Genomic DNA, 576716 nt, shown 5'->3' on the forward strand with positions numbered 1-576716 from the left:
TCACCTGCCCCCAGGGCACACAGTGGGGTGGAGTGACCGGCTCTCCTTCCTTCAGGGCCGCCATTCAGACCCGGTTGGGGGCGGGGTGCTCTCCTACCAGCCAGGCCAGAGCAGGGAAGGGGCGACGGCCCTGGACTATGTCACCCCGCGGTCCCCAAACCCTGAGGAGCGTCCCTGAGATAAACACGTGGGTGGGGAGCAGGACAGGCCCGGTGCACCCACCTCAGGTGCACCCACTCAGCACGACGCGCCGGGAGACCCGTCCAAGGAGGCGGGTCACGGAGGGTCACGCTCAGGAATGAGCCCAGACCCCCAGGGTCCTCCCGGCCCGGGAAGACGCCAGCCAAGCCCCCAGGTTCCCACCTAACAGGCAGATGACAGAGCCGAGATACCAGCAGGGGACGGGGCAAAAGAGGGGCCAAGATGGGAGGGGGAGCACCAGGGCCTGGGGTGACAGGTCACAGGGGCGGTGGGGACAGGAGATTTGCAAGAATTATACAGAAGGGGAGCAATCCAATATTGCACAAAGATGAACAACAATTTAATAAAAATTTTTTTAAAAAGCAAGAATCCTTTCCTTTAAAAAAAATTCAGGGGCCTCTGGTGGCGCAGGGGTGAAGTCTCAGCACTATGAAGCTGTTCTCAGTACTGCAGACACGAGTTCGATCCCTGGAGAGGGAGGTGACCCACATGGCACAGTAGACCTCTCCTGTCTCCCCACTGGCCCCCTCAGCAGTGGATTTCAGTAGATCCGCCTGTTGTGCTCCCCACTCTCTCTGCTGAGAATCCTCTCAGCCCCTCATACCTCTGGCTTGCACCCCAGCTCTTGTATGCAGAATTAATCTTCCAAAAAATTCCCTTATTTTGTAGAACTGGGGTGTAGGCCAGAGGTTCGGGGGTGAGATGATTCACCAGATACTGAGTGTGGAGACAAACAGGCAGAACCACTGAAATACCTGGCTAACGGGAGCAGCGGATGACACAGGAGAGGCCTGCTGCGGCCATATGTGGGGCGGCTCCGTAGCTGGGGTTAACCACGGCCAGAGCAGGCAATAGCGCTGAGACTTAACCCCAAGGCTACCAGGGAGGCCCCCAAAAAGCTTCATCATGAAAGGTAGGTAAAGAAAACTGCAGACCTCAACCTACAGCCGACAGCACACAGTTCAACTTTTCCTTCTAGAGGAGGACATTTTGGAGGTGAGCAATTCCAGCATCGGGGGGCACCACAGAGGCTTAGAGTACTGGACAGAACGTGACGGCTAAGTTAGAAAACCCAGGGAGATCACTTACCCATGCAACATGCAGGGTGCCCTGTAGAGAGACAGCTACCGTGGATATGAATGGCATCGCCCAGGAACTGAACAGGATACTAGAAGCAACAGCAACAGGAACAGCGACATCATCACTGCACGAACTTGGGAGAAGAGTGAACCAGGTAACTCCACGCAATTAGGAGTGAAACTGTATGTCAGTTCCCATTGCTCTCAGCTGAATGATGTGGTTTGTGCTCCCAAGTTTGAATATTTTTTAAAAGATTTTTATTTATTCAAGCATACCAGAACCAGGATACAGGCCAGATGTGTGGGAGGGTGAGAGGATGCACCAGACAGAGCGGGGAACAGAACAGGCAGACTGACGAAATACTCTGCTGAAATACACGCAGCGGGCGAGACAGGAGAGGTCTGCCGCACCATGGGGCTGCTCCTGGCCGGCCAGAGAATCAAACTTGCACCGCAAAGGCCACGGACAGCTTCACAGAGCTGCGCTCAACCACCTGCGCCACCAGAGGAGGCCTGCCTGTCCACTCTTGACATTCATAGCATCTCCATCCAGTGTGGAATCTGTCATGCCTAGTGAGGGCTGACTTCCTGAAAAGTTTTCCCACTCTTCACAATCATAGGGATTTTGGCCAGTGACATCTCTGATGCCTAGTGAGAGTGTGCTTACTGGAAAAAATTTTCCCACACTCTTGACACTCCTTAGGCTTCTCTCCAGTGTGACTTCTCTGATGGAGACGGAGGTTTGATTTCCACCGGAAAGTCTTCCTATACTCTTGACACTCATAAGGCTTCTCTCCAGTGTGAATTCTCTGATGGTCACTGAGGGATGATTTCCAGGAGAAAGTCTTCCTACACTCTTGACATTCATAAGGTTTCTCTCCAGTGTGAATTCTCTGATGCTCACTGAGGTAAGACTTACTGGAAAAAGCTTTCCCACACCCTTCACATTCATAGGGTTTCTCTCCAGTGTGAATTCTCTGATGTCTGATAAGATGTGCCTTAATAGAAAAAGCTTTCCCACACCCTTCACAACCATAGCGTTTCAAACTGGTGTGACCGCTCTGATGTTCAATGAGGGATGATTTCCGGTGGAAATTCTTCCTGCACCCTTGACATTCATAAGGCTTCTCTCCAGTGTGACTTCTCTGATGGTGACTGAGGGATGATTTCCAGTGGAAAGTCTTCCTACACTCTTGACATTCATAAGGCTTCTCATCAGTGTGAATTCTCTGATGCTTACTGAGATAAGACTGACTGATAAAAGCTTTCCCACACCCTTCACATTCATAGGGTTTCTCTCCAGTGTGACTTTTCTGGTGGTAACTGAGGGATGATCTCCAGTGGAAAGTCTTACTACACTCTTGACATTCATAAGGCTTCTCTCCAGTGTGAATTCTCTGATGCTTTCTGAGATAAGACTGACTGATAAAAGCTTTCCCACACCCTTCACATTCATAGCATTTCTCTCCAGTGTGAATTCTCTGATGCTTTCTGAGATAAGACTTACTGGAAAAAGCTTTCCCACACCCTTCACATTCATAGCATTTCTCTCCAGTGTGAGTCCTCTCATGTAGAACAAGAACTGATTTACAGGAGAACACTTTCCTGCATGCCTGACATTCATAGGGTTTCTCCCTTGTATGAGTTCTCTGATGGACACTAAAAGCAGATTTGTGCCTGAAAGTTTTCTTACACACCTGACACGGGTAGCGCTTCACTCCCGTTTGAGATTGTGGATGTACAGTGCGGGCAGTCTTCCATGAGAAAGTTTTCACATAATCGTTAGAGCCAAACAACTTCACTGCAGTGAGATTTCTCTAGTATCCCCTCTGTAAGGAAATCTCAGAGGTGCCCCCACACTCATCAGGTTGATCGTCTCCTTGTGATTTCTGATGTTCAGCCAGAACAGAGGTTTTACAGGCTGCTTCACCATATCTCTTATATCCAAAATTATTCTGTCCTAACGGGGTACTCTCATGCGGATAGGTGTGAAACGTGTTGCTGAGACTGGCCCCACTTTCATAACATTCCTGCTGCTCATATTCAACATTCCTAGGAGGATTCAAATGCTCTGGACTCATCTCCGCAGCTCCCCCCTTTTCATTACAACTGCAGGGAGTCTGTCCTCCTTGGGTTCTGTCTCGGACATCGAAAGGTGCCTCATCACAGGTGTCCCTGCATTCATTGCGTTTACCGGCAGCCTCTTCCAGAAGGGCTCCTCTAGGTGAAAATACTGTTTCTTCACTCAAGACTTTTCCTTGTTCACGAAATTCAAAAGGCTGTTGAAAGTTCTGAATCACCTGGCGACTAAGGTGCTCAGGATACTTGATGGGTTCCCTCATTCTACTAAAGACCTCCTTGTTCTCTCCAGCATGCTCTTCATGAGGCTCACCAGGGATCATCATGGTCCTATGTATAGTAAAGTTCTCAGGCATCATCGCTGAATTGTTTCCATTTTTGATACTATGGTTCACACAATGAATTGAGTCCAAATTGCTTTTTTCCATTAAGTCAGTTCTCTCCTTGGATGGTATTTTGCTGCTGGTGGTAAGAACTTGCCACACATGTCTGCCCTGATTTGCAGGGCTGTCATGAGTCAGGTGATCCACAGTATGGACATCTAAAGTGAGATAAAAATGACCATGTCTCTAAGAAGTAAGCATTCTGAGTGAATATTACTAAGCAGCACAAAAGCTCCTATATTACAACACAATTTACAGGTATTGATTTTCTGATTCATGCTTTTTGCCCGTAGCAAATTATGGGGAGAGTAGATTAATTGGTATTTTTTATTTTAGCATAGAAGATGTGGGGTGTAGCCCAGAGGAGCAGGAGGTGGGGGTGCTGTAGGGGAGCATGGAGACAGTGTGTGGAACAGAACAAGTGGACTGACTGAAATAGACGGTTGAGAGAAGCAGCGGGTGAGCCAGGAGAGGTCTGCTGTGCCAAAGTGGGTGAGCTCCTTCACTGTGGATCAAACTCAGGCCATAATAGTAAGAGCTAAGAGACTTCATCCCTAGGCCTCCAGGGAGGCCCCAATTAACAGATTTTCTAATGCCAAACCAGGATAACAAAGCAGTAAAACTAATTTCACCATGGTTTTATAAAACCATAAATATTTGGTAAAAATAGTCTTTTAACTAGAGTTGTCGATTTCAACCAGAAGCATTTCACCTAACATAGATCCTACATACTTCGTTTGTTAGACTGACCCTGTGCAGCTCTTGCGGGTACTTTCTGAATAACCAAACCCTGCAGAGGCCATGGCTTTCCCGGAAATCTGTGGACGGAGTGACCCAGTTATTGCCCAGGCACTTTAAGCAAGAGGCCTGCTGAAACACAAGGACTATGCTTCTCCATTTCCTTTGTTTTTCTTTTGACCCCGGCCTTGGCCATGGTCACCGGCAGAGGTTCTCAGAGGCATGCGCTTCCCTCCACGGCAGAGACCTGTCAGTTCTTATTTAAATATCATATCGCATAAGGCTCAGAATCCTAATACATGCAGCAAACTCCGCCTCATCATTGTGTCCCACGTTCCCTGCTGAGCGATAGGAAAAAAAGTTCTGCATCCAGCCTGTGGCTATCAGCGTTACAGGCTTTTCCCACATCCTTCTGAGAGCAACACCCTGGTGTTCTCACCACACTCCCTGGAACCTGCGTTTCTGCTTTGTTCATAGCAGCTCCAGTTTCTATGTCGTGTGTGACTCTCAGCTACATCACACTGTCGTCGATTCCTTTACTTTCCTCCCAACGATTCCCACGAGAAGGTGGAATTGCACAGTCACACTGATCCCCAAGGTATGAGCCCCCAACCTCAAACTCTTGGTGCCATGGCTTTAGAAACCACCACCTCAGGTTCCCCCTCCCATGTCACAGAACATCCCTTCCCATGCTGAACAATTTCTGGGTCCTCCTCAGCCTCACAATTACTATGTGGGTGGTCACAAGGCTTGCCCCTGAAACACTACTCATGTTCTAAATAACTCTCCAGTCAACGTCCCTCTATCCCTTTTGAGTTAGTCACCTGCAAAGTGAATCTCCAAAAGCAATACACAGCCTCTAGCCCAGACTGCAGAGGGAACTATAGATATGACATGTCAGTGCAAGCCATTCACCTCACCTGAGCTCTGAAAGAAAAGAATCTCTATAATGATGCGTATGGAGCACACACACAAAAACAACATCCTCCACTTTGTTTCACTCACGCTGGTCAAACATCCTCTGTGGCTTTACCTATCTATCAATAAATGTATTTATTATATATTCTTTCCTCACAGAGTGTATAACTTCAGAAAACAAAGATCATTTCTGTGAGTACTGTTGCTCTCCCCTCTCATAGAAAATTTACCACTGGCTAAACTTCCCATGAACATACAGAAAGAATAAAAAAATTCCTCAACAGATACCTAAAGAAAACAGTCTGTGAGAATACACTAAGTTAGAGAACAGAAAAATGTGATTACTGCAGAATAATCCCCACAGTATCAGGGACTGCATACTGGCTTAAGAACATAGACAACCATCATTAAAAGAGCAGGACAAAACTCACAAGAGAGCAATATTTGGGAACTGAATAAAGAATCAGTTTGATATATGCAGACACACTGTCCAAGGTTGGACACTGGAAGAGCACCTCAATGTGGCCAATATCACTGGCCACACTCCCAGCATCCTCTCAGACTCCCAGCCTGGCAAGCACTGACTGACCTGAGAGGTCCTGGTTTGGGGGATCATCCACAGACCACGGCTGTACTCCCTGCTCCGACCTGATGCTCTCCTCAGGATCGAGAACACAATGCCCTGTGATGAAAAACAGTGTTGGTCTTCGATCAAGTTCAACTTCAGTCTTTGAAAACTAACAAATGCAGTGTGAAGAGCTGTGCAAAAGAGGCAAATCTGAATCTTTCCTAAAAAAAACTAAAACCTAAACACCCACAATGTACAATGCCTGGATGTTCAACCTCACCAACACTCAGTTTCGTTAAGCAAGTGCACACTTATCGGTGCAGAAGACAGCCTTGCACTAGAGTGTTACACTGGCACTTCCTCACCTAGGGACAGCAGGTGACTGCAGGTCTCCAGCATCACATCACAGTACAGGGTCCTCTGAGCTTCACTCAGGCACTGCCACTCCTCCCAGGTGAAGTTCACAGCCACGTCGTCAAATGACACCGTCCCCTCTGAGGGAATATTTCTCATCTCAGGGCCAGCAGCCTGGGTCAGACAGAGCAAGTGCAAACACAAATTATTTTGTGGGTCTTTGGTCCTGTATAGGATGTATAGAATTGGCAGTTAATAGAGACTTGCCTCTCCATTCAACCATTTGGTCCGAAAAGTAGAGCTATAGCTTACCTTATCAATTTGGAAGTGTCTATGATTCTAAGAATAAAAGGATGAATAACATTTGCTCCTTGAGGAGCTGATAGCCTGGCTGGCAGGTGTAACAGACACACACCCATAATCATGTGCTAAAGGAGCTTCATAACAAATGAAAAGCATGTGCAACTTTGTGGTAATACTTTACTCCTGTGACCTAAAGCCTGGTTATCTTCAACTCACAGTAAACAAAAACTGAACCCGAAACCAGAATGTTCAAGCAATGAGGGGGAGAAAAGCACAGGTAAGAGATGTTCAACTACAAGCAAGTATAAACCAGAGACACACTATGGGGGGGTGGAGGGATTAGGGTCAAAATAAGGGGGGTGGGATGTATGGGGACTATAACCAAGATGAAAATGCATACATTGCACAGAAATGAAAAATGATGTAAAATATATATAAAATAAAATTTTAAGAAAAGATGTTCAGCTGACAGAGTCAGAGAAGACACAACAGGTCATCACTTCTAAAATGGAAGGACAAAGGGGAGGAGAACTCGGTAATAACTCGGTGGCAGAGGTACGAGGGATGTTTTCCTAATATGCTGTCCGCATGACGGGCTGGTGGACACTGGAATTCCACATGCAACTGGACATGTGTGTGATGGATCAGGAACTCTAAGCTGAGAACAGAAATTTGGGAGTCAGTGCCTCCCTGGTAGCACAAGGGTTTAAGTCTCAGCACTATGAAGCTATCGGCAGCTGCTGCAGCACAAATTCGATCCCCAACCAGGGAGCTACCCATGAGGCACAGCAGACCTCTCCTGTCTCCCCGCTGCTCCCCTCAGCTGTGGATTTCAGTCAGTCTGCCTGTTCTGTGCCCCACTCTGTCTCTGGGGAATCCTCTCACCCCCTGCACCTGTGGCCTACACCCGAGCGTTTATATGCATACATAAAATAAATATTAAAGAAAAGAAAGAATTTGGGAATCTCCAGGATATTATTGATAGTTTTCACCACCGTAGGGGATAACACGGTGACCAGAACAAAAAGTATCGAAAGAGGAGGAAAGACAACTAGAAGAGACAAATACTTCTTTTGGAGAAAGAAAAAAATAGATCATAGCAATGAAAGAGTTTTGAAAAATAAGACACTAGGTATAAGAAAACAAACATCTTAAGAAATCTGCAAATTTATTCCATCATCTCATTTCCTGTGTAGTAAATCCTGTGCACCTCCACATACATATTGAATAGGAACCCATTAAAATAAATTTCTATTTCTATTGGCTAAAAAGAGGATTCAGAGGATTTTTCCTCAACACAAAACGAGTCCTTGACACAGCCACAGGTGACATCAACATTCCCAGTGAGAGAAGGACTAACAAAGATGCTCAGTGTCTCCTTATTCACAGTGGGTTCGGGTGACCCTATACAGCAACAACCAAAACAACAACAAAAACACAACATAAGTAAAAATAGTCATAACCAGTTATAATTCATCGCTGGAAAACCAATGAAAGCCACAGTAAAGCGACTCTGGAAAGGAAAACCCAGTGAGCAGACTGTGAGTATAACACACACCTGTGTTCACACACACAGGAGCTCCTGTACGCTGCCAGGGAAATGACAAAACAGTAAGCAACGCATGTAGCGGAACCAAGGGCAGAGACTGAGCTGGAATAAAGAAACCCAGAGGGTTAAACAATGAATTAAACAAATACAAAGATACAACAGCATCCAGGACACGATGAGCCTGCTGCACTGACAAGCAACTTCGCAAGGTAACCCGGCCACATCCCAGTTCTAGGAAAACAAAAATCATATTTATAGGCTCACTGGTTAAAACAGTTATACAAGAAGTAAAACAACACAGAGAGAAGGTGGATGGCTCATGTCTGTGCATAGAAACTCACAGGACCTCCCAGCAGGAGTGGGCTCAGGATGCCATAAAAGCACTGTATGACGAAATGGGACAATACAATCCCCTCGCGCTTTCGACCCTGTTCAAAATGGAAATGCGCAGCCACGAGGAAAGGACAGGAACACACAGCTCTGCAAATCACACACCCAAGCAGGTCCTAACACATGAACGTGCTCAATACGACCAGTCACGAAGGAAAAATGAACGAGAAGTACAAGAGATGAGATTTTACATCCGCTGGGATCGCAATGATTTAAAAAGAAAGAAAAGAACAAGTACTGGCAAAAATTGGGACCTGGCTCCCTTGCGCACTGCTGGGGCAAACATAAATGATGCAGCCAGGAGGGAAGACAGGAAGGTGATTCTTGGGAAAAGGGAACTCAGAATGACAGGAGGACCCACCCCCACCCCGGGGTGTTCCCCAATAGCAGGGACAGCAGGGACGGGCAGAGACGTCTGCTCACCTACGGTCACAGCACCACCAGTCATTACAGCCCAAAGCAAAATCAACCCAAGCCCCAGGTGATGGATTAATGGATAAATAAGACTGGTAGATACACGTAAGAGAATATTAATGGGTCTCACAATGGAACTAGACACTGACACACACTACAATATGAAGGGACTCCTGTATGAGACCTATGAAATGACAAAACAGTTAACAATGCAATAAAATAAGAGATTCACCAAGAAAACAAGGTGTAACAAGACTCCAGTTATACAGGTGTGAGTTGTCAAACTCTTGAAAACAGAAAGTAAATGGTGGACACAGGGGCTGAGGGACAGGGCAGTTGGGAGCAAGAGTTTCATGAGTGCAGTATTTTATTACTGGGAAATGAAAAAATCTGGAAGGTGGTAACGGCTGAATAACACTGTCAGATACTAATTGGTAAAGAACACCACATGAAAACAGCGAAAGGAGACTTTTTATTTTACACTTAAATGAAGGGTCAGGGGCTTTCCTGGTGGCTGAAAGGTTGAGACATAACCAATGGAGCTGTCCGCAGCCAGAGAGCTACCCACATGACGCAGCAGTGCTCTCCTGACTTGCCCACTGCTCCCCTCAGCAGTGTATTTCAATAGATTCGCCTGTTCTGCTCCCCACTCTGTCTCTGGTGAATCCTCCCTCTGCCCCACTTCTGGCCCATCCCACAGTTTTGTATGCATAAATGAGCTCATCTTTTCAAAAATGAATGAATGAATGAATGAATAGAGGGCCACGTTTACTAGGAAAAGGAGAAAAAGAAGCAACAGTCATGCTGGGCAGAAGAGCAGCCACTGCTACTCCCCACAGTGCAAAGGTTTATAAAATAAAACACTTGCATGGTCACAAGTGACAGGAGAGCTGCTAAACTTAGATTGTAAAATATATTCATTCTATCAATATTCTATAAACATTCCATCAAAATTAAAAAAATCTACCACTAACCATAACTTCAGCAAGAATCATATGTATGAGGGCCTTCCTGGTGGCGCAGCGGTTGAGCGCTGGGTTGTGAAGCTGCCCGCAGCCTCTGCAGCGCCGGTTTGATCCCCGGCTGCTCCCCGGCCACCAGAGGAGGGTGCCACATGGCGCACAGACCTCTCCGGCCGACGGCTGCTCCCCTCAGCAGTGTACTTCGGTCCTTCTGCCTGCTCTGCTCCCTGCCTCTGGGGAATTCTCTCACCCTCCACGCTTCTGACTGTACCCAGTGCTTGTATAAACAAACAAACAAACAAACAAACAAACAAATAAAAACAAGCCTCTATTAAAAAAAAAAACATACATATGACTAACGCACACACACCTACTGTACTCCAGACTCGATGACAGAAATGTGAAGCTCCTTATTAAAAACTGCATTTAGGATCACTGACATAAACTCCCAACAACCAAAGGTCAAATGATGAACATCTGTGCTACCTGGTTTTACTCAGCGAGTGCCTGTGTCATGACCCTTGTTCAAACGTGTCCCACTGACCCAAGTACTTTCTCCCCTTGAACTCTGAGGTGTCACCACACTGGCCAGTCGGAGGCAGAAAAGGCAGCAACCTCATCACTGAGAAAACGCATCCATCATGTTTGCCCAAGAATGAGAACTGTATTGTGAAAGAAAGTGAACACACACACACACACACACACACACACGAATGCACGTATGCACGCTCGCACGCACACGGCGGTGCTGTTGTTAGCAACCATTAAGGTATCAGATAATATTGAAGAATAACTCGCTTTGGGTGAGACTAAACTCTGGAACAGAGAAATCCCTTTCTGGTGGTGGGAGACCTGGGCTGAGAAGGATCTAATTCCACACGGGAGGGCACAACGCAGGACGAGGTTTGCACGTTGCATGAGCGGCAGGTGCCATAGGGACAGCTACAGGCGCAGTCAGGTGGGAGCTGAGCCTGTGGTAGTAGGACTGGGCAGAGGCCCACGCTCAAGTGTAACTGGCAGAAATGGCAAAACACAGTTGACTGACTCACTTAGGAGAAGTGCAGAATGAAGACGGGAGACCAGATCGGAACACAGGGATTAGCTACATTCAGGAGCCCAAGATACTCAAGCACTCAGGGACACAGAAAAGCAATCATCAGAGAGACCATGACAGAAGCAAACACAAAGAAATTTCATCTTCCAAAACACTGAAGATGGAGGAAAACTCACCAACACATACGACAAGGTCAACATTGCCCTGATCCCCCGCAAAAAAAAAAACAGCTTAAAAGGGAAAAATAGACCAACAGCACCATAGAACAGAGAAGCGAAAATCCTCAACAAATTCCACCCGACTTAATACAGCAACATGGGGCCTCCTGGGTGAAGCAAGGAGTCAAGACAAAGCACTATGAAGCTACTATCCACAGCCCCTGCAGCATGACTTCGATCCCCAGTCGGGGAACTGACCAATACAGCACACCTGACCTCTCCGGTCTCCCTGTTGCTCCCCTTAGTAGTGTATTTCACCAGATCTGCCTGGTCTGTTCCCCACTCTCTCTCTGGTCAATCCTCTCACCCACCACATGTCTGACCTGTACCCCAGTTCTTATATGGATAAATAAATCAATCTATAAAATTCCAAATGGATTAAATATTTGGTGATGTACTTGACAGAAAATATAGGGACACAGTACAGTACAGTTGCCACAACGTGCACTAGGGAACACAACCCCAACACCCAGGGAAACAAAAGCAAAAATCAACAAGCGGGTCACCACCAAACCTAAAAGCTTTCATACTCAAAAGAAAGCAGCCCAAAAACTGAAAGGCAGTCTACAGAACAGAAAGAGAATCTGCATGCCACACATGCGACAAGGGGTTCATTCCAAAATTTATAACATCCCAAACAATGCAAGAAACCAACTGATGAGTCAATTAAAAATGGACAAAGGGGGGCCTCCCTGGTGACACAAGGGGTTGGGACACAATCTATTAAGCCTCTGCAGCGTGAGTTCGATCCCTGCCCGCAGAGACAACCCGCATGGCGCAGCAGACCTCTCCTGAATCGCCTGCTGCTCCCCTCAGCAGTGTGTTTCAGTCAGTCTGCCTATTCTGTTACCTGCTCTGTCTCTGGTGAATCCTCTCACCCTCTGCATCTCTCGTCTGTACCCCAGTTCTTGTATGCATAAATGAATAAATCCTAATAAAAAAATGGACAAAGGAACTACATAAAATCTTCTCTAGAGAGGGAATTCTGACATCCTACAGACAACAGGAATGTTCACCGCAACTTATTTTAAGAGAAATGTAAATTGAAAGCACACTTAGATGCCACCTCTCCCCTTGCGAAGGCCCAAATAAAAACGAATGGATTTACACAAAACGGGGGGTGGGGGGTGAAAGTTTTATGGGGAGTATAATAAAAATGAAAATAATTACACTGTGCAAAAATGAAAATGATGTAAAAATATGTAAGATAGTATTTAAAAAAGTGAAAGACTGAAAAAAAAAACCATATGCAATGAAGAACGCTGGAGAGGGCGCAGAGAAAAGGGAGCTCTCACCGACGGCTGGTGGCCATGACAGTCGGAACAGACCCTGTGCATGAGGGTGCGGAGGTTTCTTAAGGAAATAAAAACGGAAATTCCATGTCATCTGCAATACTTCCACACATTATCCTCACGGGAAAACTCAAACACAAAAAGATTTATCCCACCCGGGAGCAGAGCAGCTCTGTTCCCAACGGCCCAGTCATGGCCCAACCTACATCCCTTCGGCAGAGGCGGGGAAGGAAGGGTGGAGCACACGCAGGGGAGCACTGCAGGGCTGTGAGGAAGGAGCAAAGGGTCACACTGAGGAGAAAATGGGTGGGTAAAGAGGCGATAGTCTTTTTTTTTTTTAAATATGTATTTATTTATACAAGCACTGGGTACAGTCAGAAGTGAGGGAGGGTGAGAGAATTCACCAGAGCGAGAGCGGGGAGCAGAGCAGGCAGAAGGACCGAAGTACACTGCTGAGGGGAGCAGCGGGCGGCAGGAGAGGTCTGCGCGCCATGTGGGACCCTCCTCCGGTGGCCGGGGAGCAGCCGGGGATCAAACTGGCGATATAGAGAATGCAGGCAGCTTCGCAACCTAGCGCTCAACCGCTGCGCAACCGGGGAGACCCAAAAGTCTGTTATTTAAAAAAAAAAGATTTATTTATTCAAGCATACAGGAGCTGGGGTACAGGACAGAGGTGTGGGGGAGGGAGTGAGAGGATTTAGCAGACAAACAGGGAACAGAATAGGCAGACTGACGGATATACACTGCCGAGGGACGCAGCAGGACAGTCAGGTCTGCTGCACCATGTGGGTTGCACCCTGGCTGCCCGGTGAATGGAACCTGTGCTGCAGAGACTGCAGACAGCCCCATCGGTTGCATCTCAACCCCTTGTGCCACCAGGGAGGCCCCGGGAGGTGCCCTTTTGTGAGACTCATTTCCACGAGTAAGGGAACATCCCCATGAGGAGGCCTCCAGGTTGTCACGTTGGAAGGACTTGTCCAAATGTCTCCGTCCCTTATCAGAGGGGGAGGCGGCCCCTTAGGACCGCACCACCCGCACCCTTGTCGCTGGGCTCCCCACTGCCCCCCAGGGCTGATCCCCATCCTCTGTCCTTTCTCTGGGGTTGAAGATGTCCTTGCAGAGGGGCAGAGGCCAGGTTGGCAGGTCACTCAGTGTTCCTGGGTCTCCCCAGGTGAGCGAGGAGGCGTCCGTGTTTCCTCAAGTGCATTTTCTCCCACGGATGCCCTGGACTCCGGGAAGGTCTCCATGGAGAGCCTGCTGGGTGGATGAGGCGACGTGTCCTCCTCCCAGGATCCCAGAGCAGACCCGGAGGAGTTTACAGACAAGGAGACAGGGGGTGCCTCAGGGCGAACCCGAAGGGAAGGGTTGACCCAGCTGGGGGGTCCTCAGCCCATGCTGGGGAATCCAGGGCAAGGCCCCCTAACAAGCAGAGAGAAAAGGGACCTTATAGGATCACCCCAGGGCGAGAGGAGGGAAAGCCCAGGAGGAAAGGGAAGTTGCAAAGCAGCGGCAGGCGGCAGTGCCAGGGGCAGACCCAGAGGCACCCTGAGACCCCAGACCCTGTGCACCCTCCACCGGCACTGCCATCTGCCGCGTGCGGGGCAAACACCCCCTCACGTAACTGCCCTGCCGTGGAAAACAACAGGGTTGGGGTGCAAGGGAGAGAAAGACAGAGTTAGACGGTTTGCAAGGAACCAAAGCCTCCCGGGCCTGTGGGGTCAGTCCCGTGACCCCCACAGTGATGATCCCGGCTTTGGGCAGCACCTGCCGCGTCCTCTCTGCAAGTGCCCCCTCCGCAGGCTGTGGGGGGAGAGGACACCCCTGACCTGCCCTCAGGCTCCTGAGTTTTAGGGGACTTGCTGTCGGGGTCTCCGCTGCCTCAGTTATCTGTTCTGAACAGACCTGCCCCAACAAGGGGCCTGAGCCACAGGGGGTCTCTGTCCTCCCCCCAACCCCCGCCTCTTTCAGTCCTGCCCACACTGCAGAGTGATGCCCAGACTCACTGCGGGGACATCCCCGGGGCAAACACCTGCCCAAGAAGGCGGCTTCTGCACGGGAGAATCCAGCTCGCCAGGGAGGTCCACGGGAACGTGGAAGGGGAGACCCCAGCAGGCGGCACCTCTGGGCAGCCACCTGCAAGGGAGCAGAATAGCCCCCCCACATGCCGCTGTGGCCCATGATTCAGTGCAGGACAGGCCCTTGAGAAAAAGCTGGGTCAAGAACACCAGCCCCCACCCCCCTGAAAGCAGGAGCTGAATCTCCCCTGCCCGGGGCTGCCCCAGGGAGAGGGGAGCTCACAGGGGTCTGCGGGTCCGTCTCCCCTGCCAGGGGCCCCGACCTTCCCTGGCTGCTGTCCCCGCAGAGCCTGCCCTGCCCCAAAAGCGGCGCCCCTGGGGTCCGAGGACCCGCCCGGAGTCTGCTCATCTCTCCCTGGAGCACAGATGTGTGTGGGGACGGGACACCTGACGCCCCCACTATTAGAAATGCCTTCCCGGTTCGTGCGCATCACAGGGCTGGGTGGAGGCTCCTCTGCACTTACCCAGCAATTTCTCTCCCACAAGGTTTTCCTCTAATGCCACAAAGAGCAGCACGTGGAGCCCCCGCGCCATCTTCTGGCCAAGACAGAGAGAAGCTGTTTAAACAACGAGCGGGAAGGATGGACATTTTCCCAGGTAACAGAAGTCACCGAACAGATCTGAAGACCCGCTGCTCCTTCCCACTGAACGAAGGTTTCCCCGGTGGCCTGGCTGCTGCATGGGAGGTGGGTGAACTGCAGCGCGCCCTCGGCGAAGGTCACCAGTTGGGTGGGGCTCAAAGGGCAGACTGAATTTTCAGGACGCCCCGTCCTGCCCCCAGGGCTCTGATGGAAACTGTTTTTGGGCCACAGATCTTGGAAACAGCGAGAAGGAAGGGACCAAGGCCGAAGTCGGAAAATGTCTTTCAAAATCTTTTTATGGGGCCTCCCTGGTGGCGCAGGCGGTTGAGGGCCGCACCGTGAAGCAATCCGCAGCCGCTGCAGCACGGGTTCAATCCCTGCCGGTCAGGGAGCAACCCACATGGAGAGGCAGCCCTCTCCTGTCTCGCCCGGTGCTCCCCTCAGCAGCATATGTCAGTCTCCTCTTCTGTTCCCCACTCTCCGGTGGATCCTCTCACCCTGCATCTCTGGCCTATATCCCAGCTCTTGTATGCATAAATAAATTAATATTTTAAAAAGTCATTTTATGGCGCCTCCCTGGTGGGGCAAGGGGTTGGGACTCAGGCTATGGGGCTGTCTTCGGCCACTGCAGGTTGGATCCCTGGCCAGGGAGATACCCAGGTGTACAGCAGACCTCTCCTGCCTCCCCGCTGCTCCCCTCAGAAGTATATTTCGTCAGTCTGCCTGTTCTTCTCCCCACTGTCTCCAGTATATCCTCTCACCCTCCCACGCATCTGGCCTGTACCCCAGTTCTTGTATTACAATAAATAAATCTTTAATAAATGAATGAGTGAATAAATAAATAAAAAGGTGGACTGAAGTCTAACTTGACTTCAAAGCTCACCCAACTTTCCTGAGAGTCTGACCAGCCTCCCAGTGATCAGGCGCACAACACTGTCCCTAACTAAACTAAGAAGCTAGTAGTTTTCACTGGCCTTGGGACTCTGCACACACAGCAAGCCAACCCTCCTGCTGAGTGTCTGGCTTTGTGCCTTACTCCAGCATTTCAGGGCTCCCCGGGTGGGTGTTGCCCTAACTAGGGACACACGGGATTTAGAACAGCTCCTCTGCGAGGAACAAATATCCCACCCACATTCTTTTTAGTCTAACAGCACTCGAAAAATGGGCTGCGTCCCTGGTGCAATGTGCTCTCATGTCCCAACCCCAACACTTGCTATTCTACTACGGCTTGGCTTGTGACCAAGCCTACACTCAGCGCTGGCCCCAATGACTTTGCTCCAGGGCAGGGAGGGGGCAGCCCTGACCCCACAAACCTGCCTGCTCTAAACAGGTTCTGCCATCCTGCTTCCTTCCTTCTGTCTCCTCTGCAGCTTTTCTTCTCTCCCTGCTCAGCTCCACCCTCCCTTGGGTGGGGCAGGAAACCTGGAACCTCCCCTTTCCTGGGGACCCCCTGTTACAACTTCACCTGTGACCGAGGGCCCTTAGCCGCTGCTGTACTTCTCATTCTCCTCTTCAAATCTTAACATACACAATCTCCTACTCAAATTTGTTTCTTCTAAGCGAGGGGGAGCGCCTCAAGGTTAAACTCCTCCTCCCAACAAACAGCTCACCCCTACAAGGGGAACAGCCTGTCCAGATGCCCCACCCGTGCACTCCAGATGCCCCCCCTCGCCTCCCTCCAGAGCCACCAACAGGCAGCTCAGGGAGGAGTGTCAGGGAGACCATCTCCCGGGCCCCTGGAGGCAGGGCCAGCTCTACATGCCACTCCAGCAGGGAGCAGCTCCGGAAAATGGACCTCCTCCCTGCAACTCCCCAAAAGATTTTGGGCTGGATATGGTCGGGGTGGGGGGGGGGGGATGATGGAGGACAAGAATGGAAAGACTGGAAAGGACGAGCCCCAAGGCCAAATCCTGACTCACACTCGGAGGTGGGGGTCGAGCACATGCACAGGACCCTTAACCAGCTGTGCAGGTCACACCCTCAGGCGCCAGCGCCTTGTCAGGAGGCAGGAGAGGGAGCAGGGTCCCTGCTCTAGGGAGTGGGGCACGGCCTGAGGGGAAGGATGTGGAGACTGACCCACCCCGGAATCTCTGGTCCCTTTCTAGCGCTGCCTGTTGCCCAACATCCGCAGCAAGCAGCCGCCCCGGAGGAGCGCGCCTCCCAAGGAGAAAGGGGCTGTGGCAGGGCAGGCTCCGCACAGGCCCGGGGCAGCCGCCCCCCTGCCCGCCCGGGACCACGCAGGAGCCTCTCCTCACCAGCTCTCGCCTCTGCGGGGCCGCAGCCTCCTGGCGGGTGGCCGGTACCTGCCAGGACGTCTCCAGGGACCTCCCTCAGCGGAGGCCGCTCTCCTCAAGGCCGCCGCCTGCAACCGCGCAGGCCTCGCTCAGCAAACCTGCCCCTTCCCTTCCCCTGAGAAACCTGCCCTGTAAACACAACTAACGTCTCCGTCTCGTGGAGGAGCGACCTGGGGAACTCCCGGGGGCTGCTGAAACAGGGTCTGGGGAAACATTTCCCAGAGTGAACCCCAGGACCTTGCACTCCAAAAACCCCATCACCCCCACCCGATTCCCCAAGACCCACAGGAAAAACCCGCAGTTCTGGAAGGACACTAGGGAAGATCTCTGGCGCCACCTAGTGCCCAGAACAAAATCACCACCTTCCTGATGGTGGGAAGCCAGGGATCCCCAAACCACCCTCAGGTGCTGAGAGGGGCTGGGCCGCGCCTACGGGGTAAGAAGGGAAACCAGGCGGGGAGCAAGACCCCATCCTGGGACTGAGAACCAGGCGCAGGACCCGGGGTGGGGACGCGCCCTAGCAGCGGGCACTGCACAGGGCGACAGCCAGCGTTTTGGACCTGACAGCCCTGGAACTGAGCCTAGAGAGCAGCATTCGGGGGCGGGATCCACACAGCTGCGGGCACAGGGCCGGGTGAATGCGGGGCAGACACAGCACCCGGCTTGAACGACAGCCCCTGTGTTGAGGTGCCCCCCAACCCTTTTCTCAGAGAACCACTGGGGAAAAGCAAGGTCAGCAAGTGCAGGTCTCTGGCGCCACCCGGTGACCAGAACAAAGCCACCGAGGAGCTGATTCCCTGCTGGAACTGAATAAACACAGAGGGCGGGAACCACCGGGGGCAGAGCCCAGCAACAGGACATCAGCCCCCTGGTGGTGTTTTGGCTCCCGGTGCAAGACTCGGTCTGGTGAACAGATGTCAGCAGGTTGACTCTGTGCTGAGGACTCTCCAGGCCAACTCTATGGACCTTCAGCATCTGTGCACTTCTGCGATCTGCTGGGGGTGTGGGGGTGTCATACTAAATCCAATTCCCCCAGATACCAAGGGATGACTATAAAGTTTCTGGGGGCTTAAAAGTCATACATGGATTTTCCACCGCCCGGGATCAGCGCCCCAACCCCATGTTGCTTAAGGGTCAGTCAACCGTAAAAGCAAAACCAATCATGAGAGCTGAAAATACATGTGGTTCTGCTGGCAGGACAATCACAGACTCTGCTACCACAACTGTAATGTGATACCACCATTAAATTAAATGCTACATTTCAGTTAGAATTAGGGAAAATCAAGATGCATTTTACCTCTTCCCTGATTCCATACTCCAGTCTAATTGAAGGATAAAGGGCTGAGTTCAGTGAACAGGGAGTGTTCAAGGTGGGGAATCTGAGCAGGTTGGAGACCAGCTCCAGCTAGATGTCCTGTCAGGGATCTCAGCAGGAGAGGACGGCCTTGGTGGAGTTTTTGGGAGGGCTGAGGGGAAGTGGAGCCAGGTAGGAGTGAGGAAGACACAGACACCTTCTCTCCTGCAAGTATCTCCTCCTGAGGGTCTCAGCAGGTCTTTTTTTATACCTTAAGGCCAGCGGTGAGATGACATCAGCAGAAGCATCAAAGCAGAACAGAGGCCATCATTACATATTTCCTCATGAACATAGAAAGACCCTCTTGATCTCATCCTACAAAAGGACACTTCCTTAATCTGATTAAGAAAATCTACAGGGACAATGACTCCCCTAGGTACAGCTCTTTTTCTAATGTAATCCACTGTCTAATGTACTGTCTAAGACAGTACAATGTTCAGTAACAATCAATCACCCTGTCAAGCCTTCCTAATTTCCGAGTGGACATGAAAGTCCATTGTTATGCTGTATTACTAAAATCAACCCATTCCCTAGTACTCAATTCCTCTAGCCCATTACGAATTACTTCAAAGTGATCAAAAGTAACTCATCAGTACTGTTCATTTCTACAGAAATCTAACCTTCAACTAGAAATACCGAACCTCCACACAAGCTGCACACTGTTCACTGCTGCACCTCCCCCTGCAGTGACCCTTAGGGCTAATGGCTTGCGCCACGGTCCCTAGGTCCGGCTGGGCAACCAGCGCGCAGGCGGAGAACAGCAAAACCCCCTGACTTGCTGCACCTCCTCCTGCAGTGACCCCTAGGAATCCCTAGGTCCGGCTGGGCAACCAGCACGCAGGAGGAGAACAGCAAAAAACCGCCTGAAGACATAGATAAGACGGAAGCCTGTTGAAAGATAACGACCACCAGAAGCCACTACAGGAATGCTGTCCGCTCGGAAACTTATCTCACCTTCTTTAGACCCACAAACTTTATTCTAATACAACTGTCTCTCTAAAATCTTTTCTCTTTCTCTGTTTAAAAGGTCATTGGTTTGCCGATTAAAAAAGAACATACAAAATCTAATAACTAGGCTGATTCAAATGAAACGTTACTAAACTCTGTGTATTAATAGAACTGCTAGCTTAATAATTTCTCTGTTGTATACTTAGCCTAGTTTGTATTAATCTAAATGATAAAAATATTACATTGTGAAAAGTAAAATTCACCCGTGTTAATTAATAGTAATAGTGAGTAGTTAAAACAAAAAGTAATCATATAAAACAAAAAGAAAAATTAATAGCCTAACTACTTAGGAATGTGCCTGGGTCCAGATGTAAATCACTGCCCTGTCAATGATAAGCTAAACCTATAAGCAAGCTGATTTCTTCACTGACATTCGCCATTCCTATGCTTTTAGAAAACATATAAATACTGGTCACCAACTCAAATAAAATTACACTCAGATTTTCACTCTTGAAGTGTGTCTGTTTGTCATTTCTTTAACCGAATCCCTGACCACCCTGCACAGTCTCTCAACCCTGAGACGGCCTCATCGTTCACTGCTGTGCTGGTCCGCTGCAGTTCACTTTTCGCATACACCAGGAAATGTACTGTTGCCACAAACAGGTACCCCCCAGCTTAGGCTATGGTTTCCAAGCACAGCTGGTTCAGGGCAGCTTGTTCTCCATAGTTCTCAGGGCCAAAACATTTCTTTCCTAACTATATCTTTAACAATTTTTACTTCTTTAGTGACAGTTCAAGGGTAAGAACAAGAAGCCAATTGTCACCTGGGTCCCAATTAGGTTTTCACAGGCCAATGAATAACTAACTTACTTCAGCATTAACCAGGAACAAAGAGGAGAGCTTTAGCAGGCTTTGCCATGGAGACTCCCTAGTTCAGATCTTCTTTGGCAAGTGCAAGAACTCCGGTCTCCGGGAAGTACAACTTTCCCTCTTCAGGGGAGCACAGGGACTCCCCACTTCTCGGAGTCTCCCCTAATGTCAGAGAGGCGCAGCCTGCCGCAGAGCAGGCTGGGAAGGATGAGACCAAGCAATAGAATAAAGTGGGCTGCCCTCACTTCCTCATGCAAAGAGGGGGATACCAAGGTACAGAAATGTCCGGAAAAACAGGTCCGGAGGCCCATGTCCAAGGCTTCAGTTCCAATGAAGGAAAGCAAGAAGTCATTGTAAACAGGTGGGGGACACACTTGGAGGTCACAAGCCAGCTGGTGAGAGGGAAGACCCAGGAGAGGTCTGAGGACAGAGCAGGGAGGCTCAGGACAGCTGAGACCAAAGACTGACACAGCTGAGGCAGGTCCACTCCTGCTGGGCTCTTCCCAGGGATGCTCTTCATAAATGATCCGGTGCAGTGGCACGCGGTGAAATGTTACTCAGGCATCAAGAAAGACAAACTCTCGCCATCTGCGGTAACAAGGATGGAGCTGGAAGGGTACACTAGCCCATGGAGTCAGAAGGAAGAAGATAAATACCGGATGGTCTCACTGATATGTGGAATATAGAGAAAGCAAAAAAAAAAACAATTAAGAAAAAGACAAAACTAGCGAACTGACCACAGAGCTGAGGTGCACAGCAAAGGAAGGAGAGTGAGGGGGGCGAGACAGGAGAGGAAAACACAGTGATGGTCCACGGGTGATGTGGCGGTGGGAGAGCTAGGGGGACTACTGAAAGAAAAAAGAAACGCTCTGGGGCCGAGTGAGGCCTGGAGGCAGGGCACCTGAGAGCTGAGAGGAGACAAGAGGCTGCCCACACAGAAAAGCCTTCATGACTGATGCCTGAGGGGAAAGTGTGTGCAGGGGCCTGGGTTAGGGGGCTGACGGAAAGGGTGACCTGGCAGGTGACGAATACTTGAAGACTGCAGTTTGGGAAAATCACAACAGGAAAGCACCATAAAGGGAGGATGTGATCCCAGGCCCACCCGGGGCGTGTGGCACTCCATGTATGGCTGGTGTTAAAATTCTCCTGGCAAACGCCAACAGCCTGACAGCTGTGATCAGCTCCAGAAGGGAATCAGCCAGACTTTTGAAAGTTCCCGGAAGAATTCCTCCCCCATTCCTTCTCCTGTGCCATCCCCCTCATGCAAGCTGCTCTCAGAACACAGATAAAGGCCCGTCAGCCAGAGAGGAGCCATGCTCCAGACATCTCATGGAATGCTCACTTATCTCCAGAACCTTCCATGTCTTAGATGTGCCTTTCATCTGTCTCCCCCTGATCCATTTACCCTTGGCATGGACTCCAGGTCAGCTCCTTCCCTCTAGCGCCCATGCTGCCTCCCATCACCTCCAATGATCCTCTTTTCTCATCCCTTCCCTCCCACTTGCTTCTTTTCTGATGCATATAGTTCTAGCACTTCAGAGCCAGACTGATTCCCAGCTGGTCTTCCCAGATACTCTTTGGTGCCTGAGGAAACATAAATGTCAAGTCCAGATTCCGTAGCCCGGCACACTGAAGACTGACCGACTTCTCCAGGCTCCCCTGTGAACTCCCATATTCCAGGTGAGCAGTCTCAGAAGACCTAGAAAGACTGGGTCACAGGTCTTGTTCCCACCAATAATCTCATTAGCTGCTGTTCCTGCTGGTCCTTGATGTTGTGGTCACGAGCGATTCACCATGACCAAGGCAGTCTCAGATAGCCCTTGTCTGATTTCCACCCCTCAGTGTGCTCTAAAAGGATATTAGAACTTGGGGGAATTCAAGACTGAGGACTGCTAAGTGCCCGCAGGCTTTGTGGACATAGTCCCTATCAGCTGCTGTTACTAAGGACCCCTTGGCGTTCTTGAAAATTGTCCAGTATGTCCTTCTTCCAAATCATTAATTGCCAGTGTGCACAGGTCAGAGACAATGGGACTGACAGATGTTCTAGAACATAATTCTGGAGTGAAACCCCCATCAAATTTGAGCACAAATATGGATCAAGAAATGAATTAATCTGTAATTCCTTAAGAAGCGCTTCTAACATTTTTTAGTGTTTCATTTTCAATCATGGCCAAAGGGAGAGTTTGGTTGGATCAAAAGAAGACAGGACTTGAGTAAAATCAGGAAAGAAATTGTGAGACTTAGCCACTATTCCACCATCTTGTGTATAACCGCCATCTTAGTATTTCAAGTTTTGCTTACTCAAGACTAATTAGCCTGCATTCCAAAGAGGGTTTATGGCTCCCACCCCACTCTGGTCTTATCTCTGATGGCCAGCCACAGTGGAGCCGAGTAATGGGTCTAATTGGCCATAAAATAGAACCGAGCAATGCAGGCCACTGATGGGGTCAAACTAGCCATAAAATAACTGTGTATCCACCGTTGTTAACAAATGCACCTGTGTAATCAATGAATGATGCACCTATGTAACTAATGAATGATTGCCAACATGATTTAATTTTTAGAAATCTACTTGTATCCCTATATAAGATCCCTGTCTCCTTTGTTCAGGGCTCCTGACCTCCACTGTTACATCAGTGCGTGTCGAAGGCCCTGCCTCGAGCCCGCAATAAACTCCTTTGTGTTCTTACAGCGATTGTCTGTGTGTCCTTGGGGGCTGCACTGGTTGACGCTGGGCACAACAGAAATGTGTTTCCAGAATTAGGACAGCATTTAGAGGATGTCCAAGCACCAACTTCTATATGCTGATCTCAATTTGCACAGCCTTGGTGGGCCACATTCCTGCTGCAGATGCAGTCACAGGTCAAGTCACCTCATAGGAATTCACCCAGCAGATGTAGACTCAGAGATCCTTCAAGAGGAAGCCTGAACTTGAATGAACATGACAAAGGACTCTGAATGTTGTGCATCAACATTTTTGTAGAATGTAGACGTTTTGGTCACACACACCGTACCACATCTACCTGGTTGTGACTTAGCCCAAACTCTGCGAAATGACATCTTTGTCATCTGTTGTCTAGAATTCTCGGACAGTCTTCTGGCAGGGGCCACTGCAGCTGCCAAATGTAGAGACGACCCAGGTATATCTAGGCAGAGGGATCTTTTCTGCTTAGGTGAGATTAAGGTAAACATGGGTTAATAAAGTGGGAGCCTACGACTTGGAATGAGGTGAGTGATTTTTTCTTCATTTCCATACAAAATTCGACATACTTCGTATATGTGTAATTCATTCTCATGCCAGCTACTGCAGTCATGTCATTTTTCATATTGAACCACCCAGACTTATCACAACAGGTGCTAAAAAGGCATAGGAGAAAAGCAGCAGGAAGTAAAACTGGAAATTGGTTGTGCGTGTCTCAGTGTGCAGCAGGAGAGGGTGGGGGATACATGGACATGGCAGGACACAGACTTCTCTTTGACCAGGAAACAAAATCCTGAATCACTTGTAGTATAATGCATGCGTTCTTTTTTTTTTTTTTTTTTTAACAGAGGCATTTTTTTTTTTCTTTGTTTGTTTTGTTTTATACATGAACTGGGTATAGTCAGAAGCCCAGGAGGGTGTGAGAATTCACCAGAGCCAGAGCGGAGAGCAGAGCAGGCAGAAGGACCGAAGTACACTGCTGAGGGGAGCAGCGGGCGGAAGGAGAGGTCTGCACGCCATGTGGGACCCTCCTCTGGTGGCCGGGGAGCAGCCGGGGATCGAACTGGCGCCGCAGAGGCTGCGGGCAGCTTCCCAACCCAGCGCTCAACTGCTGCGCCACAGGGGAGGCCCTGCATGCGTTCTTATTAAGCAAGTGTCCCCAAACTATGGAAGCAACACTGACCTACTATTGCTAGGGGCAAAAAGATGTCCTAAAGCTAATTCCATACAGGCTTTGTGGACTACACCCTCACCCCACGCCAAAGCCACTGGGAACTCCAAATCCCATCCCCACCCAAGGGAAGGTGGCTGGGACCTGAGGGTGGGGTTCAGCAGCCAGGTTGGTATAAAGCCAGACCCGTGGGCTTTGGAGGGGTCCCCATTTTGGCTCTAGGCCAGCTCGCAGGTCTGGCTGTTACCAAAAGCCGGCCTCAGTTCCCCTCAGCCAATAAAAGGAAACTGAGTTTGAGGAAAAGGAAAGCGGTTTTATTGGTCGACAAATGAGGAGGGCGGCAGACTCATGTCCGAAAAACCACCGTCCTGCTCTTTGGCAGCGGGCAGGGGTATTTATACAGGGGGAGATGGGTAGGGGTCCGCGAAGGGGAGGGGGAAGGGGTCCGCACAGAGACAAGTGGGCGCCAGCTCAACAGGGAGATGGATGGGTGTCAGCTCATTCATCTTAAGGGAAGGGGAAGGTGTCAAGGCACAGAGACGGGTGATCGCCAGCTTGTTTTTCTTCCCAAGGGGAGGGGAAGCTGCAACAAATGGGAAAGACAAGCCATCAATCCTGCCAATGCTAGATAAGGGGAATTGCAAGAAATGGGGAAAGACAAACTTGTTAACTGTATCATGGCCAGCTCTGAGAGTGCCTTTGGGTTTCCAGGTCAGCGGATTGGGAAGGACGCATTAGACTTTATCTCCCTATTTTCTCCCTGAGTTGTACATTTTCCTTATTTCCTTTTCCTTGTAAATAGACCTTTTATTAACCTTTTGTGTGTGCCTGCAGTGGAGTATTAATAAGTATTAATAAGTCCCTTGTAAGCATGCGGGTCAGGACCCACAGCCAGGCAACCTGTTCAATATTGGGCCTGCCCTATAACACTAGGAGAAAATATAATCCCTGGTCTACAAAACAAGAAATGGGCCTAATATGAGAAAAACCAGGATCATAAAGAAATTCCAGATTTAGGAAGGAACGACGAGCTCCTGCATTGGAACTAAAACTTAGGACAGTGGAGTCTTCCGTCAAGGGCTGCCTTCCAGGCCACCCAGATGGAAAAAATACATCATCACATTTGACAGCTGAGCAGTTGGTACTTTGAGCTTTGAGTAAGTGCTCTCCCTTCCTCACTGCTCAGAACTGCTCTTACGTTTACTACCGGATTATAAGATGTGAGAATGTTATGTGTGTGCTGTGATGTTCCCCCTAGGGGCAAGGATTTGTTGCAATTTGTGTAAATGGGTGGGCCAAATGCTGAATGCATGAACATCAGACTGTTGGGGTTGCTCTACAACAAGACCAGCTCAGAAAGGCCTGAATACAAAGATCATGGGGACCCTGCTACTCGTGTCCTCTGACAAAAGTCCGGGCATGGGGCAGATTTCTGAAAAATCAGGAATCTCCTTAGCTGACTCCTGCCAGAGTCTCCTCATTTGTTTAGGGCTAGTTTCTACCACTGCTAAAATAGGCATTTAAAAGCAAAACTGCAAATACTGATCAATCACTGAATAACCAGTTTGATGGCAAATGGCAGTGCGATACCAATATTACATTTTTCATAAGTAGTTTTCTGCCAAAGGCAGCAAAATTCAACATTTGGCCTTACTTGAACAAGTAACAAAACTTCTGGGAACAAAAGGCTGTAAACATCCCTGGGCCAAGTCTTTTAGCATGGAGATGTGGCCATTTAAGGCAAGGGCTAACTGGAAGAAAGTCTTTTACTTTACAGTTAAAGATAACAGTTGAATGTCAGAGGTGAGCCAAGCTCCAGGTAGAAGAAAACTCTTGATAAGCCAGAAGGCACCATAGTCAACTCCTGCTATTTAATTCCTGTTTATTTGGGGCTACTTGGTATGGAAGCTGTCAGACGACACATTCAAGAATAAATCGACAGCAGTTTTGTGACTGGCTGAGCTAGCTATAACCATCTTTGGCCATGCCTCTGATAAAATGTTGGTAACTCCTTCCAACTACAAACAACAATCAGCAATCTTACAGAGAACGGAATTTTCCCTTAATCTTAAAGTTAGACATGGAAACTAGGCTGCCTAGATAAGTAGAAGGGTAATAGGCAGAAAACTCCTTGTTTACATTAGGGGAATTCCTCCCTGAAGGGAGAGCTGGGGGCTAGGGAGGAGTCAGTGCAGCTTGCCTGGCAAGATCGCCCTCCAGACCCTTGGTTCCTTCATAGCCCGTCAATATTAAAACAACATACTATAGATGACAACTTCTAGATAAACGCCTTCTGGTTTCTGCTTTAATCAATGAGTTATATGTTAGTCTCAACTTTACAGGTTAGTTAGAAAAAAATCCCTCTGTCTCCCTTCCCCCAGGTAACTTCCTGCCCTTTGTTTCCCCAGCCCTTAGTTCATCCTTCACTCAGGAAACGTGGCCATGTGAGTGCAGCCTCAGAAGCCTTTTGCTAGTAAAAGGCTTTCAGAGAAATGACTATTCTGAGAAACTTTTGTTGACCTAATGAGCCTCCTTTAAATCAAAAAACAATAAATGTCACAGCCTCTGCGAAAGGGTCAATCAACCCTGGCTGCTCTGGGGAAAGATGTGACTGTTCCCTTCCCTCATGCCTGTGCTCACGCGCTCTCCCGGGTTGCCTGAAATGCATAAATGAAGGGCTGCGGAGACCCGCAGCAGACCCGCAGCAGGACGAGGCCCGCAGCCTGACCCAGTGTCTGCGTCTCCTCATCCCCCTCCCTTATTCTCTACAATTGCGCCACCACCGTCCCATCCTTCAGGAACCCCTGACACCCAGACGGCTGCGGCTGGCTTGCAACAAAAGATTTCATCTTTGTATTATTATTTCCAATTTTCCATTGTTGTGAAGTGAAGGGAGACTATGCACCAGAGACCTGCCTGCGTGCACGCTCTAGGCCAGCAGAGGGTGGAAAGGGATGCCGGTCCAACCGGGAGTCAGCTCCTATCAGGCCAATTAGCAATTTGCCTGAGCTCACTGAAGATGGTGACCAATGCAAGAAAAATTACTCTGGGCTGGTCAACCACGGGGGAAGCTTGGAAAACACGTTGGGCGCCAGCTGTTATGCGGCAATCCCGATATTGAACGGGTTGCCTCACTGTGGTCCTCACCCGTGCGCTTAAAAGGGACTTATTAACACTCCACTAGAGGCGCACACAAAAGGTTAATAAAAGGTTATTTACGGGCCTCCCTGGTGGCGCAGCAGTTGAACACTGGGTTGCGAAGCTCCCCGCGGCCTCTGCAGCGCCAGTTCGATCCCCGGCTGCTCCCCGGCCACCAGAGGAGGGTCCCACATGGCGTGCAGACCTCTCCTGCCGCCCGCTGCTCCCCTCAGCAGTGTACTTCGGTCCTTCTGCCTGCTCTGCTCCCTGCTCTGGCTCTGGTGGATTCTCTCACCCTCCCGCAAGTCTGACTGTACCCAGTGCATGTATAAACAAAACAAACAAACAAATAAATAAAACATGCCTCTATTTAAAAAAAATAATAAAGGATTATTTACAAGGGAAAAGGAAATAAGGAAAATGTACAACTCAGGGAGAAAATAGGGAAATAAAGTCTTTAATGCGTCCTACCCGATCCGCCAACCTGGAAACCCAAAGGCAGGACGCTGCGAGCTGGCCGAGAGCCAAAATGGGGGAACCCCCCAAGCCCATGGGTCTGGCTTTATATCAACCTGGCTGCTGAACCCCACCCTCAGGTCCCAGCCACCTTCCCTTTGGTGGTGATGGGATGTGGAGTTCCCAGTGTCTTTGGCTTTGGCCTGGGGTGGGGGTGGAGTCCACAAAGCCTGTATGGGATTAGCCTTAGGACAGCCTTTCCCCCTAACTGCCCTGGACCAGCACAGCAGAGGACGATGAGACCGTCTCAGGGTTGAGAGATGGCACGGGGTGGTAAGGGATTCGGTGAATAAACGACACACAGACACACTTCAAGAGAGTGAAAATCTGAGTGTAATTTTCTCTGAGTTTGTGACCAGTCTATATATGTTTTCTAAAAGCATAGGAACCGTGAACATCAGTGAACGAAGTCAGCTTGCTCATAGGTTTAGCTGATCATTGACAGGGCAGGGATCTATGTCCGAAATACATCGGACCTAGCCGCATTCCTAAGTAGACAGGCTATTAACTCTTTCTCTTGTTCTATGTAATTATATTCTTGTTGCACTAACTACTACGACTCCCTACTCATTTTCACTCATAATTAATTGTCATGGGTGAATTTATTTTATAATGCAGTTAAGATCAAGGGTACTAAAATTATGCACATAATACAAAGATTATTAAACCAACAATTCTATTATTACACAGTGTTTAGTAATGTTTCATTTGAATGAGCCGAATCATTAAATTACATTTGTTTTTTAATTAGCAACCAATGACCAGAAAAAGGAAAGATTTTAGAAAGACAGTTGTAGCAGAATAAAGATTGTGGGCCTTGAGAAAGCGAGATAAGGTTCTGTGTGAGCAGCATGTCTTTTAACCATCTTTGTGGCGGCTTCTGGTGGTCGTTATCTCTTAACAGGCATCCGGCCTATCTAAGCTTTAGGGAGTTTGCTGTTCTCCCCCTGCGCGCGTGGTTCCTTGCCCACGCCGGACCTCAGGGACCATGGCAACAGCCATTAGCCCTGAAGGTCACTGCAGGGGGAGGTGCAGCACCTAACAACCCCACGCACACGCTAAATACCACCACCGACCCACTCCCATGTCTGCCTCAGAGTCCATAACCCTCCAGAGTTACAAGTAAGTCATTACATTCAGAAGGACACCAAGGTGTCCAGGTGATGCTTCAGGGACAGCAGAGACCCGCATAGGAAGGGAAACGCAATGGCAGAAGGCCACCGTGGGGCAGAGCCCGGCCTGCCTGACAGCCTAGCTAAGTGCAGAGCCATCACGTGTAGCACAGTCTTGCTATTACTCTGCTCGCTGTGTAAACAGAAAGGGTGCAGCAGATTCAAGAGTGTTCAGTAGTGCAACACTTTAGTAGCATCACTGAGCCAGATGCTCCGGTGCCCTGTCCAGGACTCCAGCACAGAGAGACTGGAATGTGGGGAAGAGGAAGGTTCGGAGGCCTCTGCTTTGCACTGCTCACTGACTGGAGTCACTCAGTACAGTCCTGGCTTCAGCTCAAGATCCAGTAAGACCACCGAGCCTATCGCCTGTTGCAGCTGCCCAGGAGGTCTTCACTGTTCTTGTAACAAGTGCTGGAAGCCACTCAGTAGGGCCACCCCTGAAATTGGGAGCACTCCCTGTCTGTCCACTTTCCTGCCCAGGGGGAGGCCGGCCCAATGGCTGCAAAGTCTGCAGCCACATTGTGGAGCAGCACACCTTTCTTTCTCTGCCCTCCACCCTGGCTGCAAAAGGGAACTGAAATGCAGGGTGAACTCCTGATCTTTTTGTTTAATGAGCTCCCACTTCCACAACTTCTGTAGTAGAAAAACGGAGGCAGCGGGTGGAGCAGAGTCCTCAGGCAGTGCAGCCCTAGGTCTGGATCTAGGATTGGGGTGGGGGCAACCTAAGGAGAGCTGGCCTCAGGAAATCCAAAAAGCAAACATCTCAATTGGTGTCTGGCATTTTCCCATGAGATACACCCAGACCACCGAGAACACATTTGACAGTCATTGGTAATAACTGGCCAAGGACATTTTGAAAATCCTAGGTCTGGGGCTTGCTGCATCACCTACACACAAAGTCAACTTAGGAAGTCAACTGTTAAAGGAGTTGAGCGATATTTCTGTTTCGGAAGGGAAAGAAAAATGAAATTCTGCTGCAGCTCTCTCACTAACCTTCTGGAGGAATGTGAGTGTGGCTTCCTGCTCAACAGGAGGGTGTTGACAGAAGTGAGTAGAGCCCCATGCAGGTTGCAGTGAGCCCTCATCTCAGCTGCTCCACAGGGCAGGAGGGCAGCCCCCTACAGAGTCTGCAGGGAGTGCTTTCCTGCCCAGGAGAAGGACAGAGGCCCAAATCCTTCTAGGGAGGCAAACGGGTTTGATAGAGAGCAAAGGCTTTGGAGTCCATTTTGCTGAATATCTATGGACTTTCGGCAAGTTGCTCTTCCTTCAAGTCTCAATTTTCTCACGTATAAAATGGGACCAGCAATACCCACTGCTGAGCGTGGTTTACAGATGAATGAAATCACAGATCCACAACACTGCACACAGTAGAAAAATCAAGAAATGTTGGCGCACAGGGGGTTCCTCAATGGCTCTCTGCAGATAAAGTGTTTGGAAGGAGCTGTCTTGAGTTGGAGAGGGCCAAGGCTGCCCCTGAAGTGTCCAGATACACCTGACACAGGTAATGAAGGCCAGGCAACTAAGGAATGTGGCTGGACTCTGCAACACCTCTCCCATCGTGGAGAGACTGAGAGTGATTGCAGACTCTCCAGAAGAAAGCTCAGAGAATCCAAACTTCCCAAGTAAGCCCAGCGCATTTCCAAACACTGGACACCAGTGGATACCAGAACATCAGACTTACACCCTCTTTCAGGATTGGGAATTTGGGATCCCTGTGAAAGCAACCAGTGGCATCAGCCACATGTTCAGTACTAGAAGCAGCCCCACGTGGCAAAAAGTAAACCAGGGAACGGCAGAACTAGATGTGAAAACATGTAAGTGCTGCCTCCACCCAACAGGTTCCTTGCTACATCTTAAACAAAGCCGAAAGGCGCTGGATTATCACCAGGAGTTCTTCCCTGGTCAGTCAGTGCATGTGCCCAGACACCTAAGGGCGCTATTGACCATCTGGGCTGAAACAAAGCCTTCCGCAGAGTGCCGTCCAGGGCTTAAGATGACCGTTTCCTATTGTGTCTCCCAGTCGAGGCTTTGCAAGTGGTAAGACTGGGACCAACGGAGCACTAACGTGTATCCCAAGCCCACTCGCAGTGAGTTTTGTATTAAAAAGTCAACTATCTGGGGCTTTATTCCTCCCATTTCTTCATCTACCTCCTACACGCGTTGCAGCAGATAAAACTGGAATAAACTCACAAAAATATTTTTCATGCTTCTCTAAAAGTCTATTTTCTTTCTATATACCCCAGCCTCAAATGAGAATTTTTGTTTCAGACATGGCGCTCAGAGGCCTCGTGGGAGAAACCTCCCAAGTATCATGGGTAGGTGGAGAAACCTAAAATGAAAATCCGAGGAATACCCCAACTTACATTATCAACAATTTAGAAAAATGAAACGCACAGAGTCACTGGTTTCCCTCCCTATTCAATCACAGCCTCGTAGGCCAGCTAGAAAAACACTTGTTTCCACTCAGAAGGCAATTTAGGACAACCTGAACCAATACAGTCCCTGGCATGGCCTCTGCTCAAATTACGGGGAGACTTTCATTCTGTCAGATGTGGTTTGTACTGATAGTTGCCAAAGCAACTAGCCAAAGGGGAGCCAAGAGGGGAGCCGCAGGTCATTGTGATCCCACAGTCTGATTTCGGGGCCTCTCCTGGTGGCGCAGACTGTTGAGCATCGTGCTTGAGTCTGTCCGCAGCCTCTGCAACGCCAGTTCAATCCCGGCCAGACTACGAGGGTCTCACAAGGTGCAGCAGACCCCTCCTGTTGCGCCCGCTGCTCCCCTCAGCAGTGTATTTCCTCAGACTGCCAGTTCTATTCCCCGCTCTGGCTCTGGGGGATCGTCTCACCCTCCCACACATCTGGCCTGTACTCTGGTTCTTGAATAAATAAATCTTTGGAAAAAAAAAAAAAAAAGTGAAGGTTTGCACCCAGGAAGCCACTTTCTTCCAAAAAACGTTTGAATTTACCCGAGTGGAAAAGAAGCGTGAACAGAGGGACTTTGCCTCCCGCCCTTCGTGACCTAATCATGTGGAGGGTTTATCTCCTCATTTTTTGTTTATACATACCAGAACTGGGGTACAGGCCAGAGGTGTGGGGGGTGAGAGAATTCACCAGAGAGAGTGGGGAGCAGCACAGGAGGATCTACTGAAACACTGCTGAGGGGAGCAGCGGGGAGACAGGAGGGGTCTGCCGCCCCCAGTGGGCAGCTCCCTGGCTGGGAGGGAACTTGCACAGCAGAGGCTGCGGACAGCCTCACAGAGCAGCATCTGACCCTTGCTCCCCAGGGAGGCCCTGTGGCCTCCTTCCTGAACATCCTCTCTGGAGGGTAGCGGCTGGGCCCGCCCCCTTAGATCCTTATCACCTGCCCCCAGGGCACTCGGTGGGGTGGAGAGACCGGCTCCCCTTCCTTTGGGGCCACCATTCAGACCCCGTTGGGGGCAGGGTGCTCTCCTGCCAGCCAGACAGGGGCGGGGAGGGGGCGACGTCCGTGGACTATGTCACCCCGCGGTCCCCAAACCCTGAGGTGTGTCCTTGAGATGAACACGCGTGTGGGGAGCAGGACAGGCCCGGTGCACCCACCCCAGGTGCACCCACTCGGCACGACGCGCCGGGGGACCCGTCCCGGGAGGTGGGTCACGGAGGGTCACGCTCAGGAATGAGCCCCGACCCCCAGGGTCCTCCCAGCCCGAGAAGACTCCAGCCAAGCCTCTGGGTTCCCACCCACTGCACCCCCGCCGGCCCTCGAGGCCCCTCTCCGAGGGCAGCCGCACGGGGGTTTTCCCATGCCCGCCCACCCCCGATCCCAAAGGCCCCAGGCCCGAGGAGACGGGTCGCGCCGAAACTGGGGTCCGGCCGCCCCGACTTCACGCCGGGGCTCAGGTGGGGCTTGTGGGCGCGGGCGGGAACACACAGGTGCGGCCGGCAGGTGCCTGGGGCCGGCACACCTGGGCGCCTCCCACGTGGGCCCCTGCGGGGAGTTCCGCCTGGAAGGGAGGAGATGGCCGGTGTCTGCTCCCAACACGCCCACGGACATGTCGGGAGCCTTTCGAGGGGCGACAGGCGTCTGTCCCGAGCTGGGCACCTGCTCGGGATTCCTCAGCGGGGACCAAGGACGCGCCAGACCGGCCCTCCCGGGAGAGACAGGTGGGCCCACTGCGCCCGTCGGGCGGGGGCGCTGTGCACCCGGCTCCCCGCCCGAGCAACACCCCAAGCCCTCGCCGCCCCTTGTTCGCAGCATCCCCGCTTCTGGGCACCCGGCTGGGCGGCCTCTTCTCTGCCCCGCCCGGACCGAGGCCCATGCTGGGCCCCGCATCCTCCTCAGCCCGCTCCACCGTCCACCTGCAGCTGCCCCAGCGCACCAGGGACACGGTCCACTGTCCTCTGTCCAACTGTCCTCGCGGTTGGCACTTACACATCGTCTCCAGCGATTTGTTGCTGCAAGACACGGCTGGTGAGCTCATTTCCAGGCGAAGAATTTCATGGGCATTGAAAAGCATCTCCTCAGGTCACTCCCCCGGGAAAGGAAAGCCCCCATCAAGCAGTCTGCATATTCCAAATGCCCAGCTCTCTGCAGGAGGATGGCACCATTTCATTCTTGTCCCGGGAAGGAGAGAGGGGATGGATCTCACCGCACCGTGGCCAACATGTCCCTCCAGGCGTGCAGGGCGGGGAGCACCCGGCCCAGGAGAACCAAGAACTCGATAAAGGTTCATTATAGGCCAGAAATATTTAACTCCCCAAGACGCTCAACAGTAAGCAGCCTTGGCTCCGGAGCGCAAATAAGGGAAACACTTAAACAAGCTGAGTTTTCAAGGGGAACAGAGGACTCCAGGAGGGCAGCAGGCAGAACGGCCAGATGCTCGCGGGCACACGGTCTCTGCGCCACACTGAGATCCCATCATGGGTCTCCACCGCGGCGGTGCTTGCGGGAGCGGCAGCCGCCCGAGCAGGGCAGGAGGGAGGTCTGCTCGGGAAACCTCCCACCTCACCCAGGGTCCTTCCCCACCCCGCCTTTGGCTGCAGCCAGAGGACTCCACAGACACGGAGCAACACACGAGGAGCCGGAGCTCCCAAATGATCAGGCAGATGCCCCCAGCCAGACAGGCACCCCCAGGAGAGAGGGAGGGAGCTAGAGGCTGAAGCACCCGGTGTTCCAGGTTCCACATCACAGCACCTGGGGCCGTTTACTGTGAGCGATGCAAATGGTGTCTTGAATGACGACGACATCCTGGACACCCCGTGAAGTGTCTTCTCCTTTATCGGAGCACCCATCCCGCGCTGCCTTGTCAGGATCACCTCCCAGGACCCCAGCTGCCCGATGTGTACATTTTTCCCAAGTTGAGATGACAGCTCTCCATTGAGAAAACTGCCAATAATTACTGTCATCGGAAACTTCTGGACGTTCTCATGAAGCCGGAACTCCACTGGCTCTAAACAACAACTCCGGTTTCACTGTCAGAATCATTCTCCTGAAACAAGGGGAAATGGAAGCTCCTTGACCTGTGACTCTGTCGACTGTCCAGTTTATGTTTCAGAGCCTTCCCGAGTGGCCGACTGACCTGGACACATTCTGCGGCGCTGAGAGGCTTGAGGGGCTCTGCACGCAGGGCCTGGGGGCAGCAAAATGCTGTTGCTTCCGTGGCCGCAGCCTGGGCCACCAGAGGGGCAGCAGCCCTGGTCCCACGGTGCAGGGCTCAGCCGCTCCCCTCCTGCCCGCGGGGCTCCAGCAACCATCCCTTCCTCAAGACGCTTGGCCAGATCTGTTTAAATGTATGCTTTGTCTTTTTTTCTTTCCCTTTTTTTTAAAAAGGTTTATTTATTTATTTGTTTATACATGCACTAGGGACAGTCAGAAGCGTGGGAGGGTGAGAGAATTCCCCAGAGCCAGAGCGGGGAGCAGAGCAGGCAGAAGGACCGAAGGACACTGCTGAGGGGAGCAGTGGGCGGCAGGAGAGGTCTGTGCGCCATGTGGGATCCTCCTCCGGTGGCCGGGGAGCAGCCGGGGATTGAACTGGTGCTGCAGAGGCCGCGGGCACCTTCGCACCCAGAGCTCAACCGCTGCGCCACCGGCGAGGCCCCTTTTGGTACTTTTTCTGGATGCAGCAGATGGCTGACCCTTTCTAGAGCGGATATTTCAGGGGCTTTGCGGTCCCCCCTCCTGTAACAATAGGACTTCTTAAATTCTCAATTTCGATGTCACGCCCCCCAAGAAGAAGGAGGCAAGTGACAGACACAGAACCACCCCCGAACTCACTCTTCTCTCCACACTCTGACCGATGGCCGCCTGCAAGACCCCTGGGGAAGCCCCGTGTCCGGTGGCACCAAAGGAGAAGCGCCCCGGGAGAGACGAGGGTGGCCCTCTGGCCCTCGCCTGCCCCCCCTACCTTGTAGCCCCTGGACCCTCTACCCCCTCTTACCTTATTTCAGTCTCTTCGCTCCCATCGGTCTTCTGCTGCTGTCTGTCTTCAGCAACCTTTTTTCACAGCCCCCACCTCAGGTGTGCCCCGGAAGCATTCACACCCCTCCTCACAGGTGTCCACCGTCAGGCTGTGGACGGTGTCTTTCCTCCCCAACGCCCCTTTCTCTACCCCAGGTTTGCCACCAAAGTTTTCGGAGCAAACCCCCAAAGGCAGGTGTCTTCTCTTACCCCTCCATGCACACTGCCACGTGTTCTCTCTCCACAGCCTGCACCTGGCTTTCTCTTGGCGCCACCCCTGCCTCCAGGGCCCACCCAGGTGAGCTGCGCCCCTGAGCACTACCATGGACACAGCCGAAACGGGCTCCCTCCAGCCAGGGCACCCCGAAAAGTTTCATGAGCAGCTCAAGTGCACGCGTCCCCCCCAGGTTCGCTCTAGATCGCCCCCCACACCTCCGCTTCCTCCAGGGGGAGCCCCTGCTCAGTCTCGGACTCCGGCCTCCCCAGCAGGCGCGTGCGAACTCGGGGCCTTCTCCTGGCTGCGGGCTCGGCGCAGGCCGCCCCCCACCCCCAACCCGGGGTGCGCACTCTGAGGTCTGAGACCCTCCGGTCTCTTGGGGGGACCCGCCCAGCCCCAGGGGTACTCACTGCCGTCCCCGCCGCACCAGGTCTGGTCACCGCCCTGCGGGCGGCCCCTGCGCTCAGGCCGCCCTCGGCCGGGGGGCACCGCCCGCCCAGGAGAGCGCGCTCCCCGCGGGCCGCTCCGGGCGCCTCCCCGCCGTGGGCGCCCCCACAGGCCGGGGCCCCGCAGGGCCCCCCCGCGCCCGGAGGCTCCTCGGGCCCCGACCCTCCCTCTCCAGCCCACGGGCCGCGCCCCAGGGGCCGCGAGGCGGCTCTGCTGCTCCCGGAGCCTCCTCAGCTGCGTCCCCCGTTCCGGGCTCCCGACCTGGGCGCCGCTTTGGGCGCGTCTGGGCGGCTTCTTGAGACTCTCCCGCCGCTGCGGAGAAGCTCCCCCCAGGCCGCTGCAGGCCGCCCCGACTGTCCTCTCCGGGGCGCAGAGGATCCCCTCGCTCCCCCTCCCCGGGCGGGCGCCACGGAGAAGGCGTCCCCCGCCCCAGCCCCTGGCGTGCTCGGGGGTCCCCGCCGTCCGTGGCGGGGGCCCCGTCAGCGCCGGGCGAGCGGCTGGGGCGTCGGGCTCCTGCTCCCCCGCCGCTGCGCCTGCGCCTCGGCTCGGGGTCCTGGGCGGGCCCCGCGGCAGCTCCCCGCTCCGCTCCAGTCTCCGGCGGCGCTCCCGGGCCGCGGCCGCCTCCTGGGGGTTCCCGGCGCCTCCAGGCTCGCCCTCCCCCCACGGGCAGGGCTTCGAGGGACGCTCGCCCCAGACCTGCTCCGAGCGGGGCCCAAGTCCGTCGGCGGCCCCCGCCGTGCGCACCCCGCGCCCCGCTCCCGTCCCAGCACTTCGGGGGCCGCGTTCCCGTAGGCGCCGGGTCCTGCCGCCCGGGCCGGCTCCGGGAGCTCCGGGCACACGGGCAGAGGGTCCCGGGGATCCCGGGGCTGACGGGGCCTTTCGCGTTCTCCCCGACAGCGCAGCCGGGCGCCCGGGGGCAGGGCGGGCAGGAGGCCCGGCCCCGGTGAACCCCGACTCTCCGCGCTCTCTGGGCGGGTCGCGGGCTGAGGGGCCGGGATGCGGGGCTGAAGTGGGGGGGCTCCAGGGGGGCAGGCCCCCCCAGCGCCCGGGCATCTGGACGCTCTCGGGGCTCTCTCCGGCCTTCCCGCGGGGTCTGCTCCCGTCCCGGCCGCTGCGCGTCCTCTCTCGCCGCCGCTCTCGCTGGGGGCCCGAGCCCGCCCGGCCGCCGGGACGCCGCCTTATATGCTCCGCCCCCGCGCCCAGGGGTGCGCCCTCGCCCGCCCCGCGCCTCCCGCGCCCAGGGCCCAGGTGCTGCCGCAGAGGCCCCGGCGCCCGAGCAGAGCGGCGGCCTGGACGCCACAGACCCCCCGCTCTGGGCCTGAGCCCCACCCCGGTGCGCGCCCCGGATCTGCTCGGAGCCGCCCCTCAAAGGGTCGCAGCGTCTGGTGTGTTTCGGGGGAGACCTTGAGACCGACTTTACAGTGACTTCAAATGCACAGGAAACTTTCAGGGCAGCTCAGGTGCTCTCTGGCTCACGCTCAGATTCCTGCTTTCCCGTGTATTTTGCTTCCCATGAAACAGTCATGTGTTTTCATCACGATATTCCATTTTGTATTGAACCAAAATATTCCGGGGATCTAGCACATCACCCCCAAAATAAATCATCCTGGTTTCCATGTTAGAATCCATTTCAGCTGTCCCCACCTGCTCCGCCTGGGTGAGAGCATCTTCTTCCCTCGGATCGACTCTTCTCTTTGGCAGCTGTTCCTGACGCTGCTGCTTTTTCACAACCACGAGGGGTGGAGTGTGTGCCCCTGCCTGCACTGTGGGGTGTCTTTTGTTTTTTTTTTAAGATTTATTTATTTATGCATACAAGAATTGGGGTACAGGCCAGAGGTGTGGGGGTTTCCGAGAGGATTCACCAGAGTAGGGAGCAGAAGAGGCGGATCTACACTGCTGAGGGGAGCAGCTGGCGAGGCAGGAGAGCTCTGCCTCGTGGTTGCTCCGTGGTCAGGGATCGAACTCGTGCTGTTGTGGCTGCGGACTTAACCCCTTCCGCCACCAGGGAGGCCCAATAAATAAATCTTTAAAAATAATAAACAACAGCATGCTGTCACCGGAGCTCCAGAGACTTCAACTGGGCGTATGATCAACGGGGTGTGTTGCTGAAACACTGATTGTGAATCACTTATCCTGCAAAAAACCGAGAAACTAGAGAACTGTATCCTTAAAACTTTAAAAGACTCTTCGCTTTTGTAGGTGACGCGGGGGGGGGGGGGGGGCGCTGGGGCGGGTGAGGGCGCACACCTGGGGAGCCCGGGCGGAGCATCCATGCGCAAGGAATTGAACGCAATTTAGTAAAAGGTCCTTTGAAACACAAGCGCCAGGAATCCTTCACAGACTCCCGAGGCCTTCACCCACTCTGCGAGAACAAGAGCCACAGCCACAGAGATGAAACACGTGCCATTCACACGGTTAGAAAGAGTTGAACAAAAAAGGTGGCGAGCTGACCTCATCCCAATCTCCCTTTAGGACACACACTCAGGGGAGAGCGCGGGCGCAGACCCACCGCCACACCTGACGCAGCGAGTTTCCCGCAGGTGGGGAAGCCGCAGGGGTCGGCAGGGGAAGCCGCAGGGGTCGGCATGCCCGGGGCGCAGCGGACCAGCCTCGCCCTGGGAGAGCCACCTTCGTGATCGTGATCGTCGTGTCTCCCCGCCAGGTCAGTAGGAGCGGCCCGCGCGCCGCCACGTGCGCCCGGCTCCCCGCCTCGCTCTGCACCCACGGCTCGGCTCGCGCCGCCCGCCCACCCCGACGCCCGCGACGGCCCTCGCCCCCACCTCGCCGGGCCCGAAAACACTCCGGGGGGCACTTGCGCCCCCAGATCAGCCCGCGCAGGGCCAAGCGCAGCAGACCCAGCTTCCTCCGCGCGCTGCTCATCTGCATCCGCCACGCCCTCCATGCGCGCGGTCGGGGTTCGTGCCCCAAGCAGGCTGCAAGAGTAGAGAGCACCCGGGAGAAGTCCTGGAGCAAATAAGAAAGAAGGACGAGGGGAGGTTTTTATCAATGGCCAGTGGGGAACAATTTGTGATGATGGGTGGACTGATAAAGATGCAGCCGTCATCTGTCGACAGCTTGGCTACAAGTAAGGCCAACCTGATTATTTGGGATGGTTCCTTGATGAATATTTCTTTTGTCTTTTTCAGACTTGTCCTAATGAATTTTTTCTTACCTGAAATTAACTATATCATCCCATTGAAAATACTGACAGCATGCGGATTTCATTCAGAATTATAAATAATACTAGAGGGCTAGAGGGCTAGAGGGCTAGAGAGCTAATAATACTAAATAGGGCTAATAATACTAAATAGCATCTATTTACGTTTTCTTTCTTCTCTCAAGGAATATACATGTCTCATAAGTAACGAAGTCTTTATTTTATGATGAAATAGTTTAATATACTTGACTGTTCATAATACTGCTTCCATCAGCCAAAGGTATTAGCTTTTTCTCTGTGATTTAGGTGGTTCTTTATTCACAGTGGTTATGCTCTATCAAGTCACTCTGAACACTGAATTAGCAAGTGGTGAGCCATCGCTGCTGGAACTGAGTTCGAACCAAGCAATCTTTTTCTGTCCTCCTTTAGTTCTCATACTTGCAAACAGTTGTCCTTCTGCAGTCAAGTTTGTGTCATTTATTTATTTATTTATTTGCATTTTGGTTGTTCATCTCACTGTTGCCTTATGGAGACAATCTACATGTTAGATAATCTTCATTGGGGCATGAGTAATAGTATAAAAAATGTAGCCCTAACTAGCTGGGAAAGGATACTTGTTTACAATTTGAGAGTTGAAATGAAAAGACCTATTATCTCCTTGTGAGACCTCAGCTAGGTACCTCAAAATTTTTGAGGCTGTGTGCGTGTCTGCACCCAATTTCTGTAAGTATTGATTTGGGAACTGCAAATACATAGCCCATGTTACAGTTTAGAGAGTTATCAAATTTTAGCTAATAGTGGTTTGAATTTTAAAATATGTCCTGAATTATCTGTTTGCATACCATAAATATTGATAAATTAATTGTTATTCCTATGCAGAATATCATTTTTATTTTTAAAAGTATTTTTATCTTAATAGTAGTGCAAATGTTTTTTCTAAAGCTTTCTTTTAGATTATTCAGGTACTATATACTTCAATTTGCTGTTTGGTTTTGGACCTTCTGCCACTCCAGTTGCCCTGTTGTCAGTAGGTCCACTGTTTATAATAGAAATTTTCAGCTTTCAAAATATGGGCCAGTAGGAAGAGGTCACATTAAATGACTCAGTGAAGTCAGTCAATGATTTAAGTTTCCTTTGCTCAATACATGTTTAACACTCCACCCTCCATTTGTAAAGAACAAAAATATTTTTACATTTTCAGTGAAATGCCTTATCCAAAAATCAGCCATCAGAGTATATTCCTGTTTGAAATGGATTTTGGCCATACTTTTATTTTTTGGTATGGATGATCCAGGAATTCTAGTATTACCTTTGTAAATATAAAGGGAAATATCAAATTTGATGCTTGAATTGTATGGTAAATCATATTTAAGGGGAAAAAGAGTTCCTAAGCATATTTGTGAAATTTAATTTCTACATTTTTTATTGCTTCTGATTTATCTTTATTTAACCCACTTTACATTTTATCTTAGATGATGAGCTTAGTTTGTAGCAATTTTCAATAATATTCATTAATATTCCTTTAACAATTATCAAGAAAAGCATCCAAATATCTCACATTGTAATTGCTTTTTGAATAGTCTTTTAAGAAGTGAATCAGTAAGTTAAAGTTATTACAGCAAATTGGATAATTATCTTCTAGTGCTCAATCTGTAATTTGCCATCAGATAGTTTTTAAATGAGAAGCATTTAAATATTTGATCAATTTAAATACATTTGAATGTTTTATTATAATTTTCCACTAATGGGAAATGCGATTTCCTAAAAGAACACGTAGTCTGAAGAGGTGGGAACCAATACCCCTAAATCATTAAGTGTTGTAAACCAACATTATCGCAAGTAAAAAAAAAGAACATCTATATAATTTACAAATAGACATGAGACTAGGGTAGGGGATCTTTCCCCCATATATACTCTATACCAACAAATATATTTGTAGATATCTATTGCAAATATATTCATCAACTTTAAAGTTTTATCTTTTCACTCTCCTTAGGGTGGTTTTCAGTAAAGTAGCATTTTTAATTTAAATTTTTGTTGAAATTAATAATGTTTTAGTTAAGCTATACCATCTTTGTCTTGATTTGTTATCTTAAATATTTATTAATAAATCTTTCCTTCATCTGAGGTTATAAGAAAAAACTTCCTGTGATTCAAACATTAACATTTTTACCTTTCATAATAATGTAACTAATTGTTCAAGTATTGAGTTTTGAATGTTAGTTTGAAATCTTTCATGAAAGCTTTAGTGTGCATTTTTCAAAGTGTTCTGTTATGAAAAAAAAGTACCATACCAAAAATAATCCTGCCTTCTATTCATGATTCCTGGTTTTCTCTTTCTATGTTCAAAATTATACTTTCATACTTCTAAGTGAGGCAAAAAATTAGTTCTTAGCTCCCTAGGTAATTATTTATTAATATCTTAATTTTCTTGGAAATATACCAATTTGAAGAGAGCATTATTCTCTGTAAGGGGAAATAAGATTTGGGATTTCCTGCTTAAAACTAAGGTTTAAGACTGGCAGGATTCTTTGATGTGCCAATAAATGTGACTTGCTGAGCAGAAGCTAAATTAAAGGCAACTGATATGATACAAAAGCTCTGGGGTATGATAACAAAGAGGATGTAGTTACACCTCTCTGAAGCTTTTCCTTTTTTTTGACAGAGTCAAGAAATAAATGATCTTTTAATACGTATAGATGCTGATTTTAATATATAAAAGTTACAACATATAATTGAATGAGAGTATATGTTATGATCTATTCACATGTGTGATTGATTCCCCACACCCTCAAGAATGCTGTGTTACCAGGGGTCCTGCCAGAGCAAGAACCATGGCTTATTTTGGGGAAGGAAAAGGACCCATACACGTGGATAATGTGAAATGCACAGGAAATGAGAGGTCCCTGGCCGACTGTATCAAACAAGATATTGGAAGACACAACTGCCGTCACAGTGAAGATGCAGGAGTTATTTGTGACTATGTAAGCAAGAAAGCATCCGCTAGCAGTCATAAAGGTAGGTGCTCTTTTGCGGCCCTAAACAGAGAAATACCTCCAATGCACAGTTTGTTTCTGTAAGCAATACTACTGTAACAAAGAGTTCTCTTCCACAAGAATTAATAGAATTCCTTTTCCTTGTGCTAGTATTTAGAATCAGTGATTCTGGATGAACTTGCATGAGTGGGCTTACAGGGATAGCAGGGTTCAGGGGAAGAGGTAGATTTAAAAGGCTCTGTCATCTCTGGGGTGACCCCTTTTCTATAGCCTCAGTCAATTTTAAAATAAAACAAAATTTGACAATTTGATGTCCTTGAAAATTCATTCTTTCATGAAAAGGAGGAAAGAGTCACAAAAAGGCACTTCTAGTCTTAATAATATTTTAAACAACAGGGAAATTATTTTTTTTAAGATTTATTTATTTATACAGGGCCTCCCCGGTGGCACAGCAGTTGAGCGCTGGGTTGCGAAGCTGCCCCCGGCCTCTTCAGCACCGGTTCGATCCCCGGCTGCTCCCCGGCCACCGGAGGAGGGTCCCACAATCTGCGCAGACCTCTCCTGCGGCCCGCTGCTCCCCTCAGAAGTGTACTTCGGTCCTTCTGCCTGCTCTGCTCCCCGCTCTGGCTCTGGTGAATTCTCTCACCCTTCCGCGCTTCTGACTGTACCCAGTGCATGTATAAACAAAACAAACAAACAAACAAATAAATAAACATGCCTCTATAAAATTAAAAAAAAAAGTCAAATATTTATTTATACAAGAACTGGGGTATAAGCCAGAGGCTCAGGAGGATGAGAGGATTCACCAGAGACAGTGTGGGGAACAGAAAAGGCAGACAGACCAAAAACATTGCTGAGGGGAGCAGTGGGTGAGATAGGAGAGGTCTGCTGTGCCATGTGGGTATCTCCCTGGCCGACCAGGAATCAAACCTGCGCTGCAGAGGCTGCGGGCAAACTTCATTGTGCTGCATTCAGCCCACTGCGCCACCAGGGAAGCCCTGGGAAATTCTTTTTAATTAATCGCAAAAGTGACAATTATCTTTTGAACATTTTATCCTTTGAAATTTAAAGGCATATGGAAAATGAGAAGTAATTTCTTAGTATACTTAGTATAATATAGTTTGTATAATATAGTATAATAGATGTCTTGTAGGTAAGTAAATAGAAGAGTTCTTGAAAGCTCTGAGTTCTTCATGATATCAGTACTGTTTTAAATAAATTAGGAGAAAAACTAGCTATTTTGGAGAAAAGTGTGGTTATATTTTACAAAAGGATCCATTGCCTGTTTGTGTGAATTGTAAGTTCACAATTTTGGCACACAGGATTTTCTTACAAGCACACGCATTTACACTGGAGCATGCACTTTTTATAACATCTTTTAATAACTTTTAATAGAAATAATGCAAACAAATAAATATGACGTTTTTATTTTTCATTTTTGAGGGACTTTTGTGTATGTCGAACACTTTATAACCCTCATGTTTTGTCTATGTTGTTCTATTATATATGTTGTGGATTTATTATCTGTGTTATTTAACATAAATTATTATATTTATGTTAGAAGGATACTTTGCTAAACCAATTTTTCCTAAATATTGATTACAACTTAATTTGTATAAATTGAATAAATTTCAATAATTTTTTTTATAGAGGCATGTTTTATTTATTTATTTGTTTGTTTGTTTGTTTATACAAGCACTGGGTACAGTCAGAAGCGCGGGAGGATGAGAGAATTCACCAGAGCCAGAGTGGGGAGCAGAGCAGGCAGAAGGACCGAAGTACACTGCTGAGGGGAGCAGCGGGCGACAGGAGAGGTCTGCGCGCCATGTGGGACCCTCCTCCGGTGGCCGGGGAGCAGCCGGGGATTGAACCGGTGCCGCAGAGGCCACGGGCAGCTTCACAACCCAGCGCTCAACCACTGCGCCACCGGGGAGGCCCAAATTTCAATAATTTAAACTGCAGTAGAAAAACATAAAACTTCAATAATTACAAAATGTTTTATTTATTTCCTCATTGTTTGCACACTTATTGTTATGCATTTCTACAGCTGTGGTAAGACTTATTCTGATGTATTTCCATGGTTTTAGTGCTACCATTCCTCAAGTTAAAACATTTCATTTCAGACCTGCTAGATTACAGCATCTGGCTTGCTTGCCTTTTGTTGAGGCTTAATAACTGCTTACTTCATAAAGTAATTAAAATTCAAGCCATTGGTTATTGGTCATGTGCTGAGATCCTTTCATAAATGAAATTAATTCTGTTCTTTCATCTTGTTATGACAGTGTATTTTATGGCTTGAAATAGACTTTACTTTCTTGCAATCCGGTGCTACTCCCCAGAATGATGTAAGCTTTAAGTTCGGCTTGCTTAGTATTACATCATCCCTTGTCTTGGCATTATGTACATTGACCTGACTTGGAACGTTATTGAAAACTTGTGCTTTATAATTTTCTATAATTTGTAGTGTCATCTAGAGGACTCATGTCCTAACAAATGAGGCTCAAGTTTGACAATGTCCCTCTGAGGTCATTTGGCAAATTAATCAGCTTGCTACACAATGCAAATCCTCTTTCTCCATCAAGAAATAACAAGTGTTCATGAGATACCATCTTACACCAGTGAGAATGGCACATATTAAAAAAACTAGCAACAACAAATGTTGGCGAGGGTGTGGAGAAAAAGGAACTCTTCTGCACTGTTGGTGGGAGTGCAAACTGGTCCAACCACTGTGGAGAGCTGTGTGGAGATTTCTGGACCTACTAAACATAGAGCTTCCATATGATCCAGCAATTCCACTCCTAGGTATTTACCCAAAGGACACAGAAACATCAATTCCAAAGAACACCTGCACCCCTATGTTTATAGCAGCACTGTTTACAATAGCTAAGCTTTGGAAACAACCCAAATGCCCAAAAATAGATGACTGGATCAAGAAGATGTGGTACATATATACCATGGAATATTACTCAGCATTCAAAAAAAGATAAACACATGCAATTTGCAGCAACATGGATGGCGCTGGAAGGGATCATGCTCAGCGAAATAAGCCAAAAAGAAAAAGAAAAATACCGGATGGTCTCACTCATAGCAGGAATCTAGAAAACTTAAATAAGGGACCAGGAAAATGAATATAAGAAAGTGAAAATCAAAATCAACAAAAAAACTATGAACCAGAGACACTTTTAGGGGAGCGGGGGTGGGAGGGGAGGGATTGGGGTCAGAATGGGGGGGCTGCAATTGTATGGGGAATATAACAATAAAATTTATAAAAAAAATAAAATAAAAATTAAAAGCAAAAAAAAATAAAATAAATTAAATGATACAATTAAAAAAAAAAAAGAAATAACAAGTGTTGATTCCCTACTGGGCTCTGGGCTACCTGATTGTTATCAGAGACCATGAGTACTGGCAAGGTTTCATATTCTTGTCACAAATCCACCCCCTCCTTCTGTCTTTTCACAGAGAGAAAACCAGTGCCTATCTACACTTATTTACATCTTCTTAATAAATGAAACGAAATATCCCAATAAAATGCCACTTCCTTATGATTTTGGAAAACAGTCTATACCTTGTTATATTTATCCTTCTTTTGTACGCCAGCTTTCTTGTATTTTTTAAATTTGACTCTTCCTTTTTATGCTCTGTTAACAGAAGTCTGTTACCTTAGGGAAATGACTCTATGCCCTTAAATACAGTTTGATGCTTACGTTGGCTTTGCACACTCTTTCTAGATTAATATTCAATGTGAATTCATGTAACTTCAGATCAGAAGTCCATCCTGTTAATTGACTTTGCTTCGCTGAGTTACTGTTGTATACATAGCTTGGGGGAGTGTAGTATGTGAAAAGCAAGTAATTTAAACTATCACTGCATTGGCAGATCTCTCATCTTATTTAATGCTACTGAACTCCAAGACGACCTCTGTAATCAGTCAGGAGAGGACAAGGTGTAGGCACTTACGGAATGATATGTTGGACAGGGTCAAGCCATCTTGCAACCTGTGGAGCCCCTTCAGAGCTGAATGTGGGAAACCCCATAAACTTCCCTGCAGGCTTGCAAACTTTATTACCTTGATTAAATGAGAAAACAACTTTTTATTTTTATTAGAGGAAAAAATATCCTATAATTTGAAGAGAAAAGGCATCTTAAAATAGAGGCGGAAGCCACTGGGGGGGTTGTCCCTTGTGTCTTTATCCCTCCCTCAGCAGTATGACAGTTTAGTTAATGCGCTATTTCTGCTCCAGAGTCCCTCTCCTCGGTTTGTGGTTTGAGATTACTGCACCGGCGGCAGAAGCGGATCATTGGTGGGAAAAATTCCTTAAGGTAAAGGGTTCTTCAGAAGAGAGAGTCCATATTCCAGAATTATTTGATAGTCATACAGGTTTAAAAAAGTGGGAATTTTCTACTGTTGCTTAAGGGATTTGTTTTATTCCCATTGTTCTCTAATCAAAGATATTTTGGAGTTAAATACAGATTGCATTGATAATTTCACTGTTCTTTGACCTTCACTCACTCACTTTTTATAGACTTGGTTCTTCTATTATCACCCCTGATTTATATGACAGATATGTTGCAGAGAAGCTATATGGAGAAACAAGTAGCTGACAGAAGATTTGAAAAAAAATGTGTCACTGCAAGGATTCACTTAGTTTAGAATATGTTTGTTTCAGACTTGACTCAATAGAATTTTATTGTTTCTTTAATTTTCTATTGGAAAACCTGCACTTTGCGTACTAAATACTTCAGGCTGCTTAAGTGAGGTAGGAGAAGGGGAGAAAACACATTTGCAGTTATGAAATAGAAAGAAGCCTCAACTTCCTTCTAAGAATGTCTAAGAGAGGGGGTGCTTATAAATGCCTGTATGTCATTCTCCAGCATGTCAGCTCCAGGGTGGAGGGGCACCACTTTGCACCTAGTTAAGGTTTTGTGTCCTGGGGTCTCTTGTATGCTCCTATTTCTTCACCCAGAAGCCTCTGTGTCCTTATTTTAATGAGTGCTTGTCTTGGCTTTTCTGTCTTTAACGACGTGGCTGTGTGCCGCCCTTTCTTCCTAGGGGCGGCTGGCCTTGGCAAGTGTCCCTCCGGCTGAAGTCTTCCCATGGAGATGGCAGGCTCCTTTGTGGGGCCAGGCTTCTGAGCAGCTGCTGGGTCCTCACCGCGGCGCACTGCTTCAAGAGGTTTGTGCCCTTTCTTCCAAACAACTCTGCTTGCCTCTCACTTGCCAGTTCTAAAACATTTTTTATATATTTATGTTTTTAATCTGATTACTGTTTATTTTGTATATGGTATATGGCACAAGGAAGGATTCAAATTACTTTTATTTATGGATAGTTTCCCCAGCACTTTTATTGAGCATTCCATGTTTATCCACTGATTTATGTCAACTCTGTCATATGCCAGGTTCTCATGTATCTCTGTTTCTGGGATCCCTGTTCACTTCCTCTTATCTAATCTTTCATGTTCATGGTGCAACAGAAGATATACGCCTATGTTTTACATAGCCTTTGACATTTCTGGCATAATAGTGGAGTTTGAGGGTTCACCTCTAGAGCAGCGGGTTTAATGCATTTGTGTATGACAGGAGTGATAGACGATGAAGATTATATAACAACAAGTAATTGCTCTGCTCCTAGTTTTTTTTTTTTAATATTCTTTTTTTTTTTTAATAGAGGCATGTTTTTATTTATTTATTTATTTGTTTGTTTGTTCTGTTTACACATGCACTGGGTACAGTCAGAAGCGCGGGAGGGTGAGAGAATTCACCAGAGCCAGAGCGGGGAGCAGAGCAGGCAGAAGGACCGAAGTACACTGCTGAGGGGAGCAGCGGGCGGCAGGAGAGGTCTGCGCGCCATCTGGGACCCTCCTCCGGTGGCCGGGGAGCAGCCGGGGATCGAACCGGCGCCGCAGAGGCCGCGGGCAGCTTCGCAACCCAGCGCTCAACCGCTGCGCCACCGGGGAGGCCCTCTGCTCCTAGTTTTCCTAAGGATGTTAGATCACTAGAGATACAGTGCAGAACCAGACAGGAACCATGCTATCGTGAGAATTTTCTGTAGCTACAAGATCCCAGAGGAGAGAGACGTCGATATTGTAAATATGATCTGATGAAGGAAAAAAAAAAAAAAGGACTTAGGGCACTGTGTTTAACTTGTGGACTTTTCACCACAATATTAGATGCATTTAGCTTTGTTAAGAATCCGGTCTCTGGGTCTCTATTCCATATCTACTGAAATCTGTGGAGGTGAGACCCAGGAGTCTGCATTCTTGCCAAGTCTCTCAGAAGAATCTGATGCACATTAAAAGTGCAGATCCATTTACTGAGTGGAGAGAATAAAAATGTGGTCTGGATGCTTGAAGAATGATGATGGCGAAGAATGCAGTAGGTTTGATGGGATACTTATCCTTGGCCTATTCAACATGTTAATCATTTCATTGGAAAAGGACACTGATGGCAAGTTAATCACATTTTTGGATCCCTGGGGATCGGGAAGACAAATAATGTGTTGGAAAATAGAATCCACAATAACCAAAAATCTCGATGGGATGATTCTGGCAAGTAACATGGAATAAGGACGATGTAAAATGCCGCCTTTCGTTCCAGGAAATATGGCTTCAATGCAGCACAAGTGAAAAAGACCTCACAGGCAGTGGCATCCTTCCACTTAATATGTGATTGCCCATGAAGTTAGCAAGTGTTGGGCAGCACTGACAGAGCACTGTTCAGACAAAGCAGCGAAGAGCCTGGCTATTCTGTGTTCTTGTGCTCAGCTATTGTTGGGGACAAAAGCACTGTCACTCTCCAGCAGAGAGAACTGTGCTGCATTCTGGGTGTGGCAGGAATGTGATACACTCAGGAAGACAAGCAGCCAGGTGACAGCATGTGGAGTCCCACTGGTGCATTCTCTGTGGCTTCAGTATCATGGGTGTTAATGAAAGATGGGATGATTTTCATTTTAACACAAGGAAGAGGTTCTTTGTGTTGTGTTTATTTCTTTAACTGTAGGGCTGCTGAAAGGTGAAATGGCCTGTGTGTGGGAGGAAGAATGAGTTCTGATGTGAGGTCTGGTCAGAGAGGCTGGATTCTTCTATAAGTGGAGCTGGGGGTAGATGATGTCTGATTTAGAGCAGAGAGGGGAAAATGGAGCCAGCTGTACTGGAGGGATGGCAGCTATCAACTAGAGTAGCGATCTGGAATTTGTGTAGTAGACTCACTAGAGAGAAGCAGGAGGGTCTGGGATGTGAGGGGAATGAGTGTCTGTTCATTTACTAGGTGGTAGGAACCCGTTGAATGATTCTGAGGCTTGACATCTGATCAAAGAGTAGTTTTAGGAGATGAGCCATTTGGGGATGTATGGGATAGGTAGAGGGGATCAAGTCCATTGATTAGGGGTCTGTGAATGAACTTTAAGCTACACGAGCAGATCTTTGGTAATATGCTTATATGCCTTTTTTCTGCAATGACTGAAATTGGTCTTGTTTTTCAGTGATTAAGATCCAGTATGGTAGGAACTGGAGGGGGATAGGTTATAAGGTAGAAAGAAAAGGAGGGCGAGCAGGCAGGGGTACTATGATAGGAATCAACACTTGGTGCTGTGTAAGAGGAAGGGTAGACCTGCCCTCCCAAACAGGGTTACAATTCTAGCTCCTCTGATGTTTTATTGTTCAACTTGCGGAAATTACTGAACGCCTAGGGGCCTCAGTTTTTTCATTTGTAAGATGAAGGCAGTGACGTTCCACAGAGAAGTATGTGAAAGTAGTTGATAAAGTGTAAAATTCCAAACAGACATGGGCTGTTATTATGTTGGAGTTGAAAAACATGGACTCAAAGATTATTATTGGCAAAAATCAGGAACTCAAGATGATTTTATTCTACTCATCTATAGAGAAGACTGAGGTAAGAAACTGCAGAGATCTGGCCCTGGGGCTCAGAGCTTAGGCGATTCATTCACTTGGTCCTTAAAGATTGTTCTCATCATATTTAAGACTCTATCTTTCAAGTCTCTGCTTAAATTTGTAGTCTGAAAAGTTCAAGGCTTAAGGTATTAAAGGAGGGAGATTCCTCCACAAATTCCACATTCCACTTGAAGTAGAAAACTTTGATCAAACTGTTGGGTTCTCTGAAAGGTCTTACTTTTTTTTTTTTTTTTTTTTTACTTACATGTTGGATTTATTTGTTTACATGTCATTATTCCTCCTTTGGCCTGGTCCTGCTAGATTATTGCTTAAAGTCAGTAATCGTCTCCTTTGTGTTTCTAAGCCAAGTGTCTAGTATATTACTTGGCACAGAGTCGATCATCTTAAATGATTGTTGCAGGATGAAAGTGGGGCTCAGTTGCCAGAGAATGGATGTACTTAAGGGCATTGGATTCTTTAGAGGATGGTGGCATTTTAACCTTAGGTCAACAGATAACTTTTTCCACATGTCATTTTGGATTTCTTCCCATTATCTGCACAGCATAAGGGAAAGGCAACTGATTAAAAAGTAGAGGAGCAGATTAGGATATGCAGCATTTTGGTGTGCTTTGGGTTGAATGCCAAACTCTACTAATGTGAAAAGGGTGAAGGTTGTTTTGTAAATGTGTTGTGCATCTATTTGACTTGGTCTGTAACCTATATCCAGTTTCATAGACTTCCTGTTTTGATGTGCCTCACTATTCTATAACTCACATATTTATTGCAGTAAGGCTTTTGAAATGCATAGGGACAGTTACCCCTGATTAGAACAAGCACCCGATTTTTTTTTTCTAGGTTCAGGGACTTTGGTTTAAAACAACTGTCCCTTAATCATCAGGGACTCGGAAGTTTGCAAAAATAGATTTCCCCTGGAATTGTTGAGATTGTAGTGCAGGAGCATTGTAGTCAGACTCTGAAAGGCTACCTGCCTTTTGGATGTCATGGGAGCCTAATTTAGAGTCTATTGGTAGGGGACCTCGATGTCATTTTTGGCGGGAAATCTTTCTGTTTGTATCTCTGCTACTGAGGCATGTACAATGTATGTTCACTGGACCTTCATTGGTGCCTAATACTTGCAGTGATGATAAAGGCCAGTGCTTTTGAGCCGTCACTGCTGAATAACAATAGATTGCTATTGCCATCTGCGTTATTTTCTTCTATGGGATGACAGTTTTTTTGCTTGTTTGTTTTATCTTCATTGAATAGTTATCTTTATATTAGGTTGTCAGAAAAGTCATGACTCATTTTTGCGTAGAAAACATAGAAAAAATATGGCATGAGTTTTTTGACAACCCAATATAATCCCCCTATCAGAATAATCTAGAAATGATGACCTTGGCAGGAGAGACCAGGATGCAGTTAACTTCAGATCCAGATCCACCATCCTCAGCTACCCTCACTTCATACGCAGCCTTCTGTACATGATAAGGGAATTTGACTGGAAGGCTGACAGACCTCTAGTGTTCAACTCTAATTTGCCCATAGTTTTCACATACTGTGAGGTTCAGAGTAATCTGCTGCCATTCTAATACAGATAACCAAGGCAGTGTGAATCACCATTTAAAGGTCTTAAATTTTATTTTTTATATTTTCCCCAGTGTTAATACAATGCAGACGTTGGAATGCAGCATCCTGTTGGCAGTTTGAAGAGGAAACTTGAATAAATCAAGCTTTTTTTTTTTGTACTTGCCCTGTGAATCTTGCACAATAAATTTCTGGCTTTTGCTATTTTCTATTCTAAATGACAACCACAGGTACCAAAAAATGACCCTCTCCCTATGGTGGTGCAGCAGTATAATTGAGAGAAAAATTCCTGAGAATTAAACTAATTCCTTTTAATTGCTTATTCTGATAACAAATACCATTTTGGAGGAAAAAATGTACTTGCAACAAGTACTGACTTATTTTTGTAAATCTACTGCAAATTGAATTTGTTCAAGAATATAGCTTTACCGATTTTATCTTTTTTATTTTTTGCCTAGAAATGCAAGAGTAGCAGAAAATTATCAAAGATTATAGCTCTGTGTCAGAAATGTTTAGGTCTTTATAGTTAGATGAGCCGCTGACTAGTGCCATTTGCTTTTGAAGAATACAATATTTGAGGTGCTTAACATATACTCTGTCATGACCTCGTGTGTGGTAGAGTTCTTAAGAATATGGTCTTGTATGGGGAATAAAAACAAACAAACAAAAAAGGATATGGTCTTGTTGATATATATAAACCTATCAGTCATGCCCAAAGCAGTTCTTAATTCCTCGTGTGTGTGTGTGTGTGTGTGTGTGTGTGTGTATGACACTGCAAGCTTCTACAGGGAAGGTCATTTTTTCCTAAGCAAATAGAACCATTTACATAAGTTGCTTCAGTCAACCACTTAGAAGCAACTCAGTCAGGCCCTTTTTGAATTTCATCGAAACAACAGAGAAAAACAGATTCTAACAGTAGCAGATGTGCACAAGCTGGTGTACAACATTATCTTTTTTTTTTTTTGAAAGATTTATTTATTTATATAAGCACTGGGTACAATCAGAAGCGTGGGAGGGTGAGAGAATTCACCAGAGCCAGAGCAGGGAGCAGAACAGACACACTGACGAAATACACTGCTGAGGGGAGCAGCGGGCGCGGCAGGAGAGGTCTGCCATGCCATGTGGGACCCTCGCCGGCGGCCAGGGATCGAACCAGCGGCCAGGGATTGAACCGGCGCTGCAGAGGCTGTGGGCAGCTTCGCAGCCCAGTACTCAACTGCCGCGCCACTGGGGAGGCCCTACAACATTATCTTTTTAAAGAGCTGAATCCATGTAAAAAATATGACTGCAACCTGAATGAACACCTCTATTTTTAAAATTTATTTATTATTATATTATTATTTCAATTTATACATTTTATGTCATTTTTCATTTTTGCACAATGTATGCATTTTCATCTTGGTTATAATCCCCGTACAATTCCCACCCCACCTTGCTTTGATCCCACTCTCTCCTCCCACACCCTGTAGTGCACCACTGGTTTACAGTTGCAATTTGCAGCAACATGGATGGAGCTGGAAGGGATCATGCTCAGCAAAATAAGGCAGAAAGAAAAAGAACAATACCGGATGGTCTCACTTATAGCAGGAATTTAGAAAACCTAAATAAGGGACCAGGAAAAAGACTAATTGTAATAAAGTAAAAATGAGAATCAACACCTCTCTTTTTAATAATGGTGTTTAATTTGGTGGTGGTTTAGCACTAGAAACTCAGACAAACTTGGATCTTGGATTTTACTAAACTGCAGATCCTATGTATCTCAAACTTGCCTGGGAATTTCATCAAATTTTTACTTGGGGGGGAGTTGAAAGCAAAGCAAACAACCAAATGGTGCATCAGCCAAAACAGGAAATGTTTGTTTTAGAAGCATTTCTCAATATAATAAAGTCTATCAAAATAACAAAGGCTCTATTAGAAAGACCTTAAAATACACTGAAAAAGAGGATTTCATCATAGTTTTTTGAGAAGCCTAGTACTGTAATAGATACTTTCATAGTCCATGGTCATATTGGGAACCACAGCCAAAGTGTTACTCCTGAAGCATGTAATAGCACCTGCCAGGAGAGGTGACAGTAGAGTATTTCCAATACTTTGACTGGAAACTAATCGAATCTTGTGTCAGATGCTCTTTAGGTTTCCAGGTATAAAGTCTATTTTAAGAATAACTGGAGTGAGAGGTGTGTGGGAACCACTGCTTAGGTTTCGCTGAGACAACTTTAAAAAAGAGGTGCTACTAAAGACCTTTCTTTTGAAGAGAATGCTGCTCTTTTTCTTCTTGTCAGGGAAATATTTTATTTTAAAAAATATTTTGTTCTCAGTTTAATATCAACTCCTGATTGATGAGAATACGAACTGCGGTGTGTGCCCAAATAATTTGATCTGAGAACATGGCATATGTATGGAATGTGTTTGACTTTTCCTTTAGCTATTGATTACTACTCATGAGAATGCTTCCTACTTCACCCAGTGAAATTCTAGGCATGGAAGGGCAGTATACTCATACCTTTTGGAGCTTTTGGGTCGGTGATTCTCAAGTCTGGGAAATTGAATCACCTATGATTCTACATCAGCCCTATTCATTTATTTTTTATTTCATTAATTTTTTAAAGATTTATTTTTTATTTATACAATAGCTGGGGTACAGGTCAGAGGCGCGGGAGGGTGAGAGGATTCACCAGAGACAGAGTGGGGAGCAGAGCAGGCAACAGACCGAAAGCACTGCTGAGGGGAGCAGTGGGCGAGGCAGGAGAGGTCTGCCGTGCCAAGTGGGAATCTCCCTGGCCGGCCGGGAATCGAACCCATGCTACAGAGGCTGTGGACAGCTTCACAGCACTGTGCTCAACCCGCTGCACCACCAGGGAGGTCCCATTTAATTTATTAATTATGAAATTCTGTGCGACCTGGACATTTGTATTTTTATTTTTTTATTTTTTTTTTATAGAGGCGTGCTTATTTATTTATTTATTTGTTTGTTTGTTTGTTTGTTTGTTTTTTGTTTATACATGCACTGGGTACAGTCAGAAGCACGGGAGGGTGAGAGGATTCACCAGAGCCAGAGTGGGGAGCAGAACAGGCAGAAGGACCGAAGTACACTGCTGAGGGGAGCAGCGGGCGGCAGGAGAGGTCTGCGCGCCATGTGGGACCCTCCTCCGGTGGCCGAGGAGCAGACGGAGGATCGAACCGGCGCCGCAGATGCTGCGGGCAGCTTTGCAACCCAGCGCTCAACCGCTGCGCCACCGGGGAGGCCCGACATTTGTATTTTTAAAAGTGGTACAGGTAATTGGGGCATACATCCGGCATGAACCGTAACATTAAATCTCTTTTGGGGATTTATTTTTATGAAATAGAAACTTTTGTGATGTTGTTATCATACAGGAGGGGGAAAATTGGGGTGATCGTTGTAAAATGTATGTTTTTCTATTCCAGCAGCGAAATACTAGCGCAAAGTTGGTGGTGACTTGATAAATCCAGAATTACAGTTTCACCAGAGAAAAGAAAGATTAATTTTTTGCAAAAAAGCGATTGTGAATCCAAGACTTGTAAGAAGGAGAAGTTGTAGCAGTCAGATTGAAATGGGAAAAAAAAAAATGAGTAGGGTCAAAGGTTTGAAGTCAAAACGGGTTGAAGGATTGTAGAACTGTAAAACCGTGAAGGTGGCAAAAAGTGAACTGCTTGACATCAGGATTCAGAAATGAAATGTGTAGTATTTTCCGGTGAGGACTTAGAGAAATAAAATGGAAAGGTTGGAAATTAAGTCATTAAAATTGTTACAGGAAATAATAAAGGGGATGAGCAAGGTGCTCTAATCTTCACTGGGAGATTGGAAGTAGTGGCCAGCAGGGGGTTGGTGCATGTGTTTTATGTCAGTGGATGTCAGTGGGGGACAATTTGCACAATAGGGGACATTTAGCAATGTCTGGAGACATTTTTGTTTGTCATAACGAGGGGGTGTGTGTGTGTGTGTGTTTGCATGTGTGTTCCTGGCATCCAATGAATAGAATCTCAGGATGCCTCTAAACCTCCAACAATGCACAGGACAGCTCCACAGCCCCTCACAACAATCTGGCTCCAGTTGTCAACAGGGCTGAGGCTGAGAAACTACTCCAGAATCAAGGTGTATGTTGGCTGATAAACAGACCAACAGCTATCAATCTAATAAATATTGTGTTTCTATTTTAACTGAATAGTTCCTTATGGAAAGAAGACATAAAAATGTACATTTGTTCACTCAATCAACAAACCTAAGCTACATTCCTACTTACCAGGGCCTCATTGTTCTAGGTATTTAAGATTCATCAGTGAACACAACAGATATTGATGCCCTTGAATGCCTTTTATTCAAGCAGGGGAGAGAGAGAATAAAACACATAATAAATAGTAAATGACATAGTGTGCTTGAAAGCGGTATTAAAAAGAAAAATGAAGGCAGCAATGATAGTAATTTTGCCCTACACTATTTGTTTATTTTTCACTTGATGACAGGTTAATGATTAGCTCCTTATTTTCCACACTTCTTTCACATTTGCTTTTTCAGAAAATAGATGGTAATCTGGATTAAATACTGAAATGAAGAAAGGAAGTGATGGGTTTTGAGTATAGAACTGAGTCCAGTGGGGTCAGAGAAATGAAAAGGTTAAATTTAAAAAAGGAGCCAATGATTTGTAACAAACTGACAACCCAATTGTCTGCAGTGTCTCTTATTAACCTACTGAAGAATTAACCTGCTGACTCATTTCAGCATGTAAGACAAGCCTCTCATTAGTCTCTCTGCCTCTCAGGTATGGTAACAGCACTAAGAACTATGCTGTTCGAGTTGGGGATTATCATACTCAGGTGCCGGAGGAATAGGAGGAAGAAATTGGAGTTCAGCAGGTCGTGATTCACCCAGAGTACCGACCGAACGGCAGCGACTACGACATTGCCCTGGTGAGACTGCAGGGACCAGAAGAGCAGCGTACGAGGTTCAGCAGCCACGTCTTGCCTGCCTGTTTACCCCTCCGGAGGGAGAGGCCACAGAAAACAGCCTCTAATTGTTACATCACGGGATGGGGAGACACAGGTAATGCAAACAATACAAAGGAACAAATGTGTCTGCACATTTCTCCAGTCTGGGGTTCTCCTCACTTTGGGGTGCACAAAAGGTAGTAAAATCTAAAGGAGTTCAGGCTTAGTTATTGGAAATACTGCCAAGTGTGAGATGCATGGATGTGATTTGGATTTACATCCTGAGGGCACTGTTGGTTCCCATAACAACCTTAGCACAAACTGACAACCCAACTGCCTGGGAGCTTACGGGGTAGAGAATTCTCTACTTCTTGTTCCGCAGACTAGTGAGGAGACAAAGGAAGATTTCAAGGCATACTGTAAGACTTGGGCCCTGGCAGTCTCTATTTTAAGCTTTCCCAACTGATTTTGATGTAGCTAGCCCCAGAAAGCGCTCGGTGTTTGATTCTTTCTTTCTTTGCATGAAGCCCCAACTCTTGGGGAATTCCTATTCAGATCAGACAGAGCAGAGCCACTGAGGATTAACTGAAGGGACCCCATCCATTCCAGTTTCTCCTCAGTGTCTCCTTCCCATTTTCCCCATCTCGAACCCCCCACAGTCTATTATTCAGTTTAAGCTTATTTTTCATAAGGGAACAAGGCTTTGTGTAGTCTTACTAGATTTCAATCCATGGATGCCAGCTGGTGTTGCTCAGCAAGGTGTTGGAAACCATAGAGCTAGCACTCACTTGAGTTAGGTGTTCCCTTTACAAGAGACCAGAAAATGGTCTTAGTACACTGTGCTGACCAGGATGCCAATAGTCTCTGAGAAAGCTACAGTCTAATCTGTTAGAATTATTTCCTCCGTAGGAAAGAAGATTCAATCATCTTTTGGATACATCTGCAGTAATAGAAATGACCAATGAAGCGTATTTTACAGAATGCTTTACTATAGACTGATGATTCCAGTTGAATCAATAGGATCAGAAAATAATGGTGGAATTTAAAGCCAAGAAAAAGACGTCATGGAACATATAGTAAACATATTAGCCACTAAACAAAGAGTGAATGATCTTACTAGAGTGGTAACATCAAGTGGTGAAAACTTAGCCTGTCTACATAAGGAATGCTTTGTTTCTCAATTATCCTTATGAAATCCTGTATTCCTGTTTACAACAGTGATCGCCTGGTCTCCTGCCCACTCTGTGTGTGGTGAGTCATCTCACCTCCCCATCCCCAAAACTTCTGGCCTATACCCCACTTCTGCACCCCTCCCCAAAGTATAAAACATGTTAAATTATTTTGGTCCTTCTAGAAGGCTTTGTAGGATGCTTAATGTTCATTTTCAAAAGAAAACTTCTGACTTCTCGGGCCTGTGAGGGAATTTTAGTCTCCTAGTAACACTTGGTGGATATTAGAGAACAATGGAAGGAGAAAATGCAGCTTCTTGTGAGCTAAATTCCAAACCTCACATTTGTCATCAGGGTCCCTGAATTGCAAAAGGCGGGATCTTCATCAGCTGGCTCTTTTCCACATGGTCTGCAGCTAAGGTGTTCCCTGGTCTCAGAAAGGGGCCTGGTGTCCAACAGAATCCAGAGCTTTGACGAGCAACCTCAGCTTTCTCTGCTTGTCTTCCAGTCGTTCTGATGTGAAGATTTGCGAATCCTTTAAGTCCTGTTGCTGCTGGCAGAGGTTATCCACAGCAATGGCAAACTGCCTCTTACGAGTGACCTGGGACATTTGTTTTTCTCTCACTCCCAAATAGGAAAATCCTAAGTGACCATTGCCATGAACGGTCCAGCTCCGGAGAGCAGGGTTGAGAGAGGAATCTGAAAGAACCAAGGAATAAAGAAATGACTGGCACAAAATAGAGTTTAAGAGAAGCAGGACACAGGGGACACAAGGTCTCATTCTGGCTCAGTCGTCCAGAGCACCCAGAGCAACTCAGATTTATGGAGACAGACCACCTCCTAGGTTAGTTACAAGACAGTGGATTATTCTTTTGTTCCTTAGTATTCAGCATTATTCTGTCACACATGCACCGCCAAGGTTCTGCATTATCAGATTATTCTGTTCTCTGTTCTAATCTAGTTTCTCTCACAGGCCTGGTTTCGCTGACACAACATCCTGATCTGTACAAGGGCCAATCTTCTGACCCAGGCTGATCCATCTTTTAGCCATGCCTAGTCTTTCAGCCATGACCCTGATAGTTTCCTTGTCTCAGCAATTTATGCCATAGGGGTCTCCACGTCTCCCCCCATTTTTAAAAAAAGATTTATTTATTTATGCATACAAGAACTGGGGTACAGGCCAGAGGTGTGGGGGGATGAGAGAATTCACCAGAGTGGAGAACAGAACAGGTGAACTAATGGAAATACACTGCTGAGGGGAGCAGTGGGGAGTCAGGAGAGGTCTGCTGCGCCATGTGGGTAGCCCCCTGGCTGGGCATCAAACTTGTGCTGCACTGGCTGTGGACAGCTTCATAGGTTGTGCCTCAACCCCTTGCACCAGCAGGGAGGTCCCCTTTTTTTTGTTTTGTTTTTTAGTGCAACCTTGACAATGACCATGGCAGCAACTTTCAGTTGTTTTCACTCCCACATGCTTCTTCCTTTACTTTTGTAGAAGAGGATTTAAAGTAACAGATATGCAAAAATAGGGATTAGTGCAACTAACATGAAGATAATTTCCAAAGCTTTTACATAATTCAGTTTATTTAAATTGGCTAACTCCCATCATTAAATTTACAACATCTTTCCCTCCTACTGCTGATAAGCATTTAACAAATGCCGCCTGTGTATTTTGTTGCAAGTGTTGCATTTGCTCAGACATATTTACATTTTCTTGAAATTGTAGTTTAATATGTTTGCATGTAGCCTGAGTCTGATTATATACAAATGGAGTTACACGATGGATGTACAGGTCCAGTCACAGGGCTAAGACAGTTGGGTCTGTACAGTTTTTAGCTGATCTCTTGACAGTTTTACTGTCTGTTGTCATTATAGTTTATCTCTAAGGTCCGTGACATCAGAATAGGAGTTTCATAGAACAGTGTCACAACAAAACACAACGGATTTGGTGGTGTCTAGGGGGCTTGTTGATGTCCATCATGTCAGCGCACAGCAGCCTGAAGGTCATCGAGTCTTGATCCACGGTTCCGGAGGACAGCACATTCAGTGGGAAGTGTCCTCGTTTCTCCTGTCGGCCTGCATAGGTGGCATCCTGGGTGGCAGCTACATGGCTAATGGCTGGAGCTCTGGAATAAGATGGGTCCTTTTCTGCTGGAATCCAAAGTGGTCCTATAGGTAATGAAACAGAAACATACCCTCTCCCCCATGTTCAATGTTTTTTTTAAAAGATTTATTTATTCTGCATACAAGAGCTGCATACAAGAGCTTCTGCATACAAGAGCTGCATACAAGGCCAGAGGTGTGGGGGGTGGGTGAGAGGATTCACCCGAGACAGAGTGGGGAACAGAACAGGCAGATTGACCAGAGTACACCACTGGGGGGAACAGTGGGTGAGTCGGGAGAGGTCTGATGCATCATGTAGTAAGCTCCCTGGCCGACCCGGGGATCCGACTCCTGCTACAGTGGCTGCAGACAGCTTCATAGGTTGTGCCTTAAGCCCTTGCGCCTCCAGGGGTCCCCCATGTTCAATGTTTTAAGGTCCCAGCCAAGTTGTCCCTTGCGATGGGCAGTTATCTGTGACCAAAGGCCTAGGGCTTGGTGTTGCTGTCATAAAAAGCTGCTCCGCTGCCCTGAGGAAGTAGGAATGAGATGTTACTCAACAGTTGTTAGACCAAAGCAGTTGCAATTCAAGAATTTAAAAGTAAATAAAACGTTGTATATAAGTACCTATAGGCACAAGATTTCCTCTAGACTCCCCTTGTTTTTTGTATTTTAAACCCCGATCTCAGGATTTTAGTGTATGCTAGAGAATAACAATCAGCCGTCAGTATTGTCCGTGCGTGTCTAGTATGATAGTCCTTCATTCCTGGAAATTAGTCAGTCCATGGGGGTGGGGGTGAGAGGATTCACCAGAGAGAGTGGGGAGCAGAACAGGAAGATCTACTGAAATACAATGCTGAGGGGAGCAGCAGGCAAGGCAGAAGAGGTCTGCTGTGCCATGTGGGTAGCTCCCTGGCCAGCCGGGGATCGACCTCATGCTTCAGTGGCTGGCAATAATTTGGTAATGCTGTCTTTAACACCCTGCGCCACCAGGGAGGTCCGGTTTAACTTTTTTAAAAACAAGTTTTCTCCACCTTGACTCAATTTTATACAGTAGTACAGCAAAATATTTGCAAACTAAATCTACTCTCAGGCCAATTTACTTATTTTTGCATAAAATCACAAGGCAGAGTAACCAAATAGCAATTCTAGCTAACTTTGCTGGAAAACTCCATATAAGATCACAGTGAACTCTTGACATCTAGTCTGTGTAGGCTTCAGAAACAAAGTTGGTTTCCGCCTGGAGTTTCCTATTCTCCAGGTTACCAGAATATCATTTATATTTCACTATATTATAAGGACCCATTATATTTTTGTGTACAGTGAATAATATTCTGTATTCTGAATCTTACAGGAACTTCCAGGGAAATGAAATAATGCCCCAAGGAAACATGCATTAGATGAATTATCTTCATAGAGTAAATGCCACATTTGGCCTTGTACGGTGGCAGCCCTGTATGATTAACTGCAATGGCCTTAAAATTGGAAATGTCTGCTAAAAACGTTTTAATGTTTTTCTCCCAGCAGAAATACTCAGTGAGTACAAAGTAGATTATTTTATAATAATAAACACTTTCTTGTTTTAAAAAAAAGATTATTTATACAACAACCGGGGTACAGGCCAGAGGTACGGGAGGGTGAGAGGATTCACCAGAGACAGAACGGGGAACAGAACAGGCAGACTGATGAAATACACTGCTGAGGTCTGTCGCGCCATGTGGGACCCTCCCCTGCTCACCGGGATCAAACCGGTGCTGTAGAGGCTGCCGACAGCTTCACAGTGCGGCACTCAACCACCTGCACCACCAGGGGAAACCTAATAAACACTTTCATTTCACAAACGAAAAGGAAAGTAAGAGGACTCATTTGCATGTCCGGACCTGGGATTTTTTTGCATAGCACTCGATCGATATGCACAACTCTTGCCAGGTCCCATAATTTGAGCAGTTTATATTCATATATCTCTATACGTGCACTCCCCTAGAATAAAACTAAAATTTCACCAAGATTTTCATGTGAAACATTGATTTCAAGGTATTAGGGCCTGCAAACATCTTCCAGGCAGATTAAAAGATAAGGGTTGTCTTTAGGAATAAATGGAAAATGTGTAAATCAGAGTATTCTATGTATATTAATTATCATTATATGGAAACATTTATTCATCAATTAAAATGATAGTATTTCATCCTTCTGTATAAATCAAAGGAGATCATTGCTGTCATTTCTTTTTATTTCTTTTTTATTTTTTTATTTTTTTTTTTTTGGTGGGACCCTCGCCGGTGGCTGGGAATCGAACTGGCGCTGTAGAGGCTGCAGGCAGCCTCACAAACCAGTGCTGAACCACTGCGCCACCAGGGGAGGCCCCCATGTCATTTCTTTTTAATACCCAGCAATTCTTAGTGATGAAAAATGTGGCCATCCAATTGCTTAAGTTCAAATTTAAATTATCTTACTTGCTTACTTACTATAGAGTCTTGGGGAAATTATTTTTTAAATGTTTTTTTTGTGTCCCTAGCTGTGAAATGCAGGTAATAATTGCAATAGCACCTGACTCTTGAATTCAATGAAGGGAAAATACATGTATATATGTAAAAATTCATAACTACACCCAAAACTTTAAAAAAATTACGTATTGTTATTTTTCATTTCTTGAACTGTTTAGTCAAATCCAGAAGCTACATCAAATTGTACCACGTTGTTTAATTACCAAGAGTAAAAATTACCAAGAGTAAAAACTAGTGTAGTAAAAACTAGTGACTATTTATAAAAATAGACATTAACAATACATAGCAATGAAACTGCTCTCTCAATGATTGGAGATCAAGTCAACTTCAAGGAATTCATTGAAAGTAAAACATTAGTAATGGAACTATAAAAATCCACCACTTTTTTCATAATATTCAAAATGTAGTATAATACGGGCTCATCTGGGATTTGAGGCAGTTAAACACGGGAAAAAGGTTGCTTTCACCAGCCATTTCAAAGATGTCAGGGGAGTCAGATGATCCCAACTGAGGCAATATTATCACCAAGTTCTCTTCCAGAGAACAAGGAGAGGATGGAACAACAAATGCAGAATAGAGATAAAATATACTAGTGACAGATATCATCACCTGCAAGATTCTCCTGCAGACACGAGAGAGTAATATTGGTCTTCCCAGACAGACAAAACCAGAGAAGGGGTTCACTAACACTAGATCTACCCTGAAAGAAATGTTAAAAAGATCTTCTGTATAATTCAAAGAGAAGAAAATCCACAGAAAAGCTGAGCACGGAAATAGACAGAACCAGAAATATTTTATTTATTTATTTGTTTGTTTGTTTGTTTATGCATATAAGAACTGGAGTACAGGCCAGAGGTGTGTGGGGTGAGAGGATTCACCAGAGAGAGTGGGGAGTAGAACAGGCAGATTGACTGAAATACACTACTAAGGGAAGCAATGGACGAGTCAGGAGAGGTCTGCTGCGCCATGTGGGATGCTCCCTGGCTGGCTGGGGATCGATCTCGTGCTGCAGTGGCTGCGGATAGCTTCATAGATTATCTCTTAACCCCTCACGCCACCATGGAGGCCCCAGAATCAGAAAATGAAAGTCAAAGTGGGTGTAGGCTCACAGCTCAAGGTTGAATATTAGAATGGGTACTCTTTAAGTTCCCATATGTTCATTGATTCTGCTATGTCCTGGTCAAAATCCCTTCAGATTATCACAAGCTTCCAGGAGAGCCATATTGCATTCTTTTTTCCCCCAAATATTGGAGCTACTCCTTATTCTAGCCAGCTCCCCCTTCTTCTAGACATGAGTGACAACTAAGGCGATCATGCAGCAGGATAAGTCCTCAGTCTGTGGAAAATAGATGTAGACAAAATAGAAATGAACATAGAAAAGGATGGTTGCTTAGTGATTGTTGCTGGAAGCCTGAAAAAACAGTCTCTGTCAGCTGCCTCCTCTGATGATGGTCAGATATTTCACAACTAAATTGTCCCTCATTGAAACATAGCTAGAAATAGTGGAGTATGTTTCTCTTGAAATAAGTCTGCAGCTAGCGTCACTTCCAGCAATACAGCACACAGACCCCTGGACTTGGCCTCAACGCCACATTCAATAATTATAAATAGTGAGACCACGCAGCTTAGGGGAAAAAAGACACTTCATCATGTAAATATACAGTGTTTGACTGGAAGAGCATTGAGCACGCATACATACATACAATGGCCTGGTCACACAGCCAACAAATGTGCAACATGAGACAATAATGGAAACATAAAGGGATATTTGCTGAGTACTGTTATAATTAAAGTTGTGTTACGTGGTGGACTGAGCTGTCTCTTAAAATACATCATAAAGTAAGAGAAAATGTAACTCAAGGAGAGAACTATAGCCATCGTGTGGAAATCGAAGTTAAAAATTCTAAGTAGAAGAAGACAAAGATTTCATGAAATTCATTTATAAAACTGGGAGCAGGGCCTCCCCTGCTGGCCCAGGCGGTTGAGCGCAGCACTGTGAAGCTGTCTGCAGCTTCTGCAGCGCCAGTTCGATCCCCGCCAGCCGGTGAGGGTCCCACATGGTGCGGCAGACCTCTCCTGTCTCGCCTGCTGCTCCCCTCAGCAGTGTATTTCATCAGTCTGCCTGTTCTGTTCTCCACTCTGTCTCTGGTGAATCCTCTCACCCTCCTGCGCATCTGGCCTGTACCCCGGTTCTTGTATAAATAAATAAATAAATAAATAAATAGATAAATAAATAAATAAATAAATCTTTAAAAAAAACCCAATAACTGGGAGCAGACATTTATTGGAGAGCGTTTTTGCAAATATCCCAAAGCAGACAAAAAATGTGTTGTATCTTTTCAGGGCAAAAGAAGTTAATAGGAACATAAAAATTACTGTATTTTTTCAGATATTTTTTCTGTACTGATTTGTTATTGATCTTTTGAATATATAAAGGAGTTGGTTTATGGATATCTAACAGCATATCATATTGTATTTCTATGTTTCAAACATTTTTACATGCATCTGTATATCCATTATTGTTCTATAAATAGTCACAGTTTTATTGTAGATTACTCCTATAATCACTTGAAAAGCCCATGTCTACTTTAAAAATTTTCAATTTTAATTTAAGGTATCTGACATAAACATTGTGATATCTGATTTTTAATGTTCTCATTCTTCTCATCATGTGAAAGATTTTCCTAATGCTGACTTTCGGCATCCTTTAGTCTTTGCTGTGTGCCCTGTGGTCACTCATGTGTCCTCTCTTCTCAAGTGAATCTTTTTTCCCTTAAAAGTTCATCACACACAATATAGATGTGTTTGTCTGACATCTTATTTTCATATTTTGTTTTTCCAGAATACTTTCTGTATACTCTTAGGTGTGTCCAATGTAACTAAAAATTACTTTGGACTTATATAAACTAAGAGCTCTCTAGTCTATTCTAAAGGAAAATTGATCTATAAATATTAATCATATCTAATTTTACACAACCCATGCCTAGAAAGAAACATTACCAATGGCATTCTTAAAGGAAATAGGAAAAAGTAGCCCATTGTCTTCTAACCCCTGTTCCATTTCCAAACCCATCTAAATCTTTCTTGATTTCTTTTTTTTTTTTAAGCAAAGTCTTGGACTTTACTTTTAGCCCATAATGTTAGTTGAATTATTATTTTTAATAAAAATTCAGTTTTGAAAGCAAAACATTGTAAATTATTTAAAAATTGTTCTATTTCTAAATGTATTGTACTCTAAATTGCTTCACTATTTCTATTAACATTATTGAGACGTACCAATCTTTAGATAATGTTAAATTTCCAGTTAATTTTTATTTTTATTTTATTTTTTAAAAAGTTATTTATTTATGCATACAAGAACTGGGGTACAAGCCAGAGGTATGGGGGTGTGAGAGGATTCACCAGAGACAGAGTCTGGAACAGTTCAGGCAGATTGAGTGAAACACCCTGCTGAGGTGAGCAGTAGGGAGTCAGGAGAGGTCTGCTGTGCCATGTGGGGAGCTCCCTGGCTGGGGATCGAACACATGCTGCAGTGACTGTGGACATCTTCATAGGCTGCATCTTAACCCCTTGCACCACCATGAGGCACCTCCAGTTAATTTTTTTTTCTGTTTTTGTTTTTTTTTAATATTTTATTTTATATAATTCTTACATCATTTTTCATTTTTGCAACAACCCAAATGCCTGAAAACAGATGACTGGATCAAGAAGATGTGGTGGGCCTCCCCTGGTGGAGCAGCGGTTGACCGCTGGGCTGCAAAGCTGCCCGCAGCCTCTGCAGCGCTGGTTCCATCCCCGGGTGCTGGCGAGGGTCCCACATGGCGTGACCGACCTCTCCTGCCATGCTGGCTGCTCCCCTCAGCAGTGTCTTTCATCAGTCTTCCTGTTCTGTTCCCAGCTCAGGTGAATTCTCTCACCCTCCCATGCTTCTCACTGTACCCAGTGCTTGTATAAATAAATAAATAAATCTTTAAAAAAAAAAAGTGGTATATATACACAATGAAATACTACTCGGTAATCAAAAAGGATAAATTCATGTAATTTGCAACAACATGGATGGAGCTGGAAGGGATCATGCTCAGTGAAATAAGCCAGAAAGAAAAAGAAAAATACCAGTTGGTCTCACTCATAGCAGGAATTTAGAAAACCTAAATAAGGGACCCTCCAGTTAATTTTTATGTTTTTTAAAAATTTATTTAAATCTTTTTTTAAAAAGGATTTATTTATTTATACAAGAACTGGGGTACAGGCCCGATGTGTGGGAGGTTGAGAGGTTTCACCAGAGGCAGAGTGGGGTCAGAACAGGCCGACTGATGAAATGCACTGCTGAGGGGAGCAGCAGGCAAGACAGGAGAGGTCTGCCACATCATGCGGGTTTCTCCAAGGCCAGTGGGGCTCGAACTGGTCCTGCAAAGGCTGCGAACAGCTTCACAGCACTGCACTCAACCGCCTGCGCCACCAGGGAGGACCCAGTTAATTTTTAAATTTTTACTTTTTTTCTCTTTTTCAGTCTTGAATAATAATTTGCTTTAGTAAAATTAATCTCAATCTCTCCTTCAGAAATCTGCAGAACCTGTTCCTTTCACTTCTGCATCTTATATTGCCAAGGTGTGACTTTATGTATTTTGTTACAAGTGAACAGAATTTTCTGAATCATCAGTGAAAATTTAGAAGATTCCTTCTAAACGTTACAAAACTCAGGTTCCTCCCTGGTGGCACAGTGTGTTGAGCGCAGCGCTGTGAGTCTGGCCGCAGCCAATGCAGCGTGAGTTCGATCCCCAGCCTGCCAGGGAGCAACCCCCTTGGCGCAGCAGACCTCTCCTGACTCACCTGCTGCTCCACTCAGCAGGGCACTTCAGTCTATCTGCCTCTTCTGTTCCCCGCTGTGTATCTGGTGAATCCTCTCACCCCCCCACACCTCTGGCCTGTACCCCCACTCTTGTATGCATAAATAAATGAATGTCTAAAAAAATAAAATAAACTGTACCAAATTTATCTATCTACGTCTCTACTCTCTACCAGTTAACCTATCATCGATTGATTGATCAATCTAACCATCCATCCCTCTATCTATCATAAATCAATCAATGATCTATCTAGTGTTTTCACTTTGCTTTTTGTTTTTCTTCTCTTGTACAGGCACAACAACAGTTTTTATGTTGATTTTCCATTGGTTATGATCCCTAATTGCAATTTTGTTTTGTCTTTAATTAATTTGTATTTTTGTCCTCAAAATGATGTGAGATTTTTCTCAAGCAGATTCTCAATGTCTGTGATTCACCTGGATGTTTTAATTCTGTTGCTTTCTTGTGATCATGTCTGTAAATTGTACAATAGCATTCACATCTTAATTCCGTTCATGCATAATCTTTGCATTACTTTCTATGACTTTATCATTCCTAAGAGTACTTTTGGAGAATTTCTGAGAGAATGAGTTGGTTTAGCCTGCAATTTCATTTTGTTTCTGTTGAAAATCATCCATCACATGTTATTCATCTCTGTATGTCTGACATATCCTGTTTTCCATTTCTTCAGTGACTGTACTTGAAAAAGAACTGTATCTTTTTTGAATGCTGAGTAATATTCCATGGCGTATATGGACCACATCTTCTTGATCCAGTCATCAATTTTTGGGCATTTGGGTTGTTTCCATAGCTTAGCTATTGTAAACAGTGCTGCTATAAACATAGGGGTGCAGGTGCTCTTTGGAATGGATGTTTCTGTGTCCTTTGGGTAAATACCTAGGAGTGGAATTGCTGGATCCTATGGAAGCTCTATCTTTAGTAGGTTGAGGAATCTCCACACAGCTCTCCATCATGGTTGGACCAGTTTGCACTCCCACCAGCAGTGCAGGAGAGTTCCTTTTTCTCCATATCCTCGCCAACATTTGTTGTTGCTAGTTTTTTTAATATGTGCCATTCTCACTGGTGTAAGATGGTATCTCATTGATTTGCATTTCCCTGATTACAAGATAAACGCATGAAGTTTGCAGCAACATGGATGGAGCTGGAAGGGATCATGCTCAGCAAAATAAGTCAGAAAGAAAAAGAAAAATAAGAAATATAAGTCAGAAAGAAAAATACAGGATGGTCTCACTCATAGCAGGAATTTAGAAAACCTATAAATAAAGGACCAGGAAAAAGACTAATTAATACAATGTAAAAATCAAAATCAACAAGCAACTATAAACTAGAAACACAGTAAGGTGGGGGGAGGGAAGGAGGGAGGAAGAACTAGGGTCAAAATAAGGAGGGGGTGCAATTGTATGGGGAATATAACCAAAATGATAATGCATACATTGTGCAAAAATGAAAAATGATGTAAGAATTATATAAAATAAAATATTTATAAAACAAGAAAAAAAACTGGGTAAAATTCATCTTGTTGCTGTGTTTTTCTTTCCCTTTGCTCATCTGTGAAGAGATGCAGTTCTCTGTATGCTTAACCTAAAAATATTGTGATTAGAATTGAATATATTCTTCTTCCTGCTTTGATATGTTGTTTTTAATATTTCTCATAGAAATGAAAATAGGTGATCTCAAGGTTGATATTTTACATATTGTATTTCATTCTTGGATTGTCTTGTGTTTACGGGAGAATAAATCAGGGCAAAAAGAAAGTCAACACACTGGGAACTGTTCTGGAATTACCATTTCTGTGCTTGTCTAAATTTAATGATATTTGCATACGGTCCCCATAAGATCAAAGCGTGCTCTGTCTGGTTGTGGGGCCCTCTGAGAAGGACTTTCTCTTGATTAGCACTTTTTTCATGGCATATATGTTCTTACAAGGTCTGAGTCCTTGACCAGGGCTGCTTTCTATTCTCTTGTAGGTTGTATTTGTCAGGTAGAGTGGATATCATCAGAGTTTTATGTGCTGTATTTGTTTCTTTTTTAAAAAAAAATATTTATTTATTTATACAAGTACTGGGTACAGTCAGAGGACAGGAGAGTGAGAGAATTCACCAGAGCGGGGAACAGAGCAGGCAGACTGACAAAATACACTGCTGAGGGAAGCAGTGGGCGCAGCCAGAGAGGTTTGCACACCATGTGAGACCCTTGCTGGCAGCCAGGGATCAAACAGGCTCTGCAGAGGCTATGGGCAGCTTTGCAACCCAGCACTCAACCGCTGCGCCACCGGGCAGGCCCCTATATTTGTTTCTTAAAACCAAACAAAAAGCAATGAGAAATCAATGTTAAGACAAGGTGGAAGCTAATGACCAGTCCTGACTGACTGATTCACCCATTTATTCTATTTTCAAGAAGATATACACTTTTATACATTACGAAAATGTTTTCATTCTTTTGTTTTAGAGATATAATTCCTCTTTAATGTAAGTACAGTACAATATGAATCAACTATGTTAAATGTGAGAATAAAAGTTATTTTCACTAAGTAGACATGCAATTCAAGGTCAGGGAATTGTTCTCACCTTTCATGACATCTGGGTTTACAAATGATGAAGTGTGAATTTATAAGGTAAGCTATTAAAAGTGCTTTGAGGAAATAATGAGTTAATCCAGAGGTAAGGATATTTTCTCCTGTGTAGTCAGTCTCTTCCTATCAAAATTTAGAGTAAATTGACAGTTCAGAGTCCTCTCTGATGGCATAAGGGGTTAAGTCTCAGCACTATGAAGCTATCCGGAGCCACTGCAGCACAAGTTCCATTTCAACCCAGGGAGCTGACCCACATGGCACAGCAGACCTCTCCTGTCTCACCTGCTTCTCCCCTCAGCAGTGTATTTCAGTCAGTCTGTCTGTTCTGCTCCCCACTCTGTCTCTGGTGAAGCTTCTCGAAGCCCTGCACTGCCCCACAGTACCTCTGGCCTGCATCCCAGGTCTTGTATGCATAAATAAAATACCAATATTTTTTTTAAGTTTTTTATTTTATTTAAAAAAAATATTTATTTATTTGTACAAGCACTGGGTACAGTCAGAAATGCGGGAGGGTGAGAGAATTCACCAGAGCCAGAGCGGGGAGCAGAGCAGGCTGAAGGACCGAGGTACACTGCTGAGGGGAGCAGCGGGCGACAGGAGAGGTCTGTGCGCCATGCGGGACCCTCCTCCAGTTGCTGGGGAGCAGCCGGGGATCGAACTGGCGCTGCAGAGGCCGTGGGCAGCTTCGCAACCTAGCGCTCAATTGCTGCGCCAGCCAGGAGGCCCAGTTTTGTTTTTTTTTTTTAAAGATTGATTTATTTATACAAGCACTGGGGTACAGGCCAGAGGCATGGGAGGGTGAGAGAATTTACCAGAGACACAGCAGGGAGAACAGGCAGAAGGACCAAAGTACACTGCCGGTGGGAGCAGCAGGCGAGAAAGGAGAGGTCTGGCCCCCATGTGGGAATCTCCCTGGCCAGCCAGAAATAGAACCCGTGCTGCAGAGGCTGTGGACAGCTTCATAGTGCTGCGCTCAACCAACTGTACAACCAGGTAGGTCCCTAAAAAATAAATCTTGGCCCTCCCCTGGTGGCGCAGCGGTTGAGCACTGGGCTGTGAAGCTGCCCACAGCCTCTGCAGCACAGGTTTGATCCCCAGCCACTGGTGAGGGGCCCCCATGGCGCGCAGACCTCTCCTGTTGCGCCCACTGCTCCCCTCAACAGTGTATTTCGTTACTCTGCCTGTTCTGTTCCCCGCTCTGGCTCCGGTGAATCCTCACCCTCCTGCGCTTCTGACTATACCCAGTGCTTCTATAAATAAATAAACAATTTTTTTTTAATAAATAAAAATAAATCTTTAAAAAAAACCCACCAGTACATCCTATACAAGATCAAAGACCCACAGAAGATTATGCTTTCACACTTGCTGTTCTCTGACCCAGGCTGATGGCCCTGAAGTGAAGAAGAATGTTCCCTCACAGGGGATGGTGTCATTTGAGGACGTGGCTGTGAACTTCATCTGGGAGGTGTGGCATCAGTGATGCTCAGATGACCCTGTACCGGGATGTGATGCTGCAGACCTACAGTCCCTGGTGTCACCAGGCAAGGAAACACCTTTGTAATCCTCAAGTGCATCCACTGTCTTCTACACTGTTAAATATGTGCATAGTCTTCCATCTGCTTTTGTCATTTATCCAAAACTGAAGTGTATGCAACTTGATCAAGGACCAAAATTGTTTTTTTTTAAGTTTTATTTATTTATGCATACAAGAACTGGGGTACAGGCTAGAGGTGCGAGGATTCACCAGAGACAGAGTGGGGAACAAAATAGGCAGACTGACTGAAATACACTGCTGAGAGGAGCAGCAGGCAATACAGGAGAGGGTCTGCTGCACCATGTGGGTGGCTCCCTGGCTGGCCAGGGGTTGAACTCCTGCAGCAGGAGCTGCGGATAGCCTTGCAGTGCTGTGCTTAACCCCTTGCCCCACCAAGAAGGCCCTAAAATTGTTTTTTGTTTAAGTACATTGTGTTAATAATGTTGAGGTGAGCATCAGCTTGGAGGAGGGAGCAGAGCCAGTGACCATAAAGAACCCCAAAACCAGCACTTCTCATATCAGTCAATGTACACCTTTCAGGGAGGCTAGAAGGAACTGAGACTGGCAGACATTGACCATATGGAGCTATTTATCCTGATCCCCAAACCTTGGACAGTTTGTCTGCCGAATCAGACGTGTTCATCAGTCAGTTTCAATTATGACTTTCTTGTCAGTCTTCCCCTAGTTTTTGAATGGTGGTTAATTTTCATAGACCTGTCCGGTGTCTCCTTCCTGACTGTTCTCTAACTTTCTCTGCATTAGGCATGTTTTCCATATTTGCAATATTCCTGCATTCTCAATGGACCGTTTTTGTTCAGGTATTTTCCTCAGCCATTTGTTTATTCTTTCAGCACGTTCATGGGAAGTGTTAGACGCTGGTAAATTTTGTATTTGTGAAATACTATAATCAAAGAAATGTTCTGTGCTGTATTGAAATTATGTTCTGTGAGGAAGGAAAATGCAATAAATAAGTATATCAAATTGTGAGATAAAGCCACAGAGAATGTTTAGCTAGGATGAGAGAAAACCATGGAGGTTATTTCAGAGTGCGTGCTTTCAAGGCTTAGTTATGGAGATGGAGTCTTCTCATTGTTGAGCTCTAGTTTGAGATGAATTGCATTTTGACATGCACTGTATATAGTTATATAATCTATCTGGGTTAGAGGTTGTGCCTGTCTGTTGAAGGTATATTTATTTAACAGCTGATGAACTCAAATGTGATAGAATGAGAGGGGATTGAATAGAATGTTACTTAGAATATGAATAGTCTTCCAACGATGAGTCTTGTGACCCCACTCACACCAGAAACTGTGACTTGAAGAGCACCCAGCAAATCGTGAAGCAGAAAAAGGGATGATCAGTGACACGGGAGAGGAAACCGGAGAAAGTAGTTTCTAAAGCCATGGAACCCAGCGTTTCAGGTTGGGGGGCTCACATCTCGGCAGTTTGCAATGTGCAGTTATATATCCTCCTGTGGGAATCACTGGGAAGAAAGCAAAAGAATAAGATACATACTTGGGACTCCAATTATGTAAGTATGAGATAGCTAAAACTAAAATACTAGATAAAATGTTCCAGTGCCATGAATTATCACATTGAAACACGCGTTCCAAGCAGTGGAGTGAAACTATCAGGAGTGATGATCTCAGAGGATATAAAAATTGCTTTTTAATGGTGACTAACACGGCCTGGATTGCAGAAGTTAAAGTTGGACAAAAGGGTGAGCCAGAGTTTTCTATTTCTGTCGTGGTTCTGAGAAGCCTGTATTGTAATGTTTAATTAAGAATTTCCTGTAATGGGGGCCTCCCCGGTGGTGCAGTGGTTGAGCGCTGGGTTGCGAAGCTGCCCACGGCCTCTGCGGCGCCGCTTCGATCCCCAGCTGCTCCCCGGCCATGGGAGGAGGGTCCCCCATGGTGCGCAGACCTCTCCTGCCGCCCGCTGCTCCCCTCAGCAGTGTACCTTGGTCCTTCTGCCTGCTCTGCTCCCCGCTCTGGCTCTGGTGAATTCTCTCACCCTTCTGGGCTTCTGACTGTACCCAGTGCTTGTATAAACAAACAAACAAACAAACAAACAAACAAATAAATAAATAAACATGCCTCTTTAAAAAAAAATAAAATATAATAAAAAAAAAGAATTTCCTGTAATGTCTCTCCCCCCTCTCCCCCGCAATGATAATGATGTTACTTTAAAAAAAAAAAAAAAAAAAAGAACCCAGATGACTATGGCCTGTGCCAAGGAGAAGTAAAAACTGAAGAAAAGTAGAAGCAGAATCCTTATTTTCAAAGCGATATTCTTGCTGAAGTGACTAAAACATGTCCCTCACTCACATCTGATAAATAGATTTTCCAGGAAAGTGATGACATCTAGAAAGCATTGTTGTTCAAAAAGTACCACCTAAGTCACATAGTTATAGGAACAACAGTAGAATGCAGGCTAAATGGTAGATTAAATGCTACTAGCTGTCATCTTCATCTAGAGTTAATTGAATATGTTTACCAAATATTTCTTCATGAATATAAAAAGTCATGCCATATGAAAGACGCATTACTGATTGCTTTTCAACCTGTTTTGGCCATAGGAAAAATATTCTTTTAATGTTATATAATTTGTTTGGGGTAGAAATTTCAATCAGAAAATCAAAACCAGGTACTCTGTTTTGTTTTGTGTTGTAGTAAAGCAACTTTGTGCCTTTAGATTAACATTCACAGGAAACGTTTAGATGTTCACAGAGATGGTTATTTTTATCTTTTATTTTATTTTTTTATTTTTAAAAAATTATTTATTCATACAAGCATTGGGCACAGTCAGAAGCACAGGAGGGTGAGAGAATTCACCAGAGTCAGAGCAGGGAGCAGAACAGGCAGACTGATGAAATACACTGCTGAGGGGAGCAGCGGGCATGGCAGGAGAGGTCCGTACACCATATGGGACCCTCGCCAGCGGCCGGGGATCAAACCGGCGCTGCAGAGGCTGCGGGCAGCCTCACAGCCCAGCGCTCAACTGCTGCGCCACCAGGGGAGGCCCGGCGAGGCCCTATTTTTATCTACTTTTAGATGTCCATACTGTGGAGTACCTGATTAAAGCCAACCAGCCAAATCAGGACAGACTTTTGAGGCAAGTTGTTGTTGCCAACAGCAAAACATCAACCATGGAGGAACTTTGGGAAAACAAATTATTTGGACTCAAGTCATAGTTTGAACCTTAATAGCAGAAATGGAAACATTTCAGCATCAATGCCTGAGAATTTTGCTGTATGTAAGAACATGTTTATCCCTGCTGAGCCTCATGAGATGCGTGCTACAAAGAAACTTGAGGGCTTTAGTATGACTAGGGAAACTGTAAGGTATCCCGAGCACCGTAGTCATCAGATGATCCCACCTTTTCAGCACCCTTTTCACTTACCTGAACAAGGGAAAGCCTTCGACAAAGAAGCAATATTCTTTACACATCGAGGTGCTCTTGTGGGACAGACTGCCTGGAAATACAATGAATGTGAGCATACCTATGATATGGTACCTTTCATTGGTTAAGATAAAACTCAAATAGGGGAGACTCCCTGTACATGTAACAAAAGGAGGAAATGTATTGATGAGAAACCAGTACATTTGACTCATCAACATTTTGAAGATGAACAGCATACATGTAATGAAAGTGGGGGTAAACTCAGCTTCAATTTCATGTCAGTCAGCTTGAGAGAACTCTGTTAGAACAGAATATTTTTTAATATAATACATGTGGTGAAATGTTGTCTGAAATGTCTTTTTACTGAGCATGAGAAAATACAAAGAGGTGATAAACCTTCTGAAACATCTGATATTTCCTTACACAAAAGGTATCAGGGAAGTGTCACTAAAGGTTCTTTGGCTATAAAGAAAGTGGGAAACCTTTCTCCTGGAAGACAGACCTCAGTGTACATCAAAACTCATAAGGGGGCCTCCCCGGTGGTGCAGCAGGTTGAGCACAGTGCTGTGAAGGTGTCTGCAGCCTCTGTAGTGCCGGTTCGACTCTGGGCGGGCCAGGGGGATACCTACATGGTGCCTGTAGGGGCAGGATGGGCACTGAGCAGGTTTTCTGATCCAGCAGACGGGTAAAGGAGAGTCCTGGAGCCCTCGGTGGCTTTCTCAGGCTTTTATTGAGCTTTCTCATGTAGTGTGGCAAACAGGTACATGGCAGGCAGAGGTTCCCTGGGGGCCAGGCGGCCAGAAGGCCTCCAAGCTCCCGGCAAGTCTGGGCTTTTCTGACTTCCTTTCTACCCTTCTCTCTCCTGCCTCTTCTCCTGCTTTTCTGCTTCTGCTTCTCTTGGTGACTCTCTCAATACTCCTCCCATGGCCCACAGAAGTAAATAAGATAGTTTGCAATAATGTAACTCTATAGGTGCCCCCTCAAGCAGGGGCAATCCTAATTGTGGGAGGACAGAAAAGCCTGAAAAACCATTTACCCTGCAGTGCAGGCAGACCTTTCCTGTCTCTCCTCCTACTCCCCTCAGCAATGTTTCCAGTCCATCTGCCTGTTCTGCTCCCTGCTGTTGTTCTCTCTGGTGAATCCTTTCACCCTTCCCCCCGGCTGGGATGTACCCCAGTTCTTGTAAAATAAATAAATCTTAAAAAAAATTCACACAGGCATGAAGCATTATAAATGTAAAGGATGTAAGAAATCATTCTGTCACAAGTCAGGCCTGAGTGTTCATCAGACAACTCATGCACCAGAAAAACCCTATGAAAGTCCAAAGTGTAAGAAAACGTTCTACCGGAAATCACTCCTCTTTGTACATCAGGGAAGTCACACTGGAAAGGAACTCTATGATAGTCAAGAGTGTAGGAAAACTTTCTCCTGGAAATCAACCCTCATGGAACATGAGAAGCGCTATGAATGTCTAAAGTGTAAGAAAACATTGTACAGGAAATCACACCTCATTGTACATCAGAAACTCACACTGGAGCCAAACCCTATGAATGTCGAGAGTGTAGAAAATATTCAATATGATGGTTGAGATATAATTATTTTTGTGTACTTTTTATCAGTCACACTTGGGATATTATGAAGTGGGGATGAATGTAACACAGCTCTAATTCACTCCATTCTCTGGCTTTCTCCCCTTGTGTGTGTGAAGTCATGCGTTCGCTTTTTTGCTGCCTCAAACATCTGAGAGATTCTCCTGGTAGATGGATTTGTTCATGTCTATCTTGCAGGTAAATTTAGGACAGTATTGTGCCATGTATCAAGAACATCTGAATGGAGGTGCTGCTTCTAGTTGACCCAAAACATTGATTTAAATCACCAAGACGAGGGCCTCCCCGATGGCGCTGCGGATGAGCGCTGGGTTGCGAAGCTGCCCGCGGCCTCTGCGGCGCCGGTTCCATCCCCGGCTGCTCCCCGGCCACCGGAGGAGCATCCCACATGGCGCGCAGACCTCTCCTGCCGCCCGCTGCTCCCCTTAGCAGTGTCCTTCGGTCCTTCTGCCTGCTCTGCTCCCCGCTCTGGCTCTGGTGAATTCTCTCACCTTCCCGCGCTTCTGACTGTACCCAGTGCTTGTATAAATAAATAAATAAATCTTTAAAAAAAAAATCACCACGACGAGTATGGCCTTCATCGTTGGCATAAAGTCAGACATAGGAACATGCTGGAGTTCAAATCATATCATCAATTTCTCCTTATGGAAATATGCTGACAGCTGATTAAAATCCTGGTGTATCTTCATGGTAGTAATAGGGATCAGGACTATTATTTAACATTTCCAAAAGAAATCTTCACAGGCATATGATGAAAGAAGAGGTGACTTTCCAAAAACAGAGCATAGAATTGTGTGTGTGCACATTAGCTAAGTATTGAGCCTCTGTGTTGACCACCAACAATGGGATTCAGGAATCAGAAGAACAAGAATGCTTCTTAAATGCCTGCAACTTGATTTTGACCAAAGAGCATACACTGGTAGCTGAACTAAGTATGTTTTAATAAAGCTGATTTTTTTTAAAAAATTACTTATTTATGCATATAAGATCAGAGGTTGAAGCCGAGGTTGGGTTGGGGCGGTGGTGAGAAGATTCACCAGAGACAGAGTAGGGAGAAGAACAGGCAGATCTGCTGAAATGCACTGTGAAGGGGAGCAGCGGACCAGACAGGAGAGTTCTGCTGCACCATGTGGGTCCGCTCCTTGCCTGGGGATCAAACTCATGCTGTTGTGTCTAGCGACAGCTTGATACCACTAAGACTTTGACCCTTCTGCCACCAGGGAGGCCCATAAACCCGACTGATTTTTATGTGTATATCCTCAGGTATATTTGATAACTTTATTTGTAATTTTTTTTTTTTTGCATAGAAGAACAAGAATGTAGGCCAGTGGTGCCGTTGGTGAGAGGATTCATCAGCGACAGAGTTAGGAGCTGAACAGGCAGAGTAAATGAAATACACTGCGAAGAGGAGCAGCTGGCATGAAAAGAGAGGTCTGTTGTGCCATGTGGGTAAGCTCCCTGGCCTGGATCAAACTCAGGCCTTAGCAGTAATAAGGGTGAGACTTAATTTCTAGGCTACCAGGGAGACCCTGATTACATTATCCTTCATCAACATTAACCAATTCCTCCTTGTTCAAGGATTTGGTAAACTATAGGAACAATAAACTGGTTGTCAACACAGTGTCAGGCTCCATTCACACAGTCCTCAAATCTCAAATAGTTTTGATTGTATTTTGCAACAACTACACTTTTGTCTGTTTAGTAACAGTGGACGTTGTAATGTGTATATTGATAATTATGTAGAAGTATTGTCAAGAACTTTCGTCCAACACTCCATGGTACCCTCATAGAGGATCTTGCTACATTGCCTCAATCACACCCTGAAGAATCACAAGTACATATAATTTCTTTACATGAGCTCATTTGCACATATTGGCAATGGTAGTCCCTCACAGGCCCTCCCCATGATTGGCCCTGGACCTCCACAGAGTGGGCAATAGTCTTACTGTTTTAGGTTTACCTCAAATAATATAATCTCAGTTCAGAAAAGTTGAAGCACTCCAGTTAGGTAGCCTAATACATTCACATGACCCATTTCCTGCAACTCTCTCCTTCTGAACTCTGACGCATCCACATAGCTGCACAAGGTGTGAGTGGACATTTATCAGTATCTCTATGTCATAAATTCCTCTATTTCCATTCCTTGTCTGGTCTTCTGTTGAACGGTGATTCTTAACAATTTCTACTTTAACTAGTCACATGTACAATGAGAAGCAATGCCGAGGCAATTCTCAATCAGGACCTATAAAATCGTACCCTCTTTAACAGTCCATTTTCATGGCCTGTAAAACGAACACTCTCATGGCTGTGATACATGTTGAACGCTACATGTAAATATATTAGGAGGCATTATTTAGGAATGACAGAATGTGTGGGAAGAGAGTGTGTGTCTCTGGGCCTGAGGTCCGTCACAGGCAGGCAGTGCTGGTAGTGGGTCACGCAGCAGTTGCTTAGTTTTTTGTCAGGATGCGGTAACTCTTAAAATCTGTCTGGCAGGATGGAAAATGTCTTTAAAAGCCCATTTAGCGAGAAATGAGGACTGCGAGCCCCTCAAACTCAGACCTTTTAAGATACAGGTGGAAGGACCCTGGCTCAGCCTGGAGGCCTCCAGCAGCTCTGAGCCCTCACACTGTAAGATGTTGAAGGACTAAACATAGCAAGACAGCAGCCATTTTAAGGAAAACGACCGTTTTAAAGAGCACAGCTGTCCGTTGCAGGGTAAAACCACAAGAACCACAAGGCCAGGGTGAACCAAACTTGAAGGCTGCCAAAGAAAGGTACACAATCAGATTGAACTTGGTCCCCGTTGTGAAAGGTCCCCTTTTTTCTGCTGTAACAGAGTATAAAAAACAACTTGTCACCCTTAAAGGGGTCCTTCTCTCAACCTGATGAGACTGCTGTGTCAGTACACCAGGCAGAGTCGGGCCCTAGCTTAAGCTAGCAATAAAGCCTTTTTGCTTTTGCATCTCTGGCTGCGTGTAGTTTTTGGGAACCCCGAAAGGAGTTGAGGCGCCAACTCCTAACAACACGGTGCATGGAGAGAATGGGGTCTGAGGGCACAGAGTCCCATCTGGGAGCCTCCAAAGCTGGTCTCTCACTGGCGCCCAGAAAGGCAAAGCTACGACACCAGAAAGGCGTCACATGGGTTTATTCAAGATGCTGTCCAGGGAGTGTGCCCTAAACACCCTCCTGGGGGTGCAGCTCCCCAAGCGCAGGGAGAGAGCAGAGTAAGAGGAACCCACTTCTCTGGCATCAAAACACTCTCCTCCTTTTCCTCGCCAAGCAGACTCGGTTCCGGCGCGCCGGGCGGTCTGCGAGGCCGCGCCCACGTGGCCCCACCACCCAATAAGTCCCTGAGCCCCACTGGGGGAGGACGCGCGCCCTGACGCTCCCGGACGCGCGGCGCGCGGGATTGTGGGAAATGTAGTCTCCCTAGGACACGCGGTTCCCGCCCAGGGTTCCGCCCAGGGGCGTCCTGCCTCGCCGGCCTCGTCTGCGCAGGCGCGGCCTCGCGTCCTCCCCGTCTTTCCCGGGGCCCCAGGGCTCCGCGGTCGCTGCCCCCCACCCCCGCCCGCGGGTTGCGAGCGGCCTTGTCGCCGAGGCTGGGCTTGGGGTGCGGCTGAGGACCCGCGTGCGGGCGCGGGGGGCGGGCGCGGCGGGGAGGCGCCGGGGGAGGCCTGAGGCGGGTGAGGGGGGCCCGTGGCCCGGAACAGGCGCCGGGAGGGTCCGCCGGGCCGAGGCTCGGGGGCGAGGGGAGCGGGGTCCCCGCCCTGGACACGGGCGAGCCCCCCGACGGCCGCCCCTCCCCGTTTCCGGGAGTTCCGTGCGCTGGGACGCCCTGGGACGGCTGTCGTGGGCTGCGGAACCCCCCGCCACGAGCGCCCGCCCCGGGGTGTGGCTTCCGCGGGTCCCCGAGCGTTTTCTCCGTGGGGACCCCGAGCTCACCCTGCAGCGCGCGCGGCCGTTTCCCGCCTGGACGCGGACGGGGCTGCGTTCCGGGGTCTCGCGTCCCTCGCGGCGTGGCTGCGGGGGTCCCGGGCCCTGACCGGGCCGGCGGGTAAGAGTTTCCCGTCCTTTGTGCCCGTTTATCGTGGCCGCCGCCCCGCCGCGCGCCTGCCCGTGACCCCGGGTCTCCCCAGGAGGACGGTGTCCCGGAGGCCAGACCCCTGGGAGGGAGCTTTTCCTCCCGTGCGTGTGCGCCCTCGTTCCCTTGGGGGACACCCCAGGCACATCCAGGGCATGGGCACCGGGGTGTACGAGGACATGAAGCCGGGCTCTCGGAACCATTCCTGGGAGTGTCCGTCCTGCCAAAGAAGTGCACAAGGTGCATCATTTCCTTTGAAATTGTGTCCAATTTTTTAAATTCTTTTTTTTTTAAATTTTTTTAAAGATTTATTTATTTATTTGTTTGTTTATACATACAAGCACTGGGTACAGTCAGAAGCGCGGGAGGGTGAGAGGATTCACCAGAGCCAGAGCGGGGAGCAGAGCAGGCAGAAAGACCGAGGTACACTGCTGAGGGGAGCAGCGGGCGGCAGGAGAGGTCTGCGTGCCATGTGGGACCCTCCTCCGGTGGTCGGGGAGCAGCCGGGGATGGAACCGGCACTGCAGAGGCTGCGGGCAGCTTCGCAACCCAGCGCTCAACCGCTGCGCCACCGGGGAGGCCCTTAAGTGATTTTTTTTTAAAGATTTATTTATTCATGCGTGCAAGAACCTGGGTACAGGCCAGATGCACGGAAGGGTGAGCGGAGCCACCAGAGACAGCGGGGAGCAGAACAGGCGGACTGACTGAAATACACTGCAGAGGGCAGCAGTGGGCGAGACAGGCGCAAACCCGTGCTGCAGAGACTGCAGAGGGTTTCACAGCGCTGGGCTCCGTCCCCTGGGCCACCAGGGAAAGCCCTTTTTAAGTGATTAATCATCTTTGAAACTTTTGTTTAGTTCTTCACATGAACTACTAGTCAGTCTTAGGAATCATCAGTTTTATTAACTTGCGGTAAATGGTAAACCCAAATAGTATTAATAATGGACTAGTGGGTCCTCTCCTGCTCCTCCTCAGAGTGTGAGCACAGCTGTCACGCGCAGTGACTCTGGTCTCTCCCAGGCGGTGTGTGGAGCGCTCTGGACAGGAGACTCCAGGACCCGGGACCCGCTGCCTCCGTCCTCTCCTGCGGGACTCCATCACCTCTCCCAGCGCCGCCTCCAGAGCCCTCAGCCATTTGTGAGAGCAGCGGACAATGGATGACTCTCTGGTGAGTGATTTGTTTTCTTTAGCTTAGCTGGGCAGTTGGGAACAGTGCTGCTCTGCTCTTAGGGGTAGATGAATCTTGTAATGAGTTTTCACGTTGGGGTAAATAACTTATAGAAGTATTGCTGATCATATGGAATTTCTATTTTTATTTCTTTAAGAAATCTCTGCACCTTTATCCGCAGGGACTGTACTGCTCTAATGGCTCAAACTCATGCTGCAGTGACTGGGAATAGCCTCCTAGCATTGTGTCTTAACCCCTTGCGCCACAAGGGAGGCCCGGACACATTATAAATTTTGGAATGAACTCCTTGTCAGATGTGTGACATGCAAATATTTTTTATATTCTATAGGGTGCCTTTCTGTTTCTATGCTGGTTTCTTTTGAGTTCCAAAAGCTTTTAGGTTTGGTGTTGTCCCACATGTTGAATTTTGCTTTTCTTTCCCTTGGTGTTGGGGTTGTGTTCCCTAATGCATTTTGTAGCAGCTGTCCTATAGTGTACCCCTTATTTGCTTTCAGTACTTCATGCTTTGGGCTCTTATGTCCAAACGTTTCAGCCATTTGGAATTAGTTTTCTGTATGGAGTTTTGAATGGGTCTTGCTTCTTAGTTTTGCAAGTCACTATACATGTTTCCTGAAACCATTTTTCAGGAAGATATATTTATGCATGGAAGAACGGGGGTGTAGACCAGATGTTCCGGGCTTGTGAGGGTCCACCAGAAAGAAAGTAAGGAGCAGAGCACATAGATCCACTGCAGTGCACTGCTGAGGGAAGCAGTGAGGGAGACAGGTGAGGTTTGCTGTGCCACATGTGGGTCAGCTCTCTGGCCTGGAATGGCCATGCTGTGTCTATAGCACTGACTCTTAACCCCTTGGCCGCCAGGGGTCCCCATCCCAGTACTATTTATTGAAGAGGCTGTCTTGTCTGAATTGTATGATTTTAGCTCCTTTGTCCAAGAGGAACTCTTCGTATTTATAGTATTTGCTTTCTGGGTTTTTAATTGCCTTCCATTGCTCTGAGTTCTGGTTTTGTTCCAGTAAAATAATGTTTTCATTACCATTGGCATTTAATATATTTTGAAGTCAGGAAGTGTGATCGTTACATTTCACTTTTTCTCTCAAGATTTTTTTTTGCTATTTGGGACCTTCTGTGGGTTCACATAAATGCAGTGATTGTTCTCTTTCCTTACAAAAAACCTCCTTGGTATGTTGATAGGTGTTAGCTCTGTAAATAGCTCTGGACAATAAACCATTTATGATGTTAATTCTAATTCTTCCCACCTAGGAGCACAGGACATCTTTCTATTTCTTCTTATCTTTTGTTTCCTTTACTAGAGTTTTATAATTTTCAGTGTTCAGGTCCTTCACCTCCTTTAACTTTTTTTTTTAAGATTTATTTATTTATGTATACAAGAGCTGGGCTGCAGGCCAGAGGTATGGCAGAAGGGGTTGTGTGAGAGGATTCACCAGAGACAGAGTAGGGAGCAGAACAGGCAGACTGACTGAAATACACTGCTGAGGGGAGCAGCGGGCGAGACAGGAGAGGTCTGCTGCGCCATTTGGGTCACCTCCCTGGCCAGGGATCGAACTCATGCTGCAGTGGCTGCAGATAGCTTCATAGTGCTGCCTCTTAACCCCTTGTGCCACTAGAGAGTCTTTTCACACACATTCTCTTCATAACTTGTTTATACTTTCAGAGAAATAAACAAATTTTATCATGTATTCAATTGTAAAAAGTGATAACATAGTTCAACATATATAATGGACACCAAGGGTTCAAATATGATTGTTTTCTTGTTGTTCTGCTTAGTATTTGATCATTATTTACAATTTCCTTCCAGTCTTTCAGGTCAGTCTACTATGAATTTTCCAATTGTCCTGCCTCCCTGCTGTACAAATGTGTGCCCTGGGTCAGATTTGACATCACTGAAATTATAGCGTCCACGGTGGTTCTGTGGGCATATGTGATCTTCTGGGCTCAGTGGGTGCATTAGACTGTTACTGTGTAAACATGGGTCTCATAAGGGCATTCTTCTCTCTTAGAACCAGGTCTCCCTTTTTTTAAGATTTATTTTACTTATTTATAAATAAACCAGAGGTCAGGGCATTGGGTGGGGGATGAGATGATTCACCAGAGACAGAGTGGGGAGCAGAACAGGCAGATCTATTGAAATACACTGCTGAGGGGAGCAGCAGGGAGACAGGAGAGGTCTGCTGCGCCATGTGAGTCAGATCCCTGGTCAGGGATCCAACTCATCCTTCGGTAGTTGTTGTAGCTTCATAGTGCTGAGACTGAACCCTTTGTGCCACCATGAGGATACTCTCAAAACTCTCTTTTCACCTCATACCCTATTCAGAGCTCCGTTGTTGGCCACATGGTAACTGTATATTTTGATTTCAGGAACCCTTGACCTTCAGAGATGTGGCCGTAGAATTCTCGCAGGAGGAGCAGGACTACCTGGACCCAGCACAGTGGGAATTTTACCGAGACGTGATGTTAGAGACCTACAGGAACCTGGCGTCCTTGGGTGAGGAGAATATCCCTCCAGATTTCCTCATCTGCCCTCACCGTTTCCTGTGCTATGTGTGTGTGCTCCTGGGATGTCCAGATTTGTAGGCTACGTTTACATCCCTGATTTTCAGAAAAACAGTGTGAGTTTGTTGGAAAGAAAGTCTCATGCTGTTTGATCATGACTTAAACTTCTCCTCTCTTAGGTGATATGCAGCCTGCTCTATTAGTGCTCATTCAAGAAAATCAGTTCCTTATTACAAGCTAAAATCAGTGTGTTATTGCACATTCCTATGACTCAGATGTCTGGAAATGGTTCTCAGGATTGAAAATTTATTTCTTTAAAGATTTATTTATTTATGCATACAAGAGCTGGGGTTCAGGCCAGAGGTGTGAGGGGTGAAATGACTCACCAGAGACAGAACCGGGAACAGAACAGGCAGATCAACCGAAGCACACTGCTGACGGGAGCAGCGGTCGAGTCAGGAGACGTCCACCTCGCCATGTAGGCCACTCCCTGGCCGGCCAGGGATTGAACTCTCGCTACAGAGGCCACGGACAGCTTCACAGGATGCTCCTTAACCCCTTGCACCTCCAGGGAGGCCACAGGATATGAAAATTTAAATGATTTCTGGTAAAGGTGGTGTCAGAAAAAGTATTTGCAGTGATTCTTTTCTAGAACCTTCTGTATTCTCCTCTCTACTGAGCACAATCCTGTATTGGTAATTTGAAAATCTGCAGGCCATCTCATATCACCTGTCCTAATAAACAGGTCTTGCTATGTCTAAGCCTGACCTGGTCGTCTTGTTGGAGCAAAAGGTGGAGCCCTGGGATGTGAAGAGAAGTGCAAATCCCGTCCTCCTCCCAGGTAGGTGGAATGAATCTGGCAGAGGCTGCAGCTGGCAGGTGCAATGGTACAGGAAAGCATCCTAAATATGTCTAGGAAGCTCTGTTTCAGGGGTTGCAGACATGCTCCTATTTTGTCCTGGAGTCTTAGTCTTACTTTCCCTGGGGGCGTCTCCTCTCGGACACCGAGTCCTCTGCCTTTCCTTCTTACTGAATTGAACTTAGGTTTTGTCCATTTTGTTGATCTTTCAAAATCCAGACTTCCTTTCATAGAGAAGCACCTGCTTTTTGGCCATGATGTTACATCTATGTATTTTTTATTTCATTTTAAATGTCCTCCTTTCTGCCAATATGGAGCTTAAATTATTCTTTTTCTAATTCCTGGAGGTGTGAAGTTATGTTGCTCAGGTGAGATCCCTCTTATTGATAGTGTAATTGTTTAATGCTTTAAATTTACTTCTTAGTATTATTTTCTGAATCCCACATGTTTTGGAAGTTTGCTTCCTTTCAGTGTCTCAGTATTTCTTAGTTATTTAGAATCTAGGAAACACGAGTTTACCTTGCTCTATATGATTCGAGAATAGATTCTCATCATCTCAAATGTTTGTCACCACCACACCCACCACCAGTGCACTTATGGGCCTCACCGTAGATCTTTGAATCCACTCCCACTTTCGTACCCACAACCAGTGTCCCTACCTTTTCAGTACCCTCACTTCTGCAGTCTTAATTCTCGAGTTCATTTTGGTTTGTATTGTCAGTTTCTTTGCTTTGTTTCTCCATATTCCAAACAGGAGTGAATTCATCCAGTAAGTCTTTCCCCTTCTGATTCATTTCACTGAGCATCATCCTCCCCCAATATTCCATCCTTGTCGTTGCAAATGGCCAGATGTATCCTTTTTCAGTAGTATTCCACCCTGTGTATATACCACACCTTTCTTTAGAATTATTTTTCACCCCTGTTTGTCAACTCCGGTTCCTGAATTTATACCATTATTTTCCTTCCAGTTGCAATTGGGGCTTGAACCCCTCCTTGATCTTATGTTTTCCTCTTCTGCATTCAGTTCTGTCTTTGTGTGCTGCACACATTCAGGTCCTCATGTTAGTGCATGTGTTATATTACAGTGCTTCCCAATACATGTAGTTTTCTGTTATGTTCTTGGGGCATTCGTTTCATCCTGTGAGGCTTTAAACTCAGATCATATAATTCTGATATTAGTGTGATCAACGTGACTCCATGGATCAGTTTTCATAGAATCTAGTTCCAACCTTACGTTCTACATGGTGTGCTGATGTCTGTGTTGAGTTTCGTATAGGTAAGATTGAATTGGTCTTATTTTTAATTCCTTCAGACACATTTGTCATTTTCATGTGGACTTTTAATTAATTTACACACAAAGGATTTCTGAAAGGAAGGCATTGACTTTATTAAAAAATGATTCCTGTATTCTCAGCCATTTTATACCTCATTTCCTCCCTAGTACAGCTCTGTATTATTCCTCTCTTCCTTTCTTGTGGGTGATTTCCCTCCAGTTGCTCTCATTTTATATGCTAATTGAGGTATACTGGTTTGTAATCTTATTTACAAACATTGTAAAGCATTGTCACCCAACCTGTTACATATGACATCATTCTCTGTTTTCATTTCCTTTTCCATGTATTTTACTGGTTTCTTTTTTGTCACATGGGGATTATATACCATGTTGAAAAGTTATTTAGCCTTATCTAAACTGAAAACAATTACATTCAACTGCATACCAAAACCCAACTGTTTAACATTTCTAAGTTCTCAAGCAGAAACAGTATTTTTGCTATAGGATTATATCATACCTTTTTGTCTGTTTGCTATGTATTTACCTTTCCCTGAGGACATCACCTTTTATAAGCATGTGTGTTGCTGTCTAGTGCTCATGTTACCTGTCTAACATCAGGCCGGGGGTCTTTATTTGGTATTAATTTTGTGTATAAAATAGTTAAAATATTTTATTTTGTCTTGAGTGCTGTGAGTGCGGTAAATATTCCTTGCTGTCTCCCAGCCCTGTCTTCTCAAGACGACCAGGACTGCATACCACAGTCAGGCACAGAAGATTTATTCCTAAATGTGGGACCGGGAGGAGATGGCATCGACACCTCTGAGAATTTAGAATTATTGAAAGATCAGACATGTCAAGAGGCATGTGAAGGGCACAACAGTTGTTGCGATGAAGATGGCCGAGCAGCGACAATTATCCATAGTAAAATTTCTCCTGCAAAAACTGATCCAGTGTGTAAACCATGTTGGGTAAAACTCCATTTTATGTGTGTTGCATGTATAGATAAATATGTTTCTGTTAGCAAAGATCCATGTGGCATTTTTACCAATGCACATTCTCAGAGAGGAATATTGGAACATATGGGAAGTCCCCTAGTCCATAATGGAAATGATTATTCAAAACATTGTCACCATGGGGTAGGTTTAAACTTTGTGTCAAATCATTCTCAACATCAGAGAATTAGAAAGGAAGATGAAAAGTCTACACAGGATCCTATTGAGGAGTCCTCAAAACTTCTCCAATATCAGACAATTGGTGAGAAACCTTACAATTGTAAAGATTATGGCAAAGATAACACTTGCTGCTCCAGCCTTAATGAACATCAGAGAAAGAAACGGCGTAAATGTGGAGAGCATGGTAAAGGTTTTTATTGGCATTCACAGTTGACTCGATCTCTAAGAAGTCATACTAGAGAAAAGCCTTACATGTGTCCAGACTGTGGTAAAGCCTTTCTATATTTGTGTCGCCTTTCCCAACACCAGAGAGTTCATAATGGTGAGAAACCTTACAAATGTGAAGAATGTAAGAAAGCCTTTAAGGTGAAGTCAAGTCTTAGTCAGCATCAGAGAATTCATACTGGCCTGAAACCTTACAAATGTGAAGAATGTGGCAAAGCCTTTAACTGGGTGGCAAATCTTTCTAAACATTATAAACTTCATACTGGGGAAAAGCCTTACAAATGTAATGAATGTGGAAAAGCCTTTATTAATAATTCAAAACTTATTCAACATCATAGAATTCATACTGGGCAGAAACCTTACAAATGTAAAGTATGTGGCAAAGTCTTTAACCAGAAGTCACATCTTAATCGACATCACAGAATTCATACTGTGGAAAAACCTTAGAACTGTTAAGAATGTGGCAGTCTTTAAAAAAACAGTCATATCTTAGTCAACATCATAGAATTCACACTGGGAAGAAACTACAAATGTGAAGACTGTGGCAAAGCCTTTAACTGGAAGTCAAGTCTTATTCTACATCACAGAATTCACATTAGAGAAATGTTAAAATTCAAAGGTCATTTTTTTACTGTAGTCTCTTTAACCAGAAGTCCAGAAGTTTCACCAGAAGTGGCAGTGATTATCCAGAAGTCAAATCATCCTAAACATCAGAGTGCCTAGTGAGAGAACCCGTAAATGAAAATGACCAATGGATTGTCCAAATATATATTATGAAACCACCAGATTTTCATACTGGAAACTTTAAAGAAGCAAAAATAGGAGAAAGTAATTTATAATGAAAATTAGATGCATATTGAGACATTGCAGTGCAGTAGTAAGTTAATTCCACTTGGCCAGACATAACCTAAAATGAGAATATGGTCATGGAGCATAAACCAAGATTAAAACACTAAATATTAGCATAATTTAAAAGTTCAGGAGGCCTCCCTGATGGTGCAAGGGGTTAAGTTGCAGCTTTGTGAAGCTGTTGGCAGCCACGGCAGCACAAGTTTGATCCCTGTCCAGGGAGCTGACCGACATGGAGCAGCAGACCTCTCCTGTCTTGCCTGATGCTCCCCTCAGCAGTGTATTTCAGTGGATCTGCCTGTTCTGTTCCCCACTCTGTCTCTGGTGAATCCTCTCACCCCCCTCACCTCTGGCCTATACCCCAGTTCTTGTATGCATAAAAATACATCTTTAAAAAACATAAATAAAACTTGAAGACAATGGTTTGGGTCATGTACAGTTATTTTCTATGTCCTTTTTTATCAGCCATACTTGAGATATGAATAGACATGATGAATGTAATTCACGCCTAAATTACTTCATTCTATGACTTTCTCATGTACGTCACGTCATGTGTTTGATTGTTGCTGCCTCAAACATCTAAGGGATCCTTCTCTAATGGATGGATTTGCTCACATCTGACTTGCTCCTGCAAATTTAAGGTGGTGTCATATATCATGTATGAAGAAAATGTGAATGGATATGCTGTTTGGTTGACTCAAAAGATTGATCTAAATCACCCAATTGGCATAGAAATTAGACAGAGAAACATGCTGAAGTTCAAATCATTTCATCCTTTTGTCCTTAGGGAATACATTGACAGTTTATTAAAGTCCTGATGTCTCTTCAGAGTAGTAATAGAGATCATGAATATTATTTGATGTTGTTGCCAAAAGAAATCTTCACAGGCACATGAGGAAAGAGCAGGTGACTTTCACAAAAGGGCATGGAATTCTCATCCATTCACATTAGCTAAGTAAAGAGGCTCTGTGTTGAACACTAACTCTGGGATTCTGGTATCAGAAGGTCCAGAATGCTTCTTACATGCCTGAATCCTGACTTTTATGAAATAGCATACAGTGCTATCTAAATGTCTTATTTAGACTATATGTGAACTTTATATATATATATATATATATTTTAATAATGCTCATTGTTTTTTTTTAAAGAAGCATGTATTTTTATTTATTTGTTTTTGTTTGTTTATAGGTGCACTGGGTACAGTCAGAAGCGCGGGAGGGTGAGAGAATTCACCAGAGCCAGAGCGGAGAGCTGAGCAGGCAGAAGGACCGAAGTACACTGCTGAGGGGAGCAGCGGACGGCAGGAGAGGTCTGCGCGCCATGTGGGACCCTCCTCCGGTGGCCGGGGAGCAGCTGGGGATCGAACTGGGACTGCAGAGGCCGCGGGCAGCTTCGCAACCCAGCGCACAACCGCTGCGCCACCAGGGAGGCCCATGCTCATTGATTTTTAATGTAGTCATCTGGACATGTACTTAATCATAAGTTGTCCCCCATCAGCATTAACCAATTCCTCCATTTTAAGGCTTTCTGTAACAGATGAGAACAATCAGGTGGTTGTCTACACAATGTTACATCACCAGCAGGCCCTGGTCTTGATAGCTTATATCTGAAATAGTTTTGACTGTTTTCAATAACTATACACTTTTTGTTCTCTTAGTAGCCCGGAATATTGAGTGCTTTCAAAATAATGCCGGAGTATTTTGAAGAATTTTGCAAAACACTTTATGGTATTGGTGCTTTGCCATCCATTTTTTGTACCTAAACTATCTCTGGGGACCCTGAAGTGACACTAGACCCTCACACTGACATCTTTTAAGAATGATGTGGGGTCTCCCGGGTGGCACAAGAGATAAAGCACAGCACTATGAAGCTATCCACAGCTTCTGTAGCATGAGTTTGATTCCAGGCCACCAGGGAGAAACCCAGTTGGGGTGGCACACCTCTCCTGCCTTGCTTGCTGCTCCCCTCAGCAGTGTTTTCAGTCCATCTGCCTGTTCTGCTCCCTGCTCTGTCTCCCCTCCCACACCTCTGGCCTGTACCCCAGTTCTGGTATGTATAAATAAAAAATGAGGAGATAAACCCTCCACATGATCAGGTCACGAAGGGCGGGAGGCAAAGTCCCTCTGTGCTCACGCTTCTTTTCCACTAGGTTAAATTCAAACGTTTTCTGGAGGAAAGTGGATCAGGGCCTCCCCTTGGCGCAGCAGTTGAGCACTGGGTTGCGAAGCTGCCCGCAGCCTCTGGGGTGCCGTTTCGATCCCCAGCTGTTCCCTGGCCACCTGAGGAGGGTCCCACATGGCGCGCAGACCTCTCCTGCCGCCCGCTGCTCCCCTCAGCAGTGTACCTCGGTCCTTCTGCCTGCTCTGCTCCCCGCTCTGGCTCTGGTGAATTCTCTCACCCTCCTGTGCTTCTGACTGTACCCAGTGCATGTGTAAACAACACAAACAAACAAAACATGCCTCTATAAAAATATTTTTTAAAAAAATAAATAGGGCCTCCCCGGTGGCGCAGCGTTTGAGTGCTGGGCTGTGAAGCTGCCCGCAGCCTCTGCAGCACCTGTTTGATCCCCGGCTGCTCCCCGGCCACCAGAGGAGGGTCCCACATGGCGCGCAGACCTCTCCTGCCACCCTCTGCTCCCCTCCGCAGTGTACTTCAGTCCTTCTGCCTGCTCTGCTCCCCGCTCTGGCTCTGGTGAATTCTCTCACCCTCCCGCGTTTCTGACTGTACCCAGTGCATGTATAAATAATAAATAAATATTCAATAAATAAATAAATAAATAGAAAGAAAGTGGATCAGGCAGTTTCCTGGGTGCAAATCGTTATTTTATTTTTTTAAATTATTTTTATTTTTTTTTTATAGAAGCATGTTTTATTTGTTTGTTTGTTTGCTTGTTTATACAAGCACTGGATACCGTCAGAAGCGTGGGAGGGTGAGAGAATTCACCAGCGTCAGAGCGGGGAGCAGAGCAGGCAGAAGGACCGAAGTACACTGCTGAGGGGAGCAGCGGGCGGCAGGAGAGGTCTGCGCGCCATGTGGGACCCTCCTCCGGTGGCCGGGGAACAGCCGGGGATCGAACCGGCGCTGCAGGGACTGCGGGCAGCTTCACAACCCAGTGCTCAACCTCTGCGCCACTGGGGAGGCCCTTCAATTTATTTTCTTTCAAAGATTATATATACAAGAACTGGGGTACAGGCCAGATGTGCGGGAGGGTGAGAGGATCCCCAAGAGCCAGAGCGGGGAATAGAACTGGCAGACACAAAATACACTGCTGAGGGGAGCAGCAGGCACGACAGGAGGGGTCTGCCGCGCCTTGTGGGACCCTCGCAGGCTGGCCGGGATTGAACTGGCGCTGCAGAGCCTGCGGACAGCCTCAAGTGCGATGCTCAACAGTCTGCGCCACCAGGAGAGGCCCCCAAATCAGACTGCGCGTTCACAATGACTGGCGGCTCCCCTCTTGACTCCCCTCTTGGCTCCCTGTTGGCTAATTGCTTTGGCAACTATCAGTACAAACCACATCTGATAGAATGAAAGTCTCCCCGTAATTTGAGCAGAGGCCATGCCAGGGTCTGTATTGGTTCAGGTTGTCCTAAATTGCCTTCTGAGTGGAAACAAGTTTTTTTCTAGCTGGCCTACGAGGCTGTGATTGCAAAGGGAGGGAAACCAGTGACTCTATGTGTTTCATTTTTCTAAATTGTTGGTAATGTAAGTTGGGATATTCCTCGGATTTTCATTTTAGGTTTCTCCATTTAGCCACGATACTTGGGAAGTTTCTCCCACGAGGCCTCTGAGCTCCATGTCTAAAACAAAAATTCTCATTTGAGGCTGGGGTATATAGAAAGAAAATCGACTTTTAGAGAAGCATGAAAAATATTTTAGTAAGTTTATTCCAGTTTTATCTGCTGCAACGCGTGTAGTAGGTAGATGAAGAAATGGGAGGAATAAAGCCCCAGATAGTTGACTTTTTAATACAAAACTCGCTGCGAGTGCGCTTGGGATACACGTTAGTGCTCCGTTGGTCCCAGTCTTACCACTTGCAAAGCCTCGACTGGGAGACACAATAGGAAACGGTCATCTTAAGCCCTGGACGGCACTCTGCGGAAGGCTTTGTTTCAGCCCAGATGGTCAATAGCGCCCTTAGGTGTCTGGGCACATGCACTGACTGACCAGGGAAGAACTCCTGGTGATAATCCGGCGCCTTTCAGCTTTGTTTAAGATGTAGCAAGGAACCTGTGGGATGGCGGCTGCACTTTCTGGTTTTCACATCTAGTTCTGCCGTTCCCTGGTTTACTCTCTGCCACATGTGGCTCCTTCTAGTCTTGAAAATGTGGCTGATGCCACTGGTTGCTTTCACAGGGATCCCAAATTCCAAATCCTGAAGAGGGTGTAAGTCTGATGTTCTGGTATCCACTGGTGTCCAGTGTTTGGAAATGCTCTGGGCTTGTTTGGAAAGTTTGGATTCTCTAATCTTTCTTCTGGAGAGTCTGCAATCACTGTCAGTCTCTCCACGATGGGAGAGGTGTTGCAGAGTCCAGCCACATTCCTTAGTCTGCCTGGCCTTCATTACCTGTGTCAGGTGTATCTGGACACTTCAGGGGCAGCCTTGGCCCTCTCCAACTCAAGACAGCTCCTCCCAAACACTTTATCTGCAGGGAGCCATTGAGGAACCCCCTGTGCGCCAACATTTCTTGATTTTTTTACTGTGTGCAGTGTTGTAGATCTGTGATTTCATTCATCTGTAAACCACGCTCAGCAGTGGGTATTGCTGGTCCCATTTTATACATGAGAAAATTGAGACTTGAAGGAAGAGCAGCTTGCCGAAAGTCCACAGCTATTAAGGAAAATGGACTCCAAAGCCTTTCCTCTCCAGTAACCCGTTTGCCTCCCTAGAAGGATTTGGGCCTCTGTCCTTCTCCTGGCAGGAAATCACTCCCTGAGGACTCTGTAGGGGGCTGCCCTCCTGCCCTGTGGAGCAGCTGTGATAAGGGCTCACTGCAACCTGCATGGGGCTCTTTGCACTTATGTCAACACCCTCCTGTTGAGCAGGAAGCCACACTCACATTCCTCCAGAAGGTTAGTGAGAGAGCTGCAAGCAGAAGTTGATTTTTCTTTTTCTTTCCCTTCCGAAACAATTATCGCTCAACTCCTTTAACAATTGTCTTCCTAAGTTGACTTTGAGTGTAGGTGATGCAGTAAGCCCCAGACCTAGGATTTTCAAATGTCCTTGTCCAGTTATTACCAATGACTGTGAAATGTGTTCTCGGTGTCTGGGTGTATCCCATGGGAAAACGCCTTTTCTCAGGGAGTGGAGCTTTTACAGTTCATTTGTGACTTCGATTTTAGCTGTGTGTTGAATTCATACCTTTCTCCGCTTTTAACTATCTTGTCTCATAGCAGCAGCTGTTGAATGTGGTCTGTGCTCATACATTAGGTGTCTGATGTGATTGTCTTTATTCTGGTGGGTTGGGCCGGGAAGGGGTCGCTTCAGCCGTGGCCAGTGATATCCTGGGGAGAAAGTGAATCCATTGGCCCTGGATTCTGTCCAGCATATTCAGTTCCTTCATTTTACATTCTAGGGAGGTGACATGATGGTCAAGGTTAAAGTACTTCTTAGTGGTACCACTTGTCACCCAGATTTCTAAGTCACACTGCCCTCATACCAGGATTTGGGGGCTCTCTGATAGGAAGAGGGAGGCTCAGAGGTGAAGTGACTTGTCTGAGGTCCTGGCTGGTTGGTGTATGAGTTGCAGCTAGAACTCAAACCTGCTAAGGACTGGAATGTAGCTAACTGAATGTTTAGCTACAGAATGTTTTTGTTGTATTGTAGCTGACTGAATGTTTTTAGAAACTCAATTATGTCTCCACTCTACCAAAAAAACTAGCTGTTTAAACTTTCCCATTGTGATTGTAAGGTGAACAGTTCTCTCTGATTTGTCATATAGTAGGGGAAACAGGGACAGCAATTGAGATGTTTACTTTTTGGATTTCCTGAGGCCAGCTCTCCTTAGGTTGCCCCCACCCCAATCCTAGACCCAGACCTAGGGCTCCACTGCCTGAGGACTCTGCTCCACCCGCTGCCTCTGTTTTTCTACTGCAGAGGCTGTGAAAGTGGGAGCTAATTAAACAATAAAATCAGGAGTTCACCCTGCATTTCAGTTCCCTTTTGGAGCCAGGGTGGAGGGCAGAGAAAGAAAGGTGTGCTGCTCCACAATGTGGCTGCAGACTTTGCAGCCATTGGGCCGGCCTCCCCCTGGGCAGGAAAGTGGACAGACAGGGAGTGCTCCCAATTTCAGGGGTGGCCCTACTGAGTGGCTTCCAGCACTTGTTACAAGAACAGTGAAGACCTCCTGGGCAGCTGCAACAGGCGATAGGCTCGGTGGTCTCACTGGATCTTGAGCTGAAGCCAGGACTGTGCTGAGTGACCCCAGTCAGTGAGCAGGGAAAGCAGTGGCCTCCGAACCTTCCTCTTCCCCACATCCCAGTCTCTCTGTGCTGGAGTCCTGGACAGGGCACCGGAGCATCTGGCTCAGTCAGGCTACTAAAGTGTTGCACTACTGAACACTCTTGAATCTGCTGCACCCTTTCTGTTTACACAGCAGAGTAATAGCAAGACTGTGCTACACGTGATGGCTCTGCACTTAGCTAGGCTGTCAGGCAGGCCGGGCTCTGCCCCCACGGTGGCCTGTTGCCATTGCGTTTCCCTTCCTGTGCGGGTCTCTGCTGTCCCGGAAGCATCACCAGGATACCTTGGTGTCCTTCTGAATGTAATGACTTACTTGTAACTCTAGTCACATCCCAGGAAAAGAAAGAAAAGCAGGGACCTGACCGCCTCCTTAGACCCTCTTTCTTGTTTAGGCAACCAAACATATTTAGAATTGGGCCCTGTGTCTAGCCCAGGGGAGGAAGAAGTTTCTAGCAGTTAGGGCTTTCTGTTTGCTGCCTGGTGCTTTCACAGAAATACTTCATTTTTTTTTTAAACCAAATTGCATTTGTTCAGTTGTCATTGTTGAGGATGTGTTTCTTGTGTTTTACAGACGTGAGTATATGTATGTATGTACTTATATATATGTATGGATGTATGTAGAAAACCAAACGTATATGACAAGGTCAAGGCATGTATACTAGATATTTTGAAGTTATTTATCAAGGGGAAAGATGTGTGTTATAGAGTAAACAGAGTCTGTATTTTATATATAATGCGGATAGCAAGAATAGCATCCACATTATACACAAGTTTCCTTTCCTCTTTTATTATTACAGGGAAAAAAAAAAAAGAGGACCGTAAATGCAGCTGTTCCCAGGGTTGTGAAGGCCAGGACACCGTCCCGGGAGGGACTCCCCGGCCCTGGGGTGTGCTCTGTGTTCAGGCCCCCCACACTCCCCACCGGCTGGCTCTGCCTCCCCGGGGCTTTCTGCTCTTCCCCAAGGTCTGCATCGCTGGGGTGAAGGGTGAGAGTAACCAGTAAAGATTGACCAACAGAAGCGATTCTGGCTCTTCTCCTGCTGGGTCGCCTCGGGGCTCTCCTTCGGGAGCCCGTGCCTCGTGGGTTGTGGACTCTGAGGCAGCGATGGGAGTGGGTCGGTGGTGGTATTTAGCGTGTGCGTGGGGTTCTTAGGGGGGAAAGGCTGTCCTAAGGCTAATTCCACACAGGCTTTGTGGACTCCACCCCCACCCCAGGTCAAAGCAAAAGACACTGGGAACTCCACATCCCATCACCACCCAAGGGAAGGTGGCTGGGACCCGAGGGTGGGGTTCAGCAGCCAGGTTGGGATACAGCCAGACCCGTGGGCTTTGGAGGGGTTCCCCATTTTGGCTCTAGGCCAGCTCGCAGCGTCCTGCCTTTGGGTTTCCAGGTGGGCGGATCGGGTAGGACGCATTAAAGACTTTATTTCCCTATTTTCTCCCTGAGTTGTACATTTTCCTTATTTCCTTTTCCCTTGTAAGTAAACCTTTTATGAACCTTTTGTGTGTGCCTGCAGTGGAGTATTAATGGGTCCCTTTTAAGCATGCGGGTGAGGACCCACAGCCAGGCAACCCGTTCAATATCAGGGCTGCCCTATAACAGGGTGGTGTGCGTATGTGACCATAGGTGCGTGTAGTTCGTGTATGGTTGGTGTGCGTGTGTGTGTGTGTGTGCATGTGAGAGAGAAAGACTGGTCCGCACAAGCCGATGACGGCACAGACTTTAGATGGGAGAAACAAGTTTTAAAATTATTTATTATTCTGATGACTAAGTGACTACCTCCACTGATCTCTAAAGGACTTTCCTAAGTTGTATCTGATTATTTATAAGAGCATCTTTGCTTCCCTCTTTCTTAGCGGTGTTGAAGGGTCACCATCTTCAGTGAGCTCAGGCAAATTGCTAATTGGCCTGATAGTGTAACAGAGTGGTCCGCAGGAAAGGGGGAGGTTCCAGTTTCCCTGCCCCACCTAAGGGAGGGTGGAGCTGAGAAGGTAGAGAAGAAGTTGCAGAGGAGACTGCGGAAGGAAGGAAGCAGGATGGAGACAGGAGACCTGGAGGAGGCGCATGGAGTCTAGAAACACGTGAAGAAACTGCACTTGCCTTGTGGTCGTGAACGGGGTGATACAGATGTGGGTGAGACCCGTGGGAGGTGACAATGGCAGCTTTTATCTTGATGTTGATTTTGCTCTTTTCCTTCCAGGCTTGTCTGGTTGTTTCTGACCCTTTTCTGTGGGTCCCCACTGGAAGATGCTTTAGACTTGTGGCAGACTTTGGGGCCTTGTTGTGGGCCGATCCCATATGGATAGACTTTTACCCACGAGGGGACGGGTGACTGTGGGTGCTTCATTTAGAAACTAGATTCTTTGCCTTTCCTGTATTGTTTCCTAGTTTTATTCAAGTTCCTTCCCATTAAAGTCTCCTATGTTTTGTGTTGATGCGGCGGATGGCAGAACCCATTTAGAATAGGCAGGTTTGCGGGGTTTGGGCTGCCCCTCTCCCTGCCCTATAACAGTTAGACCGGCCTCCCTTTCCACCCTCTGCTGGCCTAGAGCGTGCACGCAGGCAGGTCTCTGGTGCATAGTCTCCCTTCACTTCACAACAAGGAAAAATTGGAAATAATAATACAAAGATGAAATCTTTTGTTGCGAGCCAGCCGCAGCCGTCTGGGTGTCAGGGGTTCCTGAAGGATGGGACGGCGGTGGCGCAACTGTAGAGAATGATAAGGGAGGGGGATGAGGAGACGCAGACACTGGGTCAGGGTGCGGGCCTCGTCCTGCTAAGGGTCTCCGCAGCCCTTCATTTATGCATTTCAGGCAACCCGGGAGAGCGCGTGAGCACAGGCATGAGGAAGGGAACAGTCACATCTTTCCCAGAGCAGCAAGGGTTGATTGACCTTTCGCAGAGGCTGTGACTGAAAGGTTCCGTGCGGTAAAGACAAGGAGAGCTAGGCTACGTTTCTCAAAGGGAGGGAAAGTTTATTGCACCCCGCGCAGACCTCACGCACCCAAGGTAGGTGTCAGTGAAGCCCCGCAGGTTGTTAGGGGGAAGCAGGGTTTTAAAGGGTGAGCAGGGGTCAGGTGGGAAGTTGGGCTCCTCTGGCAGGAAAAAGTTTGTTGGGCAGGGGGAGTCTTGTGGGGCAGGTAGAGGTTCTTTGTCTGAGAAGAGACTCTCCGGGGAGGGGGGTGTCTCACTGTCTGAGTCCTCCAGGCAGGTATCCCCATTCCTGCCCCCAGGTGGGCTTCCCGGTAGGCTTCTGCATTCCGGCCTCCTGCTTGGACCTTTCATACCAGCCTTTTGTTGATAGGAAAAGGGGTGAAGTTTCTCTCTTTGGCTACTTCTGGCTGAAAGGGGCGAAAATCAAGGGGGTGGCTCAGGCCTGGTGATGAGGGTCATCTGCAGGGACGCGAGAATATGGGTGGAGAAGGAGTTGGTTAAAGGTGGTAGGAGACATTTCCCGAATGCGAGCCTGTATGAATTTTAGGAGGCGAGGAGAGAAAAGAAAAAATAAGGTGATCATTAGTATTGGCCCCAAGAGTGGGAGGAGCCATGACATTAGGATTTTGAAACCTTGTCAGTGGAGAGTTGGAGTCCCCGCTTTTACTAGTAATAACATTCTTCCCTGAGGAACAGGCAGGTACCTCCTTTATTAGCTGTTAGCAAGTCCAGAGCCCGCCGGGTTTGGAGAGTGACCTGTGCCAGGGCGGTGAGCTGTCTTTGTAATGATGCTGAAGACACATAGGTTTTTTCTAAGGAGGTATCTATTCTTTCATGAAATTCCTGGGCAGAAATCAGGCTGTGTCCCAGGGCCCCACCCGCCATACTTGCGGCTGCTATCGATGATGCCAGGCTGATTCCAACCATGATTGGGAGAAAGGCCGCCCGCTTAGTCCGATGTGGTGAGAATAACCAACCTAGCTCAGACCGTCCGTACAGAGCTAACTGTGGGACCGCAAGGACTTGGATACGTGGGCCTGGAGTAGCAGAATTAATACACCGAGAGAGAGAGCCACAGCACCAGAAAAAGTTTCCCTTTGCTGTTGTTCGGAGCACAGAAGTAACCGAAATGTTAGAAGCACAGGAATGAAAGCTGACAAGGGCATCAGTTCGCTGGCAGGGGTAGCTGTGATTGGAGTCCCATAGGGGGACTGAGAGTTGGGGAGTCTGGCAAGCAGCGTCCGTTATCTTGGTCGTAGTGGTACTGAGATTAATTGGACCTGCTGCCAGTAGAGGCCTCTGAAGGGAAGCACAGAGGAAACAAGAGGAGGTGTTAGTCCCACAAGAGTCATTTAGGAAGGTTATAGCGTTTTGGATTATATGAATCCAGGTTGAGGGTGTCTCGGTCTTTTCTGATGCTGTTAGCTGATTTTATAGGATTTGTTCTGAATGGAGGATGTCCTGGGAGACTTGGACTGTGGCATTTTGTGTCGGGACATATTCCCTTGAGATGGACAGTGTTGCCACTGGATAGGAATGCCAGCCAGTGCACACTGCGGCTTGGACTCCCTGTACCCAACGTTGGTCCCAAGGATCTGAAATAGCAGAGCTAACTTGATTCATATTGAAGCCCGTACTATGACGGACCATGGAGAACATTTGGCCTTTGTCTGGAAGGTGCACTGTGCATGACTGGTAAGGGCACCCCCCATATTCTCTATAGGTATTTTTGCAGTGATCTAAGGTTTGATGGTAAAGAAACAAAACAAGGCGTTCATAGGGTTAGTAATCGATGAAAGAGTTAGGGTGAGAGTGATGGGTGCTGTGCATCCGGCCTGTGGGCACTCCGCAGTACCCACCTAGTGGGTGGTCTCGGTGGATCCTGAGACAAAGGTCTCCCTAACTTTGAATTTCCATATACAGGACACTGAGCTAGGGGAGATTTTGACAAGAAATGCACATCCTAGTAGGACCCAGGTTACGACATACATACTGTTTTTCTTCGGGGGCACGTTTGACCCCTGATAGATGGTGCCAGGAGGGGTGTCCCAGAAGTGTTACCGCTGTAGGCGTGGTGAGAATAACCGTGCATGGGCCGGTCCACCGAGGCTGCAGTGGCTTTGGCTGAAGCGATTTGAGCAGGACTTGGTCTCCCGGATGCAGTGGTGGGGAAGGTTGGTTGAGGAGGTCGAGATCCGAGGTAGGACTGGGGAAGTACCGGTCTGCGTGTTCCTGGAGCAGTTGGCTGAGTAGGGAGAGGCCAATCCTGTCCGGGTAGGTGTCCACGCAGTTGGTGAGCTGATTGATGGTAACGTGGCCTAGGCGGCCCTCCGCTGACCGCGCGCATCTTCACAAGAGCTGCCGTCTACAAACACAGGAGGCATCTGACAAAGGAGTCAGTCTGGAGGTTTGCATTTCGTCCAGGATTTTAGGACACGAATGAGTGGCAGAAGGGGGCCAGAGACAGGCAGGAGAGTGGCTGGGTTGAGAGAATTAGACTGAGTGAGTCTCACTAGAGGGTTTTTAATAAAGAGCACATGGAAGTCCTGTGAGCGGGCAGGAGTGAGAGTGGAGAGCGAGCGGGGAGACGGGAGGGCCTGAAGGCGGTGTGGGGAATGCACTTGGGTGGGTCTTCCCAGAGTAAGTTTGGGGGATTCCTGGGTGAGTAGAGCTGCCGCCGCCAGGGCTCTAAGGCAGGGTTGCCAGCTCCTAATGGTGGGATCCATCTGCTTGGAGAGATAAGTGACAGGACGCAGGGCTGGCCCGAGAGGCTGGGAAAGGGCACCTGCCGCCTTACCCCGATGTTCGGCTGTGAACAGGAGCAAAGGCTTTTCTGGATCAGGAAGGGTAAGGACAGGTGCCTGAAGAAGGATATGTGTGACCCTGCAGACTTTCCAGGGGATTGGAAAGGTTTTTTTTTTTTTTAAAGATTTATTTATTTATTTATACAAGCACTGGGTACAGTCAGAAGTGTGGGAAGGTGAGAGAATTCACCAGAGCCAGAGCGGGGAGCAGAGCAGGCAGAAGGACCGAAGTACACTGCTGAGGGGAGCAGCGGGCGACTGGAGAGGTCTGCGTACCATGCGGGACCCTCCTCCGGTGGCCGGGGAGCAGCCGAGGATTGAACCGGCGCCGCAGAGGCTGCGGGCAGCTTCACAACCCAGCGCTCAACCACTGTGCCACTTGGGAGGCCCTGGAAAGGTTTTTTAGGAGGCTTTTGCTTCGTCGTGCAGTGGCCTGGCTGGGAAAGCAAAATTAGGGATCCCATGACAGAAGAATCCAACCAAACCTAGGCAAGAAAGGATTTGTTTTGCCGATTCAGGGGAGGGAAGGTCCCGAATGGCCTGTTTGTGGTCCACCGTCAGCTGTTTGGAGGAAGGAGTTAGTGGAAGACCCAGATAGACGCCTGTGGGAACTGAAAGTTGGGCTTTGAATGGGGAGACACGGTCTCCTTTTGAGCACAGGAAGGTGAGGAGTTGTGCAGTGTGTTGCTGAGAAGGTGGCAGAGAAGGACGGCAGAGGAGGAGGCCAGCGACATCTGGAGGAGAGTGCGGGGTGGAGGATGACATGACGAGAGGTCACTAGCTCATGCCTGACCAGGCAGATGAGGGCTGTCCCGGAACCCCTGAGGCAGGACAGCCCAGGCCAGTTGCCGGGAGGTGTGTGTCCGGATTTTACCAAGTAAAAAAGCAAATAGTAAGTAACATGGAGGATTTAGAGGGATGGTAAAAAAATACCTTTGAGGTGAAGTACAGAGAAGTGTGTGGTAGAAGACGGTATATGAGACAGAAGGGTGTAGGGGTTCGCACTACGGGATGGATAGGCACCACCACTTCGTTAATGAGGCGAAGGTCTTGAACTAGGGGATAAGAACCATCAGGCTTTTCAATGGAGAGAATGGGAGTATTACAGGGCGAGCTGACAGGAGTAAGGAGTCTCTTTCCCAGCAGTCGTTGGCTGATGGGTTTGAGACCCTGACGGTGAGTGAGGGAAATTGGAAACTGGGGGTGAGAGGGAAAAGAAGAGGGATCCTTAAGGCGAATGAGGACTGGGGTACGATGGGTGGCAACAATCATGATAGAGATATTCCAGAACATGGGGTTGACAGTGGAAGGAGACAGCGGGGAGTCCTGAGAAGGATTAGGAGATGTTTGGAGCCGTGGGAGGATGAGAGCAGCGCTAGGGTGGTGGAACCATGAGAGAGTAGCCTTGAGTTTGGTCAGAAGATTGTGACCCAGGAGTGATGTGGGGCAAGAAGGCATGACTAGAGGGCCTCCCTGGTGGCGCAGCGGTTGAGCGCTGGGTTGCGAAGCTGCCCGCGGCCTCTGCAGCGCCGGTTCGAACCCCGGCTGCTCCCCGGCCACCAGAGGAGGGTCCCACATGGCGCGCAGACCTCTCCTGCCGCCCGCTGCTTCCCTCAGCAGTGTACTTCGGTCCTTCTGCCTGCTCTGCTCCCCGCTCTGGCTCTGGTGAATTCTCTCACCCTCCCGCGCTTCTGACTGTACCCAGTGCATGTATAAACAAAACAAACAAATAAATAATACATGCCTCTTAAAAAAAAAAAAAAAAGAAGGCATGACTAGGAAAGAGCGGACCAGTGGCCCTGAGCTGAGAAGGAAGGCCGTCAACACCCATAACCCAGGCCTGAGAAGGATAAACTTGACCGGAATAAGAGGGGAGGACAGAGAAGGTAGCCCCCGTGTGAACCAGAAAGGAGATGGTCTTACCTGCTACCTTGACCGTTACCCTGGGCTCCTCGAAGGTTATTGGAGTTGATGAGTCCGGGCCTCTTCCGTCCTCAGCTGCCGAACCCAAGACCGCCGGTGGCAAGAGTTGCAGGGACTGGAAGGACTGGCCCACCACAGCCAGGCGTGGGGGGACAGTCACTTTTCCAGTGACCCTGGACGTTGCAGATGAGGCCCGGTCCTGGCCTGGCGGAGGGCGGGGGGTGGGGCATTGTCTGGACCAGTGGCCTTCTCGGCCACATTTGTAGCAGGCTTCGGTGGCGGTCGGTTGGGGCGCATGGGGCCCATTGTCATCCTCTGTCCGGCAGCAGGCGCTGCGGTCGTTGGAGGAGCAGGGCCTGGCGGTCTCAAGGCAGCTACTGGGGCCTGAGCTTGAAGCTCAGCCTTCTGGCGACTACGGAGTTCCCTCTCTGCCCTGTCCCGTTCTCCCGGTTGTTAAATACCATAAAGGCCATGTTCAGCAGGTCCTGGATAGGAGTTTGAGGACCATCCTCAGCCTTTGGAAGTCAGGAGGGTTTTTTGAGGCAGACGGGGTAATCTTTCTGAGCTTATGAAAGTTTATAGGTTTAGGTGCTGCCGGTTGGAGACCGCTAGGGGACAGGTCAGAGGTCAGGGTGGAAGAGAAGAGAACATGTAATTATGACATGTATGGTCATAGGCTTGGGTAAGATAATGAAATTTTTAGGTGTAGGTAGTGGGATCCTTTGTGAAAGAGCCAAGACGCTTTTCAAGTTGGGAGAGATCAGACAGAGAAAGGAACATGGACTCTAACTCTTCCTCCAGTTCCCACCCACTTCCCTGCAGGGAGGGAGAAGAGGATCAGCAGGGAGAGGGTGTGGCGGCTGGGAAGTGAAAAGAAAGGGGGAGGGGCTGGATTGGGGAGCTGGAGGAGGTGAAGACTGAGAATCTAGGGATCAGAGAATGCAGAAGAGGGGTCTGGAGAGGGCGAAGAGAGAGAGGAGTCTGGAGACTTAGAAAGTGCGGCAGGTTTGCAGGAGGGAGGGAAGGGGCGGGGCGCAAGAGAAAGCCAGCCTGGCCCTACGGATCTCTGACCATGTTCCATTGCGGGGACAGAATTGTTGAGGTCTGTGAGAACCGAGATGTCAAAAGTGCCATGTTTGGGCCAGTGGGAACCGTTGTCCAATTGATACTGAGACGCTTAGGGCGTTATGTGGCCTAAGTCCCAACGGACCGAGGTTTGAGAGAAGGCATCCCAGTGGAGTGGCCGGAATTTGGCTTGGAATTTGCAGATCCCATGACTAAGTGAGGAAGGGAGAGCACTTAGTCAAAATGTTATAGGACAGGGAGAGGGGCAGCCCAAACCCCGCAAACCTGCCTATTCTAAATGGGTTCTGCCATCCGCCGCATCAGCACAAAACATATGAGACTTTAATGGGATGGAACTTTAATACAATTAGGAAACAACACAGGAAAGGCAAAGAGTCTAGTTTCTAAATCAACCACCCAAAGTGACCCGTCCCCTCGTGGGTAAAATTCCATCCAAAGGGAATTGGCCCAGAGCAAGGCCCCAAAGCCTGCCACGGTCTAAAGCACCTTCCAGTGGGGACCCACAGAAAAGGAGCAGAAACAACCAGACAAGTCTGGAGGGAAAAGAGCAAAATCAATATCAAGACAAAAACCACCATGGTCACCTCCCCACGGGTCTCACCCACATCTGTGTCACCCCGTCCACGACCAAAGGACAAGCGCGGTTTCTTCACGTGTCTCTAGGCTCCATGCGCCACCTCCAGGTCTCCTGGCTCCATCCTGCTTCCTTCCTTCCTCAGTCTCTTCTGCAGGTTCTTCTCTCCCTGCTCAGCTCCACCCTCCCTTGGGTGGGGCAGGGAACCTGGAACCTCCCCCTTTCCTGGGAACCACCCAGTTACCAAAGGTCAAAGTACCAACTGCTCAACAGTAAAATGTGATGATGAATTTTGTCCATGGGGTGGCCTGGAAGGCAGCCCTTGATGGAAGACTCCACTGTCCCAAGTTTTAGATCCAATGTAGGAGCTCGTCGTTCCTTCCCAAATCTACAATTTGTTTGTGATGTTGGTTTCTCTCAAATTAGGCCCATTTCTTGTTTTGGAGACCAGGAATGATATTTTCTTCTACTAGATCAGTGTTGCTTCCATAGTTCGGGGGCACTTGCTTAATTAGAACGCATGCATTATACTACAAGTCATTCAGGTTTTTGTTTCCTGGTCAAAGAGAAGTCTGTGTCCTGCCATGCCCATGTATCCCCCACCCTCTCCTGCTGCACACAGAGACAGGCACAACCAGTTTCCAGTTTTACTTCCTGCTGCTTTTCTCCTATGCCTTTTTAGCACCTGGTGTGACAAGTCTGGGTGGTTCCATATGAAAAATGACATGACTGCAGTAGTTGGCATGAGAATGAATTACACATATACGAAGTATGTCGAATTTTGTGTACAAATGAAGAAAAAATCACTTCACCTCATTCTAAGTAGTAGGCTCCCACTTTATTAACCCATGTTTACCTTAATCTCACCTAAGCAGAGAAGATCCCTCTGCCTAAATATACCTGGGCCGTCTCTACATTTGGCAGCTGCAGTGGCCCCTGCCAGAAGACTGTCCGAGAATTCTAGACAACAGATGACAAAGATGTCATTTCGCAGAGTTTGGGCTAAGTCACAACCAGGTAGATGTGGTACGGTGTGTGTGACCAAAACATCTACATTCTACAAAAATGCTGATGCACAACATTCAGAGTCCTTTGTCATGTTCATTCAAGTTCAGGCTTCTTCTTGAACACTCTCTGAGTCTACATCTGCTGGGTGAATTCCTGTGAGGTGACTTGACCTGTGACTGCTTCTGCAGCAGGGATGTGGCCCAGCCAAGGCTGTGCAAAATGAGATCACCATATCGAAGTTGGTGTTTGGACTTCCTCTGAATGGCGTCCTAATTCTGGAAACACATTTCTCTCCTGATTTTACTCGAGTTCTGTCTTCTTTTGAACCAACCAAACGCTCCCTTCAGCCTTGAGTGAAAATGAAACACTAAAAAATGTTAGGAGCGCTTCTTAAGCAATTACAGATTAATTCATTTCTTGATCAATATCTGTGCTCAAATTTAATTGGGTTCAACTCCAGAATTATGTTCTAGAACATCTATGTATGTAAGTCCCATTGTCTCTGACCTGTGCACACTGGCCACCAATGCTTTGGAAGAAGGACATACTGGACAATTTTCTTGTCTTTTTTTTTTAATTTTTTTTTTTAAATAGAGGCATGTTTTATTTATTTGTTTATTTATTTGTTTGTTTGTTTATACATGCACTGGGTACAGTCAGAAGCGCAGGAGGGTGAGAGAATTCACCAGAGCCAGAGCAGGGAGCAGAGCAGGCAGAAGGACGGAAGCACACTGCTGAGGGGAGCAACAGGCCGCAGGAGAGGTCTGTGCGCCATGTGGGACCCTCCTCCAGTGGCTGGGGAGCAGCCGGGATCGAATTGGCGCTGCAGAGGCCGCAGGCAGCTTCGCAACCCAGCGCTCACCCCCTGCGCCACTGGGGAGGCCCATACTGGACAATTTTCAAGAACGCCAAGGGGTCCTTAGTAACAGCAGCTGATAGGGCCTATGTCCACAAAGCCTGTGGGCGCTTAGCAGTCCTCAGTCTTGAATTCCCCCAAGTTCTAATATCCTTTCAGAGCACACTGAGGGGTGGAAATCAGACAAGGGCTATCTGAGACTGCCTTGGGCCTGGTGAATCACTCGGGACCCCAACATCAAGGACCAGCAGGAACAGTAGCTAATGAGATTATTGGTGGGAACAAAACCTGTGACCCAGTCTTTCTAGGTCTTCTGAGGCTGCTCACCTGGAATATGGGAGTTCACAGGGGAGCCTGGAGAAGTCAGTCAGTCTTCAGTGTGCCGGGCTAAGGAATCTGGACTTGACATTTAGGTTTCCTCAGGAACCAAAGAGTATCCGGGAAGACCAGCTGGGAATCAGTCTGTCTCTGAAGTGCTAGAACTATATGCATTAGAGAAGAAGCAAGTGGCAGGGAAGGGATGAGAAAAGAGGATCGCTGGAGGTGATGGGAGGCAGCATGGGCGCTAGAGGGAAGGAGCTGACCTGGAGTCCATGCCAAGGGTAAATGGATGAGGGGGAGACAGATGAAAGGCACATCTAAGACATGGAAGGTTCTGGCGATAAGTAAGCATTACATGAGATGTCCGGAGTATGGTTCCTCTCTGGCTGACGGGCCTTTATCTGTGTTCTGAGAACAGCTTGAATGAGGGGGATAGCACAGGAGAAGGAATGAGCCAGGAATTCTTCCGGGAACTTTCAAAAGTCTGGCTGATTCCCCTCTAGAGCTGATCACAGCTGTCAAGCTGTTGGCGTTTGCTAGGAGAATTTTAACACCAACCGTACATGGAGTGCCACACCCCCCGGGTGGACCTGGGATCACATCCTCCCTTTATGGTGCTTTCCTGTTGTGTTTTTCCCAAACCTGTGGTCTTCAAGTATTCGTCGCCTGCCACGTCACCCTTTCTGTCAGCCCCCTAACCCAGGCCCCTGCACACACTTTCCCCTCAGGCATCAGTCATGAAGGCTCTTCTGTGTGGGCAGCCTCTTGTCTCCTCTCAGCTCTCAGGTGCCCTGCCTCCAGGCCTCACTCGGCACCAGAGCATTTCTTTTTTCTTTCAGTAGTCCCCCTAGCTCTCCCACCGCCATATCACCCGTGGACCATCACTGTGTTTCCTCTCCTGTCTCGCCCCCCTCACTCTCCATCCTTTGCTGTGCACCTCAGCTCTGTGGTCAGTTCGCTAGTTTTGTCTTTTTCTTGATTGTTTTTTTTTTGCTTTCTCTATATTCCACATATCAGTGAGACCGTCTGGTATTTATCTTCTTCCTTCTGACTCCATGGGCTGGTGTACCCTTCCAGCTCCACCCTTGTTACCGCAGATGGTGAGAGTTTGTCTTTCTTGATCCCTGAGTAACATTTCATCGTGTGCCACTGCACCGGAGCATTTATGAAGAGCATCCCTGGGAAGAGCCCAGCAGGAGTGGACCTTCCTCAGCTGTGTCAGTCTTTGGTCTCAGCTGTCCTGAGCCTCCCTGCTCTGTCCTCAGTCCTCTCCAGGGTCTTCCCTCTCACCAGCTGGCCTGTGACCTCCAAGTGTGTCCCCCACTCGTTTATAGTGACTTCTTGCTTTCGTTCATTGGAACTGAGGCCTCGGACATGGGCCTCCGGACCTGTTTTTCCGGACATTTCTGTACATTGGTATCCTCCTCTTTGCATGAGCAAGTGAAGGCAGCCCTCTTTATTCTATCGCTTGTTCTCACCCTTCCCAGCCTGCTCTGCGGGACGCTGCGCCTCCCATGCTGTCTCTTGACATCGTCAGGGCATTAGGAGAGACTCTGAGAAGCAGAGTGCCTGTGTTCCCCTGAAGAGGGAAAGTTGTACTTCCCAGAAGAGGGGAGTTCTTGCACCTCCCAAAGAAGATCTGAACTAGGGAGTCTCCATGACAAAGCCTGCTAAAGGTCTCCTCTTTGTTCCTGGTTAATGCTGAAGTAAGTTAGTTATTCATTGGCCTTTGAAAACCTAATTGGGACCCAGGTGACAATTGGCTTATTGTTCTTATGCATGAACTGTCACAAAAGAAGTAAAAATTGTTAAAGATGTAGTTAGGAAAGAAATTTTTTGGCCCTGAGAACTATGGAGAACAAGCTGCCCTGAACCAGCTGTGCTTGGAAACCATAACCTAACCTGGGGGTACCTGTTTGGGGCAACAGTACATCTCCTGGTGTATGCGAAAAGTTAACAGTGCTCAGGTTGTGTGGACGTTCGGTATTTCTTGTTGAAGGTTAGTTTTTTTCTTTTTAAATATTTATTTATTTATACAAGCACTGGGTACAGTCAGAAGCGCGGGAGGGTGAGCGAATTCACCAGAGCCAGAGCAGGGAGCAGAGCAGGCAGAAGGACCGAAGGACACTGCTGAGGCGAGCAGCGGGCGGCAGGAGAGGTCTGCGCGCCATGTGGGACCCTCCTCCGGTGGCCGGGGAGCAGCCAGCTATCGAACCGGCGCCGCAGAGGCAGCGGGCAGCTTCGCAACCCAGCGCTCAACCGCTGCGCCACCAGGGAGGCCCTCCATGTTTACTTTTGATGCCCCAGAAACTTTATAGTCATCCCTTGGTATCTGGGGGAATTGGATTTAGGAATGACACCCCCACACCCCTAGCAGATAGCAGAAGTCTACAGATGCTTAAGTTCCATATGGTTGGCCTGGAGAGTCCTCAACACAGAGTCATCCGGCTGACATCTGTTCACCGGACCAAGTCCAGCACCGCAAGCAAAAAACAGGACCAGCGCGCTGATGCCCTGTTGCTGGGCTCTGCCCCTGGTGGTTCCCGCCCTCTGTGTTTATTCAGTTCCAGCAGGGAATCAGCTCCTCGGTGGCTTTGTTCTGGTCACCGGGTGGCGCCAGAGACCTGCACTTGCTGACCTTGCTTTTCCCCAGTGGTTCTCTGAGAAAAGGGTGGGGGGCACCTCAACACAGGGGCTGTCGTTCAAGCCAGGTGCTGTGTCAGCAGCGCGTCCACCCGGCGTTGTGCCCGCAGATGTGTGGATCTGGCCCCGAATGCTGCCCTCTAGGCTCAGTTCCAGGGCTGTCAGGTCCAAAACGCTGGCTGTCGCCCTGTGCAGTGCCCGCTGCTAGGGCGCGTCTACGCCCCGGGTCCTGCGTCTGGCTCTCAATTCCAGGATGGGGTCCTGCTCCAGGCATGGTTTCCCTTCTTACCCCATAGGCGCGGCCCAGCCCCTCTCAGAATGTGGTGATTTTGTTCTGGGTACCAGGTGGCTCCACAGATCTTCCCTAGTGTCCTTCCAGAACTGCGGGTTTTTCCCGTGTGTCTGGGGGAATCGGGTGGGGGTGATGGGGTTTTTGGAGTGCGAGATCTGGGGTTCACTCTGGGAAATGTTTCCCCAGACCCTGTTTCAGCAGCCCCCGGGAGTTCCCCAGGTCGCTCCTCCACGAGACGGAGACGTTAGTTGTGTTTACAGGGCAGGTTTCTCAGGGGAAGGGAAGGGGCAGGTTTGCTGAGCGAGGCCTGCGCGGTTGCAGGCGGCGGCCTTGAGGAGAGCGGCCTCCGCTGAGGGAGGTCCCTGGAGACGTCCTGGCAGGTACCGGCCACCCGCCAGGAGGCTGCGGCCCCGCAGAGGCGAGAGCTGGTGAGGAGAGGCTCCTGCGTGGTCCCGGGCGGGCAGGGGGGCGGCTGCCCCGGGCCTGTGCGGAGCCTGCCCTGCCACAGCCCCTTTCTCCTTGGGAGGCGCGCTCCTCCGGGGCGGCTGCTTGCTGCGGATGTTGGGCAACAGGCAGCCCTAGAAAGGGACCAGAGAGTCCGGGGTGGGCCCGTCTCCACATCCTTCCCCTCAGGCCGTGCCCCACTCCCTAGAGCAGGGACCCTGCTCCCTTCCTGCCTCCTGACAAGGCGCTGGTGCCTGAGGGTCCGACCTGCACAGCTGGTTAAGGGTCCTGGGCATGTGCTCGACCCACACCTCCTAGTGTGAGTCAGGATTTGGCCTTGGGGCTCCTCCTTTCCAGTCTTTCCATTATTGTCCTCCGTCATCCCCCACTGACCTTATCCAGCCAGAAATCTTTTGGGGAGTTGCAGGGAGGAGGTCCATTTTCAGGAGCTGCTTCCTGCTGGAGTGGCATGTAGAGCTGGCCCTACCTCCAAGGGCCCGGGAGAGGGTCTCCCTGACACTCGTCCCTGAACTGCCTGTTGGTGGCTCTGGAGGGAGGCGAGGGGGGCGCATCTGGAGTGCACGGGTGGGGCATCTGGACAGGCTGTTCCCCTTGGATGGGTGAGCTGTTTGTTGGGAGGAGGAGTTTAACCTTGAGGCGCTCCCCCTCGCTTAGAAGAAACAAATTTGAGTAGGAGATTGTGTATGTTAAGATTTGAAGAGGAGAATGAGAAGTACAGCAGCGGCTAAGGGCCCTCGGTCACAGGTGAAGTTGTAACAGGGGGTCCCCAGGAAAGGGGAGGTTCCAGGTTTCCTGCCCCACCCAAGGGAGGGTGGAGCTGAGCAGGGAGAGGAGAAGCTGCAGAGGAGACTGAGAAGGAAGGAAGCAGGATGGCAGAACCTGTTTAGAGCAGGCAGGGTTGCTGGTCTGGGCTGCCCCCTCCCTGCCCTGGAGCAAAGTCATTGGGGCCAGCGCTGAGTGTAGGCTTAGTCACAAGCCCAGCAGTAGTAGAATAGCAAGTGTTGGGGTTGGGACATGAGAGCACATTGCACCAGGGACGCAGCCCATTTTTCGAGTGCCCTTAGACTGAAAGAATGTCGGTGGGATATTTGTTCCTCGCAGAGGAGCTGTTCTAAATCCCGTGTGTCCCTAGTTAGAGCAATACCCAGCCTGGGAGCCCTGAAATGCTGGAGTAAGGCACAAAGCCAGGCACTCAGCAGGAGGGTTGGCTTGCTGTGTGTGCAGAGTCCCAAGGCCAGGGAAAAATACTAGTTTCTTAGTTTAGTTAGGGACAGTGTTGTGCGCCTGATCACTGGGAGGCTCGTCAGACTATCAGGAAAGTTGGGTGAGCTTTCAAGTCAAGTTAGAGTGAGGACCGCAGTCCACCTTTTTATTTATTTATTTTTTAAGGAATATTTCTTATAATACAAGAATCGTGGTACAGGCCAGATGCTTGAGAGGGTGAGAGGATTCACCAGAGACAGAGTGGGGAACAGAACAGGCAGACTGACTGAAATACACAGCTGAGAGGAGCATCAGGGAGGCAGGAGAGGTCGGCTGTGAACATGGGTATCTCTCTGTCCGGGAATCCAACCTGTGCTGCAGTGGCTGAGGAGAGTCCCATGGCCTGCATCCCAACCCCTTGCCCCACCAGGGAGGCGCCATAAAATGATTTTTAAAAATATTTATTTATTTACGCATACAAAAGCTGGGGTACAGGCCAGAGATGCAGGGTGTGAGAGGATCCACCAGAGAGTGGGAAACAGAACAGCAGACTGACTGAAATACGCTGCTGAGGGGAGCAGCGGGAGAGACAGGAGAGGTCTGCTGCGCCATGTGAGTCAGTTCCCCGGCCAGGGATCAAACTTATCCTTCAATGGTTGTCATAGCTTCATAGTGCTGAGACTGAACCCCTTGTGCCACCATGGGGCTCCTCACAACTCTCTTTTCACCTTGTGTCCTACGTAGAGTTCTGCTGGTGGCCATGTAGTAACTGTATATTTTGATTTCAGGAACCCTTGACCTGCAGAGATGTGCCCATTGAATTCTCACGCAAGGAGCAGGAGGGCCTGGACCAGCTGCAGTGGAAATTGTACAGGGACGTGATGCTAGAGGCCTACAGAAATTTGGTGTCCTTGGGTGAGGAGAATATCCCTCCAGATTTCGTCATCTGCCCTCAGTGTTTCCTGTACCGCGTGTGGATGTGCTCCAGGGATGCCCAGAATTGTCGGATACATTTAGGTCCCTATTTTAAAGACCAACAGTGTGGGTTTGTTGGAAACAAAGTCTCATGATGTTTCATCATGGCTTAAGTTTCTCCTGTTTTAGGATGATCTGCAGCCTGCTCTCTGTATGAGTGCTCATTCAAGAAAATATGTGACTTAAGCGTTATTGCTACAAGCAAAATCCCAGCTTCTCTATCACATTGCTAGGACTCAGAGGTGTAGAAATGGTTCTTAGGATGTGAAAATTTCAATGATTTCTGGTAAAGGTGCTGTCAGAAAATGTATTTGCAGTGATCCTTTTCCAGAACCTTCTATACTGTCCCCTCTACTGAATACAATACTGTATTAGGAATTTGAGACTCTTCAGGCCATCTCATATCACCTGTCCTAATAAACAGGTCTTGCTGTGTCTACGCCCGAGCTGGTCATCTTGTTGGAGCAAAAAAATGGAGCCCTGGGATGTGAAGAGAAGTGTAGATTCCGTCCTCCTCCCAGGTAGGTGGAATGAATATGGCAGAGGACACGGCTGGTCCACAGGAACGCATCCATCCATCCTAAATGTCTGGGGAGCTCTGTTTCAGGGGTTGCAGACATGCTCCTGTTTTGTCTTGGAGGCTTAGTCTTGCTCTCCCTGGGGGTGTCTCCTCTCTGACACTTGAGGCCTCTGCCTTTCCTTCTTACTGAATTGAACTTAGGTTTTATCCATTTTGTTCATCTTTCATACTCCAGACTTCCTTTCATAGAGAAGCACCTGCTTTTTGGCCATCATGTTCTATTTATTTTTTTCTTATTTTTTTTAATGTCTTCCTTTCTGCCAATACGGAGCTAAAATTGTTCTTTTTCTAATTCCTAGAGGTGTGAAGTTATGTTGCTCAACTGAGATTCTCTCTTATTGCTAGTGTAATTGTTTAATGCTTTAAATTTACCTCTTAGTACTGTTTTCTCAATCACATGTTTTGGGGAGTTTTCTTTGTTGCAATGTTTTCTCAGTATTGCTTAGTTTTTTGGAATCAAGGAACCATGGGTGTACCTCACTCTTCGTGATTCAGGGAAAAGATTCTCATATCCTCAAATGTCTGTCACCACCATACCCAGTACCAGTGCATTGTGGGCTTCTACATAAATCTTTGAATCCCCTGCCACTTTTGTACCCACACCCACTGTCCTTCCCTCTTTGTACCCTCATTCTGCAGTCCTATTTCTAGAGTTTATTTTGGTTTGTATTGTCAGATTCTTTACCTTGTTTTTCCAAAGTCCAAATAGGAGTGAATTCATCCAGTAAGTCTTTCTCCTTCTGATTCTTTTCACTGAGCATAATCCTCCCCAGCATTCCATTGTTGTTGTTGCACATGGCCAGATGTATCCTTTTTCATAGCTCAGTAGTATTTCATCCTGTCTATATACCACACCTTTCATTTCGAATTATTTTTCACCCCTGTTTGTCAACTCTGATTCCTGAATTTATAACATTATTTTCCTTCCCATTGCAATTGGGCCTTGAACCTCCCCTTGATTTTATTGCTTTCATCTTCTGCATTGAGTTCTGTCTTTGTTTGCGGCACACTTTCTGGACCACATCTTAGTGTATAGGTAATATTACAATGACTTCTCAATACAGGTAATTTTCTGTTATTTTCTGGGGTCATTCTTTTCATTCTGTGATGCTTTAGACTCAGATCATATCATTAGAGTGATCCACACGGCTCCATTTTCATGATTAGTCTTCTCAGAATGTAGTTCCATCCTTACATTCCACATGGTGCGCTGAAACCTATGTTGAGTGTCATATAGTTAAGATTGAATTGGTGTTATTTTTAATTCATTCAGACACATTTGTCATTGTGTTGTGGACTTTTATTTACTTCAAAGTATTACTGAAAGGGAGGTGTTAACTATTAAAGAATGATTCCTGGGCCTCCCGGTGGCACAGCGTTTGAGCGCTGGGTTGCGAAGCTGCCCGCGGCCCCTGCAGCGCCGGTTCGATGCCCGGCTGCTCCCTGGCCACCAGAGGAGGGTCCCACATGGCGCGCAGACCTCTCCTGCCGCCCGCTGCTCCCCTCAGCAGTGTACTTCGGTCCTTCTGCCTGCTCTGCTCCCCGCTCTGGCTCTGGTGAATTCTCTCACTCTCCCGCGCTTCTGACTGTACCCAGTGCATGTATAAACAAAACAAACAAACAAGCAAATAAATAAATAAAAACATGCCTCTATTTAAAAAAAAATAATGATTCCTCTATTCTCAGTCGTTTTATTTTTTTAAATTTTTTAAAGATTTATTTATTATTTATTCAAGCACGGGGTACAGTCAGAAGCACCGGAGGGTGAGAGAATTCACCAGAACCAGAGTGGAGAACAGAACAGGCAGACTGACAAAGTACACTGCTGACGGGAGCAGTGGACGGCATCAGAGGTCTGCGCACCATGTGGGACCCTTGCCGGCAGCCAGAGATCTAACTGGTACTGCAGAGGGTGCAGGCAGCTTTGCAGCCCAGCGCTCAACCGCTGCGCCACTGCAGATGCAGTATTCTCAGCCATTTTATACAGTATTTTTTTTGACCTTTTCTTATATGCTTTAATTCCTCTCTCCTTTCTTGTTGGTGATTTCCCTCCACTTTCACACATTTGGATGTTAATGGAGGTATATTGGTTTGTAATATTATTTACAAACATTGTAAAGCATTGTCATCCAACCTATGTACATATCACATCAGTCTCTGTTTTCATTTCTTTTCCATGTATTTTACGGTATCTTTTTTCTCCTGGGGATTCCATAGCATGTTGAAAAGTTATGACAGTCTTTCCTAAAGTGAAAACCATGTAAATTCAGCTGCATACCAAAACTCCACTCTTTAACATTTCGACCCCTACTGACATCACAAATTATATTTCATGATATTTGTATTCTCTAACATGAATCTATGATTTTTTTTGGTGTCATATTTCCAAATTCTGAAACAGAAACAATATTTTGACTATAGGGTTATATCTGTATTTGCTGTGTATTTACCTTTTCCTAAGGATGTTACCTATGCATAAGCCTGTGTGTTGCTGTCTCGGGCTGATGTTACCTATCCAAACATCATGTCGGGGGTCTTTATATGGTATTCATTTTATGTCTGAAATATTTAAAGTATTTTGTCTTGAGTGCTGTGCGTGGGCTAGTTATTCCTCATTGTCTTCCTGCTCTGTCTTCTCAAGACCACCAGGTCTCCATGCCACAGTCAGGTACAGAAGATTTGTTGCTAACTGTGGGACCGGGAAGAGATGTAATCGGCACCTTTGAGAATTTAGAATTATTGAAAGACCAGACATGTCAAGAGGCATGAGAAGGGCACAACAGTTGTTGCAATGAAGATTCCCAATAAGGGACAATTATCCATAACACACTTCCTCCTGTACAAAGTGATCCTGCGTGTAAACCATGTTGGGTCAAACTCCATTTTATGTCTGTTGCAGGTAGAGATAAATATGTTTCTGTTAGCAAAGATCCATGTGACATTTTTAATAAGACACAATCTCTGAGAGAATGTGGGAACATATGGGAAGTCCCCTAGTCCATAATCCAAATGATTATTCAAAACATTGTCAATGTGGGATAGATTTAAACTTTCAGTCAGGTCATTGTCAACATCAGAGAATTAGAACGGAAGATGAAAAAAATCTACACAGGATCCTATTGAGGAGCCCTCAATACTTTTCTAGCATCATGTACTTCATGAGAAACTCTACAATTGTAAAGGATATGGCAAAGCTACTAAATGGTGCCCAAGACTTACTGAGCATCAGAGAGGGAAACCTCAGAAGTATGAAGAGCATGGTAAAGCCTTGTATTGGCATCCACAGCTGACTAACCATCTAAGGATTCATGCTGGAGAAAAGCCTACAGGCATCCTGACTGTAGTAACACCTTCCTGTGCTGTGTCACCTTTCCTGATTGGAGAGTTCATACTGGGGAGAAACCTTACAGATGTGAGGAATGTGGAAAAGTCTTTAACCAACTGTCAGCCTTTAACGATCTTAGTCAGCATCACAGAATTCATACTGAGGAGAAACCTTACAATTGTGAAGATTGTGGCAAAGCCTTTAACAATAAGTCATGTCTTACTCGGCATCATAGAATTCATACTGGGGAGAAACCTTGGAGATGTGAAGAATATAGACAAAGCCTTCTACCATCCATCACTTTTAAGTCAACATCACAGAATTCATACTGGGGAGAAACTTTACAAATGTGAAGAATGTGGCAAAGCTTTTCACCGCAAGTCAAGTATTACTCTACACTAGAGAATTCTCATCAGAGAGAAATGTTAAAATTGCGAAGTCAATTTTTTTCACTTTAGTGTCTTTTATTCAAGATTTATTTTATTATGCATGCAAGAACTGGGGTATCTTCCAGAGGTGGGGGTGTGTGAGAGGATTCATCAGAGACAGAGTGGGGAACAGAACAGGCGATTGACTGAAATACACTGCTGAGGGGAGCAGCAGGCGAGACAGGAGGGGTCTGCTGCACCATGTGGGTAGCTCCCTGACAGGGAATCCAGCTTGTACTGCAGTGGCTGCGTATAGCTTCATAGGTTGTGTCTTAACCCCTTGTGCCACCAGTGAGGTCCCAACTTTGGTGTCTTTAACCAGAAGTTTAACCATAAGTGTCAAAATGATTAACCAGAAGTCAGATCATAGTAAACATCAGAAAGTGTAAAGCTGGAGTAACTGTAAATGGAAAGTGATGAGTGGTTTGTCCAAATATGAATTTTGAAACCACCAGATTTTCATACTGGAAACTTGAAAGAAGTGAAAATATGATTAAATAATTTATCATGCAATTTAGATTCATATTAAGATATTGCAAGACCGTAGGAAGTGAGAAACACTTTACATTCCTTAAGTCAGAAAATTGTTATGGAGCATAAGCCAACATGAAAACACTAAATATTAGCATAATTGACAAGTCTGAGGGCCTTCCTGGTGGTGCAGAGATTTAAGTCACAGCTCTATGAAGCTGTCAGCAGCCACTGCAGCATGATTTGGTCCCTGGCCAGGGAGCTAACCACATGGAACAGCAGACCTCTCCTGACTTACCTGCTGCTCCCCTCAGCAGTGTGTTTCATTCAATCTGCTTGTTCTGCTCTGCACTCTGTCTTTGGGGAATCCTCTCACCACCTACACTTCTTGGCCTACCCCTTGGTTCTTGCATGCATAAATAAATAAAATCAATCTTTAAAAAAATATATGAGTTCAAGACAATGATTTGGGGACCTGTATAGTTATTTTCTTTGTCCTTTTTCTATCAACCATACTTGAGATATTGTGAAGAGACCTGATGAATTTAATTCAGCCCTAAATCACTTCACTCTATGGCTTTCTCCTGGTATGTACATGGAGTCATGTATTTGACTTTCGTGCTTCAAACATCTAAGAGACCCTTTCCAGATGATGAGTTTCTTTACATCTTAATTGCTTCAGTACATTTATGATGGTGTCATGTATCATGGATGAAGAAAATCTAAATGGATATACTGGTTGTGGCTGACCGAAAAGATTGATCTCAATCACCCAGAGGAGTCGTGGACTTCATTGTGGGTATAAAAGTTAGGCAGAGAAACGTGCTGAAGTTCAACTCATTTCATTATCTCCTTCAGGAAATACACTAATAGTTTATTAATATCCTCATGTGTCTTCATGGTAATAATGGAGCCATGAATATTATTGGACGTTGTTGCCAAAAGAAATCTTCACAAGCATGTGATGAAGGAGCAGGTGAGCTTTTCATAACAGCGTGGAATTCTTGTGCATTCACATTAGCTAAGCACAGCATCTTTCTGTTTAACACCGACTCTGTGATCCAGATATCAGGAGGTCAAGATGCTTCTTAAATACCTGAATCTTGATTTGATGAAATGTGTCTTGGTATCTGAGTGTCTTATTTAGACTATATGTGAACTTCTTATGTATTTTTTTTTAAATTAATTCATACAAGAGCTGGAGTGGAGGCCAAAGGGGTGTGTGTGAGAGAGAGAGAGAGAGAGAGCGCGCGATGGGGAGGGTTCAGCAGAGACAGAGTGGGGCGCAGAACAGGCAGACAGAGAGGAATACACTGCTGAGGGGAGCAGCAGGCAGGACAGGAGAGGTCAGCCCTGCCCTGTGGGTCGCTCCCCGCTGTGGAGGGGCGGATAGCTTCTGAGTCAGCGCGGTGCTTAACCCCTTCAGCCCCCGGGCGGCCCTGTTGAGCTCTCTTCCCTCAGAGCCCTGAACCCGTCATGGGCCCCGCAATTTTCGCGGGCCTCGCCCACCCGTCCGTTCTCCTCAACCTCCACTCCTCCCACTTCCCGGCCGCATCCGCGCCACAACGACGGCCCCACGGCCTGCGCAGGGCATTGTGGGAAATGTAGTCTCGCGCCCCCGTGGTTCCCGCGGAGGTTTCTGGGCGGGGCTTCCGCGATCTGCGCGTCCGGAAGTTTCGGCGCGTCCGGAGCGCTGCGGCGCCCTGAGGTGAGCGCGGGGTTTGTCCCGGGAGGCCGGGCTCGGGGGAGCGGAGGCGCCGGGCGGGTTGGGGAGCGGGGGGCGCGGGCGAGCTCGGCCCCGGCCCGTGGAGTCGGGCGCTTTGGAGCCGATTCCCGCCGGGGCGCGCGGGGGCCGGGGGCGGAGGCCGTTGGGGAGAACGTCCCGGCCTTTACGGTTTCCCCGGCGCGGCCGCCCGGCCCTGTCCCCGGACGCTGCCCGGGGTCTTCGCGGGGCGGGGGACGGGGTCCCCGAGGCGGGGGCTTGGGGAAGCGCGGGTCCGCCTGTGCGCATGCGCGCTGACTCCTCTGGCCCCCCGAAAGTCGGGCGGTGAGGGAGGGGAGAGCCCGGCGGCGTTTCTCGGGTTGGGGGTGGCCTGGGCGAGATTCGCGCTCCCCAGGTGGGGCGGGAGAGGCCCGCGGGTTGCCCGGGGAGGCGGCCCTGTGTCGGGGAACTGGGTTTGCAGGGCGGGGGGTGGGGGGGAGTTCGTGGGGCGTTAGAGGCTTGTGGACTGAATTTCCGGGCGCGCTGCGCGTTCCCCCCCAGGCGGCGTCCTGCTGGCCGCTGCATTCCCGCCTCCCGCCCGCACGTGCGCGCCCAGGGGACGCGGCGCTGTCGGGCGTTCACGGGAGCGGAGGGCGGGAAGGGCGCGGAGCCTCGGCCGGGTGTCCTGGCAGAACAGTGCGTTCGGGGCGTCGTCTCGCTGGAAGTCGGGTCCACGCTCTGCCGCGACTCCTCAGCTCTGAGACGGTTGCTCCTGCGCGACCGTGGCGCAGGCAGTGGGCAGTGTCACCTTTTACTGAGTTGTGGTGAACCGTCCGCCCAGGCTCTGCCGCGCGTGGACTCGGGGCCGTTCCTGCCCTGCTAGAAGTGCCACCCGCTGCCACGCGCGGTGACTCGCTGGTGTCTCCAGGCAGCGTGTGGCGGGCTCTGGCCAGGAGACTCCGGACCCCGGCAGCCGCCTCCGTCCTCTGTGCTGGACCCCAGCGCCCCCCAGCGCCGCTCCCGAGCCCTGGCGCATCTGTGAGAGCAGCGACCATGGAGGAATCTCTGGTGAGTGGCGTGTTGGCTTCAGCTCGCGGTGCATTGACTATGCGAGTTCATCACGGACATGCACATGAGAAACATAGTTTTCTGCAGGGACACATTCCTCACCAGGGAAAGGTGTGGCGTAGGTCCAGGCCCTTCCCATGTCCAGCGTGCGTGGAGATGGGGCTCTGCCCTGGTGCTCCCGCAGCGCAGAGTCTGTACCTGGGTCTCCATTGATGACGCTTAAGGTGTGGCCTGTGGCTCTTCACCCCGCTGGACAGAAACACTTCCCAGCTCTGCGCTGGTTAGATGTGGGGAGAGGGAGGAGGCGGAGGAGGGGCCTGAGGACCCGAGTGCAGGTGGGGTTGAAGGAGCCACGTGTCATGTGAAAAGGACAACTGAATTTTTAAGGTTTCTGTGCAGTTGCTGAAATCCTATCCTGTGTCCCAGGCCACTCTCGGAGACTTTCATGCAGGCGTCAGTCTTGGCACGAGTGACGTTGAGTCCAGTGGGGCGTCCTTACATCCCTGCCCCTGCTCCTCTCTCAGGGGGTCTGCAAACCCCAGGTGCCCAGCAGGCTCTTCAGAGACCTTTTTTCTGGCGGTGGTTTCCACTGCTCCTGGGCATTTCTCCTTGGTGTGGTCTGCATGCATTTCTAGTGAGGCTCACTGCACCCTAAGTTGTTCCCCAGTCCAGTGACACTCTCCAGCCTTTGCCTTCCCAAAAGTTCCTGCCATGTTTGAGAACACTGTGTGTGACCTTGGGGAAATTCCATTTTTTATAATAGTTTCAAAGCTTCTTATACTTTTTTCTCTTTCTTTTACTTATTTTCCCTCCTCGATCTGTCATTGACATGTGGAGCACTAAAACCTTCTGCTGAAAGAGTAGCCAGTTTTTCCTACAATCCTAATGGGTCTTGCCCTACCCCTTGTTCCCCCTCTACCCAACCACCCTGGCCCATCGCCTGTATGCCTTCCTCCCTGACTTCTCCACCCTTTCCCCTGTTCCCTCTGGTGGTCATCTTTACCTTCACATGACCCTGTTCAAGTTTGATTCAAGTATTTTGTCTATAAATGTTTTCTGGGTATTTATTTTCCACAGATGAGTGAAGCCATCTCACATGTGTCTCTAGTTTTTCATTTGTTTCATTGAAGAATAGCACCTCCCGGGGCCTCCCTGGAGGCGCAAGGGGTTGAGATGCAACAGATGGGGCTGTCTGCACTCTCTGCAGCACAGGTTCCATCCACCGGGCAGCCAGGGAGCAACCAACATGGCGCAGCCGACCTGACTAGCTGGCTGCGTCCCTCGGCAGTTTATTTTGGTCAGTCTGCCTGTTCTGTTCCCCGCTCTGTCTGCTAAATCTCTCAACCCCCTCCCTCACACCTCTGGCCTGTACCCCAATCCTGTATGCATGAATAAATAAATAATTTTTTTAAAATTTTAAAAAAATTTTTATATATTTTATGCAATTTTTTTTATACAGGTATGTTTTGTTTATTTATTTGTTTGTTTGTTTAAACAAGCACTGGGTACAGTCAGAAGAGGGGGAGGGTGAGAGAATTCACCAGAGCGGGGAGCAGAGCAGGCAGAAGGACCGAAGTACAAGGCTGAGGGGAGCAGCGGGCAGCAGGAGAGGTCTGCGCGTCATGCTGGACCCTCCTCCGATGGCCAGGGCGCAGCTGTGGATTGAACCAGCGCCGCAGAGGCCGCGGGCAGCTATGCAACCCAGCGCTCAACCACTGCGCCACTGGGGAGGCCCTAAATAAATCTTTTTTTAAAAAAAAAAAAACAAACTTTTGGGCCTCCCCGGTGGCACAGACGTTGAGTGCTGGGTTGCGAAGCTGCCCGCAGCCTCTGCAATGTCGGCTCGATCCCCATCTGCTCCACGGCCACCGGAGGAGGGTCCCTCATGGCGCGCAGACCTCTCCTGCCGCCCGCTGCTCCCCTCAGCAGTGTACTAGGGTCCTTCTGCCTGCTCTGCTCCCTGCTCACTGTAACCTGCATGGGGCTCACTGCACTTCTGTCAACACCCTCCTGTTGAGCAGGAAGCCACACTCACATTCCTCCAGAAGGTTAGTGAGAGAGCTGCAAGCAGCAGTTGATTTTTCTTTCCCTTCCAAAACAGAAATATCACTCAACTCCTCTAACTTCCTAAGTTGACTTTGAGTGTAGGTGATGCAGCAAGCCCCAGACCTAGGATTTTCAAATTGTCCTTGGCCAGTTATTACCAATGACTGTCAAATGTGTTCTCGGTGGTCTGGGTGTATCCCATGGGAAAACGCCTTTTCTCAGGGAGTGGAGCTTTTACAGTTCATTTGTGACTTCGATTTTAGCTGATTGTTGAATTCATACCTTTCTCTGCTTTTAACTATCTTGTCTCAAAGCAGAAGCTGTTGAATGTGGTCTGGGCTCATACATTAGGTGTCTGATGTGATTGTCTTTATTCTGGTGGGTTGGGGCGGGAAGGGGTCGCTTCAGCCAGTGATATCCTGGGGAGAAAGTGAATCCATTGGCCCTGTTTCTGTCCAGCATATTCAGTTCCTTTTTTTGCATCCTAGGGAGGCGACATGATGGTCAAGGTTATAGTACTTCTTAGTGGTACCAGTAGTCACCCAGATTTCTAAGTCACACTGCGCTCATACCAGGATTTGGGGGCTCTCTGATAGGAAGAGGGAGGCTCAGAGGTTAAGTGACTTGTCTGAGGTCCTGGCTGGTTGGTCCGAGTTGCATCTAGAACTCAAGCCTGCTATGGACTGTATTCCCTGAGCTGTTGTAGCTGACTGAATGTTTTTAGAAACTCAATTATGGCTGGACTGTACCACAAAAACTAGCTGTTTAAACTTTCCCATTGTGATTGTAAGGTGAACAGTTCTCTCTGTGTTGTCTTACAGTAGGTGAGATCAGGGACACCAACTCAGATGTTTACTTTTCAGATTTCCTGAGGCCAGCTCTCCTTAGTTGCACCCACCCCAATCCTAGATCCAGAGCTAGGGCTGCACTGCCTGAGGACTCTGCTCCACCCACTGCCTGTGTTTTTCTACTGCAGAGGCTGTGGAAGTGGGAGCTCATTAAACAAAAAAGATCACGAGTTCACCCTGCATTTCAGTTCCCCTTTGGAGCCATGGTGGAGGGCAGAGAAAGAAAGGTGTGCTGCTGGGCCTCCCCGGTGGTGCAGCGGTTGAGCGCTGGGTTCCGAAGCTGCCCGCGGCCTCTGCGCTGCCGGTTCGATCCCCGGCTGCTCCCCGGCCACCAGCGGAGGGTCACACATGGCGCGCAGACCTCTCCTCTCGCCCGATATTCCCCTCAGAAGTGTCCTTGGTTCCTTCTGCCTGCTCTGCTCCCCGCTTTGGCTCTGTGGTGAATTCTCTCACCCTGCAGCACTTCTGACTGTACCCAGTGCTTGTATAAACAAAAAAACAAACAAACAACTAACACATGCCTCTATTAAAAAAAAAAAAAAAATCGGAAAGGTGTGCTGCTCCACAATGTGGCTGCAGACTTTGCAGCCATTGGGCCGGCCTCCCCTGGGTAGGAAAGTGGACAGACAGGGAGTGCTCCCAATTTCAGGGGTGGCCTACTGAGTGGCTTCCAGCTCTTGTTACAAGAATAGTGAAGACCTCCTGGGCAGCTGCAACAGGCGATAGGCTCGGTGGTCTTACTGGATCTTGAGCTGAAGCCAGGACTGTACTGAGTGACCCCAGTCAGTGAGCAGTGCAAAGCAGAGGCCTCCGAACCTTCCTCTTCCCCACATTCCAGTCTCTCTGTGCTGGAGTCCTGGACAGGGCACCAGAGCATCTGGCTCAGTGATGCTACTAAAGTGTTGCACACCTGAACACTCTTGAATCTGCTGCACCCTTTCTGTTTACACAGCGAGCAGAGTAATAGCAAGACTGTGCTACACGTGCTGGCTCTGCACTTAGCTAGGCTGTCAGGAAGGCCGGGCTCTGCCCCACGGTGGCCTGCGGCCATTGCGTTTCCCTTCCTGTGCGGGTCTCTGCTGTCCCTGAAGCATCACCAGGACACCTTGGCAACCAGACATATTTAGAATTGGGCCCTGTGTCTAGCCCAGGGGAGGAAGAAGTTTCTAGCAGTTATGGCTTTCTGTTTGCTGCCTGGTGCTTTCACAGAAGTCCTTCATTTTTTCTTAAACCAAAATTGCCATTTGTTCAGTTGTCATTGTTGAGGATGTATTTATTGTGTTGTACAGACGTGAGTATATATATGTATGTACCTATATATACGTATGTATGTACGTAGAAAACCGAACGTATATGACAGGGTTAAGGTATGTATACTAGGTATTTTGAAGTTATTTATCAAGGGGAATGATGTGTGTTATAGAGAAAACACAGTCTGTATTTTATATATAATGCGGATAGCAAGAATAGCATTCACATTATACACAAGTTTTCTTTCCTCTTTTATTATCAAAGCAAAAAAAATAAAAGAGGACCTTAAATGCAGCTGTTCCCAGGGTTGTGAAGGCCAGGACACTGTCGCGGGAGGAACTGCCCTGCCCTGGGGTGTGCTCTGTGTTCAGGTTCCCCACACTCCCCACCGACTGGCTCTGCCTCCCCGGGGCTTCCTGCTCTCCCCCAGGGTCTAAATCTCTGGGGTGAAGGGTGAGAGTAACCAGTAAAGATTGACCAACAGAAGGATTCTGGCTCTTCTCCTGGTTGGTTGCCTCGGGGCTCTCCTTCCAGAGCACGTGCCTCCTGGGTTGTGGACTCTGAGGCAGCAATGGGAGTGGGTTAGTGGTGGTATTTAACATGTGGGTGGGGTTGTTAGGGGGAAAAGGCTGTCCTAAGGCTAATTCCGTACAGGCCTGGTGGACTCCACCCCCTCCCCAGGCCAAACCCAAAAGACACTGGGAACTCCACATCCCATCCCCACCCAAGGGAAGGTGGCTGGTACCCGAGGGTGGGGTTCAGCAGCCAGGTTGGTATAAAGCCAGACCCGTGGGCTTTGGAGCGGTTCCCCATTTTGGCTCTAGGCCAGCTTGCAGCATCCGGCCACCTCGGAGAGTGACTTTGGGTTTCCAGGTCGGCTGATCGGGTAGGACGCATTAAAGACTTTATTTCCCTATTTTCTCCCTGAGTTGTACATTTTCCTTATTTCCTTTTCCCTTGTAAGTAAACCTTTCATTAACCTTCTGTGTGTGCCTGCAGTGGAGTATTAATGGGTCCCTTTTAAGCATGCGGGTGAGGACCCACAGCCACGCAACCCGTTCAATATCGGGGCTGCCCTATAACAGGGTGGTGTGCGTATGTGAGCATAGGTGCGTGTAGTTTGTGTATGGTTGGTGTGCGTGTGTGTGTGTGCATGTGAGAGAGACAGGCTGGTCCGCACAAGCCGATGACAGCACAGACTTTAGATGGGAGAAACAAGTTTTAAAATTCTTTATTATTCTGATGACTAAGTGACTACCTCCACTGATCTCTAAAGGACTTTCCTAAGTTGTATCTGGTCATTTATAAGAGCATCTTTGCTTCTCTCTTTCTTAGCAGTGTTGAAGGGTCACCATCTTCAGTGAGCTCAGGCAAATTGCTAATTGGCCTGACAGTGTAACAGGGTGGTCCCCAGGAAAGGAGGAGGTTCCAGGTTCCCTGCCCCACCGAAGGGAGGGTGGACACAAAACACATGAGACTTTAATGGGAAGGAACTTTTATACAATTAGGAAACAATACAGGAAAGGCAAAGAATCTAGTTTCTAAATTAAGCACCCAAAGTGACCCATCCCCTCGTGGGTAAAACTCAATCCAAATGGGATTGGCCCAGAGCAAGCCCCCAAAGCCTGCCACAAGTCTAAAGCACCTTCCAGTGGGGACCCACAGAAAAGGGTCAGAAACAACCAGACAAGCCCGGAAGGAAAAGAGCAAAATCAATATCAAGATAAAAGCTGCCATGGTCCCCTCACCCACATCTGTGTCACCCAGTCCACGACCACAAGACTAGCGCAGTTTCTTCACGTGTCTCTAGGCTACGTGTACCTCCTCCTTCTGGCTCCATTCTGCTTCCTTCCTCAGTCTCTCCTGCAGCTTCTCCTCTCCCTGCTCAGCTCCACCCTCCCTTGGGTGGGGCAGGAACCTCCCCCTTTCCTGGGGACCACCCTGTTACATTTGGACTTCCTCTAAATGCTGTCCTAATTCTGGAAACACATTTCTTTCCTGATTTTACTCAAGTTCTGTCTTCTTTTGATTCAACCAAACTCTCCTTTCGGCCATGATTGAAAATGAAACACTAAAAGATGTTAGGAGCGCTTCTTAAGCAATTACAGATTAATTCATTTCTTGTTCATTATTTGTGCTCAAATTTAATTGGGGTTGTACTCCAGAATTATGTTCTAGCACATCTATGTATGTCAGTCTCATTGTCTCTGACCTGTGCACACTGGCCATCAATGCTTTGGAAGAAGGACATACTGGACAATTTTCAAGAACGCCAAGGGGTCCTTAGTAACAGCAGCTGATAGGGACTATGTCACAAAGCCTGCGAGCGCTTAGCAGTCCTCAGTCTAGAATTCCTCCAAGTTCTCATATGCTTTCAGAGCACACTGAGGGGTGGAAATCAGACAAGGGCTATCTGAGACTGCCTTGGTCCTGGTGAATCACTCGTGACCCCAACATCAAGGACCAGCAGGAACAGTAGCTAATGAGATTATTGGTGGGAACAAGACCTGTGACCCAGTCTTTCTAGGTCTTCTGAGGCTGCTCACCTGGAATATGGGAGTTCACAGGGGAGTCTGGAGAAGTCCCTCAGTCTTCAGTGTGTTGGGCTAAGGTATCTGGACTTGACATTTAGGTTTCCTCAGGCACCAAAGAGTATCTGGGAAGACCAGCTGTGAATCAGTCTGGCTCTGAAGTGCTAGAACTACATGCATTAGAGAGGAAGCAAGTGGCAGGGAAGGGATGAGAAAAGAGGATCGCTGGAGGTGATGGGAGGCAGCATGGGCGCTAGAGGGAAGGAGCTGACCTGGAGTCCATGCCAAGGGTAAATGGATGAGGGGGAGACAGATGAAAGGCACATCTAAGACATGGAAGGTTCTGGCGATAAATAAGCATTACATGAGATGTCTGGAGTATGGTTCCTCTCTGGCTGACGGGCCTTTATCTGTGTTCTGAGAACAGCTTGTATGAGGGGGATGGCACAGGAGAAGGAATGAGCCAGGAATTCTTCCGGGAACTTTCAAAAGTCTGGCTGATTCCCTTCTAGAGCTGATCACAGCTGTCAAGCTGTTGGCGTTTGCTAGGAGAATTTTAACACCAACCATACATGGAGTGCCACACCCCCCGGGTGGACCTGGGATCACATCCTCCCTTTATGGTGCTTTCCTGTTGTGATTTTCCCAAGCTGCAGTCTTCAAGTATTCGTCGCCTGCCACGTCACCCTTTCCGTCAGTCCCCTAACCCAGGCCCCTGCACACACTTTCCCCTCAGGCATCAGTCATGAAGGCTCTTCTGTGTGGGCAGCCTCTTGTCTCCTCTCAGCTCTCAGGTGCCCTGCCTCCAGGCCTCACTCGGCACCAGAGCATTTCTTTTTTCTTTCAGTAGTCCCCCTAGCTCTCCCACCGCCACATCACCCGTGGACCATCACTGTGTTTTCCTCTCCTGTCTCGCCCCCCTCACTCTCCTTCCTTTGCTGTGCACCTCAGCTCTGTGGTCAGTTCGCTAGTTTTGTCTTTTTCTTGATTTCTTTTTTTTGCTTTCTCTATATTCCACATATCAGTGAGACCATCCGGTATTTGTCTTCTTCCTTCTGACTCCATGGGCTAGTGTACCCTTCCAGCTCCACCCTTGTTACCGCAGATGGCGAGAGTTTGTCTTTCTTGATCCCTGAGTAACATTTCATCGCGTGCCACTGCACCGGAGCATTTATGAAGAGCATCCCTGGGAAGAGCCCAGCAGGAGTGGACCTGCCTCAGCTGTGTCAGTCTTTGGTCTCAGCTGTCCTGAGCCTCCCTGCTCTGTCCTCAGACCTCTGCTGGGTCTTCTCTCTCACCAGCTGGCCTGTGACCTCCAAGTGTGTCCCCCACCTGTTTACAATGACTTCTTGCTTTCCTTCATTGGAACGGAAGCCTCGGACATGGGCCTCCGGACCTGTTTTTCTGGACATTTCTGTACATTGGTATCCTCCTCTTTGCATGAGGAAGTAAGGGCAGCCCTCTTTATTCTATCGCTTGGTTTCACCCTTCCCAGCCTGCTCTGCGGGAGGCTGGGCCTCCCATGCTGTCTCTTGACATCGTGGGGGCATTATGAGAGACTCTGAGAAGTGGGGAGTCCATGTGCTCCTCTGAGGAGGGAAAGTTGTACTTCCCGGAGATGGTAGTTCTTGCAATTCCCAAAGAAGATCGGAACTAGGGAGTCTCCAAGGCAAAGCCTTCTAAAGCTCTCCTCTTTGTTCCTGGTTAATGCTGAAGTAAGTTAGTTATTCATTGGCCTGTGAAAACCTAATTGGGACCCAGGTGACAATTGGCTTCTTGTTATTAAGCATGAACTGTCACAAAAGAAGTAAAAATTGTTAAAGATATAGTTAGGAAAGAAATGTTTTGGCCCTGAGAACTATGGAGAACAAGCTGCCCTGAACTCGCTGTGCATAACCTGGGGGTACCTGTTTGCCTCAACAGTACATCTCCTAGTGTATGCGAAATGTTACAGTGTGCAGCTTTGTGGAGGTTCGGTATTTCTAGTTGAAGGTTAGATTTCTGTAGAACTAAACAGTATTGATGAGTTACTTTTGATCACTTTGAAGTAATTGGTAATGGGCTGGAGGAATTGAGTACTAGGGAATGGGTTGATTTTAGTCATAGAGCATAACAATGGACTTTCATGTCCACTCGGAAATTAGGAAGGCTTGACAGGGTGATTGATTGTTACTGAACATTGTACTGTCTTAGACAGTAGATTACGTTACAAAAAGAGTTGTACCTAGGGGAGTCATTGTCCCTGTAGATTTTCTTAATCAAATGAAGGAAGTGTCCTTTTGTAGTATGAGATCAAGAGGGTCTTTGTATGTTCATGAGGAAATATGTAATGATGGCCTCTGTTCTGCTTTGATGCTTATGCTGATGTCATCTCACCGCTGGCCTTAAGGTATAAAGAAAGACCTGCTGAGACCCTCAGGAGGAGATACTTGCAGGAGAGAAGGTGTCTGTGTCTTCCTCACTCCTACTTGGCTCCACTTCCCCTCAGCCCTCCCAAAAACTTCACCAAGGCCGTCCTCTCCTGCTGAGATCCCTGACAGGACATCTAGCTGGAGCTGGTCTCCAGCCTGCTCAGATTCCCCACCTTGAACACTCCCTGTTCACTGAACTCTGCCCTTTATCCTTCCATCAGACAGGAGTATGGACTCAGGAAGAGGTAAAATGCATCTTGATTTTCCCTAATTCTAACTGAAATGTAGCATTTTATTTAATGGTGGCATCCAATTGCAGTTGTAGCAGCAGTGTCTGTGATTGTCCTGCCAGCAGAACCACATGTATTTTCTGCTCTCATGATTGGTTTTGCTTTTACAGTTGACTGACCCTTAAGCAACATGGGGTTGGGGCGCTGATCCCAGGCGGTGGAAAATCCATGTATGACTTTTAAGCCCCCAGAAACTTTATAGTCATCCCTTAGTATCTGGGAGAATTGGATTTAGGAATATCTCCCCCACACCCCCAGCAGATAGCAGAAGTCCACGGATGCCTAAGTTCCGTATAGTTGGCCTGGAGAGTCCTCAACACAGAGTCAACCTGCTGACATCTGTTCAGCGGCTGAGTCCAGCACCGGGAGCCAAAACACCACCAGGGCCCTGATGTCATGTTGCTGGGCTCTGCCCCTTGCAGTTCCTGCCCTCTGGGTTTACTCAGTTCCAGCAGGGAATCAGCTCGTCGGGGCCTTTGTTCTGGTGACTGAGTAGTGCCAGAGACCTGCACTTGCTGTCCTGTGCTTCTCCCCAGTGGTTCTCTGAGAAAAGTTGGGGGGGGGGCACCTCAACACAGGGGCTGTCCTTCAAGCCAGGTGCAGTGTCTGCCGCGCGTTCACCCGGCTCTGTGCCTGCAGCTGTGTGGATCCCGCCCCCGAATGCTGCACTCTAGGTCTCAGTTCCAGGGCTGTCAGGTCCAAAACACTGGCTGTCATCCTGTGCAGTGCCTGCTGCTAGGGCGTGACCCCCACCCAGGATCCTGTGCCTGGTTCTCAGTCCCCGGATGGGGTCTTGCTCCCCGCCTGGTTTCCCTTCTTACCCCCGTTGGCCACACTGTGCTACTTTTCCAGTGTCCAAACCTTGGACAGTTTATCTGCATTTATTGAAGTGATTATTTTTTTTTTAATTTAAAAAATAAATTTTATTTTTATATTCCCCCATACAATTGCAAACGCCCCATTCTGACCCCAATCCCTCCCCTCCCACCCCCCACCCCCCAAAAAGTGTCTCTGCTTCATAGTTTTTTGTTGATTTTGATTTTCACTTTCTTATATTCATTTTCCTGGTCCCTTATTTAAGTTTTCTAGATTCCTACTATGAGTGAGACCATCCGGTATTTTTCTTTTTCTTTTTGGCTTATTTCGCTGAGCATGATCCCTTCCAACGCCATCCATGTTCCTGCAAATTGCATGTGTTTATCTTTTTTGAATGCTGAGTAATATTCCATGGTGTATATGTACCACATCTTCTTGATCCAGTCATCTATTTTTGGGCATTTGGGCTGTTTCCAAAGCTTAGCTATTGTAAACAGTGCTGCTATAAACATAGGGGTGCAGGTGCTCTTTGGAATGGATGTTTCTGTGTCCTTTGGGTAAATACCTAGGAGTGGAATTGCTGGATCCTATGGAAGCTCTATGTTTAGTAGGTCCAGAAATCTCCACACAGCTCTCCATAGTGGTTGGACCAGTTTGCACTCCCACCAGCAGTGCAGAAGAGTTCCTTTTTCTCCACACCCTCGCCAACATTTGTTGTTGCTAGTTTTTTTAATATGTGCCATTCTCACTGGTGTAAGATGGTATCTCATGGTAGTTTTGGTTTGCATTTCCCTGATTACAAAGTGATGTTGAACATTTTTTCATATGTTTGTTGGCCATTTGCATTTCCTCTTCAGAGAAGTTTCTTTTTAGCTCTTCTGCCCATTTTTTGACTGGATTATTTTCTTTGTTGTTGCTGGGTCTCATCAGCTCTTTGCAGATTTTTATTCTCTCAGTATGTTCATGGGAAGTTTTTGACAGTGGTAAATTTTCTCTGAGTGGTGGTAAGAACAGTAATCACGGAAGTGGCCTTTGCTTTGTTGAAGTGATATCCTGTGAGAAAGGAAAATGTGGGCCTCCCTGGTGGTGCAAGGGGTTAAAAGTACAGCATGGTGAAGCTATCTGTGGCCTCTGCAGCATGAGTTTGATCTCCATCCAGCCAGGGAGCTAGCCACATGGTGTGGCAGACCTCTCCTGTCTGGTCTGCTGCTCCCCTCAGCAGTGTATTTTAGTCATCCTGCGTGTTCTACTCCCCACTGTGACTCTGGCAAATCCTCTCACCCCCTACACTTCTGGCCTACCCCTCTGCTCTTGTATGCATAAATGAATAAAATCAGTCTTAAAACAAAAGTAAGAGTTCAGGACGATGGTGTGGGGAGCTGTATAGTTATTTTCTATGTCCTTTTTTATCAACCATACTTGAGATGTTGTGAAGTGACCTGATGAATATAATTGAGCCCTAAATCACTTCACTCTATGGTTTTCTCCTGGTATGTACATGGAGTCATGTATTTGACTTTTGTGTGTCAAACATCTAAGGGACCCTCCTCCAGGTGATGAGTTTCTTTACATCTTAATTGCTTGGGTACATTGACGATGGTGTCATGTATCTTGAATGAAGAAAATCTAAATGGATATGCTGTTTGTGGGTGACTGAAAAGATTGATGTCAATCACCCAGAGGATCCGTGGACTTCATTGTGGGCATAAAAGTTAGAGAAATGTGTTGAAGTTCAACTCATTTCATCATTTTCTCCTTCAGGGAATACAGTAACAGTTTATTAATATCCTCATGTGTCTTCATGGTAGTAATGGAGCCATGAATATTACTGGACGTTGTTGCCAAAAGAAATCTTCACAAGCGTGTGATGAAGGAGCAGGTGAGCTTTTCATAACAGCGTGGAATTCTTGTGCATTCACATTAGCTAAGCACAGCATCTTTATGTTGAACACCGACTCTGTGATCCAGATATCAGAAGGTCAAGATGCTTCTTAAATACCTGAATCTTGATTTGATGAAATGTGTCTTGGTATCTGAGTGTCTTATTTAGACTATATGTGAACTTCTTATGTATATTTTTTAAATTAATTCATACAAGAGCTGGGGTGCAGGCCAAAAGGGGGTGTGTGTGTGTGAGAGGGAGAGAGAGAGAGGGTTCAGCAGAGACAGAGTGGGGCGCAGAACAGGCAGACAGAGAGGAATACACTGCTGAGGGGAGCAGCAGGCAGGACAGGAGAGGTCAGCCCAGCCCTGTGGGTTGCTCCCCGCTGTGGAGGGGCGGATAGCTTCTGAGTCAGCGCGTGCTTAACCCCTTCAGCCCCCGGGCGGCCCTGTTGCGCTCTCTTCCCTCAGAACCCTGAACACCGTTATGGGCCCCGCAGTTTTCACGGGCCTCGCCCACCCGCCCTCTCTCCTCAACCTCCACTCCCCCACTTCCAGGCTGCAACCCCACCCCAACCATGGCCTGATGGGCTACGCAAGGGTTTGTGGGAAATGTAGTCTCGAGCCCTGTCGTTCCCGCTGAGGTTTCTGGGTGGAGCAACACGGTCTGCACAGGCGCGCCCCGCCCACGCCCCTCCATAACATCCCCAGTCTCCGGGAGACCTGTGGCACCCCGAGGTGAGGGCTGGGTTTGTCCCGGGAGGCCGGGCTGGGGGAGCGGAGGCACCGGGTGGGTTGGGGAGCGGGGGGCGAGGGCGAGCTTGGCTCCGGCCCCGTGGAGTCCGGCGCTTTGGAGCCGCATCCCCGCGGAGCGCACAGGGTGCCGGGGGCGGAGGCCGTTGGGGAAACCGTCCCGGCCATTCAGGGTGTCCCCGGACGCTTCCGGGGTCTTCCCAGGGTGGGGCACGGGGTCCCTAAGGCGAGGGCCTGGGGATGAGCGGTTCCGCCTGTGCGCATGCGCGCTGACTCCTGGGGGGGCCCCCAAAAGTCGGGCGGTGAGAGAGAGGGGAGCCAGACAGCATTTCTTGGGGGGGGTTATTGCGCCCGCACGAGATTCACGGGCCCAGTGAGGGCGTGTGACGATGCGCGGGTTGCCAGCGGGAGGCGGCCCTGTGGGTGCGGGGAAGTCCCGGGAAACTGGTTTGCAGGGCGGGGGGGGGGGGGAGCTCGTGGGGCGTTGGAGGCTTGTGGACTGAATATCCAGGGCGCTGCGCGTTCCCCCCCCAGGCGGCGTCCTGCTCGCCGCTGCATTCCCGCCTCCAGCCTGCACGAGAGCACCCAGGGGACTCGGCGCTGTTGGTGTCCCGGAGTGGAGGGCGGGAAGGTCGTCTCCTTGGATGTCGAGTCCACACTCTGCAGGGACTCCTCAGCTTTGAGACGGTTGCTCCTGCGTGACCGTGGCGCAGGCAGTGGGCAGTGTCACCTTTTACTAAGTTGTGGTGAACCGTCCGCCCAGGCTCTGCGGCGCGTGGACTCGGGGCCGTTCCTGCCCTGCTAGAAGTGCCACCCGCTGCCACCCGCGGTGACTCTCTGGTGTCTCCAGGCAGCGTGTGGCGGGCTCTGGCCAGGAGACTCCTGGACCCCGGCAGCTGCCTCCGTCCTCTGTGCTGGACCCCATCGCCCCCCAGCGCCGCTCCCGAGCCCTCGCGCGTCTGTGAGAGCAGCGACCATGGACAAATCTCTGGTGAGTGACATGTTGGCTTCAGCTCGCGGTGCATTGACTATGCGAGTTCATCACGGACATGCACATTAGAAACATAGTTTTCTGCAGGGACACATTCCTCACCAGGGAAAGGTGTGGCGTAGGTCCAGGCCCTTCCCATGTCCAGCGTGCGTGGAGATGGGGCTCTGCCCTGGTGCTCCCGCAGCGCAGAGTCTGTACCTGGGTCTCCATTGATGACGCTGAAGGTGTGGCCTGTGGCTCTTCACCCCGCTGGACAGAAACACTTCCCAGCTCTGCGCTGCTCAGGTGCGGAGTGAGGAAGGAGGAGGAGGAGGAGGAGGAGGATGGGCCTGAGGCCCCGAGTGCAGGTGGGGGTGAAGGAGCCACGAGTCATTTGAAAAGGACAGCTGAATTTTTAAGGCTTCTGTGCAGTTGCTGAAATCCTATACTGTGTCCCAGGTCACTCTCGGAGACTTTCATGCAGGCGTCAGCCTTGGCACGTGTGACGTTGAGTCCACTGGGGCGTCCTTCCATCCCTGCCCCTGCTCCTCTCTCAGGGGGTCTGCAAACCCCAGATACCCAGCAGGCTGTTCAGAGTCCTTTTATCTGGGCATTGTTTGCACTGCTCCTGTGCATTTCTTGTTGTTGTCTGCATGCATTTCTAGTGATGCTTCCCAGCACCCTAAGTTGTTCCCCAGTCCAGTGACACTCTCCAGCCTTTGCCTTCCCCAAAGTTCCTGCCATGTTTGAGAACACCGTGTGTGACCTTGGGGAAATTCCGTTTTTTGTAATAATTTCAAAGTTTCTTACACTTTTTTGTATTTCTTTTACTTATTTTCCCTCCTCGATCTGTCATTGACATGTGGAGCACTAAAAGCCTTCTGCTGAAAGAGTTGCCAGTTTTTTCCTACAATCCTAATGGGTCTTGCCCTACCCCTTGTTTCCCCTCTACCAAACCCCCTGGCCCATCCCCCATCTGCCTCCCTCCCTGACTTCTCCACCCTTTCCCCTGTTACCTCTGGTGGTCATCTTTACCTTCACATGACCCTGTTCAAGTTTTATTCAAGTATTTTGCCTGTAAATATTTTTTGGATATTTATTTTCCACAGATTAGTGAAGCCATCTCATATGTGTCTCTAGTCTTTGGTTTGTTTCATTGAAGAATAGCACCTCCCGTGGCCTCCCTGGTGGCGCAAGGGGTTGAGATGCAACCGATGGGGCTGTCTGCAGTCTCCTTAGCATAAGTTCCATCCCCCGGCCAGCCAGGAGGCAACCCACATGGCGCCGCAGACCTGAGTGGCCTGCTGGGTCCCTCAGCAGTGTATTTCAGTCAATCTGCCTGTTCTTTTCCCTGCTCTGTCTGCTGAATCCTCTCACCCCCCTCCCCACACTTCTGGCCTGTACCCCAGCTCCTGTATGCATGAATAAATAAATCTTTTTAAAAGAAAATAGACTATCACCTCCATGTCCACCCATTTTATCCTCAGTGTGACCTTTGCTCCTTCCTCATGACCCTGCAGTGCTCCCCTGCATGTGCTCCACCCTTTTTGCTCCGCCTCTGGCGAAGGGATGTAGGTTGGGTCATGACTGGGCTGTTCAGAACAGAGCTGCTCTGCTCCCGGGTGGGAAGAGTCTTTTTGTGTTTGAGTTTTCCCATGAGGATAATGTGTGGAAGTATTGCAGATGACATGGAATTTCCGTTTTTATTTCCTTAAGAAACCTCCGCACCCTCATCCACAGGGTCTGTTCCGACTGTCATGGCCACCAGCCGCGGGTGAGTGCTCCCTTTACTCTGCGCCCTCTCCAGCGTTCTTCATTCCATATTTTTTTTTTTTTTTCAGTCTTTGGCTTTTTTAAACACTGTTTTACGTACTTTCACATCATTTTCATTTTTGCAGAGCGGAATCATTTTCATCTTCGTTATAGTCCCCATAAAATTTTCACCTCCCATCCCCCGTTTTGTATAAATGCATTCGTTTTTATTTGGGCCTTCTCAAGGGGTGAGGTGGCATCTAAGTGTGTTTTCGATTTACATTTCTCTTACAATAAGTTAAGGTGAACATTCTTATTATCTGTAGAAATTCAGAATTCCCTCTCTAAAAGAGTTTATGTAGTTCCTTTGTCCATTTTTTTTGTAAGATTTATTTATTTATGCATGTCAGAACTGGGGTGCAGGCGAGACGTACAGGGGGTGAGAGGATTCACCAGAGAAAGTGGGGAACAGAACAGGCCGACTGACTGAAACACACTGCATTGGGGAGCAGCGGACTAGTCAGGAGAGGTCTGCAGTGCCATGTGGGTTGCTCCGTGCCGGCCAGGGATTGAACTAGCTGCAGAGGCTACGGAAAGCTTCATAGGCTGCGTCCCAACCCCTTGTGTCACCAGGGAGGCCCCCCTTTGTCCAGTTTTAATTGAGTCATCAGGTGGTTTCTTGCATTGCGTGGGGATGTTATAAATTTTTGGAATGAACCCCTTGTCTCGTGTTGGCATGCAGATTCTTTTTTTCTGTTCTATAGACTGCATTGCAGTTTTTGGGTTGGTTTCTTTTGAGGTATGAAAGCTTTTAGGTTTGGTGGTGTCCTGCTTGTTGATTTTTGCCTTTTTTTCCTTTGGTGTTGGGGTTGTGTTCCCTAGTGCACTTTGTGGCAACTGCCCTTAGTGTGTTCCTATATTTTCTGTCAACTACGTCACCCAATATTTAATCCATTTAGAATTTTATAGATTGATTTATTTATCCATATAAGAGCTGGGGTACAGGCCAGACATGTGGTGGGTGAGAGGATTCACCAGAGACAGAGTGGGGAGCAGAACAGGCAGATCTGGTGAAATACACTACTAAGGGGGGCAGCAGGGAGACAGGAGAGGTCAGGTGTGCCATGTTGGTCAGTTCCCTGACTGGGGATTGAACTCATGCTGCAAGGGCTGTGGATAGCTTCATAGTGCTTTGTCTTGACTCCTTGCTTCACCAGGGAGGCCCCATGTTGCTGTATTTAGTCGGGTAGAATTTGTTGGGGATTTTCGCTTCTCTGTTCTTTGGTGCTGTTAGTCTATTTTTCCCTTTTATGCTGTCTTTTTTTGGGGGGGATAAGGACAATGTTGACCTCGTCGTATGTGTTAGTGAGTTTTCCTCCGTCTTCAGTGTTTTGGAAGAGGAAATTTCTTTGTGTTTGCTTCTGTCATGGTCTCTCTGATGATTTCTTTTCCGTGTCCCTGAGTGCTTGAGTATCTTGTGCTCCTGAATGTAGCTAATCCCTGTGTTCCGATCTGGTCTCCCGTCTTCAGTCTGCACTTCTCCTGAGTGAGTCAGTTACTTGTGTTTTGCCATTTCTGCCAGTTACTCTTGAGCGTGGGCCTCTGCCCAGTCCTTCTACCACAGGCTCGGCTCCCACCTGACTGCGCCTGTAGCCGTCCCGATGGCAGCTGCCACTCATGCAACTTGCAAACCTCGTCCTGTGTTGTGTCCTCCCGTGTGGAATTAGATCCTTCTCAGCCCAGGTCTCCCTCCAGCAGAAAGGGATTTCTTCATTCCAGAGTTTAGTCTCACCCAATATAAGTTTCTCTTCAGTATTACCTGATATGTTAATGGTTGATAACAACAGCACCACTGTGTGTATGTATGTGTGTGTGTGTGTGTGTGTGTGTGTTTCAGTTCACATTACAGTTCTCATTCTTGGCCAAACCTGATGGATGCAATTTCTCAGTGATGAGGTTGCTCCCTTTTCTGCCTCCCACTGGCCAGTGTGTGGTGACACCTCAGAGTTCAGGGAGAGAAAGTACTCGGGGTCAGTAAATGTAGTTTTTAATAATGAGCTTCACGAATTTGTCATTGAGTCTGGAATACAGTAGGTGTGTGCATTAGTCATACATATGATTCTTGCTGAAGTTATCGTTAATGGGTATTTTCTTTTTAGTTTTTTTTTAAAGATTTATTTATTTATTTATTTATACAAGCACTGGGTACAGTCAGAAGCGCCGGAGGGTGAGAGAATTCACGAGAGCCAGAGGGGGAGCAGAACAGATAGAAGGACCAAAGTACACTGCTGAGGGGAGCAGCGGGCGGCAGGAGAGATCTGCGCGCCATGTGGGACCCTCCTCTAGTGGCCGGGGAGCAGCCAGGGATCGAACTGGCACGTCAGAGGCTGTGGGCAGCTTCGCAACCTAGCGCTATACCGCTGTGCCTCTTGGGAGGCCCATTAATTTCGATAGAATGTTTATAGAATATTGTTAGAATGAATATATTTTACAACCTAATTTTTGCAGCTCTCCTGTCACTTGTGACCATGCAAGTGTTTCATTTTATAAACCTTTGCACTGTGGGGAGCAGCAGTGGCTGCTCTTCTGCCCATCGTGACTCTTGCTTTCTTTTTCTCCTCTTCCTACTAAACCTGTCCCTCTATTTATTCATTCATTCATTTATTCATTCATTCATTTTTTAAAAGATATACTTATTGTTTCATACAAAAACTGGGTTACGGGCCAGAGGTGTGCGGGGTGGGGGGCAGGATTCACCACCGGAGACAGAGTGGGGAACAGAACAGGCAGACTGACTGAAATACATTGACGAGAGATAGTGGGCGAGTCAGGGGAGGTCTGCCGTACCATGTGGGTGGATCTCTGGACGGGGATTGAACTCGTGCTGCAGTGGCTGCGGACAGCTCCATTGGTTGTGTCTTAACCTTTAGCCACCAGGAAAGCCCCTGACCCTTCATTTAAATTTAAAATAAAAAGTCTCCTTTCGCTGTTATTGCATGTGGTGTTCTTTGGCATTTTGTATCTGACAGTGTTATTCAGCCGTCACCACATTCCAGATTTTTTCATTTCCCAGTAATAAAATACTGCATTCATGAAACTCTCACTCCCAACTGTCCTGTTCCTCAACCCTTGTGTCCACCATTTACTTTCTGTTTTCAAGAGTTTGACAACTCAGACCTGTATTAATTGGAGTCTTGTTACACCTTGTGTTCTTGGTGAATCTCTTATTTTATTGCCTTGTTAACTGTTGTGTCATTTCATAGGTCTCGTACAGGAGTCCCTTCATATTGTAGTGTGTGTCATTGTTTAGTTCCATTGTGAGACCCATTAATATTGTCTTATGTGTATCTACCAGTCTTATTTATCCATTAATCCATCAACTGGGGCTTGGGATGATTTTTGCTTTGGGCTGTAATGACTGGTGGTGCCGTGACTGTAGGTGAGCAGAGGTCTCTGCCCGTCACTGCTGTCCCTGCTATTGATGAACACCCCGGGGTGGGGGTGGGTCCTCCTGTCATTGTGAGTTCCCTTTTCCCAAGAATCACCTTCCTGTCTTCCCTCCTGGCTGCATCATTTATTTGCCCCAGCAGTGCGCAAGGGAGCCAGGTCCCAATTTTTGACAGTACTTGTTCTTTTCTTTCTTTTTAAATCATTGCGATCCCAGCGGATGTAAAATCTCGTCTCTTGTACTTCTCATTCATTTTTCCTTCGTGCCTGGTCGTATTGAGCACGTTCATGTGTTAGGACCCGCTTGGGTGTGTGATTTGCAGAGCTGTGTGTTCCAGTCCTTTCCTCGTGGCTGCGCATTTCCATTTTGAACAGGGTCGAAAGTGCGAGGGGATTGTGTTGTCCCATTTCGTCATACGGTGCTTTTATGGCATCCTGAGCCCACTCCTGCTGGGAGGTCCCGTGAGTTTCTGTGCACAGACATGAGCCATCCACCTTCTCTCTGCTCTTGTTTCATTTCTCGTATTAGCGTTTTTATCAATGAGCCTATAAGAGGAATGCATTTTTGTTTTCCTAGAACTGGGGTGTGCCGGGTTACCTTGTGAGAGTTGCTGTCAGTGCAGCAGGCTCATGTGTACTGGATGCTGTTGTGTCTTTGCATTTGTTTACTTCATTGTTTAACCCTCTGGATTTGTTTATCCCAGGGAGTCTCTGTCCTTGATTCTGCTACATGCATTGCTTACTGTTGTCATTTCCCTGGCAGCGTACAGGAGCTCCTGTGTGTGTGAACACGGGTGTGTGTTATACTCACAGTCTGCTCACTGGGTTTTCCTTTCCAGAGTAGCTTTACTGTGGCTTTCATTGGTTTTCCAAGAATGAATTATAGGGTCTCCCCTGGTGGTGCAGTGGTTGAGCGCTGGTTTGCAAGTCTGCACAGAACCTCTTCAGCGCTAGTTCGATCCCCGGACACTGGCGAGGATCCCACCAAAAAAAAAGAGAATGAATTATTACTTGGTGTGACCATTTTTATGCATGTTGTCTTTCTGTTGTTGCTGTTGTGTAGCATCACCTGAACCCATTGTGAATAAGGGGACACTGAGCATCTTTGTTAGTCCTTCTCTTACTGGGAATGTTGATGTCGCCTGTGGCTGTGTCAAGGACTTGCTTTGTGTTGAGGAAAAACACTCTCAATCCGTTTTTTAGTTATTACAAATAGAAATTTATTTTTATGGGGTCCTAATCAATATGTGTGTGGAGGTACGCAAGATTTTCTACACAGGAAATGAAATGATGGAATCAATTTACAGATATCCTGAGAGGTTTGTTTTCTTATACCTAGCGTCATGTTTTCCAAAAGTCTTTCATTGCTATGGTCTATTTTTTTTCTTTCTCCAACAGAAATATTAGTCTCTTCTAGTTGTTTTCCCACTTCTTTCAATACCTTTTGTCTTTTGTTCTGGTCACCGTGTTCCCCCCTAGGGTGATGACAATTATTAATAATATCCTGAGAATTCTCAAATTCTTTTTTTTTTTTCCTTTTAGATTTATTTATTTTATTTATGCACATAGTGCTCAGGTGTAGGCCACATGTGCAGGGGGTGAGAGGATTCATCAGAGTCAGAGTCAAGAGTAGAACAGGCAGACTGACTGAAATACACTGCTGAGGGGAGCAGCAGAGAGACAGGAGAGATCTGCTGCGCCTTCTGGGTAGATCCCTTGTTGGGACTCTAATTCTTATTGCAATGGCTGCCGATAGCTTCATAGTGCTGAGACTTAAACTCTTGTGCCACCAGGGAGGCCCTGATTCCCACATTTCTGTTCTCAGCTTAGAGTTCCTGATCCATCACACACACGTCTAGTTGCGTGTGGAATTCCAGTGTCCACCAGCCCGTCATGCGGACAGCATATTAGGAAAACATTCCTCGTACCTCAGCCACCGAGTTATTGCCGAGTTCTCCTCCCCTTTGTCCTTCCGTTTGAGAAGTGATGACCTGTTGTGTCTTCTCTGACTCTGTCAGCTGAACATCTTTTCTTAAAATTTTATTTTATATATAATTTGCATCATTTTTTATTTTGCACAATGAATGCATTTTCATCTTGGTTATAGTCACCGACAATTCCTACCCCCCTTATTTTAACCCTAATCCCTCCTCCCTCCACCCCCTAAAACCCCCTGTTTGAGAAACCCCATCTCTAGTTTATAGTTGCTTGTAGTTGAACATCTCTTACCTGTGCTTTTTCCCCCTTCATTGTTTGAACATTCTGGTTTCGGGTTCAGTTTTTGTTAACTGTGAGTAGGAGATCCCAGGCTTTGAGATTACAGGAGTAAAACATTGGCACAAACTTGTACATGCTTTTCATTTGTTTTGAAGCTCCTTTAGCACATGATTCCGGATGTGTGTCTGTTACACCTGCCAACCAGTTTATCAGTTCCTCAACGAGCAAATTTTATTCATCCTTTTTTTCTTAGAATCATACAGACTTTCAAATTGATAAGGTAAGCTATAGTTCTGCTTTAAGGACCGAACAGGTGAATGTAGACGCGAGGCTCTTTCAACTGCGAATTCTGTACATCCTATACAGGACCAAAGACCCATAAAATAAGATGTTTACACTTGCTCTGTCTGAACCAGGCTGCCGGCCCTGAGATGAGAAATATTTCCCCAGAAGGGACGGTGTCATTTGAAGACGTGGCTGTGAACTTCACATGGGAGGAGTGGCGCTACCTGAGTGAAGCTCAGAGGACCCTGTACTGGGATGTGATGCTGGAGACCTGCAGTCACCTGGTGTCCCTAGGTGAGGAGGCGCCAGTGTAACACCCTAGTGCAATGCTGTCTTCTGCACCGATAAGTGTGCACTTCCTTATGAAAATGAGTGCTGGTGAGGTTGAACATGCAGGCAGTGTACATTGTGGGTGTTTCGGTGTTTGTTTTTTGTTTTTATTAGGAAAGATTCAGATTGGCCTCTTTTGCACAGCTCTTCACACTGCATTTGTTAATTTTCAAAGACTCAAGTTGATCGAAGACCAACACTGTTTCTCGTCACAGGGCATTGTGTTACCGATCCTGAGGAGAGCATCAGGTCGGGGCAGGGAGTACAGCCGTGGACTGTGGACGATCCCCCAAACCAGGCCCTCTCAGGTCAGTTAGTGCTTGCCAGGCCGGGAGGCTTTGAGGAGGCTGGCAGTGTGGCCAGTGATATTGGCCACACTGAGGTGCTTTTCCATTGTCGAACCTTGGTCAGTGTGTCTGCATATATCAAACTGATTCTTTTTTCTTTTTTTTTTTTAAAGATTTATTTATTTATTTATACAAGCATGGGGTACAGTCAGTCAAAAGCGCGGGAGGGCGAGAGAACTCACCAGAGCCGCAGTGGGGAGCAGAGCAGGCAGAAGGACCGAAGTACACTGCTCAGGGGAGCAGCGGGCGGCAGGAGAGGTCTGCGCGCCACGTGGGACCCTCCTCCGGTGGCCGGGGAGCAGCCGGGGATCGAACCGGCGCTGCAGAGGCTGCGGGCAGCTTCGCAACCCAGCGCTCAACCTCTGCGCCACCGGGGAGGCCTTCAAACGGATTCTTTATTCAGTTCCTAAATATTGCTCTCATCGATTTTCTCCTGCTGTTTTAATGGTGGTTGTCTATGCTCTTAAACCATTATGCAGTCCCTGATACTGTGGGGATTATTCTGCATTAATCACGTTTCTGTATTCTCTCTTTTAGTGTATTCTCACAGACTGTTTTCTTTAGGTACCTGTTCAGGAATTTTTTTATTTCTGTGTGTTCATGGGAAGTTTAGCCAGTGGGAAATTTTCTATGAGAGGGGAGAGCAACTGTGCTCACAGAAATGATCTTTGCTTTCTGAAGTTATACACTGTGTGAGGAAAGAATATATAATAAATACATTTATTGATAGAGAGGTAATGCCACAGAGGGTGTTTGACCAGCATGAGTGAAACAAAGTGGAGGAGGATGTGTTTGTGTTTGTGCTCCACACACATCATTATAGAGATTAATTCTTTTCTTTCAGAGCTCAGGTGAGGTGAATGGCTTGCACTGACATGTCATATCTATAGTTCCCTCTGCAGTCTGGGCTAGAGGCTGTGTATTGCTATTGGAGATGTCACTTTGCACGTGACCAACTCAAAAGGGATAGCGGGGTGTTGACTGGAGAGTTATTTAGAACATGAGTAGTGTTTCAGGGGCAAGCCTTGTGACCGCCCACATAGTCATTGTGAGGTTGAGGAGGACCCAGAAATTGTTCATCATTGGAAGGGATGTTCTGTGACATGGGAAGGGGAACCTGAGGTGGTGGTTTCTAAAGCCATGGCACCAAGAGTTTGAGGTTCGGAGCTCATAACTTGGGGAGCAGTGTGACCTGTGCAATTCCACCTTCTCGTGGCATTGTTGGGAGGAAAGTAAAGGAATCAACGACAGTGTGATGTAGCTGAGAGTCACACACGACATAAAAACTGGAGTTACTATGAACAAAGTAGGAACGTAGGTTCCAAGCAGTGCGGTGAGAATACCAGGTTGTTGCTCTCAGAAGCATGTGGGAAAAGCCTTTAACACTGATAGCCACAGGCTGGATACAGAACTTTTTTCCTGTCACTCAGCAGGGAACGTGGGACTCAATGATGAGCAGAGTTTGCTGCATGTGTTAGGATTCTGAGCCTTATGTGATATGATATTTAAATAAGAACTGACAGGTCTCTGCCGTGGAGGGAAGCGCATGCCTCTGAGAACCTCTGCAGGTGTCGTGGCTAGGGCCGGGGTGGAAAGAAAAACTACGGAAATGGAGAAGCAGATTCCTTGTGTCTCAGGAGGCCTCTTGCTTAAAGTGCCTGGGCAATGACTGGGTCACTCAGTCCACAGGTTTCCGGAAAAGCCATGGCCTCTGCAGGGCTTGGTTATTCAGAAAGTTCCTGCAAAAGCTGCACAGGGTCAGTCTAAGAAAGAAAGTATGTAGGATCTATGTTGGGTTAAATTCTTCTGGTTGAAACAGACAACTCTAGATAAAGGACTGTTTTTACCAAATATTTATGATTTTATAAAACCATGGTGAAATTAGTTTTACTGCTTTGTTATCCTGGTTTGGCATTAGAAAATCTGTTAATTGGGGCCTCCCTGGAGGACTAGGGATTAAGTCTCTTGTCTCTCACTATTATGGTCTAAGTTTGATCCACAGTGAAGGAGCTCACCCACTTTGGCACAGCAGACCTCTCCTGTCTCACTCGCTGCTCCCTTCAACCATCTATTTCAGCCAGTCCGCCTGTTCTGTTCCACACACTGTCTCCACGCTCCCCTACAACACCGCCAATCGTGCACCTCTGGCCTACACCCCAGAACTTCTATGCTAAAATACAAAATACCAAGAAATCTATTCTCCCCATAAGTTGCTATGGGCAAAAAGCATGAATCGGAGTATCAATACATGTAAATTGTGTTGTAATATAGGAGCTTTAGTGCCGTTAGTAGTATTCACTCAAAATGCTTCCTTTTTAGAGACATGGTCAATTTTTTCTCACTTTAGATGTCCATACTGGGGATCACCTGACTCAAGATAGCCCTGCAAATCAGGGCAGACATGTGTGGCAAGTTCTTACCGCCAGTAGCAAAATACCATCCAACGAGAGAACTGACTTAATGGAAAAAAGCAATTTGGACTCAATTCATTGTTTGAACCATAGTATCAAAAATGGAAACAATTCAGCAATGATGCCTGAGAAGTTTACTATACATGGGACCATGATGATCCCTGGTGAGCCTCATGAAGAGCATGCTGGAGAGAACGAGGAGGTCTTTAGTAGAATGAGGGAACCCATTAACTATCCTGAGCACCTTAGTCACCAGGTGATTCAGAACTTTGAACAGCCTTTTGAATTTCGTGAACAAGGAAAAGTCTTGAGTGAAGAAACAATATTTTCACCTAGAGGAGCCCTTCCGGAAGGGGCTGCCCGTAAATGCAATGAGTGCAGGGACACCCGTGATGAGGCACCTTTCGATGTCCGAGACAGAACCCAAGGAGGACAGACTCCCTGCAGTTGTAATGAAAAGGGGAGAGCTGCGGAGATGAGTCCAGAGCATTTGAATCCTCCTAGGTATGTTGAACATGAGCAGCAGGAATGTTATGAAAGTGGGGCCAGTCTCAGCAGCACATTTCACACCTATCCGCATGAGAGTACCCAGTTAGGACAGAATAATTTTGGATATAAGAGATATGGTGAAGCGACCTCTAAAACCTCTGTTCTGACTGAACATCAGAAATCACAAGGAGACGATCAACCTGATGAGTGTGGGGGCACCTCTGAGAATTCCTCACAGAGAGGACACCAGAGAAATCTCACTGCAGTGAAGTTGTTTGGCTCTAACGATCATGTGAAAACTTTCTCATGGAAGACTGCCCTCACTGTACATCCACAATCTCAAACGGGAGTGAAGCGCTACCCGTGTCCGGTATGTAAGAAAACTTTCAGGCACAAATCTGTTTTTAGTGTCCATCAGAAAACTCATACAAGGGAAAAACTGTATGAATGTCCGGCGTGCAGGAAAGTGTTCTCCAGTGAGTCGGTTCTTCTTCTACATGAGAGGACTCACATTGGAGAGAAACGCTATGAATGTGATGTGTGTGGGAAAGTTTTTTCCAGTATATCTTACCTCAGTGAGCATCAGAGAATTCACAGTGGAAAGAAGCCTTTTGAATGTCAAGAGTGCAGGAAGACTTTCTCCTGGAAATCATCCCTCATTCACCATCAGAAAAGTCACACTCAAGAGAAACCCTATAAATGTGAAGGGTGTGGGAAAGCTTTTTCCAGTAAGTCTTACTTCAGTGAACATCAGAAAATTCACAGTGGAGAGAAGCCTTATGAATGTCAAGAGTGTAGGAAGACTTTCCACTGGAAATTATCCCTCAGTATCCATCAGAGAAGTCACACTGGAGAGAAGCCTTGAATGTCAAGAGTGTAGGATGACTTTCCAGTGGAAATCATCCCTCAGTAACCATCAGAGAATTCACACTGGAGAGAAGCCTTATGAGTGTCAAGTGTGCAGGAAGACTTTCCACTTGAAATCATTCCTCACTGAACATCGGAGACTTCACACTTGTGAGAAATGCTATGATTGTGAAGAGTGTGGGAAAGCTTTTTCTACTAAGGCACACCTCATTAGACATCAGAGAAGTCACACTGGAGAGAAACCCTATGATTGTGAAGAATGTGGGAAAGCTTTTACTCTAAAGTCATCCCTCAGTCACCATCAGAGAAGTCACACTGGAGAGAAACCCTATGTATGTCAAGGGTGTGGGAAAGCTTTTTCCAGTAAGTCTTACCTCAGTGAGCATCAGAAAATTCACACTGGAGAGAACAATCCTTATGAATGTCAAGAGTGTAGGAAGACTTTCCAGTGGAAATCATCCCTCAGGAAACATAAGAGAAGTCACACTGGCGGGAAGCCTTATGAATGTCAAGAGTGCAGGAAGACTTTCCACCGGAAATCATCCCTCACTGAACATCAGAGACGTCACACTAGTGAGAAACGCTTTGATTGCAAAGGGCGTGGGAAAGCTTTTTCCCGTTAAGTCACACCTCATTAGACATAAGAGAAGTCACACTGGAGAGAAACCCTGTGATTGTGAAGAGTGTGGGAAAGCTTTTTCTAGTAAACCACACCTCATTACACATCAGAGAATTTATACTGGAGAGAAATCCTGAGTGTCGAGTGTGGGAAAACTTTCCGCCAGCAATCATCCCTCAGTAAACATTAGAGAAGTCACACTGGAGAGAGAAGCCTTTTGAGTGTCAAGAGTGTGGGAAAACTTTTTCCAGTAAGCACTCTCTCACTGGACATCAGAGAAGTCACTGGAGAAAGTCCCTTTGATTGTTAAGAATGTGGGAAAACTTTTCAGGAAGTCAGCCCTCACTAGGCATAACAGAATCCACACTGGATGGAAATGCTATGAATGTCAAGAGTGGACAGGCAGGCCTCCTCTGGTGGCGCAGGTGGTTGAGCGCAGCGCTGTGAAGCTGTCCGTGGCCTTTGCGGTGCGAGTTTGATTCCCTGGCCGGCCAGGAGCAGCCCCATGGTGCGGCAGACCTCTCCTGTCTCATCCGCTGCATGTATTTCAACAGTGTATTTCGGTCAGTCTGCCTGTTCTGTTCCCCGTCTGTCTCTGGTGCATCCTCTCACCCTCCCACACATCTGGCCTGTACCCCGGTTCTTGTATGCTTGAATAAATAAAAATCTTTTAAAAAATATTCAAACTTGTGAGCTCAACCACATCATTCAGCTGAGAGCAATGGGAACTGACATACATTTTCACTCCTAATTGCGTGGCGGTACCTGGTGCACTCTTCTCCCAAGTTCATGCAGTGATGATGTCGCTGTTCCTGTTCCTGTTGCTTCTAGTATCCTCTTCAGTTCCTGGGCGATGCCATTCATGTCCACGGTAGCTGTCTCTCTGCAGGGCATAGATTTCTGTTCATAGAGAAGCCCAAACATTTTTGCCATGATGTTACGTTTATGTATTTCTTCTTTATTTTGAAATGTCCTTCTTTGTGGACATTTAGAGCTTAGATTGTTCCTTTTCTAGTTTCTTGAGTTGTGGAGTTAATGTAAGCCTCTGAGATCTGTGTAATTTTTAGTGTGTCAGTGCTTGAAATTTACATCTTATCGTTTTCTGAGTCCACAGTTTTTGGGAAATTTGTTTCATCTCCATATTTTCAATATATTGTTTAATTTTTTGATTCGAGATAATATGTGATTTAGGGAATAGAGTTTCATCTCCTCAGAAGTCTGTCACCACCACACTCAGCACCAGTGCACTCGTGGGCCTTCTACAGAGATCTTTGAATGCCCTCCCAACTCTATACCCACACCCACTCTCCATCCCTCTGTAATACCCACAATTCTGCAGTCATATTTCTAGAGTTTGTTCTGGTTTGTCGGTTCCTTTATTTTGTTTCTCCAGATTTGAAATTGGAGTGAAGCTATCCAGCGAACGTCTTTCTCCTGATTTTCTACATTACCTTAATCCTCCTGGTATGCTCCATCCTGCTGTTGTAAATAACCTGAGTTCATCCTTTTGTGTAGCTTAGCTGTCTCTACTCTATCGTGTATGTGAACTGCATCTTGCTTTCAGATTTAAATTTGGCCCTATTGGTCAACTCAACTTCTTGAACTTACATTATTATTTTTCTTCTAATCGCAATTGGGCCTGGAACCTCTCCTAGAATTATATTGTCTTCCTCTTCTGCATTCAGTCCTGCCTGTGTGGTCTGCACACATTCAGCGACCTCAGGTTAGTGCATATGGAGTATTTTTAATGACTTCCCGAAACATGTCCTTTTCTATCGTTGTAATCTTCTTTGCATTCTGTGATGGTTTTGACTCAGTTTATATTCTTCTGATATCAGTATGTTCAACACAGCTCCATATTTGATTATCACTTTTTCCAGCTTACAGTTCAATCTTCCATTCCTCATGGTGCACTTAAATCATTAGTGGGTGTGATGTGGATTAGATTGTATTGGTGTCGTTTTCTTATTCAGACACATTGTCATTTCAGTGTGGAATTTTTTTCAATTATGAACAAACTAATTACAGAAAGAGATGCCCAGGTATTGTTATTTAAAAATGTTTCCATTGTGATCAGCTTTTTTCATACCTCATTTCCTCTCGATTGCATCTCTGTGTTTCTTTGAGTTTGTGTAACATGCTTTTATTCCTTTCTCCTTTTTTGACTGGTGATTTTTGTGTAATATGTCATCATGTTTTGTTTTTTTTTTTTAAATAGAGGCATATTTTTATTTGTTTGTTTCTTTTTGCTTATACAAGCACTGGGTATAGTCAGAAGCTCGGGCGCGTGAGAGAATTCACCAGAGCCAGAGCGGGGAGCAGAGCAGGCAGAAGGACCGAAGTACATTGCTGAGGGGAGCAGCGCACGGCAGGAGAGGTCTGCGTGTCTTGTGGGATGGTCCTCCAGTAGCTGAGAGCAGCTGGGGATCGAACCGGCGCCGCAGAGGCTGCAGGCAGCTTCGCAACCCAGCGCTCAAGCGCTGTGCCACCGGGGAGGCCCTGTCATCATATTTTTTATGCTTAGTGAGGTATATTGATTCATAATAGTATTTTTTGTGTACAGTATTGTCATCTAGTCTGTGTGTACAGGACATCATGCTCCATTTTCATTTCCCTCCCATGTGTTCTCCTGGTGTCTTTATTGTTACAATGTGCATTGCGTGCCATATTACAAAGCTATGAAACGTTTTAGAAATTGAAAATAATGTAAATTCAGTTGCACTCAGGAAAACTCAACTCTTTAACATTCCTACCCTACACCAACATTGTTGCCATCACAATATCTCCCTACATCGTGTATTCCAGAACATAATTCCATGGGTATTTTTTTTAATAGAGGCATGTTTTATTTATTTGTTTGTTTGTTTGTTTTGTTTATACATGCACTGGGTACAGTCAGAAGCGCGGGAGGGTGAGAGAATTCACCAGAGCCAGAGCGAAGAGCACAGCAGGCAGAAGGACCTAAGTACACTGCTGAGGGGAGCAGCGGGTGGCAGGAGAGGTCTGCGCGCCATGTGGGACCCTCCTCTGGTGGCCGGGGAGCAGCGGGGGACCGAACCGGTGCCACAGAGTCCGTGGGCAGGTTCGCAAACCAATGCTCAACCTCTGCACCACTGGGGAGGCCCTCCATGGGTATTTTTGATGTGGCCTTTCCAAATACTCCAGCAGAATCAATATTTTTACTACAGGACTATCTCATGCAATTTTGTATATTTTCTTTGTATTTATAGTTCCCTAAGGACAGTACCTTTTCATAAACATTTGTGTTGCTGTCTAGAATCCTTTTGGCTTTATTGGAGGAGCAAAGTCATAGTGTTACCTATTCTAACATCATGCCTATGTCCTTTACTTGATATTAATTTTATAGAATATGCATTGAATGTATTTTGTCTTGAGTGCTGTAAATATGGTAAATAGTCACTTGCTTTCTTTCAGCCTTCTCTTCTCATGACATCCAAGTCCTCATGCCATAGTCAGGCAGAGAAGATTTGCTTCCAGATATGGAACTGGGAGGAGATGGAATCTGTGCCTTTGAGAATTTACAATTGGTGGAAGACCAGACACACCACAGATCAATTGAAGGGCAGAGCATTTGTTGTAATGAAGATAGCCAAGCTGGAACAATGATCCAGAATACAACTCTTCCCACAAGTAGAGAAACGTCTTGGGTGTGAAACGTCTTGGGTTAAGCCACATTTTATGTCTGTTCCTTGCATAGATAAGGGTGTTTCTGTAAGCAGAGATCTCTATCAGATTTTTAACAATACATATTCCCTGAGAAGACAGTTAGAACATATAGGCAGTCCCGTAGTCCATCATGCAATAATCATTTAGTACATTGTGCATATGGGACAGGTGTATACTGAGTCAAATAGTACTCAACATCAGAGATGTGAATGTGAAGATAAAAAAATCTACATGGAATCATACTGAGTCCTCAAAACTACTCCAACATCACACATTTCAGGAGAATCCCTGCAACTGTAAAGGATATGGCAACGCTAACAAATGGTGCTCAAGACTCACTGAACATCAGAGAGAGAAATGGCACAAATGTGAAGAGTGTGGTGAAGCCTTTTGTTGGCATCCACAGCTCACTAAACATGTAAGGATTCACACTAGAGAAAAGGCTTACACATGTCCACACTGTGGTGAAGCCTTTCTCTACCTGTGTCACCTTTCTGAACACCAGAGAGTTCATAATGCTGAGAAAACGTACAGATGTGAAGAATTTGGGAAAGTCTTCAACCAGCAGTCAAGTCTTACTCATCGTCACTGAATTCATACAAATGTGAAAGAAAAAGCTTATAAATATGAAGAATTCATCAAAGCCTTTAAGCAGAAATCAAAACTGGCTCAACATCAGAGAATTCATGTAAGAGTGAAATGTTCAAAATGTGAAGAATGTGGCCATCTGATTCAACGGAAGTCAAATCACTCTGCACATCAGAGAATGCATACTGCGGAGAAACCTGCCAATGTAAAGTGATGAGTGGTTTGTACGAATAGATATTTTGCAACCCCCATTTTCATGCTAGCACGATACTTTTAAGAAGTAAAAATAGGGAAAAGTAACTTGTCAATAATAGTCAACTCTAAATATACATTTCAAAATTGCAGTACACTAATAATTCAGAAACTTCACTGATATTTAAATCAGATAATTTTATGGAGCATAAACCAACATTAAAGCACTAATTATCTATTAGTATCATTTAAATGTGCAAGACGATGGGTTGGGGACCAGTATAATTACATTCCACGTACTTTTTGTCAGTCATACTTCAGATATTATTAACGGTGATGAATATAATTCAGCTCTAAATCAGTTCATCCTGGCTTTGTCCCCTTGTATATGTGAAGTCAGGCCTTTGATTTTTTTTTTTTTTTGCTGCCTCAAACATCTGAGAGACCGTCCTAGTTGATGGATTTGTTTATATCTAACTTGCAGGGTAAGTTTAGGACAGTAATGTGCCATGTCTCAGGAAAATATGAATGGACATGCTACTTCTGTTTGACTCAAAACATTGATCTAAATTACCAAGAAGAGTTCTGGGCCTTAATGTTGCCGTTGAAGTCAGACAGAGGAACATGTCAAATCATATCACTACGGACTCCTTGACGAAATGCACAGTTTATTAAAATCGTGATGTTTCTTTTTTTTTTTTTAATAGGGGCATGTTTTATTTATTTACTTATTTATTTGTTTGTTTTGTTTTTATACAAGCACTGGGTACAGTCAGAAGTGCGGGAAGGTGAGAGAATTCACCAGAGCCAGAGCGGGGAGGAGAGCAGGCAGAAGGACTGAAGTACACTGCTGAGGGGAGCTGCGGGTGGGAGGAGAGGTCTGCACGCCATGCGGGACCCTCCTCCGGTGGCCGGGGAGCAGCCGGGGATCGAACCGGCGCTGCAGAGGCTGTGGGAAGCTTCGCAACTCAGCGCTCAACCTCTGCGCCACCGGGGAGGCCCAAATCGTGATGTTTCTTTATGGTAGTAATAGAGAGATGAATATTATTTGATATCATTGCCAAAAGAAATCTTCACAGACACATGATGACAGAACAGGTGACTGTCCCCTACTGGGCATAGAATTTGTGCATGCACAGTAGCTAAGTAATGACTCTGTTGACTACCAACTTAGGGATCCTGGTTTTAGAAGAACAAGAATGCTTCTTAAATGTCTGCATTTTTATTTTCATCATGGAGCATACAGTGATATTTTAATATTTAGACTAAATGTGAACCTAATGCAGGTTTTAATAAATTCGATTGATTTTCTTCAATAGATTTAATTCTTTTTTTAATTTTTATTTATTTTTTAAATTTATTTGTTTATTCAAGAACTGGGGTACAGTCCAGAGGCACAGGAGGTGAGAGGATTCACCAAAGACAGAGTGAGGAGCAGAACAGACAGACAGACCGAAGTACACTGCTGAGGGGAGCAGTGGGCAAGACAGGAGAGGTCTGTCCCACCATGTGGGTTGCTCCCTGGCCAGCCAGGAATCGAACTCGTGCTGCAGTGGCTGCAGATTGCTCCATAGGTTGCGTGTTAACCCCTGCGCCACCAGGGAGGCCCTGGATAAATAACTTGTAGAAATATTGCTGGCATATGAAATTTCCATTTTTATCCTTTAAGAAATCTCTGCCCCATAATCTGCAGGGACTGTCCAATTCTCATGGCCGTGGGTGAGAGCTCCCTTTTCTCTGCACCCTCTCCAGCATTGTTCATTTCACTCTTTTTTATTTGGACCATTCTCAAGTGTTGAGGTGGCATCTCAGTGTGTGCTTTTTTTTTAATTTTCTTTTTTACTAGAGGCATGTTTTATTTATTTATTTGTTTGTTTATATAAGCACTGGGTACAGTCAGAAGCACAGGAGGGTGAGAGAATTCACCAGAGCCAGAGTGGGGATCAGAGCAGGCAGAAGGACCGCAGTACACTGCTGAGGGGAGCAGCGGGCGGCAGGAGAGGTCTTCGCTCCATGTGGGACCCTCCTCCGGTGGCTGGGGAGCTGCCAGGGATCGAACCGGCGCCTCAGAGCACGGGCAGCTTCGCAACCCAGCGCTCAACCGCTGTGCCACCGGGGAGGCCCCATCTCAGTGTGGTTTTAATTGACATTTCTCTTACAATAAATTAAGGTGAACATTCCTATGTCAGTTGGACCTCGGAATTTTCTGTTTAGCAAAGTGTTTATTTCCTTTGCCCTTTTTTATTGACTCATTGGTTGGTTTTTCGCACTGGGTGGGATAGTTACAAATTTTGGAATGAACCCCTTGTCAGATGTGTTGCATGTGTTCTGTTCTGTAGGATGCCTTTCTGTTTCTGTGCTGGTTTCTTTTGAGTTCTAAAAGCTTTTAGATTTGGTGTTGTCCCACTTGTGAAACTTGCTTTTGTTTCCCTTGGTGTCGGTGTTGTGTTCCCTGGTACATTTTGCAGCAAATGTCCTGTAGTGTACCCTTTTATTTTCTTTCACTGCTTCATGCTTTGGGCTCTTATGTCCACACTTTTAATCCATTTGGAATTAGTTTTCTGTATGCAGTTTTTCTTTTAAAGATTTATTTATTTATGGATACAAGAACTAGGGTACAGGCCGTAGGTGTGGGGAGCTGTGAGAGGATTCAATATGTATCACAACCAGTGACAGTGTGGAACAGAACAGGCAGACTGACTGAAATACACTGTTGAGGGGAGCAGCGGGCGAGTCAGGAGAGGTCTGCTGCACCATATTCATAGCTACCTACCTGGGGATCCAACTCATGCTGTAGTGGCTATGGATATCTTCATATGTTGTGCCACCAGGGAGGCCCTGTATGGAGTTTTGAATGGGTCTTGGTTCTTATTTTTGCAAGTCATTGTTATGTTTCCCTGCGCCATTTTTTAAAAATATGTATTTATTTTTTTATGCATAGAAGAACTGGGGTGTAGACCAGATGTTCCGGGCTTCAGAGGGTTCACCAGAAAGAAAGTAAGGAGCAGAACAGATCCACTGAAATACACTGCTCTGGGAATCAGTGAGAGGGACAGGTGAGGTCGGCTGTGCCACATGGGGGTCAGCTCTCTGGCCTGGAATAGCCATGATAGCACTGACTCTTAACCCCTAGACCGCCGGGGGGGCCCATCCCAGTACTATTTATTAAAGAGGCTGTCTTGTCTGAATTGTGTGATTTTAGCTCCTTTGTCCGAGATTGAACTATTCATATTTATATCATTTGCTCTCTGGGTTTTTAGTTGGCTTTCATTGCTCTGAGTTCTGGTTTTGTTCCAGTAAAATAATGTTGTGATTACTGTTGGTGTTACATATATTTTGAAGTCAAGAAATGTGATACTCCATTTTCTTCTTTTCTCCCAAGATTTTTTGCTATTTGGGACCTTCTGTGGGTTCATATAAATGTGGGGATTGTTCTGTTTCCTTATAAAAATATCCTTGGTATTTGGTAGGTATTGTATAAGTTTGTAAATTGCTCTAGACAATAAGGCCATTTATGATGTTCATTCTCCCCACCTAGGAGGATGGGACATCTTTGTATTTCTCTGTGTCTTTTATTTCCTTTAATAGAGTTTTTTAATTTTCAGGGTTCAGGTCCCTCACATCCTTTTTTTTTTTTTTTTTTTTTAAGGATCATTCATTCTTTTTTATTTTAATAGAGGCATGTGTTTTATTTATTTATTTATTTGTTTGTTTGTTTGTTTTGTTTATACATGCACTGGGTACAGTCAGAAGTGCCGGAGGGTGAGAGCATTCACCAGAGCCAGAGCAGGGAGCAGAGCAGGCAGAAGGACCGAAGTACACTGCTGAGGGGAGCAGCGGGCAGCAGGACAGGTCTGTGGGCCATGTGGGACCCTCATCCGGTGGCCGGGGAGCAGCCGGTGATCCATCTGGCGCTGCAGAGGCCATGGGCAGCTTCGCAACTGCTTCGCACAGCACTCAACTGCTGTGCCACCGGGGAGGCCCCATCACCTCCTTTCACTTGAATGGTACAGTCACAGTTATTTCATTCCTTTCCGTGTGAATGTCAATGGAAATGTCAGTCATTTCACACACGTTCTCTCTCATAGCTTGTTTATACTTCCAAAGAAATGAACCAAAAATGTTATCATGTATTGAATTGTAGTAAAATTTTAAAGTAGTTGAACCTATATAATTAATTTTTTGAGAAATAACACTCATAAACAGTAGCTTTTATTATAATGGATTCCACGTTGTATGTCTACCTAGTGGGTTTGAAGTATGCACATAGTATCACCCACAGCTCGGTTTCCTTCATAGTATTTGAATAATCTTGAGTTCGTTGACAAGACTACATTCATCCATGTAGTGTGTATGTGGTCCCATTTTTAGTGAGTGAAACGTAACATTATGTACTGTGTCCTGTGTCTTTCCCTTTTTAACCAAACCATTCTTGTCGGCTACAAAACCTGCTGTGCTCATTCATTTCGGGTCCTCTCTGATTCATTTTAGCTCAGATCTGTAGGGAAAACCGTGGTCTGTAATTTCGTGGGTATTTGAGGAAATGGTTACGTAAAAGATAAAGTTTATTAAAAGCTCAGAGAATTTTATCTGGTTTATACATGAGTCTAATGAAAGCTGTGGGAATGGGGTCTCCCTGGTGGGGCAAAGGTTAAGCACAGCACTGTGAAGCTATCCGCAACCTCTGCAACACGAGTTCGATCCCTGGCAGGCCAGGAGGCTGCGTTCATGGCGCAGCAGACCTCTCCCGTCTAATCCGCTGCTCCTCTCAGCAGTGTACTTCAGTCAGTCTGCCTGTTCTGCGCCCCACTTTGTCTCTCTGGTGACTCCTCTCACCTCCCGCACCTCTGACCTGTTCCCCAGTTGTTGTATGCATAAATAAAAAAAAGTCTTTAAAAATATGATCGTTTTTGTTGTTGTCACTTTGCTTAGTATTTGATCATTAACTACAATTTCCTTTCAGTCTTTCATCTCCTTTTCTACTATGAATTTTCCAGTTGTACTGTCTCCTTGTACAGATAATGTGCCCTGGGTCCGATTTGAAGTCACTGAAATTATAGCGTCTACGGTGGTTTCGTGGGCATATGTGATCCTCTGGGCTCAGGGGGTGCATTAGACTGTTCCTGTGTAAACATGGATGTCCCTGCATAAGGGCTTTCTTCTTTCTCAGAACCAGGTCTCCCCCTTTTTTTTTAAAGATTTATTTTATTTACTTATACATAAATTGGTGAGGTTTGGGCCAGAGGTGAGTGTTTGGGGTGGTGAGATGATTTACCAGAGACAGAGTGGGGAGCAGAACAGGCAGACTGACTGAAATACACTGCTGAGGGGAGCAGTGGATGAGACAGGAGAGGTCTGCTGTGCGATGTTAGTAAGTTTCCTGTCCAGGGATCAAACTTGTCCTTCAATGGTTGTCATAGCTTCATAGTGCTGAGACTGAACCCTTGTGCCACCATGGGGCACCTCAAAACTCTCTTTTCGCCTTCTGTCCTATTTAGAGTTCTGCTGGTGGCCATGTAGTAACTGTATATTTTGATTTCAAGAACCCTTGACCTGCAGAGATATGGCCATCGAATTCTCACACAAGGAGCAGGAGGGCCTGCACCAGCTGCAGTGGAAATTGTACAGGGACGTGATGCTAGAGACCTACAGAAATGTGGTGTCCTTGGGTGAGGAGAATATCCCTCTAGATTTCCTCGTCTGCCCTCAGTGTTTTCTGTACCGCGTGTGGATGTGCTCCAGGGATGCCCAGAATTGTCAGATACATTTCGGCCCCTATTTTAAAGAAGAACAGTGTGGGTTTGTTGGAAAGTCTCATGATGTTTCATCATGGCTTAAATTTCTCCTGTCTTAGAATGATCTGCAGCCCGCTTTCTATATGAGTGCTCATTCAAGAAATTATGTGACTTAAGCGTTATTGCTACAAGCAAAATCCCAGCTTCTCTATCACATTGCTAGGACTCAGAGGCCTAGAAATGGTTCTTAGGATGTGAAAATTTCAATGATTTGTGGTAAAGGTGCTGTCAGAAAAAGTATTTGCAGTGATTCTTTTCCAGAACCTTCTATGTTGTCCCCCTACTGTGCACAATACTGTACTGGGAATTTGAGAATCTTCAGGCCATCTCATATCACCTGTCCTAATAAACAGGTCTTGCTGTGTCTACGCCCGAGCTGGTCATCTTGTTGGAGCAAAAAAAATGGAGCCCTGGGATGTGAAGAGAAGTGCAAATCCCGTCCTCCTCCTAGGTAGGTGGAATGAATCCAGCAGAGGACACAGCTGGTCCACAGGAAAGCATCCTAAATGTCTGGGAAGCTCTGTTTCAGGGGTTGTAGACATGCTCCTATTTTGTCTTGGAGTCTTAGTCTTGCTCTCCCTGGGGGCGTCTCCTCTCTGACACTTGAGGCCTCTGCCTTTCCTTCTTACTGAATTGAACTTAGGATTTGTCCATTTTGTTGATCTTTCAAAATCCAGACTTCTTTTCGTAGAGAAGCACCTGCTTTTTGGCCATAATGTTCTATTTTTTTTTCTTTTTTTTTTTTTTAAATGTCTTCCTTTCTGCCAATACAGAGCTAAAATTGTTCTTTTTCTAATTCCTAGAGGTGTGAACTTATGTTGCTCAACTGAGATCTCTCTTATTGCTAGTGTAATTGTTTAATGCTTTAAATTTACCTCTTAGTATTGTTTTCTGAATCACATGTTTTGGGGAGTTTGCTTTGTTGCAATGTTTTCTCAGTACTGCTTACTTTTTTGGAATCAAGGAACCATGGATGTACCTCACTCTTTGTGATTCAGGGAATAGATTCTCCTATCCTCAGATGTCTGTCACCACCACACCCACCACCTGTGCATTGTGGGCTTCTCCATAAATCTTTGAATCCCCTGCCACTTTTGTACCCACACGCACTGTCCTTCCCTCTTTGTACCCTCATTCTGCAGTCCTATTTCTAGAGTTTATATTGGTTTGCATTGTCAGTTTCTTTGCCTTGTTTTTCCAAAGTCCAAATAGGAGTGAATTCAACCAGTAAGTCTTCCTCCTTCTGATTCTTTTCACTGAGCCTAATCCTCCCCCAGCATTCCATTGTTGTTGCACATGGCCAAATGTATCCTTTTTCATAGCTCAGTAGTATTTCTTCCTGTCTATGTACCACATCTTTCTTTTCGATTTATTTTTCACCCCATTGTCAACTCTGATTCCTGAGTTTATAACAACTCAGGAATAACATTAATAACATTATTAATGAAATAACATTATTTTCCTTCCAATTGCAATTGGGCCTGGAACCTCTCCTTGATGTTACCGTTTTCATCTGCATTGAATTCTGTCTTTGTTTGTGCCACACATTCCGGACCTCATCTTAATGTATAGGTAATATTACAATGATTTCTCACTACAGGTAGTTTTCTGTTACTTTCTGGGGTCATTCTTTTCATTCTGTGATGCTTTAGACTCAGATCATATCATTAGAGTGATCAACACGGCTCCATTTTCATGATTTGTCTTCATAGTATGTAGTTCCATCGTTAACATTACACATGGTGTGCTGAAGGCTGTGTTGAGTGTCATATAGGTAAGATTGAATTGGTGTTATTTTTAATTCATTCAGACACATTTGTCATTGTATTGTGGACTTTTATTTACACCAAAGTATTTCTGAAAGGGGTACAGTCAGAAGCAGAAGAGGGTGAGAGAATTCACCAGAACCAGAGTGGAAAATAGAAAAATCAGACTGACAAAGTACACTGCTGAGGGGAGCAGTGGGTGGCATCAGAGATCTGCACACCATGTGGTACTCTTGCCGGCAGCCAGAGATCTAACTGGCACTGAAGAGGGTGCAGGCAGCTTCGCAGCTCAGCGCTCAACCGCTGCGCCACTGCAGATGCAGTATTCTCAGTCATTTTATACCCCATTTCCAACCTACTGCATCACAGTATATTTTTTGACCTTTTCTTATATGCTTTAATTCCTCTCTCCTTTCTTGTTGGTGATTTCCCTCCACTAATGAAGGTATATTGGTTTGTAAAGCATTGTCATCCAACCTATGTACACATCACATCAGTCTCAGTTTTCATTTTTTTTCTATGTATTGTATGGTATCTTTTTTCTCATGGGGATTCCATAGCATGTTGAAAAGTTGTGACAGTCTTTTCTAAAGTGAAAACCATGTAAATTCAGCTGCATACCAAAACTCCACTCTTTAACATTTTGACCCCTACTGACATCACAAATTATATCTCATGATATTTGTATTCTCTAACATGAATCTATGATTTTTTTTTTGGTGCCATATTTCCAAATTCTGAAGCAGAAACAATATTTTGACTATCGGGTTATATCTGTATTTGCTATGTATTTACCTTTCCCTAAGGACGTTACCTATGAATAAGCCTGTGTTGCTGTCTTGTGCTGATGTTACCTATCCAAGCATCATGTCGGGGGTCTTTATATGGTATTCATTTTATGTCTGAAATATTTAAAGTATTTTGTCTTGAGTGCTGTGCGTGGGCTAGTTATTCCTCGTTGTCTTCCTGCCCTGACTTCTCAAGACAACCAGGTCTCCATGCCACAGTCAGGCACAGAAGATTTGTTGCGAAATGTGGGACCGGGAGGAGATGGAATCGGCACCTTTGAGAATTTACAATTATTGATAGACCAGACATGTCAAGAGGCATGTGAAGGGCACAAGAGTTGTTGCAATGAAGATTCCCAAGAAGGAACAATTATCCATAACACAATTCCTGTGCAAAGTGATCCTGCGTGTAAACCATGTTTGGGTGAAACTCCCATTTTACGTCTGTTGCAGGTAGAGATAAATATGTTTATGTTATCAAAGACCCATGTGACATTTTTAACAAGACACAATCTCTTAGAAGAATGTGGGAACATATGGGAAGTCCCCTAGTCCATAATGCAAATGATTATTCAAAACATTGTCAATGTAGGATAGATTTAAACTTTTAGTCATGTCATTGTCAACATCTGAGAAATAGAAAGGAAGATGAAAAATCTACACAGGATACTACTGAGGAGTCCTCAATAGGTTTCCAGCATCATGCACTTCATGAGAAACTCTACAATTGTAAAGGGTATGGCAAAGCTACCAAATGGTGCCCAAGACTGAACTGAACATCAGAGAGGGAAACCTCACAAGTGTGAAGAGTGTGGTAAAGCCTGGTATTGGCATCCACAGCTGACTAACCGTCTAAGGATTCATGCTGGAGAAAAGCCTACACGCGTCCTGACTGTAGTAACACCTTCCTGTGCTGTGTCACCTTTCCCGACATACTGGGGAGAAACCTTACAGATGTGAGGAATTGTGGGAAAGCCTTTAACCAACTGTCAGCCTTTAACTATCTTAGTCAGCATCACAGAATTCATACTGAGGTGAAACCTTACAATTGTGAAGGATGTGGCAAAGCCTTTAACAATAAGTCATGTATTACTTGACATCATAGAATTCATACTGGGGAGAAACCTTAGAGGTGTGAAGCATGTAGGCAAAGCTTTCTACCATCCATCACTTTGAGTCAACATCACAGAATTCATACTGGGAAGAAACTTTACAAATGTGAAGAAAGCCTTTCACCGCAAGTCAAGTGTTACTCTACATTAGAGAATTCACATCAGAGAGAAATGTTAAAATTGTGAAGTCAATTTTTTTCTCTTTAGTCTCTTTTTTTCAAGATTTATTTTATTATGCATGCAAGAACTGGGGTATCTTCCAGAGGTGGGGGTGTGTGAGAGGATTCATTAGAGGCAGAGTGGGGAGCAGAACAGGCGGATTGACTGAAATACACTGCTGAGGGGAGCAGCAGGCGAGACAGGAGGGGTCTGCTACACCATGTGGGTAGCTCCCTGACCGGGAATCCAGCTCGTACTGCAGTGGCTGCATATAGCTTCATAGGTTGTGTCTTAAAACCTTGTGCCACCAGAGAGGTCCCAACTTTGGTGTCTTTAACCAGAAGTCCAGAATTTTAACCAGAAGTGTCAAAGTGATTAACCAGAAGTCAGATCATCGTAAACATCAGAGAGCGCAAACCAAGAGAAACTGTGAATGAAAAGTGATGAGTGGTTTGTCCAAATATGAATTTTGAAACCACCAGATTTTCATACTGGAAACTTGAAAGAAGTGAAAATATGATTAAATACTTAATAATGCAATTTAGATTCATATTAAGATATTTCAATACAGTAGGAAGTGAGAAACACTTTACATTCCTTAAGTCAGAAAATTGTTATGGAGCATAAGCCAACATGAAAACACTAAATATTAGCATAATTGACAAGTCTGAGGGCCTTCCTGGTGGTGCAGAGAGTTAAGTCACAGCTCTATGAATCTGTCAGCAGCCACTGCAGCACGATTTGGTCCCTGGCCAGGGAGCTGACCACATGAAACAGCAGACCTCTCCTGACTTACCTGCTGCTCCCCTCAGCAGTGTGTTTCAGTCAATCTGCTTGTTCTGCTCTGCTCTCTGTCTTTGGGGAATCCTCTCACCCCCTACACTTCTGGCCTACCCCTCTGTTCTTGTAAGCATAAATGAATAAAATCAATCTTTAAAAAAATAAATAAGAGTTCAAGACGAAGGTTTGGGGCCCTATATAGTTATTTTCTTTGTCCTTTTTTTATCAACCATACTTGAGATATTGTGAAGAGACCTGATGAATATAATTCAGCCCTAAATCACTTCACTCTATGGCTTTCTCCTGGTATGTACTTGGAGTCATGTATTTGACTTTCGTGCGTCAAACATCTAGGGGACCCTCTCCAATTGATGAGTTTCTTTACATCTTAATTGCTTTGGTACATTTATGATGGTGGCATGTATCATGGATGAAGAAAATCTAAATGGAGATGCTGTTTGTGGCTGACTGAAAAGATTGATGTCAATCACCCAGAGGAGTCGTGGACTTCGTTGTGGGCATAAAAGTTAGACAGAGAAACGTGCTGAAGTTCAAGTCATTTCATCATTTTCTCCTTCAGGGAATACACTAACAGTTTATTAATATCTCATGTGTCTTCATGGTAATAATGGAGCCATGAATATTATTGGACGTTGTTGCCAAAAGAAATCTTCACAGGCATGTGATGAAAGAGCAGGTGAGCTTTTCATAACAGCGTGGAATTCTTGTACATTCACATTAGCTAAGCACAGCATCTTTATGTTGAACACCGACTCTGTGATCCAGATATCAGAAGGTCAAGATGCTTCTTAAATACCTGAATCTTGACTTTGATGAAATGTGTCTTGGTATCAGAGTGTCTTATTTAGACTATATGTGAACTTCTTATGTGTATTTTTTAAATTAATTCATACAAGAGCTGGGGTGCAGGCCAAAGGGGTGTGTGTGTGAGAGAGAGAGAGAGAGCGCGCGATGGGGAGGGTTCAGCAGAGACAGAGTGGGGCGCAGAACAGGCAGACAGAGAGGAATACACTGCTGAGGGGAGCAGCAGGCAGGACAGGAGAGGTCAGCCCAGCCCTGTGGGTCGCTCCCCGCTGTGGAGGGGCGGTGAGTCAGCGCGGTGCTTAACCCCTTCAGCCCCCGGGCGGCCCTGTTGAGCTCTCTTCCCTCACAGCCCTGAAGCCGTTATTGGCCCCGCAGTTTTAACCGGCCTCGCCCCCCTGCCGGTTCTCCTCAAACTCCACACCTCCCACTGCTCGGCCGCAACCCCGCCCCAACGACGGCCCCACGGCCTGAGCAGGGCATTGTGGGAAATGTAGTCTGAGTCCCCGTGGTTCCCGCGGAGGTTTCTGGGCGGGGCTTCCGCGATCTGCGCGTCCGGAATTTTCGGCGCGTCCGGATCGCCGCGACGCCCTGAGGTGAGCGCGGGTTTTGTCCCGGGAGGCCCGGCTCAGGGGAGCGGAGGCGCCGGGCGGGTTGGGGAGCGGGGGGCGCGGGCGAGCTCGGCCCTGGCCCGTGGAGTCGGGCGCTTTGGAGCCGATTCCCGCCGGGGCGGGCGAGAACGCCCCGACCTTTCCGGGGTTTCCCCGGCGCAGCCGCCTGGCCCTGTCCCCGGACGCTACCGGGGTCCCAGAGGCGGGGGCTTAGGTAGCGCGGGTCCGCCTGTGCGCATGCGCGCTGAGTCCTCTGGACCCCGCCCCCCCCCAATGTCGGGCAGTGAGGGAGGGGAGAGCCCGGCGGCGTTTCTCTGGGGGGCGGGCCTGGGCGAGATTCTCTGCGCCTGGGCGCGATTCGCGCACCCGAGGTGGGGCGGGAGAGGCCCGCGGGTAGCCGGGGTAGGCGGCCCCATATCGGGAAACTGGGTTTGTAGGGCGGGGGGTGGGGGGGAGTTCCTGGGGCGTTAGGGGCTTGTGGACTGAATTCCCGGGCGCGCTGCGCGTTCCCCCCCAGGCGGCGTCCTGCTGGCCGCTGCATTCCCGCCTCCCGCCCGCACGTGCGCACCCAGGGGACGCGGCGCTGTCGGGCGTCCAGGGAGCGGAGGGCGGGAAGGGCGCGGAGCCTCGGCCGGGTGTCCTGGCAGAACAGTGCGTTCGGGGCGCCGTCTCGCTGGAAGTCGGGTCCACGCTCTGCCGCGACTCCTCAGCTCTGAGACGGTTGCTCCCGCGCGACCGTGGCGCAGGCAGTGGGCAGTGTCACCTTTTACTGAGTTGTGGTGAACCGTCCGCCCAGGCTCTGCCGCGCGTGGACTCGGGGCCGTTCCTGCCCTGCTAGAAGTGCCACCCGCTGCCACGCGCGGTGACTCTCTGGTGTCTCCAGGCAGCGTGTGGCGGGCTCTGGCCAGGAGACTCCGGACCCCGGCAGCCGCCTCCGTCCTCTGTGCTGGACCCCAGCGCCCCCCAGCGCCGCTCCCGAGCCCCCGCGCATCTGTGAGAGCAGCGACCATGGACGAATCTCTGGTGCGTGGCGTGTTGGCTTCAGCTCGCGGTGCATTGACTTTATGTGAGTTCATCACGGACATGCACATGAGAAACATAGTTTTCTGCAGGGACACATTCCTCACCAGGGAAAGGTGTGGCGTAGGTCCAGGCCCTCTCCATGTCCAGCGTGCGTGGAGATGGGGCTCTGCCCTGGTGCTCCCGCAGCGCAGAGTCTGTACCTGGGTCCCCGCTGATGACGCTGAAGGTGTGGCCTGTGGCTCTTCACCCCGCTGGACAGAAACACTTCCCAGCTCTGCGCTGCTCAGGTGCGGGGTGAGAGAGGAGGAGGAAGATGGGCCTGAGGACCCGAGTGCAGGTGGGGGTGAAGGAGCCACGAGTCATTTGAAAAGGACAACTGAATTTTTAAGGCTTCTGTGCAGTTGCTGAAATCCTGTCCTGTGTCCCAGGCCGCTCTCGGAGACTTTCATGCAGGCGTCAGTCTTGGCACGAGTGACGTTGAGTCCAGTGGGGCGTCCTTACACCCCTGCCCCTGCTCTTCTCTCAGGGGGTCTGCAAACCCCAGGCGTCCAGCAGGCTCTTCAGAGTCTTTTTTTCTGGCGGTTGTTTGCACTGCTCCTGGGCATTTCTCCTTGGTGTGGTCTGCATGCATTTCTAGTGACGCTTCCCAGCACCCTAAGTTGTTCCCCAGTCCAGTGACACTCTCCAGCCTTTGCTTTCCCCAGGTTCCTGCCATGTTTGAGAACACCGTGTGTGACCTTGGGGAAATTCCATTTTTTATAATTGTTTTAAAGCTTTTTTTTTTTTAATAGAGGCATGTTTTATTTATTTGTTTGTTTATTTGTTTGTTTTGTTTATACAAGCACTGGGTACAGTCAGAAGCGTGGGAGGGCGAGAGGATTCACCAGAGCCAGAGCGGGGAGCAGAGCAGGCAGAAGGACCGAAGTACACTGCTGAGGGGAGCAGCGGGCGGCAGGAGAGGTCTCCCTGCCATGTGGGGCCCTCCTCCGGTGGCCGTGGAGCAGCCGGGGATCGAACCGGCGCTGCAGAGGCCTCGGGCGGCTTCGCAACCCAGCGCGCAACCGCTGTGTCACTGGGGAGGCCCTGTTTTAAAGCTTCTTATACTTTTTTCTCTTTTACTTATTTTCCCTCCTCGATCTGTCATTGACATGTGGAGCATTAAAAGCCTTCTGCTCAAATAGTTGCCAGTTTTTTCCTAGACTCCTAATGGGTTTTGCCCTACCCCTTGTTTCCCCCTCTACCAGACCACCCTGGCCCATCCCCATCTGCCTCCCTCCCTAACTTCTCCACCCTTTCCCCTGTTCCCTCTGGTGGTCATCTTTACCTTCACATGTCCCTGTTCAAGTTTGATTCAAGTATTTTGCCTGTAAATGTTTTTTGGGTATTTATTTTCCACAGATGAGTGAAGCCATCTGATATGTGTCTTTACTTTTTGGCTTATTTCACTCAAGAATAGCACCTCCCGGAGCCTCCCTGGTAGCACAAGGGATTGAGATGCAACCGATGGAGCTGTCTGCAGTCTCTGCAGCACAAGTTCCATCCACCGGGCAGCCAGGGAGCTACACACATGGTGCAGCAGACCTGACTGGCCTGCTGCGTCCCTCGGCAGTGTATATCCGTCAGTCTGCCTATACTGTTCCCTGTTTGTCTGCTATATCCTCTCACTCCCCTCCCCCACACCTCTGTCCTGTACCCCAGCTCCTGTATGCTTGAATAAATAAATCTTTTTTAAAAAAAAACAGACTATCACCTCCTTGCCCACCCATTTTATCCTCTGTGTGACCCTTTGCTCCTTCCTCACAGCCCTGCAGTGCTCCCCTGCGTGTGCTCCACCTTTCCTGCCCTGCCTCTGGTGAAGGGATATAGGTTGGGCCATGACTGGGCAGTTGGGAACAGAGCTGCTCTGCTCCTGGGTGGGAGTGTCATATAGGTAAGATTGAATTGGTGTTATTTTTAATTCATTCAGACACATTTGTCATTTTATTGTGGACTTTTATTTACACCAAAGTATTACTGAAAAGGAGGCGTTAACTTTATTAAAGAATGATTCCTCTATTCTCAGTCATTTCATTTTTTTAAAATTTTAAGATTTATTTATTATTTACTCAAGCACGGGGTACAGTCAGAAGCACGGGAGGGTGAGAGAGTTCACCAGAACCAGAGCGGAGAACAGATAAGCAGACTGAGAAAGTACAATGCTGAGGGGAGCAGCGGGCGGCATGAGATGTCTGCGCACCATGTGGGACCCTCGCTGGCGGCTGGAGATCTAACCGGCGCTGCAGAGGCTGTGGGCAACTTCTCGACCCAGCAGTCAACCGCTGCGCCACTGCGGATGCTGTATTCTCAGCCATTTTATACCCCATTTCCAATCTACTGCATCACTGTACATTTTTTGACCTTTTCTTATATGCTTTAATTGCTCTCTCCTTTCTTGTTGGTGATTTCCCTCCATTTTCACACTTTTTGATGGTAATTGAGGTATACTGGTTTGTAATATTATTTACAAACATTGTAAAGCATTGTCATCCAACCTTTGTACACATCACAATCAGTCTCTGTTTTCATTTCTTTTCCATGTATTTTACGGTATCTTTTTCTCCTGGGGATTCCATAGCATGTTGAAAAGTTATGAGAGTCTTCTTAAGTGAAAACCATGTAAATTCAGCTGCATACCAAAACTCCACTCTTTAACATTTCTACCCCTACTGACATCACAAATTATATCTCATGATATTTGTATTCTCTAACATGAATCTGTGATCTCAGTGTGGCGCAGAGACCGTGTGCCCGCGAGCATCTGGCTGTTCTGCTCGCTTCCCTCCTGGAGTCCTCTGTTCCCCCTCGAAACTCAGCTTGTTTAAGTGTTTCCCTTATTTGCGCTCCGGAGCCAAGGCTGCTTACTGTTGAGCGTCTCGGGTAGTGAAATATTTCTTGCCTATAACGAACCTTTATCGAGTCCTTGGTTCTCGTGGGCCGGGTGCTCCCCGCCCTGCACGCCTGGAGGGACATGTTGGCCAGGGTGTGGTGAGATCCATCCCCTCTCTCCTTCCCGGGACAAGAATGAAATGGTGCCATCCTCCTGCAGAGAGCTGGCATTTAGAATGTGCAGACTGCTTGATAAGGTCTTTTTCAGGGGGGGAGTGACCTAAGGAGATGCTTTCCAATGCAGATGAAATCTTAGAGTGTGACAGTACTCACCAGCCGTGTCTTGCAGTGAGAAATCGTTAAAGACGATGTGTAAGTGCCAACTGCGAGGACGGTTGGACAGAGGACAGTGGACCGTGTCCCTGGACAGCGCTGGGGCAGCTGCAGGTGGATGGTGGAGCGGGCTGAGGAGGATGCGGGGCCCAGCAGGGGTCTCGGTCTGTGCAGGGGCAGAGAAGAGGGAAGAGGCCACCCCACCGGGTGCTGAGAGGCACTTCATTTTAGGTTTCTCTACCTAGCCATGGTATTTGGGGGGTTTCACCCACGAGGCCTCTGAGCTCCATGTCTAAAACAAGAATTCTCATTTGAGGCTGGTGTATATGGAAAGAAAATAGACTTTTAGAGAAGCATGAAAAATATTTCAGTAAGTTTATTCCAGTTTTATCTACTGCAACGCGTGTAGTAGGTAGATGAAGAAATGGGAGGAATAAAGCCCCAGATAGTTGACTTTTTAATACAAAACTCGCTGCGAGTGCGCTTGGGATAAACGTTAGTGCTCTGTTGGGCCTAGTTTCCGTCTAACTTTAATAATTAAGGGAAAATTCCTTTCTCTCTAAGATTGCTGATTGTTGTTTGCAGTTGGAAGGAGTTACCAACATTTTATCAGAGGCATGGCCAAAGATGGTTATAGCTAGCTCAGCCAGTCACAAAACTGCTGTCGATTTATTCTCGAATGCGTCCTCTGACAGCTTCCGTACCTAGTAGACCAAATAAACAGGAATGAACTAGCAGGAGTCGACTATGGTGCCTTCTGGCTTATCAAGAGTTTTCTTCTACTTGGAGCTTGGCTCACCTCTGACATTCAACTGTTATCTTTAACTGTCAAGTAAAAGACTTTCCTCCAGTTAGCCCTTGCCTTAAATGGCCACATCTCCACACTAAAAGACTTGGCCTAGGGATGTTTACAGCCTTTTGTTCCCAGAAGTTTTTTCACTTGTTCATGTAAGGCCAAATGTTGACTTGCTGCCTTTGGCAGAGAACTACTAGTTTTATAAGAAATGTAATATTTGTATCACGCACTGCCATTTGCCATCAAACTGGTTATTCAGTGATTGATCAGTATTTGCAGTTTTGCTTTTAAAACTTATTTTAGCAATGGTAGAAACTAGCCATAAACAAATGAGGAGACTCTGGCAGGAGTCCCCCCACTCACCTTCCAAATATGATGCACAGAATGCTTAAGGATTTGACTTATTATTCTGACATTAGTAATAAAGTTATATTAAAAATAATGTACTAGAAGTCTTCAGCTGCATATAATTTTACTTATTAGATTTGCTTGATATTTCACTTGTCAAATTTCACAACGTCTAATGTTTCCTCTGTATATTTATAAAAATACTTTATTGCAGATGAGTCTAATCACTATGTAAATTAGGTAATTATTTGGTGAATATTAACCTCTTCCCCATACAAAATAATACATATATTTTGAAATTCCTTGCTTTTGGGAGAATATAGCAATTAAAATAGCTGTTGAACCATTATTTGCATGCAAATGAGGCAAGAGAAGTAGCATATCAGAATATGCAAAAGTATATTTAATTTTCAATTTCAAATGTATTTCTTATTATTTAGACTACATCATTTTCTTTTTTTTAATAAATTTTATTTTTATATTCCCCATACAATTGCAATACCCTTATTTTGACCCCAGTCCCTCCCCTCCCTGCCACCCACCCCCCATAGAGTGTCTCTGGCTCATAGTTGTTTGTTGATTTTGATTTTCGCTTTCTTATAGTTATTCTTTTTCCTGGTCCCTTATTTAAATTTTCTAGATTCCTGCTATGAGTGAGACCATCCGGTATTTTCTTTTTCTTTCTGGCTTATTTCGCTGAGCAGGATCCCTTCCAGCGCCATCCATGTTGCTGCAAATTGCATGTGTTTATCTTTTTTGAATGCTGAGTGATATTCCATGGTGTATATGTACCAATCTTCTTGATCCAGTCATCTATTTTTGGGCATTTGGGTTGTTTCCAAAGCTTAGCTATTGTAAACAGTGCTGCTATAAACACAGGGGTGCAGGTGCTCTTTGGAATGGATGTTTCTGTGACCTTTGGGTAAATACCTAGGAGTGGAATTGCTGGATCCTATGGAAGCTCTATGTTTAGTAGGTCCAGAAATCTCCACACAGCTCTCCATAGTGGTTGGACCAGTTTGCACTCCCAGCAACAGTGCAGGAGAGTTCCTTTTTCTCCCCATCCTCACCAACATTTGTTGTTGCTAGTTTTTTTAACATGTGCCATTCTCACTGGTGTGAGATGGTATCTCATGGTAGTTTTGATTTGCATTTCCCTGATGACAAGTGATGTTGAACATTTTTTCATATGCCTGTTGGCCATTTGCATTTCCTCTTCAGAGAAGTTTCTTTTTAGCTCTTTTGCACATTTTTTGACTGGATTATTTTCTTAGTTTTTGTTGAGTCTCCTCAGCTTTTTGCAGATTTTTGTGATCAGTCCTTTATCATTAGTGTTTTGTGCAAAAATGTTCTCCCAGTTGGTGGGGTTTCTCTTTGTTTTTGTTATTGTCTCTTTTGCTGTGCAGAAGCTCTTTAATTTGATGTAGTCCCAGCTGTTTATCTTTGCCTTCACTATCACTGCTTTGGGTGATAGACTACATCATTTTCAATGCAATTTTCTTCTGGCATGTTAGAATCATGTATCATAAAAAGCTTTTCTGGTAGCTATTTGCTTGTGTGCATAGGCTTTTAATCTTTCTTGATTCTCGTGCAGCAAGACAAAATAAATTTCCTTTGAAAAAGGAAAAATCAACATATTCCTGAATTATATGGCTAATAAATAGATGACATAGGGTAGGTATTTAATATTGCATTGAATGGATGATTTGTAAAAGGAGGAGTTTATTACAAAGAAATATGCTGATGATTCCTCTACCAATCATTAAAATATTATTGAACATAGAACCATAAGTGAAACAATATACTAGCAATGGCTTGGGACAATTGTGAGAAGATCAGATAAACTCAGACTTTTCTTATAAAGATATATAAAAAATATGCTGCTGATGTTTTGATGAATATAAATGATAGAGACAATAAATATTTAGATCCAAGTGCTGCACCTGAGTAGAATGAAGATAACTTTAGATTTTTAAACAATTATAAAAGTAACAAAAAGTCATATATTAAAGGTGATGAATTAAAGAATGTTATACCTTAAAGTATAAAGAATAGACATAATTCAAGATGGTGAAATCTAGTGTTTGTGATGAGGTACTGAAGGAAAGTTTAGGGAGTTTCTTGTAGTCTTTGGGGCTGATGGTATGAAGAATACACGCTGACATGTACTTTCCATGCCTTCGATAGCAGACACCAACATGTAGCTCTGGAATTTATTGTCCTTACTGGATTTGGGAAGCTTGTTCCTACAGTCTTAGGTTGACATGGAAAAGTAATAGTCAAAAATTAAAATGTGTTTCAAGCCATGAATAGTTTTTTGGAAACTGAGTGCATGGTATGATTCAATTCCCACTGTAGTGGCACTTAACGGTGAACAGCATAAATTATTTCCAAAAAATGTCAGTCATTATAGTAGCTTCTCTCTTAAACTAAATGCTTTTTTTTTTTCCACACTGTGGAAAGCTGTGTGGAGATTTCTGGACCTACTAAACATAGAGCTTCCATATGATCCAGCAATTCCACTCCTAGGTATTTACCCAAAGGACACAGAAACATCAATTCCAAAGAGCACCTGCACCCCTATGTTTATAGCAGCACTGTTTACAATAGCTAAGCTTTGGAAACAACCCAAATGCCCAAAAATAGATGACTGGATCAAGAAGATGTGGTACATATATACCATGGAATATTACTCAGCATTCAAAAAAGATAAACACATGCAATTTGCAGCAACATGGATGGCGCTGGAAGGGATCATGCTCAGCGAAATAAGCCAAAAAGAAAAAGAAAAATACCGGATGGTCTCACTCATAGCAGGAATCTAGAAAACTTAAATAAGGGACCAGGAAAATGAATAACTATAAGATAGTGAAAATCAAAATCAACAAAAAACTATGAACCAGAGACACTTTTAGGGGGCGGGAGGGGAGGGATTGGGGTCAGAATGGGGGGGCTGCAATTGTATGGGGAATATAACAATAAAATTTATTTAAAAAAAAAATAAAATAAAATCTATGCAAAAAAAAAAAAAAAAAAAAAGATGGGTATTACTCCAACAACTAAATATAATTTTAAAGAAACATCCCTATTTATGACTCAGGACAAACCAGGATTGAATTAAATTTGTTCATAACACAATGCTGAAAATTACCCGAGGCTGCATAAAATTTCATCTACATATTTATGTCTGTGGAAATATGTTCAATAAATCCACTTTTTTGAGTTCGGATTTTGGTAATAATGTTTAAGCTTAACTATTTTTAATAAAATGTTTTATTTTTATTTTAAAAATAAATTGTTAAATACAAAAAAAAAATTATTTTATTAAGATAATAATTTACAACATTGTAACTGATTTGGGGTATATAGGTTCATGCTTTTCAGCTGTATGTAGTACATATACACAATGGAATATTATTCAGCAATCAAAAAAGATAAACTCATGCCATTTATAGCAACATGGGTGGAGCTAGAGGGGATCATGCTCAGTGAAATAAGCCAGAAAGAAAAAAATACCAGATAGTCTCACTCATAGCAGGAACCTAGAAAACCTAAATAAAGGATCAGGAAAAAGACTAATTATAAAGTAAAAATCAAAATCAACAGGCAACTAAAAATCTTAAACTAAATGCTTTTTGAAAAAAAACTTCTTGCATCAGGGCCTCCCTGGTGGTGCAAGGGGTTAAGATGCAACCTATGAAGCAGTCCACAGCCACAGCAGAACAAGTTTGATCCCTGGCCAGGGAGCTACTCACATGGCACAACACACCTTTCCTGCCTTGCCCGCTGCTCCCCTCAGCAGTGTATTTCAGTCTGCCTGTTCTGCTCCCCACTCTGTTTCTGGTGAATCCTCTCATCCCCCACACCTCTGGCCTGTACCCCAGCTCTGGTATGCATTAAAAAAAAAAAAAAAACAACCTTGTATCAGTCTCTAGCCCATCCCTATGAAGGAGATGCCCCTCTTTGCCTTAACTACTTTGTCCCTCCCATGGCTGAAATTCTGAATCTTCCTTTGATTTTCTTGGCCAATCACAGCCTTATAGGTTGTTACCCTACTTTTCACCATAAATATTTCTGTCTTCTCATCAGAGTCTAGAGGGGTTTCTAAGCTATGTCTGTCTGAAATACACATTTTCTGATAAAAACAGGAATTTTGTCATTTAGTTGTATGCATTTTTGTTACTTATTTCACTGTTAATTGAAAAGAAAGGCAATGTAGTCATAATAAGTATGGATTGGATTTATGATTTATTAAACACTATGAACAGGTGAATTGGATGGCAAGTGAAATTTCATACACGAAAAAGCCTAAATTAATAGAAACATAAATAATTCTCAGGTTTGCAATCCTACAGTCTATTTTTATTGTCATATTAATGTCTATCTCCATTTGGCAAGCAGTCAATGTTGAATGAGTTAATTATTGAATTTCAGTAGAAATCAATTAGGTTTAAGTTAGGTTTAATCATTTAATAGCTGCATGATCCTAGCCAAGTCGTATAACTACCTATGTCTGTTTCTCACTTTGCAAAAATTATTATGAGAAGGAATTTTTGTTTTTGTTTTTATATGTACGTTTTCTACGTACGTCATGGCTTTCTCCTCATACATATGTCACGTCGTGTTGATTGTTGCTACCTCAAACATCTAAGGGACCCTCCTCTAATGGATGGATTTGCTCACATCTAACTTGCTCTGGCAAATTTAAGATGGCGTCATATATTATGTATGAAGAAAATCTGAATGGATATGCTGTTTGTGGTTGACTCTAAAGATTGATCTAAATCACCCAGAAGAGTCATGGGCTTCATTGCTGGCATAGAAGTCAGACAGAGAAATGTGAGCCTCCAGTGGGTTCAGAGACCTGGGACACTGATCGTGAAGGACACGCCAGACAGGAGACTGCTATGAGCCAGAAGCAATGATTCTTTACCTTTCTCAGCATGGATATATAGGAATTATGAACAAAGACATCTGCATTTTCTCACAAATCAGAGAAAGCCAAAACAACCTTGCCTCGCACGCCGTGTACGTGAGCTCATATATGCCACATATGTGAGGTCTTGTGGACATGTCCGCCCCAGTGGGCCTCTATTACTAGGTCACAACTGAGGAGACTTCCAAGGATAAAGCAAGTTTGGGGCATCCCTCCTGAGCAGTTTTCCGTGCTGGTGTATGTGAGTTTTCGCAAATGTTTCAGTCAGCCCTCTCCCTTGCTGTCCTCAGGTCACCTCTCGATCATCCTCATGCAACAAGAAGCATGCTGAAGTTCAAATCATTTCATCCTTTTGTCCTTAGGGAACGTACTGACAGTTTCTTAAAGTCCTGATGTCTCTTCGTGGTCGTAATAGAGATCATGATTATTATTTGATGTTGTTGCCAAAAGAAATCTTCACAGGCATGTGATGAAAGAGCAAGTGACTTCCACAAAAAGGCATGGAATTCTTGTCCATTCACATTAGGTAAGTGAACAGGCTCTGTGTTGAACACAAACTCTGGGATTCTGGTAGCAGAAGGTCCAGATGCTTCTTACATGCCTGAATCCTGACTTACGAAAGAGCATACAGAGCTCTCTGAATGTCTTGTTTAGACTATATGTGAACTTTATGTATTTTAATAATGCTGATTGATTTTTTTTTAATAGAGGCGTGTTTTATTTATTTATTTGTTTGTTTGTTTGTTTGTTTATACATGCACTGGGTGCAGTCAGAAGCATGGGAGGGTGAGAGAATTCACCAGAGCCAGAGCGGGGAGCAGAAGCAGGCAGAAGGACCAAAGGACACTGCTGAGGGGAGCAGCAGGCGGCAGGAGAGGTCTGTGCGCCATGTGGGACCCTCCTCCGGTGGCCAGGGAGCAGCCGGGGATCGAACCGGGGCCGCAGAGGCTGCGGGCAGGTTCGCAACCCAGCGCTCAACCGCTGCGCCACCGGGGAGGCCCCCTTTTGGGGATTTTGATACATTATAATCCACACCATTGACTTATAGCCACACCCATATTTTAGAGCAGAAGAACATCATGGAAACTCTGGGGTGATTCAGGGACAGGACTCATCACATTTGAGAGGCCTGTGAGGATTTGCAAGCGACCCTAGAGGAGCAAGAAGGGTCCGTGACAATATAATCTTGCCTCAGAGATTTATTCTGAGGTTCCATTTCACTGCTGTGTGCTGAGTGTGATCTTTGAAGTCAGTTCATCTGGCTAGAGTAGCTGGAAGGAAGCCTAACTGATTTCTGCCTCCATTTGGCTTTACCATGGCTGTTCTTCAAAGCAGAACGATAGTTCTTTTTCAGTCATTCTTCTGCTACATCTGCCTTATGCTGTGTGACTCAGGGAGCCATGAATTTCTTGTCTCTGAGGAAGAAACGCCATCTAGGGCCTTCCTGGTGGCCTAGGAGTTAAGTCTCAGCTCTGTCGGTGCTGTGACCTGAAATGATCCCTGACAGGGAGCTGCCCCACATATGGCAGAGCAGACCTCTCCTGTCTCGCCTGTTGCTCCGTTTAGCAGTTTCTTTTAGTCAGTCCGTGTGTTCTGTTCCTGACTCTGTTGCCAGTGCATCCTCTCACCCCCTGCACCTGTGGCTTACACCCCAGATCTTCCACACAAAATTTGAAAAGTAATAATGAATAAATGCAAAAATATAGATAGAAAAAAAGAAAATGCAAAATATACCAGATTTTGTTGTCCTGGATGATCCACAAATGTGTAGGTAAGAAAGGATTTGCTCAAGAGAAACTAAAGAAATCTCTAAAGATTACAGGGTGAGGCATATATGTGGCCTGACATCTGCATGAAAGTATTCTTGTCTCAGATCAGCTTCATACCTGATTTAGCCTTTCAGCCCTCTGGGTCAGCATAGTGACAGGCTCCACGGCACGTCAGCCCTGAGAGCATCTGTCCCGTGGTAGCTGCCCTTAGTCTTCTGAGTGGACTTGGCTCCTGTGCTCTCTGCCTCATGATTGCTCCCGCTGCCGGGAATGATGACTTTGGGGAGCAACTAAGTGTCTTAGGTAATTGATGTTTCATTTGAAAGTTTCCTTTCCCCTGAGTTTGTCACTGTGTGAAGTGTTCTCTGGGAAGGGAAGTCTCCCTGGACGTGTCGGCTTTTACAAGAGGAGGTTCTGAATCAGCGAGGCCTCTGCCTGTCAGTGTCCGTTTCATTCCAGTCACATCAGACATACTGTTCTTTGTGATCTCTAGTTTATGAAAAGAGAACCGTCATCATATACATAGTATGTATTCTGGTGCATAAGATTCTGAAATATAGCTCAGTTCATAGTATAAATAAAAAATTCTAGTATATACAATGGTAGGAAATTACTTTAATTAGTTCATGTCACTTTCCATGTTTGTTTCCATAGTGCTTTGTAATAGGCATGTCCGTATGTATGTGTTTGTGACTTCCTCAATTGAAAAATTCCTAATTTCAATGATAATGAAAATGTCCATGGTTTCTCTTTCACTGATATCTAGCATCAGTGTAGTATTTGTGTTTTCTGCATTCTCTGCTGTTAACTGTTAGTATGTTTCCACTTAGTTCAGAACCCTGCTGTGTACATTCTTTTAAGGTTGTCAGGGCATTTATCTGTGTATTCTCTTTCTGATAAACTGGGAAAAACCCAACTTCTACAGTTTATTGGTGTTTAAATATTCTGATAGGATGAATATTAGTTTTTTCCAAACATTTTTGGGGTCCTCCCCGATGGCCAAAGGGGATCCCCTGGCCGGGGATCGAACACGTGCTGCAGTGACTGTGGATAGCTTCACAGGTTGGGTGTTAATCCCTTGCGCCACCAGGGAGGCCCCAAATAAATAAATCTTTAAAAAAAATTTGTATTCATTGAAACCTAGTCCAGTAATATCTAGTATATAACAACTGTTCAAAAAAAGGGTAATATTTGCCATTTTGACCCTGATACAATGTGAGGAACTGCATTTGCAATGAACTTTTTACTTCAAGTTCTGTTACTTTGCTGTTCTATTGCTATTGCTTTTATTTAAGACACACGGGACTGGAGAGATACGCCCATCGCGTCACTGGGGAGCCTGTCAGGAATGATTAAACTCCCCCCCCAACCCCCGTAACTCCCGAGGCAGCGTCTTCCCCTCCTTATTCATGTTCCCATGAACATTTGCTCCGTTCGCTTCTAGCTCACCATGACTTTCCCATGGGAGACAGTCACAGCAGTTCCCCCGCACTTTGCAGCGGAGTGCTCGGTCATGCGTGTGCTGTGATGCCTTCACTGTTTGCTTTCTCTTCCGGCGTGAGTTGTGTCTATACTCTCTTAATGGCTCTTTTTCCTGAGAGTTATGGAGACGGTAGGGTGTATTTTTCATTACAAGTATCCTGTTGAACAGTCTTGGTCTTTCACCTCAGAGATAACCAGTGTCTCATCTCTCCCTTTTCATTCATTTACAGTTGAACACTTGGACGGACTCATAATTTTTTTTTGCTTTTTAAAAATAAATCAAGGTCTCTTGTCCTTCAGGGCTGTGTCTTCTGCGTTCTCCCAGGAGTGGGAAGGCTGACTTCATAACCGGGTTTGGGAATATGCCCTTCAGTGGAAATGGTGTTGAGTAGAGTATAGGTGTTTCACTCTCTTGGCTAAATTCATTCCTAGGTATTTAATTATTTTGGAGTGAGATGGGATTTTCCCGATTTCTCTTTCACTAGATTGTTTATTGTGCATGGAAATGTGCACGATCTCTACATGTTCATTCTGTAGACTTCCCTTTCCTGGCTTCATGTATTATTTCTAATCACTTCTTGCTGGCGTCTTTGTGATGTCCTGTGTCTAACCTCCCAGCGAACATTGTTACAGTTTTACTTCCTCCTTCCCCTTTACTTTTTCATGACTGTCACTAGGTCATGACAGCACTAGGTGGGACTTCCAGTTCTTCATTGAATACCTGGGTGAGATGAACATCCTTGTTTTATTTCTGATCTAAAGTAAAATCTTTCAGTTTTTCCCCATGGAGTTGAGGGAGCAGAGCTCTGGCTGGCGGAGAGCCGGCCTGCAGGAGCTGGCTGCAAGCTGCTGGCAAGGGCTGGTTGTAAGATCGCAGGCTGAGGCTGGTGCTCGAGGGAGCTGAAAGCTGACAGGCAGAGGCTGCTGGGCACCGAGCAAGCAAGCAGGGGCTGGTAAGCACAAGAGGCATGTGGAGGCACAAAGCAGCTCGTGGTGGCTTCACACTTCTAGGTGGCCAAGCCGGGCAATGAGGCAGAGGGTGGCAGTGGAAAAGCACCAGCTCGGGGAGTGTCCCCATGAGAGATGATGAAGGAAACCTACCCCCAACAGTAACAGGCTCCTCCCTTGCACCACCTCCTGCTGCCAGGAGTCTCTTGCTTATTGCTTGCTAATCTTCAGTCCGGTGTGTCAGTGATTATTCCTCAGTCTCTGGGACTCAAGAACCCACCCGATGGGCAACAGAGCGATGCTGACTGGGGGTTGGTCATGCTCGGCCTTTATTGCGCTGAGGTATTTTCCTTCTGTACCCGGCATGTTGAGCTCTGTTTCAGGAGTGGAGGTAACATGCTGTCGATTGTTTTTTCTGTGTCTTTTGAGATGGCCTTGCTTTCGTTGGCGGGGTAATCACGTTCATTGCTTGGGTCCATTGTGCCTCCTGAGATGTGTGATTCCCCAGCAGCCATCCCAGGAGTCAGTGCCTTCAGATCCTGCTGTGTGTGCGTGGCCGGCGCAGTTTCTCATTCTGATTGGGTCTGTGTCAGATTTGTGCTTTTCTGAAGTCGTTAGGTTCACAGCAGTTACAGCAACAGTGAATCTGGTAATTAGTCAACACTCCACATGTATGAGAATGAGAGGAGGTGTTTTTTGAGTCACATTTATTACAGACAAAACTTATTCTTTGTTCTCAAGTTGCGTCAGAATTGTGGTATCATTGAATCTCAAATACTTATTTTATAAGTCAGTGAGTCTCACCATATTTTCCGCCTTTCCTGTTTTTATTTAGAGAGGACGAGCTCTGCTTTGTCTCTGATGACAAATGACAATCTTTCACAGTGAGTGTGTGTATCACTTTCTCCCTTTTCTCCCTGAATGTAACATTGTGCCACCTCCAGCACAGGTTTTGTTCCTGCTGTCCATGTAGCTGTGGATGCAGTTTGTTTTTTGTAGCGTGCGGTAGTTGGTTTGTTTTTTTTTCCCCAAGTTTTACTTATTTGGACCTCCCTGGTGGTGCAAGGGGTTAAGGTAAGCGCAGCACTGTGAAGCTATCTGCAGCCTCTGCAGTACGAGTTCGATCCCCTGCCGGCCAGGAAGCAACCCTCGTGGCGCAGCAGACCTCTCCTGACTTGCCCACTGCTCCCCTCAGCGGTATATGTCAGTTGGTCTGCCTGTTCTGTTCCCCACTCTGTCTCTGGTGAATCCTCTCACCCCCCACACCTCTGGCCTGTACCCCAGTTCCTGTATGCATAAATAAATAAATCCTTAAAAAAAGTTTTAGTTATTTATGCATACCAGAACTGGGGTACAGGCCAGAAGTATGGGGGGTGAGAGGAATCACCAGAGACAGAGTAGGGAGCAGATCAGTCTGATCTACTGAAATACACTGCTGAGGGGAGCAGCAGGCAAGACAAGCTCTCTCTGCTGCGCCAACAATCCCTGGCCGCGGATTGAACTCGTGCTGCTGTGGCTAGCTTGTAGTGCTGAGACTTAAACTCTTGCACCAACAGGGAGGCCCCTAGCATGGGATGGTTTTACTTACTGACTTCTACTGTGTGAAATAGAAATGGTAATAGTAACTTTTTCATCTGACAGAATAAAGGTGTTTTTTTTTTTCCCCACAATTGAGTGTCTGCTGTGGATTTTTCACAGGGACCTTTATTATGTTAAGCTCGGCTCTTTCAGTTTGTGTTGGGTATGTTCCTTTTTCATCCATTTATAGTCTTGTGTTTGTCAAATGATCCTTCTTTGAAACATTCTCCTTTGTAAGTCACTTATGTGCTGGGCCTCCACTGCACCTTGGTGTCCTCTGTGCCCTGTGTGCCGTGGTGAGGGCAGCAGCATCAGCAGGGCAGTCCCCAGGGTCTATCTCCTTAATGGGCAGAGTTCTGTAGCTCCAGGTCGGTGCCAAATCTGGTCGGCTAACTTCACAGTCTCCTCAGAATGTGACCGGAACCAGCCGCCTCAGCTGTGGGAGCTGGCAGGAGCGTGGGTGTCCTCTCACCCCGCGGCTCCTGCCCTGGTCAGTGGTGGCCGTTGCTCCTCAGAGCCCAGTAACTGCCGTTTGCAATGGGCCAGTCAGGTGCGAGCCTTGAGCTGATTGGTGCTAAAGGGCCCAGTCAGACTTGTGGGGGTGCACCCCGAGAGATGATGTAAGCCAGGGTCAGAGGGAGCTGGGAGAGCCCCCGAGGGAAGCAGAGATGACTTTATCCCTGAAGAAGAGAGACGACGCCAGCCCCGGAAGGAAGAAGGAAGAAGGGGAAGACTCCGTTCCTGGCCTCGGAAGAAAGAGGAAAAGCAGCATCCAGCAGCCGCCCTCCGAGGAGGGAAGAGCGGCCAAGGACTCGGTCACACACGGGGCCTGGGGTCTGTCTCTGACCTGGCCTGTGAGGAGCCCAGAGGCCCTGGGCCTGGTGTCTCAAGGAGCTGCTTGTTGCTGGTGTAACCCAACAGCTCGCTCACAAAGCGCTGTGAACACTGGGGCGTCTCTGACACCGCCTCTGTGGACCAGTAGTGGCCATCATTACTGGCCAGTGCTGTCCAGGCCTCCTGGTGACCGGTGGTGGCCATCACTGATGGTACCTGGGTGAGCAGCCACCACCTGTGGCTACAGTGAGCTTGTTTCCCCTGTTTGTAAGATAAACCCCATGGTGGTGGCTCCTGGAGCCTGAGGTCTCTGGCAATCGTGCGCGAGGGTGAGAACCCACGGACAGTGACCTGTCCTCTCATCGGGCGCTGTCCTGTGTCAGGCTGTAGCCCGTAGGCCCCTGCCGTGTGGGTGTTGTGTTGCTACAGCTCTTGGTTGTGGTTTTGGGCCTTTTAGGCGGCTCTCTGGCCTCAGAGTGCTGTGCGCCCCTGTTTCAAGAAGTGGTCCTCCTCTCTGCTGGTGTCTCTGCTGCTTTCTGTGTGTTCGCAGCTCCTCGGGGGCCTCCATGTTTCGGGCCGCGGCTGAAGGGCCCCGTCAGTCTGGGGCTGTGGTGAATGGTCTGTACCTGACATCCTCAGACCTTTCCACTCACCTGTTGCCGGCGATGGCGTCACCACCTTATTTAGGGACAAACCCAGGGGACCAGTCCTGGGGGCCACAGTAGACATGGCACCCGCCTCTCCACCCGCGCACCTCAGGAATAAGACTTTGATCTCATTGGGGTCGGACGTAGAGCAGAGGAGGCGGCTGCTGTTGGAGGAACCTAGACTTGGGCGAGTAAGGAGAGTTGTCCTTGGCCGCCTCCTAACTGGGAATCGGAAGCCCTCATCGCTTTTATTGCTACAGAACGTTGGATATTTCAGAAATGTTTGCTGCATTTTGTGGGATCGTGATGTGCTTTTCCCGGGCTCTCTTCCATGTGCGATACTGAAATGTTTGATTTTATTACAGGGAAATAGTTTGCATGCCGGGACGCATTCCCTTTCTGTCATGTCACATCATCCTCTTCATGTGCTCGTGTTTTCTTCTTCGTTGGAGGATTTCGCGAGCCTGCTTATCACCCCTGTTGTTCTGAAAGTTCCTGACGATCCCTTTCTGAGGTTTCGACATCTGAATCCTGTGGACGTGCTAGGAACAGCCTCGGGGATGTTCCCGGCCTTATGTTGAAAAGTCCTGAGGGCAGATGGTGTCTCTGTCAAAGTGTGGGAGCCTTTTCAGGAATTTTCTTTACCGCTCAGGTTTTTCTTCTGTGTGTTTGTTGTGCTTGCAGTGGTGTCCTCGGCCGACAGCGCTGTGTTGGTCGCCCAAGGACCGGTGTCCCCTCTCGGCCGTCAGTTACCCTGCCACGTCCATGACCAAAGCCCCAGGAACCCTCCACCATTTGCCTCTTCACCCCTTTTTCTCTTCCCAGCTCCTCCCTTTCTCCTCTGGCAGCCCCAGTGTTGCAGTCAGATGTCAAGGATTTGTTTGGGTTGCTCTGTGTGGCTCTTTCTCTGTCTCTTTATCGTCCACAGGTGTGTGCCGTCTTCCGTGTCTGTGTGTCCAGCTCCTGACTTACTCTGCCGTGTCCTGCGTCGCGTAATTCCCTCCAGTCCCACGCACGTTTTCAGAAAACAAGAGTTCATCCTGCTTGCAGCCAAGTCGTATTCCAGTGTGTCTGCAGACCGTGTCTGAATCCACTCGTCTGTTGTTGGGCCCTCAGGATGTTTCCAAAGCTTGGCTTTTACAAGCAGTGACGAAAGGGGTGTGTGTGTCCCGTCAGATGGGGTTTGTGTAGTCTTTACAGAGAGCCCCAGGAGGGGGCTGCTGGGTCTCATGTCAGATCTATTTTTAATGTGTGCAGCGTCTGGTTTTCAAATCAGTGTTTGCCATAACCCATCACTGTCGCCTTAGGGGACGGACACCACCACGCTCTCTGCTGTGTTCAGCAAGAAATACTTTGGTCATTATTGGGTTTCCCGAGAAGTCAGTCACATCCCTTCCCCTAGAGGACGCTTGTAGCCTCACTGGCTGAGCACAGTGTCTGCTGTGTGTTGACAAATGGCCTTCAGGGTCATGTTTGAAGGGAAATAGCTTCAGACACCAGCTTTCTGCCATTTCACCAATGAGAACTCACTGATAGACACTTCTGCACATCACCTCAGGTCTGCAGAGGCCAGGTGGTGACTATTCATGGGATCCTTCTCTCCTGGGTCATCAGAGCGTGATGACCAGCTTGTCTTGTGTCATGTAATTTCTCTGGGTCACCATTTCGTCCTCAGTTAAAATGTTGCTAATGAAATCTGTCTTATAGCAGTGTTATGAAAGGAAATAAAATGATTTCTAAAGGCCTACAGCACAATAGACCCTAATAAGTAGTGGGTCTCATTTTTTATTTTTTTAGGATTCATTTATTTGCGCATACTAGAGCTGGGGTGTAGGCCAGAGGTGCAGGGGTGAGAGGATTCACTGAGACAGACTGGGGAGCAGAACGGGTGGACTCACTGTAATCCACTGCTGCGGGGAGCAGCTGGCCAGACAGGAGAGGTCTGCTGCCATGTGGGTCAGCTCCCTGCCTGGGATTGAAGTGGTGCTGCAGTGGCTGTGGTTTGCTTTATCATGCTGAGATTTAACCCCTTGTGGCTCCAGGGAGGCTCTGGTGGCTCTCATTTCAGAGGGCAGGTCAGTGGGGCTAGCAGTGCCTGCTGGGAGGAAGTGAGAGAGAAGAATCCACCCAGAGCCTCCAGAGCTTGCAGGACCCCCGCTGTGAATAAGGATTGGAACCAGTTTTTCAGCTACTTAAATAATTGGTAAGTTAGTTAGCTCATTCGCTAATGGACTCGTTTTCTGGTTAGCACATTTGTCAGCTAGTTAACTAGGTGGTGAGGTAGCTAGTTAACTGGTTAGCTAGTAGCAGGTGGTCGGCTAGTTACCTACTTAGTTAGCAGATTAGCCAGCTAGTTAATTTATTCAGCTGGTTAGATAGCTGCTTAGCAAACAGGGTGACTAGTTTACTAGTCATCCAAGTAACTAGCAGGTTAGCTGGGTCATCAACTAGTTAAACTGGTCTGTTATGTTACTCGTGAGTTTGCTAGTCACCTCATTGATCAGTCAGCCAGATGGTTGTTTAGGTAGCTGGCTAGTCAGCTAGTTTAACATTAGCGAGTTATTCAGCAAATTGGCATCCATGAGTGAGCTCATCAGTCAGCTGGTTAGGTAGACAGCTAGTTAAAGTAGTCATCTTGTTGGTTGGCTAGTTAACTTGTCAGCTGCCCCTTGGTCTGTATCCTATTTCCATCATCATAGCATCCCAGAGAACCGCGACACTGCTCTAAGATCCCCCACCCTCAGCCCCGGACGCCTCGGGCCATTTTGCTGCCTGTGTGGCTTTGCTGTCTGCAGAACGCGTAGAGGTGGCGTCAGGCGTGCAGAGCATTTCCCATTGGCTTCTTTCCCTTTGCGGTAGGCATTTCGCTTGGCTCCCCACCTGCTCGTGACCTGGTGACGTCATGCTTGGAGCCGTCATCAGCACTGCACTGTCTGCTTGCACCAGCCTTGTCCCTTCCCCTCCTGAAGGAAATCGCAGCTGCTTCCCGGTTTCAGGCGCGCGTCAAGCCGTGTCAGCATCCGTGGTATCGTGGACGTGAGTTCGCAGCTCCTGTGGCTGAACACCATGGGGCAGAGCCTGGGTCCTGGGATAAGTGTGTTATGATTTCTAAGCAACTCCCAAGCCGTCTTTCAAATTGGTGCCATTATTATTCCCTCTGCAAGATGAGAGCCTCAAGGTCCAGAGCAGAAAAAAACGGAGAAAGAGGCGCCACAAGACCAGAAACGTGGCTCACTCCAGGAGGTGGGGGTAGAAGGGATGAGCACAGCCATGGACCCACCTGTGGGAACCAAGACCCAGGCTTCCTACCCCTGGCTCCCGAAGCATCACGCGCGAGCAGGCGGCAGAGCGCGCGTCCACGGGGAAGGACTCGGCGACGGGGCCGCGGTGGACTCTCCGTCCCGTTCAGATTCCGCAGTTACCAAATGAGTCGCTACGCCGCAGGCTCTCCAGGAGGGGCCCTCCCGACAGGAGGCTCTGGCGGGGCCGTCTCTGCTCGGGCTCCGGGCAGCACCGGTCGGCCACCTTCCTGCCGCACCGAGGGTCCTTGGGCGCAGGCGGGCCCGGCCCCACCCAGGGAGCCCTGCCCTGGGGAGGAGCCCCAGAGGCGCCCAGAGTCACCTCGTCGTCCAGAACCCGCGAGACCCCAAAGATACGCCTGTCCCGGCTCTGAGGTGGGCCCGGGGTCGGCGGCCTCTCCATGCAGGACCTGGGGCGTGAGGATGAGAGAAGCGGGGCAGGGTCTGGGGGTGGGAGACGGTCTAGGAGACCAGCCGGGAGGGGCGGAGACGAGGCGACCCACTTTACAGACCAGGCCACGGGCGGGGCGAGGCCGCAGACACCCACACCCGCAGAGCGGGCCCCGCCCCGGAGAGGGATGTCCGGGAGGATCCCGGAGGGGAGCCCAGCCTGTCGTGCCACCCCAAGGAGAGGGAAGAGGAGTCGTCTTGTCTCGCACTTCAGTCTATTCGTTGGACACTAAGTCTCCACTGAGAACTAGAGCGTGTTAGATGATGAAAGACAAGATTTGGGGCCTCCCCTGGTGGCGCAGGCGGTTGAGTCGCGCGCTGTGCAGCTGCCCGCAGCCTCTGCAGCGCTGGTTCGATCCCGGCCGCCAGCGAGTGTCCCACATGGCGCGCAGACCTCTCCTGCCGCCCGCTGCTCCCCTCAGCAGTGTACTTCGGTCCTTCTGCCTGCTCTGCTCCCCGCTCTAGCTCTGGTGGATTCTCTCACCCTCCCGTGCTTCTGACTGTGCCCAGTGCTTGTATAAATAAATAAATAAATATTTAAAAAAAAAAAAAAACAAGAAAGAACTCAAAGAAACAATCTAATCTTGAAGCTCAAAGATCTAGAAAAAGGACAAAAACCCCAAAACCAGTAGAAGAAAAGAAATAATAAAACCAAAGCAGAAATAAATGAAATTGAAACTAAAAAAAAAAAAAAAAAAAAAAAAAAAAATCCCAAAGATCAATGGAACCAGGAGCTGGTTCTTCAAGAAAATAAATAAAGTAGACAAAATAGGCTCACAAAGGAAAAAAAGGAGAAAGCACAAATAAACAGGATCATAAATGAAAGAAGAGAAATCACAATGGACCTGCAGAAATCAAAAGAATAATCAGAAACTACTATGAACAGTTATATGGAAACAAGTTCAACAATCTAGAGGAGATGGACAAATTCCTACAACTCTACAATCACCCAAAGCTAGAGAAAGAAGAAATAGAACACCTAAACAGACCAATCACAAGCAGTGAAATTGAAATGGTAATCGAAAACCTCCCCAAAAACAAAATCCCAGGACCTGATGGATTTACAATTAAAGAGCTTCTGCACAGCAAAAGAGACAATAAAAACAAAGAGAAACCCCACCGTCTGGAAGAACATTTTTGCACACAACACTAATGATAAAGGACTGATCACAAAAATCTGCAAAGAGCTGATGAGACTCAACAAAAACTAAGAAAATAATCCAGTCAAAAAATGGGCAGAAGAGCTAAAAAGAAACTTCTCTGAAGAGGAAATGCAAATGGCCAACAGGCATATGAAAAAATGTTCAACATCACTTGTCATCAGGGAAATGCAAATCAAAACTACCATGAGATACCATCTCACACCAGTGAGAATGGCACATATTAAAAAACTAGCAACAACAAATGTTGGTGAGGATGTGGAGAAAAAGGAACTCTCCTGCACTGCTGGTGGGAGTGCAAACTGGTCCAACCACTATGGAGAGCTGTGTGGAGATTTCTGGACCTACTAAACATAGAGCTTCCATAGGATCCAGCAATTCCCCTACTAGGTATTTACCCAAAGGACACAGAAACATCCATTCCAAAGAGCACCTGCACCCCATGTTTATAGCAGCACTGTTTACAATAGCTAAGCTTTGGAAACAACCCAAATGCCCAAAAATAGATGACTGGATCAAGAAGATGTGGGACATATACACCATGGAATATTACTCAGCATTCAAAAAAGATAAACACATGCAATTTGCAGCCACATGGATGGAGCTGGAAGGGATCAAGCTCAGCAAAATAAGCCAGAAAGAAAAAGAAAAATACCGGATGGTCTCACTCATAGCAGGAATCTAGAAAACCTAAATAAGGGACCAGGAAAAAGAATATAAGAAAGTGAAAATCAAAATCAACAAAAAACTACGAACCAGAGACACTCTATGGGGGTTGGGGGGCGGGAGGGGAGGGATTGGGGTCAAAATAAGGGGTTTTAATTGTATGGGGAATATAAAAATAAAATTTAAATTAAAAAAAGAAAATAAATTAAAAAAAATCAGTCATTATCTAACACTATACACAAAAATTAATTCAAAATGGATCAGTTGGTATTTTCAGTCTATTCTGATAATCACTGACTTTAAATTGGAAAGCTTGGTGATGTAACATTTAATGCAATTATTGGCAACATTGTGATTTAGTTCTATTGCTTTACCATTTGTTTTATGGTTGTTTCTTCTGTATTGTTTTACTCTTTTCTGATTTTTTTTTGCATTGTTTAAGTGTTATTCGAATTTTATTTTTATGTGACTACTAGCTTTTTTAGCTTAATCTTTTACCTTATTATAATGATTGCTCTAAGGATTACAATAGATATTTTTTTTTTTTTCCCATTCAACTTGTTTCTAACATTTCATACAAACTGTAGAAAGGAGGTATTCATCTCTTATGCCATAGTAGAAATATTTACCACATACACGTTACCCTTTATAAGCTCCACAGTCAATGTACATTTGTTTAACTTGTTCTGAACATTGTCCTTTAGAATTTCTTGTAGTGCTGGTCTGTTGGAAATGAATTATCTTAGTTTTTCCTCTATTTAGATGTGGATTCATTTCACATTTATTCCTAAATGGTAATTTTTCTGAATATAGAATTTCAGGTTTTTTTCTTTAATTGCTTTCAGGAATTTGGTTTACTGAGTTCTGATGAGAATCTGTGTTAAATGAATTACTATTTCTCCATCGGGAATTGCTGTTTTCCTTTGCTTGCTTTCAATATTTTTTTTTCTATTTAGTGTTTGCTGCTTTGACTATGAAGTGACAGGCATGGATTCCTTCCTGTTTATCCTGCTTTATTTTTGCAAACTTCATGAATATTTGCATTTGTATATTTCACCATATTAGAAAAATATTGATCATTATTTCTTCAAACATATTGTCGGCCCAATTCACTCATGTTTTCTTCTGGAACTCCAGTTAAATATTTTGCTGAATATTTTGACATAGGTCTACCTATGAGGCTTTTATTTTTCAACTTTTTTCTCTCTAACTTTTCTGACTTTCTCTCATTCAATTAGTTAAATTTAAGTTTTAAATTTTTTTGCATTTTGTATTTTCACCTATAGAATAAGTATTTCTTTCTCTTTCTAGATGTCTCTTTTCTTTTTTCATTGATTATATACTTTTCCTTACATCTTTAAATATTATTATAATTGCTAGTAAAAATACTTTGCTACTAATTGTAACTTGTGAATTATCTCAGGATTATCTTTCCTCTTCAACATGGATCAAATATTTTGGTTTTCATATGTAGGTTATTTTGTATTATATTTTGAACATTGTTCTGCTATAGATGTTTAGGACTATTTTATTCATTTTAAAACGTTTACAATTTTGTTGTTATAGATGTTGTTTTGGACTGGAAATGAACTTGTTTTTAGGAATTCAGTTCTAAGTCACATTTTTTTCAAATTTAGTTTAGTCTGTTAGTCCTTTGCTGAAAGCTCTCAGATTGTATGGTTCAGGAATGAAACATTTGCGCAGAGTTTATACACAAAATTGGGGCACTTATTTTGCTAGGCTTTGCATTTATTGGATGTACCCTCACTTTCAAGATGCTTTTAGTTATCTCAAATTCTATCATCTGCTTTAAGTCACAAGCCTTACGTGGTCTAGCAAAATGTTAGCTACTCTACGGCTAACTTTTACTTAAAACTTAGAAATCAAAAGGCATCCAAATATCTTGTTTCAACATATTTTTACTCCCAAAACAATCTTTCTGCTATAGTGCACTTTAATGTATTTGTTTTAAAGTAATAGTTCCTAGTTTATAGTTCTTAGATACAATTGCATTATGTCCTCTGGGAGATTATTTGATTACAATGGATTACGGCACTAATCTTTATTTTTTTTAAAACATAAGCTGTTCTAACTACCCACGAATACTGGAAATTTATTGATGATGTATAATTATTTTACTTCCTTATTTGTTTTTACACGATATAGGATTTCTCCCCACAGGTGTGGCACCATAGTTTTCCTACCATCAAAGCACCCACAGTCCTCCAACCTAGTCTTGTTTTTGTGCTGCTTACCTAGTTGTATAAATGATTATAAATTACCTAGTTCATTTTCTCCCAATATCTTTCAGTAATCAGAGCCTGAGAAATAAAACCCCACAAGGGCAGTAGGAACCTACAACCACATTTAAATATTCAGAGATTCAGAACAATTTTGAGATATACTCTTGCTTTAATTACAGTAAAGAACCCTGTAGAAATATGAGCAAATATAGATGAAAATATCTTTTTGAGGGTATTTTTGAATTAAAATCCTCTCCCCAGTCACAAGATGTTGAGTATATGTTTAAAGATCCTGTGTCATAGAAGTTATGGTACAGGTGTTTCTTACAAAAAAATTGGACTGTCAATAGGAATGTAACTAGAACCGTGTTTTCTGATAGCACTGATGGTTCTAAACCAATCATCCATAGCACCTTATCAATTTCACTGAAAATGGAATTTGCAGAATGAATTTCTAAAACTAAAGGTTTTGTATACAGTCACAGAAAACAAAAAGGATAGCTTTAGCAAAAGGAATTATTTTCAAAAATAAGTTCTTATTAAACACAAGGAGGATGTTTAAGCTATCCTAATCCAAACCATTATAAGTATATAAGCTCTCCAAGACACAGTACCGGACTGAAGACAGACTTGTGTCTTGTTAAACAAAAGATACAAAGTTTATGCAGACATTTGGACTTTTTGGGGAAATACATATGCATATGCACACACACTTTTGTAAATGTGCATAGATTGTCATTGAATATTTTTATGAAAGAATTCTATTAAAAAATGAGTCTAACTAATGTCTATGTTTCTGACTTTTTCTCTATCCTTGTCATTCTAACTTATCAGTCCTGCTGAGAAGCTTAAACATGAAGGTTTAGTGTTTTACTGAATAAGATTTTCATTTTTATTGTTTAACCCAATATGAATTTTTATTAGACTCGCTGAATTTTAGTATTGATTTCTCTGCAATTTTCTAAATGAGTTTCTGTCACGGTGGGGTACTATGTATTGCTACCAGATTAGTAGGTAGAGCACAGGTTTATTATTAGACTTCTATAAATAATGCATATTCACTTACACAATATAAGTTAGTGCTGAAAATTATTTTGTAAAAAAAGTGAAATTTTGTGCCTCGCCGGTGGCACAGTGGGTTGAGAACGGTGCTGTGGGACTGTCTGCAGCCTCTGCAGCATGGGTTCGATTCCTGGCTGGTTAGGTAGGGAGCTACCCACTTGGCGTGGCAGACCTCTCCTATCTCGCCCACTGCTCCCCTCAGCAGTGGATTTCACTCATTCTGCCTGTTCTGCTCCCCACTCTGTCTCTGGTGAACCCTCTCTCCCTCCTGCACCTCTGGCATGTTCCCCAGTTCTTATATAAATAAAAATATATCTAAAAAAAGTGAAGTTTTTAAGTTAAAGGATATATGATCTCAAGTTGATAGAATGGTGCTGATTTCTTGCTCTCCTAGATCTTGAATTAAGTGTTGGCTAGAACATTCTGGGTAAATAAGACTATAAACCTTTGGTATATCAATATCAGCTTTAAATTTATTATTTTAAAGATTTATTTATTTGTGCATACAAGAGCTGGGGTACAGGCCAGAGATGCGGGGTGGGGGTGTGGGTGAGAGGATTCACCAGAGACAGACTGACTGAAATACACGGAGGGGAGTGTTCAGGCAGACTGACTGAAATACACTGCTGAGGGGAGCAGTGGGCGACAGGAGAGGTCTGCCATGCCATGTGGGTATCTCTCTGTCCTGCCAGGGATTGAACTTGGGCTGCAGAGGCTGTGGATTGCTTCATAGTGTGGTGCTTAACCCCTTCGCCACGAGGGAGTCCCATCAGCTTTAAATTTAAAGGCTAATTAGTTGGAGAAGTTTCATGAAAACTGGAATTAGGAAGATACTTGTCCAAGCTACTTGATATCCTCATTCTTTTCATTTTGTTTTCTATAAGTCAAATATGACAATGCTCAGTGATGGTTAGAGTTGAAGATGACGGATTCCTCATATGTAATTTTGTGAGCAATAAAAGCAAATGCCATTCAAATTATAAATTACAATTGAAATTAGGCATTCCCTTGTTTAAAGAACTAATTTGAAATATGATGAGACATTAGATATATAATCACTATATTGGTATTTAGTATGGATAAAAATTAGAAACAAAATAAATGCTCAAAGTTACAATGTTTTAGAAAAAATATTTAATAACACATAAGATAATCACAAGATGTTGCTAAATTGAATAGAATACAAATCAGTAGATATAATATTAATCTAATTTGTGGGCCTCCCCTCGTGGCGCAGCAGTTGAGCACTGGGCTATGAAGCGGCCTGCAGCCTCTGCAGCACCGGTTCGATCCCCGGCTGCCGGCGAGGGTCTCATGGTGCACAGACCTCTCCTGCCGCCCGTTGCTCCCCCAGCACTGGGTATTTCATCAGTCTGCCTGTTCCGTTCCCTGCTCTGTCTCTGGTGAATCCTCTCACCCTCCTGTGCTTCTGACTGTACCCAGTGCTTGTATAAATAAATAAATAAATCTTTAAAAAATATTAATCTAATTCGTAATGTATGAATATTAAAATGAACTATATATAACAGGCTGACATTGTTTAACTCTCCATAAAAATTATATGTGATTTTAAATGTTTTCTTATTTGGCTAAACTGTTTTCTAAGAATAATTAGAATTATTTCTGGCTAATCTATAAGTTCCAAAATTAACATATTTTTGAATAAGGAAAAGTGGCCATTAAAGACTTTTATTGTTTAGTGTAGTTATAGATTTGCCGAATAATTAAGCAGAGGATATATAATGTTTCATATCTAAAAAATCATCAACAAGCCCAAGGCCACAAAATTTCTTTTTGCTATGTTAAATTCTCATTATTTTGTGATTTTGTGTTTTACGTATAGATTTATGACCAGATTTGTGTTAACTTTTATGAAATTTATGTCCATGTCTAGATTTATATTTTTATGTAAAACTATTCCACCACCATTTATTGAAAGGGTTCTATTTTCTCCACTGAATTGCCTTTGCATTTTTGAATAAGAACAACTGAATATATTTGTGTGCCTCTATTTCTAGGCTCCCTGTTTTTATTCACTGGTTTACTTATCAGTTGCTTTGCCAGTAACACGCTGTCTTCATTACTGTAGCTTTCTACTGAGTCTTAAAGGTAGGGAATCACTCCTTTGACATTGTTCTTCTTCAATATTGTATTGACTGTTGTAGGGTCTTTGTCTTTTCCTTTGAACTTTAGGGTTAGTTTGTTGACATCCACAAAATAACTGGCTGAAAATTTGATGAGGACTAAGTTGAATATGTAGATCAATTTGGATGAAAGTGACATCTTTAAAATACTGCATTTTTTTTCTGTTTGTGAACAGGAAGTATGTTTTTCTATTTTTCAAGTTTTTATTTCATCAGAGTGCTGTAGATTTTCTCAAATGTGTACAGGATCTTCTTCACTGCTCACATTTTATTCAATTATGCCTAATTATTTCCGTCTCCCACTTCTGTATTACTGGTTTTCAGGTAAACCAGGGAGGGGGTTGATTGCCTCCACCAACAGGATGTAGAATCCCCAGAACCAGAGATGGTTGTCCCAGTGGTAGATCCCAGCTGGGACCGCAACAATGGGAGAATGAAATGTTGGTCTATAAAGAGTGTTTATTGGTAGGACTGCAGCAGGGAACTGCCAAGCAAAGAAATTTCAGTAAAATTCTACAGCTTGAACATAGAGATAACAAGGATACATCAGAGTTCCTTGAATGAATTATCCAGAGATGTACCACCCACCCGGATATAAATCCAGATGCCCCAGCAAATGCTCATCTGATCACTATGGCGTTCATGACACATAGTGCCCTAGATATGAGGAGAAAGTTAGCAAAGGTGGATGGTGTCACAGAGATGAGTCCATCCCAATCGGTAGACTTGGCATTTCGGGTTTATAGTAACAGAGAGGACAGGAGACCGAAATCTGGATGCTTTTTGTACAGAGGGAGCACAGGACAGAGGTTCAGAGAAACAGTGACAGAATGGGGAGAGCACCCCAGGAGAAGTGAACCCCTGGGGCGAGATCAGTGTACTTACTGCAGGAAAGAGGGACATTGGAAGTACAGTTGTCCCAAATTACAGGTAAATAGGAGACAAAATAATGACAGAAGGCAGGAAAGATGGCTGATGACACCACAACATGATGATTCATACAAGGGTTCCAGGAGAGAATACTGATGGAGTGCAAGGTTCTGGAACCCGGATAGAGGAAAGGAGACAAAGGATAGCACAGAGTAGAGGCTCAGACGAAGACAGGAGGGAATATGGACAGAGTAGAAGGAATCAAGAGGCAATTACAGAGGAGAGGAGACAGATGGTAGTACATGGAGAAGGTTCAGATGAAGAATAGGGGGCCCAGGGGTGCCACTAGATCTAAAAGAGCCCCAGGAGGAACTGACCCAAAGACAAAAACCCACTGGTCTTGTAAACCCATTGGGGACCCGAAATATTTAAAAAAAAAAGAGAAAACTTATGTTACTCTCTTGTCTTCTTTTCCAGCTACTGTAGCAGGATAATCCAGGACTCACTTTCTGAACAAACTCGGAGATGACAAATCGCTTTAACCAATCTTCCTTTCAAAGTTTAGGAGATAGGAAATGACATCTGAAGTCTTTAACCTTTGCCTTTTTTTTTAATCTCTGAGGTTTTTTTTTTTTTTTTTTTTTTTTTTTTTTGCTTGTTTTTGTCATCTTGGCCTATGAGTGAAACTATAAGAGCTGTCTTTAGTTATCTACAGTCTATATGTTGTATGTCTTGTGTCCTTGCTTTGGCCTCTAGTGGTTTTAAAATTGGTATAGATGGTGCCTATAGACATTGGGAAAAAAAAATCTCCATGCTCTGCTCCCCGCTCTGGCTCTGGTGAATTCTCTCACCCTCCCGCGCTTCTGACTGTACCCAGTGCATGTATAAACAAACAAACAGATAAATAAATAAAAAAATGCCTAAAAAAAAAAACCTCCAGTTATGAGGAAGAACTAAAGGTTATGGTTTGAGTGTCGACATTGTATTACTGACCTTAACTGGAGCTTTCATAGAGATTAAATATTGTTCCTGCTGTTTTTCTGATATCTATGACAAAGCTTCCTAGAAAATCAGGCCTCCCCTGGTGGCTCAGTGGTTGAGTGCTGGGCTGCGAAGCTGTCTGCAGCCTCTGCGTGCACAGTTCGATCCCCGGCCACCAGTGAGCGTCCCACATGGTGCACAGACCTCTCCTGGTGCGCCTGCTGCTCCCCTCAGTGTATTTCTTCAGTCTGCCTGTTCTGTTCCCTACTCTGACTGGTGAATTCTCTCACCCTTCCGTGCTTCTGACTGTACCCAGTGCTTGTAGAAATAAATAACTCTTAAATTGAAGTAAAATTTGGTAGTCTGTCATTTGGTTGATAAAAGGAAATTTTGTGGAACCTCAGTAGAGCACCTGAGACACTCCACAAAATTTCTCTTTTTCTTCTGGGGAGAATTTGTCCTATTTGGTTTCCTCAGTAAAGAAAACTGGAAGGGAAGCATCATCACTTGGCAAAATGATAAAACTTCGGCATGTACAGAAATGTTAACACTGTTTTCTGAAACTTGTGTAAAACCTTTCATTACCTATGTATGTCAATTGCCTGTGTTGATTGTTGTCCCACAATACTGTGTATGTCAATGGTTTGGTATCTGCAGAAATTGTTTCTGGAGAAAAAGACCCCACATGATTCCAATTAATGGAACTTTGACAGTGAGAATTTCATACAAAGGACTGAATCGACTGGTGAAGAGAAACCTGATTTTTACTAAGTTTTGGTTGAAATAATGCTGGTAATTTTGTTTGCATTTTGTTTTGATTCAAAGGAAATTTTCTCATTTTGACCAACCGGGATAGGCAGCGATATTGCATTGTGTTTCCCAGCACAGTAACTTGTGCTTGCGTTTTCTCTCCCCTTGATACCAACACAGTATGAAAAATAGTGGTATTAATTTTCAGTGCTCATGGCAGAGTATTTTTGCATAACTTCAATGGGGAATTTTGCTTAAACTAGAAAATTGGAAACATGTTCCACTGGGTGGCTTTGATTGGAATTCTTCCAGGCAGTTGAATTTGAGCTGAACCAGGAAGAGAACCTGCTCTTTTGTTTGTAGGGTTCCAGAGACCTCCAGAGATGGTGAGGAAGCTGCCTCCATTGGCAGGACTGGACGCCCAGGAAAAAGCAAAAGACCTGGTAAACCTTGAGACGAGGACACACCAGGTGGACTTTGGAGAGACCAACTTCGTTCCTGCACAGACCAGATGTCAAGAGTTCACTCTGATCCTATGTGGGGTATTCCAGCACAGCCCGCTAAAACTGCTGTTGGTTATGCTGTCCGATGTTTTATGCAAAAATAGGATAAATGGTTTAAAAGTAGATTTAGGTTTTTTTTTGTGTTTTTTTTTTTTGTTCTTGCTAAACAGCCATCTGTTTCTCCATCATAACTTCTTTTAAGTTTGTGGCCTTTCCTGACTCATCTTTCAATGTTTTCCAGAGAACTTGCCCGCGTGGAAGAAAATGCACACCACATAATGACTTTTTATTTCCCATGAATCCCTAATCAGGTTCCTTTGTTCACAACCAAGTAGTTAAAAAAAGATTTAGTTTGCAAATTTTCACTATATTGTTGGATAAAGTTGGGGTCAAGGTGGACTAGAACTTTAAGATCAGTTAATCAGTTTTTAAGATTTTTTTTTTCTTCTTCTTGTGATTTTGATATTTTTGCTGTTTTGTTTTGGCTAGTGCCTCCCGATGATTTTCTTTTGGCATGGACTTAATTCTCTTCCAGGAATAGAGGACTTTTGTTTGCCACACTTGACGAAACCTGGAGACTGGTTTTTGTTCTAAACTTGAACCCTGAGAAATTATCATCTGAGCCTGAATCCCAGCATATACACATCTGACCTTCAGCAACATAGAAATGGGGGCAAAAAATGAAAGGGGGGAATTGTTGGGGAGAAAGGACGCCCTGAACAAACTCCACTACACAGGTTTATGTGGACTCCTCCCCCCCACTCCAGACTAAACACCAGGAACTACAAATCCCATAATGCAAACTTCATGGAAGGAAGGATTGGAGGGAACTGAGGGTGGAGTTAAACAGGCCCAGTATATAACCTGATAGGTGGACCTTGGGGGTTCGCTTGGCATTTCGCCAGCTCTCTGTATGCCGTGTGGGCCTCGTGTGCCATGAGGGACTCCAGCTCGATGGAGCTAGTAGGATGCATTCACCAATTTATCTCCCTCTCCTTGAGTTCTTCATTCCCCCTTCTTTTGTAAATAAACCATTGATGAACCTTTCTGTGTGTCTGTCTGCAGTTCAGTCTTAAGTTCTCCAGTGAGGACCCAAGGTCAGGCAACCCATTTTATATCAGCGTTACCCTGTAACATGAATCACAGGGAGAACACAAAAGGGGGAGAGTGATGGAACTCATCACTTCATTGAGAACTCATAAAACATACTGAGTGATTTGTATGGGAATATTAAGGCTGAGTTAAAGAACAAAACAGTCAGTATAGGGAAAGAACAAATGGTGTAGTTGATTTATGCCAAAAACTCAAGGTACTACGGGGTAATAGATGCTTTACATACGGAGGGTGTTTAGTGGCATGGCAGTTGTCCAGTGGCTTAGTTAAATGGAGCCTTTAACCTTTATTAGGAGGCTTCAGGAGAACTACTGACAGCTGCTCCGCCTGCAAGTCAGAAGAGACTGCGGCTGCCCTTCCCTTCCCTCAGTGATCATCACTGTCTCCTCCTCAGGCCCGTGGGTGCTGAGGGAAGATGGCTTTCAGCGGCACCTCCGTGTCTTCATCGGTGACAAGAGGGGGCAAAGTATGGGGATTTTTCAATTCTAAAACAAGTATTTTTCATTGATGAATCAGAAGAAAAACCTACGCAGTTCAGAATGTAATCAGGATTGTACTGATCCTGAAAGATTTCTTTGGTGATGATCGTGTGTAAAATCAATATTTAGAAGTTTCTAGAGATTTAAGTCTGCAGACTTCTGATGTCCTCATAGAACAATGAATGCTCTTAGCGAGCTGAAGAGACTCAAAAAAACAAAGTAAATATTCCAGTCACAAAATGGGCAGAAGAGCTAAAAAGAAACTTCTCCAAAGAGGAAATGCAAAGGGCCACCAGGCATATGAAAAAATGTTCAACATCACTTGCAATCAGGGAAATGCAAATCAAAACTACCATGAGATACCATCTCACACCAGTGAGAATGGCACGTATTTAAAAAACTAGCAACAACAAATGTTGGCGAGGATGTGGAGAGAAAGGAACTCTCTGCACTGCTGGTGGGAGTGCAAACTGGTCCAACCACAATGGAGAGCTGTGTGGAGATTCCTCGATCTGCTAAAGACAGAGCTTCCGTAGGATCCAGCGATTCCACTCCTAGGTATTTACCCAAAGGACACAGAAACATCAATTCCAAAGAGCACCTGCACCCCTATGTTTACAGCAGCACTGTTTACAATAGCGAAGCTTTGGAAACAACCCAAATGCCCAAAAATAGATGACTGGATCAAGAAGATGTGGGACATAGACACCATGGAATATTACTCAGCATTCAAAAAAGATAAACACATGCAATTTGCAGCAACATGGATGGCGCTGGAAGGGATCATGCTCAGCGAAATAAGCCAGAAAGAAGACGAAAAACACTGGATGGTCTCACTCATAGCAGGAATTTAGAAACCTAAATAAAGGACCAGGAAAAAGACTAATTATAATAAAATAGAAATCAAAATCAACAAGCAACTACAAACCAGAGACACACTATGGAGGGAGGGAGGTGAGGAGGGATTAGGGTCAAAATGAGGGGGGTGGGAATTGTATGGGGAATATAACCAAGATGAAAATGTATACATTGTACAAAAATGAACAACGATGTAAAAATTATATAAAATTAAAAAAAAAAAATAATGCTCTTAGCGGCTGGGTTACACACACTGCATGGTAGCCTGAGAGTGAGTGAGCAGACACCGGGGGAGAAGTAGGTCCTTGATTGTCACTATTGCTGCTTAGTGACAAGAATTCCCGCCGCCTTCTGACAACGGACAATCTTTCATACACAACATCTGCGTTTTCAATCAGCACCTTGACGGCCTGGAGCATCAAGCTAGAAGCTCTTACAGGCTGTCCTTTTGGGGTTCTGTGGCGGCTTCCTAACGTAGGCGTGATTGATGAAATCACTGGCCCTTGATGATGATCTCAAGCTACATCCTCGCCCCCTCACAGGAAATACGTACTGATCTCTCCCTCTTACACTGGTATTGTGTACCTTTGACAAATACATACCTATTAGATCAAATATGCATAAAAAATATTTTATTTACTGAGGTTTATTTTTCCTTTATTTACCTACATTTATTTTAGTTTATGACTATACAGTATATAATTTATGACTATATAATTCTCCTTTCTGAAGGGATTCTCAGCATAAGCTGAACATGATTATCTATTGAGTCAATAGATTGGACAGACACAGCAATCTTTGATGGTGTGATAAAAGTGAGATATTTGGAATCAAGTAAAAACAAACCTGTAAGGCACAAGTAAGTTACACAAACAAATGTTGACTTTCCTTGTTGTACTGACTCTCATCTCTTAATTCACATCTATGGGCCTCATGAGGGGCTACACAAAACCAATGAATGAAAAGAACTCAATTCTGAGAGATAACTTTGCTAGCAGAAAAATGACCTGCTGGCACAATGTGGCGCCATTGCTGCTGCTCTGCAATCTCTCAATAAACACATCTGCAATTGTGTACTTATTTTTTCTCTGTATTTCTATATTTTAAAAATAAAGTACATTGTTGTACATCCTTGTTAGTTCTTTGTTAGTGTAGGATTTCTCCCCTCAAGTGTGGTCGCCATAGTTAACCTACCAGCAAAAGACCTGTAGTTCATGACCTTAGTCTATCCTTTGCACTTGTTTTCTTCACGTTGTATAGAAGAAATGGATTAAGTAGAAGAAGCCATACATTTCTGGGCATGAAAGAATAGTTTGAGTGGTTGTTCAGAAACCTAGAAAAAACTAAGATCGAAATACTGAGGATAAGTAAGCTTGGATGAAGGATAGGTGTATATGATGAAGTAACTTATATCCTGAAAACCAGGGAGTCATTTTGTGGCAGGTGATTTTATCAGAAGGCTTACATCTTGGAAGGCGCAGTGATTTATCTCTCCATATCCTCCAGATATTTCTTAGCTCGTAAGTGTCTTCTAGTACCACCGTCTGAAAATTACAGAAGCTTGGTTAACAACATGGGAATTCACATTGCATTGCCTTAGACTAAAAAGAATAATTTGGACTAATAGGCATATAGCAATCATTGGTGTGACATATGCAGGACCATCAAGAAAGTCCAGAATAATAAGAATACAGAATGATCAATTAAACCAGCAAAGGGGCTGGCTGGAGACAGTACCCTGAGGAGCTGAGCACAGTATATAAAACTAAACTATTGGGCTATTTATGGTGCTGTATCCCCAGCAGCTAGACTACATGTGTCTGAGAGTTAAGGAATAGAAGTATGATGAGCTCTAGTCACCATCATTCATACTGACTACTTAATGTAATTTACACTTCTCATCTGTAAAAGTTAATTTCACTGGAATAAAAATCTTGCCTCCATGGGGTGGGGGTGGGAAAATGATTTTACAAGACACTACAATGAGAATACCACTAAAATTAAAGTTACAAAGGGCTACATATTTTGTGCATTAATGCTGGCATGCTAATAGGCAAATAAAAGATTTTATCTATTGATGATGATCTAGTTGCCATAATTGTTTGATTAGTAATGATCCTGCTCACTGTGACAGGTGGGGGAACTCACATTGTGAGTAGGAAGAGCTATTTTACGACCTGAGGGACGCCTGATACTTATATGCCTGAAATAACTGAACACTGGTATTTGTCACAACCATAACCCGATGGGTATATCCCAACTAAGTCTTCCCAAGAGGCAATCAATGAAGACCGGTAGAAGACAGGCTGAAGCACAGCGGTACAAAGTAGAATGAGTGGGAACGGAGAAAAATGATGTCAATTATGGCAAAGTTTCAACTGGAGCAGAGGGGGCTGTGTCTGCTCCGCTGACACTCTTCTGCAGCGACCTTTGTGGTGATCGAGGCACTGTACAACTATGTCGGTCATCTGATTTAATATGCACGGTATGACAAGGGAGCGAGCAATGTTGGTCTATGTTGAAAACATCATGTCCCCGCCTCTTAGCTCTGTTTCAGCTGCTGGGTTTGGGGGAGGTTGTTTTGTGTGTGTTCGCTTGTTTGGTAATTAGAAAATGTAGGATGTCTCTTGTGTTGAGGAAGGCCACCACGAGAATGTGAGCACTTGTTGATTCAAAGTTGGACCTGGGATATTAAAGGTGCTGTACCTCTTCTCCCATCAGTATACATTGTGTTTGCCTGCCTTGCTCCTAGAAGCTGCCCAAGGACATATGACTGAAAAAGAAAAATGTTTAGACAATTTAGACAATACAGGTGATGACATAAACTTTTCAGTTTCGGTGATTACATTAACTTTTCAGAAAACTCCTCGTCTTGTAGCTGACCAAGACAAAGTTTTGTAAGTACGTACCATTCATTATTAAAAATGCCACCTACCAATATTCTAAGATCTTTCCAGGCCCTCCATGGATGGCAGTGGTTTCATATCACGCTTAAAAAATCTCCTGAGGTTGTGACCTGTGACACAAGCACAGAGAATTTGCAAAACTATGAGACATGGCAATATGGATGGGTACAAAATGAAAATTGTTTCTACGTTTTCTTATATTTTTGGCCTTTTCAAAGTTGTGAAGAGTAAACTTTATATCTGTTCAAAACTTGTTAGGAAATTATTTTACTAAACATTTCAACTATAAAGACTCATACAGTTGGAAAAGTTATATAGTGATCTCTTGAATAACCAACAATTTACCCCTATAAAAAAATTCTGGAATGAACATAAAGGATTACACACTGATTTCTGACATCTTACGTTTTTCTCTAACCACTGAGAACAGAATGATTGTACGACTCCAAGACCATCCTCCAGGTTGTAACCTGTGTGACTTTTCTGTCTGTAATTGTGTAACGAGAAAAGCCATCTACCAACATCTGTTTTGAAGAATCCATAGCTCTTAGCTTTATATCATTATCTTCCTAGCAAAAAACCTGAGTATTTCAGGACTATTAAAATTATAGCTTTAAACACATTACCAAACCATGATTTAAGGTCTGCTAACACCTATGGGAATACAATTGGCTCGAGTTTTCCAGTTGAGATCATGTTCAGAGGTGTGATACATGCCAGAAACCTCAGAAAAACACATATTCACACATCACTCCACCGTTTGCCACAAGGGGGAAAAAAAAAAAAAGGAAACAGAAGACTAGCAACTGTCCACCTTTTCCTAAAGTCAAGGCATTACCAGTTCCTCTGTGCAGACTAGGTTGTCAAGTTCCATGTCTGAATACACAGAAATGCACAGGTCATTGGTGAAACACAGCAGCAGACAACCTGTTTTAAAGAGCAGGTTCTCGTGGCATTCTCTTTGTACTAGATTTGACCATTATTAAGTCCCAAAATATCCTAAAATAGAACTGTCCAAAATTCTTCAAAGCATATCCTTGAGGAAACTGGAATGTATCACTGTTTCTCACTAAATGAAAACTTGAAATAGAAGTAAAAATAGTCTTCTACTTCAAGATATCATAGAAATTAATTTGTCGATGTCATTCACTGTGAGGTTTCAACACCATTTGAATAGACTTTGGAAAAATTTTATTATCATTTATAACTTTGGGGAGAAAAGCTACAGAGAATCAGATTAAACATTACAGCCATTGTTTTAAAACGCTCATTATTGTATCATTCTGCCCTGATATTATCTAATCATTTTATTATTTTTACTAACATGAAAAGGACCTATGAACATATGAGTCAAACCAAAGCTAAACTGTGAATGATAAAACAAAGTTAAACATTAGGTCTTCCCACATGCGTAACTCTTACTCTCTCTACTTGATATTATTTGTCTTTTCTTTCATTTTTGAAAAGTTTTATGAGATGTAATGGATATAAAATAAGCTCTGCATTTTGGCCAATTTTATTGAGGTATAATTTACATTATTGTTTATTTATCTTAATGATTTCATATATGTGCACATTGCATAATGATTACTGCAATAGATTTAGTTAACCATCCTCACCTCATATAGTCACAATTGTTTTTTCCTTGGGATGTGAACTTTTAAGAGCATGTTTATCAGCTCTTCAGTATACACTAAACCACTGCCAACGATAGTCACCGTGCTGTTCATTAAATGCCCAGAACTTATCTATCTTATGACTTGTACCTTTTGATCATTACCATCCATTTTTCCCACCCCTAGTCAATACCCCTACAGTATTTGAAAAACTATGACAAGTGGCAATATCGGTGGGTACAAAATGGAAAATTGTTTCTATGTTTTCTTATATTTTTTGGCATTTTCAAAGTTGTGAACAGTAAACTATTTGTATCTGTTCAAAAATTGTTAGGGCATTATTTTACTAAACATTTCAACTATAAAGACCCTAATCAATACCCTAGTCAATACCCCTGGCAACCACCAATATTTTCTCTATTTACGAGTTTGGGTTTTTTGGCATTCCACATTAAGTGAAATCATACAGTATTTATCCAACTATCCATAAATGAACACTTAGGTTGATTCCATGTATTGACTGTTGTAAATAATGATGCAGAGAACAAGGGGAACAGATACAGTGATTTCATCCATTTGGATATGTACCCAGAAGAGGAATTGTTGGTGAGATTGAACATATTGTATTTTTCAAGGAATTGGTTCATTTCAGGATTATCCAATTTGTGGACAGACTTGTTTATAGATTCTTCTCCTTCTCTTTCTTCTTCTGTAATCCTTTACAATTATATGGAACTTGTGACACTTTATTTTCTCAGGTTAGCAGACTGTGCCCTACTCTTGTCTTACTGAATCTTGTTAGAGCCTTATACATTTTGCTGATCTTTTTAAAGAAATAATTTTTGTCTCCATTTATTTTTTCCATTAATTTCCTGTTTCCAATCTCACAAATGTCTGCTCTAGGCATTATTATTTATTTTCTTCTACTTGCTATGGCCTTACTTTTGTCATCTTTTTCTAGTTTCCTAATGTGGAAACTTGTATTATGCATATTACATCTTTCTTCTTTTTATATCAATTCAAGGCTATGAATAGCCCTTGGTACACTGGATTCTCTATATTCCACATATTTTGGTAAGTTGTGTTTTCATTTTTGCCCAATAAAAACTATTTTACTTTCTTTTGAGATTTAATACACAACAATAAGTAAATAAATAAGTAACTGGGGTTTAGGTCAGAGATGAGGGGCTAAGAGGATTCACCAGAGACAGAGTGGGGAGCAGAACAGGCAGAAGGACCAAAATACACTGCTGAGGGCAGTGGGGCACCACTGGAGAGGTCTGCTGTACCTTATGTGAGTTAACTCCCTGGCAGGGATGGAACTCAGCCCCATAGGGGTGATAGGGCTGAGATTAACCCCTAGGCCACCAGAATGGGCCCACCTGCTGTTGTTAGATGAAAAATTCTATAGCTATCCAATTAATTGACACTACTGTTGAGTTCCACTATGTCTTCACAGAGTTTTTCCTCTGGATTTGTCCAGAATGGGTGTGATGGGTGTAGAAATATCCAACTCTGTCAGTAGATTCATTTATTTCTCCTTGCAGTTCTTTCAGTGCACTTGATTCTCATTGATTTTATGCAGTGAACTTTTCAATCTCAGACATAGCAATTTTCATCTCTTGAATTTTAACGTGTGCCTCTTTTATATAGTCTATATCTCCTCTTAATATCAATCTATTCTTCGGCTTCTTGAACGCACAGAATTCAGCAATAATATTTGCTTTCATGTCCTAGTTTACTAATTCTGCCATTAATGTCATTTCTGGGTCTACTTCAATTGATCCATGTTTGTGTTCTCCTCTTTTTTAAAAGGTCTCGTATTTTTAATTGGATGGCAGGCATTTTAGATTTTCACATTGTTGGGTACGGTATAGATTTTTGTTTTTACAAGCATTATTGAGTTTTGTTCAGAAACATGTTGAAGTTATCTATTAACATGTTGATCCTTTGGGGTCTTATTTTTAGGTGTTACTAAGTGGTAGCAGAGTTGATTTTCCTGAAGTCAATTTTCCCTCATGGTTATTTAGGTTGAAGATGTCAAATGCACATTTCAGAGAGTGGGAAGATCGTGTTGTCATTCTTCCATCTCATATAACAGTTAATCATATGAGCCCATGAAGAATGACACAGAGCAGTGTATTTCTGCAGACAGTAGTCCCCATTCAGTGTTGATTAATATTTAAATTCTTTTTTAAGGCTTATTTATTATGCATACAAGAACTACGGGTCAGAGGCATGGGGGCTGAGAGGATCCACCAGAGACAGAGTGGGGAGCAGAACAGGCGGATTGACTGAAATACACTGCTGAGGGGAGCAGCAGGTGAGACAGGAGAGGTCTGCTATGCCATGCGGGTAGCATCCTGGCTGGGGACTGAATGAATGCAGTGCTGCAGTGGCTGAGTATAGCATCTTAGTGGTGGCAACTTAACCCCTTGCACCACCAAGGAGGCCCCCGACGTTTAAATTCTTAATGTTTGACCCATGTTGTCATTTGCTTAATGCTTTGTGGTGGATAGATACAGCTAAAAATATCCAAAGGGCTGACTTGGATAACCTAGAAATAGATTACAATATCTAAAAACTGATTGATTTTTTCATACTGGTTAAAGTGCTTGACTCTTGCTAGAAGCAGATTTCCATGTTTTAAAAATAAAATGCAGATTTTAATATTGCTCTGAAATCTCTGACACTATTTTATATGCCAAATGTGCTTGCTTTTTATATTGCAAATTTCTAAAATTATTCTGTCATTTTGCAGTCAAGGATATATTTGTGTAGTGTAATATAATCACAAACTAGCTAAAGACTAGGCCCATCATGTCGTCCTATTATTCTGTATGTAGATTTAGGTTACTTCTAATGAAGAGATTAATTCCACATATTCAAGTTAACAGATATTTATCAGGCAGGTTTATGGGATGGAAATGCTTACAGATCATCCAATGCTTACAGATTGGAGAGTGGTATGAAATACACTTGTAATATATTTTCTTAGTTATTTTTATCTGTTAGGCTTATAGACCTATAAATAAAAGTGGTGTGTTTCCCAAAGGAATTAAGATTCAGCTTATGAGTTTATTTTATGTAGCCTTCATTCTACCTGTACAACACCTCAAGTCCTAACACAGGCAAATATAAAGCAACGTCCTATTTTATTTTATTAGTGTATTTTACAACAATTGTGCTGCTGCACCTCCCCCTGCTGTGACCTTTAGGGCTAATGGCTTTCACCAGGGTCCCTAGGTCCGGCTGGGCAAGGAACCAGCGCGCAGGGGAGTACAGCAAAGTTCCCTGAAGACATAGATGAGACAGACCTATCAAAAGATAACGACCACCAGGAGCCACCACAAAAATGCTGACCAAAAGGAGCCTTATCTCGTCTCCTCAGACCTACAAACTTTATCCCTTCACTCTCTTTCTAAAACTTCTTCCTTCTCCTCTGTAAAGGTCATTGATTGCTAAATTAAAGAAACATATGAAATCTAGTAACAAGGATGACTCAAATGAAACACCACTAAACCTTGTGTAATAACAAAATTGTTAGTTCAATAATTGCTCTGTTACATGTTAAAATTCCTTAGCTTTGATCCCTAATGAAAAAATGTTATTACATAAAAATAATAATAAGTGCACCTGTTATAATTAATAATGATTAAGGAATTTGGTGGTTAGCTAGGAGAAAATGTAATTATATAAAACAAAAGACAAAACTAATGGTCTGACTGCTTAGGAATGTGCCTAGATCCAAATGTAACTCTGGACATAAATCACTGCCTTGTCAATGATAAGTTAAACCTATGAGCCAACTGCTTTAGTTCACTGATAACCGATCCTATGCCTTTAGAAAAACATAGATACTGGCCACTAACTTAAATAAAATTACACTCAGATTTCCACTTTCTTGAGGTGTGTCTGTGTGTCATTTATTCACCGAATCCCTCACCACCCTGCGCAGTCTCTCAACCCTGAGACGGCCTCCTCGTTCACTGCTGTGCTGGTCCGCGGCATTGTGCAGATATACAAGTTTCAGAGATCAAAAACACCCAAGGTCTTGAAGACTTTACCTTCCTGTAAAATGCTTTTTGAAACCTGGTTCTGCCTTCCAATCTATAAATACAGCACTACCCTGGAGGGAACAAAGATTTATCTCTTCTCAATTTACAAGTAAATCCATTGTTAACCCACTTCACCTCTTGACCAGTAAAGGGCTAATTTATGATTGAAGGTCAATGAGTTTATCTGAGGCCATTTCTATAAGGTCAAGAAAAAAAGTACAGAAAAACTAGTACATTGCGGGGCCTCCCCGGTGGCGCAGCGGTTGAGCGCTGGGTTGCGAAGCTGCCCGCAGGTTCTACAGCGCCGGTTCGACCCCTGGCTGTTCCCCAGCCACCGGAGGAGGGTCCCACATGGCGCGTAGACCTCTCCTGCTGCCCGCTGCTCCCCTCAAGCAGTGTACTTCGGTCCCTCTGCCTGCTCTGCTCCCCGCTCTGGCTCTGGTGAATTCTCTCACCCTCCCATGCTTCTGACTGTACCCAGTGCATGTATAAACAAAACAAACAAACAAACAAATAAATAAATAACATGCCTCTATTAAAAAAAAAAAAAACTAGTACATTGTGCATTGTTTAATGCAAACTAAATGAACTGAGCTGCATTATACTATATCACATCAATCCTACGGAACCATCTGACAATGCAAAACATATGTCTATGGTGAGAATGATGCCAAAAGCAAGCAATTACTTATTCCTCCAAAAGAACCTTGGTCAAGATGATTGGCAAAGGTCAGCATGGCACACTTGTCTTCTAATAATTTTGCTGAATTCCCATTTATAAATAACTACTCATCCATTTATCTCCTGCATTTTCCTCCAGTTAATTTTCAAGTCCATTTCTTTGTTTGCATGAATATATTATTCTATGCTATGGGACACAAACAGCAAAACCCAAATATCACATATGTCTTTATAACAAAAGAATGTTAAAACAGGGCCTCCCTGGTGGCACATGGGGTTAAGTGCCACACTATGAAGCAATCGGCAGCCTCTGCAGCATGAGTTCGATCCCCTGGCCAGCCAGGGGGCTACCCACATGGTGTAGCAGACCTCTCCTGTCCAGCCCGCTGCTCCCCTCAGCAGTGTATTTCAGTCAGTCTGCCTGTTCTGCTCCCCACTCTGTCTCTGGTGAATCCTTTCACCACTACCACCACCACCCCCATCTCTGGCCTGCACCCCAGCTCTTGTATTCATAAATAAATAAATCTTTAAAAAAAAAATGCTGAAACAGATTGAAATAGGAAAACAGGTACATTTTAAGGAAACTTCCTTAAAAATGGAAAGTGCAGTGAGTGTGTGGAGTTTCAAATCCTCCACTAATTATCCCTTTAAAGATTCTTGTTTCCTGGAGTATAGAGCATAGTTGTGGTTTCTTAAGGATTTTTTTCTGGGATGTAGACCTCCTAAAACACCCTTCACTTCATTATTACTCTTTCTTAGTGAATAAACAGTCAAAGAACTAGGAGGCTCTGGATGTGAACATAAGACATTATGATCAAAGGGATCTGACCATTTGGGATCCAGGGGGAATTATAGCGAATAGTAGCCTCTTCCTAATGTAACCTGTCTCTGGTGCTGTGTGTCAAAACAACACGTGAGGGATATTGTGTGTGGTATCCTTTCCTTGCGGCTTTGTAGAGCACATTGACTTTAAAATGCTCCAAGAAATTCTGTGACAGAGAGGTCTATTCAAGCTTGCACAGTCTATGTTTCTGCACAGATTTTTGATGTTGTGATTGCAGTAAGCCTCATTCACCTATTAGTAGTGCTAGTCTAATCCAAATTTTCTTAAAATGTGGAAACTGAGACACCAAAATGTAAGTGATTTAGCCATGGGATATCCCAGGTTGTATCAAAGCTTCACAGAGTGTACCAGGCAACTCCACGCCATTAGGAGTGAAACTGTATGTCCGTTCCCATTGCTCTCAGCTGAATGATGTGGTTTGTGCTCCCAAGTTTGAATATTTTTTAAAAAGATTTTTATTTATTCAAGCATACCAGAACCAGGGTACAGGCCAGATGTGTGGGAGGGTGAGAGGATGCACCAGAGACAGACGGGGAACAGAACAGGCAGACTGATCGAAATACTCTGCTGAAATACATGCAGCGGGCAAGACAGGAGAGGTCTGCCGCACCACGGGGCTGCTCCTGGCCGGCCAGGGACTCAAACTCCAACCGCAAAGGCCACGGACAGCTTCAAAGCGCTGCGCTCAACCACCTGCGCAACCAGGGGAGGCCTGCCTGTCCACTCTTGACATGCATAGCATTTCCATCCAGTGTGGATTCTGTCATGCCTACTGAGGGCTGACTTCCTGAAAAGTTTTCCCACATTCTTCACAATCATAAGGATTTTGTCCAGTGACACCTCTGATGTCTAGTGAGAGCGTGCTTACTGGAAAAAGTTTTCCCACACTCTTGACACTCCTAAGGCTTCTCTCCAGTGTGACGTCTCTGATGTTGACTGAGGGATGATTTCTGGCAGAAAGTTTTCCCACACTCTTGACACTCAGGATTTCTCTCCAGTATGAATTCTCTGATGTGTAATGAGGTGTGGTTTACTAGAAAAAGCTTTCCCACACTCTTCACAATCATAGGGTTTCTCTCCAGAGTGACTTCTCTGATGTCTAATGAGGTTTGACTTACGGGAAAAAGCTTTCCCACACCCTTCACAATCATAGCGTTTCTCACTAGTGTGAGGTCTTTGATGTTCAGTGAGGGATGATTTCCGGTGGAAAGTCTTCCTGCACTCTTGAGATTCATAAGGCTTCTGTCCAGTGTGACTTCTCTTATGTCTCCTGAGAGATGACTTCCACTGGAAAGTCTTCCTACACTCTTGACATTCATAAGGCTTCTTCTCTCCAGTGTGAATTCTCTGATGCTCACTGAGGTATGACTTACTGGAAAAAGCTTTCCCACACTCTACACATTCATAGGGTTTCTCTCTAGTGTGAGTCCTCTGATGGTGACAGAGGGATGACTTACTGGAAAAAGCTTTCCCACACCCTTCACATTCATAGGGTTTCTCTCCAGTGTGACTTCTCTGATGTGTAATGAGGTGTGACTTACTAGAAAAAGTTTTCCCACACTTTTCACAATAATAGGATTTCTCTCCAGTGTGACTTCTGTGATGGAGATTGAGGGATGACTTACTAGAAAAAGCTTTACCACACTCTTCACAATAATAGGGTTTCTCTCCAGTGTGAATTCTCTGATGGTGAATGAGGGATGATTTCCGGGAGAAAGTCTTCCTACACTCTTGACATTCATAAGGCTTCTCTCCACTGTGAATTCTCTGATGCTCACTGAGGTAATACTTACTGGGAAAAGCTTTCCCACACTCTACACAATCATAGGGTTTCTCTCCAGTGTGACTTCTCTTATGTGTAATGAGGTGTGCCTTAGTAGAAAAAGCTTTCCAACACCCTTCGCAATGATAGCGTTTCTCACCAGTGTGAAGTCTATGATGTACAGTGAGGGATGATTTCCGATGGAAAGTCTTCCTGCACTCTTGACATTCATAAGGCTTTTCTCCAGTGTGACTTCTCTTATGTTTCCTGAAAGATGATTTCCAGTGGAAAGTCTTCCTACACTCTTGACATTCATAAGGCTTCTCTCCAGTGTGAATTCTCTGATGGTCAGTGAGGTAAGACTTACTGGAAAAAGCTTTCCCACACCCTTCACATTCATAGGGTTTCTCTCCATTGTGACTTCTCTGGTGGCGACTGAGGGATGATCTCCAGGAGAAAGTCTTCCTACACTCTTGACATTCAAAACGCTTCTTTCCACTGTGAATTCTCTGATGCTCACTGAGGTAATACTTACTGGAAAAAGCTTTCCCACACCCTTCACATTCATAGGGTTTCTCTCCAGTGTGAGTCCTCTCATGTAGAACAAGAATTGACTTACAGGAGAACACTTTCCTGCACGCCTGACATTCATAGGGTTTCTCCCTTGTGTGAGTTCTCTGATGGACACTAAAAGCAGATTTGTGCCTGAAAGTTTTCTTACATACTAGACACGGGTAGCACTTCACTCCCGTTTGAGATTGTGGATGTACAGTGAGGGCAGTCTTCTATGAGAAAGTTTTCACATAATAGTTAGAGCCAAACAACTTCATTGCAGTGAGATTTCTCTGGTGTCTCCTCTGTAAGGAAATCTCAGAGGTGCCCCCACACTCATCAGGTTTAACACACACCTGTGTTCACGCACACAGGAGCTCCTGTACGCTGCCAGGGAAATGACAACAGTAAGCAATGCATGTAGTGGAACCAAGGGCAGAGACTCCCTGGAATAAACAAATCCGGAGGGTTAAACAATGAAGTAAACAAATGCAAAGACACAACAGCATCCAGGACACCATGAGCCTGCTGCACTGACAGCAGCTCTCGCAAGGTAACCTGGCACATCCCAAATCTAGGAAAACAAAAATGCATTCTTCTTTATAGGCTCATTGACGAAAACGCTAATACAAGAAATAAAACAACAAAGAGAGAAGGTGGATGGCTCGTGTCTGTGCACAGAAACTCACGGGACCTCCCAGCAGGAGTGGGCTCAGGATGCCATAAAAGCGCCATATGATGAAATGGGACAATACAATCCCCTCGCGCTTTCAACCCTGTTCAAAATGGAAATGAGCAGCCACGAGGAAAGGACTGGAACACACAGTTCTGCAAATCACACACCCAAGTGGGTCCTAACACATGAACGTGCTCAATACGAATGGTCACGAAGGAAATATGAATCAGAAGTACAAGAGATGAGATTTTTACATCCGCTGGGATCGCAATGATTTAAAAAGAAAGAAAAGAACAAGTACTGGCAAAAATAGGGACCTGGCTCCCTTGCGCACTGCTGGGGCAAACATAAATGATGCAGACAGGAAGGTGATTCTTGGGAAAAGGGAACTCACAATGACAGGAGGACCCACCCCCACCCCGGGGTGTTCCCCAATAGCAGGGACAGCAGGGACGGGCAGAGACGTCTGCTCACCTACGGTCACTGCACGACCAGTCATTACAGCCCAAAGCAAAATTATCCCAAGCCTCAGGTGATGGATTAATGGATAAATAAGACTGGTAGATACACATAAGAGATTATTAATGGGTATCACAATGGAACTAGACAATGACACACATTACAATATGAAGGGACTCCTGTACGATACCAATGAAATGACAAAACAGTTAACAAGGCAATAAAATAAGAGATTCACCAAGAAAACAAGGTGTAACAAGACTCCATTCATACAGGTCTGAGTTGTCAAACTCAAACAGCAGGTAAATGGTGGACACAGGGGCTGAGGGACAGGGCAGTTGGGAGCGAGAGCTTCATGAGTAAAGTATTTTATTACTGGGAAATGAAAAAATCTGGAAGGTGGTGATGGCTGAATAACACTGTCAGATACTAAATGCCAAAGACCACCACATGCAATAACAGCAAAAGGAGACTTTTTATTTCACATTTAAATGAAGAGTCAGGGGCTTTCCTGGTGGCTAAAGGTTAAGACACAACCAATGGAGCTGTCCGCAGCCACTGCAGCACGAGTTCAATCCCCGGCCAGAGTGCTACCCACATGTGCGGCAGACCTCTCCTGACTCGCCCACTGCATCTCTCGTCAATGTATTTCAGTCAGTCTGCCTGTTCTGTTCCCCACTGTCTCTGGTGGTGAATCCTGCCCTCCCCACCCCCGCACACCTCTGGCCCGTACCCTACTTTTTGTATGCAACAATAAGTATATCTTTTAAAAAATGAATGAATGAATAAATGAATGAATGAATGAATGAATAGAGGGTCAGGTTTAGTAGGAAAAGGAGAAAAAGGAAGCAACAGTCACGATGGGCAGAAGAGCAGCCACTGCTGCTCCCCACAGTGCAAAGGTTTTTAAAATGAAACACTTGCATGGTCACAAGTGACAGGAGAGCTGCGAAAATTAGGTTGTAAAATATATTCATTCTAATAATATTCTATAAACATTCCATCCAAATTGAAAAGAAAATCTACCATTAACGATAACTTCAGCAAGAATCATATGTATGACTAATGCACACACCTACTGTATTCCAGACTCAATGACGGATATGTGAAGCTCCTTATTAAAAACTACATTTACTGACCCCTGAGTACTTTCTCCCCCTGAACTCTGAGGTGTCAGCACACTGTCCAGTCGGAGGCAGAAAAGGGAGCAAACTCATGACTGAGAAAACGCATCCATCAGGTTTGGCCAAGAATGAGAACTGTAATGTGAACTGAAACACACACACACACACAGTGGTGCTTTTGTTAGCAACCATTAAGGTATCAGGTAATACTGAAGAGAAACTTGCATTGGGTGAGACGAAACTCTGGAATAGAGAAATCCCTTTCTGCTGGCGGGAGACCTGGGCTAGGAAGGATCTAATTCCACACGGGAGGGCACAACACAGGATGAGGTTTGCACGTTGCATGAGCAGCAGGTGCCATCGGGATGGCTACAGGCGCAGTAAGGTGGGAGCCGAGCCTGTGGCAGTAGGACTGGGCAGAGGCCCACGCTCAAGTGTAACTGGCAGAAATGGCAAAACACAGCTGACTGACTCACTCAGGAGAAGTGCACACTGAAGACGGGAGACCAGATCGGAACACAGGGATTAGCTACATTCAGGAGCACAAGATACTCAAGCACTCAGGGACACGGAAAAGAAATCATCAGAGAGACCATGACAGAAGCAAACACAAAGAAATTTGCTTCTTCCAAAACACTGAAGACCGAGGAAAACTCACCAACACATATGACGAGGTCAACATTGCCCTGATCCCCCCCAAAAAAAGACAGCATAAAAGGGAAAAATAGACCAACAGCACCAAAGAACAGAGAAGGGAAAATCCTCACCAAATTCCACCCGACTTAATACAGCAACATGGGGCCTCCCTGGTGAACAAGGAGTCAAGACAAAGCACTATGAAGCTATCCACAGCCCTTGCAGCATGAGTTCGATCCCCAGTCAGGGAACAGACCAACACGGCACACCTGACCTCTCCTGTCTCCCTGCTGCCCCCCTTAGTAGTGTATTTCACCAGATCTGCCTGTTCTGCTCCATACTCTGTCTCTGGTGAATCCTCTCACCCACCACATGTCTGGCCTGTACCCCAGCTCTTATATGGATAAATAAATCAATCCATAAAATTCTAAATGGATTAAATATTGGGCGACGTATTTGACAGAAAATATAGGTACACACTAAGGACAGTTGCCACAGAGTGCACTAGGGAACACAACCCCAACACCAACGGAAAAAAAGGCAAAAATCAACAAGCGGGACACCACCAAACCTAAAAGCTTTCATACCTCAAAAGAAACCAACCCAAAAACTGAAATGCAGTCTACAGAACAGAAAAAAAGAATCTGCATGCCACACACGTGACAAAGGGTTCATTCCAAAAATTTATAACATCCCCAAACAATGCGAGAAACCAACTGATGACTCAATTAAAACTGGACAAAGGGGGGCCCCCTGGTGACACAAGGGGTTGGGATGCAGCCTATGAAGCTTTCCGTAGCCTCTGCAGCTAGTACGATCCCTGGCCGGCACGGAGCAACCCACATGGCGCTGCAGACCTCTCCTGACTTGTCCGCCGCTCCCCTCTGCAGTGTGTTTCAGTCAGTCTGCCTGTTCTGTTCCCCACTTTCTCTGGTGAATCCTCTCACCCCCTGTACCTCTCGCCTGCACCCCAGTTCTTACATGCATAAATAAATAAATCTTAATAAAAAAATGGACAAAGGAACTACATAAACTCTTCTGGAGAGGGAATTCTGACATTCTGCAGACAATAAGAATGTTCACCTTAACTTATTGTAAGAGAAATGTAAATCGAAAACACACTTAGATGCCACCTCACCCCTTGAGAAGGCCCAAATAAAAACGAATGCATTTATACAAAACGGGGGTTCGGGGGTGAAAATTTTATGGGGACTATAAGGAAGATGAAAATGATTCCTTTCTGCAAAAATGAAAATGATGTGAAAATACGTAAAATAGTATTTAAAAAAGCGAAAGACTGAAAAAAAAAAAAAAAAAACACGGAAGGAAGAACGCTGGAGAGGGCGCAGAGAAAAGGGAGCTCTCACCTGCGGCTGGTGGCCATGACAGTCGGAACAGACCCTGTGGATGAGGGTGCGGAGGTTTCTTCAGGAAATAAAAACGGAAATTCCATGTCATCTGCAAAACTTCTACACACCATCCTCACGGGAAAACTCAAACACAAAAAGACTCTTCCCACCCGGGAGCAGAGCAGCTCTGTTCCCAACAGCCCAGTCATGGCCCAACCTACATCCCTTCGCCAGAGGCGGAGCAAAAAGGGTGGAGCACATGCAGGGGAGCACTGCAGGGCCATGAGGAAGGAGCAAAGGTCACACTGAGGATAAAATGGGTGGACAAGGAGGTGATAGTCTGTTTTCTTTTAAAAAGATTTATTTATTCAAGCATACAGGAGCTGGGGTACAGGCCAGAGGTGTGGGGAGGGGGGTGAGAAGATTCAGCAGACAGGGCAGGGAACAGAACAGGCAGACTGACCGAAATACACTGCTGAGGGACCCAGCAGGACACTCAGGTCTGCTGCGCCACGTGGGTAGCTCCCCGGATGGCCGGGGGATGGAACTTATGCTGCAGAGACTGCAGACAGTCCCATGGGTTGCATTTCAACCCCTTGCGCCACTCGGGAGGCACCAGGAGGTGCTATTCTTCAATGAAATAAAACAAAAAGTAGAGACACATATGAGATGGCTTCACTCATCTGTGTAAAATAAATATCCAAAAAATATTTACAGGCAAAATACTTGAATCAAACTTGAACTGGGTCATGTGAAGGTAAAGATGACCACCAGAGGGAACAGGGGAAAGAGTGGAGAAGTAAGGGAGGGAGGCAGACGGGGGATGGGCCAGGGTGGTTGGGTAGAGGGGGAACAAGGGGTAGGGCAAGACCCATTAGGAGTCTAGGAAAAAACTGGCAACTATTTGAGCAGAAGACTTTCAGTGCTACACATGTCAATGACAGATCGAGGAGGGAAAATAAGTAAAAGAAAGAGAAAACAGTATAAGAAGCTTTGAAACTATTACAAAAAATGGAATTTCCCCAAGGTCACACACGGTGTTCTCAAACATGGCAGGAACTTTGGGGAAGGCAAAGGCTGGAGAGTGTCACTGGACTGGGGAACAACTTAGGGTGCTGGGAAGCGTCACTAGAAATGCATGCAGACCACACCAAGGAGAAATGCCCAGGAGCAGTGCAAACAACCGCCAGAAAAAAGGACTCTGAAGAGTCTACCAGGCACCTGGGGTTTGCAGACCCCCTGAGAGAAGAGCAGGGGCAGGGATGTAAGGACGCCCCAGTGGACTCAACGTCACTCGTGCCAAGACTGACGCCTGCATGAAAGTCTCCGAGAGCGGCCTGGGGCACACTATAGGATTTCAGCAACTGCACAGAAACCTTAAAAATTCAGTTGTCCTTTTCAAATGACTCCTGGCTCCTTCACCCCCATCTGCACTCGGGTCCTCAGGCCCATCCACCTCCTCCTCCCTCCCCTCTCACCTGAGCAGCGCAGAGCTGGGAATTTTTTCTGTCCAGCGGGGTGAAGAGCCACAGTCCACACTTTCAGCGTCATCAACGGAGACCCTGGTACAGACTCTGTGCTGCGGGAGCACCAGGGCAGAGCCCCATCTCCACGCACGCTGGACATGGGAAGGGCCTGGACCTACGCCACACCTTTCCCTGGTGAGGAATGTGTCCCTGCAGAAAACTATGTTTCTCATGTACATGTCCGGGGATGAACTCGCATAAAGTCAATGCACCGCGAGCTGAAGCCAACACGTCACTCACCAGAGATTCGTCCATGGTCGCTGCTCTCACAGACGCGCCAGGGCTCGGGAGCGGCGCTGGGGGGCGCTGGGGTCCAGCACAGAGGACAGAGGCAGCTGCCGGGGTCCGGGAGTCTCCTGGCCAGAGTCCGCCACACGCTGCCTGGCACACACGCACACCAACCATACACGAACTACACGCACCTATGCTCACATATGCACACCACCCTGTTATAGGACAGCCCCAACATAAAACGGGTTGCCTGGCTGTGGGTCCTCACCCGCACGCTTAAAAGGGACCCATTAATACTGCACTGCAGACACACACAGAAGGTTAATGAAAGGTTTACTTACAAGGGAAAAGGAAATAAGGAACATGTAAAACTCAGGGAGAAAATAGGGAAATAAAGTATTTAATGCTTCCTACCCAATCCACCGACCTGGAAACCCAAAGGCAGGACGCTGCGAGCTGGCCTAGAGCCAAAATGGGGGACCCCTCCAAAGCCCACGGGTCTGGCTTTATATCAACCAGGCTGCTTAACCCCACCCTCAGGTCCCAGGCACCTTCCCTTGGGTGGGGATGGGATGTGGAGTTCCCAGTGTCTTTTGGCTTTGGCCGGGGTTGGGGGTGGAGTCCACAAAGCCTGTGTGGAATTAGCCTTAGGACAGCCTTTTCCCCCTAATAACCCCACGCACACACTAAATATCACCATCGACCCACTCCCATCGCTGCCTCAGAGTCCACAACCCACGAGGCGCGCGCTCCAAGAAGGAGAGCCCCGAGGCGACCCAGCAGGAGAAGAGTGAGAAGCGCTTCTGTTGGTCAATCTTTATTGGTTACTCTCACCCTTCACCCCAGCGATGCAGACCATGGGGGACAGCAGGAAGCCCCAGGGAGGCAGAGCCAGTCGGTGGGGAGTGCGGGGCTGGGCCTGAACACAGCGCACACCCCAGGGCCGGGGAGTCCCTCTCGCGACGGTGTCCTGGCCTTCACAACCCTGGGAACAGCTGCATTTACGGTCTTCTTTTTTTTTTTTTGCTTTGATAATAAAAGAGGAAAGGGAAGTTGTGTATAATGTGGATGCTATTCTTGCATTCCACATTATATATATTATATAGAAAATACAGACTCCGTTTACTTTATAACACGCATCTTTCCCCTTGATAAATAACTGCAAAATATCTAGTATACATGCCTTGACCTTGTCATATGTGTTTGGTTTTCTACATATATCCATACATATATATAAGTACATACATATATATACTCACGTCTGTAAAACACAATAAATACATCCTCAACAATGACAACTGAACAAATGCAATTTTGGTTTAAGAAAAAATGAAGGACTTCTGTGAAAGCACCAGGCAGCAAACAGAAAGCCATAACTGCTAGAAACTTCTTCCAACCCTGGGCTAGACACAGGGCCCAATTCTAAATATGTGTGGTTGCCAAGGTGTCCTGGTGATGCTTCAGGGACAGCAGAGACCCGCACAGGAAGGGAAACGCAATAGCAGAAGGCCACCGTGGGGGCAGAGCTCGGCCTTCCTGACAGCCTAGCTAAGTGCAGAGCCATCACGTGTAGCACAGTCTTGCTATTACTCTGCTCGCTGTGTAAACAGAAAGGGTGCAGCAGATTCAAGAGTGTTCAGGTGTGCAACACTTTAGTAGCATCACTGAGCCAGATGCTCTGGGGCCCTGTCCAGGACTCCAGCACAGAGAGACTGGGATGTGGGGAAGAGGAAGGTTCGGAGGCCACTGCTTTGCACTGCTCACTGACTGGGGTCACTCAGTACAGTCCTGGATTCAGCTCAAGATCCACTGAGACCACCGAGCCTATCGCCTGTTACAGCTGCCCAGGAGGTCTTCACTGTTCTTGTAACAAGTGCTGGAAGCCACTCAGTAGGGCCACCCCTGAAATTGGGAGCACTCCCTGTCTGTCCACTTTCCTGCCCAGGGGGAGGCCGGCCCAATGGCTGCAAAGTCTGCAGCCACATTGTGGAGCAGCACACCTTTCTTTCTCTGCCCTCCACCCTGGCTCCAAAAGGGAACTGAAATGCAGGGTGAACTCCTGATCTTTTTGTTTAATGAGCTCCCACTTTCACAGCCTCTGTAATAGAAAAACAGAGGCAGCGGGTGGAGCAGAGTCCTCAGGCAGTGGAGCCCTAGGTCTGAGCCTCCCTCTTCCTATCAGAGAGCCCCCAAATCCTGGTATGAGCGCAGTGTGACTTAGAAATCTGGGTGACTACTGGTACCACTAAGAAGAAGTACTGTAACCTTGACCATCATGTCACTTCCCTAGGATGTAAAATAAAGGAACTGAATATGCTGGACAGAATCCAGGGCCAATGGATTCACTTTCTCCCCAGGATATCACTGGACACGACTGAAGTGACCCCTTCCCGGCCCAACCCACCAGAATAAAGACAATCACATCAGACACCTAATTTATGAGCCCAGACCACATTCAACAGCTTCTGCTATGAGACAAGATAGTTAAAAGCGGAGAATGGTATGAATTCAACAATCAGCTAAAATTGAAGTCACAAATGAACTGTAAAAGCTTCACTCCCTGAGAAAAGGCATTTTCCCATGGGATACACCCAGACCACCGAGAACACATTTGACAGTCATTGGTAATAACTGGCCAAGGACAATATGAAAATCCTAGGTCTGGGGCTTGCTGCATCACCTACACTCAAAGTCAACTTAGGAAGTTAGAGGAGTTGAGTGATATTTCTGTTTCGGAAGGGAAAGAAAAATCAACTTCTGCTTGCAGCTCTCTCACTAACCTTCTGGAGGAATGTGAGTGTGGCTTCCTGCCCACAGGAGGGTGTTGACAGAAGTGCGGAGAGCCCCATGCAGGTTGCAGTGAGCAGGGAGCAGAGCAGGCAGAAGGACCTTAGTACACTGCTGAGGGGAGCAGCGGGCGCCAGGAGAGGTCTGAGCGGCATGAGGGACCCTCCTCCAGTGGCCGGGGAGCAAATGGGGATCGATCCGGCGCTGCAGAGGCTGCGGGCAGCATCGCAACCCAGCGCTCAATGTCTGTGCCACCGGGTTGGCCCAAAAGTCTGTTTTTTTTTTTTTTTAAATTTTTTTTTTAATAGAGGCATGTTTTATTTACTTATTTATTTGTTTCTTTTGTTTATACATGCATTGGGTACTTTCAGAAGTGCGGGAGGGTGAGAGGATTCACCAGAGCCAGAGCGGGGAGCAGAACAGGCAGAAGGACCGAAATACACTGCTGAGGGAAGCAGCGGGCGGCAGGAGAGGTCTGCACCCCATGTGGGACCCTCCTCCGGTGGCCGGGGAGCAGCCGGGGATCGAACCGGCGCCACAGAGGCTGCGTGCAGGTTCCTAACCCAGCGCTCAACCGCTGCGCCACCAGGGAGGCCCTGTTTTTTTTTTTTTTAAAAAAAGATTTATTTAGGACCTCCCCGGTGGCCCAGCGGTTGAGCGCTGTGTTGCGAAGCTGCCCGCGGCCTCTGCGGCGCTGGTTCGATCCACAGCTGCTCCCTGGCCATCGGAGGAGGGTCCTGCATGGCGCGCAGACCTCTCCTGCAGCCCGCTGCTCCCCCCAGCAGTGTACTAAGGTCCGTCTGCCTGCACTGCTTCCTGCTCTGGCTCTGGTGAATTTTCTCACCTTCCCGCGCTTCTGACTGTACCCACCGCACTTCTGACTGTACCCAGTGCTTGTTTAAACAAACAAACAAACAATCAAATAAATAAACAAAAACATACCTGTATAAAAAAAATTGCATAAAGTATATAAAAATTTAAAAAAATATTTATTCATGCATACAGGAGCTGGGGTACAGGACAGAGGTGTGAGGGAGGGGGGTGAGAGATTTAGCAGAGCGGGGAACAGAACAGGCAGGTTGACCGAAATAAACTGACGAGGGACGCAGCAGGCCAGTCAGGTCTGCTGCGCCATGTGGGTTGCTCCCTGGCTGCCCGGTGAATGGAAAGTGTGCTTCAGAGAATGCAGACAGCCCCAACTGTTAAATCTCAACCCCTTGCCCACCAGGGAGGCCCCCGGAGGTGCTATTCTTGAGTGAAATAAGCCAAACACTAAAGACACATATCAGATGGCTTCACTCATCTGTGTAAAATAAATACCCAGAAAACATTTATAGACAAAATACTTGAATCAAACTTGAACAGGGTCATGTGAAGGTAAAGATGACCACCAGAGGGAACAGGGGAAAGGGTGGAGAAGTCAGGGAGGGAGGCAGACAGGCCATGGGCCAGGGTGGTTGGGTAGAGGGGGAACAAGGGGTAGGGCAAGACCCATTAGGATTGTAGGAAAAAACTGGCAACTCTTTCAGCAGAAGGCTTTAGTGCTCCACATGTCAATGACAGATCGAGGAGGGAAAATAAGTAAAAGAAAGAGAAAAAAGTATAAGAAGCTTTGAAACTATTATAAAAAATGGAATTTCCCCAAGGTCACACACGGTGTTCTCAAACATGGCAGGAACTTTGGGGAAGGCAAAGGCTGGAGAGTGTCACTGGACTGGGGAACAACTTAGGGTGCTGGGAAGCATCACTAGAAATGCATGCAGACAACACCAAGGACACAACGCCCAGATAAAAGGTCTCTGAAGAGCCTGCTGGGCACCAGGGGTTTGCAGACCCCCTGAGAGAAGAGCAGGGGCAGAGATGGAAGGACGCCCCAGTGGACTCAACGACACACGTGCCAAGACTGACGCCTGCATGAAAGTCTCCCAGAGCGGCCTGGGACACACGATAGGATTTCAGCAACTGCACAGAAACCTTAAAAATTCAGTTGTCGGGCCTCCCAGGTGGCGCAGCGGTAGAGCGCTGGGTTGCGAAGCTGCCCGCGGCCTCTGTGGCGCCGGTTCGATCCCCGGCTGCTCCCCGGCCACCGGAGGAGGGTCCCACATGGCGCGCAGACCTCTCCTGCTGCCCGCTGCTCCCCTCAGCAGTGTACTTCGGTCCTTCTGCCTGCTCTGCTCCCCGCTCTGGCTGTGGTGAATTCTTTCACCCTCCCGCGCTTCTGACTGTACCCAGTGCATGTATAAAAAAAAACAAACAAATAAATAAATAAAAACATGCCTCTATTAAAAAAAAAAAAAAAAAATCTAAAAAAAAAAAAAAAAAAAATTCAGTTGTCCTTTTCAAATGACTCGTGGCTCCTTCACCTCCATCTGCACTGGGTCCTCAGGCCCCTCCTCGTCCTCCCTCACCCCGCACCTGAGCAGCGCAGAGCTGGGAAGTGTTTCTGTCCAGCGGGGTGAAGAGCCACAGGCCACACCTTCAGCGTCATCAACGGAGACCCGGGTACAGACTCTGCGCTGCGGGAGCACCAGGGCAGAGCCCCATCTCCACGCACGCTGGACATGGGAAGGGCCTGGACCTACGCCACACCTTTCCCTGGTGAGGAATGTGTCCCTGCAGAAAACTGTGTTTCTCATGTGCATGTCCGGGGATGAACTCGCATAGTCAATGCACCGCGAGCTGAAGCCAACACGCCACTCACCAGAGATTCGTCCATGGTCGCTGCTCTCACAGACGCGCGAGGGCTCGGGAGCGGCGCTGGGGGGCGCTGGGGTCCAGCACAGAGGACGGAGGCGGCTGCCGGGGTCCGGAGTCTCCTGGCCAGAGCCCGCCACACGCTGCCTGGAGACACCAGAGAGTCACCGCGGGTGGCAGCGGGTGGCACTTCTAGCAGGGCAGGAACGGCCCCGAGTCCACGCGCGGCAGAGCCTGGGCGGACGGTTCACCACAACTCAGTAAAAGGTGACACTGCCCACTGCCTGCGCCACGGTCGCGCAGGAGCAACCGTCTCAGAGCTGAGGAGTCGCGGCAGAGCGTGGACCCGACTTCCAGCGAGACGACCTTCCCGCCCTCCGCTCCGGGACTCTCGACAGCGCCGCGTCCCCTGGGCGCGCACGTGCGGGCGGGAGGCGGGAATGCAGCGGCCAGCAGGACGCCGCCTGGGGGGGAACGCGCAGCGCGCCCGGGAATTCAGTCCACAAGCCTCTAACGCCCCAGGAACTCCCCCCCACCCCCCGCCCTGCAAACCCAGTTCCCCGACACAGGGCCGCCTCCCCGGGCAACCCGCGGGCCTCTCCCGCCCCACCTGGGGTGCGCGAATCTCGCCCAGGCCACCCCCAACCCGAGAAACGCCGTCGGGCTCTCCCCTCCCTCACCGCCCGACTTTCGGGGGGCCAGAGGAGTCAGCGCGCATGCGCACAGGCGGACCCGCGCTTCCCCAAGCCCCCGCCTCGGGGACCCCGTCCCCCGCCCCGGGAAGACCCCGGGCAGCGTCCGGGGACAGGGCCGGGCGGCCGCGCCGGGGAAACCGGAAAGGCCGTGACGTTCTCCCCAACGGCCTCCGCCCCCGCCCGCCCAGGCGGGAATCGGCTCCAAAGCGCCCGACTCCATGGGGCCGGGGCCCCGCTCGCCCGCGCCCCCCGCTCCCCAACCCGCCCGGCGTCTCCGCTCCCCCGAGCCCGGCCTCCCGGGACAAAACCCCGCGCTCACCTCAGGGCGCCGCAGCGCTCCGGACGCGCCGAAACTTCCGGACGCGCAGATCGCGGAAGCCCCGCCCAGAAACCTCCGCGGGAACCACGGGGGCGCGAGACTACATTTCCCACAATGCCCTGCGCAGGCCGTCGGGCCGTCGTTGGGGCGGGGTTGCGGCCGGGAAGTGGGAGGAGTGGAGGTTGAGGAGAATGGGCGGGTGGGCGAGGCCCGGGAAAACTACGGGGCCCAGTACAGGCTCAGGGCTCTGAGGGAAGAGAGCTCAGCAGGGCCGCCCGGGGGCTGAAGGGGTTAAGCACGCGCTGACTCAGAAGCTATCCGCCCCTCCACAGCGGGGAGCGACCCACAGGGCAGGGCTGACCTCTCCTGTCCTGCCTGCTGCTCCCCTCAGCAGTGTATTCCTCTCTGTCTGCCTGTTCTGCGCCCCACTCTGTCTCTGCTGAACCCTCCCCATCGCGCGCTCTCTCTCTCTCTCTCACACACACACCCCTTTGGCCTGCACCCCAGCTCTTGTATGAACTATTTAAAAAATACACATAAGAAGTTCACATATAGTCTAAATAAGACACTCAGATACCAAGACACATTTCATCAAAATCAAAATTCAGTATTTAAGAAGCATCTTGACCTTCTGATATCTGGATCACAGAGTCGGTGTTCAACATAATGATGCTGTGCTTAGCTAATGTGAATGCACAAGAATTCCACGCTGTTATGAAAAGCTCACCTGCTCCTTCATCACATGCTTGTGAAGATTTCTTTTGGCAGCAACGTCCAATAATATTCATGGTCTCCATTACTACCATGAAGACACATGAGGATATTAATAAACTGTTACTGTATTCCCCGAAGGAGAAAATGATGAAATGAGTTGAACTTCAGCACGTTTCTCTGTCTAACTTTTATACCCACAATGAAGTCCACGACTCCTCTGGGTGATTGAGATCAGTCTCTTCAGTCACCCACAAACAGCATATCCATTTAGATTTTCTTCATTCAAGATACATGACACCATCATAAATGTACCAAAGCAATTAAGATGTAAACAAACTCATCAACTGGAGGAGGGTCTCTTAGATGTTTGACCCACGAAAGTCAAATACATGTCTCCATGTACATACCAGGAGAAAGCCATAGAGTGAAGTGATTTAGGGCTGAATTATATTCATCAGGTCTCTTCACAATATCTCAAGTATGGTTGATAATAAAAAAGGACAAAGAAAATAACTATACAGATCTCCAAACCATCGTCTTGAAGTCTAATATATTTTTTTAAAGATTGATTTTATTTATGCATGCAAGAACCAAGGGTTTGTCCTCCCTGGAAGTGCAGCGGTTGCGCGCTGGGTTGCAAAGCTGCCCGGGCCTCTGCGGCTCCGGTTCGATCCCCGGCTGCTTCCCGGACAGCAGAGGAGGGTCCCACATGGCGCACAGACCTCTCCTGCCGCCCGCTGCTCCCCTCAGCAGTGTACTTCGGTCCTTCTGCCTGCTCTGCTCCCTGCTCTGGCTCTGGTGAATTCTCTCACCCTCCCACGCTTCTGACTGTACCCAGTGCATGTATAAACAAAACAAACAAACAAACAAATAAAACATGCCTCTATTAAAAAAATAAAAAGAATTAAAAAAAAAAAAAACCAAGGGGTAGGCCAGAAGTGTAGGGGGTGAGAGGATTCCCCAAAGACAGAGTGCAGAGCAGAACAAGCAGATTGACTGAAACACACTGCTGAGGGGAGCAGCAGGTAAGTCAGGAGAGGTCTGCTGTTTCATCTGTCAGCTCCCTGGCCAGGGACTAAATCATGCTGAAGTGGCTGCTGACAGCTTCATAGAGCTGTGACTTAACCCTCTGCACCACCAGGAAGGCCCTCAGACTTTTCAATTATGCTAATATTTAGTGTTTTCATGTTGGCTTATGCTCCATAACAATTTTCTGACTTAAGGAATGTAAAGTGTTTCTCACTTCCTACTGTATTGCAATATCTTAATATGAATCCAAATTGCATTATAAAGCATTTAATCATATTTTCACTTCTTTCAAGTTTCCAGTATGAAAATCTGGTGGTTTCAAAATTCATATTTGGACAAACAACTCATCACTTTTCATTCACAGTTTCTGCCTGCTCTGCTCCCCGCTCTGGCTCTGGTGAATTCTCTCACCCTCCTGGACTTCTGACTGTACCCAGTGCTTGTATGTATAAACAAACAAATGAATAAATAAATCTTAAAAAAAAAGAAAAAAGGAAAAAAATAAAATAAATCTTTAAAAAAAGGGGGGAGACCTGGTTCTGAGAAAGAAGAAAGCCCTTACACAGCGACATCCATGTTTACACAGGAACAGACTAATGTACCCACAGAGCCCAGAGGATCACATATGCCAAGGAAACCACCGTAGACCCTATAATTTCAGTGACGTCAAATCTGACCCAGGGCACATATCTGTACAAGAAGACAGGACAATTGGAAAATTCATAGTAGAAACGAAGATGAAAGACGGAGAGGAAATTGTGGGTAATGATCAAATACTAAGCAAAGTTACAACAACAACAAAAACGATATTTTTAAAGTTTTTTTTTTTTACTTATGCATACAACAACTGGGGTACAGGTCAGAGGTGCGGGTGGTGAGAGGAGTCACCAGAGAGACAAAGTGGGGTGCAGAACAGGCAGACTGACTGAAGTACACTGCTGAGGGGAGCAGCGGATTAGTCGGGAGAGGTCTGCTGTGCCATCTGGGCAGACTCCTGGCCTTCCAGCATCGACCTCGTGCTGCAGGGGTTGCGGACAGCTTCACAGTGCTGTGCATGATTTTTGCCCCACCACGGAGACCCCGTTCCCCCAGCTTTCATTAGACTCATGTACGAACCAGATATAATTCTCTGAGCTTTTAATATACTTTATCTTTCATGTGAACATTTCCTTAAATACCCACGAAATTACAAACCAGGGGTTTACCTACAAATCTGAGCTAAAATGAATCAGAGAGGGCCTCCCCGATGGCCCAGCGGTTGAGCTCTGGGTTGCGAAGCTGCCCGCAGCCTCTGCAGCGCCAGTTCGATTCCCAGCTGCTCCCCAGCCACCGGAGGAGGGTCCCACATGGCGCGCAGACCTCTCCTGCCGCCCGCTGATCCCCTTAGCAGTGTATTTCGGTCCTTCTGCCTGCTCTGCTCCCTGCTCTGGCTCTGGGGAATTCTCTCACCCTCCCGCACTTCTGACTGTACTCAGTGCATGTATAAACCAAAACAAATAAACAGATAAATAAATAAAACATGCCTCTATAAAATAAATAAATAAATAATAAAAAATGAAATAAAATGAATCAGAGAGGACCCGAAATGAATGAGCACAGCACGTTTTGCGGCCGACAAGAATGGTTTGGGCCCTGGCCCCCCACCCCCGCCGCCACCACCACCACCACCACCCAGACACAAGCACACCCCTTCTTTCATTGGGCTCCCACAATGAGCTCGGTAGGCCTTCCCCTGAGTTCCTTGCCCAGCCAGTGCCCAAAGGAAAAGTAGCAGCCAGCGCTTCAGAACTGGCTTAAGACTGCTCTGAATGAGGGGGAAAGGGAAATGCCGACCAATTGCGCCGCAGCGGGCAGTGCTACTACCTACAACAAGCACATTAACATCAGCTTCCACAGGTTTCCTTTGGATCCTAAAAGAAGAAAAGAATGGGTTCCTTCGCCTGGTTAGGCGCAAAAATTTTGTGCCAGGAAAACACACTTTTCTTTGTTCAAAGCACTTTGAAGCCTCCTGTTTTGACCTAACAGGACAAACTAGACGACTTAAAATGGATGCTGTTCCAACTATTTTTGATTTTTGTACTCATATAAAGTCTATGAAACTCAAGTCAAGGAATCTTTTGAAGAAAAACATCAGTTGTACTCCAGCCGGACCGTCTAATTTAAAATCAAACATTAATAGTCAGCAAGTACTACTTGAACATAGTTATGCCTTTAGGAATCCTATGGAGGCAAAAAAGAGGATAATTAAACTGGAAAAAGAAATAGCAAGCTTAAGAAGGAAAATGAAAAGTTGCCTACAAAAAGAACGCAGAGCAACTCGAAGATGGATCAAAGCCACCTGCTTGGTGAAGAATCTAGAAGCAAATAACATATTACATAAGGGCACATCAGAGCACATTTTACCAACTGCCTTAAGCAATCTTCCTTTGGAAGATTTCAAGATTCTTGAGCAAGATCAACAAGATAAAATTTTACCAATTCTCTAAATCTAAAGCAGCCAAGTGTACATTTCAGTTAAGATTGGCCTGCGTAGAACTTGATGCCTATCCTTCATTTTATTCAAAGATAAAGACATTTAAAGAAACTATGCCAAAATTGGGTATTTAATAAAGTTCTGCTTGAAGCAACAACAACGAAAAAAAAAGTGGTTTGGTTAAAAAAGGGAAAGACACAGGACACAGTATATAATGTTACATTTCAATTAATAAAAATGGGACCACATACACACTACATGGATGAACGTAGTCTTGTCAACGAATTCAAGATTATTCAAATACTATGAAGGAAACCGACCTGTGGGTGACATTATGTGCATACTTCAAACCCACTAGGTAGACATACAACGTGGAATCCATTATAATAAGAGTTACTGTTTTTGAGTGTAATTTCTCAAAAAAATGTTACATTATATAGGTTCAACTATTTTTAAATTTTACTACAATTCAATAAATGATAACATTTTTTGTTTATTTCTCTGGAAGTATAAACAAGCTATGAGAGAGAACGTGTGTGAAATGACTGGCATTTCCATTGACATTCACACAGAAAGGAATGAAATAACTGTGACTGTACCATTCAAGTGAAAGAAGGAGGTGAGGGACCTGAACCCTGAAAATTAAAAAACTCTATTAAAGGAAATAAAAGACACAGAGAAATACAAACATGACCCATCCTCCTAGGTGGGGAGAATGAACATCATAAATTGCCTTATTGTCTAGAGCAATTTACAAACTTATGCAATACCTACCAAATACCAGGGATGGTTTTTATAAGGAAATAGAACAATCCCCACATTTATATGAACCCACAGAAGGTCCCAAATAGCAAAAAATCTTGGGAGAAAAGAAGAAAATGTAAGTATCACATTTCGCCAACAGTAATCACAACATTATTTTACTGGAACAAAACCAGAACTCAGAGCAATGGAAGGCAACTAAAAACCCAGAGAGCAAATGATATAAATATGAAGAGTTCAATCTTGGACAAAGGAGCTAAAATCACACAATTCAGACAAGACAGCCTCTTTAATAAATAGTACTGGGATGGGCCCCCCTGGAGCCTAGGGGTTAAGAGTCAGTGCTATCAAGGCTATTCCAGACCAGAGAGCTGACCCCCATGTGGCACAGCTGACCTCACCAGTCCCTCTCAATGATTCCCCCAGCACTTTATTTCAGTGGATCTGCCTGTTCTGCTCCTTACTTTCTTTCTGGTGCAGCCTCTCAAGCCCGGAACATCTGGTCTACACCCCAGTTCTTCTATGCATAAATAAATAAATACATATTTTTTAAAAATGGTGCAGGGAAACATGAACAATGACTTGCAAAAATAAGAACCAAGACCCATTCAAAACTCCATACAGGGCCTCCCTGGTGGCACAACATACGAAGGTTTCAATAGCCACTGCAGCATGAGTTCGATCCCCAGGTGCAGCACACCTCTCCTGACTCGCCCGCTGCTCCCCTCACCAGTGTATTTCAGTCAGTATGCCTGTTCTGTTCCTCACTCTGTGTCTGGTTGTGATACATATTGAATCCTCTCACCCTCCACACCTCCGGCCTGTACCCCAGTTCTTGTATGCATAAATAAATAAATCTTTAAAAGAAAAACTCCATACAGAAAACTAATTCCAAATGGATTAAAAGTGTGGACATAAGAGCCCAAAGCATGAAGCACTGAAAGAAAAGAAAAGGGTACACTACAGGACATCTGCTGCAAAATGCACGAGGGAACACAACCCAACACCAAGGGAAACAAAAGCAAGTTTCACAAGTGGGACAACACCAAATCTCAAAGCTTTTAGAACTCAAAAGAAACCAGCACAGAAACAGAAAGGCATCCTACAGAATAAAACACACGCAACATATCTGACAAGAGGTTCATCCCAAAATTTGTAACGTTCCCACCCAGTGCGAAAAACCAACTAATGAGTCAAATGAAAAGGATAAAGGAAATAAACACTTCGCTAAAGAGGAAATTCCGAGGTCCAACAGACATAGGAATGTTCACCATAATTTACTGTAAGAGAAATGTCAATTAAAACCACACTGAGATGCCACCTCAACACTTGAGAATGGTCCAAATAAAAAAGAGTGAAATGAACAACGCTGGAGAGGGCGCAGAGAAAAGGGAGCTCTCACCCACGGCTGGTGGCCATGAGAGTTGGACAGTCTCTGTGGAAAACGGTGCAGAGGTTTGTTAAGGAAATAAAAATGGAAATTTCATATGTCAGCAATATACTTCTACAAGTTATTTACCCAGGGCCTCCCTGGTGGCGCAGTGGTTAACACGCAACCTATGAAGCAATCTGCAGCCACTGCAGCACGACTTCGATTCCTGGCTGGCCAGGTAGCTACCCACATGGCGGGACAGACCTGTCCTGTCTTGCCTACTGCTCCCCTCAACAGTGTACTTTGGTCTGTCTGTTCCGTTCCTCACCCTGTCTTTGGTAAATCCTCTCGCTCTCCTGTGCTACCGGACTATACCTTGGTTCTTGAATAAATAAATTTTAAAATAAATAAACAAAAATTAAAAAAGAATGAATTAAAACTTTTTTTTTAATTTTTATTTATTTTTTTATAGAGGCCTGTTTTACTTATTTATATGTTTGTTTGTTTGTTTGTTTTGTTTATACATGCACTGGGTACAGTCAGAAGCGCAGGAGTGAAGGAATTCACCAGAGCCAGAGTGGGGAGCAGAGCAGGCAGAGGGACCGAAGTACACTTCTGGGGGGAGCAGCAGGCGGCAGGAGAGGTCTGCGCGCCATGTGGGACCCTCCTCCGGTTGCCGGGGAGCAGCCAGGGATCGAACCGGCGCCGCACAGGCCGCGTGCAGCTTCGCAACCCAGCGCTCAATCGCTGCGCCACCGGGGAGGCCCTATAGTCTAAACATTTAAATATCACTGTATGCTCCATGTTGAAAATAAAAATGCAGGCATTTAAGAAGCATTCTTATTCTTCTGAAACCGGGATCCCTAAGTTGGTGGTCAACAGAGTCATTACTTAGTTACTGTGCATGCACAAAATCTATACCCAGTACAGGGCAGTCACGTGTTCTATCATGTTTCTGTGAAGATTTCTTTTGGCAATGATATCAAATAATATTCATCTCTCTATTACTACCATAAAGAAACATTACGATTTTAATAAACTCTGCATTTCCTCAAGGAGTCCTTGGTGATATGATTTGACATGTTCCTCTGTCTGACTTCAACGGCAACATTAAGGCCCAGAACGCTTCTTGGTGATATTTTTTATTTTATTTTATTTTTTTAAAGTGAAAGGTCAGACCTGATGTGGTTTATTTTATTTATTTGTTAGTTTGTTTTGTTTATACATGCACTGGGTACAGTCAGAAGCGCAGGAGGGTGAGAGAATTCACCAGAGCCAGAGCGGGGCGCAGAGCAGGCAGAAGGACCGAAGTACACTGCTGAGGGGAGCAGCGGGCAGCAGGAGATGTCTGCGCGCCATGTGGGACCCTCCTCTGGTGGCCGGGGAGCAGCCGGGGATCGAACCGGCGCCGCAGAGGCCGCGGGCAGCTTCACAACCCAGTGCTCAACCTCTGCACCACTGGGGAGGCCCACTTCTTGGTGATTTAGATCAATGTTTTGAGTCAACCAGAAGCAGCATGTCCATTCATATTTTCCTGAGACATGGCACATTACTGTCCTAAACTTACCCTGCAAGTTAGATATAAACATATCCATCGACTAGGACGGTCTCTCAGATGTTTGAGGCACCAAAAAAAAAATCAAACGTCTGACTGCACATACACAAGGGGACAAAGCCAGAGAATGAACTGATTTAGAGCTGAATTATATTCATCATCTGTTCATAATATCTCAAGTATGACTGACAAAAAGTACATGGAATTTAATTATACTGGTCCCCAATCCATCGTCTTGGACATTTAAATGATACTAATACATACTTAGTGCTTTAATGCTGGTTTATGCTCCATGAAAATATCTGATTTAAATATCAGTGAAGTTTTTGAATTATTAGTGTACTGCAATTTTGAAATGTATAGTTAGAGTTGATTATTATATGACAACTTACTTTTCCCTATCTTTACTTCTTCAAAGTATCGTGCTAGCATGAAAATGGGGGTTGCAAAATATCTATTCGTACAAACCACTCGTCACTTTACATTGGCAGGTTTCTCTGCAGTGTGCATTCTCTGATGTGCAGAGTGATTTGACTTCCGGTGAAACAGATGGCCACATTCTTCACATTTTGAACATTTCACTCTTACATGAATTCTCTGATGTTGAGCAAGTTTTGATTTCTGCTTAAAGGCTTTGCTGAATTCTTCATATTTATAAGCTTTTTCTTTCACATTTGTATGAATTCAGTGACGATGAGTAAGACTTGACTGCTGGTTAAAGGCTTTCCCAAATTCTTCACATCTGTACGTTTTCTCAGCATTATGAACTCTCTGGTGTTCAGAAAGGTGACACAGGTAGAGAAAGGCTTCACCACAGTGTGGACAAGTGTAAGACTTTTCTCTAGTGTGAAATCTTACATGTTTAGTGAGCTATGGAAGCCAAAAAAAGGATTCACCACACTCTTCACATTTGTGCCATTTCTCTCTCTGATGTTCAGTGAGTCTTGAGCACCATTTGTTAGCGTTGCCATATCCTTTACAGTTGCAGGGATTCTCCTGAAATGTGTGATGTTGGAGTAGTTTTGAGGACTCCTCAGTATGATCCCATGGAGATTTTTTTATCTTCCCATTCGCATCTCTGATGTTGAGTACTACTGAGTACTATTTGTTTTTTGTTTTTTTTTAATAGAGGCATGTTTATTTATTTATTTGTTTCTTTGTTTGTTTTGTTTATACATGCACTGGGTACAGTCAGAAGCACGGGAGGGTGAGAGAATTCACCAGAGCCAGAGTGGGGAGCAGAGCAGGCAGAAGGACCGAAGTACACTGCTGAGGGGAGCAGCGGGCGGCAGGAGAGGTCTGCGCGCCATGTGGGACCCTCTCCGGTGGCCGGGGAGCAGCCAGGGATCGAACCGGCGCCGCAGAGGCCGCGGCCAGCTTCACAACCCAGCGCTTAACCGCTGCGCCACCGGGGAGGCCCTGAGTACTATTTGACTCAGAGTATACACCTGTCCCATATTCACAATGCACTGAATGATTATTGCATGATGGACTACAGGACTGCCTATATGTTCTAACTTTGAAGTGCCCACAGCCTTTGTAATGCAGGTTCCATCCCTGGCAGCAGACAATGGTCCCACATGGTGCTCAGACCTCTCCTGCCTTGCCCCCCGTTCCCCTCAGCAGTGTATTTCGTCAATCTGCCTGTTCTGTTCCCTGATCTGGCTCTGGTGAATTCTCTCGGCCTCCCACGCTTCTGACTGTACCCAGTACTTGTATAAACATTAAAAAAAAAAAAAAAAAAAAAAAAAACCTCAGTAAGGGCCTCCCCGGTGGCGCAGAGGTTGAGCGCTGGGTTGAGAAGCTGCCCGCACCTCTGCAGCGCCGGTTCGATCCCCGGCTGCTCCCCGGCCACCGGAGGAGGGTCCCACATGGCGCGCAGACCTCTCCTGCCGCCCGCTGCTCCCCTCAGCAGTGTACTTCGGTCCTTCTGCCTGCTCTGCTCCCCGCTCTGGCTCTGGTGAATTCTCTCACCCTCCCGTGCTTCTGACTGTACCCAGTGCTTGTATAAATCAATCAATCAATCTTGTATAAATAAATAAATAAATCTTTAAAAAAAAAAAAAAAACCTCAGTAAACATAAAAAATATGATGACATATTAGACGAAAATCACCAGACAAAAAAGGAGAAAGGAATAAAAGCATGTAACACAAAGTCAAAGAAACACAGAGATAAAATCGAGAGGAAATGAGGTATGAAAAGGCTGATCATAAAGGAAACTTTTTTTTTTAATAGAGGCATGTTTTTATTTATTTGTTTGTTTGTTTGTTCGTTCTTTTTTTGTTTATACATGCATTGGGTCAGAATCGCAGGAGGGTGAGAGAATTCACCAGAGCCATAGAGGGGAGCAGAGTAGGCAGAAGGACCAAAGTACACTGCTGAGGGGAGCAGCGGGCGGCAGGAGAGGTCTGCGCACCATGTGGGACGCTCCTCTGGTGGCCGGGGAGCAGCCGGGGATCGAACCCGCGCCGCAGAGGTCGCCGGCAGCTTTGCAACCCAGCATTCAACCGCTGCTCCACTGGGGAGGCCAGAAACTTTTTTTTTTTTTTTTGTGGGACACTCACAGGTGGCCTGGGAATGAACAGGTGCTGCAGAGGCTGCAGACAGCCTTGCAGCCCAGCAGCCCAGCACTCAACCACTGTGCCACCAGGGGAGGCCCAAAGGAAACATTTTTAAATAACAATAGCTGGGCCTCCATTTCTGTCATTACATTGTTTACAAATGAAAAAAAAATCCACACCCCCCCTCCCCCCCCCACCCCCCCCACCCCCGCCAAAAAAAAAAAAAATCCCAGTGGAAGGGATCATGCTCAGGGAAATAAGCCAGAAAGAAAAAGAAAAATACCGGATGGTCTCACTCCTAGCAGGAATTTAGAAAACCTAAATAAGAGACCAGGAAAAAAACTAATCAATACAAAGTAAAAATCAAAATCAACAAGCAACTATAAACCAGAGACACTACGGAGGAGGGAGGGACAGGGAAAGGAAGGACTAGAGTCAAAATAAGGGGAGTGGGGGTGCAATTGTATGTGGAATATAATCAAAATTAAAATGCATACATTGTGCAAAGATGAAAAAAGATGTAATAATTCTATAAAATAAAACATTAAAATAAAAAAAAAGAAATGACAATGTGTCTGAATGAATAAAAAAAGACACCAATACAATCTTATCCACATCACACCCACCAACGATTTAAGTGCACCATGAGGAATGGAAGATGGAACTGTAAGCTGGGAAAAGTGATAATTAAATATGGAGCTGTGTGATCACACTGATATCAGAAGAATATAAATTGAGTCAAAACCATCACAGAATGCAAAGAAGATCACAACAATAGAAAAGGACATGTTTCGGGAAGTCATTAAAAATATTCCATATGCACTAACGTGAGGTTGCTGAATGTGTGCAGACCACATAGGCAGGACTGATTGCAGAAGAAGAAGACAATACAATTCTAGGAGAGGTTCCAGCCCCATTGCGATGAGAAGGAAAATAATAATGTAAGTTCAAGAAGTTGAGTTGACCAATAGGGCCAAATTTAAATCTGAAAGCAAGATGCAGTTCACATACACGATGGAGACAGCTAAGCTATACAAAAGGATGAACTCAGGCCATGCGCAACAACAGGATGGAACATAGCAGGAGGATTAAGCTAATGTAGTAAATCAGAAGGAGAAAGACATTTCCTAGATGGCTTCACTCCAATTTCAAATCTGGAGAAACAAAATAAAGGAACCGACAAACCAGAACAAACTCTAGAAATATGACTGCAGAATTGTATTACAGAGGGATGGAGAGTGGGTTTGGGTACAGAGGTGGGAGGGCGTTCAAAGATCTATGGAGAAGGCCCACGAGTGCACTGGTGCTGAGTGTGGTGGTGACAGACCTCTGAGGAGATGAAACTCTATTGCCTAAATCACATGTTACCTCGATTCAAAAAATTAAACAATATACTGAAAATATGGAGATGAAACAAATTTCCCAAAAACTGTGGACTCTGAAAACGATAAGATGTAAATTTCAAGCACTGACACACTAACAATTACACGGATCTCAGCTGCTTACATTAACTCCGCAACTCAAGAAACTAGAAAAGGAACAATCTAAGCGCTAAATGTCCACAAAGAAGGACATTTCAAAGTAAAGAAGAAATATATAAACACTACATCATGGCAAAAATGTTTGGGCTTCTCTATGAACAGAAATCTGGAATTTGAAAAAAGCAATAAATTTAACAAAATGATAGTTCAGTTCACTAGAAAGGAAAGGCAGAAGACCAAGAAAATCAGAAGCGAAACCCATAAAGTTTTTATGTCTCCTCGGCACTGGCTACAGGCATCTGTAGACGTTTTCAAAGGCATGTACTTCCCTTCATGGCAGGAAGACACCTTTCTGTCAATTCTTATTTAAATGCTATATCACACGCTGCTCAGAATGACAGCATATGCAGCAAACTCTGCCTCATCTTTTGTCCAACTTTCTCCTGCTCATCGAAGGCAAGAGAGTTCTGCATCCAGCCTGTGGCCGTCACTGTGAAAGGCTTTCTGCACATCCTTCTGACATCAACACTCCTTGGCTGCTACTGGAGTCGCTGCAATCCTTGGTCCCTATTTCTACGTAATTCATAGCAGCTCTAGTTTTCATCTAGTATGTTAGTTGTACTATATCATCCTTTCACTGATGCTTTTGCTTTCTTCCAGATGATTCCCACGAGAAGGTGGAATTGCACAGATCAAACTCCTCCCAAGGTATGAGCCCCAACCTGAAACTCTTGGTTCCATGGCTTTAGATAGCACAACCTTAGCTTTCCCCTCCCATGTCAGACCATCCCGTCCCTCACTGAATGATTTCTGGGTTCTCGATAGCCTCACAATGACTCATGTGGGTGGTCACAAGGCTTGCCTCTGAAACACGACTCATGTTTTCAATAACTCTCCAGTCAACCCCCTCTATCAGTTTTGAGTCAGTCACCTGGTAAATGACATCCCCAGTAGCCACACACAACCTCTAGCCCAGACTGCACAGAGAACTACATACACGACATGTCCGTGCAAACCATGCATCTCACCCGAGCGCTACAAAAACTTCACCTCCCTAATGATGCCTTTGGAGCACACACTCTAAAATAACATTCTCCACTTTTTCTCTCTCATCATGGTTAAACATTTTCTGTGGCTTGATCTACTTAATATATGTAATTGTTACATTTTCCTTTTTTTGAAAAAATTTATTTGTTTTATGCATACAAGAATTGGGGTACAGGCCAGTGGTGCAGGGGGTGAAAGGATTAGCCAGAGACAGAATGGGGAGGAGAACAGGCAGGCTGACTGAAATACAATGCTGAGGGGAGCAGCGGGCAAGACAGGAGAGGTCTGCCGCGCCATGTGGATAGCTCCCTGGAGGTGGGGGATGGAACTCGCTCTGCAGAGGCCTCAGATAGCTTCACAGCACTGTGCTTAAACCCTTGCACCACCAGAGAGGCCCACATTTTCCTTTCTCGCAGCATATCACTTCAACAAAGCAAAGACCACTTCCATGATTACTGTTCTTATCCCCACTCCTAGATAATTTATCACTGTCAAAAACTTCCCATGAACATACTAAGTGAAAAAACAAATGCCTGAGGCCTCCCTTGTGATGCAGCGGTTGAGCACTGGGCTGCAAAGCTGCCCGCAGCCTCTGCAGCACCAGTTCGATCCCCGGCTGCTCCCCAGACACTGGAGGAGGGTCCCACCCACATGGCGCACAGACCTCTCCTGCCGCCCGCTGCTGCCCTCAGCAGTATGCTTCGGTCTTTCTACCTGCTCTGCTCCCCGCTCTGGCTCTGGTGAATTCTCTCACCCTCCCGTGCTTCTGACTGTACCCAGTGCATGTATAAATAAATAAATTAATTTAAAAAAATTAATTAATTAAAAAAAATGCCTGAATAAGTACCTTAAAGAAAACAGTCGGTGAGAATAAACTAATAGAGAACACAGAAAATGTGACTACTGCAGAATAATTTCCTGCACTATCAGGGACTGCATACTGGTGAAGTCCAACATTGACAACCATTAAAAAAACAGTAGGAGGACATCTAGGAGAGAGCTTATGTGGAAACGGAATAAAGAATCACTTCAATAGGGCCTCCCCGGTGGCGCAGCGGTTGAGCGCTGGGTTGCGATGCTGACCACGGCCTCTGCGGCGCCGGTTCGATCCCCGGCTGCTCCCCGGCCACCGGAGGAGGGTCCCACATGGCGCGCAGACCTCTCCTGCTGCCCGCTGGTCCCCTCAGCAGTGTCCTTCGGTCCTTCCGCCTGCTCTGCTCCCCGCTCTGGCTCTGGTGAATTCTCTCACCCTCCTGGCCTTCTGACTGTACCCAGTGCATGTATAAACAGAACCAACAAACAAATAAACAAATAAATAAAAAAAAATGCCTCCATTTAAAAAAAAAAAAAGAATCACTTTGATAAATGCAGACAAACTGTCCAAGGTTTGGACACTGGAAAAGTAGCGCATGTGGCCAATATCACTGGCCACTCTCCCAGCCTCCTGCTAGCCTCCTGCCAGGCAAGCTGACTGACCTGAGAGGTCCTGGCTTGGGGCTTCCTCCGCAGCCCACGGCTGTACTCCCTGCTCCGACCTGATGCTCTCCTCAGGATCGGTAACACCATGCCCTGCGATGAGGAACAGTGTTGGTTCGGTCAAGTTAAACTTCAGTTTTGAAGACTAACGAAAGCAGTGTTGAGAGCTGTGCAACGAAGGTCAACTGGAACTTTTCAGAAAAAGGGCGAACACCCACAATCTAGTCTGTTGGCCATGTTCAACCTCACCACCACCCAATTTCACAAGAAAGAGCACATTTAATCAGTGTAGAAAATAGCACTTGCCCTCGTGTTACACGGCAGCTTCCTCACAGAGGGACAGCAGGTGACTGCAGGTCTCCAGCATCACATCCTGGTACAGGGTCCTCTGAGCATCATTCAGGTCCTCCCACTCCTGCCAGGGGAAGTTCACAGCCACGTCCTCCAATGACACCATCCCCTGTGAGGGAACATTTCTCCTCATTTCAGGGCCGTCAGCCTGGGTCACACAGCAACAGTGTACACGCTCCTCCTTGTGCGCTTGTACAGGAGGCACCATCTTCCTACTCTACACTGTGTTGTGAACGGTTCTCAGGAGAAATAGTCTTGCCTCTGGATTAACCCATTCGCTCCTAAAAGAACCACCATAGTTTACCATGCAAATTTGGAAATGTCTTTGAGTCTATGAATACAAGGATGAATAAAATCTCCTTGAAGAGCTTATCACCTGGTTGGCAGGTAGAATAGACACATACGTGGAATAACGTGCTACGTAGCGGTGTGAAAACCCTCTGAATGCTGACACGGTACAAGAGAAGAAAAACCAGCACTTTGTAGGGTTGGGTTACACGTCACTGAGGACCCAAACGCTGAGCTCTTCCTTGTCAATCACACTGTCATGAGGATGAGACAACAGCAGATGTCGTAGAGTGAGAAAATGAAAAGCACTCGCCATGATAACTGGCCTGCAGAGAGCAGGCTGCCAGGCAGAGTCCCCAGCAGTAAGGCAGGAGAGACAGTGAAAGTATTCTGGAACTGAAGTCAGTCAGCTTCTATGAACTGTGGGACATGTGAGCTGAATTCACCAGAGTAGAAGGATATGTGGGGTCTCCCTGGTGGCGCAAGGAGTGAAGCACCTCAGGACGAAGCAATCCGCAGCCTCTGCAGCAGGAGTTCGATCTCTGGCAGGCCAGGGCGCACCCACATGGTGCAGCAGACCTCTGTGACACGAGGATTACACTTACTGGGCGCTCCTGGGAGTCAGACGGAGGGGCTCCGACAGGTGAGGGGAGGATGCCCTTTTGTGAGACTCATTTCCACGAATAAGGGAACACCCCCGAGAGGAGGCGGCCAGGTTCTCACATTGGAAGGACTTGTCCAAATGTCTCCGTCCCTTAGCAGAGGGGGCGGCGGCCCCTTAGGACCGCACCACCCGCACCCTTGTCGCTGGGCTCCGCACTGCCCCCCAGGGCTGACCCCCATCTGTCCTTACTCTGGGTTGAAGATGTCCTTGCAGAGGGACAGAGGCCATGTTGGTGGGTCACTCAGAGTGTTCCTGGGTCTCCCCTGGTGAGCGAGGAGGATTCCGTGTTTCCTCAAGTGCATTTTCTCCCACGGATGCCCTGGAATCCGGGAAGGTCTCCATGGAGAGCCTGCAGGGTGGATGAGGTGACGTGTCCTCCTCCCAGGATGCCCACGCAGACCCGGAGGAGTTTACAGACGGGGAGACAGGGGGTGCCTCAGGGCGAACCCGAAGGGAAGAGTTGACCCAGCTGGGGGGTCCTAAGCTTTTGCTGGGGAATCCAGGGCGAGGCCCTCCAATGAGTAGAGAGAAAAGGGACCTTAAAGGATCACCCCAGGGCGAGAGGAGGGAAAGCCCAGGGACAGGAGGAAAGGGAAGTCGCGTGGCAGCAGCAGGCGGCAGTGCCGGGCAGACCCAGAGTCACCCTGAGACCCCAGACCCTGTGCACCCTCCACCAGCGCTGCCATCTGCCGCGTGCGGGGCAAACACCCCCTCACGTAACAGCCCTGCCGTGGAAAACAACAGGGTTGGGGTGCAAGCTAGAGAAGGACAGGGTTAGACAGTTTGCAAGGAACCAAAGCCTCCCAGGCCTGTGGGGTCAGTCCCGTGACCCCCACAGTGATGACCCCGGCTTTGGGCAGCACCTGCCGTGTCCTCTCTGCAAGCCCCCCCTCTGCGGGCTGTGGGGGGAGAGGACACCCCTGACCTGCCCTCAGGCTCCTGAGTTTTAGGGAAATTGCTGTCGGGGTCTCCACTGCCTCAGTTATCTGTTCTGAACGGACCTGCCCCAATAAGGGGCCTGAGCCACAAGGGGTCTCTGTCCCCCCCCACCTTTTTTGGTCCTGCACAGGCTGCAGAGTGATGCCCAGACCCCTGCGGGGACATCCGCGGGGGCAAAAACCTGCCCAAGAGGGCGGCTTCTGCACTGGAGAATCCAGCTCGCCAGGGAGGTCCACGGGAATGTGGAAGGGGAGACCCAGCAGGCGGCACCTCCGGGCAGCCACCTGCAAGGGAGCAGAATAGCCCCCCCACATGCCGCTGTGGCCCAAGATTCAGTGCAGGACAGGCCCTTGAGAAAAAGCTGGGTCAAGAACACCAGCCCCCACCCCCCTGAAAGCAGGAGCTGAATCTCCCCTGCCCCGGGCTGCCCCAGGGAGAGGGGAGCTCACAGGGGTCTGCGGGTCCATCTCCCCTGCCTGGGGCCCCGACCTTCCCTGGCTGCTGTCCCCAAAGAGCCTGCCCTGCCCCAAGGGCGGCGCCCCCTGGGGTCCGAGGACCTGCCTGGAGTCTGCTCCTCTCCCTGGAGCACAGATGTGTGTGGGGACAGGACACCTGACGCCCCCACTATTAGAAATGCCTTCCCGGTTCCTGTGCATCACAGGTTTGGGTGGAGGCTCCTCTGCATTTACCCAGCAATTTCTCTCCCACAAGGTTTTCCAAAAATGCCACAAAGAGCAGCACGTGGAGCCCCCGCGCATCTTCTGGCCAAGACAGAGAGAAGCTGTTTAAACAACGAGGGGAAGGATGGACATTTTCCCAGGTAACAGAAGTCACCGAACAGATCTGAAGACCCGCTGCTCCTCCCCACTGAACGAAGGTTGCCCCGGTGGCCTGGCTGCTGCATGGGAGGTGGGTGAACTGCAGCGTGCCCTCCGCAAAGCGTCACCAGGCGGGTGGGGCTCAAAGGGCAGACTGAATTTTCAGGACGCCCCTTCCTGTCCCCAGGGCTCTGATGGAAACTGTTTTTGGGCCACAGATCTTGGAAACAGCGAGAAGGATGGGACCAAGGCCAAAGTCGGAAAATGTCTTTCAAAATCTTTTAATGGGGCCTCCCTGGTGGCGCAGGCGGTTGAGGGCCGCACCGTGAAGCAATCCGCAGCCGCTGCAGCACGGATTCAATCCCTGCAGGTCAGGGAGCAACCCACACGGAGAGGCAGACCTCTCCCGTCTCCCCGCTGCTCCCCTCAGCAGCGTATTTCAGCCAGTCTGCTGTTCTGTTCCCCACTCTCCGGTGGATCCTCTCACCCCCTGCATCTCTGGCCTGTATCCCAGCTCTTGCATGTATAAAAAAATATTAAAAAAAATCATTTTATGGGGCCTCCCTGGTGGGGCAAGGGGTTGGGATGCAGGCCATGGGGCTGTCCTCGGCCACTGCAGCGCAGGTTGGATCCCGGCCTGGGAGATATACAGGTGTACAGCAGACCTCTCCTGTCTCCCCGCTGCTCCCCTCAGCAGTGGATTTCAGGCAGTCTGCCTGTTCTTCTCTACGCTGTCTCCGGTGTATCCTCTCACCCTCCCACGCATCTGGCCTGTACCCCGGTTCTTATATTACAATAAATAAATCTTTAATAAATGAATGAATGAATGAATGAATAAATAAATAAATAAAAAGGTGGACTGCGGTCCTCACTCTAACTTGACTTCAAAGCTCACCCAACTTTCCTGAGAGTCTGACGAGCCTCCCAGTGATCAGGCGCACAACACTGTCCCTAACTAAACTAAGAAACCAGTAGTTTTCACTGGCCTTGGGACTCTGCACACACAGCAAGCCAACCCTCCTGCTGAGTGCCTGGCTTTGTGCCTTACTCCAGCATTTCAGGGCTCCCCGGGTGGGTGTTGCCCTAACTAGGGACACAGGGGATTTAGAACAGCTCCTCTGCAGGGAACAAATATCCCACCGACATTCTTTCAGTCTAAGGGCACTCGAAAAATGGGCTGCGTCCCTGGTGCAATGTGCTCTCATGTCCCAACCCCAACACTTGCTATTCTACTACTGCTGGGCTTGTGACTAAGCCTACACTCAGCGCTGGCCCCAATGACTTTGCTCCAGGGCAGGGAGGGGGCAGCCCAGACCAGCAACCCTGCCTGCTCTAAACAGGTTCTGCCATCCTGCTTCCTTCCTTCTCAGTCTCCTCTGCAGCTTCTTCTCCCTGCTCAGCTCCACCCTCCCTTGGGTGGGGCAGGGAACCTGGAACCTCCCCTTTCCTGGGGACCCCCTGTTACAACTTCACCTGTGACCAAGGGCCCTTAGCCGCTGCTGTACTTCTCATTCTCCTCTTCAAATCTTAACATACACAATCTCCTACTCAAATTTGTTTCTTCTAAGCGAGGGGGAGCGCCTCAAGGTTAAACTCCTCCTCCCAACAAACAGCTCACCCATCCAAGGGGAACAGCCTGTCCAGATGCCCCACCCGTGCACTCTAGATGCGCCCCCCTCGCCTCCCTCCAGAGCCACCAACAGGCAGTTCAGGGACGAGTGTCAGGGAGACCCTCTCCCGGGCCCTTGGAGGCAGGGCCAGCTCTACATGCCACTCCAGCAGGAAGCAGCTCCTGAAAATGGACCTCCTCCCTGCAACTCCCCAAAAGATTTCGGGCTGGATATGGTCGGGGGGGGGGGGGGGGGGGGCGGGGGATGATGGAGGACAAGAAAGGAAAGACTGGAAAGGACGAGCCCCAAGGCCAAATCCTGACTCACACTAGGAGGTGTGGGTCGAGCACTTGCACAGGACCCTTAACCAGCTGTGCAGGTCGGACCCTCAGGCGCCAGCGCCTTGTCAGGAGGCAGGAAGGGAGCAGGATCCCTGCTCCAGGGAGTGAGGCACAGGCCTGAGGGGAAGGATGTGGAGACGGGCCCACCCCGGACACTCTGGTCCCTTTCTAGCGCTGCCTGTTGCCCAACATCCACAGCAAGCAGCCGCCCCGGAGGAGCGCGCCTCCCAAGGAGAAAGGGGCTGTGGCAGGGCAGGCTCCGCACAGGCCTGGGGCAGCCGCCCCCCTGCCCGCCCGGGACCACGCAGGAGCCTCTCCTCACCAGCTCTCGCCTCTGCGGGGCCGCAGCCTCCTGGCGGGTGGCCGGTACCTGCCAGGATGTCTCCAGGGACCTCCCTCAGCGGAGGCCGCTCTCCTCAAGGCCGCCCGCCTGCAACCGCGCAGGCCTCGCTCAGCAAACCTGCCCCTTCCCTTCCCCTGAGAAACCTGCCCTGTAAACACAACTAACGACTCCGTCTCGTGGAGGAGCGACCTGGGGAACTCCCGGGGGCTGCTGAAACAGGGTCTGGAGAAACATTTCCCAGAGTGAATCCCAGGATCTCAGGCTCCAAAAACCCCATCACCCCCACTCTATTCCCCGAGACCTACAGGGAAAACCTGTATGTTTAGACCTACAGACCTACAGTTCTGGTAGGATACAAGGAGAGATCTCTGGCGCCACCTTGTGCCCAGAACAAAATCACCACCTTTCTGATGGTGGGAAGCCAGGGATCCCCAAACCACCCTCAGATGGTGAGAGGGGTTGGGCCGCGCCTATGGGGTAAGAAGGGAAACCAGGCGTGCAGCAAGACCCCATCACGGAGCGGAGAGCCAGACACAGGACCCAGGGCGTGGACGCGCCATAGCAGCGGGCACTGCACAGGGCGACAGCCAGCGTTTTGGACCTGACAGCCCTGGAACTGAGACCTAGAGCGCAGCATTCAGGGGCGGGATCCACACAGCTGCAGGCACAGCGCTGCCGAGTGAATGCGCTGCAGACACAACACCCAGCTTGAATGACAGGCCCTGTGTTGAGGTGCCCCCCACCTTTTCTCAGAGAACCACTGGTGAAAAGGAAGGTCAGCAGTGCAGGTCTCTGGCGCCACCCGGTGACCAGAACAAAGCCACCGATGAGCTGATTCCCTGCTGGAACTGAGTAAAGCCAGAGGGCAGGAACCACCAGGGGCAGAGCCCAGCAACAGGACATCAGCCCCCTGGTGGTGTTTTGGCTCCTGATGCAGGACTCAGTCTGGTGAACAGATGTCAGCAGGTTGTCTCTGTGCTGAGGACTCTCCAGGCCAACTATATGGACCTTCAGCATCTGTGCACTTCTGTGATCTGCTAGGGGTGTGGGGGTGTCATTCTAAATCCAATTCCCCCAGATACCAAGGAATGACTATAAAGTTTCTGGGGGCTTAAAAGTCATACATGGATTTTCCACCGGCCGGGATCAATGCCCCAACCCCCTGTTCCTTAAGGGTCAGTCAACTGTAAAAGCAAAACCAAACATGAGAGCTGAAAATACATGTGGTTCTGCTGGCAGGACAATCACAGACACTGCTGCTACAACTGTAATGTGATGCCACCATTAAATAAAAAGCTAAATTTTAGTTAAAATTAGGGAAAATCAAGATGCATTTTACCTCTTCCTGATTCCATACTCCTGTCTGATGGAAGGATCAAGGGCGGATTTCAGTGAACAGGGAGTATTCAAGGTGGGGAATCTGAGCAGGTTGGAGACCAGCTCCAGCTAGATGTCATGTCAGGGATCTCAGCAGGAGAGGACGGCCTTGGTGAAGTTTTTCTGGGGGCTGAGGGCAAGTGGAGCCAGGTAGGAGTGAGGAAGACACAGACACCTTCTCTCCTGCAAGTATCTCCTCCTGAGGGTCTCAGCAGGTCTTTCTTTATACCTTAAGGCCGGTGGTGAGATGACATCAGCATAAGCATCAAAACAGAACAGAGACCATCATTACATATTTCCTCATGAGCATACAAAGACCCTCTTGATCTCATACTACAAAAGGACACTTCCTTAATCTGATTAAGAAAATCTACAGGGACAATGACTCCCTTAGGTACAACTCTTTTTCTAACATAATCCATTGTCTAAGACAGTACAATGTTCAGTAACAATCAATCACCCTGTCAAGCCTTCCTAATTTCCGAGTGGACATGAAAGTCCATTGTTATGCTCTATGACTAAAATCAACCCATTCCCTAGTACTCAATTCCTCTAGCCCATTACGAATTACTTCAAAGTGATCAAAAGTAACTCATCAATACTGTTTAGTTCTACAGAAATCTAACCTTCAACTAGAAATACCGAACCCCACACAAGCTGCACACTGTTAACATTTCGCATACACCAGGAGATGTACTGTTGCCAAAAACAGGTACTCCAGGTTAGGCACAGCAGGTTCAGGGCAGCTTGTTCTCCATAGTTCTCAGGGCCAAAACATTTCTTTCCTAACTATATCTTTAACAATTTTTACTTCTTTTGTGACAGTTTGAGACACAGGGCAAGTTAAGGTTATTAGACAGTTTCGGGGACAGTGCAGGAGGGGACCTCTGAAGAATTCAGGAAGGCTTCAGAAATAAGGACAACTAAGAAAATGTAAATCAATTCCACTGGGAAAAACAAACATCCTAGCACCATTGTCAACACTGGGGGAAAAACAAACATCCTAGCACCACAGATAATCTTGTTAAGGATGGTCCTGGTTTTCTTCAGATGATAAGATGAAGTGTAAAGATGCTCACTGGGAGGGCTAGACCATAAAGGTAAAGATATAAGCTTAACAGATGGGGAAAGAAAATACTCTTAAGATGAGGAATGTAAAATTTCTTGCTTAGTACCCTCTGGGAGTTAACCAATCAGGGAGAGAAAGAGTAAAATTTAAACATAGTGAGGGAGAGAAAGTATATATTGCCAACATAATATCCCATACCGGCTCATCTTGGCCCCTCCCAGGTTCTTTATACCTGGGAGTCTTTCTTCTTTGTCTCTTTTCTTCCTAAATAAACTTTTCTTTCAAAGACAAGATTTGTCTCTCTCTGCTTACTTACTTCAAAAAGTCTGAATTCCTTTCTATGGTTTCGCAAGACAAGAACTCCTGGTAAAGTGGCAGCAGTTGTTACACACGCCAGCATCAAATTCATGCTTAAGAACAATAAGCCAATTGTCACCTGGGTCCCAATTAGGTTTTCACAGGCCAATGAATAACTAACTTACTTCAGCATTAACGAGGAACTAAGAGGAGACCTTTAGCAGGCTTAGCCATGGAGACTCCCTAGTTCAGATCTTCTTTGGCAAGTGCAAGAACTCCCGTCTCTGGGAAGTACAACTTTCCCTCTTCAGGGGAGCACAGGGACTCCCCACTTCTCGGGGTCTCCCCTAATGTCTGAGAGGTGCAGCCTGCCGCAGAGCAGGCTGGGAAGGATGAGACCAAGCGATAGAATAAAGCAGGCTGCCCTCACTTCCTCATGCAAAGAGGAGGATACCGAGGTACAGAAATGTCCGGAAAAACAGGTCCGGAGGCCCATGTCCGAGGCCTCAGTTCCAATGAACTGAGGCAAGAAGTCATTGTAAACAGGTGGGGGACACACTTGGAGGTCACAGGCCAGCTGGTGAGAAGAAGACCCAGGAGAGGTCTGAGGACAGAGCAGGGAGGCTCAGGACAGCTGACAACAAAGCTGAGACACAGCTGAGGAAGGTCCACTCCTGCTGGGCTCTTCCCAGGGATGCTCTTCATAAATGCTCCGGTGCAGTGGCACGCAATGAAATGTTACTCAGAGATCAAGAAAGACAAACTCTCGCCATCTGCGGTAACAAGGATGGAGCTGGAAGGGTACACCAGCCCATGGAGTCACAAGGAAGAAGATAAATACCGGATGGTCTCACTGATATGTGGAATATAGAGAAAGCAAAAAAAAAAAAAAAATGAAGAATAAGACAAAACTAGCAAACTGACCACAGAGCTGAGGTCCACAGCAAAGGAAGGAGAGTGAGGGGGGCGAGACAGGAGAGGAAACACAGTGATGGTCCACGGGTGATGTGGCGGTGGGAGAGCTATGGGGCCTACAAAAAAAAAAAAAAAAGAAACGCTCTGGTGCCGAGTGAGACCTGGAGGCAGGGCACCTGAGAGCTGAGAGGAGACAAGAGGCTGCCCACACAGAAGAGCCTTCATGACTTGATGCCTGAGGGGAAAGTGTGTGCAGGGGCCTGGGTTAGGGGGCTGACAGAAAGGGTGACATGGCAGGTGACGAATACTTGAAGACTTCAGGTTTGGGAAAATCACAACTGGAAAGCACCATAAAGGGAGGATGTGATCCCAGGTCCACCCGGGGGGTGTGGCACTCCATGTATGGTTGGTGTTAAAATTCTCCTAGCAAACGCCAACAGCTTGATAGCTGTGATCAGCTCTAGAAGGGAATCAGCCAGACTTTTGAAAGTTCCCGGAAGAATTCCTCCCTCATTCCTTCTCATGTGCCATCCTCCTCATACAAGCTGTTCTCAGAACACAGATAAAGGCCCGTCACCCAGAGAGGAGCCATGTTCCAGACATATCATGTAATGCTCACTTATCGCCAGCACCTTCCATGTCTTAGATGTGCCTTTCATCTGTCTCCCCCTGATCCATTTACCCTTGGCATGGACTCCAGGTCAGCTGCTTCCCTCTAGCGCCCATGCTGCCTCCCATCACCTCCAGCGATCCTCTTTTCTCATCCCTTCCCTGCCACTTGCTTCCTCTCTAATGCATGTAGTTCTAGCACTTCAGAGCCAGACTGATTCACAGCTGGTCTTCCCAGATACTCTTTGGTGCCTGAGGGAACCTAAATGTCAAGTTCAGATTCCTTAGCCCAGCACACTGAAGACTGACCGACTTCTCCAGGCTCCCCTGTGAACTCCCATATTCCAGGTGAGCAGTCTCAGAAGACCTAGAAAGAGTGGGTCACAGGTCTTGTTCCCACCAATAATCTCATTAGCTACTGTTCCTGCTGGTCCTTGATGTTGGGGTCACGAGTGATTCACCAGGACCAAGGCAATCTCAGATAGCCCTTGTCTGATTTCCACCCCTCAGTGTGCTCTGAAAGCATATGAGAACTTGGAGGAATTCTAGACTGAGGACTGCTAAGCGCCCACAGGCTTTGTGGACATAGTCCCTATCAGCTGCTGTTACTAAGGACCCCTTGGCGTTCTTGAAAATTGTCCAGTATGTCCTTCTTCCAAAGCATTGATTGCCAGTGTGCACAGGTCAGAGACAATGGGACTTACATACATAGATGTTCTAGGACATAATTCTGGAGTTGAACCCCATCAAATTTGAGCACAAATATGGTTCAAGAAATGAATTAATCTGTAATTCCTTAACAAGCACTTCTAACATTTTTTAGTGTTTCATTTTCAATCATGGCCGAAGCGAGAGTTTTGTTGGATCAAAAGAAGACAGAAGTTGAGTAAAATCAGGAAAGAAATGTGTTTCCAGAATTAGGACAATATTTAGAGGAAGTCCAAACACCAACTTCCATATGGTGATCTCATTTTGCACAGCCTTGGTGGGCCATATTCCTGCCGCAGAAGCAGTCACAGGTCAAGTCACCTCACAGGAATTCACCCAGCAGATGTAGACTCAGAGATCCTTCAAGAGGAAGCCTGAACTTGAATGAATATGACAAAGGACTCTGAATGTTGCGCATCAGCGTTTTTGTAGAATGTAGACGTTTTGGTCACACACGCAGTACCACATCTACCTGGTTGTGACTTAGCCCAAACTCTGTGAAATGACATCTTTGTCATCTGTTGTCTGGAATTCTCGGACAGTCTTCTGGCAGGGGCCCTGGAGCTGCCAAATGTAGAGACGGCCCAGGTATATCTAGGCAGAGGGATCTTCTCTGCTTAGGTGAGATTAAGGTAAACATGGGTTAATAAAGTGGGAACCTACTACTTGGAATGAGGTGAGTGATTTTTTCTTCATTTCCGTACAAAATTCGACATACTTCGTATATGTGTAATTCAGTCTCATGCCAACTACTGCAGTCATGTCATTTTTCATATTGAACCACCCAGACTTATCACAACAGGTGCTAAAAAGGCATAGGAGAAAAGCAGCAGGAAGTAAAACTGGAAATTGGTTGTGCCTGTCTCAATGTGCAGCAGGAGAGGGTGGGGGATATATGGACATGGCAGGACACAGACTTCTCTTTGACCAGTAAACAAAAAAACCTGAATCACTTGTGGTATAATGATGTTTTTTTTTTTTTTTACAGAGGCATTTTTTTGTTTGTTTGTTTGTTTTGTTTTATACATTCACTGGGTACAGTCAGAAGCCAGGGAGGGTGAGAGAATTCACCAGAGCCAGAGCGGAGAGCAGAGCAGGCAGAAGGACCGAAGGACACTGCTGAGGGGAGCAGCGGGCAGCAGGAGAGGTCTGCGCGCCATGTGGGACCCTCCTCCGGTGGCTGGGGAGCAGCCGGGGATCGAACCGGCGCCGCAGAGGCTGCGGGCAGATTCGCAACCCGGCGCTCAACTGCTGCGCCACTGGGTAGGCCCTGCATGCGTTCTTATTAAGCAAGTGTCCCCAAACTATGGTAGCAACACTGATCTACTAGTGCTAGGGGCAAAAGGATGTCCTAAAGCTAATTCCATACAGGCTTTGTGGACTCCACCCCCACCCCAGGCCAAAGCCAAAGACACTGGGAACTCCAAATCCCATCCCCACCAAAGGGAAGGTGGCTGGGACCTGAGAGTGGGGTTAAGCAGCCAGGTTTTGTATAAAGCCAGACACGTAGGCTTTGGGGGGGGTTCCCCATTTTGACTCTCTGCCAGTTCGCAGTGTCCAGCCATTTCTGAGACTGCCTTTGGGTTTCCAGGTTGGCGGATCGGGTAGGACGTATTAAAGACTTTATCTTCCTATTTTCTCCCTGAATTGTACATTCTCCTTATTTCCTTTTACTTCTAAATAGACCTTTTATTAACCTTTTGTGTGTGCCTGTAGTGGAATATTCATAAGTCCCTTGTAAGCGCGTGGGTGAGGAACCACAGCCAGGCAACACATTCAGTATAGGGCCTGCCCTATAACACTAGGAGAAAAAATAATCCCTGGTCTACAAAACAAGAAATGGGCCTAATATGAGAAAAACCAAGATCATAAAGAAATTCCAGATTAGGGAAGGAACGACGAGCTCCTGCATTGGATCTAAAACTTGGGACAGTGGAGTCTTCTATCAAGGGCTGCCTGCCAGGCCACCCCGATGGAAAAAATACATCATCACATTTTACAGTTGGGCAGATGGTACTTTGAGCTTTGACTAAGTGCTCACCCTTCCTCACTGCTCAGAACTGCTCTTAGGTGTGCTACACGATTATAAGATGTGAGAATGTTATGTGTGTGCTGTGATGTTCCCCCTTGCGGCAAGGATTGGTTGCAACTTGATTGTCTAACTGGGTGGGCCAAATGCTGAATGCATGAACATCAGACCAGCTGAGAAAGGCCTGAATACAAAGATCATGGGGAACATGCTACTCATGTCGTCTGACAAGAGTCCGGGCATGGGGCAGATTTCTGAAAAATCAGGAATCTCAGCTGACTCCTGCCAGAGTCTCCTCATTTGTTTAGGGCCAGTTTCTACCACTGCTAAAATACGCATTTAAAAGCAAAACTGCAAATACTGATCAATCACTGAATAACCAGTTTGATGGCAAATGGCAGTGCGTGATACAAATATTACATTTTTCATAAGTAGTTTTCTGCCAATGGCAGCAAAATTCAACATTTGGCCTTACTTGAACAAGTGACAAAACTTCTGGGAACAAAAGGCTGTAAACATCCCTGGGCCAAGTCTGAGACAGGGCAAGCTAGGGTTATTAGGCAGTTTTAGGGACAGTGCAGGAGGGGACCTCTGAAGAATTTAGGGAGGCTTCAGAGATAAGGACAAGCAAGGAAATGAAACCAATTCCACTGGGAAAAACAAACATCCTAGCACCACAGATAATCTTGTTAAGGATGGTCCTGGTTTTCTTCAGATGATAAGATAAAGTGTAAAGATGCTCACCCAGAGGGCTACACCATAAAGATAAAGATGTAACAAATGGGGAAAGACAGACCTGTTAGATAAGGAATGTGAAGATCTCCCACTCAGTAGTAAATTAAGTGAGACAGCTGAGACCTGACAATCACAAAGAGACTGGTAGAGTTTTAGAATAATCAGGGAAAGAAAGTATATATTTCCTGAGACACAATTCCACTTTGTCTTCCTTGCCCCTCCCAGGCCTGGTTCCCTGGCCTGGGAGTTCCACTTTATTTCTGCTCCTTTTCTCCTCAATAAACTTTTTTCTTCTTCTAAACAAACCTGCCTTTACTAGCTTGCTTGCCTGAGCGTCTGCGAAGTTCCTGCTGAGGCATTCCTACTGCAGCTTCCTGAGACACCAACCCGTGGGGGGCCTAGCAGCTGGGGCTCAGTGCTGCCCTGCAGCCTGAAATCCGTTCCTGGCTGGGAGACTAGGCCTGACAATTCCGGTATCAAGTCTTTTCGTGTGGCTATGTGGCCATTTAAGGCAAGGTCTAACTGGAGGAAAGTCTTTTACTTTACAGTTAAAGATAACAATTGAATGTCAGAGGTGAGCCAAGCTCCAGGTAGAAGAAAACTCTTGGTAAGCCAGAAGGCACCATAGTCAACTCCTGCTGATTCATTCCTGTTTATTTGGAGCTAATTGGCATGGAAGCTGTCAGAGTACACATTCGAGAATAAATCGACAGCAGTTTTGTGACTGGCTGAGCTAGCTATAACCATCTTTGGCCATGCCTCTGATAAAATGTTGGTAACTCCTTCCAACTGCAACCAACCATCAGCAATCTTACAGAGAAAGGAATTTTCCCTTAGTCTTAAAGTTAGACAGGGAAACTAGGCTGCCTAGATAAGTAGAAGAGTAATAGGCAGAAAACTCCTCATTTACTGCAGGTTGCAGTGAGCCCTTATCACAGCTGCTCCACAGGGCAGGAGGGCAGCCCCCTGCAGAGTCCACAGGTAGTGCTTTTCTGCCCAGGAGAAGGACAGAGGCCCCAATCCTTCTAGGGAGGCAAACGGGTTTCATAGAGAGCAAAGGCTTTGGAGTCCATTTTGCTGAATATCTATGGACTTTCGGCAAGTTGCTCTTCCTTCAAGTCTCAATTTTCTCATGTATAAAATGGGACCAGCAATACCCACTGCTGAGCATGGTTTACAGATGAATGAAATCACAGATCCACAACACTGCGCACAGTAGAAAAATCAAGAAATGTTGGCGCACAGGGGGTTCCTCAATGGCTCTCTGCAGATACAGTGTTTGGGAGGAGCTGTCTTGAGTTGGAGAGGGCCAAGGCTGCCCCTGAAGTGTCCAGATACACCTGACACAGGTAATGAAGGCCAGGCAACTAAGGAATGTGGATGGACTCTGCAATACCTCTCCCATCGTGGAGAGACTGACAGTGATTGCAGACTCTCCAGAAGAAAGCTCAGAGAATCCAAACTTCCCAAGTAAGCCCAGCGCATTTCCAAACACTGGACACCAGTGGATACCACAACATCAGACTTACACCCTCTTTCAGGATTTGGAATTTGGGATCCCTGTGAAAGCAACCAGTGGCATCAGCCACATGTTCAGTACTAGAAGCAGCCCCACGTGGCAGAAAGTAAACCAGGGAATGACAGAACTAGATGTGAAAACATGTAAGTACTGCCTCCATCCCACAGGTTCCTTGCTACATCTTAAACAAAGCCGAAAGGCGCTGGATTATCACCAGGAGTTCTTCCCTGGTCAGTCAGTGCATGTGCCCAGACACCTAAGGGCGCTATTGACCATCTGGGCTGAAACAAAGCCTTCCGCAGAGTGCCGTCCAGGGCTTAAGATGACCGTTTCCTAATGTGACTCCCAGTCGAGGCTTTGCAAGTGGTAAGACTGGGACCAACGGAGCACTAACATATATCCCAAGCGCACTCGCAGTGAGTTTTGTATTAAAAAGTCAACTATCTGGGGCTTATTCCTCCCATTTCTTCATCTACCTACTACACGCATTGCAGCAGATAAAACTGGAATAAACTCACTAAAATATTTTTCATGCTTCTCTAAAAGTCGATTTTCTCTCTATATACCCCAGCCTCAAATGAGAATTTTTGTTTCAGACATGGAGCTCAGAGGCCTCGTGGGAGAAACCTCCCAAGTATCATGGCTAAATGGAGAAACCTAAAATGAAAATCCCAGGAATATCCCAACTTACATTACCAACAATTTAGAAAAATGAAAAGCATAGAGTCACTGGTTTCCCTCCCTATTCAATCACAGCCTCATAGGCCAGCTAGAAAAAAACTTGTTTCCACTCAGAAGGCAATTTAGGACAACCTGAACCAATACAGACCCTGGCATGGCCTCTGCTCAAATTACGGGGAGACTTTCATTCTATCAGATGTGATTTTGAACTGACAGTTGCCAAAGCAACTAGCCAACAAGGAGCCAAGAGGGAAGCCAAGAGGGGAGCGCAGGTCATTGTGATCCCGCAGTCTGATTTCGGGGCCTCTCCTGGTGGCGCAGACTGTTGATCATCGCGCTTGAGGCTGTCCGCTGCCTCTGCAACGCCATTTCGATCCCGGCCAGACTGCGAGGGTCTCACAAGGTGTGGCAGAACCCTCCTGTTGTGCCCGCTGCTCCCCTCAGCAATGTATTTCGTCAGTCTGCCAGTTTGATTCCCCGTCTGGCTCTGGGGGATCATCTCACCCTCCCGCACATCTGGCCTGTACCCTGGTTCTTGAATAAATAAATCTTTGAAAAAAAAAATAAAGTGAAGATTTGCACCCAGGAAGCCGCCTGATCCACTTTCTTCCAAAAAACGTTTGAATTTACCCGAGTGGAAAAGAAGCGTGAACAGAGGGACTTTGCCTCCTGCCCTTCGTAACCTAATCATGTGGAGGGTTTATCTCCTCATTTTTTGTTTATACATACCAGAACTGGGGTACAGGCCAGAGGTGTGCGGGGTGAGAGGATTCACCAGAGAGAGTGGGGAGCAGCACAGGAGGATCTACTGAAACACTGCTGAGGGGAGCAGCGGGGAGACAGGAGGGGTCTGCCGCCCCCAGTGGGCAGCTCCCTGGCTGGGACGGAACTCGCACAGCAGAGGCAGCGGACAGCCTCACAGAGCAGGGTCTGACCCTTGCTCCCCAGGGAAGCCCTGTGGCCTCCTTCCTGAAGATCCTCTCTGGAGGTTAGTGGCTGGGCGCCCCGGTTTAGATCCTCATCACCTGCCCCCAGGGCATACAGTGGGGTGGAGAGGCCGGCTCCCCTTCCTTTGGGGCCACCATTCAGACCCGGATGGGGGCAGGGTGCTCTCCTGCCAGCCAGACAGGGGCGGGGAGGGGGCGACGGCCGTGGACTATGTCACCCCGCGGTCCCCGGCGCAAGAGACCCTGGGCAACCCCCGTGTCCAGTGGCGCGAGGGAACAGCGCCCCGGGGTAGAAGAGGGAGGACCGCGAACCTGGGAGGAGGTGCCGCCAGCTTGGACAGGCGCGCGGGGAGGACGTGCCAGGGACGTGCTGACGCTCCTGAGGCGCCGAGACCATCACGGCGGGGGGAGGACACATGGGTCACGGGGGCGCGAGGCGGGGACGGTGCCGCCAAGGACCCGGGCGCGGTGCGACCAGCCGAGGACAGCCCCGTGACAGTGCGAGCCCCTGGGGGCGACGGTGTGGGGGCTCTCTCAGCATGGACGGGCGCAGGCCCCAGCTGAGGTTGGGGTCTCCTCCACACCCCAACTCTCCCTCCCACCCCCCAGCAACAGGAACCTCCCCCCGGCAAGTTCGGGACTCAGGCCCGGGGAGGCGGCGGCTAGGGCTTCCCCGGACGGCGTCCCTGGAGGGCCAGTAGCCGATGGAGCGGGCACAGGGCTCGCCGCAGAGGGAAAAGGTTCCCGAGTGACTCAGCAGGGACCATGGCGAGCGCGGGAGGGGGGGGGGGGGGGGCGTCTTCACAGACCTCACGTGTCCTTCACACTATTTCCTCAGCTCACCCCAAAAGGCCGCCGAGCAGGGTGCGCAGAGTCACGGCGAGATGGCACCCCAGCAGCGTCCACATCCTCCACCCCAGCTCTCCGCAGGAGGACGGCACCCACCAGCTCTCTCCTCAGTACAGCATGAGAGGCCACACTTCACCTCTCCTTGGCCGACATGTTGGTCCTGCAGCCAAGCCCACGAGTGTCTCAGGACAAGAGCTGGAAACGCCACCTCTCCGGGCGGAGAGGACTTGACGCCCATCCCTGCTCATGAGAAGGGGTGCATCTCCTCCTGGCCTGTCTCAGGGTTTATTTTCTCTCTCTCAGGATGGTCCACATCATCTTGCACACATCCACGTTTTTACAGATTTGTTTCATGAATCTGCACATATTTATTGGTGTTCTTCAAAATGATGATATCGCATTCAGATAAATTTATAACTGGGAATTTGATAAGGAAACTCTAGTTCAACTATTTGGCTTTGCAAAATGCTCGTTTAGCGAATATTTAAGATTTATTCATTTATGCACACAATAGCTGGGGTACAGGCCAGAGATGCCGGGGTTGAGAGGATTCACCAGAGACAGAGCAGCAAACAGAACAGGCCGACTGACAAAATACACTGGTGAGGGGCACAGCAGGCCTGTCAGGAGAGGTCGGCCGCGCCATGTCAGTCAGCTCCCGGCCGGCTGGTGATCCAGCTTGTGCACGATGGCTGCAGTAGTTGGAGAGCATTGTGTTTAACCCCTGGGCCACCAGGGAGGCACCGGACCGTTAGTTTGAGGTCAGAAGTGTGACTCCTTCATTTCCCCCCACTTTTAATCAGGAAAGCTTTGGTTATTTGGGGTCTCTCTCCGCTCGGCATCACCACGGCACCAAAGAAATACACCAAAGAAATACACCGGGGCCCCTGAGGGGGGAGTGGGTGCGAGAGTGACATCAAGGACTTCCTCAGCCACCACCTTCCATGCCGACCACTCACCCCAAGGTATCAACTGACTCCGACAAACACCACATTCAGGACACGGCCAGCAACGGCGGAAGGGATTATGTTCTGAACAAAGAGTGAAGGAAAAAGACCTGGATTACATCAATCAGCTCCAGGAGGAATACAGGGAAACACAAGAAAGGGTCAGGGAAAAAGACAAAACTGGCAGGCAGATGACAGAGCTGAGACACGAGCAGGGGACAGGGCAGAAGAGGGGCCAGGAGGGGAGGATGAGCACCAGGGCCTGGGGTGACGGGTCACAGGGGCGGTGCGGACAGGACATTTGCAAGAATTATACAGAAGGGGAGAAATCCAATATTGCACAAAGATGAACAATAATAAAAAAATTTTTAAAAGGCAAGAATCCTTTCCTTTGAAAAAAAATTTGGGGGGGCCTCCCCAGTGGCGCAGCAGTTGAGCGCTGGGCTGCGAAGCTGCCCACAGCTTCTGCAGCGCCACTTCGATCCCTGGCTGCTCCTCGGCCACCGGAGGAGGGTCCCACATGGCACGCAGACCTCTCCTGCCGCCCGCTGCAACGCTCAGCAGTGTACTTAGGTCCTTCTGCCTGCTCTGCTCCCCGCTCTGGCTCTGGTGAATTCTCTCACCCTCCTGCGCTTCTGACTGTACCCAGTGCATGTATCAACAAAACAAACAAATAAATAAAACATGCCTCTATTAAAAAAAAAAAATTCTGGGGCCACTGGTGGCACAGGGGTGAAGACTCAGCACTATAAAGCTGTTCTCAGTACTGCACACACGAGTTCGATCTCTGGCCAGGGAGGTGACCCACATGGCACAGTAGACCTCTCCTGTCTCCCCACTGGGCCCCTCAGCAGTGGATTTCAGTAGATCCGCCTGTTATGCTCCCCAATCTCACTGTGGAGAATCCTTTCACCCCCTCATACCTCTGGGTTGCACCCCAGTTCCTGCATGCAGAAATAATCTTCCCAAAAAATTCCCTTATTTTGTAGAACTGGCGTGTAGACCAGACGTCCGGGGGTGAGAGGATTCACCAGATACTAAGTGTGGCGACAAACAGGCAGAACCACTGAAATACCTGGGTAACGGGAGCAGCGGGTGACACAGGAGAGGCCTGCTGCGGCCATGTGTGGGCGGCTCCCTAGCTGGGGCTGAAACCCTGGCCAGAGGGGCAATAGCGCTGACACTTAACCCCAAGGCCACCAGGAAGGCCCCGAAAAACCTTCATCATTAACGGTAGGTAAAGACAGCTGCAGACCTCAACCTACAGCCGATAGCACACAGTTCAACTTTTCCTTCTAGAGGAGGACATTTTGGAGGTGAGCAATTCCAGCATCGGGGGGCGCCACGAGGCTTAGAGTACTGGACAGAACTTGATGACTAAGTTAGAAAACCCAGAGAGATCACTTACCCACGCAACATGCAGTGTGCCCTGTAGACAGACAGCTATTGTGGACATGAATGGCATCGTTCAGCAACTTAACAGTACACTAGAAGTAACAGCAACAGGAACAGCGACATCATCACGGCATGAACTTGGGAGAAGAGTGAACCAGGAAACCACGCAATTAGGAGTGAAACTGTATGTCAGTTTCCAATGCTCTTAACTGAATGATGTGGTTGAGCTCCCAAATTTGAATATTTTTTAAGTGATTTTTATTTATTCAAGCATACAAGAACCGGGGTACAGGCCAGATGTCTGGGAGGGTGAGAGGCTGCACCAGAGACAGGCGGGGAACAGAACAGGCAGACTGACCGAAATACACAGCTGAAATACACGCAGCGGGCGAGACAGGAGAGTCTGCTGCACCATGGGGCTGCTCCTGGCCGGCCAGGGAATCAAACTCGCACTGCAAAGCCCACGGACAGCTTCACAGCGCTGCGCTCAACCACCTGCGCCACCAGGGGAGGCCTGCCTGTCCACTCTTCACATTCATTACATTTCCATCCAGTGTGGAATCTGTCATGCCTAGTGAGGGCTGACTTCCTGAAAAGTTTTCCCACATTCTTCACAATCATAGGGATTTTGTCCAGTGACACCTCTGATATCTAGTGAGAGCGTGCTTACTGGAAAAAGTTTTCCCACACTCTTGACACTCATAAGACTTCTCTCCAGTGTGACTTCTCTGATGTTTACTGAGGGATAATTTCCGGTGGAAAGTTTTCCCACACTCGTGACACTCAAAGGTTTTCTCTCCAGTATGAATTCTCAGATGTGTAATGAGGTGTGGCTTACTAGAAAAAGCTTTCCCACACTCTTCACAATCATAGGGTTTCTCTCCAGTGTGACTTCTCATGTCTAATTAGGTGTGACTTAGTAGTAGAAAAAGCTTTCCCACACCCTTCGCAATCAAAGCGTTTCTCACTAGTGTGACGTCTCTGATGTTCAGTGAGGGATGATTTCCGGTGGAAAGTCTTCCTGCACTCGACATTCATAAGGCTTCTCTCCAGTGTGACTTCTCTTATGTTTCCTGAGGGATGATTTCCAATGGAAAGTCTTCCCACACTCTTGACATTCATAAGGCTTCTCTCCAGTGTGAATTCTCTGATGGTCACTGAGGTAAGTCTTACTGGAAAAACCTTTCCCACACCCTTCACATTCGTAGGGTTTCTCTCCAGTGTGACTTCTCTGATGTCTAATGAGGTGTGCTTTAGTAGAAAAAGCTTTCCCACACTCTTCGCAATCATAGCGTTTCTCACCAGTGGGAAGTCTCTGATGTTCAGTGAGTAATGATTTCAGGTGGAAAGTCTTCCTGCACACTTGACACTCATAAGGCTTCTCTCCAGTGTGAATTCTTTGATGGTTACTGAGGGATGATTTCCACTGGAAAGTCATCCTACACTCTTGACATTCAAAAGGCTTCTCTCCAGTGTGAATTCTCTGATGCTCACTGACGTAAGACTTACTGGAAAAAGCTTTCCCACACACTTCACATTCATACAGTTTCTCTCCAGTGTGAATTCTCTGATGAGTAATGAGGTGTGACTTACTAGAAAAAGTTTTCCCACACTTTTCACAACAGGGTTTCTCTCCAGTGTGACTTCTCTGATGGTTACTGAGGGATGATTTCCACTGGAAAGTCTTCCTACACTCTTGACATTCATAAGGCTTCTCTCCACTGTGAATTCTCTGATGGTCACTGAGGGATGATTTCCAGGAGAAAGTCTTCCCACACTCTTGACATTCATAAGGCTTCTCTCCACTGTGAATTCTCTGATGCTCACTGAGGTAATACTTACTGGAAAAAGCTTTCCCACACCCTTCACAATCATAGGGTCTCTCTCCAGTGTGAATCCTCTGATGTCTAATAAGATGTGCCTTAATAGAAAAAGCTTTCCCACATCCTTCACAACCATAGTGTTTCAAACTAGTGTGACCGCTCTGATGTTCAATGAGGGATGATTTCCGGTGGAAAGTCTTCCTGCACCCTTGATATTCATAAGGCTTCTCTCCAGTGTGACTTCTCTGATGATGACTGAGGGATGTTTTCCAGTGGAAAGTCTTCCTACACTCTTGACATTCATAAGGCTTCTCTCCAGTGTGAATTCTCTGATGGTTACTGAGGTAAGACTTACTGGAAAAAGCTTTCCCACAGCCTTTACATTCATAGGGTTTCTCTCCATTGTGACTTCGCTGGTGGTAACTGAGGGATGATCTCCAGTGGAAAGTCTTCCTACACTCTTGACATTCATAAGGCTTCTCTCCAGTGTGAATTCTCTGATGCTTACTGAGATAAGACTGACTGGTAAAAGTTTTCCCACACTCTTCACATTCATAGCATTTCTCTCCAGTGTGAGTCCTCTCATGTAGAACAAGAACTGACTTACAGGAGAACACTTTCCTGCACGCCTGACATTCATAGGGTTTCTCCCTTGTATGAGTTTTCTGATGGACACTAAAAGCAGATTTGTGCCTGAAAGTTTTCTTACATACCAGACACGGGTAGCGCTTCACTCCCGTTTGAGATTGTGGATGTACAGTGAGGGCAGTCTTCCATGAGAAAGTTTTCATGTAATCGTTAGAGCCAAACAACTTCTCTGCAGTGAGATTTCTCTGGTATCCCCTCTGTAAGGAAATCTCAGAGGTGCCCCCACACTCATCAAGTTGATCGTCTGCTTGTGATTTCTGATGTTCAGTCAGAACAGAGGCTTTAGAGGCCGCTTCACCATATCTCTTATATCCAAAATTATTCTGTCCTAACTGGGTACTCTCATGCGGATAGGTGTGAAATGTGTTGCTGAGACTGGCCCCACTTTCATAACATTCCTGCTGCTCGTGTTCAACATACCTAGGAAGATTCAAATGCACTGGAGTCATCTCTGCAGCTCTCCCCTTTTCATTACAACTGCAGGGAGTCTGTCCTCCTTGGGTTCTGTCTCGGACATCGAAAGGTGCCTCATCACTGGTGTCCCTGCACTCATTGCATTTATGGGCAGCCCCTTCCAGAAAGGCTCCTCTAGGTGAAAATACTGTTTCTTCACTCAAGACTTTTCCTTGTTCACGAAATTCAAAAGGCTGTTGAAAGTTCTGAATCACCTGGTGATTAAGGTGCTCAGGATACTTGATGGGTTCCCTCATTCTACTAAAGACCTCCTCGTTCTCTCCAGCATGCTCTTCATGAGGCTCACCAGGGATCATCATGGTCCTATGTATAGTAAAGTTCTCAGGCATCATTGCTGAATTGTTTCCATTTTTGATACTATGGTTCACAAAACGAATTGAGTCCAAATTGCTTTTTTCCCATAAGTCAGTTCTCTCGTTGGATGGTATTTTGCTGCTGGCGGTAAGAACTTGCCACACATGTCTGCCCTGATTTGCAGGGCTGTCGTGAGTCAGGTGATCCACAGTATGGACATCTAAAGTGAGATAAAAATGACCATGTCTCTAAAAAGGAAGCATTTTGAGTAAATACTACTAAGTGGCACAAAAACTCCTATATTACAACACAATTTACAGGTATTGATTCTCTGATTCATGCTTTTTACCCGTAGCAAATTATGTGGAGAATAGATTTCTTGGTATTTTGTATTTTAGCATAGAAGATCTGGGGTGTAGGCCAGAGGTGCAGGAGTGGGGGTGTTGCAGGGGAGCGTGGAGACAGTGTGTGGAACAGAACAGGCGGACTGACTGTAATACACTGCTGAGGGGAGCAGCGGGAGAGACAGGAGAGGTCTGCTGTGCCAAAGTGGGTGAGCTCCTTCACTGTAGATCAAACTCAGGCCATAATAGTGAGAGCTAAGAGACTTAATCCCTAAGCCTCCAGGGAGGCCCCAATTAACAGATTTTCTAATGCCAAACCAGGATAACAAAGCAGTAAAACTAATTTCATCACGGTTTTATAAAATCATAAATATTTGGTAAAAACAGACCTTTAACTAGAATTGTCGATTTCAACCAGAAGCATTTCACCAAACATAGATCCTACATACTTTCTTTGTTAGACTGACCCTGTGCAGCTCTTGTGGGTACTTTCACAATAACCAAGCCCTGCAGAGGCCATGGCTTTCCCAGAAACCTGTGGACGGAGAGACCCAGTCATTGCCCAGGCACTTTAAGCAAGAGTTCTGCTGAGTCACAAGGACCCTGCTTCTCCATTTCTTAGTTTTTCTTTCCACCCCGGCCCTGGCCACGACACCTGCAGAGGTTCTCAGAGGCATGCGCTTCCCTCCACGGAAGAGACCTGTCAGTTCTTATTGAAATATCATATCACATAAGGCTCAGAATCCTAACACATGCAGCAAACTCCACCTCATCATTGTGTCCCACATTCCCTGCTGAGCGATAGGAAAAAAGTTCTGCATCCAGCCTGTGGCTATCAGAGTTAAAGGCTTTTCCCACATGCTTTTGAGAGCAACACCCTGGTATTCTCACCACACTGCTTGGAACCTGCGTTTCTACTTTGTTCACAGTAACTCCAGTTTCTATGTCGTGAGTGACTCTCAGCTACATCACACTGTCGTTGATTTCTTTACTTTCCTCCCAACAATGCCCACGACAAGGTGGAATTGCACAGGTCACACTGCTCCCCAAGGTATGAGCCCCCAACCTCAAACTCTTGGTGCCATGGCTTTAGAAACCACCACCTCAAGTTCCCCCTCCCATGTCACACAACATCCCTTCCAATGATGAACAATTTCTGGGTCCTCCTCAGCCTCACCATTTACTATGTGGGCGGTCACAAGGCTTGCCCCTGAAACACTACTCATGTTCTAAATAACTCTCCAGTCAACGCCCCTCTATCCCTTTTGAGTTAGTCACCTGCAAAGTGACATCTCCAATAGCAATACACAGCCTCTAGCCCAGACTGCAGAGGGAACTATAGATATGACATGTCAGTGCAAGCCATTCACCTCACCTGAGCTCTGAAAGAAAAGAATTAATCTCTATAATGATGTGTATGGAGCACACACGCAAAAACAACATCCTCCACTTTGTTTCACTCATGCTGGTCAAACATCCTCTGTGGCTTTACCTATCTATCAATAAATGTATTTATTATATATTCTTTCCTCACAGAGTGTATAACTTCAGAAAGCAAAGATCATTTCTGTGAGTACTGTTGCTCTCCCCTCTCATAGAAAATTTCCCACTGGCTAAACTTCCCATGAACACACAGAAATAAAAAAATTCCTGAAAAGGTACGTAAAGAAAACAGTCTGTAAGAATACACTAAGAGAGAGAATACAGAAACGTGATTAATACAGAATAATCCCTACAGTATCAGGGACTACAGACTGGTTAAGAACATAGACAACCACCATTAAAAGAGCAGGAGGAAATCCACGAGGGAGAATATTTGGGAACTGAATAAAGAATCAGTTTGAGGGCCTCCCCGGTGGCGCAGCAGTTGAGCGCTGGGTTGCGATCTGCCCGCAGCCTCTGCAGCGCCGGTTCAATCCCCGGCTGCTCCCTAGCCACCGGTGCAGGGTCCCGCATGACGCGCAGACCTCTCCTGCCGCCCCATGCTCCCCTCAGCAGTGCACTTTCGTCCTTCTGCCTGCTCTGCTCCCCACTGTGGCTCTGGTGAGTTCTCTCGCCCTCCCGCGCTTCTGACTGACTGTACCCCATGCTTGCATAAATATATAAATTTAAAAAAAAAAAAGAAAAGAAAAGAAAAAAGTATCAGTTTTATATATGCAGACACACTGTCCAAGGTTGCACAATGGGAAAGCACCTCAGTGTGGCCAATATCACTGGCCACACTCCCAGCCTCCTCTCAGCCTCCCGGCCTGGCAAGCACTGACTGACCTGAGAGGTCCTGGTTTGGGGGATAGTCCACAGTCCACGGCTGTACTCCCTGCTCCGACCTCATCCTCTCCTCAGGATCGTTAACACAATGCCCTGTGACGAGAAATAGTGTTTGCCTTCGATCAAGTTCAACTTCAGTCTTTGAAAACTAACAAATGCAGTGTGAAGAGCTGTGCAAAAGAGGCCAATCTGAATCTTTCCTAAAAAAAAAACAAAAAACAAAAACCGAAACACCCACAATGTACACTGCCTGCCATGTTCAACCTCACCAGCACTCAGTTTCATAAGCAAGTGGACACTTATCGGTGTAGAAGACAGCACTGCACAGAGTGTTACACTGGCGCTTCCTCACCTAGGGACACCAGGTGACTTTGGGTCTCCAGCATCACATCCCAGTACAGGATCCTCTGAGCTTCACTCAGGCACTGCCACTCCTCCCAGGTGAAGTTCACAACCACGTCTTCAAATGACACAGTCCCTTCTGAGGGAACATTTCTCATCTCCGGGCCGGCAGCCTGGGTCAGACAGAGCAAGTGCAAACATCTTATTTTGTGGGTCTTTGGTACTGTAGAGGATGTACAGAATTCACAGTTGAAAGAGCCTCGCCTCTACATTCACCCATTCAGTCCTTAAAGCAGAACTATAGCTTACCTTATAAATATGAAAGTGTGTATGATTCTAAGAAAAAAAGGATGAATAAAATTTGCTCCTTGAGGAGCTGATAACCTGGTTGGCAGGTGTAACAGACACATACCTGGAAGCATGTGCAAAAGGAGCTTCATAACAAATGAGAAGCATGTACAAGTTTGTGCCAATATTTTACTCCTGTGACCTCAAACCCTGGGATCTCCAAATCACAGTAAACAAACACTGAACCCGAAACCAGAATGTTCAAACAATGAAGGGAGAAAAAGCACAGGTAAGAGATGTTCAACTACAAGCAACTATAAACTAGAGATGGGGTTTCTCAAACAGGGAGTTTTGGAGGGTGGAGAGAGGAGGGATTAGGGTTAAAATAAGGGGGGTAGGAATTGTCGGCGACTATAACCAAGATGAAAATGCATACAGTGTGCAAAATAAAAAATGATCCAAATTATATATAAAATAAAATTTTAAGAAAAGATGTTCAGCTGACAGAGTCAGAGAAGACAGAACAGGTCATCACTTCTCAAACGGAAGGACAAAGGGGAGGAGAACTCGGTAATAACTTGGTGGCTGAGGTACGAGGAATGTTTTCCTAATATGCTGTCCGTATGACGGGCTGGAAGACACTGGAATTCCACACGCAACTGGACATGTGTGTGATGGATCAGGAACTCTAAGCTGAGAACAGAAATGTGGGAATCAGGGCCTCCCTGGTGGCACAAGGGTTTAAGTCTCAGCACTATGAAGCTGTCGGCAGCCATTGCAACAAGAATTCGAGTCCCAACAAGGGATCTACCCAGAAGGCGCAGCAGATCTCTCCTGTCTCTCTGCTGCTCCCCTCAGCAGTGTATTTCAGTCAGTCTGCCTGTTCTACTCCTGACGCTGACTCTGATGAATCCTCTCACCCCCTGCACATGTGGCCTACACCTGAGCACTATGTGCAAAAATAAAATAAATAAATCTAAAAGAAAAAAAAAAGAATTTGGGAATTCTCGGGATATTATTAATAGTTTTCATCACCATAGGGGGGAACGCGGTGACCAGAACAAAAGGTATTGAAAGAAGAGGAAAAACAACTAGAAGAGACTAATATTTCTGTTGGAGAAAGAAAAAGAATAAATCATAGCAATGAAAGACTTTTGGAAAATATGACGCTAGGTATAAGAAAACAAACCTCTTAGGAAATCTGTAAATTGATTCCATCATTTCATTTCCTGTGTAGAAAATCCTGCGTACCTCCACACACATATTGATTAGGACCCCATAAAAATAAATTTCTATTTGTAATAACTAAAAAAGGATTCAGAGGATTTTTCCTCAACACAAAACAAATCCTTGACACAGCCACAGGCGACATCAACATTCCCAGTGAGAGAAGGACTAACAAAGATGCTCAGTGTCCCCTTATTCACAATGGGTTCGGGTGATGCTACACAACAACAGCAACAACAGAAAGACAACATGCGTAAAAATGGTCATAGCAAGTAATAATTCATTCTCTCTCTCTTTTTTTTTTTTTTTTGGTGGGACCCTCGCTGGTGTCCGGGCATCGAACTGGTGCTGAAGAGGCTCTGTGCAGCCTTGCAAACCAGCGCTCAACCACTGCGCCACGAGGGGAGGCCCTATAATTCATTCTTGGAAAACTAATGAAAGCCACAGTAAAGCAACTCTGGAAAGGAAAACCCAGTGAGCAGACTATGAGTATAACACACACCCGTGTTCACACACACAGGAGCTCCTGTACGCTGCCAGGGAAATGACAACAGTAAGCAATGCATGTAGCGGAACCAAGGGCAGAGACTCCCTGGGATAAATAAATCCAGAGGGTTAAACAATGAAGTAAACAAATGCAAAGACACAACAGCATCCAGGACACGATGAGCCTGCTGCGCTGACAGCAACTCTCACAAGGTAACCCGGCACACCCCAGTTCTAGGAAAACAAAAATGCATTCTTCTTCATAGGCTCATTGATGAAAATGCTAATACGAGAAATGAAACAACAGCAGAGAGAAGGTGGATGGCTCATGTCTGTGCACAGAAACTCACGGGACCTCCCAGCAGGAGTGGGCTCAGGATGCCATAAAAGCACCGTATGACGAAATGGGACAATACAATCCCATCGCGCTTTCGACCCTATTCAAAATGGAAATGCGCAGCCATGAGGAAAGGACTGGAACACACAGCTCTGCAAATCACACACCCAAGCTGGTCCTAACACATGAACGTGCTCAATGCGACCAGTGACGAAGGAAAAATGAACGAGAAGTACAAGAGATGAGATTTTACATCTGCTGGGATCGCAATGACTTAAAAAGAAAGAAAACAAGTACTGGCAAAAATTGGGACCTGGTTCCCTTGCGCACTGCTGGGGCAAACATAAATGATGCAGCCAGGAGGGAAGACAGGAAGGTGATTCTTGGGAAAAGGGAACTCACAATGACAGGAGGACCCACCTCCACCCCGGGTGTTCATCAATAGCAGGGACCGCAGGGACGGGCAGAGACGTCTGCTCACCTACGGTCACGGCACCACCAGTCATTACAGCCCAAAGCAAAATCAACCCAAGCCCCAGGTGATGGATTAATGGGTAAATAAGACTGGCAGATACACATAAGAGATTATTAATGGGTCTCACAATGGAACTAAACAACGACACACACTACAATATGAAGGGACTCCTGTATGAGACCTATGAAATGACAAAACAGTTAACAATGCAATAAAATAAGAGATTCACCAAGAAAACAAGGTGTAACAAGACTCCAGTTATACAGGTCTGAGTTGTCAAACTCTTAAGAACAGAAAGTAAATGGTGGACACAGGGGCTGAGGGACAGGGCAGTTGGGAGCGAGAGTTTCATGAGTGCAGTATTTTATTACTGGGAAATGAAAAAATCTGGAAGGTAGTGATGGCTGTATAACACTGTCAGATACAAAATGCCAAAGAACACCACATGCAAAAACAGCAAAAGGAGATTTTTTATTTTACATTTAAATGAAGGGTCAGGGGCTTTCCTGGTGACTAAAGGTTAAGACACAACCAATGAAGCTGTCCATAGCCACTGCAGCACGAGTTCAATCCCCGGCCAGAGTGCTACCCACATGTGCGGCAGACCTCCCCTGACTCACCCACCGCAACTCTCATCAATGTATTTCAGTCAGTCTGCCTGTTCTGTTCCCCAATCTGTCTCTGGTGGTGAATCCTGCCCGCCCCCCCGCACACCTCTGGCCCGTACCCCAGTTTTTGTATGCAACAATAAGTATATCTTTTAAAAAATGAATGAATGATAAATGAATGAATGAATAAATAGAGGGCCAGGTTTAGTAGGAAAAGGAGAAAAAGGAAGCAACAGTCACGATGGGCAGAAGAGCAGCCACTGCTGCTCCCCACAGTGCAAAGGTTTATAAAATGAAACACTTGCATGGTCACAAGTGACAAGAGAGCTGTGAAAATTAGGTTGTAAAATATATTCTTTCTAACAATATTCTATAAATATTCTATCAAAATTAAAAAGAAAATCTACCATTAACGATAACTTCAGCAAGAATCATATGTATGACTAATGCACACACCTACTGTATTCCAGACTCAATGACAGATATGTGAAGCTCCTTATTAAAAACTACATTTACTGACCCCCAGAGTACTTTCTCCCCCTGAACTCTGAGGTGTCAGCACACACTGGCCAGTGGAGGCAGAAAAGGGAGCAACCTCATCACTGAGAAATTGCATCCATCAGGTTTGGCCAAGAATGAGAACTGTAATGTGAACTGAAACACACACACACACACAAACACACACACACATACACACACACACAGTGGTGCTGTTGTTAGCAACCATTAAGGTATCAGGTAATATTGAAGAGAAACTTGCATTGGGTGAGACTAAACTCTGGAATAAAGAAATCCCTTTCTGCTGGCGGGAGACCTGGGCTGAGAAGGATCTACTTCCACACGGGAGGGCACAACACAGGACGAGGTTTGCACGTTGCATGAGTGGCAGGTGCCATCGGGACGGCTACAGGTACAGTCAGGTGGGAGCCGAGCCTGTGGCAGTAGGACTGGGGAGAGGCCCACACTCAAGTGTAACTGGCAGAAATGGCAAAACACAGCTGACTGACTCACTCAGGAGAAGTGCAGACTGAAGACAGGAGACCAGATCGGAACACAAGGATTAGCTACATTCAGGAGCACAAGATACTCAAGCACTCAGGGACACGGAAAAGAAATCATCAGAGAGACCATGACAGAAGCAAACACCAAGAAATTTCATCTTCCAAAACACTGAAGACAGAGGAAAACTCACCAACACAAACGACGAAGTCAACATTGCCCTGATTGCCCCCCCCAAAAAAAAAGACAGCATAAAAGGGAAAAATAGACGAACAGCACCAAAGAACAGAGAAGGGAAAATCCTCAACAAATTCCACCCGACTTAATACAGCAACATGGGGCCTCCTGGGTGAATCAAGGGGTCAAGATAGCACTATGAAGCTATCCGCAGCTCCTGCAGCATGCGTTCCATCCCTAGTCAGGGGACTCACCCACAAGGCACACCTGACCTCTCCTGTCTCCCTGCTGCTCCCCTTAGTAGTGTATTTCACCAGATCTGCCTGTTCTGCTCCCCACTCTGTCTCTGGTGAATCCTCTCACCCACCACATGTCTGGCCTGTACCCCAGCTCTTATATGGATAAATAAATCAATCTGTAAAATTCTAAATGGATTAAATATTGGGTGACGTAGTTGACAGAAAATATAGGAACACACTAAGAACAGTTGCCACAAAGTACACTAGGGAACACAACCCCAACACCAAGGGAAAAAAAGGCAAAAATGAACAAGCGGGACACCACCAAACCTAAAAGCTTTCATACCTCAAAAGAAACCAGCCCAAAAACTGAAATGCAGTCTACAGAATAGAAAAAAAGAATCTGCATGCCACACACGTGACAAGGGGTTCATTCCAAAATTTATAACATCCCCAAACAATGCAAGAAACCACCTGATGACTCAATTAAAACTGGACAAAGGGGGGCCTCCCTGGTGACACAAGGGGTTGGGACACAGCTTATGAAGCTTTCCATAGCCTCTGCAGCTAGTTCGATCCCTGGCCGGCACGGAGCAACCCACATGGCGCTGCAGTCCTCTCCTGACTTGTCCACTGCTCCCCTCTGCAGTGTGTTTCAGTCAGTCTGCCTGTTCTGTTCCCCACTTTCTCTGGTGAATCATCTCACCGCCTGTACCTCTCGCCTGCACCCCAGTTCTGACATGCATAAATAAATAAATCTTAATAAAAAAATGGACAAAGGAACTACATAAACTCTTCTAGAAAGGGAATTCTGAATTTCTACAGACAATAAGAATGTTCACCTTAACGTATTGTAAGAGAAATGTAAATCGAACACACACTTAGATGCCACCTCACCCCTTGAGAAGGCCCAAATAAAAACGAATGTATTTATACAAAATGGGGGATGGGGGTGAAAATTTTATCGGGACTATAACGAAGATGAAAATGATTCCTCTCTGCAAAAATGAAAATGATGTGAAAATAAGTAAAATAGTATTTAAAAAAGTGAAAGACTGAAAAAAAAAAAAAAACATGGAATGAAGAACGCTTGAGAGGGCGCAGAGAAAAGGGAGCTCTCACCCGTGGCTGGTGGCCATGACAGTCAGAACAGACCCTGTGGATGAGGGTGCGGAGGTTTCTTAAGGAAATAAAAACATAAATTCCATGTCATCTGCAATACTTCCACACATTATCCTCACGGGAAAACTCAAATTCAAAAAGATTTATCCCACCCGGGAGCAGAGCAGCTCTGTTCCCAACAGCCCAGTCATGGCCCAACCTACATCCCTTCGGCTGAGGTGGGGCAAGAAGGGTGGAGCACATGCAGGGGAGCACGCAGGGCTGTGAGGAAGGAGCAAAGGGTCACGCTGAGGAGAAAATGGGTGGACAAAGAGGTGATAGTCTTTTTTTTAAAAAAAGATTTATTTATTCATGCATACAGGAGCTGGGGTACAGGCCAGAGGTGTGGGGAGGGGGGTGAGAAGATTCAGCAAACAGAGCAGGGAACAAAACAGGCGGATTGACCGAAATACACTGCTGAGGGACGAAGCAGGCCACTCAGGTCTGCTGCGCCATGTGGATGGCTCCCTGGCTGGCCGGGGGATGGAACTTGTGCTGCAGAGACTGCAGACAGCCCCATCGGTTGCATCTCAACACCTTGCACCACCAGGGAGGCCCCGGGAGGTTCTATTCTTCAATGAAATAAACCAAAAACTAGACACACATATCAGATGGCTTCGTCATCTGTGGAAAATAAATACCCAAAAAACATTTACAGCCAAAATACTTGAATAAAACTTGAACAGGGTCATGTGAAGGTAAAGATGACCACCAGAGGGAACAGGGGAAAGGGTGGAGAAGGTAGGGAGGGAGGCAGACGGGGGATGGGCCAGGGTGGTTTGGTAGAGGGGGAAACAAGGGGTAGGGCAAGACCCATTAGGAGTCTAGGAAAAAACTGGCAACTCTTTCAGCAGAAGGCTTTAGTGCTCCACATGTCAATGACAGATCGAGGAGGGAAAATAAGTAAAAGAAATAGAAAAAAGTATAAGAAGCTTTAAAACAATTATAAAAAACGGAATTTCCCCAAGGTCACACTCGGTGTTCTCAAACATGGCAGGAACTTTGGGGAAGGCAAAGGCTGGAGAGTGTCACTGGACTGGGGAACAACTTAGGGTGCTGGGAAGCGTAACTAGAAATGCATGCAGACCACACCAAGGAGAAATGCGCAGGAGCAGTGCAAACAACCGCCAGGAAAAAGGACTCTGAAGAGCCTGCTGGGCACCTTGGTTTTGCAGACCATCTGAGAGAAGAGCAGGGGCAGGGATATAAGGACGCCCCACTGGACGCAACGTCAGACGTGCCAAGACTGACGCCTGCATGAAAGTCTCCGAGAGCGGCCTGGGACACACTATAGGATTTCAGCAACTGCACAGAAGCCTTAAAAATTCAGTTGTCCTTTTCAAATGACTCGTGACTCCTTCACCCCCATCTCCACTCGGGTCCTCAGGCCCCTCCTCCTCGTCCTCCCTCACCCTGCACCTGAGCAGCGCAGAGCTGGGAAGTGTTTCTGTCCAGCGGGGTGAAGAGCCACAGTCCACACCTTCAGCGTCATCAACAGCGACCCAGGTACAGACTCTGCGCTGCGGGAGCACCAGGGCAGAGCCCCATCTCCACGCACGCTGGACATGGGAAGGGCCTGGACCTACGCCACACCTTTCCCTGGTGAGGAATGTGTCCCTGCAGAAAACTGTGTTTCTAATGTGCATGTCCGTGATGAACTCGCATAAAGTCAATGCACCGCGAGCTGAAGCCAACACGTCACTCACCAGAGATTCGTCCATGGTCGCTGCTCTCACAGACGCGCGAGGGCTCGGGAGCGGCGCTGGGGGGCGCTGGGGTCCAGCACAGAGGACGGAGGCGGCTGCCGGGGTCCGGAGTCTCCTGGCCAGAGCCCGCCACACGCTGCCTGGGGACACCAGAGAGTCACCGCGCGTGGCAGCGGGTGGCACTTCTAGCAGGGCAGGAACGGCCCCGAGTCCACGCGCGGCAGAGCCTGGGCGGACGGTTCACCACAACTCAGTAAAAGGTGACACTGCCCACTGCCTGCGCCACGGTCGCGCGGGAGCAACCGTCTCAGAGCCGAGGAGTCGCTGCAGAGCGTGGACCCGACTTCCAGCGAGACGACGCCCCGAACGCACTGTTCTGCCAGGACACCCGGCCGGGGCTCCGCGCCCTTCCCGCCCTCCGCTCCGTGGACACCCGACAGCGCCGCGTCCCCTGGGCGCGCACGTGCGGGCGGGAGGCGGGAATGCAGCGGCCAGCAGGACGCCGCCTGGGGGGGAACGCGCAGCGCGCCCGGAAATTCAGTCCACAAGCCTCTAACGCCCCAGGAACTCCTCCCGCCCCCGCCCTGCAAACCCAGTTTCTCTCTGACCTCCCCGCCCCCACACAGGCCGCCTCCCACTGCCAACCTAGGCGACTTCACCCGCCCACCTTCGGGCCCTGAATCTCTCCCTGGCTCAATACTCGCCCACCCTCCCCCCCCAGAAACACTGGCTCTCCTCTCCCTCACTGCCTGACTTTTGGGAGGCCCCAAAGAGTCAGCGCGCATGCGCACAGGCGGAACCGCTCATCCCCGTGGCCCGCCCCGGGAAGACCCCGGCAGCGTCCCGGGCAACCCGGAAAGGCCGGGACGTTCTCCCCAACGGACTCCGCCCAGGCACCCCGCGCGTTCTGCGGGGATGCGGCTCCAAAGCGCCCGACTCCACGGGGCCGGGGGCACGCTTGCCCGCGACCTCCGCGACCTCCGCTCCCCAACCCGCCCGGCGTCTCCGCTCCCCCGAGTCCGGCCCCCAGGGACCAGGGACACAGACCGCGCTCACCTCGGGGCCCCTCAGGGCTCCGGAGACGCGGGAACTTCCAGACGGGCGGGGACGGGGCCGCGCCTGCGCAGATCGCGGAAGCCCCACCCAGACACCAACGTGAGAACCACGGGGGCTCGAGACTACATTTCCCACAACCCCTTGCGCGGCCGGTCAGGCCGTAGTTGGGGTGGGGTTGCGCCCTGGAAATTGGAGGAGTGGAGGTTGAGGAGAAGGGGCGGGAGGGCGAGGCCCGTGAAAACTGCGGGGCCCAAAAAGGGTTCCGGGCGCTGAGGGAAGAGAGCTCAACAGGGCCGTCCTGGGGCTGAAGGGGTTAAGCACCGCGCTGACTCAGAAGCTATCCGCCCCTCCACAGCAGGGAGCAACCCACAGGGCTGGGCTGACCTCTCCTGTCCTGCCTGCTGCTCCCCTCAGCAGTGTATTCCTCTCTGTCTGCCTGTTCTGGGCCCCACTCTGTCTCTTGTGAATCCTCTCTCTCTCTCTCCCTCTCACACACACACACCCCCTTTTGGCCTGCACCCCAGCTCTTGCATGAATTTAAAAAATACACATAAGAAATTCACATATAGTCTAAATAAGACATTCAGATACCAAGACACATTTCATCAAAATCAAGATTCAGGTATTTAAGAAGCATCTTGACCTTCTGATATCTGGATCACAGAGTCGGTGTTCAACATAAAGATGCTGTGCTTAGCTAATGTGAATGCACAAGAATTCCACGCTGTTATGAAAAGCTCACCTGCTCCTTCATCACATGCTTGTGAAGATTTCTTTTGGCAACAACGTCCAGTAATATTCATGGCTCCATTACTACCATGAAGACACATGAGGATATTAATAAACTGTTACTGTATTCCCTGAAGGAGAAAATGATGAAATGAGTTGAACTTCAGCACGTTTCTCTAACTTTTATGCCCACAATTAAGTCCACGGCTCCTCTGGGTGATTAAAATCAATCTTTTCAGTCAGCCACAAACAGCATATCCATTTAGATTTTCTTCATCCATGATACATGACACCATCGTAAATGTACCAAAGCAATTAAGATGTAAAGAAACTCATCAATTGGAGGAGGGTCCCTTAGATGTTTGACTCACGAAAGTCAAATACATGACTCCAAGTACATACCAGGAGAAAGCCACAGAGTGAAGTGATTTAGGGCTGAGTTATATTCATCAGGTCTCTTCACAATATCTCAAGTATGGTTGATAAAAAAGGACATAGAAAATAACTATACAGCTCCCCACAACATCGTCTTGAACTCTTATTTATTTTTTTTAAAGATTGATTGCATTCATTTATGCATACAAGAGCAGAGGGGTAGGCCAGAAGTATAGGGAGTGAGAGGATTTGCCAGAGTCACAGTGGGGAGTAGAACACGCAGGATGACTAAAATACACTGCTGAGGGGAACAGCAGACGAGACAGGAGAGGTCTGCCACACCATGTGGCTAGCTCCCTGGCTGGATGGGGATCGAACTCGAGCTGCAGAGGCCACAGATAGCTTCACAGTGCTGTATTTTTAACCCCTTGCACCACCAGGAAGGCCCACATTTTCCTTTCTCACAGGATATCACTTCAACAAAGCAAAGGCCACTTCCGTGATTACTGTTCTTACCATCAACCATAGAAAATCTACCACTGTCAAAAACTTCCCATGAACATACTGAGTGAATAAACAAATGCCTGAAGAAGTACCTTAAAGAAAACAGTCGGTGAGAATAAACTAATAGAACACAGAAAATGTGACTACCGCAGAATAACTCCCTGCAGTATCAGGGACTGCATACTGGTTAAATCCAACATTAACAAACATGAAAAAAAGAGCAGGAGAACATCTAGGAGAGAGCTGTGTGTGGAAACTGAATAAAGAATCACTTCAATAAATGCAGATAAACTGTCCAAGGTTTGGACACTGGAAAAGTAGCACAGTGTGGCCAACGGTAAGAAGGGAAACCAGGCGTGGAGAAAGACCCCATCCTGGGACAGAGAACCAGGCACAGGATCCTGGGTGTGGGTCACGCCCTAGCAGCAGGCACTGCAAAGGGTGATAGCCAGTGTTTTGGACCTGACAGCCCTAGAACTGAGACCTAAAGCACAGCATTCGCGGGTGGGATCCATACAGCTCTGGCACAACGCCGGGTGAACGCGCGGCAGACACAGCACCTGGCTCGAATGACAGCCCCGTTGTTGAGGTGCCCCCCCCCCACCTTTTTCTCAGAGAACCACTGGGGAAAAGCACAGGTCAGCAAGTGCAGGTCTCTGGCGCTACCCAGTCACCAGAGTAAAGCCAGGGATGAGCTGATTCCCTGCTGGAACTGAGTAAACCCAGAGGGCAGGAACCGCAAGCGGCAGAGCCCAGCAACACGACATCAGGCCCTGGTGGTGTTTTGGCTCGTAGTGCTGAACTCGGTCCAGTGAACAGATGTCAGCAGGTTGACTCTGTGTTGAGGACTCTCTGCTGCACCTCCCCCTGCAGTGACCTTCAGGGCTAATGGCTGTTGCCATGGTCCCTGAGGTCCGGCGTGGGCAAGGTACCATGCGCGCAGGGGGAGAACAGCAAACTCCCCAAGATGCAGAGAAGCCAAATGCCTGCCAAGAGATAACGACCAACAGAAGCTGCCACAAAGATGATGCCACAAAGAAATGCTGGAACCTTATCTCGCTTTCTCAAGGCCCACAAACTTTATTCTGCTACAACTGTCTTTCTAAAATCTTTCCTTTTTCTGGTCATTGATTGCTAATTAAAAAACATACGTAATTTAATAATTAGGCTAATGCAAATGAAACATTACTAAACACTATTTTATAATAGAATTGTTGGTTTAATAATCTTTCTGTTATGTGCTTGACATTAGTACCTTTGATATTAACTGCATTATAATATAAATTTACCCATGACAATTAATTATGAGTAAACATGAGTAGGTAGTAGTAATAGTAGTTAGTACAAGAAGAATATAATTATATAGAACAAAAGAAAGAGTTAATAGCCTGTCTACTTAGGAATGCAGCTAAGTCCAGATGTATTTTGGATATAAATCACTGCCCTGTCAATGATAAGCTAAACCTATGAGCAAACTGATTTCTTTGATGTTCACCGATCCTATGCCTTTAGAAAAAACATATATATACTGGCCACTAACTTAATTAAAAACACACTCAGATTCACACTCTCTTGAAGTGTGTCTGTTTGTCATTTCTTTCGCCTACGCCCTGACCACCCTTTGCGCTTCTCTCAACCCTGAGAAGGCCTAATCGTTCACTGTTGTGCTGGTCTGCGGCAACTCTCCAGGCCAACTCTATGGAACTTAAGCATCTGTGCACTTCTGCTATCTGCTGGGGGTGTGGGGGAGATAATCCTAAATCCAATTCCCCCAGATACCAAGGGATGACTATAAAGTTTCCGGGGGTTCAAAAGTCATACATGGATTTTCCACAGCCCGGGATCAGCGCCCCAACCCCCTGTTCCTTAAGGGTCAGTCAACTGTATCAGCAAAACCAATCATGAGAGCTGAAAATACATGTGGTTCTGCTGGCAGGACAATCACAGACACTGCTGCTACAACTGTAATTTGATGCCACCATTAAAAAAAATGCTAAATTTCAGTTAGAATTAGGGAAAATCAAGATGCATTTTACCTCTTCCTGATTCCATACTCCTGTCTGATGGAAGGATAAAGGGCGGAGTTCAGTGAACAGGGAGTGTTCAAGGTGGGGAATCTGAGCAGGTTGGAGACCAGCTCCAGCTAGATGTCATGTCAGGGATCTCAGCAGGAGAGGGCGGCCTTGGTGAAGTTTTTCTGAGGGCTGAGGGGAAGTGGAGCCAAGTAGGAGTGAGGAAGTCACAGACACCTTCTCTCCTGCAAGTATCTCCTCCTGAGGGTCTCAGCAGGTCTTTCTTTATACCTTAAGGCCAGCAGTGAGATGACATCAGCGGAAGCATCAAAGCAGAACAGAGGCAATCATTACATACTTCCTCATGAACATACAAAGACCCTCTTGATCTCATACTATAAAAGGACACTTCCTTAATCTGATTAAGAAAATCTACAGGGACAATGACTCCCCTAGGTACAACTCTTTTTCTAATGTAATCCATTGTCTAACACAGTACAATGTACAGTAACAATCAATCACCCTGTCAAGCTTTCCTAATTTCCGAGTGGACATGAAAGTCCATTGTTATGCTCTATGACTAAAATCAACCCATTCCCTAGTACTCAGTTCCTCCAGCCCATTATCAATTACTTCAAAGTGATCTAAAGTAACTCATTAATACTGTTCAGTTCTACAGAAATCTAACCTTCAACTAGAAATACCAAACCTCCACACAAGCTGCACACTGTTAACTTTTCGCATACACCAGGAGATGTACTGTTGCTGCAAACAGGTACCCCCAGATTAGGCACAGTGGGTTCAGGGCAGCTTGTTCTCCATAGTTCTCAGGGCCAAAACATTTCTTTCCTAACTATATCTTTAACAATTTTTACTTCTTTTCTGACAGTTCATGCGTAACAACAATAAGCCAATTGTCACCTGGGTCCCAATTAGGTTTTCACAGGCCAATGAATAACTAACTTACTTCAGCATTAACCGGGAACAAAGAGGAGAGCTTTAGAAGGCTTTGCCATGGAGACTCCCTAGTTCAGATCTTCTTTGGAGGTGCAAGGACTCCCCTCTTCTTGGAAGTACAACTTTCCCTCTTCAGGGGAGCACAGGGACCCCGCTTCTCAGAGTCTCTCCTAATGCCCGGAAGAAGATGTCAAGAGACAGCATGGGAGGCGCAGCCTCCCGCAGAGCAGGTTGGGAAGGGTGAGACCAAGCGATAGAATAAAGAGGGCTGCCTTCACTTGCTCATGCAAAGAGGAGGATACCAATGTACAGAAATGTCTGGAAAAAAAAGGTCCAGAAGCCCATGTCTGAGGCCTCAGTTCCAATGAACGAAAGCAAGAAGTCATTGTAAACAGGTGGGGGACACACTTGGAGGTCACAGGCCAGCTGGTGAGAGAGAAGACCCAGCAGAGGTCTGAGGACAGAGCAGGGAGGCTCAGGACAGCTGAGACCAAAGACTGACACAGCTGAGGCAGGTCCACTCCTGCTGGGCTCTTCCCAGGGATGCTCTTCATAAATGCTCCGGTGCAGTGGCACGCGATGAAATGTTACTCAGGGATCAAGAAAGACAAACTCTCGCCATCTGCGGTAACAAGGGTGGAGCTGGAAGGGTACACTAGCCCATGGAGTCAGAAGGAAGAAGACAAATACCGGATGGTCTCACTGATATGTGGAATATAGAGAAAGCAAAAAAAAGAAATCAAGAAAAAGACAAAACTAGCGAACTGACCACAGAGCTGAGGTGCACAGCAAAGGAAGGAGAGTGAGGGGGGCGAGACAGGAGAGGAAACACAGTGATGGTCCACGGGTGATGTGGCGGTGGGAGAGCTAGGGGGACTACTGAAAGAAAAAAGAAATGCTCTGGTGCCGAGTGAGGCCTGGAGGCAGGGCACCTGAGAGCTGAGAGGAGACAAGAGGCTGCCCACACAGAAGAGCCTTCATGACTGATGCCTGAGGGGAAAGTGTGTGCAGGGGCCTGGGTTAGGGGACTGACGGAAAGGGTGGCGTGGCAGGCGATGAATACTTGAAGACCACAGGTTTGGGAAAAACACAACAGGAAAGCAACAAAAAGGGATGATGTGATCCCAGGTCCACCCGGGGCGTGTGGCACTCCATGTATGGTTGGTGTTAAAATTCTTCTAGCAAACGCCAACAGCTTGATAGCTTTGATCAGCTCTAGAAGGGAATCAGCCAGACTTTTGAAAGTTCCCGGAAGAATTCCTCCCTCATTCCTTCTCATGTGCCATCCCCCTCATTCAAGCTGTTCTCAGAACACAGATAAAGGCCTGTCAGCCAGAGAGGAATCATGTTCCAGACATCTCATGTAATGCTTACTTATCTCCAGAACCTTCCATGTCTTAGATGTGCCTTTCATCTGTCTCCCCCTCATCCATTTACCCTTGGCATGGACTCCAGGTCAGCTCCTTCCCTCTAGCGCCCATGCTGCCTCCCATCACCTCCAGCGATCCTCTTTTCTCATCCCTTTCCTCCCACTTGCTTCTTCTCTAATGCATATAGTTCTAGCACTTCAGAGACAGACTGATTCCCAGCTGGTCTTCCCAGATACTCTTTGGTGCCTGAGGAAACCTAAATGTCAAGTCCAGATTCCTTAGCCCGGCACACTGAAGAATGACCGACTTCTCCAGGCTCCCCTGGGAACTTCCATATTCCAGGTGAGCAGCCTCAGAAGACCTAGAAAGACTGGGTCACAGGTCTTGTTCCCACCAATAATCTCATTAGCTACTGTTCCTGCTGGTCCTTGATGTTGGGGTCACGAGTGATTCACCAGGCCCAAGGCAGTCTCAGATAGCCCTTGTCTGATTTCCACCCCTCCGTGTGCTCTGAAAGGATATTAGAACTTGGGGGAATTCAAGACTGAGGACTGCTAAGCGCCCGCAGGCTTTGTGGACATAGTCCCTATCAGCTGCTGTTACTAAGGACCCCTTGGTGTTCTTGAAAATTGTCCAGTATGGGCCTCCCCAGTGGCGCAGGGGGTGAGCGCTGGGTTGCGAAGCTGCCTGCGGCCTCTGCAGCGCCAATTCGATCCCCGGCTGCTCCCCAGCCACTGGAGGAGGGTCCCACATGGCGCACAGACCTCTCCTGCGGCCTGCTGCTCCCCTCAGCAGTATGCTTCGGTCCTTCTGCCTGCTCTGCTCCCTGCTCTGGCTCTGGTGAATTCTCTCACCCTCCCGCGCTTCTGACTGTACCCAGTGCATGTATAAACAAACAAACAAATAAATAAACAAATAAATAAAACATGCCTCTATTTAAAAAAAAAATTTAAAAAAAAAGACAAGAAAATTGTCCAGTATGTCCTTCTTCCAAAGCATTGGTGGCCAGTGTGCACAGGTCAGAGACAATGGGACTTACATACATAGATGTTCTAGAACATAATTCTGGAGTTGAACCCAATTAAATTTGAGCACAGATATTGATCAAGAAATGAATTAATCTGTAATTGCTTAAGAAGCGCTCCTAACATTTTTTAGTGTTTCATTTTCACTCAAGGCTGAAGGGAGCGTTTGGTTGGTTCAAAAGAAGACAGAACTCGAGTAAAATCAGGAGAGAAATGTGTTTCCAGAATTAGGACGCCATTCAGAGGAAGTCCAAACACCAACTTCGATATGGTGATCTCATTTTGCACAGCCTTGGCTGGGCCACATCCCTGCTGCAGAAGCAGTCACAGGTCAAGTCACCTCACAGGAATTCACCCAGCAGATGTAGACTCAGAGAGTGTTCAAGAAGAAGCCTGAACTTGAATGAACATGACAAAGGACTCTGAATGTTGTGCATCAGCATTTTTGTAGAATGTAGATGTTTTGGTCACACACACCGTACCACATCTACCTGGTTGTGACTTAGCCCAAACTCTGCGAAATGACATCTTTGTCATCTGTTGTCTAGAATTCTCGGACAGTCTTCTGGCAGGGGCCACTGCAGCTGCCAAATGTAGAGACGGCCCAGGTATATCTAGGCAGAGGGATCTTCTCTGCTTAGGTGAGATTAAGGTAAACATGGGTTAATAAAGTGGGAGCCTACTACTTAGAATGAGGTGAAGTGATTTTTTCTTCATTTGTACACAAAATTCGACATACTTCGTATATGTGTAATTCATTCTCATGCCAACTACTGCAGTCATGTCATTTTTCATATGGAACCACCCAGACTTGTCACACCAGGTGCTAAAAAGGCATAGGAGAAAAGCAGCAGGAAGTAAAACTGGAAACTGGTTGTGCCTGTCTCTGTGTGCAGCAGGAGAGGGTGGGGGATACATGGGCATGGCAGGACACAGACTTCTCTTTGACCAGGAAACAAAAACCTGAATGACTTGTAGTATAATGCATGCGTTCTAATTAAGCAAGTGCCCCCGAACTATGGAAGCAACACTGATCTAGTAGAAGAAAATATCATTCCTGGTCTCCAAAACAAGAAATGGGCCTAATTTGAGAGAAACCAACATCACAAACAAATTGTAGATTTGGGAAGGAACGACGAGCTCCTACATTGGATCTAAAACTTGGAACAGTGGAGTCTTCCATCAAGGGCTGCCTTCCAGGCCACCCCATGGACAAAATTCATCATCACATTTTACTGTTGAGCAGTTGGTACTTTGACCTTTGGTAACTGGGTGGTTCCCAGGAAAGGGGGAGGTTCCAGGTTCCCTGCCCCACCCAAGGGAGGGTGGAGCTGAGCAGGGAGAGAAGAACCTGCAGAAGAGACTGAGGAAGGAAGGAAGCAGGATGGAGCCAGGAGACCTGGAGGTGGCGCATGGAGCCTAGAGACACGTGAAGAAACCGCGCTTGTCCTTTGGTCGTGGACGGGGTGACACAGATGTGGGTGAGACCCGTGGGGAGGTGACCATGGTGGTTTTTGTCTTGATATTGATTTTGCTCTTTTCCCTCCAGACTTGTCTGGTTGTTTCTGCTCCTTTTCTGTGGGTCCCCACTGGAAGGTGCTTTAGACCGTGGCAGGCTTTGGGGCCTTGCTCTGGGCCAATTCCCTTTGGATGGAATTTTACCCACGAGGGGACGGGTCACTTTGGGTGGTTGATTTAGAAACTAGACTCTTTGCCTTTCCTGTGTTGTTTCCTAATTGTATTAAAGTTCCATCCCATTAAAGTCTCATATGTTTTGTGCTGATGCGGCGGATGGCAGAACCCATTTAGAATAGGCAGGTTTGCGGGGTTTGGGCTGCCCCTCTCCCTGTCCTATAACATTTTGACTAAGTGCTCTCCCTTCCTCACTTAGTCATGGGATCTGCAAATTCCAAGCCAAATTCCGGCCACTCCACTGGGATGCCTTCTCTCAAACCTCGGTCCGTTGGGACTTAGGCCACATAACGCCCTAAGCGTCTCAGAATCAATTGGACAACGGTTCCCACTGGCCCAAACATGGCACTTTTGACATCTCGGTTCTCACAGACCTCAACAATTCTGTCCCCGCAATGGTACATGGTCAGAGATCCGTAGGGCCAGGCTGGCTTTCTCTTGCGCCCCGCCCCTTCCCTCCCTCCAGCAAACCTGCCGCACTTTCTAAGTCTCCAGACTCCTCTCTCTCTTCGCCCTCTCCAGACCCCTCTTCTGCATTCTCTGATCCCTAGATTCTCAGTCTTCACCTCCTCCAGCTCCCCAATCCAGCCCCTCCCCCTTTCTTTTCACCTCCCAGCCGCCACACCCTCTCCCTGCTGATCCTCTTCTCCCTCCCTGCAGGGAAGTGGGTGGGAACTGGAGGAAGAGTTAGAGTCCATGTTCCTTTCTCTGTCTGATCTCTCCCAACTTGAAAAGCGTCTTGGCTCTTTCACAAACGATCCCACTACCTACACCTAAAAATTTCATTATCTTACCCAAGCCTATGACCATACATGTCATAATTACATGTTCTCTTCTCTTCCACCCTGACCTCTGACCTGTCCCCTAGCGGTCTCCAACCGGCAGCACCTAAACCTATAAACTTTCATAAGCTCAGAAAGATTACCCCGTCTGCCTCAAAAAACCCTCCTGACTTCCAAAGGCTGAGGATGGTCCTCAAACTCCTATCCAGGACCTGCTGAACATGGCCTTTATGGTATTTAACAACCGGGAGAACGGGACAGGGCAGAGAGGGAACTCCGTAGTCGCCAGAAGGCTGAGCTTCAAGCTCAGGCCCCAGTAGCTGCCTTGAGACCGCCAGGCCCTGCTCCTCCAACGACCGCAGCGCCTGCTGCCGGACAGAGGATGACAATGGGCCCCATGCGCCCCAACCGACCGCCACCGAAGCCTGCTACAAATGTGGCCGAGAAGGCCACTGGTCCAGACAATGCCCCACCCCCCGCCCTCCGCCAGGACCGGGCCTCATCTGCAACGTCCAGGGTCACTGGAAAAGTGACTGTCCCCCCACGCCTGGCTGTGGTGGGCCAGTCCTTCCAGTCCCTGCAACTCTTGCCACCGGCGGTCTTGGGTTCGGCAGCTGAGGACGGAAGAGGCCCGGACTCATCAACTCCAATAACCTTCGAGGAGCCCAGGGTAACGGTCAAGGTAGCAGGTAAGACCATCTCCTTTCTGGTTCACACGGGGGCTACCTTCTCTGTCCTCCCCTCTTATTCCGGTCAAGTTTATCCTTCTCAGGCCTGGGTTATGGGTGTTGACGGCCTTCCTTCTCAGCTCAGGGCCACTGGTCCGCTCTTTCCAAGTCATGCCTTCTTTTTTTTTTTTTTAAGAGGCATGTATTATTTATTTGTTTGTTTTGTTTATACATGCACTGGGTACAGTCAGAAGCGCGGGAGGGTGAGAGAATTCACCAGAGCCAGAGCGGAGAGCTGAGCAGGCAGAAGGACCGAAGTACACTGCTAAGGGGAGCAGCGGGCGGCAGGAGAGGTCTGCGCGCCATGTGGGACCCTCCTCTGGTGGCCGGGGAGCAGCCGGGGTTCGAACCGGTGCTGCAGAGGCCACGGGCAGCTTCGCAACCCAGCGCTCAACCGCTGCGCCACCAGGGAGGCCCTCTAGTCATGCCTTCTTGCCCCACATCACTCCTGGGTCACAATCTTCTGACCAAACTCAAGGCTACTCTCTCATGGTTCCACCACCCTAGCGCTGCTCTCATCCTCCCACGGCTCCAAACATCTCCTAATCCTTCTCAGGACTCCCCGCTGTCTCCTTCCACTGTCAACCCCATGTTCTGGAATATCTCTATCATGATTGTTGCCACCCATCGTACCCCAGTCCTCATTCGCCTTAAGGATCCCTCTTCTTTTCCCTCTCACCCCCAGTTTCCAATTTCCCTCACTCACCGTCAGGGTCTCAAACCCATCAGCCAACGACTGCTGGGAAAGAGACTCCTTACTCCTGTCAGCTCGCCCTGTAATACTCCCATTCTCTCCATTGAAAAGCCTGATGGTTCTTATCCCCTAGTTCAAGACCTTCGCCTCATTTACGAAGTGGTGGTGCCTATCCATCCCGTAGTGCGAACCCCTACACCCTTCTGTCTCATATACCGTCTTCTACCACACACTTCTCTGTACTTCACCTCAAAGGTATTTTTTTACCATCCCTCTAAATCCTCCATGTTACTTACTATTTGCTTTTTTACTTGGTAAAATCCGGACACACACCTCCCGGCAACTGGCCTGGGCTGTCCTGCCTCAGGGGTTCCGGGACAGCCCTCATCTGCCTGGTCAGGCATGAGCTAGTGACCTCTCGTCATGTCATCCTCCACCCCGCACTCTCCTCCAGATGTCGCTGGCCTCCTCCTCTGCCGTCCTTCTCTGCCACTTTCTCAGCAACACACTGCACAACTCCTCACCTTCCTGTGCTCAAAAGGAGACCGTGTCTCCCCATTCAAAGCCCAACTTTCAGTTCCAACAGGCGTCTATCTGGGTCTTCCACTAACTCCTTCCTCCAAACAGCTGACGGTGGACCACAAACAGGCCATTCGGGACCTTCCCTCCCCTGAATGGGCAAAACAAATCCTTTCTTGCCTAGGTTTGGTTGGATTCTTCTGTCATGGGATCCCTAATTTTGCTTTCCCAGCCAGGCCACTGCACGACGAAGCAAAAGCCTCCTAAAAAACCTTTCCAGGGCCTCCCAAGTGGCACAGTGGTTGAGCGCTGGGTTGCGAAGCTGCCCGCAGCCTCTGCGGCGCCGGTTCAATCCTCGGCTGCTCCCTGGCCACCGGAGGAGGGTCCCGCATGGTGCGCAGACCTCTCCTGTCGCCCGCTGCTCCCCTCAGCAGTGTACTTCGGTCCTTCTGCCTGCTCTGCTCCCCGCTCTGGCTCTGGTGAATTCTCTCACCCTCCCACACTTCTGACTGTACCCAGTGCTTGTATAAATAAATAAATAAATCTTTTTTAAAAAAAAAAACCTTTCCAATCCCCTGGAAAGTCTGCAGGGTCACACATATCCTTCTTCAGGCACCTGTCCTTACCCTTCCTGATCCAGAAAAGCCTTTGCTCCTGTTCACAGCCGAACATCGGGGTAAGGCGGCAGGTGCCCTTTCCCAGCCTCTCGGGCCAGCCCTGTGTCCTGTCACTTATCTCTCCAAGCAGATGGATCCCACCATTAGGAGCTGGCAACCCTGCCTTAGAGCCCTGGCGGCGGCAGCTCTACTCACCCAGGAATCCCCCAAACTTACTCTGGGAAGACCCACCCAAGTGCATTCCCCACACCGCCTTCAGGCCTTCCCGTCTCCCCGCTCGCTCTCCACTCTCACTCCTGCCCGCTCACAGGACTTCCATGTGCTCTTTATTAAAAACCCTCTAGTGAGACTCACTCAGTCTAATTCTCTCAACCCAGCCACTCTCCTGCCTGTCTCTGGCCCCCTTCTGCCACTCATTCGTGTCCTAAAATCCTGGACGAAATGCAAACCTCCAGACTGACTCCTTTGTCAGATGCCTCCTGTGTTTGTAGACGGCAGCTCTTGTGAAGATGCGCGCGGTCAGCGGAGGGCCGCCTAGGCCACGTTACCATCAATCAGCTCACCAACTGCGTGGACACCTACCCGGACAGGATTGGCCTCTCCCTACTCAGCCAACTGCTCCAGGAACACGCAGACCGGTACTTCCCCAGTCCTGCCTCGGATCTCGACCTCCTCAACCAACCTTCCCCACCACTGCATCCGGGAAACCAAGTCCTGCTCAAATCGCTTCAGCCAAAGCCACTGCAGCCTCGGTGGACCGGCCCATGCACGGTTATTCTCACCACGCCTACAGCGGTAACACTTCTGGGACACCCCTCCTGGCACCATCTATCAGGGGTCAAACGTGCCCCCGAAGAAAAACAGTATGTATGTCGTAACCTGGGTCCTACTAGGATGTGCATTTCTTGTCAAAATCTCCCCTAGCTCAGTGTCCTGTATATGGAAATTCAAAGTTAGGGAGACCTTTGTCTCAGGATCCACCGAGACCACCCACTAGGTGGGTACTGCGGAGTGCCCACAGGCCGGATGCACAGCACCCATCACTCTCACCCTAACTCTTTCATCGATTACTAACCCTATGAACGCCTTGTTTTGTTTCTTTACCATCAAACCTTAGATCACTGCAAAAATACCTATAGAGAATATGGGGGGTGCCCTTACCAGTCATGCACAGTGCACCTTCCAGACAAAGGCCAAATGTTCTCCATGGTCCGTCATAGTACGGGCTTCAATATGAATCAAGTTAGCTCTGCTATTTCAGATCCTTGGGACCAACGTTGGGTACAGGGAGTCCAAGCCGCAGTGTGCACTGGCTGGCATTCCTATCCAGTGGCAACACTGTCCATCTCAAGGGAATATGTCCCGACACAAAATGCCACAGTCCAAGTCTCCCAGGACATCCTCCATTCAGAACAAATCCTATAAAATCAGCTAACAGCATCAGAAAAGACTGAGACACCCTCAACCTGGATTCATATAATCCAAAATGCTATAACCTTCCTAAATGACTCTTGTGGGACTAACACCTCCTCTTGTTTCCTCTGTGCTTCCCTTCAGAGGCCTCTACTGGCAGCAGGTCCAATTAATCTCAGTACCACTACGACCAAGATAACGGACGCTGCTTGCCAGACTCCCCAACTCTCAGTCCCCCTATGGGACTCCAATCACAGCTACCCCTGCCAGCAAACGGATGCCCTTGTCAGCTTTCATTCCTGTGCTTCTAACATTTCGGTTACTTCTGTGCTCCGAACAACAGCAAAGGGAAACTTTTTCTGGTGCTGTGGCTCTCTCTCTCGGTGTATTAATTCTGCTACTCCAGGCCCACGTATCCAAGTCCTCGCGGTCCCACAGTTAGCTCTGTACGGACGGTCTGAGCTAGGTTGGTTATTCTCACCACATCGGACTAAGCGGGAGGCCTTTCTCCCAATCATGGTTGGAATCAGCCTGGCATCATCGATAGCAGCCGCAAGTATGGCGGGTGGGGCCCTGGGACACAGCCTGATTTCTGCCCAGGAATTTCATGAAAGAATAGATACCTCCTTAGAAAAAACCTATGTGTCTTCAGCATCATTACAAAGACAGCTCACCGCCCTGGCACAGGTCACTCTCCAAACCCGGCGGGCTCTGGACTTGTTAACAGCTAATAAAGGAGGTACCTGCCTGTTCCTCAGGGAAGAATGTTATTACTAGTAAAAGCGGGGACTCCAACTCTCCACTGACAAGGTTTCAAAATCCTAATGTCATGGCTCCTCCCACTCTTGGGGCCAATACTAATGATCACCTTATTTTTTCTTTTCTCTCCTCGCCTCCTAAAATTCATACAGGCTCGCATTCGGGAAATGTCTCCTACCACCTTTAACCAACTCCTTCTCCACCCATATTCTCGCGTCCCTGCAGAAGACCCTCATCACCAGGCCTGAGCCACCCCCTTGATTTTCGCCCCTTTCAGCCAGAAGTAGCCAAAGAGAGAACCTTCACCCCTTTTCCTTTCAACAAAAGGCTGGTATGAAAGGTCCATGCAGGAGGCCGGAATGCAGAAGCCTACCAGGAAGCCCACCTGGGGGGCAGGAATGGGGATACCTGCCTGGAGGACTCAGACAGTGAGACACCCCCCTCCCCGGAGAGTCTCTTCTCAGACAAAGAACCTCTACCTGCCCCACAAGACTCCCCCTGCCCAACAAACTTTTTCCTGCCAGAGGAGCCCAACTTCCCACCTGACCCCTGCTCACCCTTTAAAACCCTGCTTCCCCCTAACAACCTGCGCGGCTTCACTGACACCCACCTTGGGTGCGTGAGGTCTGCGCGGGGCGCAATAATCTTTCCCTCCCTTTGAGAAACGTAGCCTAGCTCTCCTTGTCTTTACCGCACCGAACCTTTCAGTCACAGCCTCTGCGAAAGGTCAATCAACCCTTGCTGCTCTGGGAAAGATGTGACTGTTCCCTTCCTCATGCCTGTGCTCACGCCGTCTCAGGGTTGAGAGACTGCGCAGGGTGGTCAGGGATTCGGTGAATAAATGACACACAGACACACCTCAAGAAAGTGGAAATCTGAGTGTAATTTTATTTAAGTTAGTGGCCAGTATCTATGTTTTTCTAAAGGCATAGGATCGGTTATCAGTGAACTAAAGCAGTTGGCTCATAGGTTTAACTTATCATTGACAAGGCAGTGATTTATGTCCAGAGTTACATTTGGATCTAGGCACATTCCTAAGCAGTCAGACCATTAGTTTTGTCTTTTGTTTTATATAATTACATTTTCTCCTAGCTAACCACCAAATTCCTTAATCATTATTAATTATAACAGGTGCACTTATTATTATTTTTATGTAATAAAATTTTTTTATTAGGGATCAAAGCTAAGGAATTTTAACATATAACAGAGCAATTATTGAACTAACAATTTTGTTGTTACACAAGGTTTAGTGGTGTTTCATTTGAGTCATCCTTGTTACTAGATTTCATATGTTTCTTTAATTTAGCAATCAATGACCTTTACAGAGGAGAAGGAAGAAGTTTTAGAAAGAGAGTGAAGGGATAAAGTTTGTAGGTCTGAGGAGACGAGATAAGGCTCCTTTTGGTCAGCATTTTTGTGGTGGCTCCTGGTGGTCGTTATCTTTTGATAGGTCTGTCTCATCTATGTCTTCAGGGAACTTTGCTGTACTCCCCTGCGCGCTGGTTCCTTGCCCAGCCGGACCTAGGGACCCTGGTGAAAGCCATTGGCCCTAAAGGTCACAGCAGGGGGAGGTGCAGCAGCACAATTGTTGTAAAATACACTAATAAAATAAAATAGGATGTTGCTTTATATTTGCCTGTGTTACGACTTGAGGTGTTGTACAGGTAGAATGAAGGCTACATAAAATAAACTCATAAGCTGAATCTTAATTCCTTTGGGAAACCCACCACTTTTATTTATAGGTCTATAAGCCTAACAGATAAAAATAACTAAGAAAATATATTACAAGTGTATTTCATACCACTCTCCAATCTGTAAGCATTGGATGATCTGTAAGCATTTCCATCCCATAAACCTGCCTGATAAATATCTGTTAACTTGAATATGTGGAATTAATCTCTTCATTAGAAGTAACCTAAACCTACATACAGAATAATAGGACGACATGATGGGCCTGGTCTTTAGCTAGTTTGTGATTATATTACACTACACAAATATATCCTTGACTGCAAAATGACAGAATAATTTTAGAAATTTGCAATATAAAAAGCAAGCACATTTGGCATATAAAATAGTGTCAGAGATTTCAGAGCAATATTAAAATCTGCATTTTATTTTTAAAACATGGAAATCTGGGGCCTCCCCGGTGGCGCAGCGGTTGAGCGCTGGGTTGCGAAACTGCGCACGGCCTCTGCGGCGCCGGTTCGATCCCCGGCTGCTCCCCGGCCACCGGAGGAGGGTCCCACATGGCGCGCAGACCTCTCCTGCCGCCCGCTGCTCCCCTCAGCAGTGTACTTCGGTCCTTCTGCCTGCTCTGCTCCCCGCTCTGGCTCTGGTGAATTCTCTCACCCTCCCGCACTTCTGACTGTACCCAGTGCATGTATAAACAAAAAAAACAAACAAATAAATAAAAAGCATGCCTCTATTTAAAAAAAAAAAAAATAAAAAAAAAAAATAAAATAAAACATGGAAATCTGCTTCTAGCAAGAGTCAAGCACTTTAACCAGTATGAAAAAATCAATCAGTTTTTAGATATTGTAATCTATTTCAGGTTATCCAAGTCAGCCCTTTGGATATTTTTAGCTATATCTATCCACCACAAAGCATTAAGCAAATGACAACATGGGTCAAACATTAAGAATTTAAACGTCGGGGGCCTCCTTGGTGGTGCAAGGGGTTAAGTTGCCACCACTAACAAGCTATTCTCAGCCACTGCAGCACTGCATTCATTCAGTCTCCAGCCAGGATGCTACCCGCATGGCATAGCAGACCTCTCCTGTCTCACCTGCTGCTCCCCTCAGCAGTGTATTTCAGTCAATCCGCCTGTTCTGCTCCCCACTCTGTCTCTGGTGGATCCTCTCAGCCCCCATGCCTCTGACCCGTACCCGAGTTCTTGTATGCATAATAAATAAGCCTTAAAAAAAGAATTTAAATATTAATCAACACTGAATGGGGACTACTGTCTGCAGAAATACACTGCTCTGTGTCATTCTTCATGGGCTCATATGATTAACTGTTATATGAGATGGAAGAATGACAACACGATCTTCCCACTCTCTGAAATGTGCATTTGACATCTTCAACCTAAATAACCATGAGGGAAAATTGACTTCAGGAAAATCAACTCTGCTACCACTTAGTAACACCTAAAAATAAGACCCCAAAGGATCAACATGTTAATAGATAACTTCAACATGTTTCTGAACAAAACTCAATAATGTTTGTAAAAACAAAAATCTATACCGTACCCAACAATGTGAAAATCTAAAATGCCTGCCATCCAATTAAAAATTACGAGACCTTTTAAAAAAGAGGAGAACACAAACATGGATCAATTGAAGTAGACCCAGAAATGACATTAGTGGCAGAATTAGTAAACTAGGACATGAAAGCAAATATTATTGCTGAATTCTGTGCGTTCAAGAAGCCGAAGAATAGATTGACATTAAGAGGAGATATAGACTATATAAAAGAGGCACACGTTAAAATTCAAGAGATGAAAATTGCTATGTCTGAGATTGAAAAGTTCACTGCATAAAATCAATGAGAATCAAGCGCACTGAAAGAACTGCAAGGAGAAATAAATGAATCTACTGACAGAGTTGGATATTTCTACACCCATCACACCCATTCTGGACAAATCCAGAGGAAAAACTCTGTGAAGACATAGTGGAACTCAACAGTAGTGTCAATTAATTGGATAGCTATAGAATTTTTCATCTAACAACAGCAGGTGGGCCCATTCTGGTGGCCTAGGGGTTAATCTCAGCCCTATTACCCCTATGGGGCTGAGTTCCATCCCTGCCCGGGAGTTAACTCACATAAGGTACAGCAGACCTCTCCAGTGGTGCCCCACTGCCCTCAGCAGTGTATTTTGGTCCTTCTGCCTGTTCTGCTCCCCACTCTGTCTCTGGTGAATCCTCTCAGCCCCTCATCTCTGACCTACACCCCAGTTACTTATTTAATTATTTACTTATTGTTGTGTATTAAATCTCAAAAGAAAGTAAAATAGTTTTTATTGGGCAAAAATGAAAACACAACTTACCAAAATATGTGGAATATAGAGAATCCAGTGTACCAAGGGCTATTCATAGCCTTGAATTGATATAAAAAGAAGAAAGATGTAATATGCATAATACAAGTTTCCACATTAGGAAACTAGAAAAAGATGACAAAAGTAAGGCCATAGCAAGTAGAAGAAAATAAATAATAATGCCTAGAGCAGACATTTGTGAGATTGGAAACAGGAAATTAATGGAAAAAATAAATGGAGACAAAAATTATTTCTTTAAAAAGATCAGTAAAATGTATAAGGCTCTAACAAGATTCAGTAAAACAAGAGTAGGGCACAGTCTGCTAACTTGAGAAAATAAAGTGTCACAAGTTCCATATAATTGTAAAGGATTACAGAAGAAGAAAGAGAAGGAGAAGAAACTATAAACAAGTCTGTCCACAAATTGGATAATCCTGAAATGAACCAATTCCTTGAAAAATACAATATGTTCAATCTCACCAACAATTCCTCTTCTGGGTACATATCCAAATGGATGAAATCACTGTATCTGTTCCCCTTGTTCTCTGCATCATTATTTACAACAGTCAATACATGGAATCAACCTAAGTGTTCATTTATGGATAGTTGGATAAATACTGTATGATTTCACTTAATGTGGAATGCCAAAAAACCCAAACTCGTAAACAGAGAAAATATTGGTGGTTGCCAGGAGTATTGACTAGGGTATTGATTAGGGTCTTTATAGTTGAAATGTTTAGTAAAATAATGCCCTAACAAGTTTTGAACAGATACAAATAGTTTACTGTTCACAACTTTGAAAATGCCAAAAAATATAAGAAAACATAGAAACAATTTTCCATTTTGTACCCACCGATATTGCCACTTGTCATAGTTTTTCAAATACTGTAGGGGTATTGACTAGGGGTGGGAAAAATGGATGGTAATGATCAAAAGGTACAAGTCATAAGATAGATAAGTTCTGGGCATTTAATGAACAGCACGGTGACTATCGTTGGCAGTGGTTTAGTGTATACTGAAGAGCTGATAAACATGCTCTTAAAAGTTCACATCCCAAGGAAAAAACAATTGTGACTATATGAGGTGAGGATGGTTAACTAAATCTATTGCAGTAATTATTATGCAATGTGCACATATATGAAATCATTAAGATAAATAAACAATGATGTGCTATGTAAATTGCACCTCAATAAAATTGGCCAAAATGCAGAGCTTATTTTATATCCATTACATCTCATAAAACTTTTCAAAAATGAAAGAAAAGACAAATAATATCAAGTAGAGAGAGTAAGAGTTACGCATGTGGGAAGACCTAATGTTTAACTTTGTTTTATTATTCACAGTTTAGCTTTGGTTTGACTCATATGTTCATAGGTCCTTTTCATGTTAGTAAAAATAATAAAATGATTAGATAATATCAGGGCAGAATGATACAATAATGAGCGTTTTAAAATAATGGCTGTAACGTTTAATCTGATTCTCTGTAGCTTTTCTCCCCAAAGTTACAAATGATAATAAAATTTTTCCAAAGTCTATTCTGTGGTGTGTGCCCAAATAATTTGATCTGAGAACATGGCATATGTATGGAATGTGTTTGACTTTTCCTTTAGCTATTGATTACTACTCATGAGAATGCTTCCTACATCACCCAGTGAAATTCTAGGCATGGAAGGGCAGTATACTCATACCTTTTGGAGCTTTTGGGTCGGTGATTCTCAAGTCTGTGAAATTGAATCACCTATGATTCTACATCAGCCCTATTCATTTATTTTTTATTTCATTAATTTTTTAAAGATTTTTTTTTTTATTTATACAATAGCTGGGGTACAGGTCAGAGGCGCGGGAGGGTGAGAGGATTCACCAGAGACAGAATGGGGAGCAGAGCAGGCAACACACCGAAAGCACTGCTGAGGGGAGCAGTGGGCGAGGCTGGAGAGGTCTGCCGTGCCAAGTGGGAATCTCCCTGGCCGGCCGGGAATCGAACCCACGCTACAGAGGCTGTGGACAGCTTCACAGCACTGTGCTCAACCCGCTGCACCACCAGGGAGGCCCCATTTAATTTATTAACCATGAAACTCTATGTGACCTGGACATTTGTATTTTTAAAAGTGGTACAGGTAATTGGGGCATACATCTGGCATGAACCGTAACATTAAATCTCTTTTGGGGATTTATTTTTATGAAATAGAAACTTTTGTGATGTTGTTATCATACAGGAGGGGGAAAATTAGGGTGATTGTTGTAAAATGTATGTTTTCTATTCCAGCAGCGAAATACTAGCGCAAAGTTGGTGGTGACTTGATAAATCCAGAATTACAGTTTCACCAGAGAAAAGAAAGAATAATTTTTTGCAAAAGAGCGATTGTGAATCCAAGACTTGTAAGAAGGAGAAGTTGTAGCAGTCAGATTGAAATGGGAAAAAAAAAATGAGTAGGGTCAAAGGTTTGAAGTCAAAACAGGTTGAAGCATTGTAGAACTGTAAAACTGTGAAGGTGGTAAAAAGTGAACTGCTTGACATCAGGATTCAGAAATGAAATGTGTAGTATTTTCCGGTGAGGACTTAGAGAAATAAAATGGAAAGGTTGGAAATTAAGTCATTAAAATTGTTACAGGAAATAATAAAGGGGATGAGCAAGGTGCTCTAATCTTCACTGGGAGATTGGAAGTAGTGGCCAGCAGGGGGTTGGTGCATGTGTTTTATGTCAGTGGATGTCAATTGAGGACAATTTGCACAATAGGGGACATTTAGCAATGTCTGGAGACATTTTTGTTTGTCATAACGAGGGTGTGTGTGTGTGTGTGTGTGTTTGCATGTGTGTTCCTGGCATCCAATGAATAGAATCTCAGGATGCCTCTAAACCTCCAACAATGCACAGGACAGCTCCACAGCCCCTCACAACAATCTGGCTCCAGTTGTCAACAGGGCTGAGGCTGAGAAACTACTCCAGAATCAAGGTGTATGTTGGCTGATAAACAGACCAACAGCTATCAATCTAATAAATATTGTGTTTCTATTTTAACTGAATAGTTCCTTATGGAAAGAAGACAAAAGTGTACATTTGTTCACTCAATCAACAAACCTAAGCTACATTCCTACTTACCAGGGCCTCATTGTTCTAGGTATTTAAGATTCATCAGTGAACACAACAGATATTGATGCCCTTGAATGCCTTTTATTCAAGCAGGGGAGAGAGAGAATAAAACACATAATAAATAGTAAATGACATAGTCTGCTTGAAAGTGGTATTAAAAAGAAAAATGAAGGCAGCAATGATAGTAATTTTGCCCTACACTATTTGTTTATTTTTCACTTGATGACAGGTTAATGATTAGCTCCTTATTTTCCACACTTCTTTCACATTTGCTTTTTCAGAAAATAGATGGTAATCTGGATTAAATACTGAAATGAAGAAAGGAAGTGATGGGTTTTGAGTATAGAACTGAGTCCAGTGGGGTCAGAGAAATGAAAAGGTTAAATTTAAAAAAGGAGCCAATGATTTGTAACAAACTGACAACCCAATTGTCTGCAGTGTCTCTTATTAACCTACTGAAGAATTAACCTGCTGACTCATTTCAGCATGTAAGACAAGCCTCTCATTAGTCTCTCTGCCTCTCAGGTATGGTAACAGCACTAAGAACTATGCTGTTCGAGTTGGGGATTATCATACTCAGGTGCCGGAGGAATAGGAGGAAGAAATTGGAGTTCAGCAGATTCACCCAGAGTACCGACCAAACGGCAGCGACCACGACATTGCCCTGGTGAGACTGCAGGGACCAGAAGAGCAGCGTACGAGGTTCAGCAGCCACGTCTTGCCTGCCTGTTTGCCCCTCCGGAGGGAGAGGCCACAGAAAACAGCCTCTAATTGTTACATCACGGGATGGGGAGACACAGGTAATGCAAACAATACAAAGGAACAAATGTGTCTGCACATTTCTCCAGTCTGGGGTTCTCCTCACTTTGGGGTGCACAAAAGGTAGTAAAATGTAAAGGAGTTCAGGCTTAGTTATTGGAAATACTGCCAAGTGGGAGATGCATGGATGTGATTTGGATTTATATCCTGAGGGCACTGTTGGTTCCCATAAGAACCTTAGCACAAACTGACAACCCAACTGCCTGGGAGCTTACGGGGTAGAGAATTCTCTACTTCTTGTTCCGCAGACTAGTGAGGAGACAAAGGAAGATTTCAAGGCATACTGTAAGACTTGGGCCCTGGCAGTCTCTATTTTAAGCTTTCCCGACTGATTTTGATGTAGCTAGCCCCGGAAAGCGCTCAGTGTTTGATTCTTTCTTTCCTTGCATGAAGCCCCAACTCTAGGAGAATTCCTATTCAGATCAGACAGAGCAGAGCCGCTGAGGATTAACTGAAGGGACCCCATCCATTCCAGTTTCTCCTTCCCATTTTCCCCATCTCCAAACCCCCCAAAGTCTATTATTCAGTTTAAGCTTATTTTTCATAAGGGAACAAGGCTTTGTGCAGTCTTACTAGAGTTCAATCCATGGATGCCAGCTGGTGTTGCTCAGCAAGGTGTTTGGAAACCATAGAGCTAGCACTCACTTGAGTTAGGTGTTCCCTTTACAAGAGACCAGAAAATGGTCTTAGTACACTGTGCTGACCAGGATGCCAATAGTCTCTGAGAAAGCTACAGTCTAATCTGTTAGAATTATGAACACCTCCGTAGGAAAGAAGATTCAATCATCTTTTGGATACATCTGCAGTAATAGAAATGACCAATGAAGCGTATTTTACAGAATGTTTTACTATAGGCTGATGATTCCAGTTGAATCAATAGGATCAGAAAATAATGGTGGGATTTAAAGCCAAGAAAAAGACGTCATGGAACATATAGTAAACATATTAGCCACTAAACAAAGAGTGAATGATCTTACTAGAGTGGTAACATCAAGTGGTGAAAACTAAGCCTGTCTACATAAGGAATGCTTTGTTTCTCAATTATCCTTATGAAATACTGTATTACTGTTTACAACAGTGATCGCTACCTTTTGTGCTTACGTGTAATTATTCTTTGCAATTCTCACATTAAGTAGAGTAACCTTAGAGGAATGGGTATGTCACTGCAAAGCCAGCATGAATGCATCCTCAGCTTTTCGATGGGATTGCAATACTAAAGCTTGCATAAATATGCTTTTTAGTTCACTTCATAGCCGAGTACTTAAGTGTTACTCAATTACTCCCACAGAATACAGTGGTGAGAAACACATTAGTGAAGGATAGTGAGAAGAGGAACATTAGAAAAGGGAGCTAATGACGTTACGTATAATTCAGTTATCACTCATTTAAACTTTACTCATGACATCATAGAGTTTATTTTCAAGATGACTCAGTGTTCAGTAAACCGTTAAATGTAGCTCTTTTCTGTGAACCCTTTAATTGGGACCTAATTTAGATTATTTGGTCTGAGTAGGACGAGCCTATTCAAGAACTCTTCAACAAGCTGCCATTCCCTTACTTCCCAAGAGGTTTTGTGAAGAACGTTATAAAGGCAGGTTTACAAGGAGGATGCTGTGTGCCGGAAATCTCCAGGACCACAAACGTGTGGACAGCTGCCAGGGCGACAGCGGAGGACCACTCATGTGCGAAAGGCCAGGCCAGAACTGGGTTGTGTATGGGGTGACCTCCTGGGGGTACGGTTGTGGAGTCAAGGATTCACCAGGTGTTTATACAAAAGTCTCAGCCTTTGTACCTTGGATAAAAAGTGTCACCCAACTCTTGATTCTTCCTGAAAAACTTAAGAGAAAACACACTATCGAAATACCTGTTGGAAAGATTTCAGGCTAAAATTCACTCAACAAGTGAGGACTTTTATGTTTATGTTGTAATTATGTTTCCCTCCCCTTTGTTGCTTTTGAGATTTGTGATGTGAACATTTTTGGCTACAGATACCTCAGTGTGATTCTGATTACTTTCAATTAGCATTGTTGCCTGCCCAAAGCAGTTTTACTGGCAATTAAATTCTTTATTCTCATTTAAGCTACATTGATCTCTTTTGCCTGTTTCTGAGCATTCTCGAGATTATCAAATATTGAGAAAAAGGCCATTTTTACATTTTGATTGAGAATGCCTTGTAATTGAATTGATACATGGATTCACATTTTAGATAAAAAAGTACCCTTACTATACTCAAGTAGTGGGAGTTCTTAAAAAATAAGAATACGTGTTTCTATCTGGGTAAGCCCTGTCAAGTAAGGAAATCCAAGGCCAAAATGGTAAAGGAATATTCATCATAAATCTCAACTGGAACAGGATCAAGCCACAGGGATATCTGTCCAATCACAATTATTCCCGAGAAGCCATCATATCAAGCACTATGGCAACTATGACAAAAAATAGATTCCAGCTCCAGGTATGTTACAAGCAAACCCTGTAATTCCTGCTAACAAAGAATGCCTTCAAGTTATTGGTTGCACAAGTCAATATATCCAATTTTCTATCTCCTGTGCTTGCTTCTAACCTTACAAGTCTTCTGGGTATGATGAGAGTGCCACCTACTGCAACTTCCTAGTAATTGGTCAAAACTGCAGATTCCCCAAGACTGTTACTACCTTACAGAACCTGACAGGGGTATACTGTTTTAAAAAAATGCTTTCCATGCCAGTTAGGTAAAGGCTCCACACAAGTTTTCAACCAACTTACTGTACTAAATACTGCGTAAGTTCACTGTGCACCTCAATTTACAAAGGACTGAACATTTTAGGAAAACAGGTCTAGAAGCCAGGTGAGACAGCTGATTTTGAAAGGCAGCTGCAGAAAGAAATCCTGATGCTGACAATGGTTACCAGCCCACACCCTGAAGTTTCTCCTCTACTTACCAAAGGGCAAGAGAAAGCTGCTTACCACACATTCTGAAAACTATCCTTGGCAGCAGTACATAATCTGTACCCAAGTATAAGGTATGTCCCTCGAGACACCTAAATAATTTTTAGACATGACTGCCAATGAATCCTCCCTGAAATCCTAAGAAAACTCTTGTTATATGCAAGAGGTAGATGTAATGACAAAAAACCATAAAGTTTAATGTTAACTTTAGCATTGAGTGGCTTAGCCTCCCCCTCAAGTCGCTCCTAACAATGGACTTGACCTTTTGCATCAAATCATGTCATTTTTGTAAATCTTCAGCTTTGTTTAAAAAAAAAAAAAAGTTAACTGGTGCTTACCTAATGGTGCTTTATAGTTTACAACTTTGCAAAAATGTAATGTTATTTAAGTAGGATAACATTAAAACTTCTAAAAAGCTCAAGATATTGATAGAGGGAAAATGTTTAAGTGTCACATAATGGAATGATTGAGCTGCATCTAATGTCGCTTGCACAAGGGCTTGGGAAGAATGTGCAATACAGGTGAGAAAATCTGCAGAAACCCCTCACAGGCTGCCCTTGTAACTACAGTGCTGGAGGAAGCAACATTTATATTAAAATTCAACTGAGCTAGGCTGGCAGACAAAGTTATCAGTTTGTTCAAGCTTGAATTGGAATACTTTGTAACATGTTATAGCTAATTTCTTGGTAACTGTGACTTTTACTATATTCAAGTGTTTGTTGCATATTTATGTAAATAAAGCACATAGGTTTTCACCTAGTATTGTTGCTTTAATCTTTCACGTGATATGAGAACGAGCACTTTTTTCTAGGGTTGACATGTTTTAGTTTCCCCAAATGCTGAAAACACCCTTACCATACTGGAATTCCAAGGTAATGTTTGCTGTTACTTATATTTACCGAGTGAAGGTACACCAAATACCATTTTACAATTGTAACAATGAACCACTATTTAAATAGTACAGTTTATTTAGACATATGTATTTAAAATACAGCCAGAGTAGTCTTCATAACATCAGCAGTCACTTACTCCCCTGGTGAGATTTAAAATCACAGGTACTGTATGCAGGATACTGATCAAGACGTCACCCAGAATTCTTGTCTGCAAGGGAAGAAAACCAATTGTGTACTGAACACACAGCGAGATGAGGCGACTTCATCAGTTACTCTCAGCCTCAGCTAACGCTTTCAAATTACAAAAAACGCCAGAAACGGGCCAATTTAATTTTGGCCTTCCAATTCCTTAGAGCTAGCGCTTTCAGATTAACTCCAAAATACAAACAAAAGGGAACCTTTTTTTAATTTACCTTGTTTTAATTTCCATCACCCATCGGAACTCGGCTTCCTCAAAACATTTGAACAGTGTTTAGATATTTTCCCAGTAACGCCGCACCCTGCACATTTTGAAGAGGAAAGAACTGTTACTTGTGCAAGTCAGAATCTGATACCAATTAAATGGTGACAGCTTTGCCAATAACAAGAATATGCCCTTCCATGGCTAGGAAGGTGAAAGGTTCGGCGCGGTAAAGAAAAGGAGAGCCAGGCTACATTTCTCAAAGGGAGGGAAAGTTTATTGCGCCCGGGGCGGACCTCACAGACCCAAGGCGGGGGTCAGTGGAGTCGCGCACGTAGTTAGGGGGAAGCAGGGTTTTATAGGGCGAGGAGAGGTCAGGTGGGTAGTTGGGCTCGTACGGCGGGAAAAGTTTGTAGGGCAGGTAGAGGTTCTTTGTCTGAGATGAGACTCGTAGGGGGAGGAGGGAGGCTCATTGTCTGAGTCCTCCAGGCAGGTATCTGCATTCCTGCCCCCCAGGTGGGCTTCCTGGTTGGCTCCTGCATTCCGGCCTCCTGCATGGACCTTTCAGAAGGGAGACTGCCACAGCTGACAGGTCCCAAAGACACACAACGCCGGGCGTTACTCACCAGCGGGCTCCAACGGCGGCCATCAGGACGCGTTACCATACAACTATGGCGGCGCAGATGGAAGGCGGAAGTGTTAGGGGGAAAAGGATGTCCCAAAGCAAATTCCATATAGGCTTTGTGGACTCCACCCCCACCCCAGGTCAAAGCCAAAGACACTGGGAACTCCAAATCCCATCACCACCAAAGGGAAGGTGGCTGGGACCTGAGGGTGGGGTTAAGCAGCCAGGTGGATACAAGAGGCAGACACGTGGGCTTTGGGGGGCTCTCTCCATTTTGGGCTCTCGGCCAGCTTGCAGCGTCCGTTCAGCTCTGAGAGTGACTTTGGGTTTCCAGGTCGTCGGATCGGGTAGGACGCATTAAAGACTTTATTTCCCTATTTTCTCCCTGAGTTGTACCTTTTCCTTATTTTCTTTTTCTCTTGTAAATAAACCTTTTATTAACCCTTTTGTGTGTGTCTGTAGTAGAGTATTCATAAGTCTCTTTAAAGCGCGCGGGTGAGGACCCACAGCCAGGAACCCGTTTAATATCGGGGCTGCTCTATAACAGCTTGGCGCCCAACGTGATTTGCAATTTCACCCGTGGTTGACCAGCCCAAAGTAATTTTTCTTGCGTTGGTCACCATAAAAGCGCATTAGGTCTGCAGGACTCGCAGTGAAACTCTTTGTTTCACGTCTTGAAAAGTTTTTTTTTTCCCCGCGCATATGGCCGTTGTGGGTGGGGTTTTGACCCAAACGCGGCCTCAACCATGAACTTCAGCAGTTTAATCCCTAACTTGAGTTCTTTCAGTTTTTTTCCGGCCTTGAATTTAAGTAGCCTTTTTCCATTAAATATTACCACCAGTTTGATAAGTGTAAATAATTGGATTAGACCTAGCTTATGGCACGTGATTTTAATTCTGTATACATATATGAATGGTTTACAAGCCATCCCTTTGCAGTCTGTGCTTCTAGGTGTTTTTTTGGTAATGTGCATAGGCGCCATGTGCTACATTTTTGTTTCTATGAGAAGTAGTGGTTGTACTTCACATACTGAGAATGTGCTGCAACAAATTCAAGCTCTTAACTTAGCGATGAAACAACAAAATCAGGCTTTTGAGTCAGCTTTTCAAAGCGTGCAGCATCAAGTGCAACGACAAAATCAGACTTTTGAGTCAGCTTTTCAAAGCATGCAGGATCAAGTGCAACGACAAAATCAGACTTTTGAGTCAGCTTTGCAACGACAAAATCAGACTTTTGAGTCAGCTTTTCAAAGCATGCAGGATCAAGTGCAACGACAAAATCAGGTTTTTGATTCAGCTATTGGCAGTGTGAGGGACGAAAATCGTAACGTTTTTGAGTCCGCCTTTAAAAGTGTGCAGGACCAGATACAGGCCGCCCTCCATGAATGGGATATGACGCAGAAAAAGGCTAGCATAATGGTGCAGAGAAGAGATAAATGTTCTCCTTCCCATGAGGACTGCAGAAAGGCAGATATAGAAGAAGAGGAAGAGATTCATATGCTAAATACCTTAAACTCATCGGGACAAAGGCCTTCTCCACGTGAAGAGGCCCCTCCCGCACAGATTCCTGAGGCTTCAGGACAAGGGCCTTCGCCAGGTGACCAGGCCCCTCCTGAGGCCCCTCCCGTACAGATTCCTGAGGCTTCACAGCCTCCATTGCCCTCCAGGGAGGTAGTTATCATGGCGTCTCCTCCCCACACTAGGAGCGGCACCCATTTTGGCAGGAACGATCGCCCTGAGGCAGGACAGTTTCCTCTTCACCAGCTGCCGATAGGTGGTGTTAATGCAGAGGGGAAACCTGCTGGGTACTTTTGGTCACACCATCCTTTTAGCACCGGGGACCTCCTAACTTGGAGGAACTCTGTTCCCTCGTACCGGCAGGCTCCTAAGAGGATGGCGAACTTGTTTGCCTCCGTTTTTCTCTCCCACCGCCCTAACTGGGCAGATATACAGATGATGTTACATGTTTTACTAGGTCTAGATGAGCGGAGGATAGTAGTGAGGAAAGCCAGGGAAGAGGCTGCACGTCTCCACCAACAGGATAGCCAAAACCCGAAGCCAGAGATTGCTGTCCCAGAGGTAAATCCTCAATGGGACCCCAACAATGGAGGACTGGCGAAGTTGGATCTCTATAAAAAATGTTTATTGGCAGGACTGGAGCAGGGACTCCCCAAACAAAAAAATTTTAATAAAATATTGGAACTTACACAAGGGGCTAATGAGGATCCATCTGAATTCCTTGAGAGGATTATTCAGACGTATTCAGACCACACGGATTTAAATCCAGATGCCCCAGAAAATGCTCGTGTGCTCACTGTGGCGTTCATCACAAATAGTGCTCCAGACATAAGGAGAAAGTTAGCAAAGATAGACGGCGTCACAGAGATGAGTCCGTCCCAGGTAGTGGACTTAGCATTTAAGGTTTATAATAATAGAGAGAACAGGAGAGAGGACAGGAGACCGAAACCTGCGACTGTTTTTGTACAAAGAGAGCACAGGCCAGAGTTTCGGGATAACAGTAATGGACAGAGACGTGAACCCCTAGGAAGAGATCAGTGTGCTTTCTGTAGGGAAGAGGGACATTGGAAGGACAGTTGTCCCAGGTTACAGGACAGAGGCAGACACAGTAATTCCAGCAGACAGGATAGAAGACCGAGGACACCACGACAGGATGATTCACGTAGGGGTTACAGGAGGGAATATAGGAGGAGTACACAGAACCAGGAACCAAGGAGAGAGGAAAGAGCACAGAGTAGAGGCTCAGATGAAGATAGGAGGGAATATAGACAGAGTAGAAGGAATCCAGAGCCCAGCACAGAGGACAGGAGACCAGTGATAGCACAGAGTAGGGTCTCAGGTGAAGATAGGAGGGAATATAGACAGAGTAGAAGGAATCGGGAGCCAAGTGTGGAGGAAAGGAGACAAATGATAGTTCATGGAGAAGGTTCAGATGAAGAATAGGGGTGCCCAGGGGTTCCACTAGATCTTAAACCCATCAAAATAACCCCCTCGGAGCCCCGGGTAACCCTCGCTGTGGGGGATCGCCTGATTGATTTCTTGGTGGACACTGGAGCAACATACTCAGTTTTGAATTCGAAATTAACTAAAATGAGCAAAAAGACTGCAGCAGTCATTGGAGTTACAGGAAAGTCACAACAGACACCCTTCCTGCAACCTTTGGAGTGCCGGCTAGGCACCACACAGCTCCAGCACAGCTTCCTGTACATGGGAGAGTGTCCAATCCCTCTCCTTGGTCGTGACCTTTTAAGTAAGCTCAATGCACGAATTATATTCTCACACAAAAATCAGAGGCTTCACCTACAGGTTCCTCCAGAGCATGCTCTGCGGTTCCAGATGTTGCTTACTCAAGATGCTCCACCAAAAGTGAAATTTTACCTCCAGAAATTGTTGAAAGAGTAAGTAAAGGGGTATGGGCTGATGGAACCCCAGGACGTGCGAAAAATGTGGAGCCTGTAAAGATAGAAGTGATAGAGGGGAGCAAAACCCCGAGAAGGAAACAATACCCCTTAAGGGAGGAGGCCTTGAGAGGAATTGAGCCAGTATTGAAAAGGTTCCTTCAATCTGGACTCATTCGGCCCTGTCGCTCACCGTACAATACTCCAATTCTGCCAGTGAAGAAACCCCATACAGGCGAGTACCGTTTTGTCCAAGATTTAAGGGCTAGTAATGACATTGTTCAGGATTTACATCCCACTGTGCCTAATCCGTACACCCTATTAACTGCCATACCTGGTGACTATGGGTGGTTTTCAGTATTAGACCTGAAGGATGCCTTTTTCTGTATTCTAATTGATGTCCAGGATCAACTGCTTTTTGCCTTTGAGTGGCAGGACCCTAAGTCCAAGAGCACTCTCCAGTATTGCTGGACCGTGCTTCCACAGGGATTTAAGAACTCCCCAACTATTTTTGGGGAAATACTGGCCAGGGATCTCAGGAAGGTTCAACTAAACCAGGGTGTCTAATTGCAATATGTAGATGATTTATTGATTGCAAGTCCAGACTACGAATCTTGTCTGGAAAATACCATAGTGGTACTGAACCACCTGGCAAAATGTGGCTACAAGGTGTCACCTAACAAGGCACAGATATGCAAACAAACTGTGACGTATTTGGGGTTTGAAATCAAGAAAGGCAGACGGAGCCTGATGACGGAAAGAAAACAGGTAATTTCAGCCCTTAGAATCCCCAGTAACCGGCGACAGTTGTGCGGATTTTTGGGTATGGCTGGGTTTTGTAGGATTTGGATTCCTAATTTTGGACTAATAGCAAAACCTTTATATGATGCTCTCAAAGGCCTGGACTCTGAACCTTTGTCTTGGACTCCGGAATGTCAAAAGGCTTTTGATGAAATAAAAGTAAAGTTGATTTCAGCACCAGCATTAGGACTTCCGGATCTTAGGAAGCCATTCAGACTTTATGTACATGAGAGACAGGGGGTTGCCCTAGGAGTGCTGATCCAATTGTTGGGACCAGAAATGCAGCCCGTTGCATATCTGTCCAAACAGTTGGACCACACCACTAAGGGATGGCCTTCATGCTTGCGTGCTGTGGCTGCCACTTGTGACCTCCTACATGAGGCAGAGAAGTTTACATTGGGTCAGCCCATCACTGTGTGTGTGCCACATCAGGTCTTGACATTGCTGGAGCAGAAGGGTGGACTTTGGTTAACCGCTGGGCGAATGGGAAAGTATCAAGCAGCTCTGTTGGACAATCCTAATGTGAAACTGCAGGTTTCTAATTCCCTGAATCCTGCCACACTGCTTCCAAGCAATGCAGACGGACTTGAGGATGACACTTTAATCCATAACTGTTTAGAAACCATAGACACAGTGTATGCCAGCCGACCAGATCTAACGGACCAGCCTCTGCCGGATCCAGAGTGGGAGCTATTTACAGATGGCAGCAGCTTTATGGATCAAGGCCGTCGATGTGCTGGATATGCAGTGGTGACACTGGTTTTCTTTCACACTGGAACCTGACAAAATGTTCATCTGAGACTGCATCCCAACCTCCATATATTCGATCTTCATCACCATGGAAATGGTGGCAACAAGTGAAAGGGGGGAATTGTTAGGGGGAAAAGGATGTCCCAAAGCAAATTCCATATAGGCTTTGTGGACTCCACCCCCACCCCAGGTCAAAGCCAAAGACACTGGGAACTCCAAATCCCATCACCACCAAAGGGAAGGTGGCTGGGACCTGAGGGTGGGGTTAAGCAGCCAGGTGGATACAAGAGGCAGACACGTGGGCTTTGGGGGGCTCTCTCCATTTTGGGCTCTCGGCCAGCTTGCAGCGTCCGTTCAGCTCTGAGAGTGACTTTGGGTTTCCAGGTCGTCGGATCGGGTAGGACGCATTAAAGACTTTATTTCCCTATTTTCTCCCTGAGTTGTACCTTTTCCTTATTTTCTTTTTCTCTTGTAAATAAACCTTTTATTAACCCTTTTGTGTGTGTCTGTAGTAGAGTATTCATAAGTCTCTTTAAAGCGCGCGGGTGAGGACCCACAGCCAGGAACCCGTTTAATATCGGGGCTGCTCTATAACAGAAGGACACTCTTCCTCGGTGTTCCTGGCAGCGTGTTAGCTCACCCCGAAGGCCCGGGGCCCATCGCGCTCGCGGGCTCAGCGCCCAGGGCAGCACGTGGCCGCCGACGGCCTAACGCGTTAAATCGCCCCTGGCCGTCCCACCCAGGGCTTTTAAAAGCTGAGCGCCATCTGGCAGCCCAAGACGTCTGAGTCCTTTGCGTTTTAGCCAAGTCCAAAAAATCCTATAGCAGGTTTTTTATTTGTTTTGGCGCACAAAACGCCAAGCCGAACCACCACAGACACACGCTCCCCGGATGCAAAAGAAAGAAAAACGCCGCGCACGCACTTTTAGAGCGCTGAGGACGCTCTTTCGGGGAACGCCCCTAGACGGGCGGGGCTTATGCAAATAGTCCTCGTAGCCCCGCCTCGATAGCGCCCCTTGCGTTCACCCGCTTCTATTTCATGGCCCCGCCCATTTCTCCGCTTCTCCCCCTGGCCTCCCCTCCTCTAGCTGTGGGCCACTCCCGCGGGCTCCGTTTTCTGCGCCTGCGCCTGAACAGGGCCCAAGAAGTCTCGCGATACCAGGAAATCCCGAAGCAGCTCGCGTTAGCGGCTGGCGGAGCAAAGCGAGGAAGTTGTTGGCCGGGACGCTAGGCTGGAGCCTTTAGCCGTCACCGTTGTCACGGAAACGCCAGGTTCGGTGGTTCTAAGCGTTTTAAACTTCAGGCGGCGCAGTTTCCGTGGAACTCGCGCTGCTTTTCGCTCTTGGCGAGTGAAATGTCGGCCTCCGGCGTCTGCGCCGGAATTGCTGTTTCTGAGGCGCAGGTGTCCGCCACGCGCCCTCAGGCTTCGTCTGGTGGCTGGTTCCGGGCGAACCTTCTAGAAGCAGCTGCGCTCGGTGCTAACAGCCTCCCCGACGATGTTGTGAAGGAGGCTGAGGAGCGCGAGGCTGGCGGACGAGCGGCGGGCGGCGGCCGCGCGTTTCCCGCGCTCACCCGAGTCAGCTGCTCATTCCGGGCCCCCCGGTTCCGAGCCCACCGCTTCCGGGCCCCCCCCCCGGGTTCCGTGCCCCCCGGTTCCGGGCCCCACCCCGGCTCCGGGCTCCCCGGTTCCAAGCCCCCCGGTTCCGGACCCCCTCGGTTCCGAGCCCCTCCCCCCCCGTTCCGAGCCCCCTGGTTCCGGCCGCCTGGCCGCGGCGCCGGGTCTCCCCTCCCCGGCTACCCCTTCTGAGGAGGCAGTTAGTGAGGTGGGGCGCGCCCGCGGGTGAAGGGGGAAGTGGTTTTAGGCCCAGGTTGTCTGTGAGGGTGCGCTCAGGCCTTTCAAATTCCGTGTTTTCCTCCGGTGTGGAGCAAAGAGAGGATCCCGGTGAGAGTTTTACTTAGCCGTGAACCTTTTGATGCCGAGAGGCTGGTGAGGGAAGGGCTGCAGTCGTCTTCGCCAGAGGTTCCCGAGGTCACCACACGCCTGGGGGGAGCGGAATGACTAACGCCAATGCTGCCAGTTTGGCTGAGAGAGGACAAGTGCAGAGGAAATTTTTTTTTTAAGATTATTTATGCATACAAGAACGGGGGTACAGGCCAGATGCGCGGGAGGGTGAGAGGATTCACCAGAGACAGAGTGGGGTGCAGAGCAGGCAGAATGACGAAATACACTGCTGAGGGGAGCAGCTGGCAGCAGGAGAGGTCTGCAGCACATGGTGTGTATCTCCCTGGCTGGCCGGGATCGAACCTGCTCTGCAGAGGCTGCAGGCGGCTTTACAGTGCTGCGCTCAACCGCCTTCGCCACCCGGGAGGCCCCAGGAAATAAGTTTTAATCGGAAAGAACCAGAACTGTTTCTAAGGCTCTCCTTTGCCCCACCCTACCCTACTGTCACTCCACCTCAGTTTACTCATTCCTCTCACTAATGGTATCATGACAAGGTTAGAATGCCAAGCCGTAGAGGGGAGTTTTGCCAAGTTAGATTCATCTGGAAGCCCGCGCCATCTGTGCTGTGCCAGAGTGACGGCCAGTCCCGCAGCCTGGATCCCGCACGCGGCCCCTTCCCCAGTGCCAAGGGCTACAAGTGAGGTTGGAGGCTTCTAAACCCTTCTCTTGGCCTGTAGGCGGCCTCCTTGAGTGCACCAGACATTGGCTGAGCTCGTACCCTGTAACCTCCTTTTACGTATTTACAGCTTTAAAAAAAATTTTTTTTAAAGATTTATTTATTTATTTATACAAGCACTGGGTACAGTCAGAAGCGCGGGAGGGTGAGAGAATTCACCAGAGCCAGAGTGGGGAACAGAGCAGGCAGACTGATGAAGTACACTGCTGAGGGGAGCAGCGGGTGCCACAGGAGAGGTTGCACACCATGTGGGACCCTTGCTGGTGGCCGAGGGTTGAACTGGTGCTGCAGAGGCTGCAGGAAGCTTTGCAGCCCAAAGCTCAACCCCTGTGCCACTAGGGGAGGCCCTACCTTATTTACGTCTTTAAAGACCTTGTTGACAAAGACAATCCTGGTCTGAGGTATTGAGGATTCGGTCTTTGAAATAATTTGGGGGTGGAGGTGGAGGAAAGATATATTTGGCCATCCAGCCCTAACACCAGCCACCTATACTAAACTACAGAGAATTATGGAAGGTTTTTGTTTTTAGTTTTTAAAGGTTTATTTTTCTTTCTTTATGCACGCAAGAAACTGGGGTACAGGCCAGAGATGCAGGGTGGGGTGAGAGGATTCAGCGGCGAAGAGTGGGGAACGGAACAGGCAGATTGAAATATACTGCTACCCCTAGGTTCCAAAGAGTGGGTAAAATCCTAAGGTGACCTCAGAGGAGGAGAATCAGAAATATCAGTGAACAGCACTAAACATTTATACGGTTGCTGTGTTAAGATTTTTTTGTAATTTTATATTTTTCCTTTTCTGTATTATAACTTGGACATAATCTAGACATATCTGAGTTGCCTGTTACCTAATTTTCCTTTTCCAATTAACTTTCTGAAAGATCAACTTCCCTGAAATAGTATTCTGTCCATATTTAGTCACTTGCTACAGGAACTGTTACTAAGCTTTCCTCCTATTACCTGGCCACATCCCTAATCCTTTACTAGTTGAGTCCTCTGGCCCTCTAGCCCTCTAGCCCTGCCGCCTGGTGTGGGCAGTGGGGGGCTGCGTGGGGTGGGGAGCGGGGGTACGGGCGTGGGGAGGAGGGGCGTGCGGGGTGGGGAGCGGATGGGGAAGTGTCCGGTGAGGCCTGAGGGCGGGCGTGGGGGGAGCCCAGGCCCCTGGACGGCGCAGGGGGGGCCACGGGCGAGGGGGTCTCGGGGACCCCGCTCTGGACACGGGGAGCCCCTCACCGGACCCCTTCGTGCTTCCCGGAGTTCTGGGCGTGACGCTGGCGGCGCGCGTGGTGGGTGAGGAAGCCTCCTGTGTCCCCGCCTTTCAGACGCGCGGGGCGGGACGTCTGGGTCCTGACGGGCGCCCCGCAGCCGTTCCCGGGGTGTGGGGAGGGCGTCTGCATTGCAGCCGATTCCCTGGTGTGCCCGGTGTGACTGGGGCATGGAGGCCGAGGGGACCCTCCGCCTGGCTGAGGCTGGCTGAGAAGTCCCGGCCTTACTGGGCGATTCCCCGGTGCGCCGGGCTGTGTCTTCCCCGGGGGACCGCGTGTTCTCCCGAGTGCTCTGCCTGCCTCCGGCCTCGCCCAGGGCAGGTCCACGCCGTGTCAGGGGGTGTCCATGGAAACCGAGGCGGGAAACCGAGGCGGGAAGCGGGGCGCACCGAACCATTTCTGGGAGCGTCCTCGCAAAACAGTCCATCAGGGGCACCTTTCCCAAGAAACTGTGGTCAGCGGTTTTGCATGTGACTAACCATCTTCGAAAACTTTTAAGTTTCTGAACTTTGAATTTCTTGGATCATCACTTGTGTTTCGACGCAGGAGGCAGGTAGGCCGGGCGGGGGCGGGGTGTGGGAGAGGGAGGGAGGAACCCCATCCCATGGAAGTGTGAGCACAGCTGTCAGCACAGTGACTCTCTGGGCTCCCAGGCAGTGTGGGGGGCCCTGGACAGGACACTCCGGGGCCCCGTGCAGCTGCCTCCGTCTTCTCTGCTGGACTCCATCCCCTCTCCCAGCGCCGCCTCCGGAGTCCTCGCGCATGTGAGAGAGCAGCAGGCAGTGACTCCATCTCTGGTGAGTGATGTGTTTGCATTAGCTTGTGGTGCACTTCATGGGAGTTCATGACCTGAAGTGTAAATTAGAAGCATAGCTTTCTATTTATTTATTTATTTATTTATTTATTTATTTATTTATTTATTTATTTATTTTAATAGAGGAATGTTTTATTTATTTATTTGTTTGTTTGTTTGTTTTCTTTATACATGCACTGGGTACAGTCAGAAGCATGGGAGGGTGAGAGAATTCACCAGAGCCAGAGGGTAGAGCAGAGCAGACAGACTGATGAAGTACACTGCTGAGGGGAGCAGCGGGCGGCAGGAGAGGTCTGTGCGCCATGTGGGACCCCTCCTCCTGTGGCCGGGCAGCAGCCGGGGATCAAACCGGCGCTGCAGAGGCTGCGGGCAGCTTCGCAACCCAACACTCAACCACTGCGCCACCGGGGAGGCCCAATTTTGGTTACTTTTTTAATTGTTTAAAATCTTGGGCCTCCCTGTTGGTGCAAGGAGTTGAGACGCAGCCTATGAAGCCATCTGCAGTCAGTGCAAGCACAGGTTCAATCCCCAGCCAGGGAGCAACCCACATGGCACAGCAGACCTCTCCTGGCTCACCCGCTGCTCCCCTCAACAGTGTTTTCGGTCTGTCTGCCTGTTCTGTTCCCTGGTCTGTCTCTGGTGTTCTGGCCTGTACCCCAGTTCTTGTGTGCATAAATAAATAAATCTTTCAAAAAAAACTTCCTATATTTGTTTGCATGTTTACTTTTTTTTTTTTTTTAAGATTTATTTATTTATACAAGAACCGGGGTACAGGGCATATGTGCGGGAGGGTGAGAGGATTCACCAGAGACAGTGGGGAACAGAACTGGCCGACTGATGAAATACACTGCTGAGGGGAGCAGTGGGCGAGACAGGAGAGGTCTGCCGTGCCTGTGGGATTCTCCCTGGCCCGCCAGGATCGAACCTGCGCTGCAGAGGCTGCGGACAGCTTCACAGTGCAGCGCTCAACCACCTGTGCCACCAGGGAGGCCCTGCATGTTTACTTCTTTTACTTATTTTTGGCTTCCTCAGTCTGTCTTGACATGTGTGGCACTGAAAGCCTTCTGCTGAAATAGTGGTCAGTTTTCTCTTACATTCCTAATAGGTTTGCCCTACCCTTTTTACCCCTGTACCAAACCACCCTGGCCCATCCCCCTCTGCCCCCTCCCTTTCTTCTCCACCCTTTCCTCCTTCCCACTGGTGGTAACCTTTGTCTTCTTTTTCCCTCATTCAAGTTGTATTCCTGCTGTATTTTGCCTGTAAATGTATTTTGGGTTTTTATATTCCACAGATGAGTGAAGCCATCTGATACATGTGTCTTTACTTTTTGACTTATTTCACTCCAGGTAATCACGGCCCGGTACATCCATTTTGTCCTCAGTGCACCACTTGCTCTTTCCTCACAGCCCTGCAGTGCTCCCCTGCATGTGCTCCACCCTTCCTGTCCCTGCCTCTGCTGACGGGATGTAGGTTGGGCCATGAATGGGCAGTTGGGAACAGTGCTGCTCTGCTCATGGGTGTAGATAAATCTTTTTTTGTATTTGAGATTTCACTTTTCAATATATAACTTACAGAAGTATTGCTGATCATGTGGAATTTCCATTTTTATTTCCTTAAACCTCTGCACCATTAGCCACAGAGACTATACCAACTCTCATGGCCACCAACCGTGGATGAGAGCTCCTTATTCTCTGTATCCTCTCCACTGTTCTGAATTCCATTCTTCTTTTTTATTTGGGCCATTCTCAAGGAGTGAGGTGGCATCTCAGTGTGGTTTTAATTTACATTTCTCTTACAGTAAGTTAAGATGAACATTCCTATTTCTGTAGGATGTTAGAATTTCCTCTCTAGAGAAGAGTTTATGTACTTCCTTTGTCCACTTTTTAAATTTTTTTTAAAGATTTACTTATTTTTATACAAAAACTAGGGTACAGGCCAGAGGCACAAGAGGGTGAGAGAATTCACCAGAGACAGAGTGGGGAGCAGAACAGGCAGACGGACTGAAGACACTGCTGAGGGGAGCAGTGGGCGAGACAGGAGAGTCTGCTGCGCCATGTGGGAATCTCCCGGGCCAGCTGGGATCGAACTGGCGCTGCAGAGGCTGTGGACAGCTTCATAGGGCTGTGCTCAACCCACTGCACCGCTGGGTAGGCCCTGTCCATTTTTTTTTTATAAAGATTTATTTATTTGGGCCTCCCCAGCGGCGCATTGGGCTCAGCGCTGTGCTGTGAAGCTGTCCACAGCCTCTGCAACGCCGGTTCTATCCCGCACGGCCAGCGAGGATCCCACGTGGTGTGCAGACCTCTCCTGTCACACCCGCTGCTCCCCTCAGCAGTGTATTTCATCAGTCTGCCTGTTCTGTTCCCGCTCTGTCTCTGGTGAATCCAGAGACTAAGTTACTTAGTCTAAGTACTAAGTTACTGAGTTACTTAGTTACTTTCCTCCCTCGAATCTGCCCTGTAGTACCCCAGTTCTTGAATAAGTAAATAAATCTTTAAAAAATAATATTAATTCAAAACTTATTCAACATCATGGAATTCATACTGGGCAGAAACCTTACAAATGTGAAGAATGTAAGAAAGCCTTTAAGCTGTAATCATGTCTGAGCATCAGAGAATTCATACTGGCCAGAAAGCTTACCAATGTGAAGTGTGTGGCAAAGCCTTTAACAAGAAATCACATCTTACTTGACATCACAGAATTCATACTCGAGAGAAACCTTACAAATGTGAAGAATGTAGCAAAGCCTTTACCTCAATGTCAAGTGTTTCTGACCATTACAAAATTCATACTGGGGAAAGGTCTTATAAATGTAACAAATGTGGCAAAGCCTTTAATAATAATTCAAAACTTACTTGATATAATAGAATTCATACTGGGGAGAAACCTTATAAATGTGAAGAATGTGGGAAAACCTTTAAACAGCCATCACATCTTAGTCAACATCATAGAATTCATGCTGGGGAGAAACTTTACGGATGTGAAGAATGTGGCAAAGCCTTTACCCAGATGTCAGGTCTTACTCTGCATCACAGAATTCACATCAGAGAGAAAGGTTAAAATTGTAAAGTGAATTTTTTGACTTTAGTCTTTTTAGCCAGAAGTCCAGAAGTTTAACCAGAAGTGGCAAAGTGATTATCCAGAAGTCAAATCATCCTAAGCATCTGAGAGTGCCTACTGAGAGAAACCCATAAATGGAAAGTGATGAATGGATTGTCCAAATATATGTTTGGAAACCACCAGATTTTCATACTGGAAACTTGAAAGAAGCGAAAATAGGAGAAAGTAATTTATAATGAAAATTAGATACATATTAAGACATTACAGTGCAGTAGGAAGTTAATTACACTTGCCAGACATTACCTAAAATGAGAATATGGTTATGGAGCATAAACCAAGATTAAAACACTAAATATTAGTGTAATTTAAAAGTTCAAGAGGCCTCCCTGGTGGCACAGGGGTTAAGTTGCAGCATTGTGAAGCTATCGGCAGCCACTGCAGCACAAGTTCCATCCCCATCCAGGGAGCTGACCCACATGGAGCAGCAGACCTCTCCTGTCTTGCCTGCTGCTCCCCTCAGCAGTGTATTTTTGTATATCCACCTATTCTCCTCCCCACTCTGTCTCTGGTGAATCCTCTCACCCCCCCTCACCTCTGGCCTATACCCCAGTTCTTGTATGCATAAATAAATACATCTTTAAACAACATAAATAAAAATTGAAGACAATGGTTTGGGTCATGTATAGCTATTTTCTATGTCCTTTCTTATTAGCCATGCTTCAGATATGAATAGATGAATGTAGTTCAGCCCTAAATTACTTCTTCTACGTACGTCATGGCTTTCTCCTCATACATACGTCACGTCGTGTTGATTGTTGCTACCTCAAACATCTAAGGGACCCTCCTCTAATGGATGGATTTGCTCACATCTAACTTGCTCTGGCAAATTTAAGATGGTGTCATATATTATGTAAGAAGAAAATCTGAATGGATATGCTGTTTGTGGTTGACTCAAAAGATTGATCTAAATCACCCAGAAGAGTCATGGGCTTCATTGCTGGCATAGAAGTCAGACAGAGAAATGTGAGCCTCCAGTGGGTTCAGAGACCTGGGACACTGATCGCAAAGGACACACCAGACAGGAGACTGCTATGAGCCAGAAGCAATGATTCTTTACCTTTCTCAGCATGGCTATATAGGAATTATGAACAAAGACATCTGCATTTTCTCACAAGTCAGAGAAAGCCAAATCAACCTTGCCTCGCACGCCGTGTACGTGAGCTCATATATGCCACATATGTGAGGCCTTGTGGACATGTCCGCCCCAGTGGGCCTCTATGACTAGGTCACAACTGAGGAGACTTCCAAGGATAAAGCAAGTTTGGGACATCCCTCCTGAGCAGTTTTCCGTGCTGGTGTATGTGAGTTTTCGCAAATGTTTCAGTCAGCCCTCTCCCTTGCTGTCCTCAGGTCACCTCTCGATCATCCTCATGCAACAAGAAGCATGCTGAAGCTCAAATCATTTCATCCTTTTGTCCTTAGGGAACATACTGACAGTTTCTTAGAGTCCTGATGTCTCTTCGTGGTCGTAATAGAGATCATGAATATTATTTGATGTTGTTGCCAAAAGAAATCTTCACAGGCACGTGATGAAAGAGCAGGTGACTTTCACAAAAGGGCATGGAATTCTCGTCCATTCACATTAGCTAAGTGAACAGGCTCTGTGTTGAACACAAACTCTGGGATTCTGGTAGCAGAAGGTCCAGATGCTTCTTACATGCCTGAATCCTGACTTTTACGAAAGAGCATACAGAGCTCTCTGAATGCCTTGTTTAGACTATATGTGAACTTTATGTATTTTAATAATGCTGATTGATTTTTTTTTAATAGAGGCGTGTTTTATTTATTTATTTGTTTGTTTGTTTGTTTGTTTATACATGCACTGGGTACAGTCAGAAGCGTGGGAGGGTGAGAGAATTCACCAGAGCCAGAGCGGGGAGCAGAGCAGGCAGAAGGACCAAAGTACACTGCTGAGGGGAGCAGCAGGCGGCAGGAGAGGTCTGTGCGCCATGTGGGACCTTCCTCCGGTGGCCAGGGAGCAGCTGGGGATCGAACTGGCGCCGCAGAAGCCGCAGGCAGCTTCGCAACCCAGTGCTCAACTGCTGCGCCACTGGGGAGGCCCTGCTGATTGATTTTTCATGTCATCCTGATGTGTACTTGATCATAAGTTTTTGCCCATCAGCATGAACCAATTCCTCCATGTTAAGGCTTTTGGTCACTGATGAGAACAATCAGGTGGTTGTCTACACAGTGTTACGTAATCGTTAGCAGGCTCTGTTCTCGACACCTTATATCTGAAATCGTTTTGACTGCATTTTCAACAACTACACACTTTTTGTTCTGTTAGTAGCCCCGGATATTGTTGAGTGTTTTTAAAATAACACCACAGTATTTTGAAGAATTTTGCAAAACACTTCATGGTATTGGTGTTTTGCCATCCTTTTTTTGTACCTAAAGTATCTCTGGGGACTGAAGTGACACTAGACCCTCGTTTAGAGGTTCCTGCTATACTCAGTTATAACACTCTGCATGATCACAAGAAAATACAAATACTTCACATGACTTCACATGTGGAAATTGTCCTGCCTCTCCTGTCTAGGGGCCTCCCCTTGGTTGGCCCTGGATAAAATCTCCACAGAGCTGACAATTGACAATACTTAGTTACTTCCATTAAGTAATACTCTATTTCTCCCTTTGGTTTACCTGGAGTAATACAGTCTTCAGGATCTTTGAAACACTCCAGTTAGGGACCTTTTCGTGGCCTTCAAACACACATTGTCTTAAGTTTGATATTTATTTATTTTTAAAGATTTGTTTTATTTATTTATACAAACACTGGGTACAGTCAGAAGCGCGGGAGGGTGAGAGAATCCACCAGAGCCAGAGCAGGGAACAGAATAGGCAGACTGACGAAATACACTGCTGAGGGGAGCAGCGGGCGGAGAGGTCTGCGCGCCATGTGGGACTTTCGCTGGCGTCTGGGGATTGAACCGGCGCTACAGATGCTGTGGGTAGCTTCACAGCCCAGTGCTCAACCGATGCGCCAAATCGGTTGTATTTTGATACAGTTAGGCAGGTGGGACAGGTGGGGGAGGAGGGAGGTGGGTGGGTGAGAAAGGAATTACGTACCACACTATTCTGTCTGTCCATCTGTTTAATTTCTTTTTAATCCTCATGTTTTATTTTTTTCCTGCTCATTCTCTGTCCTTGGTCATGTTATATATATTGCTCAGTGTTTTCTTCTCTGATTGCTACTGTCCAGGAGCTCCTGTGTATGTGAAGACTTTATATTATTTTATACTCTGCTCAATGAATTTTCCTCTTTAGAGTAGCTTTAATGTGATTTTCAAAATCTTCAAAGGATGAATTGTAACTACTTATGACTGTTTTTACTTATGATTTCTTTTTCCTGTTGTATAGAGTTATCCTAACCCTTTGTGAATAAGGGGTAACTGAGCATCTTTGTTATTCCTTGTCTCTGTGAATCAATGTCACCTGTGCCTGTGTCAAGGATACTGAATGTTAAGGAAAAATCCTCTTAACCCTTTTTTTTGGTCACAAAAAATGGAGAGTATTTGTTGAAGGTCCTAATCAATGTATATGTGAATATACATAGGATTTTGTACATAGCAATAAGAGATGATGGAATGCATGAACAGATTTCTCAAGATTGAAGTTTTCTTTTGCCCAGTGTCATCTTTTCCAGAAGTCTTTCATTGCTCTCATCAATGTTTTCTTTCTCCAGTAGTAAATATTAGTGTCTTCCAGTTGTTTTTCCTCTTCTTTCAATTCCTTTTGTTCTGGTCGAGCTATGTCATTGCCTATGGTGATGAAAATACCAGTAATATCCTGGAGATCCCCAAATTTCTATTCTCAGCTTAGAGTTTCTGATCTACAAAACACATGTTGCATGCGAAACATCCTTATCTACCAGCTGGTCATGTGGACAACATGTCATGAAAATATTTCTTCTACCTTCAGCCACCAAATTCTTACCTAGTTATTCTCTCCTTCACCCTTCCATTTTAGATGTACTGCCCGGGTCTGTATTCCTATGAGTCTATCAGGTGAGCATCTCTTACCTCTGCTTATCTCCCCCTCATTGTTTGAGCATTCTGGGTTAGGGTCTAGGTTTTGTTTAGTCTGATGTGGCAATAACAGCTTTGAGGGCACAGGAATAAAATATTGGCACAGATTTGTACATACTTTTCATTAGCATATGATCAGATAACATTTGATACTGGTGAATTCAGCTCACATGTCCCACAGTTCATGTAACCTGACTGACTTTAGTTCCAGAATACTTTTACTGTCTTTCTCATCTCCCTGCCCGGAACTCTGCCTGGCAGTGTGCTCTCTGCAGGTCAGTTACCATGGCGAGTGCTTTTTATTTTCTCATACTATGACATCTGCTGTTGTCTCATCTTGATGACAGTGTTTTTTACAAGGAAGAGATGAACGTTTGTTTTTTTAGAAGGAAGAGATAAGCGTCTTCAGTGAAGTGCATCCTGGTAGTCCACACTGTTGTTTTTTCTTCTCTTGCAGGTGTGTCTTCATCACAGCTTTCCACATAGCTCTTTAGCGCATTATTTCAGGTATGTGGTTATTCTACCTGCCAACCAGGTTTTCAGCTCTTCAAGGAAAAAATTATATTCATCATGTAATTCTTAGCCTCAAAGACATTTCCAAATTCATAAGGTAAGCTATGAAAATACTTTTAGGAGCTAATGGGTTAATCCAGAGGTAAGGCTATTTTTACTGAGAATTCTGCTCACATCACAATGTAGAGTACAAAGATGATGCCTCCTATACAAGATCAGAGACCCAAACAGAAGATGATTTTACACTTGCTGCTGTCTGACCCAGGCTGACGGCCCTGAAATGATGATAAATGTTCCCTCACAGCGACTGGTGTCATTTTTGGATGTCTTTGTGAACTTCATCTGGGAGGAGTGGCGGGACCTGAATGATGCTCAGAGGACCCTGTATGGGATGTGATGCTGGAGACCTGCAGTCACCTGGTGTCCCTAGGTGAGGAAAGTTCGATGTACCACTCGAGTGCAGCGCTCTTTTCTACACTGGTAAGTGTGCTCTTGCTTATGAAATTGGGTGCTGGCGAGGTTGAACATTGCAGGCCAAGCAGATTGTGGGTGTTCACCCTTTTCATCAAAGATTCAGATTGACCTTTGCTGCACAGCTCTTAACACTGCTCTTGTTTGTTTCATAGACTGAAATTTGACTTGATCAGAGATCATCACTGTTGCTCATCACAGAGCATTGTGTTAACGATCCTCTGCTGGGAGCAGAGGGCACAGCCATGGAATATGGAGAAACCCCGAACCAGAACCTCTCAGGTCAGTCAGTGCATGCCTGGCTGGGAGGCAGAGACACCAGCAGGTATTGACCACGCTGAGCTGCTTTTCCAGTGTCCAAACCTTAGACATTTTGTCTGCGTGTATCAAAGTAATTCATTATTCCTTTTCCAAATATTGCTCTCTTGTAGATTTAATGTTGTTCTTTTTTTTTATAATAAATTTTATTTTTATATTCCCCATACAATTTCAACCCCCCCATTTTGACCCCAATCCCTCCCCTCCCTCCACCCACCCCCCCAAAAGTGTCTCTGGTTCATAGATTTCATAGATTTTTGTTGATTTTGATTTTCACTTTCTTATAGTTATTCATTTTCCTGGTCCCTTATTTAAGTTTTCTAGATTCCTGCTATGAGTGAGACCATCTGGTATTTTTCTTTTTCTTTCTGGCTTATTTCGCTGAGCATGATCCCTTCCAGCGCCATCCATGTTGCTGCAAATTGCATGTGTTTATCTTTTTTGAATGCTGAGTAATATTCCATGGTATATATGGACCACATCTTCTTGATCCAGTCATCTATTTTTGGGCATTTGGGCTGTTTCCAAAGCTTAGCTATTGTAAATAGTGCTACTATAAACATAGGGGTGCAGGTGTTCTTTGGAATTGATGTTTCTGTGTCCTTTGGGTAAATACCTAGGAGTGGAATTGCTGGATCCTATGGAAGCTCTATGTTTAGTAGGTCCAGAAATCTCCACACAGCTCTCCATAGTGGTTGGACCAGTTTGCACTCCCGCCAACAGTGCAGAAGAGTTCCTTTTTCTCCACACCCTCACCAACATTTGTTGTTGCTAGTTTTTTTAATATGTGCCATTCTCATTGGTGTGAGATGGTATCTCATGGTAGTTTTGATTTGCATTTCCCTGATGACAAGTGATGTTGAACATTTTTTCATATGCCTGTTGGCCATTTGCATTTCCACTTCAGAGAAGTTTCTTTTTAGCTCTTCTGCCCATTAATGTTGTTCTTTTAATGATTGTCAATATTCTTAACCAGTATGCAGTCCCTGATACTGCAGGAAATTATTCTGCCTTAGTCACATTTTCTGTATTCTCTCTAGTAATTTATTCTCGGAGACTGTTTTCTTTAGGTTATTGTTCAGGCATTTGTTTATTCTTTCAGTATGTTCATGGGGAGTTTTAGACAATGGTCAATTTTCTATGAGAGTGGATGGCAAACATGGTCACAGCAATGGCCTTTACTTTATTGAAGTTATATTCTGTGTGAAAGGACAATGAAACTAATACATGTATGAAACCACAGAGAATGTTTGACCAGGGTGAAAGAGACAAAGTGGAGGATGTGATTTTAGAATGTGCTCCAGTGGAAGCATTGTAGAAATGAAGTCTTTTCTTGCAGAGCTCAGGGTAGAGATGGTTTCACTGCTACATCGTGTATATAGTTTTATATACAGTCTGGGCTAGAGGTTGTGTATTGCTATTGAAGGTGTCATTTACCAGCTGATTAACTCCAAAGTGATAGAATGAGAGGAGGTTGACTGGAGAGTTATTTAGGACATGAATAGTGTTTTATGTTTTATTTAGGACATGAATAGTGTTTAATGCCTATGGCCCCCCTTCATGAGAAACTGAGGCAGAGAAGGACCCAGCAAATCATTCATCATGGGAAGGGATGTTCCTGACATGGTGTGGAAATCTGAGATTGTAGTTTCTAAACCATGAAGCGATTCAGGTTGGGTGCTTATACCTTGGGAGAGTATGGACTGTATTACAGCTTCTTTTGTGGTTTTCATTGTAAAGAATGTAAAAGAATCAGTGAACCCTTGGGATTGCAGCTTAAGTAAGATAATGTCAAAACAATAATACTCGATAAAAATATGACATGTTATGAATCAAGTAGAAACACAGGTACCAAGTAGTGCAGAGAGAATACCAGGAGTGTTACTCTCTGAAGGGTGTGAAAAAAGCTGTTTATGATGGTGGACACAGGCTGCATTGTAGACCTTTTTCTTTTTGATCAGCTGGACGAAGAGATGAGGCAAAGTTTGCTGTATCTGTTACAACTCTGAGAAACATGTGATGTCATATTTAATTACGAATTAAAGAGGGTCTCTTTGGTGGTGTATGGGTCAAGTCTTGCTGCTGTCACTGTAACAGCCTGAGTTCATATCCCAGCAGGGAGCTAACCTGGCACAGCAACCTCTCTTGTGTCCTCTGCTACTCCCTTACCACTGTATTTCAGTAATAGCTGTCCGTTCTTCTCCCCATTCTGTCTCTGGTGAATCCTCTTACCCCCGATACCTCTGATCTATACTCCAGATCTCTACCCAAGTAGATAAATAGTACTAGAACTTAAAAACATTAAAAAAAATTGATAGAAAGGGCTCTCTTTTTTAAAAATATTTATTTATTTATGCAAGCACTGGGTACATTCAGAAGCACGGGAGGGTGAGAGAATTCACCAGAGCCAGAGAGGGGAACAGAACAGGCAGACTGAGGAAGTAGACTGCTGAGGGGAGTGGCAGGCGGCAGGCGAGGTCTGCAGGCCAGGTGGGACCCTCGCTGGCCCTCCAGGGATCGAACCAGCGCTGCAGATGCTGCGGGCAGCTTTGCAGCTCAGCGCTCAACCGCTGCGCCATCGGGGAGGCCCAAATGGCTCTTTCTTGACGTGGAGGAGAGTACATGTCTTTGAAAACACAAACATATGACTGTCGACTGTGCCAATGTAGAAATAAAAAGAAAGGAATGAAGATGTGGGATCCTTGTCTGTAACAAGACTCTTTCTTAAAGTGACTAAAAAATGACCCTGCATTACCTCCAATCAGTAGGTTTTGTAGGAAAACCGTGACATCCACAAAGCTTGAGGTTTCAATAAATACCATCACAAGTTGTACGGAATCATTGTAAGAAAGAAGGTATAGAGGCAGAGTGTTAGGTTAAAAGCTTCTGAATGAAATGGATATCTACATTTAAATGAACATGTTTACCAAATATTTATGAATTGAAGAAAAAAATATGAAATAAGTTTTACTACTTCCTTGTCAACCTGGTTTGGCATTAGAAAATCTGTTAATTCATACAGTGCGGAGAATCCATACAGTGGGGAAAGCCTATCACTGTCAGTGTAGGAAGGCTTTCTTCCACAAGTCAGGCCCCTACAAACATCAGATGGCACACACTGGCGAGCACCCCTGTGAATGTCAAGACAGTGGAAAACATTTACCCTGTAAGTCATCCCTCACTTACCATCGCAGAATGCGCACTGGAGAGCAATCCTGTGAATGACACGGCTGTAGTCAAACTTCCTTCTGGAAATCAGCCCTCACTGTACATCTGAGATGTTGCACTACAATAAACTCTATGAATGTCCAGAGTATAGGAAAACTTTCTCCTGAAATTGGACCTCACTGACCATCAGAGAATTCTCACAGGGGAGAGACCGCATGAATGCCAAGAGTGTGGGAAATCTATCTCAGAAGTAAGTCCTTAGTGTACATCAGACAATTCACACTTCATAGCTTCTTTGCAGTGTCTAGAGTGCAGGGAATCCTCAATTTAGTCCTCTCTAGGGAACTCAAAGGAGAGCTACACTGTGGATATCCAGAATGTAGTAAAGCCTTTTGCTATAAATTCCATATCTCTGGATAGCAGAGAACTCACAGAGGAGAGAAGCCCTGTGACTGTCAGTGCTGCAGGGTCACTTTCTGCCAGAGGGAGCTCTCACGGCATCGGGGTATTCACACAGGGGAGAAACCTGTGGGGCTAGTGAGCTGGGAATACTTTCTAAGGAAGTCAGACTTCAGTGATCCTAGAAATTTTAAGAGCAGCGTAACACTGGTGGAGACTGTTCACATATTTACACAGCATTTTGATGCTGTTGGGCAGACCACGTGCATTTCCCTGCCTCGTTGTCCTATGCTGAACCCAGCCCAGGAGGATGTCAGCACAAACAAGGATCATTATTTCTATTTAAACTGCACCCAAAAAGTTGTGCTTCTTCCCAGCTCTCCTTCCCTGTGCTCTGAGGGGCATCTGTTTCCCAGGTTTGCTAAAGGCACTAAAGGGGGAAGACGGTGACATGATAGAGGAAAGGGATTGATTGGGGGGAAGAGTTTCCCAAACTCTCCTGAGCTCTCTTTGTTGTTTCCTCGAAGAAGAGGTACGTGCTTTGTTGAAACTTGCCTTGTGGTGTTTCTCTTCCTGTCAGTCCATTCTAACCAGTTCGCCTTGTCAGTCTGACTTCCGTGAAAGTTACCAGGCCTTTCCCAGAATTCACACAGGAATGACGGCATTTTGTTTCCTTTTATTCTAAGTCACTCAGTGGAAAAACAGAAATAGTTTCATGTTCCAATGTAAAGAAAAGGCAACAATTACTCTATCCTAATTCCAGAGTATCCTTAAAGAATGCCCCTTAGAGGGGCATCCCTGGTGGTGCAAGGGGTTAAGACGCAATCTAGGAAGCTATCCACAGCCACTGCAGCACAACTCGATCTCCGGCCAGAGGTGACCCACATGGTGTAGCCCTCTCCTGTCTCCCCGCTGCTCCCCTCAGCAGTGTATTTAAGTCCGTCTGCCTGTTCTGCTCCCCACTCTGTCTCTGGTGAATACACACACACACACACACACACACACACCCGCACCTCTGGCTTGTACCCCAGCTCTTGTATGCATAAATAAATACATCTTTTAAAAAAATGCCCCTTAGAGGTTACTTCATGCCCAGTGGAGCAGCACTGGTCTGCTGTCCCTATTTTCGAAACCTTTGATCACAACAAAGCGCCCCTGGCCATTACCTGACCTGAGGACTCTGAACATACAGAGGAGAGAGGAAAAGTCTGAAGTTTGCCCTGCGGTGGCGCTGGGGAGCCATTAGACAGGAACTCTTACCTGTGCCATTTGAACCAGTCTACCTGAGAGCAGTGAACTGGAACAACACAATTTAGATGGGACCAGGTGCAGTTATACTGTGGAACCAGCAAGAAAAGAAGGAGTTTTCGGACTCCTGAGAACTGGTGATTGTGGACTTTGAGCCAGAGGACAGAATCAGCTGCATTTCCCTGCTTTCTGGCAAATGAACCGATTCCTGATAGCAGGAAATAGTCTGAGCTTGTTGACACACTTATCATCTCTTACCATCTACCACAATTTCCTCCTAGAAAATCCTTCCCCACTCTCCACTGAGCACAGCGTAGGTTTCTAGTGACTCCTGTGCACCCTGAATCAGGACACTTTGAAATGAACATGTGACTTTTACTGCCTCCTGACCCTTGAGGGTAATGGCACAGAGATAAAAGGTGAACAGACCGTCCATTCAAGGGAGATGGTGGGTGGGAGGCACTTAGTGCTGATTGGTCCTGGGAACTTTGACTTGGGCGGGCTATGTCAGTTCCTCGGTTCAGGTGCAGTATGCTGGGAATTACTCCTTAATGCGTGACTGTGCTCTCTGTCCCCCACTTTTTTCCCTTCCTCGAGCTGTGGTTTGGTTTTGTAGGGAAGCACACTTGACCTGTGACTAACGTAGGTTTCAGCTGTGCAGGCCCATTTACACGCTGATGTTTTCATTGTACAGATTTTAAAATTTGAACATTTGTGACTTTTTTAGGATTTATTTATTTATTTATACAAGAACTGGGGTACAGTGGGAGGGTGAGAGGATTCACCAGAGACAGAGCAGGCAGATTTACTGAAATACACTGCTGAGGGGAGCAGCGGGCACGACAGGAGAGGTCTGCCACGCCATGTGGGACCCTCGCCCCCGGGATCGAACTGGTGCTGCAGAGGCTGAGGACAGCTTCAAAGCATGGCGCTCAACCCCCTGTGCCACAAGGGGAGGCCTGTGACATTTTTTTAAAGATTGATTTATTGGGCCTCCCCTGGTGGCGCAGCGGTTGAGCGCTGGGCTGTGAAGCTGCCTGCAGCCTCTGCAGCGCCAGTTCCATCCCCGGAAAATTTACTTATTTATTCCTACAAGAACTAACGTGTAAGCCAGAGTTCCGGGGTGGAGGTGAGAAGATTCACCAGAGAGAGTGGGGAATAGAATAGGCAGATCCCCTAAAATACACTGCTGAGGGGAGCAGTGGGTGAGGAAGGAGAGGTCTGCTGCACCATGTGGGTTGCTCCCTGGCCTGCCTGGGATAGAACTTGTGCTACAGTGGCTGGCAATAGCTTGATAGCACTGACTTAAACCCCCGCACCACCAGGGAGGCCCACATTTGTGACTTTTTATGACTCACCAACTTTGCATACTATGTCGTCAGAAATGTTTTAAGGGAGGGGCCTCCTTGGTGGCGCAGGCAGTTCAGCACAGCGCTGTGAAGCTGTCCACAGCCTCTGTAGCACTGGTTGGATTCCTGGCAGGCCAGGGAGAATCCCACAGGCATGGCAGGCCTCTGCTGTCTCGCCCGCTGCTCCCCTCAGCAGTGTATTTTGTCAGTCGGCCTGTTCTGTTCTCTGCTCTGTCTCTGGTGAATCCTTTCACCCTCCTGCGAATCTGGCCTGTACCCTGGTTATTTTATAAATAAAAATAAATCTTTAAAAAAATGTTTTAAGGGAAACTTCAGTGTATCATCAGTGCATGAAACATACATAGCCTGTAGTCTGTTTACTGTCATTAAACAGGCATAAGCTTTTATAGAATGTTAAAAATTATTAAAACTTGGGCCTCCCCTGGTGGCACAGCGATTGAGGGCTGGGCTGTGAGGCTGCCCACAGCCTCGGCAGCACCGGTTCGATCCCCGGCCACCAGCGAAGGTCCCACATGGAGCACAGACCTCTCATGCCGTGCCCACTGCTCCCCTCAGCAGTGTATTTCGTCAGTCTGCCTGTTCTGCTCCCCACTCTGGCTCTGGTGAATTCTCTCACCCTCCCACGCTCTGACTGTACCCAGTGCTTGTATAAATAAATAAATAAATAAATAAATCTAAAAATCATTAAAATTTAACATAATACACCCTTTGGTTGAGAGCACTGTGAACAAACATGCAGCTTGAATCATTTTTGCATAAAATTATCTAGTTCATTCTTTTCTCCAAGTTTTTGCAGTTGTTATGTAGCTGTTCCTGTTGCTATTCTTCTAGTATCCTCTGTGGTTGCTGGATGTTGCTATTCATGCCCATGGCTGCTGTTTGTCTACCTGGTACCTTTCATGTTGCATTGATCAGTGTTCTCTGGGGTGCTTCTAAATTGATCATAGTGTTCTGTCCAGTGCTGTCAGCCTCTGTAGTGCCATGGGACTAGACAAAGTGTCACCAGTCATGCTGGAATTGCTCTCCACACCCAATGTCATGTTATTAAAATGTTGAACAGTTTGTTGTTTTTTTTTTTAAGATTTTCTTCTGTATATTTATGCATAGAAAAACCAGGATCTAGGCCAGAGTTATAGGTGGATGAGAGACATTGTTGAAGCAGAACAGGCAGATCTACTGAAATACACTGCTGAGGGGGAGCAGCGTGAGAGACAGGAGAGGTCTGCTGTGCTGTGTGGGTCAGCTCCCTGGCAGGATTAAACTTACACCACAGTGGCTGGTAACAGCTTGATAGAGCTGAGACTTAACCCCTGCACCACCAGGGAGGTCTCACAATGTTGAACTGTTTGATGTCTACTGTGGATTGAGGTCTGCAGGTGTGCTACGACCTTTTAGAAGAGGGTATTTAGCTTAAGGACCAGTGAAAACAAAAATATTCTAAAACCATAGCGGTAACTCGACAGGCGGTCCAAACCCTTGCACTTACTCGAAATGCAAAATTTTGTCCATATAAGAAAATATTGCTATGGTTCTATGAGATGGTTCCACTTATAGACAGACCATGTAAGGTTATGAGGTTGAGGAGTATGACACGGTCCTATTAACCTGTTTTGTTTCTCATTTTACTGACATTTTATTTTCCCCTAGTTTCTATTAGAATGTAGTTTATAATATAGGTATCACGCTACTTTCTGAGTTCAGCGTGTGGAGCTTAACTCAAAAAGGTTAACTCAAGTGGATTGTTCAACTGCGTGGCCAGGGGAATAGTGCCCCAGCACCCACGCTGCTCCAGGCTCAACTGTAGTTTCTTTAGTCTGACTTTCTGCCCAGGAAGAGTATCTTCTCTTTTTTTTTTTTTTTTTGATTGATTGATTTATTTATACAAGCACTGGGTACAGTCAGAAGCCCGGGAGGGTGAGAGAATTCACCAGAGCCAGAGCGGGGAGCAGAACAGGCAGAAGGACCGAAGTACACTGCTGAGGGGAGCAGCGGGCGGCAGGAGAGGTCTGCGCGCCATGTGGGACCCTCGCGAGCGGCCAGGGATCGAACCAGCACTGCAGAGGCTGGGGGCAGCTTCGCAGCCGAGTGCTCAACCGATGCGCCACCAGGGGAGGCCCAAGGAAGAATATTTTCATGGGAGCACTTTCTAAAGCTTTTCTATGTGATGGATTTGCATCCTTTTAGGACCTTTTGGGGATTTTGATACATTATAATCCACACCATTGAATTGAAGCCACACCCATATTTTAGAGCAGAAGAACATCGTGGAAACTCTGGGGTGATTCGGGGACTGGACTCATCACATTTGAGAGGCCTGTTTATCACCCTGTGAGGATTTGCAAGCGACCCTAGAGGAGCAAGAAGGGTCCGTGACAATATAATCTTGCCTCAGAGATTTATTCTGAGGTTCCATTTCACTGCTGTGTGCTGAGTGTGATCTTTGAAGTCAGTTCATCTGACTAGAGTAGCTGGAAGGAAGCCTAACTGATTTCTGCCTCCATTTGGCTTTACCCTGGCTGTTCTTCACAGAAGAACGATAGTTCTTTTTCAGTCCTTCTCCTGCTACATCTGCCTTATGCTGTGTGACTCAGGGAGCCATGAATTTCTTGTCTCTGAGGAAGAAACGCCATCTAGGGCCTTCCTGGTGGCCTAGGAGTTAAGTCTCAGCTCTGTCGCTGCTGTGACCTGAAATGATCCCTGACAGGGAGCTGCCCCACATATGGCAGAGCAGACCTCTCCTGTCTCGCCTGTTGCTCCGTTTAGCAGTTTCTTTTAGTCAGTCCGTGTGTTCTGTTCCTGACTCTGTTGCCAGTGCATCCTCTCACCCCCTGCACCTGTGGCTTACACCCCAGATCTTCTACACAAAATTTGAAAAGTAATAATGAATAAATGCAAAAATATAGATAGAAAAAAAGAAAATGCAAAATATACCAGAATTTGTTGTCCTGGATGATCCACAGATGTGTAGGTAAGAAAGGATTTGCTCAAGAGAAACTAAAGAAATCTCTAAAGATTACAGGGTGAGGCATATATGTGGCCTGACATCTGCATGAGAGTATTCTTGTCTCAGATCAGCTTCATATCTGATTTAGCCTTTCAGCCCTCTGGGTCAGCGTAGTGACAGGCTCCACGGCACGTCAGCCCTGAGAGCATCTGTCCCGTGGTAGCTGCCCTTAGTCTTCTGAGTGGACTTGGCTCCTGTGCTTTCTGCCTCATGATTGCTCCCGCTGCCAGGAATGATGACTTTGGGGAGCAACTAAGTGTCTTAGGTAATTGATGTTTCATTTGAAAGTTTCCTTTCCCTGAGTTTGTCACTGTGTGAAGTGTTCTCTGGGAAGGGAAGTCTCCCTGGACGTGTCGGCTTTTACAAGAGGAGGTTCTGAATCAGCGAGGCCTCTGCCTGTCAGTGTCCGTTTCATTCCAGTCACATCAGACATACTGTTCTTTGTGATCTCTAGTTTATGAAAAGAGAACCGTCATCATATACATAGTATGTATTCTGGTGCATAAGATTCTGAAATATAGCTCAGTTCATATTATAAATAAAAAATTCTAGTATATACAATGGTAGGAAATTACTTTAATTAGTTCATGTCACTTTCCATGTTTGTTTCCATAGTGCTTTGTAATAGGCATGTCCGTATGTATGTATTTGTGACTTCCTCAATTGAAAAATTCCTAATTTCAATGATAATGAAAATGTCCATGGTTTCTCTTTCACTGATATCTAGCATCAGTGTAGTATTTGTGTTTTCTGCATTCTCTGCTGCTAACTGTTAGTATGTTTCCACTTAGTTCAGAACCCTGCTGTGTACATTCTTTTAAGGTTGTCAGGACATTTATCTGTGTATACTCTTTCTGATAAACTGGGAAAAACCCAACTTCTACAGTTTATTGGTGTTTCAATATTCTGATAGGATGAATATTAGTTTTTTCCAAACATTTTTGGGGTCCTCCCCGATGGCCAAAGGGGATCCCCTGGCCGGGGATCGAACTCGTGCTGCAGTGGCTGTGGATAGCTTCACAGGTTGGGTGTTAATCCCTTGCGCCACCAGGGAGGCCCCAAATAAATAAATCTTTAAAAAAAATTTGTATTCATTGAAACCTAGTCCAGTAATATCTAGTATATAACAACTGTTCAAAAAAAGGGTAATATTTGCCATTTTGACCCTGATACAATGTGAGGAACTGCATTTGCCATGAACTTTTTACTTCAAGTTCTGTTACTTTGCTGTTCTATTGCTATTGCTTTTATTTAAGACACACGGGACTGGAGAGATACGCCCATCGCGTCACTGGGGAGCCTGTCAGGAATGATTAAACTCCCCCCCCCCAACCCCCGTAACTCCCGAGGCAGCGTCTTCCCCTCCTTATTCATGTTCCCATGAACATTTGCTCTGTTCGCTTCTAGCTCACCATGACTTTCCCATGGGAGACAGTCACAGCAGTTCCCCCGCACTTTGCAGCGGAGTGCTCGGTCATGTGTGTGCTGTGATGCCTTCACTGTTTGCTTTCTCTTCCGGCGTGAGTTGTGTCTATACTCTCTTAATGGCTCTTTTTCCTGAGAGTTATGGAGACAGTAGGGTGTATTTTTCATTACAAGTATCCTGTTGAACAGTCTTGGTCTTTCACCTCAGAGATAACCAGTGTCTCATCTCTCCCTTTTCATTCATTTACAGTTGAACACTGGACGGACTCACAATTTTTTTTTGCTTTTTAAAAATAAATCAAGGTCTCTTGTCCTTCAGGGCTGTGTCTTCTGTGTTCTCCCAGGAGTGGGAAGGCTGGCTTCATAACCGGGTTTGGGAATATGCCCTTCAGTAGAAATGGTGTTGAGTGGAGTAAAGGCGTTTCACTCTCTTGGCTAAATTCATTCCTAGGTATTTAATTATTTTGGCGTGAGATGGGATTTTCCCGATTTCTCTTTCACTAGATTGTTTATTGTGCATGGAAATGTGCACGATCTCTGCATGTTCATTCTGTAGACTTCCCTTTCCTGGCTTCATGTATTATTTCTAATCACTTCTTGCTGGCGTCTTTGTGATGTCCTGTGTCTAACCTCCCAGCGAACATTGTTACAGTTTTACTTCCTCCTTCCCCTTTACTTTTTCATGACTGTCACTAGGTCATGACAGCACTAGGTGGGACTTCCAGTTCTTCATTGAATACCTGGGTGAGATGAACATCCTTGTTTTATTTCTGATCTAAAGTAAAATCTTTCAGTTTTTCCCCATGGAGTTGAGGGAGCAGAGCTCTGGCTGGCGGAGAGCCGGCCTGCAGGAGCTGGCTGCAAGCTGCTGGCAAGGGCTGGTTGTAAGATCGCAGGCTGAGGCTGGTGCTCGAGGGAGCTGAAAGCTGACAGGCAGAGGCTGCTGGGCACCGAGCAAGCAAGCAGGGGCTGGTAAGCACAAGAGGCATGTGGAGGCACAAAGCAGCTCGTGGTGGCTTCACACTTCTAGGTGGCCAAGCCGGGCAATGAGGCAGAGGGTGGCAGTGGAAAAGCACCAGCTCGGGGAGTGTCCCCATGAGAGATGATGAAGGAAACCTACCCCCAACAGTAACAGGCTCCTCCCTTGCACCACCTCCTGCTGCCAGGAGTCTCTTGCTTATTGCTTGCTAATCTTCAGTCCGGTGTGTCAGTGATTATTCCTCAGTCTCTGGGACTCAAGAACCCACCCGATGGGCAACAGAGCGATGCTGACTGGGGGTTGGTCATGCTCGGCCTTTATTGCGCTGAGGTATTTTCCTTCTGTACCCGGCATGTTGAGCTCTGTTTCAGGAGTGGAGGTAACATGCTGTCGATTGTTTTTTCTGTGTCTTTTGAGATGGCCTTGCTTTCGTTGGCGGGGTAATCACGTTCATTGCTTGGGTCCATTGTGCCTCCTGAGATGTGTGATTCCCCAGCAGCCATCCCAGGAGTCAGTGCCTTCAGATCCTGCTGTGTGTGCGTGGCCGGCGCAGTTTCTCATTCTGATTGGGTCTGTGTCAGATTTGTGCTTTTCTGAAGTCGTTAGGTTCACAGCAGTTACAGCAACAGTGAATCTGGTAATTAGTCAACACTCCACATGTATGAGAATGAGAGGAGGTGTTTTTTGAGTCACATTTATTACAGACAAAACTTATTCTTTGTTCTCAAGTTGCGTCAGAATTGTGGTATCATTGAATCTCAAATACTTATTTTATAAGTCAGTGAGTCTCACCATATTTTCCGCCTTTCCTGTTTTTATTTAGAGAGGACGAGCTCTGCTTTGTCTCTGATGACAAATGACAATCTTTCACAGTGAGTGTGTGTATCACTTTCTCCCTTTTCTCCCTGAATGTAACATTGTGCCACCTCCAGCACAGGTTTTGTTCCTGCTGTCCATGTAGCTGTGGATGCAGTTTGTTTTTTGTAGCGTGCGGTAGTTGGTTTGTTTTTTTTTCCCCAAGTTTTACTTATTTGGACCTCCCTGGTGGTGCAAGGGGTTAAGGTAAGCGCAGCACTGTGAAGCTATCTGCAGCCTCTGCAGTACGAGTTCGATCCCCTGCCGGCCAGGAAGCAACCCTCGTGGCGCAGCAGACCTCTCCTGACTTGCCCACTGCTCCCCTCAGCGGTATATGTCAGTTGGTCTGCCTGTTCTGTTCCCCACTCTGTCTCTGGTGAATCCTCTCACCCCCCACACCTCTGGCCTGTACCCCAGTTCCTGTATGCATAAATAAATAAATCCTTAAAAAAAGTTTTAGTTATTTATGCATACCAGAACTGGGGTACAGGCCAGAAGTATGGGGGGTGAGAGGAATCACCAGAGACAGAGTAGGGAGCAGATCAGTCTGATCTACTGAAATACACTGCTGAGGGGAGCAGCAGGCAAGACAAGCTCTCTCTGCTGCGCCAACAATCCCTGGCCGCGGATTGAACTCGTGCTGCTGTGGCTAGCTTGTAGTGCTGAGACTTAAACTCTTGCACCAACAGGGAGGCCCCTAGCATGGGATGGTTTTACTTACTGACTTCTACTGTGTGAAATAGAAATGGTAATAGTAACTTTTTCATCTGACAGAATAAAGGTGTTTTTTTTTTTCCCCACAATTGAGTGTCTGCTGTGGATTTTTCACAGGGACCTTTATTATGTTAAGCTCGGCTCTTTCAGTTTGTGTTGGGTATGTTCCTTTTTCATCCATTTATAGTCTTGTGTTTGTCAAATGATCCTTCTTTGAAACATTCTCCTTTGTAAGTCACTTATGTGCTGGGCCTCCACTGCACCTTGGTGTCCTCTGTGCCCTGTGTGCCGTGGTGAGGGCAGCAGCATCAGCAGGGCAGTCCCCAGGGTCTATCTCCTTAATGGGCAGAGTTCTGTAGCTCCAGGTCGGTGCCAAATCTGGTCGGCTAACTTCACAGTCTCCTCAGAATGTGACCGGAACCAGCCGCCTCAGCTGTGGGAGCTGGCAGGAGCGTGGGTGTCCTCTCACCCCGCGGCTCCTGCCCTGGTCAGTGGTGGCCGTTGCTCCTCAGAGCCCAGTAACTGCCGTTTGCAATGGGCCAGTCAGGTGCGAGCCCTGAGCTGATTGGTGCTAAAGGGCCCAGTCAGACTTGTGGGGGCGCACCCTGAGAGAGGATGTAAGCCAGGGTCAGAGGGAGCTGAGAGAGCCCCCGAGGGAAGCAGAGATGACTTTATCCCTGAAGAAGAGAGACGACGCCAGCCCCGGAAGGAAGAAGGGGAAGACTCCGTTCCTGGCCTCGGAAGAAAGAGGAAAAGCAGCATCCAGCAGCCGCCCTCCGAGTAGGGAAGAGCGGCCAAGGACTCGGTCACACACGGGGCCTGGGGCCTGTCTCTGACCTGGCCTGTGAGGAGCCCAGAGGCCCTGGGCCTGGTGTCTCAAGGAGCTGCTTGTTGCTGGTGTAACCCAACAGCTCGCTCACAAAGCGCTGTGAACACTGGCGTGTCTCTGACACCGCCTCTGTGGACCAGTAGTGGCCATCATTACTGGCCAGTGCTGTCCAGGCCTCCTGGTGACCGGTGGTGGCCATCACTGATGGTACCTGGGTCAGCAGCCACCACCTGTGGATATAGCGAGCTCTCTGTTTCCTCTGTTTGTAAAATCAACCCCATGGTGGTGGTTCCTGGAGCCTGAGGTCTCTGGTAATCGTGCGCACGGGTGAGAACCCACGGACAGTGACCTGTCCTCTCATCGGGCGCTGTCCTGTGTCAGGCTGTAGCCCGTAGGCCCCTGCCGTGTGGGTGTTGTGTTGCTACAGCCCTTGGTTGTGGTTTTGGGCCTTTTAGGCGGCTCTCTGGCCTCAGAGTGCTGTGCGCCCCTGTTTCAAGAAGTGGTCCTCCTCTCTGCTGGTGTCTCTGCTGTTTTCTGTGTGTTCGCAGCTCCTCGGGGGCCTCCATGTTTCGGGCCGCGGCTGAAGGGCCCCGTCAGTCTGGGGCTGTGGTGAATGGTCTGTACCTGACATCCTCCGACCTTTCCACCCACCTGTTGCCGGCGATGGCGTCACCACCTTATTTAGGGACAGACCCAGGGGACCAGTCCTGGGGGCCACAGTAGACATGGCACCCGCCTCTCCACCCGCGCACCTCAGGAATAAGACTTTGATCTCATTGGGGTCGGACGTAGAGCAGAGGAGGCGGCTGCTGTTGGAGGAACCTAGACTTGGGCGAGTAAGGAGAGTTGTCCTTGGCCGCCTCCTAACTGGGAATCGGAAGCCCTCATCGCTTTTATTGCTACAGAACGTTGGATATTTCAGAAATGTTTGCTGCATTTTGTGGGATCGTGATGTGCTTTTCCCGGGCTCTCTTCCATGTGCGATACTGAAATGTTTGATTTTATTACAGCGAAATAGTTTGCATGCCGGGACGCATTCCCTTTCTGTCATGTCACATCATCCTCTTCATGTGCTTGGGTTTTCTTCTTCGTTGGAGGATTTCGCGAGCCTGCTTATCACCCCTGTTGTTCTGAAAGTTCCTGACGATCCCTTTCTGAGGTTTCGACATCTGAATCCTGTGGACGTGCTAGGAACAGCCTCGGGGATGTTCCCGGCCTTGTGTTGAAAAGTCCTGAGGGCAGATGGTGTCTCTGTCAAAGTGTGGGAGCCTTTTCAGGAATTTTCTTTACCACTCAGGTTTTTCTTCTGTGTGTTTGTTGTGCTTGCAGTGGTGTCCTCGGCCGACAGCGCTGTGTTGGTCGCCCAAGGACCGGTGTCCCCTCTCGGCTGTCAGTTACCCTGCCACGTCCATGACCAAAGCCCCAGGAACCCTCCACCATTTGCCTCTTCACCCCTTTTTCTCTTCCCAGCTCCTCCCTTTCTCCTCTGGCAGCCCCAGTGTTGCAGTCAGATGTCAAGGATTTGTTTGGGTTGCTCTGTGTGGCTCTTTCTCTGTCTCTTTATCGTCCACAGGTGTGTGCCGTCTTCCGTGTCTGTGTGTCCAGCTCCTGACTTACTCTGCCGTGTCCTGCGTCGCGTAATTCCCTCCAGTCCCACGCACGTTTTCAGAAAACAAGAGTTCATCCTGCTTGCAGCCAAGTCGTATTCCAGTGTGTCTGCAGACCGTGTCTGAATCCACTCATCTGTTGTTGGGCCCTCAGGATGTTTCCAAAGCTTGGCTTTTACAAGCAGTGACGAAAGGGGTGTGTGTGTCCCGTCAGATGGGGTTTGTGTAGTCTTTACAGAGAGCCCCAGGAGGGGGCTGCTGGGTCTCATGTCAGATCTATTTTTAATGTGTGCAGCGTCTGTTTTTCAAATCAGTGTTTGCCATAACCCATCACTGTCGCCTTAGGGGACGGACACCACCACGCTCTCTGCTGTGTTCAGCAAGAAATACTTTGGTCATTATTGGGTTTCCCGAGAAGTCAGTCACATCCCTTCCCCTAGAGGACGCTTGTAGCCTCACTGGCTGAGCACAGTGTCTGCTGTGTTGACAAATGGCCTTCAGGGTCATGTTTGAAGGGAAATAGCTTCAGACACCAGCTTTCTGCCATTTCACCAATGAGAACTCACTGATAGACACTTCTGCACATCACCTCAGGTCTGCAGAGGCCAGGTGGTGACTATTCATGGGATCCTTCTCTCCTGGGTCATCAGAGCGTGATCGCAGAGCCCAGCTTGTCTTGTGTCATGTAATTTCTCTGGGTCACCATTTTGTCCTCAGTTAAAATGTTGCTAATGAAATCTGTCTTATAGCAGTGTTATGAAAGGAAGTAAAATGATTTCTAAAGGCCTACAGCACAATAGACCCTAATAAGTAGTGGGTCTCATTTTTTATTTTTTTAGGATTCATTTATTTGCGCATACTAGAGCTGGGGTGTAGGCCAGAGGTGCAGGGGTGAGAGGATTCACTGAGACAGACTGGGGAGCAGAACAGGTGGACTCACTGTAATCCACTTCTGCGGGGAGCAGCAGGCCAGACAGGACAGGTCTGCTGCCATGTGGGTCAGCTCCCTGCCTGGGATTGAAGTGGTGCTGCAGTGGCTGTGGTTTGCTTTATCATGCTGAGATTTAACCCCTTGTGGCTCCAGGGAGGCTCTGGTGGCTCTCATTTCAGAGGGCAGGTCAGTGGGGCTAGCAGTGCCTGCTGGGAGGAAGTGAGAGAGAAGAATCCACCCAGAGCCTCCAGAGCTTGCAGGACCCCCGCTGTGAATAAGGATTGGAACCAGTTTTTCAGCTACTTAAATAATTGGTAAGTTAGTTAGCTCATTCGCTAATGGACTCGTTTTCTGGTTAGCACATTTGTCAGCTAGTTAACTAGGTGGTGAGGTAGCTAGTTAACTGGTTAGCTAGTAGCAGGTGGTCGGCTAGTTACCTACTTAGTTAGCAGATTAGCCAGCTAGTTAATTTATTCAGCTGGTTAGATAGCTGCTTAGCAAACAGGGTGACTAGTTTACTAGTCATCCAAGTAACTAGCAGGTTAGCTGGGTCATCAACTAGTTAAACTGGTCTGTTATGTTACTCGTGAGTTTGCTAGTCACCTCATTGATCAGTCAGCCAGATGGTTGTTTAGGTAGCTGGCTAGTCAGCTAGTTTAACATTAGCGAGTTATTCAGCAAATTGGCATCCATGAGTGAGCTCATCAGTCAGCTGGTTAGGTAGACAGCTAGTTAAAGTAGTCATCTTGTTGGTTGGCTAGTTAACTTGTCAGCTGCCCCTTGGTCTGTATCCTATTTCCATCATCATAGCATCCCAGAGAACCGCGACACTGCTCTAAGATCCCCCACCCTCAGCCCCGGACGCCTCGGGCCATTTTGCTGCCTGTGTGGCTTTGCTGTCTGCAGAACGCGTAGAGGTGGCGTCAGGCGTGCAGAGCATTTCCCATTGGCTTCTTTCCCTTTGCGGTAGGCATTTCGCTTGGCTCCCCACCTGCTCGTGACCTGGTGACGTCATGCTTGGAGCCGTCATCAGCACTGCACTGTCTGCTTGCACCAGCCTTGTCCCTTCCCCTCCTGAAGGAAATCACAGCTGCTTCCGGTTTCAGGCGCGCGTCAAGCCGTGTCAGCATCCGTGGTATCGTGGACGTGAGTTCGCAGCTCCTGTGGCTGAACACCATGGGGCAGAGCCTGGGTCCTGGGATAAGTGTGTTATGATTTCTAAGCAACTCCCAAGCCGTCTTTCAAATTGGTGCCATTATTATTCCCTCTGCAAGATGAGAGCCTCAAGGTCCAGAGCAGAAAAAAACTGAGAAAGAGGCGCCACAAGACCAGAAACGTGGCTCACTCCAGGAGGTGGGGGTAGAAGGGATGAGCACAGCCATGGACCCACCTGTGGGAACCAAGACCCCAGGCTCCCTACCCCTGGCTCCCGAAGCATCACACCCGAGCAGGCGGCAGAGCGCGCGTCCACGGGGAAGGACTCGGCGACGGGGCCGCGGTGGACTCTCCGTCCCGTTCAGATTCCGCAGTTACCCAAATGAGTCGCTACGCCGCAGGCTCTCCAGGAGGGGCCCTCCCGACAGGAGGCTCTGGCGGGGCCGTCTCTGCTCGGGCTCCGGGCAGCACCGGTCGGCCACCTTCCTGCCGCACAGAGGGTCCTTGGGCGCGGGCGGCCCGGCCCCACCCAGGGAGCCCCGCCCCGGGGAGGAGCCCCAGAGGCGCCCAGAGTCACCTCGTCGTCCAGAACCCGCGAGACCCCGAAGATATGCCTGTTCCCGCTCTGAGGTGGGCCCGGGGTCGGCGGCCTCTCCATGCAGGACCTGGGGCGTGAGGATGAGAGAAGCGGGGCAGGGCCTGGGGCTGGGAGACGGTCTAGGAGACCAGCCGGGAGGGACAGAGACGAGGCGACCGACTTTACAGACCAGGCCACCGGCGGGGCGAGGCCGCAGACACCGACACCGCAGAGCAGGCCCCGCCCCTGAGAAGGACGCCGGGGAGGAGCCCGGAGGGGAGCCCAGCCTGTCGTGCCACCCCAAGGAGAGGGAAGAGAAGGGGTCTTGTCTTGCACTTCAGTCTATTCGTTGGACACTAAGTCTCCACTGAGAACTAGAGCGTGTTAGATGATGAAAGAGAAGATTTGGGGCCTCCCCTGGTGGCGCAGGCGGTTGAGTCGCGCGCTCTGCAGCTGCCCAGAGCCTATGCAGCGCCGGTTCGATCCCGGCCGCCAGCGAGGGTCCCACATGGCGCGCAGACCTCTCCTGGCGCCCGCTGCTCCCCTCAGCAGTGTACTTCGGTCCTTCTGCCTGCTCTGCTCCCCGCTCTGGCTCTGGGGATTCTCTCACCCTCCCGTGCTTCTGACTGTGCCCAGTGCTTGTATAAATAAATAAATAAATATTTAAAAAAAAAAAAAAAGAAAGAACTCAAAGAAACAATCTAACCTTGAAGCTCAAAGATCTAGAAAAATAACAAAAACCCCAAAACCAGTAGAAGAAAAGAAATAATAAAACCAAAGCAGAAATAAATGAAATTGAAACTAAAAAAAAAAAAAAAAAAAAAAAAAAAAATCCCAAAGATCAATGGAACCAGGAGCTGGTTCTTCAAAAAAATAAATAGACAAAATAGGCTCACAATGGAAAAAAAGGAGAAAGCACAAATAAACAGGATCATAAATGAAAGAAGAGAAATCACAATGGACCAGCAGAAATCAAAAGAATAATCAGAAACTACTATGAACAGTTATATGGAAACAAGTTCAACAATCTAGAGGAGATGGACAAATTCCTACAACTCTACAATCACCCAAAGCTAGAGAAGGAAGAAACAGAACACCTAAACAGACCAACCACAAGCAGTGAAATTGAAATGGTAATCAAAAACCTCCCCAAAAACAAAAGCCCAGGACCTGATGGATTTACAATTAAAGAGCTTCTGCACAGCAAAAGAGACAATAAAAACAAAGAGAAACCCCACCATCTGGGAGAACATTTTTGCACACAACACTAATGATAAAGGACTGATCACAAAAATCTGCAAAGAGCTGATGAGACTCAACAAAAAGTAAGAAAATAATCCAGTCAAAAAATGGGCAGAAGAGCTAAAAAGAAACTTCTCTGAAGAGGAAATGCAAATGGCCAACAGGCATATGAAAAAATGTTCAACATCACTTGTCATCAGGGAAATGCAAATCAAAACTACCATGAGATACCATCTCACACCAGTGAGAATGGCACATATTAAAAAAACTAGCAACAACAAATGTTGGTGAGGATGTGGAGAAAAAGGAACTCTTCTGCACTGCTGGTGGGAGTGCAAACTGTTCAACCACGATGGAGAGCTGTGTGGAGATTTCTGGACCTACTAAACATAGAGCTTCCATAGGATCCAGCAATTCCCCTACTAGGTATTTACCCAAAGGACACAGAAACATCAATTCCAAAGAGCACCTGCACCCCTATGTTTATAGCAGCACTGTTTACAATAGCGAAGCTTTGGAAACAGCCCAAATGCCCAAAAATAGATGACTGGATCAAGAAGATGTGGGACATAGACACTATGGAATATTACTCAGCATTCAAAAAAGATAAACACATGAAATTTGCAGCCACATGGATGGAGCTGGAAGGGATCATGCTCAGCGAAATAAGCCAGAAAGAAAAAGAAAAATCCCAGATGGTCTCACTCATAGCAGGAATCTAGAAAACCTAAATAAGGGACCAGGAAAAAGAATAACTATAAGAAAGTGAAAATCAAAATCAACAAAAAACTACGAACCAGAGACACTCTATGGGGTTTGGGGGGCGGGAGGGGAGGGCTTGGGGTCAAAATAATGGGTTTTAATTGTATGGGGAATATAAAAATAAAATTTAAATTAAAAAAAATAAATTAAAAAAAATATCAGTCATTTTCTAACACTATACACAAAAATTAATTCAAAATGGATCAGTTGGTATTTTCAGTCTATTCTGATAATCACTGATTTTAAATTGGAAAGCTTGGTGATGTAACATTTAATGCAATTATTGGCAACATTGTGATTTAGTTCTATTGCTTTACCATTTGTTTTATGGTTGTTTCTTCTGTATTGTTTTACTCTTTTCTGATTTTTTTTTTGCATTGTTTAAGTGTTATTCGAATTTTATTTTTATGTGACTACTAGCTTTTTTAGCTTAATCTTTTACCTTATTATAATGATTGCTCTAAGGATTACAATAGATATTCTTTTTTTTTTTCCCATTCAACTTGTTTCTAACATTTCATACAAACTGTAGAAAGGAGGTATTCATCTCTTATGCCATAGTAGAAATATTTACCACATACACGTTACCTTATAAGCCCCACAGTCAATGTACATTTGTTTAACTTGTTCTGAACATTGTCCTTTAGAATTTCTTGTAGTACTGGTCTGTTGGAAATGAATTATCTTAGTTTTTCCTCTATTTAGATGTGGATTCATTTCACATTTATTCCTAAATGGTAATTTTTCTGAATATAGAATTTCAGGTTTTTTTCTTTAATTGCTTTCAGGAATTTGGTTTACTGAGTTCTGATGAGAATCTGTGTTAAATAAATTACTATTTCTCCATCGGGAATTGCTGTTTTCCTTTGCTTGCTTTCAATATTTTTTTTTCTATTTAGTGTTTGCTGCTTTGACTATGAAGTGACAGGCATGGATTCCTTCCTATTTATCCTGCTTTATTTTTGCAAACTTCATGAATATTTGCATTTGTATATTTCACCATATTAGAAAAATATTGATCATTATTTCTTCAAATATATTGTCGGCCCAATTCACTCATGTTTTCTTCTGGAACTCCAGTTAAATATTTTGCTGAATATTTTGACATAGGTCTACCTATGAGGCTTTTATTTTTCAACTTTTTTCTCTCTAACTTTTCTGACTTTCTCTCATTCAATTAGTTAAATTTAAGTTTTAAATATTTTTGCATTTTGTATTTTCACCTATAGAATAAGTATTTATTTCTTTCTCTTTCTAGATGTCTATTTTCTTTTTTCATTGATTATATACTTTTCCTTACATCTTTAAATATTATTATAATTGCTAGTAAAAATACTTTGCTACTAATTGTAACTTGTGAATTATCTCAGGATTATCTTTCCTTTTCAACATGGATCAAATATTTTGGTTTTCATATGTAGGTTATTTTGTATTATATTTTGAACATTGTTCTGCTATAGACGTTTAGGACTATTTTATTCATTTTAAAACGTTTACAATTTTGTTGTTATAGATGTTGTTTTGGACTGGAAATGAACTTGTTTTTAGGAATTCAGTTCTGAGTCACATTTTTTTCAAATTCAGTTTAGTCTGTTAGTCCTTTGCTGAAAGCTCTCAGATTGTATGGTTCAGGAATGAAACATTTGCGCAGAGTTTATACACAAAATTGGGGCACTTATTTTGCTAGGCTTTGCATTTATTGGATGTACCCTCACTTTCAAGATGCTTTTAGTTATCTCAAATTCTATCATCTGCTTTAAGTCACAAGCCTTACGTGGTCTAGCAAAATGTTAGCTACTCTACGGCTAACTTTTACTTAAAACTTAGAAATCAAAAGGCATCCAAACATCTTGTTTCAACATATTTTTACTCCCAAAACAATCTTTCTGCTATAGTGCACTTTAATGTATATGTTTTAAAGTAATAGTTCCTAGTTTATAGTTCTTAGATACAATTGCATTATGTCCTCTGGGAGATTATTTGATTACAATGGATTACGGCACTAATCTTTTTTTTTTTTTTTTAAAGATTTATTTATTTATTTATACAAGCACTGGGTACAGTCAGAAGCGCGGGAGGGTGAGAGAATTCACCAGAGCCAGAGCGGGGAGCAGAGCAGACAGAAGGACCGAAGGACACTGCTGAGGGGAGCAGCGGGCGGCAGGAGAGGTCTGCGCGCCATGTGGGACCCTCCTCTGGTGGCCGGGGAGCAGCTGGGGATCAAACCGACGTCGCAGAGGCTTCGGGCAGCTTCGCAACCCAGCGCTCAACCGCTGCGCCATGGGGGAGGCCCACTTTATTTTTTTTTTTTTTTTAAAACATAAGCTGTTCTAACTACCCACGAATACTGGAAATTTATTGATGATGTATAATTATTTTACTTCCTTATTTGTTTTTACACGATATAGGATTTCTCCCCACAGGTGTGGCACCATAGTTTTCCTACCATCAAAGCATCCACAGTCCTCCAACCTAGTCTTGTTTTTGTGCTGCTTACCTAGTTGTATAAATGATTATAAATTACCTAGTTCATTTTCTCCCAATATCTTTCAGTAATCAGAGCCTGAGAAATAAAACCCCACAAGGGCAGTAGGAACCTACAACCACATTTAAATATTCAGAGATTCAGAACAATTTTGAGATATACTCTTGCTTTAATTACAGTAAAGAACCCTGTAGAAATATGAGCAAATATAGATGAAAATATCTTTTTGAGGGTATTTTTGAATTAAAATCCTCTCCCCAGTCACAAGATGTTGAGTATATGTTTAAAGATCCTGTGTCATAGAAGTTATGGTACAGGTCTTTCTTACAAAAAAATTGGACTGTCAATAGGAATGTAACTAGAACCGTGTTTTCTGATAGCACTGATGGTTCTAAACCAATCATCCATAGCACCTTATCAATTTCACTGAAAATGGAATTTGCAGAATGAATTTCTAAAACTAAAGGTTTTGTATACAGTCACAGAAAACAAAATGGATAGCTTTAGCAAAAGGAATTATTTTCAAAAATAAGTTCTTATTAAACACAAGGATGTTTAAGCTATCCTAATCCAAACCATTATAAGTATATAAGCTCTCCAAGACACAGTACCGGACTGAAGACAGACTTGTGTCTTGTTAAACAAAAGATACAAAGTTTATGCAGACATTATTTGGACTTTTTGGGGAAATACATATGCATATGCACACACACTTTTGTAAATGTGCATAGATTGTCATTGAATATTTTTATGAAAGAATTCTATTAAAAAATGAGTCTAACTAATGTCTATGTTTCTGACTTTTTCTCTATCCTTGTCATTCTAACTTATCAGTCCTGCTGAGAAGCTTAAACATGAAGGGTTAGTGTTTTACTGAATAAGATTTTCATTTTTATTGTTTAACCCAATATGAATTTTTATTAGACACGCTGAATTTTAGTATTGATTTCTCTGCAATTTTCTAAATGAGTTTCTGTCACTGTGGGGTACTATGTATTGCTACCAGATTAGTAGGTAGAGCACAGGTTTATTATTAGACTTCTATAAATAATGCATATTCACTTACACAATATAAGTTAGTGCTGAAAATTATTTTGTAAAAAAAGTGAAATTTTGTGCCTCGCCGGTGGCACAGTGGGTTGAGAACGGTGCTGTGGGACTGTCTGCAGCCTCTGCAGCATGGGTTCGATTCCTGGCTGGTTAGGGAGCTACCCACTTGGCGTGGCAGACCTCTCCTATCTCGCCCACTGCTCCCCTCAGCAGTGGATTTCACTCATTCTGCCTGTTCTGCTCCCCACTCTGTCTCTGGTGAACCCTCTCTCCCTCCCGCACCTCTGGCATGTTCCCCAGTTCTTATATAAATAAAAATATATCTAAAAAAAGTGAAGTTTTTAAGTTAAAGGATATATGATCTCAAGTTGATAGAATGGTGCTGATTTCTTGCTCTCCTAGATCTTGAATTAAGTGTTGGCTAGAACATTCTGGGTAAATAAGACTATAAACCTTTGGTATATCAATATCAGCTTTAAATTTATTATTTTAAAGATTTATTTATTTGTGCATACAAGAGCTGGGGTACAGGCCAGAGATGCGGAGTGGGGGTGTGGGTGAGAGGATTCACCAGAGACAGACTAACTGAAATACACGGAGGGGAGTGTTCAGGCAGACTGACTGAAATACACTGCTGAGGGGAGCAGTGGGCGACAGGAGAGGTCTGCCATGCCATGTGGGTATCTCTCTGTCCTGCCAGGGATTGAACTTGGGCTGCAGAGGCTGTGGATTGCTTCATAGTGTGAAGCACTTCATTGCTTCGTCCTTCGCCACGAGGGAGTCCCATCAGCTTCATAGTGTGAAGCACTTCATTGCTTCATCCTTCGCCACGAGGGAGTCCCATCAGCTTTAAATTTAAAGGCTAATTAGTTGGAGAAGTTTCATGAAAACTGGAATTAGGAAGATACTTGTCCAAGCTACTTGATATCCTCATTCTTTTCATTTTGTTTTCTATAAGTCAAATATGACAAAGCTCAGTGATGGTTAGAGTTGAAGATGACTGATTCCTCATATGTAATTTTGTGAGCAATAAAAGCAAATGCCATTCAAATTATAAATTACAATTGAAATTAGGCATTCCCTTGTTTAAAGAACTAATTTGAAATATGATGAGACATTAGATATATAATCACTATATTGGTATTTAGTATGGATAAAAATTAGAAACAAAATAAATGCTCAAAGTTACAATGTTTTAGAAAAAATATTTAATAACACATAAGATAATCACAAGATGTTGCTAAATTGAATAGAATACAAATCAGTAGATATAATATTAATCTAATTTGTGGGCCTCCCCTCATGGCGCAGCAGTTGAGCACTGGGCTATGAAGCTGCCTGCAGCCTCTGCAGCACCGGTTCAATCCCCGGCTGCCGGCGAGGGTCTCATGGTGCACAGACCTCTCCTGCTGCCCGTTGCTCCCCCAGCATTGGGTATTTCATCAGTCTGCCTGTTCCGTTCCCTGCTCTGTCTCTGGTGAATCCTCTCACCCTCCTGTGCTTCTGACTGTACCCAGTGCTTGTATAAATAAATAAATAAATCTTTAAAAAATATTAATCTAATTCATAATGTATGAATATTAAAATGAACTATATATAACAGGCTGACATTGTTTAACTCTCCATAAAAATTATATGTGATTTTAAATGTTTTCTTATTTGGCTAAACTATATTTTCTAAGAATAATTAGAATTATTTCTGGCTAATCTGTAAGTTCCAAAATTAACATATTTTTGAATAAGGAAAAGTGGCCATTGAAGACTTTTATTGTTTAGTGCAGTTATAGATTTGCTGAATAATTTAAGCAGAGGATATATAACGTTTCATATCTAAAAAATCATCAACAAGCCCAAGGCCACATAATTTCTTTTTGCTATGTTAAATTGTCATTCTTTTGTGATTTTGTGTTTTACGTATAGATTTATGACCAGATTTGTGTTAACTTTTATGAAATTTATGTCCATGTCTAGATTTATATTTTTATGTAAAACTATTCCACCACCATTTATTGAAAGGGTTCTATTTTCTCCACTGAATTGCCTTTGCATTTTTATTTATTTATTTTTTTTTTTTATAGAGGCATGCTTTATTTATTTGTTTGCTGGTTTGTTTGTTTGTTTTGTTTATACATGCACTGGGTACAGTCAGAAGCGCGGGAGGGTGAGAGAATTCACCAGAGCCAGAGCGGGGAGCAGAGCAGGCAGGACCGAAGTACACTGCTGAGGGGAGCAGCGGGCGGCAGGAGAGGTCTGCACGCCATGTGGGACCCTCCTCTGGTGGCCGGGGAGCAGCCGGGGATCGAACCGGCGCCGCAGAGGCCGCGCGCAGTTTCGCAACCCAGCGCTCAACCGCTGCGCCACCGGGGAGGCCCGCCTTTGCATTTTTGAATAAGAACAACGAATATATTTGTGTGCCTCTATTTCTAGGCTCCCTGTTTTTATTCACTGGTTTACTTATCAATTGCTTTGCCAGTAACACGCTGTCTTGATTACTGTAGCTTTCTACTGAGTCTTAAAGGTAGGGAATCACTCCTTTGACATTGTTCTTCTTCAATATTGTATTGACTGTTGTAGGGTCTTTGTCTTTTCCTTTGAACTTTAGGGTTAGTTTGTTGACATCCACAAAATAACTGGCTGAAAATTTGATGGGGACTAAGTTGAATATGTAGATCAATTTGGATGAAAGTGACATCTTTAAAATACTGCATTTTTTTCTATTTGTGAACAGGAAGTATGTTTTTCTATTTTTCAAGTTTTTATTTCATCAGAGTGCTGTAGATTTTCTCAAATGTGTACAGGATCTTCTTCACTGCTCACATTTTGTTCAATTATGCCTAATTATTTCCGTCTCCCACTTCTGTATTACTGGTTTTCAGGTAAACCAGGGAGGGGGTTGATTGCCTCCACCAACAGGATGTAGAATCCCCAGAACCAGAGATGGTTGTCCCAGTGGTAGATCCCAGCTGGGACCGCAACAATGGGAGAATGAAATGTTGGTCTATAAAGAGTGTTTATTGGTAGGACTGCAGCAGGGAACTCCCAAGCAAAGAAATTTCAGTAAAATTCTACAGCTTGAACATAGAGATAACAAGGATGCATCAGAGTTCCTTGAATGAATTATCCAGAGATGTACCACCCACCCGGATATAAATCCAGATGCCCCAGCAAATGCTCATCTGATCACTATGGCGTTCATGACACATAGTGCCCTAGATATGAGGAGAAAGTTAGCAAAGGTGGATGGTGTCACACAGATGAGTCCATCCCAATCGGTAGACTTGGCATTTCGGGTTTATAGTAACAGAGAGGACAGGAGACCGAAATCTGGATGCTTTTTGTACAGAGGAAGCACAGGACAGAGGTTCAGAGAAAGTGACAGAATGGGGAGAGCACCCCAGGAGAAGTGAACCCCTGGGGCGAGATCAGTGTACTTACTGCAGGAAAGAGGGACATTGGAAGTACAGTTGTCCCAAATTACAGGTAAATAGGAGACAAAATAATGACAGAAGGCAGGAAAGATGGCTGATGACACCACAACATGATGATTCATACAAGGGTTCCAGGAGAGAATACTGATGGAGTGCAAGGTTCTGGAACCAGGATAGAGGAAAGGAGACAAATGATCGCACAGAGTAGAGGCTCAGACGAAGACAGGAGGGAATATGGACAGAGTAGAAGGAATCAAGAGGCAATTACAGAGGAGAGGAGACAGATGGTAGTACATGGAGAAGGTTCAGATGAAGAATAGGGGGCCCAGGGGTGCCACTAGATCTAAAAGAGCCCCAGGAGGAACTGACCCAAAGACAAAAACCCACTGGTCTTGTAAACCCATTGGGGACCTGAAATATTTAAAAAAAAGAGAAAACTTATGTTACTCTCTTGTCTTCTTTTCCAGCTACTGTAGCAGGATAATCCAGGACTCACTTTCTGAAAAAACTCGGAGATGACAAATACGCTTGAACCAATCTTCCTTTCAAAGTTTAGGAGATAGGAAATGACATCTGAAGTCATGCAGTTTTGCTGACAGTACTTTCTCTTTAATAATTTAATTTTTATTACATAGAAAGGCCTTCAATCTTGATTTTGGTATTTCCTTTTAACCTTTGCCTTTTTTTTTATCTTTGAGGTTTTTTGTTTTTGTTTTTTTTTTTTTTTTGCTTGTTTTTGTCATCTTGGCCTATGAGTGAAACTAAAGAGCTGTCTTTAGTTATCTACAGTCTATATGTTGTATGTCTTGTGTCCTTGCTTTGACCTCTAGTGGTTTTAAAATTGGTATAGATGGTGCCTATAGACATTGGGAAAAAAAATATCTCCATGCTCTGCTCCCCGCTCTGGCTCTGGTGAATTCTCTCACCCTCCCGCGCTTCTGACTGTACCCAGTGCATGTATAAACAAACAAACAGATAAATAAATAAAAAACATGCCTAAAAAAAAAAAAAAAAACTCCAGTTATGAGGAAGAACTAAAGGTTATGGTTTGAGTGTCGACATTGTATTACCGACCTTAACTGGAGCTTTCATAGAGATTAAATATTGTTGTTCCTGCTGTTTTTCTGATATCTATGACAAAGCTTCCTAGAAAATCAGGCCTCCCCTGGTGGCTCAGTGGTTGAGTGCTGGGCTGCGAAGCTGTCTGCAGCCTCTGCGGGCACAGTTCGATCCCCGGCCACCAGTGAGCGTCCCACGTGGTGCACAGACCTCTCCTGGTGCGCCCGCTGCTCCCCTCAGTGTATTTCTTCAGTCTGCCTGTTCTGTTCCCTGCTCTGACTGGTGAATTCTCTCACCCTCCCGTGCTTCTGACTGTACCCAGTGCTTGTAGAAATAAATAAATCTTAAAAAAAAAAAAAAAGTCTTAAAAAAAAAAAAAAAGTTCCCAGAAATGTAAATTGAAGTAAAATTTGGTAGTCTGTCATTTGGTTGATAAAAGGAAATTTTGTGGAACCTCAGTAGAGCACCTGAGACACTCCACAAAATTTCTCTTTTTCTTCTGGGGAGAATTTGTCCTATTTGGTTTCCTCAGTAAAGAAAACTGGAAGGGAAGCATCATCACTTGGCAAAATGATAAAACTTCGGCATGTACAGAAATGTTAACACTGTTTTCTGAAACTTGTGTAAAACCTTTCATTACCTATGTATGTCAATTGCCTGTGTTGATTGTTGTCCCACAATACTGTGTATGTCAATGGTTTGGTATTGCAGAAATTGTTTCTGGAGAAAAAGACCCCACATGATTCCAATTAATGGAACTTTGACAGTGAGAATTTCATACAAAGGACTGAATCGACTGGTGAAGAGAAACCTGATTTTTACTAAGTTTTGGTTGAAATAATGCTGGTAATTTTGTTTGCATTTTGTTTTGATTCAAAGGAAATTTTCTCATTTTGACCAACCGGGATAGGCAGCGATATTGCATTGTGTTTCCCAGCACAGTAACTTGTGCTTGCGTTTTCTCTCCCCTTGATACCAACACAGTATGAAAAATAGTGGTAGTAATTTTCAGTGCTCATGGCAGAGTATTTTTGCATAACTTCAATGGGGAATTTTGCTTAAACTAGAAAATTGGAAACATGTTCCACTGAGTGGCTTTGATTGGAATTCTTCCAGGCAGTTGAATTTGAGCTGAACCAGGAAGAGAACCTGCTCTTTTGTTTGTAGGGTTCCAGAGACCTCCAGAGATGGTGAGGAAGCTGCCTCCATTGGCAGGACTGGACGCCCAGGAAAAAGCAAAAGACCTGGTAAACCTTGAGACGAGGACACACCAGGTGGACTTTGGAGAGACCAACTTCGTTCCTGCACAGACCAGATGTCAAGAGTTCACTCTGATCCTATGTGGGGTATTCCAGCACAGCCCGCTAAAACTGCTGTTGGTTATGCTGTCCGATGTTTTATGCAAAAATAGGATAAATGGTTTAAAAGTAGATTTAGGTTTTTTTTTTTTTTTTTTTTTTTTTGTTCTTGCTAAACAGCCATCTGTTTCTCCATCATAACTTCTTTTAAGTTTGTGGCCTTTCCTGACTCATCTTTCAATGTTTTCCAGAGAACTTGCCCGCGTGGAAGAAAATGCACACCACATAATGACTTTTTATTTCCCATGAATCCCTAATCAGGTTCCTTTGTTCACAACCAAGTAGTTAAAAAAAAAAAAGATTTAGTTTGCAAATTTTCACTATATTGTTGGATAAAGTTGGGGTCAAGGTGGACTAGAACTTTAAGATCAGTTAATCAGTTTTTAAGATTTTTTTTTTCTTCTTCTTGTGATTTTGATATTTTTGCTGTTTTGTTTTGGCTAGTGCCTCCCGATGATTTTCTTTTGGCATGGACTTAATTCTCTTCCAGGAATAGAGGACTTTTGTTTGCCACACTTGACGAAACCTGGAGACTGGTTTTTGTTCTAAACTGGAACCCTGAGAAATTATCATCTGAGCCTGAATCCCAGCATATACACATCTGACCTTCAGCAACATAGAAATGGGGGCAAAAAATGAAAGGGGGGAATTGTTGGGAAGAAAGGACGCCCTGAACAAACTCCACTACACAGGTTTATGTGGACTCCTCCCCCCCACTCCAGACTAAACACCGGGAACTACAAATCCCATAATGCAAACTTCATGGAAGGAAGGATTGGAGGGAACTGAGGGTGGAGTTAAACAGGCCCGGTATATAACCTGATAGGTGGACCTTGGGGGTTCGCTTGGCATTTCGCCAGCTCTCTGTATGCCGTGTGGGCCCCGTGTGCCATGAGGGACTCCAGCTCGATGGAGCTAGTAGGATGCATTCACCAATTTATCTCCCTCTCCTTGAGTTCTTCATTCCCCCTTCTTTTGTAAATAAACCATTGATGAACCTTTCTGTGTGTCTGTCTGCAGTTCAGTCTTAAGTTCTCCGGTGAGGACCCACAGTCAGGCAACCCATTTTATATCAGCGTTACCCTGTAACATGAATCACAGGGAGAACACAAAAGGGGGAGAGTGATGGAACTCATCACTTCATTGAGAACTCATAAAACATACTGAGTGATTTGTATGGGAATATTAAGGCTGAGTTAAAGAACAAAACAGTCAGTGTAGGGAAAGAACAAATGGTGTAGTTGATTTATGCCAAAAACTCAAGGTACTACGGGGTAATAGATGCTTTACATACGGAGGGTGTTTAGTGGCATGGCAGTTGTCCAGTGGCTTAGTTAAATGGAGCCTTTAACCTTTATTAGGAGGCTTCAGGAGAACTACTGACAGCTGCTCCGCCAGCAAGTCAGAAGAGACTGCGGCTGCCCTTCCCTTCCCTCAGTGATCATCACTGTCTCCTCCTCGGGCCCGTGGGTGCGGAGGGAAGATGGCTTTCAGCGGCACCTCCATGTCTTCATCGGTGACAAGAGGGGGCAAAGTATGGGGATTTTTCAATTCTAAAACAAGTATTTTTCATTGATGAATCAGAAGAAAAACCTACGCAGTTCAGAATGTAATCAGGATTGTACTGATCCTGAAAGATTTCTTTGGTGATGATCGTGTGTAAAATCAATATTTAGAAGTTTCTAGAGATTTAAGTCTGCAGACTTCTGATGTCCTCACAGAACAATGAATGCTCTTAGCGAGCTGAAGAGACTCAAAAAAACAAAGTAAATATTCCAGTCACAAAATGGGCAGAAGAGCTAAAAAGAAACTTCTCCAAAGAGGAAATGCAAAGGGCCACCAGGCATATGAAAAAATGTTCAACATCACTTGCAATCAGGGAAATGCAAATCAAAACTACCATGAGATACCATCTCACACCAGTGAGAATGGCACGTATTTAAAAAACTAGCAACAACAAATGTTGGCGAGGATGTGGAGAGAAAGGAACTCTCTGCACTGCTGGTGGGAGTGCAAACTGGTCCAACCACAATGGAGAGCTGTGTGGAGATTCCTCGACCTGCTAAAGACAGCGCTTCCGTAGGATCCAGCGATTCCACTCCTAGGTATTTACCCAAAGGACACAGAAACATCAATTCCAAAGAGCACCTGCACCCCTATGTTTACAGCAGCACTGTTTACAATAGCGAAGCTTTGGAAACAACCCAAATGCCCAAAAATAGATGACTGGATCAAGAAGATGTGGGACATAGACACCATGGAATATTACTCAGCATTCAAAAAAGATAAACACATGCAATTTGCAGCAACATGGATGGCGCTGGAAGGGATCATGCTCAGCGAAATAAGCCAGAAAGAAGACGAAAAACACTGGATGGTCTCACTCATAGCAGGAATTTAGAAACCTAAATAAAGGACCAGGAAAAAGACTAATTATAATAAAATAGAAATCAAAATCAACAAGCAACTACAAACCAGAGACACACTATGGAGGGAGGGAGGTGAGGAGGGATTAGGGTCAAAATGAGGGGGGTGGGAATTGTATGGGGAATATAACCAAGATGAAAATGTATACATTGTACAAAAATGAAAAACGATGTAAAAATTATATAAAATTAAAAAAAAAAATAATGCTCTTAGCGGCTGGGTTACACGCACTGCATGGTAGCCGGAGAGTGAGTGAGCAGACACCGGGGGAGAAGTAGGTCCCTGATTGTCACTATTGCTGCTTAGTGACAAGAATTCCCGCCGCCTTCTGACAACGGACAATCTTTCATACACAACATCTGCGTTTTCAATCAGCACCTTGAGGGCCTGGAGCATCAAGCTAGAAGCTCTTACAGGCTGTCCTTTTGGGGTTCTGTGGCGGCTTCCTAACATGGGCGTGATTGATGAAATCACTGGCCCTTGATGATGATCTCAAGCTATATCCTCGCCCCCTCACAGGAAATACGTACTGATCTCTCCCTCTTACACTGGTATTGTGTACCTTTGACAAATACATACCTATTAGATCAAATATGCATAAAAAATATTTTATTTACTGAGGTTTATTTTTCCTTTATTTACCTACATTTATTTTAGTTTATGACTATACAGTATATAATTTATGACTATATAATTCTCCTTTCTGAAGGGATTCTCAGCATAAGCTGAACATGATTATCTATTGAGTCAATAGATTGGACAGACACAGCAATCTTTGATGGTGTGATAAAAGTGAGATATTTGGAATCAAGTAAAAACAAACCTGTAAGGCACAAGTAAGTTACACAAACAAATGTTGACTTTCCTTGTTGTACTGACGCTCATCTCTTAATTCACATCTATGGGCCTCATGAGGGGCTACACAAAACCAATGAATGAAAAGAACTCAATTCTGAGAGATAACTTTGCTAGCAGAAAAATGACCCGCTGCCACAATGTGGCGCCATTGCTGCTGCTCTGCAATCTCTCAATAAACACATCTGCAATTGTGCACTTATTTTTTCTCTGTATTTCTATATTTTAAAAATAAAGTACATTGTTGTACATCCTTGTTAGTTCTTTGTTAGTGTAGGATTTCTCCCCTCAAGTGTGGTCGCCATAGTTAACCTACCAGCAAAAGACCTGTAGTTCATGACCTTAGTCTATCCTTTGCACTTGTTTTCTTCACGTTGTATAGAAGAAATGGATTAAGTAGAAGAAGCCATACATTTCTGGGCATTAAAGAATAGTTTGAGTGGTTGTTCAGAAACCTAGAAAAAAATAAGATCGAAATACAGAGGATAAGTAAGCTTGGATGAAGGATAGGTGTATATGATGAAGTAACTTATATCCTGAAAACCAGGGAGTCATTTTGTGGCAGGTGATTTTATCAGAAGGCTTACATCTTGGAAGGCGCAGTGATTTATCTCTCCATATCCTCCAGATATTTCTTAGCTCGTAAGTGTCTTCTAGTACCACCGTCTGAAAATTACAGAAGCTTGGTTAACAACATGGGAATTCACATTGCATTGCCTTAGACTAAAAAGAATAATTTGGACTAATAGGCATATAGCAATCATTGGTGTGACATATGCAGGACCATCAAGAAAGTCCAGAATAATAAGAATACAGAATGATCAATTAAACCAGCAAAGGGGCTGGCTGGAGACAGTACCCTGAGGAGCTGAGCACAGTATATAAAACTAAACTATTGGGCTATTTATGGTGCTGTATCCCCAGCAGCTAGACTACATGTGTCTGAGAGTTAAGGAATAGAAGTATGATGAGCTCTAGTCACCATCATTCATACTGACTACTTAATGTAATTTACACTTCTCATCTGTAAAAGTTAATTTCACTGGAATAAAAATCTTGCCTCCATGGGGTGGGGGTGGGAAAATGATTTTACAAGACATTACAATGAGAATACCACTAAAATTAAAGATACAAAGGGCTACATATTTTGTGCATTAATGCTGGCATGCTAATAGGCAAATAAAAGATTTTATCTATTGATGATGATCTAGTTGCCATAATTGTTTGATTAGTAATGATCCTGCTCACTGTGACAGGTGGGGGAACTCACATTGTGAGTAGGAAGAGCTATTTTACGACCTGAGGGACGCCTGATACTTATATGCCTGAAATAACTGAACACTGGTATTTGTCACAACCATAACCCGATGGGTATATCCCAACTAAGTCTTCCCAAGAGGCAATCAATGAAGACCGGTAGAAGACAGGCTGAAGCACAGCGGTACAAAGTAGAATGAGTGGGAACGGAGAAAAATGATGTCAATTATGGCAAAGTTTCAACTGGAGCAGAGGGGCTGTGTTCTGCAGCGACCTTTGTGGTGATCGAGGCACTGTACAACTATGTCGGTCATCTGATTTAATATGCACGGTATGACAAGGGAGCGAGCAGTGTTGGTCTATGTTGAAAACATCATGTCCCCGCCTCTTAGCTCTGTTTCAGCTGCTGGGTTGGGGGGAGGTTGTTTTGTGTGTGTTCGCTTGTTTGGTAATTAGAAAACGTAGGATGTCTCTTGTGTTGAGGAAGGCCACCACGAGAATGTGAGCACTTGTTGATTCAAAGTTGGACCTGGGATATTAAAGGTGCTGTACCTCTTCTCCCATCAGTATACATTCTATTTGCCTTCCTTGCTCCTAGAAGCTGCCCAAGGACATATGACTGAAAAAGAAAAATGTTTAGACAATTTAGACAATACAGGTGATGACATAAACTTTTCAGTTTCGGTGATTACATTAACTTTTCAGAAAACTCCTTGTCTTGTAGCTGACCAAGACAAAGTTTTGTAAGTACGTACCATTCATTATTAAAAATGCCACCTACCAATATTCTAAGATCTTTCCAGGCCCTCCATGGATGGCAGTGGTTTCATATCACGCTTAAAAAATCTCCTGAGGTTGTGACCTGTGACACAAGCACAGAGAATTTGCAAAACTATGAGACATGGCAATATGGATGGGTACAAAATGAAAATTGTTTCTACGTTTTCTTATATTTTTGGCATTTTCAAAGTTGTGAAGAGTAAACTTTATATCTGTTCAAAACTTGTTAGGAAATTATTTTACTAAGCATTTCAACTATAAAGACTCATACAGTTGGAAAAGTTATATAGTGATCTCTTGAATAACCAACAATTTACCCCTATAAAAAAATTCTGGAATGAACATAAAGGATTACACACTGATTTCTGACATCTTACGTTTTTCTCTAACCACTGAGAACAGAATGATTGTACGACTCCAAGACCATCCTCCAGGTTGTAACCTATGTGACTTTTCTGTCTGTAATTGTGTAACGAGAAAAGCCATCTACCAACATCTGTTTTGAAGAATCCATAGCTCTTAGCTTTATATCATTATCTTCCTAGCAAAAAACCTGAGTATTTCAGGACTATTAAAATTATAGCTTTAAACACATTACCAAACCACGATTTAAGGTCTGCTAACACCTATGGGAATACAATTGGCTCGAGTTTTCCAGTTGAGATCATGGTCAGAGGTGTGATACATGCCAGAAACCTCAGAAAAACACATTCACACATCACTCCACCCTTTGCCACAAGGAAAAAAAAAAAACAAGGAAACAGAAGACTAGCAACTGTCCACCTTTTCCTAAAGTCAAGGCATTACCAGTTCCTCTGTGCAGACTAGGTTGTCAAGTTCCATGTCTGAATACACAGAGAAATGCACAGGTCATAGGTGAAACACAGCAGCAGACAACCTGTTTTAAAGAGCAGGTTCTCGTGGCATTCTCTTTGTACTAGATTTGACCATTATTAAGTCCCAAAATATCCTAAAATAGAACTGTCCAAAATTCTTCAAAGCATATCCTTGAGGAAACTGGAATGTATCACTGTTTCTCACTAAATGAAAACTTGAAATAGAAGTAAAAATAGTCTTCTACTTCAAGATATCATAGAAATTAATTTGTCGATGTCATTCACTGTGAAGTTTCAACACCATTTGAATAGACTTTGGAAAAATTTTATTATCATTTATAACTTTGGGGAGAAAAGCTACAGAGAATCAGATTAAATATTACAGCCATTGTTTTAAAACGCTCATTATTGTATCATTCTGCCCTGATATTATTATTTTTACTAACATGAAAAGGACCTATGAACATATGAGTCAAACCAAAGCTAAACTGTGAATAATAAAACAAAGTTAAACATTAGGTCTTCCCACATGCGTAACTCTTACTCTCTCTACTTGATATTATTTGTCTTTTCTTTCATTTTTGAAAAGTTTTATGAGATGTAATGGATATAAAATAAGCTCTGCATTTTGGCCAATTTTATTGAGGTGTAATTTACATAGCACATCATTGTTTATTTATCTTAATGATTTCATATATGTGCACATTGCATAATGATTACTGCAATAGATTTAGTTAACCATCCTCACCTCATATAGTCACAATTGTTTTTTCCTTGGGATGTGAACTTTTAAGAGCATGTTTATCAGCTCTTCAGTATACACTAAACCACTGCCAACGATAGTCACCGTGCTGTTCATTAAATGCCCAGAACTTATCTATCTTATGACTTGTACCTTTTGACCATTACCATCCATTTTTCCCACCCCTAGTCAATACCCCTACAGTATTTGAAAAACTATGACAAGTGGCAATATCGGTGGGTACAAAATGGAAAATTGTTTCTATGTTTTCTTATATTTTTTGGCATTTTCAAAGTTGTGAACAGTAAACTATTTGTATCTGTTCAAAAATTGTTAGGGCATTATTTTACTAAACATTTCAACTATAAAGACCCTAATCAATACCCTAGTCAATACCCCTGGCAACCACCAATATTTTCTCTGTTTACGAGTTTGGGTTTTTTGGCATTCCACATTAAGTGAAATCATACAGTATTTATCCAACTATCCATAAATGAACACTTAGGTTGATTCCATGTATTGACTGTTGTAAATAATGATGCAGAGAACAAGGGGAACAGATACAGTGATTTCATCCATTTGGATATGTACCCAGAAGAGGAATTGTTGGTGAGACTGAACATATTGTATTTTTCAAGGAATTGGTTCATTTCAGGATTATCCAATTTGTGGACAGACTTGTTTATAGATTCTTCTCCTTCTCTTTCTTCTTCTGTAATCCTTTACAATTATATGGAACTTGTGACACTTTATTTTCTCAGGTTAGCAGACTGTGCCCTACTCTTGTCTTACTGAATCTTGTTAGAGCCTTATACATTTTACTGATCTTTTTAAAGAAATAATTTTTGTCTCCATTTATTTTTTCCATTAATTTCCTGTTTCCAATCTCACAAATGTCTGCTCTAGGCATTATTATTTATTTTCTTCTACTTGCTATGGCCTTACTTTTGTCATCTTTTTCTAGTTTCCTAATGTGGAAACTTGTATTATGCATATTACATCTTTCTTCTTTTTATATCAATTCAAGGCTATGAATAGCCCTTGGTACACTGGATTCTCTATATTCCACATATTTTGATAAGTTGTGTTTTCATTTTTCCCCAATAAAAACTATTTACTTTCTTTTGAGATTTAATACACAACAATAAGTAAATAATTAAATAAGTAACTGGGGTGTAGGTCAGAGATGAGGGGCTGAGAGGATTCACCAGAGACAGAGTGGGGAGCAGAACAGGCAGAAGGACCAAAATACACTGCTGAGGGCAGTGGGGCACCACTGGAGAGGTCTGCTGTACCTTATGTGAGTTAACTCCCTGGCAGGGATGGAACTCAGCCCCATAGGGGTGATAGGGCTGAGATTAACCCCTAGGCCACCAGAATGGGCCCACCTGCTGTTGTTAGATGAAAAATTCTATAGCTATCCAATTAATTGACACTAGTGTTGAGTTCCAATATGTCTTCACAGAGTTTTTCCTCTGGATTTGTCCAGAATGGGTGTGATGGGTGTAGAAATATCCAACTCTGTCAGTAAATTCATTTATTTCTCCTTGCAGTTCTTTCAGTGCGCTTGATTCTCATTGATTTTATGCAGTGAACTTTTCAATCTCAGACATAGCAATTTTCATCTCTTGAATTTTAACGTGTGCCTCCTTTATATAGTCTATATCTCCTCTTAATGTCAATCTATTCTTCGGCTTCTTGAACGCACAGAATTCAGCAATAATATTTGCTTTCATGTCCTAGTTTACTAATTCTGCCACTAATGTCATTTCTGGGTCTACTTCAATTGATCGATGTTTGTGTTCTCCTCTTTTTTAAAAGGTCTCGTAATTTTTAATTGGATGGCAGGCATTTTAGATTTTCACATTGTTGGGTACGGTATAGATTTTTGTTTTTACAAGCATTATTGAGTTTTGTTCAGAAACATGTTGAAGTTATCTATTAACATGTTGATCCTTTGGGATCTTATTTTTAGGTGTTACTAAGTGGTAGCAGAGTTGATTTTCCTGAAGTCAATTTTCTCTCATGGTTATTTAGGTTGAAGATGTCAAATGCACATTTCAGAGAGTGGGAAGATCGTGTTGTCATTCTTCCATCTCATATAACACTTTATCATATGAGCCCATGAAGAATGACACAGAGCAGTGTATTTCTGCAGACAGTAGTCCCCATTCAGTGTTGATTAATATTTAAATTCTTTTTTTAAGGCTTATTTATTATGCATACAAGAACTCGGGTACGGGTCAGAGGCATGGGGGCTGAGAGGATCCACCAGAGACAGAGTGGGGAGCAGAACAGGCGGATTGACTGAAATACACTGCTGAGGGGAGCAGCAGGTGAGACAGGAGAGGTCTGCTATGCCATGCGGGTAGCATCCTGGCTGGGGACTGAATGAATGCAGTGCTGCAGTGGCTGAGAATAGCTTCTTAGTGGTGGCAACTTAACCCCTTGCACCACCAAGGAGGCCCCCGACGTTTAAATTCTTAATGTTTGACCCATGTTGTCATTTGCTTAATGCTTTGTGATGGATAGATACAGCTAAAAATATCCAAAGGGCTGACTTGGATAACCTAGAAATAGATTACAATATCTAAAAACTGATTGATTTTTTTCATACTGGTTAAAGTGCTTGACTCTTGCTAGAAGCAGATTTCCATGTTTTAAAAATAAAATGCAGATTTTAATATTGCTCTGAAATCTCTGACACTATTTTATATGCCAAATGTGCTTGCTTTTTATATTGCAAATTTTTAAAATTATTCTGTCATTTTGCAGTCAAGGATATATCTGTGTAGTGTAATATAATCACAAACTAGCTAAAGACCAGGCCCATCATGTCGTCCTATTATTCTGTATGTAGGTTTAGGTTACTTCTAATGAAGAGATTAATTCCACATATTCAAGTTAACAGATATTTATCAGGCAGGTTTATGGGATGGAAATGCTTACAGATCATCCAATGCTTACAGATTGGAGAGTGGTATGAAATACACTTGTAATATATTTTCTTAGTTATTTTTATCTGTTAGGCTTATAGACCTATAAATAAAAGTGGTGGGTTTCCCAAAGGAATTAAGATTCAGCTTATGAGTTTATTTTATGTAGCCTTCATTCTACCTGTACAACACCTCAAGTCGTAACACAGGCAAATATAAAGCAACATCCTATTTTATTTTATTAGTGTATTTTACAACAATTGTGCTGCTGCACCTCCCCCTGCTGTGACCTTTAGGGCCAATGGCTTTCACCAGGGTCCCTAGGTCCGGCTGGGCAAGGAACCAGCGCGCAGGGGAGTACAGCAAAGTTCCCTGAAGACATAGATGAGACAGACCTATCAAAAGATAACGACCACCAGGAGCCACCACAAAAATGCTGACCAAAAGGAGCCTTATCTCGTCTCCTCAGACCTACAAACTTTATCCCTTCACTCTCTTTCTAAAACTTCTTCCTTCTCCTCTGTAAAGGTCATTGATTGCTAAATTAAAGAAACATATGAAATCTAGTAACAAGGATGACTCAAATGAAACACCACTAAACCTTGTGTAACAACAAAATTGTTAGTTCAATAATTGCTCTGTTATATGTTAAAATTCCTTAGCTTTGATCCCTAATAAAAAAATTTTATTACATAAAAATAATAATAAGTGCACCTGTTATAATTAATAATGATTAAGGAATTTGGTGGTTAGCTAGGAGAAAATGTAATTATATAAAACAAAAGACAAAACTAATGGTCTGACTGCTTAGGAATGTGCCTAGATCCAAATGTAACTCTGGACATAAATCACTGCCTTGTCAATGATAAGTTAAACCTATGAGCCAACTGCTTTAGTTCACTGATAACCGATCCTATGCCTTTAGAAAAACATAGATACTGGCCACTAACTTAAATAAAATTACACTCAGATTTCCACTTTCTTGAGGTGTGTCTGGGTGTCATTTATTCACCGAATCCCTGACCACCCTGCGCAGTCTCTCAACCCTGAGACGGCCTCCTCGTTCACTGGTGTGCTGGTCCGCGGCATTGTGCAGATATACAAGTTTCAGAGATCAAAAACACCCAAGGTCTTGAAGACTTTACCTTCCTGTAAAATGCTTTTTGAAACGTGGTTCTGTCTTCCAATCTAAAAACACAGCACTACCCTGGAAGGAACAAAGATTTATCTCTTCTCAATTTACAAGTAAATCCATTGTTAACCCACTTCACCTCTTGACCAGTAAAGGGCTGATTTATGATTGAAGGTCAATGAGTCTATCTGAGGCCATTTCTATAAGGTCAAGAAAAAAAGTACAGAAAAACTAGTACATTGCGGGGCCTCCCAGGTGGCGCAGCGGTTGAGCGCTGGGTTGCGAAGCTACCCGCAGGTTCTACAGCGCCGGTTCGACCCCTGGCTGCTCCCCAGCCACCGGAGGAGGGTCCCACATGGCGCGTAGACCTCTCCTGCTGCCCGCTGCTCCCCTCAAGCAGTGTACTTCGGTCCCTCTGCCTGCTCTGCTCCCCGCTCTGGCTCTGGTGAATTCTCTCACCCTCCCATGCTTCTGACTGTACCCAGTGCATGTATAAACAAAACAAACAAACAAATAAATCAATAAATAACATGCCTCTATTAAAAAAAAAAAAACTAGTACATTGTGCATTGTTTAATGCAAACTAAATGAACTGAGCTGCATTATACTATATCACATCAATCCTACGGAACCATCTGACAATGCAAAACATATGTCTATGGTGAGAATGATGCCAAAAGCAAGCAATTACTTATTCCTCCAAAAGAACCTTGGTCAAGATGATTGGCAAAGGTCAGCATGGCACACTTGTCTTCTAATAATTTTGCTGAATTCCCATTTATAAATAACTACTCATCCATTTATCTCCTGCATTTTCCTCCAGTTAATTTTCAAGTCCATTTCTTTGTTTGCATGAATATATTATTCTATGCTATGGGACACAAACAGCAAAACCCAAATATCACATATGTCTTTATAACAAAAGAATGTTAAAACAGGGCCTCCCTGGTGGCACATGGGGTTAAGTGCCACACTATGAAACAATCGGCAGCCTCTGCAGCATGAGTTCGATCCCCTGGCCAGCCAGGGGGCTACCCACATGGTGTAGCAGACCTCTCCTGTCCAGCCCGCTGCTCCCCTCAGCAGTGTATTTCAGTCAGTCTGCCTGTTCTGCTCCCCACTCTGTCTCTGGTGAATCCTTTCACCACTACCACCACCACCCCCATCTCTGGCCTGCACCCCAGCTCTTGTATTCATAAATAAATAAATCTTTAAAAAAAATGCTGAAACAGATTGAAATAGGAAAACAGGTACATTTTAAGGAAACTTCCTTAAAAATGGAAGTGCAGTGAGTGTGTGGAGTTTCAAATCCTCCACTAATTATCCCTTTAAAGATTCTTGTTTCCTGGAGTATAGAGCATAGTTGTGGTTTCTTAAGGATTTTTTTCTGGGATGTAGACCTCCTAAAACACCCTTCACTTCATTATTACTCTTTCTTAGTGAATAAACAGTCAAAGAACTAGGAGGCTCTGGATGTGACCATAAGACATTATGATCAAAGGGATCTGACCATTTGGGATCCAGGGGGAATTATAGCGAATAGTAGCCTCTTCCTAATGTAACCTGTCTCTGGTGCTGTGTGTCAAAACAACACGTGAGGGATATTGTGTGTGGTATCCTTTCCTTGCGGCTTTGTAGAGCACATTGACTTTAAAATGCTCCAAGAAATTCTGTGACAGAGAGGTCTATTCAAGCTTGCACAGTCTATGTTTCTGCACAGATTTTTGATGTTGTGATTGCAGTAAGCCTCATTCACCTATTAGTAGTGCTAGTCTAATCCAAATTTTCTTAAAATGTGGAAACTGAGACACCAAAATGTAAGTGATTTAGCCATGGGATATCCCAGGTTGTATCAAAGCTTCACAGAGTGTACCAGGCAACTCCACGCCATTAGGAGTGAAACTGTATGTCAGTTCCCATTGCTCTCAGCTGAATGATGTGGTTTGTGCTCCCAAGTTTGAATATTTTTTAAAAAGATTTTTATTTATTCAAGCATACCAGAACCAGGGTACAGGTGAGAGGATGCACCAGAGACAGACGGGGAACAGAACAGGCAGACTGATCGAAATACTCTGCTGAAATACATGCAGCGGGCAAGACAGGAGAGGTCTGCCGCACCACGGGGCTGCTCCTGGCCGGCCAGGGACTCAAACTCCAACCGCAAAGGCCACGGACAGCTTCACAGCGCTGCGCTCAAGCACCTGCGCAACCAGGGGAGGCCTGCCTGTCCACTCTTGACATGCATAGCATTTCCATCCAGTGTGGATTCTGTCATGCCTAGTGAGGGCTGACTTCCTGAAAAGTTTTCCCACATTCTTCACAATCATAGGGATTTTGTCCAGTGACACCTCTGATGTCTAGTGAGAGCGTGCTTACTGGAAAAAGTTTTCCCACACTCTTGACACTCCTAAGGCTTCTCTCCAGTGTGACGTCTCTGATGTTGACTGAGGGATGATTTCTGGCAGAAAGTTTTCCCACACTCTTGACACTCAGGATTTCTCTCGAGTATAAATTCTCTGATGTGTAATGAGGTGTGGTTTACTAGAAAAAGCTTTCCCACACTCTTCACAATCATAGGGTTTCTCTCCAGAGTGACTTTGATGTCTAATGAGGTTTGACTTACGGGAAAAAGCTTTCCCACACCCTTCACAATCATAGCGTTTCTCACTAGTGTGAGGTCTTTGATGTTCAGTGAGGGATGATTTCCGGTGGAAAGTCTTCCTGCACTCTTGAGATTCATAAGGCTTCTGTCCAGTGTGACTTCTCTTATGTCTCCTGAGAGATGACTTCCACTGGAAAGTCTTCCTACACTCTTGACATTCATAAGGCTTCTTCTCTCCAGTGTGAATTCTCTGATGCTCACTGAGGTATGACTTACTGGAAAAAGCTTTCCCACACTCTACACATTCATAGGGTTTCTCTCTAGTGTGAGTCCTCTGATGGTGACAGAGGGATGACTTACTGGAAAAAGCTTTCCCACACCCTTCACATTCATAGGGTTTCTCTCCAGTGTGACTTCTCTGATGTGTAATGAGGTGTGACTTACTAGAAAAAGTTTTCCCACACTTTTCACAATAATAGGATTTCTCTCCAGTGTGACTTCTGTGATGGAGATTGAGGGATGACTTACTAGAAAAAGCTTTACCACACTCTTCACAATAATAGGGTTTCTCTCCAGTGTGAATTCTCTGATGGTGAATGAGGGATGATTTCCGGGAGAAAGTCTTCCTACACTCTTGACATTCATAAGGCTTCTCTCCACTGTGAATTCTCTGATGCTCACTGAGGTAATACTTACTGGGAAAAGCTTTCCCACACTCTACACAATCATAGGGTTTCTCTCCAGTGTGACTTCTCTTATGTGTAATGAGGTGTGCCTTAGTAGAAAAAGCTTTCCAACACCCTTCGCAATGATAGCGTTTCTCACCAGTGTGAAGTCTATGATGTACAGTGAGGGATGATTTCCGATGGAAAGTCTTCCTGCACTCTTGACATTCATAAGGCTTTTCTCCAGTGTGACTTCTCTTATGTTTCCTGAAAGATGATTTCCAGTGGAAAGTCTTCCTACACTCTTGACATTCATAAGGCTTCTCTCCAGTGTGAATTCTCTGATGGTCAGTGAGGTAAGACTTACTGGAAAAAGCTTTCCCACACCCTTCACATTCATAGGGTTTCTCTCCATTGTGACTTCTCTGGTGGCGACTGAGGGATGATCTCCAGGAGAAAGTCTTCCTACACTCTTGACATTCAAAACGCTTCTTTCCACTGTGAATTCTCTGATGCTCACTGAGGTAATACTTACTGGAAAAAGCTTTCCCACACCCTTCACATTCATAGGGTTTCTCTCCAGTGTGAGTCCTCTCATGTAGAACAAGAATTGACTTACAGGAGAACACTTTCCTGCACGCCTGACATTCATAGGGTTTCTCCCTTGTGTGAGTTCTCTGATGGACACTAAAAGCAGATTTGTGCCTGAAAGTTTTCTTACATACTAGACACGGGTAGCACTTCACTCCCGTTTGAGATTGTGGATGTACAGTGAGGGCAGTCTTCCATGAGAAAGTTGTCACATAATAGTTAGAGCCAAACAACTTCATTGCAGTGAGATTTCTCTGGTGTCTCCTCTGTAAGGAAATCTCAGAGGTGCCCCCACACTCATCAGGTTTATCGTCTGCTTGTGATTTCTGATGTTCAGTCAGAACAGAGGCTTTAGAGGCCGCTTCACCATATCTCTTATATCCAAAATTATTCTGTCCTAACTGGGTACTCTCATGAGGATAGGTGTGAAACGTGTTGCTGAGACTGGCCCCACTTTCATAACATTCCTGCTGCTCATGTTCAACATACCTAGGAGGATGCAAATGCACTGGAATCATCTCCGCAGCTCTCCCCTTTTCATTACAGCTGCAGGGAGTCTGTCCTCCTTGGGTTCTGTCTCGGACATCGAAAGGTGCCTCATCACGGGTGTCCCTGCACTCATTGCATTTACGGGCAGCCCCTTCCGGAAGGGCTCCTCTAGGTGTAAATACTGTTTCTTCACTCGAGACTTTTCCTTGTTCACGAAATTCAAAAGGCTGTTGAAAGTTCTGAATCACCTGGTGACTAAGGTGCTCAGGATACTTGATGGGTTCCCTCATTCTACTAAAGACCTCCTCGTTCTCTCCAGCATGCTCTTCATGAGGCTCACCAGGGATCATCATGGTCCTATGTATAGTAAAGTTCTCAGGCATCATTGCTGAATAGTTTCCATTTTTGATACTATGGTTCAAACAATGAATTGAGTCCAAAATGCTTTTTTCCATTAAGTCAGTTCTCTCGTTGGATGGTATTTTGCTGCTGGCGGTAAGAACTTGCCACACATGTCTGCCCTGATTTGCAGGGCTGTCGGGAGTCAGGTGATCCACGGTATGGACATCTAAAGTGAGATAAAAACGACCATGTCTCTAAAAAGGAAGCATTTTGAGTGAATACTACTAAGCGGCACAAAAGCTCCTATATTACAACACAATTTACAGGTATTGATTTTCTGATTCATGCTTTTTGCCCGTAGTAACTTATGTGGAGAATAGATTTCTTGGTATTTTGTATTTAGCATAGAAGATCTGCGGTGTAGGCCAGAGGTGCAGGAGTGGGGGTGTTGTAGGGGAGCGTAGAGACAGTGTGTGGAACAGAACAGGTGGACTGACTAAACTAGACGGTTGAGGGAAGCAGCGGGTGACACAAGAGAGGTCTGCTGTGCCAAAGTGGGAGAGCTCCTTCACTGTAGATGAAACTCAGGCCATAATAGTGAGAGCTAAGAGACTTAATCCCTACACCTCCAGGGAGGCCCCAATTAACAGATTTTCTAATGCCAAACCAGGATAACAAAGCAGTAAAACTAATTTCATCATGGTTTTATAAAATCATAAATAATTGGTAAAAATAGTCCTTTAACTAGAATTGTCCATTACAACCAGAAGCATTTCGCCCAACATAGATCCTACATACTTTCTTTGTTAGAGTGACCCCGTGCAGCTCTTGCGGGAACTTTATGAATAACCAAGCCCTGCAGAGGCCATGGCTTTCCCGGAAATATGTGGACGGAGTGACCCAGTCATTGCCAAGGCACTTTAAGCAAGAGGCCTGCTAACATACAAGGACACTGCTTCTCCATTTCCTAGTGTTTCTTTCCACCAGGCCCTGGCCACAACACCTGCAGAGGTTCTCAGAGGCATGTGCTTCCCTCCATGGCAGAGACCTGTCAGTTCTTTTTTTTTTTTTAGAAGCATGTTTTATTTATTTATTTGTTTCTTTTGTTTTTGTTTATACAAGCACTGGGTACAGTCAGAAGCGCTGGAGGGTGAGAGAATTCACCAGAGCCAGAGCGGGGAGCAGAGCAGGCAGAAGGACCTAAGTACACTGCTGAGCGGAGCAGCGGGCGGCAGGAGAGGTCTGCGCGCCATGTGGGACCCTCCTCCGGTGGCCGGGGAGCAGCCGGGGATCGAACCGGTGACGCAGAGGCCACAGGAAGCTTCGCAACCCAGCGCTCAACCGCAGCATCACCAGGGAGGCCCAGAGACCTGTCAGTTCGTATTTAAATATCACATCACATAAGGCTCAGACTCCTAACACATGCAGCAAACTCCGCCTCATCATTGTGTCCCACGTTCCCTGCTGAGCGATAGGGAAAAAATTATGCATCCAGCCTGTGGCTATCAGCATTAAAGGTTATTCCCACATTCTTTTGAGAGCAACACCCTGGAATTCTCACCGCACTGCTTGGAAACTGCGTTTCTACTTTGTTCATAGTAACTCCAGTTTCTATGTCGTGTGTGACTCTCAGCTACATCACACTGCCGTTGATTCCTTTACTTTCCTCCCAATGATTCCCACGACAAGGTGGAATTGCACAGGTCACACTGCTCCCCAAGGTATGAGCCCCAAACCTCAAACTCTTGGTGCCATGGCTTTAGAAACCACCACCTCAGGTTCCCCCTCCCATGTCACAGAACATCCCTTCCAATGATGAACAATTTCTGGGTCCTCCTCAGCCTCACCATTTACTATGTGGGCAGTCACAAGGTTTGCCTCTGAAACACTACTCATGTTCTAAATAACTCTCCAATCAACGCCCCTCTATCCCTTTTGAGTTAGTCACCTGCAAAGTGAATCTCCAAAAGCAATACACAGCCTCTAGCCCAGACTGCAGAGGGAACTATAGATATGACATGTCAGTGCAAGCCATTCACCTCACCTGAGCTCTGAAAGAAAAGAATTAATCTCTATAATGATGTGTATGGAGCACACAAGCAAAAACAACATCCTCCACTTTGTTTCACTCATGCTGGTCAAACATCCTCTGTGGCTTTACCTCTCTATCAGTAAATGTATTTATTATATATTCTTTCCTCACAGAGTGTATAACTTCAGAAAGCAAAGATCATTTCTGTGAGTACTGTTGCTCTCCCCTCTCATAGAAAATTTACCACTGGCTAAATTTCCCATGAACATACAGAAATAAAAAAATTCCTGAACAGGTACCTAAAGAAAACAGTCTGTGAGAATACACTAAGAGAGAGAATGCAGAAACGTGATTAATGCAGAATAATCCCCACAGTATCAGGGACTGCATACTGGTTTAAGAACACAGACAACCACCATTAAAAGAGCAGGAGGAAATCCACGAGAGAGAATATTTGGGAACTGAATAAAGAATCAGTTTGAGGGCCTCCCCGGTGGCGCAGCGGTTGAGCGCTGGGTTGCGAAGCTGCCCGCAGCCTCTGCAGCGCCGGTTTAATCCCCGGCTGCTCCCCGGCCACCGGAGGAGGGTCCCACATGGTGCGCAGACCTCTCCTGCCGCCCGCTGCTCCCCTCAGCAGTGTACTTCGGTCCTTCTGCCTGCTCTGCTCCCCACTGTGGCTCTGGTGAGTTCTCTTGCCCTCCCGCGCTTCTGACTGACTGTACCCCATGCTTGTATAAATAAATCTTTAAAAAAGAAAGAAAGAAAGAAAAAAGAATCAGTTTGATATATGCAGACACACTGTCCAAGGTTGCACAATGGGAAAGCACCTCAGTGTAGCCAATATCACTGGCCACACTCCCAGCCTCCTATCAGCCTCCCAGCCTGGCAAGCACTGACTGACCTGAGAGGTCCTGGTTTGGGGGATTGTCCACAGACCACGGCTGTACTCCCTGCTCCGACCTGATGATCTTCTCAGGATCGTTAACACAATGCCCTGTGATGAGAAACAGTGTTGGTCTTCGATCAAGTTCAACTTCAGTCTTTGAAAACTAACAAAAGCAAAGTGAAGAGCTGTGCAAAAGAGGCCAATCTGAATCTTTCCTTAAAAAACAAAAACCGAAACACCCACAATGTACACTGCCTGCCATGTTCAATCTCACCAGCACTCAGTTTCATAAGCAAGTGCACACTTATCGGTGCAGAAGACAGCATTGCACTAGGGTGTTACACTGGCGCTTCCTCACCTAGGGACACCAGGTGACTGCAGGTCTCCAGCATCACATCCCAGTACAGGGTCCTCTGAGCTTCACTCAGGCACTGCCACTCCTCCCACGTGAAGTTCACAGCCACATCTTCAAATGACACCGTCCCTTCTGAGGGAACATTTCTCATCTCAGGGCCGGCAGCCTGGGTCAGACAGAGCAAGTGCAAACATCTTATTTTGTGGGTCTTTGGTCCTGTAGAGGATGTATAGAATTCTCACTTGAAAGAGCCTCATCTCTACATTCACCTGTTCGGTCCTTAAATTAGAACTACAGCTTACCTTATAAATTTGAAAGTGTGTATGATTCTAAGAATAAAAGGATGAATAAAATTTGCTCCTTGAGGAGCTGATAACCTGGTTGGCAGGTGTAACAGACAAAAGGAGCTTCATAACAAATGAAAAGCATGTACAAGTTTGTGCCAATATTTTACTCCTGTGACCTCAAACCCTGGGATCTCCAACTCACAGTAAACAAAAGCTGAACCGGAAACCAGAATGTTCAAACAATGAAGGGGGAAAAAGCACAGGTAAGAGATGTTCAACTACAAGCAACTATAAACCAGAGATGGGGTTTCTCAAACAGGGGGTTTTGGGTGTGGAGGGAGGAGGGATTAGGGATAAAATAAGGGGGGTAGGAATTGTCGGTGTCTATAACCAAGATGAAAATGCATACAGTGTGCAAAATAAATAATGATGCAAATTATATATAAAATAAAATTTTAAGAAAAGATGTTCAGCTGACAGAGTCAGAGAAGACAGAACAGGTCATCACTTCTCAAACGGAAGGACAAAGGGGAGGAGAACTCGGCAATAACTTGGTGGCTGAGGTACGAGGAATGTTTTCCTAATATGCTGTCCGCATGACGGGCTGGAAGACACTGGTATTCCACATGCAACTGGACATGTGTGTGATGGATCAGGAACTCTAAGCTGAGAACAGAAATGTGGGAATCAGGGCCTCCCTGGTGGCACAAGGGTTTAAGGCTCAGCACTATGAAGCCGTCGGCAGCCATTGCAACAAGAATTCGAGTCCCAACAAGGGATCTACCCAGAAGGCGCAGCAGATCTCTCCTGTCTTTTCACTACTCCCCTCAGCAGTGTATTTCAGTCAGTCTGCCTGTTCTATTCCTGACTCTGACTCTGATGAATCCTCTCACCCCCTGCACATGTGGCCTACACCTGAGCACTATGTGCAAAAATAAAATAAATAAATCTAAAAGAAAAAAAAAGAATTTGGGTATTCTAAGGATATTATTAATAGTTTTCATCACCGTAGGGGGGAACACGGTGACCAGAACAAAAGGTATTGAAAGAAGAGGAAAAACTACTACAAGAGACAAATACTTCTTTTGGAGAAAGAAAAAAATAGATCATAGCAATGAAAGAGTTTTGAAAAATAAGATACTCGGTATAAGAAAACAAACATCTTAAGAAATCTGTAAATTTATTCCATCATCTCATTTCCTGTGTAGTAAATCCTATGTACCTCCACATATATATTGAATAGGAACCCATTAAAATAAATTTCTATTTGTATTAGCCAAAAAAGGATTCAGAGGATTTTTCCTCAACACAAAACAACTCCTTGACACAGCCACAGGCGACGTCAACATTCCCAGTGAGAGGAGGACTAACAAAGATGCTCAGTGTCCCCTTATTCACAACGGGTTCGGGTGATGCTACACAACAACAGCAACAACAGAAAGAAAAAATGCGTAAAAATGGTCATACCTAGTAATAATTCACTCTTTTTTTTTTTTTTGTGGGACCCTCGCCGGTGTCCGGGGATCGAACTGGCACTAAAGAGGCTCTGTGCAGCCTTGCAAACCAGCGCTCAACCACTGCGCTACCAGGGGAGGCCCTATAATTCATTCTGGAAAACTAATGAAAGCCACAGTAAAGCGACTCTGGAAAGGAAAACCCAGTGAGCAGACTGTGAGTATAACACACACCTGTGTTCACGCACACAGGAGCTCCTGTACGCTGCCAGGGAAATGACAACAGTAAGCAATGCATGTAGTGGAACCAAGGGCAGAGACTCCCTGGAATAAACAAATCCGGAGGGTTAAACAATGAAGTAAACAAATGCAAAGACACAACAGCATCCAGGACACCATGAGCCTGCTGCACTGACAGCAGCTCTCGCAAGGTAACCCGGCACATCCCAAATCTAGGAAAACAAAAATGCATTCTTCTTTATAGGCTCATTGACGAAAACGCTAATACAAGAAATAAAACAACAAAGAGAGAAGGTGGATGGCTCGTGTCTGTGCACAGAAACTCACGGGACCTCCCAGCAGGAGTGGGCTCAGGATGCCATAAAAGCGCCATATGATGAAATGGGACAATACAATCCCCTCGCGCTTTCAACCCTGTTCAAAATGGAAATGAGCAGCCACGAGGAAAGGACTGGAACACACAGCTCTGCAAATCACACACCCAAGTGGGTCCTAACACATGAACGTGCTCAATACGAATGGTCACGAAGGAAATATGAATCAGAAGTACAAGAGATGAGATTTTTACATCCGCTGGGATCGCAATGATTTAAAAAGAAAGAAAAGAACAAGTACTGGCAAAAATAGGGACCTGGCTCCCTTGCGCACTGTTGGGGCAAACATAAATGATGCAGACAGGAAGGTGATTCTTGGGAAAAGGGAACTCACAATGACAGGAGGACCCACCCCCACCCCGGGGTGTTCCCCAATAGCAGGGACAGCAGGGACGGGCAGAGACGTCTGCTCACCTACGGTCACTGCACGACCAGTCATTACAGCCCAAAGCAAAATTATCCCAAGCCTCAGGTGATGGATTAATGGATAAATAAGACTGGTAGATACACATAAGAGATTATTAATGGGTATCACAATGGAACTAGACAATGACACACATTACAATATGAAGGGACTCCTGTACGATACCAATGAAATGACAAAACAGTTAACAAGGCAATAAAATAAGAGATTCACCAAGAAAACAAGGTGTAACAAGACTCCATTCATACAGGACTGAGTTGTCAAACTCAAACAGCAGGTAAATGGTGGACACAGGGGCTGAGGGACAGGGCAGTTGGGAGCGAGAGCTTCATGAGTAAAGTATTTTATTACTGGGAGATGAAAAAATCTGGAAGGTGGTGATGGCTGAATAACACTGTCAGATACTAAATGCCAAAGACCACCACATGCAATAACAGCAAAAGGAGACTTTTTATTTCACATTTAAATGAAGAGTCAGGGGCTTTCCTGGTGGCTAAAGGTTAAGACACAACCAATGGAGCTGTCCGCAGCCACTGCAGCACGAGTTCAATCCCCGGCCAGAGTGCTACCCACATGTGCGGCAGACCTCTCCTGACTCGCCCACTGCATCTCTCGTCAATGTATTTCAGTCAGTCTGCCTGTTCTGTTCCCCACTGTCTCTGGTGGTGAATCCTGCCCTCCCCACCCCCGCACACCTCTGGCCCGTACCCTACTTTTTGTATGCAACAATAAGTATATCTTTTAAAAAATGAATGAATGAATAAATGAATGAATGAATGAATAGAGGGTCAGGTTTAGTAGGAAAAGGAGAAAAAGGAAGCAACAGTCACGATGGGCAGAAGAGCAGCCACTGCTGCTCCCCACAGTGCAAAGGTTTTTAAAATGAAACACTTGCATGGTCACAAGTGACAGGAGAGCTGCGAAAATTAGGTTGTAAAATATATTCATTCTAATAATATTCTATAAACATTCCATCCAAATTGAAAAGAAAATCTACCATTAACGATAACTTCAGCAAGAATCATATGTATGACTAATGCACACACCTACTGTATTCCAGACTCAATGACGGATATGTGAAGCTCCTTATTAAAAACTACATTTACTGACCCCTGAGTACTTTCTCCCCCTGAACTCTGAGGTGTCAGCACACTGTCCAGTCGGAGGCAGAAAAGGGAGCAAACTCATGACTGAGAAAACGCATCCATCAGGTTTGGCCAAGAATGAGAACTGTAATGTGAACTGAAACACACACACACACAGTGGTGCTTTTGTTAGCAACCATTAAGGTATCAGGTAATACTGAAGAGAAACTTGCATTGGGTGAGACGAAACTCTGGAATAGAGAAATCCCTTTCTGCTGGCGGGAGACCTGGGCTAGGAAGGATCTAATTCCACACGGGAGGGCACAACACAGGATGAGGTTTGCACGTTGCATGAGCAGCAGGTGCCATCGGGATGGCTACAGGCGCAGTAAGGTGGGAGCCGAGCCTGTGGCAGTAGGACTGGGCAGAGGCCCACGCTCAAGTGTAACTGGCAGAAATGGCAAAACACAGCTGACTGACTCACTCAGGAGAAGTGCACACTGAAGACGGGAGACCAGATCGGAACACAGGGATTAGCTACATTCAGGAGCACAAGATACTCAAGCACTCAGGGACACGGAAAAGAAATCATCAGAGAGACCATGACAGAAGCAAACACAAAGAAATTTGCTTCTTCCAAAACACTGAAGACCGAGGAAAACTCACCAACACATATGACGAGGTCAACATTGCCCTGATCCCCCCCAAAAAAAGACAGCATAAAAGGGAAAAATAGACCAACAGCACCAAAGAACAGAGAAGGGAAAATCCTCACCAAATTCCACCCGACTTAATACAGCAACATGGGGCCTCCCTGGTGAAGCAAGGAGTCAAGACAAAGCACTATGAAGCTATCCACAGCCCTTGCAGCATGAGTTCGATCCCCAGTCAGGGAACAGACCAACACGGCACACCTGACCTCTCCTGTCTCCCTGCTGCCCCCCTTAGTAGTGTATTTCACCAGATCTGCCTGTTCTGCTCCATACTCTGTCTCTGGTGAATCCTCTCACCCACCACATGTCTGGCCTGTACCCCAGCTCTTATATGGATAAATAAATCAATCCATAAAATTCTAAATGGATTAAATATTGGGCGACGTATTTGACAGAAAATATAGGTACACACTAAGGACAGTTGCCACAGAGTGCACTAGGGAACACAACCCCAACACCAACGGAAAAAAAGGCAAAAATCAACAAGCGGGACACCACCAAACCTAAAAGCTTTCATACCTCAAAAGAAACCAACCCAAAAACTGAAATGCAGTCTACAGAACAGAAAAAAAGAATCTGCATGCCACACACGTGACAAAGGGTTCATTCCAAAAATTTATAACATCCCCAAACAATGCGAGAAACCAACTGATGACTCAATTAAAACTGGACAAAGGGGGGCCCCCTGGTGACACAAGGGGTTGGGATGCAGCCTATGAAGCTTTCCGTAGCCTCTGCAGCTAGTATGATCCCTGGCCGGCACGGAGCAACCCACATGGCGCTGCAGACCTCTCCTGACTTGTCCGCCGCTCCCCTCTGCAGTGTGTTTCAGTCAGTCTGCCTGTTCTGTTCCCCACTTTCTCTGGTGAATCCTCTCACCCCCTGTACCTCTCGCCTGCACCCCAGTTCTTACATGCATAAATAAATAAATCTTAATAAAAAAATGGACAAAGGAACTACATAAACTCTTCTGGAGAGGGAATTCTGACATTCTGCAGACAATAAGAATGTTCACCTTAACTTATTGTAAGAGAAATGTAAATCGAAAACACACTTAGATGCCACTCACCCCTTGAGAAGGCCCAAATAAAAATGAATGCATTTATACAAAACGGGGGATCGGGGGTGAAAATTTTATGGGGACTATAACGAAGATGAAAATGATTCCTCTCTGCAAAAATGAAAATGATGTGAAAATACGTAAAATAGTATTTAAAAAAGCGAAAGACTGAAAAAAAAAAAAAAAAACACGGAAGGAAGAACGCTGGAGAGGGCGCAGAGAAAAGGGAGCTCTCACCTGCGGCTGGTGGCCATGACAGTCGGAACAGACCCTGTGGATGAGGGTGCGGAGGTTTCTTCAGGAAATAAAAACGGAAATTCCATGTCATCTGCAAAACTTCTACACACCATCCTCACGGGAAAACTTAAACACAAAAAGACTCTTCCCACCCAGGAGCAGAGCAGCTCTGTTCCGAACAGCCCAGTCATGGCCCAACCTACATCCCTTCGCCAGAGGCGGAGCAAAAAGGGTGGAGCACATGCAGGGGAGCACTGCAGGGCCATGAGGAAGGAACAAAGGTCACACTGAGGATAAAATGGGTGGACAAGGAGGTGATAGTCTGTTTTCTTTTAAAAAGATTTATTTATTCAAGCATACAGGAGCTGGGGTACAGGCCAGAGGTGTGGGGAGGGGGGTGAGAAGATTCAGCAGACAGGGCAGGGAACAGAACAGGCAGACTGACCGAAATACACTGCTGAGGGACCCAGCAGGCCACTCAGGTCTGCTGCGCCACGTGGGTAGCTCCCCGGATGGCCGGGGGATGGAACTTATACTGCAGAGACTGCAGACAATCCCATGGGTTGCATTTCAACCCCTTGCGCCACTCGGGAGGCACCACGAGGTGCTATTCTTCAATGAAATAAAACAAAAAGTACAGACACATATGAGATGGCTTCACTCATCTGTGTAAAATAAATATCCAAAAAACATTTACAGGCAAAATACTTGAATCAAACTTGAACTGGGTCATGTGAAGGTAAAGATGACCACGAGAGAGAACAGGGGAAAGAGTGGAGAAGTTAGGGAGGGAGGCAGACGGCGGATGGGCCAGGGTGGTTGGGTAGAGGGGGAACAAGGGGTAGGGCAAGACCCATTAGGAGTCTAGGAAAAAACTGGCAACTATTTGAGCAGAAGACTTTCAGTGCTACACATGTCAATGACAGATCGAGGAGGGAAAATAAGTAAAAGAAAGAGAAAACAGTATAAGAAGCTTTGAAACTATTATAAAAAATGGAATTTCCCCAAGGTCACACATGGTGTTCTCAAACATGGCAGGAACTTTGGGGAAGGCAAAGGCTGGAGTGTGTCACTGGACTGGGGAACAACTTAGGGTGCTGGGAAGCGTCACTAGAAATGCATGCAGACCACACCAAGGAGAAATGTGCAGGAGCAGTGGAAACAACGGCCAGAAAAAAGGACTCTGAAGAGTCTACCAGGCACCTGGGGTTTGCAGACCCCCTGAGAGAAGAGCAGGGGCAGGGATGTAAGGACGCCACAGTGGACTCAACGTCACTCGTGCCAAGACTGACGCCTGCATGAAAGTCTCCGAGAGCGGCCTGGGGCACAGGATAGGATTTCAGCAACTGCACAGAAACCTTAAAAATTCAGTTGTCCTTTTCAAATGACTCGTGGCTCCTTCACCCCCATCTGCACTCGGGTCCTCAGGCCCATCCACCTCCTCCTCCTCTCTCACCCCGCACCTGAGCAGCTCAGAGCTGGGAATTTTTTCTGTCCAGCGGGGTGAAGAGCCACAGTCCACACTTTCAGCGTCATCAACGGAGACCCAGGTACAGACTCTGCGCTGCGGGAGCACCAGGGCAGAGCCCCATCTCCACGCACGCTGGACATGGGAAGGGCCTGGACCTACGCCACACCTTTCCCTGGTGAGGAATGTGTCCCTGCACAAAACTATGTTTCTCATGTGCATGTCCGTGATGAACTCGCATAAAGTCAATGCACAGCGAGCTGAAGCCAACACGCCACTCACCAGAGATTCGTCCATGGTCGCTGCTCTCAGACGCGCGAGGGCTCGGGAGCGGCGCTGGGGGGCGCTGGGGTCCAGCACAGAGGACGGAGGCGGCTGCCGGGGTCCGGAGTCTCCTGGCCAGAGCCCGCCACACGCTGCCTGGAGACACCGGAGACTCACCGCGCGTGGCAGCGGGTGGCACTTCTAGCAGGGCAGGAACGGCCCCGAGTCCACGCGCGGCAGAGCCTGGGCGGACGGTTCACCACAACTCAGTAAAAGGTGACACTGCCCACTGCCTGCGCCACGGTCGCGCAGGAGCAACCGTCTCAGAGCTGAGGAGTCGCGGCAGAGCGTGGACCCGACTTCCAGCGAGACGACGCCCCGAACGCACTGTTCTGCCAGGACACCCGGCCGAGGCTCCGCGCCCTTCCCGCCCTCCGCTCCCTGGACGCCCGACAGCGCCGCGTCCCCTGGGTGCGCACGTGCGGGCGGGAGGCGGGAATGCAGCGGCCAGCAGGACGCCGCCTGGGGGGGAACGCGCAGCGCGCCCGGAAATTCAGTCCACAAGCCTCTAACGCCCCAGGAACTCCCCCCCACCCCCCGCCCTGCAAACCCAGTTCCCCGACACAGGGCCGCCTCCCCGGGCAACCCGCGGGCCTCTCCCGCCCCACCTGGGGTGCGCGAATCTCGCCCAGGCCCCCCCCAAACCCGAGAAACGCCGCCGGGCTCTCCCCTCCCTCACCGCCCGACTTTCGGGGGGGCCAGAGGAGTCAGCGCGCATGCGCACAGGCGGACCCGCGCTTCCCCAAGCCCCCGCCTCGGGGACCCCGTCCCCCGCCCCGGGAAGACCCCGGGCAGCGTCCGGGGACAGGGCCGGGCGGCCGCGCCGGGGAAACCGTAAAGGCCGGGACGTTCTCCCCAACGGCCTCCGCCCCCGGCCCCCGCGCGCCCCGGCGGGAATCGGCTCCAAAGCGCCCGACTCCACGGGCAGGGGCCCCGCTCGCTCGCGTTCCGCGCTCCCCAACCTGCCCGGCGCCTCCGCTCCCCCGAACCCCGCCTCCCGGGACAAACCCCGCGCTCACCTCAGGGCGCCGCAGCGCTCCGGACACGCCGAAACTTCCGGACGCGCAGATCGCGGAAGCCCCGCCCAGAAACCTCCGCGGGAACCAGGGCGGCGCGAGACTACATTTCCCACAATGCCCTGCGCAGCCCGTCGGGCCGTCGTTGGGGCGGGGTTGGGGCCTGGAAGTGGGAGGAGTGGAGGTTGAGGAGAACGGGCGGGTGGGCGAAGCCCGGGAAAACTACGGGGCCCATGACGGGTTCAGGGCTCTGAGGGAAGAGAGCTCAACAGGGCCGCCCGGGGGCTGAAGGGGTTAAGCACCGCGCTGACTCAGAAGCTATCCGCCCCTCCACAGCGGGGAGCGACCCACAGGGCTGGGCTGACCTCTCCTGTCCTGCCTGCTGCTCCCCTCAGCAGTGTATTCCTCTCTGTCTGCCTGTTCTGCGCCCCACTCTGTCTCTGGTGAATCCTCCCCATCGCGCGCTCTCTCTCTCTCTCTCACACACACACACCCCTTTGGCCTGCACCCCAGCTCTTGTATGAACTAATTTAAAAAATACACATAAGAAGATCATATATAGTCTAAATAAGACACTCAGATACCAAGACACATTTCATCAAAATCAAAATTCAGGTATTTAAGAAGCATCTTGACCTCCTGATATCTGGATCACAGAGTCGGTGTTCAACAGAAAGATGCTGTGCTTAGCTAATGTGAATGCACAAGAATTCCACGCTGTTATGAAAAGCTCACCTGCTCCTTCATCACACGCTTGTGATGATTTCTTTGACAACAACGTCCAATAATATTCATGGCTCCATTACTACCATGAAGACACATGAGGATATTAATAAACTGTTACTGTATTCCCTGAAGGAGAAAATGATGAAATGAGTTGAACTTCAGCACCTTTCTCTGTCTAACTTTTATACCCACAATGAAGTCCACGACTCCTCTGGGTGATTGAGATCAGTCTCTTCAGTCACCCACAAACAGCATCTCCATTTAGATTTTCTTCATTCAAGATACATGACACCATCATAAATGTACCAAAGCAATTAAGATGTAAACAAACTCATCAACTGGAGGAGGGTCTCTTAGATGTTTGACTCAGGAAAGTCAAATACATGACTCCACGTACATACCAGGAGAAAGCCATAGAGTGAAGTGATTTAGGGCTGAATTATATTCATCAGGTCTCTTCACAATATCTCAAGTATGGTTGATAATAAAAAAGGACAAAGAAAATAACTATACAGATCTCCAAACCATCGTCTTGAACTCTAATATATTTTTTTAAAGATTGATTTTATTTATGCATGCAAGAACCAAGGGTTTGTCCTCCCTGGAGGTGCAGCGGTTGCCCGCTGGGTTGCAAACCTGCCCGGCCCTCTGCGGCTCCGGTTCGATCCCCGGCTGCTTCCCGGACAGCAGAGGAGGGTCCCACATGGCGCGCAGACCTCTCCTGCCGCCCGCTGCTCCCCTCAGCAGTGTATTTCGGTCCTTCTGCCTGCTCTGCTCCCTGCTCTGGCTCTGGTGAATTCTCTCACCCTCCCACGCTTCTGACTGTACCCAGTGCATGTATAAACAAAACAAACAAACAAACAAATAAAAAAAACATGCCTCTATGAAAAAAATAAAAATAATTAAAAAAAAAAAAAAGAACCAAGGGGTAGGCCAGAAGTGTAGGGGGTGAGAGGATTCCCCAAAGACAGAGTGCAGAGCAGAACAAGCAGATTGACTGAAACACACTGCTGAGGGGAGCAGCAGGTAAGTCAGGAGAGGTCTGCTGTTTCATCTGTCAGCTCCCTGGCCAGGGACTAAATCATGCTGAAGTGGCTGCTGACAGCTTCATAGAGCTGTGACTTAACCCTCTGCACCACCAGGAAGGCCCTCAGACTTTTCAATTATGCTAATATTTAGTGTTCTCATGTTGGCTTATGCTCCATAACAATTTTCTGACTTAAGGAATGTAAAGTGTTTCTCACTTCCTACTGTATTGCAATATCTTAATATGAATCCAAATTGCATTATAAAGCATTTAATCATATTTTCATTTCTTTCAAGTTTCCAGTATGAAAATCTGGTGGTTTCAAAATTCATATTTGGACAAACAACTCATCACTTTTCATTCACAGTTTCTGCCTGCTCTGCTCCCCGCTCTGGCTCTGGTGAATTCTCTCACCCTCCTGGACTTCTGACTGTACCCAGTGCTTGTATGTATAAACAAACAAATGAATAAATAAATCTTAAAAAAAAAAAAAAAGGAAAAAAATAAAATAAATCTTTAAAAAAAGGGGGGAGACCTGGTTCTGAGAAAGAAGAAAGCCCTTACACAGCGACATCCATGTTTACACAGGAACAGTCTAATGTACCCACAGAGCCCAGAGGATCACATATGCCAAGGAAACCACCGTAGACCCTATAATTTTATTGACGTCAAATCTGACCCAGGGCACATATCTGTACAAGGACAATTGGAAAATTCATAGTAGAAACGAAGATGAAAGACGGAGAGGAAATTGTGGGTAATGATCAAATACTAAGCAAAGTTACAACAACAACAAAAACGTATTTTTAAAGTTTTTTTTTTTACTTATGCATACAACTGGGGTACAGGTCAGAGGCGCGGGTGGTGAGAGGAGTCACCAGAGAGACAAAGTGGGGTGCAGAACAGGCAGACTGACTGAAGTACACTGCTGAGGGGAGCAGCGGATTAGTCGGGAGAGGTCTGCTGTGCCATGTGGGCAGACTCCTGGCCTTCCAGCATCGACCTCGTGCTGCAGGGGTTGCGGACAGCTTCACAATGCTGTGCATGATTTTTGCCCCACCACGGAGACCCCGTTCCCCCAGCTTTCATTAGACTCATGTACGAACCAGATATAATTCTCTGAGCTTTTAATATACTTTATCTTTCATGTGAACATTTCCTTAAATACCCACGAAATTACAAACCAGGGGTTTACCTACAAATCTGAGCTAAAATGAATCAGAGAGGGCCTCCCCGATGGCCCAGCGGTTGAGCTCTGGGTTGCGAAGCTGCCCGCAGCCTCTGCAGCGCCAGTTCGATTCCCAGCTTCTCCCCAGCCACCGGAGGAGGGTCCCACATGGTGCGCAGACCTCTCCTGCCGCCCGCTGATCCCCTTAGCAGTGTATTTCGGTCCTTCTGCCTGCTCTGTTCCCTGATCTGGCTGTGGTGAATTCTCTCACCCTCCCGCACTTCTGACTGTACCCAGTGCATGTATAAACCAAAACAAATAAACAGATAAATAAATAAAACATGCCTCTATAAAATAAATAAATAAATAATAAAAAATGAAATAAAATGAATCAGAGAGGACCCGAAATGAATGAGCACAGCAGGTTTTGCGGCCGACAAGAATGGTTTGGGCCCTGGCCCCCCACCCCCGCCGCCGCCACCACCACCACCACCCAGACTCGCCAGGGAGGTCCACGGGAATGTGGAAGGGGAGACCCAGCAGGCGGCACCTCCGGGCAGCCACCTGCAAGGGAGTAGAATAGCCCCCCCACATGCCGCTGTGGCCCAAGATTCAGTGCAGGACAGGCCCTTGAGAAAAAGCTGGGTCAAGAAGACCGGCCCCCACCCCCCTGAAAGCAGGAGCTGAATCTCCCCTGCCCCGGGCTGCCCCAGGGAGAGGGGAGCTCACAGGGGTCTGCGGGTCCATCTCCCGGGAGGTCCACGGGAATGTGGAAGGGGAGACCCAGCAGGCGGCACCTCCGGGCAGCCACCTGCAAGGGAGTAGAATAGCCCCCCCACATGCCGCTGTGGCCCAAGATTCAGTGCAGGACAGGCCCTTGAGAAAAAGCTGGGTCAAGAAGACCGGCCCCCACCCCCCTGAAAGCAGGAGCTGAATCTCCCCTGCCCCGGGCTGCCCCAGGGAGAGGGGAGCTCACAGGGGTCTGCGGGTCCATCTCCCCTGCCTGGGGCCCCGACCTTCCCTGGCTGCTGTCCCCAAAGAGCCTGCCCTGCCCCAAGGGCGGCGCCCCCTGGGGTCCGAGGACCTGCCTGGAGTCTGCTCCTCTCCCTGGAGCACAGATGTGTGTGGGGACAGGACACCTGACGCCCCCACTATTAGAAATGCCTTCCCGGTTCCTGTGCATCACAGGTTTGGGTGGAGGCTCCTCTGCATTTACCCAGCAATTTCTCTCCCACAAGGTTTTCCAAAAATGCCACAAAGAGCAGCACGTGGAGCCCCCGCGCATCTTCTGGCCAAGACAGAGAGAAGCTGTTTAAACAACGAGGGGAAGGATGGACATTTTCCCAGGTAACAGAAGTCACCGAACAGATCTGAAGACCCGCTGCTCCTCCCCACTGAACGAAGGTTGCCCCGGTGGCCTGGCTGCTGCATGGGAGGTGGGTGAACTGCAGCGTGCCCTCCGCAAAGCGTCACCAGGCGGGTGGGGCTCAAAGGGCAGACTGAATTTTCAGGACACCCCTTCCTGTCCCCAGGGCTCTGATGGAAACTGTTTTTGGGCCACAGATCTTGGAAACAGCGAGAAGGATGGGACCAAGGCCAAAGTCGGAAAATGTCTTTCAAAATCTTTTAATGGGGCCTCCCTGGTGGCGCAGGCGGTTGAGGGCCGCACCGTGAAGCAATCCGCAGCCGCTGCAGCACGGATTCAATCCCTGCAGGTCAGGGAGCAACCCACACGGAGAGGCAGACCTCTCCCGTCTCCCCGCTGCTCCCCTCAGCAGCGTATTTCAGCCAGTCTGCTGTTCTGTTCCCCACTCTCCGGTGGATCCTCTCACCCCCTGCATCTCTGGCCTGTATCCCAGCTCTTGCATGCATAAAAAAATATTAAAAAAAATCATTTTATGGGGCCTCCCTGGTGGGGCAAGGGGTTGGGATGCAGGCCATGGGGCTGTCCTCGGCCACTGCAGCGCAGGTTGGATCCCGGCCTGGGAGATATACAGGTGTACAGCAGACATCAACTGTCTCCCCGCTGCTCCCCTCAGCAGTGGATTTCAGGCAGTCTGCCTGTTCTTCTCTCCGCTGTCTCCGGTGTATCCTCTCACCCTCCCACGCATCTGGCCTGTACCCCGATTCTTATATTACAATAAATAAATCTTTAATAAATGAATGAATGAATAAATAAATAAATAAATAAATAAAAAGGTGGACTGCGGTCCTCACTCTAACTTGACTTCAAAGCTCACCCAACTTTCCTGAGAGTCTGACGAGCCTCCCAGTGATCAGGCGCACAACACTGTCCCTAACTAAACTAAGAAACCAGTAGTTTTCACTGGCCTTGGGACTCTGCACACAGCAAGCCAACCCTCCTGCTGAGTGCCTGGCTTTGTGCCTTACTCCAGCATTTCAGGGCTCCCCGGGTGGGTGTTGCCCTAACTAGGGACACAGGGGATTTAGAACAGCTCCTCTGCAAGGAACAAATATCCCACCGACATTCTTTCAGTCTAAGGGCACTCGAAAAATGGGCTGCGTCCCTGGTGCAATGTGCTCTCATGTCCCAACCCCAACACTTGCTATTCTACTACTGCTGGGCTTGTGACTAAGCCTACACTCAGCGCTGGCCCCAATGACTTTGCTCCAGGGCAGGGAGGGGGCAGCCCAGACCAGCAACCCTGCCTGCTCTAAACAGGTTCTGCCATCCTGCTTCCTTCCTTCTCAGTCTCCTCTGCAGCTTCTTCTCCCTGCTCAGCTCCACCCTCCCTTGGGTGGGGCAGGGAACCTGGAACCTCCCCTTTCCTGGGGACCCCCTGTTACAACTTCACCTGTGACCAAGGGCCCTTAGCCGCTGCTGTACTTCTCATTCTCCTCTTCAAATCTTAACATACACAATCTCCTACTCAAATTTGTTTCTTCTAAGCGAGGGGGAGCGCCTCAAGGTTAAACTCCTCCTCCCAACAAACAGCTCACCCATCCAAGGGGAACAGCCTGTCCAGATGCCCCACCCTTGCACTCCAGATGCACCCCCCTCGCCTCCCTCCAGAGCCACCAACAGGCAGTTCAGGGACGAGTGTCAGGGAGACCCTCTCCGGGCCCCTGGAGGCAGGGCCAGCTCTACATGCCACTCCAGCAGGGAGCAGCTCCGGAAAATGGACCTCCTCCCTGCAACTCCCCAAAAGATTTCGGGCTGGATAAGGTCAGGGGGGGATGATGGAGGACAAGAAAGGAAAGACTGGAAAGGACGAGCCCCAAGGCCACAACCTGACTCACACTAGGAGGTGGGGGTCGAGCACATGCACAGGACCCTTAACCAGCTGTGGAGGTCGGACCCTCAGGCGCCAGCGCCTTGTCAGGAGGCAGGAAGGGAGCAGGATCCCTGCTCCAGGGAGTGAGGCACAGGCCTGAGGGGAAGGATGTGGAGACGGGCCCACCCCGGACTCTCTGGTCCCTTTCTAGCGCTGCCTGTTGCCCAACATCCGCAGCAAGCAGCCGCTCCGCGCTCCGCGGAGTAGCGCGCCTCCCAAGGAGAAAGGGGCTGTGGCAGGGCAGGCTCCGCACAGGCCCGGGGCAGCCGCCCCCCTGCCCGCCCGGGACCACGCAGGAGCCTCTCCTCACCAGCTCTCGCCTCTGCGGGGCCGCAGCCTCCTGGCGGGTGGCCGGTACCTGCCAGGACGTCTCCAGGGACCTCCCTCAGCGGAGGCCGCTCTCCTCAAGGCTGCCGCCTGCAACCGCGCAGGCCTCGCTCAGCAAACCTGCCCCTTCCCTTCCCCTGAGAAACCTGCCCTGTAAACACAACTAACGTCTCCGTCTCGTGGAGGAGCGACCTGGGGAACTCCCGGGGGCTGCTGAAACAGGGTCTGGAGAAACATTTCCCAGAGTGAATCCCAGGATCTCAGGCTCCAAAAACCCCATCACCCCCACTCTATTCCCTGAGACCTACAGGGAAAACCTGTAGGTTTAGACCTACAGACCTACAGTTCTGGTAGGATACAAGGAGAGATCTCTGGCGCCACCTTGTGCCCAGAACAAAATCACCACCTTTCTGATGGTGGGAAGCCAGGGATCCCCAAACCACCCTCAGATGGTGAGAGGGGCTGGGCCGCGCCTATGGGGTAAGAAGGGAAACCAGGCGTGCAGCAAGACCCCATCACGGAGCGGAGAGCCAGACACAGGACCCAGGGCGTGGACGCGCCATAGCAGCGGGCACTGCACAGGGCGACAGCCAGCGTTTTGGACCTGACAGCCCTGGAACTGAGACCTAGAGCCCAGCATTCAGGGGCGGGATCCACACAGCTGCAGGCACAGCACCGCCGGGTGAATGCGCTGCAGACACAACACCCAGCTTGAATGACAGGCCCTGTGTTGAGGTGCCCCCCACCTTTTCTCAGAGACCCACTGGTGAAAAGGAAGGTCAGCAGTGCAGGTCTCTGGCGCCACCCGGTGACCAGAACAAAGCCACCGATGAGCTGATTCCCTGCTGGAACTGAGTAAAGCCAGAGGGCAGGAACCACCAGGGGCAGAGCCCAGCAACAGGACATCAGCCCCCTGGTGGTGTTTTGGCTCCTGATGCAGGACTCAGTCTGGTGAACAGATGTCAGCAGGTTGACTCTGTGCTGAGGACTCTCCAGGCCAACTATATGGACCTTCAGCATCTGTGCACTTCTGTGATCTGCTGGGGGTGTGGGGGTGTCATTCTAAATCCAATTCCCCCAGATACCAAGGAATGACTATAAAGTTTCTGGGGGCTTAAAAGTCATACATGGATTTTCCACCGGCCGGGATCAATGCCCCAACCCCCTGTTCCTTAAGGGTCAGTCAACTGTAAAAGCAAAACCAATCATGAGAGCTGAAAATACATGTGGTTCTGCTGGCAGGACAATCACAGACACTGCTGCTACAACTGTAATGTGATGCCACCATTAAATAAAAAGCTAAATTTTAGTTAAAATTAGGGAAAATCAAGATGCATTTTACCTCTTCCTGATTCCATACTCCTGTCTGATGGAAGGATCAAGGGCGGATTTCAGTGAACAGGGAGTATTCAAGGTGGGGAATCTGAGCAGGTTGGAGACCAGCTCCAGCTAGATGTCCTGTCAGGGATCTCAGCAGGAGAGGACGGCCTTGGTGAAGTTTTTCTGAGGGCTGAGGGCAAGTGGAGCCAGGTAGGAGTGAGGAAGACACAGACACCTTCTCTCCTGCAAGTATCTCCTCCTGAGGGTCTCAGCAGGTCTTTCTTTATACCTTAAGGCCGGTGGTGAGATGACATCAGCATAAGCATCAAAACAGAACAGAGACCATCATTACATATTTCCTCATGAGCATACAAAGACCCTCTTGATCTCATACTACAAAAGGACACTTCCTTAATCTGATTAAGAAAATCTACAGGGACAATGACTCCCTTAGGTACAACTCTTTTTCTAACATAATCCATTGTCTAAGACAGTACAATGTTCAGTAACAATCAATCACCCTGTCAAGCCTTCCTAATTTCCGAGTGGACATGAAAGTCCATTGTTATGCTCTATGACTAAAATCAACCCATTCCCTAGTACTCAATTCCTCTAGCCCATTACGAATTACTTCAAAGTGATCAAAAGTAACTCATCAATACTGTTTAGTTCTACAGAAATCTAACCTTCAACTAGAAATACCGAACCCCACACAAGCTGCACACTGTTAACATTTCGCATACACCAGGAGATGTACTGTTGCCAAAAACAGGTACTCCAGGTTAGGCACAGCAGGTTCAGGGCAGCTTGTTCTCCATAGTTCTCAGGGCCAAAACATTTCTTTCCTAACTATATCTTTAACAATTTTTACTTCTTTTGTGACAGTTTGAGACACAGGGCAAGTTAAGGTTATTAGACAGTTTCGGGGACAGTGCAGGAGGGGACCTCTGAAGAATTCAGGAAGGCTTCAGAAATAAGGACAACTAAGAAAATGTAAATCAATTCCACTGGGAAAAACAAACATCCTAGCACCATTGTCAACACTGGGGGAAAAACAAACATCCTAGCACCACAGATAATCTTGTTAAGGATGGTCCTGGTTTTCTTCAGATGATAAGATGAAGTGTAAAGATGCTCACTGGGAGGGCTAGACCATAAAGGTAAAGATATAAGCTTAACAGATGGGGAAAGAAAATACTCTTAAGATGAGGAATGTAAAATTCCTTGCTTAGTACCCTCTGGGAGTTAACCAATCAGGGAGAGAAAGAGTAAAATTTAAACATAGTGAGGGAGAGAAAGTATATATTGCCAACATAATATCCCATACCGGCTCATCTTGGCCCCTCCCAGGTTCTTTATACCTGGGAGTCTTTCTTCTTTGTCTCTTTTCTTCCTAAATAAACTTTTCTTTCAAAGACAAGATTTGTCTCTCTCTGCTTACTTACTTCAAAAAGTCTGAATTCCTTTCTATGGTTTCGCAAGACAAGAACTCCTGGTAAAGTGGCAGCAGTTGTTACACACGCCAGCATCAAATTCATGCTTAAGAACAATAAGCCAATTGTCACCTGGGTCCCAATTAGGTTTTCACAGGCCAATGAATAACTAACTTACTTCAGCATTAACGAGGAACTAAGAGGAGACCTTTAGCAGGCTTAGCCATGGAGACTCCCTAGTTCAGATCTTCTTTGGCAAGTGCAAGAACTCCCGTCTCTGGGAAGTACAACTTTCCCTCTTCAGGGGAGCACAGGGACTCCCCACTTCTCGGGGTCTCCCCTAATGTCTGAGAGGTGCAGCCTGCCGCAGAGCAGGCTGGGAAGGATGAGACCAAGCGATAGAATAAAGCAGGCTGCCCTCACTTCCTCATGCAAAGAGGAGGATACCAAGGTACAGAAATGTCCGGAAAAACAGGTCCGGAGGCCCATGTCCGAGGCCTCAGTTCCAATGAACTGAGGCAAGAAGTCATTGTAAACAGGTGGGGGACACACTTGGAGGTCACAGGCCAGCTGGTGAGAAGAAGACCCAGGAGAGGTCTGAGGACAGAGCAGGGAGGCTCAGGACAGCTGACAACAAAGCTGAGACACAGCTGAGGAAGGTCCACTCCTGCTGGGCTCTTCCCAGGGATGCTCTTCATAAATGCTCCGGTGCAGTGGCACGCAATGAAATGTTACTCAGAGATCAAGAAAGACAAACTCTCGCCATCTGCGGTAACAAGGATGGAGCTGGAAGGGTACACCAGCCCATGGAGTCACAAGGAAGAAGATAAATACCGGATGGTCTCACTGATATGTGGAATATAGAGAAAGCAAAAAAAAAAAAAAAAAAAAAATGAAGAATAAGACAAAACTAGCAAACTGACCACAGAGCTGAGGTCCACAGCAAAGGAAGGAGAGTGAGGGGGGCGAGACAGGAGAGGAAACACAGTGATGGTCCACGGGTGATGTGTCGGTGGGAGAGCTATGGGGCCTACAAAAAAAAAAAAAAAAAAAGAAACGCTCTGGTGCCGAGTGAGACCTGGAGGCAGGGCACCTGAGAGCTGAGAGGAGACAAGAGGCTGCCCACACAGAAGAGCCTTCATGACTTGATGCCTGAGGGGAAAGTGTGTGCAGGGGCCTGGGTTAGGGGGCTGACAGAAAGGGTGACGTGGCAGGTGACGAATACTTGAGGACTTCAGGTTTGGGAAAAACACAACTGGAAAGCACCATAAAGGGAGGATGTGATCCCAGGTCCACCTGGGGGGTGTGGCACTCCATGTATGGTTGGTGTTAAAATTCTCCTAGCAAACGCCAACAGCTTGATAGCTGTGATCAGCTCTAGAAGGGAATCAGCCAGACTTTTGAAAGTTCCCGGAAGAATTCCTCCCTCATTCCTTCTCATGTGCCATCCTCCTCATACAAGCTGTTCTCAGAACACAGATAAAGGCCCGTCACCCAGAGAGGAGCCATGTTCCAGGCATCTCATGTAATGCTCACTTATCGCCAGCACCTTCCATGTCTTAGATGTGCCTTTCATCTGTCTCCCCCTGATCCATTTACCCTTGGCATGGACTCCAGGTCAGCTGCTTCCCTCTAGCGCCCATGCTGCCTCCCATCACCTCCAGCGATCCTCTTTTCTCATCCCTTCCCTGCCACTTGCTTCCTCTCTAATGCATGTAGTTCTAGCACTTCAGAGCCAGACTGATTCACAGCTGGTCTTCCCAGATACTCTTTGGTGCCTGAGGAAACCTAAATGTCAAGTTCAGATTCCTTAGCCCAGCACACTGAAGACTGACCGACTTCTCCAGGCTCCCCTGTGAACTCCCATATTCCAGGTGAGCAGTCTCAGAAGACCTAGAAAGAGTGGGTCACAGGTCTTGTTCCCACCAATAATCTCATTAGCTACTGTTCCTGCTGGTCCTTGATGTTGGGGTCACGAGTGATTCACCAGGACCAAGGCAATCTCAGATAGCCCTTGTCTGATTTCCACCCCTCAGTGTGCTCTGAAAGCATATGAGAACTTGGAGGAATTCTAGACTGAGGACTGCTAAGCGCCCGCAGGCTTTGTGGACATAGTCCCTATCAGCTGCTGTTACTAAGGACCCCTTGGCGTTCTTGAAAATTGTCCAGTATGTCCTTCTTCCAAAGCATTGATGGCCAGTGTGCACAGGTCAGAGACAATGGGACTTACATACATAGATGTTCTAGGACATAATTCTGGAGTTGAACCCCATCAAATTTGAGCGCAAATATGGTTCAAGAAATGAATTAATCTGTAATTCCTTAACAAGCACTTCTAACATTTTTTAGTGTTTCATTTTCAATCATGGCCGAAGCGAGAGTTTTGTTGGATCAAAAGAAGACAGAAGTTGAGTAAAATCAGGAAAGAAATGTGTTTCCAGAATTAGGACAATATTTAGAGGAAGTCCAAACACCAACTTCCATATGCTGATCTCAATTTGCAAAGCCTTGGTGGGTCACATCCCTGCCGCAGAAGCAGTCACAGGTCAAGTCACCTCACAGGAATTCACCCAGCAGATGTAGACTCAGAGATCCTTCAAGAGGAAGCCTGAACTTGAATGAATATGACAAAGGACTCTGAATGTTGCGCATCAGCGTTTTTGTAGAATGTAGACGTTTTGGTCACACACGCAGTACCACATCTACCTGGTTGTGACTTAGCCCAAACTCTGTGAAATGACATCTTTGTCATCTGTTGTCTGGAATTCTCGGACAGTCTTCTGGCAGGGGCCCTGGAGCTGCCAAATGTAGAGACGGCCCAGGTATATCTAGGCAGAGGGATCTTCTCTGCTTAGGTGAGATTAAGGTAAACATGGGTTAATAAAGTGGGAACCTACTACTTGGAATGAGGTGAGTGATTTTTTTCTTCATTTCCGTACAAAATTCGACATACTTCGTATATGTGTAATTCAGTCTCATGCCAACTGCTGCAGTCATGTCATTTTTCATATTGAACCACCCAGACTTATCACAACAGGTGCTAAAAAGGCATAGGAGAAAAGCAGCAGGAAGTAAAACTGGAAATTGGTTGTGCCTGTCTCAATGTGCAGCAGGAGAGGGTGGGGGATATATGGACATGGCAGGACACAGACTTCTCTTTGACCAGTAAACAAAAAAACCTGAATCACTTGTGGTATAATGATGTGTTTTTTTTTTTTTTTTACAGAGGCATTTTTTTGTTTGTTTGTTTGTTTTGTTTTATACATTCACTGGGTACAGTCAGAAGCCAGGGAGGGTGAGAGAATTCACCAGAGCCAGAGCGGAGAGCAGAGCAGGCAGAAGGACCGAAGGACACTGCTGAGGGGAGCAGCGGGCAGCAGGAGAGGTCTGCGCGCCATGTGGGACCCTCCTGCGGTGGCTGGGGAGCAGCCGGGGATCGAACCGGCGCCGCAGAGGCTGCGGGCAGATTCGCAACCCGGCGCTCAACTGCTGCGCCACTGGGGAGGCCCTGCATGCGTTCTTATTAAGCAAGTGTCCCCAAACTATGGTAGCAACACTGATCTACTAGTGCTAGGGGCAAAAGGATGTCCTAAAGCTAATTCCATACAGGCTTTGTGGACTCCACCCCCACCCCAGGCCAAAGCCAAAGACACTGGGAACTCCAAATCCCATCCCCACCAAAGGGAAGGTGGCTGGGACCTGAGAGTGGGGTTAAGCAGCCAGGTTTTGTATAAAGCCAGACACGAAGGCTTTGGGGGGGTTTTGACTCTCTGCCAGTTCGCAGTGTCCAGCCATTTCTGAGAGTGCCTTTGGGTTTCCAGGTCGGCGGATCGGGTAGGACGTATTAAAGACTTTATCTCCCTATTTTCTCCCTGAGTTGTACATTCTCCTTATTTCCTTTTACTTCTAAATAGACCTTTTATTAACCTTTTGTGTGTGCCTGTAGTGGAATATTCATAAGTCCCTTGTAAGCGTGTGGGTGAGGAACCACAGCCAGGCAACACATTCAGTATAGGGCCTGCCCTATAACACTAGGAGAAAAAATAATCCCTGGTCTACAAAACAAGAAATGGGCCTAATATGAGAAAAACCAAGATCACAAAGAAATTCCAGATTAGGGAAGGAACGACGAACTCCTGCATTGGATCTAAAACTTGGGACAGTGGAGTCTTCTATCAAGGGCGCCTGCCAGGCCACCCCGATGGAAAAAATACATCATCACATTTTACAGTTGGGCAGATGGTACTTTGAGCTTTGACTAAGTGCTCACCCTTCCTCACTGCTCAGAACTGCTCTTAGGTGTGCTACACAATTATAAGATGTGAGAATGTTATGTGTGTGCTGTGATGTTCCCCCTAGGGGCAAGGATTGGTTGCAACTTGATTGTCTAACTGGGTGGGCCAAATGCTGAATGCATGAACATCAGACCAGCTCAGAAAGGCCTGAATACAAAGATCATGTGGAACATGCTACTCATGTCGTCTGACAAGAGTCCGGGCATGGGGCAGATTTCTGAAAAATCAGGAATCTCATTAGCTGACTCCTGCCAGAGTCTCCTCATTTGTTTAGGGCTAGTTTCTACCACTGCTAAAATACGCATTTAAAAGCAAAACTGCAAATACTGATCAATCACTGAATAACCAGTTTGATGGCAAATGGCAGTGCGTGATACAAATATTACATTTTTCATAAGTAGTTTTCTGCCAATGGCAGCAAAATTCAACATTTGGCCTTACTTGAACAAGTGACAAAACTTCTGGGAACAAAAGGCTGTAAACATCCCTGGGCCAAGTCTGAGACAGGGCAAGCTAGGGTTATTAGGCAGTTTTAGGGACAGTGCAGGAGGGGACCTCTGAAGAATTTAGGGAGGCTTCAGAGATAAGGACAAGCAAGGAAATGAAACCAATTCCACTGGGAAAAACAAACATCCTAGCACCACAGATAATCTTGTTAAGGATGGTCCTGGTTTTCTTCAGATGGTAAGATAAAGTGTAAAGATGCTCACCTGGAGGGCTACACCATAAAGATAAAGATGTAACAAATGGGGAAAGACAGACCTGTTAGATAAGGAATGTGAAGATCTCCCACTCAGTAGTAAATTAAGTGAGACAGCTGAGACCTGACAATCACAAAGAGACTGGTAGAGCTTTAGAATAATCAGGGAAAGAAAGTATATATTTCCTGAGACACACTTTGGCTTCCTTGCCCCTCCCAGGCCTGGTTCCCTGGCCTGGGAGTTCCACTTTATTTCTGCTCCTTTTCTCCTCAATAAACTTTTTTCTTCTTCTAAACAAACCTGCCTTTACTAGCTTGCTTGCCTGAGCGTCTGCGAAGTTCCTGCTGAGGCATTCCTGCTGCAGCTTCTTGAGACACCAACCCGTGGGGGGTCTAGCAGCTGGGGCTCAGCGCTGCCCTGCAGCCTGATATCTGTTCCTGGCTGGGAGACTAGGCCTGACAATTCTGGTATCAAGTCTTTTCGTGTGGCTATGTGGCCATTTAAGGCAAGGTCTAACTGGAGGAAAGTCTTTTACTTTACAGTTAAAGATAACAATTGAATGTCAGAGGTGAGCCAAGCTCCAGGTAGAATAAAACTCTTGGTAAGCCAGAAGGCACCATAGTCAACTCCTGCTGATTCATTCCTGTTTATTTGGAGCTAATTGGCATGGAAGCTGTCAGAGTACACATTCGAGAATAAATCGACAGCAGTTTTGTGACTGGCTGAGCTAGCTATAACCATCTTTGGCCATGCCTCTGATAAAATGTTGGTAACTCCTTCCAACTGCAACCAACCATCAGCAATCTTACAGAGAAAGGAATTTTCCCTTAGTCTTAAAGTTTGACAGGGAAACTAGGCTGCCTAGATAAGTAGAAGAGTAATAGGCAGAAAACTCCTCATTTACTGCAGGTTGCAGTGAGCCCTTATCACAGCTGCTCCACAGGGTAGGAGGGCAGCCCCCTACAGAGTCCGCAGGTAGTGCTTTTCTGCCCAGGAGAAGGACAGAGGCCCAAATCCTTCTAGGGAGGCAAACGGGTTTCATAGAGAGCAAAGGATTTGGAGCCCATTTTGCTGAATATCTATGGACTTTCGGCAAGCTGCTCTTCCTTCAAGTCTCAATTTTCTCACGTATAAAAAGGGACCAGCAATACCCACTGCTGAGCGTGGTTTACAGATGAATGAAATCACAGATCCACAACACTGCGCACAGCAGAAAAATCAAGAAATGTTGGCGCACAGGGGGTTCCTCAATGGCTCCCTGCAGATAAAGTGTTTGGGAGGAGCTGTCTTGAGTTGGAGAGGGCCAAGGCTGCCCCTGAAGTGTCCAGATACACCTGACACAGGTAATGAAGGCCAGGCAACTAAGGAATGTGGCTGGACTCTGCAATACCTCTCCCATCGTGGAGAGACTGACAGTGATTGCAGACTCTCCAGAAGAAAGCTCAGGGAATCCAAACTTCCCAAGTAAGCCCAGCGCATTTCCAAACACTGGACACCAGTGGATACCAGAACATCAGACTTACACCCTCTTTCAGGATTGGGAATTTGGGATCCCTGTGAAAGCAACCAGTGGCATCAGCCACATGTTCAGTACTAGAAGCAGCCCCACGTGGCAGAAAGTAAACCAGGGAACGACAGAACTAGATGTGAAAACATGTAAGTGCTGCCTCCATCCCACAGGTTCCTTACTACATCTTAAACAAAGCCGAAAGGCGCTGGATTATCACCAGGAGTTCTTCCCTGGTCAGTCAGTGCATGTGCCCAGACACCTAAGGGCGCTATTGACCATCTGGGCTGAAACAAAGCCTTCCGCAGAGTGCCGTCCAGGGCTTAAGATGACCGTTTCCTATTGTGTCTCCCAGTCGAGGCTTTGCAAGTGGTAAGACTGGGACCAACGGAGCACTAACGTGTATCCCAAGTGCACTCGCAGCGAGTTTTGTATTAAAAAGTCAACTATCTGGGGCTTTATTCCTCCCATTTCTTCATCTACCTACTACACGCATTGCAGCAGATAAAACTGGAATAAACTCACTAAAATATTTTTCATGCTTCTCTAAAAGTCGATTTTCTTTCTATATACCCCAGCCTCAAATGAGAATTTTTGTTTCAGACATGGAGCTCAGACGCCTCGTGGGAGAAACCTCCCAAGTATCATGGCTAAATGGAGAAACCTAAAATGAAAATCCCAGGAATATCCCAACTTACATTACCAACAATTTAGAAAAATGAAACACATAGAGTCACTGGTTTCCCTCCCTATTCAATCACAGCCTCGTAGGCCAGCTAGAAAAAAACTTGTTTCCACTCAGAAGGCAATTTAGGACAACCTGAACCAATACAGACCATTGGCATGGCCTCTGCTCAAATTACGGGGAGACTTTCATTCTATCAGATGTGGTTTTGAACTGACAGTTGCTAAAGCAACTAGCCAACGGGGAGCCAAGAGGGGAGCCAAGAGGGGAGCGCAGGTCATTGTGATCCCGCAGTCTGATTTCGGGGCCTCTCCTGGTGGCGCAGACTGTTGATCATCGCGCTTGAGGCTGTCCGCAGCCTCTACAACGCCATTTCGATCCCGGCCAGACTGCGAGGGTCTCACAAGGTGCGACAGAACCCTCCTGTTGTGCCCGCTGCTCCCCTCAGCAATGTATTTCGTCAGTCTGCCAGTTTGATTCCCTGTCTGGCTCTGGGGGATCCTCTCACCCTCCCGCACATCTGGCCTGTACCCTGGTTCTTGAATAAATAAATCTTTGAAAAAAAAAATAAAGTGAAGATTTGCACCCAGGAAGCCGTCTGATCCACTTTCTTCCAAAAAACGTTTGAATTTACCCGAGTGGAAAAGAAGCGTGAACAGAGGGACTTTGCCTCCTGCCCTTCGTGACCTAATCATGTGGAGGGTTTATCTCCTCATTTTTTAATCATACATACCAGAACTGGGGTACAGGCCAGAGGTGTGGGGGGTGAGAGGATTCACCAGAGAGAGTGGGGAGCAGCACAGGAGGATCTACTGAAACACTGCTGAGGGGAGCAGCGGGGAGACAGGAGGGGTCTGCCGCCCCCAGTGGCAGCTCCCTGGCTCGGACCGAACTCGCACTGCAGAGACTGCGGACAGCCTCACAGAGCAGCGTCTGACCCTTGCTCCCCAGGGAGGCCCTGTGGCCTCCTTCCTGAAGATCCTCTCTGGAGGTTAGTGGCTGGGGGCCCCGGGTTAGATCCTCATCACCTGCCCCCAGAGCATACGGTGGGGTAGAGAGACCGGCTCCCCTTCCTTTGGGGCCACCATTCAGGCCCCGTTGGGGGCAGGGTGCTCTCCTGCCAGCCAGACAGGGGCGGGGAGGGGGCGATGGCCGTGGACTATGTCACCCCGCGGTCCCCGGCGCATGAGACCCTGGGCAACCCCCGTGTCCAGTGGCGCGAGGGAACAGCGCCCCGGGGTAGAAAAGGGAGGACCGCGAACCTGGGAGAAGGTGCCGCCAGCTTGGACAGGCGTGCGGGTAATAATCTTCTAAAAAAATTCCCTCATTTTATAAAACTGGGGTGTAGACCAGAGGTTCGGGGTGAGAGGATTTACCAGATACTGAGTGTGGCGACAAACAGGCAGAACCACTGAAATGCCTGGCTAACGGGAGCAGCGGGTGACACAGGAGAGGCCTGCTGCGGCCATATGTGGGGCAGCTCCCTAGCTGGGGTGAAACCCTCCCCAGAGCAGGCAATAGCGCTGAGACTTAACCCCGAGGACAACAGGGAGGCCCCGAAAAACCTTCATCATGAAAAGTAGGTAAAGACACCTGCAGACCTCAACCTACAGCCGATAGCACACAGTTCAACTTTTCCTTCTAGAGGACATTTTGGAGGTGAGCAATTCCAGCATCGGGCGGCACCACGAGGCTGAGGGTACTGGACAAAACCTGACGACTAAGTTAGATAACCCAGAGAGATCACTTACCCACACAACATGCGGTATGCCCTGCAGAGAGACAGCTACCGTGGACATGAATGGCATCGCCAGGAACTGAAGAGGATACTAGAAGCAACAGGAACAGGAACAGCGACATCATCACTGCATGAACTTGGGAGAAGAGTGCACCAGGTACCGCCACGCAATTAGGAGTGAAAATGTATGTCAGTTCCCATTGCTCTCAGCTGAATGATGTGGTTGAGCTCACAAGTTTGAATATTTTTTAAAAGATTTTTATTTATTCAAGCATACAAGAACCGGGGTACAGGCCAGATGTGTGGGAGGGTGAGAGGATGCACCAGAGACAGACGGGGAACAGAACAGGCAGACTGACCGAAATACACTGTTGAAATACATGCAGCGGATGAGACAGGAGAGGTCTGCCGCACCATGGGGCTGCTCCTGGCCGGCCAGGGAATCAAACTCGCACCGCAAAGGCCACGGACAGCTTCACAGCGCTGCGCTCAACCACCTGCGCCACCAGAGGAGGCCTGCCTGTCCACTCTTGACATTCATAGCATTTCCATCCAGTGTGGATTCTGTCATGCCTAGTGAGGGCTGACTTCCTGAAAAGTTTTCCCACATTCTTAACAATCACAGGGACTTTCTCCAGTGACTTCTCTGATGTCCAGTGAGAGAGTGCTTACTGGAAAAAGTTTTCCCACACTCTTGACACTCAAAAGGCTTCTCTCTCCAGTGTGACTTCTCTAATGTTTACTGAGGGATGATTGCTGGCGGAAAGTTTTCCCACACTCGACACTCAGGATTTCTCTCGAGTATAAATTCTCTGATGTGTAATGAGGTGTGGTTTACTAGAAAAAGCTTTCCCACACTCTTCACAATCACAGGGTTTCTCTCCAGTGTGACTTCTCTTATGTCTAATGAGGTGTGACTTAACGGGAAAAAGCTTTCCCACGCCCTTCGCAATCAAAGCGTTTCTCACTAGTGTGACGTCTCTGATGTTCAGTGAGGGATGATTTCCGGTGGAAAGTCTTCCTGCACTCTTGACATTCATAAGGCTTCCCGCCAGTGTGACTTCTCTTATGTTTCCTGAGGGATGATTTCCACTGGAAAGTCTTCCCACACTCTTGACATTCATAAGGATTGTTCTCTCCAGTGTGAATTTTCTGATGCTCACTGAGGTAAGACTTACTGGAAAAAGCTTTCCCACACCCTTGACATACATAGGGTTTCTCTCCAGTGTGACTTCTCTGATGGTGACTGAGGGATGACTTTAGAGTAAAAGCTTTCCCACACTCTTCACAATCATAGGGTTTCTCTCCAGTGTGACTTCTCTCATGTCTAATGAGGTGTGCCTTAGTAGAAAAAGCTTTCCCACACTCTTCACAATCATAGCATTTCTCACCAGTGTGAAGTCTCCGATGTTCAGTGAGGAATGATTTCAAGTGGAAAGTCTTCCTGCACACTTGACACTCATAAGGCTTCTCTCCAGTGTGAATTCTCTGATGGTTACTGAGGGATGATTTCCACTGGAAAGTCATCCTACACTCTTGACATTCATAAGGCTTCTCTCCAGTGTGAATTCTCTGATGGTCACTGAGGGATAATTTCCAGTGGAAAGTCTTCCCACACTCTTGACATTCATAAGGCTTCTCTCCACTGTGAATTTTCTGATGTTCACTGAGGTAAGACTTACTGGAAAAAGCTTTCCCACACCCTTCACATTTATAGGGTTTCTCTTGAGTGTGACTTTTCTGATGGTGAATGAGGGATGATTTCCAGGAGAAAGTCTTCCTGCACTCTTGACATTCAAAAGGCTTCTTTCCACTGTGAATTCTCTGATGCTCACTGAGGTAAGATATACTGGAAAAAACTTTCCCACACACATCACATTCATAGCGTTTCTCTCCAATGTGAGTCCTCTCATGTAGAAGAAGAACCGACTCACTGGAGAACACTTTCCTGCACGCCGGACATTCATACAGTTTTTCCCTTGTATGAGTTTTCTGATGGACACTAAAAACAGATTTGTGCCTGAAAGTTTTCTTACATACCGGACACGGGTAGCGCTTCACTCCCGTTTGAGATTGTGGATGTACAGTGAGGGCAGTCTTCCATGAGAAAGTTTTCACATGATCGTTAGAGCCAAACAACTTCACTGCAGTGAGATTTCTCTGGTGTCCTCTCTGTGAGGAATTCTCAGAGGTGCCCCCACACTCATCAGGTTGATCGTCTCCTTGTGATTTCTGATGTTCAGTCAGAACAGAGGTTTTAGAGGTCGCTTCACCATATCTCTTATATCCAAAATTATTCTGTCCTAACTGGGTACTCTCATGCGGATAGGTGTGAAATGTGCTGCTGAGACTGGCCCCACTTTCATAACATTCCTGCTGCTCATGTTCAACATACCTAGGAGGATTCAAATGCTCTGGACTCATCTCCGCAGCTCTCCCCTTTTCATTACAACTGCAGGGAGTCTGTCCTCCTTGGGTTCTGTCTCGGACATCGAAAGGTGCCTCATCACGGGTGTCCCTGCACTCATTGCATTTACGGGCAGCCCCTTCCGGAAGGGCTCCTCTAGGTGAAAATATTGTTTCTTCACTCAAGACTTTTCCTTGTTCACGAAATTCAAAAGGCTGTTCAAAGTTCTGAATCACCTGGTGACTAAGGTGCTCAGGATAGTTAATGGGTTCCCTCATTCTACTAAAGACCTCCTCGTTCTCTCCAGCATGCTCTTCATGAGGCTCACCAGGGATCATCATGGTCCCATGTATAGTAAACTTCTCAGGCATCATTGCTGAATTGTTTCCATTTTTGATACTATGGTTCAAACAATGAATTGAGTCCAAATTGCTTTTTTCCATTAAGTCAGTTCTCTCGTTGGATGGTATTTTGCTGCTGGCGGTAAGAACTTGCCACACATGTCTGCCCTGATTTGCAGGGCTATCTTGAGTCAGGTGATCCCCAGTATGGACATCTAAAGTGAGAAAAAATTGACCATGTCTCTAAAAAGGAAGCATTTTGAGTGAATACTACTAACGGCACTAAAGCTCCTATATTACAACACAATTTACATGTATTGATACTCCGATTCATGCTTTTTGCCCATAGCAACTTATGGGGAGAATAGATTTCTTGGTATTTTGTATTTTAGCATAGAAGTTCTGGGGTGTAGGCCAGAGGTGCACGATTGGTGGTGTTGTAGGGGAGCGTGGAGACAGTGTGTGGAACAGAACAGGCGGACTGGCTGAAATAGATGGCTGAAGGGAGCAGCGAGTGAGACAGGAGAGGTCTGCTGTGCCAAAGTGGGTGAGCTCCTTCACTGTGGATCAAACTTAGACCATAATAGTGAGAGACAAGAGACTTAATCCCTAGTCCTCCAGGGAGGCCCCAATTAACAGATTTTCTAATGCCAAACCAGGATAACAAAGCAGTAAAACTAATTTCACCATGGTTTTATAAAATCATAAATATTTGGTAAAAACAGTCCTTTATCTAGAGTTGTCTGTTTCAACCAGAAGAATTTAACCCAACATAGATCCTACATACTTTCTTTCTTAGACTGACCCTGTGCAGCTTTTGCAGGAACTTTCTGAATAACCAAGCCCTGCAGAGGCCATGGCTTTTCCGGAAACCTGTGGACTGAGTGACCCAGTCATTGCCCAGGCACTTTAAGCAAGAGGCCTCCTGAGACACAAGGAATCTGCTTCTCCATTTCCGTAGTTTTTCTTTCCACCCCGGCCCTGGCCACGACACCTGCAGAGGTTCTCAGAGGCATGCGCTTCCCTCCACGGCAGAGACCTGTCAGTTCTTATTCAAATATCATATCACATAAGGCTCAGAATCCTAACACATGCAGCAAACTCTGCTCATCATTGAGTCCCAGTTCCCTGCTGAGTGACAGGAAAAAAGTTCTGTATCCAGCCTGTGGCTATTAGTGTTAAAGGCTTTTCCCACATGCTTCTGAGAGCAACAACCTGGTATTCTCACCGCACTGCTTGGAACCTACGTTCCTACTTTGTTCATAGTAACTCCAGTTTTTATGTCGTGTGTGACTCTCAGCTACATCACACTGTCGTTGATTCCTTTACTTTCCTCCCAACAATGCCACGAGAAGGTGGAATTGCACAGGTCACACTGCTCCCCAAGTTATGAGCTCCGAACCTCAAACTCTTGGTGCCACGGCTTTAGAAACCACCACCTCAGGTTCCCCTTCCCATGTCTAGAACATCCCTTCCAATGATGAACAATTTCTGGGTCCTCCTCAACCTCACAATGCCTATGTGGGCGGTCACAAGGCTTGCCCCTGAAACACTACTCATGTTCTAAATAACTCTCCAGTCAACGCCCCGCTATCCCTTTTGAGTTGGTCACGTGCAAAGTGACATCTCCAATAGCAATACACAGCCTCTAGCCCAGACTGCAGAGGGAACTATAGATATGACATGTCAGTGCAAGCCATTCACCTCACCTGAGCTCTGAAAGAAAAGAATTAATCTCTATAATGATGCGTGTGGAGCACAAACACAAACACATCCTCCTCCACTTTGTTTCACTCATGCTGGTCAAACACCCTCTGTGGCATTACCTCTCTATCAATAAATGTATTTATTATATATTCTTTCCTCACACAGTGTATAACTTCAGAAAGCAAAGATCATTTCTGTGAGCACTGTTGCTCTCCCCTCTCATAGAAAATTTCCCACTGGCTAAACTTCCCATGAACACACAGAAATAAAAAAATTCCTGAACAGGTACCTAAAGAAAACAGTCTGTGAGAATACACTAAAAGAGAGAATACAGAAACGTGATTAATGCAGAATAATCCCCACAGTATCAGGGACTGCATAATGGTTTAAGAGCATAGACAACCACCATTAAAACAGCAGGAGAAAATCGATGAGAGCAATATTTAGGAACTGAATAAAGAATCCGTTTGAAGGCCTCCCCGGTGGCGCAGAGGTTGAGCGCTGGGTTGCGAAGCTGCCCGCAGCCTCTGCAGCGCCGGTTCGATCCCCGGCTGCTCCCCGGCCACCGGAGGAGGGTCCCACGTGGCGCGCAGACCTCTCCTGCCGCCCGCTGCTCCCCTGAGCAGTGTACTTCGGTCCTTCTGCCTGCTCTGCTCCCCACTGCGGCTCTGGTGAGTTCTCTCGCCCTCCCGCGCTTTTGACTGACTGTACCCCATGCTTGTATAAATAAATAAATAAATCTTTAAAAAAAAAAAGAATCAGTTTGATATAGGCAGACACACTGACCAAGGTTCGACAATGGAAAAGCACCTCAGTGTGGCCAATATCACTGGCCACGCTGCCAGCCTCCTCAAAGCCTCCCGGCCTGGCAAGCACTAACTGACCTGAGAGGGCCTGGTTTGGGGATCGTCTACAGTACACGGCTGTACTCCCTGCCCCGACCTGATGCTCTCCTCAGGATCGGTAACACAATGCCCTGTGACGAGAAACAGTGTTGGTCTTCGATCAACTTGAGTCTTTGAAAATTAACAAATGCAGTGTGAAGAGCTGTGCAAAAGAGGCCAATCTGAATCTTTCCTAATAAAAACAAAAAACAAACACCAAAACACCCACAATGTACACTGCCTGCATGTTCAACCTCACCAGCACTCATTTTCATAAGGAAGTGCACACTTATCGGTGCAGAAGACAGCATTGCACTAGGGTGTTACACTGGCGCCTCCTCACCTAGGGACACCAGGTGACTGCAGGTCTCCAGCATCACATCCCAGTACAGGGTCCTCTGAGCTTCACTCAGGTAGCGCCACTCCTCCCATGTGAAGTTCACAGCCACGTCTTCAAATGACACCGTCCCTTCTGGGGAAATATTTCTCATCTCAGGGCCGGCAGCCTGGTTCAGACAGAGCAAGTGTAAACATCTTATTTTGTGGGTCTTTGGTCCTGTATAGGATGTACAGAATTCGCAGTTGAAAGAGCCTCGCGTCTACATTCACCTGTTCGGTCCTTAAAGCAGAACTATAGCTTACCTTATCAATTTGAAAGTCTGTATGATTCTAAGAAAAAAAGGATGAATAAAATTTGCTCGTTGAGGAACTGATAAACTGGTTGGCAGGTGTAACAGACACACATCCGGAATCATGTGCTAAAGGAACTTCAAAACAAATGAAAAGCATGTACAAGTTTGTGCCAATGTTTTACTCCTGTAATCTCAAAGCCTGGGATCTCCTACTCACAGTTAACAAAAACTGAACCCGAAACCAGAATGTTCAAACAATGAAGGGGGAAAAAGCACAGGTAAGAGATGTTCAACTACAAGCAACTATAAACTAGAGATGGGGTTTCTCAAACAGGGGGTTTTAGGGGGTGGAGGGAGGAGGGATTAGGGTTAAAATAAGGGGGGTAGGAATTGTCGGTGACTATAACCAAGATGAAAATGCATTCATTGTGCAAAATAAAAAATGATGCAAATTATATATAAAATAAAATTTTAAGAAAAGATGTTCAGCTGACAGAGTCAGAGAAGACACAACAGGTCATCACTTCTCAAACGGAAGGACAAAGGGGAGGAGAACTCGGCAATAACTCGGTGGCTGAGGTACGAGGAATGTTTTCCTAATATGCTGTCCGCATGACGGGCTGGTGGACACTGGAATTCCACACGCAACTAGACGTGTGTGTGATGGATCAGGAACTCTAAGCTGAGAACAGAAATGTGGGAATCAGGGCCTCCCTGGTGGCACAAGAGTTTAAGTCTCAGCACTATGAAGCTATCGGCAGCCATTGCAATAAGAATTAGAGTCCCAACAAGGGATCTACCCAGAAGGCGCAGCAGATCTCTCCTGTCTCTCTGCTGCTCCCCTCAGCAGTGTATTTCAGTCAGTCTGCCTGTTCTACTCTTGACTCTGACTCTGATGAATCCTCTCACCCCCTGCACATGTGGCCTACACCTGAGCACTATGTGCATAAATAAAATAAATAAATCTAAAAGAAAAAAAAAAAGAATTTGAGAATTCTCAGGATATTATTAATAATTGTCATCACCCTAGGGGGGAACACGGTGACCAGAACAAAAGACAAAAGGTATTGAAAGAAGTGGGAAAACAACTAGAAGAGACTAATATTTCTGTTGGAGAAAGAAAAAAAATAGACCATAGCAATGAAAGACTTTTGGAAAACATGACGCTAGGTATAAGAAAACAAACCTCTCAGGATATCTGTAAATTGATTCCATCATTTCATTTCCTGTGTAGAAAATCTTGCGTACCTCCACACACATATTGATTAGGACCCCATAAAAATAAATTTCTATTTGTAATAACTAAAAAACGGATTGAGAGTGTTTTTCCTCAACACAAAGCAAGTCCTTGACACAGCCACAGGCGACATCAACATTCCCAGTGAGAGAAGGACTAACAAAGATGCTCAGTGTCCCCTTATTCACAATGGGTTCAGGTGATGCTACACAACAGCAACAACAGAAAGACAACATGCATAAAAATGGTCACACCAAGTAATAATTCATTCTCTTTTTTTTTGGTGGGATCCTCGCCAGTGTCCGGGGATCGAACTAGCGCTGAAGAGGTTCTGTGCAGACTTGCAAACCAGCGCTCAACCACTGCACCACCAGGGGAGACCCTATAATTCATTCTTGGAAAACCAATGAAAGCCACAGTAAAGCTACTCTGGAAAGGAAAACCCAGTGAGCAGACTGTGAGTATAACACACACCCGTGTTCACACACACAGGAGCTCCTGTACGCTGCCAGGGAAATGACAACAGTAAGCAATGCATGTAGCAGAATCAAGGACAGAGACTCCCTGGGATAAACAAATCCAGAGGGTTAAACAATGAAGTAAACAAATGCAAAGACACAACAGCATCCAGTACACATGAGCCTGCTGCACTGACAGCAACTCTCACAAGGTAACCCGGCACACCCCAGTTCTAGGAAAACAAAAATGCATTCCTCTTATAGGCTCATTGATAAAAACGCTAATACGAGAAATGAAACAAGAGCAGAGAGAAGGTGGATGGCTCATGTCTGTGCACAGAAACTCACGGGACCTCCCAGCAGGAGTGGGCTCAGGATGCCATAAAAGCACCGTATGACGAAATGGGACAACACAATCCCCTCGCACTTTCGACCCTGTTCAAAATGGAAATGCGCAGCCACGAGGAAAGGACTGGAACACACAGCTCTGCAAATCACACACCCAAGCGGGTCCTAACACATGAACGTGCTCAATACGACCAGGCACGAAGGAAAAATGAATGAGAAGTACAAGAGACGAGATTTTACATCCGCTGGGATCGCAATGATTTAAAAAGAAAGAAAAGAACAAGTACTGTCAAAAATTGGGACCTGGCTCCCTTGCGCACTGCTGGGGCAAATAAATGATGCAGCCAGGAGGGAAGACAGGAAGGTGATTCTTGGGAAAAGGGAACTCACAATGACAGGAGGACCCACCCCCACCCCGGGGTGTTCATCAATAGCAGGGACAGCAGTGACGGGCAGAGACCTCTGCTCACCTACAGTCACGGCACCACCAGTCATTACAGCCCAAAGCAAAAATCATCCCAAGCCCCAGTTGATGGATTAATGGATAAATAAGACTGGTAGATACACATAAGACAATATTAATGGGTCTCACAATGGAACTAAACAATGACACACACTACAATATGAAGGGACTCCTGTACGAGACCTATGAAATGACACAACAGTTAACAAGGCAATAAAATAAGAGATTCACCAAGAACACAAGGTGTAACAAGACTCCAATTAATACAGGTCTGAGTTGTCAAACTCTTGAAAACAGAAAGTAAATGGTGGACACAAGGGTTGAGGAACAGGACAGTTGGGAGTGAGAGTTTCATGAATGCAGTATTTTATTACTGGGAAATGAAAAAATCTGGAATGTGGTGACGGCTGAATAACACTGTCAGATACAAAATGCCAAAGAACACCACATGCAATAACAGCGAAAGGAGACTTTTTATTTTAAATTTAAATGAAGGGTCAGGGGCTTTCCTGGTGGCTAAAGGTTAAGACACAACCAATGGAGCTGTCCGCAGCCACTGCAGCACGAGTTCAATCCCCGTCCAGAGATCCACCCACATGGTACGGCAGACCTCCCCTGACTCGCCCACTATCTCTCGTCAATGTATTTCAGTCAGTCTGCCTGTTCTGTTCCCCACTCTGTCTCCGGTGGTGAATCCTGCCCCCCACCCCGCACACCTCTGGCCCGTAACCCAGTTTTTGTATGAAACAATAAGTATATCTTTTAAAAAATGAATGAATGAATAAATGAATGAATGAATAAATAGAGGGACAGGTTTAGTAGGAAGAGGAGAAAAAGAAAGCAAGAGTCACGATGGGCAGAAGAGCAGCCACTGCTGCTCCCCACAGTGCAAAGGTTTATAAAATGAAACACTTGCATGGTCACAAGTGACAGGAGAGCTGCAAAAATTAGGTTGTAAAATATATTCATTCTAACAATATTCTATAAACATTCTATCGAAATTAATGGGCCTCCCAAGAGGCACAGCGGTATAGCGCTAGGTTGCGAAGCTGCCCACAGCCTCTGACGTGCCAGTTCGATCCCTGGCTGCTCCCCGGCCACTAGAGGAGGGTCCCACATGGCGCGCAGATCTCTCCTGCCGCCCGCTGCTCCCCTCAGCAGTGTACTTTGGTCCTTCTATCTGTTCTGCTCCCCCTCTGGCTCTCGTGAATTCTCTCACCCTCCGGCGCTTCTGACTGTACCCAGTGCTTGTATAAATAAATAAATAAATAAATCTTTAAAAAAAAACTAAAAAGAAAATACCCATTAACGATAACTTCAGCAAGAATCATATGTATGACTAATGCACACACCTACTGTATTCCAGACTCAATGACAAATTCGTGAAGCTCATTATTAAAAACTACATTTACTGACCCCGAGTACTTTCTCTCCCTGAACTCTGAGGTGTCACCACACACTGGCCAGTGGGAGGCAGAAAAGGGAGCAACCTCATCACTGAGAAATTGCATCCATCAGGTTTGGCCAAGAATGAGAACTGTAATGTGAACTGAAACACACACACACACACACACACACACATACATACACACAGTGGTGCTGTTGTTATCAACCATTAACATATCAGGTAATACTGAAGAGAAACTTATATTGGGTGAGACTAAACTCTGGAATGAAGAAATCCCTTTCTGCTGGAGGGAGACCTGGGCTGAGAAGGATCTAATTCCACACGGGAGGACACAACACAGGACGAGGTTTGCAAGTTGCATGAGTGGCAGCTGCCATCGGGACGGCTACAGGCGCAGTCAGGTGGGAGCCGAGCCTGTGGTAGAAGGACTGGGCAGAGGCCCACGCTCAAGAGTAACTGGCAGAAATGGCAAAACACAAGTAACTGACTCACTCAGGAGAAGTGCAGACTGAAGACGGGAGACCAGATCGGAACACAGGGATTAGCTACATTCAGGAGCACAAGATACTCAAGCACTCAGGGACACGGAAAAGAAATCATCAGAGAGACCATGACAGAAGCAAACACAAAGAAATTTCCTCTTCCAAAACACTGAAGACGGAGGAAAACTCACTAACACATACGACGAGGTCAACATTGTCCTTATCCCCCCCAAAAAAAGACAGCATAAAAGGGAAAAATAGACTAACAGCACCAAAGAACAGAGAAGCGAAAATCCCCAACAAATTCTACCCGACTAAATACAGCAACATGGGGCCTCCCTGGTGAAGCAAGGAGTCAAGACAAAGCACTATGAAGCTATCCACAGCCCTTGCAGCATGAGTTCAATCCCCAGTCAGGGAACTGACCAACATGGCACACCTGACCTCTCCTGTCTCCCTGCTGCCCCCCTTAGTAGTGTATTTCACCAGATCTGCCTGTTCTGCTCCCCACTCTGTCTCTGGTGAATCCTCTCACCCACCACATGTCTGGCCTGTACCCCAGCTCTTATATGGATAAATAAATCAATCTATAAAATTCTAAATGGATTAAATATTGGGTGACGTAGTTGACAGAAAATATAGGAACACACTAAGGGCAGTTGCCACAAAGTGCACTAGGGAACACAACCCCAACACCAAAGGAAAAAAAGGCAAAAATCAACAAGCAGGACACCACCAAACCTAAAAGCTTTCATACCTCAAAAGAAACCAACCCAAAAACTGCAATGCAGTCTATAGAACAGAAAAAAAGAATCTGCATGCCAACACGAGACAAGGGGTTCATTCCAAAAATTTATAACATCCCCACGCAATGCAAGAAACCACCTGATGACTCAATTAAAACTGGACAAAGGGGGGCCTCCCTGGTGACACAAGGGGTTGGGACGCAGCCTATGAAGCTTTCCGTAGCCTCTGCAGCTAGTTCAATCCCTGGCCGGCACGGAGCAACCCACATGGCACTGCAGACCTCTCCTGACTAGTCCGCTGCTCCCCAATGCAGTGTGTTTCAGTCAGTCGGCCTGTTCTGTTCCCCACTTTCTCTGGTGAATCCTCTCACCCCCTGTACGTCTCGCCTGCACCCCAGTTCTGACATGCATAAATAAATAAATCTTACAAAAAAAATGGACAAAGGAACTACATAAACTCTTTTAGAGAGGGAATTCTGAATTTCTACAGATAATAAGAATGTTCACCTTAACTTATTGTAAGAGAAATGTAAATCGAAAACACACTTAGATGCCACCTCACCCCTTGAGAAGGCCCAAATAAAAACGAATGCATTTATACAAAACGGGGGATGGGAGGTGAAAATTTTATGGGGACTATAACGAAGATGAAAATGATTCCGCTCTGCAAAAATGAAAATGATGTGAAAGTACGTAAAACAGTGTTTAAAAAAGCCAAAGACTGAAAAAAAAAAAAAAATATGGAATGAAGAACGCTGGAGAGGGCGCAGAGTAAAGGGAGCACTCACCCGCGGCTGGTGGCCATGACAGTCGGAACAGACCCTGTGGATGAGGGTGCGGAGGTTTCTTAAGGAAATAAAAACGGAAATTCCATGTCATCTGCAATACTTCCACACATTATCCTCATGGGAAAACTCAAACACAAAAAGACTCTTCCCACCCGGGAGCAGAGCAGCTCTGTTCTGAACAGCCCAGTCATGACCCAACCTACATCCCTTCGCCAGAGGCGGAGCAAAAAGGGTGGAGCACATGCAGGGGAGCACTGCAGGGTCATGAGGAAGGAGCAAAGGTCACACTGAGGATAAAATGGGTGGACATGGAGGTGATAGTCTATTTTCTTTTAAAAAGATTTATTTATTCATGCATACAGGAGCTGGGGTACAGGCCAGAAGTGTGGGGAGGGGGGTGAGAGGATTCAGCAGACAGAGCAGGGAAAAGAACAGGCAGATTGACTGAAATACACTGCTGAGGGACCCAGCAGGCCACTCAGGTCTGCGGCGCCATGTGGGTTGCCTCCTGGCTGGCCGGGGGATGGAACTTATGCTAAGGAGACTGCAGACAGCCCCATCGGTTGCATCTCAACCCCTTGCGCCACCAGGGAGGCCACGGGAGGTGCTATTCTTCAATGAAACAAACCAAAGACTAGAGACACATATGAGATGGCTTCACTAATCTGTGGAAAATAAATATCCAAAAAATATTTACAGGCAAAATACTTGAATAAAACTTGAACAGGGTCATGTGAAGGTAAAGATGACCACCAGAGGTAACAGGGGAAAGGGTGGAGAAGTCAGGGAGGGAGGCAGATGGGGGATGGGCCAGGGGGTTTGGTAGAGGGGAAACAAGGGGTAGGGCAAGACCCATTAGGATTGTAGGAAAAAACTGGCAACTCTTTCAGCAGAAGGCTTTTAGTGCTCCACATGTCAATGACAGATCGAGGAGGGAAAATAAGTAAAAGAAATACAAAAAAGTGTAAGAAACTTTGAAATTATTACAAAAAACGGAATTTCCCCAAGGTCACACACGGTGTTCTCAAACATGGCAGGAACTTTGGGGAAGGCAAAGGCTGGAGAGTGTCACTGGACTGGGGAACAACTTAGGGTGCTGGGAAGCATCACTAGAAATGCATGCAGACAACAACAAGAAATGCACAGGAGCAGTGCAAACAATGCCCAGATAAAAGGACTCTGAACAGCCTGCTGGGTATCTGGGGTTTGCAGACCCCCTGAGAGAGGAGCAGGGGCAGGGATGGAAGGACGCCCCAGTGGACTCAACGTCACACGTGCCAAGGCTGACGCCTGCATGAAAGTCTCCGAGAGTGACCTGGGACACAGTATAGGATTTCAGCAACTGCACAGAAGCCTTAAAAATTCAGCTGTCCTTTTCAAATGACTCGTGGCTCCTTCACCCCCACCTGCACTCGGGGCCTCAGGCCCATCCTCCTCCTCCTCCTCCTCCTCCTTCCTCACTCCGCACCTGAGCAGCGCAGAGCTGGGAAGTGTTTCTGTCCAGCGGGGTGAAGAGCCACAGGCCACACCTTCAGCGTCATCAATGGAGACCCAGGTACAGACTCTGCGCTGCGGGAGCACCAGGGCAGAGCCCCATCTCCACGCACGCTGGACATGGGAAGGGCCTGGACCTACGCCACACCTTTCCCTGGTGAGGAATGTGTCCCTGCAGAAAACTATGTTTCTAATGTGCATGTCCGTGATGAACTCGCATAGTCAATGCACCGCGAGCTGAAGCCAACATGTCACTCACCAGAGATTTGTCCATGGTCGCTGCTCTCACAGACGCGCGAGGGCTCGGGAGCGGCGCTGGGGGGCGATGGGGTCCAGCACAGAGGACGGAGGCAGCTGCCGGGGTCCAGGAGTCTCCTGGCCAGAGCCCGCCACACGCTGCCTGGAGACACCAGAGAGTCACCGCGGGTGGCAGCGGGTGGCACTTCTAGCAGGGCAGGAACGGCCCCGAGTCCACGCGCCGCAGAGCCTGGGCGGACGGTTCACCACAACTTAGTAAAAGGTGACACTGCCCACTGCCTGCGCCACGGTCACGCAGGAGCAACCGTCTCAAAGCTGAGGAGTCCCTGCAGAGTGTGGACTCGACATCCAAGGAGACGACCTTCCCGCCCTCCACTCCGGGACACCAACAGCGCCGAGTCCCCTGGGTGCTCTCGTGCAGGCTGGAGGCGGGAATGCAGCGGCGAGCAGGACGCCGCCTGGGGGGGGAACGCGCAGCGCCCTGGATATTCAGTCCACAAGCCTCCAACGCCCCACGAGCTCCCCCCCCCCCCCGCCCTGCAAACCAGTTTCCCGGGACTTCCCCGCACCCACAGGGCCGCCTCCCGCTGGCAACCCGCGCATCGTCACACGCCCTCACTGGGCCCGTGAATCTCGTGCGGGCGCAATAACCCCCCCCAAGAAATGCTGTCTGGCTCCCCTCTCTCTCACCGCCCGACTTTTGGGGGCCCCCCCAGGAGTCAGCGCGCATGCGCACAGGCGGAACCGCTCATCCCCAGGCCCTCGCCTTAGGGACCCCGTGCCCCACCCTGGGAAGACCCCGGAAGCGTCCGGGGACACCCTGAATGGCCGGGACGGTTTCCCCAACGGCCTCCGCCCCCGGCACCCTGTGCGCTCCGCGGGGATGCGGCTCCAAAGCGCCGGACTCCACGGGGCCGGAGCCAAGCTCGCCCTCGCCCCCCGCTCCCCAACCCACCCGGTGCCTCCGCTCCCCCAGCCCGGCCTCCCGGGACAAACCCAGCCCTCACCTCGGGGTGCCACAGGTCTCCCGGAGACTGGGGATGTTATGGAGGGGCGTGGGCGGGGCGCGCCTGTGCAGACCGTGTTGCTCCACCCAGAAACCTCAGCGGGAACGACAGGGCTCGAGACTACATTTCCCACAAACCCTTGCGTAGCCCATCAGGCCATGGTTGGGGTGGGGTTGCAGCCTGGAAGTGGGGGAGTGGAGGTTGAGGAGAGAGGGCGGGTGGGCGAGGCCCGTGAAAACTGCGGGGCCCATAACGGTGTTCAGGGTTCTGAGGGAAGAGAGCGCAACAGGGCCGCCCGGGGGCTGAAGGGGTTAAGCACGCGCTGACTCAGAAGCTATCCGCCCCTCCACAGCGGGGAGCAACCCACAGGGCTGGGCTGACCTCTCCTGTCCTGCCTGCTGCTCCCCTCAGCAGTGTATTCCTCTCTGTCTGCCTGTTCTGCGCCCCACTCTGTCTCTGCTGAACCCTCTCTCTCTCTCCCTCTCACACACACACACCCCCTTTTGGCCTGCACCCCAGCTCTTGTATGAATTAATTTAAAAAATATACATAAGAAGTTCACATATAGTCTAAATAAGACACTCAGATACCAAGACACATTTCATCAAATCAAGATTCAGGTATTTAAGAAGCATCTTGACCTTCTGATATCTGGATCACAGAGTCGGTGTTCAACATAAAGATGCTGTGCTTAGCTAATGTGAATGCACAAGAATTCCACGCTGTTATGAAAAGCTCACCTGCTCCTTCATCACACGCTTGTGAAGATTTCTTTTGGCAACAACGTCCAGTAATATTCATGGCTCCATTACTACCATGAAGACACATGAGGATATTAATAAACTGTTACTGTATTCCCTGAAGGAGAAAATGATGAAATGAGTTGAACTTCAACACATTTCTCTAACTTTTATGCCCACAATGAAGTCCACGGATCCTCTGGGTGATTGACATCAATCTTTTCAGTCACCCACAAACAGCATATCCATTTAGATTTTCTTCATTCAAGATACATGACACCATCGTCAATGTACCCAAGCAATTAAGATGTAAAGAAACTCATCACCTGGAGGAGGGTCCCTTAGATGTTTGACACACAAAAGTCAAATACATGACTCCATGTACATACCAGGAGAAAACCATAGAGTGAAGTGATTTAGGGCTCAATTATATTCATCAGGTCACTTCACAACATCTCAAGTATGGTTGATAAAAAAGGACATAGAAAATAACTATACAGCTCCCCACACCATCGTCCTGAACTCTTACTTTTGTTTTAAGACTGATTTTATTCATTTATGCATACAAGAGCAGAGGGGTAGGCCAGAAGTGTAGGGGGTGAGAGGATTTGCCAGAGTCACAGTGGGGAGTAGAACACGCAGGATGACTAAAATACACTGCTGAGGGGAGCAGCAGACCAGACAGGAGAGGTCTGCCACACCATGTGGCTAGCTCCCTGGCTGGATGGAGATCAAACTCATGCTGCAGAGGCCACAGATAGCTTCACCATGCTGTACTTTTAACCCCTTGCACCACCAGGGAGGCCCACATTTTCCTTTCTCACAGGATATCACTTCAACAAAGCAAAGGCCACTTCCGTGATTACTGTTCTTACCACCACTCAGAGAAAATTTACCACTGTCAAAAACTTCCCATGAACATACTGAGAGAATAAAAATCTGCAAAGAGCTGATGAGACCCAGCAACAACAAAGAAAATAATCCAGTCAAAAAATGGGCAGAAGAGCTAAAAAGAAACTTCTCTGAAGAGGAAATGCAAATGGCCAACAAACATATGAAAAAATGTTCAACATCACTTTGTAATCAGGGAAATGCAAACCAAAACTACCATGAGATACCATCTCACACCAGTGAGAATGGCACATATTAAAAAAACTAGCAACAACAAATGTTGGTGAGGTTGTGGAGAAAAAGGAACTCTTCTGCACTGCTGGTGGGAGTGCAAACTGGTCCAACCACTATGGAGAGCTGTGTGGAGATTTCTGGACCTACTAAACATAGAGCTTCCATAGGATCCAGCAATTCCACTCCTAGGTATTTACCCAAAGGACACAGAAACATCCATTCCAAAGAGCACCTGCACCCCTATGTTTATAGCAGCACTATTTACAATAGCTAAGCTTTGGAAACAGCCCAAATGCCCAAAAATAGATGACTGGATCAAGAAGATGTGGTACATATACACCATGGAATATTACTCAGCATTCAAAAAAGATAAACACATGCAATTTGCAGGAACATGGATGGCGTTGGAAGGGATCATGCTCAGCGAAATAAGCCAAAAAGAAAAAGAAAAATACCGGATGGTCTCACTCATAGTAGGAATCTAGAAAACTTAAATAAGGGACCAGGAAAATGAATATAAGAAAGTGAAAATCAAAATCAACAAAAAACTATGAAGCAGAGACACTTTTTGGGGGGTGGGGGGTGGGAGGGGAGGGATTGGGGTCAGAATGGGGCGTTTGCAATTGTATGGGGGAATATAAAAATAAAATTTATTTTTTAAATTAAAAAAAAAAATAATCACTTCAATAAATGCAGATAAACTGTCCAAGGTTTGGACACTGGAAAAGTAGCACAGTGTGGCCAACGGGGGTAAGAAGGGAAACCAGGCGGGGAGCAAGACCCCATCCGGGGACTGAGAACCAGGCACAGGATCCTGGGTGGGGGTCACGCCCTAGCAGCAGGCACTGCACAGGATGACAGCCAGTGTTTTGGACCTGACAGCCCTGGAACTGAGACCTAGAGTGCAGCATTCGGGGGCGGGATCCACACAGCTGCAGGCACAGAGCCGGGTGAACGCGCGGCAGACACTGCACCTGGCTTGAAGGACAGCCCCTGTGTTGAGGTGCCCCCCCCCCAACTTTTCTCAGAGAACCACTGGGGAGAAGCACAGGACAGCAAGTGCAGGTCTCTGGCACTACTCAGTCACCAGAACAAAGGCCCCGACGAGCTGATTCCCTGCTGGAACTGAGTAAACCCAGAGGGCAGGAACTGCAAGGGGCAGAGCCCAGCAACATGACATCAGGGCCCTGGTGGTGTTTTGGCTCCCGGTGCTGGACTCAGCCGCTGAACAGATGTCAGCAGGTTGACTCTGTGTTGAGGACTCTCCAGGCCAACTATACGGAACTTAGGCATCCGTGGACTTCTGCTATCTGCTGGGGGTGTGGGGGAGATATTCCTAAATCCAATTCTCCCAGATACTAAGGGATGACTATAAAGTTTCTGGGGGCTTAAAAGTCATACATGGATTTTCCACCGCCTGGGATCAGCGCCCCAACCCCATGTTGCTTAAGGGTCAGTCAACTGTAAAAGCAAAACCAATCATGAGAGCAGAAAATACATGTGGTTCTGCTGGCAGGACAATCACAGACACTGCTGCTACAACTGCAATTGGATGCCACCATTAAATAAAATGCTACATTTCAGTTAGAATTAGGGAAAATCAAGATGCATTTTACCTCTTCCTGAGTCCATACTCCTGTCTGATGGAAGGATAAAGGGCAGAGTTCAGTGAACAGGGAGTGTTCAAGGTGGGGAATCTGAGCAGGCTGGAGACCAGCTCCAGCTAGATGTCCTGTCAGGGATCTCAGCAGGAGAGGACGGCCTTGGTGAAGTTTTTGGGAGGGCTGAGGGGAAGTGGAGCCAAGTAGGAGTGAGGAAGACACAGACACCTTCTCTCCTGCAAGTATCTCCTCCTGAGGGTCTCAGCAGGTCTTTCTTTATACCTTAAGGCCAGCGGTGAGATGACATCAGCATAAGCATCAAAGCAGAACAGAGGCCATCATTACATATTTCCTCATGAACATACAAAGACCCTCTTGATCTCATACTACAAAAGGACACTTCCTTCATTTGATTAAGAAAATCTACAGGGACAATGACTCCCCTAGGTACAACTCTTTTTGTAACGTAATCTACTGTCTAAGACAGTACAATGTTCAGTAACAATCAATCACCCTGTCAAGCCTTCCTAATTTCCGAGTGGACATGAAAGTCCATTGTTATGCTCTATGACTAAAATCAACCCATTCCCTAGTACTCAATTCCTCCAGCCCATTACCAATTACTTCAAAGTGATCAAAAGTAACTCATCAATACTGTTTAGTTCTACAGAAATCTAACCTTCAACTAGAAATACCGAACCTCCACAAAGCTGCACACTGTAACATTTCGCATACACTAGGAGATGTACTGTTGAGGCAAACAGGTACCCCCAGGTTATGCACAGCGAGTTCAGGGCAGCTTGTTCTCCATAGTTCTCAGGGCCAAAACATTTCTTTCCTAACTATATCTTTAACAATTTTTACTTCTTTTGTGACAGTTCATGCTTAATAACAAGAAGCCAATTGTCACCTGGGTCCCAATTAGGTTTTCACAGGCCAATGAATAACTAACTTACTTCAGCATTAACCAGGAACAAAGAGGAGAGCTTTAGAAGGCTTTGCCTTGGAGACTCCCTAGTTCCGATCTTCTTTGGGAATTGCAAGAACTACCATCTCCGGGAAGTACAACTTTCCCTCCTCAGAGGAGCACATGGACTCCCCACTTCTCAGAGTCTCTCATAATGCCCCCACGATGTCAAGAGACAGCATGGGAGGCCCAGCCTCCCGCAGAGCAGGCTGGGAAGGGTGAAACCAAGCGATAGAATAAAGAGGGCTGCCCTTACTTCCTCATGCAAAGAGGAGGATACCAATGTACAGAAATGTCCAGAAAAACAGGTCCGGAGGCCCATGTCCGAGGCTTCCGTTCCAATGAAGGAAAGCAAGAAGTCATTGTAAACAGGTGGGGGACACACTTGGAGGTCACAGGCCAGCTGGTGAGAGAGAAGACCCAGCAGAGGTCTGAGGACAGAGCAGGGAGGCTCAGGACAGCTGACACCAAAGACTGACACAGCTGAGGCAGGTCCACTCCTGCTGGGCTCTTCCCAGGGATGTTCTTCATAAATGCTCCGGTGCAGTGGCACGCGATGAAATGTTACTCAGGGATCAAGAAAGACAAACTCTCGCCATCTGCGGTAACAAGGGTGGAGCTGGAAGGGTACACTAGCCCATGGAGTCAGAAGGAAGAAGACAAATACCGGATGGTCTCACTGATATGTGGAATATAGAGAAAGCAAAAAAAAGAAATCAAGAAAAAGACAAAACTAGCGAACTGACCACAGAGCTGAGGTGCACAGCAAAGGAAGGAGAGTGAGGGGGGCGAGACAGGAGAGGAAAACACAGTGATGGTCCACGGGTGATGTGGCGGTGGGAGAGCTAGGGGGACTACTGAAAGAAAAAAGAAATGCTCTGGTGCCGAGTGAGGCCTGGAGGCAGGGCACCTGAGAGCTGAGAGGAGACAAGAGGCTGCCCACACAGAAGAGCCTTCATGACTGATGCCTGAGGGGAAAGTGTGTGCAGGGGCCTGGGTTAGGGGACTGACAGAAAGGGTGACGTGGCAGGCGACGAATACTTGAAGACTGCAGCTTGGGAAAATCACAACAGGAAAGCACCATAAAGGGAGGATGTGATCCCAGGTCCACCCGGGGGGTGTGGCACTCCATGTATGGTTGGTGTTAAAATTCTCCTAGCAAACGCCAACAGCTTGACAGCTGTGATCAGCTCTAGAAGGGAATCAGCCAGACTTTTGAAAGTTCCCGGAAGAATTCCTGGCTCATTCCTTCTCCTGTGCCATCCCCCTCATACAAGCTGTTCTCAGAACACAGATAAAGGCCCGTCAGCCAGAGAGGAACCATACTCCAGACATCTCATGTAATGCTTATTTATCGCCAGAACCTTCCATGTCTTAGATGTGCCTTTCATCTGTCTCCCCCTCATCCATTTACCCTTGGCATGGACTCCAGGTCAGCTCCTTCCCTCTAGCGCCCATGCTGCCTCCCATCACCTCCAGCGATCCTCTTTTCTCATCCCTTCCCTGCCACTTGCTTCCTCTCTAATGCATATAGTTCTAGCACTTCAGAGCCAGACTGATTCACAGCTGGTCTTCCCAGATACTCTTTGGTGCCTGAGGAAACCTAAATGTCAAGTCCAGATACCTTAGCCCAACACACTGAAGACTGAGTGACTTCTCCAGACTCCCCTGTGAACTCCCATATTCCAGGTGAGCAGCCTCAGAAGACCTAGAAAGACTGGGTCACAGGTCTTGTTCCCACCAATAATCTCATTAGCTACTGTTCCTGCTGGTCCTTGATGTTGGGGTCACGAGTGATTCACCAGGACCAAGGCAGTCTCAGATAGCCCTTGTCTGATTTCCACCCCTCAGTGTGCTCTGAAAGCATATGAGAACTTGGAGGAATTCTAGACTGAGGACTGCTAAGCGCTCGCAGGCTTTGTGACATAGTCCCTATCAGCTGCTGTTACTAAGGACCCCTTGGCGTTCTTGAAAATTGTCCAGTATGTCCTTCTTCCAAAGCATTGATGGCCAGTGTGCACAGGTCAGAGACAATGAGACTGACATACATAGATGTGCTAGAACATAATTCTGGAGTACAACCCCAATTAAATTTGAGCACAAATAATGAACAAGAAATGAATTAATCTGTAATTGCTTAAGAAGCGCTCCTAACATCTTTTAGTGTTTCATTTTCAATCATGGCCGAAAGGAGAGTTTGGTTGAATCAAAAGAAGACAGAACTTGAGTAAAATCAGGAAAGAAATGTGTTTCCAGAATTAGGACAGCATTTAGAGGAAGTCCAAATGTAACAGGGTGGTCCCCAGGAAAGGGGGAGGTTCCTGCCCCACCCAAGGGAGGGTGGAGCTGAGCAGGGAGAGGAGAAGCTGCAGGAGAGACTGAGGAAGGAAGCAGAATGGAGCCAGAAGGAGGAGGTACACGTAGCCTAGAGACACGTGAAGAAACTGCGCTAGTCTTGTGGTCGTGGACTGGGTGACACAGATGTGGGTGAGGGGACCATGGCAGCTTTTATCTTGATATTGATTTTGCTCTTTTCCTTCCGGGCTTGTCTGGTTGTTTCTGACCCTTTTCTGTGGGTCCCCACTGGAAGGTGCTTTAGACTTGTGGCAGGCTTTGGGGGCTTGCTCTGGGCCAATCCCATTTGGATTGAGTTTTACCCACGAGGGGATGGGTCACTTTGGGTGCTTAATTTAGAAACTAGATTCTTTGCCTTTCCTGTATTGTTTCCTAATTGTATAAAAGTTCCTTCCCATTAAAGTCTCATGTGTTTTGTGTCCACCCTCCCTTCGGTGGGGCAGGGAACCTGGAACCTCCTCCTTTCCTGGGGACCACCCTGTTACACTGTCAGGCCAATTAGCAATTTGCCTGAGCTCACTGAAGATGGTGACCCTTCAACACTGCTAAGAAAGAGAGAAGCAAAGATGCTCTTATAAATAACCAGATACAACTTAGGAAAGTCCTTTAGAGATCAGTGGAGGTAGTCACTTAGTCATCAGAATAATAAAGAATTTTAAAACTTGTTTCTCCCATCTAAAGTCTGTGCTGTCATCGGCTTGTGCGGACCAGCCTGTCTCTCTCACATGCACACACACACACGCACACCAACCATACACAAACTACACGCACCTATGCTCACATACGCACACCACCCTGTTATAGGGCAGCCCCGATATTGAACGGGTTGCGTGGCTGTGGGTCCTCACCCGCATGCTTAAAAGGGACCCATTAATACTCCACTGCAGGCACACACAGAAGGTTAATGAAAGGTTTACTTACAAGGGAAAAGGAAATAAGGAAAATGTACAACTCAGGGAGAAAATAGGGAAATAAAGTCTTTAATGCGTCCTACCCGATCAGCCGACCTGGAAACCCAAAGTCACTCTCCGAGGTGGCCGGATGCTGCAAGCTGGCCTAGAGCCAAAATGGGGAACCGCTCCAAAGCCCACGGGTCTGGCTTTATACCAACCTGGCTGCTGAACCCCACCCTCGGGTACCAGCCACCTTCCCTTGGGTGGGGATGGGATGTGGAGTTCCCAGTGTCTTTTGGGTTTGGCCTGGGGAGGGGGTGGAGTCCACCAGGCCTGTACGGAATTAGCCTTAGGACAGCCTTTTCCCCCTAACAACCCCACCCACATGTTAAATACCACCACTAACCCACTCCCATTGCTGCCTCAGAGTCCACAACCCAGGAGGCACGTGCTCTGGAAGGAGAGCCCCGAGGCAACCAACCAGGAGAAGAGCCAGAATCCTTCTGTTGGTCAATCTTTACTGGTTACTCTCACCCTTCACCCCAGAGATTTAGACCCTGGGGGAGAGCAGGAAGCCCCGGGGAGGCAGAGCCAGTCGGTGGGGAGTGTGGGGAACCTGAACACAGAGCACACCCCAGGGCAGGGCAGTTCCTCCCGCGACAGTGTCCTGGCCTTCACAACCCTGGGAACAGCTGCATTTAAGATCCTCTTTTATTTTTTTTGCTTTGATAATAAAAGAGGAAAGAAAACTTGTGTATAATGTGAATGCTATTCTTGCTATCCGCATTATATATAAAATACAGACTGTGTTTTCTCTATAACACACATCATTCCCCTTGATAAATAACTTCAAAATACCTAGTATACATACCTTAACCCTGTCATATACGTTCGGTTTTCTACGTACATACATACGTATATATAGGTACATACATATATATACTCACGTCTGTACAACACAATAAATACATCCTCAACAATGACAACTGAACAAATGGCAATTTTGGTTTAAGAAAAAATGAAGGACTTCTGTGAAAGCACCAGGCAGCAAACAGAAAGCCATAACTGCTAGAAACTTCTTCCTCCCCTGGGCTAGACACAGGGCCCAATTCTAAATATGTCTGGTTGCCAAGGTGTCCTGGTGATGCTTCAGGGACAGCAGAGACCCGCACAGGAAGGGAAACGCAATGGCCGCAGGCCACCGTGGGGCAGAGCCCGGCCTTCCTGACAGCCTAGCTAAGTGCAGAGCCAGCACGTGTAGCACAGTCTTGCTATTACTCTGCTCGCTGTGTAAACAGAAAGGGTGCAGCAGATTCAAGAGTGTTCAGGTGTGCAACACTTTAGTAGCATCACTGAGCCAGATGCTCTGGTGCCCTGTCCAGGACTCCAGCACAGAGAGACTGGAATGTGGGGAAGAGGAAGGTTCGGAGGCCTCTGCTTTGCACTGCTCACTGACTGGGGTCACTCAGTACAGTCCTGGCTTCAGCTCAAGATCCAGTAAGACCACCGAGCCTATCGCCTGTTGCAGCTGCCCAGGAGGTCTTCACTATTCTTGTAACAAGAGCTGGAAGCCACTCAGTAGGCCACCCCTGAAATTGGGAGCACTCCCTGTCTGTCCACTTTCCTACCCAGGGGAGGCCGGCCCAATGGCTGCAAAGTCTGCAGCCACATTGTGGAGCAGCACACCTTTCCGATTTTTTTTTTTTTTTTAATAGAGGCATGTGTTAGTTGTTTGTTTGTTTTTTTGTTTATACAAGCACTGGGTACAGTCAGAAGTGCTGCAGGGTGAGAGAATTCACCACAGAGCCAAAGCGGGGAGCAGAGCAGGCAGAAGGAACCAAGGACACTTCTGAGGGGAATATCGGGCGAGAGGAGAGGTCTGCGCGCCATGTGTGACCCTCCGCTGGTGGCCGGGGAGCAGCCGGGGATCGAACCGGCAGCGCAGAGGCCGCGGGCAGCTTCGGAACCCAGCGCTCAACCGCTGCACCACCGGGGAGGCCCAGCAGCACACCTTTCTTTCTCTGCCCTCCACCATGGCTCCAAAGGGGAACTGAAATGCAGGGTGAACTCGTGATCTTTTTTGTTTAATGAGCTCCCACTTCCACAGCCTCTGCAGTAGAAAAACACAGGCAGTGGGTGGAGCAGAGTCCTCAGGCAGTGCAGCCCTAGCTCTGGATCTAGGATTGGGGTGGGTGCAACTAAGGAGAGCTGGCCTCAGGAAATCTGAAAAGTAAACATCTGAGTTGGTGTCCCTGATCTCACCTACTGTAAGACAACACAGAGAGAACTGTTCACCTTACAATCACAATGGGAAAGTTTAAACAGCTAGTTTTTGTGGTACAGTCCAGCCATAATTGAGTTTCTAAAAACATTCAGTCAGCTACAACAGCTCAGGGAATACAGTCCATAGCAGGCTTGAGTTCTAGATGCAACTCGGACCAACCAGCCAGGACCTCAGACAAGTCACTTAACCTCTGAGCCTCCCTCTTCCTATCAGAGAGCCCCCAAATCCTGGTATGAGCGCAGTGTGACTTAGAAATCTGGGTGACTACTGGTACCACTAAGAAGTACTATAACCTTGACCATCATGTCGCCTCCCTAGGATGCAAAAAAAGGAACTGAATATGCTGGACAGAAACAGGGCCAATGGATTCACTTTCTCCCCAGGATATCACTGGCTGAAGCGACCCCTTCCCGCCCCAACCCACCAGAATAAAGACAATCACATCAGACACCTAATGTATGAGCCCAGACCACATTCAACAGCTTCTGCTTTGAGACAAGATAGTTAAAAGCAGAGAAAGGTATGAATTCAACAATCAGCTAAAATCGAAGTCACAAATGAACTGTAAAAGCTCCACTCCCTGAGAAAAGGCGTTTTCCCATGGGATACACCCAGACCACCGAGAACACATTTGACAGTCATTGGTAATAACTGGCCAAGGACAATTTGAAAATCCTAGGTCTGGGGCTTGCTGCATCACCTACACTCAAAGTCAACTTAGGAAGTTAGAGGAGTTGAGTGATATTTCTGTTTTGGAAGGGAAAGAAAAATCAACTGCTGCTTGCAGCTCTCTCACTAACCTTCTGGAGGAATGTGAGTGTGGCTTCCTGCTCAACAGGAGGGTGTTGACAGAAGTGCAGTGAGCCCCATGCAGGTTACAGTGAGCAGGGAGCAGAGCAGGCAGAAGGACCCTAGTACACTGCTGAGGGGAGCAGCGGGCGGCAGGAGAGGTCTGCGCGCCATGAGGGACCCTCCTCCGGTGGCCGTGGAGCAGATGGGGATCGAGCCGACATTGCAGAGGCTGCGGGCAGCTTCGCAACCCAGCACTCAACGTCTGTGCCACCGGGGAGGCCCAAAAGTTTGTTTTTTTTTTTTTAAAAAAAGATTTATTTAGGGCCTCCCCAGTGGCGCAGTGGTTGAGCGCTGGGTTGCATAGCTGCCCGCGGCCTCTGCGGCGCTGGTTCAATCCACAGCTGCGCCCTGGCCATCGGAGGAGGGTCCAGCATGACGCGCAGACCTCTCCTGCTGCCCGCTGCTCCCCTCAGCCTTGTACTTCGGTCCTTCTGCCTGCTCTGCTCCCCGCTCTGGTGAATTCTCTCACCCTCCCCCTCTTCTGACTGTACCCAGTGCTTGTTTAAACAAACAAACAAATAAATAAACAAAACATACCTGTATAAAAAAAATTGCATAAAATATATAAAAATTTTTTTAAAATTTTAAAAAAATTATTTATTTATTCATGCATACAGGATTGGGGTACAGGCCAGAGGTGTGAGGGAGGGGGTTGAGAGATTTAGCAGACAGAGCGGGGAACAGAACAGGCAGACTGACCAAAATAAACTGCCGAGGGACGCAGCCAGCTAGTCAGGTCGGCTGCGCCATGTTGGTTGCTCCCTGGCTGCCCGGTGGATGGAACCTGTGCTGCAGAGAGTGCAGACAGCCCCATCTGTTGCATCTCAACCCCTTGCGCCTCCAGGGAGGCCCCGGGAGGTGCTATTCTTCAATGAAACAAATGAAAAACTAGAGACACATGTGAGATGGCTTCACTCATCTGTGGAAAATAAATACCCAGAAAACATTTATAGACAAAATACTTGAATCAAACTTGAACAGGGTCATGTGAAGGTAAAGATGACCACCAGAGGGAACAGGGGAAAGGGTGGAGAAGTCAGGGAGGAAGGCATACAGGCGATGGGCCAGGGTGGTTGGGTAGAGGGGGAACAAGGGGTAGGGCAAGACCCATTAGGATTGTAGGAAAAACTGGCTACTCTTTCAGCAGAAGGTTTTAGTGCTCCACATGTCAATGACAGATCGAGGAGGGAAAATAAGTAAAAGAAAGAGAAAAAAGTATAAGAAGCTTTGAAACTATTATAAAAAATGGAATTTCCCCAAGGTCACACACAGTGTTCTCAAACATGGCAGGAACTTTTGGGAAGGCAAAGGCTGGAGAGTGTCACTGGACTGGGGAACAACTTAGGGTGCAGTGAGCCTCACTAGAAATGCATGCAGACCACACCAAGGAGAAATGCCCAGGAGCAGTGGAAACCACCGCCAGAAAAAAGGTCTCTGAAGAGCCTGCTGGGCACCTGGGGTTTGCAGACCCCCTGAGAGAGGAGCAGGGGCAGGGATGTAAGGACGCCCCACTGGACTCAACGTCACTCGTGCCAAGACTGACGCCTGCATGAAAGTCTCCGAGAGTGGCCTGGGACACAGGATAGGATTTCAGCAACTGCACAGAAACCTTAAAAATTCAGTTGTCCTTTTCACATGACACGTGGCTCCTTCAACCCCACCTGCACTCGGGTCCTCAGGCCCCTCCTCCGCCTCCTCCCTCTCCCCACATCTAACCAGCGCAGAGCTGGGAAGTGTTTCTGTCCAGCGGGGTGAAGAGCCACAGGCCACACCTTAAGCGTCATCAATGGAGACCCAGGTACAGACTCTGCGCTGCGGGAGCACCAGGGCAGAGCCCCATCTCCACGCACGCTGGACATGGGAAGGGCCTGGACCTACGCCACACCTTTCCCTGGTGAGGAATGTGTCCCTGCAGAAAACTATGTTTCTCATGTGCATGTCCGTGATGAACTCACATAAAGTCAATGCACCGCGAGCTGAAGCCAACACGCCACTCACCAGAGATTCCTCCATGGTCGCTGCTCTCACAGATGCGCCAGGGCTCGGGAGCGGCGCTGGGGGGCGCTGGGGTCCAGCACAGAGGACGGAGGCGGCTGCCGGGGTCCGGAGTCTCCTGGCCAGAGCCCGCCACACGCTGCCTGGAGACACCGGAGACTCACCGCGCGTGGCAGCGGGTGGCACTTCTAGCAGGGCAGGAACGGCCCCGAGTCCACGCGCGGCAGAGCCTGGGCGGACGGTTCACCACAACTCAGTAAAAGGTGACACTGCCCACTGCCTGCGCCACGGTCGCGCAGGAGCAACCGTCTCAGAGCTGAGGAGTCGCTGCAGAGCGTGGACCCGACTTCCAGCGAGACGACGCCCCGAACGCACTGTTCTGCCAGGACACCCGGCCGTGGCTCCGCGCCCTTCCCGCCCTCCGCTCCCGTGAACGCCCGACAGCGCCGCGTCCCCTGGGCGCGCACGTGCGGGCGGGAGGCGGGAATGCAGCGGCCAGCAGGACCCGCCTGGGGGGGAACGCGCAGCGCGCCCGGAAATTCAGTCCACAAGCCTCTAACGCCCCACGAACTCCCCCCCACCCCCCGCCCTGCAAACCCAGTTCCCCGACACAGGGCCGCCTCCCCGGGCAACCCGCGGGCCTCTCCCGCCCCACCTGGGGAGCGCGAATCTCGCCCAGGCCACCCCCAACCCGAGAAACGCCGCCGGGCTCTCCCCTCCCTCACCGCCCGACTTTCGGGGGGCCAGAGGAGTCAGCGCGCATGCGCACAGGCGGACCCGCGCTTCCCCAAGCCCCCGCCTCGGGGACCCCGTCCCCCGCCCCGCGAAGACCCCGGGCAGCGTCCGGGGACAGGGCCGGGCGGCCGCGCCGGGGAAACCGTAAAGGCCGAGACGTTCTCCCCAACGGCCTCCGCCCCCGGCCCCCGCGCGCCCCGGCGGGAATCGGCTCCAAAGAGCCCGACTCCACGGGCCGGGGCCGAGCTCGCCTGCGCCCCCCGCTCCCCAACCCGCCCGGCGCCTCCGCTCCCCCGAGCCCGGCCTCCCGGGACAAACCCCGCGCTCACCTCAGGGCGCCGCAGCGCTCCGGACACGCCGAAACTTCCGGACGCGCAGATCGCGGAAGCCCCGCCCAGAAACCTCCGCGGGAACCACGGGGGCGCGAGACTACATTTCCCACAATGCCCTGCGCAGGCCGTGGGGCCGTCGTTGTGGCGCGGATGCGGCCGGGAAGTGGGAGGAGTGGAGGTTGAGGAGAACGGGCGGGTGGGCGAGGCCCGCGAAAATTGCGGGGCCCAGAACGGGTTCAGGGCTCTGAGGGAAGAGAGCTCAACAGGGCCGCCCGGGGGCTGAAGGGGTTAAGCACCGCGCTGACTCAGAAGCTATCCGCCCCTCCACAGCGGGGAGCGACCCACAGGGCAGGGCTGACCTCTCCTGTCCTGCCTGCTGCTCCCCTCAGCAGTGTATTCCTCTCTGTCTGCCTGTTCTGCGCCCCACTCTGTCTCTGCTGAACCCTCCCCATCGCGCGCTCTCTCTCTCTCTCTCTCTCACACACACCCCTTTGGCCTCCACTCCAGCTCTTGTATGAATTAATTTAAAAAAAAATACATAAGAAGTTCACATATAGTCTAAATAAGACACTCAGATACCAAGACACATTTCATCAAATCAAGATTCAGGTATTTAAGAAGCATCTTGACCTCCTGATATCTGGATCACAGAGTCGGTGTTAAACAGAAAGATGCTGTGCTTAGCTAATGTGAATGCACAAGAATTCCACGCTGTTATGAAAAGCTCACCTGCTCCTTCATCACATGCTTGTGAAGATTTCTTTTGGCAACAACGTCCAATAATATTCATGGCTCCATTATTACCATGAAGACACATGAGGATATTAATAAACTATTAGTGTATTTCCTGAAGGAGATAATGAAATGAGTTGAACTTCAGCACGTTTCTCTGCCTAACTTTTATACCCACAATGAAGTCCACGACTCCTCTGGGTGATTGAGATCAATCTTTTCGGTCAGCCACAACCAGTATATCCATTTAGATTTTCTTCATCCATGATACATGACACCATCATAAATGTACTGAAGCAATTAAGATGTAAAGAAACTCATCATCTGGAAAGGGTCTCTTAGATGTTTGAAGCACGAAAGTCAAATACATGACTCCATGTACATACCAGGAGAAAGCCATAGAGTGAAGTGATTTAGGGCTGAATTAAATTCATCAGGTCTCTTCACAATATCTCAAGTATGGTTGATAGAAAAAGGACAAAGAAAATAACTATACAGGTCCCCAAATCATTGTCTTGAACTCATATATTTTTTTAAAGATTGATTTTATTTATTTATGCATGCAAGAACCAAGGGGTAGGCCAGATGTGTAGGGGGTGAGAGGATTCCCCAAAGACAGAGTGCAGAGCAGAACAAGCAGATTGAATGAAACACACTGCTGAGGGGAGCAGCAGGTAAGTCAGGAGAGGTCTGCTGTTCCATGTGGTTAGCTCCCTGGCCAGGGACCAAATCATGCTGCAGTGGCTGCTGACAGCTTCATAGAGCTGTGACTTAAATCTCTGCACCACCAGGAAGGCCCTCAGACTTGTCAATTATGCTAATATTTAGTGTTTTCATGTTGGCTTATGCTCCATAACAATTTTCTGACTTAAGGAATGTAAAGTGTTTCTCACTTCCTACGGTCTTGCAATATCTTAATATGAATCTAAATTGCATGATAAATTATTTAATCATATTTTCACTTCTTTCAAGTTTCCAGTATGAAAATCTGGTGGTTTCAAAATTCATATTTGGACAAACCACTCATCACTTTCCATTTACAGTTACTCCAGCTTTACACTTTCTGATGTTTACTATGATCTGACTTCTGGTTAATCATTTTGACACTTATGGTTAAACTTCTGGTTAAAGACACCAAAGTTGGGACCTCACTGGTGGCACAAGGGGTTAAGACACAACCTATGAAGCTATACGCAGCCACTGCAGTACAAGCTGGATTCCCTGTCAGGGAGCTACCCACATGGTGCAGCAGACCCCTCCTGTCTCGCCTGCTGCTCCCCTCAGCAGTGTATTTCAGTCAATCGCCTGTTCTGTTCCCCACTCTGTCTCTGATGAATCCTCTCACACACCCCCACCTCTGGAAGATACCCCAGTTCTTGCATGCATAATAAAATAAATCTTGAATAAAAGACACTAAAGTGAAAAAAATTGACTTCGCAATTTTAACATTTCTCTCTGATGAGAATTCTCTAGTGTAGAGTAATACTTGACTTGCGGTGAAAAGCTTTGCCACATTCTTCACATTTGTAAAGTTTCTCCCCAGTATGAATTCTGTGATGTTGACTTAAAAGTGATGGATGGTAGAAGGCTTTGCCTATATTCTTCACATCTCCAAGGTTTCTCCCCAGTATGAATTCTATGATGCCGAGTAAGACATGACTTATTGTTAAAGGCTTTGCCACAATCTTCACAATTGTAAGGTTTCTCCTCAGTATGAATTCTGTGATGCTGACTAAGATCGTTAAAGGTTTTCCACATTCCTCACATCTGTAAGGTTTCTCCCCAGTATGAACTCTCCAATCAGGAAAGGTGACACAGCACAGGAAGGTGTTACTACAGTCAGGATGCCTGTAGGCTTTTCTCCAGCATGAATCCTTAGATGGTTAGTCAGCTGTGGATGCCAATACAAGGCTTTACCATGCTCTTCATACTTCTGAGGTTTCCCTCTCTGATGCTCCGTAAGTCTTGGGCACCATTTGGTAGCTTTGCCATATCCTTTACAATTGTAGAGTTTCTCATGAAGTACATGATGCTAGAAAAGTATTGAGGGCTCCTCGATAGGATCCTGTGTAGATTTTTTTCATCTTCCGTTCTAATTCTCTGATGTTGACAATGACATGACTGAAAGTTTAAATCTATCCCACACTGACAATGTTTTGAATAATCATTTGGATTATGGACTAGGGGACTTCCCATATGTTCCCACATTCTCTCAGAGATTGTGTCTTATTAAAACTGTCACATGGATCTTTGCTAACAGAAACATATTTATCTCTACCTGCAACAGACATAAAATGGAGTAAACCAACATGGTTTACACGCAGGATCACTTTGTACAGGAGGAAGTGTGTTATGGATAATTGTCCCTTATTGGGAATCTTCATTGCAACAACTGTTGTGCCCTTCTCATGCCTCTTGACATGTCTGGTCTTTCAATAATTCTAAATTCTCAAAGGTGCCGATTACATCTCTTCCCGGTCCCACAGTTAGCAACAAATCTTCTGTACCTGACTGTGGCATGGAGACCTGGTGGTCTTGAGAAGACAGAGCAGGAAGACAATGAGGAATAACTAGCCCACGCACAGCACTCAAGACAAAATACTTTAAATATTTCAGACATAAAATGAATACCATATAAAGACCCCCGACATGATGTTTGGATAGGTAACATCAGCCCGAGACAGCAACACACAGGCTTATGCATAGGTAACATCCTTAGGGAAAGGTAAATACACAGCAAATACAGATATAACCCTATAGTCAAAATATTGTTTCTGCTTCAGAATTTGGAAATATGACACCAAAAAAAATCATAGATTCATGTTAGAGAATACAAATATCATGAAATATAATTTGTGATGTCAGTAGGGGTCGAAATGTTAAAGAGTGGAGTTTTGGTATGCAGCTGAATTTACATGGTTTTCACTTTAGGAAAGACTGTCATAACTTTTCAACATGCTATGGAATCCCCAGGAGAAAAAAGATACCGTAAAGTACATGGAAAAGAAATGAAAACAGAGACTGATGTGATGTGTACATAGGATGGATGACAATGCTTTACAATGTTTGTAAATAATATTACAAACCAATATACCTCCATTAACATCCAAATGTGTGAAAGTGGAGGGAAATCACCAACAAGAAAGGAGAGAGGAATTAAAGCATATAAGAAAAGGTCAAAAAAAATACTGTATAAAATGGCTGAGAATACTGCATCTGCAGTGGCGCAGCGGTTGAGCGCTGGGCTGCAAAGCTGCCTGCACCCTCTGCAGTACCAGTTAGATCTCTGGCTGCCGGCAAGGGTCCCACATGGTGCGCAGACCTCTGATGCCGTCCACTGCTCCCGTCAGCAGTGTACTTTGTCAGTCTGCCTGTTCTGTTCTCCACTCTGGTTCTGGTGAATTCTCTCACCCTCCGGTGCTTCTGACTGTACCCCGTGCTTGAATAAATAATAAATAAATCTTTAAAAAATTTAAAAAAATAAAACGACTGAGAATAGAGGAATCATTATTTTTTTTTTAATAGAGGCATGTTTTTATTTATTTATTTGTTTGTTTGTTTGTTTTGTTTATACATGCACTGGGTACAGTCAGAAGCGCGGGAGGGTGAGAGAATTCACCAGAGCCAGAGCGGGGAGCAGAGCAGGCAGAAGGACCGAAGTACACTGCTGAGGGGAGCAGCGGGCGGCAGGAGAGGTCTGCGCGCCATGTGGGACCCTCCTCTGGTGGCCGGGGAGCAGCCGGGCATCGAACCGGCGCTGCAGAGGCCGCGGGCAGCTTCGCAACCCAGCGCTCAAACGCTGTGCCACCGGGAGGCCCAGGAATCATTCTTTAATAGTTAACACCTCCCTTTCAGTAATACTTTGAAGTAAATAAAAGTCCACAACACAATGACAAATGTGTCTGAATGAATTAAAAATAACACCAATTCAATCTTAACTATATGACACTCAACATAGGTTTCAGCGCACCATGTGGAATGTAAGGATGGAACTACATTCTGAGAAGACTAATCATGAAAATGGAGCCGTGTGGATCACTCTAATGATATGATCTGAGTCTAAAGCATCACAGAATGAAAAGAATGACCCCAGAAAATAACAGAAAATTACCTGTATTGAGAAGTCATTGTAATATTACCTATACACTAAGATGTGGTCCAGAAAGTGTGCCGCAAACAAAGACAGAACTCAATGCAGAAGATGAAAGCAATAAAATCAAGGGGAGGTTCAAGGCCCAATTGCAATGGGAAGGAAAATAATGTTATAAATTCAGGAATCAGAGTTGACAAACAGGGGTGAAAAATAATTCGAAATGAAAGGTGTGGTATATAGACAGGATGAAATACTACTGAGCTATGAAAAAGGATACTTCTGGCCATGTGCAACAACAACAATGGAATGCTGGGGAGGATTATGCTCAGTGAAAAGAATCAGAAGGAGAAAGACTTACTGGATGAATTCACTCCTATTTGGACTTTGGAAAAACAAGGTAAAGAATCTGACAATACAAACCAAAATAAACTCTAGAAATAGGACTGCAGAATGAGGGTACAAAGAGGGAAGGACAGTGGGTGTGGGTACAAAAGTGGCAGGGGATTCAAAGATTTATGTAGAAGCCCACAATGCACTGGTGCTGGGTATGGTGGTGACAGACATTTGAGGATATGAGAATCTTTTCCCTGAATCACGAAGAGTGAGGTACACCCATGGTTCCTTGATTCCAAAAAACTAAGCAATACTGAGAAAACATTGCAACAAAGAAAACTCCCCAAAACATGTGATTGAGAAAACAGTACTAAGAGGTAAATTTAAAGCATTAAACAATTACACTAGCAATAAGAGAGATCTCAGTTGAGCAACATAACTTCACACCTCTAGGAATTAGAAAAAGAACAATTTTAGCTCCGTATTGGCAGAAAGGAAGACATTAAAAAAAATAAGAAAAAAATAAATAGAACATGATGGCCAAAAAGCAGGTGCTTCTCTATGAAAGGAAGTCTGGAGTATGAAAGATGAACAAAATGGATAAAACCTAAGTTCAATTCAGTAAGAAGGAAAGGCAGAGGCCTCAAGTGTCAGAGAGGAGACACCCCCAGGGAGAGCAAGACTAAGCCTCCAAGACAAAACAGGAGCATGTCTGCAACCCCTGAAACAGAGCTCCCCAGACATTTAGGATGGATGGATGCGTTCCTGTGGACCAGCCGTGTCCTCTGCCATATTCATTCCACCTACCTGGGAGGAGGACGGAATCTACACTTCTCTTCACATCCCAGGGCTCCATTTTTTTGCTCCAACAAGATGACCAGCTCGGGCGTAGACACAGCAAGACCTGTTTATTAGGACAGGTGATATGAGATGGCCTGAAGAGTCTCAAATTCCTAATACAGTATTGTATTCAGTAGAGGGGACAGTATAGAAGGTTCTGGAAAAGGATCACTGCAAATACATTTTCTGACAGCACCTTTACCAGAAATCATTGAAATTTTCACATCCTAAGAACCATTTCTACACCTCTGAGTCCTAGCAATGTGATAGAGAAGCTGGGATTTTGCTTGTAGCAATAACGCTTAAGTCACATATTTTCTTGAATGAGCACTCATACAGAGAGCAGGCTGCAGATCATCCTAAAACAGGAGAAACTTAAGCCATGATGAAACATCATGAGACTTTGTTTCCAACAAACCCACACTGTTGGTCTTTAAAATAGGGACCTAAATGTATCCGACAATTCTGGGCATCCCTGGAGCACATCCACACGCGGTACAGGAAACACTGAGGGCAGATGACGAAATCTGGAGGGATATTCTCCTCACCCAAGGACACCAAATTTCTGTAGGCCTCTAGCATCACGTCCCTGTACAATTTCCACTGCAGCTGGTCCAGGCCCTCCTGCTCCTTGCGTGAGAATTCAATGGGCACATCTCTGCAGGTCAAGGGTTCCTGAAATCAAAATATACAGTTACTACATGGCCACCAGCAGAACTCTACGTAGGACACAAGGTGAAAAGAGAGTTGTGAGGAGCCCCATGGTGGCACAAGGGGTTCAGTCTCAGCACTATGAAGCTATGACAACCATTGAAGGATAAGTTTGATCCCTGGCCGGGGAACTGACTCACATGGCGCAGCAGACCTCTCCTGTCTCTCCCGCTGCTCCCCTCAGCAGCGTATTTCAGTCAGTCTGCTGTTCTGTTTCCCACTCTCTGGTGGATCCTCTCACACCCTGCATCTCTGGCCTGTACCCCAGCTTTTGTATGCGTAAATAAATAAATATTTTTAAAAATCATTTTATGGCGCCTCCCTGGTGGGGCAAGGGGTTGGGATGCAGGCCATGGGACTCTCCTCAGCCACTGCAGCACAGGTTGGATTCCCGGACAGAGAGATACCCATGTTCACAGCAGACCTCTCCTGCCTCCCTGATGCTCCTCTCAGCTGTGTATTTCAGTCAGTCTGCCTGTTCTGTTCCCCACTCTGTCTCTGGTGAATCCTCTCACCCTCTCAAGCATCTGGCCTGTACCACGATTCTTGTATTATAAGAAATATTCCTTAAAAAATAAATAAATAAAAAGGTGGACTGCGGTCCTCACTCTAACTTGACTTGAAAGCTCACCCAACTTTCCTGATAGTCTGACGAGCCTCCCAGTGATCAGGCGCACAACACTGTCCCTAACTAAACTAAGAAACTAGTATTTTTCCCTGGCCTTGGGACTCTGCACACACAGCAAGCCAACCCTCCTGCTGAGTGCCTGGCTTTGTGCCTTACTCCAGCATTTCAGGGCTCCCAGGCTGGGTGTTGCTCTAACTAGGGACACAGGGGATTTAGAACAGCTCCTCTGCGAGGAACAAATATCCCACCGACATTCTTTCAGTCTAAGGGCACTCGAAAAATGGGCTGCGTCCCTGGTGCAATGTGCTCTCATGTCCCAACCCCAACACTTGCTATTCTACTACTGCTGGGCTTGTGACTAAGCCTACACTCAGCGCTGGCCCCAATGACTTTGCTCCAGGGCAGGGAGGGGGCAGCCCAGACCAGCAACCCTGCCTGCTCTAAACAGGTTCTGCCATCCTGCTTCCTTCCTTCTCAGTCTCCTCTGCAGCTTCTCCTCTCCCTGCTCAGCTCCACCCTCCCTTGGGTGGGGCAGGGAACCTGGAACCTCCCCTTTCCTAGGGACCCCCTGTTACAACTTCACGTGTGACCGAGGGCCCTTAGCCGCTGCTGTACTTCTCATTCTCCTCTTCAAATCTTAACATACACAATCTCCTACTCAAATTTGTTTCTTCTAAGCGAGGGGGAGCGCCTCAAGGTTAAACTCCTCCTCCCAACAAACAGCTCACCCCTACAAGGGGAACAGCCTGTCCAGATGCCCCACCCTTGCACTCCAGATGCCCCTCCTCGCCTCCCTCCAGAGCCACCAACAGGCAGTTCAGGGACGAGTGTCAGGGAGACCCTCTCCCGGGCCCTTGGAGGCAGGACCAGCTCTACATGCCACTCCAGCAGGGAGCAGCTCCTGAAAATGGACCTCCTCCCTTCAACTCCCCAAAAGATTTCTGGCTGGATAAGGTCAGTGGGGGATGACGGAGGACAAGAATGGAAAGACTGGAAAGGAGGAGCCCCAAGGCCAAATCCTGACTCACACTAGGAGGTGTGGGTCGAGCACATGCCCAGGACCCTTAACCAGCTGTGCAGGTCGGACCCTCAGGCACCAGCGCCTTGTCAGGAGGCAGGAAGGGAGCAGGGTCCCTGCTCTAGGGAGTGGGGCACGGCCTGAGGGGAAGGATGTGTAGACTGACCCACCCCGGAATCTCTGGTCCCTTTCTAGCGCTGCCTGTTGCCCAACATCCGCAGCAAGCAGCCGCCCCGGAGGAGCGCGCCTCCCAAGGAGAAAGGGGCTGTGGCAGGGCAGGCTCCGCACAGGCCCGGGGCAGCCGCCCCCCTGCCCGCCCGGGACCACGCAGGAGCCTCTCCTCACCAGCTCTCGCCTCTGCGGGGCCGCAGCCTCCTGGCGGGTGGCCGGTACCTGCCAGGACGTCTCCAGGGACCTCCCTCAGCGGAGGCCGCTCTCCTCAAGGCCGCCGCCTGCAACCGCGCAGGCCTCGCTCAGCAAACCTGCCCCTTCCCTTCCCCTGAGAAACCTGCCCTGTAAACACAACTAACGTCTCCGTCTCGTGGAGGAGCGACCTGGGGAACTCCCGGGGGCTGCTGAAACAGGGTCTGGGGAAACATTTCCCAGAGTGAACCCCAGATCTCGCACTCCAAAAACCCCATCACCCCCACCCGATTCCCCCAGACACACGGGAAAAACCCGCAGTTCTGGAAGGACACTAGGGAAGATCTGTGGAGCCACCTGGTACCCAGAACAAAATCACCACATTCTGAGAGGGGCTGGGCCGCGCCTATGGGGTAAGAAGGGAAACCATGCCTGGAGCAGGACCCCATCCTGGAATTGAGAGCCAGACGCAGGACCCGGGGCGTAGACGCGCCCTAGCAGCGGGCACTGCACAGGGCGACAGCCAGCGTTTTGGACCTGACAGCCCTGGAACTGAGCCTAGAGGGCAGCATTCGGGGCCGGATCCACACATCTGCGGGCACAACGCCGGGTGGACGCGCTGCTGACACAGCACCTGGCTTGAACGACAGCCCCTGTGTTGAGGTGCCCCCCACCCTTTTCTCAGAGAACCACTGGGGAAAAGCAAGGTCAGCAAGTGCAGGTCTCTGGCGCCACCCGGTGACCAGAACAAAGCCACAGAGGAGCTGATTCCCTGCTGGAACTGAATAAACACAGAGGGCGGGAACCACCGGGGGCAGAGCCCAGCAACAGGGCATCAGCGCGCTGGTCCTGTTTTTTGCTTGCGGTGCTGGACTTGGTCCGGTGAACAGATGTCAGCCGGATGACTCTGTGTTGAGGACTCTCCAGGCCAACCATATGGAACTTAAGCATCTGTAGACTTCTGCTATCTGCTGGGGGTGTGGGGGTGTCATTCCTAAATCCAATTCCCCCAGATACCAAGGGATGACTATAAAGTTTCTGGGGCATCAAAAGTAAACATGGAGGGCCTCCCTGGTGGTGCAGCAGTTGAGCGCTGGGTTGCCAAGCTATCTGCTGCCTCTGCGGCGCCGGTTCGATAGCCGGCTGCTCCCCGGCCAACGGAGGAGGGTCCCACATGGCGCGCAGACCTCTCCTGCCGCCCGCTGCTCGCCTCAGCAGTGTACTTCGGTCCTTCTGCCTGCTCTGCTCCCCGCTCTGGCTCTGGTGAATTCGCTCACCCTCCCGCGCTTCTGACTGTACCCAGTGCTTGTATAAATAAATAAATATTTAAAAAGAAAAAAACTAACCTTCAACAAGAAATACCGAACGTCCACACAACCTGAGCACTGTTCACTTTTCGCATACACCAGGAGATGTACTGTTGCCCCAAACAGGTACCCCCAGGTTAGGTTATGGTTTCCAAGCACAGCTGGTTCAGGGCAGCTTGTTCTCCATAGTTCTCAGGGCCAAAAAATTTCTTTCCTAACTACATCTTTAACAATTTTTACTTCTTTTGTGACAGTTCATGCATAAGAACAATAAGCCAATTGTCACCTGGGTCCCAATTAGGTTTTCACAGGCCAATGAATAACTAACTTACTTCAGCATTAACCAGGAACAAAGAGGAGACCTTTAGCAGGCTTTGTCATGGAGACTCCCTAGTTCAGATCTTCTTTGGGAGGTGCAAGAACTCCCCTCTTCTGGGAAGTACAACTTTCCCTCTTCAGGGGAACACAGGCGCTCTGCTTCTCAGAGTCTCTCCTAATGCCCTGACGATGTCAAGAGACAGCATGGGAGGCGCAGCGTCCCGCAGAGCAGGCTGGGAAGGGTGAGAACAAGCGATAGAATAAAGAGGGCTGCCTTCACTTGCTCATGCAAAGAGGGGGATACCAAGGTACAGAAATGTCCGGAAAAACAGGTCCGGAGGCCCATGTCCGAGGCCTCAGTTCCAATGAACGAAAGCAAGAAGTCACTATAAACGAGTGGGGGACACACTTGGAGGTCACAGGCCAGCTGGTGAGAGGGAAGACCCTGGAGAGGACTGAGGACAGATCAGGGAGGCTCAGGACAGCTGAGACCAAAGACTGACACAGCTGAGGAAGGTCCACTCCTGCTGGGCTCTTCCCAGGGATGCTCTTCATAAATGCTCCGGTGCAGTGGCACGCGATGAAATGTTACTCAGGGATCAAGAAAGACAAACTCTCGCCATCTGCGGTAACAAGGGTGGAGCTGGAAGGGTACACTAGCCCATGGAGTCAGAAGGAAGAAGATAAATACCAGACGGACTCACTGATATGTGGAATATAGAGAAAGCAAAAAAAAAAACAATCAAGAAAAAGACAAAACTAGCGAACTGACCACAGAGCTGAGGTGCACAGCAAAGGATGGAGAGTGAGGGGGGCGAGACAGGAGAGGAAACACAGTGATGGTCCACGGGTGATGTGGCGGTGGGAGAGCTAGGGGGACTACTGAAAGAAAAAAGAAACGCTCTGGTGCCGAGTGAGGCCTGGAGGCAGGGCACCTGAGAGCTGAGAGGAGACAAGAGGCTGCCCACACAGAAGAGCCTTCATGACTGATGCCTGAGGGGAAAGTGTGTGCAGGGGCCTGGGTTAGGGGGCTGACAGAAAGGGTGACATGGCAGGCGACGAATACTTGAAGACCACAGGTTTGGGAAAAACACAACAGGAAAGCACCATAAAGGGAGGATGTGATCCCAGGTCCACCCGGGGGGTGTGGCACTCCATGTACGGTTGGTGTTAAAATTCTCCTAGCAAACGCCAACAGCTTGACAGCTATGATCAGCTCTAGAAGGGAATCAGCCAGACTTTTGAAAGTTCCCTGAAGAATTCCTGGCTCATTCCTTCTCCTGTGCCATCCCCCTCATTCAAGCTGTTCTCAGAACACAGATAAAGGCCCGTCAGCCAGAGAGGAACCATACTCCAGACATCTCATGTAATGCTTACTTATCGCCAGAACCTTCCATGTCTTAGATGTGCCTTTCATCTGTCTCCCCCTCATCCATTTACCCTTGGCATGGACTCCAGGTCAGCTGCTTCCCTCTAGCGCCCATGCTGCCTCCCATCACCTCCAGCGATCCTCTTTTCTCATCCCTTCCCTGCCACTTGCTTCTTCTCTAATGCATATAGTTCTAGCACTTCAGAGACAGACTGATTCCCAGCTGGTCTTCCCGGATACTCTTTGGTTCCTGAGGAAACCTAAATGTCAAGTCCAGATTCCTTAGCCCGGCACACTGAAGACTGACTGACTTCTCCAGGCTCCCCTGTGAACTCCCATATTCCAGGTGAGCAGCCTCAGAAGACCTAGAAAGACTGGGTCACAGGTCTTGTTCCCACCAATAATCTCATTAGCTACTGTTCCTGCTGGTCCTTGATGTTGGGGTCACGAGTGATTCACCAGGCCCAAGGCAGTCTCAGATAGCCCTTGTCTGATTTCCACCCCTCAGTGTGCTCTGAAAGGATATTAGAACTTGGGGGAATTCAAGACTGAGGACTGCTAAGCGCCCACAGGCTTTGTGGACATAGGCCCTATCAGCTGCTGTTACTAAGGACCCCTTGGCGTTCTTGAAAATTGTCCAGTATGGGCCTCCCCAGTGGCGCAGGGGGTGAGCGCTGGGTTGCGAAGCTGCCTGCGGCCTCTGCAGCGCCAATTCGATCCCGGCTGCTCCCCAGCCACTGGAGGAGGGTCCCACATGGCGCACAGACCTCTCCTGAGGCCTGCTGCTCCCCTCAGCAGTGTGCTTCGGTCCTTCTGCCTGCTCTGCTCCCTGCTCTGGCTCTGGTGAATTCTCTCACCCTCCCGCGCTTCTGACTGTACCCAGTGCATGTATAAACAAACAAACAAATAAATAAACAAATAAATAAAACATGCCTCTATTTAAAAAAAAAAATTAAAAAAAAAAGACAAGAAAATTGTCCAGTATGTCCTTCTTCCAAAGCATTGGTGGCCAGTGTGCACAGGTCAGAGACAATGGGACTTACATACATAGATGTTCTAGAACATAATTCTGGAGTTGAACCCAATTAAATTTGAGCACAGATATTGATCAAGAAATGAATTAATCTGTAATTGCTTAAGAAGCGCTCCTAACATTTTTTAGTGTTTCATTTTCACTCAAGGCTGAAGGGAGCGTTTGGGGTTCAAAAGAAGACAGAACTCGAGTAAAATCAGGAGAGAAATGTGTTTCCAGAATTAGGACGCCATTCAGAGGAAGTCCAAACACCAACTTCGATATGGTGATCTCATTTTGCACAGCCTTGGCTGGGCCACATCCCTGCTGCAGAAGCAGTCACAGGTCAAGTCACCTCACAGGAATTCACCCAGCAGATGTAGACTCAGAGAGTGTTCAAGAAGAAGCCTGAACTTGAATGAACATGACAAAGGACTCTGAATGTTGTGCATCAGCATTTTTGTAGAATGTAGACGTTTTGGTCACACACACCGTACCACATCTACCTGGTTGTGACTTAGCCCAAACTCTGCGAAATGACATCTTTGTCATCTGTTGTCTAGAATTCTCGGACAGTCTTCTGGCAGGGGCCACTGCAGCTGCCAAATGTAGAGACGGCCCAGGTATATCTAGGCAGAGGGATCTTCTCCGCTTAGGTGAGATTAAGGTAAACATGGGTTAATAAAGTGGGAGCCTACTACTTAGAATGAGGTGAAGTGATTTTTTCTTCATTTGTACACAAAATTCGACATACTTCGTATATGTGTAATTCATTCTCATGCCAACTACTGCAGTCATGTCATTTTTCATATGGAACCACCCAGACTTGTCACACCAGGTGCTAAAAAGGCATAGGAGAAAAGCAGCAGGAAGTAAAACTGGAAACTGGTTGTGCCTGTCTCTGTGTGCAGCAGGAGAGGGTGGGGGATACATGGGCATGGCAGGACACAGACTTCTCTTTGACCAGGAAACAAAAACCTGAATGACTTGTAGTATAATGCATGCGTTCTAATTAAGCAAGTGCCCCCGAACTATGGAAGCAACACTGATCTAGTAGAAGAAAATATCATTCCTGGTCTCCAAAACAAGAAATGGGCCTAATTTGAGAGAAACCAACATCACAAACAAATTGTAGATTTGGGAAGGAACGACGAGCTCCTACATTGGATCTAAAACTTGGGACAGTGGAGTCTTCCATCAAGGGCTGCCTTCCAGGCCACCCCATGGACAAAATTCATCATCACATTTTACTGTTGAGCAGTTGGTACTTTGACCTTTGGTAACTGGGTGGTTCCCAGGAAAGGGGGAGGTTCCAGGTTCCCTGCCCCACCCAAGGGAGGGTGGAGCTGAGCAGGGAGAGAAGAACCTGCAGAAGAGACTGAGGAAGGAAGGAAGCAGGATGGAGCCAGGAGCCCTGGAGGTGGCGCATGGAGCCTAGAGACACGTGAAGAAACCGCGCTTGTCCTTTGGTCGTGGACGGGGTGACACAGATGTGGGTGAGACCCGTGGGGAGGTGACCATGGTGGTTTTTGTCTTGATATTGATTTTGCTCTTTTCCCTCCAGACTTGTCTGGTTGTTTCTGCTCCTTTTCTGTGGGTCCCCACTGGAAGGTGCTTTAGACCGTGGTAGGCTTTGGGGCCTTGCTCTGGGCCAATTCCCTTTGGATGGAATTTTACCCACGAGGGGACGGGTCACTTTGGGTGGTTGATTTAGAAACTAGACTCTTTGCCTTTCCTGTGTTGTTTCCTAATTGTATTAAAGTTCCATCCCATTAAAGTCTCATATGTTTTGTGCTGATGCGGCGGATGGCAGAACACATTTAGAATAGGCAGGTTTGCGGGGTTTGGGCTGCCCCTCTCCCTGTCCTATAACATTTTGACTAAGTGCTCTCCCTTCCTCACTTAGTCATGGGATCTGCAAATTCCAAGCCAAATTCCGGCCACTCCACTGGGATGCCTTCTCTCAAACCTCGGTCCGTTGGGACTTAGGCCACATAACGCCCTAAGCGTCTCAGTATCAATTGGACAACGGTTCCCACTGGCCCAAACATGGCACTTTTGACATCTCGGTTCTCACAGACCTCAACAATTCTGTCCCCGCAATGGAACATGGTCAGAGATCCGTAGGGCCAGGCTGGCTTTCTCTTGCGCCCCGCCCCTTCCCTCCCTCCTGCAAACCTGCCGCACTTTCTAAGTCTCCAGACTCCTCTCTCTCTTCGCCCTCTCCAGACCCCTCTTCTGCATTCTCTGATCCCTAGATTCTCAGTCTTCACCTCCTCCAGCTCCCCAATCCAGCCCCTCCCCCTTTCTTTTCACCTCCCAGCCGCCACACCCTCTCCCTGCTGATCCTCTTCTCCCTCCCTGCAGGGAAGTGGGTGGGAACTGGAGGAAGAGTTAGAGTCCATGTTCCTTTCTCTGTCTGATCTCTCCCAACTTGAAAAGCGTCTTGGCTCTTTCACAAACGATCCCACTACCTACACCTAAAAATTTCATTATCTTACCCAAGCCTATGACCATACATGTCATAATTACATGTTCTCTTCTCTTCCACCCTGACCTCTGACCTGTCCCCTAGCGGTCTCCAACCGGCAGCACCTAAACCTATAAACTTTCATAAGCTCAGAAAGATTACCCCGTCTGCCTCAAAAAACCCTCCTGACTTCCAAAGGCTGAGGATGGTCCTCAAACTCCTATCCAGGACCTGCTGAACATGGCCTTTATGGTATTTAACAACCGGGAGAACGGGACAGGGCAGAGAGGGAACTCCGTAGTCGCCAGAAGGCTGAGCTTCAAGCTCAGGCCCCAGTAGCTGCCTTGAGACCGCCAGGCCCTGCTCCTCCAACGACCGCAGCGCCTGCTGCCGGACAGAGGATGACAATGGGCCCCATGCGCCCCAACCGACCGCCACCGAAGCCTGCTACAAATGTGGCCGAGAAGGCCACTGGTCCAGACAATGCCCCACCCCCCGCCCTCCGCCAGGACCGGGCCTCATCTGCAACGTCCAGGGTCACTGGAAAAGTGACTGTCCCCCCACGCCTGGCTGTGGTGGGCCAGTCCTTCCAGTCCCTGCAACTCTTGCCACCGGCGGTCTTGGGTTCGGCAGCTGAGGACGGAAGAGGCCCGGACTCATCAACTCCAATAACCTTCGAGGAGCCCAGGGTAACGGTCAAGGTAGCAGGTAAGACCATCTCCTTTCTGGTTCACACGGGGGCTACCTTCTCTGTCCTCCCCTCTTATTCCGGTCAAGTTTATCCTTCTCAGGCCTGGGTTATGGGTGTTGACGGCCTTCCTTCTCAGCTCAGGGCCACTGGTCCGCTCTTTCCTAGTCATGCCTTCTTTTTTTTTTTTTTTAAGAGGCATGTATTATTTATTTGTTTGTTTTGTTTATACATGCACTGGGTACAGTCAGAAGCGCGGGAGGGTGAGAGAATTCACCAGAGCCAGAGCGGGGAGCAGAGCAGGCAGAAGGACCGAAGTACACTGCTGAGGGAAGCAGCGGGCGGCAGGAGAGGTCTGCGCGCCATGTGGGACCCTCCTCTGGTGGCCGGGGAGCAGCCGGGGTTCGAACCGGCGCTGCAGAGGCCGCGGGCAGCTTCGCAACCCAGCGCTCAACCGCTGCGCCACCAGGGAGGCCCTCTAGTCATGCCTTCTTGCCCCACATCACTCCTGGGTCACAATCTTCTGACCAAACTCAAGGCTACTCTCTCATGGTTCCACCACCCTAGTGCTGCTCTCATCCTCCCACGGCTCCAAACATCTCCTAATCCTTCTCAGGACTCCCCGCTGTCTCCTTCCACTGTCAACCCCATGTTCTGGAATATCTCTATCATGATTGTTGCCACCCATCGTACCCCAGTCCTCATTCGCCTTAAGGATCCCTCTTCTTTTCCCTCTCACCCCCAGTTTCCAATTTCCCTCACTCACCGTCAGGGTCTCAAACCCATCAGCCAACGACTGCTGGGAAAGAGACTCCTTACTCCTGTCAGCTCGCCCTGTAATACTCCCATTCTCTCCATTGAAAAGCCTGATGGTTCTTATCCCCTAGTTCAAGACCTTCGCCTCATTAACGAAGTGGTGGTGCCTATCCATCCCGTAGTGCGAACCCCTACACCCTTCTGTCTCATATACCGTCTTCTACCACACACTTCTCTGTACTTCACCTCAAAGGTATTTTTTTACCATCCCTCTAAATCCTCCATGTTACTTACTATTTGCTTTTTAACTTGGTAAAATCCGGACGAACACCTCCCGGCAACTGGCCTGGGCTGTCCTGCCTCAGGGGTTCCGGGACAGCCCTCATCTGCCTGGTCAGGCATGAGCTAGTGACCTCTCGTCATGTCATCCTCCACCCCGCACTCTCCTCCAGATGTCGCTGGCCTCCTCCTCTGCCGTCCTTCTCTGCCACCTTCTCAGCAACACACTGCACAACTCCTCACCTTCCTGTGCTCAAAAGGAGACCGTGTCTCCCCATTCAAAGCCCAACTTTCAGTTCCCACAGGCGTCTATCTGGGTCTTCCACTAACTCCTTCCTCCAAACAGCTGACGGTGGACCACAAACAGGCCATTCGGGACCTTCCCTCCCCTGAATCGGCAAAACAAATCCTTTCTTGCCTAGGTTTGGTTGGATTCTTCTGTCATGGGATCCCTAATTTTGCTTTCCCAGCCAGGCCACTGCACGACGAAGCAAAAGCCTCCTAAAAAACCTTTCCAGGGCCTCCCAAGTGGCACAGTGGTTGAGCGCTGGGTTGCGAAGCTGCCCGCAGCCTCTGCGGCGCCGGTTCAATCCTCGGCTGCTCCCCGGCCACCGGAGGAGGGTCCCGCATGGTACGCAGACCTCTCCAGTCGCCCGCTGCTCCCCTCAGCAGTGTACTTCGGTCCTTCTGCCTGCTCTGCTCCCCGCTCTGGCTCTGGTGAATTCTCTCACCTTCCCACACTTCTGACTGTACCCAGTGCTTGTATAAATAAATAAATAAATCTTTTTAAAAAAAAAAAACCTTTCCAATCCCCTGGAAAGTCTGCAGGGTCACACATATCCTTCTTCAGGCACCTGTCCTTACCCTTCCTGATCCAGAAAAGCCTTTGCTCCTGTTCACAGCCGAACATCGGGGTAAGGCGGCAGGTGCCCTTTCCCAGCCTCTCGGGCCAGCCCTGCGTCCTGTCACTTATCTCTCCAAGCAGATGGATCCCACCATTAGGAGCTGGCAACCCTGCCTTAGAGCCCTGGCGGCGGCAGCTCTACTCACCCAGGAATCCCCCAAACTTACTCTGGGAAGACCCACCCAAGTGCATTCCCCACACCGCCTTCAGGCCCTCCCGTCTCCCCGCTCGCTCTCCACTCTCACTCCTGCCCGCTCACAGGACTTCCATGTGCTCTTTATTAAAAACCCTCTAGTGAGACTCACTCAGTCTAATTCTCTCAACCCAGCCACTCTCCTGCCTGTCTCTGGCCCCCTTCTGCCACTCATTCGTGTCCTAAAATCCTGGACGAAATGCAAACCTCCAGACTGACTCCTTTGTCAGATGCCTCCTGTGTTTGTAGACGGCAGCTCTTGTGAAGATGCGCGCGGTCAGCGGAGGGCCGCCTAGGCCACGTTACCATCAATCAGCTCACCAACTGCGTGGACACCTACCCGGACAGGATTGGCCTCTCCCTACTCAGCCAACTGCTCCAGGAACACGCAGACCGGTACTTCCCCAGTCCTGCCTCGGATCTCGACCTCCTCAACCAACCTTCCCCACCACTGCATCCGGGAGACCAAGTCCTGCTCAAATCGCTTCAGCCAAAGCCACTGCAGCCTCGGTGGACCGGCCCATGCACGGTTATTCTCACCACGCCTACAGCGGTAACACTTCTGGGACACCCCTCCTGGCACCATCTATCAGGGGTCAAACGTGCCCCCGAAGAAAAACAGTATGTATGTCGTAACCTGGGTCCTACTAGGATGTGCATTTCTTGTCAAAATCTCCCCTAGCTCAGTGTCCTGTATATGGAAATTCAAAGTTAGGGAGACCTTTGTCTCAGGATCCACCGAGACCACCCACTAGGTGGGTACTGCGGAGTGCCCACAGGCCGGATGCACAGCACCCATCACTCTCACCCTAACTCTTTCATCGATTACTAACCCTATGAACGCCTTGTTTTGTTTCTTTACCATCAAACCTTAGATCACTGCAAAAATACCTATAGAGAATATGGGGGGTGCCCTTACCAGTCATGCACAGTGCACCTTCCAGACAAAGGCCAAATGTTCTCCATGGTCCGTCATAGTACGGGCTTCAATATGAATCAAGTTAGCTCTGCTATTTCAGATCCTTGGGACCAACGTTGGGTACAGGGAGTCCAAGCCGCAGTGTGCACTGGCTGGCATTCCTATCCAGTGGCAACACTGTCCATCTCAAGGGAATATGTCCCGACACAAAATGCCACAGTCCAAGTCTCCCAGGACATCCTCCATTCAGAACAAATCCTATAAAATCAGCTAACAGCATCAGAAAAGACCGAGACACCCTCAACCTGGATTCATATAATCCAAAACGCTATAACCTTCCTAAATGACTCTTGTGGGACTAACACCTCCTCTTGTTTCCTCTGTGCTTCCCTTCAGAGGCCTCTACTGGCAGCAGGTCCAATTAATCTCAGTACCACTACGACCAAGATAACGGACGCTGCTTGCCAGACTCCCCAACTCTCAGTCCCCCTATGGGACTCCAATCACAGCTACCCCTGCCAGCGAACTGATGCCCTTGTCAGCTTTCATTCCTGTGCTTCTAACATTTCGGTTACTTCTGTGCTCCGAACAACAGCAAAGGGAAATTTTTTCTGGTGCTGTGGCTCTCTCTCTCGGTGTATTAATTCTGCTACTCCAGGCCCACGTATCCAAGTCCTCGCGGTCCCACAGTTAGCTCTGTACGGACGGTCTGAGCTAGGTTGGTTATTCTCACCACATCGGACTAAGCGGGCGGCCTTTCTCCCAATCATGGTTGGAATCAGCCTGGCATCATCGATAGCAGCCGCAAGTATGGCGGGTGGGGCCCTGGGACACAGCCTGATTTCTGCCCAGGAATTTCATGAAAGAATAGATACCTCCTTAGAAAAAACCTATGTGTCTTCAGCATCATTACAAAGACAGCTCACCGCCCTGGCACAGGTCACTCTCCAAACCCGGCGGGCTCTGGACTTGCTAACAGCTAATAAAGGAGGTACCTGCCTGTTCCTCAGGGAAGAATGTTATTACTAGTAAAAGCGGGGACTCCAACTCTCCACTGACAAGGTTTCAAAATCCTAATGTCATGGCTCCTCCCACTCTTGGGGCCAATACTAATGATCACCTTATTTTTTCTTTTCTCTCCTCGCCTCCTAAAATTCATACAGGCTCGCATTCGGGAAATGTCTCCTACCACCTTTAACCAACTCCTTCTCCACCCATATTCTTGCGTCCCTGCAGAAGACCCTCATCACCAGGCCTGAGCCACCCCCTTGATTTTCGCCCCTTTCAGCCAGAAGTAGCCAAAGAGAGAAACTTCACCCCTTTTCCTATCAACAAAAGGCTGGTATGAAAGGTCCAAGCAGGAGGCCGGAATGCAGAAGCCTACCGGGAAGCCCACCTGGGGGCAGGAATGGGGATACCTGCCTGGAGGACTCAGACAGTGAGACACCCCCCTCCCCGGAGAGTCTCTTCTCAGACAAAGAACCTCTACCTGCCCCACAAGACTCCCCCTGCCCAACAAACTTTTTCCTGCCAGAGGAGCCCAACTTCCCACCTGACCCCTGCTCACCCTTTAAAACCCTGCTTCCCCCTAACAACCTGCGCGGCTTCACTGACACCCACCTTGGGTGCGTGAGGTCTGCGCGGGGCGCAATAAACTTTCCCTCCCTTTGAGAAACGTAGCCTAGCTCTCCTTGTCTTTACCGCACCGAACCTTTCAGTCACAGCCTCTGCGAAAGGTCAATCAACCCTGGCTGCTCTGGGAAAGATGTGACTGTTCCCTTCCTCATGCCTGTGCTCACGCGCTCTCCCGGGTTGCCTGAAATGCATAAATGAAGGGCTGCGGAGACCCTCAGCAGGACGAGGCCCGCACCCTGACCGAGTGTCTGTGTCTCCTCATCCCCCTCCCTTATCATTCTCTACAGTTGCGCCACCGCCGTCCCATCCTTCAGGAACCCCTGACACCCAGACGGCTGCGGCTGGCTCGCAACAAAAGATTTCATCTTTGTATTATTATTTCCAATTTTTCCTTGTTGTGAAGTGAAGGGAGACTATGCACCAGAGACCTGCCTGCGTGCACGCTCTAGGCCAGCAGAGGGTGGAAAGGGAGGCCGGTCTAACTGTTATAGGGCAGGGAGAGGGGCAGCCCAAACCCCGCAAACCTGCCTATTCTAAATGGGTTCTGCCATCCGCCGCATCAACACAAAACATAGGAGACTTTAATGGGAAGGAACTTGAATAAAACTAGGAAACAATACAGGAAAGGCAAAGAATCTAGTTTCTAAATGAAGCACCCACAGTCACCCGTCCCCTCGTGGGTAAAAGTCTATCCATATGGGATCGGCCCACAACAAGGCCCCAAAGTCTGCCACAAGTCTAAAGCATCTTCCAGTGGGGACCCACAGAAAAGGGTCAGAAACAACCAGACAAGCCCGGAAGGAAAAGAGCAAAATCAACATCAAGATAAAAGCTGCCATGGTCACCTCCCACGGGTCTCACCCACATCTGTATCACCCCGTTCACGACCACAAGGCAAGTGCAGTTTCTTCACGTGTTTCTAGACTCCATGCGCCTCCTCCAGGTCTCCTGTCTCCATCCTGCTTCCTTCCTTCCGCAGTCTCCTCTGCAACTTCTTCTCTACCTTCTCAGCTCCACCCTCCCTTAGGTGGGGCAGGGAACCTGGAACCTCCCCCTTTCCTGCGGACCACTCTGTTACACTATCAGGCCAATTAGCAATTTGCCTGAGCTCACTGAAGATGGTGACCCTTCAACACCGCTAAGAAAGAGGGAAGCAAAGATGCTCTTATAAATAATCAGATACAACTTAGGAAAGTCCTTTAGAGATCAGTGGAGGTAGTCACTTAGTCATCAGAATAATAAATAATTTTAAAACTTGTTTCTCCCATCTAAAGTCTGTGCCGTCATCGGCTTGTGCGGACCAGTCTTTCTCTCTCACATGCACACACACACACACACGCACACCAACCATACACGAACTACACGCACCTATGGTCACATACGCACACCACCCTGTTATAGGGCAGCCCTGATATTGAACGGGTTGCCTGGCTGTGGGTCCTCACCCACATGCTTGAAAGGGACCCATTAATACTCCACTGCAGGCACACACAAAAGGTTCATAAAAGGTTTACTTACAAGGGAAAAGGAAATAAGGAAAATGTACAACTCAGGGAGAAAATAGGGAAATAAAGTCTTTAATGCGTCCTACCCGATCCGCCCACCTGGAAACCCAAAGGCAGGACGCTGCGAGCTGGCCTAGAGCCAAAATGGGGAACCCCTCCAAAGCCCACGGGTCTGGCTGTATCCCAACCTGGCTGCTGAACCCCACCCTTGGGTCCCAGCCACCTTCCCTTGGGTGGTGATGGGATGTGGAGTTCCCAGTGTCTTTTGCTTTGACCTGGGGTGGGGGTGGAGTCCACAAAGCCTGTGTGGAATTAGCCTTAGGACAGCCTTTCCCCCCTAAGAACCCCACGCACACGCTAAATACCACCACCGACCCACTCCCATCGCTGCCTCAGAGTCCACAACCCACGAGGCACGGGCTCCCGAAGGAGAGCCCCGAGGCGACCCAGCAGGAGAAGAGCCAGAATCGCTTCTGTTGGTCAATCTTTACTGGTTACTCTCACCCTTCACCCCAGCGATGCAGACCTTGGGGAAGAGCAGAAAGCCCCGGGGAGGCAGAGCCAGCCGGTGGGGAGTGTGGGGGGCCTGAACACAGAGCACACCCCAGGGCCGGGGAGTCCCTCCCGGGACGGTGTCCTGGCCTTCACAACCCTGGGAACAGCTGCATTTACGGTCCTCTTTTTTTTTTTTCCCTGTAATAATAAAAGAGGAAAGGAAACTTGTGTATAATGTGGATGCTATTCTTGCTATCCGCATTATATATAAAATACAGACTCTGTTTACTCTATAACACACATCTTTCCCCTTGATAAATAACTTCAAAATATCTAGTATACATGCCTTGACCTTGTCATATACGTTTGGTTTTCTACATACATCCATACATATATATAAGTACATACATACATATACTCACGTCTGTAAAACACAAGAAACACATCCTCAACAATGACAACTGAACAAATGCAATTTGGTTTAAAAAAAAAATGAAGTATTTCTGTGAAAGCACCAGGCAGCAAACAGAAAGCCCTAACTGCTAGAAACTTCTTCCTCCCCTGGGCTAGACACAGGGCCCAATTCTAAATATGTTTGGTTGCCTAAACAAGAAAGAGGGTCTAAGGAGGCGGTCAGGTCCCTGCTTTTCTTTCTTTTCCTGGGATGTGACTAGAGTTACAAGTAAGTCATTACATTCAGAAGGACACCAAGGTATCCTGGTGATGCTTCCGGGACAGCAGAGACCCGCACAGGAAGGGAAACGCAATGGCAGCAGGCCACCGTGGGGGCAGAGCCCGGCCTGCCTGACAGCCTAGCTAAGTGCAGAGCCATCACGTGTAGCACAGTCTTGCTATTACTCTGCTGTGTAAACAGAAAGGGTGCAGCAGATTCAAGAGTGTTCAGTAGTGCAACACTTTAGTAGCCTGACTGAGCCAGATGCTCCGGTGCCCTGTCCAGGACTCCAGCACAGAGAGACTGGGATGTGGGGAAGAGGAAGGTTCGGAGGCCACTGCTTTCCCTGCTCACTGACTGGGGTCACTCAGCACAGTCCTGGCTTCAGCTCAAGATCCAGTGAGACCACTGAGCCTATCGCCTGTTGCAGCTGCCCAGGAGGTCTTCACTGTTCTTGTAACAAGTGCTGGAAGCCACTCAGTAGGGCCACCCCTGAAATTGGGAGCACTCCCTGTCTGTCCACTTTCCTGCCCAGGGGGAGGCCGGCCCAATGGCTGCAAAGTCTGCAGCCACATTGTGGAGCAGCACACCTTTCTTTCTCTGCCCTCCACCCTGGCTCCAAAAGGGAACTGAAATGCAGGGTGAACTCCTGATTTTATTGTTTAATTAGCTCCCACTTTCACAGCCTCTGCAGTAGAAAAACAGAGGCAGCGGGTGGAGCAGAGTCCTCAGGCAGTGGAGCCCTAGGTCTGGGTCTAGGATTGGGGTGGGGGCAACCTAAGGAGAGCTGGCCTCAGGAAATCCAAAAAGTAAACATCTCAATTGCTGTCCCTGTTTCCCCTACTATATGACAAATCAGAGAGAACTGTTCACCTTACAATCACAATGGGAAAGTTTAAACAGCTAGTTTTTTTGGTAGAGTGGAGACATAATTGAGTTTCTAAAAACATTCAGTCAGCTACAATACAACAAAAACATTCTGTAGCTAAACATTCAGTTAGCTACATTCCAGTCCTTAGCAGGTTTGAGTTCTAGCTGCAACTCATACACCAACCAGCCAGGACCTCAGACAAGTCACTTCACCTCTGAGCCTCCCTCTTCCTATCAGAGAGCCCCCAAATCCTGGTATGAGGGCAGTGTGACTTAGAAATCTGGGTGACAAGTGGTACCACTAAGAAGTACTTTAACCTTGACCATCATGTCACCTCCCTAGAATGTAAAATGAAGGAACTGAATATGCTGGACAGAATCCAGGGCCAATGGATTCACTTTCTACCCAGGATATCACTGGCCACGGCTGAAGCGACCCCTTCCCGGCCCAACCCACCAGAATAAAGACAATCACATCAGACACCTAATGTATGAGCACAGACCACATTCAACAGCTGCTGCTATGAGACAAGATAGTTAAAAGCGGAGAAAGGTATGAATTCAACACACAGCTAAAATCGAAGTCACAAATGAACTGTAAAAGCTCCACTCCCTGAGAAAAGGCGTTTTCCCCTGGGATACACCCAGACACCGAGAACACATTTCACAGTCATTGGTAATAACTGGACAAGGACATTTGAAAATCCTAGGTCTGGGGCTTACTGCATCACCTACACTCAAAGTCAACTTAGGAAGACAAATGTTAAAGGAGTTGAGCGATAATTGTTTCGGAAGGGAAAGAAAAATCAACTGCTGCTTGCAGCTCTCTCACTAACCTTCTGGAGGAATGTGAGTGTGGCTTCCTGCTCAACAGGAGGGTGTTGACATAAGTGCAAAGAGCCCCATGCAGGTTGCAGTGAGCCCTTATCACAGCTGCTCCACAGGACAGGAGGGCAGCCCCCTACAGAGTCCTCAGGGAGTGATTTCCTGCCAGGAGAAGGACAGAGGCCCAAATCCTTCTAGGGAGGCAAACGGGTTACTGGAGAGGAAAGGCTTTGGAGTCCATTTTCCTTAATAGCTGTGGACTTTCAGCAAGCTGCTCTTCCTTCAAGTCTCAATTTTCTCATGTATAAAATGGGACCAGCAATACCCACTGCTGAGCGTGGTTTACAGATGAATGAAATCACAGATCTACAACACTGCACACAGTAAAAAAATCAAGAAATGTTGGCGCACAGGGGGTTCCTCAATGGCTCCCTGCAGATAAAGTGTTTGGGAGGAGCTGTCTTGAGTTGGAGAGGGCCAAGGCTGCCCCTGAAGTGTCCAGATACACCTGACACAGGTAATGAAGGCCAGGCAGACTAAGGAATGTGGCTGGACTCTGCAACACCTCTCCCATCGTGGAGAGACTGACAGTGATTGCAGACTCTCCAGAAGAAAGATTAGAGAATCCAAACTTTCCAAACAAGCCCAGAGCATTTCCAAACACTGGACACCAGTGGATACCAGAACATCAGACTTACACCCTCTTCAGGATTTGGAATTTGGGATCCCTGTGAAAGCAACCAGTGGCATCAGCCACATTTTCAAGACTAGAAGGAGACACATGTGGCAGAGAGTAAACCAGGGAACGGCAGAACTAGATGTGAAAACCAGAAAGTGCAGCCGCCATCCCACAGGTTCCTTGCTACATCTTAAACAAAGCTGAAAGGCGCCGGATTATCACCAGGAGTTCTTCCCTGGTCAGTCAGTGCATGTGCCCAGACACCTAAGGGCGCTATTGACCATCTGGGCTGAAACAAAGCCTTCCGCAGAGTGCCGTCCAGGGCTTAAGATGACCGTTTCCTATTGTGTCTCCCAGTCGAGGCTTTGCAAGTGGTAAGACTGGGACCAACGGAGCACTAACGTGTATCCCAAGCGCACTCGCAGCGAGTTTTGTATTAAAAAGTCAACTATCTGGGGCTTTATTCCTCCCATTTCTTCATCTACCTACTACACGCGTTGCAGTAGATAAAACTGGAATAAACTTACTAAAATATTTTTCATGCTTCTCTAAAAGTCGATTTTTTCTCTATATACACCAGCCTCAAATGAGAATTTTTGTTTTAGACATGGAGCTCAGAGGCCTCGTGGGAGAAACTTCCCAAGTATCGTGGCTAAATGGAGAAACCTAAAATGAAAATCCGAGGAATATCCCAACTTACATTACCAACAATTTAGAAAAATGAAACGCATAGAGTCACTGGTTTCCCTCCCTTTGCAATCACAGCCTCGTAGGCCAGCTAGAAAAAAACTTGTTTCCACTCAGAAGGCAATTTAGGACAACCTGAACCAATACAGACCCTGGCATGGCCTCTGCTCAAATTACGGGGAGACTTTCATTCTATCAGATGTGGTTTGTACTGATAGTTGCCAAAGCAATTAGCCAACAGGGAGCCAAGAGGGGAGTCAAGAGGGGAGCCGCCAGTCATTGTGAACACGCAGTCTGATTTGGGGGCCTCTCCTGGTGGCGCAGACTGTTGAGCATCGCACTTGAGGCTGTCCGCAGGCTCTGCAGCGCCAGTTCAATCCCGGCCAGCCTGCGAGGGTCCCACAAGGCGCGGCAGACCCCTCCTGTCGTGCCTGCTGCTCCCCTCAGCAGTGTATTTTGTGTCTGCCAGTTCTATTCCCCGCTCTGGCTCTTGGGGATCCTCTCACCCTCCCGCACATCTGGCCTGTACCCCAGTTCTTGTATATATAATCTTTGAAAGAAAATAAATTGAAGGGACTCCCCAGTGGCGCAGAGGTTGAGCGCTGGGTTGTGAAGCTGCCCGCAGTCCCTGCAGCACCGGTTCGATCCCCGGCTGTTCCCCGGCCACCGGAGGAGGGTCCCACATGGCGCGCAGACCTCTCCTGCCGCCCGCTGCTCCCCTCAGCAGTGTACTTCGGTCCTTCTGCCTGCTCTGCTCCCCGCTCTGACGCTGGTGAATTCTCTCACCCTCCCACGCTTCTGACGGTATCCAGTGCTTATATAAACAAGCAAACAAACAAACAAATAAAACATGCTTCTATAAAAAAAAATAGAAATAATTTAAAAAAATAAAATAACGATTTGCACCCAGGAAACTGCCTGATCCACTTTCTTTCTATTTATTTATTTATTTATTGAATATTTATTTATTATTTATACATGCACTGGGTACAGTCAGAAACGCGGGAGGGTGAGAGAATTCACCAGAGCCAGAGCGGGGAGCAGAGCAGGCAGAAGGACTGAAGTACACTGCGGAGGGGAGCAGAGGGCGGCAGGAGAGGTCTGCGCGCCATGTGGGACCCTCCTCCGGTGGCCGGGGAGCAGCCGGGGATCAAACAGGTGCTGCAGAGGCTGCGGGCAGCTTCACAGCCCAGCACTCAAACGCTGCGCCACCGGGGAGGCCCTATTTATTTTTTTAAAAAATATTTTTATAGAGGCATGTTTTGTTTGTTTGTGTTGTTTACACATGCACTGGGTACAGTCAGAAGCACAGGAGGGTGAGAGAATTCACCAGAGCCAGAGCGGGGAGCAGAGCAGGCAGAAGGACCGAGGTACACTGCTGAGGGGAGCAGCGGGCGGCAGGAGAGGTCTGCGCGCCATGTGGGACCCTCCTCAGGTGGCCGGGGAGCAGCTGGGGATCGAAACGGCGCCCCAGAGGCTGCGGGCAGCTTCGCAACCCAGTGCTCAACTGCTGCGCCAAGGGGAGGCCCTGATCCACTTTCCTCCAGAAAACGTTTGAATTTAACCTAGTGGAAAAGAAGCGTGAGCACAGAGGGACTTTGCCTCCCGCCCTTCGTGACCTCATCATGTGGAGGGTTTATCTCCTCATTTTTTATTTATACATACCAGAACTGGGGTACAGGCCAGAGGTGTGGGAGGGGAGACAGAGCAGGGAGCAGAACAGGCAGATGGACTGAAAACACTGCTGAGGGGAGCAGCAAGCAAGGCAGGAGAGGTGTGCCACCCCAACTGGGTTTCTCCCTGGTGGCCTGGAATCAAACTCATGCTACAGAAGCTGTGGATAGCTTCATAGTGCTGTGCTTTATCTCTTGTGCCACCCGGGAGACCCCACATCATTCTTAAAAGATGTCAGTGTGAGGGTCTAGTGTCACTTCAGGGTCCCCAGAGATAGTTTAGGTACAAAAAATGGATGGCAAAGCACCAATACCATAAAGTGTTTTGCAAAATTCTTCAAAATACTCCGGCATTATTTTGAACGCACTCAATATTCCGGGCTACTAAGAGAACAAAAAGTGTATAGTTATTGAAAACAGTCAAAACTATTTCAGATATAAGCTATCAAGACCAGGGCCTGCTGGTGATGTAACATTGTGTAGACAACCACCTGATTGTTCTCATCTGTTACAGAAAGCCTTAAAATGGAGGAATTGGTTAATGCTGATGGGGGACAACTTATGATTAAGTACATGTCCAGATGACTACATTAAAAATCAATGAGCATGGGCCTCCCTGGTGGCGCAGCGGTTGTGCGCTGGGTTGCGAAGCTGCCCGCGGCCTCTGCAGTCCCAGTTCGATCCCCAGCTGCTCCCCGGCCACCGGAGGAGGGTCCCACATGGCGCGCAGACCTCTCCTGCCGTCCGCTGCTCCCCTCAGCAGTGTACTTCGGTCCTTCTGCCTGCTCAGCTCTCCGCTCTGGCTCTGGTGAATTCTCTCACCCTCCCGCGCTTCTGACTGTACCCAGTGCACCTATAAACAAACAAAAACAAATAAATAAAAATACATGCTTCTTTAAAAAAAAACAATGAGCATTATTAAAATATATATATATATATATATAAAGTTCACATATAGTCTAAATAAGACATTTAGATAGCACTGTATGCTATTTCATAAACGTCAGGATTCAGGCATGTAAGAAGCATTCTGGACCTTCTGATACCAGAATCCCAGAGTTAGTGCTCAACACAGAGCCTCTTTACTTAGCTAATGTGAATGGATGAGAATTCCATGCCCTTTTGTGAAAGTCACCTGCTCTTTCCTCATGTGCCTGTGAAGATTTCTTTTGGCAACAACATCAAATAATATTCATGATCTCTATTACTACTCTGAAGAGACATCAGGACTTTAATAAACTGTCAATGTATTCCCTAAGGACAAAAGGATGAAATGATTTGAACTTCATCATGTTTCTCTGTCTAATTTCTATGCCAATTGGGTGATTTAGATCAATCTTTTGAGTCAACCAAACAGCATATCCATTCACATTTTCTTCATACATGATATATGACACCACCTTAAATTTGCAGGAGCAAGTCAGATGTGAGCAAATCCATCCATTAGAGAAGGATCCCTTAGATGTTTGAGGCAGCAACAATCAAACACATGACGTGACGTACATGAGAAAGTCATAGAATGAAGTAATTTAGGCGTGAATTACATTCATCATGTCTATTCATATCTCAAGTATGGCTGATAAAAAAGGACATAGAAAATAACTGTACATGACCCAAACCATTGTCTTCAAGTTTTATTTATGTTTTTTAAAGATGTATTTTTATGCATACAAGAACTGGGGTATAGGCCAGAGGTGAGGGGGGTGAGAGGATTCACCAGAGACAGAGTGGGGAACAGAACAGGCAGATCCACTGAAATACACTGCTGAGGGGAGCATCAGGCAAGACAGGAGAGGTCTGCTGCTCCATGTCGGTCAGCTCCCTGGACAGGGATCAAACTTGTGCTGCCGTGGCTGCCAACAGCTTCACAAAGCTGCAACTTAACCCCTTGCACCATCAGGGAGGCCTCCTGAACTTTTAAATTATGCTAATATTTAGTGTTTTAATCTTGGTTTATGCTCCATGACCATATTCTCATTTTAGGTTATGTCTGGCCAAGTGGAATTAACTTACTACTGCACTGCAATGTCTCAATATGCATCTAATTTTCATTATAAATTACTTTCTCCTATTTTTGCTTCTTTAAAGTTTCCAGTATGAAAATCTGGTGGTTTCATAATATATATTTGGACAATCCATTGGTCATTTTCATTTACGGGTTCTCTCACTAGGCACTCTGATGTTTAGGATGATTTGACTTCTGGATAATCACTGCCACTTCTGGTGAAACTTCTGGACTTCTGGTTAAAGAGACTACAGTAAAAAAATGACCTTTGAATTTTAACATTTCTCTAATGTGAATTCTGTGATGTAGAATAAGACTTGACTTCCAGTTAAAGGCTTTGCCACAGTCTTCACATTTGTAGTTTCTTCCCAGTGTGAATTCTATGATGTTGACTAAGATATGACTGTTTTTTTAAAGACTGCCACATTCTTAACAGTTCTAAGGTTTTTCCACAGTATGAATTCTGTGATGTCGATTAAGATGTGACTTCTGGTTAAAGACTTTGCCACATACTTTACATTTGTAAGGTTTCTGCCCAGTATGAATTCTATGATGTTGAATAAGTTTTGAATTATTAATAAAGGCTTTTCCACATTCATTACATTTGTAAGGCTTTTCCCCAGTATGAAGTTTATAATGTTTAGAAAGATTTGCCACCCAGTTAAAGGCTTTGCCACATTCTTCACATTTGTAAGGTTTCAGGCCAGTATGAATTCTCTGATGCTGACTAAGACTTGACTTCACCTTAAAGGCTTTCTTACATTCTTCACATTTGTAAGGTTTCTCACCATTATGAACTCTCTGGTGTTGGGAAAGGCGACACAAATATAGAAAGGCTTTACCACAGTCTGGACACATGTAAGGCTTTTCTCTAGTATGACTTCTTAGAGATCGAGTCAACTGTGAATGCCAATAAAAACCTTTACCATGCTCTCCACATTTACGCCGTTTCTTTCTCTGATGTTCATTAAGGCTGGAGCAGCAAGTGTTATCTTTGCCATAATCTTTACAATTGTAAGGTTTCTCACCAATTGTCTGATATTGGAGAAGTTTTGAGGACTCCTCAATAGGATCCTGTGTAGACTTTTCATCTTCCTTTCTAATTCTCTGATGTTGAGAATGATTTGACACAAAGTTTAAACCTACCCCATGGTGACAATGTTTTGAATAATCATTTCCATTATGGACTAGGGGACTTCCCATATGTTCCAATATTCCTCTCTGAGAATGTGCATTGGTAAAAATGCCACATGGATCTTTGCTAACAGAAACATATTTATCTATACATGCAACACACATAAAATGGAGTTTTACCCAACATGGTTTACACACTGGATCAGTTTTTGCAGGAGAAATTTTACTATGGATAATTGTCGCTGCTCGGCCATCTTCATCGCAACAACTGTTGTGCCCTTCACATGCCTCTTGACATGTCTGATCTTTCAATAATTCTAAATTCTCAGAGGTGTCGATTCCATCTCCTCCCGGTCCCACATTTAGGAATAAATCTTCTGTGCCTGACTGTGGTATGCAGTCCTGGTCGTCTTGAGAAGACAGGGCTGGGAGACAGCAAGGAATATTTACCGCACTCACAGCACTCAAGACAAAATAAAATATTTTAACTATTTTATACACAAAATTAATACCAAATAAAGACCCCCGGCCTGATGTTAGACAGGTAACATGAGCACTAGACAGCAACACACATGCTTATAAAAGGTGATGTCCTCAGGGAAAGGTAAATACATAGCAAACAGACAAAAAGGTATGATATAATCCTATAGCAAAAATACTGTTTCTGCTTGAGAACTTAGAAATGTTAAACAGTTGGGTTTTGGTATGCAGTTGAATGTAATTGTTTTCAGTTTAGATAAGGCTAAATAACTTTTCAACATGGTATATAATCCCCATGTGACAAAAAAGAAACCAGTAAAATACATGGAAAAGGAAATGAAAACAGAGAATGATGTCATATGTAACAGGTTGGGTGACAATGCTTTACAATGTTTGTAAATAAGATTACAAACCAGTATACCTCAATTAGCATATAAAATGAGAGCAACTGGAGGGAAATCACCCACAAGAAAGGAAGAGAGGAATAATACAGAGCTGTACTAGGGAGGAAATGAGGTATAAAATGGCTGAGAATACAGGAATCATTTTTTAATAAAGTCAATGCCTTCCTTTCAGAAATCCTTTGTGTGTAAATTAATTAAAAGTCCACATGAAAATGACAAATGTGTCTGAAGGAATTAAAAATAAGACCAATTCAATCTTACCTATACGAAACTCAACACAGACATCAGCACACCATGTAGAACGTAAGGTTGGAACTAGATTCTATGAAAACTGATCCATGGAGTCACGTTGATCACACTAATATCAGAATTATATGATCTGAGTTTAAAGCCTCACAGGATGAAACGAATGCCCCAAGAACATAACAGAAAACTACATGTATTGGGAAGCACTGTAATATAACACATGCACTAACATGAGGACCTGAATGTGTGCAGCACACAAAGACAGAACTGAATGCAGAAGAGGAAAACATAAGATCAAGGAGGGGTTCAAGCCCCAATTGCAACTGGAAGGAAAATAATGGTATAAATTCAGGAACCGGAGTTGACAAACAGGGGTGAAAAATAATTCTAAAGAAAGGTGTGGTATATACACAGGGTGGAATACTACTGAAAAAGGATACATCTGGCCATTTGCAACGACAAGGATGGAATATTGGGGGAGGATGATGCTCAGTGAAATGAATCAGAAGGGGAAAGACTTACTGGATGAATTCACTCCTGTTTGGAATATGGAGAAACAAAGCAAAGAAACTGACAATACAAACCAAAATGAACTCGAGAATTAAGACTGCAGAAGTGAGGGTACTGAAAAGGTAGGGACACTGGTTGTGGGTACGAAAGTGGGAGTGGATTCAAAGATCTACGGTGAGGCCCATAAGTGCACTGGTGGTGGGTGTGGTGGTGACAAACATTTGAGATGATGAGAATCTATTCTCGAATCATATAGAGCAAGGTAAACTCGTGTTTCCTAGATTCTAAATAACTAAGAAATACTGAGACACTGAAAGGAAGCAAACTTCCAAAACATGTGGGATTCAGAAAATAATACTAAGAAGTAAATTTAAAGCATTAAACAATTACACTATCAATAAGAGGGATCTCACCTGAGCAACATAACTTCACACCTCCAGGAATTAGAAAAAGAATAATTTAAGCTCCATATTGGCAGAAAGGAGGACATTTAAAATGAAATAAAAAATACATAGATGTAACATCATGGCCAAAAAGCAGGTGCTTCTCTATGAAAGGAAGTCTGGATTTTGAAAGATCAACAAAATGGACAAAACCTAAGTTCAATTCAGTAAGAAGGAAAGGCAGAGGACTCGGTGTCCGAGAGGAGACGCCCCCAGGGAAAGTAAGACTAAGACTCCAGGACAAAATAGGAGCATGTCTGCAACCCCTGAAACAGAGCTTCCTAGACATATTTAGGATGCTTTCCTGTACCATTGCACCTGCCAGCTGCAGCCTCTGCCAGATTCATTCCACCTACCTGGGAGGAGGACGGGATTTGCACTTCTCTTCACATCCCAGGGCTCCACCTTTTGCTCCAACAAGACGACCAGGTCAGGCTTAGACATAGCAAGACCTGTTTATTAGGACAGGTGATATGAGATGGCCTGCAGATTTTCAAATTACCAATACAGGATTGTGCTCAGTAGAGAGGAGAATACAGAAGGTTCTAGAAAAGAATCACTGCAAATACTTTTTCTGACACCACCTTTACCAGAAATCATTTAAATTTTCATATCCTGTGGCCTCCCTGGAGGTGCAAGGGGTTAAGGAGCATCCTGTGAAGCTGTCCGTGGCCTCTGTAGCGAGAGTTCAATCCCTGGCCGGCCAGGGAGTGGCCTACATGGCGAGGTGGACGTCTCCTGACTCGACCGCTGCTCCCGTCAGCAGTGTGCTTCGGTTGATCTGCCTGTTCTGTTCCCGGTTCTGTCTCTGGTGAGTCATTTCACCCCTCACACCTCTGGCCTGAACCCCAGCTCTTGTATGCATAAATAAATAAATCTTTAAAGAAATAAATTTTCAATCCTGAGAACCATTTCCAGACATCTGAGTCATAGGAATGTGCAATAACACACTGATTTTAGCTTGTAATAAGGAACTGATTTTCTTGAATGAGCACTAATAGAGCAGGCTGCATATCACCTAAGAGAGGAGAAGTTTAAGTCATGATCAAACAGCATGAGACTTTCTTTCCAACAAACTCACACTGTTTTTCTGAAAATCAGGGATGTAAACGTAGCCTACAAATCTGGACATCCCAGGAGCACACACACATAGCACAGGAAACGGTGAGGGCAGATGAGGAAATCTGGAGGGATATTCTCCTCACCCAAGGACGCCAGGTTCCTGTAGGTCTCTAACATCACGTCTCGGTAAAATTCCCACTGTGCTGGGTCCAGGTAGTCCTGCTCCTCCTGCGAGAATTCTACGGCCACATCTCTGAAGGTCAAGGGTTCCTGAAATCAAAATATACAGTTACCATGTGGCCAACAACGGAGCTCTGAATAGGGTATGAGGTGAAAAGAGAGTTTTGAGAGTATCCTCATGGTGGCACAAAGGGTTCAGTCTCAGCACTATGAAGCTACAACAACTACCGAAGGATGAGTTGGATCCCTGACCAGGGATCTGACTCACATGGCGCAGCAGACCTCTCCTGTCTCCCTGCTGCTCCCCTCAGCAGTGTATTTCAATAGATCTGCCTGTTCTGCTCCCCACTCTGTCTCTGGTGAATCATCTCATCCCCCACCCAATGCCCTGACCTCTGGTTTATTTATAAATAAGTAAAATAAATCTTAAAAAAAGGGAGACCTGGTTCTAAGAGAGAAGAATGCCCTTATGAGACCCATGTTTACACAGTAACAGTCTAATGCACCCACTGAGCCCAGAAGATCACATATGCCCACAGAACCACCGTGGACGCTATAATTTCAGTGATGTCAAATCTGACCCAGGGCACACATTTGTACAGCAGGGAGGCAGGACAATTGGAAAATTCATAGTAGACTGACCTGAAAGACTGGAAGGAAATTGTAAATAATGATCAAATACTAAGCAGAACAACAAGAAAACAATCATATTTGAACCCTTGGTGTCCATTATATATGTTGAACTATGTTATCACTTTTTACAATTGAATACATGATAAAATTTGTTTATTTCTCTGAAAGTATAAACAAGTTATGAAGAGAATGTGTGTGAAAAGACTCTCTAGTGGCACAAGGGGTTAAGAGGCAGCACTATGAAGCTATCTGCAGCCACTGCAGCATGAGTTCGATCCCTGGCCAGGGAGGTGACCCAAATGGCGCAGCAGACCTCTCCTGTCTCGCCCGCTGCTCCCCTCAGCAGTGTATTTCAGTCAGTCTGCCTGTTCTGCTCCCTACTCTGTCTCTGGTGAATCCTCTCACACAACCCCTTCTGCCATACCTCTGGCCTGCAGCCCAGCTCTTGTATACATAAATAAATAAATCTTAAAAAAAAAAGTTAAAGGAGGTGAAGGACCTGAACACTGAAAATTATAAAACTCTAGTAAAGGAAACAAAAGATAAGAAGAAATAGAAAGATGTCCTGTGCTCCTAGGTGGGAAGAATTAGAATTAACATCATAAATGGTTTATTGTCCAGAGCTATTTACAGAGCTAACACCTATCAACATACCAAGGAGGTTTTTTGTAAGGAAAGAGAACAATCACTGCATTTATGTGAACCCACAGAAGGTCCCAAATAGCAAAAAAAAATCTTGAGAGAAAAAGTGAAATGTAACGATCACACTTCCTGACTTCAAAATATATTAAATGCCAATGGTAATGAAAACATTATTTTACTGGAACAAAACCAGAACTCAGAGCAATGGAAGGCAATTAAAAACCCAGAAAGCAAATACTATAAATACGAAGAGTTCCTCTTGGACAAAGGAGCTAAAATCATACAATTCAGACAAGACAGCCTCTTCAATAAATAGTACTGGGATGGGGACCCCTGGCGGCCAAGGGGTTAAGAGTCAGTGCTATAGACACAGCATGGCCATTCCAGGCCAGAGAGCTGACCCACATGTGGCACAGCAAACCTCACCTGTCTCCCTCACTGCTTCCCTCAGCAGTGCACTGCAGTGGATCTATGTGCTCTGCTCCTTACTTTCTTTCTGGTGGACCCTCACAAGCCCGGAACATCTGGTCTACACCCCCGTTCTTCCATGCATAAATATATCTTCCTGAAAAATGGTTTCAGGAAACATGTATAGTGACTTGCAAACCTAAGAAGCAAGACCCATTCAAAACTCCATACAGAAAACTAATTCCAAATGGCTGAAACGTTTGGACATAAGAGCCCAAAGCATGAAGTACTGAAAGCAAATAAGGGGTACACTATAGGACAGCTGCTACAAAATGCATTAGGGAACACAACCCCAACACCAAGGGAAAGAAATGCAAAATTCAACATGTGGGACAACACCAAACCTAAAAGCTTTTGGAACTCAAAAGAAACCAGCATAGAAACAGAAAGGCACCCTATAGAATATAAAAAATATTTGCATGTCACACATCTGACAAGGAGTTCATTCCAAAATTTATAATGTGTCCGGGCCTCCCTTGTGGCGCAAGGGGTTAAGACACAATGCTAGGAGGCTATTCCCAGTCACTGCAGCATGAGTTTGAGCCATTAGAGCAGTACAGTCCCTGCGGATAAAGGTGCAGAGATTTCTTAAAGAAATAAAAATAGAAATTCCATATGACCAGCAATACTTCTATAAGTTACTTACCCCAACGTGAAAACTCATTACAAGATTCATCTACCCCTAAGAGCAGAGCAGCACTGTTCCCAACTGCCCAGCTAAGCTAAAGAAAACAAATCACTCACCAGAGAGTCATCCATTGTCCGCTGCTCTCACAAATGGCTGAGGGCTCTGGAGGCGGCGCTGGGAGAGGTGATGGAGTCCCGCAGGAGAGGACGGAGGCAGCGGGTCCCGGGTCCTGGAGTCTCCTGTCCAGAGCGCTCCACACACCGCCTGGGAGAGACCAGAGTCACTGCGCGTGACAGCTGTGCTCACACTCTGAGGAGGAGCAGGAGAGGACCCACTAGTCCATTATTAATACTATTTGGGTTTACCATTTACCGCAAGTTAATAAAACTGATGATTCCTAAGACTGACTAGTAGTTCATGTGAAGAACTAAACAAAAGTTTCAAAGATGATTAATCACTTAAAAAGGGCTTTCCCTGGTGGCCCAGGGGACGGAGCCCAGCGCTGTGAAACCCTCTGCAGTCTCTGCAGCACGGGTTTGCGCCTGTCTCGCCCACTGCTGCCCTCTGCAGTGTATTTCAGTCAGTCCGCCTGTTCTGCTCCCCGCTGTCTCTGGTGGCTCCGCTCACCCTTCCGTGCATCTGGCCTGTACCCAGGTTCTTGCACGCATGAATAAATAAATCTTTAAAAAAAAATCACTTAAGGGCCTCCCCGGTGGCGCAGCGGTTGAGCGCTGGGTTGCGAAGCTGCCCGCAGCCTCTGCAGTGCCGGTTCGATCCCCGGCTGCTCTCCGGCCACCGGAGGAGGGTCCCAGATGGCGCGCAGACCTCTCCTGCCGCCCGCTGCTCCCCTCAGCAGTGTACCTCGGTCTTTCTGCCTGCTCTGCTCCCCGCTCTGGCTCTGGTGAATCCTCTCACCCTCCCGCGCTTCTGACTGTACCCAGTGCTTGTATGTATAAACAAACAAATAAATAAATAAATCTTTAAAAAAATTTAAAAAAAAAAGAATTTAAAAAATTGGACACAATTTCAAAGGAAATGATGCACCTTGTGCACTTCTTTGGCAGGACGGACACTCCCAGGAATGGTTCCGAGAGCCCGGCTTCATGTCCTCGTACACCCCGGTGCCCATGCCCTGGATGTGCCTGGGGTGTCCCCCAAGGGAACGAGGGCGCACACGCACGGGAGGAAAAGCTCTTTCCCAGGGGTCCGGCCTCCGGGACAGCGTCCTCCTGGGGAGACCCGGGGTCACGGGCAGGCGCGCGGCGGGGCGGCGGCCACGATAAACGGGCACAAAGGACGGGAAACTCTTACCCGCCGGCCCGGTCAGGGCCCGGGACCCCCGCAGCCACGCCGCGAGGGACGCGAGACCCCGGAACGCAGCCCCGTCCGCGTCCGGAGGGAAACGGCCGCGCGCGCTGCAGGGTGAGCTCGGGGTCCCCACGGAGAAAACGCTCGGGGACCCGCGGAAGCCACACCCCGGGGCGGGCGCTCGTGGCGGGGGGTTCCGCAGCCCACGACAGCCGTCCCAGGGCGTCCCAGCGCACGGAACTCCCGGAAACGGGGAGGGGCGGCCGTCGGGGGGCTCGCCCGTGTCCAGGGCGGGGACCCCGCTCCCCTCGCCCCCGAGCCTCGGCCCGGCGGACCCTCCCGGCGCCTGTTCCGGGCCACGGGCCCCCCTCACCCGCCTCAGGCCTCCCCCGGCGCCTCCCCGCCGCGCCCGCCCCCCGCGCCCGCACGCGGGTCCTCAGCCGCACCCCAAGCCCAGCCTCGGCGACAAGGCCGCTCGCAACCCGCGGGCGGGGGTGGGGGGCAGCGACCGCGGAGCCCTGGGGCCCCGGGAAAGACGGGGAGGACGCGAGGCCGCGCCTGCGCAGACGAGGCCGGCGAGGCAGGACGCCCCTGGGCGGAACCCTGGGCGGGAACCGCGTGTCCTAGGGAGACTACATTTCCCACAATCCCGCGCGCCGCGCGTCCGGGAGCGTCAGGGCGCGCGTCCTCCCCCAGTGGGGCTCAGGGACTTATTGGGTGGTGGGGCCACGTGGGCGCGGCCTCGCAGACCGCCCGGCGCGCCGGAACCGAGTCTGCTTGGCGAGGAAAAGGAGGAGAGTGTTTTGATGCCAGAGAAGTGGGTTCCTCTTACTCTGCTCTCTCCCTGCGCTTGGGGAGCTGCACCCCCAGGAGGGTGTTTAGGGCACACTCCCTGGACAGCATCTTGAATAAACCCATGTGACGCCTTTCTGGTGTCGTAGCTTTGCCTTTCTGGGCGCCAGTGAGAGACCAGCTTTGGAGGCTCCCAGATGGGACTCTGTGCCCTCAGACCCCATTCTCTCCATGCACCGTGTTGTTAGGAGTTGGCGCCTCAACTCCTTTCGGGGTTCCCAAAAACTACACGCAGCCAGAGATGCAAAAGCAAAAAGGCTTTATTGCTAGCTTAAGCTAGGGCCCGACTCTGCCTGGTGTACTGACACAGCAGTCTCATCAGGTTGAGAGAAGGACCCCTTTAAGGGTGACAAGTTGTTTTTTATACTCTGTTACAGCAGAAAAAAGGGGACCTTTCACAACGGGGACCAAGTTCAATCTGATTGTGTACCTTTCTTTGGCAGCCTTCAAGTTTGGTTCACCCTGGCCTTGTGGTTCTTGTGGTTTTACCCTGCAACGGACAGCTGTGCTCTTTAAAACGGTCGTTTTCCTTAAAATGGCTGCTGTCTTGCTATGTTTAGTCCTTCAACATCTTACAGTGTGAGGGCTCAGAGCTGCTGGAGGCCTCCAGGCTGAGCCAGGGTCCTTCCACCTGTATCTTAAAAGGTCTGAGTTTGAGGGGCTCGCAGTCCTCATTTCTCGCTAAATGGGCTTTTAAAGACATTTTCCATCCTGCCAGACAGATTTTAAGAGTTACCGCATCCTGACAAAAAACTAAGCAACTGCTGCGTGACCCACTACCAGCACTGCCTGCCTGTGACGGACCTCAGGCCCAGAGACACACACTCTCTTCCCACACATTCTGTCATTCCTAAATAATGCCTCCTAATATATTTACATGTAGCGTTCAACATGTATCACAGCCATGAGAGTGTTCGTTTTACAGGCCATGAAAATGGACTGTTAAAGAGGGTACGATTTTATAGGTCCTGATTGAGAATTGCCTCGGCATTGCTTCTCATTGTACATGTGACTAGTTAAAGTAGAAATTGTTAAGAATCACCGTTCAACAGAAGACCAGACAAGGAATGGAAATAGAGGAATTTATGACATAGAGATACTGATAAATGTCCACTCACACCTTGTGCAGCTATGTGGATGCGTCAGAGTTCAGAAGGAGAGAGTTGCAGGAAATGGGTCATGTGAATGTATTAGGCTACCTAACTGGAGTGCTTCAACTTTTCTGAACTGAGATTATATTATTTGAGGTAAACCTAAAACAGTAAGACTATTGCCCACTCTGTGGAGGTCCAGGGCCAATCATGGGGAGGGCCTGTGAGGGACTACCATTGCCAATATGTGCAAATGAGCTCATGTAAAGAAATTATATGTACTTGTGATTCTTCAGGGTGTGATTGAGGCAATGTAGCAAGATCCTCTATGAGGGTACCATGGAGTGTTGGACGAAAGTTCTTGACAATACTTCTACATAATTATCAATATACACATTACAACGTCCACTGTTACTAAACAGACAAAAGTGTAGTTGTTGCAAAATACAATCAAAACTATTTGAGATTTGAGGACTGTGTGAATGGAGCCTGACACTGTGTTGACAACCAGTTTATTGTTCCTATAGTTTACCAAATCCTTGAACAAGGAGGAATTGGTTAATGTTGATGAAGGATAATGTAATCAGGGTCTCCCTGGTAGCCTAGAAATTAAGTCTCACCCTTATTACTGCTAAGGCCTGAGTTTGATCCAGGCCAGGGAGCTTACCCACATGGCACAACAGACCTCTCTTTTCATGCCAGCTGCTCCTCTTCGCAGTGTATTTCATTTACTCTGCCTGTTCAGCTCCTAACTCTGTCGCTGATGAATCCTCTCACCAACGGCACCACTGGCCTACATTCTTGTTCTTCTATGCAAAAAAAAAAAAATTACAAATAAAGTTATCAAATATACCTGAGGATATACACATAAAAATCAGTCGGGTTTATGGGCCTCCCTGGTGGCAGAAGGGTCAAAGTCTTAGTGGTATCAAGCTGTCGCTAGACACAACAGCATGAGTTTGATCCCCAGGCAAGGAGCGGACCCACATGGTGCAGCAGAACTCTCCTGTCTGGTCCGCTGCTCCCCTTCACAGTGCATTTCAGCAGATCTGCCTGTTCTTCTCCCTACTCTGTCTCTGGTGAATCTTCTCACCACCGCCCCAACCCAACCTCGGCTTCAACCTCTGATCTTATATGCATAAATAAGTAATTTTTTAAAAAAAATCAGCTTTATTAAAACATACTTAGTTCAGCTACCAGTGTATGCTCTTTGGTCAAAATCAAGTTGCAGGCATTTAAGAAGCATTCTTGTTCTTCTGATTCCTGAATCCCATTGTTGGTGGTCAACACAGAGGCTCAATACTTAGCTAATGTGCACACACACAATTCTATGCTCTGTTTTTGGAAAGTCACCTCTTCTTTCATCATATGCCTGTGAAGATTTCTTTTGGAAATGTTAAATAATAGTCCTGATCCCTATTACTACCATGAAGATACACCAGGATTTTAATCAGCTGTCAGCATATTTCCATAAGGAGAAATTGATGATATGATTTGAACTCCAGCATGTTCCTATGTCTGACTTTATGCCAACGATGAAGGCCATACTCGTCGTGGTGATTTTTTTTTTAAAGATTTATTTATTTATTTATACAAGCACTGGGTACAGTCAGAAGCGCGGGAAGGTGAGAGAATTCACCAGAGCCAGAGCGGGGAGCAGAGCAGGCAGAAGGACCGAAGGACACTGCTAAGGGGAGCAGCGGGCGGCAGGAGAGGTCTGCGCGCCATGTGGGATGCTCCTCCGGTGGCCGGGGAGCAGCCGGGGATGGAACCGGCGCCGCAGAGGCCGCGGGCAGCTTCGCAACCCAGCGCTCATCCGCAGCGCCATCGGGGAGGCCCTCGTCTTGGTGATTTAAATCAATGTTTTGGGTCAACTAGAAGCAGCACCTCCATTCAGATGTTCTTGATACATGGCACAATACTGTCCTAAATTTACCTGCAAGATAGACATGAACAAATCCATCTACCAGGAGAATCTCTCAGATGTTTGAGGCAGCAAAAAAGCGAACGCATGACTTCACACACACAAGGGGAGAAAGCCAGAGAATGGAGTGAATTAGAGCTGTGTTACATTCATCCCCACTTCATAATATCCCAAGTGTGACTGATAAAAAGTACACAAAAATAATTATATCTCAACCATCATATTGAATATTTTCTACACTCTCGACATTCATAGGGTTTGGCTCCAGTGTGAGTTTCTGATGTACAATGAGGTGTGATTTCCTGTACAATGTTTTCTTACACTTTAGACATTCATAGCGCTTCTCATGTTCCATGAGGGTTGATTTCCAGGAGAAAGTTTTCCTACACTCTTGACTATCATAGAGTTCCTTTCCAGTGTGACTTCCCTGATGTACAAAGAGGAGTGATTTCCGGTAGAACGTTTTCTTACACTTTGGACTTTCATAGGGTTTTTCTGGTGCATGAGTTGTCTGATGAACACTCAGGCCTGACTTGTGACAGAATGATTTCTTACATCCTTTACATTTATAATGCTTCATGCCTGTGTGAATTTTTTTTAAGATTTATTTATTTTACAAGAACTGGGGTACATCCCAGCCGGGGGGAAGGGTGAAAGGATTCACCAGAGAGAACAACAGCAGGGAGCAGAACAGGCAGATGGACTGGAAACATTGCTGAGGGGAGTAGGAGGAGAGACAGGAAAGGTCTGCCTGCACTGCAGGGTAAATGGTTTTTCAGGCTTTTCTGTCCTCCCACAATTAGGATTGCCCCTGCTTGAGGGGGCACCTATAGAGTTACATTATTGCAAACTATCTTATTTACTTCTGTGGGCCATGGGAGGAGTATTGAGAGAGTCACCAAGAGAAGCAGAAGCAGAAAAGCAGGAGAAGAGGCAGGAGAGAGAAGGGTAGAAAGGAAGTCAGAAAAGCCCAGACTTGCCGGGAGCTTGGAGGCCTTCTGGCCGCCTGGCCCCCAGGGAACCTCTGCCTGCCATGTACCTGTTTGCCACACTACATGAGAAAGCTCAATAAAAGCCTGAGAAAGCCACCGAGGGCTCCAGGACTCTCCTTTACCCGTCTGCTGGATCAGAAAACCTGCTCAGTGCCCATCCTGCCCCTACAGGCACCATGTAGGTATCCCCCTGGCCCGCCCAGAGTCGAACCGGCACTACAGAGGCTGCAGACACCTTCACAGCACTGTGCTCAACCTGCTGCACCACCGGGGAGGCCCCCTTATGAGTTTTGATGTACACTGAGGTCTGTCTTCCAGGAGAAAGGTTTCCCACTTTCTTTATAGCCAAAGAACCTTTAGTGACACTTCCCTGATACCTTTTGTGTAAGGAAATATCAGATGTTTCAGAAGGTTTATCACCTCTTTGTATTTTCTCATGCTCAGTAAAAAGACATTTCAGACAACATTTCACCACATGTATTATATTAAAAAATATTCTGTTCTAACAGAGTTCTCTCAAGCTGACTGACATGAAATTGAAGCTGAGTTTACCCCCACTTTCATTACATGTATGCTGTTCATCTTCAAAATGTTGATGAGTCAAATGTACTGGTTTCTCATCAATACATTTCCTCCTTTTGTTACATGTACAGGGAGTCTCCCCTATTTGAGTTTTATCTTAACCAATGAAAGGTACCATATCATAGGTATGCTCACATTCATTGTATTTCCAGGCAGTCTGTCCCACAAGAGCACCTCGATGTGTAAAGAATATTGCTTCTTTGTCGAAGGCTTTCCCTTGTTCAGGTAAGTGAAAAGGGTGCTGAAAAGGTGGGATCATCTGATGACTACGGTGCTCGGGATACCTTACAGTTTCCCTAGTCATACTAAAGCCCTCAAGTTTCTTTGTAGCACGCATCTCATGAGGCTCAGCAGGGATAAACATGTTCTTACATACAGCAAAATTCTCAGGCATTGATGCTGAAATGTTTCCATTTCTGCTATTAAGGTTCAAACTATGACTTGAGTCCAAATAATTTGTTTTCCCAAAGTTCCTCCATGGTTGATGTTTTGCTGTTGGCAACAACAACTTGCCTCAAAAGTCTGTCCTGATTTGGCTGGTTGGCTTTAATCAGGTACTCCACAGTATGGACATCTAAAAGTAGATAAAAATAGGGCCTCGCCGGGCCTCCCCTGGTGGCGCAGCAGTTGAGCGCTGGGCTGTGAGGCTGCCCGCAGCCTCTGCAGCGCCGGTTTGATCCCCGGCCGCTGGCGAGGGTCCCATATGGTGTACGGACCTCTCCTGCCATGCCCGCTGCTCCCCTCAGCAGTGTATTTCATCAGTCTGCCTGTTCTGCTCCCTGCTCTGACTCTGGTGAATTCTCTCACCCTCCTGTGCTTCTGACTGTGCCCAATGCTTGTATGAATAAATAATTTTTTAAAAATAAAAAAATAAAATAAAAGATAAAAATAACCATCTCTGTGAACATCTAAACGTTTCCTGTGAATGTTAATCTAAAGGCACAAAGTTGCTTTACTACAACACAAAACAAAACAGAGTACCTGGTTTTGATTTTCTGATTGAAATTTCTACCCCAAACAAATTATATAACATTAAAAGAATATTTTTCCTATGGCCAAAACAGGTTGAAAAGCAATCAGTAATGCGTCTTTCATATGGCATGACTTTTTATATTCATGAAGAAATATTTGGTAAACATATTCAATTAACTCTAGATGAAGATGACAGCTAGTAGCATTTAATCTACCATTTAGCCTGCATTCTACTGTTGTTCCTATAACTATGTGACTTAGGTGGTACTTTTTGAACAACAATGCTTTCTAGATGTCATCACTTTCCTGGAAAATCTATTTATCAGATGTGAGTGAGGGACATGTTTTAGTCACTTCAGCAAGAATATCGCTTTGAAAATAAGGATTCTGCTTCTACTTTTCTTCAGTTTTTACTTCTCCTTGGCACAGGCCATAGTCATCTGGGTTCTTTTTTTTTTTTTTTTTTTTAAAGTCACATCATTATCATTGCGGGGGAGAGGGGGGAGAGACATTACAGGAAATTCTTTTTTTTTATTATATTTTATTTTTTTTTAAAGAGGCATGTTTATTTATTTATTTGTTTGTTTGTTTGTTTGTTTGTTTGTTTATACAAGCACTGGGTACAGTCAGAAGCCCAGAAGGGTGAGAGAATTCACCAGAGCCAGAGCGGGGAGCAGAGCAGGCAGAAGGACCCAGGTACACTGCTGAGGGGAGCAGCGGGCGGCAGGAGAGGTCTGCGCACCATGGGGGACCCTCCTCCCATGGCCGGGGAGCAGCCGGGGATCGAAGCGGCGCCGCAGAGGCCGTGGGCAGCTTCGCAACCCAGCACTCAACCACTGAGCCACCGGGGAGGCCCCCATTACAGGAAATTCTTAATTAAACATTACAATACAGGCTTCTCAGAACCACGACAGAAATAGAAAACTCTGGCTCACCCTTTTGTCCAACTTTAACTTCTGCAATCCAGGCCGTGTTAGTCACCATTAAAAAGCAATTTTTATATCCTCTGAGATCATCACTCCTGATAGTTCACTCCACTCCTTGGAACGCGTGTTTCAATGTGATAATTCATGGCACTGGAACATTTTATCTAGTATTTTAGTTTTAGCTATCTCATACTTACATAATTGGAGTCCCAAGTATGTATCTTATTCTTTTGCTTTCTTCCCAGTGATTCCCACAGGAGGATATATAACTGCACATTGCAAACTGCCGAGATGTGAGCCCCCCAACCTGAAACGCTGGGTTCCATGGCTTTAGAAACTACATTCTCCGGTTTCCTCTCCCGTGTCACTGATCATCCCTTTTTCTGCTTCACGATTTGCTGGGTGCTCTTCAAGTCACAGTTTCTGGTGTGAGTGGGGTCACAAGACTCATCGTTGGAAGACTATTCATATTCTAAGTAACATTCTATTCAATCCCCTCTCATTCTATCACATTTGAGTTCATCAGCTGTTAAATAAATATACCTTCAACAGACAGGCACAACCTCTAACCCAGATAGATTATATAACTATATACAGTGCATGTCAAAATGCAATTCATCTCAAACTAGAGCTCGACAATGAGAAGACTCCATCTCCATAACTAAGCCTTGAAAGCACGCACTCTGAAATAACCTCCATGGTTTTCTCTCATCCTAGCTAAACATTCTCTGTGGCTTTATCTCACAATTTGATATACTTATTTATTGCATTTTCCTTCCTCACAGAACATAATTTCAATACAGCACAGAACATTTCTTTGATTATAGTATTTCACAAATACAAAATTTACCAGCGTCTAACACTTCCCATGAACGTGCTGAAAGAATAAACAAATGGCTGAGGAAAATACCTGAACAAAAACGGTCCATTGAGAATGCAGGAATATTGCAAATATGGAAAACATGCCTAATGCAGAGAAAGTTAGAGAACAGTCAGGAAGGAGACACCGGACAGGTCTATGAAAATTAACCACCATTCAAAAACTAGGGGAAGACTGACAAGAAAGTCATAATTGAAACTGACTGATGAACACATCTGATTCGGCAGACAAACTGTCCAAGGTTTGGGGATCAGGATAAATAGCTCCATATGGTCAATGTCTGCCAGTCTCAGTTCCTTCCAGCCTCCCTGAAAGGTGTACATTGACTGACATGAGAAGTGCTGGTTTTGGGGTTCTTTATGGTCACTGGCTCTGCTCCCTCCTCCAAGCTGATGCTCACCTCAACATTATTAACACAATGTACTTAAACAAAAAACAATTTTAGGGCCTTCCTGGTGGGGCAAGGGGTTAAGCACAGCACTGCAAGGCTATCCGCAGCTCCTGCTGCAGGAGTTCAACCCCTGGCCAGCCAGGGAGCCACCCACATGGTGCAGCAGACCCTCTCCTGTATTGCCTGCTGCTCCTCTCAGCAGTGTATTTCAGTCAGTCTGCCTATTTTGTTCCCCACTCTGTCTCTGGTGAATCCTCGCACCTCTAGCCTGTACCCCAGTTCTTGTATGCATAAATAAATAAAACTTAAAAAAAAACAATTTTGGTCCTTGATCAAGTTGCATACACTTCAGTTTTGGATAAATGACAAAAGCAGATGGAAGACTATGCACATATTTAACAGTGTAGAAGACAGTGGATGCACTTGAGGATTACAAAGGCGTTTCCTTGCCTGGTGACACCAGGGACTGTAGGTCTCCAGCATCACATCCCGGTACAGGGTCATCTGAGCATCACTGAGGTCCTGCCACACCTCCCAGATGAAGTTCACAGCCACGTCCTCAAATGACACCATCCCCTGTGAGGGAACACTCTTCTTCACTTCAGGGCCATCAGCCTGGGTCAGAGAACAGCAAGTGTGAAAGCATAATCTTCTGTGGGTCTTTGATCTTGTATAGGATGTACTGGTGGGTTTTTTTTAAAGATTTATTTTTATTTATTTAAAAAAAATTGTTTATTTATACAATCACTGGGTATAGTCAGAAGCGCAGGAGGGTGAGAGGATTCACCAGAGCCAGAGCGGGGAACAGAACAGGCAGAGTAACGAAATACACTGTTGAGGGGAGCAGTGGACGCAACGGGAGAGGTCTGCGCGCCATGGGGGCCCCTCACCAGTGGCTGGGGAAAAACCTGCGCTGCAGAGGCTGTGGGCAGCTTCACAGCCCAGTGCTCAACCGCTGCGCCACCAGGAGAGGGCCAAGATTTATTTTTTAGGGACCTACCTGGTTGTGCAGTTGGTTGAGCGCAGCACTATGAAGCTGTCCACAGCCTCTGCAGCACGGGTTCTATTTCTGGCTGGCCAGGGACATTCCCACATGGGGGCCAGACCTCTCCTTTCTCGCCTGCTGCTCCCGCCGGCAGTGTACTTTGGTCCTTCTGCCTGTTCTCCCTGCTGTGTCTCTGGTAAATTCTCTCACCCTCCCGTGCCTCTGGCCTGTACCCCAGTGCTTGTATAAATAAATCAATCTTTAAAAAAAAACAAAACAAAACTGGGCCTCCCGGCTGGCGCAGCAATTGAGCGCTAGGTTGCGAAGCTGCCCACGGCCTCTGCAGCGCCAGTTCTATCCCCGGCTGCTCCCCAGCAACTGGAGGAGGGTCCCGCATGGCGCACAGACCTCTCCTGTCGCCCGCTGCTCCCCTCAGCAGTGTACCTCGGTCCTTCAGCCTGCTCTGCTCCCCGCTCTGGCTCTGGTGAATTCTCTCACCCTCCCGCATTTCTGACTGTACCCAGTGCTTGTACAAATAAATAAATATTTTTTTTAAATAAAATAAAAAACTTAAAAAAAAAATTGGTATTTTATTCATGCATACAAGACCTGGGATGCAGGCCAGAGGTACTGTGGGGCAGTGCAGGGCTTCGAGAAGCTTCACCAGAGACAGAGTGGGGAGCAGAACAGACAGACTGACTGAAATACACTGCTGAGGGGAGAAGCAGGTGAGACAGGAGAGGTCTGCTGTGCCATGTGGGTCAGCTCCCTGGGTTGAAATGGAACTTGTGCTGCAGTGGCTCCGGATAGCTTCATAGTGCTGAGACTTAACCCCTTATGCCATCAGAGAGGACTCTGAACTGTCAATTTACTCTAAATTTTGATAGGAAGAGACTGACTACACAGGAGAAAATATCCTTACCTCTGGATTAACTCATTATTTCCTCAAAGCACTTTTAATAGCTTACCTTATAAATTCACACTTCATCATTTGTAAACCCAGATGTCATGAAAGGTGAGAACAATTCCCTGACCTTGAATTGCATGTCTACTTAGTGAAAATAACTTTTATTCTCACATTTAACATAGTTGATTCATATTGTACTGTACTTACATTAAAGAGGAATTATATCTCTAAAACAAAAGAATGAAAACATTTTCGTAATGTATAAAAGTGTATATCTTCTTGAAAATAGAATAAATGGGTGAATCAGTCAGTCAGGACTGGTCATTAGCTTCCACCTTGTCTTAACATTGATTTCTCATTGCTTTTTGTTTGGTTTTAAGAAACAAATATAGGGGCCTGCCCGGTGGCGCAGCGGTTGAGTGCTGGGTTGCAAAGCTGCCCATAGCCTCTGCAGAGCCTGTTTGATCCCTGGCTGCCAGCAAGGGTCTCACATGGTGTGCAAACCTCTCTGGCTGCGCCCACTGCTTCCCTCAGCAGTGTATTTTGTCAGTCTGCCTGCTCTGTTCCCCGCTCTGGTGAATTCTCTCACTCTCCTGTCCTCTGACTGTACCCAGTACTTGTATAAATAAATAAATATTTTTTTTTAAAAAAGAAACAAATACAGCACATAAAACTCTGATGATATCCACTCTACCTGACAAATACAACCTACAAGAGAATAGAAAGCAGCCCTGGTCAAGGACTCAGACCTTGTAAGAACATATATGCCATGAAAAAAGTGCTAATCAAGAGAAAGTCCTTTTCAGAGGGCCCCACAACCAGACAGAGCACGCTTTGATCTTATGGGGACCGTATGCAAATATCATTAAATTTAGACAAGCACAGAAATGGTAATTCCAGAACAGTTCCCAGTGTGTTGACTTTCTTTTTGCCCTGATTTATTCTCCCGTAAACACAAGACAATCCAAGAATGAAATACAATATGTAAAATATCAACCTTGAGATCACCTATTTTCATTTCTATGAGAAATATTAAAAATAACATATCAAAGCAGGAAGAAGAATATATTCAATTCTAATCACAATATTTTTAGGTTAAGCATACAGAGAACTGCATCTCTTCACAGATGAGCAAAGGGAAAGAAAAACACAGCAACAAGATGAATTTTACCCAGTTTTTTTTCTTGTTTTATAAATATTTTATTTTATATAATTCTTACATCATTTTTCATTTTTGCACAATGTATGCAAACCTAGTTCTTCCTCCCTCCTTCCCTCCCCCCACCTTACTGTGTTTCTAGTTTCTAGTTGCTTGTTGATTTTGATTTTTACATTGTATTAATTAGTCTTTTTCCTGGTCCTTTATTTATAGGTTTTCTAAATTCCTGCTATGAGTGAGACCATCCTGTATTTTTCTTTCTGACTTATATTTCTTATTTTTCTTTTTCTTTCTGACTTATTTTGCTGAGCATGATCCCTTCCAGCTCCATTCATGTTGCTGCAAACTTCATGCGTTTATCTTGTAATCAGGGAAATGCAAATCAATGAGATACCATCTTACACCAGTGAGAATGGCACATATTAAAAAAACTAGCAACAACAAATGTTGGCGAGGGTGTGGAGAAAAAGGAACTCTCCTGCACTGCTGGTGGGAGTGCAAACTGGTCCAACCACGATGGAGAGCTGTGTGGAGATTCCTCAACCTACTAAACATAGAGCTTCCATAGGATCCAGCAATTCCACTCCTAGGTATTTACCCAAAGGACACAGAAACATCCATTCCAAAGAGCACCTGCACCCCTATGTTTATAGCAGCACTGTTTACAATAGCTAAGCTATGGAAACAACCCAAATGCCCAAAAATAGATGACTGGATCAAGAAGATGTGGTCCATATACGCCATGGAATATTACTCAGCATTCAAAAAAGATACAGTTCTTTTTCAAGTACAGTCACTGAAGAAATGGAAAACAGGATATGTCAGACATACAGAGATGAATAACATGTGATGGATGATTTTCAACAGAAACAAAATGAAATTGCAGGCTAAACCAACTCATTCTCTCAGAAATTCTCCAAAAGTACTCTTAGGAATGATAAAGTCATAGAAAGTAATGCAAAGATTATGCATGAACGGAATTAAGATGTGAATGCTATTATACAATTTACAGACATGATCACAAGAAAGCAACAGAATTAAAACATCCAGGTGAATCACAGACATTGAGAATCTGCTTGAGAAAAATCTCACATCATTTTGAGGACAAAAATACAAATGAATTAAAGACAAAACAAAATTGCAATTAGGGATCATAACCAATGGAAAATCAACATAAAAACTGTTGTTGTGCCTGTACAAGAGAAGAAAAACAAAAAGCAAAGTGAAAACACTAGATAGATCATTGATTGATTTATGATAGATAGAGGGATGGATGGTTAGATTGATCAATCAATCGATGATAGGTTAACTGGTAGAGAGTAGAGACGTAGATAGATAAATTTGGTACAGTTTATTTTATTTTTTTAGACATTCATTTATTTATGCATACAAGAGTGGGGGTATAGGCCAGAGGTGTGGGGGGTGAGAGGATTCACCAGATACAGAGCGGGGAACAGAAGAGGCAGATAGACTGAAGTGCCCTGCTGAGTGGAGCAGCAGGTGAGTCAGGAGAGGTCTGCTGCGCCAAGGGGGTTGCTCCCTGGCAGGTTGGGGATCGAACTCACGCTGCATTGGCTGCGGCCAGACTCACAGCGCTGCGCTCAACACACTGTGCCACCAGGGAGGAACCTGAGTTTTGTAACGTTTAGAAGGAATCTTCTAAATTTTCACTGATGATTCAGAAAATTCTGTTCACTTGTAACAAAATACATAAAGTCACACCTTGGCAATATAAGATGCAGAAGTGAAAGGAACAGGTTCTGCAGATTTCTGAAGGAGAGATTGAGATTAATTTTACTAAAGCAAGTTATTATTCAAGACTGAAAAAGAGAAAAAAAGTAAAAATTTAAAAATTAACTGGGTCCTCCCTGGTGGCGCAGGCGGTTGAGTGCAGTGCTGTGAAGCTGTTCGCAGCCTTTGCAGGACCAGTTCGAGCCCCACTGGCCTTGGAGAAACCCGCATGATGTGGCAGACCTCTCCTGTCTTGCCTGCTGCTCCCCTCAGCAGTGCATTTCATCAGTCGGCCTGTTCTGACCCCACTCTGCCTCTGGTGAAACCTCTCAACCTCCCACACATCGGGCCTGTACCCCAGTTCTTGTATAAATAAATAAATCCTTTTTAAAAAAAGATTTAAATAAATTTTTAAAAAACATAAAAATTAACTGGAGGGTCCCTTATTTAGGTTTTCTAAATTCCTGCTATGAGTGAGACCAACTGGTATTTTTCTTTTTCTTTCTGGCTTATTTCACTGAGCATGATCCCTTCCAGCTCCATCCATGTTGTTGCAAATTACATGAATTTATCCTTTTTGATTACTGAGTAGTATTTCATTGTGTATATATACCACTTTTTTTTTTTTAAAGATTTATTTATTTATTTATACAAGCACTGGCTACAGTGAGAAGCATGGGAGGGTGAGAGAATTCACCTGAGCTGGGAACAGAACACGAAGACTGATGAAAGACACTGCTGAGGGGAGCAGCCAGCACGGCAGGAGAGGTCGGTCACGCCATGTGGGACCCTCGCCAGCACCCGGGGATCGAACCAGCGCTGCAGAGGCTGCGGGCAGCTTTGCAGCCCAGCAGTCAGACGCTGCTCCACCAGAGGAGGCCCACCACATCTTCTTGATCCAGTCATCTGTTTTCAGGCATTTGGGTTGTTGCAAAAATGAAAAATGATGTAAGAATTATATAAAATAAAATATTAAAAAAAAAACAGGAAAAAAAATTAACTGGAGGTGCCTCCTGGTGGTGCAAGGGGTTAAGATGCAGCCTATGAAGCTGTCCACAGTCACTGCAGCATGTGTTCAATCCCCAGCCAGGGAGCTCCCCACATGGCACAGCAGACCTCTCCTGACTCCCTACTGCTCACCTCAGCAGGGTGTTTCACTCAATCTGCCTGTTCTGTTCCAGACTCTGTCTCTGGTGAATCCTCTCACACCCCCATACCTCTGGCTTGTACCCCAGTTCTTGTATGCATAAATAAATAACTTTTTAAAAAATAAAATAAAAATAAAAATTAACTGGAAATTTAACATTATCTAAAGATTGGTACGTCTCAATAATGTTAATAGAAATAGTGAAGCAATTTAGAGTACAATACATTTAGAAATAGAACAATTTTTAAATAATTTACAATGTTTTGCTTTCAAAACTGAATTTTTATTAAAAATAATAATTCAACTAACATTATGGGCTAAAAGTAAAGTCCAAGACTTTGCTTAAAAAAAAAAAGAAATCAAGAAAGATTTAGATGGGTTTGGAAATGGAACAGGGGTTAGAAGACAATGGGCTACTTTTTCCTATTTCCTTTAAGAATGCCATTGGTAATGTTTCTTTCTAGGCATGGGTTGTGTAAAATTAGATATGATTAATATTTATAGATCAATTTTCCTTTAGAATAGACTAGAGAGCTCTTAGTTTATATAAGTCCAAAGTAATTTTTAGTTACATTGGACACACCTAAGAGTATACAGAATGTATTCTGGAAAAACAAAATATGAAAATAAGATGTCAGACAAACACATCTATATTGTGTGTGATGAACTTTTAAGGGAAAAACGATTCACTTGAGAAGAGAGGACACATGAGTGACCACAGGGCACACAGCAAAGACTGAAGGATGCCAAAAGTCAACATTAAGAAAATCTTTCACATGATGAGAAGAATGAGAACATTAAAAATCAGATATCAAAATGTTTATGTCAGATACCTTTAATTAAAATTGAAAATTTTTAAAGTAGATATGGGCTTTTCAATTGATTATAGGAGTAATCTACAATAAAACTGTGACTATTTATAGAACAATAATGGATATACAGATGCATGTAAAAGTGTTTGAAACATAGAAATACAATATGATATGCTGTTAGATATCCATAAACCAACTCCTTTATATATTCAAAAGATCAATAACAAATCAGTACAGAAAAAATATCTGAAAAAATACAGTAATTTTTATGTTCCTATTAACTTCTTTTGCCCTGAAAAGATACAACACATTTTTTGTCTGCTTTGGGATATTTGCAAAAACGCTCTCCAATAAATGTCTGCTCCCAGTTGTTGGGTTTTTTTTAAAGATTTATTTATTTATTTATTTATTTATACAAGAACCGGGGTACAGGCCAGATGCGCAGGAGGGTGAGAGGATTCACCAGAGACAGAGTGGGGAACAGAACAGGCAGACTGATGAAATACACTGCTGAGGGGAGCAGCAGGCGAGACAGGAGAGGTCTGCCGCACCATGTGGGACCCTCACCGGCTGGCGGGGATCGAACTGGCGCTGCAGAAGCTGCAGACAGCTTCACAGCGCTGCGCTCAACCGCCTGGGCCAGCAGGGGAGGCCCTGCTCCCAGTTTTATAAATGAATTTCATGAAATCTTTGTCTTCTTCTACTTAGAATTTTTAACTTCGATTTCCACACGATGGCTATAGTTCTCTCCTTGAGTTACATTTTCTCTTACTTTATGATGTATTTTAAGAGACAGCTCAGTCCACCACGTAACACAACTTTAATTATAACAGTACTCAGCAAATATCCCTTTATGTTTCCATTATTGTCTCATGTTGCACATTTGTTGGCTGTGTGACCAGGCCATTGTATGTATGTATGCGTGCTCAATGGTCTTCCAGTCAAACACTGTATATTTACATGATGAAGTGTCTTTTTTCCCCTAAGCTGCGTGGTCTCACTATTTATAATTATTGAATGTGGCGTTGAGGCCAAGTCCAGGGGTCTGTGTGCTGTATTGGAGGAAGTGACGCTAGCTGCAGACTTATTTCAGGAGAAACATACTCCACTATTTCTAGCTATGTTTCAATGAGGGACAATTTAGTTGTGAAATATCTGACTATCATCAGAGGAGGCAGCTGACAGAGACTGTTTTTTCAGGCTTCCAGCAACAATCACTAAGCAACCATCCTTTTGTATGTTCATTTCTATTTTGTCTACATCTATTTTCCACAGACTGAGGACTTATCCTGCTGCATGATCGCCTTAGTTGTCACTCATGTCTAGAAGAAGGGGGAGCTGGCTAGAATAAGGAGTAGCTCCAATATTTGGGGGAAAAAAGAATGCAATATGGCTCTCCTGGAAGCTTGTGATAATCTGAAGGGATTTTGACCAGGACATAGCAGAATCAATGAACATATGGGAACTTAAAGAGTACCCATTCTAATATTCAACCTTGAGCTGTGAGCCTACACCCACTTTGACTTTCATTTTCTGATTCTGGGGCCTCCATGGTGGCGTGAGGGGTTAAGAGATAACCTATGAAGCTATCTGCAGCCACTGCAGCACGAGATCGATCCCCAGCCAGCCAGGGAGCATCCCACATGGCGCAGCAGACCTCTCCTGACTCGTCCATTGCTTCCCTTAGTAGTGTATTTCACTCAATCTGCCTGTTCTATTCCCCACTCTCTCTGGTGAATCCTCTCACCCCACACACCTCTGGCCTGTACTCCAGTTCTTATATGCATAAATAAACAAACAAACAAATAAATAAATAAATAAAATATTTCTGGTTCTGTCTATTTCCGTGCTCAGCTTTTCTGTGGATTTTCTTCTCTTTGAATTATACAGAAGATCTTTTTAACATTTCTTTCAGGGTAGATCTAGTGTTAGTGAACCCCTTCTCTGGTTTTGTCTGTCTGGGAAGACCAATATTACTCTCTCGTGTCTGCAGGAGAATCTTGCAGGTGATGATATCTGTCACTGGTATATTTTATCTCTATTCTGCATTTGTTGTTCCATCCTCTCCTTGTTCTCTGGAAGAGAACTTGGTGATAATATTGCCTCAGTTGGGATCATCTGACTCCCCTGACATCTTTGAAATGGCTGGTGAAAGCAACCTTTTTCCCGTGTTTAACTGCCTCAAATCCCAGATGAGCCCGTATTATACTACATTTTGAATATTATGAAAAAAGTGGTGGATTTTTATAGTTCCATTACTAATGTTTTACTTTCAATGAATTCCTTGAAGTTGACTTGATCTCCAATCATTGAGAGAGCAGTTTCATTGCTATGTATTGTTAATGTCTATTTTTATAAATAGTCACTAGTTTTTACTACACTAGTTTTTACTCTTGGTAATTTTTACTCTTGGTAATTAAACAACGTGGTACAATTTGATGTAGCTTCTGGATTTGACTAAACAGTTCAAGAAATGAAAAATAACAATACGTAATTTTTTTAAAGTTTTGGGTGTAGTTATGAATTTTTACATATATACATGTATTTTCCCTTCATTGAATTCAAGAGTCAGGTGCTATTGCAATTATTACCTGCATTTCACAGCTAGGGACACAAGAAAAACATTTAAAAAATAATTTCCCCAAGACTCTATAGTAAGTAAGCAAGTAAGATAATTTAAATTTGAACTTAAGCAATTGGATGGCCACATTTTTCATCACTAAGAATTGCTGGGTATTAAAAAGAAATGACATGGGGGCCTCCCCTGGTGGCGCAGTGGTTCAGCACTGGTTTGTGAGGCTGCCTGCAGCCTCTACAGCGCCAGTTCGATTCCCGGCCACCGGCGAGGGTCCCACCAAAAAAATAAAAAAATAAAAAAATAAAAAAGAAATAAAAAGAAATGACAGCAATGATCTCCTTTGATTTATACAGAAGGATGAAATACTATCATTTTAATTGATGAATAAATGTTTCCATATAATGATAATTAACATACATAGAATACTCTGATTTACACATTTTCCATTTATTCCTAAAGACAACCCTTATCTTTCAATCTGCCTGGAAGATGTTTGCAGGCCCTAATACCTTGAAATCAATGTTTCACATGAAAATCTTGGTGAAATTTTAGTTTTATTCTAGGGGAGTGCACGTATAGAGATATATTAATATAAACTGCTCAAATTATGGGACCTGGCAAGAGTTGTGCATATCGATCGAGTGCTATGCAAAAAAATCCCAGGTCCGGACATGCAAATGAGTCCTCTTACTTTCCTTTTCGTTTGTGAAATGAAAGTGTTTATTAGGTTTCCCCTGGTGGTGCAGGTGGTTGAGTGCCGCACTGTGAAGCTGTCAGCAGCCTCTACAGCACCGGTTTGATCCCGGTGAGCAGGGGAGGGTCCCACATGGCGCGACAGACCTCTCCTGTTGCGCCCGCTGCTCCCCTCAGCAGTGTATTTCATCAGTCTGCCTGTTCTGTTCCCCGCTCTGTCTCTGGTGAATCCTCTCACCCTCCCGTGCCTCTGGCCTGTACCCCGGTTCTTGTATAAATAATCTTTTTTTTAAAAAAAAGAAAGTGTTTATTATTATAAAATAATCTACTTTGTACTCACTGAGTATTTCTGCTGGGAGAAAAACATTAAAACGTTTTTAGCAGACATTTCCAATTTTAAGGCCATTGCAGTTAATCATACAGGGCTGCCACCATACAAGGCCAAATGTGGCATTTACTCTATGAAGATAATTCATCTAATGCATGTTTCCTTGGGGCATTATTTCATTTCCCTGGAAGTTCCTGTAAGATTCAGAATACAGAATATTATTCACTGTACACAAAAATATAATGGGTCCTTATAATATAGTGAAATATAAATGATATTCTGGTAACCTGGAGAATAGGAAACTCCAGGCGGAAACCAACTTTGTTTCTGAAGCCTACACAGACTAGATGTCAAGAGTTCACTGTGATCTTATATGGAGTTTTCCAGCAAAGTTAGCTAGAATTGCTATTTGGTTACTCTGCCTTGTGATTTTATGCAAAAATAAGTAAATTGGCCTGAGAGTAGATTTAGTTTGCAAATATTTTGCTGTACTACTGTATAAAATTGGGTCAAGGTGGAGAAAACTTGTTTTTAAAAAAGTTAAACCGGACCTCCCTGGTGGCGCAGGGTGTTAAAGACAGCATTACCAAATTATTGCCAGCCACTGAAGCATGAGGTCGATCCCCGGCTGGCCAGGGAGCTACCCACATGGCACAGCAGACCTCTTCTGCCTTGCCTGCTGCTCCCCTCAGCAGTGTATTTCAGTAGATCTTCCTGTTCTGCTCCCCACTCTCTCTGGTGAATCCTCTCACCCCCACCCCCATGGACTGACTAATTTCCAGGAATGAAGGACTATCATACTAGACACGCACGGACAATACTGACGGCTGATTGTTATTCTCTAGCATACACTAAAATCCTGAGATCAGGGTTTAAAATACAAAAAACAAGGGGAGTCTAGAGGAAATCTTGTGCCTATAGGTACTTATATACAACGTTTTATTTACTTTTAAATTCTTGAATTGCAACTGCTTTGGTCTAACAACTGTTGAGCAACATCTCATTCCTACTTCCTCAGGGCAGCGGAGCAGCTTTTTATGACAGCAACACCAAGCCCTAGGCCCTTGGTCACAGATAACTGCCCATCGCAAGGGACAACTTGGCTGGGACCTTAAAACATTGAACATGGGGGACCCCTGGAGGCGCAAGGGCTTAAGGCACAACCTATGAAGCTGTCTGCAGCCACTGTAGCAGGAGTCGGATCCCCGGGTCGGCCAGGGAGCTTCCTACATGATGCATCAGACCTCTCCCGACTCACCCACTGTTCCCCCCAGTGGTGTACTCCGGTCAATATGCCTGTTCTGTTCCCCACTCTGTCTCGGGTGAATCCTCTCACCCACCCCCCACACCTCTGGCCTTGTATGCAGCTCTTGTATGCAGAAGCTCTTGTATGCAGCTCTTGTATGCAGAATAAATAAATCTTTAAAAAAAAACATTGAACATGGGGGAGAGGGTATGTTTCTGTTTCATTACTTATAGGACCACTTTGGATTCCAGCAGAAAAGGACCCATCTTATTCCAGAGCTCCAGCCATTAGCCATGTAGCTGCCACCCAGGATGCCACCTATGCAGGCCGACAGGAGAAACGAGGACCCTTCCCACTGAATGTGCTGTCCTCCGGAACCGCGGATCAAGACTCGATGACCTTCAGGCTGCTGTGCGCTGACATGATGGACATCAACAAGCCCCCTAGACACCACCAAATCCGTTGTGTTTTGTTGTGACACTGTTCTACGAAACTCCTATTCTGATGTCACGGACCTTAGAGATAAACTATAATGACAACAGACAGTAAAACTGTCAAGAGATCAGCTAAAAACTGTACAGACCCAACTGTCTTAGCCCTGTGACTGGACCTGTACATCCATCGTGTAACTCCATTTGTATATAATCAGACTCAGGCTACATGCAAACATATTAAACTACAATTTCAAGGAAATGTAAATATGTCTGAGCAAATGCAACACTTGCAACAAAATACACAGGCGGCATTTGTTAAATGCTTATCAGCAGTAGGAGGGAAAGATGTTGTAAATTTAATGATGGGAGTTAGCCAATTTAAATAAACTGAATTATGTAAAAGCTTTGGAAATTATCTTCATGTTAGTTGCACTAATCCCTATTTTTGCATATCTGTTACTTTAAATCCTCTTCTACAAAAGTAAAGGAAGAAGCATGTGGGAGTGAAAACAACTGAAAGTTGCTGCCATGGTCATTGTCAAGGTTGCACTAAAAAACAAAACAAAAAAAAGGGGACCTCCCTGCTGGTGCAAGGGGTTGAGGCGCAACCTATGAAGCTGTCCACAGCCAGTGCAGCACAAGTTTGATGCCCAGCCAGGGGGCTACCCACATGGCGCAGCAGACCTCTCCTGACTCCCCACTGCTCCCCTCAGCAGTGTATTTCCATTAGTTCACCTGTTCTGTTCTCCACTCTGGTGAATTCTCTCATCCCCCCCACACCTCTGGCCTGTACCCCAGTTCTTGTATGCATAAATAAATAAATCTTTTTTTAAAAATGGGGGGAGACGTGGAGACCCCTATGGCATAAATTGCTGAGACAAGGAAACTATCAGGGTCATGGCTGAAAGACTAGGCATGGCTAAAAGATGGATCAGCCTGGGTCAGAAAATTGGCCCTTGTACAGATCAGGATGTTGTGTCAGCGAAACCAGGCCTGTGAGAGAAACTAGATTAGAACAGAGAACAGAATAATCTGATAATGCAGAACCTTGGCGGTGCATGTGTGACAGAATAATGCTGAATACTAAGGAACAAAAGAATAATCCACTGTCTTGTAACTAACCTAGGAGGTGGTCTGTCTCCATATATCTGAGTTGCTCTGGGTGCTCTGGACGACTGAGCCAGAATGAGACCTTGTGTCCCCTGTGTCCTGCTTCTCTTAAACTCTATTTTGTGCCAGTCATTTCTTTATTCCTTGGTTCTTTCAGATTCCTCTCTCAACCCTGCTCTCCGGAGCTGGACCGTTCATGGCAATGGTCACTTAGGATTTTCCTATTTGGGAGTGAGAGAAAAACAAATGTCCCAGGTCACTCGTAAGAGGCAGTTTGCCATTGCTGTGGATAACCTCTGCCAGCAGCAACAGGACTTAAAGGATTCTCAAATCTTCACATCAGAACGACTGGAAGACAAGCAGAGAAAGCTGAGGTTGCTCGTCAAAGCTCTGGATTCTGTTGGACACCAGGCCCCTTTCTGAGACCAGGGAACACCTTAGCTGCAGATCATGTGGAAAAGAGCCAGCTGATGAAGATCCCGCCTTTTGCAATTCAGGGACCCTGATGACAAATGTGAGGTTTGGAATTTAGCTCACAAGAAGCTGCATTTTCTCCTTCCATTGTTCTCTAATATCCACCGAGTCTTACTAGGAGACTAAAATTCCCTCACAGGCCCGAGAAGTCAGAAGTTTTCTTTTGAAAATGAACATTAAGCATCCTACAAAGCCTTCTAGAAGGACCAAAATAATTTAACATGTTTTATACTTTGGGGAGGGGTGCAGAAGTGGAGTGTAGGCCAGAAGTTTTGGGGATGGGGAGGTGAGATGACTCACCAGACACAGAGTGGGCAGGAGACCAGGCGATCACTGTTGTAAACAGGAATACAGGATTTCATAAGGATAATTGAGAAACAAAGCATTCCTTATGTAGACAGGCTAAGTTTTCACCACTTGATGTTACCACTCTAGTAAGATCATTCACTCTTTGTTTAGTGGCTAATATGTTTACTATATGTTCCATGACGTCTTTTTCTTGGCTTTAAATCCCACCATTATTTTCTGATCCTATTGATTCAACTGGAATCATCAGTCTATAGTAAAGCATTCTGTAAAATACGCTTCATTGGTCATTTCTATTACTGCAGATGTTTCCAAAAGATGATTGAATCTTCTTTCCTACGGAGGTGTTCATAATTCTAACAGATTAGACTGTAGCTTGCTCAGAGACTATTGGCATCCTGGTCAGCACAGTGTACTAAGACCATTTTCTGGTCTCTTGTAAAGGGAACACCTAACTCAAGTGAGTGCTAGCTCTATGGTTTCCAACACCTTGCTGAGCAACACCAGCTGGCATCCATGGATTGAACTCTAGTAAGACTACACAAAGCCTTGTTCCCTTATGAAAAATAAGCTTAAACTGAATAATAGACTTTGTGGGGTTCGGAGATGGGGAAAATGGGAAGGAGACACTGAGGAGAAACTGGAATGGATGGGGTCCCTTCAGTTAATCCTCAGCGGCTCTGCTCTGTCTGATCTGAATAGGAATTCCCCAAGAGTTGGGGCTTCATGCAAAGAAAGAAAGAATCAAACACCGAGCGCTTTCTGGGGCTAGCTACATCAAAATCAGTTGGGAAAGCTTAAAATAGAGACTGCCAGGGCCCAAGTCTTACAGTATGCCTTGAAATCTTCCTTTGTCTCCTCACTAGTCTGCGGAACAAGAAGTAGAGAATTCTCTACCCCGTAAGCTCCCAGGCAGTTGGGTTGTCAGTTTGTGCTAAGGTTCTTATGGGAACCAAAAGTGCCCTCAGGATGTAAATCCAAATCACATCCATGCATCTCACACTTGGCAGTATTTCCAATAACTAAGCCTGAACTCCTTTAGATTTTACTACCTTTTGTGCACCCCAAAGTGAGGAGAACCCCAGACTGGAGAAATGTGCAGACACATTTGTTCCTTTGTATTGTTTGCATTACCTGTGTCTCCCCATCCCGTGAGGTAACAATTAGAGGCTGTTTTCTGTGGCCTCTCCCTCCGGAGGGGTAAACAGGCAGGCAAGACGTGGCTGCTGAACCTCGTACGCTGCTCTTCTGGTCCCTGCAGTCTCACCAGGGCAATGTCGTAGTCGCTGCCGTTCGGTCGGTACTCTGGGTGAATCACGACCTGCTGAACTCCAATTTCTTCCTCCTATTCCTCCGGCACCTGAGTATGATAATCCCCAACTCGAACAGCATAGTTCTTAGTGCTGTTACCATACCTGAGAGGCAGAGAGACTAATGAGAGGCTTGTCTTACATGCTGAAATGAGTCAGCAGGTTAATTCTTCAGTAGGTTAATAAGAGACACTGCAGACAATTGGGTTGTCAGTTTGTTACAAATCATTGGCTCCTTTTTTAAATTTAACCTTTTCATTTCTCTGACCCCACTGGACTCAGTTCTATACTCAAAACCCATCACTTCCTTTCTTCATTTCAGTATTTAATCCAGATTACCATCTATTTTCTGAAAAAGCAAATGTGAAAGAAGTGTGGAAAATAAGGAGCTAATCATTAACCTGTCATCAAGTGAAAAATAAACAAATAGTGTAGGGCAAAATTACTATCATTGCTGCCTTCATTTTTCTTTTTAATACCGCTTTCAAGCACACTATGTCATTTACTATTTATTATGTGTTTTATTCTCTCTCTCCCCTGCTTGAATAAAAGGCATTCAAGGGCATCAATATCTGTTGTGTTCACTGATGAATCTTAAATACCTAGAACAATGAGGCCCTGGTAAGTAGGAATGTAGCTTAGGTTTGTTGATTGAGTGAACAAATGTACATTTTTATGTCTTCTTTCCATAAGGAACTATTCAGTTAAAATAGAAACACAATATTTATTAGATTGATAGCTGTTGGTCTGTTTATCAGCCAACATACACCTTGATTCTGGAGTAGTTTCTCAGCCTCAGCCCTGTTGACAACTGGAGCCAGATTGTTGTGAGGGGCTGTGGAGCTGTCCTGTGCATTGTTGGAGGTTTAGAGGCATCCTGAGATTCTATTCATTGGATGCCAGGAACACACATGCAAACACACACACACACACACACACCCTCGTTATGACAAACAAAAATGTCTCCAGACATTGCTAAATGTCCCCTATTGTGCAAATTGTCCTCCACTGACATCCACTGACATAAAACACATGCACCAACCCCCTGCTGGCCACTACTTCCAATCTCCCAGTGAAGATTAGAGCACCTTGCTCATCCCCTTTATTATTTCCTGTAACAATTTTAATGACTTAATTTCCAACCTTTCCATTTTATTTCTCTAAGTCCTCACCGGAAAATACTACACATTTCATTTCTGAATCCTGATGTCAAGCAGTTCACTTTTTGCCACCTTCACGGTTTTACAGTTCTACAATCCTTCAACCCGTTTTGACTTCAAACCTTTGACCCTACTCATTTTTTTTTTCCCATTTCAATCTGACTGCTACAACTTCTCCTTCTTACAAGTCTTGGATTCACAATCGCTCTTTTGCAAAAAATTAATCTTTCTTTTCTCTGGTGAAACTGTAATTCTGGATTTATCAAGTCACCACCAACTTTGCGCTAGTATTTCGCTGCTGGAATAGAAAAACATACATTTTACAACGATCACCCCAATTTTCCCCCTCCTGTATGATAACAACATCACAAAAGTTTCTATTTCATAAAAATAAATCCCCAAAAGAGATTTAATGTTACGGTTCATGCCGGATGTATGCCCCAATTACCTGTACCACTTTTAAAAATACAAATGTCGGGCCTCCCCGGTGGCGAAGTGGTTGAGCGCTGGGTTGCAAAGCTGCCCGCAGCATCTGCGGCGCCGGTTCGATCCTCCGTCTGCTCCTCGGCCACCGGAGGAGGGTCCCACTTTGGCTGTGGTTCCCAATATGACCATGGACTATGAAAGTATCTATTACAGTTCTAGGCTTCTCAAAAAACTATGATGAAATCCTCTTTTTCAGTGCATTTTAAGGTCTTTCTAATAGAGCCTTTGTTATTTTGATAGACTTTATTATATTGAGAAATGCTTCTAAAACAAACATTTCCTGTTTTGGCTGATGCACCATTTGGTTGTTTGCTTTGCTTTCAACTCCCCCCCCAAGTAAAAATTTGATGAAATTCCCAGGCAAGTTTGAGATACAGAGGATCTGGGATACAGAGGATCTGCAGTTTAGTAAAATCCAAGATCCAAGTTTGTCTGAGTTTCTAGTGCTAAACCACCACCAAATTAAACACCATTATTAAAAAGAGAGGTTGATTTTGATTTTTACTTTATTACAAGTAGTCTTTTTCCTGGTCCCTTATTTAGGTTTTCTAAATTCCTGCTATAAGTGAGACCATCCGGTATTGTTCTTTTTCTTTCTGCCTTATTTTGCTGAGCATGATCCCTTCCAGCTCCATCCATGTTGCTGCAAATTGCAACTGTAAACCAGTGGTGCACTACAGGGTGTGGGAGGAGAGAGTGGGATCAAAGCAAGGTGGGGTGGGAATTGTATGGGGATTATAACCAAGATGAAAATGCATACATTGTGCAAAAATGAAAAATGACATAAAAATGTATAAATTGAAATAATAATATAATAATAAATAAATTTTAAAAATAGAGGTGTTCATTCAGGTTGCAGTCATATTTTTTACATGGATTCAGCTCTTTAAAAAGATAATGTTGGGGGCCTCCCCTGTGGCGCAGAGGTTGAGCACTGGGTTGCGAAGCTGCCCGCAGCCTCTGAGGCGCCGGTTCAATCCCCGGCTGCTCCCCGGCCACCAGAGGAGGGTCCCACATGGCGCGCAGACCTCTCCTGCTGCCCGCTGCTCCCCTCAGCAGTGTACTTCGGTCCTTCTGCCTGCTCTGCTCCCCACTCTGGCTCTGGTGAATTCTCTCATCCTCCCGCGCTTCTGACTGTACCCAGTGCTTGTATAAACAAACAAACAAATAAATAAATAAAACATGCCTCTATAAAAAAAAATTATTGAAATTTATTCAATTTATACAAATTAAGTTGTAATCAATATTTAGGAAAAATTGGTTTAGCAAAGTATCCTTCTAACATAAATATAATAATTTATGTTAAATAACACAGATAATAAATCCACAACATATATAATAGAAAAACATAGACAAAACATGAGGGTTATAAAGTGTTCGACATACACAAAAGTCCCTCAAAAATGAAAAATAAAAACGTCAAATTTATTTGTTTGCATTATTTCTATTAAAAGTTATTAAAAGATGTTATAAAAAGTGCATGCTCCAGTGTAAATGCGTATGCTTGTAAGAAAATCCTGTGTACCAAAATTGTGAACTTACAATTCACCCAAACAGGCAATGGATCCTTTTGTAAAATATAACCACACTTTTCTCCAAAATAGCTAGTTTTTCTCCTCATTTATTTAAAACAGTACTGATATCATGAAGAGCTCAGAGCTTTCAAGAACTCTTCTATTCACTTACCTACAAGACATCTATTATACTATATTATACAAACTATATTATAGTAAGCATACTAAGAAATTACTTCTCATTTTCCATATGCTTTTAAATTTCAAAGGATAAAATGTTCAAAAGATAATTGTCACTTTTGCGATTAATTAAAAAGAATTTCCCAGGGCCTCCCTGGTGGCGCAGTGGGCTAAATGCAGCACAATGAAGTTTGTCCGCAGCCTCTGCAGCGCAGGTTTGATTCCTGGTCGGCCAGGGAGATACCCACATGGCACAGCAGACCTCTCCTATCTCACCCACTGCTCCCCTCAGCAATGTTTTTGGTCTGTCTGCCTTTTCTGTTCCCCACACTGTCTCTGGTGAATCCTCTCATCCTCCTGAGCCTCTGGCTTATACCCCAGTTCTTGTATAAATAAATATTTGACTTTTTTTTTTAATTTTATAGAGGCATGTTTATTTATTTATTTGTTTGTTTGTTTGTTTTGTTTATACATGCACTGGGTACAGTCAGAAGCGTGGGAGGGTGAGAGAATTCACCAGAGCCAGAGCGGGGAGCAGAGCAGGCAGAAGGACCGAAGGACACTGCTGAGGGGAGCAGCGGGCCGCAGGAGAGGTCTGCGCAGATTGTGGGACCCTCCTCCGGTGGCCAGGGAGCAGCCAGGGATCGAACCGGTGCTGCAGAGGCCGCGGGCAGCTTCGCAACCCAGCGCTCAACTGCTGTGCCACCGGGGAGGCCCTGTATAAATAAAAAAATCTTAAAAAAAATAATTTCCCTGTTGTTTAAAATATTATTAAGACTAGAAGTGCCTTTTTGTGACTATTTCTTTCCTCCTTTTCATGAAAGAATGAATTTTTAAGGACATCAAATTGTCAAATTTTGTTTTATTTTAAAATTGACTGAGGCTATAGAAAAGGGGTCACCCCAGAGATGACAGAGCCTTTTAAATCTACCTCTTCCCCTGAACCCTGCTATCCCTGTAAGCCCACTCATGCAAGTTCATCCAGAATCACTGATTCTAAATACTAGCACAAGGAAAAGGAATTCTATTAATTCTTGTGGAAGAGAACTCTTTGTTACAGTAGTATTGCTTACAGAAACAAACTGTGCATTGGAGGTATTTTTCTGTTTAGGGCCGCAAAAGAGCACCTACCTTTATGACTGCTAGCGGATGCTTTCTTGCTTACATAGTCACAAATAACTCCTGCATCTACACTGTGATGGCAGTTGTGTCTTCCAATATCTTGTTTGATACAGTCGGCCAGGGACCTCTCATTTCCGGTGCATTTCACATTATCCACGTGTATGGGTCCTTTTCCTTCCCCAAAATAAGCCATGGTTCTTGCTCTGGCAGGACCCCTGGTAACACAGCATTCTTGAGGGTGTGGGGAATCAATCACACATGTGAATAGATCATAACATATACTCTCATTCAATTATATGTTGTAACTTTTATATATTAAAATCAGCATCTATACGTATTAAAAGATCATTTATTTCTTGACTCTGTCAAAAAAAAGGAAAAGCTTCAGAGAGGTGTAACTACATCCTCTTTGTTATCATACCCCAGAGCTTTTGTATCATATCAGTTGCCTTTAATTTAGCTTCTGCTCAGCAAGTCACATTTATTGGCACATCAAAGAATCCTGCCAGTCTTAAACCTTAGTTTTAAGCAGGAAATCCCAAATCTTATTTCCCCTTACAGAGAATAATGCTCTCTTCAAATTGGTATATTTCCAAGAAAATTAAGATATTAATAAATAATTACCTAGGGAGCTAAGAACTAATTTTTTGCCTCACTTAGAAGTATGAAAGTATAATTTTGAACATAGAAAGAGAAAACCAGGAATCATGAATAGAAGGCAGGATTATTTTTGGTATGGTACTTTTTTTTCATAACAGAACACTTTGAAAAATGCACACTAAAGCTTTCATGAAAGATTTCAAACTAACATTCAAAACTCAATACTTGAACAATTAGTTACATTATTATTTTTTTTTAAAAGACTTGATGTTTTATTTTATTTTTTTTAAATTTATTTTATTTATTTGTTTGTTTTGTTTTGTTTATTTATTTATACAAGCACTGGGTACAGTCAGAAGTGCGGGAGGGTGAGAGAATTCACCAGAGCCAGAGCGGGGAGCAGAGCAGGCAGAAGGACTGAAGTACACTGCTGAGGGGAGCAGCGGGCGGCAGGAGATGTCTGGGCGCCATGCGGGACCCTCCTCTGGTGGCTGGGGAGCAGCCGGGGATTGAACTGGCGCTACAGAGGCTGCGGGCAGCATCACAACCCAGTGCTCAACCGCTGCGCCACCAGGGAGGCCCAATTAGTTACATTATTATGAAAGGTAAAAATGTTAATGTTTGAATCACAGGAAGTTTTTTCTTATAACCTCAGATGAAGGAAAGATTTATTAATAAATATTTAAGATAACAAATCAAGACAAAGATGGTATAGCTTAACTAAAACATTATTAATCTCAACAAAAATTTAAATTAAAAATGCTACTTTACTGAAAACCACCCTAAGGAGAGTGAAAAGATAAAACTTTAAAGTTGATGAATATATTTGCAATAGATATCTACAAATATATTTGTTGGTATAGAGTATATATGGGGGAAAGATCCCCTACCCTAGTCTCATGTCTATTTGTAAATTATATAGATGTTCTTTTTTTTTACTTGCGATAATGTTGGTTTACAACACTTAATGATTTAGGGGTATTGGTTCCCACCTCTTCAGACTACGTGTTCTTTTAGGAAATCGCATTTCCCATTAGTGGAAAATTATAATAAAACATTCAAATGTATTTAAATTGATCAAATATTTAAATGCTTCTCATTTAAAAACTATCTGATGGCAAATTACAGATTGAGCACTAGAAGATAATTATCCAATTTGCTGTAATAACTTTAACTTACTGATTCACTTCTTAAAAGACTATTCAAAAAGCAATTACAATGTGAGATATTTGGATGCTTTTCTTGATAATTGTTAAAGGAATATTAATGAATATTATTGAAAATTGCTACAAACTAAGCTCATCATCTAAGATAAAATGTAAAGTGGGTTAAATAAAGATAAATCAGAAGCAATAAAAAATGTAGAAATTAAATTTCACAAATATGCTTAGGAACTCTTTTTCCCCTTAAACATGATTTACCATACAATTCAAGCATCAAATTTGATATTTCCCTTTATATTTACAAAGGTAATACTAGAATTCCTGGATCATCCATACCAAAAAATAAAAGTATGGCCAAAATCCATTTCAAACAGGAATATACTCTGATGGCTGATTTTTGGATAAGGCATTTCACTGAAAATGTAAAAATATTTTTGTTCTTTACAAATGGAGGGTGGAGTGTTAAACATGTATTGAGCAAAGAAAACTTAAATCATTGACTGACTTCACTGAGTCATTTAATGTGGCCTCTTCCTACTGGCCCATATTTTGAAAGCTGAAAATTTCTATTATAAACAGTGGACCTACTGACAACCGGGCAACTGGAGTGGCAGGAGGTCCAAAACTAAACAGCAAACTGAAGTATATAGTACTTAATAATCTAAAAGAAAGCTTTAGAAAAAACATTTGCACTACTATTAAGATAAAAATACTTTTAAAAATAAAAATGATATTCTGCATAGGAATAACAATTAATTTATCAATATTTATGGTATGCAAACAGATAATTCAGGACATATTTTAAAATTCAAACCACTATTAGCTAAAATTTGATAACTCTCTAAACTGTAACATGGGCTATGTATTTGCAGTTCCCAAATCAATACTTACAGAAATTGGGTGCAGACACGCACACAGCCTCAAAAATTTTGAGGTACCTAGCTGAGGTCTCACAAGGAGATGATAGGTCTTTTCATTTCAACTCTCAAATTGTAAACAAGTATCCTTTCCCAGCTAGTTAGGGCTACATTTTTTATACTATTACTCATGCCCCAATGAAGATTATCTAACATGTAGATTGTCTCCATAAGGCAACAGTGAGATGATCAACAAAAATGCAAATGAATAAATAAATAAATGACACAAACTTGACTGCAGAAGGACAACTGTTTGCAAGTATGAGAACTAAAAGAGGACAGAAAAAGATTCCTTGGTTCGAACTCAGTTCCAGCAGCGATGGCTCACCACTTGCTAATTCAGGGTTCAGAGTGACTTGATAGAGCATAACCACTGTGAATAAAGAACCACCTAAATCACAGAGAAAAAGCTAATACCTTTGGCTGATGGAAGCAGTATTATGAACAGTCAAGTATATTAAACTATTTCATCATAAAATAAAGACTTCGTTACTTATGAGACATGTACATTCCTTGAGAGAAGAAAGAAAACGTAAATAGATGCTATTTGGTATTATTAGCCCTATTTAGTATTATTAGCTCTCTAGCCCTCTAGCCCTCTAGCCCTCTAGTATTATTTATAATTCTGAATGAAATCCGCATGCTGTCAGTATTTTCAATGGGATGATATAGTTAATTTCAGGTAAGAAAAAATTCATTAGGACAAGTCTGAAAAAGACAAAAGAAATATTCATCAAGGAACCATCCCAAATAATCAGGTTGGCCTTACTTGTAGCCAAGCTGTCGACAGATGACGGCTGCATCTTTATCAGTCCACCCATCATCACAAATTGTTCCCCACTGGCCATTGATAAAAACCTCCCCTCGTCCTTCTTTCTTATTTGCTCCAGGACTTCTCCCGGGTGCTCTCTACTCTTGCAGCCTGCTTGGGGCACGAACCCCGACCGCGCGCATGGAGGGCGTGGCGGATGCAGATGAGCAGCGCGCGGAGGAAGCTGGGTCTGCTGCGCTTGGCCCTGCGCGGGCTGATCTGGGGGCGCAAGTGCCCTCCGGAGTGTTTTCGGGCCCGGCGAGGTGGGGGCGAGGGCCGTCGCGGGCGTCGGGGTGGGCGGGCGGCGCGAGCCGAGCCGTGGGTGCAGAGCGAGGCGGGGAGCCGGGCGCACGTGGCGGCGCGCGGGCCGCTCCTACTGACCTGGCGGGGAGACACGACGATCACGATCACGAAGGTGGCTCTCCCAGGGCGAGGCTGGTCCGCTGCGCCCCGGGCATGCCGACCCCTGCGGCTTCCCCTGCCGACCCCTGCGGCTTCCCCACCTGCGGGAAACTCGCTGCGTCAGGTGTGGCGGTGGGTCTGCGCCCGCGCTCTCCCCTGAGTGTGTGTCCTAAAGGGAGATTGGGATGAGGTCAGCTCGCCACCTTTTTTGTTCAACTCTTTCTAACCGTGTGAATGGCACGTGTTTCATCTCTGTGGCTGTGGCTCTTGTTCTCGCAGAGTGGGTGAAGGCCTCGGGAGTCTGTGAAGGATTCCTGGCGCTTGTGTTTCAAAGGACCTTTTACTAAATTGCGTTCAATTCCTTGCGCATGGATGCTCCGCCCGGGCTCCCCAGGTGTGCGCCCTCACCCGCCCCAGCCCCCCCCCCCCCGCGTCACCTACAAAAGCGAAGAGTCTTTTAAAGTTTTAAGGATACAGTTCTCTAGTTTCTCGGTTTTTTGCAGGATAAGTGATTCACAATCAGTGTTTCAGCAACACACCCCGTTGATCATACGCCCAGTTGAAGTCTCTGGAGCTCCGGTGACAGCATGCTGTTGTTTATTATTTTTAAAGATTTATTTATTGGGCCTCCCTGGTGGCGGAAGGGGTTAAGTCCGCAGCCACAACAGCACGAGTTCGATCCCTGACCACGGAGCAACCACGAGGCAGAGCTCTCCTGCCTCGCCAGCTGCTCCCCTCAGCAGTGTAGATCCGCCTCTTCTGCTCCCTACTCTGGTGAATCCTCTCGGAAACCCCCACACCTCTGGCCTGTACCCCAATTCTTGTATGCATAAATAAATAAATCTTAAAAAAAAAAAACAAAAGACACCCCACAGTGCAGGCAGGGGCACACACTCCACCCCTCGTGGTTGTGAAAAAGCAGCAGCGTCAGGAACAGCTGCCAAAGAGAAGAGTCGATCCGAGGGAAGAAGATGCTCTCACCCAGGCGGAGCAGGTGGGGACAGCTGAAATGGATTCTAACATGGAAACCAGGATGATTTATTTTGGGGGTGATGTGCTAGATCCCCGGAATATTTTGGTTCAATACAAAATGGAATATCGTGATGAAAACACATGACTGTTTCATGGGAAGCAAAATACACGGGAAAGCAGGAATCTGAGCGTGAGCCAGAGAGCACCTGAGCTGCCCTGAAAGTTTCCTGTGCATTTGAAGTCACTGTAAAGTCGGTCTCAAGGTCTCCCCCGAAACACACCAGACGCTGCGACCCTTTGAGGGGCGGCTCCGAGCAGATCCGGGGCGCGCACCGGGGTGGGGCTCAGGCCCAGAGCGGGGGGTCTGTGGCGTCCAGGCCGCCGCTCTGCTCGGGCGCCGGGGCCTCTGCGGCAGCACCTGGGCCCTGGGCGCGGGAGGCGCGGGGCGGGCGAGGGCGCACCCCTGGGCGCGGGGGCGGAGCATATAAGGCGGCGTCCCGGCGGCCGGGCGGGCTCGGGCCCCCAGCGAGAGCGGCGGCGAGAGAGGACGCGCAGCGGCCGGGACGGGAGCAGACCCCGCGGGAAGGCCGGAGAGAGCCCCGAGAGCGTCCAGATGCCCGGGCGCTGGGGGTCCTGCCCCCCTGGAGCCCCCCCACTTCAGCCCCGCATCCCGGCCCCTCAGCCCCCGGCCCGCCCAGAGAGCGCGGAGAGTCGGGGTTCACCGGGGCCGGGCCTCCTGCCCGCCCTGCCCCCGGGCGCCCGGCTGCGCTGTCGGGGAGAACGCGAAAGGCCCCGTCAGCCCCGGGATCCCCGGGACCCTCTGCCCGTGTGCCCGGAGCTCCCGGAGCCGGCCCGGGCGGCAGGACCCGGCGCCTACGGGAACGCGGCCCCCGAAGTGCTGGGACGGGAGCGGGGCGCGGGGTGCGCACGGCGGGGGCCGCCGACGGACTTGGGCCCCGCTCGGAGCAGGTCTGGGGCGAGCGTCCCTCGAAGCCCTGCCCGTGGGGGGAGGGCGAGCCTGGAGGCGCCGGGAACCCCCAGGAGGCGGCCGCGGCCCGGGAGCGGCCGCCGGAGACTGGAGCGGAGCGGGGAGCTGCCGCGGGGCCCGCCCAGGACCCCGAGCCGAGGCGCAGGCGCAGCGGCGGGGGAGCAGGAGCCCGACGCCCCAGCCGCTCGCCCGGCGCTGACGGGGCCCCCGCCACGGACGGCGGGGACCCCCGAGCACGCCAGGGGCTGGGGCGGGGGACGCCTTCTCCGTGGCGCCCGCCCGGGGAGGGGGAGCGAGGGGATCCTCTGCGCCCCGGAGAGGACAGTCGGGGCGGCCTGCAGCGGCCTGGGGGGAGCTTCTCCGCAGCCGGCGGGAGAGTCTCAAGAAGCCGCCCAGACGCGCCCAAAGCGGCGCCCAGGTCGGGAGCCCGGAACGGGGGGACGCAGCTGCGGAGGCTCCGGGAGCAGCAGAGCCGCCTCGCGGCCCCTGGGGCGCGGCCCGTGGGCTGGAGAGGGAGGGTCGGGGCCCGAGGAGCCTCCGGGCGCGGGGGGGCCCTGCGGGGCCCCGGCCTGTGGGGGCGCCCACGGCGGGGAGGCGCCCGGAGCGGCCCGCGGGGAGCGCGCTCTCCTGGGCGGGCGGTGCCCCCCGGCCGAGGGCGGCCTGAGCGCAGGGGCCGCCCGCAGGGCGGTGACCAGACCTGGTGCGGCGGGGACGGCAGTGAGTACCCCTGGGGCTGGGCGGGTCCCCCCAAGAGACCGGAGGGTCTCAGACCTCAGAGTGCGCACCCCGAGTTGGGGGGGGCGTCCTGCGCCGAGCCCGCAGCCAGGAGAAGGCCCCGAGTCGCACGCGCCTGCTGGGGAGGCCGGAGTCCGAGACTGAGCAGGGGCTCCCCCTGGAGGAAGCGGAGGTGTGGGGGGCGATCTAGAGCGAACCTGGGGGGGACGCGTGCACATGAGCTGCTCATGAAACCTTTCGGGGTGCCCTGGCTGGAGGGAGCCCGTTTCGGCTGTGTCCATGGTAGTGCTCAGGGGCGCAGCTCACCTGGGAGGGTCCTGGAGGCAGGGGTGGTGCCAAGAGAAAGCCAGGTGCAGGCTGTGGAGAGAGAACACGTGGCAGTGTGCATGGAGGGGTAAGAGAAGACAGCGGCCTTTGGGGGTTTGCTCCGAAAACTTTGGTGGCAAACCTGGGGTAGAGAAAGGGGCGTTGGGGAGGAAAGACACCGTCCACAGCCTGACGGTGGACACCTGTGAGGAGGGGTGTGAATGCTTCCGGGGCACACCTGAGGTGGGGGCTGTGAATAAAGGTTGCTGAAGACAGACAGCAGCAGAAGACCGATGGGAGCGAAGAGACTGAAATAAGGTAAGAGGGGGTAGAGGGTCCAGGGGCTACAAGGTAGGGGGGCAGGCGAGGGCCAGAGGGCCACCCTCGTCTCTCCCGGGGCGCTTCTCCTTTGGTGCCACTGGACACGGGGCTTCCCCAGGGGTCTTGCAGGCGGCCATTGGTCAGGGTGTGGAGAGAAGAGTGCGTTCGGAGGGTGGTTCTGTGTCTGTCACTTGCCTCCTTCTTCTTGGGGGGCGTGACGTCGAAATTGGGAATTTAAGAAGTCCTATTGTTACAGGAGGGGGACCGCAAAGCCCCTGAAATATCCGCTCTAGAAAGGGTCAGCCATCTGCTGCATCCAGAAAAAGTACCAAAAGGGGCCTCTCCGGTGGCGCAGCGGTTGAGCGCTGGGTGCGAAGGTGCCCGCGGCCTCTGCCGTGCCTGTTCGATCCCCGGCTACTCCCCGGCCACCGGAGGAGGGTCCCGCATGGCGCGCAGACCTCTCCTGCCGCCCGCTGCTCCCCTCAGCAGTGTACTTCGGTCCTTCTGCCTGCTCTGCTCCCTGCTCTGGCTCTGGTGAATTCTCTCACCCTCCCGCGCTTCTGACTGTACCCAGTGCTTGTATAAACAAATAAATAAACCTTTTTAAAAAAAAAGAAAAAAAGACAAAGCATACATTTAAACAGATCTGGCCAAGTGTCTTGAAGGGATGGTTGCTGGAGCCCTGTGGGCGGGAGGGGAGCGACTGAGCCCTGCACCATGGGACCAGGGCTGCTGCCCCTCTGGTGGCCCAGGCTGCGGCCACGGAAGCAACAGCATTTTGCTGCCCCCTGGCCCTGCGTGCAGAGCCCCTCAAGCCTCTCAGCGCCGCAGAATGTGTCCAGGTCAGCCGGCCACTCGGGAAGGCTCTGAAACATAAACTGGACAGTCGACAGAGTCATAGGTCAAGGAGCTTCCATTTCCCCTTGTTTAAGGAGAATGATTCTGACAGTGAAACCGGAGTTGTTGTTTAGAGCCGAGTGGAGTTTCGGCTTCATGAGAACGTCCAGAAGTTTCCGATGACAGTAATTATTGGCAGTTTTCTCAATGGAGAGCTGTCATCTCAACTTGGGAAAAATGTACACGTCGGGCAGCTGGGGTCCTGGGAGGTGATCCTGACAAGGCAGCCCGGGATGGGTGCTCCGATAAAGGAGAAGACACTTCACTCGGTGTCCAGGATGTCGTCGTCATTCAAGACACCATTTGCATCGCTCACAGTAAATGGCCCCAGGTGCTGTGATGTGGAACCTGGAACACGGGGTGCTTCAGCCTCTAACTCCCTCCCTCTCCCCTGGGGGTGCCTGTCTGGCTGGGGGCATCTGCCTGATCATTTGGGAGCTCCGGCTCCTTGTGTGTTGCTCCGTGTCTGTGGAGTCCTCTGGCTGCAGCCAAAGGCGGGGTGGGGGAGGACCCTGGGTGAGGTGGGAGGTTTCCGGAGCAGACCTCCCTCCTGCCCTGCTCGGGCGGCTGCCTCTCCCGCAGGCACCACCGCGGTGGAGACCCGTGATGGGATCTCAGTGTGGCGCAGAGACCGTGTGCCCGCGAGCATCTGGCCGTTCTGCCCGCTGCCCTCCTGGAGTCCTCTGTTCCCCTTGAAAACTCAGCTTGTTTAAGTGTTTCCCTTATTTGCGCTCCGGAGCCAAGGCTGCTTACTGTTGAGCGTCTTGGGGAGTTAAATATTTCTGGCCTATAATGAACCTTTATCGAGTTCTTGGTTCTCCTGGGCCGGGTGCTCCCCGCCCTGCACGCCTGGAGGGACATGTTGGCCACGGTGCGGTGAGATCCATCCCCTCTCTCCTTCCCGGGACAAGAATGAAATGGTGCCATCCTCCTGCAGAGAGCTGGGCATTTGGAATATGCAGACTGCTTGATGGGGGCTTTCCTTTCCCGGGGGAGTGACCTGAGGAGATGCTTTTCAATGCCCATGAAATTCTTCGCCTGGAAATGAGTTCACCTGCCGTGTCTTGCAGCAACAAATCGCTGGAGACGATGTGTAAGTGCCAACCGCGAGGACAGTTAGACAGAGGACAGTGGACCGTGTCCCTGGTGCGCTGGGGCAGCTGCAGGTGGACGGTGGAGCGGGCTGAGGAGGATGCGGGGCCCAGCATGGGCCTCGGTCCGGGAGGGGCAGAGAAGAGGCCGCCCAGCCCGGTGCCCAGAGGCGGGGATGCTGCGAACAAGGGGCGGCGAGGGCTTGGGGTGTTGCTCGGGCGGGGAGCTGGGTGCACAGCGCCCCCGCCCGACGGGCGCAGTGGGCCCACCTGTCTCTCCCGGGAGGGCCGGTCTGGCGCGTCCTTGGTCCCCGCTGAGGAATCCCGAGCAGGTGCCCAGCTCGGGACAGACGCCTGTCGCCCCTCGAAAGGCTCCCGACATGTCCGTGGGCGTGTTGGGAGCAGACACCGGCCATCTCCTCCCTTCCAGGCGGAACTCCCCGCAGGGGCCCACGTGGGAGGCGCCCAGGTGTGCCGGCCCCAGGCACCTGCCGGCCGCACCTGTGTGTTCCCGCCCGCGCCCACAAGCCCCACCTGAGCCCCGGCGTGAAGTCGGGGCGGCCGGACCCCAGTTTCGGCGCGACCCGTCTCCTCGGGCCTGGGGCCTTTGGGATCGGGGGTGGGCGGGCATGGGAAAACCCCCGTGCGGCTGCCCTCGGAGAGGGGCCTCGAGGGCCGGCGGGGGTGCAGTGGGTGGGAACCCAGAGGCTTGGCTGGAGTCTTCTTGGGCTGGGAGGACCCTGGGGGTCGGGGCTCATTCCTGAGCGTGACCTTCCGTGACCCACCTCCCCGGACGGGTCCCCCGGCGCGTCGTGCCGAGTGGGTGCACCTGGGGTGGGTGCACCGGGCCTGTCCTGCTTCCCACACGCGTGTTCATCTCAGGGACACGCCTCAGGGTTTGGGGACCGCGGGGTGACATAGTCCACGGACGTCGCCCCCTCCCCGCCCCTGTCTGGCTGGCAGGAGAGCACCCCGCCCCCAACGGGGTCTGAATGGTGGCCCCAAAGGAAGGGGAGCCGGTCTCTCCACCCCACCGAGTGCCCTGGGGGCAGGTGATGAGGATCTAACCGGGGCGCCCAGCCGCTCCCCTCCAGAGAGGATGTTCAGGAAGGAGGCCACAGGGCCTCCCTGGGGAGCAAGGGTCAGACGCTGCTCTGTGAGGCTGTCCGCAGCCTCTGCTGTGCAAGTTCCGTCCCAGCCAGGGAGCTGCCCACTGGGGACGGCAGACCCCTCCTGTCTCCCCGCTGCTCCCCTCAGCAGTGTTTCAGTAGATCCTCCTGTGCTGCTCCCCACTCTCTCTGGTGAATCCTCTCACCCCCCACACCTCTGGCCTGTACCCCAGTTCTGGTATGTATAAACAAAAAATGAGGAGATAAACCCTCCACATGATTAGGTCACGAAGGGCGGGAGGCAAAGTCCCTCTGTTCACGCTTCTTTTCCACTCGGGTAAATTCAAACGTTTTTTGGAAGAAAGTGGATCAGGCGGCTTCCTGGGTGCAAACCTTCACTTTTTTTTTTTTTTTTCCAAAGATTTATTTATTCAAGAACCAGAGTACAGGCCAGATGTGTGGGAGGGTGAGACGATCCCCCAGAGCCAGAGCGGGGAATAGAACTGGCAGTCTGAGGAAATACACTGCTGAGGGGAGCAGCGGGCGCAACGGGAGGGGTCTGCTGCACCTTGTGAGACCCTCGTAGTCTGGCCGGGATTGAACTGGCGTTGCAGAGGCTGCGGACAGACTCAAGCATGATGCTCAACAGTCTGCGCCACCAGGAGAGGCCCCGAAATCAGACTGTGGGATCACAATGACCTGCGGCTCCCCTCTTGGCTCCCCTTTGGCTAGTTGCTTTGGCAACTATCAGTACAAACCACATCTGACAGAATGAAAGTCTCCCCGTAATTTGAGCAGAGGCCATGCCAGGGACTGTATTGGTTCAGGTTGTCCTAAATTGCCTTCTGAGTGGAAACAAGTTTTTTTCTAGCTGGCCTACGAGGCTGTGATTGAATAGCGAGGGAAACCAGTGACTCTGTGTGTTTCATTTTTCTAAATTGTTGATAATGTAAGTTGGGATATTCCTGGGATTTTCATTTTAGGTTTCTCCATTTAGCCATGATACTTGGGAGGTTTCTCCCACGAGGCCTCTGAGCGCCATGTCTGAAACAAAAATTCTCATTTGAGGCTGGGGTATATAGAAAGAAAATCGACTTTTAGAGAAGCATGAAAAATATTTTAGTGAGTTTATTCCAGTTTTATCTGCTGCAACGCGTGTAGGAGGTAGATGAAGAAATGGGAGGAATAAAGCCCCAGATAGTTGACTTTTTAATACAAAACTCACTGCGAGTGGGCTTGGGATACACGTTAGTGCTCCGTTGGTCCCAGTCTTACCACTTGCAAAGCCTCGACTGGGAGACACAATAGGAAACGGTCATCTTAAGCCCTGGACGGCACTCTGCGGAAGGCTTTGTTTCAGCCCAGATGGTCAATAGCGCCCTTAGGTGTCTGGGCACATGCACTGACTGACCAGGGAAGAACTCCTGGTGATAATCCAGCGCCTTTCGGCTTTGTTTAAGATGTAGCAAGGAACCTGTTGGGTGGAGGCAGCACTTACATGTTTTCACATCTAGTTCTGCCGTTCCCTGGTTTACTTTCTGCCACGTGGGGCTGCTTCTAGTACTGAACATGTGGCTGATGCCACTGGTTGTTTTCACAGGGATCCCAAATTCCCAATCCTGAAAGAGGGTGTAAGTCTGATGTTCTGGTATCCACTGGTGTCCAGTGTTTGGAAATGCGCTGGGCTTACTTGGGAAGTTTGGATTCTCTGAGCTTTCTTCTGGAGAGTCTGCAATCACTCTCAGTCTCTCCACGATGGGAGAAGTGTTGCAGAGTCCAGCCATATTCCTTAGTTGCCTGGCCTTCATTACCTGTGTCAGGTGTATCTGGACACTTCAGGGGCAGCCTTGGCCCTCTCCAACTCAAGACAGCTCCTCCCAAACACTTTATCTGCAGAGAGCCATTGAGGAACCCCCTGTGCGCCAACATTTCTTGATTTTTCTACTGTGTGCAGTGTTGTGGATCTGTGATTTCATTCATCTGTAAACCACGCTCAGCAGTGGGTATTGCTGGTCCCATTTTATACGTGAGAAAATTGAGACTTGAAGGAAGAGCAACTTGCCCAAAGTCCATAGATATTCAGCAAAATGGACTCCAAAGCCTTTGCTCTCTATCAAACCCGTTTGCCTCCCTAGAAGGATTTGGGCCTCTGTCCTTCTCCTGGGCAGGAAAGCACTCCCTGCAGACTCTGTAGGGGGCTGCCCTCCTGCCCTGTGGAGCAGCTGTGATGAGGGCTCACTGCAACCTGCATGGGGCTCTACTCACTTCTGTCAACACCCTCCTGTTGAGCAGGAAGCCACACTCACATTCCTCCAGAAGGTTAGTGAGAGAGCTGCAGCAGAATTTCATTTTTCTTTCCCTTCCGAAACAGAAATATCGCTCAACTCCTTTAACAGTTGACTTCCTAAGTTGACTTTGTGTGTAGGTGATGCAGCAAGCCCCAGACCTAGGATTTTCAAAATGTCCTTGGCCAGTTATTACCAATGACTGTCAAATGTGTTCTCGGTGGTCTGGGTGTATCTCATGGGAAAATGCTGGACACCAATTGAGATGTTTGCTTTTTGGATTTCCTGAGGCCAGCTCTCCTTAGGTTGCCCCCACCCCAATCCTAGATCCAGACCTAGGGCTCCACTGCCTGAGGACTCTGCTCCACCTGCTGCCTCCGTTTTTCTACTACAGAGGCTGTGGAAGTGGGAGCTCATTAAACAAAAAGATCAGGAGTTCACCCTGCATTTCAGTTCCCTTTTGGAGCCAGGGTGGAGGGCAGAGAAAGAAAGGTGTGCTGCTCCACAATGTGGCTGCAGACTTTGCAGCCATTGGGCCGGCCTCCCCCTGGGTAGGAAAGTGGACAGACAGGGAGTGCTCCCAATTTCAGGGGTGGCCCTACTGAGTGGCTTCCAGCACTTGTTACAAGAACAGTGAAGACCTCCTGGGCAGCTGCAACAGACGATAGGCTCGGTGGTCTCACTGGATCTTGAGCTGAAGCCAGGACTGCGCTGAGTGACCCCAGTCAGTGAGCAGTGCAAAGCAGTGGCCTCCGAACCTTCCTCTTCCCCACATCCCAGTCTCTCTGTGCTGGAGTCCTGGACAGGGCACCGGAGCATCTGGCTCAGTCAGGCTACTAAAGTGTTGCACTACTGAACACTCTTGAATCTGCTGCACCCTTTCTGTTTACACAGCGAGCAGAGTAATAGCAAGACTGTGCTATACGTGATGGCTCTGCACTTAGCTAGGCTGTCAGGCAGGCCGGGCTCTGCCCCACGGTGGCCTGCTGCCATTGCGTTTCCCTTCCTATGCGGGTCTCTGCTCTCCCTGAAACATCACCTGGACACCTTGGTGTCCTTCTGAATGTAATGACTTACTTGTAACTCTGGAGGGTTATGGACTCTGAGGCAGACATGGGAGTGGGTCGGTGGTGGTATTTAGCGTGTGCGTGGGGTTGTTAGGTGCTGCACCTCCCCCTGCAGTGACCTTCAGGGCTAATGGCTGTTGCCATGGTCCCTGAGGTCCGGCGTGGGCAAGGAACCACGCGCGCAGGGGGAGAACAGCAAACTCCCTATAGCTTAGATAGGCCGGATGCCTGTTAAGAGATAACGACCACCAGAAGCCGCCACAAAGATTGTTAAAAGACATGCTGCTCACACAGAACCTTATCTCGCTTTCCCAAGGCCCACAAACTTTATTCTGCTACAACTGTCTTTCTAAAATCTTTCCTTTTTCTGGTCATTGGTTGCTAATTAAAAAACAAACGTAATTTAATAATTCGGCTCATTCAAATGAAACATTACTAAACACTGTGTAATAATAGAATTGTTGGTTTAATAATCTTTGTATTATGTGCTTAACTTTAGTACCCTTGATCTTAACTGCATTATAAAATAAATTCACCCATTACAATTAATTATGAGTGAAAATGAGTAGGGAGTCGCAGTAGTTAGTGCAACAAGAACATAATTACATAGAACAAGAGAAAGAGTTAATAGCCTGTCTACTTAGGAATGCGGCTAGGTCCGATGTATTTCGGACATAGATCCCTGCCCTGTCAATGATCAGCTAAACCTATGAGCAAGCTGACTTCGTTCACTGATGTTCACGGTTCCTATGCTTTTAGAAAACATATATAGACTGGTCACAAACTCAGAGAAAATTACACTCAGATTTTCACTCTCTTGAAGTGTGTCGTTTATTCACCGAATCCCTTACCACCCCGTGCCATCTCTCAACCCTGAGACGGTCTCATCGTCCTCTGCTGTGCTGGTCCAGGGCAGTTAGGGGGAAAGGCTGTCCTAAGGCTAATCCCATACAGGCTTTGTGGACTCCACCCCCACCCCAGGCCAAAGCCAAAGACACTGGGAACTCCACATCCCATCACTACCAAAGGGAAGGTGGCTGGGACCTGAGGGTGGGGTTAAGCAGCCAGGTTGATATAAAGCCAGACCCGTGGGCTTGGGGGGGTTCCCCCATTTTGGCTCTAGGCCAGCTCGCAGCGTCCTGCCTTTGGGTTTCCAGGTTGGCGGATCGGGTAGGACGCATTAAAGACTTTATTTCCCTATTTTCTCCCTGAGTTGTACATTTTCCTTATTTCCTTTTCCCTTGTAAATAATCCTTTATTATTTTTTTTAAATAGAGGCATGTTTTATTTATTTGTTTGTTTGTTTTGTTTATACATGCACTGGGTACAGTCAGACTTGCGGGAGGGTGAGAGAATCCACCAGAGCCAAAGCAGGGAGCAGAGCAGGCAGAAGGACCGAAGTACACTGCTGAGGGGAGCAGCGGGCGGCAGGAGAGGTCTGTGCGCCATCTGGGACCCTCCTCAGATGGCCGGGGAGCAGCCGGGGATCGAACCGGCACTGCAGAGGCCGCTGGGAGCTTAGCAACCCAGTGTTCAACTGCTGCGCCACCAGGGAGGCCCGTAAATAATCCTTTTATTAACCTTTTGTGTGCGCCTCTAGTGGAGTGTTAATAAGTCCCTTTTAAGCGCACGGGTGAGGACTACAGTCAGGCAACCCGTTCAATATCGGGATGGCCATATTACAGCTGGCGCCCAAAGTGTTTTCCAAGCTTCCCCCGTGGTTGACCAGCCCAGAGTAATTTTTCTTGCGTTGGTCACCATCTTCAGGGAGCTCAGGCAAATTGCTAATTGGCCTGATAGGAGCCTGTCTCCTGGTTGGACCGGCCTCCCTTTCCACCCTCTGCTGGCCTAGAGTGTGCACGCAGGCAGGTCTCTGGTGCATAGTCTCCCTTCACTTCACAACAATGGAAAATTGGAAATAATAATACAAAGATGAAATCTTTTGTTGCGAGCCAGCCGCAGCCGTCTGGGTGTCAGGGGTTCCTGAAGGATGGGACGGCGGTGGCGCAACTGTAGAGAATGATAAGGGAGGGGGATGAGGAGACGCAGACACTGGGTCAGGGTGCGGGCCTCGTCCTGCTGCGGGTCTCCGCAGCGCTTCATTTATGCATTTCAGGCAACCCGGGAGAGCGCGTGAGCACAGGCATGAGGGAAGGGAAGAGTCACATCTTTCCCCAGAGCAGCTGATACAGTTAACAAGTTTGTCTTTCCCCCATTTTTTGCAATTCCCCTTATCTAGCATTAACAGGATTGATGACTTGTCTTTCCCATTTGTTGCAGCTTCCCCTCCCCTTGGGAAGAAAAACAAGCTGGCGCCACCGGTTTCCCTGCAGACCCTTCCCCCTCACCCTAAGGAAAACAAGCTGGCGATCACCGGTCTCTGTGCCTTGACACCTTCCCCTTCCCTTAAGATGAATGAGCTGACACCCATCCATCTCCCTGTTGAGCTGGCGCCCACTTGTCTCTGTGCGGACCCCTTCCCCCTCCCCTTCGCGGACCCCTACCCATCTCCCCCTGTATAAATACCCCAGCCCGCTGCCAAAGAGCAGGACGGTGGTTTTTCGGACATGAGTCTGCCGCCCTCCTCATTTGTTGACAAATAAAACCGCTTTCCTTTTCCTCAAACTCAGTTTCCTTTTATTGGCTGAGGGAAACTGAGGCCGGCGTTCGGTAACAATTTTGGCGAGCCAGCCAGGAGGTGGATGCCACCGGGCTCTCCCAACCCCAACTCTGACTTCCAAGGGACGGAGCAGTTGGCCGTGGCAGCGCACCAGGGCTCACCTATCTATGCTGGTCTGTGCTGTCAGAGAGGGGCCCGGGCATCCGGGGTGGCATCCTGACCCTCCTGCTGGGAGGGAGCGCCCTCTCTCCAGGAGGATGAGGGAGAGTCCCAGCAGCTGCCGGAGTTCTTTTTCCTCCGGGGAACTTCCCAAGTCCTCCTCGGGAGAGGCACAGCTCTTCTCTGCACCCTGGATTTACCTTTGAGGAGATGGAAACTGGATGGAAAACCGCGGTCCCCTGGCGTTTGGTGTAAGTTCCCCTGGCCTGAACGCCAAGACCTTGGCCTTCACACATTCGGGAGGAATCTGAGTCCCCTTGCGGAGGGACTTCAGTTCTCCTCATTTGGGAGGGAGTCTATGAGTCTCCCTCAATTTGGAGCGCTCTTTGGTGTGTTAGGCCCGGTTGAGTGGGAATTGGGAAACATTTGGTGTTTTTTACTTGATGTCTATTTGGTATTTGGTATTTGGAGTTTCCCGTTTGTTTTTTTTTTTGGAAGCCAGGGATTTAGTTAAACTTATGAGAGGTGCCGTATTTGTTCCATCTAAAAGCCCCTTGGGGAAAATGTTAACTGAGTGGTCGACCTGAAGCTACAAACCTATGTCTAAGAAGCAACCCCTATCATGGTTTCCCTGCAGGAGCCCAGGAAAAAATGGTTGTGGGGAACAGACTGATTTTTTTTTTTTTAGCACAAGAGCCAGGCAATACACTCTCCTTTTCCACATTGGCTGGCTCACCTGTGAGCTCCTTTTATCTATGCTCTGCTAAAATCTTACCCTGACATTCAGTGTCAGTCCAGATGCTTTGGCTTTAGGCAACCTAAGATTATTCTGACTCTTCTAGGACATTGGCAGATGGCTGGAAGGACTGTAATTGTTCCAGAGAGAAAACTGGGCTTGGACCAGGACTTCTACTTGATGTTGTTTTTGGAGTTAGTGGGTCTGGAGTGCGGGGTCTTTGGGTTCACTATGGGAAAGGTGTTGCCAGAGCTCCTGTTTCAGGGACCTGCAGCAAGCTTCCCAGGCCAGTTTCTCCACGAGACAGAGACATTAGTTATATTGAAAGGGCAGGTTTATTAGGGAAAGGGGACAAGGAAAGTAAAGGAGACACAAGCGGGCAGGAACAGCTGCCCCAGGAGGGACAGGTTTGCTGAGAGAGGCCTGCATGGTTGCAGGTGGGTGGCTTTGAGGAGAGTGACCTCCGCTGAGGGAGGTCAGTGAGGAGAGGCCCCAGAGAGACAGGTCATGGGCAGGCAGGGAGGCTGCTGCCCTGCAGAGGGAGAGGGTTGGTGAAAAGAGGAAGCTACGTAGGCACAGGTGGGCAGACGGAGTGCTCTCCGGAGCCTGTGCAGAGATTGAACGGATATAGTTGTCTTCTGTTTGGGAGGGATTCGCCCCTTGTGAGCCTTTCGGGTTAGTTGCTGATTCTGGATAATTATGTAGAATCTGAAAGTGACCAGAGATTCTACAATAGGCCCAATTCTACAATAGGCCCAATCTCCATATCTTTATACCTGCTTGGGTGTTATGCTTTGTAATCTAGGCATTGGAGACTGAGGATCTTGGTTTCCATAGCTGTGTCAATGGCTATGCTAATCCCTTCTACCCAGGCCTCCAGCTCTTGGCATTTTGTGAGCCAGGTTTTTGGTCTTGTGGACACCTCTTTTTCAGTTTTTCTATTCTTGTCTTACCTTACCTTTTCCCCATTTTATGCAAATAGATTTGTGAATCTGATCTTTGTGCCTGTGTAAGGAATTCAAGCAAGTATCTGGAATCAGGTCTTGGATAATTTAAAAATTTGGTATTTTTCTGCTTTTTATGTTTTAGTCAGATACCTAACTCAGTATTTACCAGTCACTGTAATAATTGGATGTAAAGTAAGCTGAAGAGAGTGTTCTCCACTTTAAGGAGGTGTTTTCTTCCTCTAAATTTGCAGGCTTTTTCTGATCACGTGCTGAGACTTCTGGGATCAGGCTCAGATGGTTTTGTCAAGATTACTTTGGACTTTCTAGTTAGCTATAAAGGAAGCTTGTTAGTTGGTTGGAAAATTTCTAAACTTCTTATTGACCATAAAATTTTAGGTTTCCTTGAAAATCTAAGTCTCTTAAAATAATCAATTTACTAATCAAACTACATAGTAGTGTTATAGGACAGGGAGAGGGGCAACTTTCAATTAAAAGGAGTCATCTCCTTACTTCTGTTAGCCACTCTGGGACAGAAGCTGAAAGAGCAGATTAAACATCTAAACACAGATTACACCTCCCCCACACTAGGGAGGGACAACAACAACACAGGTATGAAAACCTGGTACAGTTACATGATGCACCCTAAAGAGTGCTTTCCATAACAGACCTTCCTCAGTAGGAAGCAGAAACTTAGAATCTTGTCTTACACTAGCAATTGAACAAATCCAGTATTCAAAATGGCAAACATGCCCAAAACAAATTGTGTAGACAAAATTCACAGCAGCAAATCCTTTCAGACTCAGACAAAATCTTGTTAATTTTTCTGATCCAGACTTTGCAAAAATTCAAGTTATCTCCAAGAATCCATCAAGGATACCAGCGATTACCAGTTACTGCTTAAGGCTACTCTTTCCTTAACACCCAGGCATACATTTGCTAATTAAAACACCAATGCTCCACAGTTGGCTTGCAAAACCCGTCAGGCAAGAGAGCAGGAAGTAGCCAAAGACAAAGCTACATACCACTGAAGAACCATTATTGCCTTTAGAAATGCTAATGAGACAGCAGAGATTACAAAAAGAAAGAAAAAAAAGTTTCGAAGTCCTAGCAACAAGAATCTCTGAATTTTACAAGAGCACTCCAAGTGGCCTCAGACGCCATCTTTGATCTGACCACATGGTCCAACGTTTACTGCCTAATCTTTTGAGTAAAACTGGCACAGAACAATTTCCACAAAATCAAATGTCTTAGAAAGTCACTACAAACAAATTACATACAGACACACAGATCTTCACAAAGCCCAAGCCAGTTTTTCAACAGCAAATCGGCATATGAAACAAACACACTGGAGAAACCAAAAATCACATTTGCGCTTATGGTAGCCAGTGCCATAGGGAAGCCCAATTTCCCCATGGGGCTGACTAACCACGGATGGCTCTGTCCTAAATCTTCGTGGTCGCCAAATCTGTTATAGGACAGGGAGAGGGGCAGCCCAAACCCCGCAAACCTGCCTATTCTAAATGGGTTCTGCCATCCGCCGCATCAACACAAAACATAGGAGACTTTAATGGGAAGGAACTTTAATAAAACTAGGAAACAATCCAGGTAAGGCAAAGAGTCTAGTTTCTAAATGAAGCACCCAAAGTTACCCGTCCCCTCGTGGGTAAAACTCCATCCAAATGGGATCGGCCCAGAACAAGGCCCCAAAGCCTGCCACAAGTCTAAAGCATCTTCCAGTGGGGACCCACAGAAAAGGGTCACAAACAACCAGACAAGCCCGGAAGGAAAAGAGCAAAATCAACATCCAGATAAAAGCTGCCATGGTCACCTCCCCACGGGTCTCACCCACATCTGTGTCACCCAGTCCACGACCAAAAGACAAGTGCAGTTTCTTCACGTGTCTCTAGGCTCCATGCGCCTCCTCCAGGTCTCCTGGCTCCATCCTGCTTCCTTCCTCAGTCTCTTCTTTAGCTTCTCCTCCTGCTCAGCTCCACCCTCCCTTGGGTGGGGCAGGGAACCTCCCCCTTTCCTGGGGACCACCCTGTTACAATAGGTTTCTGTAAATAATATTCCTTATCAAATTTCTAGTAAGAATCTAAGAACAAATAAGCTGCCAAGTTAAGATCTTAATTTGCCACTTCTGCTGTCCTTCTCGTGGCCCATGTATATCTCATGGCCCATATTCTTTCTTAGGACCAGGCCTCATCCGTGAGGTCAAACAGAAACTAGGACTCCGTGAAACAATTTGAGTTTTCTATGCTTGTCTTTAAAAATGGTTCCAATCTTGGGTTCTAGAGGTTTTAAAATGATTAAAATGGGATGCTTATTAGAACATGTAAGGACTTTAACTTCCATCTCTCTTGTTGGAAACCTCCTTGATTAAAAACAAAAACAAAAACAAAAAACACAACAGAACTTAGATGGCTATATCAACTTAACTTGAAAACTTAAGTTGTTTTAGGAATTAGTCTATCTTTGTATTGAAAGGGATATAGTTTTGGTGAAACTGTCTACCCATCCAATATCTCTTCTAGGAATTTAAAGGAATATGTGGCCTTAGAAAACTGATAGGGAATTTTATGCCCCACTTTCTTTAGAACCTAAGAGTTATTCTTACAAATATAACTTGAGAAATGTTTTCTTATCTGAAGGAGTTAGTTAGAAAGGATATTAAAAAGTAAATTAATAATTGTTGTCAGTGTTGTCAGAAATATTGGTAAAATAACTATCTCTAAAAATTAGTGCAAATGGCCAAAATTCTAAATGAAAGAGATCTCTGTGTCTATGTCTTTGCCTTTGTGTTTTTTTTTTTTTTTTTTTTGTCTCTGGAGGGTTGCTGTGTTAAAAATCATTATAAATGGCGCCTATATAAATTCTAATAGAAAAGAACCCAAATTTTGAGATCGCGATCTAAAATTTTTGGTAAACAAAAACTTGCCGCGGACCAGCACAGCGATGGACGATGAGGCCGTCTCAGGCTTGAGAGATTGCGCAGGGTGGTCAGGGATTCGATGAATAAATGACACACAGACACACCTGAAGAGAGTGAAAATCTGAGTGCGTCTTTATTAAGCTAGTGGTCAGTATATATATATGTTTTTCTAAAAGCATAGGAACAGTGAACATCAAAGAGATCAGTTTGCTCATAGACTTAGCTTAATTGACAGGGCAGTGATTTATGTCCGAAGTTACATCTGGACCTAGCCTCATTCCTAATTGGACAGGCTATAAATTCTTTCTACTGTTTTATATAATTATTTTCTAGTTGCACTAACTATCATTTTTACTCATAATTAATTGTCATGGGTGAATTTATTTTATAATGCAGTTAATATCAAAGGTACTAAAGTTAAGCACATAATAGAAAGATTATTAAACTAACAATTCTAACACAGTGTTTAGTAATGTTTCATTTGCATTAACCTAATTATTAAATTAGGTATGTTTTTTAATTAGCAATCAATGACCAGAAAAAAGGAAAGATTTTAGAAAGACAGTTGTAGCAGAATAAAGTTTGTGGGCCTTGAGAAAGCGAGATAAGGTTCCAGGTGGTCAGCATTTCTTTTAATCATCTTTGTGGCAGCTTCTGGTGGTCATTATTTCTTGGCAGGCATTCGGCTTCTCTGCATCTTAGGGAGTTTGCTGTTCTCCCCCTGCGCGCATGGTTCCTTGCCCACGCCGGACCTCAGGGACCATGGCAACAGCCATTAGCCCTGAGGGTCACTGCAAGGGGGGGTGCAGCAAAAACTAGTTCAAAATGTAATGGTTTAATTAAAGCACATATGTCTTAGATTTATAATGTTGGGAGTTAAAAGTTTTATTGTATGCTAAATGTGTTTGAAAAAGTTTGGAGTGGTCAAAAGAAAAAGAATTATTGACCTGGTCTATGTTAACAGAGATAAGTGTGGTTTTGTTTATACCTGTGTTAGGGGGAAAAGGATGTCCCAAAGCAAATTCCATACAGGCTTTGTGGACTCCACCCCCACCCCAGGTCAAAGCCAAAGACACTGGGAACTCCAAATCCCATCACCACCAAAGGGAAGGTGGCTGGGACCTGAGGGTGGGGTTAAGCAGCCAGGTGGATACAAAAGGCAGACACGTGGGCTTTGGGGGCTCTCCATTTTTGGGCTCTCGGCCAGCTCGGAGCGTCCGGTCAGCTCTGAGAGTGACTTTGGGTTTCCAGGTCGTCGGATCAGGTAGGACGCATGAAAGACTTTATTTCCCTGTTTTCTCCCTGAGTTGTATATTTTCCTTATTTCTTTTTCTCTTGTAAATAAACCTTTTATTAACCCTTTTGTGTGTGTCTGTAGTAGAGTATTCATAAGTCCCTTTAAAGCGCGCGGGTGAGGACCCACAGCCAGGAACCCGTTTAATATCGGGGTGGCTCTATAACACCTGGACTTTTTTTTGATAAAATTCTCTTCTAAAAAGACTGACCCACTATTTCTTTACCTTGAAAGAAGTACCTTTGTTCCCCAGGTAAGCAACTTAATTGATTTTTCCTTCCCTTGTCCTAGCCAAGGAAAAAAAGAAAAACCTCTGGTATATAAAATTGTTTCATTTATAACTCTGCAATTTGAACTTCCTATTCTAAGAAAAACTAGAGCTACAGTTGGTATCTCTGTTCTTCTTATCATTATTTAAATGGTGGTATATTTTTCCTATAAAACTAAGGATTTACTAAGTTTAATAACGAAAGTTTGTTGACTGCTTGATGAGCTTTTGGTGTATTTTTGCTTCTTATAGTAGGAAAATAAAACTTTATTGTTATCATCTAGGAAAAAATAAAACATGTGTATGAGTTATCCACTACAAAGGAATAACAGCTCTAACAATGTCCTAAAGTGAACAATGTGAGGCTTGCCTGTTAATTAGCTGAAGTTATGTTGGGACAAGGCCTCAGAGTGGACTAAAAGTTTCAGAAAATGACTGATGGACTTTCTCTGGCCAGGCACCTGACTTGTGTGCCCCAGATGACCAGATGACCTCTTGGGAGTCTCCAGCTTCTATACTCCCTGCTTGCTTTAAAGTGCAAATGTGCCCCTGCTGGGGCAATGGATGCTCTGTTGCCTAATTGCTGGGGACTTAAACTTTGCAAAAGATCTCTGGGCCTGTGGGCATAAATAAAGACAAAAGCCTTCTATAACAGTCTTACAATCTAAAAATTAAAAACTAGAATGTTGTAACTCTAAATGCAAATAAAGCGAGATTGTGTTAAGATATGTATGTAAAAGATATGTTAAAGGTCTAAAAAATTTAGCGTCAAAACAAAATAGCTATCTTGGGAAAAAAAGGGTGTTGAAGCTTTGCAGGTCTGCGAGAGGTATCTTAGAAAAATGCTATGTGCTAGAATGACTTGCTTTAGGAATATTCAAATTTATTATCAGTGGTGTACTTACGTAAAACCAAACTTTTCTTTTCCATCTGCAGTAAAGGCTCAAGTATTCTTAAACTGCTTTTAGTAGTTCTTGATGACAAATTAAAAACTGTTTAGGTAATCTAAAATCTTGGTTCTCTTTTACCCTCGGACTTGGTAAACTGAAAATATAGTCCTGTCAGCATTGTTGAGCACTGTGAAAATATATCTACTTTTAAAAACCTCCAGTTATCACTCTGGGTACCTTAGTGTTGTTTTATAAAAATCTGTATATATTATTAAGCCTGTGACAAAACTTTTCTTGGAGTCAAATTTCAGAAATGGTAAAGTTTTTTTTTTGAATCAAGTAAAATTATTTGATGCATCTAAGGACTCTTTTATAGCAAAATGCTAAAACACATTGGACCAATCTAGAAATGTTAAAACTTCATAAAAAAATTGTCATTGAGGGAAAAAGTTATACCTTTTCAGCATATATAAAATTGATTAAAGTGTTCTAAAATATATGCGATTTTTAAAACCTAGTGTGTTCTGGTATAATATTATTGGATGATTCTGATTATACTAAAATATATATGTGTATGTGTGTCACAAAATTGAGCAAACATCCTTGTCTTTTACCTTAAGCCATGATTTTAGGTATGGTCATTTTCGAGTTTTTGTTCTTTCTAAAGTTTATTTGCTGAGTTTTGTCTTTAAAAAAACTCACAAAAAGAGACTGACAATATAGATATGTTTTGGAACTGAAAAGACCTACCGAGCCTATAAAAATTTGATTTATGAAAATTACCAACAGAAGATGGAGACTTAATATATGGAAAGTACACTGAGGAAGATTTGAATAATATTTCATGACTTTTAAAAAAAAATTAGTTTTTAATTTTTTGGTTTTTTGGGTCTCCAGAAACCTTGTCTTTAAGCTGGGCTATGATCTTAACAATGACAATTTGCATCTTTTTATGAACAAACTGAAGCATTTGCTTTTCTCTTGTCTCATCCCAAAAATTTATAGGCAATATTTGTACTTCTCAGGACAATGTCTATCTTTGCATAATCTCAATAGGGAATTTTATTTATTTCTCCTTAACCTGGTAAATTAAACATGTTTTGTTAAAAGGCTTTGATTGAAATTCTTCTGGGAATAAACCGTGCTGAGCTGAGAAGAGCGAGCCAAGAAGAGCCTGTCACCTTGCTTACTGGGTTCCAGAGACCTCCGTGAAAGGTGAGGAAGCTGCCTCCATGGACAGGACTGAGGAAAACCCTGGAAAAAGTCCTGGGAACCTTGAGAAGAGGAAATCTCAGGTGAAGATCGGTGAGACTGTGACTTTGATAAAGCCAGCATGGACTGGATGTTAAAAAGCTCATGCTAAGGCCTGTGGAATTTTCAACAAAGCCAACAACACTCTACTTGTTTACTCTGCCCAATGAGTTTATGCAAATATAGGAAAAATTGTTAAAATTAGATTTGGTTTACTATTTTACAGAATTGGGATGAGGGTAGAGAAAATCATGTCTCAGTAACTATTTATATTATTCTCTGGTCCTCTCCAGTGAGGGCTATAGCCTTAATGTCATCATCTTGAGGAAGAGAAAAAGTAATCCCTCTTACATTTAGGACTACGCTATATTGTATATCTTGTCGCTGCCACACCAGCACCAAGACCTTAACATCATGTCGGCAACTATGGCACCAATAAGTGCAGGCCTTCCATAGTAAACCCCCAACAGGACAAGGACCCTGTTCAGCAAGAGGCAGCCAGATGACACGACGCCCCTTTTCCCATAGAAATGGAAGGTTATAACTGAGAGTGGGGATTATGATACAGTTAACAAGTTTGTTTTTCCCCATTTCTTGCAATTCCCCTTATCTAGCATTGGCAGGATTGATGGCTTGTCTTTCCCATTTGTTGCAGCTTCCCCTCCCCTTGGGAAGAAAAAAAAAGCTGGCGCCACCGGTTTCCCTGCAGACCCTTCCCCCTCGCCCTAAGGAAAACAAGTTGGCGATCACCTGTCTCTGTGCCTTGACACCTTCCCCTTCCCTTAAGATGAATGAGCTGACACCCATCCATCTCCCTGTTGAGCTGGCGCCCACTTGTCTCTGTGCGGACCCCTTCCTCCTCCCCTTCGCGGACCTCTACCCATCTCCCCCTGTATAAATACCCCAGCCCGCTGCCAAAGAGCAGGACGGTGGTTTTTCGGACATGAGTCTGCCGCCCTCCTCATTTGTCGACAATTTGTCGCTTTCCTTTTCCTCAAACTCAGTTTCCTTTTATTGGCTGAGGGGAACTGAGGCCGGCTTTCGGTAACAGCCAGACGCTGCGAGCTGGCCTAGAGCCAAAATGGGGGACCCCTCCAAAGCCCATGGGTCTGGCTTTATACCAACCTGGCAGCTGAACCCCACCCTCAGGTCCCAGCCACCTTCCCTTGGGTGGGGATGGGATTTGGACTTCCCAGTGGCTTTGGCGTGGGGTGGGGGTGGGGTCCACAAAGCCTGTATGGTATTAGCTTTAGGACATCCTTTTGCCCCTAGCACTAGTAGGTCAGTGTTGCTTCCATAGTTTGGGGACACTTGCTTAATAAGAACGCATGCAGGGCCTCCCCTGTGGCGCAGCAGTTGAGAGCTGGGTTGCGAAGCTGCCCGCAGCCTCTGCGGCGCCAGTTCGATCCCCGGCTGCTCCCCGACCAGAGGAGGGCCCCACATGGCCTGCAGACCTCTCCTGCCGCCCGCTGCTCCCCTCAGCAGTGTACTTCGGTCCTTCTGCCTGCTCTGCTCCCCGCTCTGGCTCTGGTGAATTCTCTCACCCTCCCGGGCTTCTGACTGTACCCAGTTCATGTATAAAACAAAACAAACAAAGAAAAAAAAAACATGCCTCTGTAAAAAAAAAAAAAAAAAGAACGCATGCATTATACTACAAGTGATTCAGGATTTTGTTTACTGATCAAAGAGAAGTCTGTGTCCTGCCATGTCCATGTATCCCCCACACTCTCCTGCTGCACACTGAGACACGCACAACCAATTTCCAGTTTTACTTCCTGCTGCTTTTCTCCTATGCCTTTTTAGCACCTGTTGTGACAAGTGTGGGTGGTTCAATATGAAAAATGAAGTGACTGCAGTAATTGTCATGAGAATGAATTACACATATATGAAGTATGTTGAATTTTGTATGGAAATGAAGAAAAAATCACTCACCTCATTCCAAGTCGTAGGCTCCCACTTTATTAACCCATGTTTACCTTAATCTCACCTAAGCAGAGAAGATCCCTCTGCCTAGATATACCTGGGCCGTCTCTACATTTGGCAGCTGCAGTGGCCTCTGCCAGAAGACTGTCCGAGAATTCTAGACAACAGATGACAAAGATGTCATTTCGCAGAGTTTGGGCTAAGTCACAACCAGGTAGATGTGGTACGGCGTGTGTGACCAAAACTTCTACATTCTACAAAAACGCTGATGCGCAACATTCAGAGTCCTTTGTCATGTTCATTCAAGTTCAGGCTTCCTCTTGAAGGATCTCTGAGTCTACATCTGCTGGGTGAATTCCTGTGAGGTGACTTGACCTGTGACTGCATCTGCAGCAGGAATGTGGCCCACCAAGGCTGTGCAAATTGAGATCAGCATATAGAAGTTGGTGCTTGGACTTCCTCTAAATGCTGTCCTAATTCTGGAAACACATTTCTGTTGTGCCCATCGTCGACCAGTGCAGCCCCCAAGGACACACAGACAACCGCTGTACGAACACAAAGGAGTTTATTGCGGGCTCGAGGCCGGGCCCTCGACACGCACTGATGTAACGGTGGAGGTCAGGAGCCCTGAACAAAGGAGACAGGGATCTTATATAGGGATACAAGTAGATTTCTAAAAATTAAATTATGTTGGCAATCATTCATTAGTTACATAGGTGCATCATTCATTGATTACACAGGTGCATTTGTTAACAACGGTGGGTACACAGTTATTTTATGGCTAGTTTGACCCCATCAGTGGCCTGCATTGCTCGGTTCTATTTTATGGCCAGTTAGACCCATTACTCGGCTCCACTGTGGCTGGCCATCAGAGATAAGACCAGAGTGGGGTGGGAGTCATAAACCCTCTTTGGAATGCAGGCTAATTAGTCTTGAGTAAGCAAAACTTGAAATACTAAGATGGCGGTTATACACAAGATGGTGGAATAGTGGCTAAGTCTCACAATTTCTTTCCTGATTTTACTCAAGTCCTGTCTTCTTTTGATCCAACCAAACTCTCCCTTTGGCCATGATTGAAAATGAAACACTAAAAAATGTTAGAAGCGCTTCTTAAGGAATTACAGATTAATTCATTTCTTGATCCATATTTGTGCTCAAATTTGATGGGGGTTTCACTCCAGAATTATGTTCTAGAACATCTAAGTATGTCAGTCCCATTGTTTCTGACCTGTGCACACTGGCAATCAATGATTTGGAAGAAGGACATACTGGACAATTTTCAAGAACGCCAAGGGGTCCTTAGTAACAGCAGCTGATAGGGTCTATGTCCACAAAGCCTGCGGGCGCTTAGCAGTCCTCAGTCTTGAATTCCCCCAAGTTCTAATATGCTTTTAGAGCACACTGAGGGGTGGAAATCAGACAAGGGCTATCTGAGACTGCCTTGGTCATGGTGAATCGCTCGTGACCCCAATATCAAGGGCCAGCAGGAACAGTAGCTAATGAGATTATTGGTGGGAACAAGACCTGTGACCCAGTCTTTCTAGGTCTGAGACTGCTCACCTGGAATATGGAAGTTCACAGGGGAGCCTGGAGAAGTCGGTCAGTCTTCAGTGTGCCGGGCTACGGAATCTGGACTTGACATTTATGTTTCCTCAGGCACCAAAGAGTATCCGGGAAGACCAGCTGGGAATCAGTCTGGCTCTGAAGTGCTAGAACTATATGCATTAGAGAGGAAGCAAGTGGCAGGGAAGGGATGAGAAAAGAGGATCGCTGGAGGTGATGGGAGGCAGCATGGGCGCTAGAGGGAAGGAGCTGACCTGGAGTCCATGCCAAGGGTAAATGGATCAGGGCGAGACAGATGAAAGGCACATCTAAGACATGGAAGGTTCTGGCGATAAGTAAGCATTACATGAGATGTCTGGAGTATGGTTCCTCTCTGGCTGACAGGCCTTTATCTGTGTTCTGAGAACAGCTTGAATGAGGGGGATGGCACAGGAGAAGGAATGAGGGAGGAATTCTTCCGGGAACTTTCAAAAGTCTGGCTGATTCACTTCTGGAGCTGATCACAGCTATCAAGCTGTTGGCGTTTGCTAGAAGAATTTTAACACCAACCATACATGGATTGCCACACGCCCTGGGTGGACCTGGGATCACATCCTCCCTTTATGGTGCTTTCCTGTTGTGATTTTTCCAAACTGAAGTCTTCAAATATTCGTCGCCTGCCACTTCACTCTTTCTGTCAGTCCCTTAACCCAGGCCCCTGCACACACTTTCCCTTCAGGCATCAGTCATGAAGGCTCTTCTGTGTGGGCAGCCTCTTGTCTCCTCTCAGCTCTCAGGTGCCCTGCCTCCAGGCCTCACTGGGCACCAGAGAATTTTTTTTTTTTTTGTAGGCCCCATAGCTCTCCCACCGCCACATCACCTGTGGACCATCACTGTGTTTTCCTCTCCTGTCTTGCCCCCCTCACTCTCCTTCCTTTGCTGTGCACCTCAGCTCTGTGGTCAGTTTGCTAGTTTTGTCTTATTCTTGATTTTTTTTGTTTTTGCTTTCTCTATATTCCACATATCAGTGAGACCATCTGGTATTTATCTTCTTCCTTCTGACTCCATGGGCTAGTGTACCCTTCCAGCTCCATCCTTGTTACCGCAGATGGCGAGAGTTTGTCTTTCTTGATCCCTGAGTAACATTTCATCGCGTGCCACTGCACCAGAGCATTTATGAAGAGCATCCCTGGGAAGAGCCCAGCAGGAGTGGACCTGCCTCAGCTGTGTCAGTCTTTGGTCTCAGCTGTCCTGAGCCTCCCTGCTCTGTCCTCAGACCTCTCCTGGGTCTTCCCTCTCACCAGCTGGCCTGTGACCTCCAAGTGTGTCCCCCACCTGTTTACAATGACTTCTTGCCTCAGTTCATTGGAACTGAGGCCTCGGACATGGGCCTCCGGACCTGTTTTTCCGGGCATTTCTGTACCTTGGTATCCCCCTCTTTGCATGAGGAAGTGAGGGCAGCCCACTTTATTCTATTGCTTGGTCTCATCCTTCCCAGCCTGCTCTGCGGCAGGCTGCGCCTCTCAGACATTAGGGTAGACTCCGAGAAGTGGGGAGTCCCTGTGCTCCCCTGAAGAGGGAAAGTTGTACTTCCCGGAGACCGGAGTTCTTGCACTTCCCAAAGAAGATCTGAACTAGGGAGTCTCCAAGGCAAAGCCTTCTAAAGCTCTCCTCTTTGTTCCTGGTTAATGCTGAAGTAAGTTAGTTATTCATTGGCCTGTGAAAACCTAATTGGGACCCAGGTGACAATTGGCTTCTTGTTATTAAGCATGAACTGTCACAAAAGAAGTAAAAATTGTTAAAGATATAGTTACGAAAGAAATGTTTTGGCCCTGAGAACTATGGAGAACAAACGGCCCTGAACTCGCTGTGCCTAACCTGGGGGTACCTGTTTGCGGCAACAGTACATCTCCTGGTGTATGCGAAATGTTACAGTGTGCAGCTTGTGTGGAGGTTCGGTATTTCTAGTTGAAGGTTAGATTTCTGTAGAACTAAACAGTATTGATGAGTTACTTTAGATCACTTTGAAGTAATTGATCATGGGCTGGAGGAATTGAGTACTAGGGAATGGGTTGATTTTAGTAATACAGCATAACAATGGACTTTCATGTCCACTCGGAAATTAGGAAGGCTTCACAGGGTGATTGATTGTTACTGAACATTGTACTGTCTTAGACAATAGATTACATTATAAAAAGAGTTGTATCTAGGGGAATCATTGTCCCTGTAGATTTTCTTAATCAGATTAAGGAAGTGTCCTTTTGTAGGATGAGATCAAGAGGGTCTTTGTATGTTCATGAGGAAATGTGTAATGATGGCCTCTGTTCTGCTTTGATGCTTATGCTGATGTCATCTCACTGCTGGCCTTAAGGTATAAAGAAAGACCTGCTGAGACCCTCAGGAGGAGATACTTGCAGGAGAGAAGGTGTCTGTGTCTTCCTCACTCCTACCTGGCTCCACTTCCCCTCAGCCCTCCCAAAAACTCCACCAAGGCCATCCTCTCCTGCTGAGATCCCTGACAGGACATCTAGCTGGAGCTGGTCTCCGAGCTGCTCAGATTCCCCACCTTGAACACTCCCTGTTCACTGAACTCTGCCCTTTATCCTTCAATTAGACCGGAGTATGGAATCAGGGAAGAGGTAAAATGCATCTTGATTTTCCCTAATTCTAACTGAAATTTAGCATTTTTTTTAATGGTGGTATCACATTACAGTTGTAGCAGCAGTGTCTGTGATTGTCCTGCCAGCAAAACCACATGTATTTTCAGCTCTCATGATTGGTTTTGCTTTTACAGTTGACTGACCCTTAAGCAACATGGGGTTGGGGCGCTGATCCCGGGCGGTGGAAAATCCATGTATGACTTTTAAGCCCCCAGAAACTTTATAGTCATCCCTTGGTATCTGGGGGAATTGGATTTAGAATGACACCCCCACACCCCCAGCAGATCGCAGAAGTGCACAGATGCTGAAGGTCCATAGAGTTGGCCTGGAGAGTCCTCAGCACAGAGTCAACCTGCTGACATCTGTTCACCAGACCGAGTCTTGCACGGGGAGCCAAAACACCACCACGGCGCTGATGTCCTGTTGCTGGGCTCTGCCCCTGGTGGTTCCCGCCCTCTGGGTTTACTCAGTTCCAGCAGGGAATCAGCTCCTCGGTGGCTTTGTTCTGGTCACCGGGTGGCGCCAGAGACCTGCACTTGCTGACCTGTGCTTTTCCCCAGTGGTTCTCTGAGAAAAGGGTGGGGGGGCACCTCAACACAGGGGCTGTCGTTCAAGCCGGGTGCTGTATCTGCCCCACATTCACCCGGCCCTGTGCCTGCAGCTGTGTGGATCCCACCCCCGAATGCTGCCCTCTAGGTCTCAGTTCCAGGGCTGTCAGGTCCAAAACGCTGGCTGTCGCCCTGTGCAGTGCCCGCTGCTAGGGCGCGTCCCCACCCCGGGTCCTGCGCCTGGTTCTCAGTCCCAGGATGGGGTCTTGCTGCACGCCTGGTTTCCCTTCTTACCCCGTAGGCGCGACCCAGCCCCTCTCAGCACCTGAGGGTGGTTTGGGGATCCCTGGCTTCCCACCATCAGGAAGGTGGTGATTTTGTTCTGGGCACTAGGTGGCGCCAGAGATCTTCCCTAGTGTCCTTCCAGAACTGCCTTTTTTTTTTTCGTGGGTCTCGGGGAATAGAGTGGGGGTGATGGGGTTTTTGGAGTGCAAGGTCCTGGGGTTCACTCTGGGAAATGTTTCCCCAGACCCTGTTTCAGCAGCCCCCGGGAGTTCCCCAGGTCGCTCCTCCACGAGACGGAGACGTTAGTTGTGTTTACAGGGCAGGTTTCTCAGGGGAAGGGAAGGGGCAGGTTTGCTGAGCGAGGCCTGCGCGGTTGCAGGCGGGCGGCCTTGAGGAGAGCGGCCTCCGCTGAGGGAGGTCCCTGGAGATGTCCTGGCAGGTACCGGCCACCCGCCAGGAGGCTGCGGCCCCGCAGAGGCGAGAGCTGGTGAGGAGAGGCTCCTGCGTGGTCCCGGGCGGGCAGGGGTGCGGCTGCCCCGGGCCTGTGCGGAGCCTGCCCTGCCACAGCCCCTTTCTCCTTGGGAGGCGCGCTCCTCCGGGGCGGCTGCTTGCTGTGGATGTTGGACAACAGGCAGCGCTAGAAAGGGACCAGAGAGTCCGGGGTGGGCCCGTCTCCACATCCTTCCCCTCAGGCCGTGCCCCACTCCCTAGAGCAGGGACCCTGCTCCCTTCCTGCCTCCTGACAAGGCGCTGGCGCCTGAGGGTCCGACCTGCACAGCTGGTTAAGGGTCCTGGGCATGTGCTCGACCCCCACCTCCTAGTGTGAGTCAGGATTTGGCCTTGGGGCTCGTCCTTTCCAGTCTTTCCATTCTTGTCCTCCGTCATCCCCCACTGACCTTATCCAGCCCGAAATCCTTTGGGGAGTTGCAGGGAGGAGGTCCATTTTCCATAGCTGCTTCCTGCTGGAGTGGCTTGTAGAGCTGGCCCTGCCTCCAAGGGCCCGGGAGATGGTCTCCCTGACACTCGTCCCTGAACTGCCTGTTGGTGGCTCTGGAGGGAGGCGAGGGGGGGCATCTGGAGTGCAAGGGTGGGGCATCTGGACAGGCTGTTCCCCTTGTAGGGGTGAGCTGTTTGTTGGGAGGAGGAGTTTAACCTTGAGGCGCTGCCCTCGCTTAGAAGAAACAAATTTGAGTAGGAGATTGTGTATGTTAAGATTTGAAGAGGAGAATGAGAAGTACAGCAGCGGCTAAGGGCCCTGGGTCACAGGTGAAGTTGTAACAGGGGGTCCCCAGGAAAGGGGAGGTTCCAGGTTTCCTGCCCCACCCAAGGGAGGGTGGAGCTGAGCAGGGAGAGAAGAAGCTGCAGAGGAGACTGAGAAGGAAGGAAGCAGGATGGCAGAACCTGTTTAGAGCAGGCAGGGTTGCTGGTCTGGGCTGCCCCCTCCCTGACCTGGAGCAAAGTCATTGGGGCCAGCGCTGAGTGTAGGCTTAGTCACAAGATGAGCCCTAGTAGAATAGCAAGTGTTGGGGTTGGGACATGAGAGCACATTGCACCAGGGACGCAGCCCATTTTTCGGGTGCTGTTAGACTAAAAAGAATGTCGGTGGGATATTTGTTCCTTGCAGAGGAGCTGTTCTAAATCCCCTGTGTCCCTAGTTAGGGCAAAACCCACCCGGGGAGCCCTGAAATGCTGGAGTAAGGCACAAAGCCAGGGACTCAGCAGGAGGGTTGGCTTGCTGTGTGTGCAGAGTCTCAAGGCCAGTGAAAACTACTAGCTTCTTAGTTTAGTTAGGGACAGTGTTGTGCACCTGATCACTGGGAGGCTCGTCAGACTCTCAGGAAAGTTGCGTGAGCTTTGAAGTCAAGTTAGAGTGAGGACCGCAGTCCACCTTTTTATTTATTTATTCATTCATTTATTAAAGATTTATTTATTGTAATACAAGAACCGGGGTACAGGCCAGATGCGTGGGAGGGTGAGAGGATACACTGGAGACAGCGGGGAGCAGAACAGGCAGACTGACGAAATATACTGCTGAGGGGAGCAGCGGGGAGGCAGGAGAGGTCTGCTGTACACCTGGGTATCTCCCTGGCCAGGGATCCAACCTGCAGTGGCCGAGGACAGCCCTATAGCCTGCGTCCCAACCCCTTGCCCCACCAGGGAGGCGCCATAAAATGACTTTTTTTTAATATTAATTTATTTATGCATACAAGAGCTGGAATACAGGCCAGAGATGCAGGGGGTGAGAGGATCCACCGGAGAGTGGGGAACAGAAGAGCAGACTGACATATGCTGCTGAGGGGAGCACCGGGCGAGACAGGAGAGGGCTGCCTCTCCATGTGGGTTGCTCCCTGACCGGCAGGGATTGAACCCGTGCTGCAGCGGCTGCGGATTGCTTCATGGTGGGGCCCTCAACCACCTGTGCCACCAGGGAGGCCCCATAAAAAGATTTTGAAAGACATTTTCCGACTTTGGCCTTGGTCCCTTCTCGCTGTTTCCAAGATCTGTGGCCCAAAAACAGTTTCCATCAGAGCCCTGGGGGCAGGACGGGGCGCCCTGAAAGTTCAGTCTGCCCTTTGAGCTCCACCCGCCTGGTGACGCTTCGCCCAGGGCGCACTGCAGTTCACCTACCTTGCAGGCAGCGGCCAGGCCTCCGGAGAAACCTTCGTTCAGTGGGGAGGAGCAGCGGGTCTTCAGATCTGTTCGGTGACTTCTGTTACCTGGGAAAATGTCCATCCTTCCCTCTCGTTGTTTAAACAGCTTCTCTCTGTCTTGGCCAGAAGATGCGCGGGGGCTCCACATGCTGCTCTTTGTGGCATTAGAGGAAAACCTTGTGGGAGAGAAATTGCTGGGTAAGTGCAGAGGAGCCTCCACCCAGCCCTGTGATGCGCACGAACCGGGAAGGCATTTCTAATAGTGGGGGCGTCAGGTGTCCCGTCCCCACACACATCTCTGCTCCAGGGAGAGATGAGCAGACTCCGGGCGGGTCCTCGGACCCCAGGGGGCGCCACCCTTGGGGCAGGGCAGGCTCTGCGGGGACAGCAGCCAGGGAAGGTCGGGGCCCCAGGCAGGGGAGACGGACCCGCAGACCCCTGTGAGCCCCCCTCTCCCTGGGGCAGCCCCGGGCAGGGGAGATTCAGCTCCTGCTTTCAGGGGGGTGGGGGCTGGTGTTCTTGACCCAGCTTTTTCTCAAGGGCCTGTCCTGCACTGAATCATGGGCCACAGCGGCATGTTGGGGGGGCTATTCTGCTCCCTTGCAGATGGCTGCCCGGAGGTGCCGCCTGCTGGGGTCTCCCCTTCCACATTCCCGTGGACCTCCCTGGCGAGCTGGATTCTCCCGTGCAGAAGCCGCCCTCTTGGGCAGGTGTTTGCCCCGGGGATATCCCCGCATTGGGTCTGGGCATCACTCTGCAGCGTGGGCAGGACTGAAAGAGGCGGGGGTTGGGGGGAGGACAGAGACCCCCTGTGGCTCAGGCCCCTTGTTGGGGCAGGTCTGTTCAGAACAGATAACTGAGGCAGCGGAGACCCTGTCAGCAAGTCCCCTAAAACTCAGGAGCCTGAGGGCAGGTCAGGGGTGTCCTCTCCCCCCACAGCCTGCGGAGGGGGCACTTGCAGAGAGGACGTGGCAGGTGCTGCCCAAAGCCGGGGTCATCACTGTGGAGGTCACGGGACTGACCCCACAGGCCCGGGAGGCTTTGGTTCCTTGCAAACCGTCTAACTCTGTCTTTCTCTCCCTTGCACCCCAACCCTGTTGTTTTCCACGGCAGGGCTGTTACGTGAGGGGGTGTTTGCCCCGCACGCAGCAGATGGCAGCACCGGTGGAGGGTGCACAGGGTCTGGGGTCTCAGGGTGCCTCCGGGTCTGCCCCTGGCACTGCCGCCTGCCACTGCCTCGCAACTTCCCTTTCCTCCTCTCCCTGGGCTTTCCCTCCTCTCGCCCTGGGGTGATCCTATAAGGTCCCTTTTCTCTCTGCTCGTTAGGGGGCCTTGCCCTGGATTCCCCAGCATGGGCTGAGGACCCCCCAGCTGGGTCAACCCTTCCCTTCGGGTTTGCCCTGAGGCACCCCCTGTCTTCTTGTCTGTAAACTCCTCCGGGTCTGCTCTGGGATCCTGGGAGGAGGACACGTCACCTCATCCACCCAGCAGGCTCTCCATGGAGACCTTCCCGGAGTCCAGGGCATCCGTGGGAGAAAATGCACTTGAGGAAACACGGACGCCTCCTCGCTCACCTGGGGAGACCCAGGAACACTGAGTGACCCGCCAACCTGGCCTCTGCCCCTCTGCAAGGACATCTTCAACCCCAGAGAAAGGACAGAGGATGGGGATCAGCCCTGGGGGGCAGTGGGGAGCCCAGCGACAAGGGTGCGAGTGGTGCGGTCCTAAGGGGCCGCCTCCCACTCTGATAAGGGACGGAGACATTTGGACAAGTCCTTCCAACGTGACAACCTGGAGGCCTCCTCACGGGGATGTTCCCTCACTCATGGAAATGAGTCTCACAAAAGGGCACCCTCCACCCGCCTGTCGGAGCCCCTCCGTCTGACTCCCAGGAGTGCCCAGTAAGTGTAATCCTCCTGTCACAGAGGCTCCTGTAGAGCCGCGAGTGTCCTCCCCAGGGGCCACACAGGCTCACAGCCCTGCATCCGATTAATGCCCTTGCTGGGTCAGCTCAGCCTCTTGGTCATGACCAGATGGAAATTGACCTGTCAACTCCCCCTATCTTTTTCGTCCTCCATGATACTCCCCTGGTGATGAGGGGAGGCCGTTGGCCCCTCACCTTCCTGTGCCAGGCCTGTCCGCTGCAGCCCTGTTGTGTGGCTCAGCCTGCTGCCCAGTGAGTGTATTTCCCCCAAATACCGAACTCCCCTTCAAGCTCGATTTATTTAAAAGATTCATTTTTATTTATGTGTGCGTGTAAGAGGTGGGTACAGGCCAGAGGTGCAGGGGTGCACCGTTTTCCACAGGGACTGTCCAACTCTCATGGCCACCTATGCATAAGCCTGTGTGTTGCTGTCTAGTGCTGATGTTACCTATCCAAACATCATGTCGGGGGTCTTTACATGGTATTAATTTTATGTCTTAAATATTTGAAATATTTTGTCTTGAGTGCTGTGAGTGGGGTACTTATTCCTCATTGTCTTCCTGCCTGTCTTCTCAAAACATTCAGGTCTCCGTGCCACGGTTAGGCACAGAAGATTTGTTGTTAAATGTAGGACCGGTAGGAGATGGAATCGGTACCTTTGAGAATTTACAATTATTGATAGACCAGACATGTCAAGAGGCATGAGAAGGGCACAACAGTTTTTGCAATGAAGATTCCCAAGAAGGGACAATTATCCATAACACACTTCCTCCTGTACAAAGTGATGCTGCGTGTAAACCATGTTGGGTCAAACTCCATTTTATGTCTGTTGCAGGTAGAGATAAATATGTTTCTGTTAGCAAAGATCCATGTGACATTTTTAACAAGACACAATCTCTGAGAAGAATGTTGGAACATGTGGGAAGTCCCCTAGTCCATAATGATTATTGAAAACATTGTCAGTGTGGGATAGATTTAAACTTTCAGTGATGTCATTGTCAACATCAGAGAATTAGAAAGGAAGATGAAAAAAATCTACACAGGATCCTATTGAGGAGTCCTCAATACTTTTCCAGCATCATGCACTTTGTGAGAAACTCTACAATTGTAAAGGATATGGCAAAGCTACCAAATGGTGCCCAAGACTTACTGAACATCAGAGAGAGAAACCTCACAAGAGTGACGAGCATGGTAAAGCCTTGTATTGGCATCCACAGCTGACTAACCATCTAAGGATTCATACTGGAGAAAAGCCTACACGTGTCCTGACAGTGGTAACACCTTCCTGTGCTGTGTCACCTTTCCTGACATCAGAGAGTTCATACTGGGGAGAAACCTTACAGATGTGAGGAATGTGGAAAAGTCTTTAACCAACTGTCAGCCTTTAACGATCTTAGTCAGCATCACAGAATTCATACTGAGGAGAAACCTTACAATTGTGAAGATTGTGGCAAAGCCTTTAACAATAAGTCATGTCTTACTCGGCATCATAGAATTCATACTGGGGAGAAACCTTCGAGATGTGAAGAATGTAGGCAAAGCCTTCTACCATCCATCACTTTGAAGTCAACATCACAGAATTCATACTGGGAAGAAACTTTACAAATGTGAAGAATGTGGCAAAGCCTTTCACCACAAATCTTAAGTGTTACTCTATATTAGAGAATTTACATCAGAGAGAAATGTTAAAATTGTGAAGTCAATTTTTTCACTTTAGTCTCTTTTTTTCAAGATTTATTTTATTATGCATGCAAGAACTGGGGTATCTTCCAGAGGTGGGGGTGTGTGAGAGGATTCATCAGAGGCAGAGTGGGGAGCAGAACAGGCGGATTGACTGAAATACACTGCTGAGGGGAGCAGCAGGCGAGACAGGAGGGGTCTGCTGCACCATGTGGGTAGCTCCCTCACCGGGAATCCAGCTTGTACTGCAGTGGCTGCATATAGCTTCATAGGTTGTGTCTTAACCCCTTGTGCCACCAGAGAGGTCCCAACTTTGGTGTCTTTAACCAGAAGTCCAGAAGTTTAACCAGAAGTGTCAAAGTGATTAACCAGAAGTCAGATCATTGTAAACATCAAAGAGTGCAAACCAAGAGAAACTGTGAATGAAAAGTGATGAGTGGTTTGTCCAAATATGAATTTTGAAACCACCAGATTTTCATACTGGAAACTTGAAAGAAGTGAAAATATGATTAAATACTTTATAATGCAATTTAGATTCATATTAAGATATTTCAATACAGTAGGAAGTGAGAAACACTTTACATTCCTTAAGTCAGAAAATTGTTATGGAGCATAAGCCAACATGAAAACACTAAATATTAGCATATTGAAAAGTATGAGGGCCTTCCTGGTGGTGCAGAGGGTTAAGTCACAGCACTGTGAAGCTGTCAGCAGCCACTGCAGCACGATTTGGTCCCTGGCCAGGGAGCTGACCACATGAAACAGCAGACCTCTCCTGACTTATCTGCTGCTCCCCTCAGCAGTGTGTTTCAGTCACTCTGCTTGTTCTGCTCTGCACTCTGTCTTTGGGGAATCCTCTCACCCCTTACACTTCTGGCCTACCCCTCTGTTCTTGTATGCATAAATGAATAAAATCAATCTTTAAAAAAATAAATAAGAGTTCAAGACGAAGGTTTGGGGCCCTATATAGTTATTTTCTATGTCCTTTTTTTTATCAACCATACTTGAGATATTGTGAAGAGACCTGATGAATATAATTCAGCCCTAAATCACTTCACTCTATGGCTTTCTCCTGGTATGTACTTGGAGTCATGTATTTGACTTTTGTGCGTCAAAAATCTAAGGGACCCTCTCCAGTTGATGAGATTCTTTACATCTTAATTGCTTTGGTACTTTTATGATGGTGGCATGTATCATGGATGAAGAAAATCTAAATGGAGATGCTGTTTGTGGCTGACTGAATAGATTGATCTCAATCACCCAGAGGAGTCGTGGACTTCGTTGTGGGCATAAAAATTAGACACAGAAAAATGCTGAAGTTCAACTCATTTCATCATTTTCTCCTTCAGGGAATACACTAACAGTTTATTAATATCCTCATGTGTCTTCATGGTAGTAATGGAGCCATGAATATTATTGGACGTTGTTGCCAAAAGAAATCTTCACAAGCATGTGATGAAAGAGCAGGTGAGCTTTTCATAACAGCGTAGAATTCTTGTGCATTCACATTAGCTAAGCAAAGCATCTTTTTGTTGAACACCGACTCTGTGATCCAGATATCAGGAGGTCAAGATGCTTCTTAAATACCTGAATCTTGATTTGATGAAATGTGTCTTGGTATCTGAGTGTCTTATTTAGACTATATGTGAACTTCTTATGTATATTTTTTAAATTAATTCATACAAGAGCTGGGGTGCAGGCCAAAGGGGTGTGTGTGTGAGAGAGAGAGAGAGAGAGATGGGGAGGATTCACCAGAGACAGAGTGGGGCGCAGAACAGGCAGACAGAGAGGAATACACTGCTGAGGGGAGCAGTGGGCAAGAAGGGAGAGGTCAGCCCACCCCTGTGGGTAGCTCCCCGCTGTGGAGGGGTGGATAGCTTCTGAGTCAGCGCGGTGCTTAACCCCTTCAGCCCCCGGGCGGCCCTGCTGAGCTCTCTTCCCTCAGAGCCCTGAATCCGTTCTGGGCCCCGCAGTTTTCACGGGCCTCGCCCACGAGCCCGTTCTCCTCAACCTCCACTCCTCCCACTTCCAGGCCGCAACCCCGCCCCGACGACGGACCGACGGGCCGCGCAAGGGGTTGTGGGAAATGTAGTCTCGAGCCCCGTGGTTCCCGCGGAGGTTTCTGGGCGGGGCTTCCGCGATCTGCGCAGGCGCGGCCCCGCCCCCGCCCGTCCGGAAGTTCCCGCGTCTTCGGAGCGCTGCGGCGCCCCGAGGTGAGCGCAGGTTTTGTCCCGGGAAGCCGGGCTCGGGGGAGCGGAGGCGCCGGGGCGTTGGGGGCGCGGGCGAGCGGGGACCCCAGCCGCGTGGAGTCGGGCCCTTTGGAGCCGATTCCCGCCGGAGCGGGCGGGGGCGGAGACCGTTGGGGAGAACGTCCCGGCCTTTCCGGGTTGTCCCCGGACGCTGCCGGGGTCTTCCCGGGGCGGGGGTCGGGGAAGCGCGCCGTCTCCTCTGGGGTCCCCAGAAGTCGGGCGGTGAGGGAGGGGAGAGCCAGACGGCGTTTCTGGGGGGTAATGCGCCCGGGGCGGGATTCATGGACTCAGTGGGGGCGGGTGACGTCGCGCGGGTTGCCAGCGGGAGGCGCCCCTGTGGGTGCGGGGAGGTTCCGGGAAACTGGGTTTGCAGGGCGGGGGGTGGGGGGAGTTCCTGGGGCGTTAGGGGCTTTTGGACTGAATTTCCGGGGCGCTGCGCGTTCCCCCCCAGGCGGCGTCCTGCTGGCCGCTGCATTCCCGCCTCCCGCCCGCACGTGCGCGCCCAGGGGACGCGGCGCTGTCGGGCGTCCAGGGAGCGGAGGCGGGAAGGGCGCGGAGCCCCGGCCGGGTGTCCTGGCAGAACAGTGCGTTCGGGGCGTCGTCTCGCTGGAAGTCGGGTCCACGCTCTGCAGCGACTCCTCAGCTCTGAGACGGTTGCTCCTGCGCGACCGTGGCGCAGGCAGTGGGCAGTGTCACCTTTTACTGAGTTGTGGTGAACCGTCCGCCCAGGCTCTGCGGCGCGTGGACTCGGGGCCGTTCCTGCCCTGCTAGAAGTGCCACCCGCTGCCACGCGCGGTGACTCGCTGGTGTCTCCAGGCAGCGTGTGGCGGGCTCTGGCCAGGAGACTCCGGACCCCGGCAGCCGCCTCCGTCCTCTGTGCTGGACCCCAGCGCCCCCCAGCGCCGCTCCCGAGCCCTCGCGCGTCTGTGAGAGCAGCGACCATGGACGAATCTCTGGTGAGTGACGTGTTGGCTTCAGCTCGCGGTGCATTGACTTTATGCGAGTTCATCCCCGGACATGTACATGAGAAACATAGTTTTCTGCAGGGACACATTCCTCACCAGGGAAAGGTGTGGCGTAGGTCCAGGCCCTTCCCATGTCCAGCGTGCGTGGAGATGGGGCTCTGCCCTGGTGCTCCCACAGCGCAGAGTCTGTACCTGGGTCTCCGTTGATGACGCTGAGGTGTGGGCTGTGGCTCTTCACCCCGCTGGACAGGAACACTTCCCAGCTCTGCGCTGGTCAGGTGCGGGGTGAGGGAAGAGGAAGAGGATGGGCCTGAGGACCCGAGTGCAGATGGGGGTGAAGGAGCCACGAGTCATTTGAAAAGGACAACTGAATTTTTAAGGTTTCTGTGCAGTTGCTGAAATCCTATCCTGTGTCCCAGGCCACTCTCGGAGACTTTCATGCAGGCGTCAGCCTTGGCACGAGTGACGTTGAGTCCAGTGGGGCGTCCTTACATCCCTGCCCCTGCTCTTCTCTCAGGGGGTCTGCAAACCCCAGGTGCCCGGTAGACTCTTCAGAGTCCTTTTTTGTGGTGGTGGTTTGCACTGCTCCTGAGCATTTTTCCTTGGTGTGGTCTGCATGCATTTCTAGTGACGCTTCCCAGCACCCTAAGTTTTTCCCCAGTCCAGTGACACTCTCCAGCCTTTGCCTTCCCCAAAGTTCCTGCCATGTTTGAGAACACTGTGTGTGACCTTGGGGAAATTTCATTTTTTATAATTGTTTTGAAGCTTGTTTTATTTATTTATTTGTTCGTTTGTTTTGTTTGTACATGCATAGGGTACAGTCAGAAGCGCGGGAGGGTGAGAGAATTCACCAGAGCCAGAGCGGGGAGCAGAGCAGGCAGAAGGACCGAAGTACACTGCTGAGGGGAGCAGCGGGCGGCAGAAGAGGTCTGCGCACCATGTGGGACCCTCCTCCAGTGGCCGGGGAGCAGCCGGGGATCGAACCGGCGCTGCAGAGGCTGCGGGCATCTTCGGAACCCATCGCTTAATCGCTGCGCCACTGGGGAGGCCCTGTTTTAAAGCTTCTTATACTTTTTTCTCTTTTTTTTACTTATTTTCCCTCCTCGATCTGTTATTGACATGTGTAGCACTAAAAGCCTTTTCGCTTAAATAGTTGCCAGTTTTTTCCTAGACTCCTAATGGGTCTTGCCCTACCCTTTGTTTCCCCCTCTACCAAACCACCCTGGCCCATCCCCCGTCTACCTCCCTCCCTACCTTCTCCACCCTTTCCCCTGTTCCCTCTGGTGGTCATCTTTACCTTCACATGACCCTGTTTAAGTTTTATTCAAGTATTTTGCCTGTAAATGTTTTTTGGGTATTTATTTTCCACAGATGAGTGAAGCCATCTCATATGTGTCTTTACTTTCACTGAAGAATAGCACCTTCCGGGGCCTCCCTGGTGGGGCTTATTTCACTGAAGAATAGCACCTCCCGGGGCCTCCCTGGTGGCACAAGGGGTTGAGATGCAACTGATGGGGCTGTCTGCAGTCTCTGCAGCACAGGTTCCATTCACCGGGTAGCCAGGGTGCAACCCACATGGTGCAGCAGACCTGACTGTCCTGCTGCGTCCCTCGGCAGTGTATATCCGTCAGTCTGCCTATTCTGTTCCCTGTTTGTCTGCTAAATCCTCTCACTCCCCTCCCCCACACCTCTGTCCTGTACCCCAGCTCCTGTATGCTTGAATAAATAAATCTTTTTTTTTAAATAACAGACTTTTGGGTCTCCCCGGTTGCGCAGCGGTTGAGCGCTAGGTTGCGAAGCTGCCTGCATTCTCTATATCGCCAGTTTGATCCCCGGCTGCTCCCCGGCCACCGGAGGAGGGTCCCACATGGCACGCAGACCTCTCCTGCCGCCCGCTGCTCCCCTCAGCAGTGTACTTCGGTCTTTCTGCCTGCTCTGCTCCCAGCTCTCGCTCTGGTGAATTGTCTCACCCTCCCGTGCTTCTGACTGTACCCAGTGCTTGTATAAATAAATACATATTTAAAAAAAAAAAAGACTATCGCCTCTTTACCCACCCATTTTCTCCTCAGTGTGACCCTTTGCTCCTTCCTCACAGCCCTGCAGTGCTCCCCTGTGTGTGCTCCACCCTTCCTTCCCCGCCTCTGCCGAAGGGATGTAGGTTGGGCCATGACTGGGCAGTTGGGAACAGAGCTGCTCTGCTCCCGGGTGGGATAAATCTTTTTGTGTTTGAGTTTTCCCGTGAGGATAATGTGTGGAAGTATTGCAGATGACATGGAATTTCCGTTTTTATTTCCTTAAGAAACCTCCGCACCCTCATCCACAGGGTCTGTTCCGACTGTCATGGCCACCAGCCGTCGGTGAGAGCTCCCTTTTCTCTGCGCCCTCTCCAGCGTTCTTCATTGCATATGGTTTTTTTTTTTTTTAGTCTTTCACTTTTTTAAATACTATCTTACATATTTTTACATCATTTTCATTTTTGCACAGTGTAATTATTTTCATTTTTATTATACTCCCCATAAAATTTTCACCCCCAACCCCCCGTTTTGTGTAAATCCATTCGTTTTTATTTGGGCTTTCGCAAGGGGAGAGGTGGCATCTAAGTGTGCTTTCAATTTACATTTCTCTTAAAATAAGTTGCGGTGAACATTCCTGTTGTCTGTAGGATGTCAGAATTCCCTCTCTAGAGAAGATTTTATGTAGTTCCTTTGTCCATTTTTTTATTAGGATTTATTCATTTATGCATACAAGAACTGGGGTACAGACGAGAGATGCAGAGGGTGAGAGGATTCACCAGAGACAGAGCAGGTAACAGAATAGGCAGACTGACTGAAACACACTGCTGAGGGGAGCAGCAGGTGATTCAGGAGAGGTCTGCTGCGCCATGCGGGTTGTCTCTGCGGGCAGGGATCGAACTCACGCTGCAGAGGCTTAATAGATTGTGTCCCAACCCCTTGTGTCACCAGGGAGGCCCCCCTTTGTCCATTTTTAATTGACTCATCAGTTGGTTTCTTGCATTGTTTGGGGATGTTATAAATTTTGGAATGAACCCCTTGTCGCATGTGTGGCATGCAGATTCTCTTTCTGTTCTGTAGACTGCCTTTCAGTTTTTGGGCTGCTTTCTTTTGAGTATGAAAGCTTTTAGGTTTGGTGGTGTCCCGCTTGTTGATTTTTGCTTTTGTTTCCCTGGGTGTTGGGGTTGTGTTCCCTAGTGCACGTTGTGGCAACTGTACTGTACTGTGTCCCTATATTTTCTGTCAAGTACATCACCAAATATTTAATCCGTTTGGAATTTTATAGATTGATTTATTTATCCATATAAGAGCTGGGGTACAGGTCAGACATGTGGTGGGTGAGAGGATTGACCAGAGAGAGAGTGGGGAACAGACCAGGCAGATCTGGTGAAATACACTACTAAGGGGAGCAGCAGGGAGACCGGAGAGGTCAGGTGTGCCGTATTGGTCAGTTCCCCAACTGGGGATCGAAGTCATGCTGCAGGGGCTGTGGATAGTAGCTTCATAGTGCTTTGTCTTGACTCCTTGCTTCACCCAGGAGGCCCCATGTTGCTGTATTAAGTCGGGTGGAATTTGTTGAGGATTTTCGCTTCTCTGTTCTATGGTGCTGTTGGTCTATTTTTCCCTTTTATGCTGTTTTTTTTTTTTGCGGGGGATCAGGGCAATGTTGACCTTGTCGTATGTGTTGGTGAGTTTTCCTCCGTCTTCAGTGTTTTGGAAGATGAAATTTCTTTGTGTTTGCTTCTGTCATGGTCTCTCTGATGATTGCTTTTCTGTGTCCCTGAGTGCTTGAGTATCTTGTGCTCCTGAATGTAGCTAATCCCTGTGTTCCAATCTGGTCTCCCGTCTTCATTCTGCACTTCTCCTAAGTGAGTCAGACAACTGTGTTTTGCCATTTCTGCCAGTTACACTTGAGTGTGGGCCTCTGCCCAGTCCTACTACCACAGGCTCAGCTCCCACCTGACTGCGCCTGTAGCTGTCCTGATGGCACCTGCCGCTCATTCAACGTGCAAACCTCGTCCTGCGTTGTGCCCTCCCGCGTGGAATTAGATCCTTCTCAGCCCAGGTCTCCCACCACCAGAAAGGGATTTCTCTGTTCCAGAGTTTAGTCTCACCCAAAGCAAGTTATTCTTCAATATTATCTGATACCTTAATGGTTGCTAACAACAGCACCGCCGTGTGCGTGTGAGCGTGCATACGTGCATTCGTGTGTGTGTATGTTCACTTTCTTTCACAATACAGTTCTCATTCTTGGGCAAACATGATGGATGTGTTTTCTCAGTGATGAGGTTGCTGCCTTTTCTGCCTCCGACTGGCCAGTGTGGTGACACCTCAGAGTTCAGGGGGAGAAAGTACTTGGGTCAGTGGGACACGTTTGAACAAGGGTCATGACACTGACACTCGCTGAGTAAAACCAGGTAGCACAGATGTTCATCATTTGACCTTTGGTTGTTGGGAGTTTATGTCAGTGATCCTAAATGTAGTTTTTAATAAGGAGCTTCACATTTCTGTCATCGAGTCTGGAGTACAGTAGGTGTGTGTGCGTTAGTCATATGTATGATTTTTTTTTTAATAGAGGCTTGTTTTTATTTGTTTGTTTGTTTGTTTGTTTATACAAGCACTGGGTACAGTCAGAAGCGCGGAGGGTGAGAGAATTCCCCAGAGGCAGGGAGCAGAGCAGGCAGAAGGACCGAAGTACACTGCTGAGGGGAGCAGCTGTCGGCCGGAGAGGTCTGCGCGCCATGTGGCACCCTCCTCTGGTGGCCGGAGAGCAGCCGGGGATCAAACCGGCGCTGCAGAGGCTGCGGGCAGCTTCACAACCCAGCGCTCAACCGCTGCGCCACCAGGAAGGCCCTCATACATATGATTCTTGCTGAAGTTATGGTTAGTGGTAGATTTTTTTAATTTTGATGGAATGTTTATAGAATATTGATAGAATGAATATATTTTACAATCTAAGTTTAGCAGCTCTCCTGTCACTTGTGACCATGCAAGTGTTTTATTTTATAAACCTTTGCACTGTGGGGAGTAGCAGTGGCTGCTCTTCTGCCCAGCATGACTATTGCTTCTTTTTCTCCTTTTCCTAGTAAACGTGGCCCTCTATTCATTCATTCATTCATTCATTCATTCATTCATTCATTCATTTTTGAAAAGATGAGCTCATTTATGCATACAAAACTGTGGGATGGGCCAGAAGTGGGGCAGAGGGAGGATTCACCAGAGACAGAGTGGGGAGCAGAACAGGCGAATCTATTGAAATACACCGCTGAGGGTAGCAGTGGGCAAGTCAGGAGAGCGCTGCTGCGTCATGTGGGTAGCTCTCTGGCTGCGGATAGCTCCATTGGTTGTGTCTCAACCTTTCAGCCACCAGGAAAGCCCCTGACCCTTCATTTAAATGTAAAATAAAAAGTCTCCTTTCGCTGTTTTCATGTGGTGTTCTTTACCAGTTAGTATCTGACAGTGTTATTCAGCCGTTACCACCTTCCAGATTTTTTCATTTCCCAGTAATAAAATACTGCACTCATGAAACTCTTGCTCCCAACTGCCCTGTCCCTCAGCCCCTGTGTCCACCATTTACTTTCTGTTTTCAAGAGTTTGACAACTCACACCTGTATAACTGGAGTCTTGTTACACCTTGTTTTCTTGGTGAATCTCTTATTTTATTGCATTGTTAACTGTTTTGTCATTTCATAGGTCTCATACAGGAGTCCCTTCATATTGTAGTGTGTGTCATTGTCTAGTTCCATTGTGAGACCCATTAATATTCTCTTATGTGTATCTACCAGTCTTATTTATCCATTAATCCATCACCTGGGGCTTGGGTTGATTTTGCTTTGGGCTGTAATGACTGGTGGTGCCGTGACTGTAGGTGAGCAGACGTCTCTGCCCGTCCCTGCTGTCCCTGCTATTGGGGAACACCCCGGGGTGGGGGTGGGTCCTCCTGTCATTGTGAGTTCCCTTTTCCCAAGAATCACCTTCCTGTCTGCATCATTTATGTTTGCCCCAGCAGTGCGCAAGGGAGCCAGGTCCCAATTTTTGCCAGTACTTGTTCTTTTCTTTCTTTTTAAATCATTGCGATCCCAGTGGATGTAAAATCTCATCTCTTGTACTTCTCGTTCATTTTTCCTTCGTGACTGGTCGTATTGAGCACGTTCATTTGTTAGGACCCGCTTGGGTTTGTGATTTGCAGAGCTGTGTGTTCCAGTCCTTTCCTCGTGGCTGGGCATTTCCATTTTGAACAGGGTCGAAAGCACGAGGGGATTGTATTGTCCCATTTCGTCATATGGTGCTTTTATGGCATCCTGAGCCCACTCCTGCTGGGAGGTCCTGTGAGTTTCTATGCACAGACATGAGCCATCCACCTTCTCTCTGTGTTGTTTTACTTCTTGTATAACTGTTTTAACCAGTGAGCCTATAAATATGATTTTTGTTTTCCTAGAACTGGGATGTGGCCAGGTTACCTTGCGAAGTTGCTTGTCAGTGCAGCAGGCTCATCGTGTCCTGGATGCTGTTGTGTCTTTATATTTGTTTAATTCATTGTTTAACCCTCTGGGTTTCTTTATTCCAGCTCAGTCTCTGCCCTTGGTTCCGCTACATGTGTTGCTTATTGTTTTGTCATTTCCCTGGCAGCGTACAGGAGCTCCTGTGTGTGTGAACACAGGTGTGTGTTTTACTCACAGTCTGCTCACTGGGTTTTCCTTTCCAGAGTCGCTTTAATGTGGCTTTCATTGGTTTTCCAGCGATGAATTATAACTGGTTATGACTATTTTTACTTATGTTGTGTTTTTGTTGTTGTTCTGGTTGTTGCTGTATAGGGTCACCCGAACCCACTGTGAATAAGGAGACACTGAGCATCTTTGTTAGTCCTTCTCTCACTGGGAATGTTGATGTCACCTGTGGCTGTGTCAAGGACTCGTTTTGTGTTGAGGAAAAATCCTCTGAATCCTTTTTTTAGCCAATAGAAATAGAAATTTATTTTAATGGGTTCCTATTCAATATGTATGTGGAGGTGCACAGGATTTACTACACAGGAAATGAGATGATGGAATAAATTTGCAGATTTCTTAAGATGTTTGTTTTCTTATACCTAGTGTCTTATTTTTCAAAACTCTTTCATTGCTATGATCTATTTTTTTCTTTCTCCAAAAGAAGTATTTGTCTCTTCTAGTTGTTTTTCCTCCTCTTTCGATACCTTTTGTTCTGGTCACCGTGTTATCCCCTACGGTGGTGAAAACTATCAATAATATCCTGGAGATTCCCAAATTCTTTCTTTTCTTTAATATTTATTTTATGTATGCATATAAACGCTCGGGTGTAGGCCACAGGTGCAGGGGGTGAGAGGATTCCCCAGAGACAGAGTGGGGCACAGAACAGGCAGACTGACTGAAATCCACAGCTGAGGGGAGCAGCGGGGAGACAGGAGAGGTCTGCTGTGCCTCATGGGTAGCTCCCTGGTTGGGGATCGAATTCGTGCTGCAGCAGCTGCCGATAGCTTCATAGTGCTGAGACTTAAACCCTTGTGCTACCAGGGAGGCCCTGACTCCCAAATTTCTGTTCTCAGCTTAGAGTTCCTGATCCATCACACACATGTCCAGTTGCGTGTGGAATTCCAGTGTCCACCAGCCCGTCATGCGGACAGCTTATTAGGAAAACATCCCTCGTACCTCCGCCACCGAGTTATTACCGAGTTCTCCTCCCCTTTGTCCTTCCATTTTATTTTTTTATTTTTATTTTTTTTATTATCTGTCACAGAATCCATCCTATGGATACCATTATTTTATTTTTTTTATTTTTATTTTTTTAATTAGGGAGACCCACCCTTGACTTTTTTGCATTTATTTGAAGAAACACTTATTCACTTGGAATTTCAATTTTATAACATTCAAGTATAATTTATTTAGTAAATGTTCACTCTCTATTGAACATATTAATGGCTACAGAGGATGTACAACAGTATGATATATAGTATGAGCAGAATTTCATAAAATTCTGTTTAAGTAAGTTCACCTTGATCCGATGATTAAATATTTGTTAGCCTTAGAACTGTATCTTTTCTACCTAAAGATAGCAATTCCTTCTATTGTACTCCTTTAGTGTACATCATAGTCAAGTGTTTTTTTTTTTTATAAATTTTATTGTTATATTCCACATACAATTGCAGCCCCCCCATTCTGACCCCAGTCCCTCCCCTCCCGCCCCCCTAAAAGTGTCTCTGGTTCATAGTTTTTTGTTGATTTTGATTTTCACTTTCTTATATTCATTTTCCTGGTCCCTTATTTAAGTTTTCTAGATTCCTGCTATGAGTGAGACCATCCGGTATTTTTCTTTTTCTTTTTGGCTTATTTCGCTGAGCATGATCCCTTCCAGCGCCATCCATGTTGCTGCAAATTGCATGTGTTTATCTTTTTTGAATGCTGAGTAATATTCCATGGTATATATGTACCACATCTTCTTGATCCAGTCATCTATTTTTGGGCATTTGGGTTGTTTCCAAAGCTTAGATTGTAAACAGTGCTGCTATAAACATAGGGGTGCAGGTGTTCTTTGGAATTGATGTTTCTGTGTCCTTTGGGTAAATACCTAGGAGTGGAATTGCTGGATCATATGGAAGCTCTATGTTTAGTAGGTCCAGAAATCTCCACACAGCTTTCCACAGTGGTTGGACCAGTTTGCACTCCCACCAACAGTGCAGAAGAGTTCCTTTTTCTCCACACCCTCGCCAACATTTGTTGTTGCTAGTTTTTTTAATATGTGCCATTCTCACTGGTGTAAGATGGTATCTCATGGTAGTTTTGATGGAAAACAATCCTACAAGCAAATGGGCCAAAGAAGAAAGCAGGAACAGCTATACTTATATCAGATAAAACAGATTTCAAACTCAAAAAGATAAAAAGAGACCCCAGTGGTCACTACATTATGATCAAGGGGACAATACTTCAAGAAGAAATAACACTCATTAACATATACTCACCAAACGAAGGAGCACCAAAATATATCAGACAACTGTTGTCCTCTCTGAAAACAGACATCAGAGAAAACACATACGTAGTGGGAGACTTCAACACACCACTATCAACAATGGATAGATCAACAAGACAAAAAATAAGTAAAGAAACCAAAGCTCTAAATAAGGACCTAGAGCAATTGGGCTTAACAGACATCTATAGAACACTAAACCCCAAAAAAACGGTGTCCTTCCATTTTAGAAGTGATGACCTGTTGTGTCTTCTCTGACTCTGTCAGCTGAACATCTTTTCTTAAAATTTTATTTTATATATATTTTACATCACTTTTCATTTCTGTGCAATGTATGCATTTTCATCTTGGTTATAGTCCCCATACATCCCACCCCCCTTATTTTGACCCTAATCCCTCCACCCCCCCCCCCCATAGTGTGTCTCTGGTTTATACTTGCTTGTAGTTGAACATCTCTTACCTGTGCTTTTCCCCCCCTCATTGCTTGAACATTCTGGTTTCGGGTTCAGTTTTTGTTTACTGTGAGTTGAAGATAACCAGGATTTAGGTCACAGGAGTAAAGTATTGGCACAAAGTTGCACATGCTTTTCATTTGTTATGAAGCTCCTTTAGCACATGATTACGGGTGTGTGTCTGTTACACCTGCCAGCTAGGCTATCAGCTCCTCAAGGAGCAAATGTTATTCATCCTTTTATTCTTAGAATCATAGACACTTCCAAATTGATAAGGTAAGCTATAGTTCTACTTTTCGGACCAAATGGGTGAATGGAGAGGCGAGTCTCTATTAACTGCCAATTCTATACATCCTATACAGGACCAAAGACCCACAAAATAATTTGTGTTTGCACTTGCTCTGTCTGACCCAGGCTTCCGGCCCTGAGATGAGAAATATTCCCTCAGAGGGGACGGTGTCATTTGACGACGTGGCTGTGAACTTCACCTGGGAGGAGTGGCAGTGCCTGAGTGAAGCTCAGAGGACCCTGTACTGCGATGTGATACTGGAGACCTGCAGTCACCTGCTGTCCCTAGGTGAGGAAGTGCCAGTGTAACACTCTAGTGCAAGGCTGTCTTCTGCACCGATAAGTGTGCACTTGCTTACGAAACTGAGTGTTGGTGAGGTTGAACATCCAGGCATTGTACATTGTGGGTGTTTAGGTTTTAGTTTTTTTAGGAAAGATTCAGATTGGCCTCTTTTGCACAGCTCTTCACACTGTATTTGTTAGTTTTCAAAGACTGAAGTTGAACTTGATCGAAGACCAACACTGTTTCTCATCACAGGGCATTGTGTTCCCGATCCTGAGGAGAGCATCAGGTCGGAGCAGGGAGTACAGCCGTGGTCTGTGGATGATCCCCCAAACCAGGACCTCTCAGGTCAGTCAGTGCTTGCCAGGCTGGGAGTCTGAGAGGATGCTGGGAGTGTGGCCAGTGATATTGGCCACACTGAGGTGCTCTTCCAGTGTCCAACCTTGGACAGTGTGTCTGCATATATCAAACTGATTCTTTATTCAGTTCCCAAATATTGCTCTCTTGTGAGTTTTGTCCTGCTCTTTTTATGATGGTTGTCTTATGTTCTTAAGCCAGTATGCAGTCCTTGAATCTGTGGGGATTATTCTGCAGTAATCACATTTCTCTGTTCTCAAACTTAGTGTATTCTCACAGACTGTTTTCTTTAGGTATCTGTTGAGGAATTTTTTTATTCTTTCTGTATGTTCATGGGAAGTTTAGCCAGTGGTAAATTTTCTATGAGAGGGGAGAGCAACAGTACTCACAGAAATGATCTTTGTTTTCTGAAGTTATACACTCTGTGAGGAAAGAATATATAATAAATACATTTATTAATAGAGAGGTAAAGCCATGGAGGATGTTTGACCAGCATGAGTGAAACAAAGTGGAGGATGTTGTTTTTGCATGTGTGCTCCATACGCATCAGTATAGAGATTAATTCTTTTCTTTCAGAGCTCAGGTGAGGTGAATGGCTTGCACTGACATGTCATATGTATAGTTCCCTCTGCAGTCTGGGCTAGAGGCTGTGTATTGCTTTTGGAGATTCACTTTGCAGGTGACTAACTCAAAAGGGATAGAGGGACGTTGACTGGAGAGTTATTTAGAACATGAGTAGTGTTTCAGGGGCAAGCCTTGTGACCACCCACATAGTAATTGTGAGGCTGAGGAGGACCCAGAAATTGTTCAGCATGGGAAGGGATGTTCTGTGACATGGGAGGGGGAACCTGAGGTGGTGGTTTCTAAAGCCATGGCACCAAGAGTTTGAGGTTTGGGGCTCATACCTTGGGGAGCAGTGTGACCTGTGCAATTCCACCTTCTCGTGGGAATCGTTGGGAGGAAAGTAAAGGAATCGACGACAGTGTGATGTAGCTGAGAGTCACACACGACATAGAAGCTGGAGCTGCTATGAACAAAGCAGAAACGCAGGTTCCAGGGAGTGCGGTGAGAACACCAGGGTGTTGCTCTCAGAAGGATGTGGGAAAAGCCTGTAACGCTTGATAGCCACAGGCTGGATGCAGAACTTTTTTCCTATCGCTCAGCAGGGAACATGGGACACAATGATGAGGCGGAGTTTGCTGCATGTATTAGGATTCTGAGCCTTATGCGATATGATATTTAAATAAGAACTGACAGGTCTCTGCCGTGGAGGGAAGCGCATGCCTCTGAGAACCTCTGCCGGTGACCATGGCCAAGGCCGGGGTCAAAAGAAAAACAAAGGAAATGGAGAAGCATAGTCCTTGTGTTTCAGCAGGCCTCTTGCTTAAAGTGCCTGGGCAATAACTGGGTCACTCCGTCCACAGATTTCCAGGAAAGCCATGGCCTCTGCAGGGTTTGGTTATTCAGAAAGTACCCGCAAGAGCTGCACAGGGTCAGTCTAACAAACGAAGTATGTAGGATCTATGTTGGGTGAAATGCTTCTGGTTGAAATCAACAACTCTAGTTAAAAGTCTATTTTTACCAAATATTTATGGTTTTATAAAACCATGGTGAAATTAGTTTTACTGCTTTGTTATCCTGGTTTGGCATTAGAAAATCTGTTAATTGGGGCCTCCCTGGAGGCCTAGGGATGAAGTCTCTTAGCTCTTACTATTATGGCCTGAGTTTGATCCACAGTGAAGGAGCTCACCCACTTTGGCACAGCAGACCTCTCCTGGCTCACCCGCTGCTTCTCTCAACCGTCTATTTCAGTCAGTCCACTTGTTCTGTTCCACACACTGTCTCCATGCTCCCCTACAGCACCCCCACCTCCTGCTCCTCTGGGCTACACCCCACATCTTCTATGCTAAAATAAAAAATACCAATAAATCTACTCTCCCCATAATTTGCTACGGGCAAAAAGCATGAATCAGAAAATCAATACCTGTAAATTGTGTTGTAATATAGGAGCTTTTGTGCTGATTAGTAATATTCACTCAGAATTCTTACTTCTGAGACATGGTCATTTTTATCTCACTTTAGATGTCCATACTGTGGATCACCTGACTCATGACAGCCCTGCAAATCAGGGCAGACATGTGTGGCAAGTTCTTACCACCAGCAGCAAAATACCATCCAAGGAGAGAACTGACTTAATGGAAAAAAGCAATTTGGACTCAATTCATTGTGTGAACCATAGTATCAAAAATGAAAACAATTCAGCGATGATGCCTGAGAACTTTACTATACATAGGACCGTGATGATCCCTGGTGAGCCTCATGAAGAGCATGCTGGAGAGAACGAGGAGGTCTTTAGTAGAATGAGGGAACCCATCAAGTATCCTGAGCACCTTAGTCACCAGGTGATTCAGAACTTTCAACAGCCTTTTGAATTTCGTGAACAAGGAAAAGTCTTGAGTGAAGAAACAGTATTTTCACCTAGAGGACCCCTTCCGGAAGAGGCTGCCCGTAAATGCAGTGAATGCAGGGACACCTGTGATGAGGCACCTTTCGATGTCCAAGACAGAACCCAAGGAGGACAGACTCCCTGCAGTTGTAATGAAAAGGGGGGAGCTGCGGAGATGAGTCCAGAGCATTTGAATCCTCCTAGGAATGTTGAATATGAGCAGCAGGAATGTTATGAAAGTGGGGCCAGTCTCAGGAACACGTTTCACACCTATCCACATGAGAGTACCCAGTTAGGACAGAATAATTTTGGATATAAGAGATATGGTGAAGCAGCTTGTAAAACCTCTGTTCTGGCTGAACATCAGAAATCACAAGGAGACGATCAACCTGATGAGTGTGGGGGCACCTCTGAGATTTCCTTACAGAGGGGATACCAGAGAAATCTCACTGCAGTGAAGTTGTTTGGCTCTAACGATTATGTGAAAACTTTCTCATGGAAGACTGCCCGCACTGTACATCCACAATCTCAAATGGGAGTGAAGCGCTACCTGTGTCAGGTGTGTAAGAAAACTTTCAGGCACAAATCTGCTTTTAGTGTCCATCAGAGAACTCATACAAGGGAGAAACCCTATGAATGTCAGGCGTGCAGGAAAGTGTTCTCCTGTAAATCAGTTCTTGTTCTACATGAGAGGACTCACACTGGAGAGAAATGCTATGAATGTGAAGGGTGTGGGAAAGCTTTGTCCAGTAAGTCTTATCTCAGAAAGCATCAGAGAATTCACACTGGGGAGAAGCCTTATGAATGTCAAGAGTGTAGGAAGACTTTCCACTGGAGATCATCCCTCATTTACCACCAGAAAAGTCACACTGGAGAGAAACCCTATGAATGTGAAGGGTGTGGGAAAGCTTTTATCAGTCAGTCTTATCTCAGTAAGCATCAGAGAATTCACACTGATGAGAAGCCTTATGAATGTCAAGAGTGTAGGAAGACTTTCCACTGGAAATCATCCCTCAGTCACCATCAGAGAAGTCACACTGGAGAGAAGCCTTGTGAATGTCAAGGGTGCAGGAAGACTTTCCACCGGAAATCATCCCTCATTGAACATCAGAGCGGTCACACCAGTTTGAAACGCTATGGTTGTGAAGGGTGTGGGAAAGCTTTTTCTATTAAGGCACATCTTATTAGACATCAGAGAATTCACACTGGAGAGAAACCCTATGAATGTGAAGGGTGTGGGAAAGCTTTTTCCAGTAAGTATTACCTCAGTGAGCATCAGAGAATTCACACTGGAGAGAAGCCTTATGAATGTCAAGAGTGTAGGAAGACTTTCTCCTGGAAATCATCCCTCAGTGACCATCAGAGAATTCACACTGGAGAGAAGCCTTATGAGTGTCAAGAGTGTAGGAAGACTTTCCGGTGGAAATCAAACCTCCGTCTCCATCAGAGAAGTCACACTGGAGAGAAGCCTGAGGAGTGTCAAGAGTGTGGGAAAACTTTTTCCAGTAAGCACGCTCTCACTAGGCATCAGAGATGTCACTGGCCAAAATCCCTATGATTGTGAAGAGTGGGAAAACTTTTCAGGAAGTCGGCCCTCACTAGGCATGACAGATTCCACACTGGATGGAAATGCTATGAATGTCAAGAGTGGACAGGCAGGCCTCCTCTGGTGGCGCAGGTGGTTGAGCGCAGTTCTGTGAAGCTGTCCGTGGCCTTTGCGGTGCAAGTTTGATTCCCTGGCCGGCCAGGAGCAGCCCCATGGTGCGGCAGACCTCTCCTGTCTCGCCCGCTGCGTGTATTTCAGCAGAGTATTTCATCAGTCTGCCTGTTCTGTTCCCCGCTCTGTCTCTGGTGCATCCTCTCACCCTCCCACACATCTGGCCTGTACCCTGATTCTGGTATGCTTGAATAAATAAAAATCTTTTAAAAAATATTCAAACTTGGGAGCACAAACCACATCATTCAGCTGAGAGCAATGGGAACTGACATACAGTTTCACTCCTAATTGCGTGGAGTTACCTGGTTCACTCTTCTCCCAAGTTCGTGCAGTGATGATGTCGCTGTTCCTGTTGCTGTTGCTTCTAGTATCCTCTTCAGTTCCTGGGCGATGCCATTCATGTCCACGGTAGCTGTCTCTCTACAGGGCACCCTTCATGTTGCATGGGTAAGTGATCTCCCTGGGTTTTCTAACTTAGCCGTCATGTTCTGTCCAGTGCTTTAAGCCTCTGTGGTGCCCCCCGATGCTGGAATTGCTCACCTCCAAAATGTCCTCCTCTAGAAGGAAAAGTTGAACTGTGTGCTGTCGGCTGTAGGTTGAGGTCTGCAGTTTTCTTTACCTACCTTTCATGATGAAGCTTTTTGGGGGCCTCCCTGGTAGCCTTGGGGTTAAGTCTCAGCGCTATTGCCTGCTCTGGCCGTGTTTAACCCCGGCTACAGAGCCGCCCCACATTTGGCCGCAGCAGGCCTCTCCTGTGTCATCCGCTGCTCCCGTTAGCCAGGTATTTCAGTGGTTCTGCCCGTTTGTCTCCACACTCAGTATCTGGTGAATCATCTCACCCCCGAACCTCTGGCCTACACCCCAGTTCTACAAAATAAGGAAATTTTTTGGAAGATTAATTCTGCATACAAGAGCTGGGGTGCAAGCCAGAGGTATGAGGGGCTGAGAGGATTCTCCGCAGAGAGAGTGGGGAGCACAACAGGCGGATCTACTGAAATCCACTGCTGAGGGGGCCAGTGGGGAGACAGGAGAGGTCTACTGTGCCATGTGGTTCACCTCCCTCTCCAGGGATCGAACTCGTGTCTGCAGTACTGAGAACAGCTTCATAGTGCTGAGACTTCACCCCTGCGCCACCAGAGGCCCCTAAATTTTTTTTAAAGGAAAGGATTCTTGCTTTTTAAAAAAATTTTTATTAAATTGTTGTTCATCTTTGTGCAATATTGGATTGCTCCCCTTCTGTATAATTCTTGCAAATCTCCTGTCCCCACCGCCCCTGTGACCCATTACCCCAGGCCCTGGTGCTCCCCCTCTCATCTTGGCCCCTCTTTTGCCCCGTCCCCTGCTGGTGTCTCGGCTCTGTCATCTGCCTGTTAGGTGGGAACCTGGGGGCTTGGCTGGCGTCTTCCCCGGCCGGGAGGACCCTGGGGGTCGGGGCTCATTCCTGAGCGTGACCCTCCGTGACCCGCCTCCTTGGACGGGTCTCCCGGCGCGTCGTGCTGAGTGGGTGCACCTGGGGTGGGTGCACCAGGCCTGTCCTGCTCCCCACCCGCGTGTTTATCTCAGGGACGCTCCTCAGGGTTTGGGGACTGCAGGGTGACATAGTCCAGGGCCGTTGCCCCTTCCCTGCTCCGGCCTGGCTGGTAGGAGAGCACCCCGCCCCCAACCGGGTCTGAATGGCGGCCCTGAAGGAAGGAGAGCCGGTCACTCCACCCCACTGTGTGCCCTGGGGCAGGTGATGAGGATCTAACCCGGGGCGCCCAGCCGCTACCCTCCAGAGAGGATGTTCAGGAAGGAGGCCACAGGGCCTCCCTGGGGAGCAAGGGTCAGACGCAGCCCTGTGAGGCTGTCTGCGGCCTCTGCTGTGTGAGTTCGGTTCTGGCCAGGGAGCTGCCCACAGGGCACGGCAGACCCCTCCTGTCTCCCCGCTGCTCCCCTCAGAGTTTATTTCAGTCAATCTGCCTGTTCTGTTCCCCACTCTGTCTCTGGTGAATCCTCTCACCCCCCACACCTCTGGCCTGTATCTCAGTTCTTGTATGTATAAATTAAAAATGAGGAGATAAACCCTCCACATGATTAGGTCACCATGGGCAGGAGGAATTCCCTCCCTGCGCAAGCTTCTTCTCTAGTAAATTCAAACTTTTTTTGGAAGAAAGTGGATCAGGCAGCTTCATGGGTGCAAATCGTCACTTTATTTTTTTTTTTCAAAGATTATTGTTTATACAAGCACTGGGGACAGTCAGAAGCGCGGGAGGGTGAGAGAATTCACCAGAGCCAGAGCGGGGAGCAGAGCAGGCAGAAGGACCGAAGCACACTGCTGAGGGGAGCAGCCGCCGGCAGGAGAGGTCTGCGCGCCATGTGGGACCCTCCTCTGGTGGCCGGGGAGCAGCCGGGGATCGAACCGGGGCCGCAGAGGCCGCGGGCAGCTTCACAACCCAGCGCTCAACCGCTGCGCCACCGGGGAAGCCCTATTTTTTATATCATTGTTCATTTTTAAACAATCCCCCACAGCTCAGGTGTAGTCCCCTTAGAGTTTCCTTCCCCAAGGCACCCGTGCACCATCACCTCAATCCCCTGTGCTCCTCCCTCCCTCTCTCTGATCCCTCTCCCTCCTGCTCCCCTGCAGGATGTCTCTGGTTTATAATTGTCTATTTTTATTTTGTTTTGTTGTGTGTTGTATTGTTATTATTTTTTTACACTGATGTCTTACTTGGTTCCCCTATATTCCTGCGATAAATTGATAACTCATGCCATTCGCAGCAACATAGAGGAGCTAGAAGGTATTATGCTCAGTATAATCTTGATTTGTACTTTGGTTTTCCTTCATTTATCCCAGAATTACCTGGTCCCTTGTGTACCCTTCCTTAGGTGACTTACACTTGTGACAAATTTTCAGGTTTCAGTGGCTCATCTTTGAGCTAACCCTGTTTGTCTACTTACCCAATAGAGGGTGGGTAACCTTGGGTAATATTATCCTTTCTTCTCTTTGTAAGCACACCAATCCTTTTAAAGGTCTTTTACACTTTGTCTTTGTGCAGTTGATGGCAGAACCCCATTAATGTGCAGAAGTGGGAACCCCAGAGTACCCCTTAGTCTGTGTACTAACATTGGTGGGGCTTGGCATGAGCAACTCCATTTTGGCCTGCTTGTCTTATGTGGTTTTGTTTTTTGCACTTCAAATACTTACCTGGTAATTTACATTAAAATAATTGAGTATCAAATATGTTACCATCAAAGTATATATGGTATATCAAATATACAATAACACACACCTGAGTGGGTTATTACTTGTTCTTAATAGCTAGTGTTCTGTCTTAGTAATGACCTTTCATTTAAGCTACAGCTCCAAGTACCTAGGTCTATGCCAAAAAGCAAGCCAGTTTGACGGACTACCCTGTTTGCTAATAAATGCTACTACACTCTGAAATTTGCAATGACAGTTCTTCTCTTTATAATGTACTGTCCCCCTGTAACACTGCATTTTAGCAATGTATTCCCAGCAAAATAAATACAAAAATAAACTGATGTTGGCTGAACAATCAATTTTGCTTAGGTTAATGTGCAACAGAGATAAACACACAACTCCTTTTTCTGTTGCTCACCAAGAGTTCACTCACCAACAGCTTTTTCCTGCTTGTTCTGTATGATGAGCACTACAAATATCATGATGATAACAATAAGTTGGTCTTTGTCCAGTTTAATTGACATTACATGGTTAATATGGTTCCAATAAGCATCCCTGAAATGGCCTTTGGCAGATTGCTCATCAGACAGTGAATCAGTGAGGAAAGCAGGCTGCAGTGCACCTTAACTGCTGCCTTCAGTACACAATCAAAGGAATAGTAGATTCATCGAAGAATCTGAAATTCCTCTTGTTACCAGTGAGTTCAGGTGATTTTACAAACAACAGATGAGGCTGAAGTTGAGATACCTTTCCAGAAAGAATATGTAATTTAAATAAATTTAAATAAAAATGGTCTTCTTGATGTCACAATGCATTCCACTTAACTAACAAGTCCCTATTGATTAAAAAAAAAAATTCAGGGCCTCCCCGGTGGCGCAGCGGTTGAGCACTGGGTTGCGAAGCTGCCTCTGCGGCGCCGGTTCGATCCCCGGCTGCTCCCTGGCCACCTGAGGAGGGTCTCACATGGCGCGCAGACCTCTCCTGCTGCCCGCTGCTCCCCTCAGCAGTGTGCTTCGGTTCTTTTGCCTGCTCTGCTCCCTGCTCTGGCTCTCGTGAATTCTCTCACCCTCCTGCGCTTCTGACTGTACCCAGTGCTTGTATAAACAAAACAAACAAACAAATAAATAAACATGCCTCTATAAAAAAAAAATCTATATATATAGTATTTTATAGCGTATATAAATTGAACCTGAGCAGGAAATATTTATCATCCTGAATGGTGCAGGTTGGAATAAACGTATAATATTTCACATGTTCCCTGGTTATTTGAAAAATGTGAAGTATTTGTATGAGGTACAAGATGAGCTCAGGTGCTTCACTCAGGAACAAACTACAGTGACTGTCAAAAGCTCATTTATCTGACAGGTCTCTCACATTCTCTTCCTGCACTTGTCTGTCCTATAAATTCTTTATAGGAATTCTATCTGAACAAATTTTGAAGGTAAGGAACAATGTTTGCATTTAGAGACACAGTCAAAGTAATATGCGCAAAAGAATAGTCTAAAAGCCCGATAGAATATAAAATTGGAGCTTGTGCGGTATGCATGCGTCGTCTGAGTGGGTCACCCATAATCCATGCAAGACGAGTGGAAGCCTTTCCCACAGATCAGTGCCACGGCTGCCGCCATTTATCATCTCTAACATAGGCAGGATGTAATCAATGGTGATCCATCTCTTTCCCATTGGATAATTGATTTTTTCAAAAATTTGTGGGATTGATCTTTTTTCATTTTAAGAAACTGTCATTTCATAATACAGTAGTTGTGAAGGTTGAAGGAAAAAGGCTTTGGTTGTTTCAATAAAGTTCTAATGACACTAGATTTAATCATACTCCCATTCATGGGTCGCTCTGGAAAAATTACGAAGTCTTTGTCTCGGATATTTTCCTATGTTCCTATATTGTCTCTTTCCCCTTCCCTTGCTATCATGTATCACCCTTTTAGGAGCTGACCCTGTTTTCCATTTGTGTTGATTAACTCACATTACATTATCTATTTTAAGATGTTTCCAGTCCTAGGGACTTCTACCCTCACAGAGGACTTTTGCAAAATAAAAACCTATGTTACCCTCAGCACAGCACCTTAGGAACGATGATAGCTAATACTGTTTAACACTATGAATGTTTTGAGTGAAGACTTTCAGAAAGAAACAAATATAGTATCCAACCAGATTTCTAATTTTCTTTGTCAGCTTTGTATTTCTAGCACTTACTGTAAGCATACTTCACGCTATTCATTCACTCATTCAAAAGTATTAATTTCATATCTTCACTGTTCAGTGTAATTGGTATAAATTACATTTTTAATAAAAGTAGTTGATTTCTTTACTAGATTGAGGGCTATTCAGGCTATTATAGTGTCAGTTTCATTAAATTGTGTGTTTCAAGAGGTATCTATTTTATTTTGATTATCATATTTATAAAGTTTTCTCTACTTGTCTCTTATTATTGTGTAATGACTATAAAATTAGCAGAGATAGTCCTTTTAATGTTGAGATTGACAATTTGGCTTTTTTCAGCTCTTCTGCAAACACTATTGCTTGGGATATTCCATTGTATCAGTTTTTTGGAAAAGACTTTTAGAAGACTGTCTTTAGAATTTGTGTTTTGTCACACCTTCCTGCAGCTTTTGTGTATCAGAGAATGTAGTTATGGAATTTAGGGTTAAAAAGTGTTTGCTTTGTTGATTTTCTCTATTATTTTCCTGGAATCTACCTCACTGATTTCTGTTCTTTATGATATCTTTTCATTTATATATTTTGGACTAAGTTTGTTCTCCTTTATCACTCATTCAAAAACATTAATTTTATATCTTCACTGCTCAGTGTACTGGGCATACATTAAATTTTTTAGTACAACTGGCTTTACTGAGGAGGTAGACTCATGGCAAGATTTTATAGTTTAGTGGCCCTGTTTGGGGCCAACCCTGTTGGGCCAGGCATTTACCTATAGGGAATGGATAATTCTAGGGTGTTTTACTGTGACATTAATATCTTTTCTTCTCTTCTCTCTTTATATGCATAAATTTATTAAAGGAGACTAAGAGTCTCCTTTATCTTTGTGCGCACAGATGACCAGACCCTTTTACAGCATGGAAGTTAGAGGGCTGCAGGGTGCTCCTGGGTTACCTGCCCCAGAATTTCAATTTCTATTGTGCCCCAGAATTTCAATGGGCCTCCACAGTACTGGTCTCAGATATCTTCCTGCACAGTCACAGCTAGCCTAGTTAGCTTAGCTAGACTCCTGATTTCTGCATAGGTTTCATCTCTCCATGCCATGTTCTAGAAAGTTCCCCAAGGCAGTAAGTTCTATATTAGTTCACCATTTCTCATTAGAAAGAATGTAGATATAACTATAGTAACTGCTGTAGGTATAAAGCTCTCAGAAAGTAATTTGGACTTTGCTTTCTTTTATTGTAAAGAAAATCTTGCTATGATATGTAAACTAAACACATACACACACACACACACACACACACACGGCAGGTCCTTGAATAATGCCATTTTATTCAAGTCGTTTATTTATAATATTGGTGAGGAAAGACATTCAATGACCTACCAGGGGTCACTGTCTGTGTGGGGCCTGTACATTGTCCCCATTTCTGTGGGTTTCTTCCGGGTGCTCTGCACCCCTCCCATATCTCAAAGAGGTGTACATGACAGTCTTTGTCATGTCTAACTTGCTGCAGTCTCAGTGTGAGTGTGTCCTGGGGTGGGAAGACTTCCTATCCACGGTTGGTCCCAATGTTGGGCCTTGAACTTCTGAGATACCCTCTGGTATATTTGGAAAATGAATGAATGGGTTTGGGCCTTGAACTTCTGGGATACCATCTGGCAAACCCAGATCTTGAAGAAAAAAATAAGTTGCTTGGAAAAATGAATGAATGAATAAAAATTTTTGTTTAATATTACAAATGCTTTGGTTCTTTAGAAGTTTGGTTATGATTTTGTGACCAGAAATATGTCATAACAACTGCACTTTTGTTTATATCAATTAACCTGTGGTGAAGTTGATTTCCTCATATATGTCCTTCGCCTAAATCTCTGCTTCCTAGGACATATCAATAATGTAAGTAAAGATTTACTACATAGAACCTCCCCTGGTGGCTCAGAGGTTGAGCGCTGGGCTGTGAAGCTGCCGGCAGCCTCTGCAGCACCAGTTCGATCCCCAGCCACCTGCGAGGGTCCCACATGGCGTGTAGACCTCTCCTGTTGCACCCACTGCTCCTCTCAGCAGTGTATTTTGTCACTCTGCCTGTTCTGTTCCCCTCTCTGGCTCTGGTGAATTTTCTCACCCTCCCACGCTTCTGACTATATCCAGTGCTTGTATAAATAAATAAATCTTAAAAGAAAGATTTACTACATAAAATAAAACATCTTCCTTCTTCCCCCCCCCAAAAAAAAATAATAACACTAGGGGAAGGCGATTCAATTTGCAAACATCTCAGTGTTGTATATATTTTCATCAGAATATGTTGATATTTAAGACCTTAATATCCTTCTAATAGGGCCCATTATTTGGTTCATCTTTGAACCTACTTTTCCAGTATGATAGTCAAGAAATATTTGTGTTCAATAAACAAAAAAAGATTTACTATATAGATCAGCTCTCTATATATGGACACATTATATATGTCCTAGAAATCAACCAAGATGTTTGTCCATATCTTCATCTTGAAGAACTAGGAATAGGTAGGAAGTGTGTTCCCAGTGTTAGAGTTAAGCAAGTACGTTAATATTACTTCACCTATTTTTTTTTTTTTGTGGGACCCTCGCCGGCAGCTGGGGAATGAATGGACGCTGCAGAGGCTGCGGTCACTGCCCAGCGCTCAACTGCTGTGCCACCAAGTGAGGCCCCCTACTTCACCTATTTAAAAATTGGCACATGTTAAAAAAAACTATCAACAACAAATGTTGATGAGATTGTGGAGAAAAAGGAACTCTCCTGTACTGCTGGTGGGAGTGCAAACTGGTCCAACCACTATGGAGAGCTGTGTGGAGATTCCTCAACCTACTAAAGATAGAGCTTCATATGATCCAGCAATTCCACTCCTAGGTATTTACCCAGAGGACACAGAAACAATTCCAAAGGGCACCTGCACCCCTCCCTATGTTTATTGCAGCACTGTTTACAATAGCTAAGCTATGGAAGCAACCCAAATGCCCAAAAAATAGATGACTGGATCAAGAAGATATGGTTCATAAACACAATGGAATATTACTCAGCAATCAAAAAAGATAAACACATGCCATTTGCAGCAACATGGATGGAGCTGGAAGGGATCATGCTCAGCGAAATAAGCCAGAAAGAAAAAGAAAAATATTGGATGGTCTCACTCATAGCAGGAATCTAGAAAACTTAAATAAGAGACCAGGAAAAAGACTAATCAATACAAAGTAAAAATCAAAATCAATAAGCAACTATAAACCAGAGACACACTGGGGGGCGAGTAGGGAGGGACGGGGAAAGGAAGGACTAGTGTCAAAATAAGGGGGGGGTGCAATTGTATGGGGAATAGAACTAAAATGAAAATGCATACATTGTGCAAAGATGAAAAAAGATGTAAGAATTATATAATAAAATATTTAAATTTAAAAAAATAATAAAAGTAAATATTTTGGGTACTTAAAAATAAATTATCAGGTGCTAAACCAGAATGTTTTAGTTGATAAGATATAAATGTCCATTTATAACCACTATGATTCACAGGAGAGAAAAGTTATGCATTAAGATGACATTGTTATAGGTGTTTCTGAGTTTTTGCAAACAAGTTTAATGTTTATGCCATTATAGAGAAAATAAGATGGCATATATTTCTCCCATTGGAGGAAGCTATTTTTATTTTTTATCCTCTTTATGAAATTACTCAGTCAAAGACTGTGGAGTTTACTTTCATTTTAGTTCCAGATGTAGAACATAGATTTTCAGGTCAAAGAACAAAATATGAACATGGAACTTCGAGGTAAAACAATCAAAGAAACATGCAAGTCATTCTTTCGTGTGTGTGTGTGTGTGTGTGTGTGTGTTAGTATCTCCTGCCAAGGGTCTCAGTGGGTCTTTATTTATACACTTAGGCAAGCAGTGAGATTACACCAACTTATGCATGGAAGCAAAGCAGAAACAATCAGTGCATTCTTTTCCCATGGACATCTGGCTCCTACGGGTCTCAGCAAGACGGTAGCCTTCAAGGTTAATACATAAAAAAAAAATAAACCTTACACTAAAACTCATTATTTCAGCTTAGACAATTACCTAAGACAGTTGATAGCCGTCAATACAATCCTATCAACTAAAGCCTAAGCATCAAAAGACTCTTCATATGGCCTTCAGCTAGAGACCAGCTGCTTTCTGGTTATCAGCTAACAAGGTTTTCTACCTAGAAACTTCTTTTTTTTTTTTTTATCCTTTATTCTTTCATTTTATTTTATTTTTTTAATAATAAATTTTATTTTTATATTCCCAATACAATTGCAACCCCCCCATTCTGACCCCAATCCCTCCCCTCCCGCCCCCCACCCCCCAAAGAGTGTCTCTGGTTCATAGTTTTTTGTTGATTTTGATTTTCACTTTCTTATAGTTATTCATTTTCCTGGTCCCTTATTTAAGTTTTCTAGATCATGGAAGTCATTCTTAAACAGAGCAGGCATCCAACAAATTTGACCATTTCAGAGGGAAAATAAAACTTTCTGAGAAATGCAATGAGGAAGCACATACTTTGAGCATCCTCTATATTAAAGATTAGGAATTTTATAAAAGTAAACTAAGGATTGTGACCTGGACCATTACACACAGCTTGGACAAGAACACACTTGTATGGAATAGTAATGGTGTTCGGATCCCAAAGAATCAACTGTTATGGGCTGTTTGTTTAAAAATGCAATTCATTCTCAATGTGCTACTCATTCAAATTGAATTGGATATTTAAAATTTTCTAAGGTGCATTTGTTATGGCATATTATTCATGGATTGGATCTGCATTTACTCCTTTGCAAAACTCATAAAGAATTTATTGAGCACAGATGAGCACGTATATCGAGTAGAATCAGTGGAGTCTGTTACTCTATCCAGAAGGAATACCACCATTGCTAATATCTTCCAACTAGCTACCAGTTTGATTTAGATTAACAGCGCTCAGAAGAGTATGGGTATGAACAGTTACTTACCTAAGACAAATTACTCCAAAGCATTTATATTTTTGACCTTCTGTTTCTACCCTATTCAGAACTCTTTCAGGATACCAAGTACCTGTAGGATACTAAAGACCTTTAAGATGCTTTCTGGTGTTCCGAGGAGCAGTGTGGCTTATGTTAATGAACTGTAGATGTCATCTTTTTCATAGCTGAATCAATTCCTGCTCCCAACCCTGCCTCCTGCACACCTCAACCCCCAACCAACTATTTATGTTCATCCTATCACAGAGCCTTTGTTTTGTTTAGCAAAGAATAGGTGTCATTGATTGAAATATTTGTTTATTTTTACCCTGCGGAAAAATCTCCATATACTTTCTAACTCCCTTACCAAAGAACAATTTTAACTGTTCTCAATGATTCTATGTTAGAATTCATTAAAATCTGCCTGAATTCTCTTTTGGTAGCCTATATAGCTGATTTAACTTCATAGTTGTGAGATCTTTTGAATGCTAATCCTTGGGATTCTGTTTGCTCATTAAAAAAATGATTTTACTATCTTATGAGGGTGTTGTGTAGAGAAGTTAATTCAGAGGTCATTCAGAATATCACCAGTCATGTAATAAATGCTCAGTAGGAATTTGCACAGTGTCCCTATTATTTACCATCCAAATAGAAACAACTATGAGAATAAAGAGGTGCAATTGATAATATACAGGGACAGCAGGTATCAATTTGAACTGCCCAAAGCAAATGGGGATGTATGGTCATCCTGATGATAAATCATATTTAGCTAAGAAATTCTTACAATGTAGTATTTATAATTCAGCACTATTGATTCAAATTGATTGATTCTAATACTTATTTTCTTTCCCAGTGTGAATATACATTAATAGTTCTTTTCTTTTTTGAAAGTGAAATATCAGACATTTTGTTTTTTCTTTTGTGAGGTCATATTGGTTGACAACACTGGATATGATTTAGGGGGTTGTGGTCACACCTCTTCAGATGTATGTTACCTCCCCACTACCACCACCTTCTGCTGTGCTTACCAAAAATATTCCCCAACTGTCTGTATCACAACATAGAAGACTTTTATTACTTGAAGTGATTAAGGTCATGAAAGTCCCCATTTCTGGATATTCCATCTTTAAAGCCCACATTTATGGATCCTGTCACCTCTTACATTTTTTTTTCATTTGTGACCTAACACCACGTTCCTAATCACATACCCATATCAACATCTCTACAGTCAGTAGATAGGTACTCAAATTCCATTGTCATTATGGTCAACTCCAATATACAGTGAAATTGAAGACATCTGAGTCAGAACAACCTGGAAACACTACCAACAATTGTCCCCAAAATTCCATAGAATAGGATTAAAAATTTACAATCTGTTTCCCCTCCAGTGACAATGCCCTGGGCATCATCTACCAAAGATCAATCTGAAAATCCAAAAATTACTCTCTCCTTCCAAATTATAATACCGACAACGTACTATAGATACTCACACACTTCCTTGGTTCCAAGCCTATAGTTTTCTTAATATAGCACATTCCATGACTCTTCCCAGATTTTAACAGTACCTTTCTATATCCCATTATTTAAACTGAGAATGCCTACTCTTGTCCCCAATGCTAACAAAACCCTGGATATCAACTGCACCTCCAAAGCTGGGCAGAATTTGAACAAATTGCAGGAAAAGAGAGAGCTTTGCTAGGGAATGACTGTCTAGTGAGTGTTACTGATAACATCACACAGTGCATAATAGTGCAGGATACGCAGATAGGAGGAAGCTCTATATATTAGTGAGCAGGGGGTATATCTTTATCCAGCCAAGGTGAAGGTTGATTATAAAGGGACTTAAACACAAGCGGAAGGTCAAGATTTAGAGTAACAAGAAACATATCATTAGGAGACTTAATATGGAAAGCAACAAATGACTGTTGTCAATAGTTGCAGCCTCTAAAAGAAGACAAGATTTAAACACAAAGTCTGTTTCTTGTTAAAAAGGTAATTTGTTATCGCAAATCTTGAATCAAGGGCACTGAAAATAATTATTTGCTTTCAGCCAATTATTTTGGGGTTATTCTTAATGCCCACTGCCATGTGTTCTGTAAACACATCCAACACACACTCCATCCTTCTTTTCCTTAGAGCTGGGCAGTCATGGCAGGGAAGGGTGCTAGAAAACAAAGATATTAAATTTAAAAGTTCAATGTAGCTATTTCTTCAATATTCAATTTAGAGAAAGAATTTTACACAAAAGTACTGATTGAATATCCATCTGGTAAGTCTTTAGCATTATCTAATTTCTTTCCACTCTGTATGGAGCTGTGGAGACACCTCAGGGAAACAATGCACCACTTCTTAACCTGGAGAAGGAATTTTCTAAATCACAAAAGGTTTGGTTGGCAAAGGAGCACTCTCTGATGGCTACCTGCAGTACAACCTTTCTGAAAAGCATCTTTGTCCCATCCTGGCACACAGATTATTATAACAGCACTTCATCAAGACACTCTTGCAGTATAGATAAATAATACCAGAGACTAACGGTCAGAGATTTTCTTTTTAAAAATGATCAAAAATCCCCACCCACTGGGAGAACATTTTTGCACACAGATTATTATAACAGCACTTCATCAAGACACTGTTGCAGTGTAGACAAATAATACCAGAGACTAACGGTCAGAGATTTTCTTTTTAAAAATGATCAAAAATCCCCACCCACTGGGAGAACATTTTTGCACACAACACTAATGATAAAGGACTGATCACAAAAATCTACAAAGAGCTGATGAGACTCAACAAAAGCAAAGAAAATAACCCAGTCAGAAAATGGGCAGAAGAGCTAAAAAGAAACTTCTCCGAAGAGGAAATGCAAATGGCCAACAGGCATATGAAAAAATGTTCAACATTGGGCCTTCCCGGTGGCGCAGAGGTTGAGCGCTGGGTCGCAAAGCTGCCCGCTGCCTCTGCAGCGCCGGTTCGATCCCCTGCTGCTCCCCGGCCACCGGAGGAGGGTCCCACATGGTGCGCAGACCTCTCCTGCCGCCCGCTGCTCCCCTCAGCAGTGTGCTTCGGTCCTTCTGCCTGCTCTGCTCCTCGCTCTGGCTCTGGTGAATTCTCTCACCCTCCTGTGCTCCTGACTGTACCCAGTGCTTGTATAAATAAATAAATAAATAAATAAATAGATAAATCTAAAAAAAAAAAAAGTTCAACATCACTTGTCATCAGGGAAATGCAAATCAAAACTACCATGAGATACCATCTTACACCAGTGAGAATGGCACATATTAAAAAAACTAGCAACAACAAATGTTGTGCAAACTGGTCCAACCACTATGGAGAACTGTGTGGAGATTTCTTGACCCACTAAATATAGAACTTCCATATGATCCAGCAATTCCACTCCTAGGTATTTACCCAAAGGACACAGAAACATCAACTCCAAAGGGCACCCGCACCCCTTTGTTTATAGCAGCACTGTTTACAATAGCTAAGCTTTGGAAACAGCCCAAATGCCCAAAAATAGATGACTGGATCAAGAAGATGTGGTCCATATACACCATGGAATATTACTCAGCATTCAAAAAAGATAAACACATGCAATTTGCAGCCACATGGATGGCGCTGGAAGGGATCATGCTCAGCGAAATAAGCCAGAAAGAAAAAGAAAAATACCGGATGGTCTCACTCATAGCAGGAATCTAGAAAACTTAAATAAGGGACCAGGAAAAAGAATGACTATAAGAAAGAAAATATCAAAATCAACAAACAACAATGAACCAGAGACACTCTTTGGGGGTTGGGGGCAGGGAAAGGAGGGCTTGGAGTCAAAATAAGGGGGTTGTAATTGTATGGGGAATATAAAAAATACAATTTAAATAAATGTGCAAAAAATAAATAAAATAAAAATGTTCAAAAATCCATACAGAATATAACGCAGTTGCTAAGATCATTTCTTAAAAGCATGTTTGATGGGGTCCAGTTACGCTTGTAAATTCTGAAATTATAAATTCAGAATAAAGTCATTGCATTTCACCCTTTATTTTTTAAAGATTTATTTTCATTTACTGATGCATACAAGAACTGGGGTGTAGTCCAGATGTGCATGGGGGAAGTGAGAAGATTAACCTGAGACAGAGTGGGGAGCAGAACAGGCAGACTGGCTGATATACGCTCTTGAGGGGAGCAGCAAGTGAGACAGGAGAGGTCTGCTGCGCCATGTGAGTCACCTCCCTGGCCGGGGATTGAACTCATGCTACAGTGGCTACAAATAGCCTCATAGTGCTGGGACTTAACCACTTGCACCACTGGGGAGGCCCTCACCCCATATTTTTAAAAAGGAAAATGGGGAATAATAAAATCACACAGAATAGAGGGAATGAAGTGGTAGTGTGTTTGAGGAACAACTTCCTCACAATTGTTTCCTTGATAGTGGACATGTATTGATCTACCCTTTTTTATTGACATGCAAATCTGGTTTCTTCAGGCCCTTGGGGCTTTTACAACTGTGCTGTCCAATGCACCAATGTGGCAGCCACCAGCCACATATCTTTACCTGTTTGTTGTTTTAATGTGGCTAACAGTAAATTTATAATAGGCATGTGGTTTGCTTTGTATTTCTGATGGATAGGGCTGTTACACAGTATGATGTTTTCTGCTGACCTTTCACCTCTGTCCTGTACCATCTCAAAAAATCCTGGCATTCTTAATTAAAGCAGGTTTGGGCAGATTCCATAGACAATTTATGACATTTGCTCTGAGTTTCATGACAAATCCATCATAAAAAATACGCAGCGTTTTCAAAATGTATTTTTCTAGAATAACAATTGTCCTGACACTTTATGTTGAATGGTTCCTTCTTGACTGAGATTTTCTACAGACGCTGGTTATTCAGTTAGGAAAATTCCTTTTTAATGTTAGTGTGGGACAAAATCTAATTACAAATGGGTGTTAATGTCAGATTCTTTCCTGTATCTGTGTGTTTTCTCTAATCTTTTAAGAGAGTGTTAGATTTCTAGATTTTCTAGTGCCAAAACCCCTTGCATTCTTTGGAAAAAGTCCACTTATGCAGGATTTAGCCTGACAATGGACTTTTTGTTGGGCCTGTGCAATATACTTTATTTTTGGTTTTGATATCAAGGTTACAAAAGCCTTGCAGAATTATTCAGTATTTGGACGTATTTCCACATTTCCCATGCTCTGTGTGACTTCATACAGGATTACTCTTGAGTGTCAATTTTCCGGTCCCTTTCCCATCAGAGAGACTTCTTCAGTGTCCTAGAAGACTGAAATTCAGAATTTTCTTACATTGTCCACTTTTAAGAAATTTCCATTTATAATATAAATTTCAGTCATTACTATATGTCTGGTATAATTCTACTTTATTTGAGGAGTTATCCTCAGCTCCTGGACAATGAATAAGTAGAAATAAAGAGTTAGATGAATATCCATTTGGCAGGATGTCCAGTCATTTATAATCACATAGAGTTTTATTGCATTGATTTACTACTTCAGAATATATACATTGATCTCTGTCCTTGTGAATGTTAACTGTCAGCTTTCTTAAACATACCATAGAAACAATCACAGACACCAAACCATTGTTATCTCAAAGGATTGGGAAAGTGAGTTGCTAAAGGGATAAACACCCCAGGAGTCTGAACCTTCTACAACATTCATATTTGCCATTATTTTTAATTGGGTCACGTGCAGACTTTATGATCACTAACAATCTTATTTAATCCTCACCATCATTCTGGCAGATACTATCTTCATTCTCATTTCACTTAAGCCTAAACTTCTGAATAGTCAGAAGTTCCTACAATCAGAGAATATGAATGAGGATCAAGTTTTCATCGCTCTAAAATCCCGATAGATTTCATTGCAGTGGCCTTTTTTTTTAAGATTTATTCATTTATGCATATAAGAACTGGGGTACAGGTCATAGGTGTGTGGGGTGCAGTGGCTGCCAATCGCTTCATAGGTTACATATTAACTGCTTGCACCACCAGGGAGGCCCCCGTGTCCTCTTCCTTATAATTGCAGTTCCCAAGTCTAGACAGTATCTTACTGTTCTCCCAGAAGCTCAGGAACCTGTCTTGTCCTGGATTCGTGGAGAAAATGTTGTGAACTGGAATTTTTCATTAAGGCTCTGCATTCTTTATCTTCATTGTTCAGTCTCCTGTTCGTGTTTTAATTGTTGTGTCTACATCACTGTAAACCCACAAACAAATATGTGAACAGATTGTTTATAATCAGGACAATCAATTATGGATACAAGCACTTGGTGTTCAGGTAACAAACATATCTACCTGACAAATTCTTTATGTTTAAATCCTAAAGTCTGCCCTCCTTTATCATACTTAAAGCATTGAAAACTGGAAAATACATTTCTCTGAAATAAATAATAACTGCATATAAAATGACAAAGGACGCAGCATTAGAGAACTAAAATAATTTCAACATGTAAAACTCATTTAGTATATAAGCTTGATCAAAATGAACAAAGGTATCGGTTCTCCCAAGAAAAATGACTTTGAACACCACAAATATTTAACCTGCCTCCTCAGTAATGTGTTTTCTAATTTCAAATGCCATTGGATTTGTATTCCAGCCAATTTCCATACTATAAATGTCAGTCAACCGAGGCTGATTATGCCTAAGAATGATTTAAAAAGAACCTTAACAACAGTAAAAGTCATGTCCGTATTTTCATTATGCATCTGAGCTTTTGGATTGTAAATATTCCCTCAGAGCTAATATTTTAGAATTGAAGGTCAGATACAGGGGATTTTTTTCCTTGCTAATTAGAAAACAGATTACTCCACTTGAAATTATGTAGGTAGAAATTCTTCCCTAAGGAATTGATCTCTTTCTGATGTGTTTGATCATGTTCAGTATTTTTTAACAACATTATATTTGCTTTCTCCACTCTCACCTACCAACTATGATGTACAGAATGCTTAAGGATTTGACTTACTATTCTGACATTAGTAATAAAGTTATATTAAAAATAATGTACTAGAAGTTTTTCAGCTTCATACAATTTTACTTATTAGATTTGCTTGATATTTCACTTGTCAAATTTCACAACGTCTAATGTTTCCTCTGTATATTTATAAAAGTACTTTATTGCAGATGAGTCTAATCACTATGTAAATTAGGTAATTATTTGGTGAATATTAACATTCTTCCCAATACAAAATAATACATATATTTTGAAATTTCTTTCCTTGCTTTTGGGAGAATATAGCAATTAAAATAGCTGTTGAACCATTATTTGCATGCAAATGAGGCAAGAGAAGTAGCATATCAGAATATGCAAAAGTATATTTAATTTTCAATTTCAAATGTATTTCTTACTATTGTTTTTTTTTAATTTTTTTTTTATAGAGGCATGTTTTCTTTCTTTATTTGTTTGTTTGTTTGTTTGTTTGTTTATACATGCACTGGGTACAGTCAGAAGCGCGGGAGGGTGAGAGAATTCACCAGAGCCAGAACGGGGAGCAGAGCAGGCAGAAGGACTGAAGTACACTGCTGAGGGGAGCAGCGGGCGGCAGGAGAGGTCTGCGCCCCATGCAGGACCCTCCTCAGGTGGCCGGGAAGCAGCCGGGGATCGAACCGGCACCGCAGAGGCCGCGGGCAGCTTCGCAACCCAGCGCTCAACCGCTGCACCACCGGGGAGGCCCTGTATTTCTTATTATTTAGACTACATCATTTTCTTTTTTTTAAATAAATTTTATTTTTATATTCCCCATACAATTGCAATCCCCTTATTTTGACCCCAATCCCTCCCCTCCCCGCCCCCCACCACCCATAGAGTGTCTCTGGTTCATAGTTGTTTGTTGATTTTGATTTTCACTTTCTTATAGTTATTCATTTTCCTGGTCCCTTATTTAAGTTTTCTAGATTCCTGCTATGAGTGAGACCATCTGGTATTTTTCTTTTTCTTTCTGACTTATTTTGCTGAGCATGATCCCTTCCAGCGCCATCCATGTTGCTGCAAATTGCATGTGTTTATCTTTTTTGAATGCTGAGTAATATTCCATGGTGTATATGTACCACATCTTCTTGACCCAGTCATCTATTTTTGGGCATTTGGGTTAGTTCCAAAGCTTAGCTATTGTAAACAGTGCTGCTATAAACACAGGGGTGCAGGTGCTCTTTGGAGTTGATGGTTCTGTGTCCTTTGGGTAAATACCTAGGAGTGGAATTGTAGGATCCTATGGAAACTCTATGTTTAGTAGGTCCAGAAATCTCCACACAGCTCTCCACAGTGGTTGGACCAGTTTGCACTCCCACCAGCAGTGCAGAAGAGTTCCTTTCTCTCCACACCCTCGCCAACATTTGTTGTTGCTAGTTTTTTAATATGTGCCATTCTCACTGGTGTAAGATGGTATCTTATGGTAGTTTTGATTTGCATTTCCCTGATTACTAGTGATGTTGAACATTTTTTCATATGCCTGTTGGCCATTTGCATTTACTCTTCAGAGAAGTTTCTTTTTAGCTCTTCTGCCCATTTTTTGACAGGATTATTTTCTTTGTGTTGAGTCCCATCAGCTCTTTGCAGATTTTTGTGATCAGTCCTTTATCATTAGTGTTGTGTGCAAAAATGTTCTCCCAGTCGGTGGGGTTTCTCTTTGTTTTTGTTATTGTCTCTTTTGCTGTGCAGAAGCTCTTTAATTTGATGTAGTCCCAGCTGTTGTTCTTTGCCTTCGCTATCACTGCTTTGGGTGATAGACTACATCATATTCAATGCAATTTTCTTCTGGCATGTTAGAATCAGGTATCATAAAAAGCTTTTCTGGTAACTGTTTGCTTGTGTGCATCGGCTTTTAATCTTTCTTGATTCTCTTGCAGGAAGACAAAATAAATTTCCTTTGAAAAAGGAAAAATCAACATGTTGCTGAATTATATGGTTAATAAATAGATGACATAGGGTAGGTATTTAATATTGTATTGAATGGATGATTTGTAAAAGGAGGAGTTTATTACAAAGAAATATGCTGATGATTCCTCTACCAATCATTAAAATATTATTGAACATAGAACCTAAGTGAAACAAAATACTAGCAATGGCTTGGGACAATTGTGAGAAGATCAGATAAGCTCAGACTTTTCTTATAAAGATATAAAAAATATGCTGCTGATATTTTGATGAATATAAATGATAGAGGAAATAAATATTTAGATCCAAATGCTGCACCTGAGTAGAGTGAAGATAACTTTTGATTTTTAAACAATTATAAAAGTAACAAAAAGTCAAATATTAAATAAAGGTGATGAATTAAAGAATGTTATACCTTAAAGTATAAAGAATAGACATATATTCAAGATGGTGAAATCTAGTGTTTGCAATGAGGTACTGAAGGAAAGTTTAGGGTGTTTCTTCTACTCTTTGGGGCTGATGGTATGAAGAATACACGCTGACATGTACTTTCCATGCCTTCGATAGCAGACACCAACATCTAGCTCTGGAATTTAATGTCCTTACTAGATTTGGGAAGCTTGTTCCTACAGTCTTAGGTTGACACGGAAAAGTAATAGTCAAAAATTAAAATGTGTTTCAAGCCATGAATAGTTTTTTGGAAACTGGGTGCATGGTATGATTCAGTTCCCACTGTAGTGGCACTTAATGGTGAACAGCATAAATTATTTCCAAAAAATGTCAGTCATTATAGTAGCTTCTCTCTTAAACTAAATGCTTTTTTAAAAATTATTTTATTAAGATAATAATAATTTACAACATTGTAACTGATTTGGGGTCTATAGATAGGTTCATGCTTTTCAGATGTATGTAGTACATATACACAATGGAATATTATTCAGCAATTGAAAAAGATAAACTCATGCCATTTATCGCAACATGGGTGGAGCTAGAGGGGATCATGCTCAGTGAAATAAGCCAGAAAGAAAAAAATACCAGATAGTCTCACTCATAGCAGGAACCTAGAAAACCTAAATAAAGGATCAGGAAAAAGACTAATTATAATAAAGTAAAAATCAAAATCAACAGGCAACTAAAAACCTTAAACTAAACGCTTTTAAAAAAAAAAAACTTCTTGCATCAGGGCCTCCCTGGTGGTGCAAGGGGTTAAGATGCAACCTATGAAGCAGTCCGCAGCCACAGCAGAACAAGTTTGATCCCTGGCCAGGGAGCTACCCACATGGCGCAGCAGACCTCTCCTGTCTCTCCCGCTGCTCCCCTCAGCAGTGTATTTCAGTCTGCCTGTTCTGCTCCCCACTCTGTTTCTGGTGAATCCTCTCATCCCCCACACCTCTGGCCTGTACCGCAGCTCTGGTATGCATAAATAAATTTTAAAAAAAAAAACCTTGTATCAGTCTCTAGCCCGTCCCTATGAAGGAGATGCCCCTCTTTGACTTAACTACTTTGTCCCTCCCATGGCTGAAATTCTGAATCCTCCTTTGATTTTCTTGGCCAATCACAGCCTTAAAGGTTCCCCAACTTTTCACCATAAATGTTTCTGTCTTCTCACCAGAGTCTAGAGGGCAGGTCTGGATATAAATCCTGCCAGGGTTTCTAAGCTCTGTCTGTCTGAAATACACATTTTCTGATAAAAACAGGAATTTTGTCATTTAGTTGTATGCATTTTTGTTATTCATTTCACTGTGTTAATTGAAAAGAAAGGCAATGTAGTCATATTAATTATGGATTGGATTTATGGATTATTAAACACTATGAACAGGTGAATTGGATGGCTAGTGAAATTTCATACACAAAAAAGCCTAAATTAATAGAAACAAATAATTCTCAGGTTTGCAATCCTACAGTCTATTTTTATTGTCATATTAATGTCTCTCCATTTGGCAAGCAGTCAATGTTGAATGAGTTAATTATTGAATTTCAGTAGAAATCAATTAGGTTTAAGTTAGGTTTAATCATTTAATAGCTGCATGATCCTAGCCAAGTCGTATAACTACCTATGTCTGTTTCTCACTTTGCAAAAATTATTCTGAGAAGGAATTTTTTAAAAAGCATAACTGAAAACCACATGAAGATGTCAGTTGTCATTTTAATCACACAGCATGATGCCTAATGTAAAGGTTGTCTTTAAAGTTATCAAATGCAGCCCCCCCCCCCAGGTGGTGTAGGGGTTAAGTCTCAGTGCTATCACCTCTAGACCTGAGTTCAATCCCCAGCCAGGGAACTAACCCACATGGCGCAGCAGACCTCTCCTGTCTCAACCACTGCTCCCCTCAGCAGTGTATTTCATTCAGTTTGCCTGTTCTGCTCCCCACTCTGTGTCTGGTCAATCCTCTTAACCCTCTCACCTCTAGCCTACATCCCAGTTCTTCTATGCATAAATAAATATATCTTTAAAAAATAAATAAAAATAAAATAAAGTTATTGAATGCAACTTACTCCTTTTGCATTGGTCCGATTCACTTTAACCACTGAATCTGAAGCAGAATTGACATTCACTGAACACATACCTTACCATAACTCTGCTTTTATTGCTGAATGTCAGATGAACTGGTCAAGTTAGCAACAATACAATTATGCTTATTTCCTTGCTAATGTATATCTACTATTTTCAATTTTTTATTTAATGTTTTTGAATTAACATTGTTTTACAACTTTATATAGTTTTCGGATCAGATGACAGCACTAGAGTTGAATATCTGTATTATGTACTACATCACAGTCTCCACCAAATTTGCTTTCCATCCTCCACCTTGGCCCTTCATTTTTTTAAATCATTTATTTATTAAGAACTGGGGTGCAGGCCAGAGGTACTGTATCCTGGTGGGTGAGAGGATTCACCAGAGACAGAGTGGGGACTAGAAGATGCAGACTGACTACTTTTTAAAGAAAGATTGAACAAGTTGATAAGGCTAGCAGGCTGACACCAGTGGAAAGGTTCACCTCCTAGATGGGATCCTGACCCAGAAACCACTCTATAAAATGACTAGGGATCTAATCAGAGAAGCAGTGGGCATTTTGGGCAGTTGATGGTTGGAAATATTCAAGGACAGTAGCATGTGGCTTGAGACATATTTCCAAAACTGAGAGCTTGGAGACAGAGACTGGTCTGTGCAGGAATATAAGTTCTAAAACGCTGAAGGCAATGAAAATCAAGACTGAAGTTGGGTCTATTCACTAAACTTCAGTTGTTTTTTTTTTTTTTTTTTTAAAGAGGCATGTAATATTCATTTATTTGTTTGTTTGCTTGCTTGTTTATACATGCACTGGGTACAGTCAGAAGCGTGGGAGGGTGAGAGAATTCACCAGAGCCAGAGTGGGGAGCAGAGCAGGCAGAAGGACCGAAGTACACTGCTGAGGGGAGCAGCGGGCGGCAGAAGAGGTCTGCGCGCCATGTGGGACCCTCCTCTTGTGGCCGGGGAGCAGCCGGGGATCAATCCAGAGCTGCAGAGGCCACGGGCAGCTTCGCAACCCGGCACTCAACCGCTGCGCCACTGGGGAGGCCCAAACTTCAGTTTTTCAGTGGTAAAATATGTATGAAAAGTATAAGGACAAGAATGTGCTAACGTGGGACGCCCTTAGAGGTCAGAAATGAAACAAAACTGTTTTGCCAAAAGAACAAATGATAGACAAAAGTAACAGACATGATTGGAAATGTTTTGGGCTGAATTGTATCCCCCTTAAAATTCATATGTTAAAACCCTGTCCCCAGGGTGACTGTAATTGGTGGTAAGAACTTTGCAGGGGTAAGTAAGTTATTCAAAGTCATAGAGTATGGCCGAATCCAGTAGGACTGGTGTCACTATCGAAAATGAATAAACGCCAAGTATTTACCCAAAGAAAGGACATACCCTGTGAGGACACAGTGGTAAGGCAAACCATCTCCAAGCCAAGGAGAAAGGTTCTGTCAGAGACCAACACTAACAGCATTTTAATCTGAACTTCCAGCCGCCAGAGCTGAGAAAACAAGTATCTGTTATTTAAGCCACCCAGTGTGAGTTACTTTGTCATGGTCACTGGAACAGACAAATACAGGAATATACAATTTAAATTTTCCAACTTTAAAGAAGAATGATCCATGTTTTTGGCTAATTCCTTAAGTAGAATGCCTTATTACAAGACAAAGGTAAATAAAGTAATATGTTTTGAGCCATTTCATATAGCAGTAAAAAGAAATAATAGATGCGGGGCCTCTCCCTCATGGTGCAAGGGGTTAAGTCGCAACACCATGGAGGTATCCGCAGCCAGTGCAGCACAAGTTCAATCCCCATCTAGGGAGGTGACCCACATGGCACAGCAAACCTCTCCTGTCTTGCCTGTTACTTCCCAGTACTGTATTTCAGTCAACCTGCCTGTTCTGCTTCCCACTCTGACTGGTGAATCCTCTCACCTCCTGCACCTCTTGCCTGCACCCAGGCTATTTTATGCATAAATAAATAGATCTAAGAAAAATAACATATTGGGGCAAATGAGATTTTTTAAATATTTGAGCAAAGACATTTTTCTTCTCCTTTATTTTTCCCTGATATTAACTATATCTCAAACTTTTCACAAAGGTTTCAGTAGAACACCCCAAGGCGCCATGAGTTTGTCAGCCACAAATCCGAAGTCTAATTGAAGCTCTGATACAATCTGGGATATCATGGCTAAATCACTTACATTTTGGTTCTCAATTTCCACATTTTAAGAAAATTTGGATTAGACTAGCACTACTAATGGGTGAATGAGGTTTACTGCAATCACAACTGCAAAATCCGTGCAGAAACATAGACTGTGCAAGCTTGAATAGACCTCTCTGTCACAGAATTTCTTGGAGCATTTTAAAGTCAATGTGCTCTACAAAGCCGCAAGGAAAGGATACCACACACAATATCCCTCACGTGTTGTTTTGACACACCGCACCAGAGACAGGTTACATTAGGAAGAGGCTACTATTCGCTATAATTCCCCCTGGATCCCAAATGGTCAGATCCCTTTGATCATAATGTCTTATGGTCACATCCAGAGCCTCCTAGTTCTTTGACTGTTTATTCACTAAGAAAGAGTAATAATGAAGTGAAGGGTGTTTTAGGAGGTCTACATCCCAGAAAAAAATCCTTAAGAAACCACAACTATGCTCTATACTCCAGGAAACAAGAATCTTTAAAGGGATAATTAGTGGAGGATTTGAAACTCCACACACTCACTGCACTTTCCATTTTTAAGGAAGTTTCCTTAAAATGTACCTGTTTTTCTATTTCAATCTGTTTCAGCATTTTTTTTAAAGATTTATTTATTTATGAATACATGAGCTGGGGCGCAGGCCAGAGATGCGGGGGGCGGGTGGTGGTGAAAGGATTCACCAGAGACAGAGCGGGGAACAGAACAGGCAGACTGACTGAAATACACTGCTGAGGGGAGCAGCGGGCTGGACAGGAGAGGTCTGCTGCACCATGTGGGTAGCCCCCTGGCTGGCCAGGGGATCGAACTCATGCCACAGAGGCTGCCGATTGCTTCATAGTGTGGCACTTAACCCCATGTGCCACCAGGGAGGCCCTGTTTTAACATTCTTTTGTTATAAAGACATATGTGATATTTGGGTTTTGCTGTTTGTGTCCCATAGCATAGAATAATATATTCATGCCAACAAAGAAATGGACTTGAAAATTAACTGGAGGAAAATGCAGGAGATAAATGGGCGAGTAGTTATTTATAAATGGGAATTCAGCAAAATTATTAGGAGACAAGTGTGCCATGCTGACCTTTGCCAATCATCTTGACCAAGGTTCTTTTTTTTTTTTTTTTTAATAGAGGCATGCTTTATTTATTTATTTATTTTGTTTGTTTTGTTTATACATGCACTGGGTACAGTCAGAAGTGCGGGAGGGTGAGAGAATTCACCAGAGCCAGAGCGGGGAGCAGAGCAGGCAGAAGGACCGAGGTACACAGCTGAGGGGAGCAGCGGGCCTCAGGAGAGGTCTGCGCGCCATGTGGGACCCTCCTCCGGAGGCCGGGGAGCAGCCGGGGATCGAACCGGCACCGCAGAGGTTGCGGGCAGCTTCGCAACCCAGCGCTCAACCGCTGCGCCACCGGTGAGGCCCTTGACCAAGGTTCTTTTGGAGGAATAAGTAATTGCTTGCTTTTGGCATCAGTCTCACCATGGACATATGTTTTGCACTGTCAGATGGTTCCTTAGGATTGATGTGATGTAGTATAATGCAGCTCAGTTCATTTAATTTGCATTAAACAATGCACAATGTACTAGTTTTTCTGTACTTTTTTTCTTGACCTTATAGAAATGGCCTCAGATAGACTCATTGACCTTCAATCATAAATCAGCCCTTTACTGGTCAAGAGGTGAAGTGGGTTAACAATGGATTTACTTGTAAATTGAGAAGAGATAAATCTTTGTTCCTTCCAGGGTAGTGCTGTGTTTTTAGATTGGAAGACAGAACCACGTTTCAAAAAGCATTTTACAGGAAGGTAAAGTCTTCAAGACCTTGGGTGTTTTTGATCTCTGAAACTTGTATATCTGCACAATGCCGCGGACCAGCACAGCAGTGAACGAGGAGGCCGTCTCAGGGTTGAGAGACTGCGCAGGGTGGTCAGGGATTCGGTGAATAAATGACACCCAGACACACCTCAAGAAAGTGGAAATCTGAGTGTAATTTTATTTAAGTTAGTGGCCAGTATCTATGTTTTTCTAAAGGCATAGGATCGGTTATCAGTGAACTAAAGCAGTTGGCTCATAGGTTTAACTTATCATTGACAAGGCAGTGATTTATGTCCAGAGTTACATTTGGATCTAGGCACATTCCTAAGCAGTCAGACCATTAGTTTTGTCTTTTGTTTTATATAATTACATTTTCTCCTAGCTAACCACCAAATTCCTTAATCATTATTAATTATAACAGGTGCACTTATTATTATTTTTATGTAATAACATTTTTTCATTAGGGATCAAAGCTAAGGAATTTTAACATATAACAGAGCAATTATTGAACTAACAATTTTGTTGTTACACAAGGTTTAGTGGTGTTTCATTTGAGTCATCCTTGTGACTAGATTTCATGTTTCTTTAATTTAGCAATCAATGACCTTTACAGAGGAGAAGGAAGAAGTTTTAGAAAGAGAGTGAAGGGATAAAGTTTGTAGGTCTGAGGAGACGAGATAAGGCTCCTTTTGGTCAGCATTTTTGTGGTGGCTCCTGGTGGTCGTTATCTTTTGATAGGTCTGTCTCATCTATGTCTTCAGGGAAATTTGCTGTACTCCCCTGCGCGCTGGTTCCTTGCCCAGCCAGACCTAGGGACCCTGGTGAAAGCCATTAGCCCTAAAGGTCACTGCAGGGGGAGGTGCAGCAGCACAATTGTTGTAAAATACACTAATAAAATAAAATAGGATGTTGCTTTATATTTGCCTGTGTTAGGACTTGAGGTGTTGTACAGGTAGAATGAAGGCTACATAAAATAAACTCATAAGCTGAATCTTAATTCCTTTGGGAAACCCACCACTTTTATTTATAGGTCTATAAGCCTAACAGATAAAAATAACTAAGAAAATATATTACAAGTGTATTTCATACCACTCTCCAATCTGTAAGCATTGGATGATCTGTAAGCATTTCCATCCCATAAACCTGCCTGATAAATATCTGTTAACTTGAATATGTGGAATTAATCTCTTCATTAGAAGTAACCTAAACCTACATACAGAATAATAGGATGACATGATGGGCCTGGTCTTTAGCTAGTTTGTGATTATATTACACTACACAGATATATCCTTGACTGCAAAATGACAGAATAATTTTAAAAATTTGCAATATAAAAAGCAAGCACATTTGGCATATAAAATAGTGTCAGAGATTTCAGAGCAATATTAAAATCTGCATTTTATTTTTAAAACATGGAAATCTGCTTCTAGCAAGAGTCAAGCACTTTAACCAGTATGAAAAAATCAATCAGTTTTTAGATATTGTAATCTATTTCTAGGTTATCCAAGTCAGCCCTTTGGATATTTTTAGCTGTATCTATCCATCACAAAGCATTAAGCAAATGACAACATGGGTCAAACATTAAGAATTTAAACGTCGGGGGCCTCCTTGGTGGTGCAAGGGGTTAAGTTGCCACCACTAAGAAGCTATTCTCAGCCACTGCAGCACTGCATTCATTCAGTCCCCAGCCAGGATGCTACCCGCATGGCATAGCAGACCTCTCCTGTCTCACCTGCTGCTCCCCTCAGCAGTGTATTTCAGTCAATCCGCCTGTTCTGCTCCCCACTCTGTCTCTGGTGGATCCTCTCAGCCCCCATGCCTCTGACCCGTACCCGAGTTCTTGTATGCATAATAAATAAGCCTTAAAAAAAGAATTTAAATATTAATCAACACTGAATGGGGACTACTGTCTGCAGAAATACACTGCTCTGTGTCATTCTTCATGGGCTCATATGATAAAGTGTTATATGAGATGGAAGAATGACAACACGATCTTCCCACTCTCTGAAATGTGCATTTGACATCTTCAACCTAAATAACCATGAGAGAAAATTGACTTCAGGAAAATCAACTCTGCTACCACTTAGTAACACCTAAAAATAAGACCCCAAAGGATCAACATGTTAATAGATAACTTCAACATGTTTCTGAACAAAACTCAATAATGCTTGTAAAAACAAAAATCTATACCGTACCCAACAATGTGAAAATCTAAAATGCCTGCCATCCAATTAAAAATTACGAGACCTTTTAAAAAAGAGGAGAACACAAACATCGATCAATTGAAGTAGACCCAGAAATGACATTAGTGGCAGAATTAGTAAACTAGGACATGAAAGCAAATATTATTGCTGAATTCTGTGCGTTCAAGAAGCCGAAGAATAGATTGACATTAAGAGGAGATATAGACTATATAAAGGAGGCACACGTTAAAATTCAAGAGATGAAAATTGCTATGTCTGAGATTGAAAAGTTCACTGCATAAAATCAATGAGAATCAAGCGCACTGAAAGAACTGCAAGGAGAAATAAATGAATTTACTGACAGAGTTGGATATTTCTACACCCATCACACCCATTCTGGACAAATCCAGAGGAAAAACTCTGTGAAGACATATTGGAACTCAACAGTAGTGTCAATTAATTGGATAGCTATAGAATTTTTCATCTAACAACAGCAGGTGGGCCCATTCTGGTGGCCTAGGGGTTAATCTCAGCCCTATCACCCCTATGGGGCTGAGTTCCATCCCTGCCAGGGAGTTAACTCACATAAGGTACAGCAGACCTCTCCAGTGGTGCCCCACTGCCCTCAGCAGTGTATTTTGGTCCTTCTGCCTGTTCTGCTCCCCACTCTGTCTCTGGTGAATCCTCTCAGCCCCTCATCTCTGACCTACACCCCAGTTACTTATTTAATTATTTACTTATTGTTGTGTATTAAATCTCAAAAGAAAGTAAAATAGTTTTTATTGGGCAAAAATGAAAACACAGCTTATCAAAATATGTGGAATATAGAGAATCCAGTGTACCAAGGGCTATTCATAGCCTTGAATTGATATAAAAAGAAGAAAGATGTAATATGCATAATACAAGTTTCCACATTAGGAAACTAGAAAAAGATGACAAAAGTAAGGCCATAGCAAGTAGAAGAAAATAAATAATAATGCCTAGAGCAGACATTTGTGAGATTGGAAACAGGAAATTAATGGAAAAAATAAATGGAGACAAAAATTATTTCTTTAAAAAGATCAGTAAAATGTATAAGGCTCTAACAAGATTCAGTAAGACAAGAGTAGGGCACAGTCTGCTAACCTGAGAAAATAAAGTGTCACAAGTTCCATATAATTGTAAAGGATTACAGAAGAAGAAAGAGAAGGAGAAGAATCTATAAACAAGTCTGTCCACAAATTGGATAATCCTGAAATGAACCAATTCCTTGAAAAATACAATATGTTCAGTCTCACCAACAATTCCTCTTCTGGGTACATATCCAAATGGATGAAATCACTGTATCTGTTCCCCTTGTTCTCTGCATCATTATTTACAACAGTCAATACATGGAATCAACCTAAGTGTTCATTTATGGATAGTTGGATAAATACTGTATGATTTCACTTAATGTGGAATGCCAAAAAACCCAAACTCGTAAACAGAGAAAATATTGGTGGTTGCCAGGGGTATTGACTAGGGTATTGATTAGGGTCTTTATAGTTGAAATGTTTAGTAAAATAATGCCCTAACAATTTTTGAACAGATACAAATAGTTTACTGTTCACAACTTTGAAAATGCCAAAAAATATAAGAAAACATAGAAACAATTTTCCATTTTGTACCCACCGATATTACCACTTGTCATAGTTTTTCAAATACTGTAGGGGTATTGACTAGGGGTGGGAAAAATGGATGGTAATGGTCAAAAGGTACAAGTCATAAGATAGATAAGTTCTGGGCATTTAATGAACAGCACGGTGACTATCGTTGGCAGTGGTTTAGTGTATACTGAAGAGCTGATAAACATGCTCTTAAAAGTTCACATCCCAAGGAAAAAACAATTGTGACTATATGAGGTGAGGATGGTTAACTAAATCTATTGCAGTAATCATTATGCAATGTGCACATATATGAAATCATTAAGATAAATAAACAATGATGTGCTATGTAAATTACACCTCAATAAAATTGGCCAAAATGCAGAGCTTATTTTATATCCATTACATCTCATAAAACTTTTCAAAAATGAAAGAAAAGACAAATAATATCAAGTAGAGAGAGTAAGAGTTACGCATGTGGGAAGACCTAATGTTTAACTTTGTTTTATTATTCACAGTTTAGCTTTGGTTTGACTCATATGTTCATAGGTCCTTTTCATGTTAGTAAAAATAATAATATCAGGGCAGAATGATACAATAATGAGCGTTTTAAAACAATGGCTGTAATATTTAATCTGATTCTCTGTAGCTTTTCTCCCCAAAGTTATAAATGATAATAAAATTTTTCCAAAGTCTATTCAAATGGTGTTGAAACTTCACAGTGAATGACATCGACAAATTAATTTCTATGATATCTTGAAGTAGAAGACTATTTTTACTTCTATTTCAAGTTTTCATTTAGTGAGAAACAGTGATACATTCCAGTTTCCTCAAGGATATGCTTTGAAGAATTTTGGACAGTTCTATTTTAGGATATTTTGGGACTTAATAATGGTCAAATCTAGTACAAAGAGAATGCCACGAGAACCTGCTCTTTAAAACAGGTTGTCTGCTGCTGTGTTTCACCTATGACCTGTGCATTTCTCTGTGTATTCAGACATGGAACTTGACAACCTAGTCTGCACAGAGGAACTGGTAATGCCTTGACTTTAGGAAAAGGTGGACAGTTGCTAGTCTTCTGTTTCCTTGTTTTTTTTTTCCTTGTGGCAAAGGGTGGAGTGATGTGTGAATGTGTTTTTCTGAGGTTTCTGGCATGTATCACACCTCTGACCATGATCTCAACTGGAAAACTCGAGCCAATTGTATTCCCATAGGTGTTAGCAGACCTTAAATCGTGGTTTGGTAATGTGTTTAAAGCTATAATTTTATTTTTTTTTTTTTATTTTTTTTTTTTTATTTGTTTGCTTGTTTTGTTTTTTTGTTTTTTTGTTTATACATGCACTGGGTACAGTCAGAGGCGTGGGAGGGTGAGAGAATTCACCAGAGCGGGGAGCAGAGCAGGCAGAAGGACCGAAGTACACTGCTGAGGGGAGCAGCGGGCGGCAGGAGAGGTCTGCGCACCATGTGGGACCCTCCTCCGGTGGCCAGGGAGCAGCCGGGGATTGAACCTGCGCCGCAGAGGCTGCGGGCAGCTTCGCAACCCAGCGCTCTACCGCTGCGCCACCGGGGAGGCCCTAAAGCTATAATTTTAATAGTCCTGAAATACTCAGGTTTTTTGCTAGGAAGATAATGATATAAAGCTAAGAGCTATGGATTCTTCAAAACAGATGTTGGTAGATGGCTTTTCTCGTTACACAATTACAGACAGAAAAGTCACATAGGTTACAACCTGGAGGATGGTCTTGGAGTCGTACAATCATTCTGTTCTCAGTGGTTAGAGAAAAACGTAAGATGTCAGAAATCAGTGTGTAATCCTTTATGTTCATTCCAGAATTTTTTTATAGGGGTAAATTGTTGGTTATTCAAGAGATCACTATATAACTTTTCCAACTGTATGAGTCTTTATAGTTGAAATGCTTAGTAAAATAATTTCCTAACAAGTTTTGAACAGATATAAAGTTTACTCTTCACAACTTTGAAAATGCCAAAAATATAAGAAAACGTAGAAACAATTTTCATTTTGTACCCATCCATATTGCCACGTCTCATAGTTTTGCAAATTCTCTGTGCTTGTGTCACAGGTCACAACCTCAGGAGATTTTTTAAGCGTGATATGAAACCACTGCCATCCATGGAGGGCCTGGAAAGATCTTAGAATATTGGTAGGTGGCATTTTTAATAATGAATGGTACGTACTTACAAAACTTTGTCTTGGTCAGCTACAAGACAAGGAGTTTTCTGAAAAGTTAATGTAATCACCGAAACTGAAAAGTTTATGTCATCACCTGTATTGTCTAAATTGTCTAAACATTTTTCTTTTTCAGTCATATGTCCTTGGGCAGCTTCTAGGAGCAAGGAAGGCAAATAGAATGTATACTGATGGGAGAAGAGGTACAGCACCTTTAATATCCCAGGTCCAACTTTGAATCAACAAGTGCTCACATTCTCGTGGTGGCCTTCCTCAACACAAGAGACATCCTACGTTTTCTAATTACCAAACAAGCGAACACACGCAAAACAACCTCCCCCCAACCCAGCAGCTGAAACAGAGCTAAGAGGCGGGGACATGATGTTTTCAACATAGACCAACACTGCTCGCTCCCTTGTCATACCGTGCATATTAAATCAGATGACCGACATAGTTGTACAGTGCCTCGATCACCACAAAGGTCGCTGCAGAAGAGTGTCAGCGGAGCAGACACAGCCCCCTCTGCTCCAGTTGAAACTTTGCCATAATTGACATCATTTTTCTCCGTTCCCACTCATTCTACTTTGTACCGCTGTGCTTCAGCCTGTCTTCTACCGGTCTTCATTGATTGCCTCTTGGGAAGACTTAGTTGGGATATACCCATCGGGTTATGGTTGTGACAAATACCAGTGTTCAGTTATTTCAGGCATATAAGTATCAGGCGTCCCTCAGGTCGTAAAATAGCTCTTCCTACTCACAATGTGAGTTCCCCCACCTGTCACAGTGAGCAGGATCATTACTAATCAAACAATTATGGCAACTAGATCATCATCAATAGATAAAATCTTTTATTTGCCTATTAGCATGCCAGCATTAATGCACAAAATATGTAGCCCTTTGTATCTTTAATTTTAGTGGTATTCTCATTGTAATGTCTTGTAAAATCATTTTCCCACCCCCACCCCATGGAGGCAAGATTTTTATTCCAGTGAAATTAACTTTTACAGATGAGAAGTGTAAATTACATTAAGTAGTCAGTATGAATGATGGTGACTAGAGCTCATCATACTTCTATTCCTTAACTCTCAGACACGTGTAGTCTAGCTGCTGGGGATACAGCACCATAAATAGCCCAATAGTTTAGTTTTATATACTGTGCTCAGCTCCTCAGGGTACTGTCTCCAGCCAGCCCCTTTGCTGGTTTAATTGATCATTCTGTATTCTTATTATTCTGGACTTTCTTGATGGTCCTGCATATGTCACACCAATGATTGCTATATGCCTATTAGTCCAAATTATTCTTTTTAGTCTAAGGCAATGCAATGTGAATTCCCATGTTGTTAACCAAGCTTCTGTAATTTTCAGACGGTGGTACTAGAAGACACTTACGAGCTAAGAAATATCTGGAGGATATGGAGAGATAAATCACTGCGCCTTCCAAGATGTAAGCCTTCTGATAAAATCACCTGCCACAAAATGACTCCCTGGTTTTCAGGATATAAGTTACTTCATCATATACACCTATCCTTCATCCAAGCTTACTTATCCTCAGTATTTCGATCTTATTTTTTTCTAGGTTTCTGAACAACCACTCAAACTATTCTTTAATGCCCAGAAATGTATGGCTTCTTCTACTTAATCCATTTCTTCTATACAACGTGAAGAAAACAAGTGCAAAGGATAGACTAAGGTCATGAACTACAGGTCTTTTGCTGGTAGGTTAACTATGGCGACCACACTTGAGGGGAGAAATCCTACACTAACAAAGAACTAACAAGGATGTACAACAATGTACTTTATTTTTAAAATATAGAAATACAGAGAAAAAATAAGTGCACAATTGCAGATGTGTTTATTGAGAGATTGCAGAGCAGCAGCAATGGCGCCACATTGTGGCAGCGGGTCATTTTTCTGCTAGCAAAGTTATCTCTCAGAATTGAGTTCTTTTCATTCATTGGTTTTGTGTAGCCCCTCATGAGGCCCATAGATGTGAATTAAGAGATGAGCGTCAGTACAACAAGGAAAGTCAACATTTGTTTGTGTAACTTACTTGTGCCTTACAGGTTTGTTTTTACTTGATTCCAAATATCTCACTTTTATCACACCATCAAAGATTGCTGTGTCTGTCCAATCTATTGACTCAATAGATAATCATGTTCAGCTTATGCTGAGAATCCCTTCAGAAAGGAGAATTATATAGTCATAAATTATATACTGTATAGTCATAAACTAAAATAAATGTAGGTAAATAAAGGAAAAATAAACCTCAGTAAATAAAATATTTTTTATGCATATTTGATCTAATAGGTATGTATTTGTCAAAGGTACACAATACCAGTGTAAGAGGGAGAGATCAGTACGTATTTCCTGTGAGGGGGCGAGGATGTAGCTTGAGATCATCATCAAGGGCCAGTGATTTCATCAATCACGCCCATGTTAGGAAGCCGCCACAGAACCCCAAAAGGATAGCCTGTAAGAGCTTCTAGCCTGATGCTCCAGGCCCTCAAGGTGCTGATTGAAAACGCAGATGTTGTGTATGAAAGATTGTCCGTTGTCAGAAGGCGGCGGGAATTCTTGTCACTAAGCAGCAATAGTGACAATCAAGGACCTACTTCTCCCCCGGTGTCTGCTCACTCACTCTCAGGCTACCATGCAGTGCGTGTAACCCAGCCGCTAAGAGCATTATTTTTTTTTTTAATTTTATATAATTTTTACATCGTTGTTCATTTTTGTACAATGTATACATTTTCATCTTGGTTATATTCCCCATACAATTCCCACCCCCCTCATTTTGACCCTAATCCCTCCTCACCTCCCTCCCTCCATAGTGTGTTTCTGGTTTGTAGTTGCTTGTTGATTTTGATTTCTATTTTATTATAATTAGTCTTTTTCCTGGTCCTTTATTTAGGTTTCTAAATTCCTG

At 46.4% G+C, this 576716-nt stretch overlaps 2 protein-coding genes across 2 annotated transcripts; both read left to right on the top strand.

The window, feature by feature from the left end:
- Positions 1-33353: 33353 nt before the first annotated feature.
- On the top strand, positions 33354-294809 carry LOC311188437 (neurotrypsin-like; the record flags this gene model as incomplete). Its single annotated transcript, XM_084259536.1, is given in 10 exon segments — positions 33354-33465; positions 33557-33772; positions 38963-39084; positions 39368-39507; positions 42392-42597; positions 46820-46898; positions 47629-47751; positions 56827-56893; positions 56897-57107; positions 294424-294809. Coding segments are annotated over 10 exon segments (1650 nt in total). The 3' UTR covers positions 294798-294809.
- On the top strand, positions 225505-226165 carry LOC311186604 (THAP domain-containing protein 2-like; the record flags this gene model as incomplete). The annotated part of the gene is given in 2 exon segments (XM_084257704.1): positions 225505-225612; positions 225614-226165. Coding segments are annotated over 2 exon segments (660 nt in total).
- Positions 294810-576716: the final 281907 nt, after the last annotated feature.

This window comes from Talpa europaea (assembly GCF_964194135.1).
Source record: "Talpa europaea genome assembly, chromosome: 2".
In the NCBI taxonomy this organism is placed as follows: domain Eukaryota; kingdom Metazoa; phylum Chordata; class Mammalia; order Eulipotyphla; family Talpidae; genus Talpa; species Talpa europaea.